The 574196-nt window shown below is 42.0% G+C and overlaps 17 protein-coding genes, 1 long non-coding RNA gene and 1 other non-coding gene across 36 annotated transcripts; 13 read left to right on the top strand and 6 right to left on the bottom strand.

The window, feature by feature from the left end:
• Positions 1-64499: 64499 nt before the first annotated feature.
• HAO2 (hydroxyacid oxidase 2) lies at positions 64500-76215 on the top strand. The gene is made up of 8 exons (XM_058829486.1): positions 64500-64573; positions 66191-66343; positions 67119-67270; positions 68042-68325; positions 68704-68919; positions 70627-70785; positions 72482-72551; positions 74253-76215. Exons 2-8 carry the CDS (start codon positions 66213-66215, stop codon positions 74306-74308), a joined length of 1068 nt encoding a protein of 355 aa, XP_058685469.1. The 5' UTR covers positions 64500-64573; positions 66191-66212; the 3' UTR covers positions 74309-76215.
• Positions 76216-78803: 2588 nt separating this feature from the next.
• On the top strand, positions 78804-89053 carry LOC131583133 (3 beta-hydroxysteroid dehydrogenase/Delta 5-->4-isomerase-like). Its single transcript, XM_058846962.1, has 4 exons — positions 78804-78818; positions 79083-79298; positions 84044-84208; positions 88067-89053. The coding sequence occupies exons 2-4, from the start codon at positions 79145-79147 to the stop codon at positions 88879-88881; spliced, it is 1134 nt and encodes a 377-aa protein (XP_058702945.1). The 5' UTR covers positions 78804-78818; positions 79083-79144; the 3' UTR covers positions 88882-89053.
• Positions 89054-100089: 11036 nt separating this feature from the next.
• Positions 100090-233102, bottom strand: MAN1A2 (mannosidase alpha class 1A member 2). The gene is made up of 13 exons (XM_058846950.1): positions 232785-233102; positions 203505-203760; positions 189325-189421; positions 173186-173304; positions 170745-170825; positions 147704-147798; positions 146189-146312; positions 145682-145775; positions 127653-127768; positions 121675-121894; positions 114563-114735; positions 107085-107200; positions 100090-104619 (listed from the first exon to the last, which is right to left on the bottom strand). The coding sequence occupies exons 1-13, from the start codon at positions 233090-233092 to the stop codon at positions 104487-104489; spliced, it is 1932 nt and encodes a 643-aa protein (XP_058702933.1). The 5' UTR covers positions 233093-233102; the 3' UTR covers positions 100090-104486.
• A 29084-nt stretch (positions 233103-262186) lies between these two features.
• Positions 262187-272590, top strand: CD86 (CD86 molecule). The gene is made up of 7 exons (XM_058851237.1): positions 262187-262395; positions 262512-262561; positions 263828-264172; positions 267702-268013; positions 270041-270181; positions 270996-272468; positions 272524-272590. The coding sequence occupies exons 2-6, from the start codon at positions 262516-262518 to the stop codon at positions 271013-271015; spliced, it is 864 nt and encodes a 287-aa protein (XP_058707220.1). The 5' UTR covers positions 262187-262395; positions 262512-262515; the 3' UTR covers positions 271016-272468; positions 272524-272590.
• Positions 272591-297804: 25214 nt separating this feature from the next.
• Positions 297805-380210, top strand: CASR (calcium sensing receptor). 2 transcript variants are annotated; one of them, XM_058829592.1, is made up of 7 exons: positions 297805-297923; positions 329454-329891; positions 338025-338331; positions 341152-342033; positions 362091-362321; positions 373295-373418; positions 376274-380210. In XM_058829592.1, the coding sequence occupies exons 2-7, from the start codon at positions 329707-329709 to the stop codon at positions 377722-377724; spliced, it is 3180 nt and encodes a 1059-aa protein (XP_058685575.1). In that variant the 5' UTR covers positions 297805-297923; positions 329454-329706; the 3' UTR covers positions 377725-380210. The 2 variants fall into 2 exon arrangements, with proteins under 2 accessions (XP_058685575.1, XP_058685576.1); XM_058829593.1 differs by having other exon boundaries at positions 297905-297951.
• Positions 380211-381626: 1416 nt separating this feature from the next.
• On the top strand, positions 381627-386784 carry LOC131590914 (cystatin-B-like). The gene is made up of 3 exons (XM_058861316.1): positions 381627-381778; positions 385476-385577; positions 385951-386784. Exons 1-3 carry the CDS (start codon positions 381713-381715, stop codon positions 386077-386079), a joined length of 297 nt encoding a protein of 98 aa, XP_058717299.1. The 5' UTR covers positions 381627-381712; the 3' UTR covers positions 386080-386784.
• Positions 386785-386939: 155 nt separating this feature from the next.
• On the bottom strand, positions 386940-399952 carry LOC131590922 (cystatin-A-like). The gene is made up of 4 exons (XM_058861329.1): positions 398050-399952; positions 394172-394360; positions 389212-389313; positions 386940-387221 (listed from the first exon to the last, which is right to left on the bottom strand). The coding sequence occupies exons 2-4, from the start codon at positions 394235-394237 to the stop codon at positions 387093-387095; spliced, it is 297 nt and encodes a 98-aa protein (XP_058717312.1). The 5' UTR covers positions 394238-394360; positions 398050-399952; the 3' UTR covers positions 386940-387092.
• A 139-nt stretch (positions 399953-400091) lies between these two features.
• Positions 400092-408104, bottom strand: MIX23 (mitochondrial matrix import factor 23). The gene is made up of 5 exons (XM_058861355.1): positions 407973-408104; positions 406844-406969; positions 406211-406357; positions 403866-403925; positions 400092-400388 (listed from the first exon to the last, which is right to left on the bottom strand). The coding sequence occupies exons 1-5, from the start codon at positions 408021-408023 to the stop codon at positions 400338-400340; spliced, it is 435 nt and encodes a 144-aa protein (XP_058717338.1). The 5' UTR covers positions 408024-408104; the 3' UTR covers positions 400092-400337.
• On the top strand, positions 408090-416276 carry FAM162A (family with sequence similarity 162 member A). Its single transcript, XM_058861343.1, has 5 exons — positions 408090-408342; positions 409251-409370; positions 411590-411698; positions 414830-414938; positions 416017-416276. The coding sequence occupies exons 1-5, from the start codon at positions 408327-408329 to the stop codon at positions 416101-416103; spliced, it is 441 nt and encodes a 146-aa protein (XP_058717326.1). The 5' UTR covers positions 408090-408326; the 3' UTR covers positions 416104-416276.
• Positions 416277-420456: 4180 nt separating this feature from the next.
• KPNA1 (karyopherin subunit alpha 1) lies at positions 420457-471315 on the bottom strand. Its single transcript, XM_058861304.1, has 14 exons — positions 471185-471315; positions 458549-458682; positions 457639-457746; positions 455840-455939; positions 455202-455296; positions 451785-451916; positions 443591-443679; positions 442219-442318; positions 441501-441664; positions 440392-440470; positions 438086-438211; positions 425317-425444; positions 424405-424583; positions 420457-423473 (listed from the first exon to the last, which is right to left on the bottom strand). Exons 2-14 carry the CDS (start codon positions 458675-458677, stop codon positions 423286-423288), a joined length of 1617 nt encoding a protein of 538 aa, XP_058717287.1. The 5' UTR covers positions 458678-458682; positions 471185-471315; the 3' UTR covers positions 420457-423285.
• A 3805-nt stretch (positions 471316-475120) lies between these two features.
• On the top strand, positions 475121-487900 carry FBXO40 (F-box protein 40). 2 transcript variants are annotated; one of them, XR_009278750.1, is made up of 4 exons: positions 475121-475277; positions 481338-483233; positions 483748-484241; positions 487195-487900. XR_009278750.1 is itself a non-coding variant. In XM_058849417.1 (3 exons), exons 1-3 carry the CDS (start codon positions 475254-475256, stop codon positions 483943-483945), a joined length of 2118 nt encoding a protein of 705 aa, XP_058705400.1. In that variant the 5' UTR covers positions 475121-475253; the 3' UTR covers positions 483946-486246. The 2 variants fall into 2 exon arrangements, 1 of the variants encoding a protein (XP_058705400.1); XM_058849417.1 differs by lacking the exon at positions 487195-487900 and having other exon boundaries at positions 483748-486246.
• A 1879-nt stretch (positions 487901-489779) lies between these two features.
• Positions 489780-523325, bottom strand: VAMP1 (vesicle associated membrane protein 1). Of its 7 annotated transcripts, none has more exons than XM_058841740.1 (6): positions 523263-523325; positions 522446-522605; positions 521457-521615; positions 521156-521207; positions 518008-518113; positions 490025-490047 (listed from the first exon to the last, which is right to left on the bottom strand). In XM_058841740.1, coding segments are annotated over exons 1-5 (468 nt in total). In that variant the 5' UTR covers positions 523265-523325; the 3' UTR covers positions 490025-490047; positions 518008-518018. The 7 variants fall into 7 exon arrangements, with proteins under 7 accessions (XP_058697731.1, XP_058697723.1, XP_058697713.1 ...); XM_058841730.1 differs by lacking the exon at positions 490025-490047 and adding an exon at positions 493183-494830; XM_058841748.1 differs by lacking the exon at positions 518008-518113 and having other exon boundaries at positions 489780-490047.
• SCNN1A (sodium channel epithelial 1 subunit alpha) lies at positions 505149-512982 on the top strand. 2 transcript variants are annotated; one of them, XM_058841716.1, is made up of 13 exons: positions 505149-505497; positions 506121-506494; positions 506903-507158; positions 508001-508185; positions 508966-509066; positions 509748-509911; positions 510198-510296; positions 510477-510594; positions 510840-510918; positions 511237-511294; positions 511422-511477; positions 512004-512079; positions 512286-512982. In XM_058841716.1, the coding sequence occupies exons 2-13, from the start codon at positions 506145-506147 to the stop codon at positions 512610-512612; spliced, it is 1869 nt and encodes a 622-aa protein (XP_058697699.1). In that variant the 5' UTR covers positions 505149-505497; positions 506121-506144; the 3' UTR covers positions 512613-512982. The 2 variants fall into 2 exon arrangements, with proteins under 2 accessions (XP_058697699.1, XP_058697689.1); XM_058841706.1 differs by lacking the exon at positions 505149-505497 and adding an exon at positions 505670-505863.
• Positions 523326-525577: 2252 nt separating the features above from the next.
• On the bottom strand, positions 525578-526386 carry MRPL51 (mitochondrial ribosomal protein L51). Its single transcript, XM_058862136.1, has 2 exons — positions 526030-526386; positions 525578-525849 (listed from the first exon to the last, which is right to left on the bottom strand). The coding sequence occupies exons 1-2, from the start codon at positions 526301-526303 to the stop codon at positions 525653-525655; spliced, it is 471 nt and encodes a 156-aa protein (XP_058718119.1). The 5' UTR covers positions 526304-526386; the 3' UTR covers positions 525578-525652.
• On the top strand, positions 525814-551469 carry NCAPD2 (non-SMC condensin I complex subunit D2). Of its 7 annotated transcripts, none has more exons than XM_058861999.1 (31): positions 525814-525951; positions 526759-526834; positions 526932-526990; positions 527447-527628; positions 528166-528305; positions 528616-528743; positions 528828-528951; positions 529034-529181; positions 530090-530287; positions 530792-530926; positions 531481-531565; positions 532251-532428; positions 532635-532756; positions 533682-533891; positions 535865-536039; positions 537908-537992; positions 538128-538261; positions 539261-539393; positions 540919-541003; positions 541108-541269; positions 541506-541720; positions 543396-543507; positions 543810-543933; positions 544134-544289; positions 544495-544672; positions 545701-545795; positions 548217-548297; positions 550357-550543; positions 550769-550895; positions 551021-551173; positions 551335-551469. In XM_058861999.1, the coding sequence occupies exons 3-31, from the start codon at positions 526981-526983 to the stop codon at positions 551415-551417; spliced, it is 3945 nt and encodes a 1314-aa protein (XP_058717982.1). In that variant the 5' UTR covers positions 525814-525951; positions 526759-526834; positions 526932-526980; the 3' UTR covers positions 551418-551469. The 7 variants fall into 7 exon arrangements, with proteins under 7 accessions (XP_058717982.1, XP_058717973.1, XP_058717963.1 ...); XM_058861990.1 differs by lacking the exon at positions 525814-525951 and adding an exon at positions 526400-526679 and having other exon boundaries at positions 532254-532428; XM_058861980.1 differs by lacking the exon at positions 525814-525951 and adding an exon at positions 526400-526679.
• Positions 527051-527372, top strand: LOC131575039 (small nucleolar RNA U85). The gene has a single exon (XR_009276684.1). It is a non-coding gene; the product is annotated as a small nucleolar RNA U85 (small nucleolar RNA).
• Positions 551470-556534: 5065 nt separating the features above from the next.
• Positions 556535-558795, top strand: LOC131591437 (C-type natriuretic peptide 2-like). Of its 2 annotated transcripts, XM_058862150.1 has the most exons (3): positions 557962-558038; positions 558121-558411; positions 558657-558795. In XM_058862150.1, exons 1-2 carry the CDS (start codon positions 558015-558017, stop codon positions 558391-558393), a joined length of 297 nt encoding a protein of 98 aa, XP_058718133.1. In that variant the 5' UTR covers positions 557962-558014; the 3' UTR covers positions 558394-558411; positions 558657-558795. The 2 variants fall into 2 exon arrangements, with proteins under 2 accessions (XP_058718138.1, XP_058718133.1); XM_058862155.1 differs by lacking the exons at positions 557962-558038; positions 558657-558795 and adding an exon at positions 556535-556728 and having other exon boundaries at positions 558121-558399.
• Positions 558796-559275: 480 nt separating this feature from the next.
• On the top strand, positions 559276-564645 carry GAPDH (glyceraldehyde-3-phosphate dehydrogenase). The gene is made up of 13 exons (XM_058862124.1): positions 559276-559312; positions 560403-560956; positions 561438-561481; positions 562047-562146; positions 562282-562388; positions 562474-562564; positions 562721-562836; positions 562953-563034; positions 563171-563322; positions 563425-563503; positions 563734-563817; positions 563966-564063; positions 564342-564645. Exons 1-13 carry the CDS (start codon positions 559291-559293, stop codon positions 564409-564411), a joined length of 1599 nt encoding a protein of 532 aa, XP_058718107.1. The 5' UTR covers positions 559276-559290; the 3' UTR covers positions 564412-564645.
• Positions 564646-565262: 617 nt separating this feature from the next.
• Positions 565263-571583, top strand: LOC131591449 (uncharacterized). Of its 2 annotated transcripts, XR_009280372.1 has the most exons (5): positions 565263-565309; positions 565416-565511; positions 569169-569311; positions 569860-570098; positions 571111-571582. It is a non-coding gene; the product is annotated as an uncharacterized LOC131591449 (long non-coding RNA). The 2 variants fall into 2 exon arrangements; XR_009280370.1 differs by lacking the exon at positions 565263-565309 and having other exon boundaries at positions 565338-565511; positions 571111-571583.
• Positions 571584-574196: the final 2613 nt, after the last annotated feature.

Genomic DNA, 574196 nt, shown 5'->3' with positions numbered 1-574196 from the left:
TCCTGTCATTCCAAGCCTTTATAAAAAGTCCTTCTTCAGCTCCCTTGTAGCCCCTTCAAGTACTGGAAGGTGCTATAAGGTCTCCCTGGAACCCTCTCTTCTCCAGGCTCAACAACACCAACCCCATCAGAACTGTTTGCATCAAAGCAGTGCCAGATAGATCTGGTCAGAAGATTTTATTCACTTCAAAAGCATCGTATCAGCAGCATGGACAAATGAATCACACTGATCTCTTGGTTAGTGAAACTTACATTATTAGGGATGCTACAAAGTGACAGTGAGGGTGCCCTTTCAGATTCAATCTCTATGAATATGCTGTTTCTGCAAATACAGATGCATATGAATGAGAACCCAAGCATCAGATAATTCAGTCCAGTTTTTAATTGCCAATGCAAGATTATGTGCAATAGTACAAGTTTTGTCGTAATAGTTTTTAATGATGAGGTATCTTCAGTGTTTGGATTCTGGATGTTTTTTCTGTAATTTGATTCATGCAGTGAGGCATGGTTGCAACACTTTCTGTTCTGTGACAGAATGCTTCTTACATCACCTAACATATATGGAATTCTTTTCAGGCTCTGCCTCATTAAAACACGATGCTTAGATCTCCTGCCTCTATAATGTACAGGGGCAGATCTAGGCATATTTTCACTTTGAAAGGATTTCCTCTCCTTTTCATTAATGACAGCTGTACAGCTGTCTAAAGACTGTGGAGATTTCTCTCTACACTGCTGTGTTTACTGTCTTTGTAATCTGTTTTGGAGAGCCACATGCTTTTGTTCCCCCAGTAAAGCTCCTTTAAGTAGAACCTTTTTTCCCTAGTGTGGCCTTCCCTAATGTGGCCCTCCCAGCAAACAGGAATAAAGAGGGTGAGGGGTTCAACATGTGTGTGGTGGATGCCAATGATGGGATGGTACTGCAAGGAAAAGGCTTTCCTGGCTATGTCTTAGCTGCTGAGAATGCCTCATGTCAAGGGGCTGAAAAAGTGCATCTCTCTGTGAGGGTGCCTATGGAGCACCTTCAGGTACTTATAGGTTCACACCAACCTAAAGGGATAAGTATTGAAAGACCAAACCAGTCCCCAAGCATTTTATCATCTAGTCTTGCTGGGCTTTATGTCTAGCAGAGCAAAATGCATTACAAGTACTTGGCAGAGTTGTCAGCGCTCTAGTGGCCTTCCATGCCTGAAGAGGGAGTAGCTTGACCAGAGAGTTTCACCTGTGGACTGACTTACATAACTAGGATGTCCCAAGTTAATTCCTGTTTGAATAAGAGCACAGACATAAGAAACAAAGCCTGGTTTAAAAGCAAACTAGGTGATTAACAGTCTATTGACTATGACTATCACTCTGCAACATTTTTATTTTCTCTATCTTTAATCCACTGCTTTTCTCAGCTTTTCTCGTGAGGTGCAGTGTCTTTATGACAGTGGCTTTCAATTTGTGACCACAGAATTCTGGAAGTAAGGGGTCTGCTGAAGGGTGTGAGAAATAAAAGCAATGTACATGTACTGTGCTGCAATTAATGAATGTGAAATATCTAAAGTAGATGTCTCTGTGCCCATTGGAATGGTCAGGAAAGTAAAATGAAAAGTTTTTCTCATGGAAAGAAGCAGGGTATTTGAATCCCAAGTTTATTGCAATTTTGTAATCTGTAGATTCCTTTAGTTTTGCTTTGTTTCAAGAGAGGCATGATACTTTGTGCTTGGCACTTAGTACTTCACTGGTACTTTGTAGATTGATGCCACCTCCCAGGAGTGTTCTGTACATGCAGAGCGAAAGGATACACAGTGCAGGGGGTGTTCACATGTGATTGGAATAGGTTCCATGCTACAGAGGTATACTGTATCTGGCTCGAAATTCTGTGTGAGGAAATCTTGGACATGACATCTATGCACAGGGAAGATGCTGGCACTGAAGAGTGAAAGTAATCTCTTTAATAAATGCAGGCACAGATGCAAACCTGTCCTGGACTTGGAGGTGAAAAATTTTTGATCCTGTGCAAATGACTATAAATCAGTTATGTTTGATCTCTAATTCAGATCTTGTTTAGTCCCTTTCAAGGACACCCTTGTGTTCTTCTCCATTTCTTCTACCCTTGCCCGAAGTACTACCATAGCCCATTTGGCCACTGTGTTAACTTTGGTCCTGGTTTTGCTCAGCATCTCAGTGTCCCTTTTCTTCAGAGCCTGTGGTTGCATCTGTTTGTGTCAGCTGTGTTCTAGGAACAGATATTTTTTGCTGTTTATGTTTTCCCTCCAAAGCAAGTGACAGTCAGGCAAAATGGATGCAGCAAAAGCTTGTACCCATCATTACTTGTAGTTAGCTCTTAGCTTTTCCTTGCAAACCTCAGTCCACACCACTTAGCTTGGCTGTCTTTGTCACTGCAGAAGGGGAAAAAGAATTTGTTGTTTTGCCTTCTACCAGTGAACCTGCAGCACAGAATGGTATTTACGATGTAGAAAATCTACCCACTTACTGCAGATCTGCTGTCATATTGTCTTTGATCCATGGCTTAGGCCTAGGAAAAACTAACTTTGGCAGTGTGGCTAGAGGCAGATTAAATATATATATATATATATATATATTAATAGCAGGTCTCTGGGTTCTTTGACATTCTCCTTTTCATTTTTTTTTCCCCAAAACATCTTGTGTTTTTCTGCAGACTAACAGAATAACATGACATATTATGTATACCTAATTTATACATAACTTCTATACAATGCAATGCACATAACTGATTCTCCACAGAAATATATACTCACAATCCTGTAGCTTTATAAGTTTAGATACTTTAATGGATGCTGGATGTCCACAGGTGCTGGATGTTGTGTGTGCACAAAATGAACCTAAAGTTTCATTAGCTGGAAGCTAATGAATTTTTTTAATATTTAGGGCATTTTGATATACATGAGGATGGAGGAAAAATGCTTAATTAAGTATTATATTGTCTAAAATAAGCAAGGGTGCACTTACCTAGTCTGGAGCAGACATGAAATTTTTGTCAATGCCTCTTGAAAATATGTATTTAAATTGGAAGACCTTAGCTTTTGGATTCTGTTTTTGCAGCATGGATCAGTTGTATTATGAACTGGGAGTTATGAAAAATTAAGTGGGAGAGGGTGCTTTTCTTTAAAGGCTTCACTGCTTCCACTTTTGTCAAGTTTTTTTTTCTGTGTTTTGCCTATGTCCCTCTGTTTCCATGTCTCTCCACTGCACCTGGAATGCCTGTTATTAACATGTACTGCAAACTTAATTTTCAGAAGCTCAGCACAAAACCAATAGCAGTTGCCTTTGGCCTCAGCTGGAATCCAGCACCTCTGAAAATCAGGCACTCCTGTTTTCAGTTGGAAGAACTTATTCTCATCTCATTCAAATGCTTTGAATTTACAATTTAAAGAACTTCCAATCTATGCAGGTTTTAAAACACTGTGTACATGCTATATTTGTACAGGAATCTGGCAGCCATTTCTAGGGAGCATTAAGCAACAAGATCTTGTAGTGAGCAGCAGAAATATTTTTTATTTAGAAATTACATAACTCTGGCAAAATGGAAACCAGCCCCTGTGCTTCACTGTAGACCAGAACTTTCTCTTCCCAGATGGAGGGTGACCTTTAATTGTGTCAGTTCCACCCCACATCCTCAGAAAACAAGGGCAGCTGCTTCACACATGAAGGGAAGCATGGACTGAAGCAACCATGCCGATCAAGGATAGATCAAGACTGAGGTAACCTTACAATAGCTACACAAATCTGTCTCTGTCCATCAGTCAGGTCTCCAAGAGCATCCAGGTAAAAATAATTGGTCTTAAATGTCTCAAAATGAATTATCCCCCACCTACCTGTGTCCTGTTAGCAGCCAGTGCTCTGGCAGTAGTGATGCAGCCAGCAAAGCTGCCTGTCACTGCTAATCCATGTGGGATGGATCAAGTAGTGTTTGATGCTAGCAGTACAAAGAGTGACACTGAGCTGGAGTGGGAGGACTGGGCAGACAGGGAGCTGATGGTGCCCTCGGGCTCAGTCTGCTGGAGGAGGAGTTCCCATGTGCACTTCATGTGACTGGGACTCAGCAAAGAGAGAAACTAGAAACACACCGAGTGTTCTGTCCTGAGTTAATCAATCTGAACTCTTATACCCCTTATAAATAATTGTCCTAAAAAATCCACCACCAGCTATGTTCCCCTATCTTTCACTCCTTTTGTTCCAGACACTCTGCTAAACATTCAGGTTTTGATTCTCTTTCCCTGTTCCTTTAATGTCTTCATGGTGTGGAGGGGGTGGGTAGGCAGGAGGTGCTGGGACCCCTTCTGTGGAGCAGCTGTGATTGCTTTCCGAGGATGTGTGAGAGTTGGGAAAGATTGTGAGGTATGATTTTTTACTGTACGTTGAAAGGCTTTCTCCATCACCCTGAAGAAGGACCTGAGGAGTGGTGAAAAGGTATAGAGTTGTCAGCCCTGAAACAAAAGCATTTGCACAGTTGGGAAGTAACTGGACAGTGTCTGTGTCCTCTGATGAGCTGAGACAATTCCATTACCCACAACTTGCCATAAATCAGTGAGTTCCCCTCTCTGAAACAAATACTTTGTGTGTGCCCTGCTATTCCTTAAAGTTCGGGGCTCTTGGTCAGAGAAATGACTTCAGTGCCATGGTGACGTGGAGTCATAGCAGTAAAGACTTTATCATTTCTTTAGACAAAGCTGCCGCTGAAGGCAGTTGCTTGCTAAAACACAATTTTAAAACAGGAATTCACTCTGACTGTGTTTATGTTAACTTTCTGTGAACAGTCAAGCTATTTACTTTTATTGACAAGAAAATCTGTAAAAAGTCAATGTCAAAGATACATATGTGTGCATTTAAGTAAACTAGCTTAAAGTTCTCATGCATAAGCATTCAGTTTTGAAGTGCTTACACATTCCCTGAGCCAAAGGAATGGAAACAATACAATGTGATTTATCTGACCAATCAAACCTAACCCAGACAGCTGTGGTGCAGGCTCTCCTGCTGGCTGCTATTTTCATGCCGGCAGAAGAAGAGGGTAGATGCCTCACATGACTGTGTTTTTGTTGTGATCTTGGCATTCTGCTCTTCTTGCCGATGACTCAGAAGCCAGAAAAAGGACAACTTGCCTTGAAGGGTAAAATGGGAAAAGCCCAGGAAACCTGGTGCCCACCAAGCAGTAGCCTACCTACGGTCTTCACTGTGTTTGACCTTTCTGTGTTTGAATGTGGATATGTTGATAGGGAGCAGTTTACATGCTGGATATGAAATATCACCCCCCCATAAATGATCCAAAATCATTAAAGGAACTGTGGACAAATTCTGTGTAGCACTTTTGGACAAAATACACTGACATTTTGTGTCACAGTGTTCTTCTCATGTAACATGGGGGAAGCATGAGATTGTCACTTCAGGCTATACTTTGTATCACTCGTCTTGTGTATATCCCCCTGAACAACTCGGAAATAAAATACAAAGGTCTCATTAAAAAGAAAAAAACCAAAACACTAGCACCAAGAACAAACATCTAGATTGCTCAGGGACATGCCAAAACACCAGCAAAGTTGCTGCCAAACCTGAAGATGTCTAAATTCCTTGCAGGGCTATTACATTGCCAGCAAAACTTGCAATCTTGAAAGTGCTGCTGAACACTTTCAAGTTAAATCTTGACTGCATTAGGTAGCACAGGATGTAACCTGCAAGATCTCAAGAAGAAAACCAGAGAGGTGTGAGCAGGATTTCCCTGCACACCCCTCAGGTCTCTGTGACACTACAGAAATCCATGCCTGGGATTCAGGCAGGTTATGTGCATGCTTGTGATGTGCTGGTGAACCCACCCGGCAGCATGGATTAGTTCATAGCTCCCTGTCCATGCTAGTTCTTGGCAGGTCTCTTACTTGTCTTTCTTCCATCTTAATCCATTACAGGGAGTCTTTGCAAAGAGCTTGGAAGAAAAGGTAATGGGAGGACAGGTCTGAATTTTCAAGGGGCACATTTTGATTGGGGCGTGCACTTGGAACAAAATGACTCTCAGAATACAGTGCTCCTCAAATCAAATACTTAATTAGCTGTAGTAGCATGACCTGTTTCCTGTCTAAAGTCAATTGTCAAACAAAAATCTCCTTATAAAAAGATAATTTTGAAATCAGAAAAATGGAGCATTTTTCCCTTTTCAAACAAGACATCGAAGACAGATGGATATATAATGTGTGAATGCTACCATTTTTTGGTTTGTTGCTGATCCCTCCCTTGCTTTCAGGCGAAACCCCTGTGGCTTCCAAGGTGTCTATGGCTGTGAAAGGACCATTTTCTGAGGGGAGGCTCCTGGTGGGAGCTTTTGGTGGCCTCCACAAAGGCAGGAGCAGCAGACATCTGCTGCACACGTTTTATGTAGCTCTTGTTTGCAGCAGCCGTGTAAGCAGCATGGTGCATCTCACACATTTTCTCAATCTGTGTCCCAAACAGGTAGGATTGACAGCTGGAGAAAACCATATATTCTGGGTGCTAAATAGGTTATCCGCCATCCATAAGAAAGAAAAGCAGTGAGCTTTGCAGCCATGCCTCCCAGCCCTGCCCTTGGTTGTGACTTTGCCACTGGCAAGGCTGAGTGCCTGACCCCTGCTAACGTGCGGCGCCTTTAATAAGGAGAAGGAGGGAAGTAATTTTATACTCAGCATGCAAGTGATTCATGTTCTCAAAGGGGATAAAAATGTTATTAGAAAATTCTCCTGCCAAATGTGTGGCAAATGAAACCAATTTATTAATGCTGTGAAGCCAACGTGTGAAATTGGGATAAAAGGTGAGGTACGGTCTCGCCCCTGTGCTTACTGCGGCAGAATGTGTGTGAGACAAAGGGCTCTTGTCCGCGGAAAGGGGATGCTGCTGTTGTGACCACACACACTAGCAGCAAACAAACACAGCAAGTCTTCTTCAGCACAGATGCATTTCAAAGTGTTGGGGTGAGAGATGCCAAGACATAAAGAGCAGACCTTGATCGTGGGTGCTCAGGCTCCTGCTTGGAACCTCCAAAATGTTGTCAGGACATCTTTGAAAATGCTTTTATTCATTTCATAGTTCAGGGCTTCCCATTAATTTAGGGTTATTTATTTTATTATGTGTTAAGAAGTCTAAGTGTTCTCTGTGTCTCCAAAGACATGAAACAAAATCAGTCCCAGGCCCCAGAATACCCCTGACCTGAAATGAAGTCTGCACAAGCAATGCGTGGGTTTGGATCCAAGAGGATCTCCAGACATGGCGCATGCTTTCATAATAATGTACTTTACATGGGATGACGATGAAGTGACCATAAGTTCACGAAATACCTGTAAAGCAAGTGCTGTACTATTGACAAAAGCAAGGTGAAGGAGGTTTATAAAGTGACTCTTGAGAGGTCAACAGTCCTCTGCCTTGGTGCCCTTAAGCTGAAAAGGTCTGTGACTCTTCCTGCATCCCCCTGATTTTTGCTCTCTCTCTCTGCCAACACCATGCTTGATGTGACTGAACAAGACTGAAACAGTATGGATGAAGCTAGTCTTAGCTCCACTTCTTTTTACCTCATATGCAAATAGCATCATCTGCCTGTTTTCAGTGCCTGGAAAACATCAACATCTGGACAAGGAACAGTCATCCAGAGCCTGTCAGGACAAAGGAAATCTGTGCAGGAATTTCTGCCTTGGAAAGCTTATCTTCTCCAGAAAAGAATTTGACTTCAAATTGTCATGTAAGTAGTCATACACATTTCTTTTGGATTCCTTTATCTTCCTGAGCATCCCCCAAAGCATAGAACTCCGCTTTTTAAGCTGCAGGTATCTAAAAAATCTGGACCTTATTTAATCAAATTCTGATTTCACTGGAGCAATCATCATCTCCAAGGTGGTTTGTTGCATGATTTCAGAATCAGAAACAAGGCTGAGGAATGTTCTGATCAATTTCTAGAGAGCTTTAACCCAGGCATCAGCTCTCTTAGCCCATCCAAGATCAACCTTTCTGCTCACATTTCATTCAAGAAATCACTTGCCATATTATCTCCACACTCCAGCAGTGGGAGAGAAGGGTCAAGCTTTGAACAAAGAAGTGAAATGGATTCTGAATGTTCCTGGACAAGAAATGTGAACTCTTCCTGTTATTCTTTTATGCTAAATAGGGACACTTAGGAATTTGCTGTAAGATTATAAGGCATAAAATTTAGCAGCTCTAGTCAAGCACATGTTGAGTATGAGTAACTGGATTTGACCTAGAAATAAAGTTTTGCAGATTTAACTATTCTCAAAACAATGAGGTTTGTTTTATTTTCCCCCTATATCCTCCCTCCCTCCCAAACTAGCTTCTATTAATGACACTTGTACTGGTAAATTTCTTCAGATATGGGATTTCTTCAAGCTTCTCTCAGCTTCCATTGTATGACTTTTCTGCCTGCCATCAAACCAGCAAACTCATTCCACAAGATCTTAACATTGTTTGTATTTTGTCTAAAGAAGGGATAAATCAATTAGTTTCTGGCATAATATTAACATTTTGTTAGCATAAGTCACAAAGCCGAGTGATCCGGGATCCATATTAATTGTTGGGATTAATATAAAGTACCACTGTCAGGTAAGTGTCTCCATCTGTCTGTGTTATGGCTGGATTTGAAAGGTGAAGTTTGAAGAATCAGTAGCTCAATTCCTCACCTTCATCACATCAGCTAACAGCACTCAGCTTTCTTGCCACTAAACAAGAGGCCTTCCAAGAGTGAGGTAACCACAGCTGATGCTCAGGACACAGTATTCTCAAGCAGAGTCCAAGGTCTCTAACACATAAAAACCCATAAATAAATAAAACCTACCACTGATTAGCAGAAAAAAAGTATTCAAGCTCCATATATGTTTCAGAGTTCCCAGATCCATGAGAGGGTCCAGTATCATACTCCTAATCCAAGCCTCACAGGGTTTTCACCTTCACAAGCTGCATTTTGTTGTTGCAAGTTCTTAGTTCCAGTGTCTCTTAACTTTGTGAGTGAGCTTCTACATGTTCCATGTTTCAAGAACGTGTTTGAGACTCAAAGCTTAATTCCAGCATTTGTCCACCCTTTTTATGGAAGTGACCTCAGAAATACCTGGCTGTGGGCTCGCTCAGTTGTTAAAGCCAAGGAAAATCTTACGCGTTTGTTGCACTTTGAAATAAATTCAAGTATGCACTTGTCTGGAGTATGGATGTACTTAGTATGTTCTGTCTGATGAGTTGATTCCATGTGTTCTTTGGGCTCTTCAACAGCATTGAAAACCCAGTACATTCAGTTCAGGAACTTTCCTAGAAGAACCTCCAGGGCAGGTACAACCTGTAGACAACTTAAGCAAAGGATACCTGTGCCTAGATTAAGGCAAGAGGAGCACCTGAAGCTGCATCTCAGAAGGTGAAGCCTGAGATGAATAGGCTGGTCAAACCATTCTCCAACAGTCTGCCAATTGTATTCCCACCTTTACTTTTACTTTTCTCTCTCATTAGCACAAAAATATTAATACAGTCCCTTCAAGTCAACTATCAAGAAAGCCAGGAAATTGTCCCTCCCTGAAGAAGTCTGCTCCATGGGATCCATGGAGAACAGTGTGCTGCATTTCAGGAGACTTAAGAATTTGCAGTCTGGAGCTAATTCTGGAAATGCATTCCCTAAATAAAGACTATTATTTGTGCAGTTCTAGTTTACAGACCTGTTATCTGAATTGGCTAATCCCTTGCTAAAATCTATCATGGGTCAGTGATTACAGAAGAATATAGTCTGACTATCACTAAGCAAAATAGAAGACAACTCCATTAATTATGGAACTAAGAGAACATGGATGGCAACTTGTGGTATTCATGTGGCATCCACCAAAATTTTGATGCCTAATAATGACATCAAAGAACTGAACCTCTTTCCCTAATTGTCTTCAAGAGCAGCTTCCTGAGTGGACTCTCTGGGGTCAGTGAGGAGCTAATCTTGCTTTGCCATCTCCCCATCAGCAGGGAAACACTTGTAAGTGCTTTCCACTACAGGTGGTGACTGTCATGTTGACTATCTGGAGTCAATATCTGTGAAATGTGTCTCTTGTGTCAGATACAATTGAGACTGGCTAACCTGTTCAAGCAACTTGGTGAGAAGAGAGAGAATAGAAAGGAAATTCTAAGCAAATGAACATCCCAGTCTTCCATTTTCCCCTTTGACAGCTCACATGTGTTTATAAGCCTTGCTTCCTCAGGAAGCATTTTCATTTACTCTCTGAGCAGAAAAAGCATCCAACAGGCTTTTCTGCCACAGTTTGATAATTTTGTGTCCTGAACAGAGATTTAACAGTTAAAATAATGGAAAGGACAATTAACCAGTTTCTGACATCATTTGTGCTGGTGTGTCTGTCCTTTGGAACTCTTTTGAAGTCACTGTGATTACTCTGTATTTCCACTGATGTGAGCAGATTAAAGCATAGGCTCATTTGTGCTGTAACTAACCTTTTTAGGGAAGCATAGGACTTTCCATGTTGTATTACAATACTTAATTGGGAGTTGTTTGTTATTGTAGCATTATTGTCATGTGGCCTAAGTGTTAGTGGGCAGAGTAATTTGTCAATGTAATTTTGTACTTCCTGAAATCCCAGATCCTCAGATGTCTCAGACACTGCTCCAGCCAGTAGCAGCATAGATGTGACTGAGCTGTAAGAAGCTCTTGGTATTGCTTTGCCACATAAGCTGTGATTTATAGCTGTGTATCTCATTGTTTGTATTTGTTGTTGTTTGCAGCTATATGGCAGCAGTGCTCTTCACAGTGAGCCAGAGCTGTATTTGCTCTTGGATGTCAACATTTCCACAGCAGCACTGTGAGATTTTGGCTGGGTCTAGTTAGCATATTCGGGTATATTCTTATGCACACCTGCTCCACTGCTCTGTGAATGTGTTTGATGCTGGTCTTAGGATCATAGAATAGTTTGGGTTGGAAGGGACCTCTGGAGGTCATCTAGTTCCAATCTCCCGGCAAAGAGCAGGGATGCCTCCCACTAGATCCAGTTGCTCAGAGTCCTGTCCGACTTTGATCTTGAATGTTTCCAGGGATTGGGCACCCATCCTCACTCTGGGCAACCAGTTCCAGTGTTTCACTACCTTCATTGTAACTATTTTCTTTATTATAGCTAGTCTAAACTGACTCTCTTTCAGCTTAAAACTATTACCCCTTGTCCTAATCCATAGGCCCTACTAAAAAATTCAGCCCCATCTTTCTTATAAACTCCCTTTAGGTACTGAAAGGTGCTATAGGGTCACCTACAACCTTTTCATATTGGGGCTGAACAACCCCAGCTCTCTCAGCCTTTCTCCATAGTAGCGGTGTTCCAACTTTTTGACTATCTTTGTGGCCCTCCTTTGGACCAGATCCATGGTCCGATGTATTTAATATTTAAGCGTTATAGTGTTTATCACCACAAAGAAAGAATGTCCCAATAAAGAGCTACACTGACATTTCCCATTGCCTAGACTGCAGGACCCTGACTGAGAGACGGAGGTTGAAGTAGAACACATACTGTATATATGCCTTCACAATGAAGGGTGTCTCAACAGTCTGCGTAGTCACAGTTGGATTAATTTACCTAAAAATTGGAAAACACATTCTTGAAGAGTTCTCTTCTTAGTAGCTAAGTGGGGGGACAGTAAGGGCATGCTGGTTTTGACTGAGGTAGAGTTAATTTCCATCACAGTAACTAGTATGGGGCTGTGTTTTGGTTTTGTGCTGATCAAAGGGTTGATAATATAGAAACATTTTTGTTATTGCTGAGCAGGGCTTGCACAGCACCAGGACTCCTTCTGCTTTCCGCACTGCCACGCTGGCAAGGAAGTTGGGGGTGCATGGCAAATTGTGAGGAAACAGCCAGGATAGGTGACCCAGACTGACCAAAGGGATATTCCAGATCATATGACATCATGCTCAGTATGTAAAATAGGGGGAGGAAGGAAGAAGGGGGGATGTTTGGAGTGACAACATTTGTCTTCCCAAGTCATCATCACATGTGATGGCCCCTGCTCTCCTGCAGATGGCTGAACACCTGCCTGTCCGTGGGAAACAGTGAATTGATTCCTTGTTTTGTTCTGTTTGTGTGTGCAGCTTTTGCTTTCCCTATTTAACTATTTCTATCTCAACTCATGTGTTTTCTCACTTTTACCCTTCCGATTGTCTCCCCAGCCCTGCTGGTGGGGGAGTGAGCAAGTGGCTGTGTGGGGTTTGGCTCCTGGTTGGAGTTAAACCATCACAAAGGGCCAGATGCTCCCTAGGGGTTGGGGACCTGGAAGCCAACAACAGTAACATTCCTGGCAGGTCAGTGGGTTTACCAGGCTAGGTTTACTTCCACCATGCCTAAATGATGTAAGAAGAGTTAGACCAGAGTCAGCTGCAACTGAGAATCCAGATCATCAGGCAATCTTGTGATGATGAGGCAAGTGCAAGCTCAAGACAGGAAGTCAATCCATGGGATGGAGTCCAGTGATTGTGGGGAAGGTCTGTAGTGACAAGACACATCCAGGAACAACACCCAAAGCATGGGGTTCAAAGTCAGGCACAGGCAAGGCTGTGGCTTCTCTGGAGACCAGTAGCCTTACAACAAAGGTCAAGCAAGGGCTGTAGTTAGCTCAGGGCTGAACTGATAGGAACCTCCTGGGCCCATGGTCAGGGTGATGGGAGAGTTCCAGGTGTAAGGCTGGTCAGAGAAACTAAAGCAGGTCAGTGCAGCAAGGGCACTGACATCTTTAAAGTGAAAATACTGTAGAAATAGTTAGAAATGTGGCCCATTATTTAGATGAAATTTTCCTCAGTACAAAATTCTCTTTAAGTATCCTTTCTATGTGCCTGAATTCTGATTGAATTATTCCATATGAAAAAACATTTTCTATCTAAATTGATTATGGTCTAGAGCTAATGTGAGCTCTAGAGCTTGCAGGAGCTCACAGAGGAGCTTTAACTGCAAGATTCAATGCATTTCCAGGAAATATGGCTAGTGTGCGTTCATCGAGTTTTTTCTCAGTCTATTAGTGTCATTTTGTGTGAAAGGGAGTCAAGGGCATGATCTCATAATGAAAAACAGATGCTATGCTTTCAGTTTGGGGCAGTGTTATATTATTATATTAACAGAAATACTCAGCTGAGAGGAAGTCTCCAAAAGATACTTGTTCTGCAAGGGAGACAATTGTATCTTCGACTTCTCCAAAAGACCTGTAGGCCAAGCGATTTAGCTGCATTGTGGGAAATTGCCCACAGTACTTGATCCACAGTTGAAGTCCTTATTTCACGCATTCCTAAGTATTCTTCTAAGTAAGAACTTAGTCCAAAGATCTGTTGAGTCTTTTCTGAAAATCCAGCAGTTCATGTGGCAAATGCCACTTTTTATGATTATTAATTGGAGCAGGGGCTTAAATCTTGTTTTCACTGCACTGGACAAGTGGCATATCTGCTAAATATGCAGAATCAGTCACTTGGAGTCAGTAGGAGTAATGTTGACTTGCATTTTGGCCCACCAAAGTTGTTTATTTGAAGTGGAATCCTGACAATAGGAGAAATCAAAATGGAGAAGGCTCATCTCAAGTTATTGGTCTTTACATAGGTAAAACTGAAATCTACAGTTCTGGTCAGGAAAATGTGTCTTCAGCAAGAGTCCTACTATAAAATCGATATAATTGCTACTCTTAGTGATTGCCATCTTTCCTAGCACCAGACTACATGGTGTTGGAATCAATACTCCACAACTGAGTGGAAGGAAAGAATGCAAGATAATAAGAATAACATGTTTCTGTCTTGATAGGATGCTGAGCACTGTAAATCAGTGTGGACTTCAGCCAGAAAGAGTCTTCAGCTCCTGCTGAGAGTGTCAGCAGCAGAGAGTTCCCCAAGTTTATATCCCCTTGCACAAAATTTGTGCAAATTTGAGCTCTTCCTCTCTGGTCTAATAAATTCTGAAATAGATCTTCATTCTCCATTCCTGGAACTTGTGATTTCAGTCTCTAGGGATTTGGCTTTTCTGTGTATTTTCCCCTTAAAATGTCTCTGGTTGAATGAAATAAAATTGTTTTTTTCTACAGTGTATTGGCAGAAGTAATAGAACATCAGTCATAGAATTCCAGTATATTTTTAGCCAGTGTCTAAATTCCTGTTCAGATATGCTGAGAATGGACAGTCAAACCCTGGCTTTATGCTAGCCTTAACCAGCTTAATTAGCTAGTAGCACATTGTGTTCAGATGAATTGCATCGCCTTACCCTAAGGTTAAATAGGGTATTTGGAGGGCAGTCTCTTTATGCTTTTGCTCTTGTTTTGACAGAGCATGCCCTTTGTGGTGAGCTCTTTGAGTGAAATTCCGCAGTCCCCAGCAGGAATGTAAATACTAGCGGAAATCCTTAGGTGGTGAAAAGTGTTGTATCTCTAGCTGGCCAAAAGTCAGGTGAATAAATACAACTTCCATGGCAAACATAACCCATAGTAAATGAACTGAGTGCTATGGGGTCAATTTGTTTTTCCCTGTGTGTAGCTGAGCCTATCAAGTGGGATTCTGTACCCAGAAATAACTCACACTGGGATCTCTCTTAGACTTCTCATAGTTAGGTTTCTTCCTTTTAGTTTCATGTCCTATTTCCCTCCCTTTCAGGATGTAAATGGTGTATCCCGAAAAATTCTTGTTGAACTGTCACACAAAGGATATTCCTTAAATAGCAGGAAATGCAACTCAGATACACGGTTTGGAAAGGAACTGGTTGCTTCTGTTACATCCCACAGTTAGTGCTGTGTTGTAGGGGTGAGCTGTCTCACTGTGAAATTCTGTGTGAGGCTGACACAGAGTGCCACACCCTGCTGGAAGAAAGTAATGGTTTTTTCTGCCTTTTTGAAGTGAATGGAATGCTATACACTAGCAGGAGAAAGGAAGCAGGTATTGCTGCTGCTGAATCCTATCAGCTGGGAGGGAGGCAGTAACTCTGAAAGTGCAGCTTGTGGCAAATGACTGAATATGACCTTTTGGTGCAGGGCTATGGCTGAGTGAACCCAGTGAGTGATGGCTGGGTAATCACTGGGTATATAAACAGACAACACTGAATAAAGGGATCAGATGTCCTCTGCAAACAGCACTGGTCATATGTATCTGGCACATGATCTGTGCCTGGTTCTGCTGTCCACACTTCAAAAAGGTGATGAAAAAATAATGAGAGTTTAGAAACTACTGCAGATACGACCCGCAAAGGGAGTCTTAGCAATGAGAAAGCAACCCAACAATGGCCTGTAGGTAATTTTGGTTTTGATTGAACAGCTCAGGCAAAGGCAGAAATCACCACGAGTCTGCAAGTTTATACATTGAGAGATAGATGAAATCAAACAGAAAATCAAATTTGGACACATGATGAGGCCAAAGAGTTGCTGGGAAAAAAACCATCAGCACATGCAGTGTATTCCTCTTTCCTAGAAGTGAGTAAGTGAATTTACATTATGGCTGGCAGTTTGCCTGTGAGATGTCCTCCAGCTCAGAGAAGTTTCCAGGATTTATATAGGAATTCTGTGCCTTGTATTTCACCGGAAGTGAAAATAACCTCCTATTTTTCTCTTTTAGCCATAAAATCTATGTCTACTTTCTCACCTGCTTTTTTGGCCTGTGGGATTGCTTATTCTCCTTTGTGGTGGGCTTTGAGAAAAATTCTGAAAACTGAGATAGTTTATATTGCTAATCTACAGGAAGGGTGGATTAAATTCACTGGGATCATTTTTCAAATTCTCATCATAAACAAAGAAGCTTGCCTATGCTTATTTCAGTTGTGTTATTGTATGAAAATGTCACGTTTAGCAAATAACTGGATCTTACTACCACTGCTGCTTGTGTCTTCACCTCACTCCTCAGCTTCTTCGGGCCAAGTGCAGCTGTTGTGTTGGTGCTGACTGGCTAGGAAAATAATGATCTGGAACTCAGCAGCATATTGTGTGCAAGCAATGAATTTATTGCCAAGAGTATGTATAAAATGAATTACTGCCACAATCCTTTTAGAAATCCTCACTTTCCTTAGCTCCACGGCATCTCCTTGGACTGTGCTGCTGGGCTGGAGCTCTGGCAGGGACTGTGTGTACCTGGGCAGGAGGTTGTGATTTGGCACGTGGCAGTGGGAGGGTGGGAGAGGGAATCAGAAGGAGCTGGTGGAAAGGCTGGGGTTAATTTTATGCTGTGGGACCAAGGTAATTTTTCTGAGACAGGCACCTGGATAAGGAGAGCAGTACCAGGGTGAGGAAGCAGCAGGATAGAGACACATAGTAAGATTGGTTAAAAGGACCACATTGGGAGGAAAAAGAAGGGCCATCATTCTTTTCCAGGCTCTGGATGGAAAACTGAGAATCATTCATTTTTATTTTTTATTCACTTACCTAAGAACCATACTGTGAGGGGGCTTAATCTTTATAGATAGGATTAAAGAGGTCGACAGTTGAATATTTCTCTCTGATAAAACAACATAGATCTGTCTTATTTGAAAAAAATTCTGTGTCCTGTTGTCTGCCATACATTGCCACTAGTGTGCCATATTTTTTGTGTTTGTGATTTTTCAGGAAGCCTTTAAAAAAAATGTATCATATGGTTGTGTACTTAAGGGTTGAACCATAGTGTGCATCCACAGGAGAGCCTAATTAATGTAGGCAGCATAAAACCCAAGCACGCTGGATTATTTCTGATTTGTGATTGTCTGTCATTGCAGTGGCTAGCAGCATTTTCATAATTTTCATTTTTCTGTTTGTTGAATTGTACTGTTCAACCAGGTAGAGAACTCCCTAATCTAGAAGGCACTGACTGCTTTTTGCAAGTCTCATGCTTGTGCACAATGGTGTTCCAGCCCAGACTCTGCTGAAATCCCTGGTCTGCCTTCATTTTCTCCTACTCTTATCATTCTATTTCTATGGCTTCCCTGAGTCCCAGCTGTCCAAACCAGCACATACCAAATTCTGCTGCCCATCTGTTCATCTACACAGAGAAGCGTGACCACATCCCCACAGCCTCAACCAATTTCATTCACTTCCTGCTGTCTTTGGATTCCAGATAAAGCTGGTTTTTTTAAAGAAACCTTCCCCTTATGTGTCCACTGACTGATGTTAGTGTGCATGCTTTCATTTAGAAGGAGGCTTTATCATAATGGTTGTATTGCTTTCTTAACAATGTTTGCCTAAATGGGTTTGTGAGTTGAGGCCATGGGAAGAGCAGGCATTTCTTTGTGTTCCCTTTAGGCATTCAGTGCTGGGTGGCTCCACATTTCAACTGTCACCTGGTTTCCCTAGGAAGTTCTTGTATCAAAAATGTGCATTTATCCATTGCTGTCAAAAGCCCCAGTCGCTAATATGTCACTAAACCCTGCCATTTTTGGTGTTATATGAACACATGAAAATACAGCCTCTGCCCCGTTGTTTACAGTGTGAGAGCACCACACAACACGTACCGCTGCAACAAGCACTTCTCATGTTATTCCCTGGTATGGATGCCTGTAAAATCAACATCATCTGGAAGCAATGGATCATTTTACCTGAGCCACCAAACATGTGTTTGTTGCTAATAACTTTGGTTCTCTATTCAAGCATGTCCAAGCAAAATGAATGACATGGATTCAGAAGCCTTTGTATCCCACCTCCACTTTCCCCCACACATTATTCTGTAAGTCCCTGATCTATGGACTTTTGTTTTATAGCCCTGTGTAAAGTACCATGTGTTTTACAGACCAGAACAATAGCGACAGCCACATTTTCAATCAATATAGTTTGGGATTTGGATGTCTTTGCCTCTCCCTGCTTTGGGTCACTGTATTATTTTCAGAACTGGCATATCTCAACAATCAGCAAGTTACATATGACTGGGCTCTGCTTTACCTGCGGGCTTCTTGAGTCCTGTGCCATGAGTTTGTCCCAAATTTAAACATGCAGTTTCTAGAAAAGATAATCTTAGCAAAGTGGTAATATTTAGCTTCTTTTTTGCAGCCATGACATCCAAGCAATGAGTAAGCCCACCAGAATACCTGTCTGGCAAGGCACATGCCTGTTGTGCTGGTCTGTAAGCCAAAGCACTTCAAGTGATGACCAGTGAAAGCAGGACACCATTGCCTGGGAAACCAAATAAATAGAAGCACACAGCCATCCATCACTGCCATCTGGAAAAGATTGGGCTGAACGTCTTCCTGTCAGGATCTGCTACAGTATTTATTTGTGTAGCTGAGCTTTGACTATGGGGGATTTCAGCAAAATATTCCTTTCAGCAATGACTCGAAGAGATGATTTGGGTCTGATTATCAGGCTAGTGCTAATTCCTCTGTTCAGTTTTGCAGGATTACAGCTGAAGTCAATAGCTGTGTTTCTTGTTTTTTTCACAGGTAGAGACTTTACATGTATGGAAACAATGATGATCTTATTTTGATATTGTGTACATGTGTTACCAAAGCAGCATGAATGACCTTGAGCTGGTGACAAGTACAGGTGCAAATGATTCATGATAGATGATTTTGTTCTTCTGGTGCCTGGTAAGAAGAACAAAGTTTTGCTTAACACAAATAGTCTGGTGGGTTCTCCTAACACAGCTGAAAAATGGAGTTATTTTAAATGTTAAAAATAGAACCATTTTAATTTACCTAGTGTACAAGGAACTTATGGGTCAGGTAAGTAGTTCAGAGGATAAGGCTGTACTAAGGAACGTATATTACAATGTAGTAAAACAAACCTTGAAATGTACTAAAGCCATACTTAGTACTGGAAGGACAGCATGAGGTGTACAAGCTATACAGAGCAGAAGAGGGTAAGGAGGAAGTTGTACTGATTCATTTCTCTAAGTGAGGACACAAGAAAAGGAAATAAATTGTAGTGTTTTGTTTTTTTTTCTAACCACAAGCCAGAAGGAGAATATGAGCAAAATCCTCTCAAACCAGAAGATCACAGAATCATAGAGTCATCAAATCTTTAAGGTTGGAAAAAACCTCCAAGATCACTGAGTCTAACCTTTGACCAATGACCACTTTGTCAACTAAATCATAGCACTGGGTGCCATGCCAGCCTTTTCTGGAATACTTCCAGGGATGGTGCTGGGTACAGGACAGTCACTGCCCTGCTCCTGCTGGCCACACTATTCCTGACACAGTCCAGGTGCCATTGGCCTTTTTGGCCACCTGGGCACAGCTGGCTCATGTTCAGCTCTGTCACCAGCACCCCCAGGTCCTTTTCCTCTGGGCAGCTTCCCAGCCACTCTGTCCCCAGCCTGTGGTGCTGCCTGGGGTTGTTCTGACTGAAAAGCAGGACCTGGCACTTGGCCTTACTGAACTTCACACAATTGGTCTCAGCCCATGGATCCAGCCTGTCCAGATCCCTCTGCAGAGCCCTCCTGCAGATCAACGCTCCCACCCAGCTTGGTGTCTCCTGCAAACTGACTGAGGGCCCTGGATCCCCTCCTCCAGATCACTGATAAAGTTTTTACCCAGGACTGGCCCCGTTCGGAGCCCTGGGAACCCCCCTGGTGACCAGGTGGATGTAACTCCACACACCACCACTCCCTGGTTTTTAACCCAGCACAGAATGCACCTGCTCAGGCTGTGGGCTGCCAGCCTCTCCAGGAGAATGCTGTGGGAAGTGGTGTCAAAGGCTTTATTGAAGTCCAGTCCACAACATGCACAGCATTTCCCTCACCCACTATTCGGGTCACCCGGTCATAAAGGAAGGTCAGTTTGGACAAACAGAATACCACAAAATGTCAAAGTTAGGGAGGAGCGTAAGCTTTATGTATGCTGATACCTGCCAGAAATTCTCTTTAGTCAAAGAAGAGTAAAATAATTTTGTAAATTGAATAGAAAAATTAGTATTATTGTTCAGAAGAGCAGGAGTGTAGTCAGGGAAGGAACAATCTGGTATCTGCTTAGCCATCTGAGAGGGCTGGAGAGCACGTGAAAGGCACAGGACAGTCTGACACCAGGACTTGGGGTTCTGCTGACAGAGAACATGGAGTGAATTACTGAATTCACAAGTACACTGAAGAGGTAGAAGAAAGAAAAGGAAAAAGTTAATTAAAAATAGAGAGGACAAAAGAAGAGGGAATTGCAGTGGGCATATTTTGTGGGAAAAGAGGCAGACGTTTAATTAACACATTCAGAGAAAGAGCTAATAGTCAAGAAAAGTCTAAAAATCAAGGTTAATAGCCAAAAACCAAATGCAGGAGTCCAACACTCTGTTCTGCAAAGCTGCAGTGAACATATCTGAGAGTAAGAGCTACTATTAAGGGAGAGATTATGATGCAGAAAATTTCAATCTGGTCAAAACCAAGTGCTGCTGATTTGCAGGAAATATATTCAGAATAGTTTTGGTCCAGAGAAACCAAACCTCAGAGCATGCACAGACAAGAATCTTCCTTACCTTTCAGCTCTTCACTTGAAGTGCTGTTCTTCCCAGCTGAGTGAAGTATGTTTTGCCAAGTAGTTTGTGAGAGCAGTAATACATAGATGAAAAAATAAGCACTAAGTGAAGGTGAAATTATCTGCTTTCAGGGATCAAGCAATATGGTGTGTAGTTTCTGTACTGTTTTACAGGAAGTTATGGGAAACTGTCTTAGGCCTGAGAGCTGAAGAGGAAAATTTCTCAATGACTGGCTTGCTTTCCAGTGAAGACGAGACTTTGGCATTCTGTAAATAAAATGTATAAACTCCTCTGTTCAGTGAAGTTTCCATCACCACCACCACCACCACCAGCAACAAATAGGAGAGTGTAAAATGAGGAGAATAAATAAAATAAAAAATTCCCTAAGCTGCTGGACCGTGGCTTTATGCTGTTGGAACAGTAGCTCTGGGATTTCTATGTATCACGGTGATACAAGTTTTTCCAATGCTTAGATATTTAGATGGACAGATGTTGCAGAGATGCTACAATAATCACACCTGCTTTCTATATCCAGCATCTTGCTTACTTAGGACTCATTCTAGAGATGTCAAACAGCATTGCTTCTGTGCTCCTCACATCTGCTCCCTTGGAGCAGGCAGTGGTTTTATTTTCTGCCTGGCTCTCTAGAGAAATCATGACGCACAGTTGTTTCGGGATGGCTGCATTGTGAGCGTGTCCCCAGTGAGTTCAGCTCGCCTCTCTTCCTGCACGGTGATGCCTTCCTTGGCTGCTTTACTGGCATGGAGTAGCGAGCTCAGAGTCCTGCCAACATGGAAAGCATGATGGAGTATTCTGAGAGCAGATGTCTTTTCATTTTTGATACCTTATATTCTGTAACATAACTTGGAAAAGAGGGAGCATTGGTGTTTTCCTGAAATGGGAATGAACTTCTACTGTGCCTTTTCACCTTGTTTCATGCTGCTAATTCACACTATTTACCTGTGTGTCCTGTGACAGAACCAATATTTTGGTTTGTTTTGTTTCTTTTGCTAAAGGGATTATGTATCTCATCCTTTGTCCATAAAAATAGCATATTTGTATATTAAGAAGGCCAAATGTGAAGACTGAAAATATAGAAACACATTAAAACATAGCAATTTATTATTTTAAAATATATTTAATGACTTTTAAGTAAGCCTAACAATCTTCTTGCATTTGAGTTGTGGTTTCTGAACTTTCTGATGGACAATGCAGTAGCCTGAAGCTAAAGGGGAGTTTTTTCTGTTGGCCTTTATAGGTGCGAAATTATACCACTGTGTGTTACTGCTAATAAACTCAATTCTATTTTGTTTATATAAGAAGGACGGAAGGACGGAGGGAGGGAGGGAGGGAGGGAGGAAAGAAGGAAAGAAGGAAAGAAGGAAAGAAGGAAGGAAAGAAGGAAGGAAAGAAGGAAGGAAAGAAAGAAGGAAAGAAAGAAGGAAAGAAGGAAAGAAAGAAGGAAAGAAAGAAGGAAAGAAAGAAGGAAAGAAGGAAAGAAGGAAAGAAGGAAAGAAGGAAAGAAGGAAAGAAGGAAAGAAGGAAAGAAAGAAAGAAAGAAAGAAAGAAAGAAAGAAAGAAAGAAAGAAAGAAAGAAAGAAAGAAAGAAAGAAAGAAAGAAAGAAAGAAAGAAAGAAAGAAAGAAAGAAAGAAAGAAAGAAAGAAAGAAAGAAAGAAAGAAAGAAAGAAAGAAAGAAAGAAAGAAAGAAAGAAAGAAAGAAAGAAAGAAAGAAAGAAAGAAGGAAAGAAAGAAGGAAAGAAAGAAGGAAAGAAAGAAGGAAAGAAAGAAGGAAAGAAAGAAGGAAAGAAAGAAGGAAAGAAAGAAAGAAAGAAAGAAAGAAAGAAAGAAAGAAAGAAAGAAAGAAAGAAAGAAAGAAAGAAAGAAAGAAAGAAAGAAAGAAAGAAAGAAAGAAAGAAAGAAAGAAAGAAAGAAAGAAAGAAAGAAAGAAAGAAAGAAAGAAAGAAAGAAAGAAAGAAAGAAAGAAAGAAAGAAAGAAAGAAAGAAAGAAAGAAAGAAAGAATTACCTGCTTGAACAGAGGCTAGATTTTGCTTTGATGAAGCCCCAAAGAATATGAGCACATATGAAGAACATCTTAGGAAAGTTTTTAGAGCCCAAATAAGACAAACTTCACTTCTCAAAGCAATGCCACAGAGCAATCCCTCATGTCCCATTTAGTACATCAGCCACGGTGCATCAAACACCTTCAATTTATCACTCTGGCATCTCTCAAGTACCTTCTGTTCAATCCCCTCCTTCAACCTATGCAGTTGTCTTTATTCTAGCACATCTTTAAATGCAGGAAGACTAGGAAGGCAGAAGGAGGACAAAAAACACTGCAGCTTATATCATGCTACTGACAATTATTTTAAAGTGATAGAAAATGAAGGACGAAGCAGAGACTGAGTGAAAGCAAATGTAGAGCCCGTCATCAAAAAAAGGAGCAAGATTGATGCTAGTGAATGCTGTGGCTGTCTCAGATGGCATGCAGGCTACCAGCTGGACTGTTAGCTGTGATATAAATACTTTGTTGAGGTTTTATTTAAATATTCATGGTAACTTTTTGAAAACATTTTTCTCATTTCTGGAGTCACACTCTATGAACTGTAAAGTCACAGTAATGTACTTGTAGGCCAGGAATTGTTTAGAGTCAGGAGTAGAGCTGGTAGATATTTTTCACTTGAAAACAATTTTTTGATGAAAAATGGCCTCTTTTGTGAAACCTTCTGTATTTAATGAAAAACAGAAAGCAAATATGTTCTTTGACTCTAAGTTAAGAGTAAATATCATCCCAAGGCAGTGTGAGCTCCACATGAAGGGGGAAATCAAAGAGTGGGAAAGTGCACACACTCCCTAGAGCTTCTTTCACTCAGAACCTGTCATTTCCTCCATAGGGGTGCTTAATTGAAACTGGTGCAGGATACAAATGTTGAATACAGAGGAAAATATCACTTGCAGGAGGAGGACTGCAGTTGTGTGCCTTATCAGAGAATATCAGCTAAGGGCTGATATTGTTGTCCTCAGATTCAGAGTCCATGGTCTACCTGTTTGAAAGATTTACCCATGCAATGATACTTTCTGGTAACTTTTCATTTTAGTGTTATTCATAGTCTTCCAGTGATTCTGAAATATTTATGGTCTGATGAGGGTTCACAGAGTGAGCCACGGCTAAAGCATTTTTCACTCTAAACATAATTACCTTCAAGTTGTCCTCATTTCCTAATGTGCTTAGTCTCTGCTCTGAGCTGGTAATAAGCTGTATTCGTCTTCATCATATAAGTATTTAAGTAGTAAATAGTTTTGGAGTCATATGTCATTGAACATCCCTGTACTTAAACATATGTGAACTCTTGAGGACTAAATTTAATCCCCAGCCTCTTCCTTTGCAGGGAGTGCCAGCCCTGTGTGCTACAAGGGAACTCATTTATTGATTAACTTGGTGTTTCATTCCTTAAGCACATGGTACAAGACTGATGCTGTGACTGGTTGCATTTCACTGATGTACTTCTATGTCTTAATTACATTTCTTGTCAAGGTAAAGGGTTACAGACAGTCCCCAGAGACAGATAAAGGAACAGGAACTCCGTGACTTGGGTTTTTCTTGTTCCAGATAGCTTGTTCCAGATAAAGGTCCCTCTTTGGAGGAGCAATGAACAGAGACCATGGATCACCCAGGAATACAGCTGGCAGCTCTGACAGCTGTGAAATTGTCCTATCAGCAGTGTCATTGAAGGGAGTGCCACACAGATCTTGAAACAGAGCTAAATGACTGGGAATTGCCTTTTAGTATTTCCTCATGATGCTTCACACCGGAATAAACTTTACACTTTTCCCTTAAATCTGTTCCGGCCAGAGAGCACTGAGAACCCTCTGTGTGCAGAAGTGAACATAGGGAGGATGTGGTCCCTTAGGGGCCATCCTGTGCCCACTGTAGAAGGTCCTCACTGTTCTGCAGGACTGTGTCCCACTGAAAAGCAAGGAACCAGATACACTGTGTCTGGGAAGGGAAGTCTTCCTTGGTAGGCTGTATTCACACCTCATGCGCAAGCAAAAATCCTAGAAAAGATGTAGCAGCTTGCCATTGCCTTAATTTTCTTCTTGATTCCTAGATCAGTAGCACTTTTGATGTCCCAGGCTGTTTCTTCTGCACCAAGGTAAGTGTTAGATAGCCAGGGGAGGAATAGGGCCTTATAACAGATGTGCTATTACACATCTGTGCTCGTGCTCCATGACGATTTTAGTTCAAATTGGCTTGAGGGTCACGTTATTTTCATTTTTTTTCCTTTTATTTATGCTGCAATTTGAAAGAAAAAAATGTATGTTGTTTATTTCTAAAGAAAGAACAGTTGCAAATAAATGACGAGGCTTATCAATCAATCGGGAATGATTGCTGAAGCTGAACATGCAGAATTTTTTTTTAGTTCAAAGGCTCTCTCTAATTTGTTCATGACTGTAATTTTCACCTATAAGACTCATATTTTCAAGTCTGACCACTGGTCTCATTTTTTAAAAAAGCGTGAGAAAAAGTGATTTAGTAATTCCTAAGTAGGAGGAAAAGTGCAAGCCTCATGCTTTCTGAGTAAAAAGGGAGGTAAATGTTCTTATGATAATATAGCTGCAGACAAAAATTTCAAAATAGGCAATAAAAAAGTGTCTTCATTGAAGAAGAAAGCTTGTGGAAGTCCTGGTGAAAACTGATTTGCTTTTGCCTGAATAACAAGCACTCAGGGGTCACACTCAGCCTAGGCTCAGTTTGTTTTAAAGCGCTCTTGTGGTACTCTTAAAAACAAATGCCCACTGGAGCCTTTACTGTGTCCATTGTGTTTCCTGTCCATAAATTACTTTTGTGAACTGTTTGTCTGGCACTTGCAGTGGTGGAGGGCACTGTGCATGTCTATTTGAAGGAGAGAAAATGGTATGGCAGAAGTAGGCCGGTTTCATTGGTGCTGTAGCATTATGATCGCTTTAATAAATAATTGCCTTGGCATTCTGAAGGATCAAAATGCTATGGAAATACAAATTATAATGTAGTTATATAAAATTAGAGAGGCAGTAAAAATGAGAGTGGGCTAGAGCCAGGAGAGGATACATGAGAGAACAGTTCCTAAAATGAAACATGGATTAAAGGTTCATTTAAGCAGGTTGCTGTGTAGCTCTGGACTGACCACAAGCATGTTAAGGCAGCATTCAGCTCCTCTGTAAAACATTTGCTGGTCCACAGGAAGAGTTTGTTGCATTAAGTAATTTATGGGGTGCTAAGAAGTTCCTTAAGCTATTATTAAAAACATACAAAATCTTCCCTGGTTAGGACTCTTGTAACTCAGACTTCTAACTAAGCAGAACTGATAGGGCAGTCCTTTTGATGTTTAATGAGTTCTGAAGCAGATGTGAGATGTGATAGACAGGGGAGCCAGGGTGATTTAGTGCTCATGGAACAAAATGATGAGATCCCCTCCTGAAAAAGAAAATGTAGCTAAAAAGGACAGGTTTTCTGGTTTTTTGTTGTTTTTCGGGTTTTTTCTTCTTCTTCCCCCCTTCTTCCTTCGTGGTGCATGTGTTTTTGATTTCCTCACCCCGTGCCTCTCAGTGCTGGCTTGTTTCCATTCAAACACACACAGAACACTGAAAACTAATTAGCCCTGGATGCAGCCACAGGAAGTTAGCCTGCCAAGTCCCCTTTCCCCCACAATTCCTCAACTTTCTCAGCTTGCCTCAGGCCAAGGGCCTTGCACTGGGCCTCTCTGTGTAGGTTGCCAGGTCTAATTTTACAATTTCCCTTCACCTTATCAAGTGTGCCCCAGGCCCAACAAGGGGGAAAGGATCAGAGCCAATGTTGTGTTGTGGGCCTTTCTCCCCCACACCCAATCCCCACCCACCTCTTTTCTTTTCTGCATCAGTTTTGGGAGTCTTGGTCGTATCTAGTTTCGGTGTTGACTTGTTAATCTGACCTTTGCTAATGCTTTTTAAAGGAACTAAAGAGAACTTCACCATCTTGTAAAACTTGAAAGTCCCTCCTCTCCAAGAACTTTTCTTGAAGGTTAACAAATTTTCCCGAGAGCCAGAGGAGTACAGGTGTCAACCATTTTCAGGCATCTCATTTCAAAGCAGAGCCCACCACAATCCCAATGCGAGAAGCCAGAGTCTGATTAGAGGAACGCAGCAGGCTGGATGCCAGCCTACAGCGGGCAGAGTCATGACATGTGCAACTCAACTAGAAATTACCAGCCTGGCTGCAAAGTTACCAAGGGCTGGAAGCATATTGGGGTTCTCTTCTTGATTCTCATGCTTGGTTGCTGTGGGACATTTAGCAAAAGTCCACTTCAGCACTTTTGATATGCCTTTCTAAGCTGGTTATACCAGGACATAACCCCTACAGAGGGTACTTTGAGCTTTGTGGATGAAAGGCACTGGAATACGATACCTATTATCAAACCACAGTGGAAAGAGCTGGAGAAGGAAAGACATCAGGGAACTGAAGCTCCCCTTCCTTCTTCTGCAGTATAGAGGAGTGGAAACTCCTGGCCCTGTTGGACTGTTGCCTTCCAGTCCAGTGTCCAGAACCCAAAGTCTTGAAGATTTGAGGATCCTGTGGTACAATAGCTGAGGAAAGAGAAGAGGATAGTTTGACCTTGTGTCCCAGTGCCATTCAGATTTCCAGGAGCTGGGCAGTGGCAGAAGCCCTCAAGTACAAAATGTTTGCTATTGTTGCCTGCAGCAGCTGTGGATGTTCTTGGTCTTTTCTCATTGTTGTTAGGTTTTGAGCTGTGCCCATTTCCTGAAGCAGTGAGTTCCACAGTGTAATTGTGTGTTGTGTTAACATCCTCTTTCCATTGATTGGTTCTGTGAATAGATGGAGAAACTCACACAGTGTCTGCTGGTGCAGCACCTGCTCTGTAGACAGAGAACTCCACCAGGCATGGCTGAGAGAGGTGGGACATCTGGGAACCAGCTCTAAATCAACTCAGAGTTTGAAAATAACCTGAAGAAAAATATTAAGTACAGTGCTAGGAACGGCTGCTGTAGGAAAGGAAGAACATCCTATTCTTATTTAATTCTTCCCTGATGCAGGACTTGAGAAGAGTTTTGTAGTTAAGTTGCATTTTAAACACATTTACCATCTTGCCTTCAATTTCTATGAATGTTCTTTCTGTAGAGGAGGTGGTGGCATCTGACATGGAACAATGTGTGGGGAACCATGCCTGCTGCCAGCCTCTTTTTACAGTCAGCAAAATGCCTGTTTTGCTGTTTTATTTAACATTTCATACATTTTGTAAATGTTAGAGACAACCTGGTTGCGGAGAAGTGACTTCACTGCACAGATACACTGTTCTGGAGTGGACACCAAGCAGGAACACTAAAGTATTATGTTCTCAAGTCCGGTTTGGAGCATTCTTAAATGTGTGGTGTGTAACAGGTGAGTAGCCTGTTAAAATGAAAAGGACTACTCTGGTGACTGCTGTAATGCTAAGTCCACATAGCTTAGTGAGCTCAGGCAACCTAGATAATTTTTAGGGGAAAAAACCCTGTCTTCTTTGGGTACAGATAATCCTGCTCATCTGATGTCAGAGTTATCAGTGTAGCATAAGTTGTGTTGAGCAGTCTATTTTTATCTCTGCGTCTGCACCTGGCACAAGTGACTACCAGTGTGTCTGGCCTGTCCCTATTACAACACTGACAAATGTAAATTTGGCAGGGTAGTAGAACTAGCAGCTCACTAGCTGACCTATATGCTCTCCCTCTGGCTCCAAGTTTTAACACTTCTTGCAAGAAAACAGACTCTTAGTTTTTTGATCTCTGCCTGAGTGTCAGGACTCTTGGCCAAGATTATCACATCACTATTGGTTGCTCTGAAGGAATCTCTAAACCCCAGTGAGAAATAAACAGCAGGACCACGTGTGTCTTAAAAGAACAAAACAAAGACCGAAGCACTTTCTATGCAAACATCCGTATTTTTTTTAGCAGGAGCAGAGAAGTGGAAAATGGAACACTTGATAAGGATTATTTCTGATTCTTGCTTTGAAGTTTTCTGAGAAGTATTGCTAGTTATAATGACCTATAATCCTGGAACCACAACACACCTGTGTTGTGTCTATCTTCTGAGATTGCATACCCCTAGCTCAGCTCATTTTTCAGAATTCTTCACTTTTCCTGAAAGGCAGAAGAAGGGAAACAGAAGTCCAATGTGAATATTTGTCCTTTAATATCTGTGACTTCAAAGAAGAGCTAATGTTTTATGAGAGTTCTAGCAAAATGAGCCCATGTGTCTGGTCCTAGAGCTATGATTAGCAAGTAGAATAAGCTAAGAAATTTCTATCCAAATTTTATTTTGTAAAACTAAAAAAAAGTTAACTTAAAATGGAAGATAACTCAAAATAATCTTTATTTATTTCAGTTGTTCACTTTTTCTTCTTAAAACCTAAACAAAAAAAAATTCAGAGGACCATTTCTGAGTTCTCTGTAGCTAGGATTTATAACATTTTGTCAGTTGTTAAAAAATATGTGCCTTGCCTTGCCTTCACTTTCTAGTTTGTCCTTTTCTTAGTGACAGGATTTTAAAAAGTAAATGTTTAATGTTCTCCTGTCAAATTTCTTCTTCAGAAATCTTCACATTTCTAAAGGTATTACTGCAAAATCTGCAGTCTGTCCACTTTTGGTAATTCTGTGAAGGAGCAATACAAGTGTAGCCATTGGTGATGCCTGAGCATGGTGAACAGCTTCAAGTGAATGCATATGGTTGGGTTTGAGGAGATGAAATTGCCAGATTTGAACTGTCAGCACAAAAATCAAATTTTAAAATGTATGAGAACTGATCTCACATCTCTGACTTTGTGATCAACAATAGTCTCTCTCCAGTTAAATAGGCCTGAATATACAAGATCTTAATTATCTTTCTGTGTGGTCTTGTAAATTAGTCCAGGTTTCTTCAAGATTCTTCTTGTCTAATACAGAAGATCTCTGAAGACTTTTCTCTGGAAACTGCATTTGTGAATGTGTTTACAGAGACTCACCAGAATAAAATTTCTGCTACATTTTGCCATTAAAATCAGTGTAGGAATGGTCTAGATCAAGACTCCAAGCCTAATGAACACCCTCACCTGCTGCTACTGTGTCTTGGAAGATAAAAGGAATAGGAAGAAAGACAGACAAGTTTGATTGCTATCCCCATACTCTCCTCATCACCTTTGGTGATGTCTTCAGGCTGGGATGCTCAGAGCTTATTTTCTGGGTGTTGTTTAAGCATTAAAACTAGCAGCCTTCTCAATTTCTCTACCCTCTTTATCTTGTTCCTTTCCTCCAATCCATTTCTGTACCTTCTTTCCTTCATGTGTCCTTAGGATTTGATCCCCTTACACATCCTGCTGTTTAACACAGGGAAGGACAAAATTCATATTCCCCAATCTTATCAATTCCTTTCCCCCAAAATCAAGAAAATTAGGTAAAAATAAGCATAAACCACTTTCAAATTGCTGTAGTTGGATGTATTTTCTTTTTTCTCACCCTCTCATTTTGGTTGTATACTAGGGCTTGTTGAGTTTTGAATTTTATTTGATTTGGGCACTTTCCCAAGGAACTTGGATTCTTTCAGTAAAAAATCAACATGTGCACAGAAAATAAGACTTGCAATGCAAAAGTACTGGTTTACGTGGTTTGCTTGATGCCTCTCTTCTCCCTGCTTTTCAGATTTTTGTCTCTTACAGCATCTCTCTCACCAGCAGCCTTTTCCTGGTGCATGATTATGGCAGAGCTATCATTTTAGGATTCTACACTAGAGAGGCACAGGGGCCTGAGTGACTCAACACAGGTAAAAGCCAACAATGGTCAATAAAACTCTCATTAATGATAATTCTGATATCCCACTGTGGTACACAAATGAATACATTCTCTTTCAGGTACTTTATCAGTCACAAAAGAGCAATTGCATGGTGTACAATGTGGCAGATAGGAATGAGTGAGAGAAAAATCTTTAAGCTAGTATATGAAAAACAAATAAATAAAACAAGTATCTCTCCAGAAAGTGAAATAAAAAAATTTATTGCTACTACTCTGCTAGTGGAAAACAAAGAGACCTCTCTAGTGCAGCTGACATCCTTAGAAAGTCTTTGATGTCACTGTCATCTTGGGTTCCCATTTTTGAGAAGCTATCTGTCTCACTCTCAAATATATCCATGCATATGAACATGGCTTTTTATTTTTAAATCACATGAAATAATTTAGTATAAACTAGAAAATAACTTCCAAATGCCCTTTCTTGCCTGCACTCTTCTCAGAACATGTGGGGAAGATAGTACATACTTTTCTTACAAAGAAAATGAAAATGTCATTGTTTTCCCCAAATGAATTTGAAAAATTGATTTTGAAAAAAATGTATCTTTGAGATCAACCCCTCCCATATCAATACATCAGAGGGGTAACCAGTCACCTCTGCAGAAATATTTATTAGTTTCCATTGTGTTGCATTGTTTAAAGATGAGACAGCACACTCTGCAGAGGGCGGAACTTCCTCTCCTCTCCACTTTAATTGCATTTCTGTTCTCAGTATTACATAACTTTAAAGGCATGTTATAAATATTGTTCTGCATCACAGATCATGTCTATAATTTATACAGCAGTTTCATGTAGACATAGTCTCCTAAAGAACAAGTTAAACATGGGAAATTAAAATAAAAGATGCCAATGTGCCCATTTGAAAGACATTTGGTGCTTTTTTCCCCTCAGAAGTTAATTTGATGTATTTTGCATGGCACGGTGATTCTTCAAAGTCAGATTAGAAAGGTTTGATAATTTTGTTGGAGTGAGAAAAAGATTTTTAATTAAATTCCACCCCCCATGTCCATAAGTTCACATAATTATTTTTGTTGTATTATTTCAAATTCAGGATGAAATCATGTCTGATTCCCACCCACGGTGAGGTAACCAGATTAACGATAGTGGAAAGCCACACAAAAAAAAGGCAGATGTGTGAGAACAACCAACTTCATTCCATGAGCTTTACATGTAGAGCAAGAAAGAGGGGTGTTATGGGTACAGACATTTGCTCTTTTCACAATTTGCTCCAGCAAGGTAAAAGTTAAACTCCTATGGCAGAGAATAGGGTCGTATTCCAAAGACATCTTTCTCCTTATTACAAATTCTGCTCATTAGCAACCTTGCAATCCAGCCTTCATTTTCCCATTTGTTTATGAAAGTATAGCTATGCAAACTGTCACTTTTATCATTCAGTGTATGAATATATTGCCATTTGTCTTCCAGTTGAATCTTTTTAAGTCTACTGTGGATGATTCACTGTAATTTTGAAAAGAAGTAAAGAATGGAAATATGTAAGTAACAATTTTTTTTCTAAAAATAGCCTTACCTTTAGCATATCAAATGCTCAGACCATGCACTTTCCTGCAGAGTAGAAGTTCTGAAAAGCTTTATCCAGGAAGATAATTTTTTTGACATATTCATTTCTAAAACACATTTCAATATCCCTGAATTATGTTTACTTTGGGGTTTTTGATTTTGTTTTTTTTAACCATATTTCATTATTAAAATCAGTTTGTGTACTGCATAACAGGCTATGTTGTTCAAGTTCCTGTTCTCTCTTAGGCGTTGAGTTCCCTGGACAGACAACATCTTCCCATGATGTGCTCAAAATCTAGCGATTCCCAGGACAAACTTGCTCAGGAAAGGAGGAGAATGGGAGGAACATGTGGAGATGGGGTGGATTTCATCTAATGGTTTCAGTAATGTACAAAGCATAAGAAAGCAATGATGGTTTTGTTGATGGCACAGACCTGGGGACATCATGAGCACAAAAAAGGTTGTGTTCTACACAGGAAAAAGCAAATGGCCATAAATGTTGGTGCATGGAAAGGGGAGGGCAAGGTTGTTTCAGAGCAGGATAAAAACTGAGGGTTTACTTGATTGCAGGTTGGCTGTGAGTTGCCAGTGGGATATGAATGTGGAGAAAAACATATGTTATCCTACAGTGTACTGAAGCATTTCTACCAGATGTTGACTTTTAATATCATGATACAAGAGTTCAGTGAGAACACAGCTCATGCCTGGCAGAGCCTAAACTGGAAGTAAAATTGCAGAGGATGCCTTGCTGGCAGGCATGGCTGTGAGTAGAAAGCCTGTCTTATGTGTGGACACCAAGATAATTTGTCTTTTTTAACTGAGTTTTCAGAAGACCAGGAAGAAAATGCTAATATTATCTGTGCATAATCCAGGCTGAGCAGCCAGGGTACAGAAAAGCCGTATAAACAGAGTGACCATCCTGGCAAAAGAACAAATGGCTCTGAGCAAACATGTGCTGTGAATTGGAAGAGTGAGGAAAAGCATCAGTAGGAATAATGGAAACTGGAAGCTGAACAAACTCTAAGATGGAGCTAGTAGATATTTTAAAAGGATTACATGATGTGATTGCCTGCTTTGGTGACTGGGGAGGTTCATTATGGTTCTGCTTTCTGCTTCCTTTCAGCCAGTGTAACCCTTTCCTGGACACCAGCCCCTGGAAACAAAGGCTGAGACAGAGTTCATGGGATATTTGCCCACACATCAGTCATGTGGGCTGTGCCAGAGGTCCCTTTGAACATCTGAAAGGATGGAGATCATCCTGTTGTGTCTCAGCTTCAGGCAGTCAGGCAGCATCTGCCCCAGGTTTGCCAGGAGCTGGGTAGAAAACTTCCATTTCATGTTCTCCATATGGCTGCTGTCTAGCAGATGACATCACCTAAATGTCCACAGTCCCAGCTCTCCCCTCGAAAAGCAGAGTGATTAGGGAAAAAAAATAAACCAAACCTCCTCCCTAATCCCCCTCATCCCTAAAAAAAGTGCAGAAGTCAAAAGTCTTAATGAATTTTGTCAACTGACGAGCAGCAACCCATCCTCAGGCCTCGTAATTTGTTATGGATGCTTAATTACGGGGTTGGTTTTCTGTGTTTTTGTTTGGGTGGGAAGCCTGCAATTCCTCTTAAGGCCCTATAACATACTTTGTGACATGTGGTAATGCTGGGGAGAATAAAGACCAGGAAACATATGTGGCTAGACAGGCAGGGCCAGTCCTCCTCCTATTGCCAAAGTAGGCTGCCTTCATATGTGTTTCTGGCAGAGAGCTGCATGACACCTCTGGTTCCCTCCCATGTCTTTCCAAGAGTAACAGAGATTTTCTTTGCAAAGGAAAAATGAAATCATGACAAAAAGTAATAAAAGCCATCGTCCCAAGGCACTCAAAGGAGGTTAAGACAAGAGTTGGTGGGTTTCTAGCAGAGAATTATTTCTTTGCAGATTATTACTGGTTACTATATTTTATCATTTTGTATTTTATTTTGAAGTGTTTCATTTCTTTAAGGTGGTGACCTTCAGCATGCTGAAAGCGTAAGTGGATGATCTTACCCTGTTTTGTATCCTTATGCATGCTTCAAACACTAGAAGCTGCTCCTAAGGTATTTTGAGACCATAGTTTACTAATTAAGTTTTTGACTAATTAAATGTTGACTTTTCCCTTTAGCAGTGCTTGCCTGGGTGCACTCAGGGGAGCAGTGGTAGTTTCCCTGCAGTGCAGGAGCTGGCAGCAAGGTGGGTGGTGGTGTACCAGAGCTTTCCTGCAGAACAAATCCAGGGAAGATGGATGTCCCAAGCCCTCAAAAGTGATCAGCCCATTCACTTTTAAATATTTATGGATGTATGATTCTTGCAATGGCATAAACTGTCTTTCCCTTGACTCTGTTTTGTGATGTCTCTAGTCATTAAATCCTCTCTGAGAAAACTCCTTTTTATTTTTTTCTCTTTCCTCAGGATGCTCTTCACCTTCCCAGCCTCTCAACATCTCTTTGTTCTTTCTCTTCTGACCTTTACAGTCCCCTATGGTCCTTAAAATCCTACTACACCACAGAGTCCCCTGAGACCCCTGTCAGCCCTTCCTTACACACAGCATGCACACAAGTTTTTGTAACTACTTTATTCTCTGTGGTCTCCCCACACACCCCTATTTTCCTTATGTCTCATCCTCCTCTTCCATGTTTTATGATCTCTTTGCCAGTGCAAAGTAGTCCCCAGAAACATATGTACTACTCTTTTAATAATTTCTAATGATTAAAGTGTCATGAGAGGCAGGACTTGCCTAAATAAGTGATAATTCAAAGATGAGACCCTAATTCCCTCTTTAAAAGTACAATCCAATTTGTCTTTCTCCTCTGCTTTGCCAAAACTACAAACCAGCCTGTCTTCCATTTCATATATATGATCTCATGTCAGAGCAGAAGTTTTCTGGAAAATTTGAGACAAATTGGATGAGGCATTTTTGGACTTGTACAGAAACTGAAGCATTCTTTCAAATGGATTTTATTTTTTTTTTTTCCTACAGTTTTTTGGCATGTCATGACTCAAAAGCACATGGGCTGGAAAATTCCAGATCTGCCAAAATCATGGGTTTTCTCCCCAGAGTCTGTGTTTTCAGGTTCTTCTTGGGTCCCAAAGAGTAAAATCAATCAAAGGGACAGCTGTTTTTGGTTGGTTGTCTTTCTCCCTTCCCTGACTGAGCTGTGGTGTGTACCAAGGGACAGCCTTCCACATAATTACCCATCACCTCTCAATTCCAGAAACTGAGGGGTAGGGAAAGACCTGGGCCAAACTGAGCCAAGCACATGGGTGTTCAGTGTCAGCCTTTTTTATAGTTACTGAATGCTGGTTTTTGAATACTTTATCAATAGGTGGTTTTTCAGCTTGAATTCTGAGTCAATAGCACTGAATTTTATTGGTTTTTTTACTGACACAAATTTATTTGCTTCTCCCAGCAAAATAAAACATTTTTTCAAGATGCTTTTTTTTTTTTTTCTTCAGTACTAAAGCAGAGGATTCATTTAAATTTTGTGAATTGTGTTTTAGTCTGTAGGCAAATTTCATAACAAAATATTTTGTGGGAAAATCAAAATGCTTATCAAGAAAATATCAAAATTATTTATTTCTTGTCTTGCCCCCGCCCCCTCACTCCCTGCCACAAAATTTCTGTAGATTTGCTAAATTCAGTGTGGATTTATGAATAGTTTTGATTAACCTCAAATGATATTTTTCCAGGAAAATACATTAATTATTTGCACCAATATATTTTGTAGCTCCATTTTACAATCTTATTCTCTGATGATCTCATCACTGTCTATTGCCTATGACTACTTTGGTTAAAGTCTGAAGTTGAAACAAACGTATGGATGCCTTTAGAAACTTTTCTTGCTGATTTTAATGAGCCTGAAGAAGCCCACCCCAGCCAGCTATGACATATTTAAATTCTTTTGTAGCTTCCCTTTTTTGGATACAGCATAGGTTGAATTCTCAGTGGATATGGGGGGATTTACCCAAGCAGTCTCAAACACAGAGAAAGTGACTGGGAGCTGTGTATTTCCTCTGTGATAGTGCCATCATCCAAAGATTCAGAGGGCTTTGTCTGCTGTAGTTGAGGATCTCAGCTGCTCTCTCCCTGTGCAAGCAGCAAGCTATTAGTATGGTTTTTATTCTTCCCAAGATCAGTTTCTACCAGAAGCTGAGGAAATGTTGCATGGAATGCTAAAAAATAAAACATAAAATACAATAAAATGTGCATTGTTTTATCTTTGGAGTGAGAACAGTGGAGAGGAAACTCTCCATCTTTTCTTTCTCCCTTTTTCCTCCTCCTCTCTTGTATGAACCCTGGAATAACTCATGAGTGGCATGGGTATGGTCTGCCACGAGTGCCAGAGCTTTGCGGAGAGTAAAGCTGGAAGGAAGGCTTGCATGAATTTTTTATTACACACAATATCAAAGTGTATTTTACTACAGTGTGACCATCAGGGCAGCACATGATCACAGCTGCCAACACGGATTTCATGTCCTACCCTGGTATATAAATCAGGTCTTGCACTGGCCTTTTGCATAAGATTAATTTTATTCTAGAAAGAAGTGACATTTCTTCCACAGAAAAATGAGCACTCCAACAGTCTAAATTAAATTAAGATTAAGAAAATACCATTCATGTCTGAAGAATGAAAAATAATGGTGAAAGACTAGAATTTAAAGTAAGTAGGCTTAATGGAAATTTAGTGAGGTAACGTACAAATCTAAAACCTCAGCAAGTTCAAGGCCTCAATAATTTGTAGCCTGTTTTCCTCTTGTTGCATGACTTCCCTTTGCAGTAATGAAAACAACCCACACAGATCTGCAGTCCCTGTGTACATGGACAAGGTGAGCCATCAATGTGCATCGTTTGTGATTTAAGAACATCTTAAGCTCCCACCCAGGACATGTGGACTTCTACACAACCAGAAAATTTCTTCCAACTCTTGTATCTATGACAAAATCTTGACCTTTAAAGTTCAAAAAATGAAAAAAGATTCCCAGGTTTCCATTTAAATTCCCCCTTCCATGTTCTGAAAATATTAGAACAATTTAATCTCCTTACAATTCCCAGTAGTGCCCTTTAAATCAGCTTTTCATTGGGAACTGAATACATACTTTCTGTAACATAAACTGAAATCTGGGAATTGTAAGCTGCCAGCAAAATATGAAGGTATGCTACGTTTGCTTAGATGTATATGATATGACAATATTTAATATGTATTAAATTTAACAGGTGCTATGATCTCCTGCGTAGATACACAATATTCAAAGGTGTACTCCAGAGAACTCTACATTCCCTGCTGGTTCTGCATTTCTGTCCTTTCCAGCATATTCTTATCTTTAATCTTACCTCCCATTTCTTACAATCCAGCTTCATTTTATTTAAGCAACATTATCCATATTTTTATCAGGTTCCTAAATTACAGGCAACACATGCAACCTTAGCTCTGGCTTCCCAGAGGTGCTAGTTGGGGTAATTGCAGACTGTTTAGCTAAGCTTTGAGAGAAACAGAATGAAACTTGGATGTCACATTTCTCACCCGGTCAGAAAAGCTGTTTCTCTCACATACTTACTGTTTGAAAATTATGTGGAGAAATTATTAGGGAAAAGGTGGATGGGAAAAAAGTATACTTTTATTTTTGTGCAAGGTCCTTAGACAGTGAAGAGTCTTCCACTGCTACCTTGATCAGGGATGTAAAGCATGTCAATGTGTCTGCATCCTAAAATTTACACAATCTAAAAATTACAAGTCTTTCTGGGAAGACATGGTTCTTGATTGCCTGTTACAGCACCCACACATTGATTTCACTGGTGCTGCAGGCTCTGTGTCCCAAACAGTGACCTTTAGTTTGTTTAATGTCTCACCCACTCGGGCATTAATAGAGACATCATCCCCACCTGCACACACACGTTCCATGTTTTCTGGACGCACGACACACACCCTCATTCACTCAGCACTCCCACATCCACCAGTCCTTCTGCAGCTCAAGGAAGTCACAGGGTGCTTTGCAGGCCAGTTTTCAGTGGGGATCTGCCAGCTGGTGAGAAGCAGGTTCTCTGAAAGTTTGTTTTCCCTTTTCTGTCAAAGGAGGATGTTGAAACATCGCTTACTGGGAACACTATGTGAGAGGAATATGTCATCATCTCAGTGAGCTATAAAGAACTATATTTTGCTCTCTGCCTGGCTCAGTATTTTTAAAAAGGGGTTAAATTTTCCATTGATGATGCACTGTACACAGAAGGAAGGAGGCTTCTCAACACAAAAAGAGAGACACTTTTAGACATAAAGAAACTGCATGAGGTTAAAAGCTGAAAATCAGCCGATTAAAAACAGAAAAGGTAAAATAAAAACTAAACCCCTGTAAACACAAGACCCTGATGATGTTCCCAGAGATTTTAAAGCCCACAGTAACTCCTTCAATATTTGTAGCGTAGGCTTTTCCATAAGATAGGCCAAGGAATTGCACCATCATCAATAGGATGGTATCTTCTGCTTTATCTCTAAATTAGCTGTTAGAAATACATCCCAATTTTTATTTAAAGTGTCAGCTGATGAAGTGTTGCTTGGATAAGTGCCTTCAATGGCTCTTTTCATGAACAAGAATATAGATTATATTTATACTCTGAGATGATCTTCCTCCAGTTTCCAGTCACTCGATTTCCTTTTGCTTTTATCTGTCTTTCACTGGTTATCTTTTCCCCATCACCACACTTCCAAGAATTGCATGACACTTAACTTCCACTTTTATAAATCGACCAGGATGATGTTTTCTTGCTTCGGAGAAGACCATGCCATCTTGCTTGTATGAAATATGATGGAAATCACTGAGTTTCCTTTCCAAACCTAGCTTCCTACAATTGTGTGGTAAACAGAACTTCAGGTGAAATCTTTCTATCATGATGCAGTCTCATTCTAAAACACTGAAGTGTCTTTCTAAGTGACATCTTGAACACCAGACAGAACCTGTTCTTAAACCTACAAGCAAACAGGAATTAAGCACTTTTGAAAAATGTTAGATCATGCTCCATGGTCAGAATGATACCTTAAAACAAGTACTCCCAAATACCTCCCACCCCACGTAGTTGTCCAGCAGAGGGCCTGAGCACAGCTATCACTTGTTGCCTTGAGAGGAGAAAGATGCTGAACTGAGAATGCACATTATATGAGGAGTGTGGAGGTGTATAAATTCTGTATGTTCTGTATGTTCTATTGTTGCATAACTTGCATCCTTTGTGTGGGAATCTGGTACTTTTTGTGGATTTCATTGTTTTATGGATAATGTGAACTGCTGAGTCCATTTACAGCTGTTGGTTTCAGGCCTGTGCAATCCTGCTGGGAAAGGTGTCACATATATTAACTACCAAAAAAGAAAAACCAAAAAAAGTTCAGAATTCTTTAATGTTGGATCCAGCCAAGATAATTTCAGAATCATCAACAATATTGCCAGACATCTATGGAATAGACACACCTCTGTCAGCCAGAGGTGCGCTGGTACAATCATGTTCCAGATTTAGGAAGCTTTCCTCTAGAAACATGAGTGTTCCATAAAAGTTTATGTTAGCATTTTGTAATAAGGCACCAACCTCCATATATACAGAAGAGGTGCTAAACCTTCCAAGGGATTAGCTTAAGCTGAGCCAAAGTAACTCCATTTCCATTTTAAAAATCAATAGGGCATGAATCTTAAGGAATGTATGTTGTAAGATAGTTTGCAACTCTGGCATGAGAGGCCTGGTGCTTGAAAGCCAAGTCTGGTCCAGTTGAGATTGGGTATGAAGCAGGTGCATGGCTGTGGAGTCAGTTAACTACTGATGAGACTTATTTAGGCACATGGTAGAATTTCCAGCAGTTGGAGACTTTAAATCAAGCTTTTGAGCACATGGAAAGGTTGAGTGTCAGGACTGCTGCAGAGAGAAATGTTTTGGATAATTTGTTTTGTCTTTACATTCCAGTAAAACCTACAAGAGAAAAGGATGACAGAAAATCGAGCTAACCTCATTTGCTGGGAAAACATGTTTTGCACAGAATGAATAAACATCCTGTGGTTATGAAGTGGAAGAAGGAGAGAGAGTGAGGATAAAATGTGGAGCAAAATCTTGCTTTTTCTTTTATTATTTTGGTGGGGTATTCCTAGGCAGCATGGGGTGCCTACTGCATAAAACAAATAAAATTAAAGAAAGTATTGTATAAACAGCTGTGTCCAGTGTGGTGCATATCCCTGCAATGTGCAGAAATTAAATTTATGTTCTGTGATATGACTTGCTTCTGTCAGGTGGTTGCAGTGGTTTTGGAGCTTGAGGAGATGTGTGGACACAGCACCCACAGCCCTGATGTCTGACAATTCCCTCTATGGTTAGCCCTGAAATCTGATTCTCACTGTTGTAGCATATCCACGTTGTGATGCTGCCCTGTCAAATATCTTGTCTCTAAATTCTACACATATTTTTTCACAGTGAATTTTTTATGCTTCAAATTATGCATCTTTCCATCCCAGAACTTGTTAGTTAATTGAAAAACAATTAGAATACCTTGGAGCTACACAGAAAATGGTGGCAAAATTGAGGGAGAAGCTGAGATTACTGGAAAAACTAATATATATGGATTGAAAGCCTTCCTGAGACCACAGTGAATATGTTACTTTGTCATCTTGAGAGACATTTGGCACTTCAAGACCTACCAGTAATTGCCTGAATGAAAAATGGGAGTGCTGCATGCAGGAAACTCTAGAATATGGCCAGAGTGCTGGGGGAAAGACAGGAATTTTATTAAAGTGACTACTTCAGGAAAACCTTCCTAAGGCAGAAGAAAATGTTACATGAAAGGCTTATTAATTAAGCAATTGGATGTCACCAGAACAGGAAATGTAATGGAAACCAGCACACCACTTCTTAATTAAAAGTAAACAAACAAATGCATCTACAAGAAACCCATATGAGGAGAAAGTTTTGTGGTTGGTATTCTGTTACACCTATCAGGACCCACAGAAGGCATAGACGTAGCAAGTCACAATGTAAATCTAGAGACAAATTCCCTGTCTGAGGAGGGGGGGTAACCAATTAAGAAACTTTACTGTATTTCCATTAATTATGAATGACTTGATGGCTGTTTTCTGGACTCACTTGCGACAGAGATATGTAGAAGAAATGTTTGTTAGCTGGCATTTTTGGTGTTCCCTTTGTCTGCCTGACAACATATGTTAAAGTAGGAGTAAAAATTACAGAATCATCTTTGGTTGATATTGAATATTACCTAGCACAGAGACTGCCAACAAGCTAAGAGGTTATTGGCAGAGTTACAAAAAACTGTAGGCTTCTACAGGATTTAAGATCAAAGTTGTAAACCTAAAGGGTTTAGAATTTTTTTTTCAGTGACTTTAGTAGCCTGTGGTTGAGTTATAGCATATCCTTTGCAAATCTTTTCAGTTTTGATGTAATGCATTTTTGTAATGGAAAATCCCTCATGTCTCCCAGTAAGTGATTTCATTGTTTAATTAAAAATCCTTTCCAATCCAAATTTGTAACTCTCATAGTCTTTTCATGCTGAACTAAAGAGCTCTTTCTTATCAGATGCCTCTTCCCCAAGTACATATTTGTAGTTAAGGTCGAAATCTCATTTCAAAACATCTACTGGATAAGGTAGGTTTGCATTTCTTCCTTTCTCACTATACAGCAGATATTCGTGACCTCATATTAGTCATTAAATTATCTTCTGGATTTTTTTTGGAATCCATTCCAATTTTGACCATTCTGTCATGGGCATGGTACCAGAACTCGAGCCATTGCTCCAATCACATTAGTTTAGCTGTGGGTATAAATTGTTTAGCTGCCCATTTCTGTGCAGAAATTAGAAAGATGAGAGACACACAGTTATGTAGGCAGCTCCAGGATGCAGTGCAGAAGTGCCTAATCTCCAGTCCTCCAATGTGCCTCTGGGAAAAGCCATCCTCTTGTCAAAGAAGGTAGAGGGAGCCTAGAGCTTCCCTAAGCTGAGGTTAGCCTTAGTAAGAAACCTCGGAGCTAAAAATTGCTTTGCCCATATTGTCACTACATGATTATCTAGCAGTGTGTAGACAGATTTTCTCAGGCAGCTGATTCAGACAAACCAGATTTACTCTTTGGCCATGAACCAGGTTCCTGGTTCAAGAACTTTCCTGACAGTTTTCCATGTGGGATGTTATTCTGATTCATGTTTGGTCTGCAGCAATAATTCAGTCCCTCCATACAGTAATTTTATGCTTTTCTATCTTGTTTTCTTGGAAGATCTCAAAAATGCTATAAATATTCATTGATTTACATTCAGGATGATGCAAGGAAGAAAGTAAATATGACTGCCTTAATAAGATTCTTCTGAACCTTTTTTTAATGTAACATGTGAGGTCAGTTTCCAAGAGGGAAATAGAGCCAGTTTCTCATGCAAACTACTGAGTCCAGCATATCTCTCTGCTTGATATTAGAACTATTGTGCTCTGCACTGAAAATTATTTCCTCCTTTGTCTGTGCAAGTAGCCAACCCTATTGCTGTGGTACACAAATACTTGGCTATATGCTAGAAAGGATCCCCCAGGCATGTGTTGAATGTGGCCCCTTTTTTCAACAGTGGGGTTTTTTCCTCTCAGCATTCAAAAGAAGAAGAAAATGTGGAAATAACTTCCCCAGAAGCATAATGGAATATTCCTGCTTCATACATTTCTCTTTCTGGACCAAGCCCCCTTGGCTTGCAAAGGAAAAACTTCAAAAGGAGAGGGTAGGGAGTTCTTTTTCAGTATGTTTGTCTAAGCTGTGGTCCTTCGTGCTATGAGAAATCTCTCAAGCAGCTTCAGCAAGAATCTTCTTTCTGCTCCCTTCCACATCCTCCTTTATTCCTACGTCCTCCTCCCCCTCCTCACTTTCTTTCATGTGGATCAAGGCCTGGAAAATGACAAGCCTCTTGATTAATAGATACAGAAAGTCTTCTTATGTAATTTATTTGCTTTCTGCACCTGACTAGAATCACTAGGTTTATCTGGAAAGGAAAATATATCGTCCTTCCTGACTCCGAGTGGCAGCAGAGAGAGCTGAGCATGTGATATCAAGCTGCGCATGGAAAGCAAACAAAACGCCATTTCTGTATTTTGTAAGCATCTCAGGTCATAAAAGTGTCAGCACGCTATATTTCTTGCTGGGATCCTCTCTGTTTTATTATCTGAGCCCTTTCCATTGTGTTAAATGTGCAAGAAGAGTCTCCAAAGCAGGCAACATCTGTTTCCCTGCCATGTTTTTGATTATCAGCTCCATATTCCTTGCAAGTCTCTCGCTCACATATTCCAATCAAACTCAATGGGGGCTTCAACAGTGAGGACACTTCCTTATCTCCCTTCCCCCAGACTCCCCATCCATCATTCTCACATGCTGGCTCACTAAATGCTGATGCAAGAGGCCTGTTCTTACACTTAGGTAACACACTCATGACCTCTCCAATTTGTTTTGTTTGCTTAAGTCTAATTGCAGTAAGGATGCCTGCCTCTTGGTCCTTGGTGGGGGAGAGGTCAGAGGAAGGAGGCAGGTGGGACATCTGACTGATTTTTGCTTTGGATTTTTGCAGAACTGTTTTCCAATGCAGTTTTAGATGTGTTTCCCAGTTTTCTTCCCTCAAGAGGAAGTTTCTTCCCCTCTTTCTCAGTTCCCAATTGCTAAATCAATCTCTCTGTCCTTTGCCAAGAAGAGATCTGTTTTACCATTTATGCAGGAATTTCAATCTGCAGATGGGGATTCTGCCAATAAGAATCAATTAAATCAATTGTCTTTTGCCTACGGTATAGCACTTACAGAATATATCTGTCACACTGAGATTTGGGAATGCAGAAATGTAAGTTACATGGAACTATGAGTTGTTTCTCCAGTGATGTTTTGTATTCATTTTAACAGGATCTGTTTGTGTCCTTGCGCAGAGCAGCATTGAACAGTCGTTGGGTGATGCAACCAGTGGTGCAGTTAAGATACAGAAATTACATTCTGTACAAGAGAATTGTATTTATTTATTTAAACTGTAGATTTCTACCACCACGGGTAACCCATCCATCCATCCATCCATCCATCCATCCATCCATCCATCCATCCATCCATCCATCCATCCATCCATCCATCCACAACAAAGCCATATTGTGAACCCCTATGGCAAAACATCCCAAAATATCTCCTAGATCTAGGGGAGAGACTGGACTTCATACTTGCCTTGATTCTTGACAGTTCCTCTTGCAGCTTGATTAATAGGTGTGTGAAAGAGATCAAGGGTTCGAGAGGTCAATAACAGCACCCAACTGACTCCATGATGAAAGGCAGTGAGGACTGAATAAAGAAAAAAACCAAAAGAAAGTGGCTTCTTGCAGAGTACCTGTCACTAAAGAGACCTGGAGGAAACAGAAGATAAGGGTGAGGAAAAGTGGGGAGAAGAGATGGATGGACATAGCTCAGGTAGAAGCCAGACATGGAAGACCCCAGTCTTTGTTGGTGGGCCCACAGAGCAAACTGTGAGTGCAAAGACAGACTGTTGTGAGAAATTGCAGTGCTCAGGCAGCTGCAAAACAGGAGTGTCCTAGAAAGGGGGTAGGAATTCCTGAGGAAATAAAAGGTGGGAGAGAAGAAAGGGAGCTGCAGTAAGGTGGGTTACTGGGAGAGTCAGAAGGTGCAGAGTATGAATAGCCTGAATGGAAATCATGGGCAGAGACAGAGAAATAAAAGCAAGTGATCAGGAGGAGAAGGGGGCACTAGAAAATTGTGGTGGGGAGATTCATAGAGTGCTGTGTAGGAAAAAGAGATAGGACAGGTGAGGAAGGAAGATAAAGAGTGTAAGTGAACATGGGCTGCCCATGAAAGGCAGAAAGAGGAGGGGGAGCAGAGATCACAAACAGCAGAAACTTCCTGTCAGGGATCCAGGAACAGAACATACAATACCACAGCTGAGGCTACTCATCCACAGCCTTTGCTTATGTTTCATACACCCTTTATTTATTAGATTATTTCTTTTTTTAAATTATTATTTATATGAATGCTACCTTCCCTACATTCATGATCAGAAATGTGTTTACATAATATATTATTTCCTATTTTTCTAAACACCGTATATAATTTTTGTGTTATTTTAGTATTTCCTGCATACTTATGTAAGATTGGAGCTAGCTAAAATTATTTCCTAGGCTGTCTTCTTAATTCCAATTCCACTACATAAAAGTTTGAATGGCCTCATTAGTTTTATTGGTATAATTTGCCATAATGTTTTTAATAAGTTCGTTGGGAAATTTCTAGTGTTAGACTGTCCTATTTAATACAGTATTTTTTAAAAGGCATAATAATCAGATCTTCAGTTTAACAAAATACACAGCAGCAAGTTTGCATTAATGAAATCAAATATTTCAGTTTGAAAGTGAATCGTCCCCTAGAGAAAGTGCCTAAAAAAAGCATTTCCGTGATCTTGAATTAAAATTTGAGATGGAGGGGGAAAGGAATGTCCTGCCCTGCTCCTTTAAAATGTCAGGATAGGAAAAACAGCATGAAAAACCTCAGATTGGATATCTGGGCACCAAAAAGCACTTGGGAGGACACCACACTTCTGAAATGGGAGATGGGAGAGAAGGTGGCTGCATGTAAAACTTCCTTCAAGAAGAGGCTTTTGAGCATGAATTAGTTAAATTCGTGAAGGCATTCACTCTCATTGTAGAGGAAACCACATATCTAGACAGTATCAGGAACTGAATGAGATTATAGGGAAATGTGGATCCTGTTACTGTGAATTAGTGACTTTGGTTTTCATTCGTGGATATTTCAGATGTGCTCGCCAGGAAACACAATCCAATAAAAGGCAATGTTCTGTGCAGTGGTACAAGGAGAGTGGATTGCAAGACAGATTGACTCAGGGCTTAGCTCTGCAAGGGGTGTAAAAGCAAGAGCCAAGGTAAACTGCACCTCTAAGTGCAGTTTGGCCTCAACTTGCTATGTGGTCTCTTACCCAATATAAAGGTGCCACAAGGTTTTGCCCTGTCTCAAATTCATGTGCTTGACCTTCGCAGTTTTCTCCCCCATGCTTTGACAACTCTTCTGCCCTTTCTGCTGCATTTGGGAACCTCTGTCTTGCCCCTGCCTTCCACACAGCTCTTTTGCAATGCTCCTCCCCACACAGGAATTTACAACCTTCCTGTACAACCTTCCTTCCTTCCTTCCGTCTTTGTTGTCCCTTCATCTTTCCATCCTTTATGGGTTTCTACATCAAGTTTGCACCAAGGGGCAGTAGAGCAGTGCCTTAACTGTGAGATGTCAGATCACCAGTTCTACTGTCTGGGCCTGGCTATTGATTAATATTTAGGGTAGATGCAGGCTATGATTTTTTTGCAGGCAAGTTCCCATTCCATTTGAAAATGCAGTTTTTATTAAGTATGCATGATTGATAACAGCAGAAACAAATCTGGAAAACCTGACAAGAACAATCATAATGTTATTAAAAACAAAGAAAGTGTTTGTGTCTAATTTCTATTCTGTTTAAAAATATTTCCTCAAAAGTCCTATGTGCCAGTCATTTGTGTTGCAGCATCACAACATCTGTAATTTTATAGTCCAGGCAAAATAATTCAGACTGGGAGAAAAGCTCTGGCCATGTTTTGCAGTTGGGAGTGTGCCACCTTATGACCTGTGCCACTTTATGAAGGGCTCCTGGCAAACCTTCTCTGCTTGATCTTGCCCTGTGCTGCAGCTGCTTCCCCACAGCGTATACATCATTTGACTGCCTAAATCCAGTGCTGTCTTTGAGCCTTGATGCTCTGCATCTGATCTCACCTGTCAAAGGATAAGTAGCAAGATCTACAGTATGGAAGCATGAAGAGAAAGTAGACTTTGTCAGACAGAAGCTTTTAAAATAGATTTCAGCAGTGTGTGAGATGAATGGGAAGAGGGAGAGCAGTAGGTGGAGCAAATATGGCATGAGAACTTGAACACAGAGCCAGATTCAAATGTGCTTTCATGGCCCCCTGAGTAACCCCTGTTCCTGTCCTGAACTGCAGGAAGCCAGTCACACTGCCTCCTCCTCCTATTTTGTCCCTTCTCCAGGTCATCAATGTAAACATGTCACCTTCACATTCCTCCTGTCCTCACCTCCTCTGGCTTCCACCTGCCTGAGGTCAGTGAGACAAATCTGAGTTCAGTTCTTCAAGCAGTTTCAGCTTTTAGGAGGCATTTGCAGGCAGTCAGACTGGGAAATGATAAGAGTGCTTTGCTTCTAAGGTTCCACAGAGCTAAGCTGCTTTGTCCTGTCTCTGTTTTTTGGGTTGTGTCAATCATGTTGTAACTCTAAACTCGGGCCTTTGGTTTTAGTAGCACAATTTCAAATGCTTTGTCAATAACAGGCAATCTGAGAATTGTCTGAAAACTGGCTTACAATCTATAGCTCTCCAGAATTTTGCAGAACACATTGCACACTGAACAATAATGTTAATATTTTCTAGGTCTTTCAGGTGAGAGGGTGAGGCTCAACATTCTCATGTCTGCAGGCATGAGGGTACTACCTCAGGGTGATGGGAAAAGAGAAAAGCCCCAAAATTAGAGAGTATGTCACTGGGTAACAAAATGAAATCCTACTTGGGAAAAGATAAAAACCAATACATATGGGGAAAATTATCTGAAACACATTATTCACCAAGGGAGCCATGGAAATATGTCGGCTAAGAAAAAGACCTAAGTTTCAGAGAAGTCCGTAAATTAGACATGAGTTTCCAATGTGTCAGCAACGGAGTTTGGGATGCATACACAAAAGGCACCAGGTGAGAGAACATGATAGTAAACCCCCTCTCTACATGCCTGGTGTGCCCACACCTGAAAGTTTCAGGGACTTTGAAGTCAGTGGAGTTGTGCCAATGAACACCAGCTGAGTGTCTCTGCCTGTTGGGTTTGGTTATAGCGGCGTCATTAGAGATTGTTATTGACAAATTGTGTGAATCCAGTCAAAAGGAACAAAAGTTATGACTCAGATGGCAAGGCCCACATCTGTAAATGTGTGTATATATATATAGATATATATAGATATGAGGTATATATGAGTTTTAGAGATATATATGTGTATAAATGATGAAGTAAACTCTATATGATTAATGTTCAAATGTTAGGGAAGGGTCATTTATTCAAATTCCAAACAGCTGACTGGTTTGGCTGCAGCTATGATGCACTCTAGGACACATTCCCTAAGGATGTTTGTGTAATAGTTGGTCTTTACATAGATTTGCATAAGAACAAAGGTCTGTGAACAAACATGGGTATGGGAGCAGTGTTGGGGCAGTGCCCTTGGCATGCCTTTTGCAGTTGCAGTATCCCTGGAGCTCTGGGCTTTGTGTTTTTTTCAAGCCTAACCCTAAGCAGAGCAGTAAAAGCAGCCTTTTGCTGAAGTGCCCAGCACATGAGTTGTGCCAAGAAGAAAGGTGTGGAGGCAGCAAGCTTTGGACAGTGGGGTGCTCTTTTTTTGCAGCCCACTGCATGGGCCAAATGGGCCATGGGCCAAATGGGCCAAACCTTGCCAAAATGATACTCATTGAAATCCTGAAATCAGGGAAAGAAGGGAAACAAAGAGACTGGAGAGAAATTGATGAAATTTAATGCTAAAAAAAAAATAAAATTTAAAAATAAATAATTCAGAAGTGAAAACAATAAAAAGGAATGGGATGACACAAAGTGCAGGGAAATGGGCCAAACCATGCTGAATTGATCCTCATTGAAATCACAAGATTTAATTTCCTTTCACAAAATGAAGAATTTCATTCTGTGAAAGGAAGTGAAATCTCAAAGTCAGAGGAAAAAAATGAAACAAACTGAGCGGGATGGACTTAGAATGAAAGGAAATTCAATGGAGAGAAATACAAAAAAAATTCTCAAAAGAAGTGATTGTAATCAAATGTAAGGCGATGACGTCAAATGCTCCTGTTTGGATGCCTTCTGTAACTGCAATGTCTATGGAGCTCTAGGCTTTGTGCTTTTCTCAAGCCTAAGCCTAACCCTAAGCCTAACCCTAAGCAGCCTTTGGTAAGGGTGAGATGCCAAGCACATGGGTGGTGGTGAAGAGAAAGGTGTGGAAGGAGCAATGATGGGGCAGTGCCATGCTCCCCTTTGCATGCCTTTTCTAGTTGCAGTGTCCTGGAATTCTCAGTATTTGAGTTGCTAAATCCCAACAGTGAGCATTACCCTAACCCTAGGTGGAGCAGTGAAACCAGACTTTTGGGGAGGTGAGGTGCCAAGCACATGGGTGGTGCCAAATAGAAAGTTAGGGAAGGAGGGAGACAGGTTGGGGCAGTGCCATGCTCCCCTTGACATGCATTTCACAGTGTCAGTGTCCCTGGAGCTCTGGGTTTTGCAGTTTTAAGTGTAACCCTAAGGGTAACCCTAAGCCTACGTGCATCATTAAATGACACCTTTTATTGAGGTGCCAAGCACATGGGTGATGCTGACCAGAAGGGTGTGGAAGAAGCAATACTGAGGCAGTGCCATTCTCCCCTTGGCATACCTTTTTATAGTTGCAGTGTCCCTGGACCTCTAGGGTTTTTGCATTTCTCAAGCCTATCCCAATAAGCTTGTTTTCTCTCCATATCTATCCTAGTTATATAGAAGTTTAGTTTAGATGTATACATCTCAGAATAGGTGTCTAAATTTTTGTTGCTTAGTGTACAACAGGCAAAGTTGCCCTGAAGTTTCAAACATTTTCCATTTAATTTTTAAAGATACACTGGCCTTTACAGCTAGTCGAGGTCATTTAATGCCATGTCCCTTGAAATGAAATCCTGAAGATGAAAGTTCCCTGTCATTCTGTATAAAACTATCCAGGACCTGATTCAGAGCTCTGGAATTCAGTGAAAATCTTTCCATTGACTTCAAAGTATTTTCAATCGTTCCTAGATAATAGCACAAATGTCACTTCTTTCTTTCTTTCCAATTGGGTTGTCTGAAACTGCACAGTGTATGATTGAATCCCTATGTCCCTTGCATATCTCGCATGCCAGCTCCCTTTAACACCTTCTGTGAAGCCTGTGATATTAAATGACACACTCAGTTGCTGTAGGCATCTTCTTTCCAATCTGGACCCCAGCTGCCTGAGGTCTAAACGATCATTCTCAAAGGACAATGTGAAAGCAACATTTGATGTGCCTACTCAGTTTAGCTAAACACCTCCAAAGAGATGACTGTGGAAGTTGGAGATTTAATCTGAGGCACCGAAGCCTCAGCGGCAGACAAGTGATTACAAACTTACCTATTCATTTAGCTTAATAAGGGTAGATTTTTTTTTTTGTTTCCAGTGATTATAATACAGAAGAGTCATGTGACTGAAGTGCCTACAGAGAATTTAATCACTTAACTGTCAGAGACCCAGATGACCCACATCACATACACAGATGAATGTGAATACATGACCAATTCTGCAGATAGGCACTTATACACAGAAAATGACAAACCTTATGAAGTCTGCACTCAAAAAACCCCATGTAAAAGACAGATAAGCTTCATATGTGAAAACTCTTTGAGCTTCTGTCAGGTTTTGTTGCCACCAGATGATGCCAGAGGTCATTATAGGATTATTCATCTTTGTATGTGAGATGGGAAATAAAAATCCTGGAGCTACGTCTCTGATGCCCCTGAAGCTGTTCAGTTTCTCCACCACCTGACTGATGCCAACATCCTCCAGATAGTATTTAGCTCCTATTTAGGTCCTATTGTTAGTTCTGGAAACACAAAGCCTGCTAGTTTCATTAACATTTGGTACCCTTATATCAAAAACTTACAGGAAGTAGAATTATCTGTCACAAATAAATGATGTAAATGTTTTTTCAGGGGATTCAGTCCCATCCCTGAAGCTGGTCTAACCTGTGGATAGTTTCCCTAAATTCACAGACATTGTTTCTCTCTAACAGTGTACAATCCACCTTTTCTGTCAGCCTCCTCACTTGGACATTTCTATTGCATGTGACAGTGCAAAAAGACATCACTAACTAATGTTGATGCCTAATGAATGCAAAGAGCTGAAGCAGAAAAAACACATAGAAGAGGAGGCAAGACTATTTGCCCTTGTCATGCCAGCTGATTGGAGATTGGAAAAAGAACAAAGTTGAGCAAGGCAGATGAGAGGTCAGTGTTCATAGGAGCAAAATAGCAGCATCCCTTACTAATAAAACCTGCAAATAAGAAAGCCCTCATATGTAGAAATGCAGTCCAAATACCACAAGCACTGATGGAGAGGAAATGAGATGATGGGCAGGTGGAATGGAGGAGAGCACTTCTGGCGAATCAAACAATAACTCTCCCTGTTACCCAGATGCAGATTTTGGACTCCAGCCTGCAGTTTGGGCACTCTCAGAAGCTTCTCTGAGCATGCCAGACAGGCCTGCTTTTGTGCTTCCATATCAGTCCCAGACATGTGTAGGCAGGTGGAGTATTTACTCTGTCACAGCTTCATACACTCTTTCCTGAACTAATCCACATCTCCTTGAGACATGCTTGATCCCTGCTGTGCCATAATTTTCACTGTCTTGAAACTGAGTGCCCAGTCTTCCAATGTGAAATCCTCTCTCAAAGGTAATAGGAATTATGAAATTATTATGGACTATGACCTGTGGTGAACCAGGAACACCCTTCATGACTGAGGACTTGGAGGTGGACATCAGACAAAATCATGTATAATCTTTTGCAGACCAGAGCAGAAGAGAAGAGAACAGACAGCAGTGGAATGCACTTAAGAGAAATAGATACACACATGAAAGAAAAAGGCCTTGATATTTAAAATATTTATTGTCTTAAAAGGCATGAAAACTGATACTAGCCATTAACTAATAGACGTTCTGCCTTTGTGATGCAGCTTACATCCCTAACTAAAACCACATCTCTCTTCTGACTTTGTCTGAAGCCAGGTGCACAGATGATTAAATTCTGGTCCAGCTGCAAGGAGAGTGTCTCCATCCTGTCCTCTCCTCTAAGCACACACCATCTGTATGAAACTTATTCATCTCCTTTTGCTGGGCTGACATACTGAGCCCATCCATATTCTTCCAGCATCGGTTGTCCTCATATTGTCAAGCTGTGCAAATGGAAGGGATCTAAGCCTAAGGGAGTAACAGGCTCTGGGAGTAGGCTTCTGCTGTGTTAAAGGAGTATTAACTGCTCTGCTTTAACCTTGATGTTGTTCATATGTGTTTTCACAAAAGAGATTTGAGGCTCTCACTATCCATGTTGCCAGCATGACTTACACATCTGTATCCACTATACTGAAATGCTGCGCTGCTGTGAGTGTCCTCTATGTGAATCAGAAAAGGGAAGAGGTTGGCTATGTATCTGCAAGCATATGGATTCCTTGTAATGAGTGGAGGGTAGATTGCTTAAAGCATTTTTGTTTTATTTTCTGAACATAATTTTTGAGCCCCTGTTCCTGCGTCATAGGCCTGCTTGTAGCAGGAAATGATAAACCCAGACCCTGCCTCTTAGGGGAAAGGATAGGTGGAGAAAAGAACTTCAAATACATGTATGTTTTCCATAAAAAGATATGACAGCTACTTTAAGTGTGCTGTACATACCAGAGAATAGAAAGAGACTCCATTTATATATATATATATATATATATATACTTTTGTTTGGTTCTTCTTCTGCTGTAAGCCATGGAGCCTAACCAGATTAAATATATACAATACCTTTGACCCACATGCAAATGTGATTCAGACCTGGATCCAGTTCTGTCACCCAGGTTTTCCATTCTAGCAGATATTGAGCCACACAAGATTCATTCAAACTTCCATTTCAAGAAATCCCTCCAAAGCATGTCACTATTGACTGACCTTACCCTTTATTCTCTCTTCATTTCCTCTAAAATGCAAAAAGGCATTTTCTTCCTCATTTTTCACAAGGCATTAGGATCTGTTTTCTGTTGAGGATGGTGCCTTCTTGATGTGATTCTGCCCTGTACTTCCCAAGATTATTTCAGAGATGATGGACTTGGACTGCACAGGGCACAGCCATAAGGACTGAGGCCTCAAATGCATAAACTTTGAGAAGAGAGCAGGTAGAGAGCAGAGAAAATACCTGATGGATTCCACAGACAAAGAGGCTGATGGTAGAGATTCAACACTGCTTGTTGAATATATCCGGTCAGGAAACAACATCATCTCATCACTCACAACTGGCGTCCTCTCCAAGGCACCAGAACAACACTCAAGAACCCAGAAAGATGAGGATAGATCTGTGTTCTCTCTGCTTTACCAGTGGATCACCCACCAGTACTGCAGCAGTTTCAGTCTGATTAGAATCTAGGGTGTGCTAGGCCTAGGCCAGGCCAGACAGACGTGCCAAAATTCCTAGAGATAAGGAGAAAAAAATTAGCATGTTGACAGGAAGGTGACTACTTGCCAATAGCATTCTGTCAAGTGTCCTACACCATTATTTGGATGCCATAAATAGCATATTCTGCAGGACATTGTCCCTCCATAAAAATAGGATAGATAAAAATAGAAGCCCTAAGTGAAAGAACATCCAGAGAAGTGAAGTGCTAAAGGTGAGGTAGAAGAGAGTATAGAAATTATGAACAAGCCTTTCCTAGCCACAAAGTCCTTTCTTTCCCCAGCCCCCTAAGAAAGTTTGTAGGGAATAACTGTAGTTCAACTACAACTACAAACATAAGACATTAAGGATAAAAATAGATCTTGATTTTATCTAAAATTTGCTTCAGGGTCATTCTTGCAGCCTGACCTTAAATTGCTCTGAGAAAAGCTGTATATCCTCCTCTCTCCCACATGGAGCTGGGTGAAAAATGTGAAACCACTGCAAGTTAATTAAGAATAATGAGATATAATAACTTTATGTTGACATTATGAGTGAGATGATTTACTATACTTGAGATTATAATGCTTTTTTGGGGGAAAGAATTGGCCTTGCTGGAGAAAAAGTAAGCAGGAGAGCAATGCAGTAGCCAACAAGTAAGCAACATTTCCCACCAACATCCAAACTAACAGGGCAATGGCCAAACTTCAGGTTTCGAAAACAACACAGCTGAAAAATCCATTGAACATTTATAAAGCCCTCGGGACAGAGCAAGGGAGAGAAGATGAATGTACAGGACTGTCAGTGGGTTCTCTTTGCAAGCAGCTATGTTGTTCTGCTAGGTTAAAATCTGTTTACTCTGTAAGTTTTTTTACTCTCAAGAAATAATCCTTTTCATTGAGACACACACTTGATTGGAGGATGGGATTGTCCTCGCTTCTGGAAGGAGCAGAGCAGGAGGTGCTGCAGGGAATCAAGGCACAGCAAGGAAGTTCTGGTGTCCTTCAGACCAGCCTGAGGAACCTTTCACAGGCACTGACACCTGCCCTTCACACAAACCTTGCCAAGGCTCTGGACCTCCATGAAAAGGCATTGAAAGGGGCTGCTTTTAAAGCTTCTGCCAAAGACTCTTCTGGTTAATAGGAGCCAGCAGAAATGACGCTCATGAAATCTGTGTAAATGGTGAAAGAATGCTACATTTGAAAAATAATGATTCAACTTCATTGTAAGTATTCTATCTAAAGGAGACTTCTTTTTTCAACAGGCTGAGAAGACTGATAAGAAATTGATTCCTAAAGCTACCACATATATTATTTTCTGCATGTACTTCTCTTTGTTACAGAAATTCAATACTTTGTTACAGAAATTTCAGAAAAAGCAAGCAGAATACAAAGCTTATTCCCTCCACTATACCTCAGTTAGCATAGTACTGAATCTTCCCCTGCTGCAGTAAAATAAAAGATAAGACCAACACTAAAGAGCTGGAAAAAGAGCTGGAAATTTAATTCACAGACAAATTAGCTGCATTGCATTTAATATTCCCAGTGAGGAAATGAAGAGAAATTTATTCTGTTCCTTCTCTCCACAAATTCACCAGAGGGAATGATAACCCTTAATTAAAGAAGACTGATTGCTTTTCTTTTTTTTCCCAAGCTTTCGTTTGCCCTAAAATAAAATGATGAGAAATAAATGGTGCATATAAAAAAATAAAAACCTCACTGGAAATGCTGCAGTCATTCAAATTTCTCATTGTAGCAGATACTACATTCTAAAGAGCTCTTTAATAATCTAGCAGGAGAGGAGCTCAGACTGGACAAATTCATGCCCGGTGGAGCAAATACATTCAAGAAAACAAACAAAACCCAAGGAATTATTTCTGTTCATTCAGGGCTTATAATTATGAATGGTTTGCAAGTATACAGCCTTTTTTTTTTTTTTTCATAAAGACTATTTAAATATGAAGAAAACAGGAATATCTGGATGAAGAAGGAGATGGATTGCAAAGTAGAAAAGGGCCTAGGACTAGAACTATATTGATGACACCTTGGCATGGTCAGACAAAACTGAATAGGAAATACAGGCTGAACAGCAGAACTGATCCTAATGCAAGCTTAACAAAGAAGTGTGGTTGCGCCTAGAGAGCTGCAAGCTGTTAAAATATTTGTCAATGTTTAAAGAATGATATGTGAATTGAAACATTTATTTGCAGCTTATGTTTATAACGAATATTAATATTTCCATTTATTTAAAAATGCAAAGCAGAGGAGTTGGAAAGTCTAGTTAGAGAGGAGACATCTCAGTACCTTCTACTGCACACTTAGACCAAGAAGGAGCTCTGAAGAGTCTGATAACAAGGGGGCCTTTGATAATGGGTAGGTAAGGTAGAGATGACTCTTGCATGGCTTGTTTCTCCTGACCTGAGGGTAGCTGTGGTCTACCTTAGACTGGTCACTCAAAGGACTAATGACACCATATTGACAGTCTTTGACCCATTTCCCACAGCATTCTACTGCAGGAACTGTTACAGATCCTTTCCAACCCAAACAATTCTAGGATTCTGTGTAAGAAAGAGGTATGTGAAAACTGTTCTCCTGTTTTGGTCAAGGATACTCTTAGCTCCAGCGCAGAGCCTTTTGCAGCTTCTCTGGAGACATCTGTTCTGAAAAATATTTATTGCTGCTCTCTATTTTCTTTATTTCAATTAATTTTTTTTTCATGAACTTCCTTTTTATACATTGGCTATTTAGCGTACTTAGCAGGCTTTGGTGAGGCACATATCAAGGCAGATTCTGTCTGCAGGGCCGTCTTTGACAATCCGCTGCTGAACCTTTCAGAGATATCCAAGGAAAGCTCTCAGAGAAGACTTCTCTTTACACAAAGATTTTGACCCACTTGAAGTATATTCTATTTCTTCACATGTGAAGAATGAATTCTCTACTGAATGCTAATGATTTGTCAATAGCAGAATTTGCCCTCTGACACAAGCATGCCCTGGTCTTCTGGAGCTGTGCTGTTCACATTTCTAGGTTTAAAAAGTACTATGAAGCATAAGAACTGTGTTTCCCTGGATGTCCCCCAGGACCTGTTTTAAAGGTTGGCTTCATAAATGTCACCTTTCAGTCTTCAGATCCCAAAGAGGCTCCAAATGGAAGGCTGTGAATACTAATTCAGGGTTTCCATCCTTGATTTCTGGTAGGTATCATCTGACTCCAGCAGCTTGTAATATTTCACTTTGTCTAATTGAAACAAAATCTCATCCACAATTACTTTATCTTCTGCTTTTTCCCCCATATTAAAACTTCCCCTTTTCTTCCTAGTGGAAAGCACTGCAAAATGGCTTAATTGTCTTTGATTTTTGCCTAATCACTAACTGGCTGTGCAGAGCCCCTAGCAAGACTTTTCTCCAGACATTTTTGATGAAGTACTAGTTTTGATTTCTTTAGCTAGTTCTCCTCAAACTCTTTTAGGATTTTTGCTTTTAATCTGCCTGACAACACTATTCTTTTCATTTTATTGGTTTGGATACAATAGACATCTTTTTGGAAATTGCCTTTTTACTGCTAATAAACTTGCTTACTTGGCTGTTCATATGTGCTGGCCTCCTTCAATCCATTCTCCGGCCTTTCTCAATAGGTCATACGCAGCGGTGTTATGCTTCCAGTCTGGTGTTCTTCAGAAGTTTCCATGCTGTTTGCTAGGATTTCTCTTTGCTGACCTTTCTAGACTCTTTTTAACAAGCTCCCTCATTCCTGCATAGCTTTTCTTGAAGCGGAGGACAATGGCACTGGCGTATTTGGCCTGCAGTGCTCCAGTAGAGCTGGTGAAGCTGAGCTCTCTGTGGTCACTGTCACAGAGTGGAGCTTCCATTAGAAGGGCTAGAGCCACAGAGCTGAGGACTGCCTTTGCTCCCGTGGGCTCAGACCAGATGCTCCATGGAATAATTGTTGACAGAGCCCCAAAATGTCATCTCTCTTTCATCTGCTGGTATGACATTTGTCAATCTACAGGAGGGCTGTCGAAGTCTCCCATTGCTACTGTTTTTCCTGCTTCTCTGGTTTCTTGCAGTGTATTGAATTCAAGGCATTTTGCTAATCTGGGTCAGTAGCATTATCTATCATAACAATAATCTTCCGTTTTAGGCCTCGAATTTCAACCAGTACAGACTTCATGTAACTTGAGACAGTGAAATTGTAAATTTGTTTTGATGATGAGCTTTCAATGAGGTGGAGCAATGCTCTACCTCCTGCACAGTTTACCTCTGTATTTTATATCCTGTGTTTAGTGTCCCTTTTCTCCAGGTTTCCAACATGTATCGTTGATCAGTGTCTGCATTTTGGATCAAACACTCTGCTTCCCTGTGTCCTTTTCAAGATTTCAAATGTTATGTAGAAATGAGTGTACCACAACTTTGTTTCTTTTATTGGCACCTTGTATAAAATTCATTATGTTTGTTTTCCTTTGCCTGCTGGATTACTTGCATCTTCTGGATTGTGATTTTCTTGAGGATTCAGAACTTTCCCATTTTTTACCTCATAAAGATATTTATGTTGAGCCTGGCCTTTCCCACACCTATCAGCTGGCCCCAGCTACCTGGGTTTTCCAGCCTGTTGGGGTATATTTTAATTTCAAAATTGCTGTCTGAGGCCTTCATTTTTGCTAAGAATGTCTGAGAATGTTTTCAATTTGCTGCAAGACCAAGCAATATCATGAAAGAGACTTTGGATGTTTTCAAATCAGCTGGACTTGATGAAATTCCTGCTAGGATACTGGGAAGATTGTCTGAAGCAATGCCAGCACTATTAGCTGCTATCTTTGAGGAACTGTGAGGTACAGAAATAAATGTGTTGCCTCTCACATTTTTTTCAATAATGAGGGGGCAGGGGAAGCAATAGTTGAGCCTCCAGAAGTCAACTACAAGGTGAGTGGCAACCAGGGTGAATTTATTAAGAACAAATCATACCAAACCAATCTAATATGTTCCTTTGATGGGTCTTGTGGCTACGGAAGAACAGCAAAAAGATTATTTTAACTTTAAAGAGGCTTGGAATATTGTCTCATATGAGCTTCTAAGGAGCAAGCTAAGGAAATATTGTCTGTGTACAGTTTTCAGCAGTTGAGAGCAATATTGACTGAAATATATATATATATATATCAAGTAGGCCTTGATATTCAGACTTAACTTGGTGATTGAGATCTTTATTGCTAATTTTTTAATTAACCAAATAACACAGAAAAAGCATAGCACAGAATATATTTGAAGGGTTTGAAATTACTTTAAATGATCTTGACGACCTGGAGAAATAAGCTTTAAAACCTAGCATGCAGTTTTGTGAGGAAAAAAACATCTTCTGCCTTTAGCTTTCAGTCACCAGCTGTTCATGAGCTGGACAGCAGCATTGCAGGCAGGAATCTGGAGGTTGCAGTGTGTCCCAAGCTGAAAGCTTCATGCAAAGCTGATGCAAAACAAAGAAACCCCTCAGTGGATCGTTGCCACAGGTCAGTGGGCAAACAGGGTCACACTGCCCAGCTCAGCCGCTCCCCCACTCTCAGAGTCAGTGTCAGCCAGAAGAATGCCTCTGTAGTGGGCTGGTGGGGATTGGGGCAGCCTCTGATCCCAAATTGTGGCCTCTTGAGAGCAAATTCTCTACTTTCAAGAGAGACCAAAGCTCTGCTGGGAGTCCAGACATTAGCAATAATAAACAAACCAACTTGCAATACACCAGTGGAGGTTTGCTTTCCTGAAGGCATCAGTTCTGGTGTTCCAGAGCCCTAGGCTCACCTTAAGCACTAGTTCAGTCTCAAGGGTAAAGGCAGCCTCTCATTTGTATTTTTGAGTCCACAGTCTCATTTACGCTGAGATTCATGAAAATCTCCTTTATTTTCTGCCCTTCCACCACCACGAAATCTCAAGGCTGAGTTGGATCTTTCACAATAGAGATTGTTCTTGGCACTGTTGCTCAAAGGCCTCCTTTACACCATATCAGTTTTCTCTCTCTTTTTCTCTGAGGTGACTTCCTGGATGTATTAGGGTGTCTCTGTCATGTATTTGGGACGGAGTCTTTTTATGTCTTCTGTCACCTCTCAACGTTTTTAGCAAAAAATGAGAGTTCTTTGCTAGGTGGTTGATCTCTGAGATTTGAGACTTCTATTGCCCTTACCCTGACTCTTATCTGAGTTGAAGAAGAGATGAGACTACTTCATTGTTTGGAAGAGATGAACAAAACTGTTTGTTTCCTTGCTTCATCTCAGGATGGAATGACACATCTGAAGAAATAAGTAAGGAACATACTGCTGAGTAATGAACACAAAAATACTATCATCACAGCTGAATAAACAGTAGTATTGGCAAAATCTGCCTCCTTTGTTCCATATGGGGAGTTTTCCTCCCTAATTTGCCCTAAACTAGGACAGAGGGCCAGGAGAGGACTCAGCTGGAAGATCATGTCCAGTTCCTGGTGCTTTAATTAAGGGAGGATGTTGAACAGCTGGAGAGTCAGAGGACAGAACTGGGAATGACCAGAAGTCTAGAAAACATGGCATATGATGAAAAGCCAGAGGAATTTGCGTAACTTGGTTTAGAAAAGAGACAATAGAGGGGTGGCCCATTGCTGAACTTTAAATATTTTTAAAATAGACATAAAGAGAAAGCGACTGAATCTTTTTGTGCCCATTATGGATGGAAAATAACCGAAATTACAGGAAGGGAGAGCCAGATGAAGCATCTGTAAATTTTCCTTGTATAGTCAATCAATGAAACTGGTTTTCTCTGGAGGAAGTGGCATCTCCATGAGTGGAGAGAGAGTAGCTAATTCTGAATTCAGGAACAGGAGTGGACTAGATGGCTTCTCTTCTCCAGCCTACTTTTCTATTCTTCTGTGAATGTTATCCAGTGGCTGATGAAGACTTAGTCCTCACTGATTCCCAAATTGAATAGAGGGACCACTCCCACTGCAAGTAGAAGCTACCAGACATTTTCCAGCTGATAAAATGGAAGTGGGACATCAAGAGCAGAGCGCTCTTCGATGCAGATAGGGGCAGGTCCCTCTTGTTCCTGTTTTTACTGTCCTCTGTGGACTTGAACGAGCTACTACTTTCACTGCCAGCACCACGGTGCTTTAAAAACAAGGTGAAGAAGGAAGGCCACAGCTACAAAAGCCTAACTGGCCCAGCAGGCCAAAATAATTTAGCTAGACCTACATAAGGGTATACCATGATTAATGTCATATCCAGCTGCCTCTGACTCCCTGGCTTCAGGAGGGACAGCTGTCCATTGAAATCAAGGGGAAAATCCCAAGCTGAGTCACATCTGAGCGCCTCTGCTGCTCCACCCTGTGTGAGCTCAATGTCTTCAGAGACAGCTTTGGCAGCAGCTGGTGAGAACCAAAGGGTTTTCTGGGAAACAGCTTCTGTAGACCTTCCTCTACATGTTCTTGCTCATCTCACACTTTGCCCTTATTTTTCATAATTGCTATAAGTTGTACTTTTATGTGGAGTTCTTTGCCTGACAGTAGTCTTAGATATGTACCTGAGGGGTGCTGTATGATTTTGTACTGAGAATATGCAGTCACTGCCCTCCCTCCTTCAGCATTTCCCAGCAATAGTTCAATGGCTCTGCATCTGCTCTCTGAAATCCATTTTTTGATGTTTTGTTATGGTGTGCTCAGCCTGTGACTCTGCTTGCTCATACCCTCCCTGCTACCTGCACATGACCCAACTGGGCCTTCTACATCAAACACTGATGTGATCTTTCCTCACAGCCTATTGGACTTATCCAAGCATTGCTGGTGTCAGAGTTTACAGCTCCAGGTCTTTTATGAAGAGAGGTAATCAGGGGAATAATGCATTATCTCTCTTCAATGACACAAAGCACTTTGGATCTTCCTCATCTGAAGAAATACAATGGAACAGACTTCCACGGCAGGACACAGAAGCATGCTCCTGAATTCTTCTGGGTTTTTCTGGAGGGGAGGGAAAGGAGGAATGAAAAAATAAATTGTAAGGATGAGATGAAAGAAAGGATACCACAACAAATTCTGAAGAATGCTGAGCACAAATCAAGTTCTCTTCTGGTTTTTGGAGGCAGAGTTTTTTGCAGAAAAAACAGCCAAATGCTTGGTAGTCTCCTAGAACACTAGAAAAACGTGTCACAGGCTGTCCCTTTCTGCCTCTTTCCCAAATTTATCCCCTTCTCTTGATCCTTCTACCCCTCTAAAACCCTGCCATCCCAGGACATCTCTGCGTGCTTTGCTCCCACCTGCTCTGTCTCTGACCTTGTTGCCTCTGCATGTCCCTCCCTGTGTGTTCCTGGATGCTGCCCTGTAGGTCCATTTTTGAGCCATTATTTTTCTCCTTCTCCTCCCCTTCAGTGCTGTTTAAGGCTGTATCCAACTCTGGGTGGCACAAGGTGAGGGAGAGGGGGGCACAGCCAGCTCTCTGCCCTCTGCTCATATTTGGGGCTGAGCTCCTGTGGCAGAAGCATGCTCTGCACCAGGCAAGTCTTCAGCAAAGATAACATCTGGATTTCAGACAAGCTCTGCAGACCATGTGCAAGTGGAAAGCAGTGATTTACAGCTAGGTCAGATCTGACAGGATTTTCATATGGCCACCAAGTACAGGCTGATGTCTCCAGGGATCAACCCCCGCTAATTTCGAGCCCCTGCATGAAGCACTGAACTGCAGTGAAACCACTGTAAGATATTTTCAGCATGGGCCAACCATATTTTTCACTAACCTCATTCTTGGAAGTTGCTGACCAACTTTCAGTGAAATGTTCCCAAAATAAAATTCAGCCCAACACAGAGTGCAAGGATGGAAAATTTCAGCCTAGGATGATTAAAATATGAAGAAGTTAGAAGCAACCGAAAACCAGATCTTATAATCAAAACTGTTAGGCAACATTAAATATAAGATTTGTTGCCCTCTCCACCTGTAACAGAGGGATGGATATTTAAGTATTCAATTTGGGAAAAATTTTCTTGCATGACTGGCATGCAAGGAGAAAACATTTTCCTTCTGAACGTGAGGCATATGCCCAAGAAAGACATCTGATAAGGAGAAGCAGTGGTGACTGTATGCAAACTGTTAAGTGATCTAAATTATTTACCTTGCTTGGAGTTCACCAGATTCTTCACCAAAGTGTTTTAAAGTCCCAGACTTAACTGAGCACTAGTGGATGCATCAGGGAGAGAGATGGCAGCTTGACCCACGGTGATTTGCCATCTGTGCAAAGCAAACAAATACAACCAACTGGAGGAAGGAGCATTGTGACTGTAATAGGAACTGAAGCACAGATTTACAGAGGATCTTTGTGTTTGGGCTCACAAGTCTTTGACTATTTTAGCATTGAAAAGTAAGCAACTGCAAGAACCCAGCACAGATCTGTGCAAAAATCAAGCTTTGGCTGCTGGCTGCTTGACATTCCACCTGCAAGGGTGGACCAGATATGTAACTATTTCCTACGCTACTTTCTTTAGTTTTCAAAAGAAGACAGATAGGTTTCCAGCAAAGTTTTTAGAGTGTCTTTTTAAGGTTTTTACTGTACTCCAATGAAAAGGCTTCAGGATTTAAAAACTTGTCCACTTTTTTCAAGTATATACAGGGGTTATAATAAAAGATATCTCGTGGCAAATTTTGATTTCCTCAGATTACAGCTTCACAACTGAATCAGGAGGTTTACTGCTGTCAGAGAAAATACCACTTTTGTATTTAGTCACTGCTACTTTGAATTGAGTCCATTTCTGAAAGAAGAAAATGCATCTAGATGCAAAGTACAGCCTCTTAAAAGCCACAGCATAAACACAGAGATTTTTCTCCTCTCCTGATCCAAAATACAGTAGTCACAGACTATTTTTAATTCATGTAAAATTATGATAATCATGAAAGCATAAACTTTATGGTTTGTTGAATTGGCTACAATGTGCATCCCTAAAGTAGGGAAGTACTGAGATCAGCATAATGAGAAATATGACAGAGGACCCTGCAGACAGCTTGTAGGCTGAAACAAAGATCAGCCCAGACCAGATGTAACTACATTTATTGCTGTGCTGTGCACCAGAAAATGTTAAAAATAAAGCACAGGGAGTGAAGATTTCCAAACATATTAGCAGACCTCTGGTGATGTGATCCTAGTGGTTTTAAGGCCATAGTGCCTTGAAGGCCAGCAAATACTGGGCTCTTTTTATTGCTTTTACCAACATAGATTGATATATATGACCCAAACCTGACATCTAGTGGAGGAAGAACGAGGGCAGGATTTTCCTTGCCTTCCCAGGGATGCACTGGGCTGTGAGCACACAGAGAGAGCACTTTGCTCTTCTCCTCTGAAGTGACCCAAAGGCCGTCTGCCGCACGGCTCGTCCTGGCCAGGGAAGCAAACCAAGGGGCCTGTGGGCACTCGAGCTGATTGTGCACACCTTGTTTACTTCATGACACCTGAATCCACAGCTATCCGTGCCAGAAGCCAGTTCCACAGTGCTGTCAGCAGGTAATGAGCTCTGAAGGCTGAATTTAAAGAAGTTTCAAAAGACAGTAGTAGAGATGGCCATGTCTGGTTGAATTTGGTCAGGGTCTTGTGAATGCATCTAAGAGAAAGAATAGGTGATCACTACAGCTACACAGATGGCATCACTGACCTACAATTTCTGCTGTCACAAATGTCAGGTCTGCACTCCTGGACCAGACCAGTCAGTTCAATGCTAGGTCATGAGGCTGCAGCTCTATTTAGACTCCAGCTTTTTCCCAGTGCAGTCGTTCATTCACTGCCCCACCTGGGCTGCTTGAGCTGGGAGGTTAACAATACTCTGGGGAAGTTTCAACAAGTTTCTGCCTCGTCCTCTTCACCTGCTACTGTAATATCTCATTTCTCAGTTAGCAATAATCAAAACTTCAGGCTCTCATACGTGCATGGAAATGTTGAAAGCATGAACCCTAATGGCTAAAAAAAGCCAAAAGCCAAATAAAACTGTCCAGTGCTTATTTTTAATATCTTGCAAATTTAAATCAATATCATAAATTTATTAGTACCTCAATCCTGATGAGAGTCCTTACAGGCCATTTAAAATGGCAGAAGACAAAGGGTGTTTTAGTTGTTTATACACTGCAGGACGCAAAACACATCTCCCAGGTGCTAGTAAAAAGTCCAGGCTTTGTAGCTGGGAGTTGTAACTACTCACACTGTCTGTCAATCATCATTTTGGGAGGATGAGGCAGAGATTTATTAAAACCCCTGACATACTGTTGCTTGCCTTACTGAATACACAGCCATCAGCCACTGCCAAAGAGCTCAGCTACAGGGCTCTGTCCCTAGCAATCACAACACTGACGAGGTGATGCATGGTTTTAGAAGGGATTTTTAATCTCCTGACAGCAAAACAAAGTTAGTGTTATACAAACAGTACAAAGTTTACCACAGGATTGAGCTTTAATCTCTGGTGGTTGCTTATTGACTGCAGAAGAAGCAGAAACTACTCAGTGAAAAGACTTCCTCAAAATCCTGTTTGCAGGCATACTTGAAGGAGAAGCTCTCACCCCCTGCAGCTTTCCTGAAACCCAAAGTAAGTCTAAACTGAGGTCTGAATTGGAAGACAGGACTAGATCTGGATTGTTTAAAATTCCTCTTTATTCTGACGCAAGAAGATTTGGTTTATCTTATTGTGCTTGATAATTCTGACCTTTCTAAAAGTTAGAAAAGCAGAAGTTGTGATAGATGGCTTAAAGAATGTCAGTGTATATATGAAGACTTGTGCTATCAGCACAATTCTTGAAGTCAAAGAAAGCAGGCGTGGGATACTTGCACCCCCTGCTACCTAATGCCTGTAGGAGCAGACAGGACAATACAGAAGAAATCAGCTGCATTTCCTCTTCCTCTTCCAATGAGTTCCTCATCTTGGGCTCTTTACTAGCAGAGAATTGTGAGTCCTAATTTTCAAATGCAAGCACAGGTACTTCAGTCAGTGAGAAGCAGTTTGACAGGTTGTTTCTGTGTACATAACCTGCATGTTTATCTGTGCCAAAAGTGACCAACATGGGACACATGGGGCTGATTTTGGAGAAGCTTGCGACCCTTTCTAATCTGCCGTGGGAGGTTAATCCTGAAAATTAGGATATTTACTTCTTCCTGTACACGTTTTTAGAGAAGTCAGACTGAGTCACAGCTGTTTTAAAATTTCATGTTTCCACATACCTATTTTAATCAGGACTGCAGAAGTAATTGCAACAAACAATTTAGAAAATTGACTTTGTCTGTGTTTTGTACATGTTTCTACACACACGGGCTTGGTTTGCTAAAACATCAATTTGCATAGCTTTCAGTTCTTGCTACTTCAAAAGTATGTAAGTGCAGGCATTTTCTGGGCAGCACTTATGTTGGTTTGATTAGACATCTGGGTCACACCACTTCCATTCCCTGAAAGGCTGAGTTAGTTCTCAGAAACGTTTCATATTGTGGAATTTGTTTTTCTCCAGTGTTTTCTCATGATTTGTCCAAATTCTGTGTGTTCCTTTTATGGTATACATCAGTGCTCCAGCATGTAATGCAAACACCAAGAAGGTATTTGTTACAGAAGAGAAAGGAAGATCTGTAGAAAATGCTTTGTTTTTGCTACAGCACTGGCCTTGACAGAGACTTGCTCTCAGGGTCTGGACATAGTTTTACAGTGTGTTCATGCTGGAGCAGGTTAGATGTAGAATCTGTATTTACTTGCTCCCAGATTTCATGATCTTGAATTCTGTCACTGGGCTCCATAGCTAATTGTTCAGTCACAGAGTTGTCCTTAGGGGTAATCTAACAAATGATGTTCTGGGACAACCCTTGAGCAGAATTAGTGGAACAAATAACACAGCCAGTCTTAAGATGGAACTTATGACCAAATTACACAATTGAAATAGCAGAGGATCTTAAATGTCCTCTTCAGACTGCTGTTTAAAACACAATGAAGAGAGGCACAGAGATCCAAGCTTCCTACTACTCTTATGGCTGCATCTGCAAGTTTTCCTCATACTGGGGTAGAGGATTCATAGACCAATGTGCAAGGTAGACCGAGACAACTCTCAGCAGCTCTTCTGTAAAACAGATGGCTCCAAGTTTTGCATTCAGTGACATTAGAGCCCATGGAAGGGAGAATGACAGTTCAGGGATCTAATTTCTGCTCCATGTTATTCTTCTCTTCAAGGTTCCCTACACCTCTCTCAGCAATGGCTATGGTGTGTCTTTCTGACTTCGAAGCTTATGCTAAGAAGTATTTACCCAAGATTGCTTGGGATTATTTTGCAGCTGGAGCAGACGACTGTACCACACGAGATGAGAACATCCTGGCATATAAAAGGTAATGTGAGAGGGAAATGAAGGGGGTTGTACCGGGATCATTCAAACTGGTTTTATGCAAGTGTTTGGACTTGACAAGCAAGGACACCTAAAACCTTGTCCTTTCCAGGGGGTCCCCAAGCTAAATGCAAAACCTGAGCAGCATGTGCTGTATGCTCTGATACCAGACTGAGTATGACATGGGTTGTATGAGGCTTTAGGGATGCTGAGGGTACAGGCAGGTGCTAGGGTGGGGTAGGGTACAGGGTGCTGTGGTGTGTGTGGCATTACAGGAGACGGCCTGAGTAGCTCTAATAGAATGAGATGGAGCTCCTGGTGAACAGCAGGAAGCCTATGTGCAAGTAGGGTGGGATTTAGGGAAGGTGCTGCAAAGCCTGAGGGCAGGCACGCTGTACAGGGAGGACAGACACAGAAATGGTGGAGTGGAAGGACCCAGCCTGGCTGCAAGTAGAAGGAACCCAGGGGAGGACAGCGGGAGAACAAGACACGGTGATCTGAGGTGGGAGATGCAGAGATTATGTACTGTGGCCAGTAAAGCAGGATTAATGAAAACTTGAAGTGACTGAACTGCTGGCTGAATTGACCTCTAAAAGCAAACAAAAAGGACAAAGAGGCTTTGCTATATTTTCTTTTGTTATAATTTTATTATTTGCTGTTTTCTTCATTGGGTCAGATTCCTGCTTTGCAATTGGTGAATGAAGAACTTGGAACTTCCATGAAACTTCAGAAAACTCACTGAACATCTACTGTCCTGAAGGGTTTTTTTTGCCTTACAGAATTCGTTTCCGGCCACGTGTTCTGCGGGACGTATCTGTGATGGACATTAGGACTAAAATCCTGGGTTCTGAAATCAGCTTTCCTGTAGGAATTGCCCCTACAGGCTTCCACCAGCTAGCATGGCCTGACGGAGAGAAAAGCACAGCCAGAGGTACTCTTCTGCTCTGGTGCCATGTAGCAAAAAGGGGGTTGTAGAAAAGCCTCAAGAAGCTGTTAAGATGACCTGAAGTGTGACTGAGAAAAATTTTTGTTGGCTTGAGGGCATAAACTCCATTCCCCCTTTCTGACACCCTGCATAGGAAACTGTATAGATGCTGCTCTTCTTCTCCAGCTACAACCTTACAAAATCAGCCCCATGGAGTCTGCTGCAAACTGAAGACTAGGGCAGTGAACACATTTCTGACTCACACTAAAAACGCCATAATGTTTTCAGCACTGGGGGCTCTAGATGGGTTGTAAAAGTGGTGGATGGGACTCAGACTGTGAATTCCTTGTTACTGGTTAAGAAATGTCTCCCTTGGAGAAAAAGATATCCCCTTTTCACAAATCCCATGGTGAGTTTGGAGACCTGACCCCTAGAAATGTTTTTTCTTCTGTGTACACTGAGTATATTTAACAGTACATTCGTGAGAGGACTCAGTCATAAAGATAAAATTCGTGCTTTTTCTAAACACATAGCTGCAAAATGAAAGCACAGATCAGTTAATTACCTCTTCTTTTTATGCTTTCTTAACCATGCACAAGACTGCATGGTAAATACAGTCATTGTTAATCCCGGGGCGTAGCTGCCCTGTGTTTTGTAGGATACTCTTGAAATCGGGGATTGGGGTGGTCTCTGCAAACAGTGCATGGTTTTGTATCTGACATCTGGCAAGACCCTTCAAATGCCTTTGTTTCTGATTCCTTTCCAATGCCTCCCAAGCGGCCAGGGCAATGAACACCTGCTACATTGCCAGCACCTACTCCACCTGCACGCTGGAGGAGATCTCTGCGGCCGCGCCCGGTGGGCTCCGCTGGTTCCAGCTCTACATCCACCGCAACAGGGCAGCTTCCCAGCAGCTGGTCCGACGGGCGGAGGCCTTGGGCTTCCAGGGCCTCGTCCTCACCGCGGATCTGCCCTACACAGGCAAGAGACGCGACGATGTCCGCAATGGTTTCCGCCTTCCTCCCCACATGAAAGTGAAGAACTTGGAACGAGCCTTTGAGGTTTGTAAAATGAGCCCGTCCTTTCATTCCCTGCGCTGGCATGTACCACATGAGACAAAAACCACTGTGTAACTGCTGCCTTGGCATTTGCTCTGCCGGGGCGTATCTTCTCCCTTGCTGGTTCTGCAGCATCCTGGCTTGACCTCCTGCCAGGCTGGGTTCTGTCTTCAAAATCCCCATCCAGCTGCCCTAGAGACACTGATCTCCACCCCCATTGTAATTATTCTCCTCCAGAGACTTGTGACATTTCTGGAGCTGATGAACGTGTCTGTCGGTAAGTTTGATCAATCTGTTCTAGGGCGAGGAAAGACACCAAGGGACCTGTGCATTGTTGCAGCTTGGATGAGTTTTCCTTTTGTTGTTTCATTCTGGCTGTAGGGAGATGACCGGTCTGAGTACGGACTGCCACCCAACAGCTTGGATCCTTCGGTCACCTGGAATGACATCTACTGGCTGCAGAGCCTGACACGCCTGCCCATCATCATCAAAGGCATCTTGACAAGAGAAGATGCAGAGCTGGCAGTGAGACATGGAGTTCAGGGAATTATTGTGTCCAATCATGGTGGAAGGCAACTGGATGAAGGACCTGCCACTGTAAGTGAGAAAATGGATGTCCCACATTTTCCCTGTTTACAGGTTTGATAACCTGGGTATCTCTATGCCCAGGTTTGTGTGTACACTTCTGGCGTACCTGAGTTTGCCCAGTGGCCATGGATGTGTGCAGAACTGGTGAGCTCCATGCCTTGGCATGGGGGCTACCCACTGAAGTGTTTGCTCAGCTTCTTGGGAGGGTTCTGGAAGTACCACAGAAGCCACATAAGTGCAGATAAGCTACTGGCCTAAGTCAGGAAGAGTTCCTGCCCGTGTCTCTATCAGCTGGTGCAGCACACTCAAACTCTTTGCGCACTGCAGCAAAAAGAAAACAAAGCTCTGGAACCAAAATTGTACAAATGACAGCATAATGTATTCTCATTGTTCACATCTGTCAAAACATGCAAAACAATGCAGCTAGCTTTAGTGAGAGGTCTGCTTGCGTATTTACAGGCTCAAGTCTAAACGGGAATTTATTGACTTACATGAGCCAGAAAAAGGATAACTTATCTGGAGAAAAATTCCCCTGCTTTTTCATTTGTAAAAAGAAATCATGCATTGTTTGGACATGTGTGTATTTCACTGGCTTAATTTGGCTTCCGTCAGTTTTTCCAATTGCTCTTATTTTACGGTTCTGCATTGCACAAGATCTTATGAACTTTCTTTTCTTGGTTTTCTTTTGTTAAATATAAATAGGTACCAGGGAATTCTCTTCTATTGTACATCAAGGCTGACAATAATGAATAAAAAAAAATTAATAAACTCAATGCTAAAGGCGTAATTACAGAAATGGCATCCACATTAAACTGTTCTTCTACCTTAGAAGTTGTTTTACATACACAGACAAGGCAGTAGGTACATAGTTGGGCTCTGCAATTCTTCTGGTGCCAAGCCTGGCTCTTGCTGAGCTAGTCCTAGAAAATTTCAGCCTGAAAGTTTTCAGTTTGAAATTCAGGGAAAAAAAAAAATTAAAAGAAGGCAAAAAGGTATAAGACACTGCAGGAAAGAGCCTTTTTTGATTTGCTCTGAAGGAGAGTTAATGATGTCCAGTGCAATGTCCTGCCCCTGGTTGTACTGCCTTAGGGGCCAGAGCCAGCATCTCTGTGTGGTGCTGCCCTGCAATGACATCCAAGGCTCTACTCCATGCTAAACTCTACAGAAAAGACCTTAGGGAATCAGTAGACCTAACGTGGAGGAAATGATTGACTGTACCACATAGCAAATGAAACCCTTTGAAGATGCTTTAGAGGGAGGCACTCAACAAATGGTCACCAGGATTAAGCTGAAATGTGAGGTTAGGTAGCAGGAGCAGTAGAAGTTTGATATCAGCCTTTTTGCAAACATGTATTATTCATCATTGTCTCAAATTAAAGTAAAATATTGATGACAATTCAATTCCCATTGAAATTTGTATTTATAAACTTCCATAAATCTAGTGAAAATGTTACTTTTTCACTAATGAAAAGTGATATCAAAGAATACCAGTATAAGCAAAGCTCTGGAAAATGGCAGTAAGTATCTGGAAAGCAGAACAGGCAGCTGCACGTTATTCTGCAGTTCCTGGCACTGAGCTATTTGTGATGCATCGTCACGTTTCATTTTGAGAAGGTATCCTACTAAAGCACTGCATCCCTGCCTGTCTCTTTGGAATATAGCCTTGTCTCAGAACCAAAAGCTGTCCTCAAGGTGAGACTGGCTTCTTTTTTTCAGATTGATGCTTTGGTTGAGGTTGTGGAGGCAGTCCGAGGCAGAGTTGAAGTTTACGTAGATGGTGGAATACGAAAAGGAAGCGACGTGTTAAAAGCGCTGGCACTGGGAGCAAAATGTGTCTTTATTGGAAGGCCAGCTTTATGGGGCCTGGCTTACAAGGTGAGTAAGGAGCTCTGAGTTCATATGCCTGCTTCTCACACTCTCCAGAAGTCCTGCAACTGAAGTCACAGAGTTTTCACTGGTGGAGACATATTTTTAAATTTTATTTTGCTGAATTTGAAGTGGAATAACCCCAAATTGAATGAAACCCCGACGTTTCCTCTGATTTAAAAAACCACTGAATTTCACAATTTCCTGGGATTTTGAAGGTGATAGCATTGTTTCCTGGGATCTGATTTCTTGTTGTTGCAGTTTGGTGCTAAAATACTTTAGGACTCAGGATCATCAGTGCTTTTGAAAATTGGAGCTAGGCTTATTTGCCAGAAAGATGAGTCTGACAATTTAATTTTCTTTCAGCAAATACTTGGGAACAATATATGGTTTTGGTAGAACAGACTCACAGCAGTGCTATGAATTCTTCAGATATAAATACAGAACTCCATCCCACAGATGGCTGAAACATTTTGACAAGGCTGAGCAAAACTGTGTCCTGGAGGTGCCTGGGCTTTCCACTGCTATTTCAGTTCCAGCTTTGCTGCTTCTCAACCCTGGGCATATTTCTATGATCCAGAGTCATGAATTAAACCTCTGATGCAGGAGATAAACTTAAGATAACTAAAATTAAAATATAATTATACCAGTTGGGGTTTCTTGATAATTTTTTTTTTTTCTTTTTGCTTTTTACATTCTGGATGGAATATTTAAAAACTTTTCTCTAGAAGAAAAGATACTTTTTTTTAATGGTCTAGACACATTTACTTTCTCTTAAATGGCACTCTTGTCCAGTGGTGTGATTGCTGTGGGTTTCATTAGCAAGGCTTTGAGAAAGAAATCACCTGAATCTCCTGAAAAAACCTGTAAAAATTGGCAGTACTGCTTCTTTCGCCAGTAAACATCAAAAAAGGGCTTAAGATGAAAAAGGTGCTCCTACAAGTTGCCTGCACTTTTTCCACAATGGAAACAGAAAGGAGATGGGCTTTTGGAGGGTTTAATTGTGCTTTGGTATTATATTCCATAGAGTATTCCTAAAGATGTACCTCAGTGGCATTACCAAAGTATACAACAGAGGAAGGACATAAACAAGTGCTAATATTGTCTGCACCCAAAGCATTCATTATTGCAAGACATAAAAAGAAAACTAAATAGAAAGAAAAAAAATAATCCTCCAGTATTTTATACCGGATCAAAAGATCAAAATAGAAGATCAAAATCTTCTATACATTATATTGGCTTTTGAGCTTCTTGGTGTCACACAGATTAAAACACATAGTCTATTGTTTTTAAAGATTCAGTCCAGTATTTGAGTAAACTACAGTTTCTGGAGTGATAACATATGTAAAGCTCTCATTACTTCATTAAAACCTGTCAGCATTGTAAGGCTTGACATTTTAAATAGCAAGCCCATTGGTGGGGGAAAACTGAAAGCTAAAAAAAAAGAACTGTCTACAAAATGTCAGAAGTGAAAAACAGCTTTGTTTTCTTTCCCTGTTCAGTTGTATCCCAAAAGGAAAAGCATCTAAATTAATCTGAGATGAACTGAGCACATCCATCATATCATTTTAATCATTCATCTCCATGAGAGACTGGAATTGGCATGGATTTAAGGGACTATCCCAGATGTCAGGGTGCAGGCATCCTGCAGTACTGCTCTGTGCCAGCACTCCTCTTCCCCTGACTGCTTTCTCTGTTGGTGCAGGGTGAAGAAGGTCTTCAGGATGTCTTGAGAATTCTGCAGGATGAGTTTCGCTTGTCTATGGCCTTAGCTGGTAAGGATTTTGACTGTAATGGGTGTTACAGATGTTTCTGCATGCAAGCCCTATACAATCAGGAGTGTGATGGATGAGTCACAAAAAGAGAATCCACAGGAGCTGTGATAGTTCCAGTTGCTATACTTGAGATTCTCTGCTTCCTGTGAAACAACTTGGCATTCCAGGTGTCACAGCAATGAAGATTTTATGGAGGGAGTAGGTTAGAGCAGCTTTGTGACCCAAGTAAAGACATGCAAAACTGCTAAGTACAGCCAAGCAAAACTTGGAATTTCTGTTCTCCTGGGACTGGCAGCATATGTATTCTGTATTTAATTAGTATTTATCAAGGTAAAATGCAACTAATTTTTTTTTTTTTCTGCATGAAGAGTTCATTAAGAACGTATGCAGAATTTTTCTCTGTGTGTTAGAGAATAGTCTGTAGGTGATTACACATTTTAAAAGCCTTTCTGTCTTCTTCCAGCTTTTGCTCTCACTCTGAGTTTCTCACTCCTGCTCAAGCTGTAGCTGCCCTGTTTGAACCCCTCACCAAACAGCAAATTTGCAGAGCCCAGTGCAAGCTCCAGTTTTACTCTTGAAAAAGAAGGCTGTGGGCGCTGGAACAGGCTCCCCAGGGCAGAGGTCAAAGCCTGACAGAGTTCCAGAAGCATTTGGACAATGCTCTCAGGAACATGGTGTGATCTTTGGGGTGTCCTGTGCAGGGCCAGGAGCTGGACTTGGTGATCCTTGTGGACTCCTTCCAGAAAGATGCAAAATATTCTATATATTATGACATGTAGACCTCAAGTGGATAGCAACACTGACTGGGAGACTGGAGCTGAAATCCCACTGGCCATTGGGTGGTTTTATGGGTTACTTTTTCAACAAGTAAAGATTCCTGGGGTTTTTCCCCAGCAGACTTTCATAGTTCTCTTCATGCAAAAGGGCACAGGATTCAGCAAGAGTGGGATCCTTTTGCTGAGGCTGTGCAATTCATTGAATCATATAATCTTTTAGGTTGGAAAAGACCTTTAGGATCATCAAGTCCAGCTGTTAATCCTGCACTTCCAATTCTGCCATGAAACCATGTCCTTTAGTGCCATATCTATGTGTCTTTTAAACACATCCAGAGCTGGTGGCTCAATCACTTCCTTGGCAGCCTATTCCAGTGCTTGCTAACAATTTCTGTGAAGAAATTCTTCCTTATATCCAATGTAAACCTCACCTGAACAGAGGATTCAAGGTGCATCCTCAGCAGTGCCCAGTACAGGGGACAATCACTGGCCTGGTCCTGCTCTCCACACCAATTCTGGCACGGGCCAGGATGCCTGAATCACACCTGGGCACAGAACTGGCTCGTGTTCAGCCAGCTGTCAACCAGCACAACCCATACTTGGCCAAATGAAATGGCAATGCAAATCTTCACCTCTGGCCATTTGGCACACAGCAACCCTTGTCTTTTCTCTGTGTTTTTCTGCTGACTTGACTGGATCAGAGTGCACACTGCTCAGCTTGATATAAAAATAGTTTTTTTCATGGCTCTAACTTTTTTTGTGGGGGGCTGAACCTCGAGGCTGAAGATGCCACTGAGGAGTGGAGAGATTGAAGTACCAATCTTTCCCAACCTGGCTTGTACAAGACTGTGATTCAGAGCAGGGGGGCTTCCAAGCTTCATCCACATCATTCATCCTTTCTCTCTCACCAATGTTTCATTTATTGCAGGCTGTGCCAGTGTCTCAGAGATTGGCCAACACCTGGTTCAGTTCTCAAAGCTGTGATCAGCCTCCTGCCCTGCCCACCAAACAGAGACAGTTGAAGCTAAGGTTCCAACCAGAGTGAAGATGAAAAAGGAGGTGCAATAAGTATCTGATAAAGCCTTCTGGAAACTTCTGAAGAGATTAGGAAAGGTTCTGTGTTAGCAGAGGCTGCGCTCTGCTTTTACTGAGACCAATGAATTCCTTAGCAGTTTGTGTAATTGTTACTTGCCTAAATACATTTGCTGTAAATTGGCTGTTCCACTGCATTACCTATGTTGGGTCTTCCTCCAAAGTTCCGCTACATTGGACAGCCAGACATGGAAAATCCTGTGCCTTGCTTTTTCCACTTGTCCTGCCAAGTCTCACTGCAGCCCAATCCGCACACCTCTCCTGCTCTGGGACAGTGAGTGTTGTGGCTGCTATCTTCCACAGATCTGCCTTCTCCTGGGTGTATTCATAGCAGGCATAGAAACAGGATGAATCAGCTACCAGGCTCCCCAGCTACCCTTTGAAGGCAGGGGCAGTTCTCACCCACTGCTCCTAAATGCCAAGCAGTGCAGGAGTGGAGCAGAGCACCACTTGTGGGGCAGAGCCAGCTCTCAGTGGTGCAAACCCCCTGCCTCACCCCACCTTGGAGCTGGCAGATATCCTGATACCCATTTCCCTGGCATGGGCAGGGGGAGCCATGCTACCTAAAGGTGACCTCTTGCAAAAAGCCTACTTTAAATCGGCCCAAAGGAGGCAGGAGGACGAAGCTAACCCTGTTAGCTCACTCTGTGCAGACTTTAATTTCTCTCACAGATAACAGTGTCTGCAGTGATCTTCCAGAGGCCTTCACATGGAGGCCTGCCTCTCTGTTCCAGGGACAATGAACCTTGTGGGCAGACTGACAGCCAGCAGATAAGACTTGGGAATTGCACCACATCGCACACATTGATGGATTTCAAGGATGTACAAGAAGAGAATGAGACAACTGGGAATGCTCAGTCCCACAAAGGCTGAAGGCAGGGGGAGGGGAGATCACATCACTGCCTTTTACTACTCATCTGGAGAAGATCCAGGACAACTTCTTGGATGTGTGCAGTAAAAGGGTGAAAGGCAATGGGCACAAGTTGCAATGAGGAGAATTCCAAGCAGAAATCAGTGGAAGAAAACATCACCTCGAGGGCAGTCAGACGCTGCAACACAGGGTTTGTGAAACCTCCATTTTTAGAGATATTCAGAGCTTGCCTGAGTAAGGTCCAGAGAAACCTCTCTGACACTGCTGTGAGAAGAGGTTGGCACAGAGACTGTCTTTAATCTGGATTGTAAGAGTATATCACAGAATCATAAAATAAGAGCTGCACGTGAGATCTGTACCCTGCTGCTGCCATGTCCGACTACATGGAGCTGCAGAGGCAGCACGTGCAGCTCTGTGACAGGCTGCAAGAAAGCATTTTCTGAGCGAAAAGAAAAGATATTCGGTGAGTGAAATTAAAGTGAGAAGTCTCAGGGTTCAATCAGGATGGGAGTCTATTTAACAAGCCCGGTTTTTTCCAAGACATTGAAAGTTTTCTATCATCTGGATTAGGCCTAAACCAATGCATACCAAAGTTTCATGTCCACTGTCTGCACCCAGTTCTGCCTTAGGTACTTGCTTGTTGCATCTCTGATAGACATTCAAGCAAGGTTACATCTTACAAAAAAACTGTCCTCAAAGACCGTAAACATGTAGATTAAGGACTAATCAAACCCTGCTGCTTCCCAGCATCCCTGGAGGATGGGACAGAGAATCAGTCTATTTACAAGGGTAGTTTATCTACAAAATGGATCTAAATATAAACATTTTTCTTTGGCATATGATGCAAATTTCTCCAGCCCTTAAATATATGAGTCACTCATCAATTTCAGCTAAAGAAATAAAGTTCTTCCAAAAACTAAAGGAAAAAGGAGACTAAATGTTTGTTTCTAGTTAATTACTGAAATCATGTGCTGTCTAATATAGCAAAGACTACTACAAGAAGGCCTTTTTGATCTTGGAGATAATGTCAGAAATGTTTACAATCACCTTCTCCATCCTACTGGAAGAATTTTGGTATTACTTAAATGGGAGATATTTTCTTTGTCAGGTTTGAGGATACAGAAACACTGAGACCTCTTAAGGTGGTTTCCTACATACCTTGATTGAAGTGACTGATGGGTCTTACAACTGTTCTCCACTGTGAGTTGTATTTATTCAGAGACCAGCACAGGGCAGTTGTCCAGAAGTTAATTTTTTAAATATTTTTTTCCCTCTTGTCAATGTATAACTAGAAAAGAGGGAAATGCTTCCAGCATTCTACAGCAAAGTATCACATTGTGGAGGCTTCATTTTACAAAGAAGTCAAAGAGAAGGAAGACATCAACATAGTTGAAAAATGTCTGTGCCTTGACACAGAATGCACAGTTGGTAAACTTTTCAAATGCTGCTCAATTATGTTTTAGTCTGCAGCAACTCCTGCCTGTGCAACAGCTCTGAATTGCTCCTGGTGGTCGGGTGGACTTTGGCCCTGTTGCTCCTTGGCACCATTCTGGGTGTACAGCCCATTCCAGCATCTGCCTCTGTGCCCTTTGGGAGCACCAGAGCTGCTCTTGTCTGCACAGGAGGAGCTGCCACGCCACCCAACAACCCCAGCAGCAATGTCAGCAAGAAACAAGAGGTGAAAATGCTGTCTCTAGGTGAGACTGCAGGAAGCACCAGTAGGTCTGAGCTAGAATTGAGCAAATTGCTGCTGTCTGACCACTGACACTCACACACAGCAGTTCAGATGAAGGCTGCTATGCAGGGATGTATAAAATTCCCTCAAAGTGAGCCAAGCATTTGTCTGAGTGGTCCCTAAGAGGACAAAGCACAGCAGCAGTAAATCTTCCTGCAGTCCCCTATGAGGCACTCATATTCTCATATAAGCACTACCCTTGCTAAGCTTGGTCATTCTGAAAGGCAAGCTTGGTGTACAAGACTGTTTTCTATCCTAAGAGGCTGTGTGGTGTTGTCTGGTTTTATAATGCCTCTCTAAAGCATTTTATTTCCTTTTTGAAAGCAAAAAGGAAGCCCTGTTACAGAGAATGCCCCTTAGAGCAGCAGGATTTGGCCAGTTATTTTTCCTTGCGAAGTGCACAAAATTAATTTGCAGCAGCTTCTGATAAGAATATACAATGTCAAGGTCCTGACTGTGAAAAGCCAAGGAAAGAATCACTGATAACAATTTTTTTAAGCTTTGTTGGGGTACGGAACAGATTTTCAAGGACGCTGGGAATGAAACACTTGCCAAAGCTTCGTCATCTGTGTCAGCTAGAAACATTTCTCCTCCAACAGAATTGGTTTTGCTTTCCTCCTGTCACTTGCAAGCTCAGTTTTGCTCTAAAAAACTAACAGTGTGGGGATGCTTCTTCTACAGTTTTTCTCCAGGGTTCTCTTTAATGAGTGAACAAAACACATGATAGAATAAAAAAAGGAGTTTAGCACTTAGTGGCACGAATGGAAACAAAACATTTTTAGAGATCCATTCCAGCTATGCCCCAAATCAGGGATCCCTTTTCCAGTGATTTCAGCCTAATTAATTGTGTTGCTGGACTTCTTTGTAACTTCCTCGTTGCTCAAGGCAGCTCCCTATTTATTATCCTGCTTCAGCAGGGATGTCAGCCTATCCCTGTGTGTGTGAGAGAGAGAAAATAGAGCTGCAGCCAGCCAGCGTGTCCTGACAGACCCAGGAGGGCAGTGCTGGCATCAGGAGGTTCAGGCTAATGCCCTGCCCTGGTCTCACACCACAAAAGAGTTTTGCTAGAACTGGAGTGAAACCCAGGGAGAAACACCTGGGCATTTTCCCTGTGCATTGGAGATGTAAAGCAGTAATGACACAGATCACTGCAGCACAAACAGCCTTACTTTAAATAGGTACTCTTGCACAAGACATTTCCAGGGGTGAATCTTTCCCTCCTGCAGCTTGAATTTAACTTTGATGGTACATTAAACAATTTCATCACTTCAAATGCCTGCAGTATACTGAACAAATACAAAATCCCCGGGGTTAGTTTCTGATCTTGCAAGGAGAGAGTGAGAAACCCACATTATAATGGGGGAGCCCAGTATCCAGAAAATATACAGCAGCAGACTGAGGTTTGAGGAGTACACTCCTCAAACCACTCTAAATAGGTTGTCCTGCTATTTACATTTAATTTAAATCTTCTCTGCCTTCAATATTGGCACAATATTGGCACAGTATTACACAAGCCAGTGCAGCTAGAGAGAATTATGAACATGAGGGTTTATTTTCTGGGGATTTAGGGATGCAGGACCACATCTAGGCTCAGACCTCACTGCATCCAGAGCCTTCCTCTTTGGTGGGAGTGGTGTGGAAGCATCACATTCTTTTGCAGCACAGGAGGCACTGAAGAGGGAGGGGAGCAAAATGACCGAGGTGGTGCCCTGCAGGATATAAATACAGGCAAATCTCCCCCACAGTCCTCTGAGCGCTAGAGAAGTGGAACCGAGACCCAAGGCAGACTTTGTGGGGTTTGTTTGGCATTGAAGTTGATTTTGAGCATTTTCAGATTTGTTAATTGAATTGGTTTGTAATGATTTGTAAGAATGTTTTCCTCGCATGGAAAAAATATGTAGACTACTTCTGAATAGGAATAGCTGGCAAAAGTAAAACACACTTAAAAAAATGGTTTGATGTAAGGGATTAAAGTTTGTTTTTCAGTAGTCTCTCCTTCTGGTAACACCCTTTGATTTGTAAAGTCTCCAGAGGTTGATGTCATACGTTCATTCTCTCAGGCAGGAGGAGAACCCAGCTCAAGAGACAGCGAGTTCACCACTCACAGGAGCAAGCCAGAGCAATGTCCCTGGCTGGGGTGAGCTGCCTGGTGACAGGAGCAGGAGGATTCCTTGGCCAGAGGATTGTGCGCTTGCTGCTGGAAGAAGAGGAGGCGCTGGCTGAGATCCGCCTGCTGGACAAAGCCTTCAGCCATGAAGCCCTCGGGAGGTTTGACAGTAAGTGCCATTTCATGAGGACTGTGTGTTACAGCTGTAGGTGTTGCTGTCCCACATGGGTAGCTTGGAAGCCTTTGCCCCTCATCCAAACCAGCTTTGCAGACAGAGGCTTTATGCCAAGGAAGCTTTGCTTTATCCACCCCCTCCCTCCAGCACAGAAATCAGACGTAAAATGTAAAAACAAGAGGGGTTTTTGTCAGGCCCTGAGGCTTCTGTATACTGTTCATGCAATAAACAGGCTGCCTTCAACCTGACTTCTCTTACAACAAAACCTACAGAGCAAAATTAGTGCAAAAATCTCACATTTCTTCTTGGGGGAAAGGAAAATTCAAGCACTGCTATACTGGGTGGGAGGGCAGAGATATCCAAAGCATGCTGTGCTGGGCTCTGGTATGTCAGACAGTGAAGGCAGTGAAATGTTGTGGGTGCAAATTCTAATGGTTTTCTTCAACCTGAGATAATTGTGGCAAATTCTGGCTGAAGCTGTGGTGAGGTATTTTAAAAACTGCTTTTGTTAACAACATTATTGCAGTTTCCTGTTTAAGCAAATGCTAAACAGAAGAGATAGAACCCATTTTCAAAGTGCAGGGCAGAACTCTGGCTTCTTGAATAGATTGGAGACAGCACAAATGGGTGATGTGCCCAGTGTCAGAAACAGTCTGTGGCAGGGAAAGCAGCTCAGAGTGTTTTATTTTAGTTGTCCTATTTATTGAGATACTGAACACATCAATAAAAAGGCACATAGGGGGCCTAAATTCAGTCAGGTTCGTAAGTCCTTACATTATATTTACTTGACAGTAACTTCCTCCATCACATCTTCACTGCAAGACTCCTCTTCCTCTATGCAGGAAACTATATGGGAACCCTTAAGGAATATCTCCATATGATTTGCTGAAGAGCCTCAATCACTCTATAGAGCATTCAAGAGTCATCAAGGAATAGAAAAAGTGCACAATAAACCTGGTACAAATTGCACAAGCCTTTATCATGGTTTTACACAACTCAAACTTCTTCTCCATTCAATCTGACTCAGCATTTCACTGAGGATTTCTAAATGCCCCTGAGCCTTGCAGCAGCCCCTCCTGCTCTGGTTTCCAGAGAGTTCCCACAGAAACAACCCCAAAACCTGCAGCTACAGTAGAGGCTGAAGCAGCAGGAGTGTGTCTGGTTTAGCACTGATGCAGCAGTGCAGAGGCATCTACACTGCTTTGGGCCAGGAGAGCATTGTGGGGGTAATGGAGCATCCTGGGGAGTGAAAATTGTTTGTGTGGGCACAATCTTGGCTGAGCTGCAGAAAATGTTCTGATGATTTATTTTTTTGTTAATAGGCAAGCTCTATGCCCTCTTTCCATATCCTCCCTTCTTCCTCCACGGAGCACTGCCCACACACCTCCTTTCCTATTCTTTTAACATTCCTTCTGCCTATCTGAGCAGCACAGGAGGTAGGGAAAAATCTGTTACCAAAGCCTTTTGTTCCCCATAAACAGGCAGTAGGGACCATAGGCTGAGATTCCAGATGTATTTAAACAGATTTGAACCCCTGCACTTTGACTGGCAGCTCCTCTGTCTGTATCAGACCTTCTGATATCTCTTCTAGCGTTCTCCCAGTCCCTGTGCTCAGGACTACCCAAACTATTTCCCTGCCATTCCCTTTCAAGCCCTTCTCCATCACAGTGACTCCTGTTCCAAGTGTGAGGCTGCTACAAAACCTCTGTGTGGGGCTGGAGTCTTCTGACCTGCATTATTTTCACTACAGGGACTTGCTAGCAGATGTTATCTGGATTTTTGGAACAGCCAGGAGCAAAGCTGAGTGAGTTTTTTCCTCTCTAATCTCTTGAGCACCTTGCACTTGCAATGTCTTTGCAGAGTCAGGGCTGTGGGCAGTAAGACAGAAAAGCACATGCAAGTCACAGGCCTTTGTGCCAGAAGGCACTCAGGGGCACTCCTCTTTTGTCCAAACAACTTTCCTGCTGAGAGCTTGACCATCACACTCAGTCTGTGCAGGACAGTGGCATTTGTGGTCTTCCACAGCCCCAGGGAGTCTGGGATGATCCAGTCAATGTCGAGTGCTGCGAGTTGGAGTCTACCCCATTACGTTGTGTGGCTGAGAATGGACGTCACGCTGAACATGGTGCTTTGGTGCCCTGGGTTTCTTACCTCCTGTCTCCATGCCAGATTTATCTTCCTTTCCTGTGCTTCCACTTACACAACTCTGTTTTTTGTTGATCACTATTGCACTTCTGGAAACATCAAAACTCCTATGTTGTTCTCAAGTTTAGGGCAAATAGTCCAACTCTTCTGCTGGGTCAAAAACTGCTCACAAGGGGACGCTGAATTTTATTGAGAAATCATTGCATTTTCAAGCAAAAACTACCCCATAGCAAGCAGGGAGCTCACTTACAAGTCAGAGGACACAGAAACCACAGGTGAAGAAGAACAAGCTTCCCCAGTGAGTAGGTACTTTGTCATAATCACTTTATGCAAAAATGGAGAGCTGACTTCAGTTTATTCTGTTCCTCCCGCTCTGACCTACACTCACATGTGTTCTTTTGATGCCTGGGCAATGGTTTGTGTAGATGAAAATCAAGTTTCTCTTTGCTGGCCGTCTCAGACTGAAACCACTGTCTGTCAGTCATTTCTTTCCTCTTTTCTTCCAAGCTCTCCTGTAGTTTTCTCTTCAACCAGAGCAAAACAAGATCAGTCTGCTGATTCCTGGCATGCAGCAGACGTTGCTAAAGTGAGCAAGGCCCATATTGTACTTACCATGGCAACTTCTGCTGGCTAAAATGGAATAGAGGAGCAGATTTCCTGACTCATATCACACACAAAATGCAAGCCCAAACAAAGCACAAAGCAGCTGGATAGCAGATTTCTTGTGATCAGCTTTAAAAGGGACAGGTTTCTTCTGTACTTTTCCTGAAAGCTTTGATTTGCAGGTGTAAAACTTCCATTTTCCTAACCCCTTCCTGGGCACTGTGATAACTTTGAAGGGGTCACATGTCAAAATTTATGTTGTGGAAACTATTTCTGTCTGTTCTTGAGATTATTACAATGCCACAAAGCCTTATTCATGGAGAACATCAACCTAAGGGTGGTACAAAGACTAATATTTATTAGAGCAAATCTAACTACCAGGTGCTTAACAAAAAGCCCAGCCCTAGCCTGACACTTTTGAATCCATGGAAGTAGAGGTCAGAGTGAAGCTTCTGGAGACAGGGTCCTAGGAAATCAATGCAGTTTGTAAAATACAGGAGCAGAAGCGAGCATGTGGCAATGAGTGTGCTGGGAGGGCAGCAACTCTAGATTTAGTAAGAGTTTTGCAGATGTTTCACAAATCTTAAATCTCAGACCAACTGTCTGTGGCAGAGTGAAAAGCACCCCTTAAGCCTGTTGCATCAGAATAATTGTTAAGTTGATACAGGGTAACATTCTTAGCATGCCATAGAGAAAATGAGATAAAACCATTTTTAAAATATATTCCCACTCAGTTCCAGATCTAACAGCTGTCTCTCTCTGTGTTTCATACGAAAGACGTAGGATAAAATGCTGCCTGCTTTGGAGCTGGTGACAAAGCACTAGGATACACGAGATTTCTGTCATGGCTGAAGCTGAAAGCTGGACAAATTAATCAGGTTCTTCTCTTATCTTAGAAGGTGCCTTTGATTATGCTGGAAGAAGACGGAGGCTGTGCCTGTGCTGCAGGGTCCCTGCCCAGCAGCTGTGCCTGGGGAGCCATCTAGTGCAGCCACAGCAGAGGTTCCCAGAGCACTCGCTGCAATGGCACCACCTCCTTACAAGCTGTGGGTCATGCTGAGAAAGTCCCCTGCTCTCCCGTGGCATTGCTGCAGCCAGGCCAGCTGATTTCCCTGGAGAGCAGCACTGCCTTGGACTGGAGGTTTTTCCAAGTGATTGTCTGGTGCTGGCTCTCGTTTGTGTAGCTCTGGGCTGCAGAAAGAATCCTTCTGCCCATCACAGCTTAGGGAAGGATGGCTCTGAGACCTAGAGCTCCTCTGGGGTCACACACTGCAGCTTCTGTGGAGGGAGAGGGCTTACAAAGTAGGATTTAATCAAGCTGGGCTGAGGTAGCTCAGGAGAACAGTCTCGAGAGTTCAGATATGAACTGGAAAGATGTGCAGGCTAAAAATGACCCCACAGCACAGACACTGAAATGGAGCCAGAGCTGGAGCAAAGAGGCACTGTAAGTCCTGGCCAAGGTACAAGGAAAATGTCAGAATGGTATGTAATTTATTGGAAGAGCTGCAGTGCAGGCAAGGTAGAGGGGCAGAAAGTAGGTATGAACACAACTCTGTGCTCGCATGCTCTGGGTGGAGAGAGATCATTCATCAGCTTGAAGACAGGAACATGCAGTGCTTGGGTTGACACAGCTATTGCCAGCCAGTCACCAGAACAGCTAAAGCTACTCCTCTGTGAACTTTAACACAGTCACAACTCAAGGAAGCTTGCAAGCAGTGAAAAAGATTTCAAAAAATAAAATAGAAAGAAACACGTTGAATATTGGCTCCAGATCTGTGGTAGGTAATGCAAAATAAACCTCTATAGCACTGCAGTTAGCATTTGACAATAGAGTCCTGGGGAAATGCCTTCTGTTTCACAGCCTTAAAATATTCCTGCTGCTCCTGGACAGTCAGCACCTTCCAGGCAGGGTCAGCCCTTCACCATTCCTTCCAGTGCTCTTCTTAGGGTGCCTGTAAGGTCTTGTGCTCTGTTTTCTGCTGCCCCTGCAGAGTTCAAGGGTAAGACTGAGGTGAAGATCCTGGAAGGAGACATCCGAGATGTGACATTCCTGCACCGTGCCTGCCAGGGGGTCTCCCTCGTCATCCACACGGCTTCCCTCATCGACACCCTGGGCCTCATTGAGAAGAAGCTGCTCTGGGAAGTCAATGTAACAGGTGAGCAGGTGAAGCACCTTTCTCAAACCCACATCTATGTCCTGATCTCTGGCTGCTCAGAAAGTGACCACCTGACCCATGTTTGTTTTGAGCCAGGTTAACTGGGTTGTTCTGCATCTTGCACAGATATACCCAGGGGTGCAATCCTGTGTCTGTGCAGCCCCAAGAAGTTCTAGGCCTCTCCACACCCAGTCCTCCACTTCAGGGCAGTGCAGGACCCCTCATTCTTGTCCACACTTTTGTATGCCCATGCCAAGCTCTGCAACAGGCTCTGCCTTCAGTGGTGATAGTCATAACCCATGCTCAGTGGAACTTTCTGAAGCAATTCCCCTCTGAATTCCCAATGCTCACCTCAGAAATTGATTCTTTTTCTCCCACCCCACATGGCATTCCTGCCTGTGTACATTTTTTTCAAATTTTACAAAAACTACAGACTTTGGCTGCAGTTACAGAAATGTTGTATTGATAACACCCCAGAGCCTGTGGCTCTCTCCTTGCTATTCTTTTTCTTCTTCTTTTTCTCCTTTTCCTTCCTTTGCCATTAAGTCTGTGTGTGCAAGAAGGCAGGTGAGAGGAACGAGTGCTCTCCCACCTTGAGCTTATAATTTAAAATTCCCCAACAAACTCAGAGCTATGGGAGAAAGGGGTTTCAGTGACTCAGTGGTGGGATTTCCCCTTTCAATAAGGAACCTCCATTCTTCAGGAAAGATCAGATGAAGGGATAAGGTTTAGATTTAGGAATAGCCCATGTAGCCCATGTAGCATCATATACCAGGGATTTAAATGTATTTCCTAAAAGGAATAACACCCCCTGTCTGTGATGCCAAAATCCTCAGTGCCATTCAGAGAACTGGTACTGCCTAACCTGCATGCACACTGGCCTCCCTGACTGTGCTGCTTCAACAGCTTGGGGGAGATTCGGGGAAGAAGTTTGTTCTTACATGAACAGCTTTCCCAGTTCTTTGTTCCTCTCTGCCTCAGACACAGGGCTTCTTCACAGAAAAATAAGGAACATACCTGTACAGGCATCACTTCCACAAATACTGGCTGCTCACCAGCATTCAGAGGAAGAGAGAATTCTTGGCAGTCAAGTTTTCTCACATGTACCTTAAAAACAGTGGGATCACATTTTAGGTGTTTTAGTGTGGCTCACTGCCTGTACCATTAACTTCCAGACCCTTTCATTTCTGCTCAATCAAAGCCACAAATTGTCAGTGATCAAAACACAGAGCCCAGTAGGCAGCCTCTTAGGCCCCTGTCAGGAGGGAAGAGCAGAAAGGCAAGTTCCTGGAAATCTGTGCATTGGGTAATATGAAAATATACATGGTTGGTAGTTCAGAAAGAGGATTTGTAAAGCTCTGGCCTTATGACCGTACTTCTGCTACAATCTGGTTTTTCACAGCAAAATGTGCTGCTTAAACACATTTTTTCCATAAGGAAAAATGAAAAACAGCAATTAAAAAAAAAAAGAAATATTAAAAAAAATCAAATTCAAAAGACTATTAAAATGTCCCAAACCCAGAAAGGTCTTTAGCTCTGACTCCCCAGTACTCACCCCCTTGCCTGTGGGTGAAGAAAGCCCACTGGGCCAGTGAGGATTCGCTGATTACATTTGCTAGAATGAAATACCCTCCACAGTCCTGCTCCCAGAGCCAGCTGGCCACAAGGTCAGTCAGTGAATACTGCTGTCCTCTCTTCCTTGTTTCCTTCCATTTCCATTCTGATGCTCTTCTGTTTTTCTGGCCAGCCAGGGCACTGCTATGTGCTTCACAGGCTTGCAGGATGAAAGTTTTGTTTTTCCTAGAAAATAGAACTTGTGTAACATAAATGTTTCGAGAATCAAATGTGGATGCTCACAAACCAGGACTGAAGTGAACAAGTTAAACTTGCCTTGATGCAGGGCTTTCCTCCATTGCCACACAATATCTCAGAGCAAAAATATCTTTTTAGGAAGGAAGGGAAGCAAATTTTTAAAAGGAATGGAATTGAGAAAATAATTATTTATAATCTAAACAAAATACCTTCTGTGAACCTCAGCCAGAAGGGCAAGAAAACCATGGGGACCCACTCACTGAATAAAGCATCTAATACAGTACTAATTTACTTTATTATATGATATGTGAAAGATACTCAGATTCCCATTACTGTAGGAATCTTTAAACTTTTACATAAAATTCTGATTTGCAAATAAACCACATTTTATTTGGATGAAATTCATCTTGAACAGATACCAACTGTCAAGATAATTTTATGTTTGCTTTTTTCTAAAACTTGCTATCTCACTTGACTTCATCAAGACCTTCTGCATTTGATTACTTTCCCTCATTTTCTAAACAGTATTGACACAGGAATTAAGCTATTATTTTAAAAATAATATAATAAATTATTTTTTTCCAGATGACCCTGGCTTGTATGTCATCTAAACAGGGTGACTTGCGTGAACTCATTTTTCACATTAATTTATTCCTGTCTGCATAACGTTTTTTCAGTGCACTTCCTTAATGTTTCTGAAAGCCTCATCCAGATTTGTTTTCCATTTGTTTCAATTTCTTTCTTTTACTTGTTCATGTTTGAAAAGAGGACTTTTGGTGCCCTAACAATATTCTTCCTATTTTTCACTAATTAATGAGTCCATATTTTGCTGCCAATATTCCTGGCTCTTCTGAACCTCCTTAATTCATTATATTTGTTTCAGTCACACTAACCTGGTCTGCATTGTGCTGCCTTCAGTTGTTGCTGTAACAGACTGAGCAGACTTGGAACATTTCTATGTGCCTCACTGCTGGTGTTTGATTTTATCCCCTGGATTTTAGGCTACACTCTTCTGATATCACATCAGTCATTTTAGTTTAATGTTCCTTTGCCAAAGATGTTTACAAATATTTGTCTTTGAGCTGTGTCTTCTCTTCCGAAGTCACTGGCCTTTTTACATTTAATTTCCCTCGTTACACCATGCACAACAAATAAGGCAATTTCTGCCTCAAAGCTGGGTAGAAAAAGAAGATTCTACTTGAAACTATAACAACACAACTTATTAAAGTATTTATTTCCCCCTTCAGTGTGCTTTCCTCATTTAACCTTCTTGGCTATTTAAAAGACTTTGAACAGCTGACCTCTGCTGCCCCCGATGAAAGCATTAAAGGATTTTAAATTTAAGAAATCCTGTACTTCTGCAAGGAAAAGCCAGAATAAGACAGAAAAGGAGGCATACATACACAAGCCTCTCTTTTCTTATTGCACTTTATGATCTTTGGCTACATGTTATCATGCCTTGCTTCGCCATGTTTCTTTTCAAGCCCTTCTCTTTAGTCAGTCAAACACTGAATAGATTTGCACTGGGTGTGAGTGCACTGATTTTGGAGCAAACCTTCAGGTCCCATACTAATTCTGTCCCTTCTTAGCAAACCATCTGAGAGCAACCTCAAGCCTGAAAAACATGGGCTTCACCACAGAGCATGGATGACACCTAAGGAGAGGGGCAGCTTCTGATGGTCCTCTGCCTAAAGCCAACTCAATCCGACCAAGAGGCACAAGTCCCTGAATCTGTGGTCAGTACCCATGCTGAGTTAAGGAGGGGCAAAAATTTGATTCCTGGCATAAAAACACCGCCACAACATGCAATTAGGACCAAGTACTCACCCTTGTTTAACTCTGGAAGGTGCACTGATACTACTTAAAGACAGATTCAGAGCAGGTTCTGTGTCATTGAATATACTGCCCTGCTCAGGACAGGATTCTTCCAACTGCAGGGAGGGAGATCTGGCTAAGCTCAGGCCAGAGATGCTGTTTCTGATCTGAAACCCCCACTTTTTCCTGGTTAGGGGGTCCTAGACTGCCTTTCATGTTTGTTTTCTGAAGGTACTCAGCTGCTGCTGGAGGCGTGTGTCCGCTGTAACGTCCAGCACTTCATATACACCAGCACCATCGAAGTGACGGGCCCAAACTGCAAAGGTGACCCCATTTTCAATGGTGATGAAGATACAGCTTATGAGAGCACACCCAAATTTCCTTATGCCCAAAGCAAGAGACTGGCAGAGGATTCCGTGCTGAAAGCAGACGGCCAGGTGCTGAAGGATGGTGGCACGCTGATGACCTGTGCCCTGAGGTCCATGTACATTTTTGGGGAAGGCTGCCCATTTCTCCAGGGCCATCTGGATAAGTGCCTGTTGAACAAGAACGTCTACCTGCGCTTCTCCAGGAAGGAGGCTCTGGTGAACCCCGTGTACGTGGGGAACATCGCCTGGGCACACGTGCAGGCAGCCAAAGCCCTCCGAGCCCCGCAGAAAGCCAAGCATATCAGGGGCAAATTCTACTACATCTCAGATGACACCCCTCACATGAGCTATGCTGATCTGAATTACGAGCTGACCAAGGACCTGGGGTTTGGAATTGAGCCCCAGCTGCCCATGCCTCTGACAGTGCTCTATTACTTCTCGCTGCTGCTGGAGATCGTGAGCTTCTTGCTCCGGCCCTTTGTCAGATACATCCCCTCCACCAACCGGCACCTGGTCACACTGCTGAACACCCCGTTCACCTTTTCTTACAGAAAAGCACAGCAGGATTTTGGCTACGTGCCCCGCTACACGTGGGAAGAGGCCAAGAAGGGCACTGGTGAGTGGATTGCCTCTGTGATCCCCCAGAGAAGGGTGTGCTTGCAAAGCAGCACTGCCTAAGCCTGAAGAGCAGCTGAAACCCAACTAAACAAGTAGTGCCTTGAGCCAGAGGAGAGCTGGGGGAGAAGCAACAGCATCAGCAAACTAGAAAGCATTTAAATGAATACTTTGTGTAAAAGTCCACTGATACCCCTCACCCCCAACCTCAGAATAAATAAAAGTGAAACGTTCATTTGTTCGTTGAGTGCAGACTGATGAGGGTAATTGTACTGCACGGTCCACACCCACTTCTACATCTCTGCAGCACAAAGACTTATTTTAGTAAGACTCCACACAATCCATGGTGTGAACACTTCAGCCCTTCTTTCACTCCACACCGTTTCCAGTGCTTCTGTAAAACAGAACTTGTCCTAGAAGTATGATTACACTTTACAAATGTGTGCCACTCAGCTATGCCCTGTTCACTGTGTTTGCCAACCTCACCAAACAGGCAGCAGACAAAAGCCACCTGATGGCAAAAGCTGTAACCAATCCTGTTCACTTTTCCAAGGGTGTTGTGAATTTCATGTTCACCTGACAGTCAAACTTTGAGCACTGTAAGCATCATGAGATCAAAAGTACAATAGAAGTGCAATAAAGTTTTAGTTAGGACAGTGTGTGGAGGAAAAGAAGGGACAGATTTGGTAAGGTGAATACCTCTTTCTACACCCTCATTTTGCAATAAATCTGGTGGGTGTCCAGGAGAACAACTCCAAGAAAATTAAAGGGAGAAAAATATTGCAGAACGGCCTTGGTCACCGAGGGGTTCCCACTGCAGAGTCAATGTATTTATGAACAATAAGAAAAAATAAAGAATGCTGAAAAAAATCCTGCTGTTACCACATTTCAGCTGGGAACAAAGACTAACTTTAGGTGATAGGTACTGATGTGCTGCCCCTATGCTTCTTTGATGGTCACATTATCTTCTGCAGAATGTTTAATGTGACTTGTGGGCAAAAATACAGATCTTGTCTGAGCAATCAGATGTGATCCAGTTTTTGTTCTTAAACATACATCTCACTTACTGAAAGCAATTCTAAAAGAGGGGCGTTTCTCTGTTCTGTTTTGGATGGTGTGAACGGAAACATTTTACCTGACTCACTACTAATGTAAATAAATCACATTTCCAGGTGTGCTGACAGCTTGAAGTCTGTGCTGAGTTTAATTATTCAGTGCCCTAGATGTTAGATAGTCCCAGTGCAGAAATTACTTTGTGCTTTAGTAACACCTTTGGTTAACTATGAAAGATCCAAAGTAGCAGAACAGCAGACACCAGAACTGTCAGTCGTATTCTGGGGACGCAGACCCTCCCCAAGGTTATGGGCTTTGGTTTCCATCTGCTTGTGAGGAAATTACTTAATCCCTCCCTCCCTTCAGAGGTGTGATGATTCACCTTTTCTGCCATGGTGACATTATCAAACACCCCGAAGGAACACAGGGCAACTTCTGGGAGAGGTTTGGGAAGAGAAGGAGGGGCCACAACCATTTTGGGTGCAGCTGCTTTGAGCCCTGGCAGAGCATCAGCCTCACCTCTCCCTGCAGCTGGGACACTGCATGTAGGTCTCTGTGCTTTCTTCTGCTCCATCCCCTTCCACGGACACTGCTCCTCTGCCCTCCCCTGCATGCCCACCCTTATTTTATTTATTCTGCTCTCTGCACACCCTTAGAAAAGCAAGAATGTGTTTAACAGAGTAACACCCATAGTTTTTCTAGGCTAATGATATTTCATCCTAATGCTCAGTGAGTGCCAAGCAATGGGTGCAGCCACAGCTGCTCTGTCACTGAAGCAGGAGTAGGAAGGGCAATCCAGGCATGGGGAATTAGAGCAGGAAATGGAGAACAACAGCAGCAAAGACGCTATTTAATAGGGGGAGACACTTCACACATCAAAGAGCTGGGGTATTAAAACACATACCAGAAAACTGGGACATCTTGCCACAAGTTTAACAGAGGTTAATCCTAAAATATCCACAGATGCTGCCAGAGAGAATAAAGGACAATTTTTCTTCCACAGTTCAATGACTTGTTTCCCAAGTGCAAGCTCCCATTGCCGGAGCTTTCTTTGCCATTTCTGCCTTCACAGGAAGACAGTGGGATCTTTTCATCTCTCCAAGAGCCTTGTTCTCAACAGTCAGATTTCTAAGTGCCAAATTCCTCCTTTGTTGAATTTCCTCCCTTGTGTCCTGCTACCACATCCCTTCTTTAATCCCCATGACAAGCCATTCCTGCTTACAGGAAGCCTATTCCCCACCTCTGTCCCTCCTTGAGCATCCTTGGGTTGGCATCTGTGTTGTCTTTTGCTTCAGGTGGCTGCCCAAAATAGTGGAGTGCCTGCAATAAAACATCCTGGAATCCCAAGGGAGTGGCTACCTGAAACATTTATCCTGCTGCTCAGAAGCACCAGAGCTGCTGTGTGCTGTTAACCAGGATCAAACACAAGCCAATAAGGATATTCCAAGGATATTCCAAGAGGGAGAACAGGCAGACTTACTGCAGAGGGTTGATTTTCTGCAAGTTTGCACTCTAGTTTACTTTGCAGTAGCTTGTTTCTACACACTTATTCTTGGCTAGCAAAATGGCTACAAAATGTACCTGATAAGGATGAGCCTTACTGTTTTTACATCAGCTGGCCAGGACCATTCTTCTGATTTAATTGTCTGGCAATCAATAAAGCAAACTATTGGTTATCAATGAAGCTCCACTGTCAACAGGATCACAGTCAGTAAGAAGAACTTTCTCACTTACTTACGTTTTATAACTTTACTTTTTACTTCTGTATAAACAGTGGAAAAGAAAAAAACCCCCAAAATATTGAGGCTACTTTGCTGGAAAGGTGTTTATTTACCCTTCAGACATGCAGAAAAGTAAGAAATAGCAAATATATATCAGTGGTACTTACATGCTACAGGCAACTTAATGACTTCTGGTTCCAGCAGGAACAAAAACCTACATTTATAAAGACCACCTTTTGGCGTTAAATATTTTGTCGCTGAAGTGGAGCAGAGTTTTGCTTGTTAAAAGGGACCAGGAAATATAATAATGCACATTTTGAATAGATTTAGGAATAAGGAAGAAGGAACAGAAGCAGAAGTGGCTACCATGTCAATACCAGAAATCAATACCTGGAATTGGTATCATTAATATAGGATACAGACAATGAAAGTTAATACCAGTATGTTTCTGTAAAAAATCCATTTTATCACAGAAGCATGACACTGGTATTCTGAGTGTGTTGCAGACACCAAATAATGATAGAATTTTTTTACATTATGAAGTTAAATTAATTAATACTGATTAAATGATAAAATTCACAGAATTAATGTTAACTGTCTCAATTATGATCCTTAAAATTGCTTTTTTTTAAAAAAGTGTTGGCTCAATTCATAGGTTTTGTACAGAATAACAATGTGAAAAGTTATGTACAGCCCCTATTATGTAGGAAACCGAAAGTAACAATTGTTTCTTGACTGAAAAATCTGTCACTTTTATATGCAGATCTAAGAGATTATAGTGGCTGTAAAGCTAATTTGGGAAGCGGGAATACAGTTGGGTACATTCCAGAAGAACAATTTCACCACTCCTTGTCATGACTCCTGTAGTTCCATGGAATATTCTCCCTCCTGAAAGCTTTCCATCTGCATCTCCATCTCAGTTCGAAGAACACTGGATAACTGTAGCTCCTGTATAGCTGTGCAATTTCTTACTCAGACCAATGATTGATATTCCTAGACATTCCTCATTCACATAACTAAACTTGTCTCATTTCTTAAATAAGATGTGTCTCTCCAGTGCTGGCAGCAAGCACTGAATATTAAGTAGTTAAGGACTAATCTGCAAAAGGGAAAAGAACATTAATCAAAAATAAAGAGTCATTAAATCTCCAGCTTGATCCTGTAACAGGTGCCACTCAAAATGCTTAACATGCATTGTGGAAGACCATTGAGACAGAGAGAGATTGGGATTTTTTGCTGACAAAAATGTGGAAAGACAACCTAGAAAGTTAAAAGAAAACAAAATACATCTGGGCAAAAATTGCTCTGAAGGTACTGATATACTCAGTAATTTTCTCTCTCTCTCTCTCTTTTTTTTTTTTTTTTTTAAGAAAAATAAATTATCGGAATGAAGCATCTTCACCTTCTCCATTTTCTTTTTCAAATATTCTTGCACCTCAAAATTTTCAATGTGGTGATTTCATTAGAAGCTGGTTATATACTTTTCTGATAATCCCACGTGCAATTTTAGTTAGACATTTAGGTTTAATTTATCTAGACCAAAAGCACACTGGATTTTTTACATGCACTTGAGCTCTCTGCATACTTTATTTGCAAGTGCTGATGACATAAGGAATGCTGCATACTCACCACTAAGTCCAAGAAAATTCACTTTCGGGGGGGTTTCTTTTGGTCCATCTTGGAATTGATGTCTCTTGTCTGCAGGGCTCATGAAATAAACTCTGGCACACAGGTATTGCCACAGCAATGGTCTCTCTGGCCAGCCACGAGGAATAACCGAGATAATAATCGAGGAAGGATCGAGAGATGAGAACAGTTTGATACCGATCACAGCACGGTGGGTTTTGCCTGTACAAGGTTGAGGTGGCTGTTCTGCAGCGCTCGGCTTTTCCTGCTTCTCCAGGAACTTCCCTTCAGCCCCCTTAAATGTACTGGTTATGTATTTGCAGAGAGGAAGCAGTTACTTTTACAATGGTCTCATATAATTTGAACTCTCTGCTCCTGGCATTGCTATAAATGAGGGAAAGGAACAACTTCGCAGCAGGAGCTGGATCGCCTCTTGGAACAAACTCTGCGATTAACTGGGGACTGAGCGGGTCCTTCTGCAGGCCACAGATCCCAGCTGGAATCTCCTGCCCGCCAGGGCGTCTGTGCCTCGTCTTGGGCTGCGGGAGCAGCCGGGAGCTCTGGAAGCCAAGCTGGGCATCAGGTGCTGGTGGCAGAGAGGACAAAGCTCCCTGATGTGGTGGAAAGGCGGGTGGGAATTGGACACGGATCCGTCTGGGAGAGGTCCCAGGGTAAGGTCCAGATCCGCACTCAGAATCTTGGAAAGGTGTTTTGGGCAAGGGATGTGCGGGAGCGGCCGCTGGGTGGGGTGAGTGCAGTGTCAGCCCGGGACTTTCCCTGCGGCTCCCCTCCCCGCAGCTCCTGGGCGAGGACACGGCGGGCAGACAGGGATCGGAGCTCAGGATCGGCTCCTCGGTGGCATCCTTTTCTTGGAAAGGGAGGAGTGTATGACCAGCTGTGTGGTAGGACTGCTTCACACAGTCTGGATCTGCGGGCTCTGCTGGTCTGTGCCTCTTACTGCCACAAGATGGTATCTGCAGCGATGGTTTCCCCTCGCTCGCTCGGCAAAGCCCAACTTAACATTCCGACTGCGGGCTCTCTGTCTTCACCAAGTCTGCACTTTTATCACAAAAAACACACTGCTGGTCGCTGCCTGCTTTTGGGTACGGGGAATCCAGACAGACAGAGACACATGATCAACTCTGATACGTGGCAGAAGTAAATATTCATCCCAATTCCTCTGCTGCTAACATTCTTGGGTGCTTTGCAACCCAGGACGATTCCTCTTACGAGTCAAAATTTCACAATGTCGCTTTAAGGGAATGGCTTGATACATGTATTTCAATAAAAGGTCTCAGGTTCATCCTCTGAACACTGCTCCAGTGGGAGTGATGCCACACTTAGCTGTGACAACACAAGAACTACAGCACAGCTGAGATAGTGTCTGGAAGAAGCTTCCAAAACCAGAGTGTCACTGTCTAGCTTTTTGTTCCTGTCTGAGAACAAATTGGTTAATACACTGGAAATCTGCTGGGTCTCTCTGTACACGCAGATAAGTAATACAGGATTTTAAAAAATCCCTCGAGTTTCTCCCTTGCTTCCTCCCTCCAGCAGCAAGTGATGGAAGAACCACAGGTGACAGAGTCAAGGTCAAGTGTATGATTCCCACTCATTATTCACTTTGATGTGGAAAAATTATTCTGCCCCTTTAAAGATCAGTGCAAAAATCCAAAAGCAATTGTGGGGCTCACATTTATATCACAGGGACATTTTACTTGGGTGTCCTGTCTTTGAGTGTTATGTTTTGTACTCAGTTACTGTGAGCCATCTCAGTAAAACCAGGATGTTGCCAACTCTTTAAAGCAGAGCAGTCTTTAGGATAAATTGTGTGGAATGTCTATGGAACAAAGATCCACGTCTGCTTCATATTTAAGTTGTAAAATGTTGTGTTTTCAGAAAAGCAAGTTGCCCTTAAGTATTTGTAGCAATGCTCAGGGTGAGCTTAATGCAGCAGTGCCCACTTTTGATCATTTCATGATGCTGGAACTTCTGCCAGATTGGAAAATGAGCCAAGTTTTATTTTTGCTTTATTTTTAAGAGTGGTTCTCACCATTCTGTGGAAAAAAAAAAAAAAAAAAAAAAAAAGGCCAGGCCTTGGAAATATTAACCTATGAATGACAAAAAACCTCAAGATTAGGAAAAAACTGCAGACATGGAAAAAGATCCTTAAACTCATTATTTAGGAGCAATCTCATCATTCTTGCAGCCTGACTCATCAGTTTTTGAAAAATCAGGCTTGTCAAGCAGCTGAAGTACAGCCTTTTCTCAACAGGAGCCAGATAAAATCTCATGGTGCCCACAGAGGTTACAGACCCTCCACATCAGGTGATTATTTTCCCTCCAGGAAGAAGGCTCCTCACAGTCACAGTTCATGTCCCACATCACAAATGCATTTTCATCCTTTGTATTGATTTTCTGATCTATTCAGGGCAGACTGCTGTGGCCCCTGTGCCTGGCTGGCTCTTCTCAGCCTCACTGACTCCTCAAACCAGGAACTTTGCACAACCTGGCAAGTTAGGCACACAGAGGTGGGCAAAGGTTGCTCAGCATTTTGGAGACACTGCAGGTGTTTGACATTTGACCCTTAATGTTCAAACCTCACCATTCTGGAAGTCAGTCTGATACTATTATTGAAAACAAATCATGACTTCCAGATTCTGAGCTGACCAGCACCAGAGCACACCCAGCCACATCCTTGCTCTTTCTCAACAGCCTGAGCTGGCAAAAAGTTGCTGCTGCAGGGCTAAAAAAAGGATGTGGGCAGAGCATCTTCCTGATGTAGCTAACCAGCATCTGGCACTGAACATAACCTGTTCAGAGGGAACATCTCCAGGGCTACACACTGTGTTCTGGGAAGGGGTGGATGCGCTTTACCCATAGACTTCAATTAAGAAATAGCATGAACAGGATCTGGAGGAAATTTGAGGCAATATATTGAAAGATTTTCTTAGGGGACACACTTGAAAAAGCAGCATTTGTGTATTATTTAAGCTAATAAAAAAATCAATGTAACGATGTAACCTGGATGTGGCAGTGTATTTTTCACTGTTGTCAGTGAACTCATCAAAGCCTGCTTCAGTGAAGCAATTAATTCCGCAAGTTGATGGCTTGTGTGTATTCAGAGATTTGGAGGATTTTTTTCGTACAGAAAATTTCCACTTCAGTTGCAAAATATCTGATGAGAACCTGAAAACCTAACCTTGCTGTGATACAAGTTGAAACACATGTGGGAGCATGGCATCAGCTTTAGCAGGCTGTAGTATTGGTCTGACATAAATGGTTGTTCAAGTTACACTGGTTTTAAGATTTGAGCACACTAACAGCAAGAATCTATGGATTCTTGACATTATGCGCCTGGCTAAAGTGTACAAAATGTGTGACCATGTATCAGTGCAGAGCTAAGAGAACCCTTGCAAAAATGCCAGAGAACTGTCAGGGAAAAGGGGAAAGCCCTTGATGTGAACGTTAATTAGCATAGAAATAGCCCACAGGCATAAAGCACCTCAAGTAATAACGGGACGTGTACCCAAACAAAGGACAAGATGAGCATCTAGAACTGGGGGCAAGAAGAACTTAAATGCATACAAACAGAGAGTATCTTCAGAGATTCTCTCTTGAGGGTACTGATGATCTTCACTTACTTTGCTGTGTAAGAATCACTGCACAAAGGACTATTTGCAGGCTGTAGCACTCCTTTGTTTTAATAATATTCTTAGTTGGGTTTTGTTCAGTAAAAATCTTTAGATCAAATAAGATCACTGCAATCTGTTTCTGATTTCTCCACAGCAAATCCAGTGGTGAAAGGTCATTGGATAACCGTGTTAGAAAATTAATAGGAAGTATTTGGTGAATTTCTATTCATCATTACTCAAACAGCATAGCAAATGTGAATGAATAACTCCCATCCATGAAGTTATGAAAGGCTTTTTACTTCCTGATTCAATGGCATTTTACATTTGTCCTGCCCTAGAAACAGATAACAGAGCAAAGGAAAGAGCTTTTGTAAATTCAGCCCTAGACCTAAGAGATCCCACAGGAGCTCTGGAATGCAGGACAGAAAAGGACCTCCTACATCCTTGATTCAGGTACATGAAACTGCAGGCAAGCACAAAACATCATCCTTTTATTCAGCAGATAAACATATTTTCTACTCATTGTCAGAAATTATATAGGCATTGCAGGTATCAATTTGTGTGGGGCTTTTGTGCAAGGTTTGTCCTCCAGGAAAAACAGGTTTTTTTCTCTCCCAGGCTGACCAACCACTTCATGTGTTGTGGACAGCAGTTATCCCCTCTGTCAAGCTTCCCCTTTGCCAGGCTGAACTCCTCACCTCTCCTGATGCCAACTCTCCATTCCCTGGTAAGCCTCAATACTCCTGTCTCCACTGAGACAAGCTCTCCTGAACACAGGTGACCAGAACCACATCTCAGAGCTGCTCACCCATCTCTGCACAGCACTGACACTCTTTTTGTTTCATCAGAAACACCCTTCCAGTGCATGGATGCCTTGCCAGCACCATGAGGCTCTTTGGCAGGGCCTGTTCTGCTCCCTGACAGCCGCTATTGATTTCAGGAAGTGACTGGACTAATTCCAAAGAACAGCCCCCCCTCCATGGACGTCAAGGCCTTTTAAATACCAAGATAACCACTTATGGCTCGGGAAGCTGCAGATCACTTCAGGGTACATTTGTGAAGTATCAAAATTCACTTTCTTGCTCTTCTGTTGGAATTTGCTCTTGATGAGGGTTGAGTCAAAATATGAGGTCATACAGACCTTAGTTTTCACTCAGCACAACCATTTTTATTTTCACTTGCTTTTTTCACCCTGCATTGGTGATCTGTGCATTATGGCTGACTGTATGTTCCATCTTCTCTGTTACTGAATTCAGATTGATAACATCCCAGATTATAGTGAAAGGGTTTGCTCCTCATCCCAGGAGGAACAACTTTGCATTTTGACTTTTTAAATTTCTCTTCTGCTGTTCCAGGCCTCAGCATTATCTGATCCTTCATTCTCTGTATTGACAACTCTTTCTAGATTTTTCTACAAACAAATTCTTCTTACCATTAGAGACAGACATCATACCTGTCACCTGTGACTACTCGTACAATGGAAACCATCTAAGAAAGCAAACAGTGACACTGCTGGTACACATGAACACACAGTGCTTTTTCCTTCCTCCCCAAATTCTTCCCTGAATTTTTACCTGCAAATAAGTTTGGTTATATGAGTGACTGCTCTTTCTCAAACCACTTCTCATGGGAGTTGGCTCAGCCTGAAATACTGTCAAAAAGACTCTTGCTCTTCATATTAAAAAAACCAAAAAACACACCATCACCAGCCTTCACACATCCCACACGTGAACCAGCACAGAGAGAGTTATGCTTCCTTTCCAAAGCCCACAGAAAGCCTATGACTTTGCACTGAGAGAAGCCAGCTCCCAGAGCTACAAGACAAAGGCTAAAAATAACCCATTAAAGGATTAATTTTGGGATTTTTAAATACAGCTAATTAATATGCATAGGAAAGGCACATGGTCTCCAGGAAGGAGCACACACAATCACAGAGTCTGCAAGGGAAGGGGGGGCGGGTGACATGCAGGCAGAGTGCCAACAGAGAGATAAAAGAGGATATTCCCTATATATATCCCTTGGGCAGAGAACACGCAAGAGAACGTGTTTCAGACCAGGTGGAAGCAGAGGGGTGAAGCATTTCACCATTGAAGGAGCAGAGGCGAGGCAGTGCAACCACAAAGGACAGCACACACCTTGCTACACCAAGTGAATTCCAGTGAGGTGGCTCAGGGGCCAAGGACACCACAGGGAGATCAGTGGATGCAAAAGCTGCTGCTTCGGGAGTGATGCTGCAGTCGGAAGCTGGGTGCAGCGTGAACGTGCCCAAGCAAAAAGCTATGGAGCAACAGCTGGATGAAAAACTGGATCTCAAGGTGGATAGCACGGCAGTACAGCAGGGGCCACGTGTTGCACTCAATTATGGCACTTTGGAGGCAATTTCCTCTTATGATCATTACATCCTGAGCTTAAAGCACCCTGGGAAGGTGGGGCATTGAATATAATGCAGGACACAAGGGCTGGCAGTCATGGCACGTCACGAAAACAAGGTACCATGTATGAGCAATATGAGTGACGTCAGACAGAAAGGATTATCTACAGTTAATGTGAATCAGAAAGCAAATCTGGTTATTCACAGGCTGCACTGCAAAAAAATAGAGCTATAGCAGCAGTTCCAGGGAATTTCAAGGTGCGGGAAGAAAATAAGCTGAAGCCATTTCCTCCTACCAGTTTCCCTGTGAATAACACTTAAACATTAGAAATTTTTTCCATTTCACAGACATCAGAGGAATGGATGGACAGATTTTATTGCCCAACTCACTAGCTACTTAAGTCTCAAGAAAAGCTGGGGCTTTAACCTGGTGGCTTAATTATTTAGTACCACTGCTTGTCTGCTTGTCCCTTTACCCTCATCTAAAAGGATCTTTGAACCTTTTAGCTTTCACTAACTTGAACTTTCACTCAATTTGATAAATGGGGGAGAAATCTCAAACTTTTGTGAGTTTTGGTGGTTTTCACAATGGCACCCAGGAACAGCCTCAAAGTGTTGTGCATGAAGCTGCATCTTGAGAGCCATCTGAGCATGACAGGGACCTGTTAGAAACAAGGATGGGGTACAGGGGTTTAATTTTGCAGCAGGGGGTCTTGATACATGTTTAAGTTGACAAAGTCCTGAGTAGAGCTGCAGGGGAAAGAAAAGTTGCAGCACCACCAAGGCATTGGAATAGGATCAGCTTCACAGTCCAGTGCTACAGGATGCTGCTTTTGGAGGCAAAGGAAAAAAACCACACTCCTTTCACTTAAAGACATTCTTTATTCAATCTTTTTTATATACAATATTATTTTTTATCTGTAAAAAGTACATATGCAGGATTCCAGGTCAGAGGCAGAAGATTTCCACATCAGAAGATAGACTTTTGCCCTTTTATTATTTTGGAGGAAAAAAAAATCTGTCAGTTTTAGACAAAGCAAGAATAAAGGCAGAATGCAAATCCAACTTCCACCAAGCGATTAGGATTAAAGGCAACAATTCACCGTAACAGGTCAGGCTGTCTCCTCCGACTTTGGTGGTTCCCAACTTTCCTGGGCAATTACAGAGCAGTTTGTTAGAAGGCGCTGACAGCTGAAGCAGCTCGTGCTTATCATCTCTGCTACAGTTGTATGCACACAACTTGCAAAAGAGCCTGGCTTTCCTCTTTGTATGGCAACTCAAATCCTTGAGTCAGAAGACAGTTTTCTCAAAATTCAAGGAGTGAGAGGGATGTCTTAATCAGGGTGAACCAATCTCCCAACTACAGTATGGATCAAGAGCTTGCTTTTGTTTTTCTCTGGTATCAAGAAGCCTGTTTCTTATTTGTCCCCTTATAAACATGGGCTTGGCTTAGTAGCATGAAGACCAACAGGGCTTTGCTTAGGGGGCACACCTCTAACCTTAAAAGATGGCATTACAGGGAGTGTGTAATTATTATCACCTTTCAGAACCCAGGCAACATTCAAATCTTATAAAAGGCTGTGGGGAAATATGTCAGTGTTTGGGAGCTAGAACATGGTGATCCACAAATTTGCAGCAGGGAGCTGAAGGAACAGCAAAAGTGTGACTGGCACATGAACTACTTGCTCCTCCTTTTACTCCATGGCACTTGCTATATTCTGTACTTTCCTTGGACATTCAGTTGGAAGGACTATATTGTGCAGCAAAATTAAGACTCAGGGTCTTGTTTTTATTTAGAGGACAAAGCTAAGAAGTTGACTTCTTGACTGCAGAACACGCACAGCTCCAGGGTTGTTAATGGAAGCTGCAGAAATCTGGCTTCTTTGAAAAGTCAAGCTCTAATTGTCAGGAAAAAAAATTTACTGCTGGCAGATCTTGACCAACAGGCAAATTTGAGGCTTGGATTAGGAAAAGAACCATACATCCTTGTTTTGACTGCATGCAAACAGGAAGTAGACAATTCTGGGATTTCCAGGCTCTTGCCCAAATCCAGTGTGTCAAAAATGCACATGATTTTCTGGTTTTTATTTCATTCTGTAAGGGGGGAGGGTATTGCAGAATTTGTAAAATGGGACAGCTACCTAGAGAAAATGAGGATTGTTTTGTTAGAGAGTACAGTGCAAGACTCAGAAACAGCTAGGACTAAAAAGTCATTTTTGTGCTTAAATTTACACTTGTATCTTCAAGAAAGTTAGACAGCAGCAACAGAATGAAAATGGCAACATTCTACTGTACCTTACGTACCCAGAGGGGAACAGTCTGAACTTTGGGTTGCACATAATGCCATTTTGCAGATCAGAACCTACTTTCCTGTGAAGGACTCAGAATGAGGGCACATCACTTTAGTCAGAAGTTTTAGTATCTCTGGTGCTTGGTAATTAAGCACCTACCTTGTCCAGAGCCCATTACCTCCAAACTCTGCTTGATCTAGGAAATATCAGAATGAAATTAATGAAAGAGCAATTAGTCCTTAAGATGCATTATTTTTGATAGACTCTGCACATCATTAGCTTCTGGAGGAAAAGGACAGGTGGTACTTTAGAGTGATAGAGTATAAACTGACTGTTGTTGGGGTGGCTGGAAAATGAGATACAAGTGTCCTTTATTTGGTACCTGCCACTTATCGACACAAATAAGAAATAGCAGTACTGTACATCTGCTTTGAGAACACCACCATCCCATAACATGAAATGGCTTAATCCTCAATTCAGGCATTCTTGTGGCAGTAAGTTAACCCACTGGGATTCACAGAGAAGTTATATTTGAAGGGTTCCTCTTTAATTCACAAGAGGGGGATGGAGGAGGAGAAGCAATAATAACAAGTTTGCTGTTTCTGGGACTCCAGAATTCTGTCCTTGACCTTTTTGTGAACAGACTGGCAGCCATTCTACACCTCTGTTTATCAGGAAGAGTACAGGGATGGGTCTGTGGGGCAAAAAGTGCTTTTATTGTTTTTCCTTTTCTTCTTTTCTTCCTTTTTTTTTTTTTTTTAACAAAAAGGGTCTGCTTTTCCTCTTTCTCCTGTATACCCAGAGACATGTAGGAGAACAAGGCAGTCAACTGCACTTTTAAACTAATAAAGTTCATAAAGTTCTCATAGGATCAGAAAAACAATTTGAAAACACAGCATATCTGAACTTGGGAAAATTAAAAATTACTAGTTCTTCAGTAAGTCACTGAATAATAATTAGAAAAATAAATTATTGTGGGGCCAGAAAGAAGAATCCATTTATTAAGCTACTTCTAATTTTAAATAAACAATTACTGAAATCAGTATTATTTACTATATCAATTACTTTATATGTTCTCAAATTATTTTTAGCATATTGCTGAAAATTACTGTAACAAAGTAACTGCTATTAAGGTACAAACATTGAGACTGAAATTTCCCAAGCTCCATGTTTTCTTCCTCTTAAACTCAAATAACTGTCTGGAAAAAAAAGCATCTGACAGCATTTTTACTTAGATCATATGATGATTTCTATGTCTAAGTTAGTGACACAGAAAAATGAAGAATAATTTTGTGGGGAAACTCTACAGTCAGGCGTATAATAATATGACAGGGACAAAAGTCTTTTTTATATAAAACTTCATATAAAAACATTTATGAGGAGGGAAAATAGTATTCACTTCCTTTAAATCTGATGCTGTACCACTGTAGCTCACTGAAGAGTTCTTCCACTTCGGTACAAAAACATCATCAAGATTTTTTAAAGACTCAACCTGTGCATTAATTAGGAGGGAAACCAGCACCTAAAGGCTGTTTTTCACCAAAGGGGCCAGTCACCATGGCAAAAAGATTTGAGAGCTATATGGGGGAATAAAAAAAATAATTTGAGCTGTAAGGGTTCTAAACAATAGTAAAAAGAGATTGAAAAAGACAAAACTGAAAGGATGAAAAATCTGGAAAGAAAAAACTTTTTAGCAAATAAATGAAGACTGAAGAAGACACCATTTAAGTGATACTATCCAGTCCAACCATGAAGTACTTGAAAAAACCCCATGCAGGTAGCAGCATCATAAATTAGTGAAAGAAGAGACTCTTCAGTTTCTTTTTCCAGTCACATGTGAGAGATGTTAGTTTGTTTCCAAAGCTCATGTTGGATTTGTACTGGAGCACCCAGAAAAAAAGCAAGTTTTGTTACGTAAATCAAAGGCAGTTTTAAGCTTCTGTCAGACACATATATACCTGCAAAGAAGGTTCTGTGACTACAATCCAAAGAATGAAATGTAACAGATTGTGTACAAAAATACAGAGCAGCAAACTCTCACTGCTTAGCTCAAGGGGAGCTTTTTTTAGTTCCATATACTGTATCCTCCTATATAAATCACAAAACAGTTGTGCTCACATTGCCATCTCTGTTTATTTAGCTAAGAGAACCAGGACTAAGAAGAGAATGGTTTTTTTTCATGTGACGTAATTTGTGAGGAAGGGAAACTTAGGCTCCTTCCTACTCCTGTGATATGCTCCAGACTCTGAGCTTGCCAAATGAGCTAAGCCCACTCTGCTGACAGTGAACTATAATCCAAATGCTTACTAATTGTTTTTTCCTTTTTGGATATAAGCATTATTTAAAAAAGGGAAAATGAGGAGGCAATAATTTTTGTACTTTAGAGTTGAGCTGTAACAGATTAGAGGCTCTGAGAATGGCTGCCAGTCTGGACAAGCAGATGCTCCTTAGAAAATTCAGACAGGTACAGAAAGAAATTCAAATCCTGCTGCTGCTGGTGCAGTGGTGGTGCTTTTTGTTGTTGCTTTGTTCATGCCATCATTAAAAAGAAAAAAAAAAAAAAGGAAGAAAAATAAAAGAAAACCTAGGTATTTGGAACCCACCCAATCTGAAGAGGTGACTGTGTGTTGTTCCTTGCAACAGCAAGCAAGTTCCTCTCCCTAGATGGGAAAGCCTCTTCTTCCTCATGCTGCTGCATTAATATTATCTGTAGATTCCATGTCTTGCCAGGGTTCAAAGCGCATGAAGTCTCTGTCCTGCAAAAATCACACTGTGTGTTTTGGTCATGTATAAAACAGAACTTTTAACTTATTTATATGTTGAAGAGCTTCGTTTCCCATGCCAATACTTGCTTGACTCCGGGGTCTAGGTTTACCAAGTGTCTGTCTGTCTCCCCTCCTGCTAAAGTCTCAAGTGGTCCATGTAAACAAAACAGAGCTGAGAACAGTCTCTCTTCTTCTTCATAGAGCTGTTTTTATCGATATGCAGGATTTCCTGACAGTGTGGTGTTGGCTAAATGTAAAACAGGCAGAGGATGAGCTTCTGTGTTAAAAACCCAGTTGTCTAATGGTAGAAGATCGTCGTTGGAGAAAAGCAGATACAAATACCTGGATACCAAGACAGAGATGAAAAACATGGGGATTAAAGCAGAGCACAGGCAAGCAGAGGCAACAGAGCAGCTTCAGGCCCCACAGTTCAGCAGCTACATCTATAAACAAATTACTTACTTCTAATCTTTGTACAGCACACACACAACCTTCCCTATTATGATGAAGTCATTTTTATTATGATCAAACCCTTCAATGAAAAGTTGTTATGAAGACAGCATTTTAGTCTTTCCGATAAACTTTTGGTTTTTGAGTCTTGCTTCAAAGACTGGCAGTGTAAAACAAACATCAAGACACCAACCACAAGTATCTGAGGGACAGAAAAGCAGAGAAGTTGCCAAAAAGCTTTTCTTAATGGAGTAAATCCACTTGGAAATAACTAATCCTCTTTAATCCAACCAAAGATTTCATGGCAGCACAAGGGAAATTACTAAACCATGGCAGGTATCTGATTTGTCATCACCATTATGGAAGCTGGTTCAGCTTCTGGTGAGAGGGAATGGGACAATAGATTGTGCAGAGGGTTTTCACAGATGTTGCACATTATAATACAATGCAGAGGACATGAAGCATGTAACAAAATAAGGGTTACTGGACATACACAAAAAAAAAGTGTTGTTCCTTCTTTCTCAGTGCACACTTTTGAATGTGGCTGTGCTACAGCTCTGTAGGACACAGTGGTAATAGGGATCTGTCCAGGTTTCCTAACACAACTGCTGAAACTCTAAATAGACATTTCCCTTATTACAGAAAACCTGGCTGTGTGAGTGCAAGCACAACAGCGTGGGGGTACAGGATCTCTCAGCTTTCACTTGCTTTCCTGCCATCCAGAAAAAGACATTTGACAAGGAAAGGGTGTCATTCCCATTAGTGGACTCTGCCAGGTCCAGAATGTGCACACTTGTTCTGCTGTTCCTTTGCTCTCTCTCTATCTGGGAGTGTGTGCTGCTTTCAGCCGTGTGTCACTGCCTGATCAATTCTTCTGCTGCCTTTATTTGCTAGCTCTATCCACAATCCAGTCAGTGAAGCCCTACTGTTTCTTTCCTTCCTCATCTATTTACTGTTTACAGATAAGAATTTCTTGCAGAGATGATTCAGTTTTGCCACACATATCTCATCTCCTTCTCCACACCCTTCATCTGTCTTTAAAGCAGCATGCCCTTCCTTTCCTCAACACTTCTGCCTCACTCTCTCCTGCTGCAGCTCTCCGTGCTCTTTCTCACCACAGCAGCAATATTTCATCTTACTCAAACTCACCTTCCTCATTTGATTCACACTTTTCCTTTGAATAACTTAGCAACCTATTTCTCCATCTTGGTCCTTCCCACTCAACAGGTACCTTCATGCCAGGCACTGCTCAAAATTCTCAAATTTGCTGTGTATCACTGATAAACTGAAGTATCCAAGAGCAACAAAGCATATTTGGGATAGTTACCTAATTTGAATTTGAGAGGAATGAATATGCAGAAGTAATCATCAACAGCAGAAAAGATTACAGCAGACATTGCTTAAGACATATTTTATGCCCTCTTCTGAGGAACATCTTAATTTTCCTCATGACTTCACACCTAACCCTTCTGTCTTTATTTTCATTTGGGCTATCTTGCTTGACCTTATGTTCCCTGCTTTATCTCAATGTGAAACCAGTTTCTGGTCTGGGCTATGCCAATTGCATCAGTGTCAAAAACATCTAATAATCCAGCTCTTCAATAAACCTTAATTTTGTTCCACTAGCAGGAAATGCTCCTAACCAAAAGTCAGTAAAAATTTCTGAGTTCTTTCCTAGAGCTGCCACTGTCTGCAATGCTTGCACTGTAGTATATCCAGTTATTGAATGATGCATCGGTGAATTTTCAGATCACCTTGTGATTATTTAAGATGCAGACAGGATTCTGGTGATACATTGAAAGTCAGCCTTGCCACCACAGAAGTCCCTTAGGAGCAAATTTCATTCTCTCATTTGGCTTTTTTAGGCAGATCAATCATATACCATCAGCTCCTGGAGAGGTACTGTTTCTCTGACCTGACCTGTTTGAAACTGCTGCCTCTCTCTTTGGGACCATTGCTTTTAGTCTCCAGAAAATGAACTTGAAGGATTAAGTGAAATAAAATTAAAGAAGACGACAGAGGAGGTAGCAGTGGCTGACTTTCTAAAAGGGTAACACAAGGCAACAAAGTACTGTGATTACATAGAGGAATTTGGTATGGAGCCAGCAGGATAGAATAGCCACACTATCCCCTCACACATGAACTTGGAGCCCCTTTTTCCTGGTGAGACATGCTGTGCTGCCTGAATTAGGCACAAGAACTGCCATTTTCAGGACCTGCTTTCTCCCTGTTCCATTTTGTGTTCCTAATACTCAAAATCAGTCTTTGTCTCCATTAGCTACCTGTGGAGCCACTACATTCTTCTAGAATTTAGATGTGAGCTTTTACAGAAAGTTGCAGGAGTGAAAAAGACTTACTTCAAAGTTTCAGCGAGGAAAAAGCTCTGCTGTACATCATCGTATGTAGGAGATGAGGAATAGACATCCTTGACACCAGAAAAGCCACCACTAACTCGGCAATACTTTTCAATTGCCTGCAAAAAGGAAGGGAAAAGACACAGAATTTAACTGTAGAACAAAATTTGGAAACTACAAAAGCATCAAGCTTGATCAACAAAGAAGGTGGTTTTTTTTGTGCTGTATTTTTCTGCTGTGAATCTCTTTGTTGAAGGATGCTACAGACATTAACAGTTTGAAAAAAAGAAAAAGAGACTGGACACATACAGAAGTAGCATCCTTCCAGGGTTATTAATGACACCACATTTGGCAAACTGCTACGTGCTAAGAAAGTATTCTGGGGAAAAACACTTTCTTTCTTGGATATTTACTGTTGGCTGATATTGATGACATGACAAGGACTCTGTAGACTTTTTCTCTGAGCTCATGCAGTTCCTCATCAGTGACACTGAGTAGAACATCCATCAGTCAAATCAGTGCAATAAGTGCTGTGATGGGCACAGGAAGGTAAAAAACAACTCTGGATTTTGGAGCTGGAAGAGTCTGAAGAGTTATAGGAATTCTTTGACTGGTAGCTAGTCATGGAGACTTACTGAAAGTAGAAATAAAACACTCATCTTTATGGACTGTTGGTTTCATCCTGTAAACTCTTCTGGCTGCTGCTTTCTTCCCTCATCTCCTTCTCCTACATAAGCTATTCTCTGTTTCCCCTTTACACAGCTGAAACTCAAGTTAGCTTGCGTGCTGGACTGCAGTAAAGCTCTTTACCTTTAAAGTATGGTGTTTAAATCCATACACATTCCACGAAGGAAGGGGCCAATGGATTCTCCCCACCCCCCCAGCTCCAACACAGTACTGTGAAAAGCACAATGGAAGAGGAGGAAAGAAAGCGTTAGTAGCTTGGAGCATCTCTCGCCTACACTTTCATTATTCCACTCGCACACACGACCCTACAGCACACAAGGATATCAGCCATTAAAACTGGCTCCGAAGAAACAACTCTGAAATGATTCACAGGTTATTTGTGCTTCCCTGCTGCTTTGACTGTGCTTCCTCAGCAGACATCGACTCTTTTAATAGATTCATGCAGGGACAGAAAAGAAGCAGGGGTGAAGGAAAATGTTTGTCTCGGGATGTCTGTCATTACCAATGACTGAACGTAGCTACCTGTAGCTCAGTAATCTATGATTCAGCCCAATAGCCTTGTCTGAAGCTCCTCTCCACATGGTGCTTTAGACCCAGATTTTTGTTAATTTTGATTTTTGCTAGTTATACTCAGCAGAAGCTGAGGGGAGTCAAGGCAGGGGAGCAAATAAGTTTTGAATTATGCCTTTTTTATGCAAAGAAAACAGATTCAATCAAAACTCTTCAAGGACCTCAGTATCACCTTTGCATACTAGAAATACTGGGAGACAAAGAGGAATTTTCCACTGGACAAATGGACAAAGAATGTCAGCAGATGCTGTCACTGAAATCAGGAGAAAAAGCACAAAGTTGATCAGGATACCCAGGACAGTAAGTCACAGCACAGCAGGTACTACAGCTGACCTCCTCCTAGAATACAGTCTTACCCTGTGGAAATCTGAGCTGTTCATGGACCAAAGAATAATCCAGACTGTACAAAGGTCTTTCAAATTTCTGAAAATCAGGGTTTTTAGAAAAGCAAGTGGAGAGACTGACAAAAGGATGTTACTGGAATGGCTGTGGCTCTAGAGCCTGAACTTATGTCAAGAAAAGTACAGTCCTTCTTGGCAAAATCTAATGCTTGCTGTAATTCCTTGTCTCAAGCACAGCTTTCTCTAAGTTTGGATGGCAACACTCTATTTTTTATTGGGACTCGAGTCGAAAAGGAGAAAGTGTCTGGATGAATTCTTTTCAGATTTGATTACCACTGCAGGCTAGGCTACACTGAGACTACTCACATGCTAACATCTGGGTTGACCAGATTTTCTCTACAGTGAAGAGAAAGGTGTATGTCACCATCTAACCCAACAGCACCAAATGCATGATAATCTCTTTCTCTGCAAACATTGCACAACAAAAGCGATGCTACCTGCTACACGGCAGCCAACCAAACACATCAACAAAACAAACAACCCCAACACCACTCTCTCCACACAAAATCAAACCTAGCCATTCAACCAACCAACAAAAAGGAAAGAAAAAATTTAATTGCTTAGCTTCTGAAGAAATAATGCACATGCTGTTTACATTTGCATATTCCTCCCCAGAACTCCTACAGCCACCAGGTAAGTGTTATATGAATAAACAAGAGCCAAAGCACTTTTGCTTTATAGGTAGAAAATGAAGTGCCTGCTCTTGCCACTATCCCCTTTTATAATAATACAGAACATGATTTTGTGTCTCCTCTGAAGCATGAAGATGGAGGAGGAAGCCCAGTGGTTACAACTCCTGCCAGAATTCCCAGCATACAATCTGATGAGGACAGAGTTTCTCTGGTCAACCAGTCAGTTGATGCTATGTGCCACAGCCTGTACAGGAGAAACCTGCCAGTGACAGTGGCAAAATGAAAACAAGGAATACATGGTACCACTGTTAGGACACCATCTCCTTCCTACAGAAGAATTAAATCCCCAAGTCAGTGTAAGAGACAAAACTTGCTTGTTTTGGAAATTTGCTAATGGATAGCACTGAGAGCCTACTCTGTCCTGTAGAGATCTCATACTTGGTAACTACATGCAACACTGGTGAAGCCAGCAGGACTACCAGCCTGGAGAAAGAGAATATATGATCTATAAAAACTTTTTTTTTCCTTACGGTTACCAAGTAACCTTATGTCCTCAGGAATTTCTCCTTGGGAAGGCAGACTCATGTTCAGAATAGGCAAAGGATTTACCCTAGCTGATCATAGTTCTACATAATACAGGTAGTAATGAACTACACAGGAAAAAAGCCTCTGAAGGATTGCTTTACAGCTATTCATCCAAATAGAAAATTTTAAAACATGAACAAATAATTTGTCCTTCATTCAGAGCGGTACAGAACTTCAGGACACTGGGTGAAAAGCTTGGTGCCATAGACAAGCTGCTTAAATGCCACTTGAAATTTTTAGTGCTCTGTCTTCACACAGATCTCAGAGTACTTGGTGTAGTGGCATCTGATTTGTCACCCAGATTCACTCCAGAGTTGAAGACCAGTCTCCCCGACAAAACAGTACTAAATTTACTGTACCCTAGAACACAGGGAAGCTCCAAGATGACTGGAAAGGTATTAAGGTAATATTGCTACCATTACGAGGTATTGGCAGACCGAATAATTTTAGGATGGCACATCTAATCTTGGTTCCAATCAATTACAGAAACACATGAATATATGTATATGTATATGTACATGTATATAAGAATTGAAGGATAACTGACACCAATCAGCATGGTTTTATAGAAAACTATCTTGGTCACAAGCTTGATTTCATTCTTGGAAAGCCACAAATTTGACAAATAAAGGTAACTGTAGAGCTGTAATAAACTTAAAAGCTTCTAAGGCAATTGGCATGGTATTTAAGATGTTATGGGAAGACAAGGCAGCACTATACCATATCAATATAATTCAATTTAAAACTGACAGTGCTCTAAGAAAGAACGGGCAATGCAAAATCATCACAAAATAGAGCTGCTTCTCACAGAGATCCACAAGGAGCAGTCTGAAGTTTTATCAATCATTGCAACAGTGCTGCTGGCTAAAATGACAAACGTAAATAACAGCAGACAGTGTAATCTGCTGGTATCTGGGTGCCAAACAAAATGAGTTTCATAAAACCACGCGCATAATCCTAAATCTAGTCATCAAGACTGTGTAACTGCAGACCCAGGCTAGCCTGGAAGGTAGAGACAACCTTTGGAATGCAGAGACAATTCAAAGATTTCCATAGCCTTGTAAGACAATTCATTCTGAGTTCCTGCTAGGACATTGTGGCGGATACACACAGGGACAGTAAAGGGAGACAGCAGCTGGGACACAGTGTTATTTTTGCACAGGCTAATTTTTTTTTTTGGCTGAACTCAAAACCGGAGTATGCAATTCTAAAATTATGTTTTTCAGAAGGATGATGAACTAATGTAGGTGCAGCCATTTGGAGAAAATGTTTTACAGTGAGAGACAATGCAATTTGTTTAGCATCTTCAGTAGAGTCAACACTAAGCTTACTATAATCTATGAAAATTCTTTGGAAAGAAAACAAAGGGAAAGGACATTTTAAAATGGCATAAGAAGTCATAGGAAAACCCAGTGATTGAGAGCTGAAACTAGGCAAATTCAAATGGGAAATAAAACACGGGTTTTTTAACAGCAAGAATAAATAAATAATGGAACAAACTACCAGAAGTAGTAGGTTTTCTAGTTTCCTTTATTCAAACACAGAATAGAAGAGGAGAATATTCAACAGTATACTCCCGCCAAATACACGTGTCTTGACTCAAAAGTGACACAAAGTGAAATTTCAGTGCCAGGGAGGTCAACACGAACCTAAGTTCTTTGGAAATAAAATATGATGTGCTTCTAGATTGGATCCCAGCTCCCTCAGTTTCTCTGAGGGTGTTTCTTGTGGCATATGTGACTTTTCTTGACTGTGCCAAGAACATGCCCATAAAAACTGTGCCAGTTTCTTCACCAGCTGTCATATTCACAGCTTCTAACCCATGAAACTGTGAAACCATATTTCTTTTACCTCCAACCTATGTCTGGCTCTTTTCTGTCTACTAATCTTCACTAAACAGAATCACAGAATGGTTTGGGTTGGAAAGGACCTCAAAGATCATCTAGTTCCAACCTCAATGCCAAGGGTAGGGATGCCACCCACTAGAACAGGATGCTCAGGGCTCCATCCAACCTGACCTTGAACATGTACATCCACAGTTTCTCTGGGCAACCATTTCCAGTGCCTCACCATCTTCTCAGTAAAGAATTTCTTTCTAACATCTGATATAAATCTGCCCTCTTTCAGTTTAAAACCATTGCCTCTTGCCTTGTCACTGTACCTATATAAACCACCATCTTGCTTCCTTTAATAAGCCCCCTTTAGGTACTAGAATGCTGCAATGAGGTCTCCCTGGAGCCTTCCCCAGGCTGAACAAACCCAGCTCTCTCAGCCTGTCTTTGCAGGAGAGGTGCTCCCACCCTTGGATCATATTTGTGTCCCTTCCTGAAGCCTGCTCTAACAGGTCCATGTCTTTCTTGTGCTGAGGACCCCAGATCTAGGTGCAGCTGAGGTCTCATGAGGGCAGAGAGCTATAGGTCTTTCCACCCCATTTTACTATCAATCTTCAATTTGCCTGAAGATAACGTGAGCTTCAGGTCTTGTCTATTTATTTTCATTGTTAGTAGAAGCTCTGACGAGCTCCACAGCCTCTGTGGTGCAATCCTACTTAGTGAGATACACAAGTCCACAACTCTTAATTGAACCCTTAATTCACACAGCTCAGATTAGTAATTGGCTTTATATGCCTATTGTGAAGTGGTGGCTCTTATTACTTTCAAATAATTAGCCTGAGAAGGATTTTAGTAATTTTATGTATTTACCCTGAGTATCTTGCATGCATATTTCTGTAATACTTCAGCCAGCCCCCCAGCACACCATCATCCAATTTGACTGGCCCAATACAATTGAGATGAATGTCATCTCTAGTGCTAAGTACAGTATTAGGGAGAATTAGCCTTTTTTTCATCAGGAAAGAGACAGAGACCCTGTCACAGGGATTTATGATCACTGAGGGAATATAAGCTTGAACTTCCTGTTTTTTCCCCACAGACACTGAATTTGGAGAAACATAACAAAACAGACCTTGGACAAAGCATAAGATTTGCACTAAAGTGCATCAGTTTTGTCAAAAATTATAGATAATAAATCCAAGTATGTTTCAGAGATTGGAAGGCAAAAGGAAGACAAATTCAGACAGTGTTGTACAATAGCAGTAAGCCAACTGCTCTGCGTGTCACGCCAGATTCTTCTCTATTTATAAATGATGGAATAAACACAGCCAGAGCTGTGTGTGAGAGGGAAGAAGAAAAAGTAGTGAGTAGGTGTGAGGAATAAACACAAGAACTTATTATCTATATGCAATGAAAATCCTGGCAAACAAAAAGCTTCAAGCTTCTGTGTCAGTATGATAGTGGGCTAAGAAAATTCCTAATTGTGGGAAGAAGGGGTTTGCAAAACCATTTATGAAGAAGTCAAGAATATTTTATGGCTATGTTCAATAAAGAAATCTTCTATTAAGGAAACAAGCAGAAGAAGGCAGTATGCAAGGACAGAGGCAATTAAGCACATGGGCTTCTTGATTTACAACTTCAATGGAGGTTGACAGAAGGATAAAACAAAATCCTACCCCACATACAGAGAAAATTGGAGGCAGGGGAGGAGGAAGGGAGGGTTTGTTTTGAAAGCATTAACGGGGACCAAGATAATGAAAGCAAATGGAGAAAGTTGAACAAAATGCAATTAAAAGACATGCTTTGCAGTGTGCTTAAGAGACTGATCCTGGCCTGAAAATCTTTACATTTGTAAATTCTTTAACCTATTACCAAGGACCCCACCTCAGCTTGGATCATCCAGCCATTGCTTCTGAAAGGAGCTGGTGTTAGACCAGCAAGAATTTGAAGGATCTACACCAGCAAGGAGTAGGTTATTAACTTGGTCATATTAGAAATATGCATAGCTTAGGCAGCAGGGATGATGAGACTCAATGTTTGATGCTTTGGAGACAGTAGCAATGCATTCTGGAAAACAAATGCTACGAATGTGGAACCTATCTCCAGAGTAACATAATTCTGGTTGGAACAAAACAAACTAAAAGGAAAAACCACACTAAGATACAACTGTAAAATACCTGGTCTCTTCTAGGTGTTGCAACTGTGCTGAGGGATGGATAGTAATGAGCTTGGCTAAATATTCTGAATACAGGCATCTCAACAGAACTCTTCCCACCCTTTTTCTTGATTTCTTGCTTCTGGAGCAAAACTGAGTTTCAGCCACTGAATAAACTTATCCTGGTTTGTCTCCTCCTTTGCTTTTCCCTCCTCTCCTTTGGCTGTAGTCAAAATATTTCATTACTGTCCTATTATCTTTACTGTTTATCATCATCTCTGAAACTGGCTTTGAGCTGTTTCCAAAGACTGATGGTGCAATAGCAGGGAAGTAGAGAAACTCTCAGGGGCTGTGCACTACTGACAACAGCAGGAGTCATGACTAGGGGTGTCTATTTCCACACCTAAAATTCATGAGCTGTATGATGCTGAACGCACCTCTCACCTGACTCAGCAGATGCAAAATAGCAAGAACTGTGTGCACCCTCATAAGTATCCCAGTTTACAGGAGCCTGTGAAAATCAATTACGACTCCAAGTGTTTTGGTACCATGAGACTGAAGTGGCTTCAAAGGGGAAATACACTAAATTAAATTACTGACAGATGATGAATACAGTTACCTGTGTTGCCTCCCAGCCCCACTGCCTGTACTTGGGATCGTGGGTGATTCTCCACATATACCAGTAGGTCTCAATCACCTCTGGCCTTAGGATGTAATACTTCTCATTCTGACGTACAGCCACCGCCTCCACGCCACCATCAAATTTGAATGCTTCTGGGCCCAGCTTTAATGCTGCAGAGAAAACACAACCAAAAACAAAGTAAAAATAAGAAAAACTTTGTTCCATACCAATCTTTGCAGGAAGGATGGGTAGGAGACTATATGCCAAGCTTATGAAAAAAACCAGAACCTAGCTAGTCCTTATGCAGTCTCATAAATATTTCCTACTGTTGAGGTCTAAAATTTTTCTTATGAATAAGTTATCCAATTCCTGTGAGAAAACTACCTATTTTGACAGGACTATAGTAATCCTCTTGAAAACTAATTAAACACTAAGAATATAAACACACTAACACATTCAATTATAGGATAAAATTGAAGTGACTGGCATCAGTTCTTTATAAGAAAAAGAAAAAAGAAAAAAGGGTCAACACAGGTTTCAATGTCCTTTGATCCCACCCAGCACAGCAGGAAAAAAACTAAACTAAACTAAACTTGGAACTAAACCAAACAGCATCATGCCAAATAATCTGTATCTTTATCCAAACTGTTGGTTTAAGGGTGTGCTGTCAGGCCACTGTAACTGATGTGCTGTGATCTTCAAGTACAGGGTTTACAACTGGACAATGAAGCCTTAAGTACATCTGAAAATAAATCTCTGAACTAAGAGATTCACTGTTTAAGCCCCTAAAGGAACCTGTAAAGGCCAGCACCTAGAAGACTATTTGTATAAGAACAACACACCTGTAGAAAAACTGTCTATAATATGAAGTTGCAATTACACATATTTTGTATTAGACAGCTGCACACTGTTCCTCAAATCTAACATTAATAATGTACTCTTATCTACAGCTGCACCCCACCATTTGTTTTGGCAGAGAATTTTTAAGGCGCTGAACTCTGAAGCGGCACTTGAGCTTTAAAAATTATCAAAGCAATTAATCATGTAATTCCTATGGGCCAGAGATTCAAATTAAACATGGTTTCACAGATCTAAAAGGGTAACCTTAAAATACTATAATGAAAAATACGAGCAACTCTCAGTGCATGCACCAGCAGAAAAACTCCAAAAGAAGTTCCCTCATCTTTTTGTTTCAAGGGACTATGGCTCTGGATGCCAAAAGAAAAAGAATCACTCTGCTTCAGTCACGTGAATGGTAAGGAAATTCCATCAAGAAATGTTTACTGTACTTCTTTCAAAATGGGTCACTTTGTTGGTTTCACTTACAAAATTAAATAAATTTCACTATAAAATGGAGGAGATTAGAAACAGAGTTCTACCTATCCAAAATTCTGAATATAAGAATGGTCATACCAGACCAGATGAAATTCTGTCTTCTCCAGTATCACATCTCCAACAATAGCCAAAATGAGACATCGACAGAGAAGTACCCATCAAGTATATGAGATACCTTTTTCCGTTTTTTCTACCAGCCTCTACTGTTTTTGAGCTCAAGACTTCTCCCAAACTAGACGTATTTTTTAGGTGGTCAGTAATTCTTAATAGATTAATTTCCCAAGTACCTATCAGGTGTGTCTTTAAATCTGTGTAAGCCTTGAGCATCCAAAACAATATCTGCTAAGGAGTTCCACATCTCTAATACCTATTTGATGCAGAACCACTCTCCAATCCCTATGTGATTTTGCAAATCTGCTGAATCCTACCTAGAAGGTCCCTCTTCCACCCTGAATAACACTATCCAATTCAGTTGTGCCTTGAATGGAAACTGTTCCATGCCTTTAGTTAAACTTCTCGCCCTTCTCTGCAACTCTTCCAATTCTACTATATCCTTTGTAAAATGAGAGAGGACCAGCAAATACAGAAAAAAAAAAAAAAGTCCAGATGAGATTAATACAGTGACATAATGACATTTTCTATTTTGCTCTTTCTCATTTTGTTTCTCCTGAGTACTACTGAGTTGACATTTTCATAATCTCAAAAGCAATTTCCTGAATTGCCATGGTCAGTTAACACTCATCATTTAATATGTGTGGTTAGAAATAATTTTTTCATAGGTGCCTCACTTTACATTTAACTACACTGGATTTAATTTAGCAATTTATTATGCAGTTACTCAACCTCATAAGGTCCTTGTGTAGTGCTTTTTATTTTTTGCTATTATCAGCACACTTACCTTACTGTTCCTGCCCTTTTCTGATCATTTATATATGTGTTTTATTTATACATAATACATACTAAAATATGAAATGTAAGTATACTATACACTTGTGTATAAATAGAGTATATATTTTACACACTTATACACATATGTGTAAATATATATGAAATATATCAGAGTACTGCTGGTTAACCAGCATTATTCATTGCAAGAATGGACTATTTACCTCAGTCCTGTTTTCTATGTTATGCCAATTTTCTTCCTCCATGCAGGTATGTGCTGCTTAGATTGTAACTGTTTAATGTCCCTAATGGGCCTCAGTAAAACACTTGTTAAAAAAGCCTTCTGGAAGTCAGGGAAACGTGGCAGCTATGTTAGTCTTACCCACCAAAGAAGCTGGATTTCAGGCAGTTCTGGCGATCCACCACCACTGTGATGTTTTCTCTTGCTTTGGAACCTGCTCGTGCATTACATCTTTAATTATTAACTCACACCTACTCCTAATGGTATTGGGCACTACAAGAAATTAAACTAAGGATAGGTGAACTCTGCATATTGTGATGATTTCACTGAATTCCTATCTGAAACCAAGGATGTAAAATTAATCACAGCACTTCTGCTAATAGCTGACTAAAGAAAGGAAGCTATTATGGGCACAGTACCTTTCAGGGGCCATTCTTCTAAGCCAAAAACCATCTAAGGCCATTTTACAACGCTACAGTCACAGAATTATCCAAATATTTTCATATTAATAGCATTGGTAGACTATAGTCTAGGCAGGGAGAGCAGATGAGAAACAATTTCATACCAGTGCAAAACTGCAAAGCTGAGCAAGCACCATTTTAAAAGATTTTAACTGACATAAAGTTGACTTCAATGAGAGCTGTATTTAGCACTGCAAAAAAAAAAGGGCAAATCCTTATACTTTTAGATAAATACATTTCTAATTTTAGAAATACTTCTGAAAATATTGTATGTTTTGTATGTTCCTTTACGACTACAAACAATCTAGCAATAAATTTCCTGAAACAAAGAAAGAAATCATAATTATAATAATACTTGCTAGGCTTGAACTCATACAGAATTGGAGGAAGAGAAAACCCAAGGTACTTCTGTTTGAGACTCTGAACTATTCCATCAAAACACATTGGTATTTCATACATCTCACAAAAACATGTTATTATTCTCGTTTTTTCAGCCTTGCCTGTTTAGCTGCTTACTGAGAGTCTTGGGACAGAGACAGCATCTACTCATACCCTTGCATATGCCTCAACTGAAAGCTTAGTCATCTGGCTTATTCTGCACTAGAATTGTCACACATAAAAATCAGCTAAAGCTGTACCGCAATTCTGAGGACAGCTCTTGTCAAGAAACTTTAAAGCAGTGCAAAAAAAATTCATCCTAAAATAAGCTCTCTGTAGTCTGTCAATACTTTACACACTATCAGCTAATGGTTTGGAAAAGTCTTATGCATAAGGGATGGCATAATGTACTAAAAATACTGTGTGCTATAGATCAGCACACAATGCTGTATATACAGATAATTGTGCCTATTTATCTAACCTCTAAAATTCCTATGAAAGTTGATTATTCAGACTGTTTTGTTAGTGAACTATAATTTCAATTTCATTTGACTTCTTTTTTGTTGCCATCTACAGATTTCACATTTGCCAAGTATTTTATGCCTGTGCCATGTTTCTCAGTGGTGCATGTTAAGCACGAAAAACAAAGAACTAACCCCCAGAAACTGCAAGACCTCAAGATGTGCAGCACTCACACAAGCTTAAATATCGAGAAACCTTGCACCATGAAGCTCTATTTTTGTAGCCTTACCAATGCCCACTGACTGCATTATGATTTCTTGTGCTGGTAAATGGGCATAGAGATCAGAACATGCCTCCTCTATCTTCGTTTTTTTCAATCTTCTCTCCAAACTGAGAACACACTGGACTACAGAAAAATCCTGAAATCTCCTGTCATAGGATGGGAGATTTAGGACAGCTGCAGCATTAATCTATTGATAGTTTATGGTACAAAAAATAGCAGAGCAGGTAGGAAGCAGAGCCATGCTTCCTAGATTACACATCGTAAGACTATTCTGATTACAGTTTTCTCATTGACCATCAATAAGCCTTTTCAAACCATTGGTATTTCTAAGAGGTGCCACATGCATCCACAATTTCCTGAAGAGGGGAAGAGCCTTGGAGGGGGCTCTCATGCTGCCACATTCAATAGATCCTGGAAACACAAATCCCTTGCTCAGAGGCAGACCAGAGCCATGACTACAGCCCCTGCCTTCACCTGCCAAAGACCACCAGCTTCCTCCAGCTGCTGAATTAGAAAGGCATCCTTTGAGGAGTGCTACAGACTGATCCTCAGCTCAAGCAGAATCTAACAAGGATTTTCACAGAGCCATGGCAAGGGCCCAAGCTTCTCACAACACACCTAGTCACTTCTCCAGCCTCTGACTCTGAAGTCGAAGGTTTTCTCTCAGATATTCCTGGAGAACATTGATAGGTGACTCAGATTATCAGCAAAACTATGTCCCTGCATAAATTTCTCAATTACATGGCAGTGATGCCAGTTGCCACTGGGACATAATCCCCAAGAAAATACATCAGGAATAGTTTCAGCTTCTCTGTACTAGTCAGCACTGAAATAACCAGCTTTCTGAAATACCAATTTTTTTTTTAACAGGCTTTCAAACCTGCAATATGTGCAACAGGCTGATGACAGTTGGCAATATAATGCCCTTATTTTCCAGAAACGCTTTTATTCTGTGAAATCGTGTTTCAGTTTTGCTGAGACTCGAGCTCAGCTATGGAAATTTAGGTTGCCTTATAAAGTAGTATTTTCATACTAAAATATTACATCACCAGGTACCTACTGTGGTTTATTACGAGCAGCCGTGGGATGATACAGGAAAGGGCAGCTCTGCTGGTTTATCTAAAGAAAGAGCTCCCCTGCACACAGTCTCTGCATCCTTCTCTCTCCTCTGAGAATGCCAAAAGGAACTAGTTATCCCAAGTCTATAGGAAAAAGAAATCAGGCAATCCCCTTTGCCTGCTGAACCTTAAACCAGGATGACTGACTGCCCTCCTAAAGATGCTTTTTCTGCCATCAGCCAGTTCTGCCATTAAAGTGTACAATTATGCTCAAATCCGGCTGCTAAAACATAACAAAGCAGTTAACATTTTGCACGTATAAGTTCTTAATTTTCTTTGAAAAATCAGTCTGGAAAATTAAAATCAAAACATCCAAACACAAACAATCTACATTCCTGGGACTGCATGACTGAACAAAAGAAAACAAGGACATTGCAAATTTATTGCTGTCTGTGCAGCTCTCAGTCTTTCTTGCTCATGTGTTCTTATACAGTCATTAAATATGTAATCAAAACTTTTATCTCCCCCATCTTTTGACTTATTTAGGGTACAGAATAAACATCTGAGGGAATAAAATTAGGTCCGCTCAAACAACTGTAAATTTAACATTGCTTATTTTTAAATGTCAAATTAAACATTTAAATGCAATTTTTCACAATGCAACAGTAGCAGCTATGTCCTACCTTTTTTTCTTAATCATACTCATATTTTTTTCTTTTCCTTTTTTTAAAGCTGTTGCTATCCAAATAAAATTATAGCTTGCGTGACTGAATTATTTAAAAAGACAGGCAACTATACAATGATACAGTATAATCCTGTGAATAAATACATGAATTCTCATCTTAAAACTGCTTAAATGTTAGTTACCATTATTTCTACTGGGAAGGTATTTCAGAAGCTCGCTTCTTTGATTGCTATGCAAAACCATTTCCAATTTCCAGCCTACATTTATTCACAGTGAGCTTAAAAATCTTGCTCTTGTTACAACTGTGTTTTTTTATATCTTAAAATAACTATTTCTCCTCAATGTTTACCCCTTGAGATGGCAATAAATTTGTTCCTTTCTTTGATATTATTTTTCTAGCCTGAGCAGGCCAATTTCTCATATTTTCCCCACTGCAAGATAAAAGCTCAGTCCCTCTATTCATTCTGTTGGTCCTTCTCTGCATTTGTTCTACTTGAAATTCAGATTTATACAGAGTATTCTGGGTGACAAATTACACGTCTTCTAAGGCAGTCTTAATATTATCTAATCTCTGCTGAAAATTCTTCATCTGATACAGACCAGAACATTTTTCAACTCCCAGTTCAGACAAGAGCTCCTGACTTTTTCTAGTGAACTTATTTCTGATAGTCCAGTTCTCAAGATCGTCTTGCTTACTATTCTGAGACTCTTCCATTTTAATTATGTCTTAAAACTATATGGCCACCCTAAGCATAATCACTAAACTTCAATCATCAAGGTCACTACTAAAGATGTAGAATAATCCTAGTCCAAAAGACTGACTTTGGGAGGCTTCCAGACCAACAATGAAGTCTAATGCTGCCTCCTCACTAGTCAGGCCTTTGGCCTTTTCACAGTCTGCACAGTAGTCTTCATCCTCTCTTTAATTGTCCTTACTCAGAATAAACTATTACTAAAACCAGTAAAAGGTCTATTTACAAATTTTTCCCTCAACTGTATGAACAGTATATATGAAATTAAAAACTTCCCTATATATCTGTGAGGACAAGTGTTCACTCAAATTTCTTCCTCCCCATACCCATATCATCTATCTTAGCTGACTGATCCAAAACTGAGGATAAACATGCATGAAGAAACCATGAAGTCTGGGTTTATAGTTACTCACAATGAAGCAGAGCAGAAGTAAATACATGGATGTTAAAAATTCATACTGGTATAAAACCAGTGTGTGTTAGACAAGGTCCATAACAAATCCTAAAAATAATTACAACAGTTGGTGTATTCTGACTATTGAAATAATTAGATTAAAAATAAGTCTTACCTGTCCTGTCATATGACTCATGACATGTATGTGCAATTTCAGCTCCGAGCTGCAAATAATGTCCAGCTTTATCATCTCTGGAACCATCTGCTCCAAGGGCAAACATTCCACCTGCAAAACAGGTCAAATGGCCCATCTTTCTTTCAAGATGCCCGTTCTTCCACTCCCCAATGAAGGTCAGTCCTCCATTGGACTTTCTGATGAGATGTTTTTCTATGGCCTAAAAAGAGATTAAGAGAACTTTCAAATGCTGCTTCACATGCTTCACAAGTGTTAGTTATTAAAACATTCCTTTATCAAGTGAAGTCTGGTTTTCTAAACAAAAATAATTTTCTTTTTTCAAATTCACTTCTGAGCATTACAGGAATAGACAGCTATAAGAATATAATTTCAAAGCACAAAAAAAAAAATACCCCACTAAAAATGCTAATGACATCTAACATAGGAAAATCACAGCATAGACAACATTGTACTTTTACTTGAGAATTCAGCATTTATTTTACTGCTCAAACAGTATTTGTCTAACTGTTAGCTGTGGGAAGTATCTATTTGTTGCTCTGTGCACTCTGTGAGTAGTCAGAAAACACATCCATGTTGGAAACTTTTGGTCAGCAACATATGCAAACCTGTACCCCTCAGCAACAGGAATGCTCCAGCCACCATCTGGCTTCTCCACAGCAGCTTTCTGATTGCACATTCTCAAATGATGGGTGTTAGAGCAGCTATCCACAAAAAACATGAGGCAACTGCTGCTTTCTTTTTGCACATTTGTACCAATATATGTTGTTGCTTGTGACTTATAAATGGTATCTTTCTCTTAGAAGAATAGCTGGCCTAACTGCCCAAAGTTTGCAAACTAGATGGAACAACATTTGCTTTAAGCCTCTTTCAGAGAGGATCACAACCCCCACCACGCTACTGCAGTATTTACTATGTCTAGCATTAGACAGTGAGAAAGTAATGAAAGAGAAGTGCTGGTCTGCACTCTTGTTGAGCTAATTCCTTTACCAATACCACTGACAGATCTGAGGTTTGTGCTAATGGCAGGATCTAAAGAGAAGAAGGCAGAAATAACTGACAGAGCAGAAACCAGTAAGTCTCTGACAGCTGCCAGGGTGGTTGTCTAACCATCATGCAAATTGGCATTGATGACTGTCTTCTGCTGCTAAGCAGCCTGATGTGGTTAACTGTACAAGCCTCATTTGGTCTGAAAGTACTAGTACAGGAAATATTGGATCTGCTGAAAACTGCGACTAGGAAGGATATTAAGATCTGGAACATTAATTCTGTTGATTCCATTACTCTGGACTGTGACAAAACTGACATTTTTTGACCATATGGTACAAAAAAGTTGCATTTTCTTTGAAGGAAAGCCATTTTAACTATGAAGAGTAGGAAGGCACTAAGGCATATGGATTGTCTATTTCCTAGAGGAAAGCATTTTTTCCAAATGTTAAGTGACATTTCCTTTCAAATTGTATCTTCCCATAATTTCATAACTGTTGAGGAGTAAATGGTTGCAGAAGCATTTCCAGTGGGACAAAATTGCTGTGGTTAGCATCAGGAGAGCCAACAAAGGCCAAATTTATACACTTCTCCATGAGCTATTCCTCTGCTCCAGACTTGCTTTCATGGTTTGACTGAAGAGCATGTTCTAGGTGCAACATGGTCCTCTTCTGAGCAGAAAACACTTCTTCTGAACTGGAAAAAACTTCCTAGTAGAAGGGGTAGTTTTTGAAATCTGAAAATCAATCTCTACCATCTACTTATTAGGTTAGATCCTGAGAGTCACAAAGGAATCATCTCAAGAACATAAATGCAACTCTCTCAAAATACTTTATTGTTCAACCACCCACTGCCTGCCAACTGGAGAAAAATGATAATTAATGTTTACAGTAATTAACAAGGGACAGCTGGGCATTGTTGGGAGCACTGCCCACAGGATCAGAAAAGTTTGTGCAGGTTGGGATAGATGTGGTGTTTATATCCTGGGCTGGATGGCTGAGGCCACAGCACTCCAACAGGAACTGCAAAGCAATGACATCCAGCTGGACTACAAGGAGTACACATGTACCAGAGTGGACGTATAAACCCCAGCTCCCAAAGAAAAGATTTAGCTCACATAGACTAAGAGATCAGCTAATGGCAGGAGCTTCCTTAGTCTGTGAAATGCTGGAACAGGGATGGTTGAGGTCACTTGGTTAGTTCAGCCTAGGGAAGAGACTGAGGGGAGACCTCATTGCAGCCTTCGACATGTTCACAAGGGGCAGCGGAAGGAAAAGCACTGATCCCTTCTCTCTCGAGACCAGTGTCAACAGCCACGAGAATTGCCTGAAGCTGCGTCGTGGAGGGGTTAAGCTGGATATCAGGAAAAGGTTCTTCACCCAGCAGATGGTTGGGCACTCAAACAGGCTCCTGGGGAAGTGGCCACAGCACCAAGCCTGACAGAGTTCAGGAAGTGCTTTGACAACACTCTCAGGCACATGGTCTGACTCTTGGGGTGTATTGTGCAAGGCCAGGAGCTGGACTCAGTGATCCCTGAGTGTCCCTTGCTATTCAAGACATTCTGTGATTCTACGCAAAACCTGAATGTTCTCTGAAGTTCATGTGATTTTTGTGACTACAAAAAATAGCATTTTCCAAGCTGTATTGCAGCAGTACTTGCTATGTTGTGACAGTCAAGCACCCTGCTGAATCCTTCTTTTAGCTACCTAATGTTGTGCAGTAAGAAAGAGTGAGGATCAAATTTAGGAGCCTAACAGATTAGACTACTCAAGGCAGAAGATCAAAGGAAGCTCACCTATCCTGCCAGATGATGTGTGAAGGAAAAGAAGACATTTGAAACCAGACTAGCTGGAAGGCCCATATGATGATGTTGAAAGCAAAGTTAAGAGGCGCATCCTCAATTTTTATCACCACAAAAAAATTCCCAACAGATTTCACAATTTCAGGTTTTTTCATAGCTGTGGATTTCCATACTAGGATGCAGCAATGAAGTGTCCTTTGCAGCGGAAAACTGCACCCATGTTATATACAGAAGGGTTATGGATACACAACTTGTTTGTATTCATGTTAGGAATATGTGGTGACCTGGATAAGGCTTCATATGCCATGGATTGGAAACCATGACATTTGAAGAACAGATGCTGCATTTTTCTTTCCTGTGATAGCTCCAAGGAATGAGATATCACTGTCTCCTGCAAGACTTAGGAGTGAGGTTATGTTGCCCATCTTCCACTCACCCTGCTGTAATAAGATAAGGGAGTGAAGTGTGGCTGGACAGAGACATTCTTTTAGACTGGTGGGTGCTGAGAACATTTCCAACTCTGTGCTGTGAGTGGGAGGAATGCATGCTACACCTTTCCTCTTCTGCTTGCACAAATGATGCAAAGAGCTTCTGCTCCACATTTTGAAAAACAAAGAACAAGAAGTGTTAGCTACAGAGAAAGACCTATATTATAGCCAAGTACAAAAGAATGGTAAGGGAATGGCCTCTTAAAAATATTTAAAATAAAATTTGAATTGCAGTTATGCAAAGCAAATCCTACTTAATGACTCTTTGCCTACGTCTTTCAATGTCAAGTAAGACCTGGGAAAGACACAAACCCTGAAACAGAGTATGTTCCACAGCACAAAAATCAGTACAATTCATGCAGACTCAAATGTATAGGGTGGGTTTAGCTGAGAAAAAGGGGAAGGAACCCTCTGATGCTTGGACTGCAGATCATATCACACATGAAGCAGGAGCAGCTCAGCTCTTCCTTCTTCCTATAAACGGTGTTTTCACCTGGTCACAAATTTGCCTTGCTCTGTCTGCATTCAGAGATGTGCTCATACAAAACGTTTGCAAGATGGTTTACAGTGAAGAGGATGAATAGGAGAGTTTATTTCCTCTAATTTTGAATCAAGAGTAAAATATTTCAACAGTAACCACAATGGAAGCTAGATATCAACTGCTAAACATCTTTAAACCCACAGGACCCCATAAATTGTATTTTAACCTATTAAAAATATACAACTAATGTCTTGAACTATTAATGTAGAATTTAACAAACCCTGGAAAGCTAAGGAAGTTCAAAAGGACTGGGAAATACCCAATGCTTTATCAGTAGTTTAAAAAGTTAATAAAACAATATAAAATGAATGATGTATATAAATATAAAATAAATGTTTTGATCGATAGATGTATGCTGATACTAGGAATATTAGGGTTTTCAATAATTTCTTGGCATTTTACAAAATATTAGTCCTAAATAAATTCAAGACAGCACATATAGAGTGGATTAAAAACTGGTTTGCTAGAACAGTTTCAAAGTAAAAAAAAAATTGAAAAAAATGTGAAAAAAAAAAAAATGTCCTTATCCCAGGAAGATTCTGCATAGATACTTTATTCAACACTGGGCAGCATTTCTAACAATGATCTCCAAGAAAAATGCTGGGGAAAAAAAATTGCAGATGACACAAAAATTTATGGAACTATAGATAAAGATAAAGTCAGTTCTCTAAAATCACTGAGAGCAGGTGACAAAATGGGTTTTGCCTGAACAACATGTTGCAATAGAGATAAGTGTAAGGTCAAACACTGAGGAATCAGGAATGTAAATCACAGTGGTAGGAAAGCGGTAAATCAAAAAGATTATAACCAGCTTCAGAATAAAGCAACTGGAAAGTAGATGATGGTTTGAGGCAAAGGTTAAGAGTGCAAACAGAGCTCCTGGCTGGATGAAGAGGATAAAACCAAGAAGGGATCAGTTAGAAGAAGAATCACATTAGAAGAACCATTACATTGCTGTCTGCATACTTAAGACACTAGAAAATACATAGAAAAAGCTTAAGAAATAATTCAAAATCTGTTTTATATTGTGACACCAAAAAAAAAAAAAAAAGTGCATTTTTCCTTCCAGAGAGAATGTCTATTGTACATTTGATAGTAACCACCTATATGGTGCAGATAATTCTTTAAAGCAATGTAGAGAAGGAACAAGCCAAAGCAGCTGGAAGTCAAATATAATCAAATTCAGGTCAGGAATAAGACATATTACAGCTTCAAAGCAATTTTGTACTAGAACTTTCATGATATATCTTTTAAAATCTGAATTCTGAGAACTCCAAGAACAGGTGTTTTGCTTTAGAAGACCAACTGCACTAAAACTAAGCTTTAAAAACTTATATTGAAAGCAATGGGGCATGCTCAGAGCCTGGAACACATCAGCACTGGGACAAGACTACACAGTCCCTGCTGCTGCTGGTACCACAGCTCAGGTGACTCAAACCAGCTCAGTTACTCTCTATGTGCCTAAACTGTAGCAGAAGAACAGTGAGCACCACTATGAGAGGCTGCTGAGAGATGATGGGGAAACTGGGAAATTAAGAGCTGGGCAGCAAAAAGCTCAGAAAGGCTCCCACCCCAAATCCCACAGAACCATCCTGCAGTACTGCCCTGCTTGGGCAAGCACTTCTTGGTGTGTGACAGGGAGTAAGACCACAGCACAAAAGAACCATAGAAACAGGAACAGATATGAAATACATTTTTACAAGGTAAATATGGAATATAATATGTAAATACCTTAGAAAATGATGCAAAGAATAAAATAAATTGGGACTTCAGGTCCTAGAATGATGAATTCTCTACACCAGAAAAAAGTGGCTTGGTTGTTCTGCACACATCTCAAGGTTGCTAGATCTCCTTCTAATAAATTAGAGCTCGGGCTTTTACATTGTACCACTTGGGACAAGCTGATTATTTTTAGCAAAATAATCTGCATCACATGTATTCCACAATAATACTTTTTAAACTACTCAGAGTGAAAGCTAGTATTATTCATCACTTGATTTCTTAAAACTTACATAATCAAAACAAGTCCTGTGGTTGGTGGTAGGTTTTCTGCCTAGGTGTTTTTTTAAAAATTTAATTTAATTTCCTTGAAATCATTAAAGATGGTTCCACTGTATTGGAAAACTCAATGAATTATAATCACCTCAATTGCATCGTCGTACATTTTCCTTGCCTCCGTGTCCGTCTTGTCTGACATAAGCCAGGCTTTCAATAAATATTCATAAAAACTGTCTCCCAGCCCGCCCACGGATGTGTGATCTGTAGAAGGGAAAGAGGGAAGAAAACAAAAAAAAAAAAAAAAAAAAAGTTGAAGTTGTTATGTAATAGCACCTTAAATTTATTCAAAACATAAACTTATGTTTTTAAGGTCTACTGCTGTAGAATTATAAGCATTTTTAGCCTGTTTAGCAGGACAAAGCTGCACTGCACTCTTTCCCCTCCAAACTTACATCACAGGCATAGAACCTCCTGCATGTGTTACCTATTTGTCATTCTGCATAGGCTGTCCCTCATATCAAAAATGTTCTTTAACCTCTGTTTTCACTTCATTCCAAAGTACCTAGCTGTTTTTTTGCTTAGGCATATGTGAAAAAAAACATGGAGAAAACCTCCTAAGACCTCTGTATCCAGGATGTAAAAGGTCTCATGGCTGGCTACAAACTGCCATCCATGAACTACACAGAATCCAATCTTTCCAACAAATTTTTATTTCTAACAGGGTAGTTACTCAACAGACTAATGAATTCCTCAAACTAAATGTTCTTATTGAAATTATTTTAGGCAAAAGGTAAGCAAGCTGCCCTGGCAGTATACTACACAAGCCCTGCTCTGTTCCACTGTGCCTGAGCACCTATGCAGAGCTGTGCCATGTGCCACAGGATAAGGCTGCTTCACTGCTAGAATCCATAAACTGAACCTCCTAACACACAGATTTCTCTTCTGTCCCATCCCCTCCCTTTTTTGTTTTTTCCTCTTGCAGAGGTTGCCTTTCACAAATAGTTTCACTGCTCTTCTGTGCTGACAGACCTCTTGAGCACTATCAATGTTTCTCTTCAGCTGAACTATCATACTTTCCCACAAAAAGGCTACTGATGGTCTGGCAGTCTTGGAGCTCCTGTTCCAACCAGGGTAAGCACTCACCCAGTACACCCTTCATTCAAAAGGCTCTCTGTGAGATTTATTAAGTGACTCCAACCAGAATACACATAACCTTCTCTTTCCTAATGTTACAGCCCTCAAAACAGTGGCACCAGAACAGTCTTAGAGTTCTGAAGATAGGCAAGGGAAATGTTTAACACCAATATTGTCACAATGCCAGAAATTCACTGCCCTAAGCATGGCTGGTTGAGTCATGCAAGTACCCTTTTAGTAGGTGAAGAAAAGATATGACACTTGCTTTTACAAAATACCTCAAGAAAGTGGTATTATTCACAGTTTTTCTGGGATAAAGGTGCAAAAGAGGGGTTGAACTCCCCTTCTGTTCTTCTTTCCTCCAAGCACCACCCTACTACAGCATGTCTGCTTGTCTCTGAAGATGTGAGTAGGAGGTTAGAGCTGGTAGATGCTGCTATCCTAACTCTTCTAGCTGCCTCTTGGCTCCTCTGCTACTTAAAAATGGATTTCTAAACAAAGGAAGGAGCAAGTAGAGAGCCTGTAGCTTTCCCATTTAGTTTCAAGTTGTGAATTTGAAGCAAATTACTTCATGCCCTTCTCTTATACCTCAGAATCTCCTCGATTGCCTTTTCACACCCAGTTACTCAGTGATTATGAGTTTTCACAATCTTTCTCACTCTGAGCTGCAAGAGGACATTCAGGTCATGAGTCACTTTCTTAACACAAAAGCAAGGGCTAGAAATTATTCCTTCAATTTACAATTACATCCTTAAGTAGACACAAGAAACAACGGTCTGTGGTTTTCAAGAAAAAAAAAACAAAAAACCCACAAACTATCCCAAGACTTCAAAGCTACAACTCATGCCAGCACTGCTCAGGGACTGACTTCACAAGAGACACTTTAAAACTACTTCTGTGAAGCTGCTGCCTCGTCCGCAGCTGAGCTCTGTCAGTTGAGTCAGGGGTGATCCTCAGCCAGATTTCCTTGGCAGATGCACTCAGGTCCCAACAAGGACAGGCTGTTGAACCCTCAGCAGCATTCTTGTAGTAGCTCCAGCTGGGTTTGGGGCAGGAAAGAGCAGGAAGAGGAGTGCAAAAGGTTTATTTCCTAAACAGAAAAATCCACATTCCAGGTGCCAAAAGTCAATTATCAGCAATATGTCCCATTCCATGTCTGCTTCTCCAGGCAGTCATTTGAGAACTGCTTCTCTTCTGTCAGTAGCTTTTCTCCTTCACATGGCTTCTCATCTTAGACAAGGGTATAGGGAACACAGGCACCAGAAGCATCAGAGGACATAGGATTCAGAGCCATCCCCTAGACAGCCCTTTCTTCATGCAGAGAACAGGGCTGCTCAAGCCTCTCAGATTCAGATCCTCCACCAATTCAGCAAGTGGAGAAGCACAGGGTAAAGCACTAAAACCTTTCAAGGGCCTTGCAACTCCCAGCAACAACATTTTCCTTGCTCCTTTTATGCACACCTCACTCCAGCTCTGACCAACAAAGAGTTTTCAAGGCTCCTCTCTCATTCAGTAGGGGGCTACTCCACTTCCCAGCTGATGCCTTTCAGAGCTGGACCAGAGGGAGGACCTGTCAAAAAAGGCAAACAGATCCTGTTCCTTCTCTTCAGCAGCAAGAAAGGCACATATGAAATATTTCTGGTGGGAACATATGATGGTATTTCACGGGAGCTGGCTGCATCAAGATGCAGCTGTCTTTATGTCCCTGTCCCCTCCCCATCCACAAAAATAGACAAAAGAGGATGGAAATGAAAAGGATGCCAGTGCAGCAGCTGAACTGAGGTTTGAATGCAGTGAGCTTTCCAACTTCTGCAGTTGCATTAACTGCACCCTGGCAAGGTCTTCTTCAGGTTTTCTGCTAATGTCTGAAGGTGTTGCTAAAGCAGAATTTGCTGCATTTTATAAGAACTATAGGTAGAAATTACTTAAAACACAGTTTGTGACAGACTGCAGCGTCTTTGAAAATTTACTCTCACTTAGAGTGGAAATGCTAAGAAAACATTTTCCAAGATTCCTTAGCAAATATATAACTGGTGAAAACTGTGGATTTGGGTCATCACATATCATTCTCTCCTAAAAACAAAGCTCCCTATCCAAACTTATCAGAAGGTCCACGGTGGTTACCACTTTCTCCTGCTATTTCAGCTATAGCTCAGATGGATTCAAAGATTTAAGTCAGTTCAACACAGAATGCGCTGCTCAGAAAAATGTTTTTCACATAAAATTTACTGACGTTTTCACACTGGCCCTAACCCTTCACGTCAATCCAGAGTACTAAAAGGAAACAACTTGTGATTTGAATAACTAAGCTTACAATAGCATCTTGACACTGGGTACTCCCCAGTAAACAACTGTCAAGATAAGCATTAAGTACAAGCATTTTGAAAATTTTAAAATTGATTCATTCTTTCACGTATTTGATCTATAAGAATCATTTAATTAGCTCTTTGTCATGTAAAGGTTTTTATTTTGAAGAAGTGTTTTACAGTGAAATCCTGAAGCAGAATTCATTCCAGATTAAGATAAATATAGCAAAAAGAACAGAAGTATGATAGCACAACAAATGTGGCTGAAGCCACATGTTCTGTTCAATGTATACATTTTTAGAACATTCAGTCCTTCAAATCAAGACAAATTTGGGTAATTTCTTCATTCACATTTTCCCAAATGTAGGCCCAGATGACTGGGCAAACATAAAAGGATTCCAGCCAAGGATTGCTTCAGAATTCTTTTCAAACTGAAAGACACAGTAGCTGCAGTTGGAAAGAATATCTTCAACTTTTGCAACCAAAAGCAATTACAAGAAACCCTTGTTTTTTCTGGTTTGTCACACTTGAAAACATACTGTGTGCAAACCTGTGCAGTTAGTCTGTAAAGATTCTTCTTGCCAAAAAGAGACAAATAAAACTTTAATAGAAAGACAATGGTATTTCAAGTTCATAGCAACATTTTTGCTCAGCTACTACAAAGGATTTACATCCTGTTAAACATTGACATTTTTCTTCTTAATAAACAGCACTCAACTGTAAACAAAAAACCCTCAGTGAACAACAAACCAATCAATCTCAGAGCAATACGTTAACACATTTTTAACATATTGATAAAAGATCTATAATTATTAACATATTGTGTCTCAGCTAATATTCCAAAAACCAGATCTACCTCTTTCCTACAGACTGAGAGGGGGAACCTTCTTTTAAAACCTCACACCATCATTATCTAATATTCCTAAAGATATTTTTACTACGAAAGATCTTATTGGTATCAGCAATCCACAAGCTCACTGCTGACACAGTCTCCCAAGACAAGAGGCAGGACAGCACTAAAACCACAGCACCAGGCTGGAGGTCAGACAGTCTCACTGAAACGCCACTGGATCTCAGCCCAAGAGAGGAGGGAGGGTCTGCAGAGCTCTGGTGATTTGTTCTCTCTAAATGAAATTGTTTCTTTACACATCTGGGGAGACAAACTTTTTTTCCCACAAACAGCTCTTCAAGGCATGGGCAACAAGGTTCTCCCTACTCAATGACAGGTGAGGCACTGAGACGGATCTTGCTCTAATTTTTGGGGATGGTTGTAGATAACAGGGATACTATGCATTCACACAGCTCATTCTCACTTGTGATACCCAGACCTCCCTAATATCTGTAAATAATTTCCTCCACAGCAAGCAAATTTCCACACAACCAGCAGTGGTTCCCAAGAATACAGTTACGGCTACAGACTGCAAGTTACCAACATGTGCCACCTCCTTTTGTTTACAGGGAAAGTTTGGTTCCGTGAGCAATTGCATGTTTCCCACAACTGACAGCCCCCTAAAGATAGCATTAATAATGAAGCCTGCTCTAATGAAGGTCTACCTGCTCTCTAGAGCAAACTTAAGATGTGCAAATTATTTTTAAGCAGATGGCTTTAAGTAGTTAACAGCAGCTTAATGAGGCAAATTAAAAACAGTTCATGATTTGCTAAACCCTCTCTGCTTTGTGCCTTAATTGTTCAATTGCCATTTCTTGGCAAGGAGCAAGAGTAAAGAGAGAAGCCAGGCATTGTATTAAAGGCAGCACGTCACGCCAGAACCGATGCTGTAGTCCCAGCACCTGAGGGTGAGGTTTCCTGCTAGAGAGGAGCAGAGCAGACAGGGAGGGAGCCACTGCCCCTCCCTGACCCCAGGGCACATCCACCCTTGGCAGAAAGCTTCTGCATCGCTTACTGCACACGGAATAAAAAAGATGAAATACAATACTGAGCAGAGGTATGTTTAGCATGCACAGGCTGCCCTGCTGGAAAGCGAGACGGTGAGATAACGCTGGAGCAGTGCAGAGGCACAAGCAGGTGGAGATGAGGATCAACTATGCCCACAGTATTTTTAATTCACAGATTGTAACTACAACACTGATTTAATATTTTAAACTAGAAACAGAGAGAGAACAACCAAGCAAAAGATTACTAATTTGGCTATTTGTGAATTCAAATCTCAGAACTGCAATCGTTACTTTTGACTTTGAAATAAAGCAGAACTCACTAAAACCTGTGCTATACTCTGTAGACTGGAAATGCCAAGATAAACAAACCACTGATTCATTTCAACCAAGAGCAGTAGCACAGACCTACTTTGCAACAAAAGAAGGAAGCAATAAAAAGGGAGGTTGATCTTCCTAAAGGATCACAAACTGACAAAGTGCTATTGTAATGTGTCAGAGAAGGAGTTCAAGAGTGGAAAAGTTAAGTGACCAGGAGAGGGTAGCAAAGTGATTAAGCTAACACTGACTTTCATTAAGAAAGCCACATACCCCATCACCATTAGTTGTTCTGGCCTGCACCAACTGGCTTTACATAGCAGAAGCCCTCTTTCTCTGTGCAGGAAACTTTCAAAGAATTGTTTTTCTGTTTGTCTTCAGGCTGGCTCTGATTAAATTTCAGTTCAATCTTTACTTCATGTAGTTGGACTTACTGCTCCTCAGCTGCTCTAAATAGGTGCAAGCTCCCCTTCTAATCCTTTAATCCAGAAAGCTGAGGCCCTAGAAATTGCAGCTGCTGCAATTCACAGCAGAAATTCAACCTCAGGATGTCATAAGCCGTAGTGGTTGGCTTAAAAGTGCAAACACTTTTAAATTAACTGCACCAGAGGCAGACCTGATAAAGAAGGTGGAGGTACAATTTTTAGTCAAATATAAACTATGTATCACTAAGGAACACATTACCAGCATGAGAATTATTCTGAAAACATGCAGGGTCTCATATAACAGCACCAAATTTGAAGAATATAAGTTAAGCATTTATCAGTTGGGAGGTAGCTGAACAGACACTGCTTCCCATTCTACTGTCTGGTGCCACAACAGAATCCAGCAACATGAAACACCTTGCTCAGCTCCTCCCAACCTGGGGATCCGTGATCACACCTGCTCAGCACACACAGCTCTGGAGAATGGACCAGCTGAACTCTAAATACTCCAGATGGAGAAACTAGATGTGAATATTTTAACAAGGCTTGGAAAAATATGGATGGTTCTCGAGCTCCTTAACTGTACTCTTTGGAAAAACAAATTTTAATCTTGAGTAGAATCACATTCCATTTCTAGTTTCATTTAGAGATGGCTAAAGAGTTTTTGTCAAAGTTGTTTAAAGAAACCCCAAGAGAACAGCTTAAGGCAGACAGAATATTCCAATTGGAAGAACTAAAATCTGGCAGCTGCAAGAAACTGAAAACACAATCACTTAATGGAAAGTATTAAGCAATCTTAATTGCAAGTGCTACCAGTTTCTCATATAATAAAATTAAGCAAAATTACTTCCTAGAACTGTAGGGACTATCAAACTAAAGATTAAAAAAGGTTAAATTTGCACAATCCAAGTGTGTCCAAAGACAATAGAAATACTTTGAAACAGACCAGCAAGTACAACTAGCCAACTAATACACATATTTAGATAACTAATGTTCTTACAATCAAAACACTTCTCCAGACTGAATGTAATTTATGATTCTGTAATGTCAAAGGAGTATCCTAATTTGGTATCTTACAACAGACTGTACTTTCACTCTCAGGAATTCACAGCTGGAACAAATGCTTTCTTTTTTTTTTTCTTTGTATTCAAACTTTCCTGAAACATCAAAACATTCCAGCTATTATTTATAATTCTGGAAAGATTTAGGTCATCTCTCAGAAGACATGTTCAGGAATTAAACACCAATCAACTAAATACATCAAATCCACATGCTAAAATTAGAAACACATTAAATCCTTATATCAGTGTGTTTACTGAGAAGTGGCCTTTTATCACCAGAAGTTGTCTTTTCAAGGTTATTACACACACCCACAGAGCCACCCAAATGAAGCACACCTGTCTCTCAGCCAAGTTTGGAGTCACTGTAAATCCCAACTGTGTGGGCAGCTTTAACAAAGCTGCTGGGATTTGCAGCGGATTGATGGGAAATCACGTGCATGTTTGTTTCTGATGACTTTTTTTTTACTTGACAAGGTGGCTGTGAAAAGCAGCTAAAAGGGGTAACATCACCTGCTGCAAACAATACCGCTGTAGGTATGTGCCCAAAACCCAAAGAGTCCCTTTTGAATAAGAGTTCATATATTGACATATATATTGAGGGGGATTGACAAGCTCTTAAGGTCATTATACCCTTCAGTTTATTCACCATAATCTTCCTTAAAGATCTCAATTCTCCTTTTGAAGATTATAAACAAGAACATGAGGGATGGAAACCTTTATTAGATTAATTCTAGTCCAACACTCATCTGGACCAAATCAGCTGGTAAAACCACTGTCAAAAACTTCACCTGCCAACTTGTATCGAAACACAACAGTTTATATATTTACATACATACATACACATATATATAAATATATATATACACACATATACATACATATCTATATCTATATAGATATCAATATCTATCTATCTATATATATGTATCTCCCACATGGAAGCTGACAGTCAAAAGTGATACCGAGAAACAAGGAAAGACACTTCCTATTTTTGATGTACTTTTGGATTACACCACATGCAATACAATCCCAGGCTACTCTGACTTTTTTTCTCCTAAACTTCAGTCTATGTAGTTCTTATTTTTCTGCTTATTACAGATGCCTGAAATGGCACATGCAACCACCTAAAGTTTTGATCACTCTTTAAGTGCTGGGAAATTGTGCTAATTGTAAGACTTGTTCAGTCCATGTTCTGTGACTGAGACTGAGTTACCTCACCATATGTGCCCTGCATTTATCACCACCCCTCTCTTACTTGACTATATGTGTCATATGGGACCACATCTGCAAGATCATACAGATCCTCAAGGACAGTCCAACTCCCAGTGGAACTTCAGGATTAAAAGAAGCATTGGTAAGATACATTCAGTGTTCACTGAATAGAACTACAGATGCTCTCTTCTCAATGTCACCAAACTGGAAATGTTTCCCACATGACCACGAGCAGGTACATCTCCACACAAAACTCAGAATATGAAGTCTCACATACTGAAGACAGAACAAAAAGAAACTGATGTCAGATGTGACAACAGATGTGTCATCCAAATTTACCAATCATCTAGAGAGCATCAATAGAAACACTTAAGTGCACAGCCTCCAACATGTTACAGAGAAGGAATAAAATAAAACCAAGAAAGTTTAATCAGGCTGTAACAAATTTGTAACTGGACTTTGATAGGCTTTCCTTTAGTAAGAAGCTAGTAAGTCAAGAATGGGTCAAAAATGCAGCTTTAGGCATAAAATGATCAAAGAAATAATGAGATTCCACAAGAAATCAAACACTAAAAACTCACAGAGCATGTGTCAAAGGATAAGTTTTTACTCCCCAATAATTTTAAGTTAATGTCTTCCAAGCCATCAGTGTAAACTCTCAAAAATATCAGGCAGTACCCTAAACATGTCAGACTTCATTAATACAGATGAATTTACTGAATTCACAGTGAGAAAGATAAATGGAAAACCTACTGTGGGACAAATCACAAATTCTAGATATTGATGCATTCCCTATCGAGATCATGCTCTAAAGTATAGCTTAGTGGTACAGCAAAATAAAATACTCATCTCTTTGCCTAGCTATGTATGCAAGCATTCTCATAACCCAAAGTTATACCATATCCAAATCCTTTCTTTAGGAATTATTTATAGACAATCCTTTTCAAATGCATAATTCGTATACATGTGTAACCTTCCAATAACACTAGAGTCTTTAACACACTAAACAAAGCTTTTATTTGTTCACCTTTTTCAGCATCTTGCTCAGCAGACCAGCAAAACATCTTAACCTTGTAGTCTTCTAAAAGCATATTCCTTGTAATGCATAGTTCTGTTCTATTTCATTAAAATAAAGTTTTAACAGATTATATTGCTCTTGGCTTCTAATGAATAAACAAATTTCAATGCAGCTTTTTCTTGGAACACAGCTAATTACATTTTTACAAGGTTGTAAAGGAAAAGGGCAGGGGGAATTCCCCAGCAGAGATTACACAGATTATTTTCTATTCAAAACACATGCATGTTCCTAAGGAAAGAACAACATAAAATAAATTGGAGATTAAAATTAAGGACACCTGCCAAGACAGCAAAAAATATTAAACTGCAAAGAACCACCTCCATCTCCTCATATGCAACAGCATGCCTACTGTTGGAAGTCTAGAAATAATGCTGTAATTTTATTTTTTCATAATGTAATAAACTGAAAGCAGACTTCAAATAGAAAAACCTACGTAAATAAATGCTTACACCAATGTCCAAACTAACTATCACATAGATCATGTATCTCCAGTTCTCTAAATGATGTTCCAAACATGAATTAAAAAAAGAAATTTACTTGCTAAATCAAATAAATGTGCAAAAATGCAGTCAGGTTGGGAACTACTCTGCAAGTACTTTTACAACATGCAATTATTTTAATTCTGCACCATTTCTATTTAAGAGAGAGAAAACCTTTTCCTTATGCTGAAGGGGAAAAATAATCATCTGCGAGTTAAAGTAGTAGAAATTATTATTCACAAGTCCAAATAGAAAGTAGTTATCTGAAAAGTTTTGGAAAACACTTTGGAATATACAGGCTTACTTGACCCAATTCCCTTTGCTTCCTTTTAGGTTATGAATGTTTTACCAGAACTTGACATTACATTTCACAGCTTTATTTTTCTTGACTCAAGGCATTGCTTGGTTTCTTTAAAGAAGCTACAGGTATTAATAGACATAATTTAAGATACTCCTTGTGCTAAGCAAGGCATGTAGTAAATAAATAAGGGTAGGAGAGAAAATGTAGAATATCTTCATAGTTAAAGGAGATTATGAGCAGCTTCATCTGGCAAAGACAGGTTTTCCAATACTAGCATATTTTCACTATCTCTAACTACACTGCCAATCAGCTAATTTATGCTACTATTATATATTTATCTGAAATATGTATCTGTAGTATTTCTTTAATCTTTTGAAAGACTACTTCATTCTTTCAGTATTATTCACTTCACCTTGCCGTCTGCAAGGGTTTTCATCTCCCAGAGGCAGGTGTAAAGACTGAAAGGGTTTCTTGCTTAATTTAAAAATGAAAGGCCTGATAACTGATAAATAAATCAGGATCTGGATTTCTATCTCTGTAGCACCCTTGAAAGCTTGCATTCAAGAGAGCCACTCTCCCTATGGATCAGATAGAGCTCACACTGTCAGGGCAATACCCTTCAGCTGACATGCTGATTTTTCTCAATGTTTGCATTCTCACAAGGGGATATGCAGAGAGTGACAGCACCTTCCTCATCAAAAAGGGTCTGCAGATCATAGGGGCTGGGAGAGCTGGATGGCAGAGCTCAGAGGCTGATGGTGGGTCACAGTGCCCTAGGTTTATGTGCCAGCAACTGAGAACACCTGTGTTTGTTTTTCCCAGTGAATTTAATCCTGAGTGCACGTGTAGTTCATTTGCAAACTCTCGGCTGGACAACAGGAGACCTGCATCTGAAAAGACACAAGCTTTGTGCCAATGCCTGCAAGCACAGGTATTGGACTGAGAGCCTCTGCTAATATTTGAAGGGTCCATGAGCATGAGGACACTTGTGAAGGGTACAAGCCCATGCATCTATTTGACATGAACATAGAGGAGGATCAAAACCTGGCTATCTGTGGGTGTGTTGCAGGTAAGTTGTGGCAGGACTACACGGGGGTGCTGAAAAGGCAGGGTTGTCAGTGGCTCTCTGTGTGGGCAGCTGCATCAGTGTCCTCTTAATGGATGTGTGCACCTCTAGAATATGTTCTGACTGCAAATGAGAACTTCATCAGTTCTCATTTCAAGCAGTCACATCCATCAGACAGGGAAGGAGACACTTGGACCTGACTGGGCTTCAAGAGCTGGGAAGGAGGAATCCCCAGGTCTTGGAGTCTACTGAATGCAGCAGTTTTCCTACCATCTTTAACCATGTTATATAAATTTACATAAAATTTATTTTCACTGTTCCCTTAAATTCTGAAAAATAGACAGATGGTGCTATGTATTTGATACAATATCATACCGCAAGTGAAAATAGATAGGATGCATTGCTCATGGTTTGTCTATTATCTGCAAGAGTTTAAATGAAACAGTTTGGTTAATTACCTAGCTCAGCCCAAGGGCATTAGCCTCAAACCAGCTGTACAAGCAGGCATAAAAAACCTGGAATATTTGCCCAGTATTTCCACTGACTTAATGACAGTGATTTAATTTTTTTTCCCAATGTTTGAAAATTGCACCATTTTAAAAGAAGTATAAATCTAATACAAATAAATTAAATCCACAGATGCCTTCTCCAAATAGCATTTTAAAATTAAAAGTGCTTGGTTTAATTTTAGCACCTATTGTTGAAAATCAAAGACCACCCCAAAAAAATGCAATATGCACATCCATAAAGATATTTGCTTAAGTTTATTTAAAAGCCAGTCTACAGCACAACCAACTGGGTTATAGAGGATGTAAGCTTCTCTCATTCAGCCACCTAGGCCGTGCCTCTACCTACTCTGTGCAGGAAGCTGCAAGAGAAAGTGAAAACATCACCAGAAGGGGCTCAGGTAGTTTAAAAGGCTAAATACCTGTGTGAATCTTCTTATTGTCTTTAAAGGATAGCTATCAGTGTCACACGGAAGACACCATTTAAATTTAGTGCATTTAATACTCTAATCACATGTGATCAATATCACACTGTCAGTGAGTCCTTATAAAGATTATGACAGTGTCCCCCACTGGGCTTTTAACTTGGACTGCTTGCAAGTCTGAGGATGTGGCTTGTTTTCTGTAAGGAGACATAAATAAAGCAGCAGAGAATAGACTGCAGCCTGAATGTTCATCACATCAGCATTTGGTGGTGACAAATTCAGTGCTGCTACATTCCTAATAGCAATGCTCAGCTCATGCACTGTAAACTCACATGCTAGCTTACTTCCCAACAACTTGTCAATGTGCCCACATATCACTAAGGTGTAATAAACATATAAGATTAACACAGAATGATGTTTCTGCTTATTTTCTTGCATATGGAAGCCATATTTGGTGCAAACCCCAACTTCAGTTAAACTGACAACTCTCTTAGTAACCAATCCATAGGTAGCCATGATGCAGGAAATGAGATTTGAAGTTAAGAGCAATTAGAGTTCCCTTTCAATAACATTCTTACTCGCAAGAAATGCTGGAACCATTAGAAATTAAGTGGTTTATTTTCAGTGTTGGAAAGCAAAAAGGAAAAATGCCCAATTTACAGAAATGTGCAAACGTGATGTGCGTGCCCTGACTTTGCAATAACATGCAGATTTGGCATTTCTTTTGTTACTGCTCTTCTAGTTGGTATTCTCATCTAACATGTTTGCAAATGCAAATTAAATTTTTTCAACATATTTTAATTTTTTAAGAAATCGCTTTTCTTCAGTACAAATCAATTTCCATAATTTTGAAATCCCTGCTTTTTAATCAACTTTCTGTTGATTTCTGTTACATCTGCTTAGGAGGCTTCTCTTGAAAGCTCTGTTACTGCTTTGGAAAATAATCTAAATTCAAAGTTCTGATGCTCACACCAATCCAACTACTCATCATGTGTAAATGAAAAGCTAACAAAGTCAACTGAAGGTTAATGTGAGAGGCTAGAAAATCCTTCCTGCCAGCTATTTTCCTTTCAGTCTTACAGAAACTGAAACCCCAAAGAAGAAATACTGTAAAAAACTTGTTCCTACTGGGCCATCACCTTAACCCATACATAAAAATGGAATCTGTCAACATTCCTGTGGGCATTATAGCCTTCTAGCAAATGCCCCAGTGAGCTGACAAATCCTGAGCTGAACCCATTCAAAAGCTGTCTGTCATGATCCCCATACTGTAATAACACCTGAACATTATAAGCTTAAACCCAAATATTTAGCCATCATTTTCCTCCTCCTGGGTATAATGAACCCCCTTGCTGCTACACAGCATGAAGCGTCCAGTTGTATCACAAAGCATTTGCATTGGAAAGGACAGGGATTTAGCAATGACCAGTAAACCATTCACCCAGCAGGTTTAGGATTGGGGTTTACAGCGTCCAAGTGGAAAGAAATGATGGGATGAAGCAGTAGTCCTGCCTGCTGAGGCTTCAGACTCTGGCTGCTGCTGCTTCATTGAGGCGGGCAGAAAGAGAAAGAAGTAATCTGTCACCAGAACCCTACTTCAAGGGCTATGTCAAGTGCATTAAATGCAAATGAAAATTTATATTAATTAAATTGTAATCACTTCAAAGACATGGCTATAGATTAATGCCACACTGACATAATGATTTGACTCATCTCATCCAGCTTGCTAAGAACCTGAAAGCAATGGTCACATCCTTCTTGATGAAATCATTATTATTAATTGACTGGTAAGTTACTTCACTGATTATAACTTTTCAGGCATTTGTAACAGAAACATTGACTGGTTTGAATGAAAGTACATGTCTTTGTTAGCTCCAGCAGATGAACAAGTGAAAAAGATGGTCTGCGCATCTCAGGGCAATGTCCCCAGCACATCATTCCCAGCAGTGAAACTGCAGAACATGCTATTTATACTGAGATCAAAAGGCCTTCACTCTGATAAATCAAACCCCAGCAGAAATGACTCACTGGACCCTGCACCCTCACATCAGAAATATGTCGACAAGGTTGCAGCAGATCACATATCCCTTCTCCTAACCCAAGATGAGCACAGACCACATTTTGAGCATACATTTAAATGAGGCAAACCAGACAAGACACAGCAACATGGCCTAAGATCTTGGGAGGCTAAAACAGAAATATTCTGAGGCACAGAAAAACTGCTGATCCCCAAAAGGCCTGAAAGACCTTCACAAAAGCTAGCTCATCACCATTCAAGAACCCTGGATATGTGAAGAGGACTGGGGGGCCAATGTACCTTTGGTTAAAACCCCCAAAATTGGGGTGTGCCTAGTCTCCTACCTAGTGCAAACAGCTCTGAGAAAGTATCAAAATACTCTATCAAGTATCAAGGTAGAAGGTATCAAGAATTTTCCACAAGGTTCTTTTTGCAAATAGAAATGGATCCAGTTCACAACCGCACCAAAGCCACAGAAAATGATGCTTCCCTTTTCTTCCACAATCTTGCAACAAGAATTTCCTTTAAATATTCAGGTTTACCTATCAGCTTGTTGGAAGAAAATTAAACAAAACAGGAATACTTTTAGAAGGGTATACTTTTTCTTTTATTCAAATAATGAAAAATTTTTTCTTTAAAAAATAAATTAAAAGGAAAAGATAAAATATAACTGCTGAGAAAACTTGACCTAAATTAATTCTTCCACTATATATTTTGTCTAATACTAAGAATAAACTAGTAGTTATAGCATTAATTGGTCTGTCTGCTAAGTTCACATCACCACTGATGTTTTTATTACTTCGAATAAAGGTACTTACCACTAGAATGAAGCGTACAGAAATAGAAAATAAACCCACCGCTAGTGCAGCTATATCCCACAGTTCTTCAGCAGTGCATTTAGGTATGTAGTTATGCTGATTTATTTTATCTGTTTCACACTCCTCATGGCTTACTTGGAATACTGTACAGATTAACAAAAAAACTAACTAGAACTGAACTAAAAAACATCTGAGCAGAGAAAAAAATGTTGAAAGGAAGAAAGAAAGAAAAAAAGAAAGGAAAGCAACACTAGAAAGGTCAGAGTGAAGAGTTACTTGTATCTAGGCAAATAAAGTGTTCCAAAATAATTCTCAGAAACTATGTGCAGAAAGTACTTTGTACAAGATAAGATGCATCAAACTAAAGGTCACAGAAAAGATGAAAAGGGCAGCTTTCCCAGAAGCTGGAAAAAGAAAAGTTATGCTTTGATACTCTTTCCATTGTCTCAGTCTTTCCAGTACAAAGGTATATAACAAGCCAAATACAATGCCCTTTGAAATTACCTTCTGAGGGGAACATAAAAGCCTTGCCTGCCCCTAATACCAACCATGGGACTCAAGCCAGTAACACTGTAGGGGACTTGGGTAGGAGTCCTCTAGTGAACTGGGATGTTGTGTGTAAAGGCATCACCCTTACTCAACTCACTTATGAGTTGACCACGTGCTCCTTTACTGTAACTTCTTAATTTTTTCTACCAGGGATACAACAGAGACATTTTCTCATCATTCAATCCAGGTTTGTGAAAGGAAATGCAGAATTATGGCTTCTTGCTATCTAGTCCCTACAAAATCAGTATTAGGTTTACAAATGCTGTTTGTCCTAGTTTCAGCTGGGATAGCATTAATTTTTTACAGTAGCTGGGTGGGGGCATGGGCAGACCCTAATGTTATTCAATACTATCTCAGGTCATTGCCAGAGGCAGGGAAAATGACTCCTCTCAGGAGAAGGGCATCCCTTCTGGTCAGAGAGAATAAAGTGGTTAGAAAGAACAGGTCTTCTACGTAAATAGTTTCTTTGTCTTATACTTTTTGTTATTAATAATGTCACAGTTCATTTTCTTATCTAACTGTTGTTTCCAATAAATCGTTCTTATCTCAACCAGTGATCTTTGCCTTTTGTGCTTCCATCAGGAGGCAGGCAGAAAGGAGTGGGCAGTGGGTGTGGTTTTAGCAAAGCTACTAAACTGGAGACTACCATCCTAAAACATGATATTGTTCCACTGGGAAAATCCTAGAAATATTACAAGAACATCTGAATATGCATTTGGAACCTTATATGCTCAAAACAACCCCCAAACCCCAGCCACTAAATTCCAGGAAACAAATTTATGACTCATGATCAGCATAAAAAAATTAAAGGCTCTATAAATTTGTATTTCTTTTTATCCTCAGAACATATTTCTTTTTATTTTTTTTTAGAACTATTTTATTTATTTTTTTATCCTCAGATTAATTTGTAATCCTAAACTTGAGTCCTAAATGTATTATCTTGTAAAATCCATTTAATAGTATGTTTGAGCTCCACGAAACTTCTGCCAAGTTAAACTTCTCACTGTATGTTTATTTTTAGTGATAAGGAATATTTTATTCCCAAAAGATACTAATTCTGTGCATTGCTATTACAAGAAAGTTGGAGAGGGACTCCTTCCAAGGGCATGTAGTGACAGGACAAGGGGATATGGATTTAAACTGAGAGTAGGTTTAAATTAGATATTAAAAAGAAATTCTTTACTTTGGGACTAGTGAGGCACTGGAATAGGTTGCCCAGAGAAGCTGAGTATGCCCAGTCCCTGGAAGTGTTCAAGGCCAGGTTAGAAATTTTGAGCAACCTTATCCAGTGGAAGGTGTCCCTGCCCACATCAGGGGGGGTTGGAACTAGCTGATCTTTACTGCCCCTTCCATCCAAAGCCACTCCATGATTCTATGAAATAGCCTCTAAAGAATCCTGGTGATACATCACATTAGACTACTTTTGATAAAACCAGCACAAACAGATGGATAAGAATAAAAAAAAAAAAAAATACTAAAAATTCTTTCAAATCAACAATACAAAATTGTCCTTTGAATAAATAATGCCTGAGTATTTGTATTTGCATATTTTCTTATTTCTGAATGTGTTGTTACATTTATCAGAAGAATTTGTCCCATCAATCCATTTGCTCATCTCAGACAGTGTCATGATTCACTCAAAGATATAAAATGCTTTGGAGAGAATTTTGGCTTTAATCATGGGATTAGATAAGTATTTCACAATGACTGCAATAACAGCTGTATTCATCTCCCTCACATACCAGATTCAAAGTCAGAAGCAGATTCTCAGTTTGCAAGCCAGAACATGTTCTGCTGGATATTTACAGCCAACCACTGAAATCCCCAAAACCTATCAATGATGTCAAACAGGACAGAAATAGATCATCTTGCTTGTTTTTCCTAAATAGACCTGCATTTATAAAAGAAATAGAAACCTTGAAGAGAAAAATTCTCTTTTGTCACTGCCACTATGAAAGCACAAAACCACTCAACTTTTTTTGAAAGAATCACTTCAAGAAAGGAATCGTGTTTGTGTCACTTCCTTGATGTTTTATCTCTCCTCTTACATTGTCAGCAACAGTATCAGCTTTTTCTTTTCATTCCAAAGCTTTTTTTTTCCCCCACATCTACAAGGAGGTTCATCATGACATTCCACATGCCACTAAGTAGATGAATTATGTTTGTAGATGTCAGTGCCTAACACAATTTAACCACTACAAACGTGCATTAATGCATGTCACCTTACAATAATCCACTTACCAGATGGTTTGCAGAACAAAACCAGGAACAGAATCAAAATGAGGAAATACTTTCAGCCTTATTCTTTATTACTGAAGATTTTACTGACTGATAAACACAAGGATAGGCATCAGATTAAATAGGGAGCTGTTTTCAGAAAGTACCCTATAAAGTGAGCTCTGTGACTTCAGACAGCAACAAGCAAAGATTCATTTCAGAAGATCTCAAGTTCAAGAAATCCTTCTGTGTTTAATGTTTTCAAGCAATGCTGTTTGTGCCCTACAGAATAAACTTTCTGATCTCCAACTCAGCAACAAAGTAAGAAGTAGACTTCTAATTAGGAATTAATAAAATAAGAATACTTACGCTGACCCCACCGGCCTGTTCTTGGATTCAAATAATTTGGATAAAGTCCATTAGGACGATCCATTTTTTGAAGTAACTTCCGAATGTGCATGACCTAAATTAAATCAAGAATCAGGTTCACCGCTAACAACGTTCGTCTGCCCTCTGCACATAGTTAAATCTAATCTTTTTTATTTTTCTTTCATTTTTAGTAGCAAATTTTATTAACCTGAACCACAAGCTTTTTTGAGGGCTTTCTTCAGATTTGTATGGTTTTGGTTTTAAAGGACTGCTCACACAAACATGCTTAAAAATAATGATTTTTAAATGTATTCTGAAACAAATAAGAAAACCTGTGTTGTCATATAGTTCTACTTGAAAAAGACATCAATTTGGTAACAGAAATACAAGCATGAAAATATTTACTTGCTACCAAGAATGGAAGTAGAATTCAATATAGAAAGTACTTCCCCTTTAATGCAATTTATGGTAAGAAGTATGACAAGAATATTGATTTTTGAGACTCACCTTGTTGTAATATACAGGGTCCCCTGTCAAATAGCTGAGATGGACAAATTCCATGTGCAGAGTACCAAACTCGGCAAGGATGCTGCTGCCAGCAGAAGCCCAGCCCCAGTTCCGACCAACACCACTGAATTCCAACAAATACACATAAAGAAAGGGAGAAAACAACAGAAAATTCAGAATTACTGTGCCAAGCCCAACTACCAAAGCCAATTAAACAAGTAACAACTTTAACCCACACTTAAGATTACAGGAGCTGTGATTTGATTGATCAGTTGGTTCAATGGTTGGGTCTTTTTGGAACAAGGATGTCATAACCTCATCATCAGAAAGTCCTATGCTTAAATAATATAATACCATGATGTCTCACAAATATGATGACTTAACACTGGGCTCAATCACAGCTGTTCTTTATTCCCTGCATGTTCCTAGGAACAAGAATCAAGATGAGACAAGCTCTAAAGGTGGCAGCATTTGCTGCCTTGTCCTGCTTATCTGCTGTGTTCCCTTTACTTGTGTGGGATGTGCTTCCCTATCTTGTGTCTACATAGGAATACAGGACATTTACTGTAGGCACAATACACGAGTTCCTCATGCTCACCTAAAGAATCAGCAGAAAATGTCCCATACCTCCTACCTTTTCCACTCTAAGTAATACCATCTTGCTAAATAGGAGTTACCTAAATGACCTCTGGTTTAATCTAATCTGGGAGTTTCCATCACCTTTCAGGATTGGGTCTTTTATTTTCTGTAGTTAACTACATACATCTGAAGATTACTTCTACTCCCTCTCCTAAAAGATTCCAGTTATGAGTAACTGTACGCACAATCTAGATATAAATCCCAATTCAGCTACTGTTTAAAGACATAGTGAAAATGTAAAGAATGCCTTGCATAAAAAATGCTCTCTCAAAATCTGAGAGAAATCCTAGCACTGAGCAAGCAATACAACATAAAATAGGCAAGACAGCTGTCTTCCATGGGGCAATGCAGTCCATCTAAGTTCAGTCTGATTTAAACAGTCATCTAAAGGAGCTTCTCCATCTGCACAGACCACAGCTGAATTCAGCAAGCCAGACTTTATACCCAAGCTAAAATGTAAAATGAAGTAATAACTTCACAGTTCCATCATCTTCTCAAATGCTGGGAATCTTCATACAGAAAACCCAGTAAGTTCAACCATGTCCTGCAAACAATTTTGGTTTTTAATAGATTTTGTAATGACTAAAGAAACAATTATTAAGCTCTAGAGCAACACACCGAATAATACATTCAGTGTGGTCCAATGGAAAATTGAATGCTTATTGCAGAATAATAAAAAAAAAAACAGGATCAAAATTTATTGCAGTTAATGAATTAGAATGTGCTGAACTCTATCAAAATTATTTTAACATGCCAGGAATGACAATTTGTCTGCATTTTTTACAGTTCCACTACTAAGAAAAACTAATGTATGCCATTATTAATTTTAAGTTGGAGGAGGGGGAGGAACACACTTCACAAAAGAAAACTCATTACCTTTTCAGATTCACCATTGCCCATGGTATACCTGTAGGTGTGTTGAAGGCTGGAAGAAGTTTTCCTGCCAGTTGCACTGCTTTGATCTTGAAAACCTAAGATAGTGGGATCAATTGCAAATAGTTACAAAGCTTGATTTATCTCCAAGAACTGTAAAGACTGAAATTTCCTTGCCCCACCTACCTCTTTGTATTAAAAAAGCTTTACGTTGTAAAAAACATATTAACTTATAATTTTTTGCCACTTGTTCACTTTATAACTTTCAGTTAGATGTGAGCATGAAAAGCAAACTTGTCATTTTGATTTCTTTCCTTCCAAGCTCTCCGGCAACAGTTCTCAGATTCCTATTACAGAAGAATATCAGGTCTCCTCCCACCTCCCTCCACCAGTATTAGGAATTTCAAGTGATTTTTAAAACAGTCTTTAAATCACACCTTGTATTTTTCAGTTAAAAACCAAGACACAACTATCCTACCCAAATATTTTAATTTTTACAGACTTCCAATGTCTGTTTGAGATTAGTGCAGACAGAGTTCCTATTCTTCTATGAACATTGTCTATGCAAAACCAGACATGCAGTTTCCTCTAGTTTTTTCCTTCATCAACAATGCATATGAAAAATAATTACAGGGTTAATCTTCCCTCTCTAGTCTCACCAAAATTACTGACAGGACAAAATCTCAGTCATTTCTACTTACTTTTAGAACATAAATCTGTAATAGCCTTACTCAGAGCCCAATGTTTATTAGACAGACAAGCATTTGGGAGAAAGTTCCTTCTAAGCCTACCTGCAGCATCTTTTCCAAAGGCATATTTGGTATATCCCCATGGCATGAATCTGCTTTTATCAGTTAGTTGCTAGCATACATTTTAATTAATGCACTCATATTATTCACTACATTTCTAGACAAGTACCTCCTTAATCTGGAGATATCATTATTTTCCAGTTTGATGCACCATACAAACCAGTTACAAAAAGAGCTACCACATGCCAGAATAACTTAGGCAATACAGACATAGTACAGAAACATCATCTCTTTGGTGATCAGCAATAGCACACAAAGAAATCTAATGAAGATGCATAAGGGCAATTTCAGATAGGGAAAATGTCCCTCACTAAGAGAGTGGTCACAGAAGCAAGCCTGTCAGAGCTCAAGCAATGTGTGGATGATGCTCTTAGTCATATGGTTCAGTTTTAGCTAGTCCTAAGAGAAGCAGGGGGTTGAATTCCCCAATGCTTAAAGGTCCTTCTAACTTAAGATATTCCACAATTCTATTGTCAACTACCTGACCAATAATCTGTAATCAAAATGAATAAAATCTTTAAGGAGGACTGCAGGGGTTGATTTGTAACATCTGTGGGAAGAAACTGAAGAGATGCTCACTAGAGAAGCAAGCTGAAAAATAAGCAATCAAGAATATCCTTATTTTTCATATGAAGGTGGGGAAAAAAATCAATATCTTAATGTTTGGGGAGTTGACTAGTGAGACATGAAATAAACCAGAAGAAAATATTAAAGATGACATCTAATTGTATTTGATGCAGTGGAGTATGGAGAGATGAAGGTGAATCTGAAAGCAATGAGCCAGGACAAAGAACTTTTAGAGAGGTTCTCCATATGAATTGTAAGATGGGATATGTCCAAACTAAAAAAGGATATACCTGAGAATATGATTTGATAGAACTCTGCAGCAACAGAGGTAATACAGCTTGAATGATTTTTAGCAAAGAAACTGACAAGAAACAGTCTTTGAGAAAACATGTAGAAGTTTAGCAGTAAAACTCATATAACACTTTGACCTCGAATAAAAGACCAATTCAGAATAGGAAAGCACAGTCTAACAGGTGTAATACAGGTGGAATCTATGGTAACTGGGGAAAAAAAAACCCTTAAGAGAACTAAAACCTCAGTCTTGGCCCAGTTGCATAAGAACTACCTCATTTGCATCTATAAATAAGCGTCAAATATTCATGTTGAACTTTTAGAATTTTAAGTAGTAGATGGGTGAAGACCAGACAGAACTATCTACTGGGAGTCATCTGGAGGGATTCCTACAGTGCAGGCAAGCTTCAACACCTAATCAAAACAAGAATGATGACTTCCAGTGAAATAGTTTGGAAATACCTTTGTAACATAAATTTGTTTATCTTTAATATCTTGCACCCTCTGGAAGTGCTATGCACTATCATATTATTCATTAATAATACTGAAACCTTAGGGTAAGAATATTCAATGGAAGAACATCCTTAGAAATATCCTCGCTCAAGAATATTCTTAATGACTATTTACATTGCTATCCAGCTTTTAATCAGTTTGAAATGTATCTGAGGAAGGAGTTATTAGCTAGAGTATATGAAGTAAAGGTTGAGCTGATCTAAATGTGAATGATTCTGGACAAGACAGTTAAAGCAAGGCAATCACTGAGAGCCATTTCAGCATCAGAGCACCAGCAGGAACTGCTAATTCAGACAACCATGCTGTTAGCAGTACCTGCCCAAACTGACTGTGATTAAAGGCACTTTCCTGTCACCTCCATTGGGCTGAGGACTCTTGAGCACCACTGATCTACCATCAGAAGGGTACATCATTCCCTGTCTACATGCCTCTCATCCAAAACTGAATGTACAGAAACAAAAAACTGGTTGAAGGCCTTTACTTTCTATTACTGCCATCTCAGTCCAATCTCACTGCTACTTCTGCATAAAAAAAACCACCGAGCTTTGGCACAGTGTCCTATGCAGGCTGGAATAAGAACCAGGAGACAGCTGCATAGGATTTTATCAGAGCCAAGTGACCATAAGAGCATTTTTGGAGAGAGGGAAGGAAAAGAAATGTAGAAAGCAGTGGTGAGTGAGGTGCCATTTATGAGAAACTGCAGATGTGTCCAGAGAGTTCTGCTGAGCTCATTAACGTGCCTTCTTCAGCAAGTTTCAAACTTACCCTAAGAACAACAGTAAAAGCCTCAGGCTCTAGCTTATAAATAATGTGCTGGTATCAGACAACACGGTTACTTATCATGTAATATTTTTACTTTAATTTTTTTTTTTTTTAAGTGGGTTGAACTCATAGATTCTATTTCAGCCCTGGCAGTTCCCTGTTGACAGGCAATGCATTTCAAAAAATACATAGGCAAGAAGAACAGAAAAGAACAAAATGAATGGATGCCTTAAAAATAGAGCTCATTAGGAAACAGTAGAAGAATTGGGGTTATTTAGTCTAGACAAAAGATGTTCAAGAGAGGACAAGATAATGACTTTTCAGTCATTAAAAGGCTAACACAAGTAAAAGGAAATTATATTTTTTCCATGGATATGGAGAAGAGAAAATAACACCAAAATGGACTAAGGAAAAGCAAGTTAGTTATTAGGAAAAACTTGATGATAAGAATAACTACTACTGCAGCATGACTCTGCTGCAAAGCCAGCACTACAGCTATTAAAAATGGTCTGTACAATACATACAAAGACTTAGATTTTTTAACTTTGCCAAGGAACAGAAGAATAACAGAATTACTCAGCTGCCTTACCACTCTTCCAGCCATGTTGCTGCATTTTATTTGCCATGACAAGGTTTTGGTAGTGGGGGGCCACAAGTGCAGCTTCTATGAGAAGCTGCCAGAAGCTTCCCCATGTCTGGCTGAGCCAATACCAGCTGGCTCTAAGACAGACCAACCATGGGTCAAGGCTGAGCCCATTAGTGATGGTGGCAGAGCCTCTGGGATAACACAGTTAAGAATGGGGTAAAAAAAAGCAACCAGAGAACAGCTGCCAGTGGAGTGAGAATATGTCATAGAATCAACCCTGCAGACACCAAGGTCAGTGCAGGAAGGAAAGGAGGCGCTCCAAGAGTCAGAAAAGAGATTCCCCTGCAGACCATGGAGGTCCATGGGAGAGCAGAGTTCCACCTGCAGCCCATGGAAGAGCCCCAAATCAGAGCAGGTGGATCCCCAGAGGAGGCTGTGACCCTGCAGGAAGCCTACACTAGAGCAGGGTCCTGGCAGTCTTTCATTGCTTTTTTTTTCTCTCCCCTGTCCAGCTGAAGAGGGGAGTGGCAGAGCAGTTTTGATGGGCACCTCGCATCCAGCTAGGGTCAACCCACTACAGCTCCCAAGTATGAGATGGCTTGTGCACATTTTGTACATGTAAGAAGAAAATCTTTTGCCTCTCAGGTATGGTATCTACTCTGTAGACACACACAGCACCTTTCATGAATAACAGAGACCATCTATCCCCAAGTTTCTTTGCTAGCACAAAGCTGCAAGTATAAACTGATCAGAATCTTCTTAAAGACATCATAACAGCAGTAGCAAGATATCCTGCTTTGAAGATGCAAAAATACTTTTCTACATAAACGGGTATTAATCCCAAGGTAGCTGTTCTGTCCACTCTCAAAATATGGACATTCTTCAGAAAAGTTTTAGAAGCCACTGTAGACTTGGAAAAGTGTTTCCATTTTACATGGCAAAATCTAACACATTAAAGCCATCAATTTACATGGCCTTTACTAGGCCAATGCTTCTTTCTGCAAATACTGTAAAGCAATGGAGGAATTTTTCCCCCTTTCAAAAACAAATCAAGCTGTTTACAGCTAGAAGGAAAGAGAGTAAAAATTGGCAGAAAAAGCAAAATCTAAACCCCAAATCGGCTAAGTGGATCCCTCATTAAGATGAAAACAGCAATCAGTATTTACAAACTAGTATGTACAGCAGACCAGCTGTGAGGGCCTGAATAATTTTCATCCATTAAATTGATGCTTAACATATCAAACCTGCCACCTACCCCACAATATGAAAGCTTGCTCCTGAGCCTATTAATCCAAGCAAGGCCTTTAAAACATTCAGAAGAAAAGGCCTTAAAGATTTCAGCAATTCTTCAAAAGCCTTATTGATGTATCTAGTGACTGCCTAGATGCATGGCTACAGCCCTCAGAAGACTGTATTATGCTAATACTGCTCTTAGGTGTTCCCTTCCAGCACTACGAATGGCAAACAGCACCAAATAGCCTCTGTTCCTAACTCTGAGAGCGATGATAGATGTTTTCTACAAATAAGGAATCTCTTTCATTTATCTGCATAGAGCAGCCTTTGAATCATTCTTATTAAAAAGTAACAAATACCAGACTTCTCTCTAATCTGATGGTTATTAACTAGTGAGAATCTATGGCCACACAACATGGCTGGATCTGTAGGCTTGATAGTCCTGGATCATTGAAAAACACATCAGACAAAACAGACACACTGCACAAGTTCACAGAAATGTAGCACACCATCAGTACTACTATTGGTAACAAATCCTGAACACATTTCCTTTGAACACTAAGGATGAAGATGATGAGGGAAATGTATCTAATTACTAAATGTAGCTTGAAAAACCAGAGCTCTTGACAGCAATACCAGACTCAGACCCTTGAGGAAACTATGTAGTATTCCTTGACCCAATCAGGAATAGATATCTTTCTACTTTCAGAGTTCAATCTGCAGCAGTCAGCTCCTCACTGCCTTGTGGTGGCTAAACACTCATTTAAAGGTCAACTTCTTAGAGAGGACTCTCTGCATGAGCAGAGATTAAGGCTCATGGTGAAAACCAAGCAGCATTATCACCAAAAATAACAAATGAAGAAAACCCGAAGTAGCTTATTAAGCATTGTGGGTTTGATGATTTTTATACATAAGTCTTACTGCATAGGAAGAAGATATCTGCATGCCAGATGAATAGCTTTAAGTTCCTAGATGAATAGCCCTTGACTTCCAACATGCTTTTCCCCTGTAAAGTTTGGGGGCTCCCAGGTTTTACACTGTTCCTAGGGCATTCTCCCCTGAAAGTGGAGGCCATTTTGCTGCTGAGAAACAGAGAAACATTTCCCTCTTTACACATCTGCTTCTAGTAATTTTCATGGATGTAATTACAAAGTCATCTTGTGAGTTGAGGGAGATGCAATAAGATTCTGGTAACATTTCAGGTATTATAGTATGAAATGAGAGTGGGAGAACACTTGAGGTGTATTTCATAGATGTTAGTTAGTGATGACTGAAGTGGTATGCCACAACTAGAATTGGTCCTGGAGAATGTAAATCATACTCATGTGAAATTTAGCAAGGCAGTTACATACTATACTACCTATAGAGGTGAAATGGTGTAGAAATACATAAATTCAACACCTCATCAGCACTGTAGGTTTCTTGAGCTGTAGCAGATACTCAAGGAGGGAAAATTTGCAGATACTGTAAAGACAATGCCATAGGTGAGGTACTATTGCTGTCCTTGGTGAGCTGCAATGATTAGCAAAGTACTTGATAGTACACTTAGCATTTCCAAAGGACTGAAACTCTTTAAATAAGAGAAGACTTATTCTGCAAAGGGAATGCTCTATGAATTTATATTACTTTGTGACAGAAAAAAAAATCCATATGGAAGTGAAAAATCTAAACCCATCCCAGTGGTCTAAGATCAGAGTCAAAAAACCAAGAATCAACTTGAATCCAGATCATGGTGACAACTTAAGATGGCTATGATGACAATTTGTTCTATTTCCTTTACTTCCTCCCTTCAGATATTTGCACACAATGATGGGGTCTCTCCTGAGCCTTTTTCCTCCTGGCTGAACAGTCCCAGCTCTTTCAGCATTCCCTCAAATAAGAGATAATCTAGTCCCTTAACTATCTTTGTCAATCCTTTGCTGGACTCTCTCCAGTATATTCATGTCTCTTGCACTATGGAGCAACAAAGGGTAAGAACCACCTCCCTTGACCTGTTGGCAAATTTCCTAATGCACACCAGGATACCATTCACTTTCTTTACTGCAAGAGTGCATTGCTGCACATGGTCAACTTGCTGTCCACCACTTTTCTGCAGAGCTGGGTGGTCCTCACATATAATGGTGCATGGGTTTGTTCCTCCCCAGGTGCACTTTGTTCTTGCCCTCACTGAACTGAATGACGTTCCTGTCAAGCTCATTTCTCCATCCTACTGAGGTCCCTCTGTGTATCAGTTGCTCTTCCTGGTTTGGTGTCATCAGCAAATTTGCTGAGAGTGCCACCTGCCTCATCATCCACATCATTCCTGAAAACATTTAACAGGACTGGACCTGGGGTGCACCACTAGTTGCTGTCCTCAAACTGTGTTTTGCATGGCTGATTAACACCCTCTGAACTTGTCTGCTGAGACAGTTTTCAATCCACCTCACTATCTGCTCATTCAGCCCATACTTCATGAGGATCTTACAAAATACAGTCAGTTCATCGTAGGTCATGAGGGTTGGTTGAACATTGAGTTCCCCAATCACCTTGCTGTTCATGGGCTGGGGAATAGTTTTCTAAATTAGTTGCTCCATCATCTTTCCAGCGATAGAGTTAAGACTAGCCAGGCTGTAGCTCCCTGGACCTTTCTGCTTGCCCTTTCTGAAGGTAGGTGTGATCTAGGGGCGATGCCATCACGCTCATCTTGTACATTAGCTTTGGTGCCCAATGATACTCACTTAAACCTCTGGCTGCAAAGCTACTACACCTCTGCAAGGCAGCCAGCTGTTACATGCAGGCAGTTTACACAGGCAGAGGGAAAGAAACTCTGCTTAATTCTAACAGTCTCCAAAATTTTAAAACACTGCCAAATTCACCCTCATGGAAGTCCAGGACTGGTTACATCTGCTGCTGTGAAGTACTCCTGTGCTATGAGAATTCTGGTCTCTCAAGAGCAACAGGATAAAGCAGATAGTACTTAAGCCATTAATATTACATAACTTGATGGTTTGCTCATCTCACAAGGCAATAAATGCTTCATGGAATGTTTCTTCTTTGTGGAAAAAAGAAACTCCCTTAGTTTTCAAAACAAGGAAAATCACAAACAAGACTTCTACAAACACTTTTTATTAAAGAAAATCACACTGGATTCCTCCCTCAAAGATGCACCTTTGCTGACAATTTTAAAGAACAGTAGGAAGGCAAGGAAGGGTGTCCAGTTTCAGATGATGCATGAAATTAGGTGATGTAACACCTAACCTAAACTTCATGGCTACACAAACTTGGCTCTCCTTAGTTTCTCTGCTTAAGGATCCAGAAATTCAGCTTGTAAAAAATGTTCTAATGCAGTGTATCACAATTATCACAGCTTCCAAGGTAAAAGCTGCAACTGTGCTCTGCCCTCTACTTCTGAAACCAAAAGCTCAAGTAAAGCCCACAGGAGTGGACAGGTCCACTCACACACACAAGCTGCTTCTTTCCTAGAGGCTCTACACTGTTTTGAGATGAAAATGCAGGTTGTGATTTTTTTGAATAAGGAACACAGGGACAAAGACTATCAAAAGAAATGGAAGAAACTATCCCATCATAATAATCTAGGAGAACTATCCTAGTGGCGCTTCCTAAGTTAAGAGTTGTACTGAAGAGTATTAAAATGCCTATCTGGTCATATTGTTCAGCTACCATCTACAAATGAGCTGAAAAGTAAACACACAAAAATACTTGACCTCCATCAGTTAATTGCAGATAAGACAGATATTGTCTGGTTGACTACAACTTCCCCTATTTACATTTTACAAATTAGCAATTATATATTCAAATGCTTCTTCTTAGATAAAAGATAAATACTCTGGTGATTCTCTACCATCAGCAGGGAAAGATTTGCAAACAGAATTCTTAAGTGATACTATCTTTATCATCTTCAAAAGTTTTCCAAAGCTGGTTTCCTGGACAAGACACATGAGGAATCCAGTTACTGTTGACTGAGGCATCTCAGGATGTGATGAAATATTCATAGGTTTCACACTACTGATATTTTTGAAAAACCTATATAAGAAAGTCTGTGCATATATTAGCTTATTAGAAATATTCAACATTTTTGCTTTAGAAGATCTGAACATAAAAATTTGGCATGCACTGGACAACCAGCTAATCATATTTGAACTACCTGGCACTGGCTAATAATACTTCAATTAAACTGCATAATTTCCATTTACTTCAATAGCTGTATTAGATTCCTTGGCACAGGTTTAATGCATTTCTCAGTAGAAATGTAACATGTTTCTCAATTTTTAAAGGGCCTTCAAATCCAAGGCACTTTACACCAGTCAGTCAGAATCACAGACGACTTCAAATTCAGAATAAATGTGACGTAAATCTGGCATATAAATGCCTCCTCACTCTGATAATTCCAGAAGATGTAGCACACTGTTTCACATCCCATCTAATTGAGCCAAAAACCATGGCAGTCATGAGTTAATTTTCTCTTCTGCTATTATTATCAAGAGTACTATGCAATTTTTTTGTACTTCATCTTTCCTCTTCATGTCTGGCTTCTTCACTCTAAGTTTACCTGCACAAGCAGTATTAACCTGCCAGTTTAATTACCTTTGTAAAAAAACAAAGCAACAATCTTGAATTTGCAAAGCACACAAACCACAATCACTCATGCTAAGCATAATCTCTTCTTTCCATGGGAGCTACTACAGTAGCAGAGGGAACCAGATGTGAGAGCATGGACAATGTCTGGCTTCTTGTTTAAATGTTCCCCCACTAGTAGCTGGCACAGAGAAAGACTGATTTAAACTGTGGAAAAAAGGAATGGAGAAAGAGAAAGGAGAAAAATTAATTTGAATGGCCATTAGGAAATTGAAGAAAAGAGCCATCAAGGGTCAGAAGATCAGCATAGAGCTTTGCCAGTGGGGAAGCAGAAGTGGTAAAGGACAGGGCTTCCAGTCCCCCACCTCCTACAAGGTGAAGTGTCAGGGAGAAGTTGGTAAAAGAAGGGAGCATAAATAGGCAGTGAAGGGAAGAAACAAAGGCATCAAGAGGAAGGACAGGGAACAAATGGAGATCTAAAGAAGGTAAGACATAAAACGGATGGACTGCCAAGAGTACAGCTGTAAGGAACAGGATTATAAGAAACATCTTCGGGAACCTGACAGGGGAAAAACACTTTCTCATCTCCAAAACATATTCCTAGGAAACAGAACTGACTCCAATATATATCAGTCTTTCAACATGTCTTTGTAGCCAAACACATCCAGGCAAAGCAAATGGTATCAATGCATCTTGGGAGTGTTGTTTTTTGGTTGCTTTTTTCTATTAATCAATAATGTTTGGTATTTTGGTACTACCAGCTGTTCTACAGACTTGAGTTACAGACTGCATTTTGTGCCTGAATTTCACAACCCTACTAATGATCCACTCACTCTGTGGTTTTTAAGAAGAAAAATCTGTGTTACAAACCTTAAGAAACGTTCTGAAGTCAAATAATTAAGCTGCTTCTACTAAGCTAACAAGTTTTATCAGAATTATTTTTGTGCAATAGAAGTAATCTACTTCATGTGATTATTAATCTCTCTTGACACTGGTTTTCTTTTCGGTAACACCTTTTCCTAGCACCTTCTCCACTCATGACAAGTATCTCCTTTGTTTCTCATATATTTTTCTATGCCATGAAATGTATTTCCTATATATTTTTCTTCGTCTTTCAGCTCTGTGCTTCGATTGTCTCAATTTCTACTTTCTTTCTCAGTTATTCCTCTGTCTCCCATTTCTCTTGAATGTGCTGCCAAGCTTTCCATTTTAAATTTCATCTTGATTTCCCCTTTAGTCTTTGCCAGAAATGACTCAGTCCCTTTTAGACTGTATTTGCCTTTAAAAAGAAAAGTTAAACAGAGATTAAATTACATATTGTTTTACACTGTGTGCAGTCATTATACACACAGCCTCCCTTCTCCCACTGGTACAATGTGACAGATTATAATGCAAAAATCACAGTCTAGGGGGAAAAAAAAAAGCAAAAATCACACAGCTTTTACCTCTACAAAAACATATCCCTGACACAATGACAGATGCAAAGCACATTACACTGCACCTGATTAAAGTAAATAGTGTTTGGTTGTTGTTTTTTTGGGGGTTTTGGGTTTTGTTTGTTTTTTATTTTTGGTTTATGGGGTTTTTTATTAACTTGTTTCCCCAATTTTTTATGAGCTTTTCCCAATCAACAGATATGTAGCCTATCTACAGTTTATCTATATATATATATGTATGTGAAGTGAGTTCTGACAGAAAATTAGTTGGCAAACAAAACCTATGAGCAATGAATTAGTAAGCACTGAATCTTCAGAGTTGCATAAATTTTGCAAGGCACTTGAAAAACCAGACATTTGTTTTGACAAAATGGTGAAATAAATATCCAGACTCCTGCAGCATAATTTATAGTTCTCAGGACCAGAACTATAAGATAAAAATGTTGTTCCTTTATGCCACGCAAACTAAAAAAGAAAAGGTTCAAGAGCAACAAGCTGATCATCTGCATAAAATAAGAAGTAAGTGTCAAGATACATTTCTAGTTGGATCAATAAGCAGTACTTCAATGAAAGATTCCTTTCAGAGAGATATCTGGTCTGCATCCTGTACCACATCCTGGCTATTCACGTGTCCAGGAGGCACAACTACCAGTCCTGTAACTTTTCACAACTTTCTACGGCTTCTACAAATCCTTCTAAGAACATGATTACCAAGAAGCTTGTAGCACAACAACAGCAGTCTTGTAAGTCTTATTAGTGACTTCAACAGAAATAAATTTCTCCTCATATCTTAAGTTTCTATTTATAAACCCGAAATGCTCATAGGTCTTTTGCCACAGGGTTTCATACCAAAGGTTCAATCTGAGCAGCTTGCCTTTTTTGAGTTTCACATACTCTTCCAAAGCCACAACTACTTGGAACCTGATCCCTTATTCTGTCCCCATGTTGGTCTGTTCAACATGGGTTGTTCATTTTTCTTGTAACTTCCAGTCTGCACCTACACCTTTGGCAACACTGAAATGGATTTAATTTACACAGGCCTAGTTGAACAATTTAATTAAATATCTCAGGAGTTTTCTACTTATTTGCCATCTTAACAAGAGCAAACCTACACACAGATATAAACTCTTAAGACTTTATTGTCAAGTCACTACTGTACCAATGATCCCTTATTTTCCATTATGTAAATTTCTGGGATAGGCAGAAGAAATGAAAACAGACTATCTGGCTCACAATTATCTAGATCACCTTAAAAGACCTTTTCCTAAAATGCACATAGTTGCATTATATTGATATAGGCACTTATCTTCAATCTTGTGTTTTGAATTGAAAAAAAAAAATCACAGAATATGCTATGTTGGAAGGCTAGAGAACTTCTTGGTTAAAAACTTGTTTCTTGACTATCCAATTCATAAATGGTAACAGAATGTTACTGCAGACAGCATCCTCTTGATTCTTAACAGATAAGAAGAGTTCACCATCTTTATCATGTGGTAGGTGCACACATCTAGAAGCAACATTTTTTTGGTTATTATTTTTCCTAGATTCTAGTGGCTTTGCTTAGCAGTTATTGTAGCATTCCTGGCATTTATTTTTCTCTTACCATATCTGTTCTCAGCTAGCATGCAAATTCCTTTTCAAGACAAAAACATAAGAGTTAGTACTGAATGAGAACAAGTTCCAAAAGGCAAAGACAGCCAAAGATGCTCGATTTTAAGGCAGTATCAAGTCCAGAGTTGTATTTTAGTTCTGTTTCAAAGTGAAAAAAAATCCTGCTGGAAGAACTGTGTTTTCAGTTGACAAAAGACAATGCCATACTTCCTTTCTGGATCAGATAAAGCGTGAAAACCCTCAGGAGGAAAGAACAGGAAAACTGTAGTAAAAGCTAAAGTGTTACTGTGTCAAGAGTAATGCAAAAAAATGAACGTCTGGAAAAACAACAGAAAGCATACTGTGCTTGATGTCATTGGTGCCTATCAGTATGTTTCTTAAACTACTGAAGAGGGACAGAAAAACTAACAGATCTGATCAAGAGGAGATACATAAGAATAGTTACAATTACCTATTCGTTCTTAGTTTTTACAGCCATCCACAGGAAGATGGCTAAAGAATGAGTTTTAAGAATCTATCACTGCACAGCTATTGTATTTTCTAGTGCTAAAACAGATTGTCCTTTATTTCCCCCAGTTTAAAGTATATTACACTAACAGAAAAAAGCTATTTCAAATCAGAGTGGAAGAAATGAATTCAGAATTAAGTCCGTTTTCTCTGCTTCAGGCATCGTGCAGCACCAAGATGCAGCAATAAACTGGGTTAAGTGTCCTTTGCCAGTCAAGAAAATGATTGCTACAAGCCCAGCAAACAGAAACTGCACGAGCACTGCAATCTGCACTGCAGTGAGCAGTGGCAACGCCCAATATGAGACAATGCTTTAAAAGTCAAAGAAAAATAGAGGGGTTTTTTGAGGCTGTGTCCTGTTAAGAGACCAGTGAGCTGTCACAACTACTTATGAATAAGCAGCTCATCTCCCAGCAACAAGCTCAAATCTCATCTTCATTGAACAGGACATACACAATGCTGTTAACTCTTCTGAGATTTTCACCCTTTGAAAACTTAATTTAGATAAGCCTTAAAGCTTCAATTTAGGTAATTTCATCAGTACATCTAAGAATTCTGTGAAACCAGTAGACATGGTATTGGTCTTACTTATTGAAAACCTGTATTTTATATATTTAGGTGGATTGTTGGGGATATCCATTGACACATATAACATAATTTGTCTAACTAGTATTGCTGAACGGAGGAGATGTTGCCTGTCAGATTCCTGAAAAGGATTAGTTTGATTATCTGTTGATAGAGTATCAGGTACTTAACATCCCTCGTGCTCTACTTTAAATGAGATTTGAGGCTGGATTTATCCACACAAATGATATTACTATTTTGCTCAGAAAGAGATGTTATTTTGATGGTGTTTAAAAAGACAAAAAAGACAGTCATGTAAATGAACTGCTTTATATCTAAAGCTGACAAAAGTAACCACAGTAAACTATTAAACTTTTTTTTATATTGCAAATACAGTAAGTAACTTTGTTCAACAAAAATAAAAAATAAGCTACCCTTTTTATTGTATTAATAAATCAGCAGCAGACAAGAACACTTTGTTATAATGGTCTAAGTGTCCTCCTGCTGCTATCACACAAGAGGCATTAGAATAATATTCACTTTGTTTTCCTTACTTGACGCTGTTCCTCAAACACAGCCATGTACACTGTGCAACAAGCGACCCTCTATCCATCTCAGGGCTTTTGTCATTCCATGCAGTACTGCTAGCAGGAATATTTTATTTCCATCTGCCAGTCATGCCACAAGTTTTAATGATTTGTGAAGCTTCACTTCATGAAAAAAAGCAAGCAGTCAATGGGTCATTTGTGCACTCTCTCCTCAGACAAATGCTGTTCGGACCAGAGAATTCTTAGTTACTCTAAAGGCAAGATGGGGTCACTCCTGCATACCCTACAAATCTCTTATGTGTTGCAGTCTGCAAACACATGCAAGAACTGGAAACAACTTTCAAATTCTGCTGCAAACAGCTGCAGATGAACTTCTGTGGGGAGCAATTCTGAAGCCATGGACTCAACATTTGGCTTTGTTACAGACTTTCTATCAAATACTAGTTGGAAGAGTTAAACCCAAGTTTTAAGAGACCAGTGTGGCATCTTGCTTCAGAAAATGTGCTGAATTGTCAGAAACTTTAGGGACTCTAATCTGTGAGGGCCACAGGCACTCAGAGTGCTAATTGGCAAGAAAAGGTAATGTCATACTGCTGATCACTGAAGCACTCCAAATCCAGTAAACTATCTCCAGTATTTTTATCCTCAAGTCTATCCACTTTGCAACTACGAACGCCTGAAATGAGCATGACAACACACACTCTCAGAACAGTGTAAACCCTCATGACATTAATGGGACATACGTCCAATACAATTCCACAGAAAAGATGGAGAACAGGAAGTTCATCCTGGGTGCTCATAAAGACAGATGTTACACACACACACACTCACACCTGCCAACTCTCCTGCACAGCACGTATGGGTGATAACAAACTAGCTCTTCTCCTGTGATGTCCCCTCTGGCTGAAGTTGCATTTCGTGCATTTGCAGGACACAGCTCTACTTCCCAAGCACCCTGGAATGTAGTGATCATCTCAGACACGGAACTGTCTATGTGTTAGTAGCATGATACTACAGTCAGCATACACACTGCTTTAGAGGAAGCCTTAGCTCAAAACCACCAGCTTGGCAGATGCATTCAAGAGCCTATGATGCAATTTTTTTTAAAATCACAGAGTAAGCACATCAAAACAAGCAATGACTTCTTAAGGATCAGAAAATAAAACAGGCTTACTCACTGAAACAAGCATTAAAGAATTTTGTTTGTCTGTATAGATGTGGGCTTTATTTACATGTTTTTGTACTATTTCTTCTTTACTGTTCAGAAAGATGGGGAAGTCCACACATTTAAAGGATCCATCTTAATTTGGATAAAATCTAGGTACCTGAAAGTCTGCAGTGAAACAAAACAGATCCATGTAACATCATGTTCCTCTGACTCTTAGTCTCAGTTAACTACACCTCTTCAGCCTCCTGACAATGACATGCATTTTGCATGCTGCCCTCTCCTACTTGGAGACATAGCTCCAGCAAGTTCCTGCATATGTTTGCTCCAGGTATTCTCTTTCAGTGTTAAGAGGATTTTATTTCCTGCTCTCCATATAAACAGTATCTCAATACATATCTTGACACATTATGAGAAAACAGAAAATACTGCATGCTGGGAACAAACATGGGAAATACCAAAATCCCTAACCCAGGCTGAAACTGCCATTTGAGGGAGTTTATCAACTCCCACAGGTGACGCCAAGCCCCAGAAGGGGTCCATAGTCATGAGGGCTCACCACCACAGCTAGCCACCAATTAGCCACACATTGTGACAGACCCAGGCTGGGCTGTAGCCATGGGGAAGGGGCAGACTTGATATACAGAAGGTAGAAGACTCCCTTCTCTCTTGGAGAGATGCTGATAACTCTGTAAGTATCAGTGGATACTTTTCTGCTTGGCTAGGGCTTGCTGTGTAAGAAGTAAGGATGCCAAGCCCCTCTGGAAAGACAAACTTTTTTAAACCAAGAAGTGGTCCCCCAGCATGGAGAAGAAATAGTACTCCAGGATTATTAACCTTTAGGGAAGATGTCACAGTATCCAGAGACAGCAAAAATGCCTGTGACTGGGATCACTGCAAAGAGATTACTATTCTTGTAGATTTGCTCAAAAAATTGGACTTTATCTATTTCTCAAGAAGTTGGACAGACATTTGGCAGGCAATCACATTCACCCTAGCAGTGGGTATCATCAATGCTGGAGGCTATTGGGCAGGAGCCATAGAGGAGCAGTGACAGCAATTCATCAAATACAGCTGTAAAAAAATCGGATTTTGAACACAGCAAAAATCTGGTACAAGACTGTTCTTTATCTTACTTAGGCTTTATTACTCCAGTGATCACTCCCTGTGTTTAATTACAGGATGATGCTGCGCGTACCCAACACTTGGGCTCTGCAGATGTCTGTCCCTCCCTCCTTGAACAAATTCCCATTTGGAGAGCAGAAAGTTCATTTACAGTGTGTTCACAAAGACTTGGAAGTGAAAATACTGCTCATAGCAGGGTTCAGTATCTATCACTGCTGCCTTTTGGATGGGTTTCAGAAATGAGGAACAATGGATCCTGCAAGATGTTCTAGGAATCTCCATCTGCCTTTATGACCTCAAAGAAGCTCACACACACAATATGAAGGGTTGAAGCTGGTTTCTTCTGGCATTGTCATCTGTGAAATCTTCCTCATACTGACTGTTCCTTCTCTAGCCAGGTCTGGGGACAGCACAGCAGTAATTACAACTCTTGGACCACTCGATGCAGGACACCAAAAGAAAATCCAACTTCTGTTGAAGATTCCAGTGTGATATCCTATGTCAGGTTGCAACAGACCTTTTACTGTTTTAGTCCTTAAGGACACTGTAACTCCTGGTCTCCAGGTAGTCTACTCTTAGAAATTCTACATACAGACACAATGATCATGGATCTATTTCATAAATTCTTCTGCAGCTTATTGCTGTGGTCTGTTGGCAAGCTTCATTCTTTCAGCATTAACACAGAGAGATCAGCCAACTCATTTCTGCTTTGTGCCATTAATTCTTACTGTTTGCCTGCTTGTTGCTTTTTTTCACCAGGAGTTGAAAGCATTGTGGACAGGCAGTGATTTTACAAAGCAATGCTCCTATCCTCCCTCAGAAATCAGTATCAGCTACCCTGATGCCCAAAACGATCCAGATCCATAGATGTGACTGAAAGCAGTGGAAGAACTTATGATCACTCATACACCAAATAAAGATCAGTTAGATAATTTGTGTTGAAAAAAAAGAATTCAAAAATACCAACATCCATATTGAAGAGAAAAACCCCATGTTACCCAGCGAAAAACCAAGCACCAAACACGACTGATCTTGAACTAGATAGACACCATAGGAGATCAAAGAATTCCAGAGGCACATCCTCAGAAACCAGCCATACACTGTGGGTTCATTTCCAAGTAACCTCCCTGGAAAATGATTATAGAAAACTGTATGATCCAATCTAATAAGACTACAACTTGCAATAGCAATACAAGTATAGTAGCTTTATCTTGCTCTAATCTACTTGTATACATGATACTCTTTCATTAAAGCATTTCTATCCCGATGCTGTTAAATATAATAGAGTGATATCAAGATACTTGATTTTATTAGTGCTGGATACTAAGTAAAAGAAAATCACAAAGAACACAAAACATTCTTATACAGGAAGTCTAGGGAATTAACTTAGAATAAACAAAGAACTCTACTGTTCTGGGGAAAATGCTAAACAATGCCTTGCTAGGCATCACTGAAAACTATAAAAAACACATGGATTCGTAAAGACAAAAATTAAATTTGTGCCAGAATGACGCAGAAAAGAAAGAAAATCTCTTAATGTAGCCACATTAAAAAAAAAAAAGTTGCTTTTTTCTGTTGTTGTTGTTTTGTTTGGGGATTTTATTGATGGTTTCTGTTAGCTTGTTTTTTAAATCATGTAGAGCTGGTTTTCATCCTAAGATGCCATACTCAATGTTTGCTCCCAACTAGGCATATGGAACATTTAATTTCTACTTATTTCTGTTACATTATCAGCTGTATCATAGTGTTGTCCCCCACCCTCTCCCCACAAGCATAATGAAGACTGTATATAGTTCTTAAAGAAATTAAAGGATTGTTGCAGGGATTACTGAGAAACAGTCTGGCTCAATTTGGATAAGAATTCATTATATATTTTACCATCAATATGTTACTTTGGACTATTAATTCTATTTGACAGATGCTAAGGGGAAAGCACAGTGGTGCCTCTCAACTCACAAGGTAGAAAACTTGCAGTTCACACACTTTAACTACAATTCTGTTTGATTAAAATGTAAAATATAAACATGTTATCCATTCTATCACAACCTGGGGTAGAAAGCAGTGTCTAGTTTTCACAGTATATCTCCCAGTCACTCACAATTCTACTAAGCAACACTCAAACTCTATACCTCAAAAATATTTAATTAGTGGCTCCTTATTGAATATAGGAACAATGAATTTTGCATTTCTTCTTTAGCTATTTAGGTACTTAAGAGATTATACCTATTAGCATACAATTTAATCAAGAATAACAATGAGTGAACACTTTGCATTGGTTGCTTCCTGGAACTGGGGGAAATCTCTGGCATACAGCAAAATACAAGAGAGTCTGCTTGGAGAGGCTGAACTCTATTGCCAAGGTCTTCTCCAAACTTGATGATTCTATTATTTTATGACACATAGCACTCCCAGGAGAGATCATGCTTTTTTCCTTCATTTTTTATTGAGCCTCTTCATCTTTCACAGAATTGGTTAGATTAGAAGGGACCACAGGGGATTATCTGGTCCACCCTTCCCTTTATTTAGTTTGGCAGTGTAATTTCAAAAGAAATACACTAAACCCCCCCAATTATACTGAGGACCCTAATACCATTTGCAGCTCTGAGGTCCCAATAAAAGAAGATTGTGGGCCTGTTGGAGCAGGTCCAGAGGATGGTCACAAAAACAATCCAAGGGCTGAAGCACATCTCCTATGAAGGCAAGCTAAGAGCTGAGGTTGTTCAGCCTGGAGAAGAGAAGGCTCCAGAGGGACCTTATAAGCACCTTCCAGCACCTAAAGGGAGCCCTGGCTTCCAAGAAAGATCAAGAGGACTTTCTACTATGGCCTTTAATGACAGGAGAAGGGACAATTGTTTTAAAACTGAAAGAGGGTAGGTTTAGAGTGGATATTATCACAGAACTGTTTAGGTTAGAAGATACCCTTAAAGATCATCCAGTTCCAATCCCTGCCATGGGCAGGGACATATTCCACCAGATCAGGCAGCTCAAACCCCTCTTAGGGCCCTATCAGGAAGGTATTTGTTACAATGAGGGTAACAAGGTTGTACTGCCCAGGGAAGCTGTGAACACATCATCCCTGGCAGTGTTCAAGGCCAGATCAGAGAGGGCTCTGAGTAACGTGGCTGTTGAAAGCTGTCCCTTCCTATGGCAGGGGGCTTGTTCTAGATGATCTTTAAAGGTCCCTTCCAACCCAAACTATTCTATGATTCTGTATTGCACTGTTTTAACGTATATTCATTATATATTCTGATAATGTACCCTGGAGAACAGTTATTGCCTCAAAGAATTTCAAAATCAATGACAGATTGAGACCTCATTTCTCTGTGGGAAATGAGACAAGGCACACTATTTTAGCTGATAACACACCTAGCCAGACACCAGATGGCCTGTCCACAACCAGCCAGGAGAAACATACTGTACAGAGGATTTAAACAAGGGCCCCCCAGACTGCACACCTACAACCTCTGCCACCAGAAAGGTATCAGTGTTGTTTCAACTTCAGAAGACTGAAACAGAATACATGGGCAAATTTTCTTCTGTGTCAAGGTTTGCAGTTGTATCTCAATTATCTCCTACTCAAAAGGCATGCCGAGATTGGAAAAATGGAGAAAGACAGTGATCTTTCACACATCAGGAGAATTGCCTGTTAGACAGGAAAACAATTTTGTCTCCCTACTTTAGCAGAAAGGTACAGTGAGGCAAGACAACCATGACACTTGCAGCAAAATGCATCCTTCTCAAGCTTTTGCTTTACATGCTCATCACTCATGAAAGTCCAGCAGGAATTCCCACATGTGAAAGGCTGAGTTGTTAAAAAATTTACACGCGTCAGTGTTTCACAAAGAAAGGCCTGTGACTCAACACTGGACAGGACAAGCCCTACAGCATTTTCAGCCAAGCTGTCAGCTGCTAAAAACAGCAACTTTATTTTTGGTTGTATGGGAGATATATTTCATTATTCACCCATTCACTGCAGTGAGTAAGAGGGAACCCTTACTGATAAAAGGACAGCAATACTCACAATCTTAACACAAAAGGCTTAAAATCCTACCATTAGCTATAATCAGCTTTATTAAAACCATAATCTCAGTTGGTGCTCCTCCAAGTAACAGTAGTAACATGACAGTTTAAATACAGCATGGAAGCCACAGAGTCGTGCCACTAGACATGCTAAATAAACTTTAAAACCTGACATGTTTTCAATAAAAGCATTTAAAAGGACTATTTAATCTGAATTAATAATCTGCCATACCTAAAAACTATAGTCAATAGCTACCATTATGAATCAATCAGATAAAATCCTATCAAGGACAGTTACCCTCTCCCCTACAAAGGGCATTGTAGATAAACCAAAATGACTATAAAATTCTCCAGACGTGGCCATTTACAAATGATTAAAGTTTCACTGCTGATGTTGAGTCTTGGACACTGTTTTCACTGTTGTCTCTACAGATCTTTATCAACACTAAGTGATAGGAGTCAAAATGAAGTAAGAACAGCTTTTGTAAATAACACCAAAGAGCAGTAACTCTTGTTGCAGACCTAAGCAGAATCTGTACTTATTAAAAGGAGAAAAATAGAACTAATTCAAAGCAGCAGTTCATTTTACGGGACCTTACTTTAAATACATCAAACAAGATATGCAGAAGTATGGAAAATCAGTATGAAAACCTTTTAAAACCAATCTAGCAACAGTCTTTTAGAAGAGGGAGGCTTGGAGGTAGGAAGATGGTAGCTGGAATATCAACAAGGTGTGGTAAGTGAATATGATCAAGTAAACGATGGCTTGATGAACAAAGAAAGGATACCTACCAAGAGACAGTAAGGTGTCTCTTAAAGGTGCAATGTTCACAACCTGATCAGGCAGAACACCCAAATGGCTGGGAACAGGCTTGTCTGTCTTAGCAAGGCTAGAAAGTGTCTCCTCACATGTCTGAATGCAGTGAATAAAGAAATCAAGCATGCCCCAATCCTGAGCTAAGGAATATGTTCCCTTCTTGGGGAAGAGAGAAGACCAGATTGGAAGTCACATCTCAAGCAACCTGTTTCCAACTCCAAGGAGCTACCAGACGCAGGTGTCTCTCCTGGGCTCAGTTGCTGAAGAGCCTCAAAATTCCTTGCTTGTCATATCCACAGTGACAAATTGAAGAGAAACCCAATCCAACTTGGCAAATGGAGCAGTCTCTCAAGATACCCAAAGCAATCCTAGCTGCCACACTATTTTGAAAGAAATGCAGTCTGAGCACTTTTTTTAGCAGTTCTTTAGGAAAATAAAGATGATACATATGGACATTTGACAGGAATAATCGTGTATCACAAGTCATACAGCATTTGAAGTCTGTTGGAGAGAATGATGCCATAAAAATTTTAAAAACAAAAGACTCAGCCTAGCCAACATTTAGGAAAGAAAGGGTAGATGCTTTCTAAGAAGGAAAGAAAATAAAGCTATTTAAGCAAAGAAGCTTGTTCTGACTCTACCAAGAGATTAGAAGCAAATTTAAGAAGGAATACTCTGCTTTACAAATGCAGGCAAAAAATATATTTTGGCAGTGTTTGACTGCACCCATCTGCATACCGGGGCAAAAGAAGTTCCTTTTAAGGGGCTTGTGCAAAAGTGCGGTATCAACCTATACAAATAATCCAGCTATAAATGTATCATCCTTGCTTTTTCTCTGAGGTTTTTCATATCCACAGTAGATGCCTCCAAGGATGCATGTTCCAGTTTGAAGAAGGTGAAGCAGGGACACTGGATGAAAAATAAACCACCCATTTCTTTCAAGATATACACAGGATTTTTGTTTTGCCACTGAGCTCTTCTTCCTAAGAGAAGATGCTCATAAAAGAGAAAATTCACAGATGCCAGGATGATGCCAAAGAAAGAGACAACAAATTATGAGTTTTCTCTGGGTTGCCTTTAGGGCTGCAGTCTTAAAATCCCTGAGAACTTGTTGGTATGTATGTGGTGCTTCCCTAAACAAAGGAAGAAAATACTTAAGAACACCTGAAAGTCTTAAGCCACAAAATATGTCTGGTAGTGGGCTACAGAAGGGTCATGAAAAATAAAGGACAAAACCAAAGAATCAAAGACACAGGCAATAGATTAAAGACAGGTAGCTCCTAAGACATGGGAAGAGCTGGGGGTCAAGCTCTAGTCGTGTTGAAGTATGTGAAGTAAGAGGTCACAGCACTGTAACTACTGGACTAAGGAAGTCCATTGTTGCAAGTCTTTGAGGACATGCATCCTGTCAATCTAAGCATGTCTCTACATCTTTTTTAACAGAAGTTTCAGAAGTATAAAATTGGCTTGTTATTTCTCAGTTTGTCACTGAGAAAATGGTAAGAAGATTGAGTAGCACTTGGATGAAGCAATCCTACAGCCTTGTAGGACAAGTGACAAAGATACTATTTCTACCTTCATGAAGTTACAGAATATCAAAACAAGTTATTGTTGGCATGAGAAGGTTGACATTTCACTTGACATTTCAAGCTGATGCTTATTTGAGTGGATATCTTCTGAAAACATCTCGATAAAAGAAGCATTTCTAAACTGTAACCAAGTGTCCTAAATGGCACAAGATCTACTCAGAAACAAATTTTAAAGATTCCATACTCTTAAGAATTATGTTATTTTGGACAACTGACTGCTGTGAAATTAGTTTGCAAGCTACTGAGAAGTCAAGATTCTAGAAAAGCCTTCATATGCCACATTTTCCAGAACACACTGAATTTTAGACACCTTCCAATCTCCTTACCTCTTGTCCTGAAAGGTAGTATGCTGCTAGAAGACCGCCAATGAAGCGAATATTGACCTCAAAAACAGACACTTCAGAATTCTAGAACAGAAAGAAAGCATTAATAAATAATTAACCAACTCCTTAATCAAGGAAGAAAAAAAAACTGTCAAGGCAGAAGAAAGTACATATCCTAAGGCAATCCACATGCAAGGGTCTGTACTGTTGCAGTGTCTAGATCCAAACTGAAATTCTCATGCACATCTTTGTGACACCAAATGACAATTCTAGTTACAGCTTCAATTGATTTTATTAAAATCAAATTAGTTTTTCTCCTGCCCTCTAACCATTTTATCACCACAAAGTGCAATTACAGTGTTTTGAGGCTGGTGGGAAAGAAGGCAAGGACTGTACATTTCTAAAATTCAGCATCTTCTCTCTTATGCTTCAGCATAACACCAAACCTTCAAGGTTTAAAAGATAAAGCAAAATAATAATTAGAAAATTCCCATAATGCACTTTTGTAACCTGAATTACTAAAATCAAGTTCAGAGCTCTATTTTAACATAATCTTTGTCTCAGAATAACCTTTATGTTATGACAAGTAGTACTGCAGGACTACTGAGAAACTCAAAAGAATAAACCATTTTATTGCCTTCTTCCACACTATTATCCTTAGATTAAATTCAACAGTATCTTTTGACTCATTTAACCCCCAAAAATTAAGAGGAACCAGATAGTTTTAACAACTGACTCCCTCTGTGCCCCATTCACTTAATTTTCCACATGCACTCCATTTGTCTCTCCATAAACTTCTCTTCAACCTATATTCTGACACAGAAATGTAGTTTTATTAAGAGATTTTGAGATAGATAAGACTTTTCCTTTTATCCAGAAAAGTCACTGCAACATGCAGTGAACAAGCTGACTCACCAGTCTGCACACAGCTGAAATGACATTTACAGGTACGTCTTTCTTTCGTGCTATTTCTGTGGCACCTGCAGTGCTTGGATCAAAACTAAATGTATTTTGCACGTATTACATATGTCAGAAAGATTATGTAAATAAGGATTTCTTCAAACAGCACTGATTTAAAGTTGGAAGTCTGAAATACTCCCAAATGCTTTTAGTAAAAGGCCTTCTCTTTTCACATAGAGGTGATACAAGAAAAATAACACCAATACAGCATGATTCCACTTAATACCTATTAAAGTCATGAATCACACATGCAGTGGGACAGTGTAAAGTATAACCAATGATTTCCATTTCCCAGTAGAAGAATCCAAGAGGATCAAATTTATGTATTTATTTATAAGTTCCAAATCATATAAGAAAATTACTCAAGTTTGGTGTATACACAAGACAACTCATTAACCTTCAGAAATGTTTTTTGATACATAGGAAGATGTAATTGAACCCCAGAGGGTCATGTAAATTTCTTCCATCCAAATCCTAGATTAATATTGCAAATTTATATTGAAATTGCCTTAGATCAGACGAAAGTTATGGAAGCAATTTAGTTCACCCTCATAATGGTATCATTATGTCTGCAGTGTCTGATATATTTAGGATCTTCAGTTTTAGACAGAATAATTATCTGGCACTAACTGAAAAAGCAGAGTAAAGTTTCTTTGATGTTTGCCAGACAGTCAAGGTATAAATCAAAAGGAAAAAGCCCAAACAAATAAGTTTTGAAAAGTAGGTTAAAATACAGAAACAGTAAGCATTTGCTGAATTCTGAGTACAACTATATTTCATTATGTGCATTTACTGAATGAAAAATTATTTTTGGAACCATAGGGCAAATCCAAGGACTGAAATACAAATTCCATCACAGAATCTGTGACAGTCCCAAAATTAGTACTAAGAACACTAATCAATAAGACTGAAATAGAGCCATTTCTTCCATTTAATGCTTCCAAACTCCCAAGAATGTCAGATGCTGTATGACCAACTGGGCAATTCCTGTGATAGATTAAGAGCCTGTAGGAAACCTCAGGAATTCAAGTGACATACTTTATGTTAAAACTCTTTAAGAAATGGAAGAAGAGACAAGATTGTATTCTTAAGTAATTGTTACACCATAGTTTGAGGGAAAATTGTCTTTCAGTTATTTGCAACAACTATCAGCCAGTAAAACCTTGTCTTTCTGTCTTCATTTCTGAGGCCTGGCTGTTTCTCACCAAACACTTCCCCTTACTTCTGTTATCCAATTACAATTTGCACTTTGAAAACACAATATTATAGATGTATCTTTACTTACAATTCTAAGTGTGAAAGGGTCAGGGTATATATTTTTTTCCTAAAACAAAGTTAGATATACAGAGAATGTCACTAAAGTTTACATCTGACACTTAGATCCGTAAGTTTTACTAAGCTTCATCTGAAAGATCTCTTCTATCTCCCCCCAAAATGAGCACTGTGAAAAGGATTAGAGAAATACTAGGGTAGGCTCTACTCACCACACTGAAATCAAGATTTTTGTCAATCCATTCTTGTCCTTCTCTGAATTCATCGTGAAGGCCCATGATATATAGAGTATCCAATGCATCTACTATGGTAGCACCCATTTGTGAGTTTCCTACATGCAAAAAAGAAGGGTTTCTATTACAAGTGACTATTTCACTACTTTTGTTAAACATCACAAATATGAGAAAATAACCCAAGAACTAGCAAAGCAAAGTTACTACAGAGGTGTCAGCACAAAGAATAATCAAAACAAACAAGGAATTAACAGGTACATAAGAGGATTCCCAGTTCTCTTTTAAAGTATCAATCCTCTGGCACAATTTGGCTTCTGGAGAGAAAAGAATACTAAAGACAGAAAAAAGAGCCCTTTTCATCTGCTTTCCTAACTTGAAATTGAGCAACTGTACTTTGACAAAAAAACCCAAAAAAACCAAAACAAAACACCACCCAAAAAAACGAAAAAACACAAAAAACCCAAAGGACAGAAAGACATTCAGCTTCAAAAAGCTACTAGGAATTCTAGGACAGAAGCATTACTGAGGGGGGGGAAAAAAAAACATATGCAAGATATAGTAATCACTACTTGCAGTAATGCCTTGCATTTCCCAACATTTACTTCTGAAATATTCAAAGTTTTGCAATTATGGATGCTAGCTAATGATTGAAAAGCACGGACTGATGAGCAGGGAAGCGCTGGCCTGGCGAGGCTGCCAGAGCCGCAGTCCCAAGATGTTCCCCTCAGCGTCTGCAGGGACACACACTATGCGCCACTAATGGATTTCTCAACTGTCACCACTTCAAGTGGAGCATTGAAAGCCAAATAAAAATCAATGGTGCTTTAAGCTAAAATGCCATTCACTTGAAACAGCAGCAATTTCGAGCTGATTGATGAGTGACTCATCGGTCTGTGCAAGGGATGAGAAGTGGTGAGCCACAGCCCATGATAGCCCTGGCCTCCCGGGGCCATCCCAAGCCAAGCTGCCGCCCTCCGTAGGCACAAATCTTGGTTTCTAGAGGAAAGCAAAAATTATCACGGGTTATCTGTTTTCATGGAGTGCATAAAACTTCCTGTGCACCAACAAAATAGCCAAATTTCACTGCTCATACCTGTAATCTATAAACCAGTGCAATAATTCTGATTAGCAATTTAATGACACTAGTGTCCTAACAAGTCAATTTTAGGGTTCTTTTAATGTGCTTTCCACCCATAATGGGAATCTCTACAGCACAGTGTTCCTGTTTGGTAGTTTTTATTCATCCATTTCTGCCTTTCACATGGTTAGAGCTATATTTTTTCCCCTCAATAGAAACTGAAGGAAGCCATCACCCCCACTGGGTTCTTTCGCACACCTAAATGACTGACCTGTAAGCTTAACTGCATTTTCAGGGACTTCTTTCCCCAAATAATAAAAATTAAACACAACAGTATCCATGACAAAGAAACCAACAACTAATTTTTAAAGAATAGCCATGCATCTGTTTGTTTTAATTTCAATTAGATTTGGAAAGCCTAAAGTTCGTGGTGTCTGTTAAGGAAATTCAAGTACATATTGGGACATGCTGCCTTTTGCAAGATTAATTAAAAGACAAATCCTTTGACAAATTGTCCACCAGCCATACCTGTAACTCTCAGGAAATGAATTCACTGTGGTGCTTTAGTACTGTAAGGTTTAATGCCTTCAGCCAAATTCCACTGCTTGTGCTAAAGTGGAGCCACAGCACTGCACTTAACTTAGCACCTTTTCAAAAGCATAATGTCACAGTTATCTAATTTATCACTTCAAATATATGCAAATAAGACCATGACACAAGGACTACCTTCAGTACCAGCTGACAAAGTATTTTTTAACAAAGTTGTAATGCGTTATATTGCTTCCACAACACGCTCAAAGTAATTTCTGTTCCTTTATTTAAATCACATTGATAAAACTTTCATATACACAAAGTGCTTGAATGAAAAGGGATACCTAAGTCTTGGGAAATCCTGAAAGTTCCTCTTGCAATAGTTTCAAAAAGTAAAAACGTTCCAACTTAAACACAGTGGTAATCCCATCAGTAAGCTCTTGTATTCTTTAACTGGCATGGGATGTGGAGATCACATTGCATGGAAATTAACTGGTGTGTCATTGCTGGCCACCCTACCTCCCCACACCTACTCCAAAGAACTTGAGACACCGCGGTAAAATCTGCCACAGTTTTCTAGATCTCAGATCCAGTGTCCACAACATGGGAGAGTAGTATGTTGGGAGCAAGAGTATCTGCTTGCCAGATCTCAAGAGTATCTTCAAAAACACAAATTTAAACAATCTTTTTCACGTGGTTCTCTCTGCACAGAACTATGGCAAAAGTGCCATGGAAATGAAAAAGCACATAACTTTTGCCATCTCACAAATCCAATAGATGAATTCAGAGAGAACAGAAGAGAGCCCTCTCCAGAGCTAAGCAAAAATGTTCATAGTTTTCCCAGTGCATCCCATAATGACTGATCAGTACGACTTCACCAAATGCAGACACGAAATTTTCTTTCACTGTCACTGTATTAAAAGTGAGCCCTCAACACCATACAAGAGATCTCACCTAAACCAGTGGTCCCCAAAAGGAATTGCCCACAACCCGTTTCACACCAGATTCTTCAACATTGTTTGCATCCACAGAAACAAACACAGCTCAATAAAACCAACTTGTTAGGCACTTTTTGTCCTTAAGAGTCAATCAAAGGCATAGGCTCACATTCTGAGATTTTTGTCTGGGCTGTTCCCTAAAATTTTGTTCAAGCCCTCCCTCTCTCTGCCTTTACATTCCTTTCTTTCACCTTTTATATTTATCTTTCCTAGAACCACGAATGTCCGACAAAACTACTAAGAAAGGCCCCTTCTCTCACATGCCTCTTCCCTAATCAGTGATGGGCACTTGTTTCTGAGGCACAGATCAGTGTGGTCATCATTTCTAGATTCCATGTGACAGCCCAACTGTTTTTTATCCCAATCTCCTAAGGACAGTATACACATCTCAACCTATAATAAATTATTAGTTTTTCATATAAGCAGGCTTTTTCAACCAAACTTGAATTATTTTAATTTTTTCTACACATGAATACTTCTTCCTTGAGGAAGACTTGGAGGAACAATCTTTGCATTTTCAAATCCTTTTGGCTGAACACATTTCCAAAAGGTCAAGAGATGACAAGTCAAAATTTTGGAACAGATTGTCTGCCTAGTCTTCTTCCTTTAGTGTCAATCAGGTAACTGGAAGCAAGTTAATTCCCTCCTCGTGCGTTTTGAGGCGGAAGAGTCCAAAATGCAGAATTCATACTCAGAAGTCTTGTGCCTGCAAGAATACAGGGCAGAACTGAACATAATGCAACACTCAGGACAATATTCATGTAACACCTTGGCTGCTCCATACTACAAGATAAGTACAACTTAAAACCATTTGCATCTACGCTATGTTTGGTCAGAGAGTAAAATTAATTCATTGCTCTCAGTATCTTTCTTCAGGGACAATGTAGAAAGGATGTCATTCTTAATTTATTCTTAAGTAAGAGCTTCTACTGAATCTGTATCTACAACTTGACCAAAACAAGCAGTGACATTGTAATAGCTGTCTTCATCTTAAAATGTACTGCACTACCAGCAAGGCAAAGTAGAGTAGGTAAAGTAGAAATGCATAGGCAGTGGTACTTCCCCCTACTGATACTGATAGAAACCATTCATCTAAAGTCACAAAGTGAAATAATTTTCCATTCATAATAGAGAATATTCTTTTTTTCCTTTCACAGCCATGTCAAGATCCATAAATTTTGCCTTAAAGGACAAGGGGATAACCTTCCTGGAATTAAACTGCAGAAGGTATCATTTGAAGCGCCATAAAGTAACCCTAAATAATGAGATAACAGTTTAAAGTATATACTTCTTGCTACCACCTCAAGCAGTCTATTATTGCTCCACAAATAGAGGGAGCAGATGTCTCATTATGGTGAAAAAAGGCTATAAAACAATTAAATTATAATAGAAAATAACACTTCTGCTAGCTGAAGGCACTCCTCCCAGGGTCTGCCTCTGTTCAACACAAAAGCTCAGCTAGTCATGTCGCATAAGATAATAACCAATTCCAAAAAGGCTCAGTTTTACAAACGTCAGATTAGGAAGTTTCCTCTCCATATAATTATAGTTCTAGTTGATTGAGCTCCAAATTTAATGAAGTTTGCCTAATGAATGCAATGCTCATTCTTCTAAATAAAACAGAACATCCATCATGAGCTAATGGAAAGAATTTAGCAGTGAAATAGCTGAACTATTAAGAAAATCATGCATACTCTCATTAAGCAAGAGTATTATTCCAAAGGACTGCAAAATGGTAATTCTGATTTGCAGTTAGGTAGACTTCAGGTTCCTGAGATAAGCCAAATAATTCCTTCACTTGATACCACATAAATCTAGTTTGAAATTTCTAGCAAATCATATGACTAAGTGTAAATATCAGGGCCTCTGAAAGAAAAATGGTCTTATCTAGAATTCTTTCAGTATGCCAACGCATTAGATGAAGAACTGGCTTATTAGTACCATTTGAAAGTCTCACAAGAGACTATCAAAGTACAAGGGAGACAGATTGTTGTCAAGTGTTCCACGACAAAAGGAATATGAAGAAAATAAATAGCTCATTTTCATTATACCGTAAGAAAAAGAGTAGAGATTTAGAATGTCTGATATCAGCTCAGGGTTGCTTAGTGTATTTATTACATGGAAGCAGAAGAGACTATAAGCAGTGAGGTACTAGAGAAAATATGTGAATAGATCAACTATGTATAGATCAATTATGAACAGAAAAGATTAAAGATACGAGACATAGACAAGTTAAATAAGGAACAAGATGACAAATTAAAACTGCACCAACAAACTGAAGTAATACACTAAGCTGAAAGGTAATCATCAAATAGGTGCTTCACAGAAACTGATTATTTAACATCTTACCCATACCTCCTCCTTATTTCAACATGTATACAACACACACAAATCCCATTACCTCTCCCAAAAAATACTTCCATAGGGGCTTTCATTGGCCTGAGTGGAAGTTTGAGCAGGGATACTGAGTCTGCATGGGAGCGAGTTAATTTTCTTCACAGCAGTTTGTGTGCTGCTGTGGGGTTTGGATGTGTGACTAAACCGGTGTTGGAAACACACCAGAATTTTTACTATTGCTTCCACAGCATCAGGGCTTTCTCTTTCCCACTCCCCTACACCCTCACAGTGAATAAGCCAGGGGAAGGCAAAAGGTTGGAGAGAGAATTTCCCTCTTACCCTTTCTCCCTCTGCCTGTGCTCCAACACCTCTGTGCCACAACTGTGTGTGTGTCTTACAACACACTTGGCAGTTACCGAGACTTGCTAGAGGAGTAACAACCTGAAGGAAGTCCAGCCTACACAAATGGATCTCTCATTACCAAAATGTATGCTGCTGCTACAAAGTCAAGGAAACCGGCCTAAGTGGAAAACTACTAAGGCTGCTCTGCTTCCAAGGAAGCCATAGAAATAGGCCTAATAGGTGCATGTAACCATTCCTACTCTTCTACCTCAAGCAGTGACTGAGAAGGAAGCATTTTACTCTTCCTTGGAAAAGACAGCAGATGACACATCCAAAAGTAGGATGCTCATCAGTCCATTTACAATCAAGGTAGGGTTTTCATATCTCCTAAAACAGTGACAAAATCACACAGGAATCTAATAAAGACTCTCATCCTCCTTTGCAAGAGCAGCCTGCAGACATGATCTGCAGCTACATTTTGAAGAAAGCTAGGGGAACTGGCAAGATTGAGGAAGAAGCTGCATAAAGTAAAAGCATTTGGGCCATTACTGAAGACAACTGTCTCTATACCACACAAAGAGCAAGTATCTCTGTGTTAACACATCTCTGCAACCAAAATAAGTTATTTTGTACTCTAGAAAGTAGACTTATCTTCCTAAGCAATAAAAAGCAGGAATCCATAGTTAGCTGTGTGCAAAGACTAGAGATCTAGATGCAAGAAAATAGCTTTCACTCTCAAAACACCTTCCCATGGCCAAAGGGATGATCACACTGATTGACAGAACCATAAGATACAAACAGAAATAGTGCCAGAAATATTATTGGTCTCAGCCTGTCTCATATCCAAATCTTTTTTTTTTGCAGGGCCCTGGCCAGACATCACTTAGTGGAAGCTGAACCTACACCTAGTGGTGCAGAACATGCTTGATTACTGGTGTAGCTACTTGGGGATGGAGGCAGGATCAGCTTGCAAAAGCAATGCAAGTGGACCAAAGCCTCAAGGGATAATTTACTGTAATTTCTAAGATAAATTTCCACTAAAGCAGGTGACCTCAGCTTCAGACTGGTCCAGCACTACTGAAAGGGCACCCAACCATTGGGGTGTACACAAGCATAGATCCTCCCTTTTCCACTACAGTGATTCCAGAAACAAAAGAGGAAATGTAAAGCCTCCCCAAGGAGGAATACATACTCTCTCACACTTTGCAGCTAAAACTTTAGTTATTTTTCACATAGGCAGTTGCTTTAATTCCTAGCAACTGAGTGAAAATGCTTCCTTGATAAACTCAGCCTGACATTAAATACAGAGTTATTACAATCTTAAAGAAAATAAATATTCTTGTTATTGACATTCCTGTCTGCCCAGATTCATAATGGCTGAAAAATACATACTGGGCAAGACTGCGCTATATATTTAAAAATATACCAATTTCTTCTCCAAAAGATTTAAGTAATTCAAGTTTTCAGACTGTAGCAACAGGATGTCTTGATGTGATAGACAATTAGAGACATGGTATGAAAATATGTAACATGAAAATTCAAAGCAAACAATTATCAACAGTTTTCTGTATCTCTAACGAGGGTCTGGCAATAAAGCTACCACTACTGAAGCATACCACTTGCAAAATATCTTAATGACTCACAAGGAACAAGATAATGTTTAAGAAAATTAGTTAAATTTTTGAATAAGGGAGTTTAATTTCCCTGAGAAAACAAGTGCTTCAAAATTAGTCAATGAAACTATACATTTCATACAAAACTGCAGTATATGATTTCAGCCCAGTCATAAAATGCAATGAATAAGCCTGTAAGTATCCATGAAGAAACCAATTGCCTTTAACATTTTAGACTAATTAAAAAAGCAGAACAAAAAACTAACCATGTTGATTGCTTAGTTCTGTTAAATTGCTGATAATAGACAAGATGAAAAGGAGGTCTTAATGTTTTGTACCAGACAATAGAGCATTTTAGCATATAAATAACATTAAATGATCAATTGTAATGCTTTCCTTAATTTCATAACTGAGGAAGTAATGGGAGTAGAACACTGAATTGTATGCTAGACTTTCAACCTATAAAAAACCAGACCTGCTGGTATTTGTTAATAATCAACAAACTGGTGCTTAAATACCTATACTCTTAAGAGACCCAGATTTTAAAACTTTGCCTAAGAATCTACACTGCAATAAACCTTCCTCTTGACTGCTCTTCCCTTGATTGCTTTACTTTGCTTCCTAACTCTTACATGACCCTTCAAATTAATTCAAAATTCATGCAAGCAAGAGCTGAATGCAGTCCCCCTACTACAAAGCCTGAATATCCTCAGACCATTTCAATTTTCTACATTTCTATCCAATTTCCTCCATATTTTTTGTTCTTTTATTTTTAAGCACAAAGACCAAACTGAATTACTGTACACAGGAAGAGGACTGTATGCAGACCATAATACAGATTAATGCTGGAACTATGATCTGAGTTAGTGGAAGGTTAAGACCTGCTGATAACTGAAAAGCCACAATGTCAGGAGAGAAAGGTTAGGATGAATTCCAGAGTAGGAAAACAAGGAGGAAGAGAAGATGGCATTGTGTACAAAGGAGGCCATGGAAGTGTATCAGAAAGAAAGCAAGAGTAACATGCAAAAAGTGAATGGTGATGGCAAATCTGCTGCACACACAAAGCAGTCAACCAAAACTAACCAAAAATACAGATCTAAATTAAGTCCATTTTGAGAAAACAACAAGTGTAACACTGAAGGGAAAAGTGTCTGTGAATGATGTCCTGGAAGTATAAAGAACCTAAACACTGACGGCAATCAGTTAAACATAGTGGCAAGCAAAGCAGGAATTAATATTTGAGAGTAAATAAGAGAACAAGATGGTATCTGAACTTCAGTATAGTTGTATGACCTGATGCATGAAGCAAGCTAAGTACAGATCTTCCAAGACAAGATACAATCTCTCACAGATTACTGTAAACTAAATTACTTTGTCAGCTAGGCAGTAGGAAGAGCATATTAAAAAAAAACCCTCCTAAGAGCCATCGTGGCATACAAGCTTTTCTGTCTTGATATCTGGGCCACTTCCACACGTTTTGGTCCAAACCACATTCTAAATTTTCTTCGGGACAGCATAAGAGGAGCATATTTTCAGTGGTACAGCTGCAGAACTTCACCAGAAGGGTGCAAAACCTGAGTGAACAATATCAGTGCATTAGGCACAAGCACAGTGCTCCACTCACATGGTTGAACTGTTCCTGAATTCCAGCCGCCTTGCACATCTGCTGGCTTCAGATGACAGCAAAGCATACCCACACCTGACTCCTTCACTCTACATGTGCCCATGGAGCTGTCCTCAGCAGATTTAGTTTTAGAGCTCAGAATGCTAATTCTTACTCAGTTGTCATGCCCATCCATATTTTAACACAGTCCAAAACAAGACTGCATAGCCTTAATTTCATTTCCTTATTATACCCTCTGCTCTCAATTCCAAAGGAAAGGAAAAAAGTCTAAATTCATGAATTGCATTCCCACAACCTAAATAATTCACAGACTTTGTTAAGTCCAAAGATTTCCAACAAGAAACAATTTTTTTTTATTTTTTTTTTCTCAGAGGTAACCATCTGGTTTATACAAGAAGAACAGGAGAGAATGCTATTGGACAGAATCAAAATTCTCAGTCTGAGTCTCAGCCCTGAACTCTAGTATGACTTAATTTTTTCATTACCATTTCATCCAGATGTTTACCTCACTATCCTACAAAGCAGGTTAGAGAAATGAGGTGTGTTTATCTAATTCTACTTTGCCTTTGTGCATCTTTTGTTCACTTTGTGGGATTTTCTGGTTAAAGCAGAATTTTCAATCTTCTGAAAAGGATTTTATATAATTACTTCAGACACTTAAAAAAGTCAATGAGTACAACTGCCCTAAATGTGTTGTACACGAACTAATACAAACTGTGTGAGAAAAATTCAGTAGGAATATTGTATTATTAAAAACAAGACAACAGCTGCTCATGGTGAATTTTCTTGATAGGCATAGGCACACTTACGACAGTTTGATGAAATATCAGTGACATTCAAAAAACATTCTTTGCTAAGCAGTTGTTTTTATCTAGCACCAGTACTGTAAAACACTTAAGAGGGAACACACAGATTGTATCCTGTCTGCACAAATTTGCAAGTTTCAGAGAACAACTATATTCTGAATAAGCACGATACACACTGCAGTGAAGCAAAGCAGTGTTAACAAATCACTATTTGCCCAACTGGCCACATCACTCAGAAGACAGCTTTAAATGAGATAAACAAAGGAAAAGTCAGAAATTTTGTAGCAGATGTCTTGTTCTTAGCATCAAAGTCTTTTTAAGAAGTGAACTTCCATACGGACAGAGAACATAACACAGAAGGGATGTGAGACCACCCCTAAACAAAAGCTCTTAAAGAAACTGACCTGCCACAGGGTGAAAGAGAACTGTTCTCATGCAGATGAATAATGGTTTAAAAGATAGGAAATGGATAAGTGTAAACAACCATCAGTGTGAGGTAAAATCACCAGTGGGATCCTACTGAGATAATTGCTCAGGCAAAAGCTTAAATAGGAAATAACTGCAAATATTTATAACAGTAGATTTATAAAATATATCATTGGATACAGTGGATAGGGATTTCCAAAAGGAATGCTAGTGCAGAAAATCTACCCTGTACTGTTTGTAGACTCAACAAGGAGCCTAAAAGACAGAGAATATAATTAATAGGAAAAGGACAGCAAGCAAAACAGAAAAAGGAACAAGGTTTTAGTCTTCCTCTCAAAGACCAAAAAAGACCCCAAAACCACCACCTTAAAAATATACAAAGAAAGAAGATAACAACCTATCAGGTATGAAAAAATGTAAGTTAAAGAAATTAGTTTACAGGCCAAGACCCTCCATGCAGAACAGGGGCACTTCTGAGGGTTTTTGCAGTTCTACACACTCATGAAGGGCAAGCAAGAGATAAATAATGGACCTTTTTTTCCCCAACAACAAAATTAGTAATCCAGGACAGTGAGCACACTTCAAATCTAAAAAGTTTTCAACACAATATCAAATCTAACTATGGAACCACTCGTAATGGGTTATGTTGCTCTTAAGGTTGCCCAGACTCCAAAGCAGTTTGGACAAAATCAAGGAAAAATAAACAAGAAGTGATTAAATAAAACTTGCTGCCTCTGACCGCAGAAGCACTAACACTACACAAACTTCTGTAAGGCTGTGGAGTACTCTGAGACAAGCTCACTGTGAGCTTTTCCTGTTCTTACATGTCTTCCCTAGGTACCAACTATGAGCAATTTTTGAAGATTGAGTAAAAATCATGTTTGATCTGTCATCTGACCTGAAGGAACTTTTCTTGTGATATTTGAACTCTGTTCTAGTTTCAAATAAAGCTAGCAACTCAAGAGTTATGCTCTTTCTCAAAATTTTATCTTTCCAAAATTTGTGTCACTGGTCAAAAAAAATATACATTCAATGTACACATAAGATTCAACATTATCTCTCTGTAGTCACTCATTACTGAGTTTGCAGAGGACACAGATGCATAGGCCTGTCTTAAGGCCATTTCCATTTATTTTAAAATTGACTTGAACCTGAAATACAGAGATTAGGCTGAAATTTGCATTGTGAAATTACCTCTTTCCTAGTTAGCATGAATGGATTTTCTTTCCCCTTCCATTTGTCACAGAAAAAGGCAATAATGAGTAGATTACTTGTACATGTAAAGTTAAAAGATAAGAACAACTGCTTACTAAAGGAGGGTTTTTTTTAAAATCAAGATAACATACAGTCAAGAACACTTTCGTTTACATATATACCTCATATTTCCTTTTTGTGCTCATTTATCCTTCTACATGGATTCAGAGGCTGAACACATGCACAGAAAAAAAGAATGTGGAGCAGAAGCTGTGTTTTCCACCTGTCTTTTTATTAGGATTTTACAGTGAGAAGATACCAGAACTTTTCCGTCATATTTTCAAAAGATCTTTACCCAATTTTCCATGTGTATCATCTATTCTCTTGCCAGTGGAAGTGTTTGTCTCCATACTGTTTATGAACAGGTATTTTGCCAGCTAAAAACCAACCAACCAAACAAGAAAATACAAAAGGCTTACTAAATCAGACATCCTTGACACTCAATGTGAACTTCAAAAGTAAATTACAACTAATCAGGTGACAGCAGATGATCGTGTCAGAGCAGCTCAGGCAGCCCAGTAACTGCTACAAGGACAGATAACAAAAATGTCATATAAACTAATGAATATTTCCAAAGGTAAGTAAAAATAAAAAACCTGTTACAGCATTTTCTTGTAGCACTTACAAGAAATATTCCACCTCTCACTACAGGAACCACAAAGTGGATAAAGAAATTGTATTGCTCTCCCAAGCTGTACTGTACTTGTCAAAAGTATTGGAAAAGCAGGCTCCTGTGCCTGACTCAGCTCCTTCTTGCAACAGCCTCCCATCCTTGCAGTCTGACAGATGCATTTTCTTTGGGAGTTTTGCTGCTCCTGCTCCCTGGCACAGGGAGAAATGCACTGTCACATCTCCATTGCTTAGCAACACAAGGAGCTGCCACAGGAACTTCCGACATTGCTGGGGCCCTGGGCAGTCACCTCAGCAACTTTCTCCTGTGGCACAAGGGTTCATCAGTGGCACTGGCAGCAAAAGCATGAGGCTGGCTGTGCACGAGCCAGCCAACAGCACACACCCAATGATGTGCTACAAACCAAGTACTCCACTGGAATATTCGAGAATATTCAGCACACAAGCTGCCCCACCTCAATCCTTGAGTTATTCTCTTGGTTGTATCTTGCTTACCAATGACACTTAAAATGCCAGACAAAAAATCCTCATAAAAGAGAGGACAGATTTATTTGGTCAAGTTTTAAGGAAGAGATTAAGGCACTGCATTGCAGCCTTGGGGCTTTACCACAAACGCAACCACAATGTGACTTCACTGACAATTCTCTCTTCCCCTCTAGAAGACAGGATCCCAAGAGAGAGCTGGCAGGCAGCTCAGGTTAAATTCACTGTTTGTGTGGCACCTGAGATGAGAGAACAGGAGAGGCATGGAAGCACTATCAATGCATGAGACAGCTCTAGTGTGACAAAATGATGACTTTATTAAATCTTTGTGCATGAGAATGGGTATGTCTGTATGCAAGAGTCTACAACTTTAAAACGTTGTATCACTCTTTAAGATCTTTCCACACCCTTCAAAGCATATCTACACATATAACTGTTAATGGATTATGTACATTACCAGATGATCTTCATATATAGCAGCTCATCTCTAGGTACAATACATCCAAATGTAAGGTTTAGAAATGCACTGCTAGTAATATGGGAAGTTTTCAATTTTGCAAGTGTTGAATCAGTACTTTGCCACGTACTCATTATTTGACAAACTGCATATCTTCACTTTATTTTTAGATAACTAAAATCAGCTAAACCAAAAAAACAACCCCAAAACAACAAAATAAAACACTTCACAAATGTCAGAACTCTCATTTCAGAAAGCATCAGGTTAGATGACAGCCCACAATTTCAAGTTTTGCTGAGGACAGTGTTACAAATCGCCAAAGCATTGTCTATTTTCTTTGTATTTTTCTTTAAAGTGGTTCAGGTTCTCAAATAAACATATTTTAGAAAATCAGAGATTGAAGACTCATGCAAACTAGCTACTCAATTTAACTCACAATAAAGTATCCTTACAGCTTATGCTATGGTAATGAATTCATATGATGCTGGAGTAAAAGATACACCACAAACACACATAGTTTAAAACTCTGAAGCATATCTGGACTGAATAATTTTAATTGTGTTTTCAGAAGATGTTCACCTACGGGACATCAAACAAGTGCAGAGACAAATCATCTTCAAACAGCATGTTTCAGGTGGTTACTCTCATCCTCAAAAGCAAATCCAGTCAGATTTCATTAGAGGAAGAGAAACTGACAATACCATCAACTATTCCAGTTTGTGCTAAATTCAGAAACCCTCCTGAAGCAAGCTCAGTGTTTGTTGTGCTTGCTCATTATCTTACATGCATCATTTTCCATCAGCCTTTTCCCTTCACCCTTTGTGTTCTAATGAGAACCCGACCAAGATCCCTCACAAACCCCCTCTGCAACAATGCCCTGTGGCTGCCATCAAATTATTTCACCAATTTAAGCAGTCCAACAAAAAAGGTCAACTTTTTTTATTTTTTTTGGCTTAGCGGCAACAACCTTCAGCAGAGCTGCAAATAAAAATTTAAACTGGAAAGAAAATTTAAATATCTCTGTTGCACTTTCTCCTTGACTTTTATATTTTGTTTTACAGGGTAGGAATAAACACCAGCGTTTTCAAAAGGAGTTTTCACCCCGTTTCACCAACAGTGAACCTATTAAGGTTTGTTTCATGTATCACCTAAATATAAGTATCTTTAAAAGCTCACCCACTCCCAGTCACACTTTCCCAAAGCAGTACCATACTACTAATGCTGCGACCCTGCTGTTGAAGAGGTGCTATTTAAGATTACAAGTACCACCCAACTACACAGTTTGAAAGACAGTAATTTTAGCAGACTCTCCTTTACAATTTACAGTCAGACATCTCAAAAGGACTGGCAAGAGTTTCTTGCTGCAGGCCAACTAATGCAAACCTAGCATGTTTTGTCATAGAAGTCAAAGTAATAATTGAGGAAACCCATAAACATTCTTGCTGGCATGCTTCAGTGAGGCATAGAGCATCTTGCTTTAAAGTTAGTATTTTTAATTACTGCAAAACTAAGATTTATAAGAGCAGAGCAGGTCACCTCCTCTCCCCTTCTCTGACCCCAGACTGAAACCTGCTAGATCCTGCTATGTTAGAAACACTGGTGTTCTCCTTGGCATAGATATAGATATACACCGCTTTAGACAAAAGTGGAGTCCAGCGGGGAAGACTAATGACTTATTTGTCTTCTAAATTGAATCGTGTTTAACCTCACTTGGGAGTTATCAGCAAACCTGATTTCCCAAAGATTCATGCAAAGGGCTGCCGTTCAACCAGTGATACCATCTCCTTGCAGGATCTCACAGACGTGCTAGGAATTGAAATTGAAGCACAGTAGATTGCAGTAATGGCTGAAAATAGTTTGGATCAAATCATCTTTGAGATGAATAATAAAAACAGATTTTGCTGAGCATCTTTTTATTAAAACTAGCATGAGGTTTCAAAAAAAATTAAGCAACCCTTCTATAATGGCAAATACTGCTGGGATTTGAGTCAATAGGGGTAATAGAGATTGGTAAGGAGCTAGGAATAAAAATACAGCCTAGACAGTCCTTGATACAAAGACCAATTTACACACACACACACATCCCCCCATCAACCATTCACCAAATGAACAATAGCTGATTCTATTTTAGACTTGATATATGCTGAAGATTATGTGTTTCAGAAAAGTTCTTCATATGAAATAGCCTTGAATAGAGCAATCATGACATGATTTGGCTAAAAACTAAATGGCACAAAATAGCATCTGGATTTTAAAAGGACAGACATGTAGGGCATTGGCTGCTAGAGTCAGCTGGAACAAGAGGAGCAGAAACTTTAACAGGGACAAGGCCTGCAATTTCTTTCAGAAAGCAATGTCAAAATTTTAAAAAATAAGCATTCCAAAGAATAATCATTCCAAGGGCAAAAAGCAGAAATCCTCTAGACTTATTAGCAGCCATGTCTGAAGGAAGCAGAGGAGGAATGGAAAGAAAAGACTACAGTGAAACTGTAATTCATAACTGCTTCAAAATATGATGTCAGTTACATTAAAAACAAACATCGTAAAAATGTCTTGCTGCCACATGAAGGAAAAAAAACTTACTTCATAGAGTCTGGGTTACAAACCAAGACTAATCTAAAATAACACATGGCAAATTAAGCAATAGAATTGCAAGTAGCAAAGACTAAATGATCATAAAGGTGAACACTACAGAATTTTCCCTGTCAAATCCAATTTCATCAGCTGGAAAAAATATAAAGGAAAGCCATCAATTAATCATAACACTAAACTAAATCACAGTAAGCTTCAGAAGAGATTTTCTTAGTGAAACTTAAGTCAGTGCCTATGTACAAGATAACAAAGTATTAAGAATACTAAACAATGCTGTCCTGGTATCTAATGCCATTCTGTCATGAGAGAAGCCTTTTGCTCCAGTGTTCCCTTCAGCTCACACTCTCTCCTTGCACTGTGCATGGTGAGGCATTGGCACCGGCTGCCAAGAGAAGCTGGTGGTACCCCATCCCTGGCAGTGTTCAACACCAGGCTGGATGGGGCTCCCAGCAACCTAGTCGCATGAAGGTGCCCCAGCCCATGGCAGGCAGGTTGGACTAGATCATCTTTAAAAGGCTCCCTACAGCTCAAACTGTTCCATGAGCCTCATGGAATTAAACACAAAGATCTAGATAAGATAAGATTTAAAAAAAAAAAAAAAACCAACACATTTATATTCATTGCATCTCAAAATATGACCAAAAAATAACCACCATTGCATCAGGACTTCCATTTATATATACACACACACACAAAGCATCAGTCACATAGACACAGCTTAGCCTCTGCAGCAGTAACACACTACTCCCAAAAAGATAGGTTAATAAAGTAATTCAGTGAAATATCACTGAAATAATACATTTCTGTCACTCACACTTCAAAAGATTTTTTTATTAAAACAGAGTTTGCTAGAAAGTTTTGGTAGACATTCAAAGAAGATACATGGATAGAAATATATTTTAAAAAAAAAATAAAAAATCACAAGCAAACCAGAAAACATAGCCTACCAAATATGTTGGTGGAATGTCCTTTCCGGGCAATTGGTTTGAGCTCATTATGTCCCCATCCATATTGCCTATAATTGTCCCAGGCATGCTTCATCATCTAAGAAACAGAAAAAAAATAGGATTTGATTACATTATAAAACTACTCTCTACGAATACAATATTTTACTCTTTATTTGAGACTTCATCTTTCACAGACATCCCAGCACACTGACTAATTACTTTGTCACTGCTGCTGTTACAGAAATCAGATTTTACAGCATGAATAAATTTGGAAAATAATCAAGTCTATTTGACTTGAGCTATGGAGCCCAATGCTCTGTGTTAGGTAATTTTCTTTCTTTTCCTTTAATATACACACAGACATTTAAGAATATAAGCATAAGGAATGCATTTAAGTGTAAGGAATTGCTGTAAAACACTGGCTAATGTCTTAAGATGCTAACTAGAAGAAAAATATATCTACTGATACCTGAAGCATAAAAAGGATTTATTTACACTAATACATCCGAGTAGGACTCAACAATTTTACAAAAGGCATAACAGATTTCTCATTAGCAACACCCACTTGACAAAGATATACTGTCATACAGCGTCTACCAAAAGAAATGCCAAAAGCTTTGCTTTTTAGAAAGCATAACGAACAAAGCAGCATAATGTTTTTATTATTTATTACACAAAACATTTAGCTTTTTAATAGAGATTTCCACCACATAGTAAGAAAATTGCATCTAAAAGCCCAAAAGGTCATGCTGACTAGTTGTGCACATCAGCCACTACGAAATGCTTTTATGGATTTGCTAAAATTCTTCAAACTCCTCACTTGTTGGAAATTCAGCAGCCACCAAATGGCAAAGTGAACGCAGTCTTAAATAAATAAATATTATTAATATCTAAACAGATAAAATCAAGTAATAGGAAGAAATTAGATATCAAAAGACACTGGCTGCCCCAGACACAAGAAAAGTAAGGAAAAACCTTTAGAAAAACAGCCATGTGTATGTATCCGCAACATTATATATATTTTTATATTTCATTTTAAGAACGGTATTTACATAGTGATAATATAAACAAAATCCCCAAGAAAATGTACAGGACTTAAAATCATGATTTTCACAAGTTTGATAAATACTTTCTAAGAGAATAAACTATGCGAATGTAACTAGGAGAACAATACTAACCATTTAAGAAACTCAGGCAAGGCAATCTTTTTTCACTACAATTTACATTACTGTAATTCTGTTATTTTAATCAGAGAGTCACTGTAATCAGAAAATATGAGGGAACAAGAAGATGCTGGCTAAAAAATGAGGTGCAGCCAGCTGCCTTACCAGCACTACCTCACATCTCTCCTCTTACTACCTCTCAGATCCCTCCTCCTACCAAATTCAAGATTTAGTGGAAGTCAGAATCCAAGAATCCCAGATCTTTCAAACTGCATCTAAACTGCCTGCTGAGACATGGAAAACAAAGTCTCTGTTCTCCCTACAGCCATCAAGAGATCCCTTTCCAAACCACAAAGCCATAATTCCTTTAAATGTAAACTCCCTCCAAATTCCCCATGGCTCAGTTAACTCATGCCTAGACAGTAAATTTGAAACCCACACACAGGCCCAAGAAGCCGGGGAGCACTTCTGTGTTAAACTGGCATCAACTTAAGCTAACAGCTGCCCCCCTCAAGATGCCAAAGTCCCACTCCTACTGCTTGTCATTCAAAGTCAGCTCACATGTTGCTTTTAGTATTTGCACTGATTGTGACACCTGATTCGGTCATAATACTCTAGAATTTCTTTTAATGTCATGAACTATTAAGTTTTTACACACAGTGTAAGAAATAGTAGATGCAAATATATTAAAAGAGGAGAGAAAAGCCATTCCCCTAGCATTCACAAACTCCTTAGTGTTTACACAGCACTTATCAAACTGGTAAATTCATAGCTATTGGAACATCAAGATGAGTTAGGTAAAGGGATCCTCTCTTGACAGGTAAGAAAACTACAGCATGACAAACCCAATAAAAACCTGGTCACAGGCAGTAACCACACAAGTTCCTCTGACGCTCTTGCTAATGTTATCCAGAACAAACCTACAAATTTCCATTGTAGGTAAAATTGTTCATTAACTTAATACCATACAATCGAGATTCACAGCATCGTTCAGATGGGAAGGAACCTCAGGATGCCTCTCCTACTCAAAGCATGATCACTTACGGGATCAGACTGGGCCACGTAAGGCTTGATCCACTCAGGGTAGTCTTAAGGACTGGGGACAGCCAAGGCTTCTGTGAAGGGTCTTGCTCTAACCTGCAGCCTGCCAGTCCTAAAAACACTACTTGGGAAAACAGACTTAAAGGTTTAGAAAGAACCAGAGGATCAACCCAAAGACTGTCCAGTGAACTCTCTGTGTTTGAAAACAGATAGATGACTAATCAACAATGTTTAGTTAGAGCATGACGTGGCAGATCCAACCAACTGCCTTGCACATCAGGGAAACTAGGCTTCTGAGGTCTTTGGATGCCCCAAATAAATATTTCATGAAGGAGAATCAAATAGCCACTGACATTCTAGCTTTGTAAAAATCTGATGGTATAGGCAAATACCAGAACAGTTCAAAACTAGCTAAATCCAGGAGAAGAACAACAACTTATTTCCTCACAGCAGAGTGTTAACTGGAATATTTCACTGTCCTAATTTGCTGTGCTTCTGGGGGAAAGGTACATATTTTATTACAGAGTATTTAGTTCTGAAGAAACCCCAAAAAAACATGCAAATTACAAAGGGCTAAAACAGAATATATAAAACACAAGATGTTTCTATACATATAATTTATCCTAAGAAAATCTTATTAAGATAGAAACTGCAAAGGAGTGCATTTCAATGGATGCATGAATTAATGCAGAAGTAACTTAAGAATACACTAGTGAGACCTGAAAGTCTCTTGAACACAAGAGACTGACACAGTTAACTGCATCAGCTAAGGCTGAGATAAGAAATCGTATTTTGAGGAGACTAAGCTACTTTGATAATCACAAACACGTCTGTCCTGCCCCTCTGCCTACCCCAAACACTAGGAATATGGTGTTTTAAGTCCTCCAGAACCATTTATTGCACTGAATAGCCAAGTGATTTTTTCCAGATGAAAACAGACCATTACTCCGGCACACCACTTGCTGCTTTCCTCCACCACAAAGCAAGCAGACTCCACGATATCATGATAGTAGAGAACTGCACATTACATGCAAGTGAGAAGTCCCACAGGTCTTGCATACAGTATTAAGTTTTGTAAGGATGATATGTCAAGAGATCTTGTAACAACATGGAGATTTCTGTTACTATCAGAACAGGTAGCATGTTATACTATAGACAGAACATCTATACTATTGGGAGCAGTTGTGCACACAAAAGCTTTGGAGAGACACAAGAAGACAGATGCCTCTGACAGCTACAAAATTTAACCGAGGATGGCAGTTTGGCTCAGAAAGTACAAACAACATGAATGCCTGATTGGAAAAACAAAATTATTTCTCTAGGTACACTGGGTAGTGTTTGCATAGCAAAAGTTGGAAATGCTGAAGAATAGCTGCAGGGATAGGCAGGCTTTTCCTAAAACAAAACTGTCTTTAAGGGAAGAGGAAAGTTTCAGAACTGACTGGAACATCAGCACTACAGATAATAGCAAGAAGGTAAAACTATTTGGAAAAAATTGCACCCAGCCCTTAAAGCACTCAAGAGAGGCACCTTAGGGTCAGTAGAATGAAAATGACAATCATGGATCAATAACTGTGAAAAATGCAAGACACACATTTCCATAGTTGAAATTTCCATACCTGAGAGCAATTTGTCACAGGAAAGGGTTGGAGCTTGGGCATATCATATACAGATCTTGCAACCTGTCCACCACAGAACAAGCAGTTTTGGCAATGGACTTTCTACTGACACCATTAATGACAGATCTTGAAAGCAAAATCATTCATAGGGTATTGGTCTGTTGCAAATCTTGAAAATGTTTACTATGGGATGCAATGGAAATAACAACCAGCAAGATGCTGCTGCAAATACAACTTGGTAATTCTACAAAAAGACTAATTTGGACTCTGCTGCAAGACAGACAGAAAGGCAAGAAGCAAGACATGCCAATTAAAACTGTTTTGTGGCAGGTACACCATTGTGTAGCTGGTTTTGCTGACTTGAGAACATGCTCATGGGGTCTAATCCTCTATAGTTACTGGGAAATCAGTTTTTTATACCAAATTTTTATAAAGACAGAATGGCAATAATGTCTTCTGACAAACAATAAAAGGAGGTTACAACTGTTGAAAACACATTTGTAAGGAAGCTCTACCACTACAGCAGCATGTCAAAAACTGTAACTGAAGCTAAGGATTGGTTCAAAAAACCCTTTCCAGGACAGGCAACTAGCAAACAGAAAGTGGGAGTCATAAGAAACAAGTAAAAGAACCAATTTTCTGGCAAATTGCTGTATTTACTGGTTCCTGACATTCCATCAGGAACATGCATAACAAACAGCAAATAGGTTCTGCTTTCAAAGCTATGTATTCTGCTTTAGGGTACAAATTTGAGAGATTTATATAAACCACCTTCAAACTCTGTTTTAAAATTAACCAAGGACTTGCTAGACAGAATTACTGCTAAATCGTCAGATTAAAAATTAATAACCATTTTCCTACTGTCTGCAAAGAATACTTTTTGGACATTAATTAAAAAAATTATCTTTTCATTGTATATTCAGATTTTTTATGAAACTTAGAAGACTCATGCATTTATTTTATTTTTCCAGGAGATCTATCTCAATAAAAATTATTTCAGGCATCAGTTCATGCCTCTGTCATGCGTTTTTTAACACTGTCACTGAAAAAGTCCATTTGGAATATGTTCCTAACACACACAGAACACTGTGTTTTCTTTTACTGTCAAATCTGGTAGCAAATCCATTACTAAAACAAAAACACTTATCAAATGGATATGAAGTGGGAAACTCTTTTTGCTGGCATTAAATACTTGAAGCCTAAGATGCCTGATGAAATTACATAGGAAAATCCTTCAGACTGGTGAAAACTGGAACAGTAGATGTAAAGAGCCTAAATCCAGAGAGCTTGCAGTGGTGAACCTTGCTCAAAAATGTTGAAGAAAACCAAATATTTTTAATGCAGGATGATGCAGGTATTTTTGACCTTGTGTATCATCATGATTTCAAGAGAATATGGTATTCACAAGACTGACTGGTGCTGTGTTGCTCAAAAAAGTAGAGCTTCTCGGATCATCTTTGTAAACAACCACAACCGCACATCAGCCAGGAGAGAAGTTCCTATAGTTCCTTTCTTCCAGTCTTGACCTTTTAGGCACAGTCTAAGTATGTCCATCAGCTTAGCCCTGCACCTCTGCCAGTTTTACTCTATCCTTTTTGAAGCTGAAAGACTAGAACTACATGAAGATTACAAGATGCAGAGGCACCTGAGCTTCACAGGCTACCCTAAGAACCTCATCTGTTCTCCTTCTCTGAAATGCTGAATATCTGCTCACTGTCTGCTGTTAAACACTACAGTGACATTTCCAAGGAACTATAAAAAACACAATTTCTCATTCTCAAGTGTACTAAGTCACCTCACAGCTTTTCATACTTAGCATGAAGTTGGAATCTCTCCATCTCCAGCCCCAATATGCATCATTTTACATTTAGCTGAGAAATAAAAAAGGAGATTATCACTCAGTCCCATAAGGTTTTTCTGCAATTTGCTGCTTTGTTGGCAGCAAAGTTGTCATACCACTACTCATCCATTTTCAAACTCTAAATAATTCATTTGTATAATTTAGAGCATGGATCCCCAGCACATGTCCTCTGTGGCCTCCAGCACGATTTACTCTCCATTTTTTGACTTCTAACCAGTTTCTCCAGCCAAACACACAAACTATGCTCCATCCTATGGCATCTTAGTTCAACACCTATTAGCAGTGAACTTTGCCAAATATTTTTTTAAATACTATGTATCCAACCATCTCTCACTTGTTCACTTGTTTGTTGACTCTTCTGGGGATCTTGTATGGTTTTGGACACCATGGTACCAATAAAAATAGAGCAGGACATCTTACATATCTGTGTGCTCAGTGATTCTACTCCCTGTTCTGGTTTCAGGTAATCTGCAGTTCATTCAGCAGGCACAGCTTTCTGCCCTTGAAGCCCTTTCAAAAACTGATGCTTTGTTAGCCACTATTCCTCCGGTAACAAAGCAGAAAATAAGAATAAATGCCAGCAATGCAAATCAGGAATCCAAACCTCAGAGCAAACATTAGAGTGAACTGTAGGGAGTTTCAGGTAGTTCAGTATTGTATGCAGATGGTCTCTGTCTCAAAGGAATGAACTGTGAGAGGTTACTCATCAACTACCAGTAGCTCACACTGTGTATCAATGACATCATTACTATCAATACTTGAGAGCTAACACCATCGAGCAAACTGCATGTTAAGAACACATTGGCATATATTCTATGGAGCTGCTCCAGAAAACAGAGGAGAAATTATGTAAAGAAGACTAACAAGAACGTATCAGGATGCTCTGGCTTTCCAGTCTCCATAGCTGAAAACACCTGTTGTCACTTGTATAACGGATCATGTGTAATTTAGAAAAGAGATCTCTTCAATCTAGCTGTAATTCATGAATTTTGATACCAGCATTTCTGTCTTACAGGAATAAATGGCATATAAAATACAAAATTAAAAATAAAAATAGCAGTAAGGCAAATTAGATTTCATGGAGCCTTTTGATTTATCCAGTACTGAAGATAAGAAATTTATGTGGAGTTTTGCTCATTTTTGTTTGGCTGATAGTATCAGGTAAGTGAAATATTTCTGTATTTCTTTGATTTTAATTTGCATTTATGAGTTTTAAATACTGCAAATGTGCTAATTCATTGCTGAAAGACAGGTTCTTCTCACAATGGTCTGGAAAAAAGACATCTTTAATAATGAACACCTTCCTGAATTTTTAACGTGCTTCCAGTACTGCATGAGTACTGGAGAATTCTGTAATTTCTACAACTTGACTCAACTGATTCATTTTTAAAATACCCTCAAACAAAAAGTTGCATTCTTCATGAATTTAAGTTACCAATCAAATCTACATATCCAGGATGTGCAACTGAAATATTGCAAATGAAGCTCCACTCTAGAAGTTTTATTTCCATTCCTCTATTCTAGTAATATAAATACACAGAGCTTCAAAGCTTCTCACAGACATAAATGATTGATTTAACAAATGTAAAATGAGTTCTTTATAAAATCTTTCCAACAAGCTGGGGCACAACTTTGTTCCAGGCCACTCCTAACATGCCTGTACTGGCCAAAGTGCCAACTTTGAACAATATTCATTCTAATATATAAATGGAAAATTAGTTTACCAACACACACAATCAAAAATATTTTATCCTTAATTTACAGATTTCACTACTTCAGTAAAATTAAGATAAACTTTAAAAGAGTGTAGTAAAATTAATTGAAAGCCAACTTACCTGTTCTCAACTTGTCATATTACATTGGAAAACCCAGAACACAGAGAATCCAAATAGTGTGCAAACAAAACTAACTAATAAACAATGTGTGTGTATATACGTGTATACATACAAAGAGATTTTTATATGCACACACATATCAAATGTGCATGTGTGGCTTTCATACAAACATTCACACTGCAGGGAGTGTTACCTTAAATACTGAAAAAGTTAGGTCATGATACTTATGTCTTTCAGTTTCAGGAAATAACTGATGGAATGTAAGTCGGGAGCAGTGAGCTACAAAATACAATGCAAAACCCTTAACGCACATGGATTATTACAAACTGATGTTGCAACCAGCTAGAAGTCCAAGTAAATTTGACCAAGGAAACAAAGACTGAGAAGTGTCAGCAATAATGAAATTGTTCTGAATTGATTTTAGATATTGAAAAAAGGTACCCCAGTCACAGAAGGCAGACTATTTGGCTAGATTAATTATTACTGCAATTAGAAACAATACATGAGATTGGCACTGAAAGTTGCATGAATAGTAACTATGAAAAGAGGACTTAGGCAGCATGGTAAGATCTTTGGATGATTAAGTCATTTTTCTACACAGCTCTTTTCACAATAAGCACACAAAATAGAACTCAGGTAAAGGGACACTTACTATTTTTAGCCCAATTTCTTAAAAGAATGAGGTTTATGCAATCTTGCTCTCTGTACATCCATCATTTGACACATACATTTACAGTGGCCTTTTAATCCATTTTATAATTTCACACTTGATTTTAAAGAGCTGAAGGAACAAGATAATCTACTTTTTGTGAGGAAAAGAAAAAATATCTGTGGCTAGATAAGGCAAACAGGCACAAATTGGTACCCTCACTGAGACAAAGGCAGTTATAATTCAACCCTTTATTCATTCAGGGGGGCAGCACTTAGCACACCAGTAGCTCTAAAGAAGGTACAGAACACAGTGCAATTCATGCAGTCAAACAGGAAGGTAAGAGGATATTCACAGCAACAAGTACATGATGAGCAGAGGGTGGTATAAGGGGATGTAGGTCAAAAATCCATAGGAAACCATTAGTTTTACTGCTTATAAAACAGCCTGTTACTTCTGAATGGTATTCGCAACCTCTTGAGTACCATCCAGAGACCACAAGGAAAACACATTTTAATCACTTGTCTTCTTGGCACATATCTGTAAGTACTTCTGACATTGCCTCCACTAATTTTAAATAAATTAACTTCCTACCTTCCCTTCAAAGAGGCAATATATTACAACTCTGATTTTAAAGGAGAATAAATGGAAAGTTTTGCTGATGGAAGTTCACTGGCAAAAGAACTTGTCAGAACATTCCCAGCTTCCCAGACAGACTTGTTTCCTCACTTGTGCAAAGCATCCAAATTTATCTCCTTCTACAGGTGTCATATGTCACAAATGAACTTCAAGTTGGACTAGATGACCTTTAAAGGTCCCTTCCAACCCAAACTATTCTATTATTCAATGACCTTTAACTCTGGCTCTTCTGCTTCCTGGATGTCCATTTCATAACAACTTTTGCTTAAATGTGTTTTCCAACTTTTTGGTTTGTTTTTTTTTTAACAGAAAGCTGTGACATGCAGGAACAGAAACAGAATTCTGCTGTGTTGAGAACAGCTTATCAGAATAAGCTGTTCCTTGCCATCCCATCTCATTAAACATAAGAGCTTTGAAACTGCACAAGCAAGAATGGTACGGCCAGCACCTTGAGTCACTTCATAACTCTACCTTACCTCTGTGGACACCACACCTCCTTTTAGCTCAATTTTAAAAAAGTGAATTTACAATTAGCACTGTGCAATTACACAATTGCATATCACAACAAATACAGAAGAAGTAATAGAACGGAAGCTCCAGAGAACTCAGATTTCACAATCTATCTGAAACCTACAGCATTATTATTTAGCTGTTAAGTTTACCATGTACACTTCTGTAACATTCCGGAGAAGCTCTCTTCCAGCTGACAGGCTTAGTCAACAAACATCATCCTGCCTCAGAATAGCTGAGGTTGGAAGGAATCTCTGGAGGGTGTTTGGTCCCACCTCCTCGCTCAAGTAGGGTAATTTGAAACAAGCTGTCCATGACCATTCCCAGTCATTTTATGAACATTTCCAAGGAGGGAGACTCCACAATCTCTATAGACAACCAGCTCCAGTGCTTGGTCACCCTCACAGTAAACAATGTTTAATGATGTTTGGATGGAGCTTCCTGTGTTTCAGTTTGTGCCACTGCCTTCGTGCCTGCCACTCAGAATCACTGAAAAGAGCCTGGCTCTGTCTTCCTCACATCCTCCCTCCAGGTACTTTGTAAGATTCCCTCCCTTGTCCAGCCCAGCTGCCTCATCCTTCACTCAGATGAGGGATGTTCCAGTCCACAAAGCATCTCTGTGGTCTCTCACCACACCCTCTCCAATATGCTCGTGTCTCTTTCCCACCGGGGAGTCCAAAACTGAACAAAGGACTCCAGGTGTGGCCTCACGAGTGCTGAGTAGAGAGGAAGGATCACCTGCATGGGATTAGGACCATTATTGGATGAAATACACTATTTTAACAAGTATCCTAAATGAGTGCTGGCAGTAAGATAATACTGTGACATCTTAGGCTGAAATTAAAGAAAACATGAACCCTGAACAGAGTGAAAAGAATTATAAAATTTTCCTTATTTGACTGGGTAAAAGTTACCTTCCCAGGGAAACAAAACTCACTGTAGACCACAGAGCACTATGTAATGATTACATTTAAACTGAAAGGAAAAAAAAATACTCTGAACACCTTTAAAGAATACAATAATGGAAATTAAATGCCAAAATTCCAAGTGCTTGAGCCATTTATAGCTAATTTAACTTAGCTGTAAGAAAAAAGGCAAAAGACAGGATTTGTTCTTAATTTCTCTGAATTAACCACAATGAAAAAACACATCTTAAAGCCTTGCTGTAAAATTATACAAGTTGCACTTATGATCTTAAAAAAAAATAAATTTCTATTTTCAGTATTTTTCTTTTACATAGTACAAAAATACAAAATATGAATACAAAGCAAAAGTGTAGCAGCGAGAATTTTCAATGTGTTTGTTCTTAAAGTACCAGCTAATTAAACACCACAGCATCTTTTAATAGCCTGGACAGCAAGATAATATGTCAGAGAAGTGCTATAAAACATGTATGGTAAGCAAGTGGAAAACCTTTACTTCACAGAGTTGTCACCACGCATCTTAAATAATCATCCAACTCATAAATGCTCCTTATTGAAATAATTAATAGCTTCTTAGAAGAATATCGACAGATTATACAATTTTGTAAATTAAACTTGAGAATACAATGTTACAGCAAATATCAGAACCAAATTACACACAAAAACAAAACCAGTAAGATGAAGATTCTGCTTCTAATTGTATTCCACGACCTTAAGAAGCCTCCCTCTCTGTGCTCAGCAAACATTCCTATTATATAAAGCTTTCAAATGTTTTCCAAAGCTCTCTTAAGAGCATTACACAAATTCTTTTCTACTTTTATATGCATTTTTTTCTAAAATCAAAATATGCCTTTCTAAAATATTAAACTACTGCCAAACCATTTCTTATACAGAGATGTTAAAAAACCAGCCTTCATCAAGTTACTATTTGGAAAGGAAATCTGCAAAAATAATAGAAACCGGATCCTCATTTGAAAATTTTCCAGCCTTTCCCCCGAATTTCAGGACTCAGGTGCGTTAGATACAGCCCCCATCATTCCACCCAATTCTATACAGTTTTTAACCATTTGATAAGAGGTGAAATAGGCTGTACAATTTATTACACTTAATACATTTATTCTGTGAATTTGAACAGTTTAAAGCTGTTCTTTAAGAGTGAAGTTCCTCAAGTATGTATCAGGACAATTCACAGTAAACCAAAGCAGGTCAAATGCTTTCTGGAGACCACCTGGAATTCTCAAGCTAGATATGCAGCCTCCAAAGAGTCAGCAGTAGCTTCCCTGGGCTATTTTTCAGGCAATCATGTCTTACATGTCAAAAATTATATAGATATATATCAGTTGTGGACCTACATTAGTGATATTGTCTCCTGGAACAACTTTTTTTTTTTTTTTTTCTGCTAAGTCTCTGTCTACAAAGACTATTTGTATTAGTCCACACTGGTTACATAAAATAGTGAGGGAGGACCTCAGTGATGAATATATTTCACAATGCACTTCATATCTCTGAAATCACTGCAGACTTCTCTGAGGCATCTGATGCTGTCAAAAACAGGTTTCAGACAAAATATTATTAATTTGACACTATTAATATATGCTTTATCTCAGTCACATTGTTCCATCAATGGTTCCTCAGCATTACCATTTGTCCACTCTCCCTAGCAGACCTCCCACTCCAAGTGTTCTGTGCCTTCACACATCTAGCTGTACAAGTGACAATCTCCTGCCCTGCATGAAACAAAAATTAATAATTCTGGAGATCACCTGGCTGCTACAGTACTAACATGACTGAGTCAATGAAGGCAATTCATGTAACAAAGAATTTTCAGTCATCTTCCCGTGATCCTGGACTGTTACAAGTGTGGACACAAGTGAAAACTGCTCAAGACAAAGGCATTATTATCCTAAGGGAAGGATTTACCCACTTAAAACATAGTGCATAAAAACCTATGGTCTAGTAATGAAAAGCTACACTTCAGAAACCATAATAGTAGTAATAAACAAGTTATGCAATAGAAAAACAGCTTGTCAGTGTGACTCACACGTAGGCTGATCATTAAAAAAAGGAGTAAGCGTTTTACAGCACAAGGTGTGTGGCAACTGCAGCTAAGGATCACCACCTGGTGATTCTTACTCACAAACTACCCTGAATTCCTTATAATTTGCTATACCTTCAGGTTTAGATCAGCAAGAATGGTCCAGATTTTACTACTTTTTCATGAAACCAAGAAAATTGCCATTCTATACTAACCTAGAGCTTATCTCAGTCTACATTCTGACCAAAAAACCTCAGAAATGCAAATACTAATTTCCACACCCCCCCAACACCCTCCAATTCTAGGTCTATAAGAACTTTGGTTGATTATTTCTTCCAGCTAGCTCTTCACTGTTAGCTGTGCTCAGTAATTTTGCATTACTTGGTAAACTTGATTTTATTCTATGCATTAAATCCATATCAAAGGTATTTTGCTACAGTAATCTGTAGTAAAAATTAAGAAGTGTTGACAACCATGCCGTTCACTATTCACCCAACAAAAATATTTAGAAAAGCAAAATGCTCTGTATATTCTCACTCAAAATGTTTGTAGACTAATCAGTAAAGCCTTTTCAAATTCACAATTCAATGCTGTCCTTCGGGAAGCAGCCCTAACCAAGCAGGGTCAAGGAGGTCCAATATTCCAGACACAACTTCCTAGGCAAAAGTACTCCTGCAGTAATCACTAACAGGCACATCTTCCAGGGAAGGATTTGCCACTTCAGATATTCAGATTGTGCAGGGCTCTATATGGAGTAACTACTACAAATAGTGATACAGCTCCACACTGCATCACTCGTATATAATAAGCAGTTACCCATTACTTCCTAAGAGTGGATTCCATCTAGCCATCATTCATATTCAAAGTAAAATTCCAGCTTGGGTGATCAGACACAGAATGGCACGTAATTCAGCTACAACTCCTTCCTATGACAAGGTCAGGTGCATGACTGATTTCCGTTTGGTTTTATAAGGTAACTAAACTCAGATTACAATTTAAGACTAGATTTACCTGATGTAAATACTATGTGCTATCATCCTGGACATTCTTTAATAACAGAGTCTGTGCTTGTCTCCATCTGGCCTGAACCATTCCTGCTTTGCTAAACTGATTTTTTAACATAAAACTAATCTAAGTGCAGGAAAGAAAAAGAACAATAAGGCTGTACAAGGTTTCTGCCATACCAGTTAGAAGTACAAACTCAGAGAAATGTCTGGCAATAGCAACAGGAAATTGGCATTGCCAGGACATAAAGGGGCAATGAATCTCACAGTCAACCAGTAGTGGAGAGGATAAAATTACCAACAGCAATTTCCATAGCAGAAGTTGCCACAAAACCAAAAGCCTAAGCAAAGATCTTAGTTTGCCTCATTTACTGTAAAATATTCAATCCACTTAAATTTACTCAATTTCTTAGGTCCATTTAAAATGTATTTTGATAAGTATGTGATAATTTGGTGATTTTCAAATATTAGCAGCAGGTCTTCTTTTCCCTTATCTTTTTGATATTATGGTTCAACATCTAAAAATATCCTGTGACACAGTAACACATCCCATTCTTTGACACAAAATGCACAAAGTCATGCTCTACTTTAAAGATGTTCTTGTTACTGTTCCATGTCTTAATAACAAACTCACTTTGAATCCATACCACAAAGCTGAAAAAATTCCTTAAACTATTTTTTTAAGTTGTTATCCAGTGAGATATTAACACTCCAACACCAGGAAAAAGAAAAATGCAATAACGCTGATGCTCATTAATACTTTTGCACTTTCAGTTTACTAAACAATTTATAGATCTGTTTTTCTTTTTTAACATATATCATAGCAACTAAATGCCATATAAATGACTGCTGTTAGACACAAGAATGGGTAGGACCACATCATCATCATCATCATCTTTACCTCTTTAACTTTGTTCCTCTTCTCTCGGATATCTGGGTCTGCTGGTTCTCCACTGTGTATCCCTATCAGGTTTGGTAAAGGAACAGGGGGCAGTGGCTTGCTGTCTTTCTTTTTCAATTCTTGCACGACTTTGTTCTTTTCTGTCTGAATCTCAGCTTGAATCTCATCCCGCGATTTCTTCAATTTCTCTTTAGCCTCTTCCAGAGCCTTTTCATGGTCTGCTCGGATCTTATTTCTCAGACGTTCCTCTTCTTCTCTAGAGACACAAATGCTAGTCAGCATTTCATTACTAAAAACATATTGCTTACAAACTGCTGCTTCAACAGAAGCCACATCCTAAGTTGGCTTACTCCAAGCAATTCTAATGATTCAGACAAGTTTATTGATTTACGTTAGTGCACAATCCTACACTGCTTTTGCCAGGAAGCCCAAAAGAACACCACACACATCCACAACAATATTGTGGGAAAGTTTATCATGGGACTTTTTTAGATTGTCTTCGTGCCTTTGATTGTCCACTCAAGCATTTAGAGAGCTGTACTTCAACTACAGGATGTGTACAGAGGCACATCTAACTATAATTCATTTGAATTTTTTTTTGAAGAAATCAGAAGGGCTCTTCTTCACAATAAATACATTGTACACAACTTGATCAGATCTGAAGTAACCACTACAAAAAAAAAAAAAAGAAAAAAAATTACAGCCACTTCATTTATTAACAACCCCCACCACAGCATGTTTTCCCTTCAATTCACAACTCACTGTTTCAATCAGTACAGTCCCTAAACTATCAGTCATAAAAGCAGATTTAATTATAAAGCCATTTAGGAGCATAAGAGCTTTAACTAAAACAGGATTTTGAAATTCACTGTCAACAAGACCATCATCATCTTGGTTTTAAGCAGTATCTTACAGTGTGATCTTTAATGATCAGTTAAAGTTTTAAGATTTGCACATAGAACATAGAGTGCTATTCTAAAGCTTGGTTTAAATAAAAAGTTATTCTAACAACAGACAAAAATGGCCCGTTCCAGTCCTAAAATATTTCAAGGCATTAGAAAGACACACATCAGACTCTCAATATAGCACCACCTTTTCAAGCTTCTTTAAAAAACAGAGTTGCTCAATGACTAATATAAGCCAAAAAAAAAAGTTGCAGGCATTTAAAACAAGAATTACGTAAAAAAAATGCATTGTTACACAAAGAGTACTTTATTAGCCCTTACATTTTTCCAAAGTGCTATTAGGTTTGCATTTAAAATAAATTATAGCAGCATTATTACTTTCAATATATCAGTACTAGGAATACAAAGCAACATTTTAATAGATGCACTGATGAAAACGCTTTCAAACTGAAGTTCTTCAGCCACTTATCTCAATATGATTCACACCACATCCATATTTCTTCCAAACAATAAGAAAACAAAGCACTGAGCTCCTCAATTTGACTGCCAAATGCAAGCTCATTAATACCATCTAACGGTATCGGTGCCTCTCTCCCTTAACTGAGAGGCAAAGAAAAAAACTTTCAAAGCGGCAAAACACTATTCTAAAAAGAGAAAATAAGTAATACCATTTAGGGTAACTTTTACTTCTACTATGACCCACTTATATGAGAAAATAACTTCCTTGTATTCCTGCAAAAGCTACTCACATGCCATCGTGGCAGCAATATCATGCTCAAATATCAATAACAAAAGCAGACAAATATTTCTACCACTTGTAAGATTTTTTTGCAAGGCTAGCAGAGGGCTCTGCATAAGATGCAACTAGAGAGAATGAGAATGAGGTCGCCAGAACAAGACATCATTACCACAGTCATGTTCTCCCCAAGAGACAGCATGATGTAAAGGAGCCAAAGGGGTGCTTGACAGAGAATGAGAAATCTGAAATGTTACTGAACGGTTAAGAATTAAAATACTTCAGTGTGGGAATAATGCATTTTGCAGGTACATTTCTCATATTCAAAACTCAGTATCTGGAGGCAAGTGACAGTCTTTACATTCTCACTAAATTCACTAATATTTTGCAGATAGACATTGAAATTCTTTCTGCAGAGGACCAACCATCCTTGAAATAACTGCATTTTTATGAGCGGAAAGGTAACAACATATCTCAGACCTTAATAAAAAGCTGGTCATGGTATATTTACATCAACCTAATTGCTTTATTGACAAATAGAAATAAGTTTGGTAAAACACATGGTTAACTTGCAAGTCCCCAAATACAATCCCCCGTGTGAAAAAGAATTATGAAATTTGAGTAGCTACAGTGAGTCTGATTCACTGAAATGAGTCACTGCTGATGTTCTTTGTGCACCTTCACAGTTTTGCACCATCAATATTAAGTGCCAGGAAAATTTTGCTTTTACCTTTTTTTAAGTTTTCCGTTACAGGTGCTGCATGCAACAACCATAATATAAGTTCCATCACTCTACAAACTTCATCTGTTTCTAGATTCAAACTGCATGAAACAGGCATAAATTGGAAAATAACTTTTGAACTCACATCTGTTTACACTTCAGGAATCACTGTATAAACATACAAAAGCTGTTGATTTCTAGAGCACTATAATCCAATTAGAGTCATTAAGAAAGTTTGAATGGCACAGTCTCCTTTCCTTCAGTCACTCAGAAGAAAATACACAGACTCAATAGAGATGAAAAATCCCAATGCTAACTGTACGATCAGCTCAAAGCTTTCTTCCAGGAAGTGACATTTTGAGATAAACATAAGAAAACAGTAAGATGAAGATAAAGGTCAACAGGTATTTGAGGGAGTTTACAGGAGATAGTACAAGTGCTTCTTTTGCAGACACATATTCTCTGTGCAATTACTGATGATGGACAGCATGAGCTACACGATATGTCATATTCTACATGCCAGCTGAAGACATATTTTACAAAATATATTCAAATATAAGACCCTGATAGAAGACAAATCACACCCCTAAATAATGATGGTGGTGGAGTCACCATCCCTGGATGTGTTTAAAAAAAGACTGGATGTGGTACTCGGTGCCACGGTTCAGTTGAGGTGTTAGGGCTGGGTGGGACTCAATGATCTTGGAGGTCTCTTCCAATTGAGTGATTCTGTGATAACAATACCATGTTTCTTCTGACTTCTTAAGCAACAAGAATTAAGTGAAAATACACAGTAAAGTTTAGAGAATGAGAAGACTGATTATGTGTAAGCAGCTGACCCTGCTCAAGTCACCAACAAGCTCCCTGGCCAGCAGAGGAAAGAGTAAGCAACAATTTAATAAATGCAGAGAGCACTATATTAAAATACTCATAATTAGATATCTCAGAAAGATCAATTTAAAAATATAAGATTGGATAGAATCCCAGCATAAACACGTATATCAAAACCTGTCAAACTGTTTCCGAATCCCACCCCCGCTTCCAAGCAACATAAGCAAACTCTTGAAATTTAAAGTATTTTGAGTAAATCTCATCTAACAGAAAGCTACTTTCTTGTAGTCATCCTAAAAGCTTATTCAAAAGTCTCAAGAGAGGTTCAAGTACCGTGAAACTACAGCAGTAGCTACTTTAAAACAAGCAATGTTATTAAAATAACCTGTGATTAGACTGTTTTTGCCAAGAAGAACCATAAATAGATCTAATAATTAGAATCTGAAACTAGAAACAGGTGCAAATTTTTAAACAATCATTGAAATGAGCTATTCCAGCTGCCTGTGTAGGAACACTGTACACTCTCAGAGTGTCCAAGAGCCGCCTAAATATCATTCAGAGAAGTCCACAAATTATAACACTTGACATCCAAATCACCAACTGGAACTTAATGCGCTTTAATTATGCACATAGTAGCGAGTCTTCTGAACAGCTACCAAGCCTCACTTGTCAAGACAATGACTTCTAACGAAAGTCTCTCCTATCTGCTGTGACACAACAGGCTCTTTAGAACACAAACCACAAAATAACACTAAAAATTTGTTCAAATTTCTTTGTGAGATTCCAGATTAAAAAAACAGAAATAAAAATTAGAATAAAGAAAAGCAAACGGGCTAACAGCAACTTTCTTGCCACTAAAAAGTAGGCCCCTGGCTTACTATACCAAAAGGACACAGAGTTTATTATCATTTGGATTTTCAGCAGATGGATAGAGGACTGTTAGAGGACATAAATATTTGTATAAGCCTATCATTCAGAAGTAACCTTCTGTGTGGAAATTGTGAACTTTTACCCTTTGGTCAAGCTTGATTTTCAACCACAGGCTACTTTCAGAGATGGTGAAACAAAAAAAAACAGTCACTAATTAAAAAAGAAAAAATTTGAGAATCAGTGCCTAAAACACATTTCCCACATTTAACTGCAAGACTTTACTCCAGTCTTTCAGCATACACGGTTTTATAATATCCCCACCCATCACAACCCCATTACATTCTCTCAGTATAGGTGAACATATACACATATATAGGTGAGTATATACACTCATGGCATATAAGAGGCATGGAGATACATATACTGCCCCTCACATGACTGGAGTCTTAAGGAGGAAGAACCGGAAGAACAGAGCAGTTGTGCTGGGTTTTGTTTTTGCTGGATCACCCTTTCTATAAGGATGGCACTACTCTCTACTGTCTAGCATGTACAGAAAAAGAGGCTTGATTATTTTTTTCTAATGTTTGGTTTTCACCATGATCATCCTAAAAAAGTTACCACTTTCTCCCAATTTGCTGCGCTGCTCTGAGAAATCAGAAGCACACTCATGAAGGAGTACCAGAGCTGTATGTGTCTGTGAGAGCTGAAGAGGGAAGCTCCACCGTTCACAGGGAGGCTGTTATTTAGCAAGAGTTCTCCCTCTCAAGGCAAGTTAAAGTTGTATTTATTTCACTGAATGTTTTTTCTTTGGGTAATGAACTTAGTCAGAGATCACGGGTGAGAAAGGAGTATTTTTACTGGAAAATAAATGAATCCTTACAAGCATGAAGGTAATTTTAGTGTATCAAAAACACTGTCTAAGTATTCCTATAAAGATTTTCCAAATAGACTTTAAGAAGAATCTTATGCCTGTTTTCAACAGAATGTTTTATCCCCGAATCATGTATGTGACAGTGTCCAAAGCACTGTTTCTAAATATATTTTCACCTTTTTTTAAAATAACTTTGCAGATGGACACAGCCTAAAACTCTAGCACAGGCAGAGTAGATAGATAACTTAGTAGAAAACATTTTTTTTATTTAAAAAAATTACAACCAAACTGTCCTTTGTTGATGTTCTAAACTACTTTAAGAACATTATGCTTTTAGTTATCTGCAAGCATCCTCCTACCTGCTCACTGTTTTACTTAAAACTGCAGTCCCTATATGTGCAATATACACACACTATACAGTTACTTGTGCATGTATGTGGTGGCCTGGGAACAAAACGCTGAAATGCAGAATATTCCCCATTTCAGCCCTTCTTCCCCAAGGGAGTTAGTAACAGCTCATTATGACATCAGAAAATAACATATCTAATACACTTTGCAAAATCATTGTTAAACAACTTTTCCATACACAAAAAAAACTGTGGAAAGGAATCTGGGAATCCTGGTCAATGGTAAGTTGAATATAAGTCAGCAGTGCCCTGGCAGCCCAGAAAGCCAACACTGTCCTGGGAGGCATCAGGCACAGCATCACCAGCAGGGCAAGGGAGGGGATTGTCCTGCTCTGCAGTGGTGCAGCCTCACCTTGAGGTGCTACAATATAAGAAAGATCCTGATTAGATGGCTATTAGTCCAAAGGAGAGCCATCCTCTGATGGTGAATGGGCTGGAGAGGAAGCCATTTGAGGACTGGCTGAGGTCACTTGGTCTGTTCAGCCGGAAGGAGACTGAGGGAGGACCTCACTGCAGTCTGAAACTTCCCCATGAGAGGAAGAGGAGGGGCAGGCACTGATCTCTTCTTTGTGGTGACCTGTGACAGGACCCAAGGGAATGTCCTGAAGTTGTGTCAGGGGGAGGTTTAGGTCGGACATTAGAAGGTTCTTCACCCAGAGGGTGGTTGGGTGCTGACAGACTCCCCAGGGCAGCGGTCACAGCACCAAGCCTGACAGAGCTCAAGACGCATTTGGACAACACTCTCAGGCACACAGTGTGACTCTTGGGGTTGTCCCCTCAGTACCAGGAGTGACTTGATGATCCTTGTGGGTTCTTTCCAACTCAAGATACTCTACAATTCTGTGATTTATTGCGTAGAAAATTACCCCAAAAATCAGATTCCTTGAGTGGTTTCTTTCAGACAAAGATGACAGTAGAATTTATTTCTAGCAAGTGGTCAGAGGTTTGCATATAACATGAGCACTATTCCTCAAACAGAAGGAACATGAGACAGAATCCTTATTCAACTCCCATCCCTCTCCATCTAGTTTTAGCTTTCTTTCCTCTTGCTGGGACACTTCCTCTTGACCTCCATCTTCCTACTTACTACCTCCCTTTACTATTATTTGTATCAGCTTAGGCTTCACTAGCTTGCTTGCTTGGTCTTCAACAAGGGCATGGCCACCACTCTGGATGCCATTCCTCCTCACTGTAATCATTCAACTTATTTGGACAATGGTAGGGAGAAGAGAGAATTCACTGACACAAGTACTCTCCTTGAATAATAAATACTCCCACAAAGTCTATGCAGACCTTCTCCAAATACAATTTCCTTCCACTCCTCTGCAAGAAATGATGCCACTAATTGATCTTGTTTGCAGCCAAATCTCAGACCAAGAATCTGGGCTTTCAGCCATCTTCATCATTGCCCTCAAGACTTCTCATCTCCACAATAGAAGTTCATAGATCCTGTTTCAGATCTGGTCTTGTTTAAACCAAAACCTTTGCCCCTGACATTTCTTTGTAGATAGCTGTGTCACCTTCAAGGCAAATAAACTGTAACTTAATTTTTAATTTTCCTTCCATACCTTTTGTTTAGCAATGGAAACTTCTCCAGATTGCCAGTATCTGGGCATTCTTCCCGTTTTCCCATTTTCCAGAACCTAGCTATCTAATTTATCTGCTTAGTTTCCAAGTATTTTAAATTCAGTCTTTCTTAACCCATACCATTAAAAGCCTTCAGAACTTGATCATGCTCCTTTCATACAGCAGTTCCACCAGGAAGACATGCCACTTAACTACTAACATCCTTAGACTGTCTTTCTGTATTTTTCCCCTGCAACTCAAATTCATTATGTCTACTTCCATAAGCCCAGTATGTTAAATTCACAGATTTTGACACTGGTCATTAGAGGCCACTTCTGTTTGTTACTCCTTTACTGTCTCTACCTAATTGTTTTCCTTTGTCTTGTAATTTAGGTATGGGCCTTGGAAACAGCTCTAGAATGAGGACAAGCAAAATCCTGGGGGAAATATATTTAGAGAGAATTTCAAAAACACAGACTGAATGGGCACACAGAACTTGCAGAAGCAAGTGCAGAGTTGAAGCACATCCCTTATTCATGATGTCCTCTACAAAATGAAAAGACACTGAGTATTCCTTGGTATCTGGTATAGTATTTGGGAACATAGCCAGGACCTTCATGAACCTTCATACACTAATAATTTATTAATAAAGAATGGTAACATAAAAGACAACTCGTAGGGTTTCTTTACAACCATAATAAAAAGAACAAAACATACCTTCCAGTTAAGAACAAAACAGTACAGCTAACACTATCAAATGTGGAACATGTAGAGCCTTTGAAGGAAGAAGGAAAAAAAAAAGGTAGATATGCAGGAAAAGGATCATCCTTTGGGAATTATTTGCTTCCTATGTTATAAATATTTACATGAACAGAATTGGTAAAACTTATTTTGAGAATCAAGTGGTGTCACCATTAGCAAAGGCATTTGGTCCTCACCTCTGTCTCCAGCAGCTATGTAATACCAAAAACCAACTTAAAAAAGGACAAGAGTGCCAAGATCAGGAAGAACTGCTATAGCTGGTACAGTCAGCTCAAGCTTTGCTAGGGAAGAAAAGTAATTGTTTTCTACAAACACTCCTACACTTGCACTTCCACGAGCAGCCAGGCGTTTGTCAATGCTAAGAAGGGTCACCAGACACTGTGTAAACATTTTAAGCTTACATGAAATTTCTTTGTTTTGTAGTTACAGTATCAGCTGAAACAGATTTTCAGAAGAACCAGATCAACTATTACAGGAAGAAAAATAATACTTTTAAGAATACAACAGAAATGAATGCAACTTTCACTAGTGGTGAGCAAACAGAATTACATGTTTTCAACTAGATATAAGCAAACTCATTCACTTTTTAGTGTCTTAATGCAATTCAGGTACAAAACCACTTCAATAGAAAAAGCAATAGTTGCACAAAGTACAACAATGTAGAGTTTTCAATCACTACAACTCTATCAAACACATCTCTTTTGCATCTCTTCTGCTCCTTGAGAGTAAAAAAGAATACAACTACATTTGCCTCAAGGCACTAACATAATCAAAAATAGGCATTATTTCAGATTTTTTGATGATTAAAGGAACTTGAGTTAACATCTGCAGCTAATTACTTCTACACAGTATATTAAGCCTCTGCAGAACACGGTCTTAAATCTGTCAAAGCACTTACAATGCTAATATAGAGGGGGGGAAAGATATATTTTAGGAATCAATCTTATGCCTAAAAAAGGAGTCTGAAAAGTCTACTAAAAGTTCTGGAAATTTAGGATCTCTCCTGTTTCCTCAAGAAAACTGAATGAGAAGAATGGTGGTACCTTGTCCTGTGTAAAACTATTTTAAATAGCTTCCTGTATCCTAGCACCATACTGACTGAAGCATCAGATCTTCCTTTCCAACTAGTACCCAAATGAGACAGACTTTATTTTTTTAAAAGTAATAAAGATGAAAGAACTTTACAAGAAATGGGAGTGAAAAATTCATATAGAGTACAGGAGTAAGACAATCAGTAGTGAAGAAAATTGGGTAGGATCAAAAATTCTCCATTTGGAAATGTAAGGTTTATTTTGATCTGGATTTCAATACACCAAAAACCAGCAGGATTATTTTAATTTAGGATTAATTTTAGAAGCCTATTACAATTAACAATGTCAAGCCACAGTATTTTCTACTACGAATCACTCTAAGTCACTGGAAACACTGCTGTTATACAAATTTAAACATGTATATAGCAATGTATTTACACTCTACTCACTACAGTCAAGTCTAAGACAGCATGGACCAACATCTTGCATACTGTATTATTTATCGCCACAATGAACAGTTTGATGAAGACAGAATAATACACAGCTGGTCCTGTGACAATGAGGAAGTAATGAACTGAGTTCTCTTGCAAGACCAATGCATCATCTCTGCTTCCTATTAAAGAAGGAATTTTTATAAATAAGTACATTTACATATAGGACAAGGCAGTCCCACCGATGCTGATGGCACAGATCAGATACTGAAGCATATGCTCAAGCAGAGTTAAAAGGAATCAGAATACTCCCACATACAGCACTAAGCCCTTAAATATTATTTCTAGTCTACTACCATTGCCCAAAACTAAGTTCCCAATTGGAAAAAAACCCCAAATATTTAAACCCATCAACACAAGCCATAAAGGAAAATAAAAGTGGTACATTCTATGGTTTGGCATACATCACAAAAGTTGCTGCAGAGTCTGAAGCATTGCTGTATTTTCCATATCACTCAAAACTCATCTTTTGCAGAGGTCATCACGCTACAATCTTCACAGGCATTACTATTTTTTCTTTATTCTATATAAAACTGAGTATTTGTAAACACAAGTTTTTCACTATGATAAACAAAGCTGCTTTGATAGAAGTTTTTCTGGGAGAAAGTTGCTAACTTAGCTATCAAACATTAAATACAAATTAGCTAGACTTAGCTAATTTTAGATTTAAAAAAATAGATTCAAACACCTAAAACCCAAGAATATCACAGGTTTCTGCTACACCTTAATTTTCACCCTTTCAAGCACATGCAGACCCACAAGTTACTTGTGCAACTACTGCTCAATACAATGTTTTAATATTCTTTGGACTGAAGTTTTTGATTTTTCAGAAACATAATTCTTAAATATTTTTTTACCTAAGGAAAATGAATCATGGGTTCCATTTTGTACACTACCAGAAACTGTTTCAGTGTATGCTCTACAGAAGCTTGAATTACATGTTCAGCACTACAGTACTGACATGCTACTCCTTCACCCTCTGTTCCACCCACATTCCCTAAGAGTTGTGCCAAGACAAGATGCTGGGTTCAAAATCTCAGATTTGTACAGGACTTTTGGGAGGATATGGGGACAAACACAAGAACAAAGTGACAACAAAAGAACTGCAATCATACATGTGCGTAATACACAGTATCTTGCTCTCCTTTTCTGCTCTTCCTTGACTCCAGAATTATAAATCTCTCCTTTTACATATGATACTACCAGAGGAAAAGAAAGTTTCGGGAGGCACAGCAGAAAATTTTCAGGAGTAATGGAAAGGACCCAAACAATACCCTTCAGAAACTGAAGTTCTGAGTAGGAGCTTTACCCAGTTGAAAAAATTTCTTTTGGTCCTGCATATGCACATCTTACAGCAAAGGAATTTTTAGCACATCTATTGATGTGCATGTGCCCTTGCAGGTTGCTCAGCCCAATAGGAGAATGGTATTTGTTTGCCTAATAAGCGATGAAGAGTTTACAAATATTTCACCTGACATACAGAAATAGCAATATATGAGAATCTTTAAGCAAAAGAGAACTGGATTTTGCCTGTTACCTTCATAGGATTATAGCTTGAAAACTTTCAGAAACAGGTATCAAAAACTTGCTGCAATCGCTCTGTAAGATTGTGACAATGAAAGTTGCATTAATTCCTTGCAATGAGAAGTGCTTAATACAAACACCTTAAATACCTAATAGAACAGGACAGCCTCTTTTTCCACATGGTAGGATAGATGCCTCTGTGACATTCCACACAGACATTATAAGCTTGTTCTAAAATGAAAGAACAAGAGAGGACATACTTGGAAAGAATTTGTCCAAAAAACCCCACACTAAATGTGTGATTCCAGGATGAACAACAAACAGCAGAAAGAAGAAAACTCCTGGTCTACTCATGCTTTGGATAAAAGACCAAGCAAACCATAACATGGACCAAGAAACCTTTCAAGCAACACAGCAAGCAAGCACCTCTATCAACCCCTTTCTCGATTTTATTTTGTTAAGAACAGAGTTTGAAAACTTCATTTAGTTTCAAAAACCAACCAGAAAAAGTTAGACACCAACTGTGAGCAGCAATATCTTACGGACTTACAGAAGTATCAAATAAGCAACCTTAAGAACAAAACCTGTTCAAGACAATAGAAAATAGGCTGACAAAAGACATTTGTCATACAGAATTGTGGTTGGGCAAAAGGGTGTGCTTTCTGAGAAAATTAAGAAGCCCCAATCACTAAAAATTATGACAATCATTTTAATATTCTTGCGCTTCAAAATGGAAATCCTGGAGCTTTTCATCATTAAGAGAATCCACCATTTGAGCTAGTAGCAGGAGGCTGTCATCCTCTATCTGTGTAAACAAGAGAGGAAGAGAAAATACCTTGACAGGGGGTTTCACACATATCAGCTCACAGCAAAAAAATAAAAGAGACTCCAGTTACAGTTGCACATTATATTTAAGCTGATTAATACCTAGCTACTGACAAGTGAAAGGTCCCAACAGCAATAAGGCAAGGATCTTCTGGAAACTGAGGACTATTGGATAAAAACATGGTGAGATAAATGATAATTGGACAGTGGAAACACCTAGAGCACAGATCACTACTGCGTGCACAAGCCTGGGCAGGCTAAGATTTGGGAAGCTCTTCTCTGACAAACTCAGAGGGGACCCATCTGCAGACCCAACTTCCAGTTGGACAAATGACAACACTGCCTTCACTGCATACCTGAGATTGAGAAGTTAACCTGTGTGGTAAGGAGATGTCCCTGGGTAAGTAAGAGTTTCACACCATCAGTATGGGTCCCCACTGCTAATCATTAGCCAGATAAAGCCCAGAACACAGCTTCCCTGGCATTGTCACAGCCAGTCACACATGGCTGCAAAACTAGCACTTCTGTAGAAATAAGTCAACTGGCACATAAGGATGTTTGGGTGTCCATACATGCTGCTGATTCAGTAGGTTAAAGACTGATTGTGTATGACTGCAGCATTACTGGAATGATCAACTGTAACAGCTGAAATATTGGTATACGGATAAAGGATGTTATAACCCTATATTCCTTACATTGGTCACCATCTTTGTGCAAATCATTCTTTTCTCAGGGTTTTAGTGGCCCTGTAAAAGCAAGCTCACTTACTCCTTATGCTGGTACTCAGGAGACTGGGCAACAAGCCATTCAGCCAGTGGTGAGCTGAGCCAGCTGAAAAATTATGGATCATTTCAGGCCAAATCAGGTCTCCCAACTGGCTGACTGCCCAAACACTGATGTTGGGGCTAGAATATAGTCGAGATTAAATGTCTAGGGACACAGCAGAACAGGAAATGAGCTTCAAAGTGTTTTAGACCTGCATGTTCAGGGGTGTTAAACTAAAGCCCAAGGTTATTAGTCTCTGGTATCCCACTCAGCCAGTGTCTGCCTCTTCTTACACCTGAGACAACAATAAACTTTTTCTACTTAGGAAGAAAGGAAAGGAAACCAGAAAGCACTATTTTGGAGTTATCCTATCCTCATCTATTTTGCTGCAAGTGCAGCTTCCATCTCCAGCTTTGAAAGAAATAAACTGCTGCGCCTCACCACTACCACCAAGGTCCTCTGCTAGCCCTGGATCAACCTCACCCCTCCCCTCCAGGTTCCCATTCCTCATCAGGTACTTCCTTCCCTTTTCCCACCCCTATAGTGGGAAAATGAGAACTATATTAACTGAAGGAATATCTTTATCCTGATGTCTGTGTTCAAAAGGGGTATCGCAGTAAATAAGATAGCTCCCTCCTTTGACACTGAGTCTCCTTGGTAGCCTGATCTCCAGCAGTAAGCACCAAAACTCTCACCAACAGAAGAAAAACAGCTGGAGAAAGTTAGCAATTTAAAGCAATAGCAATGATATTAGTATGGTCTTAGTCTGAATTCTTAATTGTTCAAATACCAAATAAGTTGACAGCAAAAAAACGCATAAAGTGAGAATGGCTGTTACAAAGTAGAAGTAGCAAGTGGCATATAATGCAGACTCAGAGATGGCAAACTTTCAGGTAAGCAGATGGTACCAGGCTTCTCTGCATGGGAAACCCTCTGGCAGGTCCTACAGAGCTCTAAGGAAGTGACTACCCTCACACAGATGTTCTGTCGACTCAAGCTACCACATTTCCATAATGCTATTTTAATCACCCAGTCAAAGCTGCCTTGCACATCCCAGAAGCAACACTGCTTTAAATATCTGATTGGAAGCTCGCTCAGATTTATCTTCCTCCTGTACCAATAATTGTTACTGTATGTCTATATGGTAAATTGACACCTGTCTATCAATGTGTTAAAAATCAGAATAATACTCAACATGCATGGTGCCATAAGCCCTGCATTGAAATGTTGTATGGCAGAGCTTGAAGAGAAAGAGAAGGACTATCCTAGGATCTCCCACAGGAACATGAGACAAGCTCTTCATTATGGGGAATCAACGCTACTAGGGGTGTGCAGCTCTGTCCAACTGCACAGGCCTAGAACAATTTCTCCTGACTTGTTCCTCTCACCACCAGGACACCACTACGCACAACCCTACTGGCTCACACAGCATCAGTGCTACTCGATTCACCTCGCTGTGACACAGCAGCAGCACCGGATTTGTCTGAAAGACACAGACCCCTGCAGTGCAAGACTGGCAGGATCATTCCCTTCTTTCTACATGGCAGCAATTTAAAATGTAGTCCTGCTCTTCAGAAACTGGATTAATTACAGGGCCATAACAGTAACAATTGAGTCTCCGAATATCAATAGTTTCCAGAAGGTACTATGTGACGTGTCATGAGAAAAGCTCTGACAGGACAGGAGCTGAAAGCAATGTTCTGCTGTTAAACACAGTTGTCCTTGTTTCAGTGGGGAAATATATACACACACACATACATACATACCATGTAGCACATATGCTGTGATTCAAAGTTTTTCATATAAAATGATACAGACTGCAGTGTGGATATACATAACAGTAATGCTATGTAAGAAGAAATGTAAGTTCTTCTCCCATTCAGCACCACTACAACTAGTCAGAAGAAAAGAATACCAAAGTTTTATACCTCTCCACTTAGCTAATCAGCCAAAACAGTGACTAAAGACAGAGCAACAAAATACCTGGAAATCATGACGTACAGTCTAATCTGCACTGCTTCCACAGAGCAAAGCTCTATCTCATTACTCCCAAAGTTCTTTAATCCTGTCAGTAAAGCAGAGGGTAAGAGACAACTATATGACAAATTATTTAGCTTTCCAGGTGCTTTTAATAAGTTTCCACATGACAATAATCCCCACTGCTAATAAAATACACAATTTTGATTCAGGAGACAGATAAATGGATACTGGGTTTTTTTCCCTTTTCAAAAAGGCCAGAAAAGTAACACTAGATAATAACACCCCATCCAAAAAAAACTAACAATGCAAGGCTCAGACTACTCAGTACATCTATGAATATGAAAAGCAAGTATCTGCATGTCACATTAGAACACAGTCCTCATCACAGAAAGGTTGAGGAGGAAAGGGGTCTCTGGACCTCTCATCTGATCCAACCCCACTGCTCAAGCAGGGTCACCTAGAGCTGGTTGCCCAGGATCATGTCCAGATAGCTTCTGAATACCTTCAAGACTATAGATATCATTGCCACAAATTATGCATGAATTTGCTCATTTGCTCCACTCCATGAGTAAATTGCACAAAATATGAATGATAAGCTTCACTCTGCAAAATGTACCTTCCCAACTGAAATGTCTTCCCAACTGAGTAAACAAAGTAAGCAACACTGTTGACAGCCATCTCAGTTAGCAAAATCCAGGATGTAGTCTAAGGAATCACTGACCATAAACAAGGTAAGGATATCAGCATCATGACAGTAAACCTAACAGAATGCAAAAAGTACGAGAGAAAAAACTATGACGTGTAAACTACTCTTAACACATTACAAATAATTCAGCCAAAGATGACTTGGCATTCTTTGGGAGCTGTTGAGCAAATCTTTGTTCATGTATATCTGCAATCAAAATATCGTCAGGACACAAGAAGTGAAACAAAATACAGTAAATGAGCAATGTTTCAGCAGTATGTACATTTAGAACCACCATGTGTGCTTTGCACAAGCCTATCATAATATTAACAGATTAAGCTAATGCAATGAAACACTGCTATCAGTGCTATTTCCAGTATCAGTGAAATACTTTAATACTAACATGATTTGCAAGCTACAGGCTTTAGATATATTCAGCAGCAAATGAGCTGGACAGAAACTACTCTTGACATGACCAAAACAGAAGACACATAGAAGTACCAAAACATTAACCTAAAACAATGGGAGAGCTGGGGGTATAAAATGTCTCAGCAATTTGCTCTTTGAGTTGTCTTCATCAATAGAATCTCAGGTTTTTCAGAGAACTTTAGAAACAGTACACAGCACACAGTGTTGTTTTCCTCTTTCCATCTGCAGAACAAAATAACATATGCATCCATCATCTAAAGTCTAATTTCTTCCTTCTCTACCACTACTACATACAACTTCCCGAATTCCCAACAACAAAATGCAGCTCATGGGTAGTCGTAGTCATGTGTTTGATTCCTTGAAGGTTAAATTAAAATTTGTTTCATTACTTAAAATTATTATGGCAATGTTCTTACCTCTTTCATGAAAAAGAGTTCATTTCACTAACAAATATATCCACACTATAACAGCACGTAATTAAGAAAGAGATGACTCAAGCAGGATAACACTGTCAATTTGACTAATGAAAGTTCTGGAAATGGAAAAAGACTCACAACCCTTTCCTTCACTTCACTGGCTGTAGGCAAATAAGTCATGTTTATTTTGAGTTTAGATCTAATAGTTTCAAATACACTGGTCCAGAGTAAACAAGCATGTAGTCCCAAGATCCCCAAACCAAGAATTCTACTCTTTTACAACCCAAAAGTCCAGTGTGAGCTTGGACTGAGCTCCACCAAAAATAAACTGATACCTTGTAAGAGGATTCTCTCACTGCTGTAAGCCACAAAAGGTAAGGAAAAGAGTGTAATTGATGAGATATTAACTTAATTCAAGAGAAAAAAATTGACTCAGAGGCATAAAAGCTGAGAAAAAAGTGGAGTTGGAATATGTTGTCTCAGCAAGATCAAGAATCAACCCACTCCAAGATCAAAGGAGGCTGGTATTTTCCTACCTTATACCTTCCAGGCCAGCAGGGACTCCTTGAGCTGGTAAGCACATTAATCCACAGTAAATTGCCTAACTGGCTAGGCTCTCTGCATGAGCCAGTAAATAATTGCTGTGTATCTCCTGCTTGAAGAACTTCTGTGCGTCGTAGATGATGCCAAAAACTCACCCATGGCAATTTTAAAGATGTATTTTATTTCTCAAGACTAATGGTGTGGCAAAAGGTCACATCCTTTTTCTTCTCTAATGTCCTGCAAGGAAGATGCTATTAGCTGGAAGTTCTTTCCAACCCTAAAGTAAAGATACCACAAAATTAAGCATGCAGACTAGGAAGTGGAAGATTTATTCCCTTCCCTATAAATATTATATCACCATCAGTCATTACCATTTTGGATTCCAGAAATAAGATATGGGGCAAAATAAATAACACAAAATATGGCATTTAAGATGGCTGTCAAAGTCTGATATAACTTCCTTTCTTGAGGATTTCTTTAGTTTTATGGAAGCTTTTACTCATTCCTTCTTCTCAGAGGTTGATGTTCAGTCATTATCAACAAGCTAAAAGAAGAGGCAGTATTACCCATCCATCACCATAACACATTTCAGGACCACACCTAGCCTTTGTGGGAAAAAGGCCAGGGCAAAAGCTGTGATGTGAAAAACAGCATGGTTTTCCTGGTTTAGGGCAAATCTAGGGAGGAAATCCCCAAAGGGGTCTCTCTAGAAAGCAAATTCAAGTGGCCCCTCCCCCAGTCAGTTTGGGAGACAAAAATCTCCTTTGAGAAAAGTGGAAAAAAACCTGTTTATTTAACAAGCAAAGTACTCAAGAACATGGAGAAATGGATAATATTAAACAATGGAACCTCTCGTTCTGACGAGACAGCAAATCCTTGTCGCAGGGTGTAGCTCAGTTTGCTGGAAAACACCATGTCCTGGGTCTCAGTGGGCCACAGGTGTGAACTCCCGGTGTTTTTCTGGGTTTTCAGTCCAGAGCAGGGCTGATCAGCTCCAAGGAAAAGAAAACCCACAGTCTGGGGAACTCCTCAGCTAGCAAAAAAACTAACTAAAAGCAAAGGAGAGCTCTCTCTCACACTGTCCATGCTACGGACAACACTGCCTGTGAGAGAGAAAGCTGCAACTGTTATCCCTATGTTTTTGAATACAGCCGCCTCAGACATTGCACCACTTCTCCTTCTCCCCCTCTTCACTCCCAGATCTAGTTTTAAAGGTGCAAAGCTTATTTCTGGGCTAAACAGATGAATGGGGATACAATTCAGCTTTATAAAGTCATCCCAGGACACTGGTATAAAGGAATACAAGAAAAAATTCTGGGTTACACTTCAATCCAACTCTTCCTATCCTTTCCTCCCTTCCCATCTTTTCCATCTCTAGAGAGCATAGAAGATGATGATGCTGTTTTAGAAGTTCTGGACTAGAGAGCCATTGCCTAGCCTTTGCTGCTTCACTGCCCTGTTTTACTTCAACTGTTGAGCACTGAACTGAAAGCAGTAGGGTCAAATTGCTAAAAATAAGCGAGCAGCTCTATAAAAAAGAAAGGTAGAGCAGAAATTGAAAATAAAATACAAAACCAAAAACCATCTGCCACAAATGTGTTTTGAATGGTTTGATGTAAATATAAGAGTTTCTAAATCTCCAAAGACATTCTATTTTAAGCATTACTGAATACACTTTAAAGCTGGAAAGAGCAAGGTTATGATGGAGTTTAAGGCCATTTTTTCAAGATAGCTTGGAAGAACTCTACTTACGGTCTGTACAGTTCCAGGATTTTTTCTTAAAAGAATTCAGATATAGAAAAATGAATTTGTTAAGTATCATATTTAAGGAGTACTTAAATTTTTTTTATGCTTCCATGAATTTTCTAGTTACTAAAATGCTAGACAATATTACATAGCTTGCTTTTTTTTCTAAAAAATGCCACACTGAATCCATGAAGTTTCAAAACAAATTTGCTAGAGAACCAAAGAACAGCAATTAATTAACAATTGACTCAAAAGTTACACACACTGCTTTGGAGTTTGGGCTAGTTGCTAGTCGATTTACTTGTTACTGAACAAAAGGAAGTTCCATAGATGTTTCCTTGGATTTTTTTTTTCCTTTTAAACTCAAAAGGTGCTTTAAGTTTTCCCAGGATCACCACCCCAACCAAATTCTAGAGATTGAAAAATTTTTTACAAAATCAAATATCTTAATGGACTAAACCACAATCTTGTGATGGGTATTGATCAGGTGGCTTGTGTCAGTATCGGAACCTCCCAGCCCAAGTAAAGGTGGCATTTTCTTTGCACTGCCTCAAGTTTCTCCTGCAAGTGTTCCCCTGCAGGTTACGTTACCACTTGAAATGTCACATATTTCATTGAGCATAATGATTCAGGCATCTTGCCAAATTGACACGAATATGTCAAGCCTCATTTTTCTTTGTAATAGCAGTAGATTGGATGATCTAGTCCCACTGTAGTGTGATGGCCAGATGCTATTCCAAGAAAATTATGTCTGAAGAGGGGAGACAGGGTGTCAAGCAAATGACAATGCATAACTGCTATAGCAAATCCATCTGAATAAAATTAGTGCTCAAGTGATTTATGGAAATCAAAACAAACATATCAAAAGACCACAGATGTATAAAACCCAGACCAAACCAAGGACCAGGGGTTCTTGTGGAGTGTTTATAACAGTCACAAAAATTCCATTGTTTCACCTAAACACACAAGAACAAATTCACCATTAGGCATTTGGCTTAGTGAGTCAATAAACTGTTCCCATTGCCTACTCTGGCCAGCAAGCAGCTGTCAAACACTGCAATGCCAACAAGGGGCTAAATAAAAACCAGTCAGAAAGAACAACAAAAAAGCACTGGTGGAAGAGAACCTGCAATCTTTTTCACATTAAGAAATACCAAGAATGATGGAGTGATGGCAGGGTTTATTGTTTGGGTAGGGATTTGAGTGGATTTTGGTCTTGTTTTCACAAAAGAGCTTCCTTTGGTTACCAATAAAACTCTCAATTATTTCCAATCATCATGTTCATCAATGCCACTTCAAGAAAATAGTGAACCATTTTCATATAGAAGTTATTCATAAAAACTGCCAGTACAGTATCAGTCATCTCCTTAGCCATTGGCTTTGAAGTTTCACATTCAAGTACTTAAATGATGGCAGTGACAACTGATTTTCCACCTCACTGGGCAGTTTACAGACATCATATACACAGACACCTTGGTATCCTCCCATAGGTATCAGACCCTCAAAATTACAAAGCTCCCAGACATGATACACAACTAAAAAAAAATTAGTTATCATTATTAGTGTGACAGTTACTGAAGAGACCTTAAGTTCTCTTTCAGCATCTGGGATTTGAAAAAGTAACTCATTTCATGTAAAAACAGGTGTAACAGTGAAACTCTTTGAACTTTTCACTGCATGGATCTCGAGCAATATAACAAGTGTAACAATTAGCAGATCCAGCTTAACTGTTTTTAAGTATCTAAATCAGAACAATTCAGAGTAACAACCAGTTAAAATAATGTGAGACAGTGATAAAACTGAAGTTGAAGTTTTGTTTAATTGCTTGCATTATTTCACATTTGTTCTGATTTTTTTCTATATATTTGAAAATGGCAGTATTACTGACCCATTAATAATTTTGTCATGTATTCCACTGTCTGAAGGTGGAATTATTCACAAATTAGAAATCTGAATTTCCATTATACTCGTTATAACATCAGAACTCCACAATGCAAAGAGCCTCTTACACCTCTGCAATATTTTCTTCTCCAGAACACTGTGCATTCCAATTCAGAATTCACTACATGTGTTACTTAATCACTTGGAGAACACTTTCCACTCAAATAGAAGCCAGTGACAACAGAACAGATGCCTTTAGGAAACTAAGGCTGTGTGATTACAGTACTGGAAAAAAAGACACATGCTTGCATGATCTGCAATTATTAAGTTTAGAATTAAATAGTCATCAGTGTTTCCAAGATAAAACTGATTAAGAGATTTAAAAGGTCACTAGAAACACAGTTCTGAGTCAAGCTAGATCATGCTATCATTTTTTCATGACAAAATACTTTCTTTCTGTGAAAAAAAAAAATAAAAAATTGTATCTTAACTAGGAAAATAAATAACTTCCCTCTTCTCTAAGCATCTTTCCCACTACTGCAAGCCAAGAGAGTGGAAGGTCTTTTTTCAAGAGTACAGCAAATTTTATTTCATAAAAGTAATGAAAACAAACAGGAAGTTTGTGGTCCAGAAAGTCAGCTCTGGATGATGATTCTCTAAATATACTGTAGAAAGAATGCAAGTATTCTGGAGCAAAAGCAGATCTTGCACTGAGAGAACAGCAAACAGCCCTCAAAATGCAACACATTGGTAAAGACAGCAATATACCCAGAAAAATGAGCTGAGGAAACAGCACATGGCTGTAAGCTATTCTTACTAGTCAACAAACTTAAACCAGGAATAGAACCCAGTATATTTACCACAGGTTTGTTTATCCAGCAGGACAGTCAAAGCAAGAAGAAATGATCTTCCCATTCCCACCAAAAGATTTAAGAGATATGCTGCTCCCATAAACGGTATGTTTTTCCCACCCTTTGTAAGTACATTCAGGTTGATCCAATAAAAAATAAATTGGATTAGTTTGATTTACAGCCAATGGTCACCTGCTCTTAAGTGGCCTGATGGTACACTTCAGCCTTAAAACATGTCAGCAGGTCAGAGAGAGATATGATAACAAATTACTGAGGAAATTCTTACGCAGCTTGTCTGTGCAAGCTTCAAATGCCTTGCTGGCCTGCAAACGGTGCTAAAACTCAGCTGAGATGAATGCCATCATGCAAAAGACTTCCAGCCAGGTACTAGCATACAGAAAAAGCTGGAGTATCTCTTTATGAAGACAGGCTGAGAGAGTTGGGGTTGATTCAGCCTGGAGAGAGCTCCATGGAGACCTTCTACCAGCCTTCTAGTACCAAAAGGGGTCCTACAAAAAAGCTGGAGAGGGACTTTTTACAAGGGCATGTAGTGACAGAATAAGGGAGAATGGCCTTAAACTGAAAAGGGTTTAGATTAGGTATTAGGAAGAAAATCTTTACTGTGAGGGTGATGACAAACTGGAATGAGTTGTCCAGAACACCTATGGATGCCCCATCCCTGGAAGTGTTCAGGGCCAGGCTGTATGGGGTTTTGAGCAACCTGGTCTAGCAGAAGGTGTCTTGGCAGGGGAGCTAATAATTGAAGTTTTTTCAGTTATCTTCCAACCCAAACCTTTCTAGGATTCTGTGAAAATTGACAGCCCTGTATGCTGGTGCTAACAGACACAAAGTAATCTCATTGAGGAGCTCTTAGAGCTTTATATAGCAAGAAAATACTTTCGTCACATGCACTTCCTTAAAACTGTAATTTTGCTCATGCCATACTGATCAGATTACATAATGTTAAGCCTAGTGAAAACCTCAAACTTGCTGTCTCAAATAGAATCACAGAAAATAGCTAGCTGGCCACTGGAAGCTGCAATGGCAGTGCTACTGCAAGGAGCTGAGGAAGCACTACCAAAATCCTCTGGTGGCTTAAGAGTTAACTAACAAGTAACAGAGCACATCAAACATTAACGAAACTGATGCTGAATACAATATGCAAGGTAATCCAGTTCATAGGTGTGCATCATAAGAATATTTAAAAGAACAAAGGCAGCAAGACAGAATGACAAATATGATTCAATGTTTGGGCAAATAAAACCTCTGGGAAGCAGAACTAACACAGCCCTGTATTTCAAACATGAATGGCCTTTAGCTTTCTGTCCCAATGTTTTCTGCTACCTCAGTAAACACACCCCATTGCTACTGCTACCCCACAAAACCTAGGTTTTCCTTCCCACAGCATTCATTTCCAACCACCCTTCTCTAACAAGCGAAGAACAGAAGACTCATGCTGTGGCTGGCTCAAAATTACACTTGTGCAGACTGACTAGCAGCAGCAGAAGTATCACAAACTACTCTTGGGGTCTGTGATCATTCCTTCAGCACTGCTCCCATTTAAGGTCTTTCCCTCAGCACCAGGACACACACAAGACACAGAAATGTACTCAGTCTAACAGACCACCCTTTGCTAATGATTGAACAGGGCAGGGTCAGTGAGAGCTACAATGTGTCAACAGCATGCCCACATAAACTCTGTTGGCTTCGGAGACAAGGCTAAAAAGACCCTTCAAAAGCAGCCTTCAGATAAAAAAAGCGTATTACAGGTTACTTACTAACCTATCTCCTCAGCCTTTTTTTTTTTTTTTCTTTTTAAATCTTAGAAATGCCAGTGTACCTGATTAGTTACTCCAAAAAACAAAAATGGAAGGGAGGGAAGTTACCAGGGAAATTTATCTCCCTTTACTATTTATCATTTACTACTTGTAGAGCTCAAAAATAATACAGAACCTCCACATCCTTGAGTGAATGGATGAAGTTACATAATTTGCTCTATACAGGGCACTAGATTAGACAAAAGGAACCAAAAGCCTACATATTCTATGAGCAAACGTATGACAAAAACTTAGTCACAAAAACTTTTCCCAATCTTCCCCCCCCCCCCATGAATATATGTATTCACTCTAAATAAAACAGTTAAAGGCATACAGGACTGTATGTCTGTAACAAATACATATTTGGAGCTCCCGGGTTTTTTTATTTGTGGTTTGAGGTGGCAGGAAAAAGGCATTTCTTTTTTCCCTTTCTTGTCCCTTACTGGCTTATTGGCCTATCAAACACCCCTCTCCCCACAGTTTACTTGCAACAGAACTCTACATTTCAGTAAAAAAGTGACAATCTAGTGAGAAAAAAGTGGCAATTACTAAATTAAGACAGATGACAGCACTCACTTAAGCCTGCTTCTGAAAAGGAAAAGAACAAATCCCACAAGCTATACTCAAACATGTGTCCCCAAGTTCCTACTCTGTTAGCCTGAAAAACTACTTGAGAAACAGCTGCCTACCCATGAGACCAGACTTTCTCAACATTGAGAGCTGCAATAATTAAAAGTGAAGGATGGTGGAATAAAAGCACTGACCATGTTTAGAATTTTGCAGGCTTCCTGGACATAAGAAGAAAAGCATTACAAAATTTCTCTTCTTTGCCCACATTCAGCCCTGGTTCAATTGTTATGAAAATGTACACATACATGTGTACGTAAAACTAATTATAAGTTTGGTAATATTTGTTGTAAGGAAGAAAAAAACCCGTAACTCAGAACTAGCCCAGTAGGATTAAGATGTTTGTATTTACTACAGGAAACTGAAAGGATCAGAAGATGGGGGAGCTCTTGTAGTGCAGTATGCCCACAACTAGCCATACTGCTTACTATTGCCTGCACTGCTACAGTCATCAAGCAACCCACATTTATGCTAAAGTTCTTCTGAGATTTTAATCTACAAAACTCCAAATGAACCAAATTGCTACTGCCTCCCACCCACTAGCTGGCCTAAATCCAGCCAGCAGGCTTTCGGCAGTTTTCCCACGCCTGATTGTTTTCCAGCATGTAGACAAAGTGTGGATCACGCAGAAAAACAGTAAGTTCAAGCTTTTTTGTTTTTTACTGGAAAGGGTAAGAACTGGAGAACACCAGCACTCAACTCCTCTCTTTCATAATACAGGAAATACTTTGACTAACTGGAGTACAGCAAGAGAACATGAAGAAAGCAGCTCTCTACATATGATGTAGGCTGTTCAGCAGATGGGGGGGGAGGAGGGAGGACATCTAAACAGATGGTCTAGAATATGCATTTTGTATTTCAAAGTTGAAAGCATTTCTCAGCCTACAACCTAAAGTGCTAATTTCAGCAGACCCTTAGATATAATGCAAGGGGGCACCTCTCCTACTGCCCAGTACAACTTCAGGAAAAACCCCAATTAAGCTTAAGGTTATAATGTGGGCACTCCAGCAGACATCAATCTCCCATAATTCTTCAAGTATCAGCATCATCTCTCAAGTCTCTTCTCAACACAGGCTCCAGAGAAAAGAATAACATGTGGCTCCTAAAGCTCTAGCTGAGAAAAGTCTTCAAATAAAGAGGGTCAGTATTCTTGCAAAAGCTTCAGCAGCTGAAGACTATCACTAGACACCTCAACTTCACCCTAACCATTCAAGATGTTTCTGAAGCCTGACTTGGAACGCGCTATCCTGCCCTCACTGGCTCCAGAGGTGCCACCATGAGGACTTACATTTCCTGAATGTGGCACTCCACAAAATCCTTGCTTCTAGATCAAGCATCTCAGCTTAAAATCAGTGCCCACAATTCAGAGTGACTGTGGGGAGTCTGCTCTGAAGACAGGCTCAATCTCATGCACTGAAAAATTGAGCGGAGTAGGAGCTGGGATGCAGGCACTAGAGTTGCTCCTGATTTTTCAAGGGAAAAAACAGGTTCCCTGAATCACAATAGCAAATACTCTTCATTTCATTAATGAACTGTGCCTCAAGTAAAGTTGGAAAGGAAGAGCAAAGAGTTTTATGCACTTTTATATCCGATGGCATGGCAGAGGATGACAGAAGACAGTGATCCCACTGAGTAATAGAAGCTAAATTATCTCCTCTGCCCACTTTTACTATAGCTAATTAAGTCATATAGATGAGAGAAGATAAAGGGATTCAAAAGAAGCATATTAAGCTTTTCAAGTTTCTTTTAAAAAAAATGTAGACATTAGAAGAGATTAAAACCAAAAGCACCTCAGAATAGTTTTTACTTTCACCTCCTAAGAGTAGAGACAGCAGCTGCTACTACCAGAGACAACCACATACTGAGCAACAGAAGAAAGAGCACTTTTAGACTATTGCCATACAGCTGCTGGCCCACAACTCATATCAGACTGCAGAGCTTCCATCTTTGCATAACACAGCAATCAGTATTCCTCAGCATTCCAGAAACAGAGTCAAAAGCATGATTTAAATGGATCTATACTCACTGCCACACAAAGGCCAAGGACATTGATGTGGGCACTTGTATTAGCAGCAGCGGCTGTCAACCTGACAACTTGAGGGTTGGTGAGCTGTTTTTTTTTAAACACAAGACAGAAATGTTGACTTGAAGTGATACACAGGAATTCAGCAGCTGAAGCTACGTCTTCACAAGTTCTGAAGGATTGAACTGTTTGCCCAGCAGCAGTCCAAATGCTGCTACAAAGTAGCTATGAGTTCATAAAATTACATTATTCGTTGCCTCTAAGATTAATGTACTTTCACCACAGAAATGGCTTTAGCTTTTGTCAAGTAATACAGCAAGCAGCTGCTTTGACACATCATTAAAGAAACAAGTCTTCTCAATTTTCATATTGCAGATAATCTTATTTTTAAAAACTCTGAGAAATCAAGGAGATTACAGGGTATTTGCATTCTCACTCATTTGCATGAGATGCAAAGAAGCTATAAGAATGTTTTGGTTTACTTTCAGAGCTATCTTTTAGATCTAGTATTGATGAAATACCACACATGCCTGAAAAGTAACTGGGTAGTAGGAAACACCTTAAGTATCTTTGTGCGGCAAGAGATGCAGAAGTTTGGGAAAAATTACAGTTATCTAAAATCATGTAACAAATTTTGGGTGCTACATAAGTTTGTTTGGCAAGATGTGCCTGCAAAACCATGCAGCTCTCATTCCAGAATCTGTGCAATATCCTATTGGAAATGGAAAGAAATTCATCTTCAGGAAGTGAAATTGATTTTTTAAAACTGTATGTATGCATGTATCTTCCTAAGTCCTATACTAATCTTTTCTCCTCTCAACGACAAAAATTTCTGGTACACCTTCCCAACATTATTCCCCACGCACTACCCTGCAGGAAGAGCTTACAGATGAAATGAACAGCTGAAAGTGAGTATTACCTTGCAACACAGCCCATCCATTTCCCAAACACAAATTGCAGTTTTACTCCAGATTTTAACCATCTTCTTAGAAGAAATGTGTTTTTCTCTGGAGATAGGCAAGAACATTGCAATTCTTGAATAAATATTTAAGACCATCAGGAAGGGAGTAGGGCTTCCCCCCCTTCTCATTTTTGTGCCTGGAAGGGTAAAAGAGGGACAGGAGCAGTAAAGAAAACCATTTAATAGAAGATGTAAAGTTAATGTCAGCAAGGGGTAACCACTGTAACAATAAAAATAAAAGCACTCAAGAATGTCAAGGGTACCCAGGGGAAGAGGTGGGAAAGCAATGCAAGGAATACAGAGAAAATCCAGTGGGAACCATTGTTTGCACACCCAACACTAAAGTATGGTTGTTACGATGATTTTCTACCTACACCACTGCATTTTTCTAGAAGACAGAAATAGAAATATTTTCCAGTAGCCTACAAGATTTGAGTAAGGCAAAATGAGCATTAAAATATTACAGCCTATATACCAAGGGAGCAGTATAATAAGATGTGTGTTTTATCATTTGATAGACATCAATACCAACATTCACAGAAGAAACACTTTCCTTTTTAGTGACTAAATCAAATCATCTGTCATTTCATAATCAAATGTATACTTTATATGAATGACCTTTGATCCAATTAGTTCTGAAGCCCCTCGATTTCTGGAAGTACAGCTTGTCAATCCATCCTCACATCTTAGACTGCATCCTCCTTCATATATTAGGATTACGTTAATTTCTCTTGACCTTTTGTACCGTAACTCCTCTGCCTCACCCAAAAAACAACACTTACAAAGTAGCTGATACTTGACTTTGCCCCTTGATAGCAAGCAGAACAAATTTTTCCATCCCGAACTGAGACAATAAGTAATCTAGAGCTCACCACTGAATATCCTACACTTTCTCAAAATACCATCTGTCAATGTCCCTGCAATCCAGGAACAAGAACTCAGTGAGGAAAATGGCAGCATGTATTTTCCATTATGGTAAACAACCACATCAGCCCCAAGCTGATGGCAAATAGCCCATTGGTAAAACTGTGGTAATCAGCCAAAGAAGTTGCTTCAAAAGTAAAGCACATACCCTTGCTTCACAATGCACATTGTGACATTCATACAAGGGTCTTACAAGCAGGTTAAGCAGGCAGGCTTTTTGAGTAGCTAAGATATGCCTGGTTTGCAAAGCTAAAACAACAGGAATAATAACTATTCCTGCTCAAATAACAGCTCAAAAAATGAACATGACAGGGAAATTTTGGATGGAGGGTAGGTGTGAGGTGTCATAGCAATACAGGAACCACAGGACAGCTAACTGATAACCAGGATAACCACTTTGTTTAAGAATGGGTCCCAAACAACCAAAATGCATTTAGCTCTGACAGTTGTAAGCTACTGCTTATCTTATCTACACATGACACACAAAAAAGTATGTACTTCATTCCTAAAACTGTGGCCTCAGTAACTAAAAGAGGGAACCTGGAAAGGATTCATATGAACTATCAACAGACTCCTTTTTTCTACAGCCCATCTACTGGGCAACACAAGGTACAACAGCCACAGTTGGAGTTCTGAACATTTCTGAACTCTTCTTTTTGTTTCATCTGCCCTATATTTTAGAAACTGATTTTGACTGCATGTGCCACAGGGACTGGGGAAGCTAAGAAATAAGATCACACACACAAAAAAAAAAAAACAAACACACACAGTGAAAGACAAGAACTTCAAAGGCATATTAGACACTGTCTAAACCTATGTTTAATGCAGTGTTTAACCACACCAGCAATTAACATCATAGACAAAATAAGTCCTTGTTGAATATTAAGTACCCCTGCCTTTTCAGATAGGGAGAAAGGGCTCATGTTGAGTGCCCCAAGACATCCAACAGCGAGGATGCCTTAAGGAAAAATACTGTATTATTCACATACTCTTTATAACTCATAACAGAAAAATAAAAAGAAGTAGATTAAACCCTCTCCTTTTAATCTCATACAAATAACGTTTAAATAATTCTTATGCCAGTGAGATACTTTTTAAGATGTTTTCAAAGGAACACTATCAGCCTAAGTAACCTTTCTTTAAAATTCCCAGTATTACTAATTTGAGTATGGAAATGCAGGTATTTTATCACCCATCATCATATTTTAACACATCTTTGACAGCGAAGAGAGATCTGTCAGCTTCATTAAGATCCAGGCACCAGGGGAGGATTTAGGCAACTGAAGTATGTTAGAAGCAAATATACTGTGTAATCATTTTTTAAGGTTTTTTTACCTCCGTTTTCAATGCTTAACTTCACATGATCCAGTCCTGAACATTTAGAGGCTTGCACCACACAAAGCTTTAGGTGGCCCCAAAAAGCTGTTGATACAGCGTATCTACGCCTGATACTCTTATTTTATATTTTATCTGTGATTTCTTTATGCTGGCAAATACAATTAAGGAAACTCAGCCACCGGCACCTTCAATCGTCTGGATTAACATTAGAGCAAGTGATTTTAAGGGCCAGAAAAAGGCAATTGTGCCATCTGCACTAGTTCTGTGCCCTGCACGTCATAGGCTGACAGCCTCTGGATCACAGCATGAAGTCTTTTTCAGATCAAAGTTCTTGTGCACTATTCAGCAACAAGCAGCTGTTTTGAGTAAGCACATAATAGCTACAGAAGAGATGCGGCAGTTTTTCAGTCACTTACGCTGTCTCCACAAATACCATAACTTAACCCCCTTCTTTCCATGGCTGATGTATGGAATTGGCTAGGGTGAGAAAATAAATCAGTCGCTGGAGGACACCTCGTATTTGCCCTCCCAGCTCTCGCTCGCCAGAAGGCTAAATTCACACTGGGGAAGGCAACATGGAGCCACAGCTACATATGGCAGCTGGAGGACACAAGGCTAGCGCTCAGAAGTTGATACACGTCGGGGAGACACGAGGATGTCGGTGAGAGGAGGGACAGCAGTGCGGGAAGGACCTAATTCAAGGGACCTCCCTGTCACCCAGTCCCGCTCCCTTGCCGCCGAGCGAGGCACCCACCTGTGCCGGTGCTCGTCGTGCCCTTGCCCGTGGATAAGGAAGCCGCCGAGGTTCTTGCCCCCTTTGCTGGTGTCCACGTGGGGAATGAGCACATCCTCCAAGCCCAGGTCAAAGCGCTTGTGCTTCGAGGAGTCGGGGAGGAAGAAGAACGCCCCGAAGCACAGGGTGATGAAGGCACTAAGAATAAGGAGCAGGATAAATTTTTCGGAGAGTCTCAAGGTAGCCCTGTGGTGCGGGAAGGCGGAGGCCCCCAGGTTCAGCGGGGGCAGCCTCCGCCCGGAGAGCGGCAGCAGGGCGGGAGTGGTCATCCTTCCGCTAGCGACCCCCCGGCGGGGCACGGCTCATCCCCTCAGCCCCTGCGGAGGGCGGCCCCGGCCCGCCTCGGGGGCTGCGGGCGGCTGCACCATCTTCATCCTCCCCGCGGGCGCCGGGGGAAGGGAGGGCAGGGGGGGAGGCCGGGCCGCCCCGACGGCCCCCGCCCCCACGGGGGTTCGGGCCGGGGCGCGGTCGCCCCGCTACCTGCGCGCCCCCTTCCCTCGCCGCGGGACCAGCCGGGCCCGAGCGAGCGACTCCGGTCAGCGGCGCTCCCCGAGCTCCGCGGCCGCGGGGCTGCGGGACGAGCGGCAGCGGGGAGCCGGGAGCCCGGCCTGGCGCACGACGTCGCTCCACCCGCGTCCCCTTGTCCGGGCCGGGCGGAGGCGCATCCCCGTGGCCGCGCCGGGGCCCCGCTGAGAACGACACCGGGAGCGGCCGCCGCGCCGGTCCCGCTCCGGACCCTCTGCCCGCCCTCACGGCGCCTGCGCGGCGGCGGCGGGCGGCGCACGCGCGCGGGGCGCGGCCGGGGCCCGGGGGCGGGGAGGGGGCGGGGAAGGGGCGGGGAGGGGGCGGGGCCGGCGCGGCCCCCGCGGGGAGCGGGAGCGGGGCCGGGAGCGGAGCCCGCGCGTGTGGGTGGGGAAACAGCGCTGGGACAGGCAGCTACGGGAGAGGGCCCATGGGAGGCCGTGGAGATGCTGAGGGGACTGGAGCGTCTCTCTTACGAGGGATCTGGGCCTGTTTTGCCTAGAGAAGGCTGAGAGGGGATCTCATTAACGCACACGAGTATCTCAAGGGTGGGTGACAAGAGGATGGTGCCAGGCTCTTTCCTCTGGTGCCCGGCCACAGGGCGAGGAGCCACGAACTTAAACACAAGAAGGGTTCCTCAACCGGAGGAAGAGCTTCTTTACACTGAGGGTGGCAGAGCGCTGGAACAGGCTGAGATCCGTGGAGTTTTCCTCTCTGCAGACATTGAAAGCCCAACTGGACGCATTCCTGTTCTATTATTTGCACCTAGTAACCTCTTCGCTCCTGGTGACCCTGCCTTGGCAGGGGGGTTGGACTAGAGGATCTCCACGAAGTCATCCTGGGCATAAGACAGGACCCCATGTACAGGCTTTCATGCAAAAGCAAAAGGAAAGGTGAAGGAAAGGCCTGGTCAGGGAAGCTGCAGGAACCAGATTCCGTGAACATCACAGAAAAAAAGTAAATTCATAAATTTGGGAGATGAGCTGCACCTGCAGCTTTTTTCAGAGTAAGGTGTTTTCCACATTTTAAAGGTTTAACAAGCTGGAGACTTAGGTCCTCTCAGATTATGGAGGCCAGTCTGTTTAGTGAACCTGGCAGCCAAATCTGAATCACAGCCAAGGAAGTATAAAGGCAGGGGAGAGAACAGGTCAGCTCAGCCTGCTGAAGTAAAGCTAACTGGGCTGGAGAGGACTTCCCAGGTGCAAGGCGGCAACCCCAGGTTCGGGTAGGAGTGACAGGGTGAGAACTGAACTGAAGCAGCAGGCTTTTCTGCTCCCTGCAGGAAACCTTCCTGCTGAGACAAGCTCCAGAAGGAAGAGGAATCCCATCTAGAGGTGTAAATACACAAAGATAGTGAGAGAGAAAGCACTGAGACACGCATCCTGCATGTAGACGAAGCAGACACAGAGCCAAAAGTGGTTTCAAGTACCAAAAATGCTGCCGATGCCCCTGAGTGGGGTGCCCTTGATCCCTGTCACAGCAGCTGGAGTCTGAGCAATGCAGGTTTGATAGAAGCAATCCCAGGCCTTTAGGTTTGTTATCTGGCTTATACTTTGCTTTATATGTTTTGAATTTGTGGAATTATGCTGGCCTGTGGAAAAAGAAGTCCGAGTCCAACTGGACATGCTGAATTAATAATGGTTAGTCCTCAGCTTCTCGTCTGTGTGTGGTTTACTGTGAAAATTAAGCCCTCAAGAAAGGTTACTTTGGGAGGTTTCCAGGGAAGGAAAGCAGCTGAGCTAACAAAAAATACCCTGAGAGTCAATATAGTGGCACAGGTGTGGGTGTGTCAGAAAAATTCAGATTAATGAACACTTAGGGCAAATCAAGTTAGTTGAAGTTAACTGCTCAAGGTAAAGGAGACCTTGACAAGTTTAACTTCTATGCTATGTCTTCACAACCAAGCTATGAATCCCATCTTGCTGGATCTTACTGTGTACCGTATCAGAGATGTTGGCCTTTCCCATCTCTCCACACAGCTAAATTCTTCCGTCGACTGATTTTGCTTCCTCTTCTCTGTTTTCTACAAAGAGGACCCGTGACAATGCCCTGCAGCAGACAGCTGGGCCTTGCTCAGTCATCTTGCACTGGTGAAGAATAAAGTGAGAAACTGCCATGAAGTGACAAAACCCAAAAAGCCAGTGTGGAGCAGAGATACCAGAGAGAGGATGTACAGAAAGAGCTGTATTATCAATGATACTACAATGCACTCCAGTCAGTACAGCAACTAAACCCAACATTTAATGTTAGAATGGGACCAACATGCTTCAACTGATCTGCTGGCCATTTCAACTGTCTCCTAGTTTTGATCTGGTAAAGTAAATTATCTTCAAATATGTTCATGTCTTCACTTGTTAAATTGCTTTTACACATAGTCTAGAAAACAAAGATGAGTCCATGGAGACTTTTGTTCTTCAGCCGTTTTGCCCTTTGCTTCACTCTTCTCTGCCAACTGCTAGTTTTTCCTTTACTTTAAAAGACTAAGCAGAAGCTTCCAATTTCTCTATAAAATGTTTCTTTGTGTTTAGTTTATTGGAAGAAAGTGACATTTCTGTAGGTTTTTTAGTTTATGATGACCTTTCCAAATTCTAAAGCATCTGTGTCTAAACCATGATGAAGTTTTGTACTTCTACAATTTTGTGCTTGTTTTGACTTCCTTACTTTTTACCAAAGTCTAATAGTAATTTTTCATCCTTTGGTTCTGTCATTTTGGGTAATATGCATATCCCTGTAAGTTTGCCAGTGATTTTCCACGCTGCAGTGGTGTTACTCTGTAGCTGAACAACATTAAATATAGAACGATATTGAATGAGTTGGGTTTTGTGAGCCTGTGCTTCACTATATAGATTTTGCATCTATTCGTATTTTATCACAGATGCCCAGAACACTCTCAGAAGTGTCCTGAGCTGAAACCTGAAGGTTTTCACAAGAACCAGGAATTCCTGTACTCACTGCCTTGACTGTGATCAATTGCTAATATCACTGGGAACTTTAGGTCCAAAAGTGCTTGATCATCAGTACTAAAGTCACTGTATTTCCACAAACCAACTTTTCTGGAAAGCTATTAGGGCAGTTCACATTTTTCAAAGGTACACAAAGTAAGTCTTGTAGAAGTACAGATCCATATCAATGTACTATTTCTGTCTTCTTGAAACTGCAGTGATCCTTTCTAGCATCACAGTTTGGGCACACAATGTGGATTCATTATTTGTGAAGCCTCTTCTTCAGGTTCTCTCCAAAACTGTCCAGTCTTTCCAGGTTCCATGGAAAATCTGATGTAGCTTGAAATAACATTCATATTCTCCTGGACTCAATGGTGACTGGGGTCCCAAGACCACATTCTTTATGAAACCTAGTCTAAAGACTCACTAGAGGCTCCTGTGATTGTCTCTATGTTTTTCCCCCTATCCCGCCAAACACAGCTTCTCTGAAAAAGACTTTACCCTCAGCCAAGCTTTGCCACAAACCTTTGGTCTTTGGCCCACTGCCCTGCTATCTACATCCTCCTCCCTGTGTTGCTGGATGTATGTAAACATACATTTTATTATTATTTCTATCAAAATAATTATCACAAATTGACCTTTGCAATTCAGATCCCATTTTGTTCCAAGCAACCCTTACCCTCTAACTTTATGAGGAAGACCAACCTTGTTCATCCTTAATGCAGTTATAGCAGGATTATTAATGCTGTCCTAATCTCATTCTCCTCTTTCCAATTTCAGTTGAGGTGAGAACACACTCTTCTCCTAATTCAGACCTACACCCCGTGCAAGGTCTCCTGCTCTGAATTCTCCTTATGTCCTCAAATCCAATTTCTGACTCATGCCTTGCTGAGTTTTTTCTGTGTAACGTATCAAAGATATGAACTTTCTGATCCATCACCTCAGCCAAACTATTCCACCTAGGTGTTGTCATGCTTCCTTGTCTCTGATTCTGAAAAAAGCAGTATTGCACCTTTCATGTCCATTCAGAGTGCTTCTGGAAAGGCATTTTCTTTGTGAGTGATTGCCCTTGCTGTGTCACTTCAAGCTTTGCATCTTCCCAATCTTTCCTGACATGCCTTCCCCCTCTCCTAGCATTTCTGATGCATCACTAAGACACCAGTTCCTCCTACACCCAGTTGGCCCATAATATCAGCCCCCAGCACCTATTTATTAATGTTTCAAGTACTTCCATGCTTTCTTCTGCGCTTCCCTAAGGCATGAAAGGACTTGCACATCAAAAAGAAATTTGGGAACCATGAAAGTGTATTAGACAACACCAGAAAATTTGCAGCTATGAACACTGAACTTACTCATGGCAACTTCTCTACAGAGACACAAAATGGGCATAAATATCAGATTGTAAAGGAAAATGTGATATCTATGAGTGTGTATTGGAATCAGCGGCAGTAATGCCGTTCTTTGGCTTTAAAGTGAAAATAAGTTTTCCAGGGGTAGTCAGAAAAAAGAGCCAACAGCTGCACAGCTTCAAAACCTTGAAACCAAATAGTTGCCTGTAGTGTGCACTGGGAAGACCATCCCTGAATTATTGCAGCTTGTTAAATGCATGGAAGAGATTGCATAACCAATATATCACCTGCTTTGTGGTGTGGGTTTGCATATGGTAGGATTTGATGGTTGAGCTTGTCCCTAGAAATAAAAACCAAGCTGATCATTCAGATGGACACAAATCTCACACATTTGATGTTCGACATCCTAACACAATCTGCTTTAAAAGAAAGACAGGATTTATGCCCCATTTGTGCAATCCTAAAAATAGGATTGTTAAGACATCTTTACGATAATAGAGATGAGAAATTTCTAAGTAAATAAATTATAGCTTCTCGGTGCCAGAAGTTTATTACAGAAATGAGTCAAGATAAAGATTTTCAACATTATAAAAAACAAGTCAGAGTCCTCTTTGAAACATAATTAGAAAAAGCTGTCACCCATGGGCACAAGCATACTGAGACGGACAACATTTAACAGTGGCAGATCAATCAATGTTTGAAAGGGTCATGTTTTTCTTAAAATCCCATCCCTAGTCTGGTGAGCGCTACAGGAGAGTGTGAAAATCAAGTTCATATTTCATAGTGAAGCGTTCTTCCATTCTGGAGAGGGCAGATTAAAATTTGGCTGGAAAAGAGAGAGATTCACTCCCTTGCAGCTGTGTTTTGGAATATCTGCATGTCCCCTGTTCCTCTATGCAGATCTTCGTGCCTGTCTCAATGAGCCTCCCTGCAGGCATATGGGCCCAACTGCACTGATTATTTTGCAGAACTGGGGGTTAGAAATTACAAAGCCACATGCTTTATAATTGCAAAGTCACTAACTTATCCCAGTCTCGTTCAACGATCTTCTCCTTCCCAGCAGGGCCCATCTGTCACCATTTCACTAACTCCATGTTTTAATGAGATCCAATTTCACTCTTTGCTTTCAAGTGTTTTTATTCTATATCTGTACATTGAAAGAAAAAAAAATGTTTTCTATTAAAAGAAAGTCAGTCATAAATATGTGGGAAACTGAAGGGCCCCTGCATATATTGCCATCTTACATTTTTCATTGTATTATTGATAGCTTTGCATTATCTTCATTCAATACCAAAAGAGCAATTAAAAGATGTTTCACTTTAGAAGGAGAAAAAACATGAAGGAAAGGTAGCCATAGAATAAAAAAAGAATAAACTGCCTTAGAACTACAACGAGCTGATAAGCAAATCCTTTGGCAAGCTTAGTCTTTGGGTAAAATGTTCTCATTCAGCACATGCTACTGAATGAGCCTTGGACCATGAACACTCAGTGAAGAATTCTGCTGTTACAAGAGAGTATACCACTTGGTGTAAAAATAACAGTGTCAGCTCTCACATTGTTACCTCCCTTTATTAGCCCAGCCACAGATCTGGAGGGAAGAAAGGTTCTACACAAATTGCAGCTCTTCCAGGCTTTATTACCTTTATACCTGAGATCTCCTAGGCTGACTCAAGCCTGAGGGTGGAGCTGAAGGCATCGAGACAATTTGACCAGATGCAGTAGCTGTCAGTTCACAGGATACACTGTGAAGTTCACGTACCAATGCTCCTTTCTTCCAAATGAACCAAAAAAGCCAGATCAGGAGAACCATCATCAGCTACAGTGGGCAAAAACGTGACTTTGTTTCATGGATGCAATGCTCAGCCAATAAATGTCTGTCAGACTGTTGCATTTATTCAGCCAGCTGCAGAGTGATGTGCAGCTGGGAAAGCTGCTGTGCTGTGTCCCAGACATTGTGCTCATCCTTGCTACTTTGTGAAGCCATCAGGCTGCCTATCAGTACTGCTAAGACAGGGATTTTTCCATCCACCTCTGTGTGAGTTGAAAGACAAGCCAGTGGAAATGGAATATTTACTTATCCAAGGCTTCCTCTTGGTTTGTTAATCTGCCCATTACACTTTGCAGTAATCCTGCCCTCATTTATCTAACACTTTCTCCCTCTCTCCCATCATTCTCTCCAAGTCATCTAAAGCCACCCAGCCCTCAGGTGGCCACTGCTCTTCCCACCCACCATCTTTTAGCTGAGCTCATGCGTGGGTCTGTAATTACACATATCCAAACTATCCAGGGCTTCCCTGCAGAAGCTGCAATGGAAATGTATCCAGCAAAGGCCCTACACTGTGTCTCCAAAGTGCCTCTAGTTAGGAACTTCTAATACCCTCCCCCCTTCCACTGCATGAGGCTTTCTAGCCACAAATCCCACAGGATCCCTTCCTGTATTCCAGCTGTGCCATGTGAGCCTGAGTGGCCTCCCACTGTAGTCTGGGATTTTCCAGATGTACATAGGTGTGGGTGAGTAGTAAGCCTGACCTTTTTAATCATGCTGCATTTATTAAGGTATGAATCAAAGTCATATATACACAAGGAGCCCAGAATTTGCTTAAAATGCTGTTCAGGCTCCACTAGCTGAGTAGCAGACAGAAGGTAATTGAGTCCAGTGCATCCTCATGGCGCGAGCTCTGCTTGACAGGTATGCAGCAACTGTGTGAGGTGTGTGTTTGAAACCACTCTGATTTCCAGATACACAGCCCCCTCCAGCTAGGACAACTATGCAGGAGACTTGCAGATACTTGGACCTACTAGATTTCTACACTTAGAAATTCTCCTGTTCCAGTGAGTTTGAAATTCTGGATACCAAACCAGAGCTTCTCTGGTGAAATCTAGGCATGGGACATCGGGTGAAGAAAAAAGGTGCTTCTGTGCCTGCTTCTACTGGTTGTGATGACCAGTGTTGCCACTGTTGATGAAAATGCCCAGAGACAGGAGACTGGGAAATTCTGCTCTACTGTATCTGTGATTATGTACCTTCACCATCATTATACATTCTCTTATTTCACCTTCCAGAAACACCCACATGTGAGCACACACTCTGAAAACTAAGAACATGGAGCTGTCTTCCCCGCAGAAGAATGAGGCCAACTTTATCCCTTCTCTCAAGCATGAATAAAAATATGCTGATCTTACCTGAAGATCTTCAGAGCTTAACATTTAGTCCTTTCATGCCTCAGAGAGCCTATCCAGCCTCCCTATAAATGCTGCAATGGAAGTTTATGTTCCATCCAATAGTTAAATATCTGCTGACAGGTTATTGTGTTGTACCATTGCTAGACATTCACATACTCCTTCAGGGACAGTGGCCGAGTCAAAAGCTAGAATAAAAGATAGCAGCATGAATACTGTGCTTACTGTTTGTTAGGTTTTGTTACCTAAAATTCATATATAATAGGATTTCAATTCATTTGAGTCCTTAAAATGGAAATCTCAAGTCCCATTAAATATAGAAGAAAAGATCAAGGTAGTAGAAGATGTTGCCAGATCCTGCACTTGAGTCACAACAACCTCATATAACACTACAGTCTTGGGAAAGAGTGGCTGGAAAGCTGCCTGGCAGAGAAGGATCTGGAGGTTCTGGTCAACTGAACACGAGCCAGCTGTGTCCAGGTAGCCAAGAAGTCCAATGGCACCTGGCCTGTATCAGCAGTGGTGTGGCCAGCAGGAGCAGGACAGTGATTGTCCCCCTGTACTGAGCACTGGTGAGGCCACACCTGGAATCCTGTGTTCATTTTGGGCCCCTCAGTGCAAGAAAGACATTGAGGTGTGGGAGTGAGGCCAGAGAAGGGCAACAAGGCTGGTGAAGGGTCTGGAGCACAAGTCCTGTGAGGAAGAGCTGAGGGAGCTGGGGGTATTTAAGCTGGAGGAATAGGAGGCTCAGGGGGGACATCGCCCTCAACAACACCCTGAAAGAAGGCTGCAGCCAGGTGGAAGTTGGTCCCATCTCCCAAGTAACAAGCAACAGGACAAGAGAAAATGGCCTAAAGTTGTTGGGGAGGTTTAGACTGGATATTAGGTAATATTTCTTTCCTAGAATGGGTGATCAGGCATTGAAAGAGATTGTCCAGGGAAGAGGCTGAGTCACTATCCCTGGAAGTATTTAAAAGACATGTAGATGTGGCACTTAGGACACTTATAGTTTAATGCTGGACTTGAGAATGTCAGGTTTATGGATGGACTTGATGATCTTAAGGGTCTTTCCCAACCTAACTGATTTTATAACTCTGAGATGTTAGATGAAAATCACTGACCTTGGTACAGAAAAATCACAATAAAAGCAGAGTTTCAACCTCTCTGGGGTGGCACTGAGTAAATAACATGGCAGCTTTAAAAATTATGAGATGCTGATGAAATCTTGAAAAATATCAGATTCAACCAGCACTTTCTGTCATACATGAAAATCATTTAGACCAGTAAAAGAGATGGCCATTAAAGGAATGGCACTGCTTTGGGGAGTTGGTTGCCTTTTGTAGAGGGAGATAAAAGAGAACATTGATTTGAAATGAGAGTGCAAAGGTAGGAAGAACATTGTGTCCATAGGAAGAAATGTCCATTTTCTCAGAGAGAATTCAGAATAAAAAGAGGAAGTAGGATTTTCCCCCTCACCCTGAAGAGTTTTGTTGTGGATTGTAGGGGCTTTTGGGTTTTTTGGTTGGTTGGTTTGTTGGTTGGTTGGTTTAATCAGAACTATTCATTAATGATCAGAAACTTTTGATTCATTGAAAAAGAAATATCTGAGTGACAACTGAATCAAAATCCCAAAGGTCTTAAAAAGGCAGAGATTATGTGATACTAAACAACCCATTTAAAACTATTTCAGTAAAGACTGGAGAAGACAAAAAGCAAATATATAAACATGCCAAACAATATCATCAAAACAGCAGCTGACATTGCTTGAGCGAATATAAAAGAAAATGTTAAAATACCAGAGGTTGTAGTGATAAGCCCAACTAGTTCACAAAGATGTAAATACAAGGCAGGAAAATATTTGGGTTAAAGATGGAATAACTAGGAGTAAGGCCCTTGTAAGCAGGATAAAGGGGAAATGTGCAATTTCTGAGAATACCTAATAAAACCAGGCACAAAAGTTCCATATTCTAACATACAGAACAGACAGAACACCATCAAGGAAAGTGAAAGCAGAAATAGAAATAACTGAAACAAAATTATTATACGCATGGAACAAGCTTGAAATGTCAAAGAGTAAAATGCCACACCGGGGGAGAAATTCCAAGAACCAAGTATTTGGGCATCATCGATTCAGAGAAAAGGCAGAGCAGTGAGATAAGGGCACAGGGGTACACCCAGGCAACCAGCAAGTTTCCATCAGAATCTCAGGGGGAGCACATGTTTCCCCTTAACAAGGTGTATGTAACTACAGAAAATCAGCTTCCTTAACAAACCTGACCCAGATCTGAGCAAGCCGGTTGCATCACACCGAGTTGTATTCGCAGGAAAGAGATGTCTCTCAGAGACAAAAGAATATTTATAGAAGGCCTTGGAGATCACTGTAACTTGCAGATTTTTTACAATACTAGAGACTTTTTCTTCTCATGTGTTTGGTAGACACTGCCTCACAAAACCCTTTCACAGCGTGCTCTGCAGCTGTGACATTTCTGCACAGACACAAGGACCTGACTAGATATTGCCAGACCTGGTTTCTACCTCCCGCTTGCTCCTTCTCCGCCTGCTTTTGCATAGAGGAGCAAGTCTGGCAGAAATTCTGTGGCTAAACTGACACACTCCCCAGCCCATCATTCTCCCATCATCAGGTCTATCAGCTTCTCAATTTATCAGATGTATTTTTATGAGTTTATGACATACCATACCCACATTTTCTGCCTCCTTTGTGCTATATTTGACTCAACCTCGGTAGCACCTACATCTCAGGGTACAAGAATATTCCAGAAATTTATTCTTCGGTGAATAAAATCTTCTAGCATCTGTTTTAAATTTGCTTGGACTAATTTATAGCCATTCATTTCAGCTCAAATGCTACTGTTAAAGTACCAGCATTCAGGTTCTATGATTTCTTTTTATATAGAGCTTGAAATTTAGTTTTGGCTGAATTTTTCTCATGGCAGAGATTCGGAGATTATTCATGGATATCCCATAATAAATAATGCAAATGTCTGTAACATTTAGTGTAGATCTGTGCCTGGAATGGTTCTGTTCATGCTATTTCATATTTTTTTCATGTCTATTTATCTACTTACCAACAGGTAGAAGAAATGTACTGTTTGCATTAGACAGAAGGCTTCTGAGTATGGCTTACAGCACCAAACTTTCACATATGGCTAATGACAGCACATAAATCTTCCATGTTCTCTGTCATCAGCTACACTTCATATCCCTCACAGACATTATTTAACAATTGAAATGTATTAGGAAACTAATTTGATGCACTTAAAAAATAATTTTAAGGTACACAAGTACAAAATAATCTTGGCATGGACCCTGGGAAGAAAAGGAATGAAAAGTTTGGACAAACAACCCACTTCCACCTTCCACACCTCTCCCAAAGGCACGTGCATTGTGAAAGTTACCTTCTGAATGAGCAGCTCAGCTTCCTATCTGTATTTACCTGGGATTCCCCCCTTACCTGGGACACCAGCACACTCCACCCACGTGGCACAGCACCAAACACCCACACAGCCAGGCACAGACAATTCTTCAGCCCCACTCCCCTTTTTGTCAGCTTTCCTTAGAAATGTGCTGGCACTGCTGCACTCTTCCCTCCCTGACACGAGGTATGATTAATGGCAGTTCTTAAAAACTACAAATTCCCTTTTTGTCAGCATGGCCAACAACTGGAGTTTCACATGCTAGCAGCTTCATCAGTCTTCAAGCAGGAAACAAATCATGACACATTCCCCACAGGTCAGAATAAATGTTCCACTGTGGTACTTCTTTATCATTACTGAAAGAGAAATGCACCTGAGAAAGCACCCAAGATTCATTCTGAAAAATCCTTCCAAAATTCCCTTTAGTCTCTTGAGCCTCTGCTCAGCGCTCCTGGACACGGATTGTTGGAAGCAAAGAAATATGTGCATACACTGAGCCTCTTTCTAGGGGAAAAAAAAAGAAAGTAGTTGAAAAATTGAGGCTAAGCAGAAGATACATCATCTAAAATGTAGTTTTATTGAATCACTAATGCTTATTTTGCTTAGGATGCATAAGGGTTTAAATTCAGCTCTCTTGTTTACAATTGCCCATACTTACCTTCTGACAAAAATTTCCCATGCCTGGTTTATCCAATTGCTGAATTTTCTTCTGTTAAGTTTAAGCAAAACAAATTTCAGCCATTCTCATCAGGAAAGCAGGGGGAACTCCTGTTGTGTTACAATCTTATGTCCAAACCGTTTCCAACTTGAAATCAACAAAGTTCTGACTAAATTAGGTAAGGAGACCTTGAAAATATCTTTCTGGAGCATTCCTGCCTCAGTCAGGGGGGAATCAAGTTGGCTTCTCTGCCCAAGAAAGTCCATGGCTATCAGACCCTCTGAGCTGATTTGCACCAAGTTCCTTGACCTATTTGCCCACATGCATGGCCTATCAACCAGAGTCTTCCAGTGTTTTGCGGAGAAAGAGGGCATTTCCTTTCAAAACCATCTGGGGGAGAAGCTGTGGTCCATTTACCTATGGTTTTGTGCTAGAGTTATCACCATCCTCAGGCTCCTCACAGTTGCTCCCATGGCACAGGGATCTGCCCCACAGCAGGGCCCTGCTGAGCATAGCGTGGCTGCCCAGAAGCAGTTTCAGAGGAACCCACAGCGCACAGCACTGACGAGCCCACTGCCAGCTGGTGCTCACTTCTGAGGAGCAAAGCACAATTGCTCAGCCACGGCTTCTGCTTTGCAAATAGGTGCTGGGAGCCCTCGTTTAGCCAGCTATAAACCCAGTTTATGTGGGCTCCCGTCTCACTGCACTGCACAAAGTTTTGATCGGTGTAATGAGGTACTGAATCCACTGCCTTGAAAACATCTGCGTATTGTGTATCAACGGGGTTGCCTTTATCGGTGTATCTTGCTGTCTTCCCAGCACAACTGTTTGATCTGACTCATTTCCCTAAAAACATGCTAAGTGACATTAATTATAATCTTACCCCTCAGGTCTTTCTCAGCTAATCCCTTAACCGCTTTTCCCTTATTTTACCATGACTGAATCAGGCTAAGTAAGTTATAATTAGCAGTATCATTCTCATTCTCTGAATATTGACACAATATCACCACTAAGACATGATTTTCTGGGTTTTTTTCATCATTCCCTTATTTGTTAAAATTATCAAAAGTGCAGAAGTCAAGTTGGCCAATACTTCTATAACTCATAGGTGGAAATAAACTGGGCCTGCAGATTTATCAATGTTAGCATCTGTTATTTAACAGATAATAATTAGTGGGTCAGAAATCCGTTCATTTGATATACATGTATCACACTGCTTTCTTCCATATATAGTAAGGAAATTATTATTTTGTCTTTTCTGCATCATTAAAAGCAATTTTAGCAGCTTTATCTAGCTATGGCCAAACATTTCTGGGGCTTGAGGATGGTGTTTGTTGGGGTTTTTTTTTTTTCCTATTTATGCTCTTAACTTTATAGTCCCTTTTGACTTTCCAGTCAGAGACCTTCCTCTTTGGCAGCTTTATCTTTCCATATCAATTTCCCAAGATTTGTGGCTCCCCATTCAACATTCTTCCAGCCTGGATCCAGTTTTTTCATTTGTTAAAAATTGCTTCTTTATTTCTAATCATGGCTTTCCCTTAACAACTGAAAACAGTACCAATGTTCTTTTCTTTTACAGTGACTTTTGGACAGCTAATAAATGCTCTTCAAGAGCCATCATCTTCCATGTACATTGTTCAGCCCAGATGTATTAGCCAAATAGATTTTCCTTATAACTTCCCTGAGATTTCATAAATTAAAGCTTTTGAAGCCATGTTTGAGACTCTCATGTGATTGGCCATGCTAAATATAATCAGACCTTGAACACTGGTCTCTTGGTAACCACCAGCTTCCAATTCAGCAACTTTCATCTTTATTCCTTGTAGTGAAGTCCAAAATATTTATCTTATGATGGTAAGGCTTTTATGTTATGTAAGTGACATTTTACCAACTTTTTGGAAAAAAGTGGTTAGCTCACCATCCCTCTGAATGCAGAAGACAGATTAGATCTTTTTTTAAAAGACATTTTTTGAACTAGTTCTGAAAAAACTTTATCCAGCCTCTGCACAGGGAGGGTCAGCCTAGGTGAACAGGGAGGCCCCTTCTGTCCATAGAGTCTGAAAGTCTTTGAACAAAAATGAAACTCTATTGATGTTTAATTGGTAACTGCAAATCTTTCAGTTTTTAATTTCCCCATAACAGTGCAGATTTGAATTCTGCCCATTACAGAAACTTGGTTAGGAGTAACTCATCAATATAATTGCAGGTTTTCTAACCCTTCTAAGAGGTCAGCCCTTTTCACATTTCTCTTATTCTCTCCTTCCACCCTGCTGCTTCATTGTATTTTCCAGTGTTAGTTGGCACACTGGTCTACAGGCATTCAGGAATCTTCACTTCTAATTCATCTCTTGCTGCACCTGCACAGCAATAACATGAGAGGAAAAGACACAAGTTAGAACATGAAGAAAGGTGATTATAGATCACCTTTTATGGGGTTGATTTGGGTTTATTTTTTTACTTTGAGAGTGGTCAGATACTTCAAGAAGTTGCCCAGAGAGGTTACAGGATCTCCTTCCCAAAAGGTGTTCAAGACTCAAATAGAAATTCAGTCCAGAGGAACCTGATCTAATTATACTTACTTTGAGCAGGGAGGTTCCCCAGATGACCCCCAGAGGTCCCTTCCAACCTAAATAATTCATGGCTCCATGAGCTATAGACCTAAAACAAGGTAATTGTATCTTCACTGTACAGTCCTACCTCTGAAACTCTTTTTTTCCTCTCTATCTGTCTTAATCACATCATAACCAGAGGTGTTAACATTCACATCATTAACATCTCAGCAGGTCAATGTAATTGATAATGTCAGTGAAATTAAAATGTCTTTTTATTAGGGCTGTACCATTTCTTTAGTTCTTTTCCTCACCAGACTGGAACCCAGCCTTTATGCTTCATAAAAACAAAGTCCTTGATAATATGTCTTATTTCAAGTGTTAGTATGCCAGCGTAGTGAGGTACTCCAATGCCACTCCCGACTTTTTGTAGGATATGAATAGTTCGTAACAGAAATAATGCATTGAAGGAGGTGTTTGAATGGTACTGCACATAAACAGATACATCTGCCTCAATTAATGGGGTTTTGACGATGCCATTCTTGCACAATACTGCTTTTAGTACATTGCTTCCTTCAGGCCCACATGAGTGAATGCACTGGGCAAGGCAGGTGGAGCATTATACGCAGGAATTTCTGAGTTTTGAAGAGCCTGCCTTTGCAATAAAAATGTAAATCTAGAATGTATAAAAAACATCTTTGTCAATTATAGAATCATTTTTGGCATATTTTGATGGACTAAATATTTACAGCATTGCTAATAAACTCCACAGCTTTTCACTTGTGTTTGACAGAACTGTGATGAGGTACCAGAAGCACACTGAATCACCTTGAAGAATATTTCAAGATCCATTGGCTGTTATACATAATGCAAATTCAGGGAGAAGTATTTCGAGTTCTAGAAGTTACAGTGGTAAAAATGTAGAGCCTAATGATGACAGATGACAAAATACAGTGGGAACTGCAGTGTAGACTGAATTTAGATTTTTAGGAGACCACAATTGCACAAACAGTCCGTTAAACTTTCTGAAGTTATATTTAATTAAAAATAGCTAGGTATTTTTTAATATTTATTCATACCCTGTTAATGTAGTACTCACTGACACACAGGTATATGTAGGCTTCTAATATGAGTCCTAAAACCTAAGGTAAGCAAGTCTCTTACACACAAGTGTATCATGTACTGTGAAGAGCACAGGTACACATCAAGAGATAGGGATAAATATTTACCAGCAGAATTACTATAGCTTTTATAACCTTACTGCATTTCTGAAAGGGAAAAACCCTATGCCTGAGAGCCATTTACAAGGGTGATTACCTATTAATAAACTAAGAAGACTAAACTCAGTATTACCCATTAAGCTAAATAAAATAAAGCAAGATAGATCTCAAATTAAATTATAACTGTAATAAAGTGAAATAATATACTTTTAAGATACAGTAGGAAGTCAACAACTGCACTTTATATGAGCACAAGTGGGATTCAGATTGTGAAATTACCTGTCTGAGACTTAAGAACACATGATAATGGCAGTATAACAAACACAGCCTTCTTCCAGCCTCTTTGAGACATCTGCTAGGCTTATCAGAATTGCTGTATATTGAACAACTTATGCAATTTTCCATTATTTAAGCTAATTGCCCTTGTTTCATTCAAAATGGCTTAAAACCCTCTCTTTCCCATTTTGGCAAGCTAATACACTACAAGCACAATTTCTAACCCTTGCAATGGAATATGATTTAAGGCAGCAATTTCTACATATTTAGATGTGTACAAGTTGTCATGCAGACACACTTAATCACAGTTTCTAAAGGTTACAAATATTACTCACCAGTAGGGAAATTATCTACAGGCAAGTTTGCAGAGCCTTAAGCTGACATCTGCTTTAGACTAGCCCCAGGACAGCAGTAATCTGCATCTTGCTGGTCCAAGAGGAAACTTCCTGTGCTGCTTATCCTTATGGATGGGATCCTCCTTCCTCTTCAACTGCTCAGATGTATTGAGGGAGGTCACATTGTACATCTCTGAAATTGGCTGTTTCTTCTCCTTTTTCTGTTCACTTTAACTTCAGGGGATTATCTTCAATTTAGCCCCATGTCAAACCCTGTAAATTGAACTCTTCTGCTTGCAGTTTGCATGTTGTCAGCCTCTTTTAAAGCCATGATAGAAGAGTCTCAAAGTAAGAAGGTTTCAGGATAAGGAGATTACTGCACAGCTCTTTTATCAAATCCCACATAGAATAAGAGGTGAATTGATGATGCTGTCAGTTTCTTTCACTTCATCTGGATGTTTAGTTTCATTTATGATCCAATTCACCAATATTTTCTCTGACTTCATTGATACCCCCATTGCACCTGCCAATATTTTGTACTCTCTAAATGATTTTTCAACCTTTTTTTGTTCTATTAGTACCAAAGGATCAGGAGAATTAAGGAATTTTATTCACCCTAGCCAAAGGAGGTCACTCCTGGCAAAAAAAAAAAATTGCAGGTACATAATAAGAAATTTAGTTAAGCAAGTAAAACCAGTGCTAGCAGAGCATTAGATAGAAGAGTATGGAAAGACAGCTTTAAATACATAAGCTATATCCAAAGGAGTTTATTATTTTACTGCTGTCTCCAAGAAATGGCTTCAAAGTAATTTCCAGTATTTATTTTTTAAAAATGCACAAAAGTGATTGAGAGATTATAAATTGTCAGTTTATGTGATTATTTTCATTTTTCAGCAATGAGTTTAAGATATATATAAAAAACCCTCAAAAACATTTAAGAGTAAAATCTTATATTTCTCCTTTGATAATATTTCCACACAGTGGACTTGCACTGCAGAAGAGGCTGCAGTAGTTTTCTTCCATTTTCAGCCAGTTTTTGTTTTTATTTTTTATCAGGAGGACTGCCAAATTGTCTTATGCTTGGGGAGGACTTGAATTGAAAAGGATATTTTCTCTGCTGTGGTCTCAAATGTCATAATTCTTCCAGCTGGCATAATATACAAAACAATTGAATAAGTACATAGGATGCATGGGACAAGAGCACTTCAGTACATCAGCATATATACAGGGTTAAGTATTTGTAAACTCATTCCCTGTATTTAAATTTCATGTATTTTATTCCCTTGCATGTTAGCATCACTTCCACATCAAAGAATCACATTTTGTTTAAACAAGTTGCAAAACCAGATGCCATGAGAATGAAATGCTCTCCAAATGCACTGGCTGCTTTAATCTCCGTCTCTCAAAATGCAGGCATTATATATTAAATAAACTTCGCTCCCAGTTTAACTGGAACATCCTGTAAGATCCAGTGCATTAAATAAACTTAAAGAGTGAAGTTAAAATCTAGTTCCCCTGCCTCATTATAACAACTCCTTCTTTCTCTGAATCAAAACTAAGCAGGGTGTGCCCGAGAGTTCTCATTCGTGGACAACTGTTAGGACCTGCCAAAATGGGCCCTGGGACCAGCAGAATTTTAAATCTCCATCTTTTCTGAAGGCTAGAGGGTTTTCCCAGGCACTGCTGGGCATGACTCCTAGGAACTGTAGTAGGTACCTTCTATGAGATTTCCTTTAATCTCCAGAAGTTTTTTTCCATGCTATGGGTTGAGAAAATGTGGGATGTAATTTTCAGCAGGCATTGGTACTCACCAGTGATCAAAGACATAACAAAAAGCAGTGTAGGAACTGCCCCTGGCCATGAAAGGAGAGAAAAAGTCTGTCCAGTTAGGACAAATCCACTGAAATCTCTCAGTACTTAGGATGGTGCCTGGGCTGGATTTAAGGCATCCAAACACATACTGACAAATATAAAAACCCCTTTTCAGCTGTTATTTAGCCAAAATTCTTTTGACCTCCAGGATTTCAGGTTTCCAGGTGACAAAACCTGAGATGCTTAGCAACAGTTTACTAATTCAGGCCCTACTAAGAGCCAGTCCCAGCCTTTCCTCTCGTTGTCTTGTTTGATGGACTAGACGTAGTTGGTTGTCTCAGAACATATTTATTGAATGAATCTCTGCACAAAATTGGATTGCATGTGCTTATTCCTTTGGAAATATTGTTAGAGGAATGATGTCTCTCTCTGCCGATTGGATTGGGACTATTTTTACAGTTGCTTAGTGGTTAGAGTTCTCGTTCAGAGGTAAGGAGGGTGCAGGCCAATTCCCAGTCCTGCCTGTCAGATGCTGGTATGCTTCCAACTCTCACATTATGGAATAGCACTGTAGACAGCTATTCCCTGGTAGATGACAATTCTCAGCCTCTCCTGAACCTGTGAATTAGAAAGGGGGAATATTGCCTTAGCTGCATGATGCAAGAGGTCTCAAAGAAAAAAGAGGTCATTCCTGGTCTTCTTTTCACAGCCTCAACCACTGCCTGTGCATTTGGCAAAATAATACTTAACACAAAACTCTTAATACAGTCCTGGGGGCAGCAACATGAATCCAGAGCTCCCACATCCCACTTGAAGCACTAGTAAATGGAGGTCATTATGCTCCTTCTTTTCTGACCAAGACATTTCATAACTCTTCTGTGCAAAGTGGAGCTGGCTCAGAAGGGATTTGGTCCTACTACAGGACTGCCTTTAGCCTGGTACACAAAGTAGTTCTGCAGTGTGAAAAAGTAAGCTAGAATCTTTGGATGAACCTGAGTCTCCTAAAGAAGGGAAAAGGATTTGCTTGTGTCCTTATGATAGAGTGGTGCATCCTTCTTTTTGAAGGAGGTGATGAAGGCGCCTGTTAACAGAACAAGCTTTTCGACTGGGAATCCTGAGGGAAATCAGGTATGCATTAGCACAGAATTAGAGCCAGATCCTAGAAAGTGGTCAGATTGAAGACATATTTTTGCAGGCTTCTCTCATAGACTCATGTATGTGACTCCCTCCTCAGTGTGCTAATTGCCAAAATTTCCATTTGGAAGCATTGCATTCTCCCCATGAACTATGTTTAGCATTTCTTGTTTTCTGAATGTGGGCATTCAAAGCCTTAATTATAATAGTAGTCTTGATGTAGCCAGGATAGTCTAAATGAAGCAAGATTTGTAGAGAGATCATGTTTCCTAATAGAGCAACTTGTACCACAGGAAAAAGAAAGCAGGCTATCAGGCATTTTTAAAGCCTTTTGAAGCTCCTCCTGTTTTTTCTGTCAATATTTGGATTAATAAAAGATACATTTCTCTGTCTACAAAACTTGCTTCATCAGTTCACGGCAAAAAATGCATCACCACCTTCCTTAGATTTTAAGATTTGTCCAGTACAACCCATTTTGGTAATATTTCATGCCTTTCATTTCTCAGAGTGAGCTGTGACTGTGGGAGCAGAAGCAGGACAGCTTGGTTTCTCAATCTTTTTTGTGCTTTGTACCCTGAAGCCACTTAGCAGAGGTTTTGTCCTTGGTGGTACCCAGAGACTCTAGGGGAACTTTGCCAAAACTATTTCCTAATTCTATCCCCAGAGTCAAGATACCTCCTAACAATACCTTGGGTGCTTCTCTGTTGTTTATTGTAACACACCTTTGTATGGAACTCATCTTGCTTTTTAATCACCTAGGCATCATTTTTGCATCAGCATTTAATACTCTGGGGAGAATGAAGAATATTTTGCCATCCCTTATGACTTTGATAGAAAACTCAGATCCTACATATGGCTAAAGGGGTTCTGTCAGTGTAAAATGGGTGGTTCTCTTTGCCACTGATGCCATCACTACAGTTTTGAGCTCCTCTTGATTTCTCACCTGCCATCCTGGTGGCTACTTCAGCCTAAGGCACTGAATCACAAAGTTCCTCTGGAAGCTTTCTGGGGTTCCCAAGGAAGACAGCACTTACTTTCAGGCTACACCATTTCCTGAGGCACTAGACCCCTTCCTTCAGGATGTCCTTTACCTCCTTTCCAGTATAACCCAATACCAGTTTTCTAAAAAAACCTCTCCGTGTCCTCACATGGTTCAGCACACCAGGTCTGTTTGCCTTTGATCATTTTATCCCAGGCTTTTCCCACTCTGATAAGTACCTACATAACTTCTGCCCACTATAAGTAAAATCTAGCATTAACTGGTAAGTAGTACCTCTATGTACAAAAATTAAGACTTCAGGCATCCTCACTGTGACCCTCTGTCAGCTTGGGGCGTCTGCTGAGCATGTCTGGGCTGCTCACAGCAAATAATGTAAGTGTATTGCAATATCACAATCAGCTCCAGATTGCCAAAGCTTTTTAACCTGCAGGCCTGATGCAAAATTGTAAATTTCAGTGAGGCTCTGCACACACCATAGCATCTTGTCCTCACTGCTACGTTATCTCCAAGGGAAGCCTTTTCAGAGCTGGAGTCTCGGCTACAAGGAAACATCTTTCCAAATACCTGTCAGCTTTTAGGGTTCTGCTGTATTAATCATACACTCAATGTTTTGTGTGGCCAAGTTTCAACATGTTTCTTCTTTCTGTATGTGCCAACTTAGAGCTCTATCTTCAATCCTTACTTTGTTATCTTTGTTATTTCTTCAATTTCAACTTCAAGGTCTTTCTTTTAGCAACAGACAAAGAAGTGGATGAAATTCTGATGAAAATTCACTCTTAAGCCTGGGCTTTCAAGTTCAGTCTGTCTTTTTGAATAATTGCTTACCTTTTATTTATGATCTACCATAAGGATGTTTTTCCCCAAAAGACTATTAGAGTGTTTTCACTGACCTCTTCTTAAAAATCTTATCAGCAGCTAACTCCTAATTCTGCTCTGCAAAATTCCTGCCTCTCTATGATCTTCTCATGTAGTTTCTATGTGTTTCAATTAAGGCCTGATCTAGTTTCTCTTCCTTTGCCTACACACTGTCTCTGTCTTGCTTCAAACTTTTTACATTCTCTTCTGATTTAGATACATTGGTTTCCTATTTCAGATGTCACCCGAAAAGTTTTTAAGAGATCATCACAAGCAATACATTGCCAACGCAGCTATTCCCACTAAATACATATTATTATCAATAAAATTACAGGTAAAGCTAACCTTTAAATGCATAAAAAAACTTTCTCCATGAAACTAGGAACCACATCCCATCTCATCAAAAGCTACCCAGGCTCATACAAAGAGCACTACCTTCTAATCCAGCTGCAACCAGTGTGGCTGGTGAGGGTTCAGATGAAAACTGAACTCAATAAATTTGTATGACATTCAGTATAAATGCTGAGACTCTGTAGGCAGAAAGACAAAGAATATTTAACATTTCCAATCTGATTTCTTCCAGTGCAATGTTTAGATCTCATCCATCATTACTTTCGGTGACATCTCAGAGTGGGAGGAGGATATTCCATCATCTCTGAAAATCCCATGCACTTCTCCTATTTTCCTTATTAACTGCAAGACTAAGTTGCATGCAAGGAAAAAATCTGCAGCCTGTAAATGCTTCTAGGTTTTAGATTTTTGCTGAACATGTTTGGGAAACACTTAAATTAGGTCCAATTAGTCTTCAATCAATCTAGTTGAAGAAATTATTCTTTTGGCTGCATTCACAGGAAACTGTTAAAAGTAAATTATAGTTCTCTGATTGCTAAAGACTGGAGAAAAAACTTCCCCTTCTTCACTCCTAACAGCCTACTTCTCTATTTTTAATCAGAGCTGTTGAGTAGTTTGTCCTGGGCAAAGAAAAACGTGCATACAGAAACTGATTTGGAATTCATTTCTAATAATAGGAAATAGATCCAGATGCTTAATAGGCAAAGGATACAGGATGGATTTTTTTTTTCTCCCCAGGCAGCCCCTTTTTGAATGCCATGTATAAAATGTGATTCAGACAAAAGAGACTCAGGTGTGAATATTGTTTGATCTACAGCTGGCAAGAACAACTGCACTCATTAAGCTGGGCTTTTATGAAGCTCACTGCATGCTCATAAGCCAACTTGAAACAAATCTAAATGGATGATAAAATTACAAGTTTTACTAAGCTGGCAGAATCAAAATGAGGTTACAGGAGAAATCAAATTCCATGTAAATAAATTGGCAGTACAAGAAAATGCAGTTATCAATTTATCAAAGAATTATACATATAAATAGTCAAACACATAATCACAACTTCTTTACTCAGTCATGTAGAAAAGTCAATGAGAATATGGCAAGAAGGGCAGCCGTGTCATAGATACGGCCTTAAATTTCTTCAATTTCCCATAAATATTATGGAATCAGTACTGATATCACTGTTCTTACATAATAATCCATTCAGATGTGTTTTTACTGTGTCATCAGTTCTTAAATTAACTTTGTGACTTTCAGCAGTGGAGTACTGGGGAAGGACAGGCTGCTTTTTTTAATCTCATTGTAGTAACTTCAGTCTTTGCCAAAAAACTGCATTTTATATTCAAAGGCCCGTTTAAGCAAAGAAAAGTGAATGGTATTTGCCAGCCATAAGAACTTAGTCTTCTTCAAAAAGGGTTATTGCCTTCAGGCAAAATCCAAGCAAAGGTTTACGTGAAGGATAGGGCTTACACAGCAGCTCAGGGACGCTATGAATAACACTGACACTTGTGAGAGAATCAAATGTGCCTTAAAAGGGGAATTTCAGCTTAAAAAGAGGAAGCATCTTTTGCACAGAGAGTACTCGCTATAAGTAGCACAAACACATTTGTGATAGGAGAGGGTGGATTTTCTGTGATCTGGACTTTTTGCACACAATGGAAGGCAGTTACTGAGGACAGAGAAAAGGATGAACATTTCTGTTATCAAGCAAGATCCATACTGGTGTATTTTGCTGCCTCTGAGACAGGAACACTGGAGAAGGAAACCAGGCATTCCCCAGTATTGTAGTAATCCTTTTGATTGAATGCTTTAGCCTTTTTTCTTTATCTGATAACGATTTGGACAGTTAGAGACACAAGCATTTGTAATGCTCCTATAAACAAGTAGGAGCACACCTTCATAAACACATAATTGTTATTAGTGAAGTGACTCCACAGCTGCTCTGTTTCATTTGAGCCAGAGCTGCTATCATAGCAGCTTCACACACATCCCTTACTTCCTGGAGCAAGCTGATCAGGCTATAGCAGAATGAGCCAGAGCCCATCCCATGGTGCATCAGCACAATCATTTCCTGAATTCCTGGAGCAAGATGTTTATAATCAGGACCTGGGTGAAAGGACCAAAGTGGATCTCCAGGGTGTTGTCCGATCATAGACATTATAAGGAGGCTGGACCTAATTTACACCAGTGAATATGAGAATCAGGACCATTCTTCACAGCTCAGTTCTGGTGGTTGAGGGGAGAAACCAAAACCGAAAGGCAGAACCTTCTCCTTTACCTTTGTAAAATTAATGTACTATAAGAAGCACTGTGAGAAAATCAGTATGTGTCCCCAGAGTGATTTCTGTGCTAGAACAGAGGCTTGGCTCATTTAACTGAGCTACTGAATATCACATCTTCATTTAATAATTAAGAATAATTTGTTGCAAGAAAAGTAGCATTTGATCAGAGATCCTTCTGTTTGAAAAGCAGTATGAAGTCTGTGTCACATGCCCAGCTGATTTTGAAAGGCTCCTACTGAAAATAAGGAACCTAACACCTGAGGACTAAGCATTGAATATAATGCATGGCAGCTAATCCTTGTTAGCTGTGTTTGTGTAGTAAGGAATCAAATACAGATTCATCTTTCTGGATGCAGCACACACCTTGACACCAGAGGTGCCCTGCAAGCTGCTGTTTGAAATTATGCCTGTACTGCATTGTGTAGCAATGATGCCATTTCCAAGCAAAGTGTCCTGTGCAGAAATAGGAGACTTGGAAGAGGGACAGCCTGGGAATGGCATTTACATTCCCTCTTCCATACAATGACTCTTGAAGAGTCTCCAGCAACTGACTGGCCTGTTCATCAGCTGTCACCTCTAAATTGTGAGCTGTGTGGGAACAGGAGTGTGTTCCACTTTCTGTTTCAGTGCAAAGTTGAACAGCCTGCTGTGACTTGGTGAGACATGAACCTGGCAATTACTACCTCCCAGCAGAGAAGTTTGCTTTACTAGCCTTGATGCGAGTGTGAGAGCTGGGAAAGGAAGACAGACATCATCTACTGTGCCTGTGATGCAGAAGTGGTTCAACCAACTTGCGAACTCTGTGGCCAGGTGTGGCTTAAAATGTGGAAAAACATGTACACCTGACCTGTACTTTAGGTGGAACTCAAACACCACAGCTAATCCAAACTAATGTCTAATTCTAATGTGATGACGTTCTTCCCCTCTGAATTTCCCCCGCAGTTTCACTTGCAGGGAGAACACGTTTGTGTTCTATGATTTGTGCAGCAAGACTCTGTCATTAGGTAGCCACTGTGCCCTCTTTCAGAGCCCCAAGTCGTGGATGAAGGATTCTGCTTGCAGAGGCACTGGAATGCTCCATGATCTCTGGACCAAAGGTATTATTTAAATAATTGGTGGTTTTTAATTGCTATTAACAGAGGAGTTTCTAGATGTTAGAGCAAAGTGATCCCAGAATCATAGTGAAAGTCATGGTTCTCCTGAAGATCTTAGATACTATAAAAGGATATTGCTGAATGGGAAGGGATACAAAATGCATTCAGAAATCAAGTATTAGGAAAGCAGAGGGTTGGGTTTTCTTCACGTAATTAAAAAAAATAATTAAACAACAAGCCCAGAATTTTAAAATGTAAGTTGGAATGAAAGATAGCTATAAAAGAATGAGCAATAGATAAAGTTTTGCAACTGATTAAAACAGTGACACTTTTCTGACTGGGGAAGCCCACAGGAAAATCAAGTTGCCTGAATAATGTATGTTTTAAAATATGTGCCTCGTTGGATAGTTATATGGTCATATGGCTTAGTATTAGGGTGGAGGGCATCATAGAATCCTCTGAACTTGCCATGTTAAAGAAATTTTCTTAAGGTGCGATTTCCTTTGATAAGACTTGTACAAACCAAATTGTATTTACAACATGGGGGAAGGCTGGCAAATGCATTTTTAGGATAATTTAATTTACAAGCCCCAGGGATAGCTCCCAAGTCAGTAGTGGAAAATCTTTGTCACAGATGTCCTGCCTCCAGGAGGCTCACAGCACTGCTCATGGAGTTGTTCAGTGTTGCATAGGGTGGAAATTTTAGAAAAATTCCCCATGCTAGAAAAATAAAAAGAGTAATTTACTAGTTCAGTGTTTAGTTTTGTTTTGAGTTCAACATGGGGCAGGAGAGTCTTCCCATAGAATATGTGTACCTGTTGTAAGAAAACAAGCTAATTACCTGTGGGAATATGCAATAAAGGAACATTTTGGAAGGAACTTAAGGGTAATGAAGGAACTTAGGAGTCAAAGAGCGCAGATGTGACAGTGTCTGTTAAAAGATAATGACTATATTCAAAACTGAAAACAGCAAAAAAGAGAGCAAATGAAAACCCAGGCAAGTGTACCTGATACAAAGCTCTTGTTTACTTCAAGACCTTCATGCTTCACTGTGCCTTTTGGGTGTTTACATGCTGGTTTCACATGCTGGATTGGGAGGAACAGGACAGAGAAAACCAGTCTCAAAATAAGTCACACAGGGCTTTCTGGCAATTGCCCTCAGAAGTAAAGGTTGGAGTTTTTGCCATCCAGAGGGACCCTGACATGCTTGAGAGGTGGGTCGATGCAAACATCCTGAAGTTCAACAAAGCAAAGTCCAAGAGCCTACACCTGAGTTGTGGCAATCCCAGGGACACCAACAGGTTGGTGAAGTGATTGAGAGCAGCCCTGTGGAGAAGGACTTGGGCACAGATGGTTGATGAAAAATTGAACATGAACAGGAAGTGTGTGCTCACAGCCCAGAAGGCCAGCCATACCCTGGGCTGTATCTAAGGCAGCATGGCCAGCATGAAGGAGGTGATTCTCCTCGCCTCGCCTCGCCTCGCCTCGCCTCGCCTCGCCTCGCCTCGCCTCGCCTCGCCTCGCCTCGCCTCGCCTCGCCTCGCCTCCCCTCCCCTCCCCTCCCCTCCCCTCCCCTCCCCTCCCCTCCCCTCCCCTCCCCTCCCCTCTCCCCCCTGACACAGGAAGGACATGGAACCCATGGAACTGTAGTGATAGGAAAAAGAGGAACGGGTGCAAATTCCAAGAGGGGACATTTAGGCTGGATATTAGGAATAAATTCTTTACTGTGAGGGTGGTGAGGTACTGGAACTGGTTGTCCAGAGAAGTTGTGACTGTCCCAACCCTGGCAGTGTTCAAAGCCAGGTTGGACGGGCTTGGAACCTGGTCTAGTGGGAGATGTCCCTGCCCATGGCACCTAGTCCCAGGTGATCTCTAAGGTTTCTTCCAACTCCTAATATTCTATGATTTTATGATTCAGGACAGGAATCCCCCTGTACTGAGCCAAGTGGGAACTGCCTCATGAGTTTTCTCAGACTGGTTTGGACCAAACCAAACCCCTCATGAATCAGGCCTGTAAAGTGCATGTGCTCATATGGTTTCATCTCCTTTCAGTGATTTCACTGCAGAAACAGTAAATAAAGGCTTGAGTGTGACTCCTGACTGCATACTGACATAATTTCAATTAATATACTTCTCCATTTTCATCTCTGACATCCACACATGATTTATAACTGTGAGTCATGGAGACTCCTCCAGGAATGGCTGAAAAAGCTTCAAAAGGGAAGACACCCCATTGTATGCTAGCTTTATTATCAAGGGAAAATGTTTACCTCCCCATGGACTGACCTCACATTATTGAGGATGTCAGAGACAATTTCTTGGGTCTTCAAACCACTTCCATCTCATCAGTTATTACTGGCACCATGAAAAAGTGTCACTTCCACAGATGGATGCACTCAGCCTGTGAACAGCAAAACTGCACATCCACACACAGACCCACAATGTCTATCTTTCCTCTCTTACCTGGCCCCCTTTGACTGCTGCTCAGTTCTGAGACACAACAGGACTTTCAATGGCCTGCAGATATGAGAGAGAATTGAGCACAGAATTTGTATTGAATATGCCAAAGGAATTGTGTAAGGAGCCCACAGTGATTCCCCTGTGTAATTCCCCTTCCTCCCTTCAGTCTTCTGGACACCGGCTCCAAGGATTTGCATTTGTTGGTTAAAGGCATTTTATAAAAAAGGAGAAGAAAAGCTGTTGGCAGCACTGAAGTTGTAGTGACCCAATTAATGATTCAGCAATTCTCTATAAAGCAGCTCCCATGAGAGAAGCAGCTTGACACACTCACACTCAGTGACAAGCAATTCTCCTCTGCAGGGAAGGTGGGTGTACACCCCTCTGCAGACTCAGGGGATCCTTCTTCATACCAGCACCCCCAGAAACACACCTTCTCCTGAAGACAGAAGCTGGGAAAACATGAAGGAACTTTGAGACTTCTGTCCTCACAGCTCCAAATCCAAACCACAAAGAAAGGCATGCAGTGCTATTTGGTATTTTTGCCTGGATTTTTTTCTCTCTCATTCTCATTTTTAGTTCTGGTTTTTGTCTTTGTTTCTATGAGACAGTCATTGCAAAACATGCAGCATACTCTCTCCACTTATGTCAGTAGCTGCTGAATTGCTTTAATTTCTCCTCTTACACACCTGCACTGAATCCAAAAGAAAAACAGCTATCTTTTATTTTTCACTTGACTGAAAGCCAAAATTCTTATTTATAGGATAGAAATGTGACTGCTGCAAAGTAGTTTCTGTCAATTTGAGTGTCTTGGCACAGGTATTTTTACTTAGGCACTTTACTTTACTTTTACTGTCTGGCTTAGTTCAGTGGGGCTCAGCCTGGGAGGGAAAACCCCTTGATAAAAGTTTATCATGCATTTGGGTGGCTGGAGCAGAAAAAGAATGACCTCTGTCTATGACAATGGATTGTGCATGAGCCCTCCCTCCCCTCCCACCTCTTCTGCTATGACAGATGGATCAAAACAAAATTATCTATATCCTCTGAGCCATGTGGACTTCTTTCTCCCCTTTCCTAAGAAAAGGCAGGATGAAGTTGGAAAAAATACCATTGTCAGTCCTGTACATTACAGTACACTCACAAAACACATGTCAGTGGACTGAGTGGAATTCTGTATTAAACAGAAGAAGACACCAGAGACCTGGGGTAAAGGTAAAGACCCAAGCCTAAAATAAAACATGACAAAAAATGGGAAACCATCCTTCAGGAAAGTACTACATAGTATAGTGAGGACAGCAGACAGTGATCTCACTCTTTTTAGTAGTATGAGAGCTGGACAGTTTTACATCTGCTCCTGCAAAAGAGGTTTCTTTGGAGCTATTTGAAGGGGGAGAGTGAAGACTTTTGGCAAGGATGGTATGGAGGTTTCTCCCAAAAATATGGAAAAGGCACACAAAAACCACAAAGGTGCTGCTAAAATGCAAAGTAGTAAACACAGAGCAGATAGAGGTGCCGTTCTCAGGGTGCATGGGAATGACATCTGGCTGTTTACCAGGACTATGGGCCCTTACACCACATGAACCCAAGCAGCCAGAGAGGTGTTTTGCTTAGGAGACAAGACATAGGGGTTTTTTCTTTTTTTCTAAAGAGAAGCTAATTTTTTCTTTACCGTGAACTATGTGCTCTTTAGTATCAGCTGTCTGTATCATATATCATAGGATTTCTCTGTGTTATTCTTTGCTGTTGCTAAGGATAGATTCCTGTCATGAAACTGAATCATGCACTTCATCACTTCTGGTAGCTGACATCACTGAGATGTCTCCCACACCTCTTCCTTCTTCGTCACACTCTCCTCCCCCCCTACTTTCAATTCCCCATCTTCTTCCCCACACTGCCAGGCCAAGCATGCTCCCCATTCCTCTTTCCTCCACTCCACGCGTTTTGGGTACTTGTCCTGCCCTTTGGACCTCAGGAACTCTGTGTTCCTCCCATGGCATACACAGTCTGCAGTAATCTTGCACCGCATCACCTTCTCTGTAAATCAGGGATCTGCCATGGCATGCTAGCTGTGGTTGCTAAAGGCTGGGAAACACATAGAAGTCCTTGCACCAGTCTATGGAAAACGGTGAGATTAACTTTCTCAGTACTCTCTCTCTTGCTAAAACTTCTTGGTTTACTTCTTTGGGAGTACTGGAATGTTTTCAACCTCTAACATATTTCTTTCTTTCCTTCTTCTTACAGTGTCATGGAGGTCTGCACATTCTTCCTTTGTGCTATGATATTTCTCCCAGGTAAAAGGCACATTTTCAATCGTTAAAACTGTTTAAATTCTTTGTGTCCTGCTATGTGATACTTTCTCATCCATTAAGAAGCTCATTCCATAGTAGTATTAATCACTTCCATTGCAGAACCAAGGTCATATAGCCTATGTCACATGTATTTAAATTGTGTGCAGGGACTCTATAAAATATATATAGTAAGTACTTTCTCTCTTCAACTTTATATCTTTACATTACACTTATTTTATATTGCTCTTAAATTCTCAATTTAAATCTGTCTTTAAAATGTCTGTATATCACCTGCGTGCATTATAGAGAAGAGCAGTGCTAAACTGAAAACTGTCTGTTTGATATGGGACAACTGGAGTTTGAGGCAGCCACAGAGATCATTTTGCAGTCTGGTGCTCTGCAAGAACAGGCAGAACTTTGCACCAGGAGAGAGACTGTAAATCTCCTCCTTTTGAACACAGCAGAGATGTTTGTATCTTCTGGGACAGAGGGCTGCATTTCTTATTCTGAGGGAAAATACAGTCCCCCCCAGACCACCACCACTCATAATAATGGACACAGGCACAGGGGAAAGCAGGAGAAAAATCATCCCTTGTGTAGTGCAGTTCATCCTTTCTTTGCATCAAGGCAGAATTGTGTTTATTGACCATTTCTGTTAACAAGATCAGCAACAGAACAGTTAAATCTGACATTTACCCTGTCATTAAATTGTAAATTATTACGGAACAGTTAAATCTGACATTTAATTTGTCATTAAACTTTAGATTAATTCTTCATTGAGACTGAAAGTGTTCTCCTGCTTCTGACCTTCTGGTCATGCATTCCCTAGACACTCACATTTACCACACAGTGTGTACTTCATAGTTTCTTCAAAAATTTAATGCTGTGTTATTTTCTTAGGAGAATGAACTTTTTAAATAGAAATTTTTCAACTCTCTTCTTTGTGGTAGAATCTCATTGCACTCAGGATGCTGCAAGAGGGAATTGTTTGGATCTTTGGCCTGCAGATAAGTTTTCTAAAATGCAGATGCTCACAGTCTCTGTGTGTTTGCCTTCTTTGGAAAGTAAAATATAGGAAGAAAAATAAGAAACAGTTTTATGACCTGAACTCCACAGATTTGAACAAATATGTGTCCTGTCATACCTAGTGGGAGAATTTGTGTCTAAATGCTGATGTTTTTATTTCCACTGTTGTTAAGTGCTCTGAGTGCAACTTGGTATTCTTCCGTAGCTGGTGGAAATCTTAATTTTTCTCTCTCTCTGTCTAAGGTATTGCTGCCAGCGTGCATCCGGTGAAAGCATTTCTCCATCACACTGTACACCTATCCTGCTATTTCCCAAACTCTCAGAAAATTGACCTAAAGAATTTAATACTTTTTTGGCAAAAAGACACTAATAAAGTGGTGCATGAAGTATATTATGGCCAAGTAAAACATGAGAACCTTAGTCCTGAATATATAAATCGCACCAAGCTGGACACGGGGAAGTGGACCTTGCAGCTGTTAAATGCAGGAGTTGAGGATGAGGGACGCTATGAGTGCATTATTATGCAAAAAAAACCTGAACGACCAAAAGAGATCATACACCAATCTGAGTGCTCACTACACATCATTGGTAAGTAATCTCTTCTGATTGCCATCTGCTCTGTGGGATTCTCTGTGATTTTGTTCAGTCCAGAAATATGGGTCCTGTCTCCAAGCCCCTGAAAATGGGACTGCTCTGGAGCAGAATTCCTAAAGATGGGTATGAGACTTGCTTCCTGCAAGTTTTATGGCTTTTAGGACTCTGGAAAATAAACTTGTTTATTTGCATCTGACAAACTACCTTCTATTAAAAGTAGCAGTAGTTACTAACACTGGGGGCAAATGAAAAGAAATTGAAACATCTCTGCAAACACACAGCTATTTCATGATCATATAAATCACAGCGAAAATAAAGAAAAGTTTAAGAAGATGTATAGCATCAATGGCTCAGTCAGTTCAAACAGTTGAATCAGTTATCAGCTCAGCCAACATCTGAGCTACATGCTACAGATGTCTCATACTTAGGACTAAATGTCTCCTACACCTTTTAAGGTTCAGCTTAGAAAGAGAGTTTTAACAATGTACTGTTGTCTTCCTTCCAAATTACTCTCTGTTCAATAAACTCCCAAAGGAAGAAGCAGTATAAAACCATATTTTAAAGAACCTCAAGCCCTTAAAAATAATTAGATTAAAAATACAAATATTGAAATGTACCTGTGCTTACATGCTGCTGTTTAATTAGCATCTCATATCATACATGGAAGGATTTTTTTAGTTTGGCATGTCACACTTCAAATGGGCATATGAAAAACTGAGGGCTTTACAAGAATTACAGGGCAGTCACAGAAAACTATCTAGATCACTTGGCAACAAAGTGTTCAGAAATACTGCAGTGCCTTCGAATACAATTTAGACATGTTATTTTTATGTATTATATTAGAACAATATATAGATAGCATGAAACTGTGTCAGGGGAGGTTTAGGTTGGATATCAGGAAATGGTTCTTCATGCGTGGGGTGGGATGGTCAGGCACTGACAGGTTCCCCAGGGAAGTGGTCACAGCACCAAGCTTGACAGAGCTCAAGAACAGTTTGGACAACGCTTTCAGGCTCATGGTTGTGACTCTTGGGTGTCCTGTGTGGGGCCAGGGGTTGGATTTGATGATCTTTGTCCCTTTCCAACTCAAGAGATTCTAGGATTCTATATGTATATTAGATGTATTTCATACAGTCATGATGACTTATACAACAACGAACTCAGATCCATCTCCAGAAAAAAAAAAAAAGGAAGGCTTCACAGTGGAAAACTTTGGCTCTTAAAAATAAAAGGTAGGGACCATGGTTACAAGCAGCTTAACTGGAAAATCTGCTGTTGTGGCATGTCTGCAGTGCTTCCTCTGGATAGATCAATACGGGAAGTAGGTGAGACTAGGGAAGCTGTTTCAAAATATGCACTACTCAAAGTGTTGAGACTGAAATGATGTCACAAGAAAGACTTACAGTTGCTCATTTTAAAGAGGATGTTGAAAAACTGAAAATTGTGGAAAAAGCTCTAGTAGAGTTATCTGATGGCTGGAAAAAATAGTCCAACTAGAAGCATTAAAAAAACTAACTGATTACCCTATAACACAGAATAATGGGAAGAGTTTTGTTTCCAGAATGTGGGAACCTGAAATATATGTAAAATATCAGATATTAAAAAAAAATTAAAGGCTAATTAATTAATTCAGTGACAGTGTCTGGAAGGAAGTAAGGCAGATGGTCACTTAAGAAAATAGAACAAAAGTGAAGTGATTAAACCATTGAGAAAAATATTAAGGGCTTGATGGATTTCTTTCTCTTGAGGTATTTAATCCCAAAGCTTTTCTGGAAGACACTATCTTTAAATACAGAAGACTTCCTAAAATGTGCTTTTCTGTTAAAAAACACAAAGCCCAAACCCTGCATGCAGCCAGCATCACTTTTCAGTAAATTGAGGTTCCAGAAGCTATAAAAGAGAAGTGCAGGGTATATTCCACTATTTCCACTTGCTTACTGTCAATAAGATTGAAACCCCTAAATCACTTGGATGTTGTGGCAAATTTTATAGCCATGGATTACGTTCCTGCCATCCCTATAAAATACCAAGGAGAGAGTAAATACTCCAGACCAGAAGTCTGACAGCAGTCAGCTAAGCAAGTCAGACCTTGAGCTTTCCTGAGGGACTACTTAAATAAATTTTGGGGTGTAAAAAAGGGGGGCTTTTTCCATTTTGAATTCATATCCATCAACTCTCCTGGGGGGATTTAAGTGACTAAGCTAAATCCTATGCATTGTGTACTAGGATAGAGAAAATAAAAGCAACATCATGTTCCTTCATTCATCCATACTGAGAATTCTCTCAGGCAAGGATTAGATCCTTGTTCCAGCACACAGTGTGTGCAGAAGAGTGAAACCCTCTTAAGGTTTCATCTTAAGGTTTCAAAATCACATTTTTCTAAGAAACCCTTTTCCCTTCTCCAGTATTTCTCCATATTGTCTTTGGTCCTATTGGCCCTAAAACAATAAAGCATTATTTTATTAGATTAATTTATAATTAATATTATTTATTTACGTATTTAGATATTTATTTAATATTTCTGTATTTGTTTATTTATTTATTCATATATTAATGATATAAATAATTTATTAGATTTTTGAAGTCTTCAGTCTATTTCTTGGGATTTGTTTCTGATTTTTTGGGAGGTTGTTGGGTTTTTTTAACTTGCTAGATGAAAACTTGTGGTCAGTATTATGTCAACCTTCCCTCCTTTTCCATTATAGTCTACTATTTTTACTAGGAACCTCTAACCAAACAGATCCTGGTTGAGAATATCTAAATTAATCCAGAGAGAGTATTGGTTAAAAGCTACCATTTATCATTCATATTTTATGTTTAAATAGTTCTTCCCAATCCTATTTCACTATTTCTCGCATGGGAAATTTGGCTTTTTAAAGCAGCAGGGTGTTTTTCATTGATTGTGATGAGTCCTCCATGACACAAAATAAAAAACCCATATGCTATAGTCATTTCCATCAGAAAAGCTAAGCTAAGAGAGCCCTACCACAAAGCAATGATGAATTATATGCTGCAAAATGCTTATTTACAGTACTGACAGACACCGGGGTTGTTTCTACTTAAGACAGCACTACACTTTGAACTTATCCCACCTGAATTCTCTCAAATGATATCTTTCTTCACATTTCCCAGTTAGAAGTTTGCAGCTTTCACCTTACCCACTCAGGAGGCCAAAGGTTGGGAGCATTGTGGTCCCTTCCTTTTTTCTGCTTAAGCCCTTATGTGTCAGCTGGCCAGGTTTCATTATTCTGAGGTATTAATGTGTCTAAAAGAGGTGGGAGAGACAGAGGCTCATTGTCTGGCTGATCAGACATGCATTCTTGAAACACCCTGAGAACAAGAAGCAGCAAGTCTAAATACACACCAAAAAAATGCCACACAAATCCTTTCTTTGAATGCCCATTGTCTTCCTGAAGAAAACTGTTTAGACTTGTTTCTGCCTGAAAAATCTTAAATAACTGGCAGGGACTGTCACAAAGGTGGTGTGGCTGGCTCACGATGCTCTGTCTTTGGTCTGTTTCAGCCAACTATAGCCAGCCTGAGATAGCAGAACTGCACTCTGGGGAACTAAAGCCCAATGGATACTTGAATCTTTCCTGTTCTTCCAGTGGAGGTTATCCAGAGCCCAAGGAGATGACTTGGCTAATTTCACATGAGAACATAACACACAGCAGTACAGCTCACATGGATGTCTCACAGGATGCTGTGACAAAGCTGTACAACGTTACCAGCAAGCTGAATATCCCGGTTCCTACGAAGAGCCGCACTAATATCAGCTGTTTGCTTCACCTTAAGGAGCAGCTGGGAAGCCTTGTCTCAGTCCCGCTGGGCATAGGTGAGTCTCCATTTTCCCATTCCAATTTCTACATGGGTAGGAGTGGGCAGTACTGCAGAACTCACAATAAACTCTTAAGTAGGAGGAGAAGTTGGTTAAAAGGGTTGTATGGTCTCCATCCTGGTCGCCACTGAACTTCCTCTCTTTTCAACATGGGAAATGTTATTACAGCAAGGAGAGGGCACAGGGAAGGAATTGCTACACAATCCAGAACACAGCCCTATTAATCCCCTCCCTGGAAGATGCTACAGTAGCAACAAAGCAACCTAGGAGTCTGGATCAGGCAGCAACCAGTCTCTGGAGGTGACAGCTGTTGGGAGAGGTTGCCACTTCACAGAATTAGAGAGCTGGTGAAGTTGGAAGAGGCATCTGGAGATGATCTAATTCAACCACCCTGCTCAAAATAGGGTCAATAACTAGCACAGTGCTTTATATCCAGTTGAATTTTAAGTGACTCCCAGGATGAAGACTCCACAACCTTTCTCAGCAAGATGTTCCAGAGTTTGACTGCCCTCATGGTAAAAAAGGAGTCTTTTGCTGATTTAAAGTGGTTGAGCTGCTATTCTTAATCATTCCTTAGAAAGAGGTGGAAGGCCAAACAGAAGAGTCCCATGGACCATATTTGGTTCACAAACTGCCAAGTAGACTGTTCTGACTTTAAGTGTAAAGACCATGAAACTTGGACTAATATTAGAAGCATTCCTGGTGGTTTTCATAACATTTGGCAGAATGAAGTGCACATTCCAAAATGACTATCTGGGGATTTTTCTTCTCTGAGATTGTGTCTTTTTTCAGACACCTCCTGCAAGAAGAAACTGGGGACCCGAGTTCCAGTATGACTTTATTGCCGGATTATCTCAGGGTTCCACATGGCTGATCCTTTCTTTAAACTAAAGTAGTATTTTATTTATCTTCTGGACCAGGAAAACTTCTTTTCACATGTTTTTGTTTGTAAGCTATGGCACAAGAACATCAAAATAAAGACAATTCCCACTTTGGTCATAAGTTCACTTGGCTTGCACATGCGTCTTTTAGACAGTGCTGAAGATGGAGAGCTGTGCTCCAATTAACAGGAACAGGGAGCCAAGAGGGAATGGTAGCACTGCAGGAAAGCCTACCAGGGTAGTATAAACATGCACCTTACTACTGCAAATGTAAAAGAAATTTGCCACTTGTTCTGAACAAGTTCCACAGTGCAGTTTCCTTAATATAAATTTAGCTAAAGGGTTAAGTTATCAACACCAGACATGGCAAACTGCCTCCGATGTCTTTGCATTCTGGGACTTTTAAATACTATTAAAATACAATCCAGAAGTCTTCTAATGTTTGTTTAGCTCTGCATGTTGCTCATGAGTCTTGAAATGGTTATGTTAGCTATAACACTGAATCTTCCTCTTCCCTCTTCAATTCTTCTCTCTTATCTGGCATTTTGTAAATAGATACCTGACAAGCACTGGTGGTAGGTAAGAAACCAGGAACTCCATACAAGCATAAGCTTTGTTTGGCAATAACTGAAGCTCTATCAGCTGCTAACCCTGCCAACCAAAACCTCAAAAACACAAAAACCAGAAATAGAGGGAAAGTCCTTTGAATTCCCTGCTACTTTCACATCCCTTACAGCATTTCATTAGGCTTTGACCATCATTTCCAGCAGACATGAAGTAGTAACGTATTCCAGGTTCTTCCAACTTGCATGGTAGCACAGAGTAGCATTGGCACAGTAGTTGCCTCATAGGCTCCTGTCTGAATTAAGTTGCTGGTCTTTCACATGTTACTCAAACTTCAGAGAGAGTGCTTTGCTTTACTCCTGCTGAAGTGACCAGTAGTAAGACCAGGTAGTTTCACCGGTTATTGGAAAGGGAAATAAAACAATGTGGATAGTGATCTGTTTACACTATTAAAGCAAAAAAGATGCCAAGGGCATCAACTTAAACTTCTGTTTCATGTAACTTTGGGATAGAGCGTTCAAAGTCATTTTCACCAAATTAAATCTTTGCTGTGTGTACCTTCTCTGCTTTCTTATTCAGAGATACAAGAGAAAGAAATGGAGCAAGCAAAGATAAATTTCCTTGGCCCACTTATAGCTGTGGTTGTGCTGATCACTTCTGCGCTTCTTCTGGGTTTTGTGATATTAAAGAAGAACAGAAATATCTTGTCTACCAACCAGAGTAAGTTACTACTTGTCATTCACCTCTACTGTCCCTCAGCTCACAGGCTTTACCCTTTGTAATCATCCCTTTACCTACTTTCAAGATGCTGACAGAAAGTTAGGTTTCATGTTAGACTTTAGCTAAACTGCCTAGGACAATTTATTTCCTGTAACAACTTAGTCCATCTTGCAGCAAGTCTTTCTCCTGTCTTTCTTTCTTGCAGCAAGTATCTTTCTCCTGTCTCATCTTGGAATCCACTTCTCCCTCTTTACTGTGCTCTGTGAGACTGACATGGCACCAGCTTACTGCCTTTGCCTGTAGTTTCATCCTCCTTTTTTTTCTGGATTTGGGGTAGATTTGGCTCCTAAAATCATTGAACTATATAAATCTTTCTTGCCTATCACTACTTATAAGAAAGGTGGAGTTGGGGCAGGGATAAGAGGAACTTGCATGAAGTGCACAGAAGGATCTCTGTCGTCACAGAGTTGAACAGTCAAGGCATCGCTCTACCACAAGCTGCCCACACACTGGGCTGAAAGAGTCATCTTGTACTGGGAGCAGAATTTGATCTTGGCATTTCATTTCTCTATTTTGTTCCGAGACTACCTCTCAGCAGTCCAGGTTTTATTCGGCACTGAATCATGCTGACATCAGAATCCATTTTTCTTGTAGCAAGGGGGAAATGCATTTCTCAGTCAGTCCTGTTTCCCTGTACAGACAGGGGTCCTGAGCTTGTTCTTTCCAAATTCTAAGAAAAATGGACATTTACTATCAACTCTTTTACAGCTCCTATTTTTCACATTTCTGTTAATCTCATATTGATGTATTCTAGGTGTCAGTCTAGCAGTCTAGAAGCTATCCAGCTTGAAACTGAGGCCATCAGGAGACTTCTGATTTGGAACCTCCTCTGCACACAGCAAAGCATAAAGGTGCCATGTTTTTAGACATCCTACCAGAACAAGAATCCTCTCCAGAAGCCCTACAGAACAACAAGCAACACTTTTGTGTGATGGCTGAAACCTACTGCCCAGTGTTCTCTGGTTTTATTTTTGCTCCAGAATGGTAGTAAATATGATGCTCTGCCTGTCTGCATGACTACCTTCTTGTTGTATCTTTTATTATGCACTGTGACAATGTAAAATCCTGAGAGTCAATGGAGAAAGAAGAGCTGCATAGGTCACAGAATGTCTCAGAAATAGAAGTATTTAAGTCACAATCTCTGAATTATAACCATCACTGCAAACACGATCAGAGGTAGGCTATTACCCATGGAACTTGTGTTGGAAGGGACCTTGAAGGTCATCTAGTTTCAAACTTCCTGCCTAACCATGAGCCATACATGTTTTTGGCAGAGCCATCATGACTTTGTACCAGTAAATTTCTTGTAAAGCTTCACAGAGAAAGAGGAACTTCAGGGCACTTCCCCACCTTCTGAGAAAAGACATGGAATTCCTATCAAGCACTTGAAACTAAAAATAATATAAAGGAAACACTTGCTTTAAACATAATTTATGATTAACTTCATTTTTTTTTTTTTATATCATCCAAGCTTAATATACCAGACAGTACCTCCACACTTTGTTCCTCTGTTCCTCATTCTGACTGAGAACTGTAACAGTTGCTCAGGTGGATGCAAGGACAGAAAATGATTGCATGAGATGTCATATGTGTGTATATCTAACCATACAAAATTAGGCTGAGCACATAATGAAAAAATATTACATAAGTCATGTTCCTTTTTGGTTGATTATGTTCTCTCTTTTTTAATTTTACTTCAGACCTTGATGATAGAGCAATTCATACACTGTGGTATGTTCAGCCCTAGGAAGGAATTTTATCTTCCAGAAAAGATCCTTTGTTTGGCTCAAAATGTGTCAGTTCTCCCATCTTGAATGATCTCTGCACTTTATATTCTTCAATAGCACTGACATCTTTCAGGAGGAAGAATGCAGCAGAACTGAGACAATTCTGAAATCTTGATTGTGTTTGTAGGGCTGACACTTTCAGAAAGAGCAGGGACATTAGCATCATATTCTCAAGACAGATTTCAGCTCAAAGTTGCAGTCTGGGGACATAAATTCTCTACAGTTGTTGGGTAGAAATATTCTTTTCTGTTAAATTATGTGAGTTGCTATTCCACTTGAGTTGAGATTCCACCTCAATTTTTACTCCATTTTCAAGTGTGTGAGAGAAATGCATATCCTTTTGAGCTAGATAAACTATCTGGGAGTCAGTTTATTAAGCTATTACACTAACATTCCAAATATTTTTATTCAGATTAATATCATTCAAATGTTATTAGAAGGTAAATGTTATTAGAATTTTCATTCAGATTAATATCATTCAAATGCTATTAGAAGGTAAAGGTTTTAATTTTTTGTAAAATTTTATACTTTCTAGCAAACTTATTTAATGACAGATTAAAACATATGTCTTTTTCTGTGTTGCTGTTTTTATTCTCCTTCCATTAAAGCATCATGTTAGGGAACACCAACATTTGGTGTTCTCAGGGAGGAAACATTTCCAGAATTACTTCTTGGAAGCAAATGAATAAAAAAGGTATTGCTGCTATGACTGAGAATGGCACAACTGGAGGTTTCCTATGTTCATTCATACATATGTACATATGATATGTACATCAGCAGCTGTAATGGGTGGAAAAGGCAACATGGTGGGTTAGGTTTATCCTTTGACAACTCCCTTCCATCCCTAATTTGCTCCTAATTGGTGAAGTTGATTGTTTTCTCCCTTGCCATCCCTCTACTTTAGGCTGCCAACCTCCTTCTATTAACTGCTCAATTTCTCTACCTCCTCTATTCTTTCCCTGAAATCAAGTCTAATTCCTTCCTTCAGGTAAAGATTTAAGGGGAAAAAAGCAGATGGGCTTCAGGGAAAATCCTAATTTGTCTCTGTGTGTTGAAGCACATTAATCCTCCGCACTAGCAGGTGTAAATAAGCACAGTAGCAAGGTACAGGAAATGCATGGCTGATGTGCTGGGGTTTTTCTCCTCCATACAAATGCATTCAGATTTCCAGGCTATCACCTCACACCCATAATGTCTCTCTTTGGGAGCTTTCAGTCAGTTAGTGACTCCATCAATGCGGCAAGCACATGAAAGTGTGTGCACCCATTATGTACCACAGCACGGAACAGCTTCACTCAAAACGACCATTCCTTTATTTTTAGGCAGAACATTATGAATTTCAGAAATGGTTAACAAAGAAATGCAAGAAAAGCAATGGTGCATCAAACTCACATCCAATGCCCTAATGTAAAACTCTGTTATCAGACTCAGAGTTGTGATAGATTGCTTCAGGTTCACTGATTAACCAGCACTGAATCACCAAATAGTTGAGATTGGAATGGATCAAGGAGATTGTCCAGCTCAACCCTCCTGCTTGAGCAGGGTCACCTGGAGCAAGTTGGCCAGGTCTATGTCCAGTTTGTGAGTATCTCCAAGAAGGGAGACTCCACAGCATATCTGGGCAACGTGGTGCAGGGCTCAGTCTCCCTTCACAGTAAAAAGGATTTCCTGGTGTTCAGAGAGAGCCTTCTGTCTTTCAGCTTGTACCTATTGCCTTTGGGCCTGTCGCTGGGCATCACTGAAAAGAGTCTGGCTCAGTCTTTTTTACACCCTCCCTTCAGGCATTTATACACACTCATGTTCTCTCTGAGGCTTCCCTTCTCCAGGCTGAGCAGCCCCAATGTACTCAGCCTGTGCTCAGCTGAGAGAGGCACCAGTCCTTTAATCATCCTTGTAGTCCTTCAGTGGACTCTCTCCAGTATGCCCACGCCTCTCACATACTGGGAAGCCCAGAACTGGACACAGGACTCCAGATGGTGCCTCACCAGCGCCGATTAGAGGGGCAGGACCACGTGCCTCAGCCTGCTGGCAAAGCTTTTCCTGGTGCCGCCCAGACACTGTTGGCCGCCTTTGCCACGAGGGCGCACTGCTGCCTCATCTTCAGCTCGTCCACTAGGCCATCCCTGTCCTTTTCCACTCCTCTGCTTGCCGGATGGATTGCCCCAGCCTGTACCTGTACATGGGGCTATTCCTCCCAAGCTGCAGGACTTTAGATATCCTTAGATTTTTTTTCGGAGGTTTGTCTCTGCTCATTTTCCCCAGCATCTTTAAGACCCCTAGATGGCCACACAACTGTCTGGGATCCACTCCTCCAAGTGTTTTATCATCTTTAAACCTACTCCCAGCATACAGGTCATTAGCAAAGAGGAAAGTCAATTAGTTTTACTGAAAATTCCTTAATGCCAGGCAGTGATACTGCAACAAGCAATATTTCCCTATGGTTAACAAGTGATGGAACAGTGGAATGTTGCATTTCCAGAATATTCTACAGTTACTTCTGAGATTGTTATAAACAAAGCACCCCGTGGCAAGTATGCCTTAGGGTACTTCTTCCTCTTTCAGGTGAATTATTTGTTACTGGAGGTTACTTCAGGTGAATTATTTGCTACTGGAGGTTTACATGAAAATACGGTAATTCTATTAAAGAAATCTATCTATGCTTTGGTTTCAAATTCTCTTTCTTCCTCCTTTCCAAACTCAAGGCAAAAAGCAAAATTAGATATATATATATATATATATAACACACACACACACACACACACATATATATAGATATACGAAATATTTCTCTACACTGGAATGCCAGGCTGTCATAATTCATAACTGATCTCTCCTTGGTTTTCAATCTTCTGCATTAGGAGGACCATAATGCTGGGACAGGGAAGGATTTAAGCAACACATGCTTTCTGATTTCAGGACAGACTGCCAGAAGGTTTTCAAGAGAAAAACTATGATTAGACAGGAAAGCTGGTGAAAGTTGAGAAAGATGGGAAATGGATGAGGACTGAGAAAGTGTAAGGAGAGGAGTGATACACCAGGCTGCATTGCAACAGGAAGTGCAAATGCATCAACTGCAGAGCTGCGTCAGGAAGCACTCCAGGAAAGCCAGGCAAGTGCTTCCCACTAGCAAGGAAAGATGCTGCACAGAGGTCCAGAAATTCAGAATATTCTTACAGACATTGCCTTGTCAAACCTCCTCACATACTTGTGAAACTTATGACACCTATGCAAGCTCAAATTATCCTGCACTCGGTGTGTTCTTGATATTGAGATCAGCATCTTTTCTCCATTGCTTTTGTTAATCTCTTAGAACAAAACCAAAAAACCTCACGAAAATAATAAAAATTATGGCCAGCCACGTGTTTCTAATAATCAATGCTTATTATTTCAGAAGGGCACAGACCTAGGAAAAAAATGGAAAGATGAGTTGAGAGTAGCTCAGATTGCAGTTCCATAGCTACGTGCACAGCTGGTGCACCATGTATATTGCCTGCCCTCTTCGGAAACATGCTTTTGAATTAACTTGTACAGGTGTGAAAATGGGACTATGACACAGAAGCAATGGAGAGATCTTACTTCTGTACCTTGCACTGTTAAATTCATACCCATACCATACCCAGAAACATAAGTCATGTTTTTTAAAAAATTAAAGTATTAGAATTGGAGAAGAGAAAAAGGGTGATTAAGTCTCTAGAAAGCATGTTTACAATATGGACTTTACGGAGCTCAACCTATGCAGGTGATGAAGAGAATGAAGAAAGTACCTGATGAATCAGTCCTGTATTCCAACTCTAGAAATGACTGATTAAATAAGGAAGGTGTGAAAGAGCCTTCCTACTAAGTGACTCTTACTGGGGAGCCCAGAACTGGACACAGTTCTACAGGTGTGGCCTCACCAGTGCTGCGTGGGGGAAGAACACCCCTCATAACGCAGTCCAGGACACCATCAGCTTTCTTTGTCACATATGTTCAGCTTGGTGTCCACCAGGAGTATTCTGCACAGCTACTTTCCAGCTTGTCATCTCCCAGCATGTGCTGCTGCATGGAAAGGCGATAAAGCAGCTGACTTGGAAGAGTCAGAATAATCCGGTTTCTTGAACATATATGAAAAATCCAGCATATAATTTGTTTGTAGTGTGGAATAGAAAGGGACTCATTTAACAAAATATGAGGGGGAAAACAAATTATGACACCTAGCAAGAGATTCTCTGTGGAAAGAAAAGCCAAGACAAAACCAAGGAAAGAAAAAAAGATGCTCAGTATACTATTCCTTTATCACTAGATGGTTTCTTGAAAGAATTATGAGTAGCCGCATCTTTCTATTTCTCAAGTTGCCTATGGCAACAGAGCATATTGTGAGCGAGGTAGAAGCCTTTCCTAGTAGATCAGACATCCAGAAGCAGAAGATCTTAAAACTGTGAGATCTTTCTTCAGAGATTTTTCTTTCTGTGCCTGAGATACTGTGCAAGATCCACTCTCCAATTACTGTTTGGAGACTGACGCAGCTGAGGTTGGACTGGATTGGATTGGATTGGATTGGATTGGATTGGATCTTCTGAAACTGGCAGAATTATACTGAGGGATAACAACAAGTTCTATGGCCAGTCCACCTGTATTGGAAAAGATAATTTGAAATAATGAACCCATCAGTAACAACTTATTCCTCCTTCTGCTTTAATTCAATCAAAGTTAGAGCTTGTACTTGAAAGGCAAAGCTATTGCTTAAGGACTTTGAAATCATGGGAAAGCAGGCTAGAAGTGCTCAGGAGTGAAAACTATTTTGCAGACCTAAGCCTTTCTAGAAATTCAATTAGACTTTTAAGAAGGTGTTTTTTGGGGTTTTTTTAATTGGGTCAGTGGTTAAGTCCCTCAGTATTATGTATGCACCCAGAGCAGAAAGTGTATAAAAACAACTCAGTACAGGAACATAGAAAGTTTTATCAATGAAAATACAAAAATGCTTAATCAGCGTTACACACTGAAACATCAAACCCCAGCTTCCCCTAAAGTGAAGCAAAGCAGCTGTTTGATCCCAGAACACAGAATTAGGAACCATGGCACATACTTATCTTCTCATATCAGCTTTACCACTCCTAAGCTTCTTCTTACTGACAGAAAGTGAGCGGAAGTCTGGATTCAAGGCTATCACATCCCAGACACCCATCAACAAAGGAATCTCAGGGTGCTGGCTGTATCTGCCCGCTCTAAAGCCCAGCACAAACACCTGCAGTGGCTGTACACCACAGAGGGAAAACATAGTTATGTCTTACGGTGACAGTCTCCAGTCAGGCCTTTGGGCTTGGGTCTTTATTTCATCCTTTTTCTTTCCAGCAGCCCCCACAGACCCCGAGCAGGCCTGGCGCCCTTCCCCCACCCTTCGCCCCCAGACTCCCTGAGGCAGGGAGCACGGCTTGAACTCACAGCCCGCGACCCTTTTGGCTTCCACATCAATTTCACTCCAATTCCACATCGATTTTATTACTTAAAAGTCGAGGCTGCGGCGACGGCACCGCGGGCTGAGGCGCGAGGTCCCCCTGCCGGCTCCGGAGGCCGCTCCCTCGGCCCGGGGCCCCGGGGTCGTGCGGGGCTGCGAGGGGGCTGTGAGGGGGCTGTGAGGGGCTGTGCCGGGTTGTGAGGAGCTGTGAGGGGACTGTGCAGGGGCTGTGAGGTGGTGTGAGGGGCTCTGAGGGGATGGAGGGGCTGTGCTGGGTTGTGCAGGGACTGCTGTCAGGGCGTGCTGAGCGAGAGCTGTAGGGTCACAGCGCCAAGGGCTGGAAGCGGCGCCAGGAGGGCTCCAGTCTTCCCTCACGCTCCCAATGGAGTCAGTTCTGAGACCGGACTGGGCTGCTCAGGGCTGTGTCCTGCAGGTCCTGCGGAGTCATGGACTCACAGAATCAGTAAGGTTGGAGAAGACCTCTGGGATCACCAAGTGCAACGTTTGATCGAACACCACCACGGCAACCAGACCAGACCAGAGCACTGTGTGCCACATCCAGTCTTTCCTTAAACAGTTCCAGAGACGGTGACTCCACCACCTCCCTGGGCAGCCCATTCCAATGTTTAAACCGCCCTTTCTGGGAAGAAATTCCTCCTGATGTCCAACTTAAACAGCTCCTGGTACAACCTGAGACTACATCCTCTCCTCCCATCACTAGCTGCCTGGAAGAAGAGGCAAACACTGCATCTGGCTACAACCTCCTTCCAAGTAGCTGTAGAGAGCAGTAGATGTCTCTCCTGACATCCCTTTTTTGCAGGCTAAACATTCTCAGCTCACTTCCACTCTTCATAGGACTTAATCACCTGATCCTTCCACAGGTTTTTTGCCCTCCTCTGAACTCAAGGATGGAAATGGCACACTTTTCCAGGTGTAATTGTTTGCTCTGCTGCTTGAGTGTCCTCCTAGAGAAAAATTTTTACTTCACACCAAGCCTGAGCTGCTCTTTTTTCAGTTTCTGGCTGCCATCTCTGATCCTCTCACCATGCACCACTTTGAACAGCCTGACTCCATCGTCTCAATAACCTCCTTGTGGTTGTTGGAAAGATGCAATTTGGTATCTCTTCTCCAGGCCAAGCCGAAGGAGCTCCCTTAGCCTCTCCTTACAGTGCAAGTGCTTCTGTCCCATCACCACAAAACTTGCACTAATTTATGCATGTCTTTCTTGCATTGGGGAACCCAAGAGCGGATATGCTAATTTAGAGGTGGTCTAAGAAGTGCTGAGCGAAAAGCAGTAGCACCGCTCCCCTCACACACTGGCAATGCCGCTGTCAATACAGCCTTGTTTGCTGCCACTTTTGTCATGAGTAACATGGACAGAAGTCATCTCACCAGCTTCTTCTCCTTTCCACCTTTTCCCCAGAGCAGCTACAGCACTTTGGGACATGAGATATCGAGAGCCTATGCATTCGCTCTGCTGGTGTTTAATGTTGCACTGTAGTTTTCTGGTCACGTTTCCCCCTCCATTCAGGCCTGCCTCATGATCAATCCCACAAGTCTAGCCCACTCTCAATAAATTCTTCGCAATTTGCTCCATTCTCATTCTGGGAAATTTTCATATAAAGCTAGAAGGAAATACAGGGAAAAGAAGAATTATTCATGTGAGCAGAACTTTGAGGCAGTCGAGGCAAAGACGACATGGGACAAGAAGACTGAGGTTTAGAAAGGAGGGGAAATTAATTATAAGGTGTTTGAAAGTCTAAAGCTATTCAGGCAATTGAATGCAACAGGAAAAATTTAATTTGTCCAGGCAAATGAGAATATAGATGATAGCACATCAAAGACAGGGACAGAGACTCTCTAAGGGGAGAAGTTCCTATTTAATGAAACTTGCAAACTATGCAGGTGAAAATTTCAGCTGATAGAAAGGAGTTTTCCTCTCAGAGAAATCATTAAGAATTAAAAGTATACTCTTAAAAGGGAAATTATGAAAAAATATATTTGTAAAACTGAAAAAAATCTAGCCAAAGCATTTAATTTCAATAGTGACAGTACAGTACAATCCAAACATGCAAACAAAATTTGGAACAGAATGAGAACATACAAAATATCAAAACAATCCTTTTACATTTTTAATTGTCTGCCCCCCACCCTGCAATTTCCAAAGACAATCTTTGCAAGTTGTTTTCAGCATTTTCAAGAGACATTTAAAAATCTGTTGAAGGTTTCTGTTCTAATACCAGAGGCTTCCCTGCACTGAATTTTCATTATGGGCTGATTTCAACTGACCTAAAGAGAAGCACTTGGGAGACTGATCTACCAGTGAATAAAGAGACCTGATAATTTTAGTTATCAAACACAGGTCATTAGATATGCATCAATACAAGTATATGGTGGCTTTTAAGCTCCATTGTACTGTACAACTTCATTGTGTATACTCTTCTCCACCAGCTGTTTCCTAAAGTATTATTGGTGTTAATAAGTACAATTTCAGAAATAAGTAACAATATGAAAAAAAGTAATACCACTAAAAGAAGGAATGTCAGGCAGTAAAAGACAATGTCAGACAAAAAATTCTCCATCAGGCAGAACTGTGAGAGAACAGAGAAACTGAGAGGTGTGGTACCAATCCTTTCAGTTTACATTAACACTCTGTACTTCTGAGAATGGAAATCCATTCTTTTACATGCCTCTGACAATTCCCAAGCATTTAAGTGAGTTGAATATGAACCCTAAGGGGAAGGCTTCAACATCACATTATTACAAACCAACAGTGACTCCCCTTATGCAATGTGGAGTAGCACTGGCAAAAGTGTTAAGCTGGGTAGGGATATCATAATGACATTTTGCAAAGCATTCTTTGCCACATTTCTTGGTGAGTTTAACACCATAAGGTGTAAGATAGTGTTCTCATGTCCTCACATGATAATGCAGTGTTACAGTGAATGACCAGATGAAGGAAGAAGTCCCATGATTGTGGATTTTTAGCAGCCAATTTTTAACTTGCCCTGGGCATTTCAGGAGATAAGCTGTGGAGCGCATGGGATTTAAAGACTTGGAAACATTGTCATAATTATTTATTTGCTTTATATAAAAATGGTACTGATCTATTACTGATCTCTGAGACACTCTGTGTACATTACTGCCCTGGCTGTACAAGCAATATTAATGGCAGTTTTTGCATTGATAAGATTTGAAAAACAATTGAAAACCCTACTTATTTTGCCTCTTTCTCCCCCTCACATGTGCAGGATGGAGGAAAAAAAAGAAAGAAAAAAGAAAAGGAGTGTCCCACCCATCTAGCTGTGGCAACAGCTCTACATGTTCCAAGAATACACAATATTCTGGAAGAAAGGCATCGTTATCACTTGGGTTGTTGCCGTTGATACCTTGATTTTAGTAAAGCATCTTTTTTCTAATTTTCACTATAAATATCTGAGTAATTTGAAGTAAAATAACAATCTCTATGCTGATCTTGCCAGCTCTTAGGTCTCTTTAGCTCAGAAACATGTCATTGGGCCCTTTGTGGATGGAGAAAATTATCTGAGAGGCAATGTGCACAAGAAGCTCAAAAATATATGCAGGAAAATCATACAGAGAGGTACTACTCCAGGTTCAAGTGAACTCCTTAAAAAGTCAACAAATACAGTATATTGGACAGCAGGCAACTGCAATGGGTCTTTGCTTTTCTTTCTCTTCCAGGTGATGTAAAAACAACCAGAATGTTCATGTGAAAAGATGAAGAAGACAGCAGATCACCACAGGCATCTGAGCATTAGTTAGGTAAGCCTAGATTTTGGTACATTATGACCTTCAAAGTAGTTCAGTGAGAAAAAAATCAGCTAAAACATTCTTTTGTGTACAGTGGCAGTACTGCTTCCCAAGCATTCAGTGGGAAGACACACTGCTTTTATTTTAAGCAAGTAGTCCAATATAGCTGGTAGAAATGCAGTTTCAGGAAGAAGTGAGCTAGATTTCACACATAATACAGATTGTTCTGACTTGTGTGCCCAGTGGTCTTCTCCCAGTGGTTAAAAAAGCCTGTTATGAAGAGCAACAAGCTTACTCTATTCCTCCTTCTGAGAGCAGCTGATGTGATTAAGCAGGTGAGTGATAGATCCACTCTTAACTAATCTGAAGAAGATCTGTGAGAAGAGGTAAAATGTGGAACTCTGAACTAGAAAATATAATGGGCCCTGGAAACAATCCTGCATGAACATGCTGGCTGGGAATTAGAAGAAACATCACAGGCTCATCTTTCTGGTAAGTACCCATAGACCAGTAAAAGAAGGCAAACTTACCTGTGTCTATTTGCATATTTGGAAATATGGGTGTTTTGTGCCTTTTTACATGTGAAAGAGTAAAGATGTTCAAAGCTTCATTCTGTTTAGCAATTTCTACAGCAGAGTGTAATTGATTTCAGTAAGGAGAGGTGGTTGCCCTGTTAGTCATTCAGCCTGATGTAAAATTAAACAAAGGGGAATTTTTTTTTAACTAAGTAAAATTTAAGTCATAGGAAAAAGAATTGCAAGCTCGTCCTCTACAATGTCCCTGATGAAAGTGAAAATCAAGTCACTGGTGTTGTGGGGCTCTGCTACAGTAATACATTCCAAGAATGAGCTACAATGGAGTTTCAGACACAAGGAAATGCACCAGGGAGATTGATACCTTCAGTGAGGGAGCTCTGTAATGGCTCTTGTTCCCTGTGTGTCACATTTATTCTGTGTAGGATCAACTCACTACTGAAATATCTGAGAAGGACCACAGCAATGTTTAAACGTTGCCTACAGGGAAATGGTTCAAATGAAATTTGAACTATGGCTTACTAATTGAAAATTCCAAGAAGCTTATTTCCTGCATTTGGAAGTAGACAGGAAAAAATAAAATTACTGTTTCCATTAGCTACAATCTCATTTATAATCTGGTATAAATTAAACATTTCAGCAATAAGGAAAGCCTGGAATTGAAACAATGGACCTAAATGGTTCCAAAGAAAAGCTGAGAAAACACTAAGTCTGAAACACTGAAACTGAGAAAAAGCTAACTGAGAGAAGGCATCTGTGAAAGTCCTAGTATCTTTGTAGTACTGAGGTTTATATCAGGACAGAGACAGAAATTGGCATTGGAGTTATCTAGACATTTAGGTGCTTTATTTGTCAGCATCACTATAATATACAAGCATTTCCCATGAGAAGTAGACAAGTACTGTCACACTGCAAGAGAACTAAAGCACAGAGTTAAGCAATTTGGCCAAAGTTATTCAGGAAAGTTGTGAAAAAGCAAGGTACATAATCTGATCTGAGAATCACTCCACTCTCTGATCCCCAAGGCCATTCTTCCTTGTTGAGCCAACTTCTCAACAACTGATCTCAGTCAGTGCAGACCACTTTTCCAACAGGAAATCAAAATTCTGTGCTTTGCTTGAACTAGGTTAAAAAAGGATATGCTTGTTTCTGAGTGGCAATAGGATAACAAGTATATTTAGAACTTGGCAAACTTTGATCTGCAAGGGGAGAAGAGCACAGTGGAGGAAACAAGTCAAGTCAGAGGCTTGCAAGTAGCAGTTTAACAAATGTGTACCAAAGGAAGCATTGGTTTATTGGTTCAATTACCCCATATTCTTGTCAGAATATGCTTTTGCACTGTCTAAAGCAAATATCCCTTCTTGTCATTCATCCAAGTGAATACACTTAATCTTCTATTAATAACTTTCTTTCTTAAACCAGCCATTGGCATTTCCATGGCTCCTGAATCCTAAAAGATTGTTCATGTGCAATCAGTACATAGCAGTGTTAACAGATTTTCCATAATAATCTTTTAATAGTTGCTCACTTTCCCAAGGAAATGCATCACATCTGCAATACAGTGCAGACACAGCTAGTGGGAAGTGCTAGGAAACTGGCAGGAGGCAGTAGGGACCAACTTCCAAACCTGAACAGGAATTTTTGAGCTTTACCATGCTGGGAACTATATAGCAATAGACACATTTCCTTGCAAATGATTTCATGTCTCATTTGCAGGCCACAGAGAACAAACTTTCTTGTGTGCTTATCTATGTGAATAATTAATGTCTCCAGTAATTCCAGCCTCTGTAAAAATAAATAAAAAATAAAAATAAAAATTAAAAAAAAGCCCTTACGTTATCATCTCCTCATCTTACTTAGTCAGGCCTCATACTCAGAATACCTGCATCAGCACCTTTTTTTCTGTGCTGGTCTTGCTGACCTGTACCTTTTGACAGCTGTTGATAAAAAGCTGGTTACCACCAGGTGATGTGTTTGTTACTGGGCCCCCAGGCCCTCATGTAAGGAGTTTTGCATTGCTTTTGAACACAATGCCTCTTAAAACTGGTTATGGCTTTTCTGAAGTAACATTGTTTATTAGGAAAAGCCAGTTCTTTGAAATCAGCCCTTCTGGTGAGAAAGTGCCGCTTTTTATTAATTGACTCAGTAAAATTTGGAGAAGAAATTATGTGGTTATGCTATCTGAATTTAATATTTTCAAAATTAGGCATGCTTTTTCAACTGGAATACCTTTTGGTTTTCAACATTTATGTTTTAAAAGGTTTAAAATATTCATAAGTTCTGATGGAAAAAGTGGTTTACAAAATCAGTGTAACAATATTTCAAATCTCCCCTAGTATTTTTCCCCCACAGAATTTCCATTAACTATTTTTGGTAAGCTTAGGGTCTTTGTGACACTTCAGGAAGAAGAGATACTTCAAAATCATGCTTTCACAGAATCCAAAACTGCTTCAGACTTCTCTGAATACCCAGATACTGCAAATCAGGCACTCTTCTAAAGTGGTCCTTACTAGAGCCCTTGCCAGTAACTTTGCCTATTTTCTGAACATCTGCTTGCATTTAGTGTGGTTCATTTAAAATCACAGACATTTGGCAACATGAATACATTCCATCATGCCCTTTCCTGTAGATCACTTTGGTACTCTAGGTGTTATTCAGACCTTCTAGAGCAAAGAAACAACCACTTCATATTTTAACTCCAGGATCTACAGTACTGGTGGAACAATCTGGTCTATCTGTTCAGTACCTATTTCTATTTCTATTTCTAGTTTCATTCCTGGTTGGTGAGAGCAAGTGAAGAGATATGTAAGCACTTAAAAGCATAAATCAAATCTGAACTTGGAGCACTGATGTTTAGTAGAAACATGGACAAAACATGCCTAGCATTGCTGTTGTCAAACTCTGTATCCAGAAAATAATTTGATACTGACAGCATCAGTACCCCAATGTGTGGTATTCCAGGTGGAGAGTTGATAACTTAGGGCTCAGGGGACAAAACCAGAGCCTGCAGGAAGGCTGATTTCAGCAACAGTGCTGCTGCTTTGTCAAGAGGTGTGTTTCAGTATGTGTGCTCTTATAAAGGTGGGCAGAGTAGAGGTAGAAGTATCTTTTCATCCATTTGAACATGAGACTGAGTGTTGAGTATCTCATCTCTAAAGCGGGAATAATAATAATAATATTTCATTACCTGCACAGGCATCGGTCTTCCCTTTGGTAAATCACAGTACAAATTAATCTTTTGGCTATAGGAAAGGTTAGCCTGGTAATAAACACACCACTAAAAATATTATCTGGCCCTAATGAAAACTAAATCCTTGATTCTGTAAAAGCAAGGTCCACAGAGAAAGGCACAGTCTCTGCCTTTGCCAGCCCTTACTTTCTGATTGTGACTTGACTTTGCACCTCAACTCTCTGCACATTAGTGTCACTGATTGTTAGATAAGGTAATGGTCCCCAGAGTTACGAAAACGCTTTAGCATCCCTAGACAAAAGGAGAGGTACTGTGGAAGCACAAAGAACTGTTTACATGAGTTAAAAAATAACTTTTAACCTTTGATCTTGAAGATCTATTTCATGTGTGCACCATATGCTCAAAGGCCTGACAGCTTCAGCTTCACCTTTTTTCTGTGGATGCACTCTTTGACTTCACAGCCCTTATGCTTTTAGCTTGATGGCATCCAAGATGTTTCTTAGCAATCATATTCTGCCAGCAACACACATTCTTTGCTCCTCAGGATCTGGGAAATTTGCTGCATTCCTCTCTTTTCCACACTGCTCTTTGGAGAAGTTAACCTCTGAAGAAACCCAAGCAAACAAACAGAAATCCCACAAGCATAAGGGATTTGCAGCACGTTGAAAATGCATAGGGGTGGAAAAACAGCTCCATAGTTGTCAGCTGAACCTGATCCAAACAAGTTGATCAAAGATGATAACTTGACTTTGTTTTGTGCAAAAAGATCTTTGTTTATACATTGGGTGCACAACAAGGGGAAACCATTAGCAACAGTGAAGTAGCTGGCCTAGAATGAAAAATGTGATGGCTAGAAGAGAGGAGAAGCAGCCTGCAGAAGAAATTCAACTTTCGGAGGGCTTCTGGTGACAAAGGAAATGTTATGGAATGTGTAAGGTTTATTTCAGGGCAGATATTTTTAAACTGATACCTTGCCCCTAATATTTGATTTAGGGAATGATGTGTGTCTATGAAAGGGGCAGGAATAGAAACAGACATGGCCATGAACACCTTACTTATATGATGACTATGCTGAAGAAGTTTTTTAAAAAATAAACTGCTTGCCCAGGCCAAAGGGTCATAAAGAGAATGTTAACATGGGGAAGGTAGGAAACAAGAGGAGCCTTGCAGTGAAAACTGTGAGCTAAGCCACCTGAAAGTTTAGGAGCAGGAGAGGAAAAGGCAGATTCTTTCCCTGCTCTCCTAATATCTGCCTTTCCTGTCCAGCAGTCAACTAGCAATCACATCATCCAGCACTGTCTCACTGATGACTTGATCTCACACCCTAATGTATCCAAGCATCCTCTCCACCTCTCCTTCCCTGGTTCCAGGCTGCCTGTGCAGGTGAGAGCAGCCATCCTCAGTTGTACTAAAGGTCCACTTAAGAAGGCAGCATACTGCCCCTGTAGACCAGTGACAAATGCTGAGGGAGGGAGTAAATGAACAATCCAAATGTAGTTCAATTGTCTCCAGGTTCTAAAATCCACCAGTTCTAGTCCTCCCTGAAACCCTAAACAGTCCTGAGGGAGGCATCGAAATGGCAAATTTATCTTTTGCTTTTTCCAACCCATTCATGATTTTTTCAGACCTCTACCATAACATACCTCAGCTGCCTCATTTCCAAGCTCAACAGCATATTTAATCTCTGCCTCTATGTAAGCTATTCCAGTTCACTGACAATCTGTGTTCTTTGGTACCTCTTTTAGTTCCAGTATATCCTGTTTTCAGTGGGAAAAAACAGAGCTGAGGACAGCATTCAGGATGTGGACATGACAGGCTTTTAATCTTCACATGGCATCTCCTAGCCTACTACATTCAATAAGAAGCTGAAAGGTAAACAGCTGGTAGCTGAGATACAAGCAGTTGTAATCACTTTAAGTCCTCTTTGACTGCATAAGTACTTCTAAAAACAAAGAGTAAAGTAAATAAAACCAACTACCATTAAAATAAAAAGAAGAAAAAAGCCAATGCAAATTACAAAATTTTTGCCATCACCCAAAACAAACCAGCAGTAGAAAAATAAGTATTAAAAATGTTTCTAACACCAAGCTACAGTGCCAAGTGTTGTCTCCTGTCTTACAAGATGATGGATGATGGGTTTATTTCAAACTCCAAGGAAAATAAATTGGATTCTGGGAAAAGTTAAAAAATTAATAAGTTCAGTATTTTCTGAGGGCTGAAAGTGCTACTAGAAAAGCAAACAACTCAAAGCAAGTGTGAAGACTAAAAAAGAAGGAAAACAGTGAAAGCAGTAAGTGTGACAACTACTGATGGAGGACTATGCAATAATCAACATAAAGAATAAGATAGAATACTAATATTTTGACTCTGGAACACTTAGAATAGTTTCAGGAAACCTCAAGGAATAGAGGGATGCTGTCAGACCACTTTTTATAGCTGTTTCTCCTGGTTCCAGCAGATTCCTTTTCCCTCCTATCCAGCCTCTTTAGTCATGGTGATGTTTGTGGGTCTGAATAGGAGACAGAACCAAATTAAACACATACATATTTTTAATTTTGACTCTTTAATCAGATCTATTCCCCAATTTCCTGTCCACCTCCACAGTCAACCACACACAACAAAGAGGGGTAAATGAGTGTTTGGGTCTGAGGGAGACAAACAGGAATCCCTTGACCTTTTGGCTCTGCTAAGAGGATTTTCTTGGAGCTATAGCTTCAGATTCAACAAGGTGATAAATTATATTCATCTAAGTATCCTGTGAAGCTCTTTCTTTTTAATAAAAATCCAGAACTATTTGGGTCAGGTTCTTTAGTTTTATTTCAACAGTGACTTAGTTATTGAATCAGCCACCAGGCAGAAGGGTGGGTGTGCCTGTGGAATCAGTCAGGTAAACTGGCCAGTCACTGACAGATAATGAGGTAAATAAGACTGTACCAAGATTTGTTACAGACAATTTGACCAAGTCACAGCTGGTAAGGTAGAAAGGTTTACAAATACCCAGCACTAAAAGCCTATGGAATAAATCGATGCCCAGCAGGACAGGGACTGTTTGTTTACAGAGTTCCTCATTCTTAGAACTATCTGCAACTTGTCTCTGCAATACAGAATGAGGATATTAATTCAAGTGAGTTGATTCCTATGTACAAAGGAGAGGCAATACATAAACAAGTGTGGTTTTGGAGCAAAGAGCTTTCCGAGAAGTAAAATACTTCCTTAATAGAGGCATCTTGTCATGGAAACTATTAAGACTGATGTAGAAAAAGAAATGTAGTAGGACATGATTACCTCTTTTCCCTCGCTCTTCAAAAACACTGTCTATATTGAGCAAAACATGATTATTTAAAAGCCAGACAGAAATTTCTTATTATCTATAAAGCCTTGAAGACTCACTCTACCCAAGAAGCACATTCTAAAGCATGATAAGTGTGGGAAAGGGTATGACAAAAAGTAGGAAGAATACAATAGCAACATTTTAAATTACTTTTTATGCTTTGAAAAAGAAACACAATGTACTTTCTAATCTACATTTTAGATATCATATCATCCCATTACCAACTGTGACACAGAAGACAAGAGGAGATTAATTATTTCCTTTCTTTAATGAGTAGATTTGTTTGGTAATGGCTGAATAGTATGTGTGACCATTTCACAGGAAAGCATAGGTGGTTAATGAGAGCTTCATTAAGACTGATGATCAAACAATACTGTAATGAAAGCATAAATTCAGAGGCTGGGATATTATAAAGACAGAAGCATTGTGAACATATAGTTTGACTTCCTCTGTAATAGAGACTGTTGGATTTGATATTAATGTCCTAACTGGAAAATCCCTAGTTTTTAATAGAAAATATTTTGCATGAGTAATTGTTGGTAATTGTTCTGACAACTATTTGTCAGCAATATTACCAAATTTACTTGATTTCAAGTCTGAATTTGCATCAATTCAGATTCCAAGAAGTATCTCCTACTGGGCTAGGTGTCTGGGTGTAAATGCAGGGAAATGTGTGTTTCTCCATATCTGAGGAGTTGAGAGCTTACCCATCTCTTTCTGCCTAGCTTAGAACACCAAACACTAAAGGTCATTTACTTTTTTCCTTTTAGTACCAGAAAACTGACTTTGACTTTGAAACTGAACTCTATTTACCATTTTGCCCACCACCATGTTGGGACTGAATGGCTGTGATAAACTCACACCTCCATCTTCCTTTTCATAAACTAAACAAATCTGTCTCTTTCAAATTTTCAGTGAAGTGATTTTTGGTTTTTTTTCCCCAAATCTTTCATCATTCTTATGTCCTTTTTCTTGCTTATCTCCATTTTTAAGGCCATCTGTCTTAAAGTTGCACTCGATACAACATTCCATCTGTTGCCACAGTATCGCAAATCAGAGGCAGAAGATCCCCAGTTTACAAATTAACACTTTTCTGAGAGCATTGTTTGGGTGAACCTGATGTTCATCTACACGTCCATTGAGATGTCCAAGTGCTTTCATTGCAGTTGAGACCTAAGCCTTTGTGAATATGTGCTCAAATGTCAATTTGTGTGAATTTCTTATTATCTCATTTCTCACACAACATCAGCTAAAGTGGTTAGATTGTTGTGAATGAGTAGAAGTGCAGAGGGAAGACTGATGGCATTTTGTGTGAATCTAAAAAGATACGGAGAACTACATTCATCCTGGTTTTAAGATTTTTTTTTTTTCATTCAGATTTTAAGGTTCTGGCTCAAGTATCTTGTTTAGGAGCAAATACTGGCACATGCTGACTCTTTACTTCATAGAGAATCTTCAGAGGGCTGTTCAGATCTTTTGATGGGGCCTTATACTTTTAGTCACCTCCTGTTATGTGTTATACAGTAAGTATCCTAAAGGATTTGCTTTACATCACAGCTCACTCCACCAGTTCTTCGTGTCTATTGTTATCAGATAACAATAGGAGACAGTAACTAATTTGTAGAAAGGCAGATCCCTGTGATTTATGTAGAGCAGTGCATTAGCATTCAGTCTTTACTAGAGTAAAAACCTTGACTTACAAAAGATTGTAGAGAAAAATAGCTATTAACTTTCATCATCAAGAATAATTAACCATGACAGCAGCTGAACTTAAGATTCATCTCAGTTAATGTTTGTCAAGACAGATAATACCTGAACTGACCAAAATCAAACACAAAACCCACACCTAGCTAATCTGTCAAAATCTGCTCACATCTGCAATCACATGAAACAGAACTGACTGTTTGAATAAATCACATTTTAAGATTATAGTTAGTGTGTGAGCTAATTAAGATTCCTCAGTTCTTAGAAGGCTATTTATTATTCAAAGTGCAAATTCTCTGGGAATGTTACAATTTTGGGGCAGATAGTATGTGCAACTCAAAAATTGAATAGAAATTACAAGAGAAAGGAGCTGGGAGAGCAACCCAAAAAAGCAAGCATATGTACATATGGCTAGAAATCTGGCTGAAATGCAGCACTTCTGTGACTCATTCTCTTGACAGAAGAGAAGCAGAATAGGAAGGATGGGAGTTAAGGAGCTGTGGAAAACATGAGAAAAGATCAAGAGGCTTCCCAAGAGTAAAAGAGCACTTATGGTTCAGTTTTCATCTCGAAAATTTTCAGCATGTACATATAGGTGCTCCAAAAGCCCTTCTAAATATACAAGGGAAAATGCTCCTGAAACTTCAAAAAGTCTTCTGATTTCAATGTATTTCTGATTTCTGTGTTTGTTTTTAATCCTATAGTATAACTTCTGATTGGGTTGTCTATGCAGAAGAGATGTTTGGAACCCTTCTCTGAGATTAGATTTGATGGTTTTCCATCCCAACATTTCACTAACACAAAGGGAATAACATTTACAGGCCTGCAGACTTAATAATCACTATTGCCTTAGGCTGTTGTGCTGCTTTTGTGCTTCAGCCTAAGGTAAAAAGGAGAGGGCAATGTGTGCAAGTTTTTTCTGTAGCTGATCTGAACCAAATGATGGAAATACAGAGAAGAAATATAGATGTGGAAAAAAAAGGAAGACAGTGAGAGAACAAACATCAGAAGAAAAACCAGAAAAAAAACCCCAAACCCCAAAAACAAAAAAAAAAAAAAAAAAACCACAATGCCAAAAAAAAAACAACAAGCAAAACAAAACTGGCCAAAGAAAGATCAGAGAATACAGAAGGAGTCTGTTTGAAAAGAGCAGACAGTCAGACACTAGTAAATTTTGCCTTCAGTTCAGCCTTATTGTGCTCACACTGGAAAGCTTCATCCTCCATGGCCTCTTTTTTCACACTAGTTGTCTCTTCATTTATGATCAGAGACATTGTTAATGACACTGACTCTTAAATAGCTGTTAACAGGCTCTGGAGCTGAAATGAGGAAAGCAAGTTCTACCTCTTGGATTATTTTTTGAAGCTGGAAGCTTTCTGGTGCAGATATCACAACATCCATTTTGTCTGGCTCGCATGTGGAAAGTTTTCTTTGCAATCATAAAATGTGGATGTGCAACTGTTATTTTATCCATGGCTAGCTCCTGAAGCACAAGATGACTGTCATGAGGGAAAACAGCCAGCTCACTAAGCTGCCCCAAGTAGGCCAAGTGTGACCTGTAGATCAAACCAACACAGGGACTGGGTAACAAACAAAGGAACTGAAATAGTTATAAATAATATCTTTAGCAGAAAATTCTTTGCTGAAGAATTGTAACAGAATAGGATTTTAAGAAGAGTGTGCTTGGCTGTGTTTAATAGAGGGCCAATGTTCTCTGTGTGCTTCTGCTTTGATATTCAGCAAATACCTTGGAGATTTTTATTTGGATTTTCATACTCCCCAGGACAGGATATTCCAGGGTAGGGTTGCTCAACAAATAACTGCTCAAATGATATTGCTTGGGCTGCTTGCATCTGCCAGAGTAACCCTGCCCAACTGTGCAGATCCTTTTAAAAAATCTAAGGAGGGAGAAGAAACATTTAAGGATAACCAAATAAGAAGTGCCTGTGCCTGAAAAAGGAATACAAGAACAAAGAAGATAAAGAGGGAAAGGAGTAAAGAAAATGTGAGAATAAAGAAGATGAAGAGGGAAACAAGCAAAGGAAATAAGAGAATGGGCATCACCAGCTACTTCCAGATCTGTACACAAGGAGCACAGACCCTCGCCAAGAAAGTAGAATATTTCAAAATTAGTTTGGAGGTGGTCCTGGAAAATGTACATGCAGAACAATTCTGCAGTGGCAGCAGGGGGGATGGACTGGATGTGAACTTATTGGGTCTCTTCCATCTCCAGTTTCTATGAAAACAGTAACCATTCTTTAGCAATATGATAAATATTTAAAAAAATCATAGATACAAACTAAATAAAACATATTAAATAACAAGTGCAGCCAATTTAATCATGACTTTTCAACTTTTTAAACCAAGACAGCAGGGAGGAAGAAGGAACAGGCTTGAGATTTTTAGTCCTCTTTGTTTAAGGCTAATTCACGTAGGACACACCTTCATGAGACTTGTTCAATAACATTTGTGGAACTGGGCTGGAGTTGTTGTTGGATTGTTCTCAGTCCACAGAGCTGCTGGTTTTATCCAATGTGCACTGGATGCTGTCTCTCTCTAGCAGCTTTTAATTCAGATTTTGCCTTGTTTATGTTTCATTCCTAGCTGGATCAGTAGATTTTATTTTGGGTAGTGCAATACCAGTCTAATACTTAAGCATTTTGTAACCAAAAGCCAATTCCTTTCTTCATTCCTGCACTGACCACAACAACATAAACTGCCCTTCAAGAGCAAATCTCCTCCTCTGTAAGGGATCCATGTGTTGCAGATACACAAACTTCATGTTCCTCAGCAGGGGGAGAAATATTTTTGGCTTAAAAAACATGGAACTCATTATTTGAGCACGTGGCATATCCACAAAGTCTAGCTGCAGCAAGGGGACTTGTGTTCTATGGGACAGCCACTAGACAGTGATATAGCCACATCTACGCAGCCAAAGCACACCCCTCTAACAGTCCCAGTCTCTCTCCAGCATTTCCTTCACAACCTAGCAGCACAAATTTTCTCTCAATCTGTATGAAAACTCATCTTGCATGCTTCTTAGTAGTTACCACTCAGTCTCAGCAGAGAGGAAGGCTTTACTAAAGCCTTTATTCCAGTGCAAGGTGAAGCTGAGTAACATTCTAAGGTAGAGGGAGACAAGGATATGCCTTGTCTGTGGTGCTCAGTTTGTACAATGGAAAGAAGGCCTCAGCTTTCTGGGCTGTCAGTCTTCAAACTATCAGTCTAGCTTCTTTCATCTGCAGTAAAAGTAGTTTAAGAAGTTGAGGCAAACATTGTCATTCTCCTGGTTTCATACTTCCCTGAACTTAGGTTCCAGAACAAAACAAGGGAGAGCCTGGTTTAGGCCTCATTGTATAATTCTCTTCAGCATGCCAGGCCTTGGGAAAAAGACTCAGTTATGCATAATTTGGCTCAGATTTGGGCTTCAGCTTCCCAGAAATTGGCTCAAGGCACTTATATCCACATCCATTGTATGAAGTATACCTCTGACAAACACCAGCTGCATCCTCAGGAAGCTTTGTCAGAAGGAACTTTAAATTTTCCAGTTGTCCCATTTGACTTTGCACCTTGGCATCTAGCCTTTTTATCTCCATCCTGACTCTTTCATCTTCCCCAGCCACACACACACCCTGGATAAAGGACACAGGTAAACTTGGTAGAGGCAAGAACAGGAAGCCTGTCCTAGCACCAGTTCATACTCCTGACAAGGACTAGGTGAATCGAGCAGCTTTCCAAACCCTTTTGGAGTGCTGCCTCACTTGAGAGACTTGACCTGAGAGCTGCAAGAGTTGTTTGGAAGGCGGCCTACATTTTGTCCAGATGATGGGAAGAGTTTCCCCTATGAAGAGTACCTGCAAGAAAATGCCTCTGTGGGATTAGTTTGTCCTTCACAGCTAGAGACAATGGATGAACAAAATGCCTGTATGCAATGAGGAGATTTCAGTACTTTGTCTTATAAGCTGTCACCTGCCTTGTTCACACCAACACAGAATCTCACTACTCCCCTCACCTATGTGAGACTCCACCACCCCATGGTATTAGCACATTTCCTACTCTGGCTACTCACTAGGAAATAAAATGGAATAGAGAAAACCATTCACAGAGCTGGTGTAAGATGGCTGTGCAATGTCATCCAACAAAGCCATTATTCCTGACACCAGGAATCATCAGAGACATCATTAAAAGAATCATCAGCCAGCATAACTCACCCAACTGTGCCCTAAAAGACAGTTCATGAGACCTTATCTGCCTTAATTCTGCTCAATATATACATAATTCCTTTGTAGGTCCAGCTAATTCCAGATGCCACTCCAATCAATGATCTCTTCCAAGAGTCCTTTCTAGCAACTGCCATCTTCTCTCCCAGTCTGCTTCAGACTGAGTTGCTACTGCATCTGGGCATCTGATGTGATGCAGCTGAAAACCATAACAGCCTTTCAATCAAACAGAACTCTTAGGAAAGTAAGAGTAACTCAAAGTAAATAACTCTTAGAAGAAAGTAGTTGTTTCTGAGTATCCTTCTATCTTTCTGAACTGTCTCCCTGTTCTGTGAGACTCCCTTGGTAGCTCCCTGAAGAATCTGCCCACTGACACCATAGGCGTCTTTCCATCACAGGGGATATGCTGCAACTTGGCAGATTAGCCTGACAATGCAAACTTTGATTCTTTGAGATCAAACCCTGAAGGCCACAGTGCAGTTGAGGTGACTGCACTGTCATGGAAGCCAGAGAAGTCCCTTGCCACCTCAGCTTTTCTCTCCTTTATCTTTAGGTCTGATATTCCATCTCAGCCCTTCCCAGTTAAAGAAATGGCTTGTGGTATTTCCAGGAAATATTCAAAGGTAGGCTTGACTTGTAATTCCAAAGGAACGAAGGTTCAGTAGTTCTGTGTATTCCTTTTCCTTTTGCTTTCACATGTGCCTTTGAAGTAGAAATTATTCTCAAAAAGTATTTGTTGGTTTCCTCCTTTCACAGACTTATCACTGAGCTACTGATGCTGTTTAGTATTGCAATAGAGAAGGAAATAAATTTCCAAAAAGATATTTGGATTTTACTTGTTATTTTTACGCTGTATTTTACGTGTTTGTTGTATATGGCAAAGGCAGAGAAAAGCTGAGATGTAAGGACTTCCAAATCAGGTCAATACTGAAACTGGCTTGGGTCCAGAGTCTCTACTAAAAATGTCAGCTTCATCTGAAAAGGGCAATAGAGTCAAACCCGCAATTAATGCCATTAGCATAAGAATCAGAATGTTAGTATTTCCCTGGTGTAAGTAGCTTAATCTTTCTTTTTCCTCCCACTTAATTCAAAATAAAATAAAGCCATGCGAATCAAAATGAAGGATAGCATGGGTTTGAAAAGGGCAGCATAGGTAATTCTTCCTCTGGAATGCTCCATGGTCAGCTGTTTAGGCTATTTCCTTGCTAAGTGAGAGATGTGGGTTCAAATCTGCTTAGAAATGGAAAGAACTGAGCCTTCTACACCCTGGCTGGGCTCCTCAAAACACTGGGATCTGAGGGTGCCCTGATAAAGTGCACTCTGGTATGATCTGCTTGAACTGTGTAGGTGAGAAAGAGGAAGAATGCCTGCCATACTGAATAGGCTTCAATACAAGGGGCCTGAATAGATGTCATCCTACTATCCTGGCTTGTGTTGCTCAGTTCTAGAAGCCAAAGAGCTGTCCAGCAAGATCGAAGACTGTTCCAGTGGGCTTGTCCTGCTGCCTCTTCCTTGTCTGCTTTTTATTGCTGGAAACAGTTTTTGTTCTGTTGCTATTGTCATGGTGGAAGAAGCCATCACAATGTGCTGAAGTCACAGATAATGGAGAGCTACAATTATTATTGAGAGAAATTTTTAAAAAACCTTTTTGTTGCATTGTTTTCTATTTGATGCAGCCATGCATGGGGTACTGGGCCACAAAACCCCCTGTGGCATAGATAGCATGGCTGGCTAAGTGAGGGTAGTGCAGGCTACGTGGGGGTTGTGCAGCAATTAATTTAGCAGTAGCTGATTTACAGATTTTGTGGAAGAAGTTTGTAGTTTCCTATTTTAAAGGTTTTCTTTCATCTTTTCTGTTCCTATCCAACAACTACATGATTATTTAAAATAACCAACTTCCTGCTCTCCTCAAGTTTCTTCACAACAAGAGAACTTTAAAGTAAAAAAAAAGAGAACTTTAAACTAAAACAAAGAGAACTTTAAAATAAAAGTTTAGTTTCATTGCCATGTGACAGTATAGCCCTGAAGAGCCTGAGTCCCAAATACTTAGTGTACAAAGAAATCTGTACTGTTTCTTCAAACAAGATTTTATTTTGATTTAGGATTTGAGACATTAACACTTTTGACTGCTGCAGGGAAGTATTAAGTTTTCTTGGGACTCTAAATCAAAGTTTAATATAACATTAGGAGGGAATTCTCTAAATTTGTAGACCCTGTATTTGGAAACACCTCCAGTTAAGCATGATTAGGAATTAAGAAAGCTATTCTTTCACCTTTGAAATCAGTAATTTATTTTTTTTGATCTGAAAATTATTTGCTGGCATTTTATTATGGTTGTGCAATTATATTTTATTAACTGTCAAAAGGATGATGATCTATTTCTTGAAAAGTTAGTGTACTGCAGTAGAAAAGGAAAACCAATTATTTAGCAAAATTAGCTGTATCCTAATACATGAAATGCTATTTGAGTACATAAGTGACTTCAGGTCTGTGGGTAATTCTGCAATAATACATAGGTTATACATTTACTAAGATTAGGTCTCATGAATCTGCTTCAGAAATAAAGGTCTCTATCACCTCTTCAAAGAAAAAATACAACACATTTTGAATACATTCTAAGTGTCACTCTCACCAGTATATTGCAACTCTAACAACATTTTTATTGTTATTATTTGGCAAAGGAAAATTATGCTAAGGACAGATCCAAACCTCTAAGGGTGGGCTGTAGAATGGCACCAGAGTCTGTGTATAGGGCTACATGCTACTTTTCCAAAAGAATGAATCCAAAAAAATGGATTTTATGAGGTTAAGAGTTTTTAAATACAAACTGTATAACGATCCCAAAAGACTGTTGCTCTCAAACAGTGTTGAAAGATTTTTGGACTTGGAAAGCAATGTAATAATGTAAGTGCTACCATATAATAATGAAAACATTTTGTTCTCTGCATTTCAATTCTTAAAATTCAAATCAACCGGTGGATATAGCAGATCTGTGGCTGTAAAAATCTGCATAACCACACCAAAATTTCACTCTACAGATCAAGATGAGGATTTTCATCTTCAAGAAATACAGGTCCCTGGTGTCTACTGTGTGAGCTTCAGGTACCGGAGAACAGCATAAACTAAGAGCTCAGACTTTTTCATTGTGAGCTGGAAGAAGACCCCAGCCTTGAAAAGAAAACTGAGCAAGCAATGATTTCTTCTTTCTTTTTTCTTCCCCTACAGTAGCGCCCTGCTACAGGGTTAAGTACCCGTGTGCCAACCTGTCGAGTGCCGCTGCAGGGGGACCTCAGGGTCAGCGCCTGGCTGCAGGGAGGCTCATGGAGAGGTATCCGACTTCCCCGCGCCTCCGGGGCGGAACGCGCGCTGCCTGCCCGGGGCCGCCGCTACCTGCGGGGCAGCGCGGGGCGGCGCGCAGCGAGGAGTGCCCGGGCGGGTCCCCGCCGTCGCCGCCGCCGCCAGCCCCGCCTTGCGTGGCCCGTGGGAGCGGGCACGGGTGCCGGAGGCGGCGGGGAGGGCTGGGACGGGGCCCTGGCCAGGGGTTTCTCTCTCCCCCACCCCCTCCTCCCCTCGCCGCCGGTTCCCGTGAGGCTGCAAGTGCCGCCGCGGCAGCTGGGGGGCCGGCGGGGGATGCTGCTGCCGCCGCCCTGCCCAGCGCCGGAGTGAGGGCAGGAGCTGGTGGCGGCAGGAGCAGCCCCGGCGGCGGGACGAGGTGAGCGGGGCGCGGGCCCGCGGGGCAGGTGGGTGTGCGCCCGGGATGGGAGCGGGGCCGGGACGGGCAGCGCTCCCGCCGGGACCAGCCCGCCCGGGCTGGGGGCACACGGGGGAGCGACGGACGGGGCGCAGCCCGCGGGGTCTGACGGGCGGGGAGCGCTGCGCAGCGCCGAGTCTGGCTTTGGGGTGCAGAAACCTGGAGAAGTAAAGCCCCTGGGCAGGCGGGGTGCGGAGCGAGCCGAGGGCGACAGGGAGCCGGGGGTACTTCAAGCTGAGCCCGGCCGGTCGTGCCAGATGCAGACGTAATTTAACGAGGGGACCCCTCCGCCTCCCCTCCCCACATCTTGGGCAGGGTGGTTTCTGATACATGTAGGATCAGGCGAACGGAGAAATTTCTGTAGAGTTCTGAGGTGTTTTCTCTGGCTCAAGTTATCTAGAAATAATATTGAGTGGAAGAAGAACAGTAATTCATAACAAAACTTTAAAGAGCAACAAGTTGTTTTACTAAAATCACACGCGCTGGGAAAAAATATCACCTCACTGATCCTGATAGAAACTGGCTAATAGCAGTATCTTGAAAACCGATTTATACCACAATTATGAGTTTTTGAAGCCTTAGCACTGTTCAAAACAAATTTCACCATATGTCTGAAGAGAGTTTTTGAGAAGTCCCGAATCTGTGCTTAAAATCTTCATTTTTACTTATGCAGATATAGGACATGATACTTACAATTATTTTCGTATTTGTTTGAAGTGTTTCCCTTTTTACTGATTTTTTTTTTTTCCTACTTGAAACAGGTGGTCCATTTTGCACCGCCTTCCTGCTCCCTCTCAGGCTCTGCCCCCCAAAACCACCTCCGTATGCCTTTCTGTACAGTCATGGTGCAAACTAGATTAACCTTGTTGGACACTATGGGCTGGATTCAGAGGAGCAGAGGAGGGGGCTAGTAGTCCTACATCTCCCAGCCATGGCCAGTGCAGTTCTCCTGTTTGGTCATGTATCATGGAGGAGTGTGACTTTGCAGGCTCTTCCCGACTTCCCCTCTTGAGTAGCATCTCTGTCACAGTTGGGACTTTTTTGCCTCCTACTCGAGTTTCACCACCCGGTGCAAACGCAGAGAGGATGTGCTGGGAGGGGCAAGGTCAGGGGAGTATCAGTGAGTTGTTGCTAAGGCTATTTCCCAAGCACTGTAGTGCCCCTGAAAGTGCTTATGCTAATTGTGGAAATTAGAGCCCTTAATTCTTGTTCTTGATTTAGTCTGAGGCTGGATGGTTGTGCGCTTTTTTCACTTACTATTCTGTGCTTCTCACCACACTGCAAGACTTAGCTCTCTTTGCAATGAGAAATAGAAGTTTCAGCCCCAAGAACCAAATCTGTTTCTGTGCTCTGTGCATTCCCTGGGGTCTGGCCATCAATCCCTGTGTTGTGAAGACCAAATTCTTACATCTTTCCTAAATGTGAGAGTGGAAAAATGAGTTGGATGATTATTAGGAATAGGTGTAACTGAGCAGTGGTGATGGCTGCTCGGATGAAATACTATTCCAAAAGTTTGCATTTAATTGATGTAATTGAAGTTGTTGAAATGTAATTATTTTTAAAGAGGATTGATTATGGCAGGTTAGCGACTAGAAACCATACAAAGGATCCCAAAATAATTTCTTTTGTTCTAAGACATGACAAGGTTGATGTTTGGAGTTATCCCTAAAATTAGTAGGGTGATCCTAACTCTGTGCCCAACTATGTGTCAAATCTCATTACAGTATTTGACATCATACTGTTCTACCCTTAACTTCTCAGAAAGTCCAGTGATGAAGTGGGTGACATGCAGGCAAAATGTTGACATCATTCTCAAAGTGTCAGTAGACCAATATTGACAGAAAAGGTTGAACAGCTACCTCCTGTATAAAACTTTATGGTTCAGTGGAAGAATTCAGATTCCAGGTCTGTCAACCTGACACCCTTTTTACCATTCTCAAAGCTCAATATTTTTTTGGTATTTGATAAGATTACTAGGATTATTTTCCAGACTATGAGCAAAAATGTCAAGTGAGGTAGGGGCACTTTTTCAGTTCATTCTCATTCCATCTGCATGTTGGATGCAAGCTGTTGCATCTATTGTTGGTTGCAAACAACCTCTTCTGCATAAATTGACAGCCTTTCTCAGTCACTTATTAACTGTAAGAGTGCAGAATTCTTTACCTGCACTAATTTGTGCCAACGATTTTGAGAACATTCTTGACACCAAGTAGACTGAGGGAGGACATTGACAGAGAGGTGGTAGCTTTAGCACCAAAATCTTCCCTGCTGATGTTTCAAGTTTAAATCCATGTAAGCACTTTTTTTTGTTGTTGTTGTTCACCTGAGAAAGTTAGATGAGATGAACTTCCCAGCTCACAAAACATGAGAGATTATCATCTTTTCATGCCTGCATGAAGTGATGGTGAAGGCAACACAATCTATTGACTCAGTTGTAAAGACCATTCCAGAACCTCTTCTGGGTTTGGACACTGACCTCAGACAAACCATTTTCTTTCCGTTTTCCAGTTTCAAAAAAGTGAGGATAAGAACTGTACCTCACAGAGTCTTATTAGAAATACTTTGGTTGGAAATGGGGGTTTCTAAAGCACACTGGAGTTTCCATGCGAAAAGCTTTGCACTGTTTATGGTATGGTTGACATATGAGAAGAAGCAAAGCAGAGGGGTTCAAAAGTATCTGATCCTTTTCTCCTCCATTTTCAGGATGATTCAACTGAGTGTTGTGGTTCATAGGGTTGGCTGACCACTTCTCTTATCTGCAGCCTTCATGTGGTCCTTATAACTAGAAACCCTGTGTCTGAAACCAGCTATACTGATCTGAATCCATTCTGAAGTTGGAGGGAAAACTTTATGCTACTGGACTTTTGATTTTCATTTATTAATAGTTAATTTGGGGCACTTGGGGCTGGCATATTAACCTGCCTCTGCCTCCATTGCATGGAATAGAGACTGCTTGGTGTTGAATACTTAGGTGGATGAGATACAGAACATTTGAGGGAGTGTCTAATATGGGTAAAGCAGTTAGCAGTTAGTAAGCCTGGGTTGTGACTTCTGATTCTTGAAAAATACTGGGTGGGGGAAGGAAGCGGAAGGAAGTGTTAAACCCAGCTGTGACATCACAGATACAAATGCACAATATTCTCTTGAGCAAAAAGTGAAGGCCATTGTGCTGTGTCCTCGGTTTGGAGACAGATTTGAATCAGTGCTCCTCTGGAGTTGTCAGAATGCAAGTACTTATGGTTAATGGTGGCACTGAGTGTGTTACAGTGACCATTCCAACACAGTGCACAGGAGTGGGAATCTGCGATGACACATGCAAAGAGAAGAAAAGGAAGACAGAGGGAAAAAAGAGGGATGGGGAAGGGAAAAGAGACAGGAGGCAAGAGTGGCAATGATCCTAGCAAAGGGAACATTTTCCCGTAAGCAGTTCTGAATGTGATGTAAAAAATAACAACTGAAAGTTTTATTTTACTACACAGAGCCCAAATTCTTCCTTTGATCTCTGTACAAGCTTCCTTTTGGCATCTGTGGGAGATCAGTGGAGAGTGAGGAGTCTTGAATTTATGATGCAGCCTGTAGCCAGTCATGAAATGGAATTCAGTCCTCTCAAAAAATGATTACATAGCTGTGAGTCAGCCAGAAGGTACACGCATGGTTCTGAAACAAGTGATAAAAGTCAGTCAATACAAAGGTATCTCACAACCAATATAGTAGGTAAGTTATGTGAATATTCTGATCATTGCAGCTTAACTGTTTCAAAGTTATTTTGGTGTCATGCTGGTATCTACAGGAATTCCTTGATGGACTTTTTTTTTTCTTTTTCCTGTAATAATTTGCATAAATACACAATTTTTGAGACTTGTGACAGCATTCATCTTAATAAGTTAGAAATGCATTAAGTGTTTCTAACAGTAAGTTCACTATAACACTTTCTTAAATTATGGAATCCATTTAGTAATTTTTCCTAATTAAACTTTCTACATGAAAATAGCAATTGAGATCTTTAGAAGATAGATAACAGATGCACCAACCTGTCAGAGCAAACAAAACACAGAGGAAATCATTAAACTTAAGACCATTGATTTCAGGATTTTTGTCAGATGATTAACATGAATAACCAACATATATATAGGTCTGCTAATCTACCGAAAGATCACTTTTACTTGAAAGAACTTGACCTTCCATGCTTCTCTTTGCCTATTGGGCTGCTGATATTCTTGGACACTTGATATCTTGAATTAAAACATTGAGAAACTAGGGGTTTGGGGGTTCCTTACATATGTAGTATGAGAAGCAGAGCATTTAGGAGCAACCCAAAGTAAAATCTAATATTGAAGTGTCACTATAAATCATTCTTGCTGTAAGCAGCTATGCTGACTTTCTGCCTTCAGTCAGCAAATACTTCCAGCACCACTACACTGTTCAGAGTCTGCTGGGTTTTGCAAGCAATGGGGCTCCTGATCTGATACTTGTCTTCACTTAGGAGAACGTGTTATAAACCAGAATAGTAGTCTACAGTATGCTCTGCAAACAGAAAAGAGACCTGGTTCCTGCCACAGAATGCTGAAGTTTTCTTAGGCAGATTAGGTTAAGGAGATGAAAGACTCTTCATCTTTCATTTCATGTCAACTCCTCAAGACAGAGTTTAACAGATGTGCTTTCCTCCAAGAAGTACTATCTAACCTGTATTTTCTGCTTTGTGTACTCTATGCTTTCTTGTTACCTTGTAGCCCTAATCTTCCTGAAAAGGAGGACATTCATTCCCCATTCCTATTTTTCTACCCTCCGGGTCACCCGTGGCCTGGCACCATTAATTAAACTTTTACTTGTGAAGTTTGCTTAAGAGCTGCTTGTGTAGAGGAACATTACTAAAGACAAGCTCTTGAATGAATGTAGTACTGTGGAAGGATTTCCTCTGGCCCATTATTCCTGGCTCCTCTATTACCAGCTCGTCATGGAAGCATAAGGGTAGGGAGCAGACTGATTGTACCAGTGAATGCAACAGATATGTGTCTCTCATACTCGCTGCTGGTGTGAAGTGTCCACCAAACTCAAGAGCTCCATGGAACCATCTGTTCATGGCTGTGTTCACATGAGCCAGTGGACAAAAGTCCACAGTGACAAGGGAAAAGGGAGGTTGAGGACTTGTGGTGATGGGGTTCATCAGTGAATTTACAGATTAGGGACCTGGGTGTCACACAGTTTTGTTTGCACTCTTTCATCTTCCCAGAAAGATTCAGGTACCTTTAAAGTTTTCAGTGAGTACCATTTCACAGAGTAGATCTTTTGCAGGTCCTGTGTCACCTCTGCCAGATGCTGCAGTTATCTCTGATATTCTAGCAAGGCACAGTTCAGGCAACTTTAAATATCTGTGCTAGTACCTCAACAGTAGGTGCGTGTGGTGGGGATTCTTTTCCTTATTCCCATCTTCTTCCAGCTTTCGCCTTACTGCTGTCTTTGCCACAAACAACACACTTTTCTGCTCAGCTCTTTGATGCTGCTTGAAACCCTAATGTGGGAATCCATGACTGAATATGTTCACATGTACCACACTCAGTCTGCTATAGTAGTTGCTTCCAAGATGACCAATTTAGGTCTATATGTTGTTAAATATTTGGAACATATCATAATTGGTACTCACCAGGATCTTTTGACTAACCCTGGGTAAGTCAGCTTGGACTAAGATCTCTCTGAGAACATCTTCTACATTTAGCCTTTTAGGAGAAATTTAACTAAGCTATAGTTATATATATCCTGTCAACACTAAGTAGTACACTCTACACCAGATGCCATTCCGTCTATATGAGTGTTCTGTAAGTATTTTGAATTGTGAAGGTAGCTCCTTACAGAACTTTTTGTTGGAAAGACAACAATCTGCTCAAAGGACAACTAATCTATGCCACATATAAATCCCACAGATATTTTATGCCTTCTACATAGCCATAAATTTTGTAAGACTGTCGTATTCTTGCACAAATTATAAAATGCTGTACCCTGCTGATGAATTTCCTCCATTTAGTGGCCTTCAGTATAGGAAAAACACATAGATTTATAAACCAAGCTGTAATACTAAATCTTCTGCTGCCTGTGTTTATTATTTCAGGGAACCTTCCTAAAGTCCTTATCTCACCTTAGGGAGGCAACTGTATTTCTCTTGGTTTATGTATTAGGGATTGAAGGGACTGGATCCAGTTAGTGAGTGACAAACTGAGTATAAAAGTCTGGTTTCTAAACAGCAGAAATGGGTTCCGCTTTTTGTGCTACAATGTCTTTTCAGTGCATTACTCCATATAATATCCTCGTCTAAAGCATTGTAATGAGGTTACAAACATAAATATCATCAGTGATGTGTGAACATGTAAATGCATGTATAAACATGAATTCTGAATATCATTTAGATTTCTGTCTTTAACAAACACATTGGTAGCATATTGTGCTTCTTTTACTTCCCAGGATAGTCCTGAGTTGAATAATTTCAGTAGCTATCTAGGGTACAATTACTGCTGCTTTAATTTTTTAGGAAGCAGTGTTTACATAGTTAATGGTCTCTGATGTCTCATGTCCATTTTCATACCAAAGCCTTTGAAAGTATAAATCAGAAAGCAGAGTTTAATTTTAAACAGGTCTTTGCCCTCCTTCCTCCACAGTTAGATCACATACTTTGAATACTCTGCCTGGGAGCTTTCAGCTGAGAGATTTGAGCAGTGTCTCTCCATGAAGTGGTGCAGGATGCACTGTGTCAGTGTATTGGCTTGCAGAGATGAGATCCCAATCTTCCAGGCTTAAGTAGCAGCTGGATGACACTTCTGGGGGTGGAAAATTCTTCCTGACTAAAGAAGGTGATGAGTATCTCAAGAACTTTAGAGGACCTGAGCTTTAGCTCCTCATTGTTAATAACCACAACCTCTTCTGGGGCTTCTCTAACACTTGCTGTATTTGTTTTATTCTACTTAAGCACTGAAGTTTTCATTCACAGACATGAAAGGCAGAGGGGTTTAAATTGAAAACTGAGGTTCAAATGAAACCACATGGTGTCTGATCATCAGAGTCACAGGTACATTATTGCTGAGATTGTGCTCTGACCATGGGTTCATCAGGAACTCTGTGGCTGGAATCTGACATGGTCAGTCACCATATATTGGAAGTAGCCAGAACGAAGTAGATTAAGTATTTGGTAGTTGTTTTGCTTTAGTTACTTTTATTGCTTCCACAGCATCTATTTCAGTTTTCAGTTGGTAAACTGAGACATTTTATGAAGGACAAGAAAAATTGGACATTCTTAAAGGAAAGGAACTCAGTAGAATCAGAAATATCCATACATTGGATACATGGTCTTTGTATAGGTGAACAATATGAAGAGAAGTGCAGTGGGTCTCTGTGCTGTTGGACTTTGTGTGTGCAGTGACAGAGCTGAAGGTATGAATGTAGGGACCTGGATCCCCCTGCTTGTCAAACTGGAATGGCTCTAGCTGAAGCAGGACATGTCTGACATTTTGTCATCAGCACCACAGCTGGCAACACAATGCAATGAGAGATGCTGCAGGGGTAGCACTGAAACCAGTAACAGTGAGAGGGTCTGGAGCACATGGGGAGACCTGACAAGAGGCAGCAGTGGGGTGGGAATGGAGGTAGACAAGAGAGCTGGCACTGTCTGCTGTTTTACAGACCTGCCTAAGGGAAATGTGGGAAGAACATCATCCCTGTTGGAATGAACAGGGTCAACAAGGTGAAACAAGGGACTATGAGGCTGAGTGCTCCCCATTTGTTGTTTGTATGAGGATGAGATGCTTTCCCTATATAATGCCTGTTTTCTTTCTCCCCTAATAAATCATTTCTTGCATTGTACATCAGAATGTAATTGTAGAAATAGACTTTTTGCCTGCTGCTTACACTGAGGCATAGCACTTAATTTTCCTTGATTCTAGGTAGGGACTATTGCTAGTTATAGCTGCAGATGATCGTATTTCTGAGAACCTTTAGGTTGGTGACAGGGCCTGGCAGGTGACACTGAAAATACCAATGACATCCTGTGAGAAGAGACCATTGACAAAGATTATTATAGAGGAACAGATTATTTTAATATCGCTGTATCAAAACAGTGTAAATTACTCTGAAATTACTTCTTTTTCCTGAAAGTTTTATAGTTTTGCCAAAATGTCTTTCCTACAAGCAATGCCATGACATTGTTAATATTTGTGGTTTGTAAAGTGAAAATCTTATTCTGGGGGGTATTTGTAGCAGTCTCCTTTTCTTGCTCAATATGTCTTTTGTGATATTTATCAGAGCAATAGCTGCAGTTACCGAAGTCTAAAACAAATCTTGGTGCTGTAATTTCTATTAACATTGCAAAATGGGCAGAGCTGACACAACAATTTGTATCCTACCTCTTTGTGTACCGTGCCCAAAGAATAACTGACGTGTAACTGAGAATTGTTGACAGTTTTGCCAGCAACCTGGGGGATGCAGAAGACTGTAGGTGACACCGAGGGTGCAGTTTGTCCTTACAATTTCCTGTTGCTGTTAGCAATTTGCAAACTGGCAGGTAGGTTTGGGGGAATGTCCATTAAAAACAATAACATCTTGTAAATTATGAGGAGTATGCTTGCACGTAACACATGTGGATTTTGTTATTATAGGCAGTGTTTGAAACAACCTTAAATTATATGGCCTTGTTTGAAAGGTCTCTCGGTAAATCAAAACACATTGAAATAGCTGTCTCAGAAATACAAAAGGTTGACTTGATAGAGTTTTAAACATACAATTCCAGACAGTAAAAATGATGACAACAGCTTGGCATCCAAATACTGTGTTTCATCCAAAGACCTGAAAGAGCTTTTAAAAATGTCTAATTGCAGTGTAACGAGTTCCCATTTTGTATCAAGGATCATTAAAGTAGAAAAAATGCATAACTGTAATTTTCGGGTTCAGATTTCTATTGTTGGATACTTATGCTCATATTCACATCCTTGATCTAAATATAGGTTTAGATGGCAACTTACATTCAAATTTGAAAAAATATCTGATTTCCAGGCCCAGAGATTGAAAGGAGGAATTTTTGATAAGCGTATGAAACATGTAAAAGCCTAAATAGTTTGTTCCACACTGGGATTCATCCTTTTTTCTTCTTTTTTTTTTTTTTTGATGATTTGTCTCTGGCTTTAGACAGTAATTGCCAGTTAATGTGTCTCTGTGATGCTCACACTAATATTACACCACCTTCTTCAGAAGCAAAGCAATAAAAATTACTCAGGTATCTAATAACCTTACAACTAGGATGGAAAGAGAGTTCATAATTCTTAGTTAAGCATGTAATGCTGCTGTGTACCTAAGAATGCACATGTCCTTCCTAGGTTAAGTATTTTAAATGAGCAAGAGCTCATATCCTGTTAGCGAAAGGGATTATGAGACCTATATCTCTTAATTAAGGGAACATGATTTCACTAAAAGAAGGGCAGTAGGGTAGCTAGTGGCAGATAACTCGTGGCTCTCATCTTTTCCTTTCAATGCTGTGGGCTGATAGAAATTGAACACAGTGACCTGTGGGATCATAGAATTGTTTGAGTTGGAAGAAGGCTTAAAGATCATTCCATTCCAACCTCCCTGCCAAGGACAGGAACACCTTCCATCAGACCAGGTTTCTCAGAGTCCCACCCAGCCTGGCCTCAAACACTTCCAATGATGAGGCGTCCACAGCTTTTCTGGGAAACCTGTTCCAGTATCTCACCATCCTCACAGGAAGAATTTTTCCCTAATATCTAATCTAAGCATCTTTCAGTTTAAGACCATCATGTCTCATATGGTCACTACATCCCCTTGTAAAATGTCCCTTTCCAGCTGTCTTGTAGCCCTTTTTGTTTTACTGGAAGGCAGCCATATGGTGTCCCTCAGACTTTTCCAGGCTTCTTATGTCAAAGGCCCCAGAGCTGGATGCAGCACTCCAGGTGGGGTCTCATGAAAGTGGAGTAGAGAAAGAGAATCGCCTCCCTTGATCTGGTGACCAGCCAGGATATGGTTGGTTTTCTGGGCTGGAAGTTCACATTGCTGGGTCATGTCAGTTTTTCCATCTACCAGTACCCCAAGGCCTACTTGAGCTGCTCTCAGTTGCCTTCCCTGTACTCTCTGCCTGTCTTTCCTGTATACTTAGCCCAGTTAAAATTAAAGTGCTCTAGGTTAATACTATGGCATTGTTTCATCCAAAAAGTTCACAGAGGACAGTTTTTCAGTTGAGCTGTTTCTGAAATCCAGAGACCTATTGCCTTGGTACCAGCCACTCACTTACTGTCTCCTGTGCCTCGGGAAAACACCTGTGAGAATTGAAGTTCTTCTCCCCGTGGTCCTCAGTTATCAAATAACCCTGCTGGAACCACATGCAAAAGTGGGTGATAGACAGAGCAGTCCTGTAGCTATACTGTGACATGCAGGGCTGAGGCTGACCTGGCTTCTCTGTGTGTTACTAGATGTGGGCAACTGCAAGGATGACATAAAACTATTTTTGTTTCACCTTTGCTGGTATTATGCCAAGAACAGCTTGGAGAACCTTGGCATGACTTGTACAGCAACGTTTACTTTGTGTAATTGTTTGCTGCAGCACAAAGTCTCTTCTCAGTCAACTGTTTAAACTATGGGTGGTAACAGATGCTTAGATTCCTTGCTTTCTGCTATCTTTAATTTTTATTAATAAAGCAGTAAAATCCTTATCTGCATGGATTGTGTAAATTGTAGAGAGGCAAAAAATAAACCTCTCTCCCAGTTTATTTTGTTTGTAAAGCCCTCTGCATGCCTGACATCTGTTTTAACATGGTGTGTGTTTACAGTGCAACTTAAATGGTTAAGAGTAATAGTTACATTTAAAAATATACAGATGTCCTCATTCTGAACAAAATTCATAACTATGTCAGATTGTAAACCTTATCCCAATTCTTACTCACTATACCTGTGTTTTTCCTGAATGCCTAAAGAAAGAGGATCTTGTGGTTCCTCTGCAGACTGATAACTGAGCTGTCCTTCTTACACTATCTTGGACCATTTCCTCAGAAATATTCTGCATGTTCCAAGATTCTACATCGATGCATATAAAACTACAGTAACAGCTGCTTGACATGATATTATTCTAGGAATACTCTATGACTGTGTAAACACAGATTGTGTGATAAAGTGAATCTCAATTGAAAAATCAAAAGGTCATTCTCGTGCATTCTGTACTGAGATGAAAAATTTAAAAAATGGATGAATAGAGCAGTACAGACTTAAGATCATGTTGTGAAGCTGAGCTAGTTTTTTCTTCAGCTCTGTCTTAGATCATGTGTTTCCATGACAGAAGTGATTTCAACTCATTTATATAAAATAGCAAAATAATCATTCAGGTTCAATTGTGATTTGAGGAAAAAAAGTGCTCCCTGACTACAGTGTGATTTAATCATGCATAAGCAATCAGGTAATTACAAAAGAAATTTAGGTAAAATTGAAAGCAGGTTCTGAATTTTTAATTAGCTTTACACAGATTTTAATATTTTTTTAGAAATTTGTATTAGGAATCAATTTAGTTTTCAGTTCTTCAAGTAAAATTAGCTATTTCATAGTCTTAAATTGCTATTAGTTTGGAAATCAGAAAGCATCTGCCTGACCGTTGGATCTTTTTAAGATCACACAATATCAAGAGAAAGGAAGCTTGTCAAGTGTTGATGCTGGACATCCTTTTGCACTCAAAAATGAGAACAGAGTTTGAACCTTTCTTCAAAGCTATGTCCTTTTTTAATCCAGCTCCTGGCTTCTGGGGCTGTGCATTTTCCATACATTTCCTGGTGTCATACCTTCCCCACAATGCAAGTTTGATTTGATCCTCTTGCTGTGTGGTCTGACCATTGGCAAAGCATGCTTGGAGGTTCATGCTCTACAGGTGAGATATGTGTTCTTCAGCCCAGGTTAAAATACCAGTTTTTGAGACCTGAGTCAGGCATCTGAGCAGATTGCCAGCACGTTCACAAACAAAACAGCAGATGCTTGTGGCTCACTGTGAATAGGGAAGAGGAGATTGAGGATGTTGTGGATTATACTGCTCCAAAGAATAAGTGAGGGTAGGATTTGACAGAGAAACTGAAATTATTTAAATAAAATCGTGGAAGCATATGAAATTTATATAGGGAATTTCTTACTTTCCTATTTCCTATTAATTTCCTATTAGCAATACCTGTAGCTGTGTTTATTCAGCAATCTGTTTTTCTGCAACTCTACTGGAAATAGATCTATATTTAAAGGTCTACATATTTATAAGTCTATATAACACACTCTGACTTAGGGAAAGCTGATCTAACTGCAATGGTTGATCCATTTCAACACATGTCACACGCATTAACAGTGTTGTTTTAAAGCTGCAAATTTTGCCAGGCTGCCATGATGCAAGCTTTATTCAACACGGCTAGATCCCAGAAGATGCAGCAAAGTTGATAGGAACAGCTAGGCTGATAGCATATAGGCTGACAAATACACAAAGACACACTGATGGGTTTATGTGTTTCTAACTACATAAATACATTAAATACCTGAATATAAACATATGTTATAAATTCAGAAATATTAATCACCCAAATACAAAAATATGAGCCATGGTGGTCTCTGATTCAGAGTTCTTAATAGAACATCAATTGTATGATGACAAACACTCATGGTAAGGACAATCAGAAAAGGAAAAGGAAGAGTAGAACTTGGGCTCCTGGATCTCAGCAGAGCAGTCTTCATTTTTTGTCTCCTGGGTACAGTTTGAACATTGATTCTTCCTGATGATCTTAACATGTGCACAGTAATATGGTTGGGAAACTTACTCAGCTGCATTCGTCAGTCAGGACAGACTGAAGACAGAAAATCAGTCTTGGTTTTTAAAATACCCCTTGATATGTTTATCAGTAAGTATGTCAGAAAATTTAAACACCAGTGAAAATTTACTGGCCCAAGAATACAGTAAGCTTGCAAAAATGGGCTTTTAAAAAGTCATAATGTAAGAATATATGTAAGTCTTAGCAGTAAGAATATTCATTGCTAATGATGACCCTTACTGATACAAACATGAAGTCCTTGTTGCCTCAGTGCTTAAAGAACTTTTAATTATTGGAGATGATGGTGAGACATGAGGTGGGAGATTAACTATCCCAGCTCATTGTGTCTTGTTCTGAAATGAGCAGTGATGATTTCTGCAGGAGAGAGAACCTGGGCAAGTTATAGATAGGTGAGAGCACATACTTTTTTTTCTGTGTCTGTACATAAGTTTTGGTGTACACTGTAATATTGAGAAGCTATTAATAAAAGTTATACATTCTTGTAGTTGTCGCCTCTTAATAATTTCTCTCTAAAATAAATAATAGAATTTTTCTTTCTGTCTCTCCAGAAAGCTCTTTGCTGTTTTCCTCTAAACTCTGAAGACAAGATCCCTTGATACTGATGTTCCAGACAGAGCTATTAGATCTGAGCCTCCAGACAGAGAAATTGAATTTACAGGCTTGATGTTGTAAGGCTTCAAAGAGCCGAAGGGGTGGAGAGAGACTGGCATGAAATACTACACTTTTCTCAGTTTTACTTTTGGGAAATTAAATAAACATTTAGAAATAAAATCATGAAAGCATTTTTTTAAATTAGATGCGTAAGCATTATCTGTTCATTACATTCTCCCACTTGCAAACAAATTGTAGCAAAGTATCATTTGTCTTCCAAGAGTGTGGTGGCAAAGATTAATTTAATGTTTGTTAGAAAGTCTTAGATCCATGGAGAGAACCTATGAGAGGTGTACACAGATCATTATCATAATTTTATATATAATAATATTGTGTTCTTTCATTTTGCTGAGGAGCAATTTTTCAGTCTCAAGATCCTCCATTCTCCACAAAAGTGGTCACAGCTAATTGTTGTCTATTTATTGGCTGGGGAAGCAAATTTCTTTTGCTGCATTCAGTGTTGCACAAGAAGTGAACAACTGAGCAAGAAATTAAGCTGGCAAAAAATTAGGCATATACAGTGAACACTTGAAATCTTGCTGATGTAGTTGTTTACTGAAGTGCCTCCTAGTACTGTTTTCTTAGCAGTGTTTCTGTAATTAATGGGTTTAGCCCAGAAAAAGGTTGCAAATGCTAGTGGTGGTTTTGTGCTCTCCTTGATTCCTTGCAGAAGGACCCAGTGGGGGGTGTTTTCTTTGAAGTTGTTGCCTTCAACATTGTAGATAGTGAAAGAGGTGAATATGCTGTCTTCTGAAATTTTAAGAGCTGTCTGCCTTGACCCTTTGTAATTTGGAAAGGTGATATGGAGTCTCTAGCAAGACTCTTTAACAATATTGTCTGACATAATCAAGGTAAACAACAACAAAAGTGTTGAATGATTTGATTAAAATTTGCTGTTCCCAGTCACTTTGTAATGTCTGTTGCCTTGACTGTTGTGGTGGTGCTTTTTTACTGCCAGTCTGCTATTTTATTAGAGCTTCCTAGTTCACATAAATCCAGGTTTGCTGAAGTGCATTCCTGTGGTCCAACTTAGGTCTGTCTTTTCAATAGTGGGAAGGGAGATCCATTGATAGGTTAATTTTAAGAGTATTCCCTTTCACTTTGTAACATATTGCTCTTTAGATGGCTACAGATCTGGTAGGTTTGGTCTTAGCAAAGACCAAGATCACATTTTGAGTGTTGAATCTGTACAGTTAAAAGCAAGAGAAAGTCAGGCATCACTTTAGTGAGGGTTTGAGAATGCATTTCCAGGTTCAGTGTTTGCTTTTCCCTTTGTGAGTGTGGGCAGCTCTCTAAAAAGTGAGATATCAATGAAATAACCTCTTGCTCATCTATATTTATTCTCCTTTTGAGGCCTTGTCTTCACTCTCTTCAGTGTCTAAATCAAAACAAGGAATCACACCATTGCTAACCCTGCAGGTTTAGCTTGTTATCTGCACATCAAGCCAGGCTTGTTCTGCTTCACTACAGTAGCACCCACAGGAAAAGGGCTCTAGATCTGAAACTTATCAGGGATTTTTGTTTATGCTTAAGACAAGTATACATGTGACCTGGACTTCAACTTTTACTGTGCTGACACTATAGGAAACATTTTCCTTGTCAGTAAGCTGATCTGTCAACACCAGAAGTAGTTCTAACTAGTGGCTACTTTTTAGCTAATTTTCCGGTCATTTTGGTTAGATGGACTCTAGGAGGATTGCCATAAACAGCTGAAACATCTAAGTGAAGAATTCCTCAATGGCCTAAGTTTAGATGATCTGCAGCAGAATTCAGTATCACATTGTTCTCATTTTATGACAGCGGCACATCTACATCACCATCTCTGCAGAGTCTCTCCTTATGCCCTGAAGCTCGTGTTGTGTCCTGAGGAGCTCTGAATACAACTGTTGTGAGACATACAACATCACATGTACCCTTCCCTTACCAAACACTATGCATGCCTTCTGCTGCACATTGATACAGGAAAATCAAGCCTCTGAGTCATGCAGTGATTGCATCCCCCGAAGAAATATGTCCCTTTTTTAATTTTAAGATCTCGTAAGTCTATTAAATCTCTGGGTTTAAGTTTGTTATTTGCATCTCCCTGTAGAAGTCTAGGGAGATAAGAAGAGAAAACAGTGAGCTAGTTGCACTTGGGATTCTCGCCAGTCTTTGTGGGATGGAAAATTCCTTCCTAATTCCATATCTGACTTTAAATTTGACCCTCAGCATGCGAGCAAGTTAGACCAACATACGCACTTAAGAAAAAATAGATCCTTTGTATCCTAGCAGGACACTGGTGCAACTTTTTCAGGGTCTCAGTCTAGCTGCTGCCAATCAGTGAAGCTTTGTCTTCCTTCAAGCATCCTAGAGCGTGCGGGTAAATTGGGCATCAAAAAAAAGAGCAGTCCTCTCCCTTCTGCAGGCTATCCACAGAAGCCTTGAAACATGAGATTGAGTTATGGAGTTATTTCAATGCAGAGCCATGAGGAAGATGAGTATGTTGAGCACAGCACAGAAGATCACTGGTGCCCAGGGGAGAGTTTAGTTTTGTACATGCCAACATTAGTGATCAATCATACATTAAAACTGTCTTCTTCACTGCTAGCTTTTGTGTTTGTATCAGCTTTTAACAAATGTGGCTTCATTTTACAATCTAGAGGACTGATGAAAAAATATGGAATAGGTTCAGAACGAGATTGATCTCTGAGTGGTGTCTTTAGAAAATACTCTTTCATTGATACCATCCCCTAAACAAAACCTTTAAGATCTATCCATAAACTAGTTCTGAATCTATTAATTGCAACTTTTAATCTAGTCAGTCATATGCCTTGGACATGTCCATGTTGTATTCTATATAGTGTCTTTATCTAGTTCATAATTTCATAAAAAGAACAGTAGGAGTTTTTAAAAATATGGTTCAAATTAATATTTTATCCTCATTGATTGTTAGAAAGACTGCTGGCCTAACCCATTTCATTATTGCTCCCAGACTGATTTTGGGGTATAGTGCCTAGAATTTCCTGGGCCTTCCTTCTTTAGTAGTTATTTAATAACTACATACACTTGTAGTTCTCTGACCCTTTGAAATTTTCCCATTTTTCCATGAGTTGTTCAGTATCAACACGAGTGATTAGGAGAACTCCTTATTTAGTTTATTTTAGACTCCAGGCCTGTTGATTTGAAAACATTTAATTTTAGCAGATCTCGTCTCACATCTCCTTTTATTACCTACGGTGAATTTTGTTGGGCTGACGTAATATGGGATGATACTTTCTACAGCTTCATTCCAAGGACAAAACAATGTGCAAAGGACAAAATGTTTATTCGATATTTCCGCCTTTTTTGGATTGTCATTTACAGTTTTATCACCCGCATCTAGCAGTGGGCTCATGGCCAGTCTCAGTTGCATTTTATATTTATAAAAATATCATTTTTGCCTTTTTACCTCTATTAACTCTTTAGTACTTCCTTGATCTTATAAACCTCCCTCATGAATTCCCTGCATACTTAGAATCTTAGCACTTATTAATAGTTCTTAGTTTCTCCTTTCTTCAATGCTACAAATAAATGGGTTTTAGTATTTTTACTGCCAACTTTTTTTTCAGACAGCTTCTGGTTTAGTGTAAATATTTTCGTGCCTGAAAGTGCATTTTTGGTCCATGATTGGATAAGCTTAACACTTTAATTTACATTTCCCATTTGATTTTACACTACCAGTCAGTGGGAATGATGACTGCTAAAGTTTGTCCTGTTTAAAGCTCCAAGCCTGGTTGAAACCAGCCATCCCTTACTGGCTGATGCCACATTCTTGCTTGAATGTTGTGATTGTAACCACATTACCAGTATTGGTACCCAGGCAATTACCAGATGAAGGCAAGCACTAAAAATTCCTAGTCCATCAAAAACAGTTCTGTGGCTGAGCTGATTGAGCTCTGACAGGGAAATTTTTATGTTACCACTAGAACCCTGGGAAACTTAAAAATCAGCTTGTTACTGGCCACTTGACAGGTACAGCAATTCCCCCTCAACACATTTTTTTCAAGTTAACAAAGAAATTGTATTGAGAATGAGGCAGAAAAATATGACTCAAAGGTTATTAGGAACGATTCCAGTGAGTTTTCCAAAGGAACCATGAGAGGTTGCCTGAAAATCCTTGAGTTCCTTTTCCTCCCACTGGCTGCTCGTGCTTCCTCCATGCTGTTTGCTGCCCCTGCTGTTGTGTTGATGGAAATGTGTACAAGGCTGTGCTGTAAATGAGAGCACCAAGGCCCAATCAGATTTTTAAAATGTTACCAGTGAGGATGTGTTCTGATTTACAGCAGGATCCTCTGGAACTTTTATCAGCCAAATATCTATTCTTGGAAATTCTAATACGAGACATGAATAAAACACAGGATACTTTATACCAGTCCCCAAGGCAGATAACTAAAATAGATATAGGTTGTCCTATACGGTGGCAAGTATAGAGCACTTCTGTGACTTCAACGCTGTATGAGCAATTCTGGCTCCAGCTTAAGGAGACTCTACTCTGAGATAATATAGGACTCCCACTCAGAGTGGAAAGGGAGGAAGCAAAGCCAGGTAAATAGCTGGGATCTTCTTGGGGATGATCAGGTCTCATAAAAAAAAGACCATCCAAACGGAGAGCTGTCCTTTCCCCTGTGAAGTAAATTTTTTGGTTTCTCACTTTAGGTGAATCTGGTTCATTTCCTGGTCTTGCACTCTTCTTATTGCTGAAGAACAGATCCCTAAAGGAAGAAGTTCCTCACCTTTTGAAACTTAGAAAAGGGTCTTTATTTCTTTCTCTTTTTTTGACATTCTCTGAGGCAAGCTGTAGCATTTCAATCTTTGAGTGGTTTATGGGATGCCAAGGAAAAATTTGAGTAATTCAAAAGAGGATAGAATGGTTTTCTGTGGGTAGGTAGCAAGATGCCTCCCAGGAGAGGAGAAACTACAGCTGAATAGACATTTGGCTAGTGGTATGAGCTGCTTCCTTTGCTGTTCCTGAAATAGTCACTCTTGTCACCTGCCTTTCCTCTCATCTTTTCTCCACTAACTTTTCCCCTCCCACTTGGATAATGAGAGCACCCATTATCTCAGCCCTTACTAAGTGGGAATGGAGTGAAGCCCTATGGGTAGGGGACCAACTTCAGTAGAAAATTACTGGAAGTAGAAGTGCTTATCCAAATCTGTCCCTCTTCTGGTACTCCTTCATTTGACACATTAATCCTGCCACCAGAAGAACTAGCATAATTCCCCATGATAATTAAAACTACACACATAAATATCTAGTAAAGGTAGAAAATATGGGTTTGGTGGATTTGCATTTCCTTTGCCTCCTCTTCTCTTCTCTTCTCTTCTCTTCTCTTCTCTTCTCTTCTCTTCTCTTCTCTTCTCTTCTCTTCTCTTCTCTTCTCTTCTCTTCTCTTCTCTTCTCTTCTCTTCTCTTCTCTTCTCTTCTCTTCTCTTCTCTTCTCTTCTCTTCTCTTCTCTTCTCTTCTCTTCTCTTCTCTTCTCTTCTCTTCTCTTCTCTTCTCTTCTCTTCTCTTCTCTTCTCTTCTCTTCTCTTCTCTTCTCTTCTCTTCTCTTCTCTTCTCTTCTCTTCTCTTCTCTTCTCTTCTCTTCTCTTCTCTCTTCACTTTTTTTCCACCTGCTGAAATAAGCACAGGAGAGCTATTTCTTTATCATGTTCCTGCTCCTGCATTTTTCCAACCCAATGAGGCCATTACTGGGGCTAAATGAGGCATAGAGCCTCCAAAAGTCACACCGTTGTCCCGGAGATGAAGCGCGTAGAGCTGCAGAGCTGGCAGGCAGGCAAGGTGGCTGGGGCTCACCAGAGTGTGACCCCAGGTGTTTTTCTGCTCCAGAAAGATCACCTTCAAAAAGGAGTGAGGGGGAAGTCAGTAAAAGAATATTGTATTTTAAAGTGCTGTGGTAACAAGAAGTGGCCACATTGTGGTCAAGTAACACAGTTGTGTTTCTCAGGGATGCACAGAAGAAGTGGGTGGCCATGGTGTCTTCTGATTTCTGAGTCGTGTGGCAGAATGGGCCATGAAGACCATGAAAGCTTTCACATATCTTCCAGTAGTTCTGGTTTTAATTTTCTGCTTGCTGGTTAAGAACTCCCTCCCTGCCCTTAGGTCTGTAGTGAACTCTCCTGATAGACAGCTGGTATTCCATCATCCTGGCTCCCAATCCAGCTGAGAGCCTTCAGTCATTTGTATAATGCCAGTTTGTGCAATAAAGCAGGGTGCTCTTCAATTCTTTCCATTCCTTCCTGTATTTGCTTCTATTCCCAAGCTAATAGGAACTCTTTGTTGGATATGAAAATGATGCAGAGAAGGAGGTTGTCTCTCCTGCTTGAAGCTCTGTTATTCCTCACCAATCATGCTTAAATTATGAACTGGAAAAAGTTATGTTGTAATATCAAACACAAAGGGAAGAGGCTGTATTTAGAAAGGCAGATGACACAAAGCCTAGCAATTCAATTCATTAAAGCCTGGGAAACCCTGCTTTATTTCAGAGAGGAGCTTTGCCAGAAAAGATGATAATTTTCAGTCATATGCTGTTTCAAGAACATAAGGCGTTGTTTGCTGAAAGAAAAATAACACATGCACTCTTACAAATTTTCTTTTTGAACAATTAAGATAATAGATGAATTTTGCTGTGAATTCTCTTTGCTGTGAGTACGGATTCTTTTAGAAGCTAAATAGCTTTGCTTGTCCCTACCTGCACTTGAGTTCTGCTGTCTTTGCTCTCACCAAGCAATACCTTAGTTATGAGATAAATTATATGAAAATTCCTGAAGAATGTGGTGTAGTAATACTAAATTCACCAACTAAATAAATCTAGAGGTGAGAAAGATACAATTCCTAGCCTTTTTCTGATCTAAAAGCACAATAGTAGACCTATTGAGACAGATGTACTCAAAAGAAGCCCACACTTGAGCATTATTAGACATGTTACTTTGGATTTAGTTATTTGAGGTGCTAGTCTAAAAAGATGCTCTTCACTTGGGGTTTAACCTAAACTGCCAGAATTTGCAAGAGAAAGCTAAGGTGAAGGTTCAAGATCTATTTTGATGACTCTTTGGAGCTCCTGATTACCTCCAATATGTTCTGATTACCTCCAGTGATGCAATAAAAAAATCACTGTGACATTGTGATATCTTTGGTGATTGTATCAGCTGAGGAGAATGACAGGGAAATTCCAATAGGGGAGTGTTTGATTTTTTTTTTTTTTTTTTATAAAATTAAGGCTGGTTTTCATAAAACTTTGTCCTATTTGCTTAGGATATTAATCAACTGCTAGCTAGTGGAGCTAGATGTATCCTTTATTAGACACTAGCCCTCTAATTGTCTAACACAACATTTTTGAAGCAGGCATCACTGAATACTGCTGGAGGCTGGTTCTTGTACCGAATGGACTGTGATTTGAACCTGGATGGCGATTTCCAGCATCTTCTTATATTAGAGGGCAGATAACATGCATCTGTAGGGTTCAAGATGAATTCTGTAAAAAATTGAGAAAAGTGTTTACACTTGTCCACTCCATCTTTTACTAGTCATTGTGGAAAGTTTCCTTCCTACAAACTTGTAAATAATATGATGTATCCCCAAAGAGGTCAGGTGGTGCAATAGGGGAGAGCAATGCTGGCTGCCTACTTGTCAGTACTGGCTGGTGTCATGGGTCTGTGGTATCATCTTACTGATATCTGCAGCCACAAAGTGCAGCCCCACAGGCCCAGCCAGCAATTCCTGCGTGAATAAAGTAAATAATCATAACTGATAAACAAGTTCTTGCATATCATGCTGATCTTCCAGTGCATTGCCCAGGCAGATGAGGGTCACTGTTCCTATTCCAGGGGTCAGTGTATAGTGTACAGTATTGTATTCCTCCCTGTGCCCCATTTCACGGGACATGCTAGCACAAGCCAGCTCTGCAAAGAAAACTCAGCAAAACTTACCTTCTCTCGCTGTAGGACTAGAGTGGGACATGTGCCTGTCTATGCCCATAACTCACCTCCCCTCACTCTTGCAGTTCTACTCTTGAATTTCTTCTGTGCCTTTCACTGATCTATTTTAATGATTTTATGGGTTTAGCAGAACTTCTGTCCTTACTAGAGTTCAGTATTTCTGATGACCTTTCCAAGACTCCCTTTACATTGAATCTGTTTTCTTCTCCTGGGAACCCTATTCAGTCCTGCCTTCTCTAACGGAAGAGGTTACATGTCGTGTACAGGCAAAAGAAATACAAAAATAGCAAAGAATGTTTTGGTATTAGAATGAAAGGAGGAGAGAGAAGAAAACTGGAGAAGGAACAATAATTATTCAGTTCAAAAAATCATAATGAAGAGAAAATAAGCAATATGAAAATGTTAAAAAATAAAAGAAAGATAAAAGAAAAATAGAAGTCAGCCTGTGACAGCAGAGAACTAGAAATATAAGAGGAAGGATTAGGAAAAAAAGGCGACAAATATCTGTAAGAATTTATTAATAAATCATGCTGGACTCGGTATAAAAAGAAATTATCCAACACCAAGAAAGTGTTTATTTGTTTTTAATAATAGTAAAAATGGAAAAAGAGCAAACAGCCAGAGGCTACTTTAGTCTCTGATTCAGCAAACCACTAAAGTACATACTAAGCTTTTAGAATCTACTAAATTTCATTAAAGACAAGTCTCACTAAAGTTGAGCACATACTTAAGTGTTTTTTCTGAATTGGATTTATGTTGAAACTGGCTCAGAATTACAGTTGTCTTTATTGTTTGGTTCACTGAGGATTCTGCTGGGGGGGGAAAAGTGATCAAATAAAGCATTTTACTTCAAGTGCAGATGTTTTTTTAAAAACAAAATCAAGTCAAATGAAAAGAAATTAGGAAGCAAAATATGTTTTCCCCTTGTAAGAAATTTGACAAAGGTAGATTTGCAAAAGTGTTCAGCTCTGAGGTCTGTATTTTATTATTTTGCTAGAGAAGAGCCTGAATCAGCCTTGATACAGCTGATACTCAGTTTGACATCTGTTGAGATGGATAAAGCAAAGTTGCAATACATTTCTAAAACTGTTTCCGGACACTATTACAAGTTGGGAAGCAAAGTCTCAGACAAAGTAATTGACATACGACTGCCCAGCCAGGCAGGATAAAGAAACAGGTATCATGTCAAGGGTCTTCCTCTCGCCAGCTGTGGGAGAACACCACTTCCAAAAAACCCATACCAAATTGTAATCAGAAACATGATATCCCAGTTTATTTAAAAGCTGTATTTAACAGACAGATTGACTTTTCTTAGGGTCTTGCACCTAATCCTGATTGATCATAGAATGTTTTGGAAATAAGAATTCTGCTGATATAAATCAGATTCTCTTCATGTTTATTTACATGGTCTCAGCTTATTTGCTCTTCCTGTTTTGTAGAGGAATGATCAAAAATTGGTTGATTAACTGAGAGAAATACGGAACTATAATTATGCATTGCCTTATTTGAGTATTCTTGAGTATTCTTTTGTTGTTTCATCTTCCCTGACCTTTCGATTTGCTAACCAGCAGATCTAATGCTGGCCAATAAAAAAGTGTGACATCTCTTTTGAATAGCACTCAACTAAACTGTTTAATTTAAATTCTAACTACTCACAAATGACTGACTACTTTGGCACCTTCCTGACCCCTCCTCTGTTTTTTTCTCCCTCACAATGTAGAACAGGAAAAAAAGGCAGTTCAAGATGCCCTATCCTGGTGACCAGACCTTCTAACATATTATTTTCTAAAGAGAAGGAAGAAAGACAAAAATTAGAGAGAAATGTGAGGTGTAGAGCATCCAGGAGTTGATAACAACAGTAATTCCTCCTTATTCTTTCCAGACAGACTACAGCAACACAGTTTCAGAAACTTGTTCTTTGACTGGCATGTTTTGGTATTAAATAACTGAGCTGAAGACTCTTCATTTTCTTGTAGAAAAGCTCATCTTAAAAAAAAGTGGGTTTATGCAAAGAGCATAACACAATCATGTTGTTTTATGGGCATGCTGAGCAAGGAAAAAGGACTCTGCTAGGGGGATTCAGTCCTTTCGTCAGCCCCAGAGATGTTTCTTGTAAGAGAGGAAGAAGATAGATTAGAAGCTAGGAAAGATGAAGAAACTTCCCAGTTACCTATCCAGGATCATTTCTGAGTGGTGGACTTCACTTCTGTGAGCTGTGAACACACACTTCTCTGTGTCCCAAGGCCAGACACACAGGAAAGATAAATTCTGCAAATCAGGAGCTAAAAGCAATTTGGTTGGGTGGCACTTGCTGGCAAAGCTCCTGCACTGGATGTCGAGCAAAGGCTTGCTTGAGATGCAGGAATGTACATATGATGTGCAGGAATGTAAGGTGTCCTGAAAGGCACAAAGGGTGAGTGCATGGCTGTTTCACCTGCAGGCAAAAGTCTGAACAACTCAAATTTCACGAATGACAACCCAGTGCCATGTGCACCATGCCACAAGGATGGAGATGGTCTTTACTCTCCAGAGTATCCCCTAGGCATTTCTTCTTCGTCTGCTCAGGAGTGTCTAGTCACATCCCAAAAATACAGGATGGGGTAAAGTGCCTTTGACTGAAATGCACACTCATTAGCATGGTTGAGACTTTCTCTATGAGCAAGGAAAGTCAGAGAAATCAATTTAACAAAAAATGTTACCTTAGCAAGGTATTTCACTTCATATTTTATTGCAGCTCTTACAGGTCTCCCTTAATCTCCTCCATATATTAAGACAAAAATCATTCAAACTACCAAGAAGCCTTTAGATTGGTATTATATCAAAGGCATCTTTTTATCCACTTTAAACAATTGATGAAATGATGGGCTTTTAACAGGAGAGGTAGGAAATAAACAAGTTAGCAAACCATGGCACAGCAACAGAAGGTCAGAATCTGGAACACAGAGAGGAAAAACCAGACACCTTTAAGATGTAGGCAAGATGATTCCCTGCTACCTGTAGTCTCTGAGCTTGCTCAAGGGTCCAGCGCAGCTCCCACCATAAATTAATCAGTAACCACTGTGTTTATGGCAATTTCCCAAAAGGTTGCAAATGAGCTGCTGTGGCTCTGGAACCCCCTAGGACTTAGAAATCCCTCCAAGCCCACCTGTTCTTCATGGATCCTCTGGGGTGCTGTAGCTCTTTAGCATGTCTTAGCAGTTCTAATGAATTTGTCACAGGTTGTTTCTTGTCCAAGATGCCTTGATAAACTCACGCATTCCAATGTTCCCTTGGATATGTACACACATGCACTTTTTACACTTGTACTGAAGAAGACATAAGAGTGGAAAGATGAGGAGTTGTAGAATTGTCTTATCCCCTTCCAGTATTTGTTTCAGAGGTCTGTGATACAGCTTGTTGAAATGAACCTTAGTTCTTATTGCAGAAAACACTTAAACCCTTCAGAGGAGCAAAAGTAGTTTTGCCTATGAGGTCCCTGGAGCTGCTTCTCAGCCTGACTTACAGCCACACCTGTGAAGAAATTACTCCAAAGACATAAGTCACCCTCCACATGGATTTCCACCAAGCACTCACCACTCAAAAACCACTTATAGCTCTGTGTTTGCTAATGGTGTTCGCTGAGTGCATCCAATGAGTCTCTAAGGTATTTTCTATTGCCACTTCTGTTTTTTTTGCTTCCTGCCATCAGCAAACACAGAATTATTTCCACAAAAGAATATCACATCCCAAATTGCACTGATCAGGGATATTGAACATGATACTGATGCAAGTTACTTGAGAAATGTTATGTGAATCCCAAAGGCAGGTACAGTCCTGATGAAAAGGTGTTTGCTACAAAGCTGTGCAATTGCAGCTACATTGCTTGGCATGGGATTGTATGCACTTCATGAGCCTGTGCTGAAGTGGGAGGGAAATCAGAGGCCATGTAATTCCACATTAAATCCCCACATGGTAAATGCTGCCTGTGGGCAGGTTTGGATTTTTACCTGGTTATGCAACAGTCAGGAGCTGATGCTCTTTTGACTGCTGTTACTACAACCAGAGTTGTTTGGGACTCTGTGAAACAAAGTGTTCTGCTTATTCCTGGTTCCATTTTCTATATCTGCAGTTCCCAAGAGTGTGGAATATCAGCCTCTAACATTTTAGGCTTCCATGATCTCAAGTGTTGAGCAAAGTATCATCAGTGACATCCTAGGCATATTTCTGTCACTCTGGTATTTTGTAGTGCTAAACAGATCAGGGTGGGACTCCCCACTTTCATAGTAGGTTCTGTATTTGGACACCAGTATATAACTTTAGGAGTAAAGAAAAGCTAAAGACCTGGCTACTACATAAAAATAATGTTATAGATATGAAAATTCTGGAAACCTAAATGGTAACTCTCAGACAAACTTGATGATGTTTGGTATATCAGACATAGCAGAAGTAAATGTTACAATTGCCTGGTTTACTGTATTGTTTTTAATATTTTGTTTTTCCTGGAGAAATGGGAATGTTCCTATAGAACAAATGGTCAAATTTTTCATGACCAGACTAGGTTCTTAGAGCTACAATTCCTCCTGCAGTCTCTTCCTCCTAGTCTTAAGTATATGGCTTTCCTCATTTGAACTGACTAAATCTTTTTATATATGAGCTTCAGGAGCTTCTTCAGTACTGTGGCTGATTTGTGTGCTGTGGTTTTGGCCTCCTCTTAGCTTTTGCAATCCCAGGTGAGACTATAATATATAATTTTTAACATACATTTGCTATAGTGTAATAGTATATTAACATCTTGATTTCTGCCAGAAAAATACCATCTATAACAGATAACATGCCCTTAAGATAATAACAGGGCATGGAAGTACTGTCCTGGTGACCCTGATGATCTTGATTATTTTGTAAAATCTTTTTATTGGTTAAAGCTCTTGAATTCACATTTTGTATTTAGTTCAAAACCAAGTGTGTGTGTGTAGTGTTTTTAGAACAGAATCATTATTCTAAATCTGAATTTTTCTCTACACTCATCTGAAATCTCCAAATTTTTCCAAGGCTGAGATTCCATCTCTCAATCATGCAATTTGTCCAATTAAAGCTCTTCTTATTTTAGGCAGTGTATTGTGTAAGAATTGTCATTTTCTCCATAGGCAAAAAGTTCTTTGCAGTAAATCTTTAGCTAACACTTGCCTTGTTTAAAGATGGAGAAGTTTAATTCCACAAAATGCAAGCACAGCTCCTCCATTTGAGCACCCCAACACTCTGGTTTTGATTGCATCTTTGATGCACTTGTCCATCATTTTGATCAAAGGTACAGGAAGGTTGAGCTAATGCTTGCTCTGGTGACAAATGTGAACAATTTACTTTTTCTCATATTGTCATGGTACCTAAGCACTAGATGTATGGTCTGGTCTTAGAAGTATGAAGACTTGTATTTTGTGTCCACTGTCCACTGAAATGTCATTCTTTAGCTTCCTTGGGGCATCCAGGCCTCCCAAAAGCAGAACGAACCTGCTGTGTGAGAGGCCAGGGTCTTCTTGAGTCTGGGACAGCTTTTTTTGCATGGCTGTAAGCAGGAATCTTCCCAAGCTCTGCTGTGAAAAGGTCCTGAAAGCCCAGGAGACTTAATTGAGCTTGTTCATACTGGTTCCTTGTTGGTGTCCAGGATGATCATATGAAATTTAGCATGTGAAATTGAACTAAATGTGAGGGAAAAGCTTTTGGAAAATGATAATTTCTTGTGAGGTTTCATGGCCTTGTGAATATAAACATGCTGAACTTTGCTTTGTGTTTAGTTGATAAGTTACCATAAGTTAACAATATCATGCTGTTCCAAAAAAGACAAATGCCATGCTGAGATGTACAAACAGGGCTGTAGCCTGCAAGACACATGAAGTAGTTCTTCTACTTTGCTCAGTGCTTGTAAGGGCCAAGCAAGGACACTGTGTCCATTTCTGGGCACTGGTCAGCATTAAGTGTGGAGACATGCTGGAGAGAGGCCAGGGGAATGAAAAAAGAATAATCTGAGCTCAGGAAAGCATCTTTGTGGAAAAAAAGTTAATTTAATTTGCTTGGTCTAAAAAAAAGAGTAAAAGGGGAGGAGAATCAAATCCCAAACAAGGTGATTATGAGCAGGAAGGCACTGGCCTTCATGTGGTAGATGGGAGAAGACAGGCTTAAGTTGTGACAAAAAACACTAAAGTTATATGTGAGAAAACATTTTCTTTGGTAAGAGCAGAGAAGCATTGAAGGGAGCTGCTCTGAGTGTCTGATTGGTTTCTTCCTGACAAGGTTTTAGAGAAAATATGCCAGGAATTGCACTACTGTTGTTGAGCCCTTCTTGGACTAAAGGGAAGCTTCATGGGCCCTTGAGATCCTTCCCATGCCAGGTCTTAGATGTACCTGAGCAGCTGCTGTTGAGAGTTGTGGTTAGTTACTGTTTGATTAATAATTGCTTCATAAGTAATGCACACCGTGAATGTGCCATTCAGCTTCCTTCACAAAAAAAAAAAAAAAAAAAAAAAAAAAAAAATCTTGAACATTTCTGGCTTTTCTACCTGATTTAGTCTGGCAACTAAAACTTTCATTCAACTGGCAAAATGGTACCGATTGTTGCAAGCTTTTCAAATACCCACAGCTGTACCTGGGTACCATGTCTCCCCACCTCAGCTACTGTTCCTGCCCTGGCAATAGTTGCCTTACAGACCATCCTGTTCCTGGAACCAGTTCAAATTCCTCCATGGAAGCTTAGAAGCTCTCTTCCAAGACAGTTTAGAATCAAAATGTCTGATAGTTGATGAAACAGAGTGGAAAAACTATTGAGGATTATTTTTAAAGGGGAGGGAGATTAAAAATCAGGCCATTTAAAAAAAATAAAATTACTATTTATTTTTTATATTTTTCTTGCAATAGTAGTCTTATGGAATTTTATTGTCTGAATAAATGTACAAGGAAAAAGTGTTCTGCATTGAAGAGCTTATAATCAAAGAATTTATGTGCTAATACTAAATAATGTTTTACATGTAAAAACATTAGCGAAGGAAGAAGTAGCAATGGATTCCACCTCAATTCAGTTGCTTGTTAATTTAATCTTTTTTTTATTTATTAGCTGAAGACTTCAGGATCACAGTAATTTGTTCTATTTGTAGTAAAATTTCCACCTGTGGTATGCTAAGTTTCATGTCTGGAAAGATACATCAGCAGGTAATTCAATCGTTGTCTGTGTAATGCTTTTCTTTAATAAGGAAGAGGCTCATAATCTTAACCTAATTATAGAAAAGAGAACTGAGGAAAAATTTGATGCAACAGAAGTTGATACTAGAGGATATTATCTGGGGCACTGGCAGCAAGCTCACAACTGTTCATCACGAAATTGGTATCTTCATCTATTATGTAAAATATTATATATTTATATATATTATGTATAATGTTATGTATAATATTATGTACAATATTTATCTTCAGGCATGCAGGGCACTTGAAAGCAGCTGTGAGTCCTCTATCTCCCGTTAAATGAGTTCGGTTTTCCAGCTATAGCTGAAATTTGGGTATGGAGAGTTGTAAATTTGGACACTGAGATTTATGAGAAGCTGAGCATACACTTAGTTTTGCTTTTCTGTGCCAGTGCATCTTTGGACATTTATCCTTCCGTTTGCTGCCTCAGGGGTGTGCTTTATATATATGCAGCCCATCTTGTTCCCAGACATCAGCTCTGATGTTACTTCAGTTCTGTGTCCTGTCCCTGAGAACTGCTAGTTCCAAATTATTCAGGGGTATACCAACCCTGATGTCCTATACCATTAATGAATAATTTTCTTTTCATTGTCTATTCCATTGTCATGCTCTTGAGCGACAACTTGGACTACTAAGTGATGTAAATGCTGTTTTAAAATTTACTGTGTTTTACCAGTTAGGGTGTTTTGACTTTGTCTACTGTGACAAAAGAGAAATAAGAATGTGAATTTACATTTTCTACATTTCATACTTCAGCCATGTACTGTTTTGTGCTGAAGAGTTCCTAAATATTCAGTAGCATCAGCCCAAACACCTCCACAGCAACCCAGCAAAATAAATTATACTGTCTGTCTGCTGCTGATGGAAACAGTTTCCTTTTTCGTAAGCGAATAACCCCAAAGGCAAAAGAAAGCCTTATTAAAGTAAAAGCAGAAAAATTGAGTAGTAAATCAGCAGGCTGTGGTCTTCCCACAGCAATTGGGGAAGTCACTGGCCGCATCCCATCTTGGTTGACTCCTACACATGGTTCCTTGCCCAGACTCTGGGGACATGTCAGAGCATGCGGTCCCCCAGGTCCCTGCTATCCCAGAGGGAGTTTGGGATGAGCTGAGACAAAGAGCATTAGTCAGACCATCCCGTGTCTTTGCAGTGTCTCTTCAGAAATTACTCTCCCTGTTTCAAACATCTCACCTCCAAGTGCTGGCCCTGCCTGTGCTGGTCCTCACTTCAGGACACTGTATCAGCACTTCACTAGTGTTTGTATCTTTCCTGAAACCACAGGTGATGGGAGGAACATGACATTTCTCTAACTGAAATATGGAAAAGCATTCTGTTCTTTATTCTGTTGGGCACTGAAAAAGCCAAAACCACCATCCATCCACCAGAAAAGATCAAAACCCAGACACTTCATGACACTCACTTGTTGCATTGCTCTGTCCTATCCTAATCCTGGTTCTGGTTAAAATTCTTTCATCCAGCTGTCAAAGGGCCACATGCCGATACCTAGACATACCTTGATATCTAGCCAAAGATTTGACTGCCCTTGCCAATAAAAATGCACTTGTTCAAGCCAGGGCCAAAGAATAGTTTAGAGTGGACCCGCCACAGAGAATTGCAGTGTCTGCCCAGCTAATTGCAGTGACCACAGAGGCATGAGAACAACAGGAGCCTTGTCCCTCCTCTCTCATTGACTGCTGCCTACGAACCTTCATTGTAATGAAAATGTATGAAATAGTTCCACATGCTTGATGATCATACAGCATGTATGATCATCCAGACTGCTACCAGAAGCCTCATGATCGCAGTTTTTCCTTGCAGTAACTCTTTATTTGACCTAGGTGAAGATCAAATCCATATAGCTTCATTTAGTGATAATAAGTCAGCCTCATAAAAAGGTTCTCAGCACTTAAAAACTCTGGATGACTTGCTCAGAAATTAATTGTCCTCAGAATTAGCAATGTATGCCTAGCTTCTACTCTAAATTTGGCTAACTTCAGTACTAGCTTTTAGACCTGTTTCAAATAGGCTGAAGAGCTGTTCATTGTGAATTTTCTGTGCTGTCTCCTCTCCTGTAGCCATAGCCATTTTTATATGCCATAATTAAGTTAGTTCTTCATTTGGGAGGCCTGTAGACATGCTGCAGGGAAAATGTATTGAGCATGGAGAAGCTGCAGTATTTTTCATCCCCAGGAAACAGACTTCAAAGGCTGCTATAGCTAAGCTTTCAATGGCATGATTGCCGAACCTTTCAAGTCTTCATGATTCATTATGGAGAAGTATCTTGGTTTCAAATGCTTCCCTGGAGTTCATTCTCCCTTTCAATGCAAAAGAACTCTTTCTGGGGACCTTGTTTTATTTTTAGCAAGGATAAGTTCAAAGTCAGAGGGTTAAGAATGATCAGTGGACAGTAGATGAAGGACCAACACCAAAAGATTATTATGGTTATTTGCTTAAGAGAAGGGCTTGATTCTTACTGCATTTGGTGCTCCCTTATTCCCTACTTGCTCACCCAGGTCTCACAGTGTACTCTGTTCATGAACACTGATCAGATCACAGGTTTTACAGCATCTGCTATGACCACGGTCACACAGAACCATAGGAAGATTAAGCAATCCACCTTAGGTATGTGGCAGAGAATCAGGCATCTGACATTGTTTGAGGAGGTGTGGCTGTGCCACCAGGGTGCCTAGATGACTTTGCCAAGGTTGTGATATGTCCCAGGTGGGTTGTTGAGTGGGGGCAGCTTCAGGAGCATACTGGGGGCTTGGACTGACAAAGCAGAACCATCATGGCAGTGTGGGGTCCTGGTGTATAGCTGGAATCACTTTTCAAATCCTTCTCTTACAGTTCTCAGGGATGGGCTCTCCATAATGCTTCAGTTATGAAGGAAGAAGGACAGCTGAATTGTTTTTTTGCAATGGAGAAGACAGAGGGAGAAACACCAGCACTGTGGCTCCCACCTTCTTGCTTATCTTCCTGCCAGCATGTGCCCCAAATCCTCTCTGTGCTGTATTAAGGAAAAGAAAAGCTTTGACATCTGCTTTCTTACATCATCTTTTCCAATTTTGCATCCTATAACCCCCTGGTGAAAAGAGGAACAATGACTTCATATAGATGCTGCTTGATTCTTTTGCTGTTTACCTGGAACACTGCTGCCTATGGGCCAAACCAACGGGCACAGAAGAAGGGAGACATTATTCTTGGAGGATTATTCCCCATTCATTTTGGAGTGGCTGCTAAAGACCAGGATCTAAAATCAAGGCCAGAATCAGTGGAATGTATAAGGTAAGCTGGTATAATGGAAAATAAAAAGTTTTGGTGGGGAAGTTTTCATGTTTCTTGACTTTAAATTATGTAAATATGGTCTGTAATCTGATGCTTGCAATTGGAAGGCATGATGTAAATAATGGAAAAAAAATATGTGTATGTTAAACAGTAACATAAATACTATTTGGATGCTAAAAGAGGGCAATCTTTGTACTACCTGCAGCTGCCAAAACATTAATATACTGATCTATGTGGCCATTCACAGGGAACATTTGAATAGTATCTGAAAATTAGCTTCCCTAGCAGGACAGAAAATTACCAACAGTGCCCTTTAGCTCATTTCATTAAAGTAATGCATGGCCAATTTTTTGTCCAGTTCTGCCTGTCATCTCCTAAGACTTTACAAAATGTTAAGTTGCCTAAACAAGTGAATAGGTGAAAGTCACCTTCTTCTCACCAGATAGGTCACAGCTTTTGAAAAATCCCAGTGTCTCTTTTGTAAAGGTCGCAATTTGAGCCCAGGCTTTCCTCACCCAGAGTTGTTCTCTTTTTTGTAAACAACACATCTGTGTTTTGTCTTAAGTGTTTGGGAGTTAACTTTGGAGTGAGAAATGCACATGAAAACAATTTCTCTTATTATTAAAGTGTAGACAATTTTATGATGAAACATGAGGAATTTTAACATTACAAGCCTGCACACAATACACAGAACAAGTGGAAAGTGTGGCAGAAGCTGATTGCAACTGGTACATCATATAAACAAAGTATGAGAAATTCACGTGGATTTCCGTCATGACAATGCATGGGAAAGCACTTCAGTGTTATAGGACTTTTTCTGTTATCACATGTGAAGAACTGTGTATCTGGAGTTATTTGGACCTCTCATCCTAGGCTGGGGATCTAGTACAGTTTTGTTGCAGATACTGCAGATGTTGCAGGCAATGAAGTATGGCTGAGAGCATTCCTGTTACACTCACAGATTTCAGGTGTGGTTTCCCACTGAGACACTGAGCAAGACACGTCCATCTAAGTTATGAGATCATCCCCAGAACCTGTTATAGGGAGCATACACGAATGTCAATAACCAGGAATTATTTTGGCTTCTTCTGTGTGTGCACAGGAAAGTCGTGAATTAAATGTATGTGCAATGTCTATTTCATGGAGTAAGAATCTCTGCCAGCTTTTCAGCATGTTTTTTTTTTTCTTTCCCAAATGCATAATTTTAAAAGTGGAATGCTGGAAAGCAATGGATGTTTTCAGCTCTATTGTTTTCTTCTCCTGCTCCAGCTGGCAGGCAGGCCAATGCAGATATTTGTAAACTAAACAGTTTTCATTTCTGTTGACTCTGGGTCAGCCTCAGTGACTGTCTTGACATGGTCACATTATTGGAAGAGATGGCTGGAATCCATGGATTTGTTCCATCAAAAGTACTACAAATGTGTGGTTGTCAAAAGGCATGTTAATGAGGTAACACTGCCAAAAACAGGCAAATCCAGAAAAGCCAGACTAGTTGTTTTAAGGACACAATGGGAGATCCTTCTGGGTGGCATTCAATCTGCTAAAAGGTATCCTCCAGCTGAAATTCACCTGGATAAAATCTCTGTTCTTCTTACCCTTGCACCAAGAAAATATAAATGCAAAAGAGAAAAAAAAGGTGTCTGCAGAGGCAGGCATTTGTGGCACATATCAGTGACTTCATAAATTGTGAGCTGATAGTATAATACAATTGGAGAAAGAATGAAGGTCAGAGAAGGTAAAAAGAAACCACAAAAGGAACAAGGGGATGATTTGACCAGAAATAACTGGAACTTGCTTCATAACACACAGAAATTTACCAGAAATTGTCCATTTGCAGAAAATGTTTAATTCAAAAGAGGTTTGATTGAGAAGAATATTTGAGATTGGTCATCAGGTTTTAATGATGGCGGTAATAAATACATGGGAATGTTTGTGTGAATTCCTTGTTAATGGTACACATCAAACTGAGAGCAGATGATTTTCCTGAAAGGATTTTCTAGTTTAAGCAGTATTGAAGTCAGATAATTCCTCCTGCTGGAGTCTTACAGGAATCTCTCAACATAGCCATTGGTGGTCATTTTTGGTTTTGGACCCTGTGATTAGCCTGTGGCAGGGTTGTGCATGCTGACTCTAGGAGTCCAATACATTCTTCAAGTTGTTTGCTAAAACCTTACATTATTATTGTGTGAATTTCCTAAGTTACAGGCAACTGACTGGTGTGGAATTAACAAACTTATATTTTTGGGGGCAGAAAAAAAAAAAAATAGATTCTAGTTTCTTCACAAAGTAAATCTCCCTGATCTGGTACTGTCAAAAACTTCTGTAGGGTGGGAAATTCATAGATTAGCAAATTAGATAGAGATCCATAGGGAAGCAAAAATGTGATTGTACATGGTCAAACCAAAGGTGCTAAATCTACACTATACCTTTACCTGCCCTTTTTGCCCTTCTCTGAGCCTTTTCCAGCACTGCTGTATTTTCTCAAAGCTGAAGCTAGTAAGTTTTATACCTGCCCCTTTTCCAGATGGCTGCATACAGCTTTTAATCTCTTTACTATGTAGAAAAATGTGTCTCATATCACATAAGGAAATTAGGCCCAGTTCACTCTGGGATAATGAGCATCCTCACTCTCTCCTCATGCTCTCTTGCAGCAGCAAGTCATCAGACCCTATGAAAAGCTCCACAAGAAGACTTAAGGATCCCACTGAAATCCTGTGGGTGGTCTATATTAGAGTTCGGAATCAAGCAACTTAAGATAATGTGGTTTTCCACTCTTTTGAGGACTGTTCAATCTGATCAGAGCTGTTTGGACATTTTACTGTGTTCAGTGCCATACCTGTGCTCCCAAACTAGGTTTCCCAGAGGATGGGACAGTTGAGGCTCCTCAAAATGGATAGGAGAGCTTTCTCTCCACTTTCTCAGTTTTTTATGTTCTTCATGCATTTGTGGCTCAGCACCTTTCTCTCCAGCTCAGCAAATATACTGGCCTGAACTTACTGTGCATACCTGGCACATGATTATTTAGAAACTATATACATAACTCAGCAGTGAAAAAAGAAGGGAACAGTAACAATCTCTTCCCCATTATTTTTGTGCTGTTGCAACTGAAAATGCATCCTTGTGCTCTAAATATCAAATTGTAGAGTATGAAGTGAAAACCTACCCATGATTTTGCCACACCAAATGTCAGGTAGGAATACACACAAAATGAGAGAAGTTTTGTTTCCTGTTTGTTGTTTCAGCAGTCAAGGATCCTGCATTTGATATAAATGCACCTCCTGTTTTTGTATGCCTCAGGTGCTGCTGCAGCAGCTTTCCTTATAACATTTGCTGATGCATATCTGATTGTGCAGTGGAGGCAGAGACTGAGCACAGCACAAGCAAGCTGTGACCCCCATTCCATTCCCTGTCAGCACCTCCAGAGGCCTATTCATAACCTGATTTCTCTGCCCCTTCTTGATTTCAGGGAGATTAGCATTTTCCTGTACTCTGATAGTTAGTCTAGCCAAGGTCCCACACTGTGATACAAAGCTTTCAAGCTGTGAAACTGTGGTGAGACACTGTCCCCACATCATAGTGCAAGACTTCACAGAGCATGGCTCCAGGACTCTTTAGCCCACTGAGTTTCTCTGTCCATCTGAGAGAACAGAATTTTAATTCTAGCCCTTGCCAGATGTATTTGCTAATCCCATTGCAGACCTGAATGTATAACAAGATATTTGGAATCTGTTCCCGAAGATGTAATTATATAGTTTTCTCTCTCTTCCATTCACCTTCTGAATTGTAATTTTTTAATTTTTGATTTTCTTTGTTCTGCATAATTCCCCTCACCCACAGTCCTTGATGATAAGAGTGGTAAGCAATTCATTATACCTATGACTGCAGGAATCCAGCAAATGACTGAAGGTCTCCCCCTTGCATAGCTTAGAAATAACAGTGGTAGTAGCAGCAATAACATGCAATTAATGTACTGGAAATCTAGAGAGGACAGAGAAATTAGTATGTGCATGCAACCACTAGAGAAAGAGGAGTGCTGGCGTGATCAAAAGGTATATGCAGGCTTTGCCACCATTTCTAAGTACCTGTCAGATATGGGAGGGTAAGTGAAAGCTGTATTCAGAGCTTTCACATCACTTTCTCCTTTTCTTGCTTCATGTTCCATTGCTTAGTACCTTGCAAGTGTGATAAATGAAGGTCATAAATACCCATGAGGCTGTGAATTATTTCTTTCTGGAGACTAGCAAGGATCAGGACCAATTTCCCTGCGGGATCCAGACTGTAAGAGCGGTTAAAACCAAACCATACAAACAGGGGATGGAGCTATGGGGAGCTTAAGCCATGCAGACAGCTTGTGCCTCTTAATTTGCATAGCCTTGCTTTGAAACATTGACTGGGACGTTGAAGCCATCCTGAGCACCGTTTGGCAGACATGTTTAGTTTCTAGCAAACTGGTCTGCTGCACAGCTGTCCTCTGCAGAGGACAGAGTTACAGTGAAGTATCATTTCCAATTTCTCTCTCCCAGTTTGTGCTCCTCCTTGGGAATAGAAAGATCAGTGGGTTGATAGTGGGTTGAATGCTCTGAGAGGTGGGAGAACAAGTATCAGAAGGGAAACCTTTAAGGAAGGAGTGCAAATAAAAATTCCCCTCTACATCTGTGGGCTCTGAATTATTTACATTAAACTCTCATTTAGAGCTTAATGGCCACTTTTCATAGCACCACATCTCACAAAATGCAAGGCTGTTTGAACATACCTGTAAAGTAATACGGCAGAAAATGAGCTTTGGAGGCTGCTTCTTTTCCATCAAGAAAATACCAGTGGCTATTTAAATATTCTGGAAATCTAATGAAAGCTTGCTTGTGATAGTAAATACTGTACAGTTTCTTTATGGAAATTAACAGTCAAATTTCTGCATGGTTGACAGAGCATTCCAGTGACTGATGGTATTAATCACAGCAGCAGCATAGCACAGGAGGTCAGCTGCATCAGTGGGACCTACTGCCAGGTTCAAAGGCTGCTCTTAGCAATCTCTCATGCACACACCAAGCCAAGAGGAACCTATCTGCAGCCTCTTACTGGGATCTTACAGTACAGTGGGAGAGAAATTGTCCACAAAATATCCATTCATAGAAATTGAAGGATCTTGCTTCATTTAGAGCAGTTTGGCAGCACTGTCTTTGTCTGACCATATCTGTGTTACGGGACCGATACAACACTGTCTCAGATGGCAGAATGACAGCTTGTCTGAAGATCTATCAGGTGTTAGAGAATACAGAGTGAGGAGTGCTGTCTTCATCCCATCTGATCCCCTCCTCCTGAGCTGCTGATGGTGCTGTCAGCAGAGGTGCAAGTGAAGAGAACCTCACATCTCTTACCTAGGTTAGTTAAAGATAAATTATTGAAAGCATTTCCAAGATACTTTGGAGTCTAGCTCCCAGAAAACAGCCCCTACTCTCCTTTCCCTCCAGAATGAAATTATTCCAAATGCAAGTACCTGAACTAGAGGCCTTATACTGTAAATATAATCAGGAGCATATGTCAGAAAGGAAAACGAAAGCAACTGTGTATCATGGGCCTTAGTCTGCATCTACTGAATTAAATGTCAGATATTTCTTTGAAGTGAAGGGTAAGATGATCCAGTTCACTGCTTTCAAAGATACTATCTGAAGATACCACCTTGTGGCATTTAAAAAAAATAAAGCCAAATTCCTTTCAAGCAGGCAAAATAATTTTTTGTCATATTTCACCTGTATAATTTAAAGTGAGAAGGCTTAAATTTGCTTTTACATATACTCAAATGTGTGAAGCTTTTCCCAGTAGTATAGTGGTATCTTTGAATTTCCCAGGTTCTCAGTAGCCTTCCCTTTAAATATAGAAAAAGTGATCAGATTTTTCTCTTTTACATGAGAAGCCTGAATATGGCTCCTTGCTTCAAATCCTATTCGTATCAAAAATATCTGTAAACACATGTAGCTTTTTAAAAATAAGTGTCACAAAACCCTTCCTTGTTTCCATTTATCCCAGTGTGCATTACTGACCACATGAGGCAACATGGTGTGCCCAACACGTCTTCTTCCTGTACACAGCACTCACTGACTCAATCCCTCTGAGCCTTGCCTTTTTATTTCAGAGCTCTCTCATTGCATCTCATTCCTTAATGGTTGGGAGCTAGAGCGAAAAATATTATAAATGACCAAATTACTTCTATCAGTAACCCACACTCCCATTCTTCTAAAGACTAATTTTCATAAAGCTAACTGTCCCTTTGGTAATAAGTTATAACTAAGGACTCAAACTTTTTGACCTGAAGAGATCTGTACTGAAATTGTGCTGCCTGGGCTTTGAGGTATAACCTCAGAGCTGATCCTCATTTGGAATTTGGCCAAAGATGTCTGGAGAGGTGAAGTCAAGTTGAATAAATGAAGTTTTTAAGACTTAAAGATAAACCTTAGATGTGATATCTTTAGAAATCCTGACCCCAGATGAATCAGATAAAACTCCTGGAATGGAAGTAATGTGGCTTTGTTCATTCAGCTTTGAAAAAGTCAGACATAGCTAACATCAACTTTGGAAGCAATTAATTTAATCCAGCAATTAAAAATGTTCAGGTCATATATCTCAGAGATTGAATGGTTGTGATTTCATGAAGCTTGTCTTTAGAAATCTTTACCTTAGTAATGGAAGCATTTCTCTAAGCATTTCAAAATGTAACTCATGTGAAATGTATGATTTACATTTCATCTAGAATCTGTTCTTGGGGAGGCTATTTTCCCAGGCTTTTTCAGTTTTGGGGCCCATCACTTTTCCCGGTGGATCTCAAGCATAACAGCACTGGCGCTTTTCTGTTTTCACCTGCAACTCTGCACAAAACTGCAAACTGACTGGTATCCTGACCCATAGTGCATTCCAAGGAAGGGCAGGTTTCAGCTGATGAAAGATTCTGACATTCCAGCTGCATTTCCCTAAAAACACAGCAGCCTCACAGGCACACAACTGGTTGTGTTACAGGGTAACTTCATAGAAGAACACACAGTAAAACTTCAGAATAATACAAATCAAAGGAACTTTCCTGTTGCTGCTTTCCACGAAGAAGTTTCTCTCCTTTTTGGATAAGCAATCATCCTCCTTCAGCTTCTTCCAGTGCCAGGTTACTGATGCTATAAACAGGGACTCCCAGCTCCTGCAGGACAGTTGCCACCAATCTGCAGCTTCGCCTTAGCTCCATGCACAGGTGCAAGATAATCAGAAAACTCAACTTCTCCCTCTTAGAGGAGTCTTCAAAAAACAGTTTCAGTTTCACAGGCCAGCTCTGAGGGCATCTTCTGAGTTCATGTCTAAAGCAAATGTGTGAGATAATGATAATAATGAGAAAATTTACTCCTTCAGTGGAGGTGCTGAAGTAGCTAATTAACAAGTTACCAGTTTGCACTAGGACTTATATTTATAGCATGTCTCTGTTCTCTGGTATGAACAGTGTGACTGTGCTCTCTCTCACAAAGTGAATGGTGTCATGTGAGGCCAAATTTCCCTGAGCAGCTCCCTGGCACCTCTGCATCCAGCAGCATGCTAGTGCTGTGGCTCAGCCTGCTCTGCCTGCCCAAAAGCAGGAGCAGCTGACACACTCCAGGAGTATCCCCGAGCCTGAGATCATCACTGGCAGCATCAGCACAGGCTTAGCAGATACTGCCATCTGCATTCAGAAACATGTCAGAGGAGCCTGGAAGCAAACCTGGTTGGTGTAGTTTTCAGTCAGAGGATCACAACATCCATTTCCTCAGGGGTAATGAGATCAGGTTTAGGGTCCTGAGCACAAGGGACAGGCCAGAGTCATCACTCCAGACATCCTGTCTTTCAACTTTCCCAGATTTTAGGGGACTTAGTAAAGTTCACCTCTGGAGTGAGCGCCCAAACCAAAAAGTTGAAAGCCAGAACTAAAACCTCATAGCATAAACACACATCTTCTGTAGCCAGTAGAGACAAAAGCAAAACTTTACAAATTTAGTAAGATGCAAGAAATAGCTTAAGTTGATTTTTCCTTTTGTATGTGGAATTTTTCAATCTGCCTCATTCTTGGTCTTGCCTCCTCTGTTTTCTCCTTCTCACTCTATTTTGTTTTTATTTTTGCTCCCCCAGGTATAATTTCCGAGGCTTCCGCTGGCTCCAGGCTATGATCTTTGCCATAGAAGAAATAAACAGTAGCCCAACTCTCCTTCCCAACATGACCCTGGGATACAGGATATTTGACACTTGCAATACAGTCTCGAAAGCCCTGGAGGCCACACTGAGTTTTGTGGCCCAGAACAAGATAGACTCCTTGAACCTGGACGAATTCTGTAACTGCTCAGAACATATCCCTTCCACCATTGCAGTCGTGGGAGCAACTGGCTCTGGCATCTCCACTGCTGTGGCCAATCTGCTGGGACTCTTTTACATACCTCAGGTACGCTTCCACCTCACTTGTTTAGGTTACAGAAGACACTGCTTCTCTACTCTGTGGAGACTAAACAGAGATTGCTTCATCTTTGCCATTTCCAACAGAACTTTAAGGAGAGAAAAAAATAAAGTGAGGGGTGGGAGGGGGGGGAGTGTCGTTGTTATGATAGAAATGTATCTTGCTAGTACTTTGCAGTCCCCAAATACAAAGGCTACTGAGCAGCCATAATAACATTTGGCCAACAGCAACCTAGTCTAGGAGGACTGGAGCCCTCTAGAGTGGTTTAGTCTGTGAATTTTAGGTCAGTCAATGATAGTTGCCAGCCTTGACACCTTAGCTGTGTCATAACTTCACAGTAGTGACACTCTAGTCTGGTCCAGCTCCCACAGAGCCCATTTAGGGTAGAGCTTAGTCATTGCCAGCTGCTTTTTAGGTCTCTCAGCATCTGTGATCATTCGTGTAGGTGACCTGTAAACCTGTTGCTTATGCTGATCAGATGCTGTGGAGGTTTCTTCTGAGCTGACCTGCCTTTCTTTTGCCCTAGGGCATCCAAAACAATGTTTGTGAAATCAAGTGGATATGCCCCTTGTCCCAAAGTCATCTGTGCAGTGATGTGGTTGTGCCAATTCCTGTGTCACAGCATCCTTCAGGTTGCATTCTGACTCTGCTGGAGCCAGTGCCAGCATCCAGGGTCTCATCCTTTTGTCTGAGAGGCTTGTTGATCTGCCAAGACCTTAAGAAAAGTACAAGGCTGGCTTAATGTTGTTGCTCTTGATTTTAGATTTCTACACTGAAGTCAACTTTGGAAAAGGTGCTTGGCCTTATCAATTTAAGTGTTACCTTGTATAGCCTAACACATCCAATCCCTCTTCCAAAATTAATAGAGGTGCCAGAGCTCACAAGAGCTCTTATAACAAGATTGTGTCAGAATGTGCTCTCAGTCTGTCCTGAGAAATTTATCTTTGCTTCAGCCAGGGCTCAAATTCCCATCTGCACCACGAATGAAGAAGGAAGGATTCTTGATTGCCCTGTGCACAGTGATATATCTTGTCTGTTGAGTCTTACCAGTCTTATCAGAATCCTTTGCAGAGTCTGAAAAACTGGACATTTGGCCTCTGAGCAGGCCAAGAATAGTTTAAGCTGTGCTATCTGGGTATTGTCCAGAGTGGCATTGAAGCTGGCATGTAATAAACACCCTGATGACATCTTACGGGGCATTGGTGATTTACAGATCACATTCCCAGGTGAACAAGGGCAGCCGAGCAGGGTTGGTGAGTTCAACTGAACATAAGAGATGTTTGCAGTTCTCAGACTTTCTCTTTAAACAGAGAATGACATTTGTCCTATGAGGCAGTAGCCTTAGCTAGAGGCTGCAGAAAAGAGTAGATGTCAGGAGGTTCAGCTCTGGAACGAAGTCTCAGCCAGGTGGTTAAAAGCATGACAGCTTTGAAAGCATGACATGAAAACAGTCTTTTAGACTGGCAGGTGTTGGGTAGAATTGCCACAGCCATTTATAGCAAGGTCATTAGCAAATCCAGGCTTATTAGGCCCTGCATTTCAGTAGGAGTTGATGGTGTATTTTACAATTAATGTACGGCTCATTACTCATTCTGTTGACGTAGGCACTGAAAATGTTACAACTTCCATTCTGTTTCTCAGTACTTCAGTACCTCAGGACCTCAGGGTCCCCTTACAGCACATGTGGCAGTGGCACACTTTGCCTGTACCTCCTGGCAAAAGGTTGATGGGGGTGAGAGTAGCACTGGGCAAGAGCCTGTCCAGGGGAGAGTACAGCTCTGTGAAAGGAGGATTTACTCCTGCAGCCCTTGAAACTGCACTATGAGACCTCCTTTTCTTTCTTGCAGAAACATTAAATAACAGAGTTTAAAGATAAGGTTTTCTGTAAATTTTCACTTTGTACTAAGTGAACTGTTTATGAAAGACTTTTTCAAATGAGAGTCAGTCCTAAAGAATTCAGATACCAATCTCAAAATGTGTTTTAGAAGTTCTCCAGATCTTTAAAATGTTATTATCTGGGGTTTATGGTTTTCTTCCTACTTGTAGATAATTCAAATTCTATCTTAAGAGCATGTGGCACTTGTTCTGATTAGGAAAATAAAATAGTTCTTGATAGTTTTAGAAAAAGAAATAAAGTCTCATTTTAACCATAAAACATGGTGGCTTATGAAGCATGGACTGCCCACTGGCTTTTTTGCTGATTCTGGCCAGCAGTCAGGAAACACTGCTAAAGTAGCATTACCATAGCACTCTGCAGGATCAAGGAGGCTGATACACATCACATTCTTCCTATGTCAATTGACAGGGATTATATATAAATGGCGCGTGGTGTCTGATGGAGCCTTTTTAAGGATGGGGATGGATGTCAAAGGCAAGGAGAGAAAGACAAAGTAGCTTTGGAATGGAAATACTGTCCTGCTGTCTCATGTCTGGTTCAGGACAGAGAAAGCCTACTTTGTCTTAATTCAGTGCATTGCCCTCATCTATCTAGATGGCACATTCTTTCTGTTTCTGGATTTGACAGAAATCTTTGCCATTCCTCCAATCTAGTGTCCATTTCTCTCTCCCTCAGATCCTTGACCTTGCAGGTGGGCACAAGCTGGCTCCAGCCTCTGTGGTCTGAGCAGCTGCTCTTGTATGAGTGCCTCTGTAGGATAGGCTAGAAGAATGTGCAGGCCCTCAGAGTGGATCACCTGCAAACACAGACTAAGAAAATGTGGTTGACAGTGATGCTAGGTAAATGCAGGCAATTTATTTCAGGCATTTCACTTTAATGGTGTGTTTTGCTCGTTTGCTGTGCTCTGACAGGTCAGCTATGCCTCATCCAGTCGTCTCCTGAGCAATAAGAACCAGTTCAAGTCCTTCCTGCGCACAATCCCCAACGATGAGCATCAGGCCACAGCCATGGCAGACATCATCGAGTACTTTCGCTGGAACTGGGTGGGAACAATTGCAGCTGATGATGACTATGGCCGGCCAGGGATTGAAAAATTTCGGGAAGAGGCAGAGGAGAGAGATATCTGCATTGATTTTAGTGAGCTCATCTCCCAGTACTCAGATGAAGAGGAGATCCAGCAGGTGGTAGAGGTCATCCAGAACTCCACAGCAAGAGTGATTGTTGTTTTTTCCAGTGGCCCAGATCTGGAGCCGCTCATCAAAGAGATTGTCAGGAGAAACATCACTGGCAAGATCTGGCTGGCAAGTGAGGCCTGGGCCAGCTCTTCCCTAATAGCCATGCCAGAGTTCTTCCGTGTCATTGGCAGCACCATTGGGTTTGCGCTGAAGGCAGGACAGATCCCAGGCTTTCGTGAGTTCCTGCAGAAGGTGCATCCCAAGAAGTCCACCAACAATGGCTTTGCCAAGGAGTTTTGGGAGGAGACATTTAACTGCTATCTCCCTGATGGGTCCAAAAATTCTCCTGCTTCAGCTTCCTTCCACAAGGGCCATGAAGAGGGGCTGGGAGCTGGAAATGGAACGTCTGCCTTCCGACCTCCGTGCACGGGGGATGAGAACATCACTAGCGTGGAGACACCGTACATGGACTACACACACTTGCGGATATCCTATAATGTGTACTTGGCAGTGTATTCCATTGCCCATGCCTTGCAGGATATTTATACCTGTACCCCTGGGAAGGGACTCTTCACCAATGGGTCCTGTGCAGACATAAAGAAGGTGGAGGCATGGCAGGTAAGCCTTTTGATATGCCTGCAGAAGGAAAGAGAAGCCGTCCCAAATGCCCTTTAGGGTGCCTTTCACAATCCTGGGTCTCAGACACAGCATAAGGCTCCTGGGATGCAGTGTGTGACTGTGTCTGAGGTAGGTGCATGCCCCCACCATAAGGTAAGTTGGACTAGGCCTGCAATCAAAGGGGCTTAAACCAGGGTGAATTTTCTTGCATTTGCTGCGGGCCGAAAGTGCACACACAGACAATTACCACAGCCTGGCTGACGCAAGGTAACTTGATCATATATTGAGCCTTACATAAACAAGAGGGCCTGGGGAGAACACATAAACAAGGAAAACAGTTTTTAGAGTTCATTTTCTTTGGCAAGCTTTATATCTTTTGCAATCCCACAGCAATTTTCCATAGAGGCTGTATTTTTTTCCTCACAATTTTAAGCTTATATAGGATCAAAATAAAGAAGATTGAGTAATGGAGGAAAATAATGTGTGGCTCTTGGGCAGAAAATAGATAGCTGCCTTGATTTGGCAGTGGTATTTGTGAACTGACGAAATTATACATGACTTAGTCCCATTTACCCATTCATTCAATGCATTCTGCCCGCTGCCACATGGATCACATTCTGGCATTTTGTCTTCTTATCCTTTATGAATGCTCTCTACCTTACTTTGTGTTTGATCATGCTATCCAATGTGGTATTCACTTTGTGGTTTTAATATCTACTGCATTCTTAACACAATTAGCATGGACTATCAAGTGATGGTATGTCAGATATGTAGAAAACTCTGTCTGCCTCATTCTGGTTGTCACAAAACGCTTGAGTCCAAACACACCTGAAATCAGAACAACACAGGTGAATAAATGGAGGATCACCTCCCCATTTGCATGGCTATTTTCCTCTCTTTGGGATAGTCTAACCAAAACAAAGGCTGTCCTTGCCACAAACTGCAGAGGTCAGGTCACATTCGGATATGGGAACTGCAGTTTGGTTCCTGTCTAATCTCAGTTAACTCAAAAATATCAGTCAGATCGAAGTAAAAGGCTTTGTCTTGGCATTTATGGGAAACTTGCACTGCTCTAGGTGCCTGAATAGGTTTCTCAAAACCACTTTACTCGGAGTTGATGAGCGCAAGGTTTGACCCTGATTTAGTGGAATCCTGCAATTGCTGGCTGTCTCCAAAGTTTCTGTCTTTCAAAGCTATTCTGCTTTTCAGGAAAATACTGGCAGAAATGGGCGAGTCAGACAGATTCAGCTTTCACTGTTGTCAGTAAAAATGAACCAGAATAAATGTAGTTTAATTCATTCCTTTATGCCTTGTCAGCTTGGAAAGTAAAGCTGGATATTCATGCTATTGCAAAGTAAAATAATGTGTTTGTTGAAGATTCCATGGTTGGAAGAATGATCTGTCATTTCTGTGTTGCTTGTCGGGTGCTGAAGGATATACACATCGAAATGTAAAGCATCCTGCTGATCTAGGCATTTGGATATACATACCTGCCTGAGAGGAGGGAATCAGCATCAAGAAGGAGTATGTATGTAGAGAATAACCCCACTGGGCAGGAACAGGGAGCACTACAAAGGAACAGACTATACTTATAATCATATGGTGGCTTTCAAGCCTACTTGTGCATTTTTTCCACTTTGTTTCAAAATCAAACACATGAATAGCAGGAAAATGCCAAATTTGTGTGCACAGCTACTTCATACCAGGAATTGCAGCTCATTACCTTCAGGAAGCTTTCCTCAGCCCTGGGAGTAATGAGTTCACCTCACAAACATGCAGCCTCCAGCATTTCCAGAGTGGTTTTCAGACAACCACACAGACGAAAATCTTTCTAGTAAAGTCAATCTCATTTGTGGTGGTACTTCTGTCAGTATTCACTGCCTGCTCTCTTTCTCACAGTCAGGTCAGGGTTTTCTAGATGGGAAGTGACCTGAGAGAGCAAGGACAGTGCTAGGAGGCCCCCATACCTGAGACTGGAAGGCAGCTGCTCACTGTGTGTGCAATTACTGGCCAGGTGCTGTGTGGTACAGATAAGGTGAACCTGCTGAACTTGTGGCTCCATTAGCCTGAGCTCCAGTCTGGAGCAGCCCTTGTCAACAAAAATTTGGGGAGCAAAGATTATACATTCCACAATTTAATTATGTACCATTTAATTTTGTAGCCTTTCAGTGGTGTTATCCTATTAACACATATGAGTTTTTATTGTTGTTTGCTAACTGCTAGTTTTATGTACTTATAACACAGATCTTTTGGGGGATGTGTTCTGTATCATTTGTGGAGGGTACTTGTGCAGGTCCATATATAAACACAGGATTTTTACCTTGGTGATCAGTTAATTTGAAATGGACAGCCTAGCACAAATCACTGTGAGTTGGTTAAACTGAGTGAACTTCTTCTATTAAGAATTTACCATCTATAGTTTAAGAAGACACTAGGTGTGTTTCAGCATGGGGAGTGCAGGATTTTTGTCTCCTAAGGTGAAAAATCAAATACTACCAACCTTCACATTTACTTATTTATAGCTACTTGCTTAAGAAATGTTTGCTCATTTTCTCCACCTGGGTCAGTGATCTGTGACAGATCCTGTTCATAAACCCAGTCTTGCTTCCTTTTGTTTTACCAGTGCCTCTGAAACTGGCTATGGGCATTCCCAGTGGAGATGGGACTGGCCAGCCCAAGTTGTCCAGCTGCCCAGCATGTGCAGAGATGCAGGCACAGGCAGAGCAGGCAAGCAGGCAGGACAGCTTCCAGGCTGTGCCCAGGGGAACCTGTGCCACTCATTCCACATACAGAGCTGGCCAAGGAATTCAGAATCCTTTATCTGAAAATGGGGCATCTGGCACTTCAGAAAATTGCAGATTTTATTAGGATGTCTGTGCTGCCCTTATTCTGAGCTATCTGAGCTGTCTTGTTTTAAGAATCTATGCTGCTGCAAGGCAGAAGATAATCGAGGTGCACACCTTTGCAAGATGCCTGCAAAGGACAGACAGTATTGTCTGCATCTGCCATTGTGTGCTGCACAATATTGAACAAGATGAGATCAGTTACTTCTTTTTGCACTGTTTCGTTCAGGTAACAAAAAGATGCAGGGCAATCCCAAACAAAATGTATCAATTCTGTTACTTTGGGGCAAGGCAAAATTTTACAAAAAGCACTAAGATTTAAAGTGCATGGGGGCAAATAGTACAACAGAAAAAATCCTCCTAAAGGTTTCTAATATATCTAGCTGTCAAAAGACCACTCCCTTCTGCAGGGGAGTTGTGACTTTTTAGGAGACTGTATCAAGTAGAGATAATTCTGTGCATTGCTCTGGTTCATGGACTTGCCTACCCCAAACACAGACTCTCCCATAAGCCACAGAATGGAAGTGGGAAGTTATAGCAAGAGGTGGGATACAGGCTGAGATCTGCTGTATTGATTCAACTGCCTCTTTGTCAAAATTCCCTGCATTTTTTACTTGTTTCTTCATAGCTGCTTTAACAATCTGGTTTTGAAGCCCTTTTTTCTTAATATCTTCCCTGATAATATTTCTGAAGTCCCTCAAGTTCCTTTATTTTCTTAGTCAAATAGCTCATGAGGCTATTTCTGTGGCCACTTCTAGGAAAAAGTCCATCTGTTCTTTTTTCAGTTCCCCTCTGAGCATTTACAGGAGCCTCTCCGGTGTCTCTCTCTTGCTACAAACACTGTGTGGTCCTGCAAAAAAATCAGGAGAAAACTAATAGGGAATCCTAATCTATCCTTCAGAGCAAATATTTCCTGCTTCATATTATTTCTGTGTGAGAAGATGAAAGGCCTGTCTTTTCTTTGGACTGAGGTCACTCAGTTTCTGCCCATTCATTTGGATTCTTGATGAGCAGCTGCTGGGCCTCTCTTTGTGTCTTGCAGTAAAAAGCATTGTGATTAAATGGGGAAGACGGGCTTCCAAGGATCTGAGAAGGCAAAGGTGTGTAGTCACAGGGTCATTGCACAGAGCATCTTTGGGGTGACTCCCAGACAATTTGCAGGTTGCTATTACATCGGAGGCTTTGAACTTTGGCATGAGTGAAAAATAAAAGCTCTTCTAGGCCCCAAGGCAAAGCACAGTGTAAGGGCTGAAAAATGTGTTGTGCTAATGATTCTCAGGTTGGAGACCTGCTTGTGTGTATTATTCTATGGCTGGAAATCTGACTGACCTCAGACTCAGTGAAAACCTGTCATATGCTGTTCCACAAAATAAAAACAAATACAAATTGGCTTCACCTAGCAACATCTAAAGTCTTTTATTACATTTGTGCACCTCCCAGTGAATAGTTCCTTCCTCAGTGCTAGGGATGCGCATTGTGAAGAGGTAAAAATGGATTGGCACCTTCTCCAGCTTTACATTTAGTTGTGTCTGCCTGGCTGGAAATTGATCGTGCAAGGCTTTAAAGAAGTAAATAATGCCTTCGATGACATAGACCTTTGAGCCTAATGGCTTATCTAATCAATTTTTGTGACTATTAAACTAGAGGCCTGTCTGAACAATTCAAAACGAGCTGCTTTGTGATATACAGAATTAAACAGTATCAGAAGAGCTATTAGATATGGCTGGTGGGGAGATTAGTCATTTGGGAAGAATCACAAGGAAAACAGAGGAAGCTCTTGAATGTCAGGCAACTGCAAAACCTTGCCTACTCTGCATTACAAATGTACTGGAGATGTGTTTGTTGTGAAGAGAAGGCAAGAGGTGTGCCTTTGTTGTGGGCGAGAGATTTGAGAGGGGCACAACTTGAGCCGCACACAGAAATATGAGGGTCAATAGAGCAAACACAGCTGTTTCTCCAGCAGGGAAATAACAGACAATTGCTTATTCATCAGTTTGAAGATAATAACTTGCCATCAGCTGAGAGCATCAACTAAGCAGACAACAGATGGAGTATTATTTAGATGTGTCTTTAGCTAAAAGGAGAAAGACTTAACTGGACTCACCCATAGAAAAAGTGCTGGGAAACAATTGCCCTGACAAGGCTGCTAGAAGAAGGGTGAATGACCTGCATGCAGCAAATACAGCAAAGGACTTATTAATTACTAAGTAAAGAATGGATGAGATTCTTCTGAATTGGAGTAGTACATACTGCCTGATGACCAAACGCACAGAATTCTTGTCTGCCCCCAAACATGTTGAATTTTTCATAAAAGTCACTTTTAATATAGTCATTTATGCACTGCTTTACAACAGAAGCTGTATTTGAAAAGAACTTTTTTATATTCATGAAGCTCATTTATGAAGTACTTCTGTCAGCTGGGGAAAAGTCAGTTTTTCAGCCCATAGTCAGAATTTTAGGGAAGGCTCCATGAAATGCTCATATAATGTCTCTGTAGCAACTTCAGATAACAATTATCCCTTGAATTACCTAGATGTCAGACACCAGTACCTGTTACAAAGACACAGCATGTCTTTGTTGCACAAAAGGATGTAAAATTTCTTCCAGGACTGACCTTTCCTGATACTACTCACAAATGGAGCTGGTGACAAAGGGCACCTTGAGAGCTTCCTAAAGGCACACACAAAGTCAGATGAGGAAACAAGTAGATATATAAAAAATTTCCATTTATCCCAAGGTAGGGTTGAAGCTAACTTCAAAGGCATGATAATCATAGCATAGTTTATTATTTCATTTCTTTCTGGGTAGTCATCTATCTTCACAAATGCTTTACTAACCTGTCAAAGAGTTTTATCCCCAAAGTGAACTTTAATGCACTATGAAGGACTGGTGTTGTTCTATACAGAAGTTAGAAGGAATGAGAACAAATTACTTTTATGGTGACCCTTTTGCCTTGTAGAATTATAAAAGTGATCTTCCAACTGGACTAGAAGCAACACTTTGCTCTGAAAGGACTTTTGCCAGTGTCTGTAGAAAGAATGACATGAAAGACTGAAGATATCAAAGCCTTGACATGAGATTTCTTTGTTGGCCAAGACTTACATTGATAGAGGAATGGAAAATACAGATTTAAGCCAGTAGCCAAGTGGAACATGTGCCCAGACACAGTAACTGAATCCCCTGGAACATTAGTTGACCATTTATGCGACCTATGACTGTGCTTTCCCGTTCTGAATGTCTGAAGCACTTGCATGAGTTCAGTTAACTCACAGTGACTATAGGAAAATTTGGGACTCCTTTTTTTTTTTTTCCCATAGATAGTACTTCTTAATTAGATTATAAATAACCATTGAACTCAGGTTTCATGAATTACCATGGTTTTGTTAAAAGAAAGGACACCTAGAGTGCAGAATCTGTTGGTTCTCATTCTAACAAGGAGCTTACCCAAGCACTGAAGTAATTCATCCTATAGCTCCAAATAGGAATGAATTTTCAGTCAAAAGCTATGACTTTCTCCTGGCCTAGAGAGCAGCACAGTTCCTCAAAGCAGTATCAGCAGTGCTCTGTGCAGGATGCAGTTTCAGACCTCACTGGGGCTTTGAAAAGACTGATCCATAAGGAGCTGTTTGAAGAAAGTGACAGCAAAGTGCTGTAAAGTGACACATCTACGCAATTGTTCTCTGCACAGTTGGGTAGGGATGGCATTAAACACATCCCAGAAAAAAATATTTCAATCAGACTTTGTTTATGCAAGACAACATATGTGAATTATGCTACCTGAAAACACTGAGCACTTGAACCTTTAGTTCTACTAGTAGCTTTAATAATAGGACCATTTTTAATATATTGATTAGTATTAAGCTTAAATTAATAAAGAGTCCTATCTTAAGCTGATAGATGCTTCACCATAACAGTTATTGTGCAGTATGGTGATGTCCCAAGAGCATTTAAGCATCATTTACTCAGTCAGGACTCCTGCCAATAGATCCTTCACCCTTAGTACACAGCAGCCTGGGCTATTGTACCCAATGGATTTCTCCATATTATATTTGCTGCAAGTGAAAACCAAAGCAATTATGGCATTAAGTCTAGACTAAGTGGTTCTGATGTTTTTTTCATGCCATGGCTGTAGGTAAAGAGAGGAGCATACAGCACAGAATACCATCTAGCAGCACTGACAATTAGGTTTCATTGTACCTGTACAATTGCCTTTTGCTGTCCAGAGACCATCTCTCTCCACAAAACCTCAGTAGAAACTTAAAACATGTTGAAGTGGAGTCACTTTCCAAATGATCGTGCAGCTTGAAATCCTTTGTATAATTAATTATGTAAATTTATGCCACATTCAGGAAAGTAAGTAATCTTGATCCAGCTAAAGGCTGCTTCACATCGGATATAAAACCTAGGTATTTCACTTCTGAAGGGCTGTGTTTGACAGCCGAAGGTGTGTTTAGCAAGATTTATTTTCCCCAAAGAGATGCTGACTAGTAGACCTTTTTTTTTAATTAGTATGATCCATGGCAGGCCACGTCTCTTGTCACAGATCACATCTGATTTCCAGTGGGGATTTACTGACCTTTAGTTTCATTGGTCCTTACTTGGACTAGCTTTATTAGGTTTAAAAGTCCAGATGAAGTATGCATCATTTTTCTCCATATAATATTTATGCACATTGATCAAATTATTCCTCAGTCTCACCTTGATAATTTAAGCAGAGTGGACTTCTAGTTTTCAGCTTTAGTTCTGTACCTTGTCCATTCACTCATCCCTCTTTTTGGCATGTATTCAGTATTCCTTCAACAGACTCAGCACAGCCAGACAGTGAAAAAAATCCTACATTTGCATACTCCTATTACTTTCTCATTTGTAGGAGTACAAAGTACCTGAGTCTTCCATGCCACCACATGCAATGGAAAGGTCACATTCAGCTGCCAGTAATACTTTGCAGCAGGTGGTACCCTTTCTGTGCCTGGTGTGAATTCCTTATGCCTGAATTTCACTGTATTAAACATAGATGTTTGAAAGCAATCTGAGGGGAAATGCTTTTTCTTGAACATTATTTACCTTTCCCTTAATCCGTGAATTTTCTGTAAATTTTCCCAGCAGTGCTTTTGTAGCTGCTGCCAGGGTACTGGTGAACATATTGGGAAACAGTGAGTTGTTTACTGAGGCTGGAGGAATTCCCCATGAACTGATGATCTGCCTCTGTCTGATCTGCTGGGCAATTCTTGATCCATGTTACGTGAAGTATAAAGCTCAGTTATTTCACTTCTGAAGGGGTATGTCTGTCAACCCAACTTGAATTTAAGAAGATCTGTATTCCTCAAATGTTACTAGGTGGCAGGAATTATGTTTTAGTTCTATAGTTTTGTATTAATTGCTCCTCAGCCCTAAACTCTTTTTTTCCATTGTTTTTCCTGTGATTCATATCAGGCTAAGCAGCCTTTGGCTTCAGAGGACCTCCCTCTGCCTTTTATAGTATTGTCTTTTCTTGGCAGCTGTTGCAGCCCTCCAGAGGCTGACACTGAGCAGAACTTTGGACACAGTGTTGGGAATTCATTACACTTGTGAGTAGCAAAAAGGTGGATTGGAGTTGCTGTGGAATAGGATTAGATAGCATATTGACTTTGTCATTCAAAGTCAGTGGCATTTTTATGTGTATATCATAAACCTACTGTATTAGTGCTCTCTTTATTGCTCATGCTGTGATGAACTGTCTGGTTCTGTCAGCCTTTTAGATCCATTTTAAATTGCTCAGGCTTCCCTGTAATCTCTCTTTAAGGACCTTGTACCTCAGTTAATGTCACATTATGGCTCCAAAACCAGTGCCCTTGAGATAAGAATGTCTGTGATTTTTTTTCTGATAGCAAGGGTACTAACACATCATTCATTTAGGTTTCCTGCTCCTCCTCAGCTCTCTCTTTGGCATTCCAGCCTCTTTAGCTGTCTCTCACAGCCTTAATGTCATGAGGATCTGGCATACGTGACAACTTTGAATTTTAATATGTTCAAGGAACTTCTTATACATTGCCTGGTAATTTTTTTTCTTCTTTGTTCTCTGGGGTTTTTTATGTTATGCTTTCTGTCAATACAACACCTGTGTTTTTCAGTCTTATTTGGATGTTCTGTGTTGGATTAGTGCTTTTAGAGCCCGCCATAATAAATGCTGCTATTTGAGCTCTATTTGTATGATGAGGATGACAACATATCATTACTCTCTAATTAATGAGCTTTCATTTTAATGAGCACAGGCAAAATTCTGAACTGATAATGGGTTTATCATGCATGCAGTACAGTCAGTCCTTTCCTCTAGTTTATCCATGGATTTTTTCCATTCTGTGGAGTTCAGAGGGCTCCATCATCACTGTCCTTTGCTTGTATATCACCAGAGCAGAGACTAAGTCAGAAGCCTCCTTGATTTTATATAGCATTATATCCTGAATCTAGGGGTTTTCCACAGACATTATTTTTCATTTTTCTACCGTAACTTTTGTCCTGATTTCTAGGAACTGAATTAACGCTCACAGAGGCTCATTAAGGAGGGGAGAGGTTCTGTCACTTCAATCATTTCTCCCCAGAAGAAACCTACTGCCGTCAGTAGATCAGATTAAGTCTGTTTGGGATAGCACTGAACTGGGACTGAGGCTACTCCAGATGCCCTAACTCCTGAAGCTGCTTGTAGGAAGGATTTTTTTGGACACTAGGGAACTAATACTACACTATCATGCTTTGGGCCATACAGATTTGTTGGGGTACCATCATACAGCTGGATCATAATTTTAAAAAGAAAAAAGGAAAATGTTAGAGGTAAAAAAGTATTTTGTCATCTCTTTTCTACTCTAGAGCTAGTCAAATTCACTAATTGCAGTTAATGAAAACATCACTGTCCAAACCAGCATTTTGACAGACTCAAAATTAATAGTTTCCCCTTTTTATCACTAAAAAAAAAGTAATTACAGTTAAAAAAAGAACTGTCACTTGAAGGTCACACTTTTGAGTTTGAGTTTAAAAAATATGTTTGTATTGAATTTAATTTTACAGGATTTCACGTGTTTCCCTATGTAAATCTTTGGTCACGCTGGACAATAACATTAATCTTTACCATAGCATGCCTGTGTGAGGTGCTGTTTACTATCAGCTAAGCATTACACAGTACAGGCTCAGGACTGGTGTTCTACAGACAATTGCATTTAGAACTGTAGGTGCACACAGGGCCAGCAGGAGTTGTGGAGGACCTTAGGGAAACAAAATATCCTGTTCCCATCCTTACTGTGTGCTACAACCTCCTAACTGATGGTTAAATCACTCTGGACATGCAGCCATGCAATGCCAAAATGTTGCAAGATCATTTTTTTGGGAACTTCTGTGACTCATCAGACAGGTCTTTCAGAAGCATTTCAGACTCAGGTTTGCAATGGAGTTGAGGCAACTGCAAGCACCAGTAAATACCAAATGGAGTTTTCTGAAATATTGCAGCTGAACCTGACTTGTACAGCCCCTGTTATGAAATCCACTAGGCTTGAGCTTTTGATTTCTCTCTGGACATCCTTGTAAATATTGTACTGTAGTAAATCTGATCCTAAATCAGATTAGTCCCATTTTATATCAAGTCACATTTAGAAATGCTTGCCTTTGACGTTTTTGGTTTAAGTTACTTGCTTCTACTGCTGTAGTAGTAGCTATTAGTTTGTTTTTTTGTCACCTTTCATTGTCAAGAGAGCATCAAAGCTTCTGCAGTTTTTAAGCAGCAAAGCAGAGTCTCTTGGTTGCTGGTGAGAACACCACATAAGCTGACACATCAAGCCCAGTTACAGGCAGTAAAACTGGTCCTTGTCTTAGCAAACTCTAGGCTTCACCAGTTTCCAAGCAGACTAAGCCACCACAGCATAGAATGAGGCAAGGGAAGCACCAAGACCTTCCTCTGAGCAGCAAGTGAGGGTATTTCCAACACAGTCCACATGAGTTCCTTCCTCTCCCAATTTCTGCAAGGTTTTTATTGGAGATCCTGCTTCTCTCACACAAAGAAAGGATATAATGTATGCATGGGTCCCCATGTCAGCCCCAGTGCTGCCTCAAGGACAGGGCACTGGTCAATGGAAGAGGCAGAGAGAGATCCAGCCCCCGTCTGCCTAGGGATCACATCCTTGACAGAAGCAGAAAAGAACCAATTATCAGTTACAATATGACAATCAGCGCATCTTGTCATGTCAGCTGGATGTCCTGTATTTCTCTGGAGACCTGAATAAGGTCAGTTGCCTTTTCAGGGACAGGGGTTTATGCTTCTTTGAGAATATATCACTTATTTCCCAAAAATCACTACGTGTGTCATAAACAGATAAATAATTCCATGCTTTCATTTTGCTTGAAATGGAAGACTGACTGTCCAAGAGCTATCATCACCACCTATGGACATCTCTTATCTTTGTTTAATTTAAATCTTCTTTTCTGATCAAATGACGAGAAGAAGCTTTTTCCAGAGGAGACTTTTACTATCAGCACTATCTTTTCAGTATCATTTTTTCTTACTTTCATATCCTAATATTTTGTTTGCTCTTCCTGCTGCATAAAGCACAGTGTTTTTACTGAGCTGCCTACTATAATGAACAGGTCTTGAGTGGTTAGTTCATTTTCTTCAATAAAAATTATGAATGGCTTAAATTATTACTTCTAACATATGGCACATTGTTTTTGTCATACACATTTAATTGTGTTATCCAGTGACCTTCCTAGCTTTGCAAGGAAATCATTCAGTTCTTATCAAAGAATAACAATGAATGTTCTTGAGTTGTTCTCAGGCTTCACACAGCTATTCTTGAGTATTGAGTGAATTCTCTTGCTTTCATTCTGCTTTTCAATTCAGTGCAGATCTAGAATTTCACCAGAGCTGGGATGTCCATCCCATCTTGCCAAATTTCCCTTGGAGTATTCTCTGTGTACCTCTGGCTTACCATCAGTTCATCTCTCTTTGACACCAGCCCTTCTTCCAGAGTCTCTCTCCTATTGTTCATCTGCCCTGTTACCAACCTGACAGTTTCAATCCTGGAGTACAGCCCAGGCCTCACCCAGTAGCTGCTGACTGGTTCTCATTATTTTGGCATGAAGTGCTCAGTATCCCAACTACGCACCAGGCGCTCCCTGTGCATGAAGCTGGATGTGTGTAACAGGAAGACATCCAAATTTTTTGTGAGGTATTTACAGTGAGAAACACAACTCTGTTCCTGGGTACCTTTCAGCTTCTCCCCCTAAAGTACCCTTATAGTGATAAAAAGTATTAACAGTCACTTCTTCAGAGCAGTATGGCAGTAGAAACTAGGGAGCTTAGGTGGAATCTGGTCACCAGAGACAGGACCTAAGGGAATGGCCTGAAGCTGGGTCAGGGCAGGTTTAGATTAGATATTAAGAAAAGGTTCTTCACCCAAAGGGTGGTGGTTGGGCACGGAACAGGCTCCACAGGGCTGTGGTCATAGCACCAAACCTGGCAGAGTTCAAGAACCATTTGAACAATGCTCTCAGGCACATGGTGTGACTCCTGTGCAGGGCCAGGAGCCGGACTTGATGATCCTTGCGGATCCCTTTCAACTCAGAACATTCTATGACTCTGTGAATGTAGAAAGTGGTGTGAGGCAATGTCCTTCACTGGCTGAAGAATACCATTATCTTCTGGACGGCCTTTGGAAAAAGGTGACAGTAATGGTGTTGGCACATTCTGTCATCTTGGTTTTAGAAACAGCATCAGCACTACATGCTGTCCCTCTTGGTGTACAAAGAACAACAGGGAAGGAGGAAAGTTCAGCTCCTGCTGGTAAGAATGCTTTGGACATAAGGGTAAAATTCATCTTGCCCTGCCTCAGGCTTCTGAAAACAGGTATTATTGACACAAGGGGCCAGGGCCAGCACCTTCCTGCCTACTCAGTTCCTGTGTGTCAGAACTGGTTGATGCTGTGATGACAGCACTGCCTTTCAGAGACTCCTAGAGTTGGGCCTACATAAAAAAAGGGCAGAACAAGATATTCCAAATTAGAGAATGCAGCAGGAATTAAGGATTTGATACAAAAAGTAAAAACTTGAGTTTTGCTAGTCTGTAAACGAAGATTGACACATAGGTAGTTGAAAGTGAAAAGAAGAAAGAAAAAACACCAAAAAATGATTGCTCCAGACAACATTTCTCTCAAAGTATTGTATGAGTGGTTCTTCCAGAACTGGCCTGGGCATATTTCCTTGTGATACTTGACCACTGGCAAAACCCAGGTCCTGCACACCATCACCCCTGGCCTAATGGAATAGCTGATCTCTCAAGTTCTTACGCCTGTTACAGCATTATGAAGGCATCTTCTCCATGCACTTGATGAGAGATCCAAAACAAGAGAGGAGATCGGGCCCTCTGCAATTCAAAGTGAAAGTCAGGACTTGCCATCTTGAGGACAGTTGCCAGGTTTCCATCTTCATTCACACTGAGCCATGATGTGGTGTGGCTGCTCTCAGCATGAGCACTCTATCAAACCAAAGAGAAAAACATTTGGTACTTGTCAGCCCTCAGCTGTTTTACAGGCCTGAAGATAGGTAGACAGAAATTAAAACTTAAGCATGGGAAAATGTGTTAATTGTCAAGACAGGATTGCTTACAACTGTGTGTTAAGGGGGGTAATTGGTTGTCTTTTATGTTGGCAGACAACTATAGTGTGCCCAGGTTCTCTTCCATTGCAGGACCATTTGACCTAGGGAGGAAACACATCAGAAAGAAGCCAAGAATATTAAACCTTTGACAGTATATGGAGACTGATTAAGGACCTGTCACAATTGAGACAGAGTAAAGGACAGGTCATACCACACCTGGATAGTGACGTTTATTTACATTTATTTAAGAATTAACAAGACTACAACTTTTAACTGCTTGGTATCTCACACGCTCTTGCTTTCCCCACAGTGTTACATCACCAGTCTCCCCTTCCTGGTAGGGACATGGTGAGGGTCTGTCAAAGTGGAATTTCTCTGTTTATGCTGGCTAGCTCCTCTAAGTTGCTTTTCTCTAGCGTTACTGGCCAAGGTTACTGAGCATCCCCCAGCATTTGTCTCCACACATCTCCTTCAGCTCCAGGATCTTGTCCTACTTCCAGTGGTTTTCATCCAAACATGACCTTCACTTTCTTGTTTCTAGCCCTGAGCCCCAGATTTTGGTTGCAATCAGCCTCCCAAGTGGTGGATCTGTCTCCTATCTTGTTACTAATTGGAGTATTTAGGACATGTCACTATTGTTTAGTCCAGCTTCTATCAAAATGTACAACTAGTCTGTGGCTTGTGCTTCAGAGGACAGCTCAAAGTTCAGCTTTGGGCATGCATGCACACACAAAATTCTCTTCTCTCTACAGCATCCAAAATTTAAAATGGATGGTTTTTGCCTTCCACCAGCCTCTAGTGACAGAAAGTGAGCGTATATTGCAGATCAAGAAAGGGCGGGGGGGGGGAGAAAGGAAATTGACAAGGCAAAACAAAGGTATTAGGTGGTATTTCTTAAAAGTGAGACAGTATCCTTCAAATAACTGAGTTATGTCCAGTGAGTAAAATTGGAAGATTCATAAACTCTGGCAGATTAAATGTAAAAATAAAATAAGGCAGGCCAGAAAAACAAATAAGCAACATCCTGAAATGCGGTAAAAGCTCATAAATCCTATTTTAAACATTGCAGGAGTAGGACTGTCTGTTAAGCCATAGATTATCACTGCAAAAGACAAGGTAAAGCCGTGACAGAAGAAAAGCGTGCTCCTCATGGACAAACTTAAGAAGGTTTAGTTATTTATGAGGACTTTTAGAGGATCTGTCTAATTGAACTGACTATAGAAGAAACTATGGAACACAAGAGTAAAATGAACCTTGATACTCCAGGGCAAGTGAACAGCATTCACCCAAGGGATCTGCCAGAGCTCACAGATGAAGTAGCTGAAGAGCTGGCTGTGGTGTCCATCTCCTCACTTGAAAAATCTTGGGCCCTGAGGCCTAGAAAGCTCACAGATGAGACATCAATTTTTGGAAAGGGTTCTGGAGGAGATCCAAGGAACTAACAGAGCCTGATTGAGACCATTATTAGAAATTGGTGTTTAAAACAAATTAAGAAGGAAAACCAGAATATACTGAGGAAGAGTGCCCATGACTTCTCTAAAGAGAAACCCTACCTCACAAACCTCCTGAAACGCTTTGAAGGCTTTAGGATGTGTATGGGGCTTCTATTCACAGAGTACGCTCAGGCTTCTTGAAGGCATCTTCTGGTAGACTGTCAGCAAATTCAGAACTTATATGTGCATTGGTTGAAAGATAGTCAGCAGAGTATAAAAATAAATTATGAGATCTGACTTAGCACAAATGAAGTTGATCAAGTCTATGGGTGGACTCGTCAGGTCTGTCTGAGCAGTAGTCAGAAAAAGCAAATGCACTTTTAAGAATAGTCCCACTGAAAAAGGGACAGAGAGATAAACAGTGTCCTGGGGCCACTTTCTCAACCCTTTGGTGCATCTCACTTCAGCATCATGTGCTAGCCTCAGAACTGATGAAGACAACTGGGAATATTTAGAGAAGGGTCAGTGAAACAGCTTCTGTACAAAATGTAGCAACATCAGATAGGGCTCAGCAGCCTGAGAAAGAGGTGTCTGAAGAGAGGTGATTGTAAAATCCTGAGGCATGGAAGAGATGATCAGCAAATGACAGCTCTTTGCCAATATAAGCATGAAGGTCATCAAAAGAGATTCATAGCTGCTCTGTTCCAAGAGGGTTGAAGAGCTGCTTGTCTCATAAAATGTAGGCCTCTGTGTTGTAGGAGGATGCGGATGTGAAAAGTTCACGCAGGTGCCGAACACAAATGTGCAACATCATGGAAGAAAAATCCACCCAAAGGTTATTGGGTAGAAAACCTATGGCCCAGGAAGTCACTGAGCTTCAAAATGGGTGAGAATGTTCAGGGGAAGTATCACAGCCTCTGTGCTCCTGTTGTAGGTATTTGCTGTTGGCCACAGTCCAAAGCAGGTCCTAGGCAGCTGAGCTGCCAGCCTGGTCTAACACAACTGTATTTATGTTGCAGCTTTATGATCCTCCCATAAAAGTGGAAACCACACGACCCAGAATATCTAGCCTGGATAAAGTATGGGATGCTGCACAGTTGGGAATGGACTTACCAGGAATAATGGGAGGGTGAGCTAGAGGGCAGCTTGCAAGTCCTTTCCAATAACAGGTGTTTTAATTAAAAGGCATTGCAATTCAACATGAAGTCTGTGACAGAGAGAAAAAAAAAGAAGGAAAAATTACAGAAAGAAATACCTAAAGACAGCAGCTTGCACAATGCTCTCTCCCCACACGCTTCCACCAGCTGCTGACAGTGTATCCAAGCTGCAAGGTCAGCACTTCTTTCATAAACTCTTGGTTCCAGGATACGATGCACCTACCCCTGACACATGCTATTGGCCTGGCTGAAGCATGGTCTTTTAGGTCTTTGTGGACTGAGTCTTGATTATGTATGTTCCTACCTTTAGCTACAAAACCTAGTGAGACATTTTTAACTGTAAAGCCTTTAGCTAATCTTTGATAGATTGGTGATTATAAAATAGTGCTGTAGTTATTCAGAGTCTACAACTTCCTCTTTCAAAGTTTCGTGCTCATATATTCCTTGTCTGTCTAAACTGTATTTTCACCGTGTAAAGAGCAGAACTTGTGCAATACAGAGATACGATCCTGGGACTTCCTTGCTCTCTAAAGAAGGAACATGTTGTGGTAGTTCATTGTAGCTGCCCCTCCAAAATTTAGATTTGAAGAAAAATGGTTGTCTTCTGGAAAGGAGAAAAAACAGGCTTTGTTATTTCTGTTGTTCCTGTTGCCTCTACATTTGGGATTTTAATAATGTCATGTGTCTTTCGTGCATGAACTGATACACATTTTGTACCCTCTAGCTACAGTTGCAGAGCTGAAGTTGTTATACCGTGCATGGGGAAAGACAACTTTAATTGCAGATCATCGCTTTTATATGAATTAGCAGTCAGACAGACATACCAGGTCATACATGAAATCATTTATAACCTGAATGCTCAGGTGTAGTGTGTGTGTGTGTGTGCACAAGGGAAAGATCCTGTCAAACTAGTCCAACAAAACCCAACTAAAAGCCAGGGGTATGTATTACTTTTAAGGAACCTAATGACAGGAGGGAAGGCAAAGGAACAGACTAATTGATATGAACTTTATGAAATTAAACAAACAAAAAATTGCATTCAGGGAATCCAGAAGTTTCTCCACCATTTGTCTTGCTGATCCTAAGACCAGCGAGCCTCCTGCTGCTGCAGCTGACCAGGAGAAGCATGACTTGAACTGAAGAATCTTCAGTATGGCTCTTGCAAGATTGTCTCCTAGTGTGTGTAACAACTGCAGTCAAAACAAGGGCAAGGTGTCCTGTCTATGCAGGTAATAGTCAAACCATCAGAGATAGTCAGGATATCCTGTTGTCATTCAGAAGGATGCAGTAGTGCATCCATTATGCAGCTGCGTAAGAGTGTCATACTGAGTTGGAGTGAGGAGAAACAAGGCATTAGGCTCAGCATAATAATCACCTGATCTGGACATCAAAGCTGCAGCTGTCACCCCGTGGTAGGTGCCAGAGCCTGCAGAGGAATGTGAGCTGCCCCGCTGAGCACCTGCACTGCTGACGGAAAAAGTTTCTGGTAACAACCAGACCAAGATTGAAGCCCCTGTGAAGACGAGGCCAAAGTGAGGTGAGGGAGTACAACACATCACTGTGGGTCTGCAGACCCTGTCACCCGCTCCGACCTCAGAGCTGCTTCTGCTCTGTTCTCACTGTCCCCTGATGGAGCTGAGCAGGTAGCATCTTCCTGGGTACCCCTGGGCAATGAGGGCAATGAGAGGGGAGCAGTCTTCCTATTTCCTTACCCACAGCAGGCAATGCCCCAGCTCTCCACAGCAAAGTGCCAGCACAGAGCACCTTCTTTTGCTGTGTCCATCAGAGGGTGAGATCTTCCAGGGACACATCCTGGTTCTTTGGTGAGATCATTCCAGCTCCACACCTTATGAATGAGCTGGTCTCCAGAGGAGGGGCAACAGGGATGAGAAAGACAGAAAAAATCCTGCCTTCTCTGTCTCACCCGTTATTCAAAGACTGAATATTGTAGCAATATTTTGATACTCTTCCATCAACATCACACAAGCTGAAAAGGTATTGTTGGCCACATCTTTTGTAATACTATAATGATTTTTCCAGACTCTCTCGGGCTGGCATTTAAACAGGCAGTGGGAGGAGGGTATCTGTGGCTCTGGGGATTTTAGCTTGAGATAGGAGGATCGCAAAAGGAAACAGCGAAAAATGAGACAATTTAGCAAAACTGACAGGAATTAATGAAGTGATTCTGTTCCACTGTCCCTGTGTTTCCAGGTGAAAAAGATTCATCAAAACAATATTGTCTGTTCTGTCTGTGGGGTGAAGAGGGTTCTGCCTGCCCAGACAAATTGATTTAGTTTTGGTTTCTCTTACATTTTGCCATCCAAAGTTGTATTTTTGGGCACTCACAGGTGAGAGAGAGATGGGGAGAGAAACTGGGCTTACAAACTGTCACAGGCACTAGAACCACAGCAGCAACTATGCTGCTGGGGTCTAGGGGCAGCTGACAGCCAGGTGCCCTCAGAGTCACCTCATCTTTCCATACATGAGCTTGGAGAGAAATCTGATAACTGCATAAATCAGCAATTATTTTTGAACAGAAATAGGATGTGGATGAATTCTATCACCGTTGCGAGTATAGGCTTTCTTGCATGCTGAAGTTTCTTGGGCCTACTTGTCAGGCTATCTAGATCATGAATTTTACAACTACAGTTGTCCTTGGGATTAGGGACATGTAGCATACTGGCTGTGAGCCAGCTGAACATGAGCCAGCAGTGTCCAGGTGGCCAAGAAGGCCAATGGCACCTGGCCTGTATCAGCAATGGTGTGGCCAGCAGGGCAGGGATTGTCCCCCTGTATAGAGCACTGCTGAGCCACACCTCAAGTGCTGTGTCCAGTTCTGGGCCCTTCACTGCAAGAAAGACAGTGCTGGAGCACACCCAAAGAAGGGCAAAAGAGCAGGTGAAGGGTCTGGAAAACAAGTCTGATGATGAGTGGCGGAGGGAAGGAGGAGCCTTCAGCTGAAGAAAAGGAGGCTTAGAGGGACCTTATCACTCTCTATAACTCCCTAAAAGGAGGTTGTGGCAAGGAGGTTGGTCTTTTTTCGCAGGTAACAGGTGACATGATGAGAGGAAGTGGCCTTAAGTTATGGTAGAGAAGGCTTAAATCGAATATTAGGAAAAATTTCTTCATGGAAAGAGTGGTCAGGCATTGGAATAGGCTGTCAAGGAAAGTGGTGAAATCATTGTTCCTGGAAGTGTTTTGACAATATGTGGAGATGGCACCTGAGGACATGGTTTGGTGGTGAATAGAGCAGTGCTGGCCGGATTGTTGGACTTGATTATTTCAGAGGTATTTTTCAGCCTTAATGATTTTATGATTCTGTATGACACTTTTAAGGCGTGAGGTGAAAATTACAGGGAAGAACTCCTGGGAACAGGCAGAATGTGATTACTTTCAACTATGCAACCATGAAACAGAAGCCAAAAAAAGTGGTAAGAATTCTCCAGGTCTGCCATATGGCAGATGAACTTGATTTTATGGGATTTTCTTACTGAAGTGCATTGGGCTTGGCTTTTTTCAGTCCAGAGTCAAGTCTGAGTTGTTTCTCAAGCACTCCTGTTTCTGAGTGATTGATCATTCAGAGACTAGAGATACCAACTGAGAGCATTCATGCAATGGTTGCAGGAGCAGGGTGAGAGCAATGCATGGGTGACTGAAACACATGAGAGGCTGCTGCCACTTCCCTGGCCCTAACAAAGAGCTGTGGGCTTGTAGAGGTGACTCAGAGGACCAAAGAGGAATGCTAAATGGATGATGGGGTAGCGTCAGTGTTACAGATGGGTTGCCTGCCAGCCACCCAGAGGACCATGATACCTTGTGTTGTCTACAAGGTTTGTACAGGTTCTGTGTGTTCATGTGACAGAAAACCTCCTACTGCTGTGATTAAGAGATTTGAAGAGATAAAGGTTTGTAGCAAACTGATTCTTCCTAGTTCTGTCCCCATAGCAGATGTGTGCTGTGGTAGGGTTGTAAAACACAGGCATTCATAGTGTCTCTCTGTCTCTCTCTAGGTTCTCAAGCATCTGCGACACTTAAACTTCACCAATAACATGGGGGAGCAAGTGGATTTTGATGAATTTGGGGACCTGGTAGGAAATTACTCAATAATCAATTGGCATCTCTCTCCGGAGGATGGCTCAGTCGTCTTTGAAGAGGTTGGGCACTACAACGTTTATGCCAAGAAAGGGGAGAGGCTTTTTATCAATGAAAACAAGATCCTGTGGGGTGGATTCTCTAAGGAGGTAAGTTCTTAAATTCTCACAGCAAGGTTTTCCAGATCCACAAGCTGAAATTTGAGCTAGCCCTGCACACTCCTCATATTATGGCTCCATGTCTAATTAAAGGATCCATTCACCTTACTGTATACACAGTCTCCACCATAGTCTTTCATGCCTTTCTTATACACTGAAATAACAGGCAATGTCTCCTCCTCTTCTGTACATTTTTTGACCCTAGGTATTAATGTTTTAAATTATGTCTTTTTTTCTTGACCCAAGCAGATAGGGTAGAATTTTATAGCAGTGTTTCAAAAGGAATGAGAAATTCATTACCCAAGTCTGGTTGGTGACTAAATCAATATTTCGTGAGCTCAGTAGTTTCACTGCTGAAAAGAGCCATCTCTTTCCCTCCCATTATCTCTGTATCAGGAAGTGTCTCTTCTTGCTCTTAGTTACATTTACAACTCTTTCTGCTGGCTTCACCCACCAAGTCCCAGACCCTTCCTCACACCCTTGCCTTGCAAACCAGCAGAACAAGTCCTGCCAATCTGCTTGGGTTAACATAGACATGGTGCTCAAATAGTGGAAGATGCCAGCACCTGCTACCTTTTTTTTGTATTCTCCTTGAGTATGCTTGTGCAGCCTCAGAAGTAGTGATCTCAGGATGTATCAATTCACTTCAGTCAGGCCTAAGTCCTTCTCCACTGTCTTGCATATGTTAAACATTTTCAGCATAATTAGGGTCACAGGCAGCCAGGCTGTGTCGGACCCACATGATGGAAATATGGTGCAGACCAGAAACAGATGAACTGCTGTCATAGCTGGCAGCAGCCAGCTAGGCAGGAACTCTGACTCCCAGAGGGAATACTGAGGGGGCATATGGTTATGGTCTGGGAATTAACACAGGGAGTAGAATATTAGCTCAGAAATGTCACTTCCAGGCCCTGCTGTGATGTTTCAATGTGTTAAACCAGCACCTGATTAATGAACAAGGCAATTCTTTTCCAGCTGATTAGTCACATTGACTGACAGATCAGGTAATGCTTCTGCCATAGCTACTTGCCCAAAACACCTACAGCATGAGTTCAGCCTTTCCTTTACTCCAGCTTCATTTCTGGTTCAAGTCCAGAGCACTCTGGAGAAGGTATGAATTGAACAGAACATACTACCACAGATATACTGAGCTCAGAGCTTTTCTAAGCCCAGCTGGAGTCTCTAAGCACAAACTACCAGTGAAACTTAAAAAAATGATATCATAATCTCTCCTTCTGATTGTTGCAAATGCATCTTGCACTTGTTCCAGCAGTTAGGACTTACTATTTTTTACTTAAACTGAGTAATTGAGTTCTCTTGGTCTAAATTTCTCCAGCAGTGCAATATTTAACTTCATTCTTTGTCCTAACTGTTAAAAATTTGACAGGATATTTCTGAGTATAATGCCAGGGCATGTAAATTTTGGGCAGGCAAGGGCTTTGCAATCTCTGTCTGCTGCAGCCTTTTTTTTCAATTTATAGACTTCTAATTTCTTTCAGATAAAAGTCTCTGTTCAAATAGAGTAGCCAGTACTTCACTCACTGTGCCTCTTGTCATCCCAAACAAAAGTTTAAATGTAGGTAATTTTAACATTCAGGAACTTCAGCATTGGGCAGACTTGCAAAACAAGGAGTTAAAGAGTAGGTAAGATAGATAGATTCATTTTGGTAGAATTTGATGAAATTCCCCGTAGAATACTTAAGAATTCAGCCAAGGCAATCACAAAAGTACTAGCAATTCATCTTTAAGAAATGTGGAGGATGCATGATGTCTCAAAGGATCAGAGAGAAATCGTAATACCTGTTTTTAAAGCAGTTATAGGAGAAACAAGGGAATTACACACAAGGAGCTGAGCTTCAGTAACCTAAAAGACTTGATAAAAAAAATTAAACCATTTATAAACACTTAGAGGATAATAAACTGATAAGAACAAGCCAACATGTATTTGTCAAGATAAAATCATGCCAAACCAATTTAATTTTCTTCCTTGGAAACTGAATCAACTTAGTAGATAATGTGGAAGCAGGGTGTGACTTCAGCCAGGCCTTTGATTCAGCTCTGTTCAAAATCACTGATGGCAGCCTAGGGAAAGACAGCCTAGACTGATGAGGTCCTCTTGATGGATGCACTGCCTGCTCAAAGACTGTCCCAAGGAATAGGAGCACTGTGTTTATAGCAATAGGCACTAACAGCAAGGAGTGCTTCAAGCCAGGAGCTGCAGGGATTTGCCCTGTGTGTGTGTCTGTCCCATCAATGATGTAATCTTGATGAACAGCTTGGGAACAGCATTCCCAAACTGTGCTGCAGCTGCACTTCAGAGTGATAGGCAACAGAAACTGTCCTCACCTGAGCCCCAGAGTGGTCATCTCTGTATAGCAATTGTCATTAGTGAGAGCTTTGCTTCCCCTGTGGGTAAGGTTGATGTCTGCACATAGGCAACTTCCAAACCATAGCTAGGACTCATTGCGTAAGTGCATCAACACAGGAGCCTCCTGGAGATCAGCAGGTTGGCAGCACTTGGGTAAACTAGCATCAAACTTCTGAAAAAGATGAATGGAGGCTTCCAAAAATAACAGCCATTAACTATGTATGGATCATGGTACTTCGGTTGCAGTGGAAATTGTAGGTTTAACTCTCCTGAGCTGAGAAAGCCATGTTCTGTGTCAACTCTCCTTAATTTACTTGGGAAAAGATGAGCTCAACCTCAGGTCATGACTCTGTGTGACAAAGGCCCTTCCATTTATCATGCTGAAGTCTTTGTGTCAGTGTACTTCAGGCATGTGGTGAGCGTGCCCATGCAACCACTTGCTGGCAGGACACGACAATGGGCTCAGGCACAGCACAAATGCACAGCCAGTAGGTGACATCATTTACAGCAGCAGAGGTCTTGGAAACCTTTAGATCTGTAAAGTGATACTGATTTGAATCTTTAGATGTTCAGTGTTCTTAAAGAAGTGAGTTTCAGAAAACCATTTTAGTTCCCATAAATTATTAGCAGACAATATGCAATATATCAGATTGGGGATCAAATGTCAGGGCCCGTCATCTCCAAGGCTGACTCAAATTCCTGCCAGTAGAGTGTCGCTGCCCGAATCGGCCTCTTTTGCCTCGGCTAGCTGTGGCCGATGTCAGCGGCAGGAGTGGGGAACCAGGCGAGCACTGCGAGGCTCAACCTGGAACCTCCAGAGCTCCTCTGCGCTCTGGCGTTGAGGCTTACAGGGCGACACGGGTTGTGACGAAGGGAGAAAGAGTGCTCAAACTCCTCCGATTTCCCAGGAACAAGTTTATTCCAACAGGTGCGGGGCTGGGATCACAGGGGAGAGGTCTGAGCCGAGACCCTGGGCACCCCCATGCGCCAGGTTTTAAGGACCGTGGGCGGCTCGTATGGTGACCAATGGGACAACAGCCACGGAGGGGTTATGGGTGGGGATTACAATATGCAGGACCAATGGTAAGGACCCGGGGGGGGGGAAAGCAACTGTACAATCAATAGGGCGTCGAGGAAGGGATGATAGGCAGGGAAAGAACTGGAACAAAAGGTGGGGGTTCACATAGATTGACAGGGCTTAGGGGCAGGATTAGGGTGATGGATGGGGAACAATCTGGAAAAATGGGAAGGGTTTACCATGATGGGCACCTGGGGACAAACCATTCTTTATGACCGGGGAGCAACTGGGGTAAACTACCTCTGAACTTAATAAAACCAAGCAATATGGGCGGCAACATCTCCCCCTTTCCTTTTAAGAAACAGAGGAAGGCGTGGGGTCTAGGGGAGCAGAGGGTACAGCAAACCATTCAGGAGTGGGAGAGGGAAGAGGAGGAGGAGGGGAAAGAGGGTTTACATCAACATAGTTAACTTGCCGTGGGGGGAATAACAAAGAAAGGATAAATTGAATTAAACACTTCCGCAACACCGCGAATGTACTTAATAAAATTTACAAAAACAATCTATAATATGGTTCTTATAACAGAAGAGAGCCATCCGGAGACACCCCATCCTGCAGGAGCACGGTGGCTAGTGCGACGTTCGGGGTGGTCATCCTTCTGATGGCTCTCTAAAATTAAAGGAAAACAAATACTTCAGTTAACATAAAGGGAGAGCAAAAAATCAATAGAGAAAAGGGGTTCGAGACATTCCTCCTCCTCGTCGTCCTCGGGGGTTACTGGGGCGGCCTGCACGGACGCAGCGACATCCTCTTGCTCATCTGGTGGCCTGGTAGGATGTTTTGGGACATAAGGTTTCACCCACTTTTGTGGGATCCACCTTAGTCCCTGGGGCGAGGAGACGCAAGCGTAACCTCGCCCCCAGGTCACCAGATCGAATGGACCCATGATCTTTTGGGTCTCTGGGTCCCGGACCAGCACTGGAGGGCGATGTTGGAGCTCGTAGTTGCTGGTGGAGTTAAAGTGCAGTGCCACTGGAGGATTGGGATTAGTATCAGTACAGTTCAGAAAATTGATAGTAAACAGCGCCTTTGATAGCCTATCCTGAGGGGCGCAACCTTTCATTGAATCCCATTGACGTTTTAGGACGCGTTTGAGCGACTGGTGGGCTCGCTCTACAATCGCTTGGCCGGTGGGGGAGTGTGGGATGCCTCTCTTATGTGTCACTCCCCAACTCTGCAGGAATTCTTCCAGTTTCCTGGAAATGTATGCTGGGCCATTATCTGTCTTTAGCTCTTTGGGGACCCCCAGCACAGAGAAAGCCTGCATGAGGTGTTTGCAGACATGCTCGGCTTTCTCTCCTGTGTGGGCAGAAGCAAAGACTGCCCCTGAGAAAGTGTCTATGGATACATGTACGAACTTCAGCCCGCCAAATTCGGGAATGTGAGTTATATCCATCTGCCACACCTCACAGCTCCCCAGGCCTCGAGGGTTCACCCCCGCCCCTAGAGAGGGCATGACAGTGGTCTGGCAATGGGGGCATGTGGCCACAATGGCTCTGGCCTGATCCCGCCGCAGGTGGAATTGGCGGACCAGGCCAGGCACATTCTGATGGAACATTTGGTGGCTCAGCTTAGCTTGTTGGAACCGATCGGGGAGCTGAGCCATGGAAACAGGGGCAGCGAGGGAATCAGCCATCTGGTTTCCCTCGGCTACTGGGCCGGGGAGATCTGTGTGCGACCTCACATGCATCACGAAAAATGGTTGCTTCCTGTAGGAAACAGTATATATTAATTTAGAAAGCAACTCGAACAATTTTGGGTTAGAGACCTCCTTCAGGGCAGCGTGTTCCGCTCTGGCAACCACCCCTGCAACATAGGCCGAATCAGTGACTAAATTGAAAGGTTCAGAGAACCTCTCAAAGGCCCTGACGACTGCATCCAACTCAGCAACCTGTGGAGATCCCTCCACATATTGAACATCTGCTTCCCACTGCTGAGTCTCAGGATTTCTCCAAGTCACCACAGACTTGTGAGATGCCCCGGATGCGTCAGTGAACACAGTCAGGGCTTTGAGGGGCTTCCTGCTCCGTACTTCTTTTGGAATTGGTTCGAATTTGGAATTGAAAAATTTGTGGGCAGGGGCATGAACAGAGACCTGGCCCTCAAAACTATCTAAAGCAATCTGGAGTGTCTCATTTTCCCGAAGTAACTGATTAAACATCTCTTTTGTCAGCTTATTTGGGGACTCTTTGTCCCGAGACAAGCTGACTGGTACCCGAATGCATGCAAAGTCGCACCCAGCCATCTCCCGAAGCCTGGCCCGAGCTCTCCCGATGAGCTGAGCCATCAGCTCCTGTGGCCGGGTGACACTTTTGGACCTTTGATGGCTCAAGAAAACCCACTCTATGATTAAGAGGGGATCCTTTGAGCCCTGGTCCCACTGAAAAATCAGCCCACTGAGGTGTGGCATTCTCCCGAGCACAATAAACTCAAAAGGCAGGGTCGGTTCGTACCGATGCGCCTGTCTTTCAACAAGGGCCTCTTCTACCTTCTCCAGGGCTTTCCTCGCTTCTGGGGTCAGGGTCCTGGGAGAACTCAGCTCTTTCTCCCCCTTCAAAAGTGTGAAGAGGGGGGCTAGGTCTTCAGTGGAAAGGCCCAGCCAAGGCCTGACCCAGTTTAAGGTCCCACACAGCGAGTGAAGGTCTGACAAGGTTTTCGGATTGCTGTTTATTGCCAATTTTTGAGGCACAACGGTCCTCTCAGCAATCCGCAGACCCAGATACTTCCAGGGTGGCATCCGTTGAACTTTATCCTCCTGGAGTTGAAAGCCTGCAGATGTTAAAGCCTTAACCACTCGGTCAAGTGATCGGGTGAGTAGATCGTCATGGGGGGCGCACACTAGGACATCATCCATATAGTGATGGATGATGACCTCCCCCATCTCTTTGCGCACGGGAGACAGCAATGAGGAGACATACCACTGGCAGATGGTGGGTGAATTCTTCATGCCTTGTGGCAACACCCGCCAGTGGAATCTCCTCATTGGGGCTTCTCGGTTGAGGGTGGGCACCGAGAAGGCAAACCGTGGGGCGTCATCAGGGTGCAAGGGAATTTGAAAGAAGCAGTCTTTTATATCAATTACGGCCAGATTCCAATTTCGGGGGAGCATCGTTGGAGTAGGCATCCCTGGTTGGAGGGGTCCCATGTCAACAATGATTTTATTGATGGCACGAAGGTCGTGAAGGAGCCTCCACTTGTCTTTCCCCGGCTTCCGGATAACAAATACCGGGGAGTTCCAAGGGCTGGTAGTCTCTACAATATTACCTTTTAATAATTGCTCCTCCACGAGCTCGTTGAGCGCCTTTAATTTGTCTTTTCGAAGCGGCCACTGATCAATCCAGATTGCTTCATCAGTGGTCCAATCAAGTTTTTGGAAGGGGCGCTCTACAGTGGCCGCTATTAAAAATCCCGAGGGGTTTTCGGGATTTCAATCTTTACCCCCCATTGTGACATAAGGTCTCTCCCCCACAAGGGAACCTGGAAATCCGCAATGAATGGGCGTAAATTTGCCAATTGCCCATCCGGCCCCATAATTTGCACTACGCTCCTTGATACTTGCGCTAATTGAGTACCCCCTATACCCTGAATTTTCCCTGCCACAGGTTGCAGCTCCCAATGTGACGGCCATCTCCTCTGGGGGATGATCGTCACATCTGCCCCCGTATCAAGCAGACCCTTCAGATGGACAGATTCCGCACCCTGCTTGATGCTGCAATCGATGATGGGTTTGTCCTCACCCACTATTTCAGTCCAGTAGACGCCTGGTGCGTGGTCGTCCACTGGGACTCCCTCCGGGACAGGAATATATTGGGCTATGATTTGCCCCTTTGGGAGAAAATATGGTGGGTGAATGCAGCGCGCTAAGAGGAGGAGATCTTCCGGACCCTCTGGGAAGGTGATCGGGGAGATCTCAATCTCTGGGGGTGTGTGTTTAGTGTCCCCGATGGCGATGTACTTACAGTCACATCCAGTGTTTTTCTTGCCTCCCTCCAGTGGATCCACAGCAACTACTGTCCAGTGCTGGGTTTGAAAGAGGATGTCCTTGGTGGTGGTTAGATGTCGCGTCCGGTTGGGTGTCCAAGCCTGATGTGAAAAGCCCCCCTCCCCCGCAAGACCTGCCCCATTTATCGCTTCGCGCGGGGCAGGCTCGCGCAGCTCCCCTAGTTTTTTTTTATTATTGTATTGTTTGCCCTCGCCCCCGCACTGCTCCCTTGGCTAGGATGCTCTGCCGGGCAGTCCCTAGCTAGATGTCCAGGTTGCCTGCAGCGGAAACACAGTGGTTGACGCGCTGGTGATGGTGGAAACTGCGTCACTGCTGCCGTAGGCGCTCGTCTCAACTGTTGCGGTGGGATGGCTCTGGACATCCCCATCATCGGCACCTTCCTGGAGCAGGCTTCGATGAGGATGTCTAGTGTCGGGGTTGGGTAGAGAGGCAAACTGAAAATTATCTGTTTACAAATGTCATTGGCATTGGCTTTTGCCACTTCTAATACAAGCTGTTCTTGTAGATTTGCCTCTTCTACTTGCTTCTCTGCCTGGGCTTGCAATCTATTGATAAACTTATTAAAAGGTTCATTAGGGAGCTGGAAAATACTCATTAAATTTATCTGGGGTCCCTCCTCAGGTAATGTATTGAAAACCTTTTCTGCGGCCTCCATGATTTTAATCAGGACAGGCCGGGGTAATACCCTGGCCTGCTCCTCTGGCTTGTCCCAATTTCCCTCACCGCACAAGTGATCTAAAGTCAGAGGGACTCCATCTATACATCTATCAATACTGTGCAAGAGGCTTGGAAGGATGGTCTCTAATGATCTCTTCCACCCCTGTTTCCACAACCTGAAGTCAGCTGTGGAAAGGAGGCAGGAAAACAGCTCCTTCAGATCACTGGGCACCATTTCGTTCGCAGAAAAGGTAGCTTTTAATAGACCTTTAAAATATTCACTACCTCTCCCAAACTCCTTCTGTGCCTTGCACAGCTCTCTCTTAGTCTGGAAGGAGAGGGCTTCCCATTCCCGGGACCGCCCCCCCCTTCCACTAGAAGTCACCGGTGCGGCAAGGGGGATTTCTACCTGTTCCGGGTTCTGGCTTCCAGGCTTACCACCTCTAGCTCCCAAAGCATGGGAACCGGGTGTGGTACCGTGGGAACCGGAAGAAAGGGCGTGGGAACCAGGAGCCGGAGGGGGCGGGACTGGAGGACCGACTGAGGAGGAGGGCAAGGGGGAGGAGCGGCAATCAGAAAAGGCGGGGTTTAGGTGCATGACTTCAGAGGGGCCCGCCCCTGAGGAGGAGGAGGTTTTCGAGGGGAACTGGGTGGAGTTAGGGTAGGGAGAAGGGGTGGAGCTAGGGAGGAAAGGGTTGTTCATGGGGGTCTGAAAGGGATTATGGGGAGAAGAGGCACAAGGGAAGGTCCCAGCCATGTGGTCCCCGCCATTTTGTGCCCTCCGGGAGCCCTCTTGAGGGTTAGGAGAGGGGTAGGGGAACACAGGGGAACACTGGAAACTGGGGGAAACTGAGGCACGGGGGTCTGAGGGTGAAAACTGGGGACTTGCAACTTGGGAAATGTTTAGCTGAGGGTTTGTAACTGGGGAGACGGGGGAATCGAAAAGTGCTCTGGTAACTTGGCCAGGGCTACCAGGGCAGGGGTTCTGGGAGAGACGTGGGGGGCCAGGGATCCTGTTACCCTTGGGGGAACCCTGAACAGGGCAACCTGCACTGCAGGTCGCTCCGCAGGTCTCCCTCAACTCGGGATCAGGGGGAGAGGAACACGGGGATGGGGAAACTGGGGAAACTGGGGCAGTTTGTGGCGTTTGCAGTTGCATTTTTTTTTCTTTTATTAGGGCAGACTGAATTAAGATAAACAATGTTACAAATTTGTCAGCCGATGTATCTCCTTCATTTACTAACTCTGTTAACTTTATTCCGACTTCATTCCAAAACTCTACGGTGTTTGCTCTGTCTGGGGTGAAGTTGGGGAAATGCAGGAACAGCCATCTCACAAACTGTTTCACCCTCTCACGAGAAAACCGTCTACTCTGTCCTTCAAGGGTAGTCACAACTTGGTAGAAAACTCTTTTTTGCTGTGCTGACAGACGTGCGCCCATCTTTTTAACCCCAGCACAGCAATTCCCACCACCCCCTGCAGCTAAAGGCACACGTAACAAAGTACGGGTCTGAACTGGGCTACCCCACACTCCCTCCCCGAGGGATTCTCAACACACAGCAGGGGGAGCTGCACACCAACACACAGCAGGGGGAGCTGCACACACTTGCACACCCCCTCGTCCCCCACGTGGGGCTACTCACCCAATTCCGGACCGGTGCTGCAGGAGACGTCCACAAACCCCGAGGCGATCGTCGGCACGTCGACGGTTGCCACCTCGATCCCCAGGAGCAGCACTCGACAAAAATGAGTTTGCTCTACCGGGGTAGCTGCCGCTCACAGTCTTTTGTAAAATCCACACAAGTGCGTAGATTCACCGACTTCTCCGGGGGTCTCCACGTCTCACGAGAGGCCCCGCGTTGAGCGTCATCTGTCGCTGCCCGAATCGGCCTCTTTTGCCTCGGCTAGCTGTGGCCGATGTCAGCGGCAGGAGTGGGGAACCAGGCGAGCACTGCGAGGCTCAACCTGGAACCTCCAGAGCTCCTCTGCGCTCTGGCGTTGAGGCTTACAGGGCGACACGGGTTGTGACGAAGGGAGAAAGAGTGCTCAAACTCCTCCGATTTCCCAGGAACAAGTTTATTCCAACAGGTGCGGGGCTGGGATCACAGGGGAGAGGTCTGAGCCGAGACCCTGGGCACCCCCATGCGCCAGGTTTTAAGGACCGTGGGCGGCTCGTATGGTGACCAATGGGACAACAGCCACGGAGGGGTTATGGGTGGGGATTACAATATGCAGGACCAATGGTAAGGACCCGGGGGGGGGGAAAGCAACTGTACAATCAATAGGGCGTCGAGGAAGGGATGATAGGCAGGGAAAGAACTGGAACAAAAGGTGGGGGTTCACATAGATTGACAGGGCTTAGGGGCAGGATTAGGGTGATGGATGGGGAACAATCTGGAAAAATGGGAAGGGTTTACCATGATGGGCACCTGGGGACAAACCATTCTTTATGACCGGGGAGCAACTGGGGTAAACCACCTCTGAACTTAATAAAACCAAGCAATATGGGCGGCAACAGTAGAGATTGATTGTCTTTTCTTTCTAACCATCTAATGACTGTTTGAGGTATGTGCATCATGGTGACATTACAGTTTGTAATACCCATAACACAACAGACATTACAAAGACCTGCTGATCTTCCTTACTATCCCTTGATGTGTTCCTTAAAAGAAATCTCACTGCAGTGGGGTGGGGAAGGACTGTTGTGCAAAATGTGTCTATTTTGTGGGAGGAAGAGGTGAGCATTTGAGGCTCTTCATCCAGCACACCAACCAAGCAATAATACCCTTGGAGGAAGCCAGGGTCTTGCCATAGTAAGGCATTGGCACCATTAACCTGCTCGGGCTCTTTTCTTGCAGGTGCCTTTCTCCAACTGTAGCAGGGACTGCCTGCCAGGCACGAGGAAGGGCATCATTGAGGGGGAGCCCACCTGCTGCTTCGAGTGCGTGGACTGCCCCGACGGGGAGTACAGTGACGAGACAGGTAACGCCCACAGAGCTGCTCCGGGCCTTGTTGAGTTACACTGAAATTGCAGTTGTGCTGAAATCGCTACTCTGCAGTACTGGACTGGTGCCTGCCTTGCCAGGAGGCTTCACAGAAAGTCTGAGGGACTTCTGGAAGGCTTACAGGAGTTGAGTCCTGTGGTCCTCAGGTCCTGTCTACTGCTAAGCCTGCCAGTCCCTTCTGCTCTGCATTAGGAAAACTAAGGCAGAGAACCTGAAAAACAACTTGTATATAGAAAGCCTCTCAGGCAGCCACAAGCAAACTCTATTGCACTGTAGCAGTAGATTTTCTTCCTCCAAAAACCTGGAGGAGGAAAATATTCTCCATCCTAAATTCTGTAGTTATCTGTCTGCCTCCATCTTTTCCTCAAACTGTCAGGCTTTTATTTCATTCTGTACAAAGAAATAAAATCCTTTACATCCCAGATTTCACAAGCAGAGAGGAATATTTCTCTTTATGGACTCAACAACTAAAGGTTCTGTTGATCACTGGCACCGCAAAAGATCAGAATCTGTGGATCCTACCGAGCAACCATGGACATGTGTTTCATTTGTTCCATTCGGAGCTTGGATCAAGCCACTCAGGTTCTGGAGGAGACAGAAAAAGTAAACTCAGGTTTAGAAATAGTTGAAAAATTCTGAATTTCCAGCACCACTTGTGCCTTGCTGGCACTTGTTACCACTTGCCTCAGTGTTGGACATCCCCAGGGTAAGAAAGGCAAGTAAATTCTTTCAGGATATCAGTCCTCTCCACACTGTAAGGCCACACTCCGGACCTCCTCACACCCTCTCCAGTGGGCACTGCAGACCTTGCCGGAGATGAAAAATTCAGCAAACTGTTTGCAAAACTGAACAAGTGTTCTTTGGGAGAATGCAATTTGTGTCCTGTGAGACAGGAATATTTTTTTAGCATGACCATATATAGTACTATAGGATGCTTGGGAGCAGCATTTTCAGATTGAGTAGAAGCAATTCTGATCATGTGTAATAGGGGTCTTCTGGTGTTTTTCACATAATTTTGGGAGCTAGCTCTGGTGTGGAGGTGAAATTTATGGGACTGAGGTGACAACTGTCTTCTGACTCTACAGTTTCCTGCTGCAATTTCAGCTGACAGTAATACTCGCTATTTCCTGTGCTTGCCAGTTTTATAGGCATAGAGAGCAGTTTTACAACCAGTTTCATCCAGCTGAATTCCATGCTACTGGAGGAAACAATCTGTCCTTTCCCAGCTGTTTGTTCCTACATTTTATGTTGGTACTTGTATGACCATGGAGCGAGTTGGATCAGGTCTTTGGTCTTCCTGAAAACAAGCTTTTGGGAGGCCGAGTTTCCAACTAGAATGAGAAGCTGCGTGCCCTCTAGTGTTAACACAAAGGAGGGGGAAAGAATGAGCAGCCTTGCAGGATGAGGGAGACCTGGTTTACTCCTTTCAGTGGCAGCCACTGTGGTCTCTAAGCCACCACAAGACAGCAGTGAAAGTGTGTCTTTAGGGTGCAGTGCTAAATATCTGTTCCTGTCTCTGGCAGAGGCTGCTGGATTCCCTGCTACATGAAATTAACTTTGCTTTGTCGGCAGCTTGCAGTTTGTAATGAGCTTCCAGGTAAAAGGCACAAGAAAAATAAGAACTGTTGGCTGAATGGATGTAAATTAAATGACCTGGTGATGACAGCTTCTGACTGAGCTTTTGCACCTAGTTTCAGATGTTCAAATAAACAGCTTAGGTGAGGCAAAAAGTTCTTGGGAAAGCAGTGTCATATCAAGTCATGGGTGGTCCCTCCAACCACACATCAAGAACAAGAGAGCTTGAAAACCTTTGGCCTCATTAGCTGGACTTTCCTGACTTTCTCATTAGCATCAATCTCTGCTCTGGAAGCTATGGTCAGTCTGTGTCTGTGCTCAGGTGCAAAACTCAGAGGGTGCTTGCTGTTAAAGGAGTTTGTGGACTCACTGCAGCCCCTTCCTATCCTGCTGGGGTCCCAAAAGCAGAGGTAAGTTGAGACCTCCAACTCTCAACCCCCTTGTACTGCCACCAAAAGAGTCATGACCCTCCCTGCTAGAACACAAGACCCATTTGAGTCAAAGAAGAACAGAAGCAGCAGGTCCTTGCTTTTTGATCATGCAAGCCATTGGCATGACCCTGCTATCACAGCAGGTATGACTACTTTCATGAAGGAGATGGAGGCACCAACTTTCCCTTTGCAAGTATTAGTGGGACATTTGCTAGGTGTAGGGAGAGTGATACCATTAAGAGACATCTTTCCCTGGCATTCCAACATGAAATGAGAATATGCTGGGAGTCAAGGGCATTGCCTGCCTCCAGGGAAGAGCAATTTAAACACTAAGACTTGCCTCCATGGAATATGAAATAGGCTCTCAAAGCATTTAAGGAGGCAAGCACGTTTTTAATTTTCTCTGTAATAGAAAAAGGCAGGATATTCAAATGATGATAAAAATGTGAAAGCTATGAAGACAGACAGAAGTAGAAGATAAAAGCGAAGGAACAAAAAAGAGAGAAAAACAGACCCTGTGTAAGAGCTGATAGCAATCGAAGTTTGCAAAGTTTTGCCAAGAAATGGATTACAAAAAACATGAGTGCAGAGGCAGGACTTCTTCTAAGCCAGAGCCAAGTGTGCTTTGTGTTTTGCTATATAGCCTATGGGAGGTTGGTTGTTTCAGTGTAACAAACTCCAAGACATCCATATATGACTCTGGGGATCTGCACACAGGAGCAGAACACTCCATTTCCGGTCCGGTGTGTAGCTGCCATATGTGTCATCCTATACTTCAGCCTCTCATTCTGACAAACCTTCCCTCTCCTTATCACCTCTTTTTCAGATGCAAGTGCCTGTGACAAGTGCCCTGAGGATTACTGGTCCAACGAGAACCACACGTCCTGCATCCCCAAGCAGATAGAGTTTCTGGCCTGGACTGAGCCCTTTGGGATTGCTCTGACTCTCTTTGCTGTGCTTGGAATTTTCCTGACTTCTTTTGTTCTGGGAGTCTTCACTAAATTTCGCAACACACCCATCGTCAAGGCCACGAACCGGGAGCTATCCTACCTCCTCCTCTTTTCTTTGCTGTGCTGCTTCTCCAGTTCATTGTTCTTCATTGGTGAGCCCCAGAACTGGACTTGCCGTCTGCGGCAGCCAGCTTTTGGCATCAGCTTTGTCCTCTGTATCTCCTGCATCCTGGTGAAAACCAACCGTGTCCTTCTTGTCTTCGAGGCAAAGATCCCCACGAGTCTCCATCGAAAGTGGTGGGGCCTCAACCTTCAGTTTCTCCTGGTCTTCTTGTGCACGTTTGTGCAGATTGTCATCTGTGTGATTTGGCTCTACACGGCCCCACCATCCAGCTACCGAAATCATGAACTGGAGGATGAGATCATCTTCATCACCTGCCATGAAGGCTCCCTGATGGCCCTCGGCTTCCTCATTGGCTACACCTGCCTACTGGCGGCCATCTGTTTCTTCTTCGCCTTCAAGTCTCGAAAGCTGCCTGAGAATTTTAACGAGGCCAAGTTCATCACCTTCAGCATGCTGATATTCTTCATCGTGTGGATCTCCTTCATCCCTGCTTACGCCAGCACGTACGGCAAGTTTGTGTCTGCTGTGGAGGTGATTGCAATACTGGCTGCCAGCTTTGGGCTTCTGGCCTGCATCTTCTTCAACAAAGTCTACATCATCCTCTTCAAGCCCTCCCGCAACACAATCGAGGAGGTGCGCTGCAGCACAGCTGCCCACGCTTTCAAAGTGGCTGCCAGGGCCACGCTGAGACGGAGCAACGTGTCCCGCAAGCGCTCCAACAGCCTGGGGGGCTCCACCGGATCCACCCCTTCCTCCTCCATCAGCAGCAAGAGCAACCACGAGGACCCTTTTCCTCTACCAGCCTGTGCCGAGCGGCAGCGCCAGCAGCAGCGTGGGTGCAAGCAGAAAGTCAGCTTTGGGAGTGGAACGGTGACCCTGTCACTGAGCTTCGAGGAGCCACAGAAGAACGCCATGGCCAACAGGAACGCCAAGCGCCGGAACTCGCTGGAGGCCCAGAACAGCGACGACAGCCTGATGCGGCACCGGGCCCTGCTTCCCCTGCAGATCAATGAGCCCCTAGGGGCTGAGCCCGGCTTCCAGGCAGCTTCCAGCCCGGAGACCAGCTCGCAGGAGTCAGTGGTGGGAGACAACAAAGAAGAGGTACCAAGCCCTGAGGCAGAGCCTTCCCTGCCATCGGTTAACTCCCGAAATTTTATAGGCACTGGAGGTGGCTCTGTCACAGAGAACACGGTACATTCCTAACGAAAGAAGATTGTGAAAAGTACACCAGCCCCCAAGAGGAACTTGCTCACCTCTTGCTTCTGAAGGGGAAAGGCAACAAAGACACACCGCTGTGACACAGCCCCACCACACCTTTAATGTTAGCGCCGGCAGGGTAACACATGTGCCTCCAGAGGAAGGACTGTGTCTGGGGAGCCTTGGATTGAATTTGCATTTGCTTTATTGAAACCAGGACATCTCAGAAGGACAAGTGAAGATCGCCTCTGGTGGGGCTTAAGCAGAAGTCTGCATGCTGCCTTGCCTCCGTAAGCTTTTCCTGCCAGACTGCAACTCAGCTGACTATGGGAGGCACTAGGCAATTCCACTATACCCTGCTTTTACATTTATGTATAATATTCCTCTTTCCCACTATGTATAATATTCCCTCTTTATCCAGTATATGTGATCTGTAACCATGTGCATCAGGACTCTCAGCTCTACAAAAGCAAGGTACACGGTTTCACTTCAGGAAAGCACAGTCATGGGGAAAATAAAAAAGCCCCCAACGTCCTGCATGCTGTGTACAGCCAAGGGTGTGAACATGTAAAGTATTTAATGTGACAGAGCGCCCTGCTATTTATATTTAGTAATGTCCCAGTCTCTCCTTTCTGCCCAGCAGGAAATACTGGACAATATTCTCCGTAGACTCCATTGCACTAGACCAAGCTACTTAGGTTCCTACTGGTTTCCTCCAGCTGGAATAGTTTTACCTCCAGCCTGCCTGCTTTGGTGGAGGGGGAGAACAGCTTGTAAATCCCTCCCGGAGAACGCTGCAAAAGCACAATGAGATGTATCCCTGATTGATTATGTCACTAGTAGTTGTATGCTTAACCAAGTGTTGCTGCTGTACTACCCCACAAGGCATACATGGCTAACCCTTTCACACCATAGTCAGTGTTGTGCTTTGCCATATTAATCTGCCTCACACCTACATGGAGCATTGCGCCAGTCCTGGTGGGCCTGACACAGCAAATGAAACGAGGAGAAATGGAGGAGTTAGGGATGGAGGAGGAACCCCCAGCTGTGGTAACAGGATCACTGGAGCAGGTGAATATCTGAAGTGTGTGTACTGGTAGGTGACTGGGTGAGAAGGACATTCAGGCCTGGGTTCTTGGACACACATAGAGACAAATGGATAAACTGGATATAGTTTTGCTCCTAAAGGCCACCTAGGTTATTTCCCATTTTGAAGAGAGGGCACCTAGCACAAGAATGGTGGACTGTACCTAAAGAAAAACAGTAAGGACTTCAGCAGAGAGCATAGCAGAACTTGATTACTTTTGTCATACTCTTCTTAAAGCAGACATAAATGCTCCTGGTTTCTTAAGGCATGACTGGTTCTTTTTGATTCATGCTGGAAAAGTTGAAGAGAGTCATTATCAGAGAGATTTGTTGCAGCCTGATGAGAGAAAAAACACCCCTGGACAGCCTGGCAAGAGGGGCTAGGGTTACATTGCAGAATTTAATTCCCTCTTCCCAGATTCCCCATGGAAGAACAAGCATCTATCAGGAGGATGTCAGTACCCTCCCTCATTAAGCATGAAGGTGTTCTAGACCTCTTATAGAAAGGTAGATGGGCCTGCAGCTCATTGTGGGCAGAGACAAAAGGACTGTGTTTGAATGCATTGGGGAAAACACCACAATTCTCTTGTTACTGTTTTTGCTTGGTTGTTCTTCTGCCAGGGCAGGCAAATAAAACTTACAGGTGACATTACTGTATAAAACCTCTGTTTTGCCACCTCCACTTGTTGACAAGGAAGAGAAGTTTTGACTTACAGGAGCAAAATGAAAGTCCAGAACCCCAAGAAGCAGGCTGTTCAGACAAGTTATTTTAACCCTTTTGTTGATCTGTTACATCCCCCCTGGAGTGGGCTCAAATTTAACTACACCACTACACCAGCTATAATTGTAAGGCTTGCAAACAACAATACTTGATTAAAAACCATGCCTCAGATGACTGGGGCTAAAAAAAAAGAGTTTGAAAACACAAATCCTTCTAGCCCCAGTTTTGGAAACGACATTCTACCTCTGGACCCAGCAAGAGCTGCTTACTGCTTCTGAAACCCAGGTCCCTTCCCCAGGTTGCTGACTGTGGCCCGTGGGCTCAGTTTAGGGTATGGAATTGAGCCCCGGGGTCTCCTGAGTCTAACTGCACAATCAGGGATGAGCACTAGATGGCATAAAGGGGTAAAAAAAGCATTTTGGTTACGACCTACACTTCCAAAAATTGCAATAGACAAGTAGTTTTAGTGCTAGTGAATCATTCCTGTTGGAGCAAACCCAGCTCAGTAGCCCCTCAAGTGAAGCTGACAGCACTGAAACACGTAGGAGTTCAATGAGTAAAATGAAAACGACACAATTTGCGAACCAAAGACTGTGTATGAACACAGGCAGTGTAAGAAACAGAAAGTCACCATCAGCTGCCTTGTTTGGAGAGCAATATTCACTAGCTGTGTATACAGTAGATGATATTGACATTTGAGTGCTTTTCATTCTTTGGGTATTCTTCATTCTTTACATTTTCTTAAGAGGAATTTATATCCTGGCACACATTGAGTCTCCAAGAGCTGCAGTAATTTTATAGCATGGCCAACTGTGCTGTATTTGCTGGGGAAGCCCCTTCCACTCTCCCTGCTCTCATACACAGAGCCCTAAGCCTCCAGCTCCAATGCTGCATGAGAACTGCTGCAGCAGCTGACAGCAGTGACAGACACACTGTGCACAAGGGAAGGCTGGCAAAAAAGGACCCCTTTGGGAAGGTGCTTTGTAACCAAACCCCTTTCCCCATTCACGGAGAGGGGGATATGCTCTCATCCTGTCAAGTCCAGGAGAGGAGAAGGCTTGGTCAGGCACCTGTCCAAAAGCCTGTGCATGTGTCATATATGACAACACTGATGAAGACACCCTGGGGAACATTCTTCTGTTGAAAGCACGAGCCTGAAAACCTCCACTGACATTTCCTATCAGAAGATGCCCACATGAATGGCTGCCTCATCCCACCCATGGCTCAAAAATCCACTTGACAGCTTGCCCCAGTGTGGGGTTTCCTGAACCATCCAGTAGTGAAGCAACAACAGTGTATCAGTTCTCTGGTGGGATTTCCACTGGAAAACTTGGGAACCATCCCAGTGAAGAGCCCAACCCTTCATCCCCAGGCTCCTCACAAACCGGGCAGAACTCTGCCTACCCAAAGCTCCAGGAGAGAATTTATTTATAGATGATACAAGAGGAAAGAAAACCTTCCCCATTATATTTCATGCTTCTTACCATGTCCTCCTTGTCAGTCCATGAGCTCTGTTCAGTTTGCAAGATCTGCTATTGTTAAATTTAGGTTTGTATTGACCGACTTTACCAAGGGGAAATGCTGCAAAGCAGGAGGAGGAAGGTAGGTGTTTGTTGTTGGTTTTCCAAGAGTCTGGATGTTTAAATTGTGGGGTAATTTAGGTAAAGACCTGAACATTCAGACTGAAATCTTCCAGGGATTTCCCAGAGGCTGGATAATTCACCACCGCCTTCTGCTGGCTGAGGAGCGGCAAAATCAGCCCGGGAGCGAGGGAGTCTGGAGATGGAACTTTCCATGGGGCTCCAGCGAACATGCCGCTGCTGGGAAAGGTGACACGGGCGAAGGGAAGAGGCAGCGGCTGAGGGCAGCCCTGTCCCCACGCGGGGCTGGCACGGAGGCGCCTCTCGCTGAGGAGCGGCTGCCGCCCCTCTGTCCAGGCCGCAGAATAAATTCTGCCGGCAGCTTTCACCGCAAGTGTCGCTTTGGGCCATTTCTGTTTTCAGCCGACCCCGCCAAGCTCGGGCCGCGCTGGGCCGCGCTGAGACCCCCGCGGCTGGGCGGTGCCGGGCGCGGCCGCTCTCGGCCGCCGAGCCCCGGCCCGCGGTTACCGGGCCCGGCACCGCCCCGGCACCGCCCGAGGGGCGGGACCGGCGCGGAGCGGAGCGGGAGAAGCGGAGCGGTGCCACCATGTTGTGCGGGGGTGTCGCGGCGGCCCGGCCCGCCACCGACGAGACGCAGCGGATCGCGGAGCAGGTGAGGGGCCGGGGCTGGGGCCGGGGCGTTCCGCGGGAGGGTCCCGCAGGGGCGGCAAGGCCACGCAGGGCCTGTCCGGGGCCCGGGGCGAGCTTGGCCATTGCTCTGCGCGGCCGGGGCCGAGACACCGCCCCTCGGTGTAAGAGGTGGCAGGAATGGGGAATGCGCCGAGCGGTCGCCGGCTCCCGGAGCTCTCCTTCCCTGTGCACGCCGGGCGTGGCCCTGTTGACTCCAGAGGGACCGTGGGCAGCGCTGGGTGAGCGGGGAAACCCGACAGAGCCATTGCCTTGAGCTCGGGGAACGAGCTCCGGTGCTTCTTACAAAATCTGAACCTTGTGCGTGCCTTTGGGGTTTTGGGTTTTTGTTGTGTGCGTGGGAAAGGGGGGATTGTTTGGGGGTTTTTTTAGGGGGTGAAACATGGAATAAGCAAGAAAGCTTCTTCGCTGCTTCTGCTTTTCTCCAGCACAGAATTCAGCTCCAGCCATTGCCAGCTCCAAATCCTGATACTATTTACAGTACCTTGGATTACTGCTCATGTTATTGGAACACATACTTTTACTCTAAAAATGCCAGTGTGCAACTAAGTTCTTTCAAAGCACGTGTCCTCCTTTTGGCATGGAAACTCAAGTTCCTTCTGCGTTTTGGCTTTGTCAGCTAGGATGTGGTAAGCTAGAGAGCGAAGATGAAGGATGTGCTCCAGCTTCTGACACTCTTTGTCATTGCCTGGGCCCGTTCCCCAGGCAGGAGCAGTTCCCAAACGCATACAGAGCACCCAGAGGCACAGCAGACACTGAAATTAACATTTAGCTTGTACAGTCTGAGGATTCTGTGTTTTAGGAAAAGGGAGAGATGTGCATCTCCTAAGCACCTGCCTGAGTTTGCAGTAATAAGCACATGATTGAGAATTGCCGAGAGTCATAATTATTGCTTTGAAGTGAAAAGTCCTACATGTCATGTTAAAGGTAATGCAGATATGCAATTAACATGAGCCTAAAACTAGGTTTGAAATCCTGATTTTCTGTTCTGTCGTAGACTGCAGTGGTTTGGTAATCAAAAAAAACACCCTGTTGGATTCAGAAGTGAACAGAATTAACCAAAATTCTCATGTTTTCATTTAAATAACCTAAATACTTTAAAGTTTATCCAGCTTGTTTTGACTGTCAGTTTTATTATTAAATTACTTCTTTTAATGAAATACAGGTGGGAAAACCCAAACTTGCCCATACACTCATATCCTCATCTGGACACTGACGGAGAAAAGATCAGTTTTGTTAAATTGAGGTAAATTGAGGTAGCCTTCTCAAATAATTTTGTTTGCTTAAAGTCAGGTCCTTGTGGAGATTTATTAGAGCCCGCCAGTTTGCTTGCTATAAACATATTCCTTGTTCCAGCTTTTCCAGTTCTTGCCTTCATTTTAGAGTTTTGTAAGAATCCTTGTGACGGCCAAATGTTGTTCAGTTTTGTGACCCAGAGCAGGTGTTAGTGTCACACAGGGCAGGAAGGCTTCCTTCAGCAGTGTCTGGCTTAGGAACATAATCATAGGAACAGCCTCTTCACAGCAAGGATTTCCACCCAGGCCTGCTCAGCTTTGGCTTCTCACTGATAACTGACAGTGCTTATTCAGGGTGATTCTGAGCCATCTGCTTTTTAGTTACAGGGCAGTGGAGAGCCTTCAGGGCATGATCATTTCCAGCCCTGTGACTGAATCATAGATTGTTTTGGTGGGAAGGGACTGCACCTCCTGCCTGAGCACAGGGTCAGCATCCTCAGGCTACTCAGAGCTTTGTCCTGTCAGGTCCTGAAAACTTCCAAGAATGGAAAATGCACAGCTTCTCTGAACACTTCTGCTGTACTGCAGGAATGTCCTCAGGGGAAACGTTTCTCTTTGTATCCAGTCTGAACCTCCAGTTTCAGTTTATGACCATTGTGTCTCTTTCTTCTGCCATCTGGAAAGTTTCATCCCTGGAAAGAGCCTAGCTCCTTGTAGGTACTGGAAAGTTATCTTCAAAGCCTTCCCTTCCCTGGGCTGAGCAAGCTCATTTTCTTCCTCTCCTCACAGCACGAGTGCTCCAGCCATCCTGGTGTACTCGTGGAGTGCTCCTGGTGACCGTTCACTGAGATCACTACGGTTTATTGATGTCTGCCTTGTACTGGGGACCAAGAACTGGACACAGGATTCCACATTTTCTAACAAGGGCCGAGTAAAGCGCAATAATCTCTTGCCTGTCTTCTGGCTAGGCTCCTGCTTATGCAGCCCAGTATGCCATTAACTTTGGTAGCACCAGGACTCCCAGATACAGACTGAGACCAAGAACCAGGTCTTTGGGAGAGTATTTCTGTCTGGGATCTCTCTCTCCACACTGACTCAGGATGCTCATTTGTCACATGCTGTGGTGACTCACTGCCACATGTGATAACACCCTGAAAAGCTTGCAGCTGCAGGACTGAGCTGTCTGCATCCAGGGCCCAGTGTTCAGCTTGCTGGTGGAAATACAAAATGTGCTGAGCTGGGCTGATTTAGTGACCTCAGAAACCAAAGTTGCACAGTGCCTAGGATTGCTAAAAGAGCACAGAACTGGATAGGGTCAGCAGGAGACTTACATCTGCCTTGGTGCTTAAAATTTGTAAAAGTATCTCTAGTGATGAAAACTGAAACTACTTGCTCCAGCCTCTGACTCAGGAGAAAAGGAGGAGGCAGGACTGAATCATGGTGCTTTCTGGGGCTGTGCCCTTCAGTGCATCTTAGAATGCAGCTTGGATATGGCAAAAAACAAACAGAAAAGTATCCAAACATTATTATCTTGCTTGTGACATACTGATCATAACCTGGAGGAAGTGTAGAGGTATGGCCTCTGAGAGAAGATAAAAAGCATGGACACAGCTTGCAGGGACAGGATGGTCACTGAAAAGCCACCAGAGTTCTGGGAGTTGGAGAGGTGGGAGAACGTACCCTGTTGAAGGAATTGTTTCTGTTCCTGCTTCACCTACAGCACCTGAGCAATAGCAAGTTGGCACTTTTTTTTCCCCAAAGGAAGCATGTGGGATTTAGGCATAGTGCAGATATATCTATTTTCCTTGAATTTAGGAAGAAGGAGAATACACCATATAGCTGGAGGATTGACTTGTTGTTGGTACTACTGCCCTGGGAGTGAAGGGAGGGCTGTGCAATGATGCAGTGCAGGAGGTGCAGCCTGGAGCAGGCAAGGACTTGCAAGCAAAGACTCCAAGACCAACTCATCTTGCCCTGCAAAACAAAGGCTGAAGTCTTCTGCTTTCCTGACCAAGAATTTTCCATATAGCCACAACGTGCTAGACTGCCCAGTGCAGGAGAGAAGAGCTGCATCTCAGGAGTTCGTGGCTCCCTCTAGGGTATGGATGGGTTATTATGACTTCTTGAGCACTGTTTTGCAGTTTGAAAACACAGATTCCAGCAGGCATGCTGAAAGAACTCTCAAGTGTTGTCCAGACTCAGTGTGAGCCTGTAGTGACTGACATCCACCTCGGTCTCAGCTTTGCCACCTCCCTAGATTCCTGGTCTGTTTTCACACAAAACTTAACATGATTCATTTTGGTCTTTTAATGTCCTGGAAAAGTGAAAAACTCTGTGTCTGGGAATTCAGCAGCAGTGAACTGTAAGCCTTAAATTCTGAATACTTGAATCTTGCATCAGTCTTAAAGAACTTATTGTTTCCTTAAGGTAAAAGCTCAGCTAGAAGAAAAAGAAGGGAAAACCTTTGATGTCTTCACTGCAGTGGAGTTTAAAACTCAGGTGGTTGCTGGAACAAACTACTTCATCAAGGTAGAGGATTCTGGATTGTTTCTTTTACATTAATATATATAATATTTGGAATGGTGGGGTTTTTTTCCTCTTAGCTAGAGGAGAATGCTTATGATTTGACCATAAGAAAAAAAATTGTACAATAAAAAGCCACAAATATCCACCTCCCAGTCCCTCTCCCTATTTGCTAGAGAGATCATCTTTTCTCCATTTTCATGGGAAGATTAGGTGGCATTTCAGAAAAGTCACAGCTCCTAGTCTGGTTTAAAACAAGCCAGTGTTTTTTCTTACTGCCTGTCTGCTGCTCCACCCTCAAACCAGCCCAGCCTATGCCCCCGCTCCTGCTGCAGGCTGCTCCCCCTGCAGGGATCTCACTGGGTTTTGTGCTTTGCAGGTCCATGTTGGGAATGAGGAGTTCGTGCACCTGCGGGTGTTCAAGAGCCTCCCCCACGAGAATGAGCAGCTGAGCCTCCACAGTTACCAGGGCAGCAAGGCAAAGCACGATGAACTGGCTTACTTCTAGCAAACTTCTCTGCTTTGTTTCCCTAGTTGGTTCTTATGTGCATTTCCTACAGGCTGCAAAATGTTGATTCCTGTGCCAACAAAGGCAGAAAAAAAAGTGTCTTTTTTTATCATAGGGAAAAAAATCAATTTCTTTTATGCCATTCCCTTCCTGTGCAATCTCCAAATCTGAGAGTCACAGGGTTCCCCTATTACCTGCACTAATGTAAACCCTACTTTTATTGCAACTTAACTTGGCTTTAGTGCATCTTAACCAGAATACTGTGGCTAAGTCCTGTTTTTGAACTTCCTTGGTCTGGAAATTGGAAGTGGAATGGCATCAGCACTCATATATTTGCAGCAAGAAGCAAGAGGAAAACCTCAGTCTTTTCTGTTCTGTTTTGCAACTGTGAATATATGTGATCTAAATATCTAGATTTAAACTGTACTTCGTATTTTATGGGCAAAGTCCTGATGAGAGACTCGAGCTGAAGCAGTTTTGCAAGGAAGAGAAAGAGGCTTACAGTAGTTTGAAACAAACATTCCCTTGGTAATCATGCTCATCCTCTTGCAGCAGTAGCATGTAATGTCCCATAGAGGGTGTGTGAGTTTAAAATACCAAACCAGCTTGCTTATGTTCTCTGTCCTACAGAAAAGTCCAGGAAAGGAACTTAAGCCGGACAAGCATTTCTGCATTTATAATAATAAACATTTCTTTTGACTTGAATGGCATCTTTGACTGGTGCTTTAGTGTTCTAGTCTCTGATTTTTACTACTGATTATTATCTTGCTCAGCTTTTTTTTCCTTAAGTGTTTTTTATATTCCAGGTAACCTTATGTTTATTCTATGTCTTAATTAGAAATACTTTATTTTAATCTTGTGACAGACATGAAAGATAACAAGAAAGACCTCTGCAGGTATGTCAGCAGCAAAAGGAAAATATAGACAGTAGCTTTCCAAATTTATTTTATTTACTATCAAAGCCAGAGCCCCCATAGGATTTGCAGAGGTGAGGCACTGCACCTCATCAGGTCTTAGAAGTAGGTCAGAGGGTCATCTCTGGTTTTGCCAGTCTGAAAACTGACAAGGCTGGGACCTTGGTTCTCTTGAGGAAGACTCTGAAACACCTTTAGGTGGACATATTCGGCATTGGAAACTTGGACCTAGAAACCAAAAGAGTGGGGAAGTGAGGACCATGAACTCAAAGCAGGTTCAAACAAAAGGCTGTTCTTTACATTCTTGAAAGAACATCTTTGCTCAGGACCTTAATTTTAGATGTGCCTTCATTTTTGCTTCAACAGCTCTTATCCATGTCTGCATAGTAACTGGTGGGAGGATCTGTCTACACCTGTAGAAAACTGTATTAAAAACCCTCAGACTCTAGTGAAGGGAAGATGAGCAGAACAGCTTGGGTGTGGAAGCCCCAGAAGATGCAACAGGAGAAAGGTTTTGATGGTGTCCTATTTCAGTCACCCAGATGCCAGTACATTTGCTCACAGCTTCCTGGCACACTCGTGGGAGACAAGAGACAATGAGGAAACCTCCATGACTTTGGGATGGGACACAATGCAGACACCATGTCAGCTCCCAAAGGGTACAGAAAGATCTAATATAGAAGGATCAGCACATGGTCCTGAGAAGCAATGACAATCTGAAAGCCAGGATCCCTGGTCTGCAGAGTTACTCCAAACACATCCCTGTCTGAACAGGGAACCTGACACATCCTGGTGCTTTTGGGAGTGCCTGGAATAAATACTCATCAGAGAAATTCACCCTCCCTCCTAGCAAGTCCTCACATAAAGCCTTGGTAGGAAGCTGTAAAATTTCATTCTTACAGAGCTAAGCACAACAGGCGCTAAACTCTCCCTTGGTGAGGGACATGGAAACTTTAATGCCTTAGGCTCCAAGAGATTTCTGCATACTTTCTGGTGGTTGCAGTGTGCTGCTATGCTTGGTCTGGGTTGCATCTCAGCTGTAAGTCTGCTGGTAAAATGCCAGTGAGGTGGAAGACTCAGAAATACTAAAGAATGAGTCTTGTGGTGGCAGAGTTTGTTCCAGTTAATGCTAAAATGAGGAACTGTTATCCACCACTGGTAAAATTGGGAAAGAAGAGATAAATCATCCTTTTCTAGTGTTACAAATGGATTTCTTCCACATTCAGTAATACATCAATCTTCATTTCTGAGTTAAGAGTTCTTTTAAAGAAGCACCTGGGAAAGAAGAATGTTTGGCAGCCTCTGTCCTTCTGGGCTCAACTAAGTATGAGAAGCGTGGAGCTAATGCTCACAGAGTCTCTCTCTGCAGAACTATCTCCCCCAAACATTACAGGCCAATTTCTCTAATAAAAGAATTCTTCCAATTCTCTTGTCAATGGGGCACACCCTGCCAGGCACATGTCCACGCACATGTGGGGTTTCAGCAGTCACAAGCCATGCCTGCTCTGCTCCAGAAGGCCAGTCTGCTGTTCAGCAGTGCTTGCTGGCCTTCAGATGAAAAATACACCCAGCCATTTCTTCTGTGATACTTCACAGAAAGCTGCTCACATCCATCAGAATTTCCAGTAAAGAAGGAACGGTGCTATCAGAGGGCTCCAAGTTAAGCATTACCCATTTTTCCTCTGCAGCATAGAGGGGGTTTTGAAAACACAGAAAGAACCAGCAGGCAGGCTGTACCTCTGCAGCACCTGACACAGAACCAAAACATCAACACACCTGCTTGCATGCAAAACTAGTCAGCAGACATGCGTGCACTGCATCACAAAACTGACTCTATCAGTTCCTCAAGCTGAATTCAATTTCATCCCAACAAACACAACTGAAGGACATTATTTTGCTTTGAAAGGAAACAGGAGACCAGTTATGACTTGTTGAAATAATTAGAGTTGGGATGGCAATCTACAGTCATTGAGGGGGATGATCCCAAGAAGCTTACCAGTCATATCTGAATAAGCATAGGGCATGTTTTATAATATTTATATTCTTGCCTACAGTAGTGCCAAACAGAGGAATTTTATAAGCATTTGGAGGTAGTCCCAACTTCTCTTGTATCAGACAGTTTCCTGTGATATTTGCTTCTCTTTCTAGCTGTAAGCCACTCTGCAAGTCACCTGTATCATTTAATTTCAAAACACTCCCTCCTACAATATATACAAACCTTAATAAAGTACATTGTCCCAGCAACCACTTGAGTCTTATATACTATGGCTGTAAAGGCAGCACAGTTCGTGTTTGCCCGGCTTTCAAACTGTGACTTCACCTGTAAAAAGAAAGGGAAAAATTATTGGCAGGTTGATATTTAGGGATTTCTTTCACATATACCACTCCAATTTTCATCTTTTCAAACATACTCCCTTAATGAAACTCTTCCACAAAGTGACTACAGGCACCTTCAAACCCCTTGTCCAGATAATCAGTAAAGATATTAAACAGGACTGGCCCCAACACTGAGCAGTGGCTGCACCCACCTCTGACCAGCCAGATGTAACTTCATTCACCACCCCTCCCTGGGCCCAGCCATCCAGCTGGTTTTTTCACCCAGTGAGCAGTGCACCTGCCCAGGCTTCTTCAGTAGAATGCTGCAGGAATTGGTGTCAGAGGCTCTACTAAGGTCCAGGGAGACAACATCCACAGCCTTTCCCTCATCCACGAGGCAGGTCATGGAAAGAGATCAGGTTGGTCAAGCAAAACCCGCCTTGCATGAACCTATCCTGGCTGGGCTTGACTCCCGGCTTGCCCTGCACATGCTGTGCAATGGCACTCAGGATGAGCTGTTCCATGACCTTCCTTGGCACTGAGGTCAGCCTGACAGGTCTGTAGCTCCCTGGATCCTCCTTCCTGCCATTCTTCCAGATGTTCTTTCAGAGGAGCATCAAATTAGCCAAACTCCAGCTGTGTGACACCTCCCTGGTTCATCAGGACCACTGGTAAATCATGGACAGTGGCTTGGAGAGCTCTTCCATGAGCTCCCTGAGTACCCTTAGGTGGATTCTACCCAGCCCCATAGATTTACTCATGTTTAAGTGCAGAAGCAGGTCACTGTTTCCTGCTGGATTGTGGGAGCTTCATTGTGTTCCTTGTCTCAGGGAGCTGGTACCCTTAGGACAACTGGTCAGACTATAAATAATTGAGGTTAAGAAGGCTTTAAGTACCTCAGCCTTTTCTTTCTTTTTTTGTGGCAGTGCTTTCCCCAACATCCAGCAAATGATGGAGGTTCTCCTTAGCCCTCTTTTCATTGCTGATGTATTCATAAGAGCACATGCTTTGTCACTGCTTCTGACAGCGGCCAGAGTTGAGTTCTAACAGGGGTTTTGTCTTTCGGACTTTCTGCATAACCTCACACCTTTGTAATCCTCCTGAGTTGCCTGTCCCATCTTCCAAAGCTTATAAACTCTATTTTTTACCCTGGGTTCCTGCCAAAACCCTCTGTTCAGCCAGTCCAGTCTTCTTCCCCACCAGCTTGTCTTTTGGCACATAGGGACACCCTGTTCCTGCACCTTTATGATTTCCTTCTTGAAGAATGCCCAGCCTTCCTGGATCTCTTTGCCCTTCAGGACTGCCTCCCAAGGGACTCTTTCAAGCAGTCTGACAAATAAGCCAAAGTCTTCCCTCTGAGTCCAAGGCAGCAGTTTTGCTGTTGCCCTTCCTTACTTCTCCAAGAAATAAAAACTCTGCCATTTCATGATCACTGCATCACCACCACACAGAAAGCAGAGACAGTCTTTCCTAGGCTGGGTGACGTGGTGCCCCTCTGCACGTGACACCCACGCTGATGACCAGATGCGTTACTGAGTTTGGGCAGAGGAGCAGTGTCAGTGTCATCCCGCTCGTGCCCTGGGCAGGGCCAGCAGTACCTCAGTGCTTCTCACCACCCACATGTTTCACAGGAACACACTGAATTAATTTACTTTCCCAGCACAAGCACCTACAGCTGGCTGCCACTCCCATGACATTCCTTCCTAGCAGGAAGGTCACAGAGAGCACCCAAGGAACATCCAGATCGTCTACAGACAGCCAGAAATTATCATCCTATTCAGCTTCCTCATGATCTCTTACTCAGAGCTGCTCAGCTCTTCTGCTGAGCAGCTTCTATCGCCAGGAGCTGACAATGATACTTTCAGCTGAGGAGCTGCTAACTCAAGCAAACCAGGGAAATTTTAATTCCCAACACCCTTCCATCTGACCGGGACAGGGGCCTCCTAGAATGCTCCTAAGTGGCAACTTTTGGTGCATCATATTCCCCTCTCAGAACAAAACAAAACAAAGCCACTTCTCTCCAGTTTTGCTCTCTCCTCTGACCACTATGTCCTCCGTTTATTTACAGACTGAGTTTTCAGTAAAATCAACCAGCCAAACAGCTCCTTAATCCTCAGGTGAAAAAATAGAACATTCCTAAGCTCTTACCTAACCACATCCTAAACCCAAAATATTCCCCAGTTTTGGGCAACAACTGTAAAACAAGGAGACCAAATAAATAACATTCCTCAGCTCACTAATGATGGCTAGAGACAAGGCACAGGTATAAGTAAATAATGACATAATCCCAGGAGCAGACAGACCTTGCACATCCCAAGCTCTGCAGAAGCTCTTCACAACTTCACTGGAATCATAGGAATTGCTTCTCTGATCAGCAGAGCATAAAGCCCAAAGAATTGCTTCATGAAAGGGTGACACTTAGGCTGGAAGGATAGCAGGATTTCCCCAACATAAGGTTTCCATAAGAATATTTTCCTTAGAGAATTATAGCAAAGCTTCTGCAGGGGGGAAAAGGACCAGGAGGCATTCTCTCTCTCTCCTGCTCTCAGCACAGGGCAGAAATTTCACCTTGCAGAAAATAAGAGCAAAGAACAATCAGTTTTCGTTTTCCTGAAGCTACTGAGAACAAAAGAGCACTAAAATTAGGATCAGTCCTTTTCTGGAATCAAACAGAAACTTTGTGCTATGCACATTTCAGATCCCATATGTGCCCTGTACTCTGGGAGCATTAGCACTGCCTAAAACCAGCATTCACATTTTCAAGTGCCTGTTTGCTCACCAACTCAAGTGCTGTGGTTTCACCTCCAATACACACTGCAAGACTTCTGATGACCCATAAATAACACAGCCCAGCATTGAAAACGAAGCTCGGTATCTGGCATGGTGCTTGAGGCATTTCACAAACTCATTAATTAAATTTCACAGCCTCAGCTGGCCCCATCTTAAACATGAGGAAGCAAGAATGGCAAATACACAAAGGTGCTACAAGTCGCTTGCTAGGGTTTCTCCTCCACAGGTAAAAGGGAATTTCTGATCTCTGCAAGTGCTGCTCATTCAAACATTCCTGCCAGAATAGAAGGAGCAGTAATACTGCTCCCAAGTAATTAAGTCAGTGCCCCCCAAACAATTGTAGATCATCCATTTTGTCTTTCTGCTCTGCAGTAAATCATCTGTGACTAACCCGTTACCCCAAAATCCAGCCCTCCCTCATGTACATGTCCCCAACTCTGGTGGCCCCAGCTGTGACTGACCAGTAAAGCCCTGCAATGGAAGAAGGCTCAGAGGAGCTGGGGAGGGTGACGTGCTATGCATGAAATCCAGGGAATAAAGCAGGGTGTGACTGACCACAGCTTTGCAAATAAGTTGACTTTATCTCAACACAAAGGTTGACCACAGGGTGTTTCTGATAAATAGCTCTGTCAGTGGAGGGGATCATGTGGTGGTGTAACTCCCCAAGTTCAATCAAAGAAAGAGAACACACCCCTGAGTTAGCCGGACCAGCATGGGGGGGAGTGAACACATGGTTCTGTCCAATCCTGAGTATCAAAACTAAATGGTTGGACAAAAGAAAACCACTAGCTACAGCTGACTTCAACCCACATCCCCCTTTCCAGTCACTGAGGATGACCAGTGTCCTGACAGAGCATGCTGTACAGACCAGGAGTGCAGAACATGCTGGTGTCCCCAGGGAACTGTGACTGCAGTCAATACATTTTGCTAAGAGTAACTTAGACCGGTATCAAGTTACCAGTATATTTGTATTACTTTGCTAAATCAGCCTCCCCCTGTAACATGGAGTATCTTCTAATCAGTAAAATGGATGTTAAACCTTATCCCCTCCACCTGTGGACTACAGAAGAGAGCCCTGTCAGAGTACTGGGCTGCCTGGTCACTGCTTGCAGATCACAGAAGACATGGAAGGATGCTGGTGCAAACTCTTGTCCTCGGTGGCACAGCAGAGGAGAGAGCTGGGAGCCCTGCACATCAGGAATAGCAAGTCTGCAGCTGTATTGGCCAATGCATTCAGCCCTGCTACTTCCTATTTTTGTTTCCTCTTTGAGGAGTGCCTGAGTGCAATTGCCAAAGGGAGAAGAGCTCATCTTCCAGAGCCAGAAGGGTAAAGACTATTGGGTGGGTGGGAACATAAGATGGGAGTTTTCCCATGACATGTTGTCCCCTTTCATTCCTCAGGATGCACTTTATACTTTTCTTTAAAAAGAGCTGCTGCACTGCAGGGCATTAGAGGATCTGCAGAGGTGCTGCTTACACAGCTGCTCCAGGACAGGACCACTGCCTGTATCCAACCACCTGGCAACTGGGCTCACTCACTGGCTGCCTTGTGCCAAGCTCACCTTGCCCCACCAGCAGCCCCTGTATCACAGCTGTGACTCTAGAAAACACTTAATGCCAGCAGGGAACACACAATTTAAAAATAGCTTTGTCCTGCATATATAATTCTTTACTGCATACTAGCATGTGGTTTGTCCTATGCAGTCCTTCGCTGAGGAGTGAATTCTACCGGGTACAACTTTTTCCCTTCCAATATGCCACCTCTCATTACAAACAAGTGACCTCACTGCTGGCATAGCAGAGCTGGACTTGGAACATCACACAGACATTCACTGAAGGCAGGCAGTACCATGCCTGGCCATGGAAAAGGAGGTGACAGAGAAGTGGTTTGTCTCAGTCATACCAAGGCACTTCCTACCCAGAATGATGAGAAAACACTACCAAAGGGATTCCCATTTTCAGCATGAGCTTCTTCAGTTTAAAACCTGGCTCAGTCTCCCAGGCTTTAAACAAGCTTCAGGAACGGCCTCTTTGCACACAAGTAACTTAGTCTAGAGACAGGGTGAACTCACCTGGTTAACAAGCTGCTGAACTTCTGGTGTAGCTGGCTTGGTGTCAGATAAGCCCCCAGGCATCATGGTGGCAGGTGACTTCTCTGAAATGATGAGTGGCTCTGAAGAGGGAAGTTCAGCGCAGTCTGAGCAGAGTCCCCAGGCATCTCACATATATACACACACACACATGTCATGGAATCATGTGACCTGCAACACATGGAGCCTACCATTACTGAACTGGAGAAGGAGACAAACAGGGACGAGGAGGGGAAAAGCAATGTAAAGCACAGGTGATATTATTAACAAATGTAAAAAGCACTTAAAGAAGTGTTTATTGTCTGCACATCAAAATGAAAAGCAAACAGCCTCCAGCCACCCACATCTTAAAGAAAATTGGTTTGGGCTGCAGCTGGAACCTCTTGCCTCTCCACCCATGTGCAGATGACTAGGCTGAGCTCTTGGGAAACAGATCAAAGATACGCCCAGTATTTCCCAACACCTTTCCTGATCAGAGGAAAGGATGTAGCACTTTCCTTAGCGTAGGTCTCATTTAACTTGAATTTTATTCTCTCAATATCCTTCTAAGTGGGGAAAGGGGAGTAGATGGCATCTTACATTCAGTGACTTGGCTTCCCTCTGCCTGACCAAAAAGGTGCCAAGGTAAACATCAGCACCAGAAGTAGAAAATAATTCAACCCCAGATTCAGGTAAGTACTGCAAATAAGGCATTTCTGCTTCTTTTCCATCAAACCGAGAACTGCATTCAGACAACCATAACAGCAACTGAATGTGCAACAAAATCTACTTTTTAACTCTAGTGCCAATTTCCTGGAAGACAAAGTACAATCAAAGAACGCAAAAGCTGTCCCAATTTCAACATACACTTTTGAAACACATAACATGAGAACACATAGTCAGAAGTATTCATTCTGCAGTTACAGTCACATGGCACAGTCACATTCACGAATGTGAACGTACAAAGCTCAGAACCTACTGGGGGAAGGCTAACAACTGCTAGCAGCCCTCCCTGGTAAGGGAGAACTAACATTTCAAGACCACAGAAAAAATTCCTGCCATCCCCCTCACCAGCAAATAAGAGGAATATTGTTCCAGAGTGAGGACCAGTGACACAGCAACACACCAGAGACATTTTAGTCTGTAGGGGCAGGTACATGGGAGCAGGTGAAATGAGAGTATGTGCTGCACACAGGCAATGGGCATTTCTGTGGGCATCAGTATTAGGGAATTTTCTAGGAACAGGTAGGTTTATGGCCACAGCAACAAACTTTATCTGTGTCCTACCCATACTGCTGACCCTCATCCTCACAGATAACAAGTGATGCAAGACACTGTAAAAAAGTACTTCAGGTCTGACTTCAAGGCCTGGTTTTGGTACAAAGCCCCTGAGATTGAGAAACTCAGGCTGTAGGGAGCCTACATACATTGATGAGCATTTTAGCACGTTACTGAAAAAAGATATTGCAGAATTTTCCAAACTTGAGCAGCAGTGCTATGAAGTGGACAAAAGGCATTTGAGGAAAAATCATTGTCCTGAGACAACATTTTTGTGAACAGAGAGAAAAAGCCTTCCAGTTCTTAGGAATAAAGGGAGTGATAGTTGTTAAAACTGGAATTCTGCCACTACTACCAACTTCTCCCCAGATGAGGAACTCCTCACAGCCCTATTCATGGAGCTGTGAGATGACAACTCAAACCTTCTTTTGCATAAGACCCTGCTGATTCACTCAAATGCTGCTCACGTTCAATCACTTGTGCCTTATTCACACAACAGGACAGATAAGTTAAGGAACTGGAAGAGCCAGCTCACCTTACTGAGGCCAGAAATCAGAGAATGTGTCCAAAAACTGCACAGCGCCAGTGCTAAACCAGGATATTTTACAAACCTGTCCACTCACCAGGATACAGATCTTGCTACCTTCCTTGGGAAGGGATGTTAAGATCTCCAGGTCAGCAATACACTACTGGAGAACTCTAGATTCTGTCTAGCAACAAATACACTGAGCACAAAGTCTAGGAGGGTTCATTTATGATCTTGGAAAGACTCTAGGTGTGAAACAAAACATATTAATGTTGTGTGGAAATCATTCACTGGACTCCATATTTCTGGGTTTGCTGGTTTTTGACTTTAAAGCATACCACTTTTTTTTTTTTTTCTCCAGAATGCACAGTTGTGCAGAAGGGAAAAAAAAATCAAGACTAATTGTCAGCAAGTTGATGCTGAAGAGGCAAATAATACTGTTTCCTTTCCACAGCAGTGCTAATGGCTGTCACAAAATCCAGTGATATTTCTAAGACTAGGATGAAGCACTCATCTTGCACAAACATTTAATGAAACTACTTTGAAGTGCTGACGTTTCACAGACCTGTGATCAAAGATGATCAGAGGCATCTGATCAACCTTATCTTGGGCAACCCCCACCTCCACCCACCCCTCTCTAAACTAAGTCTTGGATGTAATGAAGCAGGATTTGGAACACTGCCATGAAAAGAACAGCTGGCCCCAGGCCATCTCTTGCACAACAAGGTGAGTGTGCCCCTGTAGTGTTTGAGACATGGCTGGTATCACGTACCAGGCCAGCCTACACTCTCCATCAGCACAGCTGGCAGCTTCCCCTCAAGTCACTGTGCTGCTGTTATCTGGGAGAATCTCTGCTGGGACGCCACCACTGGCATTCTGTACAGCTTTGAAGCCGAGTAACATCTTGCACCACAACACAGAAGAAACAGATCTTTACTGCTTGCAGGCCACTACTCCCTGGTCCTGTTTAAGCAATTTTAAGAGGTACAAGCCACTGTTGATAAAAACACCAGCACAAAATAAAATATTTAAAAAACCTCCATGAAAATCTAAACCCCAGGGTTATGTATTTACAAGTAATTTTTAAACCAGGAATGAAGTCAGCTCTGTAGAAACGATTGTGAAAGCCAAGTCAGTAAGGTCAGTCTTCTGGTTTCACAGTGACAAGACACATAATTGTGACTGGACATGACACTTGGTCTGAATGTCTTTAAGAACTTCTACAGGAAATCAGCCCTCTGTGTATCAGGTGAAGATCTGTTTTCATCGTCACAGGAACAATAGCCTTGATTTTCAACATGCTGGTCTGCAAAAAAGGTTTTCCCTCCTGCTACCCATCCTGAGTTTGAAAGATCTCTGACATTGTACATGAACAAGATCAACAGAAACCTGACCTTCAGCAGCACAAAGTTATCATAGCCCAGCCTATGCTGAGCCTCTTCCTCTCAGTCTACTTCAAGACAACTACTACAAACCTACTGTTAAAAATATTCTATAAAGGAATTACCTGTTTCATCAGTCTTTCATGCCTACAGGCTGCAGAAGATGACAGCACTGAATGCTAGAAAAAGAACACCTCTTTCTATTTCACAGAAGGAAAGATGCACAAACTTGAGAGGACTTTCCAAGCAAACGGGATCTGCCCACCTCTATTCACTACTTGCAAGCAATGGGAAAGCCTGAGTAGAGGAGGCAAGGCTCCCACAGGACTCTGGACATGGCCATCAACTGTGCTCAAGTGCCTTTACTTGCAGAAATAGAAGTTAAAACCAGAGAAAGGATGAAATCCTGCTGTTTGTAGGGTCCACTATTTGACCCCAGCAAACAGCCCGGTAATTTTGTAACTACCTCAATTGGTAATGTTGAAGCAAGGTTCAGCCCCTGACTAAACAGGATCCTGGAATGCTCAGGTGTCCCTAGACACGGAATTTACCTGCCTGTGTGCAGTGTGGCACACAGCTCACACCATTAGGAACTATTTTTGTGCCAAAACATCCCACTCAGGTACTCAGGAAACAGCAGAGCTGCATTCTCCTGCCCCATGCCCCAAGTGCAGCATGCAATTCCATTTACTCACCTTCGTGTTCCAGCCAGTGCAACAGCAACATTAAACAGCCTCTGAGCCACCTGATTTGCTGTGGACAACTGTAAGAGACAGCCCTCTGTGCTCAGAGCAAACTAAATAAAGCAATTCAGCTTCTTAGTGCAACCCTCTGTATGCAAGCTGCAAACACCCCAAAAGAAGGGATGCTGGGGAATTAGGAGTCTTCTCATGGTATCAGTTTTTCATACTCAGGTTTGTTTGCTTGGCCTTATATTCAAACCAAAAATAATTCTGTGTTGGGCTGATTCTGGGGGGGTTGTGGGTTTTGGGATTTTTTAACATAATTTCCTCATAACAAATGAATAAAGAGAAAGAAAGAAAGAAAAAAAAAAGTATCACATCCGTTTCACAGGTCATTTATCACAGCATCTGCTGAAGTGAAGAAGCTTTCCACAACAGCTGAGCAAACATCTGGATGGATAAAGGAAGACAATGATTAATTCTTATTACAGTCTCTAGTTTACACAGAAAGAAAAAATTGTATTTCAAGACTATTGATCCAAGTCTATACACACTCATAGAAGTTTCTATTGCACAACTGGCTTAAGAGGAGAATTTGTCCTTGCAGTTCATCCAAGCCCTTGAGAGAACAAATATTTTAGACACCTATACTAGAGGTCAATATTAAAGTACCAACTTTGAAATCAAAACTTACTGTTCTCAACATCTCATTAATTGACTATCATCTGTTGAAATTTCATTAAAGCCAATTCAGCCCAGAGTTATGAGCAGTATTTGATTTACACTTTGATGATAAACAATTATAAGAATTTAACAATTAAAGAACAAACATTTTCTGCTTTCAGAGTTGCAGAAAAGCAATGAGAAATCTTCAAGAATGAGTGCTCCAACTCAAAGTTCTGCATAAAGCAGTTGCAGTACCTTGAGAAAAAAAGAGGAAGAAAAATTAAGTTTGAACACTAGGATTTACATCCTCAAAGACTTAAAATATGTTTCTAACTCATTCTCAAAAAAAAGTGAGACAAAATGACCCTGGTGCCTGAAAATAAAAGGCCTCCAAGCTGTTTGAGTCTCTACTGCACAAACAACTATAAAACAGATGCTGCTACACAGATCTTTGCCAGCTCTCAGTAACACAGATACATTCCTTCATTTATTTCCCACTCCCTATATATGCAGCTTTAGTGATGCAAGAGTCTATCCAGTTACTTCATTACTGTTGCTGAATTCCAAAGTGTTTGCAAGACAGGGCCTGTATTTTTAGGGTTCTGTTTAAGTTCACTGGTTCTTAAGATAATACCAGCTGGCCACCACACAGACCTTGTCACTTGACTGTCAGCCTATCTGAGATAAATACAAAATAAAAAGTAAAATATACAGGTGTATTTGCAGCAATTCAGCTTTCCTCCTGCTCATCTGCCTTTAAATGCTGTGTTACTGCAGGGGTGCTGCATTAAAGCTTTCTAAACACACCAGAGCCAGGATCAACAGGATCAGGTGTGCACAGCTGTTTCCTCAGCTCAAACACAATTCGCCTTTAGAACTAATCTTAAGATTTCAGAGTTTCGCAGGGAGGGACAAAAAAGAGTCCCTGGACAGTCTCATTCCCAAATGAGACCCATCTTCAGCTTCAACCCAAAGTGGTTTTAATCAACACCACATTCCCTATACAAAGGAAAACTCCAGAACTTGGTAACACAGACCAAAGGACAGTAAGCAACAGATGCTGCCTGTCAGCATTGCAGCAACAACGGCAAACCTGTACCCACACTCAACTCTGAGCCACTGCTGCTCGTGTTGAGCAGTTCAGAACAAGGCTGGTAACTTTGTACTTTCAGAAATGCCAAGCCTACTACATTTGCTGATCAGTCTGCAATTTTTATTTCCTTTCAGACTTCAGCAAATTACTTCCACAAAATGACCATGTTCACTGATATTTTAGCAGGCAGCAGCTTAGGGAGACCTTGTCCTCCATGCTCAGGATGGATTTTACTGTTTCTTCCCCTCTGGGATCACTGAGGCTGTGGAAGTTCAAGAAAGATGCCAGTTTTGCATTCCGTTTGAAAATTGTTTTAATACTATAAAATTCATTTGTTCACATATTTTGTACAAAAGATGAGTTGTTTTCTCTTAATTACAGGAGAATCATTTCAAGCTTGAGAATTCAGCTAAGTAGGTCCAAAACAAAACAAGACTGGGTTCTACTGGCTCTGGAGGGTCCCAATTCAGCTCACCCAAAGTCTCTTTCCAGTTTGGCTCTCACAGTTATGGACCACCTTGATGGAAAATACCCCACACCATCATTGACTCTTCGGAGGCTTGTAGTGAATTCGGCACCGCTCATTAAATACCTGAGACACCAAAACAGAAGAGCAAAAGTGAATCACCCCCATCCAGGAAATGAGCAGAACTTCACCAACAGTTTAAGCAACTACTTCTTCATGTAGCATCCATCTCAAGCTGCTCAGCTCTGAGGTATCAATAAACGGCACTTACCAAGACATCCATCTCCATTCACCTTCTCTTCTGGCTTTAGTAAATACAAAGTTTGCAGTTTGGAGACTGCACAGCACTAAGTGTTCTCCCTCCAATAATACAGATTCTTAATCCTGGCAGGCTCTCATCATGAAAAGGGCAGATGCCTTTTTGTTTTTAAAGGGAGGGAAATAATCATTGGAAGGCTCCTGAATGGTTGTGTTCTGTTAGGTTCACTCTGGCATTCAAATTTAGGCGCTGTATTCCTGTCTTTCCTGAGCAGGCACATTTTACATTGGTATGACAGCCAAGAAGAGGGACAAGGGCTCCTGGAAGCCACACTTGCAGTGATCTGCCTGCCTGTGCCAATGCTGCCAGCACTCCCTGCAAAGGGCACAGCACTCCTGCCTCACTCACCTCTGGCACCTTCTCTGGGTAAAAATTAGCCTTCAGAACTGGATACTGAGGATCATGTATATTTAGCTTGAACCACTGCCGGCCTGCCCTAAGGAGGGCCAATAAACGTGACTATTTAAAGTAAGGCAGTCTGAATCCAAAGCAAAACACACAGGCTCCCACCAAGGTTGCAGATGCTCTTCACAAGCCATTTAGTTATTTATCAGTTTTTATCCAAACTTGTCCAGCACAACTCCTGAAAGCAACACAAGCACCACCTGACACCAAGCTGAGGCTCTGGCAGGTGTTGGTTGTCCCACCAGCATTCCCACAAGAGCATATTTTGCCAAGCTGTCCAGGCATTTGGCAGACCCAAGTGCCTGTGATCATCAGGATATGAAGTTTCATGAACTCTCCCATTGACTTTATGTGCAAAGTGAGTGATCTTGTAGATTTGGGGAAGTTATACAACACTTTATATAAATACACTGCTTCAAGCTCTACTTTCCTACAATCTTCTACAGCTGATCTTATTCACAGTCCAGAACCTATGGCAACTAAGCAAAAGTGAAGCCTGGAGCACACTTTAGTTACAGCATTGCTTCTCAACAATTTCCGAGTAATTTTCAACTACCTTTCAAATTTAATTTATTTTAAGAAATAGACATGTATTACAAACTGCTTCATTTTGCAGAAAACAAAAGTTGTGATATAGTTTCTTGCAGCCATTATGTTACCACATGGAATAGACACCTCTGGAAGAGTTCAGATGAGGTAAAGGTTTGAGATCAGTGATAGGAGGAAACTGTAGAAATTAAGAGCAACAGCAGGTCCAATTCAGAAAAATTTTACTACTAAACAAATCACACTGGTTTTTGTCCATTGTCTGTTAATGATATTTTAATGGCATATATGTCTAAAAGGGTGCTGGAAATACTCTCTAAAGCACTGCAAGGGTCTCCAGCATCAAACAACACACCAACTTGCTTGATATCTTGCTAACTTTCAAAGTATCTTCAACAGTAACTCCACAACCTGTGGCAGGAAGATCAACACTGCAGTCTTGCTAACACTGCCTCCTACTTTTAGGATCATTGGCTCACAGATCTCAGTGTGTTACTTAGGCCACTAAACTCCATTGGTCTACCTGTGAAGTGCTATTCTCATTTTTCAGACATTTTTCAGGAAAAGCAATGGCTGAGAAACCTTAAAATTCATGTTACTACATGAAAGTTAGATTTTGATGGCTTTTACGTATTTGTATAAACCACTCCCAACAATAAACTCCAGTATGGAGGTGCTGGACAGAGACTAATGCAAGTGTCTTGTTTGAGAGTCAATTCTTTGTTTGGTATCATCCAAATTCCACTGCATGCATTTCTCTAAAGTAGCATCTTTCTGTACACCACTATTGCTACAGTCAGCCAGCCAGTGTTTAAGAAACTCTTTCCTAATCAGATTTTTCCAATTAGTTTTCAGTTGTTTAAGATTAATAGAAGTACAAATGTACTTCCCAGCCAGAAGTGTACAACAGTAAAACAGCAGCCTGCACACTAATAATCATTTCCATGTAACAAATTGCATTTATTTTTGCAATTCCATGACTGTTTCGAATTCCATTAGTGACATTTTCAAGGGCAGCTAAAGGAGACATTTATGTGTATATTCAGAGCACAGTATAGCAGAGCTGAAGATAAAACCCAGAAATATTTATCTCTTGAAGCCCCACTCTGATTATTGGCTGAGGAATACACTAGGAGGCTAAAGTACCCCTGCACCATGCATACCTTACTGTTTATAAACTCTCCATCTTCAGGAAAAATTAGACAGTTCTGTCACCAGTAAAAGCTTAATGCAGCTACAAGAAACCTCTGGGATCATTACTAAATTTGGTGCTTCAGAATGAAGATTAGGGTGGGGGCTATTCCGCTATAGCAGAGTCACCATGAAATATTTGCCCCTGGTGACTTGCTACATGTTCTTGTTAAGGCTGTGGCATTATTTAGTCAGATCTGAGAAGGTTTAAAATTAAACTGAAGTGCATGCTTAGCTTTTTGGGACAGTACAGAGGTGTACTGATGGCAAAGCATATGGAGAAAACTGTAAATGCTCGTTTCATCAGCCTGAACTGAGGTTACTGACAAACAGCCAGGACATAAAGCTGTTTTTACACTGGTGCAATTTAGGGGACTGAAACAATGAAGAAGAGATTAAAAAGGAAGGTGCAGCTAACACTAGCTATTTACAAAAATCCTTTTTGCATTTGGAGAAGGAAAGAGATTCTATCTGCAGTAATGAAAGCTCTGAAAAGCTACACCAAACCAGAAAAGGATGCCCGATGTGAAATGCTGCAGTGACACAATACAGCCACCTCAGAATTTAAGCTCAGTGTTAAAATCACCAGACAGACTTTGAGGCCATCAATCCAGAGGGTGATCTGCACCCTCTGCTGACACAGGAGCGCAATGGCAAGGCTGCCCTTTGCACCAGGGAGTGTCTGTTCAGGCCTGAAGAAACTGTATCAGGAAAAAGTTCAGCTTCTACAGCCTCACCCTCCCCTGGGCTCTGCTCAGAGTGAGCAGCACCAGATTCAGGCAAATGTGAAAGATCCATCGCTCTGACACTGTTAGAGGCCCTGCAAAGCTTTTCAGAGAAGTCCACAAACCACAGAAAAGCCTACAAACTGCTCAGCCATTGGCAAGGGGGAGAAAGGGACACAGGGAATAATCCACAGTCCTTCCTGCCCGCTGAATCAGACGCTTTTCTTCCCTTAGCAGTCCAACTGAAAAGCTTTGATCTCTGCATCCAGACCTGGAAAACCACTCCATTGAAGCATTTCCCCTGGCACTCCCCTCATCTATTTCTAGTTAACCTGCTTCATAAGGCACCAGCCTCACACCTCCAGTGCAGGACTGTCTGTTGGGACAGAACATCATCACTATTAAATGACTGAGTACCTTCCAGCTTCTGTCGTTTACCACTTCTTCAACACTGAGCTCCGACTGCATCAATTTCAACTGCAGAAAATAACAGATAAAAAGGTTATTGTCAAACAGGTCTCCCTGCAGCCTTCAGTACTTACTCCTAACGCAACTTCTCAGCTCCCAACCCCAGCACCAGGTGCTCACCTCCTCTGATGGTGCAAACCAAAGGGCACGATGTGTAATCACCCTGGGAGCTGGCCCTTCCAGTCAGCCAGTGCTCAGGGCACACACAGGTCTGCAAGGGCACAGTGAAGGCAGACTCACAAAGCAAGCCTGGCAGCAGATCCTGGTTATCATGCTCTATTCCTAAATAATGCCCATCAAAACTTGCTAGCAATTAACTGATTAACATTGCTGCCTTCACAGGCACAAATAACTGCACCTAATTCAAGCACTCAGCACTGCGAATGCCAGGGCTGGAGTTAGCTCTGCAGCCTTCAGCTGCCACTCTTGCATTATTAGAGTCATATATGAAGCTGGCAGCAAAGCTAGGAATCCAGCTAGGCTTCTGGATCTAAAACTAAGGTTATGAACAGATCCTCTCTGCTTCATTTGCCATCTACTCAGTGCACTGACCAAAAAGGGTCTGCAGTCTGATCACGTGTTGTTCGTGCTCTCTGAACCAGTTAATATTTTATGTCATCACTGCATGACAAATCAGCTCTACCCAGATGCAAAAGCTCTGGAAGAGCTACCACCAATATACAGTTCTTGAGCACTCACTTGACCCATGAGAAGGGTAAGAATCTCTTTGTTTCACACCTATTAGAAACCCCGGGGGCAGGTGTGACTGTTGTGTTCGGGTAATTTGGTCCTGAAGCAACAGTAGGAGATTTAAGAACCATCTATCATTTCTGCCCAAATTTAGGATATATCCTTGTTGGAGTCTTTAACACAACAGACTAAAAGTCAGAGTTTATCCATTTTCAATCCATGGTTCCAATTAGAGGCCTGGTGAACAGGTGCAAGCCAAGACAGCAATCCCACTAAAAACCTTCCAAGTAAGATATCCCAGGAACACAGAGTTGCTACAGTTGTTGGATGCACTTTCCCCAACTCAACAGGACTTCAATCTGTTTGAAATAACAATCCAGCATCCACAGTGATTGGACAACCAGGATAAGTCTCTATAAAATAAACACTCAGAGAATCTTTAGCAGTTCATATAAAGTACTACTTCAAGTTTTCTCATTCAGTGACCCAGAAGCAATAATTTTACATGAAGTCTTCCAAATTGTACAACAAGCAGGATGAGAGAAACCCACATAACAAGGGAAAAGAGATCTGTATTGCAAGCAAGTGAATAGGTATTTGAAATTCTCACTCTTAAAACTAGGATATATTCTGCCAAGATAGCTTTTCAAACTTGTAGAAAAAACACAACTCTGTTTTGGAGGCCCAAAAAAAAAATAATCAGGAGGATCACACCTCATAAAGTCTGAGTACAAATCTGAGGAGAAGCTCATTAAAATTTCTGAGATCTTTCTAAATTATGGATTGCTTTTAACATTTGAAGCCACCTCCAAGCATTAAACACTATCATTGTGATACTCCCACTGTTTTCAGTGAGAGATTTCAGGTTCAGTAAGTAAATGACTTAAATAATTGGCTCTGCTAACAGTATGTGTAGAAAATACTAAAATACCACTCTAGTTTTCCAAACTAATATCCATGCTTGCTGGCAGTTCAATAGACCAGGCTTGTCTGCCACATGGTTCTCTCGGTATCCTTTTCCTTACAAACGGGGCCCTGGAAGTGGGGTGAGAACTTCAGTGGGGCTCCTTTCTCCACTTCTGATACTCAGTCCCCTCTGGTAAAGGGTACATTTTCCACCCGCAGGCCAGAAGGCTGAGAAGGCATTTGCACATTAGAATTCTGTATGCAAACCCAGAAGTGTCTCCCACACCATCACAAGGTACTCCAAATATTAATCCAAAGAAATACCAAACAGCAAAAAGGTTGTATAAGTGGAATTCAAGGCTGTCTGGAAGCATCTAGTAGAGAACAGGAAAAGTTAAGCTGTGCCTCAGTGGTATCAGTCACTGAAGGTTAGAATCCACCATGGGAAAGAATGTGTGTTTTTCTACAGCATTTGTGTAAAAGAATCTCAGGAAATGCTCCACTTGCAAGGCAGCTCTCTGCCTTGAGGCCTTGGGAAAATAATTCTCATGAGACCAACAAAAGCCAACAAAAACCTTGGAAAAGACTGCTTGACTCAGGATCCATTTCAGGTTCTCTCCATCACACTGGTCTTTCTGCTTGGGAAACATACCCACTTCTTCCTCTATAAGTGATCTCTAGAAGGCTCCACCACTCACCTTTGTCTGCTCTTTCCTGAGTTGCTTTAATAATGCTATATCTTCATCAGCCTTTTCCCTCTCTTCTTTGAGAGTTTTCACTACAGCGGAAGTCTGAGAGATGCAGTTTTTGATGATTCTTTCTCTGCTGGTGTGAGCAGCCATCAACTAAGTGGGGAGAGAAAGAAAGTCACAGTGACTCATCAGAGAATAAAAACCTCCTAGTTATAAGTTTAAAGAGACACTTTCTAAAGTCATGGTATTGCTGTGCCTATAGAAATCCCTTTGAATTCATAATCCAGATGTGAGAAACACACTGCTTTGAGCAGCAGCTGCTCTCAACTCAGACTATCCTTTCGTTCTTGCTCTTACCAAGTTGATCAAAAGTCAAAGGTAAACATGAGAAGGAGTCTTGCAGAGCAGCAGGAAAAGGAAGCACCCTTTTTAAAGCATCCTCGAAGGATCAGTATTGCAGAACAAAGAACTTCCCTGCATGGTTTTAAACTGAAGAGATGTTGAGTGGGACAGCTAGGAATACACAAAGCAGCATCTACCAAGGCAGTGTTTTCCTCAGACACTGAGGATGCTTTACTGGCCACTGCACATGACAAAGCAGCAGGGAGGGAGCTGAAAGGGGAAGGTGTGCACACTCACAGACTCGTACAGCTCTTTACATGTCTGACCAGGATCAACCTTCCCCACAAAGGAAGCTGTTGGAATTGTCGTGTTTAATTCATGAACAATTCTATCATCGATTGTCCTCATCACCCTGAGCAGCTCCTGTATTAAAAAAGAGAGAGAGATACTTGGTTATACCTCTCAGAAAAGCCTACTACAAAAAAAAAAAATTGCATAGTTAAGCATTTTAAGAGAAACCAAATAGGATTTCTTACAAAGAGTTAGAAGCACACCAAAGGAACAATCCCACACTCAGGAGTATGTGCTGCAAACCACGGAGTTTCCTTGGCAGCAAAGGCCAGAGCAGGGGTGAGGAACTGATGCCCCCTGAAGTCCTCTGGCCCTGCAGGCAGCATGGACAGGCTGAAGAGCCTCTGCCCAAGGCCCCGTCCCCGCTTCCACACAGGAAAGTGGGCAAAACCTGCACCAAAACGGCAAACTTTGAATAAAACCCCCACCATTCTGGGGGGCTTGGGGGGAGGTTAGGTTGGATCTCAGGAAAAAGTTTATCCCAGAGAGTGGCAGAGCACTGGAACAGGCTCCTTGGGGAAGTGGTCACAGCCTGTTCAGTATGTGTTTGCACAGCACGCTCAGGCACATGGAGTGACCCTTGGGGTGTCCTGCGCAGGGCCAGGAGCTGGACTCGGTGATTCCTGAGGGTCCCTAGCTACTCGCGATATTCTGGGATTCCGTGTTGGAGAAACAGGCCGGGTCCCGCCGGCCCGGGCCCTGCTCGCACCGCCGGAGCCGCGGGTGGCCCCTCTCGCTCCCTCAAACGCCGCGGAGGCGCCCGCGGATCTCCCGCCGCCCGCGGGGCTCCCGCGCCGCGAGCGCTCCGTCCCTGGAAAGGGACCCGCGGGCACGGGGAGGTGCCCGGCCCCGCTCCTGCCGGGGGATGAGGGGAGGGGAGGCCGGACCCTGCTCCCTTCCCGCCGCATCCCGCCGGCCGCCAGGAGCGGGGTGACCTCGCGCACGGGGCGCGCGCTCCCGCGGGGCCGCTCGCCGGGAGGCGGCGGGAGCGCGCGGCGCGCGGGCACGGGAAGCGGCGGCGGCGGCGGCGGCAGCGCCCGGCCCGGCCCGGCCCCGCCCGCCCCGCGCGGGTTACCTGGAACTCGGCGAAGTCCTCGCAGCTCGCGGCTCCGCTGGGCGCCGCCATCCTGGATCGGCCGAGGGCGCGGCGGCGCCCAATCCGGCGCGGGGCCGGGATGACGCGCGGGGCGGAGCGGGGCGGGACCCGCCGGAGCGCGGCCCCCGGCGCAGCGGCCCCCGGCCGGGCATCTCCACCGGCGGCGGCCTCGCGGCCCCTTCGCCTCCTGCAGCCGCTGGCAGAGCTCCGGCCGCCCCCACCGGAGGCGGTGCCGGCCCCGAGCGTCCCGCGGCGGGGCTCCCTCCAATCGCGGGCCCGGGGCGGGGCCCAGCGGTGACATTGAGCGGAGCCCGGCGGGGCCGAAGCAGCGCCATGTGGGGCCGCGCCGGTGAGTGCGGGAGGCAGGGAGTGAGCGGGGCCCGGCCGGCGCTGCCGCCGCTGCGCCCCCGCCCCGGGACAGCGAGGGGCCGGGCTGGCGCTCCAAACAGCGCCGGGAGTGGGTCTGCGCCTCGGGTTCTCTAAAGAGCTTGAAAAGGGTCCCGTTCCCTTGTGGGTGTCGCCCTTAAATGTTTTCGTACAGAGAGGGTGTGTTATACGTCGAAAGTAGAGTGCTTCAAGAGAGACACCTTCGGACAGTATAACGAAGGAAAAAAAGAGCTCGTATTTTTAAAAATGCCCTTTTTGCCTTTCTGAGTTAGTTTGTTTTTTTTCCAGAACTTTTTCGTTATATTAATTCATTAGAACCGCCTTCTTTAAAGTATGTGTTCGTATATAAGGTGCCCCGGCCTTTTCTAATGCACTACAAAGTAGTTACCTCACAGTGCTAAAGATTCGGCCTTTTTGACTTGAATCTCTCAGTGCTTTTGGGATGTTACAAGATTGGTAGAATGCTGGTGGTCCGTGAAATAGCACCATCCAAAGTGTATCTGAAGCATATGTACAGATGAGTTCCTGGAAATTGTGATGTGTAATGAGTTTTAGAAATCGCTGCTAGGACGTTAATCTTGCATACTTTTATTTTTTTCCTAAAGGAATTTAATTGCATTCACATTTTTCTACGTAAGACTACTGAGCAAGTTCAAGGCACACCTTATAAACAAGTTTTAATTTCTTTAGAAGGCTGTTACAATTAAACCTGGTACTTCTTGTCTTCATTTGTACTATTGCTTTTCTTTCTTTTTTTCCTTTTGTGTTAAAAACAAACAAACAAACAAATGTTTCCATTGAAAAGCTGGTTCCCACTTGCAACTGCTCTGAGTTAAATTTGGCCTCTGCTTCATCTGCTTTCTCTTCCAGATAGGGCTGTTAAACTGCTGGGAAGAAATATTCCCTCAGTTCTGAGGATGACTGAGGGAGTGGACCCAAAGATAAGCAGAAGGCTGTGCATTAAACCCCAGAAAGACCTTCAGTCAAAGAGTAAGAGTCTTTGATAAAGTTATGGAATGTTTCATGCCACGGAATACTTGCATATCCATCCTGCAATCATCTGAACAGGAATTCGGCTGACAGAGATGCTCTTATCCTTGATTTTGTGAGAGTTCTGGTCTCTAGACTGAAAAATGGAGCATTAAATTTGGTAAAGTCTTGTTTTCTAACAAAAAGCCAGGGGTCAATATTTCCACTTGCGATGGTCACACAACATTCACTTTGTAGCAGATCACCAGGAGCTTATCTAGTGCACACTCCTACACTGAGGCTCCTTAGCTCTGCTCTGGGACTGCCTGTTCAGCCCCACTGTAAACTATTCATGTTTAGGAATGTTGCGTGAGCTAAAAGACTTGTGCAGTTTTTCAGAGTGCAGCCAGCTCCAACTGTTCCAAAAACTGAACGTGCCCTGCAGGGCAGAGTCTGAGTTGTTCATGTTTAAGGGTGGAGCTGGTCAGGGAAAGCTCGGGCCACGAAACACTTTTTCCCTATATATGGGACAGTTCCTGTGCTCCCTGTATCACAGGTTCCTCATGGCCCACCCATGCAGGAGAAAAGGAGCACACAGATTGGTAGCATTTGGCACGACTCTGTGTTAAAAACATCAGCTGTACTGGGTAGGATGAAAGGTTTCTTTAAAAGTGTGATGTCTCCAGCAGGGGCCAGTAAAGGAAGTCCCTTACTTTTTTGTGCAGTGGGAATAGTGACCTACAGCAAGAACCTAAGGAAGAGAATAGGAAGAGGGTTCCTCTAGACCACTGCCCCAGAGGTGGCATCTTGGTGTTTAATAGTCCTTACTGGATTTTTTCTTTTTTTTCCCCACAAAATTTCCCAGTTTCTTGAAGCTGGATATATCTCTAAGAATTTATTCTCTAAGAAGAAATTCCTCAGCTACAGTCTTGTTTTTTTTAACCTGATGTGCACTTTTTTATAATCTGATTTTCCTTTATTCAGTACCCCTTCCAAACCAAGACCTCATTATAACCCACACTCCCAAGGTCTCTTACAATGCCCAGCTGGGCTGAAGAGAGCTTCAGTCACTGCTTTTCCAGGCCAAAGGGTCTCAGTCACTGTTTCTTACACGGTGGCCATTCCATACCTGTGGCTGTCCTTGCCAGTGTTCTCTGTGCCTGTTCTATTTCAGCTCCCTCTGAGTATTTCCCACGCTTTTCAAAAGGCTGGAGTCACAGTTTTACACAGAGGCACAGTAATGCTGTTGTGTTTGTCTCAGTTCCTGATCACTGACAGTTAACACTTCTTTCCTTTCTGTTATTTGCCAAAACCACTGCTCAGGCCTAGGTAATGATTAATAAGTGAGGACAGAGTCTGTCATTTATGTGTGAACTGGAATTTCTTCCTATTTATGGACAAGGAAGTTGTCAGGCCAATTCACTGACTCTGGGTTCTGAAGCCCCATGGCATTTTGGGCTCAGCCCTCTTCTTTCAGTTTTTGAATAACCTGGTGTTGTCAGCAAACTGTATCCACCCCACTTCCTAGACAATTCATGAATCCATAAGGGAAAACATGGCCATACACGATACTGCCTGCTGTTTAAAAGAAAAAAGGAAAAAGCTGTCTATCTTTGAACTTTGTTTCTTAGATTGCAATGGTATGTTATATATGAAAAGCTTCCTGTTACATTATGAATATTTTGTATATGGAGTTTGAAAGACTGATCTGAAAATTATGTGCCCAGTCTTTGCCTATAGTCATCTGTTTATTTATACTTTCAGATAAGATAAAAGCTTACACTGCCCGGAAAAGTTAACATTCTGTGATGTTATATTGGCTTTTATTGTTACTGTGCAGCATGTTGGCTTTTCTATAGCTGTTCCATTTGATTTCTTTTTTTTTTTTAGCCTTATTTAAATAAAATAGAAAGACAGCACCTTAAGAAGCCTAAATAGTGGAGCGTATCTCTTCTGCATATTTAGACCTGCAGATACTGAGATTTTGGAAAGGGTTTAGCTTTCCTTACATGGGCTTCCTATGTTTAATCCGTATTTACACATTTGTTAATCTGTGATACACTTTCCATTCTCTAACCACCTCTAGCAATCACATATAGAGTTCTGCCTTGCTCACCCCAACTGGTTTTGTTACAGCTCTGACTATCCAGCCTCTCTGACTTTTGTTTCTGGTGTTTTGTTGTTTTCTGGTTTTGTTGTTTTGTCTTTGTTTGTGTGGTTTTCTTGTTGGGGTTTTTTAGGTCGATCTGCTTCAGGGGTGCCTGGATACAAGCCTACAGACTGGGAGAGAAAGTTTTTGTTGTGGGCAGGCCACTACAAAAAGCCAGAGGATATACCAGAGATTGTCTCGTAAGTGTTGCCTTTGAAGCTGTAAAAGAGACTTTGTCTATGCAGAAATAAGTTACTTGAATGCAGCTCCAGAGTGACTTTTCTAAAAAGGAATGGGTTTGCAGAGCTGAAAAACCTTACCCTGCTGTTTGGTTTATCATCCTTGGAGATGAAATGACGTCGGCAATTCTCTTGTGCTAAGATAATGTATCCCTCTTGATTTTTTTTTTTTTTGCAAAGGGTTGACCAGCATTTATCAGTTGTTTCATTAAAAAAACCCATCAGAACAGTTCATTTTCACTCTTCCCTCACAATTAGAAAGCTTTTTGCAAACATTAGTGTGAGCTTTTTCTAGTGTTTTTCATTATATGTCAAGTCTTTAGCTGGGGAGAACTTTCATATACAGCTATAAAATAACTGCAATTCACGTAAACTGTTTTTTAATGAATACCTAACGGGCATGGGCCAACTTCCTTTACTGTTGGAATTTAAACCAACAAACAGTGTCAAGGCTCCTTAACTATATATAGTCAAAATTTCCCTGTTGCTGCTGAGTCAAAATGTCAAAGCTTTGTCCAGTGTGAAAAGTAGAAAATAAAACTGAATGTTCTGGTTTGCACACCAAAAATAAAGATCAAACTTGCCAACAATAGACAATTATTAGTTTAAAAAACACTCCTAGAGGTAGTATAGTTATCTTTTAAAACATGCTCATAATGCTTTTAAATACATGTATTTATTTAAATTAAAAAGAAACAGTCAATCTTGCACTACTTGAGTAAGAAAATTATGTAGCTGCCCTCTTAAATATTTTCTGTTTGTCTGGATGCACGGCATGGGAATTGAAAATCCACCCCTGTATTTAAATGTATCACAATAAATAAATTTTGTTAGAAGTGGAATCCTTCCATTTTGTACTGAACCATTTTTGTTAAAATTACATTTGAAATACATACAGGAGTAAATTATTAAAACTTACTATCACGTCATATATTTTTGTATACCAAATACTTGTAATGAATGTTTTTAAGAAAACAGAGTTAGCAGAGTGAGTGATTTCAGTAGTTTATTGAAAGGACAAACCAACTTCTGATAAAAGCTGACCATTTTTGCAAGTGCATAGGGAATTCTTTTTATTTAGACAAATAATTCAGCCAAATCTGAGAAGACAATTGAGAACTATAAAAGCACAAAAACTTTTTTCCCATTCTGAGATTAATTAATTAATCTGAGATTAATTGTGGGTTGTAAGGGCTTGTGATGTAAATCAGTAATCTTGTAAAATGTAGTGAAGCAACCTATTTATTAAACAAATGTTAAACTTAGCCACTGAACTGATTTAAAATGCAAGTTGTGTTTAGATATCTACCTTTTGCTCTTGTAAATTCTTAACACCTCTAACGTATTTCCAAAATTAACTAGCGAACTTTTTTAAATCCTACTACTGTGCATTTCAGCTTAATTGCAGCCTGCACTCAAGGCTTTCACTGCAGATAATTAGCAGAAGCAAATAACCTGGATGCTAAAATTAACCATTAGTTTCATTGAAGATGGATGTGTTTGTTCCCTATGATCAGAAATCTTGTACTCAAATCAGTACTCTGAAAAAACAAGAACAAAACTTCTCAGCTCTCAGGTCCTGTGTGATTTACCATGCTGAACTACCAGGGATCCTGAAGTATCTTTTTTTTTTTGTAAGGGTCAAAATGTAATGAGATTCCATATTCACTCATGTTTATGTACAGTAATAATTTCCAAGTTCCATTAAATTCATTCTCCATGTTAGCTTTGGGGTATAATTAACCTCGTTTGATGCATTTATTCTTTTCATTACACAAGGTTGGTGCTTCTCCAGTCTTCTGGAATTTTGTCATGTGCCAAATATAATCGGTGAGATTATCAGACCTCCTTGAGAAGGGAGTTATCTGCCCTAAATTCTGCAAGGATAGTTAAATATACAGGGTATAAGTCTTTGGTTATTGTGGAAAGCACTTCTAAAAAGCATTAATGCTTCACTGGCCCATCTTGCATTGTTCTCTCCAACACAGACTTAAAACCTGCTGTAACCAAGATGTCATTTGGGTAGAATTAACTTCAGAGGTTAACTCAAAATAAATGATATTTTGTTTTTACTCTTCACATGTACAGCTGGAAGGTGTTAATAACTGCTACGCTTCTACTGGAAGACTTCTGGTTTTTAAAAGATAACAGCAGAGTAGGCAAAGGGTTCCCCAAAAGGGTGGTATAGCTGCTGGTGTGGTTAGCTAAGCCCCCTGGAATTAAAAAAAAATAAAAATAATTTAGAGTTCCTCTGTCCAAAGCTGATGTTGGAAAGCTTACAATGCTCCATGCCTCTTTAGTTTCTCAGGAAAGCAGATCACTTTAAGACTATTGATTCCAGCAGGAGTGGGGACCACTGGTCTTGTTACCAAGTCCTGTTCAGAACTTCTGAGTGTTGCATTCAGCAGCCTGTGTGTCACTTACTGCACTTTCAAGTCCTGTAGGAGAGGAAGCACCTTGCTGGAAAGTAAGACTGCATCATAAATGAAGCCTTTTTGACGTTCAGGCAGAAGAAATTGCAAAGCTGTGCTAAAGCTTCTCTCTGCTCAAGAAATTCTTAACTGTTAAAACACCGTATTTTGGATTTTACCAGACTTCTGCTATTGAGAGAAAAATGTGTGTTTTACTGTGTTAAATATATCACAGTTATAATACAGATGAGTTCTCACTGACTTTGCAGATATTGGATGGTAATGAGCAGAGGGAGCTGACAGTAAGAAAAGTATTGTATTAGGAAAACCAGCCCTCTCTTTTTCCTGTTCATTCCACAAAGAACATACGCACTTAAATCCTGCATCCTTCCTCCTCTGCATTGCAGTCAAGTGGTCTGCAAAAGCAGTATTTTAACAATTGGGTAACCAAAATTTAAAAAGTTTGGTTTGTTTCCAGCTTTGAGAGGAATGCCTGTGCTACCAACTATCTCCCAAGGTACTCAGGGATCAAGCCTTTGCTGTTCTTGTAAAACTTTTCTGTGCAAAGAGCCAAGTGCTGTTAACATTACACAAAACTGCCAAGACAGAGAAATTAAATAATTTACCAAATGATATGTTTGGGTCTCTGATAATGAGTCTGTTCTTTTATTCTTTCTTTAGGCTTGAAACAGTGAGAGCAGCAAAGAGCACCCTGCGTGTGAAGTTCAGCTATGTCATGATTGCCTTGACAATACTGGGATGCATCACCATGGTGATCAGAGGGAAGCAGGTAAGCACAGAATTTGGGCTGATTCGGGCAAATAAATCTTCATTTAAACTTCTTCATTACTCTGTGGATTTTTAGTACAGTCTTGCTTTGGGGGTTTGGTATTTTTGTCATTTTATCACTGAACAAAAATTTAACAAGTCCTCCTGGTTCCCCAGAAGTGACCCTCGTTGACTAACTCCCATCAGAAAAGGATGATGTCACCGTTAGGATGCTTCCTTTTAAAAAAAAACCAAACAAAAACCCCTGAGCTTAAAGAATCTGCATGGCAGAAGAACCTTATTTGTTATGCTGCCTTTCTTCTGATGACAATGTTCAAGTCTGGTTCCTGTGGACTACTGTGTTCTAGAGAAACCTTAAAAATAGTGACAGTCTTAACCCCAGCACTGTGAGCTACTGAGTGTCACCTGGCATTTCTGTCAGGATTTGTCTATTACAATGAAAAGGATGCAGCACTCTGAAATGAAACAGTGGAAGGATTTTTCCTGACTTTAACAGCAGAGATCAAACACTGATGATTCCCAGAGCATTTTCCTCCGTACTGAGTAGTATGAATGCAAATACCAGGAAGAGAAGACAGCTATTTTGGAATCCTTGTTTTCAAAGCAGCTGGAATTATTTATGTTTCCTGAGATGAGCTCAATTGACCAGAGAATGGTGCTAATAATGCTAAGGTTGCAAGTTTGATCCCCCAGTGGGCCATTCACTGAAGAGTTGGAATTGATAATCCATGTGGTCCCGTCCATCTCAAAATATTCTGTGGTCTGTGATTATGTTTAACTTTTGATTTGTTTCTAGTACTTCTGTCTTGTGAAAATCAGATCAGTATTAAATACTGACCAGAAGCACAGAATGTACCTGCTAGTGCCTTGAGAAAAGGGTTTAATTTATTCCCAGACAAGTAATTACTTTCAGCCAAAATAATCTCTCAGTATTTTATTTTAACCCTCTTGGATTTCTGACATTAAAGCTGACAGAACTGTGCCTTGGTAAGGATAAGTCAGGTATTTTGTAAGTTATTGATTCAAGTTTCAACTCTATGGTCCTTCAGGTGATAACTGATGATCCTATTGCATTGCAGGCTATGAAAAGACATGAATCTCTTACATCCATAAATTTGGAGAAGAAAGCCCAGTTGAGAGCGGAAGGTGCATCTGCTAAACCATAGAAGAGGAAATGAAAAAATCAAAGACTGGGGTAGAAAAGCAAAGTCCTTCTCAGCACTGAGAGGAGGGTATCATCACACCTTTTCTTTGTCAGAGTGTTTGTTAGTTCTGTACACTCATGTTCAAGAAAGAATTATTGTTGTCCTGCATTCAATAAAACCAGAAATACCTATTATCTTCTCCTAATAACTGCTCCTTTCTTCCAGACTCTTTTCTTCATGGTTAGTGGGATAGGACACAAGAGCACAGTAATTGTCTCCCATGTGCTTTGCACCAGACTAAGCATTTTTAAAGTACTGGAGGACCTGTACCTGCATTCTTGGTACCAATCCCCTGCATGAAGTCTCATGTTCTTACTTACCACTTACAGGAAGGTAACTGTAACACAAAAGAACAATCTATTTGGTTTCCACTTGTACATCCATGCTTGTACAAACAAAATACCTTCACTAGCCAGTCACCACTATCACTGACTATTCCAGGTTTCCTCAGCAAGAATGGAACTGAATCTCTTTGGTATTGGTACTGGCTACTTCAAAGAATCCACATGTTCCTCTCTGTGCAAGATAGAACAATTATTAAGGGAGCCCTTGAGCCAAAACTTACTGTCTGACTTGCATTAACATCAGCAAAATGATCCTAAGATACTAGAAAGCCTAACTGCTTGGTCTAGGTCCTGTTATTCTGTCTGAATTTGTTTAAGTGAGGGATAACTTCCTGTGAAGAACTGTCTGCCTTCAAGAAAATGAGGAAGGAGATGAAGAGTGAAATAAGATTCCAGAGAGCCACGGTGCTGCAGCTGACACCTAAGAGTGGTCCCAGCACAGCTGGCAGTGAGATGAGAGAACATCCAAGCTGAGGGAACAGAGATGACTATTTTGAGGAATACTGAGCAACAGCTTCAACCTGTACTGTCAGATTTGCTATCCAGAGGCACACGAACATGAGAAAGGCAATCAGGCATTCCTGCTCTCTGCTACTAAGCTCTTCCTTGATGACTCTCACTTAGATTTATATGTATTTTGCTCTTTTAAATTGTTGACTGTACTTTCATCATACTAGGTCCACCTAGAGATCACCTGCCTCAAGACTGCTATTTCTGACATTGTGCCCAGTCACACACTATTCATGCTGAAGAGCACACAGCAACCAGGAGAAGTATTTTCTTTCTTCCTTTCAGTTCATTTGGAAGGAAACGTAGATTGGAAGTGTCAGGACTGCTCAAAACTGTTACTGCCCAGCACTGCCCTGCTGACACCAAAACCACAAGAGACACCAGCTTAACAAAAGTAGTTTGTGAACTTTCTCAAAGTGAGAGGGAGATTATTTTTCTTGTAACCCTAAAAATTAGCAGTATTGCTGAATAATCAAAAGCCCTACAAAACACAGGGCAAATCTTTACTAGCAGCTACATTTCTGGGTACTGCAGTGAGATGTAACCCATCAGACAAGCTGTGCAGGCAATTCCACCACAGAAGTCCAACATCATATCAGGTGATACAATGACCTGTCATCAGATTCTCTGGATGGAAATTATCAGAAGTACACTGTCAGTCAAGCAGACCTGGATTGCACAGATTCATCCACTTAATTAGCACTGAATGCAAGCCATGTTTAATTTCACTGCAGGTATGTGAACAGATTTTCCATGACAATTCTGGTTCTTTGCCACAGCAGTAGGCACACAGGTGGGAACCAAAACAAAATCTTGCCCAATTACATGTCTGTGGTTATGTATGCACTAAATGACACCAGAAAAGAAAATGTGCATTTGACAGCCTTTCAGGTTTCTGTGAAGAAAAACTTGTGATTTAGGCTTGGTGATGGCAAAGCTTAAAATTGTGCATCTCAAAAATACCACCCTTTCAATACACACCTCTGAATGCACTCTGTGAACAGAACTAGCAGGTATCTCTCCTAGTTTTGGAAACAAACCTATTTGGATTCATCCAGCTGGTAAAGTACTTCAAATAAAAATATGCAAAATATCACTCTGAAAGCAGTTCAGAGCAGGAACAGTCAACAGTCACCAGTTTTTCATTTTACTTAATTTGCTATAAGCTTTATGGCCATTTACTCAAAAACTGAAGTCTGGTCCAGTGGTTTGACAAAAGCTCCACATATGTTACCTTGGTATTTGCACCATTTCAGAATATGCCATAGAGACTCTGCATCACTGCCCAACTTTGTGTTTTCTTTCAGCTTCTGCATAGGCTCAAGTCTCAAACCAAAGCCCAAGACAATGGGCTTTGTGTGGTCTCCAACTTGCTTCCAACCACTGTACTGTTTTCTTTGCAAATAGTTGGGTATTATAAAATGATGTAAATTTTTCTCAGTGAGGCAGTGAAAGGAACCACCTCTTTCCTGGTGTAATGGCTTCCAAGAAGCACTTCTAAACACAGACAGCAGTTACAAAACCCACACACATTTCTGGCTAAAGCAGCCAGTCCAGCTGACCGGAGAACTTAACGCCCCTCAGACCACTGAGAGCTCACAGCTTCAGCCCAAAGCCTTTCAACAGTGCACGATGGAAGGAACATACTATGCCTTAGTTGGTACCTCATTTTCTTTCTCCCCTTTGGCTTGGTCTGTAACACCATTCCCATTTATCCAGAACAGTCCAGTTGATCAATCCTATACCACGTGCCTTATTGCTGTACCTGGTCCAGAAGCAACTGAAACTTCCTAATGCAGCAATCACCTGACAACTCCAACACTGCCTCAGTGGAACCTGCAGAAGCCACAGCAGGACACGGCCATAGCAGTACACAAAGAGGTCTGGCTTACTTTTCTAATAAGACTCAGGCACTGGAAGAAAGACCTTCAAGTCTAAAATTGCCATGGAAGAGTACCAATGGTGTGTTGTGCCAATTTCCACAAGCAAAAAAAAAACATCATACTGGAAGAGACGGGGATTTACTTTAAGCTGGCACAGAGATCAAAGAGCACAGAGGAAAGATAGCTGTTCTGGAAGTCCCCAGAGAAGCAGACAAGTGTATTGCCTGGAGCACTGTCACATGTATGACCATGTGGTACAATCTAGTTCTTCAAGTCTTGGGTGCTGACAGAAACAAAAAAAAGCAGGTCCAAGAGCATGTAGGTCCAGGGTCGTTGCCTTCCTCCCTTCTTTTAACATTAGGCAAAGAGTCTTCAAGCACCCGTATTTGGTTGGCATCAAGGAACAAATACAGGAATTTAGGAACAGGCTGAAGTCTCTAGGCAGCAGTTCCCTCAAATGCTTCTGTGATACTTTCCCAGAAGCTGCAAGTGCTGGCCCTGGCTTAGTTACTGAGCTTCCAATGACCTGCTCCATCATCCTTTGTATCCTCCCGAATTCGAGATACTGACCTTGCTTGCCATGTTCCACTGGGAACTTTACCAACAGAAAAAATGATGGCTCCCGTTTGCTGCCCAAACAAAACCACAGCTTTAATAGGATTACAGATCTGTGTGCTGGACTACTAGATAGCAATTCCAGGCAGTCCTGCATTTTCCTTTCTCTAACACCCAGTTTAAAACAGACATCGTTATCATCTCAGTGCAGCACTTCCACCTCATTCTTGATGTTTCAAAAAGAACTCAATAAATTCTCATTACCACCCTGTGGGGCTTTTGGAAGATGCTCAGATTGTATCTCCACAAGCAGACAGAAACCAATGCATGTATTTCAATTTTGAAGAAAATATGAGACACTTTTCTAGCATTACATACTGCCTGACAGAGCCAAGAGAAGAACCCAGGAACTCCAACAGCTCCCTCACCTACCCTCTACATGAGACCATGCTGCCTCTTATTTAGACACAAACCAACAATAAATCATTCAAAACACAGCATGTCCTTCACAAAAGTGGCAGCTGGAGGCATTCTCTGAGATGGTCCCTGTCTGAGCACATCCTTCAGGAGAGCAGAGAACACTGGTTTCAGTGCTTCTAGCAGGGGACATAGCCACACAGAACTGTTAGGAAGCATTGTTCAAGCAATATGATATAATGATCCTCATACTTCCACTGGCACTTTTCCTCCAAAACAGAGTCCTTCATCTGTGGCTGGAATGTTATTTATTAGATGGGTAACGTTACACTACATGTTAAAATGCAAGTGGTTTACTTGCCCTTGGCTTGCCAAGTAATTCTGATAAGTTTGTATCAGTGAGCTTTTCCTTTTATAATTCACAAGTCTGATCTCCCTTCTGTACCCACTTAATTTGCAGCTTTTGTTGGAAGTAGATTTTGTTTCTTTTCAACCTATTAATAAGGCTAAGTAAAGCAACGCCAAGAACTGGTTGCTGGAAGATCCTGATGGAAATACACTCAATTAAGCACCGTTTAAAATTACATTGAGACCTATGAGTTAGCCACATTTTAATCCATTTAATGTGTGCCATGTTGATTCTTGTATTGGTGTGGTTTCACTCAAAATATTATGCAGTACCAGTCAAATGCCTTACACAGTCTAAGTATTTAGGACAACAATATTACCTGCGTCAACCAGGCCTGTCACTTCAAACAAACATACCAAGTTTAAAGATTTATACTTATCTGCTCTGAATTCACATATCCACGGCAAAAGTAACAAATACTGGCCAGGCTCCTTACACAGGAAGGCACACCAGTCAGCTTAAATGGACTCTTTTTTAATTCACTCATTTAGAGGCAATTGTCATTACTTTCTTGGGGGGGCAGGGAAGGGAAACGCCAATGCACCACATTGTTTTCACTAGCCTGGAAGAGAAAACACTTATATATATAGAGATATAGGTATGTATATATATATATACACACACTTTATGCATGTGTGTATATATATGTGTGTGTGTGTATATATGTATATATACACGCTAGTGTATATATACACAGAATATACATATATGAATATACAGAATATATGCACACACACTTTGCTCAGATTTGTTTACAAAATATGTAGCATTTTTATACCATCCAATAAGAGGTACATGGTTTTAAACAAATCTTATAGAAATGACATGTTATTGGAAATTTACACGTAAAAAAATCCAGCACAAAAAAATCCAAAAGCTAAAACAAGATTTTGCTACTAATCAGTGCTTCTATCACCCTTCAAGAAAAGAGAAACACAGTTATTTATATGTGATGTAAAGGCAACATTGAGGGGTTTTTTTGCTTTTTTAAATTAACCACCAAATTTAACCCCCTAAAATTACAAAGAATTGAAGTCCATTTACAGATCAAGTGCAGTAAACTAAATGTTCCTTCAGCACAAAGCAGCACTAGAGAAAATAACTGGGAGAGGGAAAGTGGAGGCCAACTGGCTTAGCTAGGGAGGCAGCAGGTGGCTTCTGCAGTGGCCACACAGGTCAGAGTCTCCATCCTGAAGCAGAGACAGAAGACTTTATTTAAATAATGGTCACACAGAGCTGATGTTCAGGCCTTTGCCTAGCTTCTTTCAGCAGTATGACAAGTTACTTATGTGTTTTTATAACTCTGTATCCAATGGGCTGGTTTTGCTTTTGCAGTGGCTGATCACTGAGAGGAGTCATGAGGATCTTGAAGACAGTTCTGCCACAAACATTTACCACAGGTACATGACGCTGCAGTAGCCAGTGGCGATTTTGAAATGTTTACACTGGACAAATGTGTGTTCCAAGCATCCAAAATGGCTTGAAAGAACATAGCCCGATGCAGGGGGGAGCGGACAGCCTAGGGAATCCATTGCATTCTCCAAAATGGAACTGCCACTTTCAATCAGGCGGCATCTCCCCATCTTTGTGTGAAAAGCTTGGTGTCAATGTCAGCTGAACTCAGTGAGGAGTGGCTGGCCTTTGCATCAGAGGTCTGTGATCCAAGCAGGTTGCAGAGCCAAGAACATGCTGCTAGCAGAAGGGCAGTCTCCAGCTGCGTGCAGCAGCTGCCATGCAGTCAACGATGCCTTACAGATGTCACCTGGAGGAACCATGCGTTCCATGCTAATTCATCTGAAGTCTCATAAACAGCGAAAGGGAAAAGTGAAATGAGAGGGCCAGATGGATCCAGATGTAATAGTACTATCCTGCAAATGTAGTGTCATTTTAGTTAAATAAGGGCCTTGACCAGGAGGACTATATTCCATCAGGTGAGCTGGAGAGGAAGCTCTTGTCTCGTGAAAATGAAAAGGAGATTTAACACTCCTCGTGCCAAGTTTTACAAATTAAGATTTCTGTATTCAGAAGTTAACTTTCCAGATGACAAATCTGTTCAAGTCACGCTCTGTAAAAATGTAAAGAGGCAGACAGGAACTTTTCAGCCATAACTAGAATACCAGGGACCAGACTCTGGAGCATGGAGCCAAAAAGGGCTTGATTTTTACGGAAGGCCCAGCTGGATGATACTGTGCTGGTAAGCAGAAGTGGGGGCAGTTTCTCCATTCTAGAAGCTGTTTTGGAAAGTCATTTCTGGGGAGGTGTTAAGAGTGACCTATTCACAGGTTCTTTTTTTGTGGATGGAGAGGAAAAAATTGGGAAGGTATACAAATCTCCACAGTGGTCTGCAATCCAACTTGGGAGCTCAGTGTTGAGACGGGATGGGGCCAGATGTGTTCAGTATTCCTAAGAACCACAAAACATGTCCATTGCAGCTGTTGTTGCAGGGGATAGAGAACTTACTCCATTGTTTGTAACATGTTCCTCATGCCAATAACCCCAGCTGGCACATACAGCAAGGTAGATAGATTGCATGTGAAGGTTTAACGCATCTCTCGCAGCCGTCCAAAGAGGCATCCAGGGGAGAACACGAGGGATGAATTCAGCTACGTTCTCAGAAAGGCTGAATGTCTCCCTGGACTGCAGGCACACTGCAGCACATACAAGAGAAAGGCAGCCTTCACTTGGATGCCAGGAGTGGGTGGGCCAAGTGGAGGAGGGATTACTTTCCTGTAATAGGAACAGGGAATATCTCAAAGTATAGAAAGGTGCCTCAACTCCACGAAGATGATAGTGGAGAGATTCAGAATCTAGAGGAGAAGGGTGATTCTGGCAACCCCTTGCCAAGGAGGGGGCATCCTGCCACGGAGAGCCAAAAGTTTTCCAGACGTATGTAAGAGCATGTGCACAAGGCAAGCGAATGAGCGCAAACAGGGTTATGGAAAACATTGAGAGAATCACTCCACGGGTGGCTTGTGGCTCGACAACAGGATTGGCTAGGTAGAGGAGCACACAGCACAGGGGCACCTCAAAGCTGGAAGCCTTCCATGGGAGCCTCACACTGCTGGAAGATGTACTGTTGCTGGTTGATATCCACTTGTGGGGCAATGCTGCTGTCTTCATCCTCTGTTCCAAAGTAGTGCTCAATCAGATCAAAGGCCTTCTGATAAATCTCTTGATTCTCATGGCTCTGCAGGAATTCAATCTTGTCCAGGCCTGTAGAGAAAAGGAGTACAAAAAAGTTACAGCTCAGTCAAAGGATATGACCACAATAATTTTCAGTCTGTTCCATGATCCTCCACCACTGTCAGAAAGAACAGGCCCCTCTATCGAGACCTATATCCAGCTTGTACTCTCCAGCACCAAGTAAAGACAGTTTGAACTACAGAGATCTCTGTAAATGTGTTATGTGCTTTGTATTTTCTGTCTTAACCCTCTTATCAAAAATTAAATTAACAAGCTTGAATGGGTAAGGACAAGGCCTCAAACTCAGAGACTTCTTTTGAAAAGACTTTTAGGACCATGTTTCCTAAAAGTGTGTTCACAGAGCTTTCTTTAGGAGGACTGTAACTACAGAATCACCTATGTGTAAGCTGAAATAGACTTCTGATAATCATCTAGTCCAACTTGCAGCCCATCCCAGCAGTACTAACCAACACCAGATTAGATCTGATGTGTCTGGACAAGTGTTCCAAACTTCCAAGGATGGTGACTCCTCTTCCTAACCTGTATAATATATATGTATGCAATGCAATTAAACCTGGGCAACCAGTTTTTGGGCAGGCATTAAGCACATGGGCAAACTCAAGCCTTGAAGTCAGATACAAAGAAAAATAATACAGCAAGGAATGATGCTATAATGAAACCAAGTGTTAGCCATTCTAGTAAATCTCTACTACTGGGAATTGTAGTGGTTTTCTCGTTAACATCTTTTACTCTGTATGAATCAAGAAAAGATGATCTGCATGTTCTGTCTCCAATCTATACACAAAGATCATGCAGAAGATGAAGACTCTGGAGACTTATCAAAGAACAGGTTATTTTCAGTAACAGTGATAATTAACAGAATTAACTGGGCCTGCTGAGACTCCAATGGGTGTGTGACCATTTCTGTATCCCCTGATTTCCCCAGGTGTTTTGCTCATACCATACGCTTCTTCAATAAGAGCGCAGTAAGGATTAATGCCACTGCCGCTGCGTTTGGACTCCTGCTCTCCAAGCCTCAGGATGTTCTCCAGCCCGTTCAATGCTACTTGCACAATCTTTGAGTCCATTACTGTAAGAAGGTCGCAGAGTGGTTTGATACATCCCAATTCTACTAAATACCTGAAAAACATCACATGGAACCCAGTAAATTGTCTGCAAAATTATAATTTGTGTAGCCATTTAAGCACTTAATATGAACGTCAAACAAATCAAAACAATCAGAAAAAGTATCAACTTGACTGGAAAAATCAGAGAAATTACAAACATCTGTTTCTATCTAGTCAATTCTGCTGAAACAATGAAAATAACTTTAAAACCCTTTCTCTGACTCTCTATATATAGTTATGAAAGAATAATTCGGTTTTTGTACCATCATCTATATCTCTATAATGGTAACTTATAAATATTTTCTATAAAGAGCAATTATATTAATTTAACATGCTTGTAAAGACTTTTTTTAATTTTATACAAAACTGCACATAAGCATAATGTACTGGTATAAGGTAAACAGGAGAAACAATGCACGTGATTTAGTCAGGGGCTGAGCTATTCCTCTCCAGACTGTTACTGCACTGTTATACTCAACACCCCTCAGAAGTTGGTTTAAAAGCTGCATTTAGATTTTTTCAAATAAGACAAATGGTTCAATTATATAACTAAGTATTACAGCTGAAATACTTTCATGATTTCTCCCTGAAGGAATGAAAGGCTCATTCATAACAAGGACACGGTCTCTCTGGATACAGCACTGAAAGCATACTGGAAGCATTTTCAGTTTCTAGGCTGATAGTTTGTTTTTTTGCACAAACACCAACTCAGTCTATTGCATTGAAAGATTTAAACTATTTCATACTTGATCTGTTCGGCAGAGCCTCCTGATGTTGCATTTGTGATTGCCCAAGCAGCTTCCTTCCTTGTTCGAAACTCAGCCGTTTGCAAAATATTTATAAGAGCTGGGAAGATATGGGCATCTATGACCGTCTACAAAAACAAATGACATGGCAGAGTCATAATAAAAATTAGAAATAGCTTCTTTTTCCCCAAGTTGGTTAATGTTCACACCTAGAATAACACATTAAACAATGAAATATCACTTTATCAAACATCAAAACTCATAAATCAGTTTTCAGCTTTACATTCGAAACCCCAGTTATTGCTGTGGTCTGTTCTTATTTTAAATGAATTCAAAACACATTCAGTCTCAAATGACTGCCATATCTAATGAGTTACTTAATCATACCCTGACAGCAAAAGAATGCCATATTTCCCATATTTTTCCAGGTAGTAAACCTGTCAGCTATTAAGTCAGTAAGCCATTAAGCCATTAAGATCCCCTAAACTTCATAGGCCTGTGTGCCATAATACATTTCCAGTGGGCGAGACAACAGAACAAAGTTGTTCGTATAAGAACTACTCAAAACAAACAACCACCTGGTGAAAAGACAAAGCTCTGATGTTTGACAGTACAAGTTCTCTGCTTAGCTCAACAAAGTGATAGAAGCCAAATGAGCATTTGGGCAGCAACTTTAGGTTTCTGGTAGCTCCTTCTGAAAACAGCCTTTTGCAATAAGACAAAAATTTAACCGGTTTTGTTGCACACCTATGACAAGGATTTGAAACACTTTGAAAAGGATTGTTCAAACAAGAAAGATCTTTGGATTACTTTTTTAATCTAGCACTTTACAGGTATAAATCATCACAGAACTAACAACGGGAAATCCAAAGAAAGCCAGAAAGATCCTTTTCAGAGAGCTCTGTAGAAGAAAACAGATTGCATACAGTAAAAAGCTACAGTCAATTCACAGTGTTAATAGCTAACCTCGTAAAAATAAAACAATTGTTTGATATTTCTTTTATCTTTCCTGTTTGTGTGGGCATCCACACTGCCTCTGCTTCGTAAATCCATACAGCCTACCAGTTGTACTAACAGGCCCACAAACACTGACTGTCTCCCATGCCAAAGAATCCACACTTTTGATACAGCAATCTGTGGTCCTCAAGGAAAACTATTACTTCCATCATGCTATGTTGTATTACATTTGTACATTGTCAAGAATATTTGAAAAAGTATTCTTAACTGAAATTTTAGAGCATGACTGCTGAAAGTGATAGGTCATAAACAGGAACCAGCTATTTTTAAAAATAGAAAAAGATAAAAGAAAGTATCTTAAAAAGAGAAGCATTTTACCCCCTCACATATTTTACTGCAAAAAACACCAATTAATTTATGAAATTATCACTGTAAGGGTATGTGGAACATGAGAGGGTCTGCTTCATTAAGGCTATCAGATAAAAGACCTTTCCAGCTCAAAGGCAGATACAAATAACAGGAAAGTAATAAATAAAACACACGGTGGCACGAACCTGATAGACCAGGGATAAGGAAACAATCACAAAGAAGAAAAGCTTCCAGTCACTAATTAATAGGTCATTAAGAAACTACTGGCAGAGAGCCAGCATGGACTTTGCAACTGATGACAGGGACAAGTACAAGTGTGCAAAACTTAGCAACAGACCTTTTCTTAACTATTTTACTATTCTCTCTATCCCACCTGAACACCGTAAGGATTAGGTGCTAGCAACCAAGCACAACTCACTTTGGGCCAGGAATTGGGCCAGACCTCAGGAGAGCCCCTTGTGTCTGTGGGACCAGCAGCTAGAGTGGGTGGGCAGGTGTCTCAGCAGCTCAAAAGGCCATGAAATCAAGTCCCATAAAACATGAATCTGGGGTCAGCAACTGGTGTCAGGCCTTGGATGAAAGGGCCCCTGCAACTGGAGCAGGTGAAAGTCTCAGCATCAACCACCGGGCCAAGATCACAGCCCATAGGGCCCCATGTGCCTGGATGCCAGCTACTATAGGGACTGGAGCAAAGTTTAATGAAGGTGCCAGCACCTCAGCTGCAATGGGTCTGTGTGTCACAGGACCCATTTGCCTGGGCACCTGCTATGTATGGTGGGGGAATTTATGTTATCCCCAGAAGTTGTGGTGGCTGTGGAAGATCACAGTGTACTTAGATTGCTGGCAAACTGACTGGGCAGTAACTGGGAGGCCCAGGATCGGGGCATGGACAGAGGGTTTGTGCTGATATTCAGCAGGTCTGCAAGCATGGAGATGCCCAAGACAAACGTGTGCATCTGTTTGCCAGTGAGGATCAGGCTGAACCAGCCAGTGAGTAGAACCGAAGCACGGGGAACTAAGAGAGCTCCTGATGCAGCCATGGACAACAGCTGAGCAAAGAGCCCGCACTGGTAACTTGAGATATCTGTGACTGTGCACCTAGAGTGAGAGCGTGTTTTCACCAGTGAACTTCAGTGCTCATCAGATGGAGAGGAGAAAGGGGACTTGTCAGTCTACACTTTGCTTTATGTGAGTCCAGAGAATTCTGTACAATGGTGTCATTGAGGTAGAAGCCCTGAGAAGAACAATGCATTACAGGACGTCAAGCACTGCCTACTGAAGATCTTGATATGGATCTAGAATAGGGATATTTGAGGGCATAAGGATTTTACTATTGTGGCAAAAAACAAGTAAAACAAAAAATCTCATTATCACTTCTTAAATCCTCTCCCCAAAACAATCCTTTAACAGGAGATTCATTTCCTTAGGCAGTGTCTTCTTAAACCAGCTTCTATAATAAGTACTAAAATTAGAGTATGTTACAGGATAGAGTGCAACTAAATCAGCACACCTTACCTGACAGGCAGTAACAAACACTGGAGCCTTCTTACTGCCAGAAGAAAATGTTACCTTAAAATGTTTCAACTTAAAACTTGTAATTTAGTAGGCCAATACCAGAATAAAGGGAACTAGCAACAGTAGGGCAATTAAGTGGGAGAAACACAAAAGATAGTTACTGTTTTTCTTCTGGCTTAATCAGTTTTGAACTCTGCTTCAGTGCTTGGATGCTTCAGTTCAGTGAGTAAAATTACTTTTAAGAGTGGAGAAATACACATTTAAATCTCCTCAGAAAGAACCAAATCCAGATTGTACATCTCTCGGCTGAGTGCTCCTACTTCTACTGTATAAAACGATTATGGGGACCTTGCTTTGTTTCTGCTCTACAATGAAGTTGGCTACCTTCACCCAAGCAGAACAGGTTAAAGCACCACAATGAATCACAGCCTCTCATAAGGCACTTCTCTGAAAGACACTGACTCAAGAGAGATGAGTAGCAGTCAGTATATTTTTATGTTTTCTACTGCCTCACAGGCAACATAAGCGTTGCCACCTCACCCTTGCATGAGTCTTAGTGAAAGGTTCTCAACTGTCCCTCTGTAATACAGCCAAGCTTTTTCACTAGCACACTTCTAACAGCTGGAACTCTCGGAGCTCAGATTTAAGAAAAAAAAAAAATACATTAACTAGGTCAGAAAATGGTCTGCTTTAACCTTAATATCTTCACTAGATTTCAAAAGTCTAGTTAAGCTCAGCAGGGGTGGAAACAATAAATACCAATACAGAGTAAGTGCTAGGCAGCATCTATTATTTACACCCTATGACTTGCAGCCTGCCCACAGCAGTTACTCTTGAAAGCACACTGGAATGCCTAAGGATTCCCATCTCTATGATATTTTATGTGGGAACAACAGTTACTGTGGAAACAGGTCATGTCTCCCTTTCAGGTAAACTTCTTTTAAGTGATGAAATGGTAAATACTAAAACAGAATTTGATTTTGTTTGGTTGGTTTTTTTGTGGGGTTTTTTGTTTGCTTTTTGGGGGTTTTGGGGTATTTTTTGTTTTTTTTTTAAAAAGAAAAGCAAACCTCGGGCAGAGCAAAACCCTAAAGAACTGTAGCAGGATGAGGCACTCTAAATTTCTAAGGATTTATATTGGCTTAATTCAAATGACTTTACTTTTTTAGCATTCCTATACTGTGTGTGCCTGACATGAAGTGTGTTGAAGACCAAAGAAGTGTAGTGCACAGAAAATGCTCAAGATGAGCATAGCTTTCAAACAAAAAGAACAGAGACAAGGTATTTCAGTTCAACAAGAACTTGAAAAACATGAAAGAAGTAAAAAGGTTTTAGGCTGGTACTACTAGGCACCTAGGTGCTATCTACAAAATACACTAGAAATCTCTTTTTTGTGCAATAGGTAACCCAAAGCCCATTCTTTAACACATTAAACCAACACTGAAGTTTTTGCCCAACTGCATCCAGTGGGCAGTATTTGCTGAAACTGAACCCCATCTTGAGTTGTAATTACAAGTCTTTCAGAAAATCAAAACTTAAACTCAGTTTTAACTGAAATTGAAATTTAATTGAAATATTAGTTTTCAAATTTAATTTGCAATGCTCAGTACCTCAGCAAACCTGGCCCTCACTTCTAAAGTGCCAAGTTTTCTACATTTGGTTTGGGTTGGGTATGTTGTTTTGGTTTGGGGTGGTTTTTTTAACAGTTGGTATCCCTGTGGTATAGTCCTCTAGAAGGGTTGCCTGTCCCTTGGAGACACTCTACCTGTCTTATTTTAATCAAACTTCCTCACTTCACAGTATTGAATTTTTAAAGAGTGAAGCTAGATTACAAAAATTAATTTTCTAATTATCATTACACCTGCATGGATGTTTAATCTAAATATGTTGTAGTCAAATATGTTAGGGAGGTCTTCAGCCATAGTGTATTAAATCTGTATTTTTGAGCTCGTCAAGACCCTGCGAGAACTTGTTTCTCCCCCTTTAGGTTCCCATACCTAAAATCACTTGTGATATGCAAACACACACACACACACATTTAGTGTGTGCACGTGCTGCACCACATGTCTACATATCATTCATCAGATAAATGTGAAAGCAAACAAGTCTTAGACTGTGACTTCTTCCCTACTCCTGCAAGCTCTCATTACCTTTAACAAACCAAAATTACAGTCACCATATAATTGGCAGCTGCAAATACAGCCTTACTGCTATGATCTCCCCCTCCTGGCTGGAAATTTTAGTTCATAGTGGCTTCTCAGTGACTTCTTTTCCAGTTACCTTGTTTATTCATTTTAAAACTGCTTTATAAATAACATAATAAATATTTGTAAGGTGAAACTACTTCAACACTATGGCATGGGTACAAAGAACACTGCCTTCCTAGAGCCAGAAAGGAAGCACTTCAGATCTCAGTTCTAATGAACCGTTATGTTGTTGACACGACACTTAAGCCTATATCCTCCAAACTGTGTACAAAGCAAACTTCTAGCCAGTTTACACAAGGCTGTTGATGGATACATATATATTGTTATATGTCATCAGGAAGAACCTGCAGTATAATGAGCAGCATCTTGTTCAGCTCTCTCCTGCTTTTAGGGTTGGTCAATCTTAAAAAAAAAACAAAAAAGAGAAAAAACTAAACCAAACAGACCAACCAACCTCCCAAAGGCAGTAACACACCACTGACTGCTATGGTTTTCAGCCAGAATAAAGAAATTAAAGGTATTCTAGCTCTGCTGCCCTTAATGTGGTATAAGATTCGCAGAAGCCTGAAAAGAGATTTTGTACTTGAACACAAAGTTAAACCTGAAAGGGATTAATCTTTGACTTTCACTAGTCTGCAAACTAATATGACCTCGTCAGCAATGCCGTATTTTGCTCTTAATGGATATACTTTTTAAAGTTCTACTACCACAAACAGCATGTTAAGATTCTTAGGTTACTTATGCAAACTATGACATAAACCAGACACACTTTATATTTAAGGTAATTTGATGCCTGTATAAACCACAGCTCTGTGTGAATCATGCAATTCCTTTCCCGTGTCCCCAGCACTACTTTTGGAGTGGTCCCCAGTGGTCCTTTTGCAGAAGAGCCTCTGACAACTTTGAGCTTGTAACTTTCACCACATTTTGTAAAAATCCATTTCATTCCAGAGTTTTTAAAACTGACACACAATGTATCATTTGCTACATTTGCCCATGTCACTCTTCTGCAAGGTTAAGAAACTCTAGAGGAAATATACGGTACAGATCCTGTTGCTACTGTGCCTACCCACACTCGGACTTCCAGGTGTTCTTGTGAAAATTTAAGGTATGTTAGAAAAGAAGTGAGAAGTTTCTTAACCTGTCAAGAGCAGAGAACTCCTATGATGTCTTCACTGTCAGACATGGAAGATTGTGTCTGATGTACTGCCCTCCATAGCTTTTCAACGGGTTGCGAAGTTAAGACACAGAACATTTTCTGAGGTATGTGATAGCCTTTCATACCCTTCAGAAGGGTCGACAGTCAGGATTAAGCTTCAGTTGTGCAGTTCTCCTTCTGACTCCCAGGAAGATGTAGTTCCCCTTCTCCCTGACTGGGGAAGCTATCCACTGAAGTACAGCAAAGCTGTATACAAACTAGGAAATTAACAAACAAAAACTATACTTAGTGACAATCACGACTGCATCAGGATATACACATCCACCCCAAACCTTGAAAGCACAGAAATACAGAGGGGAAAGACTGCTGTATTCCACCACTCTTTTTTGTTGCCTAGGCACTGTTGATAACACACTCTGAAAGGCTTTCACTTCCACCCTTGGTGAGGGAAAAAACCCAAACCTGCTGTGCTTTAGTAAGAGCCACCAAAGAAAGTTCAGCACGCATTTTCACACATTTCACACACGTTAATTTGCATTGCCTTAACGCTACAAAGAGTTTACTTGATTGTGTCAGAGAGCAAATCTAATAGCGATAGGCTGCTGCCTGATATTCTAGGAATGGCAGTGAAAGCCTTTGGAGTGTGCTACCAAACAGCATCATAGGCAGTATGGAAGTGGAGATGAATATAAAAGTCCTTCCCTCTGACTGCATATTTCTATACTTCACAGTGGGTGGATGGAGGGAGTGTAACCCAATGCAATCTTAGACAACACTAAATATAGTTCTGTCTGTTAATACTGGTTAGGCAAAATGCCTATTAAATCCATCAAAATTTTTTAGTGTCTTCTTAGTGTGCAGAAGTGATTGCTAGATTATGGCTTGAGCACTACCCGAAGTTCCATAGAATTTTAATATCCCAACTGTTCTGAAGCAACAACCCACTAGTTAGATCAGCTGCTAACTTGCAAAAATGTGGGTTACTATGCCAGGAGACGTGGAAAAAAATTATCAGGTACTGAAATAGTTCTTGTCTGATTTCTGGTTAAAAACTGTGCATGTTCAAAATCCGGTAAACATCAGAGAGTGGAACAGATCTGCTCCAGTTTATGACTTTTGAGCCTATTAGAGACATTTAGAGGGACTGGGAAGAAAGGAAAATAAGTAACTTAATTTAGGAAAATAAATAATTTAATTTAGAGCAGCATCTAGTATCTTAGAATTCCTTCTGTAAGGAAGACCAGTTCTCAGGAAGTAATGTTTTAATTCATCACAATGTGAAATTAATGTAGAGAAAGAAAAAAAGAAAAGAACCTCAACTCACAGATGAAACAGGTTCCCCCCCTGAACTTAAATTAAATCAAGTATTCATCCTAGATGGGAATTATCCTTTATCATCACAGAGATTAAAAACAGACTACACTTTTATTCTCAATTTTAGTATATGACCACCTTTAAGAAACATTTCACCAAACAGCATTTTCCAACTTCAGAAATACCTTTTTTTTTTTTAAAAGCTATTCAGTTCAAATGCTTACAATGATTTAGCCATTAAACAGGACTTGTCTGAAGTGATACCTCAAAGATCTTTTCTAAAAAATGCAGACTTATCTGAAGCTGAATGGATGTTTCATCACACCTTGTGTCTCACACAATATTCTCTAGTTTGAGACTAGAAACTAAAGAATCAAGGGTCTTTCTGGAACTTGTTACACATCTGTAATGAGACTCTCCTTTCAACATAAGGTAATCACTCTGCAATCACACCTGCAATTGCCAATTTTACTTTCAAGAAACACTGACTTTGTGCTCTCCAATCAAGCATGTTGTAAGCATTTTCCATTGTGCTTTACTCCACAACTTTCACTAATGAGCCATTTTCTGCAGTTCCAAAAATCAAGGCCTCATGATGGACACAATTTGCTGTATGTCAACTACCAGGATAGTTATATGTCGTTCACAATCAGAAACACTGGTTTTTAATTTAATTTTTCTAACTGTCAGTATAGATTAAACTGGGTATGCACTCAGGGCAGTCATTCTTTCACTACAAAGCAAGTGCGTGCTTGGAGTTTGAAGGCAGATCAATTATACTGAATGAGGCCCAGGGGACTCTTAAATGAAATACAGCTTTCATTTTTGAGAAGATGCTTCTTACATTCTTTTTCCCTGGACGTGCATAACACAGCAACATTCTTCCAACCTTGTCTGTGACATATCCTAAGGCAGCTGCTTTTAAGCTAGATTCTTTTAAATCCACATGTATTCTGGTGATTTGTTTGACACTGTTTTCTTCTTGATACAAGACTCCTGAGAAAGAGAGCTTCTATGCACATAATCACAAGTACTTTTCTATGCAGAGTTAAAGGGCTTTTTTTTTACTTTTAAAGAGTTAGAAATGAAGATGCAATACTAACGGCTCATAGCATTAATTTCCCTCTCCCTTCTGACCTCACCTTTTCAAGTCACCATGCAATTCTAATCTGTTCTCAATAGAAAGGCAGTTGACCTGTGATAAAAACACTTAAAAACCGCTAAACACACACATACATAAACTAATTTTTTTTTCAGGTAGATTAGGCAAATTCTGTTTTAACAAAGGAAAGGTTATTTTATCCTTACTCGTTTTCAAATAAAGATGTGATAACTGTTTAGAAGACCAAGGATTACCAGGGATACAGATAAGACTCTTCAGCTAAAGCCTCACTTGAGCCTGAGTAGTGAATACCAGGTGTAAGAGTACTGTGCAAACAAAGACAGGCACCTACTCCTTCATTTGAAAACAGGACAATGTGGTACAGTGAGTACTTACAAAGAAGTTACAGAAATTAATACACTACTGAAACAGCTTTTGGTGCACTAGAATTCAAGTTACCTCTAGGACTCTTCATAACTGCATCTTCAGTAGATCAAGAATATGAAAATAGAGATCCCAAAGTTTTGAAAAAATGCTCTAACAACAAACTACTTTCCATTGTCACTTCTGATATGTCTATATGGAATGACTTGTATAGGTATTTGGCTTTTTAAAGCTCTTAAGTTTGGAACATCCCTATACAATTACACATCCTGAAACAACCGCCCAACAGACTTGAGAAAAAATACTAACTTAAGACAATGTTTTAGGTTGGACTGTTGCTCAGAAAATACTCTTAGACTTTCCAGAAAAAGCAGAAATACCCTTCTAGAGAGAAAATACTGTGTTTCAAAGGTGGTTGTTAAAGGGATAAAGGGCAAAAAAAGACTCTTTACTGCAAAAAAACTCAAAGGCAAAAACATTTTTACCTTGGTACAAGAAGCAATAACTACATTTTCTATTCTGCTACTTGCACAGCAATTACAGTTGCTGATGTGGGGAAAAAAAAAAACAGTGGTACAGTTGCTGATTTTACACAGCACTTTTTGTTACAAATCCAGCTAATCCACAGATTAACACATAAACCACAATAAAGGCAGAATCAAAATTCTTGGAGCTCTACCAAGGTTAGATTGAGTAACCATAACGTCCTCTGTATCTGACAAAAAACATGACCTCCAGTGGTAAAAACACAATCTTGACTGAGAAAGCCAGAGCAAATGCCACTGTAGGGGGTTCCTTTCCTCACAGTCCCACTTCAATCTTAGTCACATCTTTGCATCAAGCAAGAAGGACCTAAAGAGGTTTCTACCTTCATAAGTTTTTGGGTTTTGCCTACTCATTTCCTAACATAAGGATCTCTGAATGTCAAATGAGCACTCACTCTCATTTTCAGGAATTTCAGGTATCTTAGCAAAGACTGAAGTATCATTCACAAAGGTATTAACTTCATTTCCTGTGCTTTCTGAGATGAAGCTCTCATTGAAGGTATTAAAGCTTTATGATGCCCCTTCAGCAGCTGAATGTTCTCTGTAAGGGAGAATATAAACCAAAAAAATTCCAAGTGTCACCTGCAAAAGGTATAATACACTTAGTTCCAGGAAAAATATGCAGCCTTTTCATAGTCTTATTAAAGTTTTCTGGAAAAAGAGAAGTAATTCCCCCCCATAGGTGAAGAGGGTTAACCACCTCATACTAATTCTCATCATACAGAATGAATAATCCAGGGTCATCATTGAAAGAGCAGCAATCAGGCTGCCTTCCAAGGAAACAAGAAGCAACAAGTACACCTTGGCTACTTTTGCCAATATATTAAGAGGCACTTCATGTGTGAACGTTATTTCTTCCAGGTAACTAATGAGTGTGACAAATTTTTCCAGAGTCTAATATTTCTGACATTTATTGCCATTCCTCAAAGAATAAATGTGTCCAGACAGACTTTCATGCATCCTCTGCAATCTCTGAAAATACTTTATGTATCCAGTGAGAGAGAAAAGAATTGAAAAACGTAACCTCAGAACTAAATTCAATTTATGTAAGACTGTTATTCAAGTGGCTTGATAGAAACACTTATATTTATCAGATAAAGCCTGATTTCAGGGCCAGGTTGGATGGGGCTATGGGCAACCTGACCTAGTGAATGGCATCTCTGCCCATGGCAGGGGTGCTGGAACTAGATGATTTTTAAGGTTCCTTCCAAACCAAGCCTGCATGATTCTATATTCACTACAATTTCTTTTTCCAACACTTCTGCAAAAGAGAAGGAATAAGGAAATGTTCTTTGTATTGGGCTTGCATGGCAAGGTTTTGGCAGCAGTGGGGGGAGCTACAGGACTGGCTTCTGTAGGAAGCTTCCAGTCTGACAAAGCCAATGCCAGCTGGCTCCAAGATGGACCTGCAACTGGCCAAGGCTCAGCCCATCAGCAATGGTGATAGCAGCTCTGTGATAACTCATTTAAGAGAGGGAAAAAGATATTGGGCAGAAGTAATAGCAGCCAGGGAAGAGAGGAGTGAGGATATGTGGTAGGAACAGCCCTGCAGACACCAAGGCCAGTGCAGAAGGAAGGACAGGAGGTGCTCCAGGTGCCAGAGCACAGATTCCCCTGCAGTCCCGTGGTGCAGACCATGGTGAGGCAGGACACCCTCCTGCAGCCCAAGGAGGTCCATGGGGGAGCAGAGATCCACCTGCAGCCCATGGAGGACCTCAGAGCATGTGGATGCCTGATGGAGTCTGTGACCTTATGGGAAGCCCACACTGGAGCAGAGTCCTGGCAGGACCTGTGGCCCCATGGAGAGAGAAGCCCACACTGGAGCAGGTGTGCTGGTGGGACTGGTGACTCCAGAGGGGACCCATGCTGGAGCAGCCTGTTTCTGAAGGACTGTCTCTCATGGGAGGGACCCCATCCTGGAGCAGGTGAAGGACTTCTCTCCCTGAGGAGGAAGCAGCAGCAGAAACAATCTGTGATGAAGTGATTGTATTCTGCATTGCCAAGGAGAAGAGGAAAAGAATCAGGGATAAAGTTAAGTCCAGAAAGGAGAGAGGGGTGGGGGAAAGGAGCTTTTAAGATTAGTTTTACTTCTCATTTTCCCGCTCCGATTTTGGTTGGTAATAAATTCTATTAATTTCTCAAGTTGAGTCTGGTTTTGCCTGTGACCATAATCAGTGAGTGACCTCTCCCTGTCCCTAACCTCAAGTGATGAAAGTTCCCTTGTATTTTCTCTCCCCTGATCAGCTAAGAAGAGTCACAGAGCAGCTTTGGGGGACATTTGACATCCCACCAGGTCAAACCACATCCCTGAAAGACAAGCAAAAAATTCCCTAGTACAGCTATTCTTGAACAAAACTCTATATTCAGGGAAAACAAAATATAATGACCTGCTGCTTCTTCTTCATCTAGCCAAAGACTTTTCTCTGCGGAAAAGATGTTCCATTTCTCATTTATACCACCTGGAGACAAATCCTGGGAATTCTTCCTGATGGCTGACACTCAGTCCAGACTCAGAGCAATGATTTGATCTTTTGGAGCCTAACTGTAATGACTAATATAAGGGAGTGGGACTCATTCGCTTCTGTGTGCTACCACTTAATATGAAGGGATTACAACATTTAGTGTAATCAGAAAGGGCAAATCCCAGGACATGTTAGATAGCCTCCATTACTGTTCATTTTTATACATAGCAGATTTAGATCTGGCTAAGCACACATGCCTAAGATGGGGCATTATAAGGCCCATTTATGGAAATTATAAAAGGAATCATAAGAAAATATAAACAGAAATAAAGTACTTTCAAATGTATGTCTGTGACTGATGGTGAAACCAAAAAATATGGGAAATTATTTGATTCTCAAAGTTTGTAGACTTTTCTTTTCATACTTGAGAATTTCTGTATCTCAGTGATTGTCAAAAGCACAAAGCAAATTATTTAAGACTAAATTTTCTTGAGCTTAGCCACGTTTTGGCATTTTCTACCATGACTGTCTTCCCCACCTTGTAATGTGTACAGGATTAGAATATTCAATTAATTGAATTTGGAGATGACTCAGCCATTGAAATATTCTAATTACATACGATAATATACTTCTTGTATGTAATTATATATCTGCAACAGTGCATACACACACATATGCACTTTATGCACAAAAAAACATCTGTGTTCCTTCTAGTCAGCAAGACAAAGATTACTGATCATAGCTGAAAAGGTTACCTGGATCTGGGCTTTGTTTCCAGCTGTTATATTAGATATTGTCCAGCATGCTTCCTTTTTGATAGACTCTTTTGGGCTGCTTAGCAAGTGCAGCAAACTCTGCAGGGCTGAACAATTCAGAATTACCTGAATACAACAGGAAAAACAAAACAAAACAAAACACATCTTAGAAGAAATTTAGGATAAAGAATCACAGGAACAAGGAGTACAATGTCTTGAAAATATAAAAAGCATACCCATTAGATGATCACTAAATATACACAAAAAAAACCCAAAAACAAAACAGCAAGAATTAAGAAATAAATGTTTACAGGACAATTAAAGAGCAAAACTATCAAATCTTTCAGGTAAGAGATTACGCTTTAATGATTTCAGTGTGATCTGAAAACAAGAAGATACTAAGTACATTATGACCAAACAAAAATAAAATTATGGTATTTTCCTGTATTTTTGTAAAACTGTAAGTGCCAACTACTTCTTTTTACCACATCTGCTGGCACTGTGGTGCAGATTGTGACCAGTGTTATATCCAGCGACATTAGGAATGGACAATTCTTATTTAAAAAAATTACAAAAATTGCAAAAACTCCGCAATTTTACAGTGCAGAAAAATTGCAGCAAAATTTCCATTTCCTAAATGACCAAAATACAACAGAAAATGCCCCAGAATTGAATTACAAGAATTACAGAATTACAAGACAGCACCATTGATTATGTCATGTGTGATAGTGAAGGATTTCTTGACCCTCTAAAAGGGCATAACAAGATCCAAAAAATGAAAAATGAACTATCTTTTCTGTTTAATTCAATTTTAACTTGTAACAGTGCAGCCAAAAATTGAGAGAGTATACCAAGAAGCACAGTCATTTTGCCTGGTGTGGCAAAAGCAGACACCTGGGAAAGAACAGTGTGGTACAGAATTTTACAAGAAATACTCTAGTCAAGCTGAATCATGGTCATGACTTCTGATCATGGAATCTGAAGATTTAATTCCCTTGTTTGAATCCCCCCCTGCTCCATATTCTTAAAATCTTTGTACTCCCAGCTAAGATTAAAAAAATAATTATGGTTCAGGATTTTATCAGGTGCGTGCTGGGACAGGTTTTTTTTTCTTCATGCATCCTATCTATGTTTTTAGCCATGTTCAAGTATTGGCAATTGTTAATAGCTGAAAATGAGAGAAAAAGTGAAAGCAAGTTTGTGCCCCAAGGTTTTACAGAGAAGTTCTTGAAGAACTGTCTTGTATGTTGCTTTCATATTCAGAAATGTATCAGCTCTCAAAGCTGGGCTCTTCGTTCTAATTACTGATTTTTACGTGCATCCTGTGTCACTTTTTAGCATACAGCACAATCTGCTGGCAGGACTATCAAACTATCCTACCTATACAGTTCTCTAGAATTTTAGGAAAGTTCATGGTATGCTCCTCAGAAAAAATCATGCACAACTATTTTTTAAATTTAGTTTAAACTATTTTTTAATTAAAATATAAGACTTATGCAGTATTTAATAACCTGCATTGCATGTGAATTAGTGATCCCTTGTGGTTTTACCTTTAACGAAATTATGAAATCACACCTCGATCTTTCTTTATGACTGATCTGCGAAACAAATGCCACTGAGAAAAATACAATGCCTCTGCAATTCAGCTACATAAAATATATTGTAACAATCAAAAAAATAATGCTATCCTTCTCCTAGGATATTGAAACAGTGCCCTGGTACTCATCTTTAGCTCCAGTCCCAGAGGCACAGAGCTACAGAAGCATCCCAGTGACAACCTAGTGCCTCTGAAGCACCAGGTTTCCTGTTTAATTTCAGTTTAATTCCAATACAGTGGTGGGAGTCACTGCCTCCTACCGATGCTTCTCCAAACAAATGCCCAGACACAGCTACACACCACCCAAAATACATCCAGACATTTGTTTTTCATCATACATATGACTTACTTTCATCACAGATTTGCAACAGCACTGAATGTGACAGGCCTTTGATGGCACTACCAGTGTACATCACCCAGCATAAAATTCAGCCTAAGAGGTAAACTTGCTTTAAATAAACCAAAAACATGCCACCCTTGAGGGGTATTGCATAGCTGCCCACACATCCCAGACACAGCTACCTAAGAACCATCACCAGTTCAGGGCTGAACAGAAAAACTGAAAACCACCATATTTTGAAGCAATTAGTGTCATCAAACTTCACTTTACAGACTCCAAAAGAACAAGAGGTGCTTGTGAACAGGTTACCAGAAACAGGTTAACAGAAAGATAAACTGCAGTACAACACAAGAGGAAGTTAATCCATACCTGGGTCTGGATATCATCTCCTGTAACAATGTTTCCCACAGCTCGTAAGGCAGGAGATACAACTTTGTAGTCATTGTGCCTAAAATTGATAAAGAAAAATATAAGTATTAGCCTTCCCAAAGCATCTCCAGCTTCACATTCTCAAGGAAGGAATATCTACCAGCCAGGGGAAAACTTCCTTGATAAATCTAAATAAACACTCTAATTTTAAACTAATGGTAAGCCTTTCTAGGATTTCTAAATATTTAGACCTTTAAATATCATTCAGCAGCATAAAAATAAAATATTCAAAGAATAAAAGTACTACAGAGTACAAGTTTAACCCATCAAATCCTGTTTGACCATCTTCCATCATCACATGCATCCCTCCATCATCATTGTTAAATCAGGACTGGAATAGGAAAGGTGAAGTAAGGAAATTTTTTCTCAAATGAAAACACTTCTTTATAAAAAGCTACTTAGAGCCAGTATGTTCTATTCATTAATCCAGCATCACAATTGTTCTAATGTTAGAGGCCTTAATAGTCTTTTTATTTACATCACTGAAAACCATTATTCCTTGTCTTAGGCCACTGAATGGTCCATGTCCTGACCTTGGATCTGAAGCAATGGCTCTGAACAAGGCCAGTCTCTGTAACCCCAACTCTCACAGCTACACTTTACTGACCAAAGTGTGCAGGTACTCTTCTACAGTAAGGGTTGAGGAAATTATTTCTATTTCAAGACCCTGGTACTGTCAATTCTAGTAAATTCAACTATTTCTTATATTCTTATCTTTGATATACTTTAGGTAACTTCCTCGTCAGGTAATTATAATATGGATTTCAGTGACAAGGAAAATTCCAATGTATATTATAGATTTTACAAAAATGTAGCTCTTAGGTGCAGGAAAAAAATCTCAAAAGAAACAGCAAAACTAGTACAAGGAAAGTTCCATTGCATTTGTTATGTGTGACAAATAGAGAACACTAAACAGATAGGTAAAATTAAAACTCAAATCTTGTCCTTCAGAAATTACAACATCTCAAGACCTATTTAATTAAACTCCTTATTGTTATAATCTTGATGACAGGGAAAAGAATGATGCTTGATTGCAACGCTTTTCTTACATCAGCAGTTCCACAAGTCTTCTGCAGACTCCTGCATCAATCACAGCTTGGATTTTATCATTGGGGCCATCAGACAAATAGGACAAAGCCCAGCAGGCATCAGCTAATACATCTGTATCATTGACAAAGAGCAGCCAGGAAAGCACACTAAGACAAGGTGAAACCTGTAAGATATTAAGAGGTGATACATACAATTAAAAGGGCCAGAAGATCTATTATTATGTCAGCTAATTTATTATGTCATTACTGGATTAGGCACTGGCATCTTAAGATTCAATACTCAGAAAACTTCAGACCTAGCTAGCACTTCTGTGCAGGACTGTAGCTGTATAAGCATGGAGAAGTACCTCTCCAGAAAAGCACCACAGCAACTTTTCAGCCTCTACAGAACAACATCTGCCAATGAAACTCAGACTTGTCCACTAAGATGTGCCCTGTGCAGCTCTACAGCAGCCAAGATGTGCAGAGTTTTGTTCTGCTATGGGACAGTCATCTCCAGGACACAAACAGTAACAAAAAGTTATGAGGCAGCCATGTTAAAACAGTGGTTGTGAATGTCTGCCCAAAGGACTAAACAAAATATTTCTTCTGTAAAAGAAGCCCATCAAATATTTCAGAATTTCTCTGAAACATTCTGTTTAGTTTAAGTTTCACCACCTGAAACTAATAATTTGGCCATAATCACTTCACAACACATTTTCTTTCAAGCATCTGTTACCTTGGCAAAATCAGGAGGAGGATTTTTCCCTCTGCAGAGATTGGACAGAGCCCATACAGCATTTCGGGTCATAGTGAGACGATTCTGTTTTGAAAGCAATCTAAAACAAACCAACAAAACATTCCAACTCTTGCTTTTAAAAAACCAAAGCAAGCCAACCCCATTAACTGTGTGAGCCATTAAATCAAACTTTTTAACATACACCAGGACAAAATATGATAGTTATTTTTCTATAAAAATACATCCTAAAGAAAATCATCCTTGATGTCTACTAACACACATGCTAGATACAGGAATCTAGTATCCTAACAAGAACAGTAAACATCACAATAAATTTCACTCAAATGCTTAGATACTGAGGTGGCAGTTTAACAGTCAAAAAGGTGCAGGAATTGTAACAAAATTACTCGAAGGAGGAGAACATGCAGGTAGTTTTGAAGAGTGCTTTCACAGTCAAACTTGTATTTTTATGTCAGTCTCAGATTATGAGTCCCACTTTGGCCTAGGAAAATGTGGAAAGGCAAGAGCTAATTTTCCCACAAGTGTAACAATTCAGCTTCTTTTTTCTCATAGCCATCTCCCACTGTACCAATGTCTTTATGAGAGTATGGGAGAATTCCCCTGCTGCAGAGTCTGCAAAGGACAGATATTGAGTAATTGTCATTTGGACATGACAACACAAGATGGTGTCACTGTTTCAGCAATAATATGCTCCTTAAGCAGAGGACCATCAAGATAATTAGCAGGCTAGAGAAATGACACGCAATGGGACGTCAGTGACCTGGATTTGCTCAGCCTTAGAAGGAGATGCTGTGAGAGAGATACAACTGCTGCCAACAACATTTTAACAGATGGATACAGAAAACAGGAATCCCTCTCAAAGCTGCACAGTGACAGGACAAGAGACACCATCATGAGGTAAAACAGAAAATTATGATTAGGTATCAGAACACTGTGCTTCACCATGCCATGGTCAAATACAGCAACAGGTAGTTACGGAATCTACTTTTGATGTTCCAAATTTGACTGGTTAAGTAGTTGAGCAATCTAATCTGATCTCACCTGCTATGAAGAAAGGCTTTAACTAGATGACCTCCAAAGGTACCTTTCAACTTAAATTATTCTGTGACTCTAAAATAAGCCCAGACATCCACCCACACTGTAGAATAAAATAGTTCCAGCTTAACTGCTTCTAAAACATGTTTCCATTTTAGCTTCATTAAAAAAGTAGTTCAGGACTCCCCTTTAAAAACTCTGTTTAGTCCACAATAAAAGCAAACAGTATTATTATTATTCTTCAAGGCAAAACCCCAATTTCAGTCTTATCAGGTACTCATGCAAAATTGTGGAAAACTTATTAAAACACACTTACTGCAATAAAGGGGGCAAGATATTACAGTCCAAAACATAGTCTCTGCACATAGTGCTGTCTCCAGCAATGTTGCCAAGAGCCCATACTGCCTGCAATGACAAAGAGAATAATAATTGCTTTTATTCTCAAAATTCCACCAGTTAAACATATGTATTAGAGTTGAGAGATAATCTGTTCTCACTGTTAGGTCCTGGACAACGTACAGAAGGGAAATGCATTCTGGTTGCATATTACATATATACACTCAAGCTCATTATATGATCCAGGAATATTTATGGAGATCTAAGAAGAACACCATAACAGCAACCATGTATGTCTCCAAAGATTGTGCAGGCAGACATACCCTTGCTCTGTCCACAGTGGAAGAGACGAGCTCACCTCCACAGGCTTAGGAACATTCTAATTCAATGCTGCTTGTTCACAGCTAATTTAAAAACAGATGTTTGTAGCACAGGTCAAGCAAGTCTTTATCTACCCAAAAACGTTTGTGTGGAAGAGCCCATATTAGTATTTACTATGAAGCCATAAAAGCATGCATTGTTTACACAGTCATAGATAAAAATGAGAATCTATGTTCAAGAGAAATCAATATTCAGAATCAAAGAGTTTAGATGGGACTGGACATATATTCTTTAAAATAGAACTGTATGAGACAGAACCAGTGTTGCTGATTAAGTCATATGTATGGCAAAATGTAAGGAACTGGATATCAGTACTACCCCTAACTTCACTTTGACAAGATCAAAAATACCAGAATTAAAGCAGCATGAAATCCATCTTCTCTAATATGATGGGAATAAAAGATTTAATTGGTTTTGATTTACACATTTGGGCCAAGTTGTGCTTTTTATATCACTGTCCACTAGTGCAACTTTTAAAAGTTTAGTCTACATCAAGTATAAAAGCAATTTTATGAATTCCGTGCAAATTACAATATTTTGTCACACAAGAAAACTTAGGAAGTTCACATTTGCTATTTACTTCAAGTTAGCAGAAGACTAAGTGTAATATCAAATAGATACACGTATCTGCTTATTTGGTTGGCTTATCTGGCTTTTGGCTTTACAGACACATATCTACACAACCACTGAAGTACTTTCAATTCTACATACAGAGGACAAAAGCAATCCTATTTGTCATAGATAGCAGCTGAATGTCCTCCCCAAATTTCTCTTCAGTTGAAGGCTATGTATTTAGCTGCAGTAAAATGAGTTATAGTGCATAACTATTTCTCCAACTGAACAAAGCAAGGTCCTCACACAAAATAAATGTATTCTTCCCTCTCTGTATATCTATGTGAAATAAAATTCTCCTCTAAAAAAACTAACAGAATTGCCAAATTTTTTACCTACTGGAAATTTCTGGATAACCTGAAATAAACATATTTATTCATTTTCAATGTGGCATCAATTAACTTAATACATTACGTTTCTCCTGTAACACGTTCTTAAATGGTGGCAAAAAGATGCTACTTTAAAAAAGAAGGCTCCAAGCACTCTAGAGGCCCAAAGGCACTAGGCAAACCCTACAAAATGAATCAAGCTAAAACCAGAAGTATATACAATATGTCAGTTTGCTAGATACAAAATAAAAAGACTCCTCCTCTGTACCAGTACTAGCAACAACAGCATAGGATCAGAAACTGCAAGTTGTGAAGAGAGTAGGCGACTGTTCTGGGGAAGGATTAGTTTGTTTTGTTTTCTACTGCTTTCCAGGCTTCTGCTGTCAGCCACAGAGGCAGGGCACGAGACTATACTGAACTGAAACAGCACAGCCATTAATACTATGCAATGTTTTCCCAAAACTGATTTTCATTTTTTGTTCTAATTCTTATTCTTTTTACAACTGTTGTGACAGCAGTTTGCCTAAAAAAGTTTAACTTTGGGTCTGGCAGCCTCTTGGACTCAAGGCACAGAAGACAGCTACCAGAAAAATTTAGCTTGAGAGACACAACATAAGCCACCTCCTGCAAAACTCATATCAGAACTTTAAGGAGCCACACCTGTTGCTCACCCCAATATTTGCATTTCTTCAGCAAGGAGAAGCCTGAGGAAAGAACCAAAGATTTCAGACAGCTCTGAAAAAACCTGTGAATCTTCCAAAAACACTTTCAAGGGAGGAAAAAGTTAGAATTTGGAATAACTCTCTTTCACTGAAGATGTGAGTAATTTTGTACAAAGACACAGCCCCCTTGCCTGGATACCCTTACACAGGTGAAAAAAAAAAGGAAACCTTATTTCATTTGTGTGTGGTCTTTGTTTCTGCCATTATAGCAATATCTATTTTTAAGGTTGACAAGAGTGATAATCACTTAATCCAAGAATCCATTCTGACCCTGGATGACTGACTGGTTTTGCAACAGCAAATCTCACATCAAAAAGATGTGACTCAAATGGTCTCACATCTAACCAGAGAAGTCAAATAGCACCTCTGCTTTCCCATTCTTCATTTTTTTAAGACAAGGAAAGTCTGGCTGAGTAGTCTGGTATCAGAGGACCTGGTAAGAGAAGACATGACAAGAAATCCTTGTGATGCTAATGGCTGATAGGACACAAGATGCCAATTAATTGAAATACCTTTAGAAAAATATGCAATGTTTCATTTAATAAGGAAAATTTCTTTCCTTAAGGAATTACTTCAGCTCATTAGGTAAGTAAGGAATGTATGTTATGCTCATTTAAACTCTTCTCATCAAACACTGCCAAAAATACAAAGCTCTGTCATGGTTTCCACAAACACATGAACAACGACAAGTTTCTTAAGGGTTTGTTTGTCTGAAAAATGTTCAATGATTTCCATTTCTTCTTTTGTCCACTCCTCAAGATGCAAATACTTGCCACAATATTTTGGCTTTGGCTTCATTCTACACAACTCAAATGTTTTCATGTTCATTCATGGATAGTTGCAGAAGTAAAAACATATTTAATTCCATTAAATTTTACAACTTATTCAATGAAAAAAATATTTCACTAAAAAAAAAATTCAAAACCTTCTACTATTTAAATCCCATGACATTAATATTAAGATTTGCAGCATGACTTTTAACCCACACCTTAGGTAGAAACTTAAAGTGTGAATGTTGCCTTCTTAATTGATAGCACCTACTTTTATACACTTGTATAAATTTCCATTTATTGCTAACAGTAGAGTAGGATTTGTTGCAAATCTTCAATTTATTTTACTTGTCACTGAACTCCAGTGTTTTTTCCTGCAGTGCTGGACAACATCAGTAGTCAGTAAAAGTAAAGTGCAAGTCTTGCAGAGTACTGTTGAATCATATGGTGCCTTCTGTAAATAATCCATGTGCTTTTTGACAACTCCCCATTTTCCCCTGGATTCTGAAGATTCTCAGCCACTATTTCTTTGGATATTTAAACTAAGTGCTTAAGCCAATCACCAACAGTGTTCAGAGTTTGTCTCTCAGTGGAGAGAAAAATATTACAAACAACACATTCTCAGCATTTGGATGCTGACTTGGGAAAAGGATCCAATGCTGAGATGAAGATGGTGAAGATTAGCTTGCATACAAGTGTGATTGGCTAAGTGAATACAAGGAAGGATACCAGAAGGACATATTCCTAGGAGACGACTGCTACTATGTCCTAACTCAGAAAACATCTTTCTTTCTGTGGCTCCTTCTTCTCACATCCCATCTGACAAACAGAGAAAGCAGCACGTCCTCACACCTTGACTGTTTGTCCTGATTTTGATTACCAAGAGATTGTTAATAGGACTGCTGATGTAAAAGCCAATCAGAACCTGGACACCAGACTCACAGGTCAGCTCTGCCAAGCACGTGACGGTTACCAAAAAGAAAAGCAATAAAACTAGAAATGGAAAAATACTGAGGGAGAAACACACTGGTTGCCTCAGCTGAAAATGCAAACTTTCCCCAAGGGGAACAGGGCAGCTGGGGATGCTCATGCCATGGCTGTCCAGCAGAGCACAATGACACATATCTGTCACTGTAAGACAATCCCAATCCTCCTCGACAGGAAGCACAATGCTTTGCATGGGTACTGAAGCAAATTCAATGTTCATCAAGGAAATCCCAAGCTGACATCTGGGTTTCAAGTACCACAGCAGGGGAAGTCAGGAAACAGCTGCAGCTAAGACACTGCGGAAGCCACATAACCTTAAATATGTCCAAAGGGCTTTGATGGAGTCCTTCAATATAAATAATTCCAGGCACACAGATCAAAATTTCTAAATGTCTTTTTGAAGAAAAAAAACATGGTAAGTGGAAAAGGGCTAGGACATATGCCACTGACTAAACCTAAAAATCAGTACACCAAAAATATAAATGGGGAGAGGCGGGGACATGTAGCCGAAGTGTTTTTCATAAATAATGCAGATGTAGATTTTATGATAAATTCAATTTCTCTGATGGGAAAATGTATGCTAAATGTTTTGACCACTAACTACAGAGAAAGACTGATACACAATGCAAGTAATGAAAGTTAAAGGATGGTAGGCTAATTAAATGAGGCCTGCATAGCTTAATGGGAAACAGATCTTGTAAAAGAACGTAAGGTATCATTTCATTAACATACATGTCACTTATTAAACACAGCTATAAAGATTCCCTCACAGACTTCTATAAAGAAGGTGATTTAGAATCTTCACTAGACTCATAAACTAGCATATTCAAAGGAAAAAAGTGTAAAATTAAAACTGGCTTATAAATATGAAAAATACATGTTGGGAACATTGTGATCAGAAAATAAAGTACACTGATATCTGTTACTGAGCCACTGCTAAGGGGAAGTTAGAAATAAAAGACAAAGTAAACATGCAAATCTTTAAAACTGACTTACTGTAGAACAAAAACAGTGGATAATGACTAGCCAATAAGAAAGATATTATACATATTTTTTATTTATGCTATATATTCAAAATAATGTTATCACCTAACATTTCCTTCTACAGAATTGCTATCCCAATTAGAACAAAGAATGACTTCCTAAACACAGCCTTCAATAAAACTTCTTTCTCTCTTCATCTTTTACTATATTATTACAGGGTTAGCTTTTGGCCCCTCTGCCCTGAACACATCATTCTATTTTCTGTATTTTCCTGTATTTTTGTAACTTGTTGCAAATGCAGCTGCTTGCAAATAATAATCTTCACAGTACTACTGTGAGACATAATTAGGGTGATCATTTTAGGAGAAAATTGTAGCCAAGTATCACCCAGTTTCAGAAATCCAACTTGAGAACTCAAGGATCAGACCTGCTCAAAACACAGGCCTTAACTATAAAATCACTGCTGAGTCGTCCTCAACTACAAAACGAAAAATAAATATTTTACCTTGAGCATTTAAAAACCCCAGAACATGTATCCACTCACTGAAAACTGAGAGAAGAAAATCATCCTGCATCATACACTAAGCAGTAGAAACATTTTTCTCACAAACCTACAATCAGCTTAATTGTAAGAATTTCTTCCCTATTCTCCTCCATGCACTGTAATTTGTTCCAACTTTAACAAACAGGGTCACAGTGTGACAAATAAAAGCCTCCTTTACTACCCACTCATCTGTTACCAGGGCAACAATCTGTGCATATACTGAATGAGATAAGAGTCATCTGGAAAAATACTATGCAATTGTGTACTACTGCTATCCTGTAATACACAAGTACAAGAGCTAACTTCTCATTATGCTTCTAATTTTTGTTTCAGATGGTACTATGGTGAAGTGCTTGGGGCTTTTTTAAGCTGTTGGGAAAAAAGCAGAATTCCTCTTATGTTGGCCTGCATCAAACCCCATGTCAGATGTGAGCAGGGCTGCCATCTCCAGAGCTGCAGCACAGAAACCCACTATGAAACAGTGTAGGTAATGCTTTGTCTTTTGGTACATTTTCCTTCTTCAGCACAGCTCACTACGGAGCAATTTGTAACTGGTACTTTGAGATTACCAGCAAGAGAGAGATCGTGGATTTAGCAGCACGTGAACTGCATGTAAGAATATTTTCCAGTAATGACAACCAAGCCACTCTGTCCACAATCTGAATTTTAATGGGAGGGAGGGAGGGAGGGAGGGAGGGAGGGAGGGAGGGAGGGAGGGAGGGAGGGAGGGAGGGAGGGAGGGAGGGAGGGAGGGAGGGAGGGAGGGAGGGAGGGAGGGAGGGAGGGAGGGAGGGAGGGAGGGAGGGAGGGAGGGAGGGAGGGAGGGAGGGAGGGAGGGAGGGAGGGAGGGAGGGAGGGAGGGAGGGAGGGAGGGAGGGAGGGAGGGAGGGAGGGAGGGAGGGAGGGAGGGAGGGAGGGAGGGAGATAAACTACTTAACTGTGGCCCCTAAGCTCTTCCATTAATTCACCTATCTTAAGACTGAAGGCTGCACAACTTTATCTAAACAGGTTTGCTCTTCCAACCTGCTCTCTGAACATCAGCAGGGATGACAACAACCTAACAAAAAAACCAAGTTAGCTCTTGCACAGGAAACCAATCATTAGGAAAAAAATAACGTAAGAGCAGCCTTTACTATATACAGAGAACCAATCATTCTGCAGAAGAGGACTCTTCAAGTAATAGCTGAATTTGGAAAACAATGCTGCCAAGTTCAACCCCCAAAATACGAAATCTGAAAAGCTCCATATAGCTTAGTCTCGGCAGATTTTCACATGGGCAGAACACAGCATTTATCTGCTATTCTGGCAAGTTCCCTATCACATTTCTAATTTCTACAACAACAGACTCAACTCCTCAAAGCTAAAGTAATGGACAAAAAATACCTCTTATTTCCTTTAATATTTTTTCAAACACCTGAATTCCGTTCCTCTTTAAAAGCTTTCTCAACAGTAATTCAGTCTGAGACAGAACATTGAAAATGGAAAGATACAAAGTGGAGTAACTTGAAAGCTACAAGCAACTAAGAAAAAAAATCCATCTTGTGGAAAACATTAGGCAACCTTAAGTACAGGTGGTACATTCTGAGCCAGCTACAAAAAAGAAAGGCAAGTTACACAAAGCAGTCCAATGTTTATGAGTTGGGACTCCTCCAATCATGCATCTCAATACAGCCAAATGCAAGGTCAGACATCTAGGAACACAGAATAGAGGTCACACTTACAGGATGGAGAAGTGAACCCTGGAAGTCAGTGACTCTGAAAAGAACAATGGATCATATTGGATAATCGGCTTAACCTGAGCTCACAGCCAGCTTCTGTGGCAAGGAGTCCGCAAAGACACTGGATATTTACACACCAAAGTATTGAGCAGAAGTGAAAATGAGGTACTATCTCTGCAAACAACAATGCTGTAAGAGTGCTACTGGAATAGCCAGTGCTTGTCATTTCACCACCACAAAAAGATACTGAAACTAAGAAATGTTCAGAAAAAAGTCACCAAAAAAACAAACCAACCACCACAGAAATGTTCTCAAAATGAGAATTCAGTGCTTAATTTCATTTACTTAAGTAAAGCCTAAGCTATGGTCTAAAAGTAGCTATAGGAAAAAAACACAGAACTTACTAAGGGAGTAGAGAATGTAACAAAAGTAACACCTGGACCCAAAGCTAGTCAAATTTGTATAGCAAATGTACATACTTTCAAGTTAGGATGAAGACTGGCTGAAACTAAATTTGTTAACATCATTAATGTTTCATTACCCTAAGTCTTCAAAGGAAGATTGTATGTCTGAAGTACATCTTTGCTCAAATACATGTTACAGACCTCAAATGGAAACCACTGAATCAAATGTTTGGTCTGTGCTTTATACTGATCCCTGCGGGCCTTGAAGAATATTCATCTGAATCATTCATTCAGCTGGTAAGGAGCTTGGAGAATAATTTCCACTCATGCTTTATCTTCAGGAGAAACAGACATGAACTTTTCATATCTAAAGCAATTATTCACATAGGGCTCCCTGAATTCCTCAACAGACAGAAATATACTAACCTGTTACAGAACAAAATTAATTACCCCATTAGCTGTGGTTAAATATATAATTTCCAGAAAGAGAAAAATACAATACTTGCTTACGTAGCTTAACACATACTAAGCACAAAGCAACTGTTGTGCAAAATTGCCATAAACTGCATTTTCTCTAAAGGCTTTCTTACAGCACAGCTCCTTTCTAGAGAAGGGGAAAAAAAAAATCCAACAAAACACTGAACAAACAAAATAGTTAAAAAAAAGCCTCCAATTCCACAGATTAACACACACACAAAATTCAACACTGTTCTCAGTCTTTACCTGCTCCTGTACATCTTCAAATTCTGAACTAAGCAGCTCTATGAAGATGGGGACAGCTCCTGCTTGGATCACTATTCGAGTCTGAAGGGAATTTCCCGAGGCAATATTTGTCAGCACCCATGCAGCTTCAAACTGGAAAACAAAATACAAGTCAGTTTACTAGGAGCTTTCTTCACCACACCAAACATGGAGACCAAATGTCTTCTGAAACCAGAGATTTGGCAGACCTGGCATAGGAAAAACATGAGATCTTTCTAATAAACAGACAATTTGCAAAGAACGAAAATAATGTATTTAAGAGTTATCACTATGATTTCAAACAAAAATTTGCAGCAATTCCTTATGAGAACATCAGGTTTGCTGTGGCTTTTCAAATGATTTCTTTTCCGATTTATGTTACCTTTGCCTTTCTTACTGGCTAAGAACCTGTACACAAAACAATATGCTTTCCCACAACATGACACCTGCATTCATTGAATCACCAGTAATATTCCTGAAGATGCAGAAGACATTGTTCAGCAAAACTTCATGGATATGAAGCAAATAAAAGATCTAAAAGAGATTTTAAAAAAAATCCAAACAAACAAAACCAGATTTCTAAAAAACAACTCAAAGTACTTCTCTCCAACTCTGGTGATCAGTACTGAGTTATTAGTGTATGATTTTTTTTGCACAACTGGAAGCAAAAGTGAGATCCTGAACACTTTCCATCTTTTAACTTTTTTGTCATTTATTATTTTAAATCTCAACTTGCAAAAGCATTAACTTGTTAAGGTGAAATGCAAATTTTAACTCTACCTGAGACCTCAGGCCTCAGAAAACACAGATTCTAGAAATCCACGTTTGATTATGATTCTGCATGCTTTCAGCCCAAAGATTATTACACTAAACCAGCAAATTTACATCTTATCAGGCACGTCCAGAATCTATAGAATGAAAAGACTGCTAAAAGTTGAACGAAAAGTAAAAACCAACAAACAGTAAAAATGGAAAGTTGCAAGCTATAAATGACTGATTTTGACATTACCAAAAGATGCTGATCAAGCAGTATTCCAGTGGAAATACTGACATACATTCAAAACCTTCTGCCTCTGTCTGAAGAGCAGCAAGGAATTACATTTAGGGTTTAATCATAAAAAAAACCTCCTGCTAAGGAGTTGCACCAAATCCTGAAATGTGCCTGAAATAAGAACTCACTAATTAAGCGTAGACTTCTAAAGCTTTTCATTTGTGTTATTAAAGACTTTGGTTTTGAAAATACAATTAATTACTACAATTAATAAAATATAATTAATCCTGCCCTTCTGATCAACTGAACATTCTAGTAAGATGTGATTAGAATAAACAATTCCAAAATACATCACTGCAATACACAAGGACTATGGCCTGCAAAATGAAGTAGAAACACACCAAGTCGAAACAGCAGATTCATTATTAATGAACGAGAAGCAAAACAGTGTGACCAGAGCTTAAGGCCAACATAAAATGTTGCTTTCCTGTAATTCTCTTTTCTCTGAAGTGAGTATCCAGTACATTATAACGTAACTATTACTCATCTTTCAAATCAGACCCTTCTTAGCTATATTTTAAAGTTCGTCCTCCAGCTGGTACCACTAGCTTCAACAATTCACAGCTTGGAGACTCACAGTCTCCAATGTAAGTAACAGAAAAGATTAGGGAGTAACAATTCCTCTCCTCTTTCTTCTCCGTGGACACCTGATGCTCCAGGATGTATAAACTAAGGAACACGTTAATGGCAAAGACATCTGTGTGCTGCTGTTCTTTATAAAGATTACTCTCTCCACATGAGACAAATGTACTTATCTAAGGCTAAAGTGACCCTGGAGAACCAGGAGAGTTTTTAAGTCTTCCACTCACCCTGAAAGATAGAGGAATTCCTAACAAATTAGGCCTTCCTATCACTGATCTCAGAGATCTAGTTTTTACAGGATATTCTATTGACAACACAGAAGAAAAACAGACCATAAATTCCCATAATGTTCCAAGTTCATTAACAAGAAAGTTGCCATATTCAATCCACCCTACAAGCAGCTAAAAATTATACTTCACTGTCTCAGAATGAGTTGAAAATCCTTTCCTTCTACAGTTAGGCCTACAGTTAGAAATGCCTAAAATGCCAAGGCCAAAGGAGTATTTTCGGAAACAATGACAGAGCAAATACAAACATTAAAAAGTGAGGTCCAGAGAACTTCCAAGCTGATCGCAGCACAAAGTTCTACCTGAAGACCCTAAACTGGCAAGCAGGCAGAGAGATTTGGCAAGATGGAGGAAAATTAGCCAGACAGAATGGAATATGAAGAGCAACATACTCAAGCTTGTATTTTCACTGCTTTCCTACACTCTTTAGGACAAGCTTGCACATTTCCACTCTGACTGATTTTTCCTATTTCCACATAAAAATCAATGCATTTTACACAAGTAAGGCTACAAGAATTGCTTCCTTTTATCTGCCTGTCTTAGGTTTCTATGCTAGACCCCTACAAGTAATAAAAGGCATTCCACCTTTTTTTACAACAGATAGTTTACAGATTTTCTGTTGATGTTGCAAACCAACCAGCTGAAATCTGATACATATTCTTAGTTACTGTCCCAGACTTTGCAAAAGAAGCTAACAGACCTCTGGAATTCTGTGGATAACAATTTGAAAAGTAATACCTGTGAATGTTTTCTCTAATGTGTAAAAAAAAAATGTAAATTTTTGCATATTTCCAGTCAACAAAATTTGGATTTCACAAGGCATTCACAAACCTGTTGCCTTATGCATCCTGCAAGAACATTAATTCCCATCTAAATGTTGTCTTTAATGGTCACATTTTAACATATTTTTTTCCTTAACAAGATGATTTGGTTTTTTTCACTTTCTATTACCAAGAAAGACTGACCAGAAAAATGGACAGCTGCAAATAAGATGACAGTCAAGAAAAAATAACCACTATTGTAGCACACATAACACAACTTTTTCAAACCACAGTATGATTTCCAGCTTTCTATGCTTATCATTACAGATTGTATTTCTAGTTCTAAACCTTTTTTTTTACTTTAATCAAAAATTTAAACCTAATTCTAAAGATTTAAAACTGCCTTCAATTAGTACAAAGAAGATGAACATTAAAGTTTAGTTTAATAGCTTTTCATCTGTTGAGTTCCAAATTTCAAGCTCAGTTTTTGCTGAAGTCTGAAGACCCCATCCTATCAATCACTCAATGCATGTCAGACATATCTCTCTCCTGTCCTGCACCCAGAGGTCTTGCCAGAAATTCTGAAGATAAAATAGCTTTTTTAACATAGTAAAGAGAGGAAGTATAGCTGAACAAATCACTGATTTTTTTCCTATGTAATTTGCATCACCAAATGCCTTCCTAGACTAGGAAAACAGATACATTTATATTTTCATACCTGTAATGTACAGTTTTCTTTTCTCTTCAGGAACTCCACAAACCTGGCCACCACTCCTTGTGTGCTTATGACTTCATCTATCGGAGGATTTGGTTCTGTTTAAAATAAAAATTTAAGTTAGATACATTCATTTATTTTTAAGGAAATTCTCAAATTACCACATGAAAACAATATCCAGTGACATACTGACTGCTCTTTTCTTGGAGTGTGTTCCTTTTCTACAATACCACACTAAAAGGCGATGAATTCCTACCTGTCAACATAAGAAAACTCCAGAGTTTTGAGGTAATAACATGATTCAATGCACTGATTCACTCAGTAGTTTAGGCAGACTGATTTCAGAGCAGCAGCTCTGTGCAGTGCACAGGTGAAGAGGAGCTTTGGTATATCAGCATGTTTGGGCCACAGAGGCACTACCTACAACATTTAAACTTACATCCAAGATGAGATCTCACATCTGCAACACTCAGTACAGATTTCAAGAAAAGAAGTGACTATTACATACATCAAGCTGACACTGCGTCAAGCAGAGCTTGACCCAGAAATTTCAGTGTGAAACTCAATTTTTATTGCTGTCAAAGTAAAACCACATGCTAGGGAGGCTCATACATTTTTCTCTAAGTAATTTCAGCCCTTACCTTTAGAAAGCAGCTTTCGGAACTTCTGGGTTGCTGAGAGCTGCTGTTCTGGACTATTGGAGAAAATCATCTCAATCATATCAGCGGTGATGACTGCACTCTATGATTTAGGGGCGGAAAGAGAATGAGGGTGATAGAGAGCAAAAGAAGAAAAAAGTCTGTAATTAGCAACAAACAGGCTACATTTGCTAAACCAGTATAAAGTTTATTTCTTAATAAATAAAAACTTAAGTAAAACCATTATGGACAACAAAGGAAACATTATATATGTACATCTACATAAGGCAGCATCATTCTCAAGTGCAACTTTGCTTTACTGAAAGTCAAAATCCAAATTTTCCTGAAGATATGGCAAGAAAATTACTCTTCAGAATTTTTCACTGGTATTCTCTCCCTTCCTCTAAAGTAAATGTAAAATTGTCAGCTTTAACAAAAAGTAATTATGTTAGCCTTTAGATTTCCCTAACATGTACATTCTGACATACTCTCTGACACCAAAATGTATAGGACCTGTCATTTCCAGAAGAGAACCTAATGCTTGTTATCAACATCAAGTAGAGGTATTAAATTTTCCATAATACTAATGGTTTCCAATAATATGACTAAATTAAATCAGCAGCCTTTCTTATGCTAGGTAAAATCTGACATTCTGTTCACCACACATGTACTCATGTGAAGAAGCTTAAGAAAAGTCAGATTTTTTTCTTCCACTTCTGATCTAAATTTCCAGATACATCTGATCCTAACCCTTAGACAGACAGGGAGACAGATGACAGTGCTGAAAATACTTAAGCGTTGTCTGTAACAGCAAACAGCTCCAACTGTTAGGAGCCTGAAATTAATGCCATTTAACACAGCAAACTGTGTAATGACACTATCTATCAATTAGGCAAAATAATTTCCTTACTTTTTACTCTCTTTGTTTAATATAAGCTTCCACACAAATGATTAATGCTACTTAGGACTTGCCTGATATTTGAATACTATCTTGAAGAGTAAAATCATATATTCTATTATTGATCTACCACACTGTTTATAAGCATTTCTCTGTTTCTCAGCAATTTTCAAGGCTCATATAGCCACCAATAGCTCTGCCTGATTTCTATGGAAACATCACTTGCATACGTTGAACAGACAGTGTGAAGATCAGCAACACTTGTAAGTGAGAACTGCGTTTTCCTTAAACTTTTCTGTTATAGAACTGAAACCCCTACTATTTTCCAAGGACAAAGTAAAAAAAGTCTCATTCCCACAAGAAACATTTTTCTGTACTTTTATATTCTAGCATGGGAAAGAGCTCAAGACCTCATGCAGACAGTTAAGCTAGGTCTAGCAGTGTTTCCAACACTTTGGTTAAAAATGGTGCCACTTGAAAGTCTGCTAAGAAAGATTTCCACTGAGGCCCTTTTCAACTTTGTAAATTGCAATAACACACTGCCTGATCTGTATTTTCATGCTTCAAGCAGTATGAATTTCAGATTAAAAAAACTCTGAGCAACAGTTGATAGAATCACCTGTAATGATGAACATTAAATCCAGGAAGTGATCAGCCTGCCGGGATAATGATATTTTATTTAATTTTCTTGAGGACATAGTCTCTGAAAAAACATTCACTATATATCCCTAGCATTTTTCTCTCATGTTATCTGTTTCAGGGTGGTTCATTGAGACAGGTGTTTCAGAGTTTTCCATCTCTGAATGCATTCTCCACATCATTCTGGAATTTCATTCCCGTCAGGTCACTGCACAACACATTTACCCAGTTTCAACCAACATTGTATTCTTTTCTCATCACTTACAGAAGTCATCTCCATGTTGTTCATCTGAGCCTCATGGAAGCCCCCATCTGACATCACTTCCTCCTCCGCTTCTTCCTCAGCCGTTGCAACATTTCGGCGTTTGAACAACTAAAGAGAGAAAGTATTTAACATACCATATATATATATATATATATTTTATATTACACAGCCAATATATGCACAGCATGTTGCGTTAGGCTGCTCTAACAACTGTAGCTGCTGTGCTATCATCTGAGAGAAGGCAATATACTGGCTACAGGACTTCAACTGACAGGACATGGAGAAAGCTTAGCCATGGAGTAAATGAAAACAGCAATGCGCTAAAATATGGGTCCCTAACATTTCTGGGATATGTTCACTGATACCCCCTTCTCTTCTTCACCATCTGTCTCCATCTACAAGCTGTCTAGCTTCCACACCACTGCTTTCTTGCAGAGGATGCTGGGGTTCAAAGACCTGATAAATTCCTGTGTATTACACACCTTCATAGAACACCTGCAGGGGCTCTGACAGTCGAGTTACAGTGGCAGAGAGGGCTTTGGAGGATAATCATACATAGGTTATTATACTGGGATGAGCAGAATTTGGTTGCTATGACTTAGAGAAGGTATCCAGTTTAAGATGTCATGAGAAGAGCTGGAGAGGCTTCAGCTACTGGTCAGACAATTTTTCAAATCCTCAAGCTGCTCTGGCCAATGTTACACTTGAGTGAATGAGAAGCACTCAATGTCTTGTAGAGACTGCAGAAGAGGCAATGAAGTGTGCAAGTGATTCTGATTTCAGACTGACTGTGTATGAATTTGGAGGGCAGGAACAACTAAGAAGGGGCTTGGGAGAAGCAGAGAGGCAGAGGCACTGCAAGACAGGACTGTCTAAGGACTGGTCACACATCTCAACTGCTGTGCATTACCTGCTCCTCTCTCTTTTGCTTCCGTAGCTGAAGACCCTCTTCCTCCCGCCTGCGACGCATCTCGTCAGGGTTTAGAGATTTGTTCTTGTAGCTCTTCAGCCGGAAATTCTCTTTTCCTGAGGTCGTCATGATTCCTTCACAACGCAATTTAAAAAAGAAGACAAAATTACTCTTCAACAACACCTCATTTTATATTCTATGTCCATTCCATAGACTCTTTAGCCATGTACTTCCAGCCACTGCCCTCCTAAATTCCATCACCTAACTTCCAATAAAATTTAGAAGGTGGAAAGTAAAATTTCACAGAATTGTCACTTCAGCTGTTTTATTTTTTTTTTTTTTTTGAGGCTTCAGAGAGTAAGAAAAATATTTTATTAAGAACTAAGGTCTATAAGGCAGAGTACATAGCCTGGGCTGAAAAGAAAACTGCAGTAAAAAATTTTAACATTTCACCACACAGAGAATTAGCAAAATTACATATTCCTGTCTTTACTCAGAAGTGAAGGCATCTTAACTGCTTTTTAGCTTAATTTACTTTGCATGTCAGTACAGGGGCTTTTCTTTGTACTTCATATCCAATAAATGTTCTAATTTATTATTAATTCAGTGCTCTAAGTTAATTCAACACAATGCTGTTGAAGGAACTTGAAGAAACCCTGTGTTCTTTCTATGCAGACAAGGCCTACAAGGAAATTGAAACAAAAAGAAAAATTTTAGGTGAAGATGCTTTAACCATTGAAAAAGCTCAGTCCTGCAAAGAAAGCAGTGCTATTGTTCCCCTCCTCCCACCCCCAGTCCCTAATCCTGCTGCTGTTTATGCAGAGGGGCCTTTTTTCAGTCTGTGATTGCCAATTACCATCTGTCTTACATAACTCAGTGGGTCAGCATTTACAGCTGCCCATGATGATTTGCACATGTTCAACACCACACTCTGGAGTCACTTAGCATAAAGCAGTAGGTGGAGAACTGTGTGGAAAGAACTCATCCCCCTGAAAGCAATGGGTGTGGATCAGGTCTCTACTCTTAGTGCTCCATTCTGCTGCTACTTCTCTCCTTACATCATCCCTTTAAATCCAGAAGAGGTTGGGAATCAAATTCTCAACATGTCAGTGTTTCCATGCATCTTCATAGAGATGCAGAGTCTCCAACATATTGTAAATCCTGTAACACAAAATTTAGGAAGCTGCACCATATAAAAAGTTATCCTACAAGACTTTTAAAGGTCTCTTTCAAATGCTCTAAAATGTTATATTAAATAAGCTACCTACCTCAAATTCCATAAGCACAGAATCACCAGATGATACATGATCTCTCGTGCACTTTTTACTTTAAAATGGAGCAACATGAGTCTATACAGATTCTCAACAGCTTAGGTTTCCTCTTTAAAATACATCAAATGTATATCAAGCCTACTCTAACTACTCTTCTTTCAGTTAGCACAAAGAGTTGTAAGAGAATTTAAAAAAAAAAAAAAAAAATTAAAATATGCTTCTTGTTAGAGCCTCTTTTTAAGTTGCTGCTACCTGACAACTATTTATAAGAATTCTAACAATCAGAACTGACTTTCACAGAAAACACTTTGGACATCACTTCAAGTGTTACTGTATTCTGACAACTGAGATTTAAAAACTCTTCAGGGACACAAAACCACTACATTGATTGTCAGTCAGTCACAGATTGTACTGAATGCAACGTAACCTGAACATATAGTTAAGCAATTCAGCAGCTTTATTTTGCTGAAAAGGCTCTTTTGAAATGGCCTTTTTTTAAAATAAAGGTACAACAAAAAGATAAATCTCAAAGTGCCTGAAGTTCCCTACATTTTCATAACAGCATTGAGACCCCTTTCTTCCTGTGTTTACATGTTTGATCTTCTAGTGTTCGTGTTTCTTACAGCAGGCTTGACAATTATATGTTCTTCACACTTTTAGTTTGACTGCTACCTGTATATTAAACACACATGCTATTTCAATAAGCCTGGGATTTTAACTGTAAAATGAAGTCCAGCCAACAAACACTCAAAATTTCTTTCATTCCTAAAATATTCTGAACAAAGTATCTTACATATTTTAGCAAGTTGAACTCAAACACCAGGTGGACAACCATGTGCTAGAATGACATTCCACACAGGAAAAGAGCTTTGCAGACACTGGTTACTCTGTCCCTGACCATGAATAAACACAGGCTTCTGCTACAGCCCAGATAACATCTCAGGCCTTCCCTAGTGTTATTAATAATTCTCCATTTTCATCTGAAGTCTGTCTTCTCCAACTCATATGACTGTATTTGACTTTATTTGGGATTTCAGGACTTTGACAACTCCTTTGATAAACTCCTGTAGTCATTTCACACCTCCTCTTTCAATACCTGCAAGTTCTTAATTTAACTGAATTCTTGACAGGGAGCATCTTCATCCCTTAATACTGAATTTCATCTCATTTCTATTATGGAGCGCCCATATAACGTTCCCATGTTTCTAAACATCAATTACAAAAGCAACTTCACCATAAGTAAGTTTCCTTAAATGTATTCTCCCTTACTGTACTTACTAACCTAGTTTCCCCCTCATCTCCCAATCTGCAAATTGATTTTCTTACAATTAATTTTGCTTCTGTCTTTAAGGTAATAATTTCCATTTTTATTTCAGAGTTCTCTTGGCCCCACTTGCTGTACCTTAAGTAATTGTTTCACTTACTGAAAATACAGTACAGGATTTACTTGAATTCTTCCTCTGACTTTACAGCAAGCCCTCTACCCAACAGCCTCACAGGTATTATCTTTCTTACACCCTCTACAAGCCATAGCTGCAGGTTTTGCCTACGCTCATTTCTGACTTTCAAGACAGCTCACTTGGCTGACTAACCCCTTCCTTCCTTTCATGAGTAAACCATACACTTAAAATCCTCTCAAAATAGTATATCGTTTTTCACCTGGGAGTACAAACACCTACCACCAAATGACTGCGAAGAGAGTTTCTTTCATTAAAAGTGAAGATTAAACCCCCTTCATCACTGAGAAGTTACCAATCCAACTAGAGATGGGTTCAATAACTTACTTTATAGTTGGCTGTCACAGGCAGTAAATAAACAAAATCCCATCACACAGCCACATAGCTATTTCATACACCTGTCTGTCTAACCTCTCTAACTGTTAAACCCATAGTCATTTTCTAAAAGCAGTTCTTACATCCTGAACATATCTTAGAATCAATTCTTTCTTTACCATTCTTTTACTGGTTTCCTAACTACTGGAGAAAAATTCAATGAGTGCATCAAGGATGCCATCCAGCCCACACATACTGACACCATCTTTGGACCTATTCAAATGTGTGAACACACAATGGCTTTTTAGGACTAAAAATGTAACAACTCTATGTTAGTTGTTACAGTCATCCAAGGATTGTTTGCTATAAATCTCCTCCTCCTTTTCTGAGGATGTAGCTTTTTTCCCCAGTCTAAACCACAGAAGCAAAACAACTTCAAGTCTCACTGGTTTTCAGCAGCTTTGGTGTGACTAAGCTGAAAATCTTTCAGTGGTCACTTTTAAGTTCACCCTTGCATCAAATAGCAAACCCTGGATCTTCTCTGCACTGTCAAAATTAACACTACTTCTGGAGAAAAATCTCTGGTGGTTGTCATGGAAATGTTCTACCCATCTTTTCTTTCCTAAAGATAGCACGGTATTGTCCACATTTTTTGATACTCCTGGCTACAGACAAAATCCTCTGGAGACCTGGTAAGGAATTTTCATGGTGTTTTTCCTGGGGTTTTGTGTAACACCACTCAAGCCCCATATGACACTTTCTACTTCACAGTTTGTCTGCCATAAAAACAAATTTTACCAAATTAAACCCTCTAACAATTCCTGAATGTCTGCATTTCCATGAAGAAAACATGATCCCAAAATTTTGCTGATTAAGACAAGAACCCTACCAAATGTGGATGTGTTCTAAGCGCACATTTCTAGGGGAAATAAGAAGTACTGCATTTCTCCTTGCTCATCAAGTCTAAGCAACTCTGAAGCACTGGGAGATACAGAGTCACTTACTGCCATGACCTACCTTGTCCCAAGCAATCATCTAGATAGGAACAAAAATGAACTCCCTGCCTTCTTAAATCAGCTATCACTGTCACTAGACTTAAGGGCTTTGCCAGAAGGAATACCATGTGACTAATACTCTTGGATATTCCACATGTCAGAGGTACCAAGATGTAAAAATAATGCCCTTACAAATCAAGAGCTGTACAATTTTATATGTATATATAAACTCCATATTTTTTTACACATGTAAAAGCATACATAATGAAAATAAGATTACCAAATACACTCCTGATATTAAAGACTATTTAGAGACATTCTTTCATTCTTTGGAAATAGGGGCAAGAATAAGAAAAAAAAAGTATGTTTCAGAAATGCAGATCTATACATGACATTCTACCTCCCAATGGGAATAAGTCAGAAGGGGAAGACTTGAAAAATAAGGCAAAATAGGAGTCTGAAGAGAAACAATGTGATAAAAAATTATCAAAATACCCATGATTTGCCATACTATGAGAGCACATTTCCTAACTGAGGCAGTTGCCAGAAGGAAAGGAGTCACTGGAGGCAGACTTGGGAGCTCTGCTGTGCTGTCACTGCTTTCTCTCCGTTAGATTGCTGCCAGAGAGACATGAAAAAGATACATGAGGCACTGTCACCCTGAAAGTACAACTCATGTTAGAAATGGCACTGTCAAGACCGAACTCCAAGCAGTGAGAGCAGCTGGAATTATTCAAGGGAAGAAATGCACAAACCCTTTAATTCCAAGGAGATTTTAGTTTGTTTACTAGCTCTGCTGTGAGATTCTAGATGTCCTAGAGAAGAAGTTTCCTCACAATCACACTTCTTGACATCAAGCCAAATACCTACAGCACAGCCTGGACCGATGTTTGAGCAATGCCCTGAGCTCTGATTACAGGATACATCACCTTCTGACACTCTTCAGTGTGAGACTAGAAAACCTATCCAATTTAAAAAGCCAGCCTGAAAGCAGCACTCGGTCATTCATTGCTCTCATCAACACACTCTCAAAAAAAAAAAAAAAATCAACATTTTGGCCACACATGTTGTGGTACACTATGAAGTGTAGATTTTAAAAAGTCCTTCTGATTTGCTTTGTAGTAATTCACAGTCAGGATGCTAACAGAAGTATTTCAATCTCACAGAAGTAACTGAATGATCAGCTTTCTTGGAGAGGACAGACAATGAAAACCCTTCATAATAAAACCGTCAATAATACAGTGCATGGAATAATAAAAATATCCTGGGATTAATGCTATTTCCCTGGAAAAACTTCTAGAGCAAAACCCTACATTTAGCATCATCTACAGAGATGAAAACACATCTACAGAGATGAAAACACATCTACCAAGTCTTTATACTGTTGACAGTGTTATCTTAAAGAAAAAGGAAAATAAAGGAAATCAACAGATTGACTTATCTCTTCATTGCTGTCTCCTGCTGCTTCAAAAACCAGCTCAGACAAGCACTTTGATGCAGTTATGCCTACTTCTTTCGCAAAATTATTTGACAAACCACAAACCATACTGGCTTATAGGGGTCCACGGGAATGCCCATCGGTAGAAGCACTCATATCATCTGAGGGACAGGGGTGTTACTTTCTCTCTGTCCTCAGATTCTTGTAAAGCTCAGGACATCTACAGGAAAGGATATTTAATCATCTCAACTACAAAAAGCTATTGTTCAAGCAAAGCACAGCCAATTTCCAAGACTTCTGCTTACCTTTCTCTAGCTGGGAAAAAGGATTGGGAAACATGTCTCACAGTCACTATAAAATCAGAAGCTACATTATTTGTGAAGACCTGTAAGTTTTGCTAATGACGGATCAAACCCTAGTGCTATCAAGGAAACAAAACAATCCTGTGAATTTCATTTTCTGTGGTTTATGAAAGCTGCAACAGCTGAACAGCAGGGATCCGCACTCCTAGGGCAACCGGCATACAAGAATAATGGAGAAAAAAAGGAACCACCACCCTCTGCTACCCACAAGGCCAGAAGGTTAAAGAAGCTTCAAATGTAATGTAAGAATTGTAGCCAAACATGAACAGAATGTATAGCCCTGAAACAGGGGTCAGACTTTAAGAGACTTTCTGTTAAAAACTGGTATTAAGAAGTGGTTTCCTTCATGGAACTGCTGCCCGTTCTTTCAAATCTGCTCTATTTTGCAGGCTTCCTAGTCCTCTTAGGGTATTTTCCTACCCAGTAGTAAGCCTTAACTCACAATTGTTTCTATTCTGGCACTTTTATAACCCTGTGAAACAGCAAAACAAGTACTAACCCACCTAATCTACGGCTAATTTGGCATGTTCTAGCTCTAGACCACTTGGCAAGTTGGACTGGTTCTTGCTTAAAAATAATCTTAAAATAATTAATACAAAACCTAAAAACAAACAACATTGCACAACACTGGATGTGATATTACAAACAAACTACAAACTTTAATATTGACTATTGCTCCAAGTCAAAAAAAAAAGAGGGGAAATACATTGCATGCTATCTGAACAATGTTGAAACAACTCTGTCAAATCTGCAGGGATGTCACATTGTCACATTTCAACACCTCATCCTGACTTTCTCATCCACAAAAAAAAGAGGGGCTGAAAAGTTGGCTAAAGTAAAGACAAATAACTACCATATCTAAGATTTTTCTGCAAAATTACTGATCTTGAAAGGTACATTGATTTTATCTCCAGGTAACATTCAGTAAGATCTTCTGTCCTTACAAAAAAAGCACCTATTTTTTAAGAGATGTACTTAAAACCAGGCCAAGACCAAAAAAAAATTCACGTTAAGTATATTTGTATATTTCTGGTTGCATAAAAAAAACAACCACTAACAGAAATAGAATTACCTGACACTTGGTGCTATCTCAGAAACTGATCAGGCACATCAGCCTGTACTACTAGTTAAACCCACTGACAGCCACAGAGCTGGACACTTAATTTTTAAAAGTTTGAGGATTGTGTTCTTGAGGTTTTTTTGCTTTTTTTTGAAGAAACACTGCTGAACAGATGAAGAAGTAACGCATTTACAAGATTTACTGGAAAGCAGTTTTAGCAAGGGGACATGCACAATAAAAGATTATATACAGTGTACCTAGCACTTCACTATACATTTACTACCATGAAGACATTTATAAGAAGTTTTGATCTCCATTTTTAAAAGGTCCATTTGGACTTAACAAGGCCGCAGAATTTTCAAAGTTCCAGAAAGCTTTTAACTTGAGAAGGCAAAAAAACTGACTGTCAAGGCCGAGTCAATTTAAAATAAAAACATCTTCAAATTTGTTAACTGATACTTTCTAACTTGAATTGAAAACACAAAATTTACTGCATTCAAAGATGCTGCAGTGCAATAAATATGTTTAAACTAAAATACCCTCACCTTCACTTCTATAACCCCACAGTCCACAACCAACCTGAAACCAAAAGGTCCCACAAGTCATAACACAAAGCAGCAAGTGATGGGGAATTAAACTATTCAGTCACACAGGACTACATTGACATGAAAAAAAAAAATCACCTCACATTAATGTGCTCATCCACATGAAACAACAGAAGTGATTATTCCTGTGTGCCAAATGAAAATATAATCTGTTTTTCTTTTAAAGAGGAGATACATTTGTATTTTGATCAAGATTACAGCACATCCTCCCTGCACTCCCTGCTGGTCAACTATGTATTTTCTGTAAGGTCATATCTAAAAGAGGGATTGACTGAAAAACTATATTTGACAATCATCTGTCAGAAAAAAATATCACCCTAACATTTACAAAATCCTATCTTGCCCTAAACAGTCTTTATCAGTGAACAGGAGTGCACCTTTCAGAATTTCATACCATGAAAAGAAGAAATCTCTGACAGTTTAAAACAAATTAGATTAAAAATAAAATAAATTATTAATTAAGTTGACTTTGTAGTTTCAAGCAGCTTTTGTTTAGGGTAGGGAATATCAGAACACACTGAAACCAAAGCTACCTCATGCTTCCCATGATGACAAATGTGCCTGCCACAATTGTATTATTTGCTGTGACTCAGCACTATGGGAGATACTTGTGCAAAACCACAAAACAACAGTAAGTCAAAATTCTAATGATTTCATCCTAGCTTTGGACATCAGCAATGAAAGAGTCACACAGTGCTGACGTATCAGCCACATCAAGCCAAAACCCACCGGCACTTCAAAGCTTGGCTATGCTCATTCTGCCTCCTTCATCTCATTCACACCTAATACCCCTCCTACCAAAAGCTCCTGGATCCAACAGCACATTCACAGAGACACCTCTTTTTTGGGTGTCAATGAACCTCTTTTTTGGTAACTTATCAATACCAAAAAAAACAGGCAGAATAAGAACAGGTTTAGAGTTGGAGAGAGGACCATGTGGAAGCTCTACAAGGAATCCCTGTGTCTTTTAAAAGGCAATCTCACCCTACTTCAGACAAAAACCACAACAACCTAATGTTAATCACAACATTATTATCAGACTTTACTTACAGTTTGTGATCCACAAATAGGTGGCTTGTTTGCCAAAATGACACTTTCAAGAATTTGTTTTCAAGTGTTACCTTAGCACTAAATTTGGAGGCTTACAAAGCCTTGTTTGGAGATACGTTCAGGATGTTTAGACACACGGTATTTATTTTATGGTTTTATAATCAGCACATCACTTACATATAATCTCAACTTTATATAAAATAAAGATCTGTGCATGTCAAATCAGTTGGCATCTCACAGAACATATGAATCCTCCTGCTGAGCCTGACAAGCACTCTGAACTACCAAAAAAACCCAGAAAAACAGAGAAAATAAATACTCTGGATCACAAGGAAACTGTCAGCAGCAAGTGACTGGCTAAATCTTAAGTCTTATGTCACACTCTGAAAGCTCAGAATCCGTAACTATCAACACACATCCAGGAACAGTCGTATTTCTTTCAGTTCCAATGTATTTTAGCATCTGTCTCCTCATGACACTAAGCAATAATCATGTTTCAAGAAAAGAGTTCACATTATTCCACACCAAATTTCTTCTGTCATTGAACTCCATTTATTCCTGTCTAACATCAGCAGAAGCGACCCTGTGATGTCCAGTCTCCTATTACTTTCTAACACTTTTTCATACCTTCCTGCTACTAACATCCTTTATAAATCAATTCTGGTGGAAGGAAATTTACCGTCACTTGTCATTTACCTCTACCTTTTATCCTCAAAATGAATTATTAAGTCTACACAACGTTTAACGCAATTCAAGACATTCAGGAGGTGGCACAATATAATTTCCAGTCCTGCTGGTCTACAGATTTTATATTCAGTAGAGGTTTTCAGAGTGTTTAACTTAAAATTATCTCTTCTGTTTTTCTAGAGTCTCTTTACCTTGTTCACAATAATTTTAAAGTAGAATGCAGACCTTGCATTCTACTGCTGGCATTTTGTATCTCAAAAACTCCACATTCATTCTTGGAAATAACATCGAGCAGTTTAATCCACTTACCTGCTTAACAGACTTTAAAAACTGTAACAGATAAGAGGTTTTTTTCTTCAGAGCAGAAAAAAAACTGACTTGCTATCATAATGCTGCCTCTATTCTGTGCAATTTACATCAGCATTACTTTATAATATATAGTACTACTAATTATTGTATTATTTAAACAAGTATATACATTATGCTTTAGTCCCTCAGCATGAAGATGAATAATTTTTCTATCAGTTCAGCTTCCGCTTTTTCTCTGAGAAAGAGGTGGTCTGGTCTTTCTAACTTGTTTGTCCATTACATCATTCCACAACCTCCTGTGCAGATACCTCAAACGCTCAGAATATTTCACCAAGTGTGCAATTCCTTTAATGTCATTTATTTTTCTTGACTTGTCCACAGCCTACTAGGCATGCTTACTATTCCCTTTGGCCTTCAGAAGTATTTAAACAAACACAATAAATTTTGCTATTTGCTGCTGCTCTTCTATTTCTCTTATGTTTCAAATTAACATTAAAGCCCCTAGCCCTAAATCACATCACTCTTTTTTTTTTTTTATCTGCTATATCCTATTTTGGAAAAAGTTGCTTTCAGTTTTTCAGGGAGGCACTGTTTTGCATCCATTAACCTCTTGCCATAAAAGTTACATTTTGCATCTTAAGAACTTGTTTAGTTGCTTTTAAAGGTACACTTTTCTTTTGAGTTCTCAAAGATAGAAGTTAAGCCCCTTCAAGAACTTGTAAAACACTTAAGAAGAAAAAAATTCCCAACCCTGTGGAGGGACAAACAAAAATTTTACAGCAAGTCTGCAGAAACAGGACCATAAAAGAAAAAGTACCATTCTATTAATGTTAGCTTATTCAACAGAAGGGGAGGAAATTTAAAAAAATAAAGACAGAAAAGAGCACTGTATAGAAACAGCGAAGCTGAAATAAGACTATCAAATAACCTGCTTGAATAAACATTTACACTTAGTTTCTATAAAGAACCTTTCAGAAACTGCTACAACTGACTGTAGGACTTTTTAGTTCTCATGGTGACTTGGGCCAGTGCTGCTGCCATGGGTTGTTGCTGCCTTTCCCGTTCCAAATGGACTAAACTAGGACTTCTCCAGGAGCCAGCACTCAGCTGAATATACAGGACCACATGAGCATGCCAGCTCTGAAGTCATCAACACAGAGAACATAACAGCAGAAAAAATCAACACATAGCACACTGACAGCAAGAGGTGAACACCCTGGTACAGTGTCAGAATGAGAGATGGGATGTAACAAACACTCTTTTTTGAAGTTGGGGGGCTGTGGGGGGATGCCAAGCCCCCAAACAGTCACATCTCTCAGAAGTGAAGTATCACTGAATCTGTTTGAAAGACTGTGACAAGAAAATCCATGCTGAGAAAAACCTCTGCCTCATGTGTCATCCTAAGTTACCGTGCCTCAGGCTAAGATTCACTTCCCCTGTGCCTATGGGTATGTCTAAAGGGTAATTAAAGGGTGCAACCACAGCTCAAGTAAAAACTTCAACACTTGTTTTGAATGAGCTAGCTCACACATCAATGCAGGTGGTAACACTGAAAGGACAACACAATGAAGTTACAATAAAAACAAGGCCAAATACACAAAAGATGAGCTTGATACAACCTATTAATTTACACAGTGCTTCATTAACTATTCTACTTCAACTACTAGCTGCCAGAGGAATTTACAAAATAGCTTTAAAATAAAGAGCTTCTAAGGATAAAGTTGCAATCCCATTTCCTGAGAGCTCATAGACACATCCCAGCTTTGTTAAGTCTTTCATTAACATCAAGCAGTCAGAGCAGAAAATAAGCCAGCAGACAAAAAAAATCCAGAGGAACAGCAGCTTGAATAAAGGATAAAGGGACCATTAAACACCACCATTCAGCACCATTTGGGAATTCTGCAGAAACAGCAGCCCAGTATTTTCACAACTCATGACGTATCTTTTCAGCCAGGAGTTTCATTTTCATGAAACGCCCTCAAGAGGCAAAGTTTAAAATCATTGTTACATGGACCGAGCTACTGGCAACACAGATTTAGAAACTATGAATGGGACGAGTTTCTGTGGTATATAAAGTCTCTGGAACAGGACAACTGGAAATGACTACCAAGAGCAAACCTTTCATCCTAGACAGGCAGTCAAAGAAATAACGCTATGGGGTGATATTTGCAGGGAGATGGCAGAGCTTGTTTTTAAGATCAACTAACACCACTAGGGAAAAAATTTAAAAAAGCAAAAGCTTGGAAGATCCAGCAGAAAGTTTCCCTTCCCCTCGGCGGAATCAATTAGGTTGGAAAAGACCTCTCAGATCACCGAGTCCAACTATGACCCAACACCACCATGTCAAATAGGCCAGGGCACTGAGTGCCACGTCCAGTCTTTCCTCAAACACCTCCAGGGGCGGTGACCCCACCATCTCCTTGGGCAACCCATTCCAATGCTTAACCACGCTTCTCGTGAGGAAATTCCTCCTGATGTCCAAGCTACACCCCTCCAGGCTCAGCTTATGACGATGTCCCCTCGTCCAGCTGACGCTCTGCCTCTGTTCGCAGCCCGTCCCGCCGCGGGAGCAGCAGCACCGGGCCAGCCCGTCCTCGCGGCACGGAGTTGTCCAACACCGCGCAGCGACCACGGCGACTTCCAAAGCCGGCGCGCGGCCCCGCCACCGGCACAAGCCGAGAGTCCCTCCAGCCACGAGGAGCCTCTCCCCGGGCAGGGCAGGACGGGCCCGTCTCTCCCCAGTTCCCCCGCGACGTGCGGGACCGGGTGCGGGTCCGGGTCCGGGTCCCGGCCCACGCGCGCGCCGCTCCCGCCGCGGCGGCCCCGCCCCGACCCGCGCGCGGCCCCCGCGCGCCTGTTGCGCGCGCGCGCGCACGCGGGCCGGGGGTTCACGAGAGAGCTCCCGCCGCGCGCGGCACCCCCGGCCCGGGCCTCCCCTCCCCCCGCCCCTACACAACCCGAGCCGCCGGCAGCCGATCCCCGCCCGGTCCCTCCTCCCGCGGGGACGCGGCCCCGCGCACCGCCCGGCTGCCGTCACGCTCGCTCCGCCGGGGCCGAAGTAACGGAGCTCCCCCCCAGCCCCCGTACCTGCTGCCGGCCCGGCGCGGCCCCGCGCTGTCTCCTCTCGGGCCCAAGGCGCGCGAGCGCCGCTCCCTCCCTGCCTCCCTCCTTCCCTCCCTGCCTGCCCGGCGCTGGCTGGTGGCGGCACTGCGCACGCGCGCGGCGCGCCGCGGCGCCCTCTGGGAGGGAGAGCCCTTCCGGCGAGACCGGCCGGCGGCGGCGGCGCCCTCCTCAGGACGGCGCGGCCCCGAAGGGAAGACTACGGTTCCCGGCAGGCAGCGCGCGTCCCTGCGCGGGCGCGCCTCTCCCGCCACGGGGCACGCCGGGAGTTGTAGTGCGACGGGCGGCGGAACCGCGCCAGGGAGGGTTTGGGGAGCGGGGAGGGGCTGCCGCGCGTCCCTATCCCGCCTGAGGGGCGGTGGCCGCCGGCCGGAGGGGTCGTGTGCAGGGACACGGAGGCGGTGGTGGCGATGGCGCAGCAGCCGCCGATGTCACGGCGTGTTAGGCCCCAACGCGCCGCCCGCCAGCGCCGCCGCCAGGGAGCTCCGTGCCGGGAAGGGCTGAAAGGGGCAGGGATGCTCCCGGGGCTGTTACAGCCCAGGATAGCGCAGCGGGCTGATATTTCCACTTTAATTAATGCAGGTCCCGTAGTGGTGGCCTCGGTGTCACCGCAGACCGCGTCACTGCGGGTGCGGCAAGCAGAGGAGCCATTTCGCTGTGCCACGGGCGATGCCGCTGCAGCCACGGACACAGCGGCGGCCGCGGGCCGGAGAATCAGCACGAAAAGCCAGCACAGCTGCTGGTCAGCCACGGTGTGTGATGCGACAGACACGTACATTAGATTGTGTGGCACAAGCTGCCCTGCAGACCCACGGAGGAGCACAGGGTGACGCCAGCAGGAGAGGGAGCCCAAGCAGCACCCGGCCGGCCGCTTCCAGGCCCATCCCAGGAGCCATCAGCCCACTAAAGGCCCATTTCCAGGGGCACAGGGCACGATGGCAGGTGGGAACCCACATTAAGGACTCAGAGAAAGGAGCACCCTGTCCAGCCCCATCCCAGGGGAGCCTCAGCTCCAGAGCACCTTTGGGATTGGGTGTGTAACTGTGCTCAGGGGTGTGGGACGCAGGATGGGATGCAGGGGAAGAACATTTGGGGATTGCACAGGACTCATTAGGGAGTGTTTAGGACTGGAACCAGGGCTGATCTACATCTGATTAAACAATGAAATCAAATAAACGGATATAGCCTACAGGAATAAAAAGGGCCAGTCACATGTAAATAGTTTGTGATGGTTTGTCCATGTCCTGCACCTGATCAGTGCAGCCTGTCAGGTCTTCTCGCTGAACTTTTGCACTTTGCCCTGGGTGAGGAACTTGTGGCCAGAGCAGCACAGGGAATTGGCTACTGGGAGGCTGGAGAGGTTGGGATAGAGGGGCAGCTACTGGGCACTGCCCAAGCCCAGCTGCTGGAAGGAGACACAGTATGTGTAAATACTTCTATAAATAGATATACACAGATGCTCACCAGTCCACCTCCATCCTGCTCAGCTGGAGCAGGGCGTGGGATGAGGCTGTGTGGGAGTGCTCTGTGTGGATGCATGTGTAATCTGTGTCCATGTGTATTTGCTTAACTGGTGCATATGTGAATTTGTGCACATGCCTATTGGGAATACAGACTCTGTCTGGCTATTGCTTAGACATGGGCATGGGGCTGCAGCAGCCTCACCTCTCTTGGGCTATCAGACCTCAGACAATTTTGCCACATCAATAGATAAATATATTTGTATACATATATACGTTGGCATATTTCATAGGGCTTCATATAGAAGCACAGAATTTCTACCCACTGAATTGAGACAAGATAGATGAAAGCAGTCAGGAAACAGCTTTCTCCCAAAGCATTTGCACCAAAAAACAACATAAACCAAAAAACCAAACAAAAAAACACACAACAACAGCAACAAACCAGTTCCGCTTTTCTTTCAGGGATTTCACGTTTCTTGCACCCTACCTGAGCACATCTGTAATGCAGCAGGAGGTCTGGTTACAGTATTGGTTGGCACTCCTGGTATACCTTGAATCAAATTAGCACAGTTATGGGTGGTAGCTGAGATCTTCAGGTTCTCCTGGTTTTGATAGAAGTCTGGCTTTAGGTGCAGCTGAGATAATGCAATGCAGGTCCAAGGATGAGTTCCTGTTTCCTGTCTTTGTGCTCTTCTGCTCCCTTCTCCCCACCAAGTACCTATTTTCAGGCATGGTGAACTCTTCATTCTGCATGTCTTGTGATAACCTGCCCCTAACAGCCACCACAGGTGACACCTTTTTGGATCACGGTCATCACCTGCAGGCAAGGATTTGCAAAACTTGGGGCCTTGTGTGGGGTGAGGCTGTTAAGCAGCATACCAGAGAGAGAGAGAGAGAGGGAAGGTCCAGGCTGTCTGGGTCTGTGTGGTCATGGAGCAAGGCATGGAAACAGCAAAAAGCACCACCAGACTTCCAAATGTCTGAAAGCAGAGATATCTGAGACCAGGCTGACATCAGGTGCTGGTAAAATTAAGACAGAAGGTAGCTTCATTTCTGACAACAACTTCTGATGCCCTGAGTGTTTTTGTAATCTGAGTTAATTCAGCTGGAGGGAATTTACTCTTAAACCAATACATGATTTTGAGAAGAATTTTTCTTCATGCAAAAGCAAGGCACACCCTCAGCATGTTTTTAAACACAGCCTGAGAAGATGACAGCAACATTGAAGGCTGATGAATGACCCTGATCTGGGGGAAGAAGAGTGGAAGTGGACAGAATAAACAGATCAGCCATCATGCTGTGATTGGGTTAAATTCCAGTTTAGGCATAATACCCCTGGCTCTTGTTTTCCCCAGTGCAATGGGATGCCAGAAAATGGTATCACGATAATACAGCCCTTTCTAAAAAAGGCCATGGAGCCAGACTGCTGACCATATTTAGCTCTACTAAATTGCGATTGGCACCAGCAAGCCTTGGTTGTCACCCACTGACATTTTGTTCAGCCCTAAAAATGAAAACAGTTGCCTGCTCTGTTTCAAGCCGTGAGAGTCGCTGGGGACTCGCAGACAGGAAAAGATAAGACAAAGTAACAAGTTCATTATGATTTAGGATCTCAGAGGCACCACAGCCAAAAGGGTTGTTCTGTGTTTCTGAGGCAGTGAGAGGTAGCAGCAAATGGCAGCAGGGTCACAGGGGATGTCTGTAGCCAGATGGACGGAGCACCCACCAGGGAGAAGCAGCACCTGCCCCATCTGCACCCCTGAAGCTCCCTGGCATGGACAACCAGTCCATAATCACCATCAGTATGAAGTGCTCACCATGGGAGTCACTGTGAAATGCTTTAATGGACCCATGGCTGCAGTACAGTATGACTGCTCCCCTTTGCGCCTTTGCTTCCCCAGATTTGGCTGAAGACAGGTGATGCTGGGAGCTGTACCCTCAGGCTTACTCTTGGTGGCTGGTGGGACCTTTTCACTGTGCAGTGGAGGGATTGAAGCTTGGGAGTCTCCTGGGGGTCCCCAGGAAGAGGGCAGGTACTTTGCCCAGCTGCTTAAGCCTGGACCATTCCCACTCTCCTTTCCTTATGTCCACCCCACCTGGACAGATCAGAAGACCACCACTGCTGTCTGTGCCAGGTGCTGCATCCAGTGACAATGGGAACTGGGTGACAATTCCAACTGCAGAAACCACAAACTGGTGTGGGCACCAAGGGGAGTTAAGCTGTAAAGGGCAAACCTCCATCAGAGAGCAGCAGGGAGGGCTGGGAAAGGGGTTTGATCTTTATCTCTCATGCAGGGGGTACAAAATACTGTTGGTTCTGCCTCTCCATTTGTCTGTGAAGTATCACTCCAGGAGTGACAGAGTTAACAAATACAGTGAAAGAGACAGCTCTGTAAGCTGAGCTACATGGTCACATGCACAGGTTTTATTTTTAACATCCCAAAACTACTTGATGTTTCTGCCTGGGCTTGCTCCGTGTCCTTCTGTTCTCTTCTCTTCCTTTGCTTGCAGTTCTCCCTCACCCACCTCACTTCAGTCCAGCTGAGCACAACCAGGAGAGAAGTGTTTGGTACATGCACGGGGACTCTATGATCAAGGTAAGGCTTTGTAAATAGAGTTGGAGTCTTTTTTTGGACAAACCTTAATGCAATGTAATGGTTACTGTAGCAAGCTATGAAAATCAAGACATCTTCAAAACAGCCTTAGTAATTAAAATGAAATAGAATAATCATGAGACATCTTAAATGACACTCTAAAACAGAGGCAGCTGGTAACTGGGAGCACTTCTGTGACATACTACTCTAAAAAAAAAAAAACACCTCCATAATATATTCAGTGAATTAGCTGTAGTTTGCAGCACTGTATGCAGGATTTTAAAAAAACTCTGATGCTGGTTGTAAGATGGGAGCTTCAGCAGGAGATCAGACGATAAATCAAAAATTCAATTTCTGTTATTTTCAGGAAACTTAGAGAAGACAAGGAGATATGGTGAGGGTCAGAGGAGAGGCAAGAGCAATCTCATGGCAGAAGTGCTTTTACATAAAATTAAATTCGTTTTGTAGGTTGAGTCTGCAAACTTCATGTTGTCAATCTAGACTGAATGAATGATGAAGTAAGAATTACAAGAGTTAAAGGTACTGCTGTACCATTTAGTCCTGTGACTGCTTAGCAATTTTTATTCATTATATATATTTTATTTTATTTTATTTTTATTTTTATTTTTATTTTTATTTTTATTTTTATTTTTATTTTTATTTTTATTTTTATTTTTATTTTTATTTTTATTTTTATTTTTATTTTTATTTTTTTATTTTTATTTTTATTTTTATTTTTATTTTTATTTTTATTTTTATTTTTATTTTTATTATATGACTTAGATTTTAACCAATAGCTCTGAGATTCTTTACACTGGCCACCTTTCAGAAAAGTATGTTAATGAGATTGTTACCAGAGAATAAAATAGAACCTGAGCCCAAAGAGAAAAAAACATGGTTTGGACCATAAACCCCCCTCCCACACACACACACACCCCCACCCCCACAGACACACTTTTTTTTTCCTCAAACTGCAACGAAACTGGACCTATTATTTTAAAGCACTTGTTGAACTCAAACCAAGGCCAAACCCATTTCCTAGTTACCAATGCAAAGTGAAAGTTTGCTTGACTGTACCAAGGACAGCACAGGGACCCCTGATATATCCAAGGAGCAGCAGAGCAGCTCCATGTAACAGCCTGCTGATCTGCCTGTTTTCCATAGGACTCCCCAACATGCCCAGCACAAGATGTTGATGCTGAGCTATCCTGCACAATGCCACCAGCCCAGGGGACCATTTCAGCATTTTTTGTGTGGGTTTCTCTCAGATGATCTATGGCTACATTGCACCAGGTAGGGAGGAGCAAGAAACATTGCTGATCCAGGTCTTTTAGTGGGGAGTGCAGTGTGGGTTTCCCACCAGCAGTGCCCTGTGTTACCTGTGCCTCGCTACTCTGCAGGCTCCCTGCTCCTCCTGTAACAGCTTTAGTACATTTCACCAGACAGAAATTGCACGAGCAAATATTGGTGCCACTTTACTGCCTGTGTACAGCATAGGTTTTCCAGGCAAGGGGGAGGCCTGATGGTGCAGCAGCTTCTCTTGGTCTCCATGGTCCTGCATGTCAGATGTAGGGAGCTGAGGAGAAGCTGATGTGCTGTTCTGAGAACCTGAGCAACTGGCATGCTCCAGAAGAAAGGCAAGGAGCATGGACTGAAGTCCACCTTGCCCAACTGATGCACTATACTGTGGATTTATTTTTTTCAGTATAAAGCAGTTGCAGCCTGTTCAATAACTCTGAAATAGTGGTTATTGCCATGAAACACCACAGCCTCATCCAGATGATCCCCAGATAGGAAATACAGGCAGTAGCTCCCTAATTGTCACTATTTCATTCTTCCATTGTTGGGCTTATTCTTGTTTCACAGAAAATCTTACTCCTCCAAATGTCTATTTGTCTATTAGTGTTATTGATGAAAGTTTCATCTGTACCTTTAATTCTTTCTTTCCACCTGCCCTGAGCCATACCATACTCACTGCCTGCCTCATTTAAAGCTTGGCTGGCAACTTGTATGTACAAGGTCAGTCCAAATGGCAACTGCAGAGCAGGAGTGCCATGAAGGACAGTGACCCACTGTGCTGAGTGCCAAGGGGGTCACTCAAGCTGTAGCTGTCCCTGCTGTGGGTCTTGAGGTGTGGAGTTCGACTTATTTAGATGTCCCCATGATTCCAGGTGGTGGCATTCTTGGATTTGCTTTTTATTTTGTGTCTAAGGAGAGGACTTAAGAAAATTTGGGCTCCTGGAGTTCACATACAAATGCAGTACAGTATGGTTTCCAATGCCATAGTGTTTTTGTCCTCATCTCTAAGAAATAAAAATATCTATTTAGCAAAAGGAGACCCAAGCCCAATTTCTTGACAAGGTGGGTAAGCAAGTAGTGATTGAGGAAATGCAGTGCATGAAAGGAAAAGAAAATCATTCATTTACAAAGACTTACTTGGTGTTCTAGAAAATGTGATTCTACAGCTGGCTCTGCCAAAGTTATTGTGCAGAAGGCCTGCAACTACAAGTGAAATGTAAGAGCCTGGGCATCTCTGTGCTTGGTATTTTTGCTTGGCATTTACATATTTATATAAAATACCATATTTAATTCTATATATTTTCATCTTTTTAAACTTTAATTCTATAACTGCCAAACAGAAGAAATATCATTTTTCAACCTCAAGTGCTCCTCTAGTACTGCAAAGACAAATTAATTATTGTGGACACAGTCAGATCTAAGATAGTAAATATACTGACATGAAAATTCTTATATTGTAAGAAAATTAATAACTGTATTCCCCTCAAGATTTCGGTATGATGAAGATGAGACAAACATTATATACTAGGTAACAAGCATTAAAAGAAATGGAGAACATTGCCTATCTGCCTATACTTCACCAAAAGTATTCACATTCCTTCTGTTGTAACATTATATATAACTTCAGCATTCTTGGCTCCAGCATTTGGATGTGAACTTTAATGAGATTTTTTTAGGAGCTTGTTACCATGTTCTAAAATTTAGAAAGATTTTGTTATGTTCATGTGCAATCTCATCTCAGAGGCACTCTTTAGGGTCATTATCTGGGTTTCTGGTGGCCCTTCTTAATATTTCTTTGAACTGGGAGGTATCCCTTGATTCTGTGCGAAGAGCTCAGGTACAATGTAAGACCTTAGTATGTCATATGGTCAGTCACCTGCCAGATGAGAAAACACTTGTATCATTTTGGCTCATTGACTGCAAATGAATTAAATATATGCCTCCTGAAAATAAATTTTAATTGGTTTTTAAACTGCAAGTTATTATCACTGAACAGGTCCCCTCCAGACACAGACGTAGCTGCAGTTAAAATAGCAGCTGTATATTTTTAAACCTTACTTGATTTGCTGTCATAATGGTCTAAAAATAAAGATTTACCCAAGTGGACAGACTGTGGACTGCAATGTGCATTCTTTCTTTACACAGTAGCTTGAACATGAATGAAGTAATCATTTCTGATTTGTTTTTTTGTTTGTTTCCTAACCCAGACCTTGAGACATTTTGCAAGTTGCAGGGAATCAAGAAGTGTAGAGTTTAGAGAAATATTTTGTCTCCTGACTTATCTGTGTGTCACCTGCCTCTGGATGTTATATATCAAACCTACTGAGACAAAATTTGTAAACTTTCTGCTGAGTGTTTTGAGTTTTTAGTTTGTGTACTTGCAATAATACCATCAAATAAACCACAGGGCCAACTAAATTATCAATTAAAATACAGAGCTCCTGATTACTGGCATGTCAGAATAGAGGAAGCATTCAAACCCTGATAAATATCAGAAAGAAACTCTCTGTCCCTTCTTCCTGTCCTCTATGTTCACAGATTTGACAATGAGAAGAGAGGAATAGATATCTTTTGTCTGAAAAGAACAGCATTTACAAGTTAGAGATGAGGTAAACTATACTAAAAAATGCTTGAATAATGAGGAAGACTGATTCTGCATCTGAATGCTGTGAGATGGTCACTTTTCATAAACAAAGCATGTATTTTTTTTCTCTACACACGATTTGGATGGGGTTTATTTCAGCATACAACAATGTAAAAGCAGGCTTCTATCCAGAATCTTTGCCATCAGTCCTTTCTGTGTTTTGGGGAACAATAAGGCCTATGCCTCTAATGTAGGGGCTTTTTTAATCAACTATTTCTCCCCAAGAGTTACTTTTTCAGTGGAAAATATTGTTCACACAGTCGTGTTTTTATTGCAGTGTAATGTACCCAGCCTTTGTCTGACCTTATGCAAGTCATGGTTGGGACTATTTTTAGAGATTATATTTGCAGCAAAATGCTACAAGAATGAGAGCAGCAAGGATGCCGCCAATGTGAAATAAATCCATCTGTATCTCCTGCTCCTCTGAGCTGCATAAAAGTAGATGTAACTCAAGAGCCTAAAGCAGGGCAGGTGCCACCCCAAACCACATGTATTTAAGGGCTTGGTGTGGTTGAGGCTACCCTTGCCAGCACCCTGGTGTCACCTCTGTGCAGAAGCCAGTGCTTCCCAAGGCAAGGCAGGGATGTTACAATGGGAAGTCACAAAGTTTTATTTTCTACATTGCTGTCTTGAGCTCTTTCCCTGCAAAGGTGAAGGTACCTGAGCCTTATACCTGAGAGTGTAAGTTTGTCTCTGAGTAAAGGGACCACCAAGAGTGTGTTCCCTTACTCTGCAAGGCCGAGAGGGAATGGGATTGATTCATTAGGAGGTGTAAGCAGGTATTGATCAGCATCAGAAACTGCAAAAGATGGAACAAAGTTGTGTTGAGCAATTAATGCACATCAAATTTTCACGTGTAAGTGCTGGTATTTAGTGCAGGAACCCACAAGCATTGCCTTTCCTAGATGCCTTTCCTTCTCCAGTGCTGTTCATGACTTCCACTGCCAGGGTGTAAAGGTGTGAAAGACACGAAGTTAAGGGAACACCTTCAGGAAAGAGAAAGGAAGCTCTTCACATAGAATCACTTCCTCTGGAGCCTGAGCCCACTTCCTCTGCAGCACATCTCTCCTCAGGTCTAGGTCACTTAACCCTGGGTTTGCAAAAGAAAACACATCTAGGAAAACACTACTGTGTTTTTTCTTTAACCCTAGGAAAAATAAAAAAAAGTCTGAATTATTTTACTACCAATGTCTGTCTTTTCTCAGAACCAAGTGAGAGTCTGTTGGGCCTATGGTAGTTTCTACTGCATGGGATGTGGCGAGGGAAGATTTGTCAAAATTTTTTTATATTTTCACATAAAGAAGAAATGTACCCTGTGTCCTGTATGAAAACAAAGCTCGAGTTCCTCCTTATTGTTAACTTTTTTCTTTCCACAAAGATTCACAGTGATTCTAAAACCAGCTGCTATAGTAAGGAGCAGGAAGTCAAAAGTTGGGAGGTTTCTACTTGCAGCAGGTCTTCTATGGGCCAAGTTACTGACACCAGCTGAAGGTATCCAGGGAAGTAGCTCCAAGTTGTGACTGAGCAGCCTCTGGTTCTGTAAGCCAATAATTGGAGTCTAAGGGTAAATCAGGAAAGCAGAGTAAAGAAGGCCAAGGAAATTAGCTCTTACCCAGGCAGTTTTCCACACTGGGAACTGGGATCCTGAAGATAATCCTTGCTCTTGACCTTGCTGGTGTAGAGCAAAGGGAGGTTCATTTGTGCAACATTCATGTCTTTGTGGGGAGATGAGAAGAGGCCTAAGCCAAATCTAGAGAGGAAAAAGGAATGTCATTTTTCCTACTCAGTGTTGAGGAAGTGGGATGCTCCACTGTGCCCCAGCAGTCTTGATTTCAGCACCCTGGTGAAATATTGGGACAGAAAACAGCTCATACCCTGAGCTAAGGAGTGAAGATCTTATCTGTATCTGTGCTGCTACCTGGCCACGCTGTAACGTGGGGATATATCAGAGGTGATATGTGACTATATGGAGCTGGCAGTCACTTCCTCACAGCCCTGTTCCCACTAGAAGTGCATGTGAGCACCTCATGTGTGGAAACCAAGTATGGCCATGGAGGGTCTGTGGCCATCCTCATTCCTTCAGACAATAATTCTTGTCTTTCTGTCTTTGCCACTCACAGCACCGGGCCCAGAAAGCTCCCCCTGGGCAACACAGGCACTGTGAGCAATGTTTCAGCCGGCACTGCCGCGCACCCATTGAGGTCTCCGTGTCCTGCATGGTCATCAGCTGCCGCCTCCACTGCGGGGCCACCTTCCACATGTGCAAGGAGGAGGAGCACAAATTACTCTGCCCCTTGGAGCAGGTGTCCTGCCTCAACTCAGCCTATGGCTGTCCTTTCTCCATGGCCCGCTTTAAGCTGGGGAAGCACCTTCAGGTCTGTCCAGCCAGTGTTGTCTGCTGCTCGATGGAGTGGAACCGCTGGCCAAATGTGGATTCAGACACAACCCTGCACAAGAATATTATGAAAGAGGCCTTGAACGAAGAATGTCTGGACACAGCTTTGGCACTCAGAGACCAGAAGATACTTTTCAGGACTTTGAAAATAGCTGAATTATTTCCAGAGTGGAGGAAAAAGGATGAACTGGAGGAACTAATGGATCAAGCCATGGGTGGAGAAGCAGGTGCTGTGGGAGGAGCTGCCTGTGGTTCCCAAGAGGGCAATAACCAGTTTGAGCTCAGTCAACGTGAGCGGGAAGATTTGGCAAAGGACAAAGAGGGAATGGACCTGGGGAGTTACAAAACCTGGGAGAACATTTTCAGCAAAGAGCTTCTGGCTTGCCAGGTAACAGGCTCAGCAACCAGCACAGGACAAAAGACGGAGGAGGCTTCCAAGAAAACAGCATCAGCCTCTCATGCTGCCAGCTCCACAGAAAAGGCAAAGGAAGGACCTGATGGTGCAGAAGAAGGAAAGGGCCAAAAGTCTGAACAAGTAACACCAAGTAGAGAACTGAATGGACTGGCTCCCTGGCAAGAAGGGGTCCTGGAAAGGCTGAAGAAGGAAGTCGGTGTAGCTGATTACAACATGTATCTGGTGCATCACGGGGGAATGCTCATCCGCTTTGGCCAGATGGCTGCTTGCACTCCAAGAGAAAAAGACTTTGTCTATGGGAACTTGGAAGCCCAGGAGGTGAAGACTGTCTACACCTTCAAAGTGCCAGTTAGTTACTGTGGCAAAAGAGCACGACTAGGAGATGCACTGGGCCACAAGATGCCAACTTCAGACAAGTCAGTGGATACCTCAGAACTGGGAATAAACATAGAAGAACTACCTAAGACAAACATAGTTGAAGCCACACTGCTGTGTGCTCTGGAAAAAGAGCTGAAAGGCCATGAGATCTCTGAAGCAAGAGGTATCGATGGACTCTTTGTGGATTTTGCAACACAGACATACAGCTTTCCTTTGGAGCCCTTCTCCTCCGGTGCAGTTCTAGCAGATATTCTGGATGAAAACAGCCCACCAGAACTGCACATGGAGCTCTACACTGAATGTGTAACCAGAAGACACAACAAAAGCAGTTCAGCTTTCACATTCACTTGCAGTCATTTCTTTAGGAGGGATGAGTTCCCATCCCACTTCAAGAATGTGCACGCTGATATCCAGTCATGCCTGGATGGGTGGTTCCAGCATCGCTGCCCACTGGCCTACTTGGGATGTCCTTTTGTCCAAAATCACTTCCGCCCTGAGGGACTTAAGGCCAAGGTTATTTACAGCAAGCCTCTCAAGACATTTGCTATTAAGCCAGAGGTGGACACCATACTTGCTGAACCGGGAAAGTGCAATTTCACAGTGGATAGTCGAGGGAGAAACAAGGACTTGCTGAGCAGCCTCCCAGTGGAAGTGCTCAAGTACATTGCAGGATTCCTGGACAGCTTCAGTTTATCTCAACTATCACAAGTGTCAGTGCTCATGAGGGACATCTGTGCCACTCTTCTTCAAGAGAGGGGAATGGTCCTGCTGGTCTGGGAGAAAAAAAGATATTCCCATGGTGGTACTTCTTGGAGAGCTCGCAAAAAGGCAAGTGTCTGAGACACTGGGAAAAAGAGTAATGAGTTCTCTTCAGGTAAAACATAGGAATAACAAGAAAAGCTGCATATAAACGTGCAGATGTGGGAAAGGTTGATGAGGTTGTGAATTTGCACAGGGGTTTGTTGTCAGGGACCAGGCCTGTAGAGTGCAGTACATCTAGCAAAAGGATGAAGGTGTAACTAGACATTTTCTGACCAGCTGCAAGTCCCCACCCAAGCTCGTCTTGGGTAACCGTTTGGCCTATGCATCATTTCTAGGCACTGACAACTAATTCCTAATTATCATCCCTATTAAAAATGGCAGGTGATAACTAAAGCAGCAAAACCAGCAAGTATGAGGTACATAACAATACAGACCCAATCTTCACTTGCTATGCCAGCCAAGCACAATCAGACGTTCATTAGAGTGTCCAGAGTGAGTAATGCACACCCGTTATAAGCATAGCCAGGTATTTAAAATCCTTGTTTTCTCTCCCCAATTCCTGTCCCCTCTCTTGCATTAGATCTGGCAGTTCAGCAGCCTGTTCTCCAGAGTTCACAACTGGCAGCGCAGTGACGTTCCGAGCATGTCGGAGCACCTGAGGAATTGTCCCTTCTACCAGGCAGAGCACAGGACGGACCCCGTGCTGCTGACGGGCATGACTGAATCTCGGGAGCAGACTCGAAAGACTTTGGTCTCTACTTTCAAGCACAGAGTCTGAACAGCTTGCTTCCCCTCTGCCATGCTTCCTTCAGGGCTCCTGAGATGAAGATTTGGGGATTCAGATGTAAAGATTGTTGCTTCCAACTCTCCTTTGGACATACAAAATTGGCTTCTCCCCAGCTGCGTTTGCAACATCTGCTTTTTTTTTTCCCCTGCATTAATTTCTTAAAACTTCAACCACTGCTTACTAACATCACACGCTTTCTGTTTATGTTTCTGTTCCTGGTTTAATACAGCATCTTGAAGAAAGCAATGAGGATCTTATTTGAAAACAGCATTTTTACTTCCTTGAAGGTAGGCTGCTGCTCCTGTACTATGTGCCTGAGGGAAGCAAGAGCAGTTAATCTATTTAGCTCAAAAAAATTTGAAACACCTTTGTTTTGTCTGGAAAGCCAAGTTCTTGGAGCACAAGTAGATGTCCTCCTGCCTGGCAGACCTTGGGACTGCTAACCTGCTCTGAGACATGGGCAAAAGAAAAGGACACCCCAAAATTACATGAATTAATTAGAACTCCGGTGAGAATTTGGGAATTCACTGTGCAGTCACAGACCATCATTTAGGACCCTGACTAAAGCAAGCAGGCCTAGCTGAGTGCAAGCCTAAAGCTGAGCTCGTAGGAGCATTCAAACCAAACCAAAGCAAACAAACTTGCTCATTGTTAGAAGTAATTTGAGACTCAATTGACTTTTTATATTTTAAGGTAACAACTTTCTGCAGTTTATCTGAAAATTCATTAAAGCTATTAAAGAATATTTGAAGTCATTTTTAAAATGCCTTACCAACTCAGTTTTGCAGTTGTAAATTGCAAATTCTAATTGTAAGCAACTGAAAACAGGATGTCAAAGAAATAATATTCTTTTCCATAAAAGATAAGTAATTCAGTAGCCCATTCAGAAAAGTATGAAGCAAATGTTTGCTTCAATTAAATGGGCTAGAGTATAGAATCTTTTTTTTACACAGCAGAAAAGTGATTAGAATTTGGTTTATTTTTTAATAAATACACTAACTTCAACCAGAATGGGCTTGCTGAGGCAACAGATGAGAGAAAACAGGCATGTTACCAGCAGTGTCTGTCTCATTACACTATTTTGAACGTATTTCAGTGGTGCTAGTCAGAAATGCCATGGATGTAGTAGTGGGTGAGATTCCCCTGAAATGGCCATAAATTTATTTGTCAGCTTGGGACAGTTTCCAGCCCCTGCAGAGCCACAGGGTGCTGACTCATCCCCTTTCTTTTTGAAGCTCGTGGAGAGAAGTGTGAGCTCAGGACTGAGGTCTGGCTTTCATCTCTCTGTCTCGGGTAGGAGAACCTTGTTGAGAGCTGGGATATTTGCTGGACCACTGCTCTTCTCACCTGGGCTGGCCAGGTGCAAAGTGGCTCTGGTAGATGGATGCGTGCCACACTTGCCATCCTCAGCCTTGTGCAGAAGGAGCCTCTCTTACCCAGAGAGGCTGCTGAAGAACCTGAGCCGAGTGCTTGGTAATCAAAGGCATGAATTGTGTAGTGACCAAAACCCACCCTAAGGACAGCTCAGCCTTGTCTACACTAGCAGCTTAAGTGGGCCCTGTTAGATTTTTAACCATATGAGGATGTTTTTTGTCTCCAGATACACACCCTCAGGAGCATACAGTCTGAGCTGTGAGGACAGTGGAATGGTCTCGGGAAAAAGAAAAGCAGCAGGTTTTTTTTGTTTGTTTTGTTGTTGTTGTTGTTGTTTGGGTTTTTTTATGCTACTCTATTTTTTGCCCCTAGAGATCCTTCCTGGGAAGTCTCATAATGCTCTAGATATGAAAATTAACCCTGCACATGCATCCTGCAGAAAACACAAGTAGCATCCCAGGTTTATGAAGAGGAAACTGAAGGGGATGAACACAGGGAACCTAAGCTGGACCAACAGCAGTTAGAACCAGATTCTCTGATCCTTCATCCCTGAGGCTTAAGCCACTGCACAAAAACAAACAGTCCATCCTTTAAAGCTGCTGAGAAAAACTCACCTGTCCTCAAAACATTCCATATAACATAAGCTGCCCAATATTACCTCCTTGTTTTACCCAGCAAAGTTAACAGATGTGGAAACATACAGCCAGAATTTCTAGACTTTGTAGGTCTCTAGAATTCCTAGGTCTCTACATCACGGCCTCATTCTTCACTTATCATGTATCTGATTTTGAAAGATGCTGAGCACCCAACTGTAGCTGCAGACCACAGTATCTACAAATGCCCAAAAAATGGGTGCCAGATTCTGTGCTGGGTGCTTGAAAATGGAGCCACTTGTTTTTATGTATAATTTGGGGAGGGTGGAAAAAAATGTTGCTTAAATAATAAGATCTAAGAGTAAGTCAATGTTCAAGGCTGGCATGAGATCATGAAAAATTTCAGCCTGTTCTTGTCACTCCCTGCTCCTGGAGATGGCATGACTTCAGTTCCAGCCTTATTGTAATAGATCCTGCTTCTTCCCTCCACAGGAGATGCCTGAGTCAGACTTCAGGGGCAGGCAACCTTTGGAAATTCAATGGTCGATGGTGCAGGTCAGAGTTAGGAATATGGGAACCACCACCTCGTGGGATCATCCAGGGTGTGCACAGAACATCCAGGAGACTGGATCATTTCCCTTCTGGTATTCCTACAGAGCATGCTGAAGGGACACACAATGTTCGTTCACAGAGAGACATTTGCTCCTGTGAATATATAGGTGTATTTCTGTAAACTCTAAATTTGATTAAGTAACCTTCAGCACATTCAGTGAAAGCTGAAAACCCACAACCAAAATCTTCAGGTTAGTTGGGTTAACCTGATCTGGGAGAGGCAAAGCTGTACAGGGAAGGGGAAATCAGCCTTCCATATCTGCATACTCACCTGGCCAATGTCAGCAGGGAGCTGCTCCTCACTTCATCCCAGCCTTACCAGGAGTGGAGAGCTGTGGGCTGGTGTCAGATGCAGTTTTATTAATCTAAGGGTCATGCCAAGCTAGCTCAGTGTTGATGGTCCTGCCCATTAGCAGAGTCAGGAGGATTTAGGAGCTGGATGGAACTGAATTTTCCTGCACTGTGTGCCTTGGTGAGCACAATGCTGGCTTATTTAAAAGGTGAGAGGCTTTGGTTTTTTGCTTGGGCTCAGCAAGTCCTTATCTCCTGGTTTAAGTTTGTAATTTGGCCAAGAAAACTTTGTCTAGATTTCAGCTTGAGAAATTTGATTAGAAGAAACTGAGCATTTGGTGTTTTTCAAAACAGTCTATTGTTTTGGCAGGGTCTGAACTGGAAAAGGGGACCCATTCCAGCAGAGCATTGAGGCTGCTCTCAATCCAGCCCACACACTCTGGATCTTCATGACTTTGATCTTGTTTGTGCCGTCCACAAGTCCTGTGAAGTGCAAGAGCAATACTCCACAGACTCCAGGCTGGCGTGTCTTGCAGTGTTTCCTCTCACCGGAAAAGTGGAAGTGAAACGAAGGCATCGTGTAAATCAGAAAGGTCAGAGTAGGGCAAAAAAAACTCATGACAAGAGAAGACAGGAAACAGAAAAGGTAATGGGTTTGGATGGAGAGACCTTCCTCTTTGTAGGTGGTGTAGGAGAGGCAAGAGGAGACAGGTAAAAAGGCACAGGAATGAAAGGAGTTGGGATGTGCTGCCAACACAGGCAGAGACACAGAGGTTTTCTGGATAAAAGCATTTCCTTGAGAAAGACTTGGGAAATTCCCTGTTGGTGCTATGCAGTAAGATGGGGCAGATGATAATTTTTAGGGGGTGAAAGGGCATGTGAAGTACTGACATGTATCCTAAGTCTGGGTTGAAGGAAGGAATTTTTTGATGGACCTCCAACTCCCAAAACTGAGTGGGCACAGATAAGGTGAAGTTAATCTGAACAGTGCCTGTTATTTTGTGAAACTCTGTAACTCCTTGTTGCATTCTTAAGAATAAAAATTATTATGGTATAAAAAAATCCATTCAAATTCAGGTCTTAGCTTGTTTTCTTGGCTTCATCACATTAATGTATGTTTTGCCTTTAAATCAGGTGTGGCAGCTCCTGTACTCTCAAATTCATTATGCTTCTGTCCTCTGCTCTGTTCTTCATTATCATTTTCCTGGTTGATGACTTTTATTTTTATATGTTTTATACTTATTTAATTTTAACAAATATTTTTAGGTTTGACCCCTTCCTCTTTGTACAGCCATTTTCTCCTTCCTGGTTCAGTTATTTACTTAAATGAAAAACTATATCTTCTTTTAAAAATCTGTTTTCCATATTGATGCTACATTATATCTACAAACATATGAAGAAAAGTTTTCCCTTTACTCTTCACTTTGTGGCTGCTCATCCAGGTAGTTACAAAGGGGCTTTTGCTTCTCGGTTTTGCATGTTCCAGAGACACTGCACATCTCTGTCACAAGTTCTGAGCATCTTTCACATACAGTTTCCTTACCAATGCTCCACACTAAAGAGTCTCAAATTCCTTGGGGTTGAATTTCTCTTGAAACAAAACATGCATATGCAGTGCAGGCTTATTCTTATTTATCTTCTCACTGAATTTATATGTAAGGAAATTATGATCGCATGCTCCAAATTTATTTCTGATGGCCACCTGCTCTATGACTTAATTGCTATTTACAACTAATGAATCTTTTGTAGGTTCAGTGATGGTTTGGTGAAGGAATCTGTCATGTCATGCTGAGAGTCATAGGCCTGAGGCCCATTAGGATGATGAGAGATGATTCACTGGCCCATAACTCTGAAGTTATTTTCCCCATGGCAGCAGAGTTCTTACCGGGGTGTATCTCTTTTCAAATTTGTTCTCTTCCTACATAACCAGATATGAACTCGAGCAGCTCACGGCTGACACTGAGCTGCACCAGAGAAAAGCCCCTTTTAGCTTTCTGAGTTCCATCTAAACAACCTGTAACATCATACATATGATATTAATGAACTGGTTTTATTTTCTTTTCTACCAGTCCTGAACAGCAGAATTTTTAACACCAGGGATGACTGTTATCTACTGTGTTCCTGGTACTTGCATGATATCTAGTTTACACCCTGTATTGTTTCCTACAATATTTAGAAGGTGGTTGCAAAGATAATGGAGCCAAGGTCTTCTCAATAGTAGCAGGTGATGTAGCAGGGGACAGTGGCAACAAGTTGAAATTTGGTAGGTTCAGGCTGAACTTCAGGAACAGCTTTTTTACCAGAAGGGTAAAAAAGCAGCACTGGAACAGGTCCCCAGAAAGGTGGCAGCATCTCCACTCTTGGAGGGTTTCCAGATATGGCTGGACAAAATTATGGATACCTGACTGAGTCAGAGGTTGGACCAGAGACCTCTGGAGGTCTCCTCCCAGCATCACTTCTCTGATTCCACAGCATCACTTGAGATTCCCTGCAGTGCACCGCACTGGTGTCTGCCACTCTTGCCTCACCTGCTTCCCTTAGCTGAACTGGATGGTCCTTTGGCTACTGCTATTGTCTGCTGCTGCTTCTCTCTGCACAATGGGTGTATTCTTTCCCCTTGATGTCTAGGCCTCTGCTCATGGATACCTCCTGATCTGTCATCACATAGTGATTTAAGAGGTTTTCATCTCCCTGAGCAGGAAAACAGATACACGGTGCTCTCCCAGCACCACTGAATAGCTCTCTTGAACTTGATGCCTTCATGGTAAAGCTATGCTTTGTTGGAAGATGTGTGTGCCCTCTGAGAGCACGGCTAATGCTGGACAATTACTTGCAGGGCCAGGGGAGCACAGGGAAGTGTGTCTCCAACTGGCACAGACTCACAGGGTGTGCTGGTAGGTGTGTGATCTTACCCTGGAGAGGCAGTGGGAGCACCAGGCAGAGCAGCTGGCCACATCTGACAGCTCTTGGCTCCTCATAGTTTCTGCAGGAAGAGTTAATATTCCTTGTGAGGCTCTTCCAAGCAGGACTGAACTGGTGAGTGAGGATGGGACTGGAATGCAAAGGGTAAGTCTGTATCCAGATCCCCAGCAGCTGGAGCTGGGTGTTATCATGGTTTCCTGCAGGTGTGTATCCATGATTTTAGCTGGCCATGGCAAGGGTGAGTTCTGTTACTGTGAGGAGAGGAAACAGACCAGCAGAGAAGCAGCCAGCTTCTCTCCACCTGTTTGAAAGCCAGAGAAAAGACAGTAGTTAAACAACATCAGAGCTCATCCATTTCCTTTCTTGCAGCTGGTTTTATCCCTGGTGATGTTTCTTCCTGCAAAGCCATGGCTGAATTGGCAGCTGCTTGTGGCACTACACACCCACTGGGCTAAAGGGGAGCTGGAGCTGGCTCATGCGACTGCAGAGCAACTGTCTTCTTTCCAGCTGAAGAAGGTTTTGCAGGGACTACTTTCAAACACTGCAAGTTTGGAAGGGCTCCTCGACCCCAGCAGTTGTGCCTCATTCCCCTGCTGCCTCCAGGCACCCAAGCTTGGTGCAGGAAGAGTTAATAGGTTTAAATGTAGGGTATTTTTCCCTACAGCTTTGTCAGAGGGAAAGTGAAGCAGCTCTGGTAGCCAGTGTGGAGCTTCTCCTGCACCCCCACCCCTGTAGTGAAGGTCATCCAGTGAAAATAGAGCCTTCCGAAAGGTGAATGCTCTTCCAGAGAGGAAAATGGTACAGGGCAAGAGGGATCTATTGACAGTCAGTATCCAACCCCACACAGAATCCCTGCTGTGTAAGGTCTAGGATGGGGAGGAGGTGGACTCTGAGATCCCTACACACAGCTTTCAGCAGGCTGGTGAGGGCCCTGCTTTATGTCCTGGCTCATGGTCACTCTGTGCCTCTCCAGCAGTGTCACCATTGCCCTGCTGCTCAGAAAAACCCACTGCAGCAGTCAAGGAGGGAACATTGCTGACTACAGGTGACCAGGTCACCAAAAGTCCACGTGGATGTATCAAAGCTGCTAGGAAATGGGGACCCATCACTTGGCTGCAAGGACTGAGCCTGGGGGACAGGAGACGTAGCATTTGTTTGTGCATCCACCTCACAGCACCAGGCCTAGCAATCGGCCGGCATACCACCACTCCCAACACCCACTGTCACAGCTGCTCATCTTCTTTCCCTTGTGGACAGGCTTTTGTACTGTGCTATCAGTAAATCAACTCCCTGTTACCTCCTCCAGAATTTCCAAAAGCTCATGTCATTCCAGCAGTGGCATCATTCAAGAGACATGTGATGACTAGTTTGACCTGCCACAACACAGAAATTCTCCCTAACATGCACGTCTCCAACCACTGGCAAAAGCGGAGGTGGCACCTCCAGCATCACCTCCTGCCTCAGCATCAGCTGAGTCTCAGCACAGGCACCAGCCACCTACAGCTGCCCTGGCAGAGCCCATCTCTCTGAATGCCCATCTCAAGGCACCAGGTTGGCATCAGGGGCAGAGGGATGAGTTCTTCATCCTGCCCAGACCTCCTCACACCTCATCTACCCAGCATGGGAATCAAAACCTCTGAGTCACTCCACATCTTCCTGGTTCCCCATGCTTTCTTTCTGCTGTCCTCTCTCACCCATTCTCTCTGTCCTTCTCTACACTTTCATTCTTCAGCTTTTATTTGACTCCCTGAGGTTCTGAGGGAGCTATCATCTCATTTCCTTCATGAGAAAAGAGATTTTATGACTGAGGGTGAAGCGACAGAGCAAAAGTCTGTCGCAAGTGGGCTGGACCCCAGTGGACAGGCACAAGGAAACAGCCATGCCCCAAGGATTTAGACACACAGCTGGACCCAGTGTTCAGCTGGAGGCTGATGCTGATAGAGAACTATAGCAAAAAAGGCTTCCCCCTGTTGGAGCTGTTGGGGTTCGCACTCTCCTTGCTGATGTCAGATTGTTCCCGTGTCTCCTTCTGACCCAGCAGGGAAAAGCAAGCCATACCTGCCATTTAACAAGTTATGACACATCAGTGCAGCCAGTACAACTGGCCCTGGGTCTGGGTGGCTTTGGCTCACTTGTTTCCTGTCACATGTGTGTGCCTGACAAGAGCACAGCCAGCTGCTGGGGAACACACTTGCTTAGCTGTGACAACTCGCTGGCCTCTCCACTGCTCCGGGCAACACAATGCCACTGACCCTTCTCTTCCTCTGCAGAGCAAGGGAGATCCCAAGGACAGGTGGGGGGTGTTACTGCTGCTGTCATCTTCATCACTAACCTGTTCACTATGCTCAGGAGAAGAGCAGGTGGGAGTTTAAAATGCTGAGCCTCTTCCCTCATGGTTGAGATGCAGAGAAGAGCATCTGCCTCTCCCCTGCACAGCTGCTTAAGAGAGATGGAGGTCAGGATATCCCAGGATCCTGCAGGGAGAGGCAGGGAGTGGATGAGCTGGAGACTCATTTCTGGTGGAAGGCAACATGAGGTGATGTTTGGCACTGCTTTGGTCTTACTGCGTTTTACTTCTTTTTTTGTTTCTCTTTCCTTTTCAGATAAACCAAAGCCTCAGCAACTTTGAAGGGCTTCAGAATAGAGGACACCTTTGTGCCACTCACCTGCAGCCCTTTGCCTCCTGTCCCTTGATACATCCTGCTCAGAAAAGCCAGCCCTGTCCAAATATTAACAGAACACTTGGTTAGTATGAGAGTGGGAGGGCTGCCCGTGGTGGGGGAGCTGAGTGACCACTCAGGGATGGACTCGCAGGAAAACACATCTTCATCCAGGGAGGGCAGCCCAGACAGCCTCAGCTCCGTGCTGCATTGCTGTGTTACAGGCAACTGCACAAGCTTCTAGAAATACCTCTTCCCTGCTTTCAGAGAAAATTACAGGGCATGTAGGTGTGTTTGTACCAACTGCATATATGTGGAAATACAGGTACATGCGTGTATGTGTACATGTTGTAAGTAGATACGGAACATGGATGTAGATGTGTACCTCCAGATGTCTATAAGTACAGTTGGTCTACAAGGCATTAACCAAGATCTTTATGTATTTATGCATTTTTTGTGTGAAGCTGAGCATGTATGTAGGCAAAAATTGCTACTGCAAAATGGTAAACCCTCAAGCAGGGGAAGTTAAGGGTTAAACTGATGGCAAATCAAGAAGTCAGAAAAATAGGACTCCTCAGGAGAAAGCTGCAGTAAAATTTTTATTAATAGACATTTCACTGCTGGGAGTTTACAAGATGAAGAATACCCGAGTCTCTGTAGTTGTGGAAGAAAAAGACACAATTCAACACTTTTCTGGCCTAACAGGGAATTTGAAGGTTAACACTAAAAAATCTTGTATAAAACCAACGCGGGGGGGGGGGGGGGGGGGGGGCGGGAAGCAGAAGGAAGGGGTATGGAATGGAGGTATATGGCACACAATAAAAGTGAGAATTTATGAGGCATACAAGGTGATAAGGAGTGTTCAAAATAATCTGGAAAAACTGGATTGCTGCAAGTGCTAACGGCACTTGGAAGCATTTTTCAAAATACGTTGAAAACTAAGAAATAGCAGTGAGGGCCTAGGCTGTTACTGGGTGGATACAGGTAAAACAGTTGATAGTGAAGATTTTTGATGGAGTCTTCTTGATACAGAAAAGTTAGTTGTTTGTATATAAACAGATTTGTGTATTCACACTACAGGACGATAGTAAAAAACTTCTTAATCTTTCTGCAAACTAAGGAAAGTTTTAACATCATCTATTAAGCATGAGTATTTTCAGAACAGCAGCCAAGCAGATTTGCATCTCAGAATCATAAAAAAACTTGACTGAGTAGGCACCTGGCCCAGTGGAGTTAGGTATTTAAAAATCCTGGTGTTCTAGAGAAATCCCAAGGTCCTGGAAAAATATGTGCCAGTGTCCAGAGAGAGAAAGGGAGATGACACCTGACTGTTAGATGGTTCTGTAGTAATAATCATAGGTAAGAGAGCGTGAAGTTATTACAAGTTAGCTAACAGATGCTCCAACAATTGATATAATTTTCATCATTTAGTACTAAAAAATTAAAAAGTTCTGAAAAACAAACCTGGCTTCATTCTTTGACAAAATAATGCATTTGATTGATGAAAGCACTGGTGCAAACAAATCAAGAAACTGTAAATTCTGAAGAAAAAAGAATAGCATCTGTATACATCACAATTGGCATTACATGGGTTAATTAGCAGTTAACAGGCAAAACTTCATTGTCCAAAAAGAAGCACCAATCACTGCTGAAAATGTGTGTCTCTCTGCAAGAACTGTGATGTTTAATAATTGCATCAGGAGATACAACAGTAAAAAACACTGTTGATAAAATTTGCAACTGTCAAGGTCAGTAGCTAAAGGAGAGGGAGTCCTGCAGATGAGCACGAGTCACCTGGCCACGTGAACGTCCTCAGCCAAGACAGGATGCTCAGTGGTGTTAGTGGAGCCTCTTCAGGTCCTGGACCACCATGCTCTCTCAATGCTGTTGATCCTTGAATCCCTCTGAATTGTCTGACCTGTGGGAACACCTAAGAGTGGCCAGGGGCAGAGCGTAACTGCTGCTGGAAGCACTTTTTGCTTATATTCTTTCCTCTTCACTTTTGATGCTGCTGTTCTGGCTCAGGACCCACGGAAGCTTTGTGGATGTCTCCCGCTGGACTTGGAAAACCCCAGATGGGTGTGTGACCGCTGACTCCTGTGCAGACTGTGCAGACAGCGAGGAAGTACAAGCTGCCAAGAGCAGGAGCCTCACTGGCAGCCACTGGAGAAGTCACTGTCACCTGTGACTGACAATGAAAGCCCAGCAAAGCCTGAAGCTGCTGCACTCACCCACCGAGAAGCCGCCCACGCAGCTCTTTATTATCCTGAAAGCCTGGAGAGGGTCCAGAGCAAAATGACAGGAGCAATTAGGAAGGTCAGGCAACGCCTGACAGGGGACACTCTGAGCCATTGCTCTGGTCTGGCTAAACCAGTATCTCTCAGTCACACCACAGAAAATACAGAGCACTGGTGGCACCATCACCTGCAGAGAAAGGCACAGTGACACTCAACCACTGCAGCTTATATTTAGGCACATTCAGAGCAGAATAAGACCTCACATCCTCAATAGTGAGGATGACTGTCCTAGCTATCAGTCAGTAAAAGCGGTAGACTGACTTTCAAGGTATTCAAATAAAGGTCAGGTTAGTTTTATAAAGCTGTCCTTCCATAATAAAAATTAAAAAAAAAAAAAAAAAAGAAAATGAAAAAAAAAAATTAATTACATCAGTGAAAAGAGACGCTGGGTAAAATTCCAAAGCCTGCGTTACACCGGAAATGAGAGCTGGCAGTTTGTCTGCCTTTTTGGCTCATGAACTTGGAAGGAAGGAAAAATAATGAAGATATGAAGAAATGCATTAGGAGTGGCCATATTCTTCATAAGGAAAAATATACCATGGCATTTGATTTTATTTGACTACCCACTCTCTGATACTCCCTACTAGAGTATGCAATTACTGTGTCCCTGAAGGTCTCAAGCTGGATTTTAACCACTAAAGCAAGTGAAGCAGATACTCTAAAGCAGAAAAAAGTAATGCTCACTGATAAACAAGGTGACCTTGTGCTTAACAGCAATATTCATTCCACTTTAAATATAAAACACTTATTACAGAAAATGTCACTGAGACTAGGAGTGCATCAAATATAGACTTGATTGCATTAAGAAGACAGGGATAAATAATATTAGTCATTCTGCTTCTCTGGGAGACAGCCATGCTGCCTTCCAAGGTCAAATGTGCCGTGGCCAAGTGCCACATGGCATCACTGCCTGGCCACGTGGGTCGAGGAGCAGGAATCTGGTCATCATCTGATTAGCTGCTGGGCACACCAGCCCACTGTAAGGCACAATGTGTCAGTGCAAACAAATATTAAATTTAGGTGTTTGAAACTCACTCTTTAGGAGAATTGTTTGGTATAAGATAGAAAATTTTGTACGTGTTTTGTCAACCTGCAAAACAAAAGATTAAGTTCTTTGCGCTCGAGCCAACAAAGATTACTTGGAGGCTGTGGCTGCATTGTTTTGTGGATATGGACAAGCCAGAATGTCTAAGGTGGTATTAAAAGAGCAGACATTTTTCAAAGAATAAAGCCCAGCTCAAGATTATCTTTTCCCCATGGGTTCCACTTGTTTGATTGTGCCTCTGCTCATTCAATTTAAATTAGAAAATTAGATTCAGCAGTTTAACTACATTGGTTAAGAAGCACTTTATGAACAGAGCTGAAGCTCAGCTGCCTCCAAGAAAGCATACACTGACCAGAGGTAAATCATTTAAATAAACTGTGTTTGCTTCAGCCTCACATTACATCACAATCACACATTCTACAGTGTTTCCAAAGCAGCCGTGGGCATTGTTTCTCCAGCACAGGTACGGCACCGTGTTCAGCCAAAGCCCTTTTCTGGACCATGGCAGACACAAGAACAGGAGAGGCCACTCCTGACCCTCCAGCTCAGTGTTCTGGCCCCCACCAGCCATGCACCTGCCACCTCTGTGACACTGGAGTTCAGTGTAAGTGCACCACAGGAAAGACATGGCTTACCAAGGATTGCTTTTTAAGCCATAGAGATGTCACTCTAGAAACCTGAGAATGCTGGATGGAGCTCTGAGCAACCTGGTCTAGTGAAAGGTGCCCCTGCCCATTGGGCTGGAACAAGATATCTTTAAGGTCCCTGACAACCCAAACCATTCTCTGATTCTACAGTATCTCTGAAAATGTCAGAAGCCTGGAGAGTTGTGCTCACCCTCCCCTGTAATTGCCAAGTTCATCACAGATCAGACTGCAAATAACCCTTTATTGGGTCTGGAGGGTTACAAGGACACAACTCCCTGAAGAGTACAAAATGCTGGCCAAAGGCATGTCTTCACCAGTGCTGCAAGTTTGCTTCTCCTAGTGAGACCAATCTTCTGCACTGAACACTTTGTCTGACGTGTCCTTCACCTGAACTTCAGTAACATGAGCAGTGATAAGCTGCAATGGACAACAAAGTGCCTGTAACATTCCATATTCTCCTCCCCTCAAAAAACCCACAAACAAACAGAAACCACACACACACACACACCAAAAAAAAAAAAAAAAAAAAAAAAAAGGAGAAAGAAGAAAAGGGAAAATGATTGGTTTTTTCTTTTCTCAAGGCCTCCAGCTCTATTATAACCACCCCTAAATTGTGTCCCAGACAAAACATGGGACTTGTGCTTCCCTGTGATGTTTCACACTCAGTCCAGCTCCCATCCCCTGCAAAAATATGCACCTCCTCCAGTTGAAAATTCCACTTCCGCCAGCACACCCAGGTGGGCTCCTATGCAACCCCTTCAATGAGTGATGACCTGATGCTGAAAAATGACAGATACTCCCTCTGTATGCAAAATAAACAGAGAAGTTCAAAAAGCCCATCTGGAGTAGAGAGGAAGCTCCAGGAGCAGCAGCAGTTGGCAGCAGCCCCTGGTGAGGAGACAGCAGAGGAATGAGAGCTATCCCTACCCATGTGCCCAGGTAGGTTGCAGCATTGGGAGCTCCTTCTCCTGAACCAGGAAAGGAGAAAGGAGAGGGTCAGCACCAGCAGCTTCATCGCTGGTGGTGACACAAACACATCCCTCTGTCACTGCTGCTGTCCGCTTCACCAGGAGCTGGGTCAAAGCACCTGGACCACCACATCCCTTATGTCCTGCAGCAAGAGCCAACCACTCCACAAGTCCTGGCTGGCTCCAGTACCACAGGCAGCATTCATCCAAGCATGCATCCAAACCTTCAGGAGGTGGACCAGAGCACACATACTGTCAGGTTGGCAGAGGACAGTATGGATGTCCTGCTGGGGACATAAGCACCATGCATGGTGTGCCAGGCTGCTCCAGACCCTCTTGGCCTCTAGCTGTACTTATCTCTCATCTTTTTATTTGTGTTATCTTCATCTGAAGCCAAAACAAGTCCCAGAAACTTCCACCACCTGCCCCTGGCCAAACTGGGGCATCACATTCAGCCCTTTCCCCTCCTGAGGTACCACGCTGGGGGTAGGCATTGGGTTACACACTGCTCGGAGCAGTTTCAACTATTTGACTCTGGAGATCCTTTAAGACTCTTGGACAAATGCCATTGCTCCCAGCGAGTTGTTACTGTTTGCTTTGTCAGTGTGTTGAACAGCCTTTTCCGCAGCCACTTCAGTTTCAGACATGTTGGCTGGCAAACCCCACCCTGCTGAAGCATGGGTTCTGCCACCCTGATCTCATCACTCAACACTTCACACAGGCTGCAGAGGTGTCTGTGATGGCCTTGTCTCTGCTGTGCACTCCCTGCACAGCCTGATCACTGCTTTGCCCTTCAGAACATCTGGCAGGTGCCTGATGAGTTTCAAGAGAGATCTCTTAGTTTAGATTCCTTTTGCTAGTTGTTCCTTGTTTGACCTGACTTGCTGCCTCTCTATACGCAACATTACAGAGTTTCTCCTTCCAGTTGTATACAACTCCAGACACTTTTTGTAACTCCCCTTGCCCCACTGGACAATTGTTTCTGTAGCCTACAAGAAAGGTCTTCACTCAATTTTTCAGCCCAGGAGCATGCCCAGTTACTAAGGATGGCAAAGTGTGACAGGAGTGAATGCAGGCAATGAAAATGTGAAAGGGGTGACACTTTTGGACACACAGCAGAAAACACTCGTGGCAGGTGCTGTTATAGGTCATCAGTGCTGGGCACTGGAATGTCACAGAGAGAGGGTGAGAGAGGAGTAAGAGGGAGTAGCAACAGTGCCCCAGCAGGTACAGTGATGTGGTAGCAAGAGGAGGGAAAAGGTTTAGGCACAAATGAAGGGTAGTGGCAGAGGGTTGTATGGGGTGGTAACACCAACTTACCACCATATCCAGGTGCAGCTTGCACAGAAGGAGGGCACAATTTTCTTCCCTTTTTACATTCATTCACTACTGTTCTTTCCATTCAGCTCCCTCTCCTTCCCTTGTTTTCAACCCTACTTTTTATCATTTTCTTTTCCCTCTTTTTAAAACAGTTCTGAAGTCCCACCTTTATTTAGTATTTATTTCTTTATAATTTCCTGATTTTCCCTTCTTTTATATTTCTGTACATACCTAAATCATCCTCACAGTCCTGTCCTCCCATGAAATACCATCAACATCTTATTAAGTCTTTAGCATGAAAGATCAATTGCCTCAGTTGATAAATATGCACATCCTCATACCAGGAGCAAACACTTCGAGATTCTTTACTGGCAGGGGATGTGAAAGACGAAAGGCCTGAGACCCCTTGAAGTGGACCATTTTTCAAGGTACAGAGGAAGATTCTTTCCCTAAGAAAATAACCTATGTGTCTCACTTGATGAAAACCCCTTCCTGACCCCAAAATTCACCGAGGAGCACAGACTTCTTGGTACATGAGATATAGCTGAAGCAGCTGAAATCTTGATAGAGAGTTAAAAGAAGAAATGACAGAATGGGACGACGGCTATAATGAAGAAATCTCTCTCTTCTCATTATCACTAGAAGTAGTCACATGGCTTGACTAAGATTCACCAATTGGCCTTTTCTGCTTAAAAGAAAGGATGAAATGAAAAAAAAAAAAAATTAATCCAGATTTTCCGAGTCCTACAGAGGACAAACCTCAGACTACTTCATTATAAAAACCAAAACAACACCAAAGAGCATCTTGTCACCTAATGCTTCACTTTAATTTATCAAGCTGCACCTTGAACAAAATTTAGGTTCTTTGCCTCCTGGACCATTCCAGAGCTTTCAGACCATTTCCAGACAATTGCATCACTGCTAGCCTGAGATCTTGTGAGGGAAGACATAAAACCTCTCAAGCAGAAGAATGAATTAAACACATTGGAACAAATAAAAGGGAGACTGGAAAGTGGGGGTGATGCCTTCTGCTCCTCCTTTTGAGAAGGGCGTGGTGGAGGTGTTCCATTGGGCCATTTGGCTATGAAACATGGCCTTGCCCATAAAAGAATTGGGATTTATAGATTAACTTTTCTTCTTAAGGGCTTCATTCCATTTGGATTCCCTTTCCAAGGGTATAGGTTTTGGTTTGTATTCCAGAGCAGGAGAGATCACCATCAGCAAAGCAGAGCTGAGAAGCAGAAGCACTGGGGTGGGCATGAAACCACTGGGGTGGGAGTGTCTTGGGCAGGGGCATTTGGAGAATCATATGAGGCAGTGTCAAAAATCAAGCTAAACATAAGCAAGGCTGTCCTGTCACCAGCTCTGGTAAAGCTGCAGGCAGCAGGGAGCACCTGTGTCCACCGAACTGCGGGAGGCTGGTGCTGCCTTGGGCTCGCAGGGATGGGACCAGCCCCAGCCCTGTCGTCTCTGTTGGCTGAGGAGCAGCAGCTGCTGGATGAAAAACTGGTCTGAGGTGGCTGCTTCTGCCTCCGATTTCCAGAAACAGGCAGGAGAGACCAGGAAAGGGGTGGGGATAGAGAGCCGGGGAGTCAGGTGGCTGTGATAATGGTTATATTGTTAGGGCTGGAATGAGGAAATCGAAGATTTCACCTGGGGAGAGCAGAGGAGGGTGGGGGGGATCTCAAAGAGGCTCCATCTTGATTGCCCACTTATTAATTGCCCCTCAGGACAAAGCAGATGCAGAACCAGTCCTATAGGTTTGCTGGCGGCTGTTCTAGCCTGGACTGTCCACCCAGCTTCCAGATGTGTGTTAGCTTAGCTGTGCCAGTGGGTGGGAATTTTCATCTGGCCATTTCCACACTGGTCCCATAGCAGCAGGACTGGAACGAGATCAGTGTCCGTGGAGCTGTGGATCTGGCTGAGTGATTCTCCATGAGGGAATGTGCAGCAGAGGTAGAGCTTGGTGACTCTGGTTCTCTCCTGCAGGACAATGGGTCACAAGGAATGAAGATGGCAGCTGGCCCGGACACAAAGTAGTGTGGCTAAAGGGCCTGGGTCACTGGGATTCTTCAGCACCCTGTCTGATACACCGTTTCCAGGCAGCAACATCCCTCATCCTGAAATATGGATGATGGGAGTCAGCTACATTTTTCAAAAGCTAATTCAGGTTTGTCAGATGAGTCTTCTGGGGTTCACTCATCTTGACTTCGTTCTCCTAGGAAGAGAGACTGGGTTCTCTCCACCCAGACTCCAGCAGGACTCTCTCAGTCCTACAACATTTTATTTTCACTATTCTACCCAGCAGCCTCCCATCTTTCATTCTGAAATGTGTGGATAACACACACAGCTTCAACTTTTCCCCCGGGGCTCCCTTTTGTTTCACCAGAGTGGCTCTCTACAGCCACTCTGCTCCTACAAGGTACAAATGAAGACGTACATTGAAAATCAATGGGGACAAATCTCCTGGGGACACGAAGGCGTGGAATTGTGTACATGGACATGCTGTTTCTGCTGTGGTATCACTGGTTGTTTGGGACAGACACCACTGCTGCCTGGCAAGTTACATCAGTAACAAGGGAGGAAGGCATTCAACAGCCCAACAGATTGGTTTGCAAATCCCTGATGGCTTTTTAACAATGACCCTCTGGAGATCACCACCTCTGCCTCAAGGGGGTCCGTGCAAGCTGGGAAAACACCTCCTTGCTGAAGACGGCTATTCAATGTGTTGCCTCACATCCACACATCTTTGCCACCTACTGTGCTGGGGCTTCTTTGGACAAACAAACTTACAGCAACATCCATGATGCCATTCCTCGACTGTTCGGGTCGCTAGTTTTAATGCAGAAAAATATAAGCAGCTGCAGGTAATCCAGAAATAATGCCAAAATAATCACTGGCTGCTGCCTTGCAGCAGAAGTACAATTGCATTTACAGGTATACAGAAGAATTAAACTGATTTTTTCGAAGGTCTTACAAGTAGTTCAAAAACATGTATAATTTGTTATACTCGGAATCTATACCCGACAGGGAGAGATTTTTGGGTTTGTTTTTTTTTTTTTCCTACAACAGTAGCAGTGCATAGAAAAGATGTTTGTTCTATTTTAAAATGTTGTGTATACTACAGATCATTATCAAATTCCTACCTGGGCAGATAATCGACGTAGCTGGTAAGGAAACATTTCAAATTTGGTGCCATAAAGAGTGATTCATGTTTACTCAAAGGTTGTTCAGTAGCAATAAAAAGCAATCATGCATTCAGAGCTTGTGAAGATGTAATATAAAGAAGCACTGCCCAGAACAACAGGGCGCTTCCCATTTCACAAGAGAAGGAACTAGTGACAAGGATCTTCTCAGCACAAAGCTCCTTGGACTTAAAATGCTGTTAGAGGTGGAGTAAATATGATGAACCAAAACTTCCAGAGGATTTGTAGCACATGATGGAAGATCTTTCATTCTATTGCAAGACTTGGGATTTCAAAAGACATATTATCCCATAATTGCTGAGCCTGAATGGCAGTGAGGGTAATAACCATCAGTGTCAAAACCAGTTCCATCAGGTGTGACTCACCTTGATAGGTCAATACGTCTGGATGGAAATATCCAGAAAGTTGTGGATGGACAAAATGCTCAGAAGACTCTTGTGTGAGGAACACTTTCCACTCTCCCTCTCTCTTGTGAGAGAGGAGTGAACCTAATCACCTAAATAATCAACAGGAGCTGCTTTTGCAAACCACTGTCTTCTGTTAGTGCAGTGTGCCTGAGGAAAATGGTGCCATTTATGACTGACAGTCTGGGTCAGAAAATGGTCACTTCAGTGATCTACTTCATGTACACACTAGAGAAAAAAATTATAATAATAAAAAAAAAAAAAACCCACAGCACAAAACCTGGGAAGATGTAAGTAATAATTAAAAAACCCAACCCTGAAGAGTTAGCAAATTCTGATCTGATGGTGACTGAGACTGGCAGCTGAGCTGGCAGAAGGACACTTGTTTGCTTTGTCTCTAAAGTATTTTGGGAATCAAGTGATAATTGTGTTTGTAGCAATGTTAAAAATAAGTTTTTGATTCCTTTGTGCATTGGCAGTCTATCTGCAGCACACCTGTGTGACCATGGGGACATAGGCACTTTTACAGAGCCACGGCCAAAGGTGATATTCGCATGACTGAAGCAACTGGAAGTCACCTCAGGGCTGATACGTGCTCCAAGGTGTGCCACAGCAGCAGATAACAGCACGGCAGTCCAGCAGCGCACTGGGGGGGAGAAAGAGGGAAAGGGGAATTGCTCAGAGCACAGCTGCCACAGCCACTGGAAATGGTCAAAGGGCCAGTAAATGGCTTTTCAATTCTTAAAAAAAACCAAAACCCAAACAACACATGGATAAAGTCTTCTGAAAAATGAATTTAGGTGTGTAAGTGTATAGAGAGATACACAGATACATGTGTATTATCATTATCTGCTATTCTTGTCCAAACTTGGTCAAAGGCCAAAAATTCTCCCAAACAACATGGTGATGGAAATTGTCAGTTATGACAAAATGCTGAGAAAATTGCTTTAGACTGTCATTTGGATGGAGCAAATCAGTCCAAATGTTTGAGGTTTTAATTATTTCTCAAGTCAAAAGCAAACAAAAAATATAAGTTACTGTTGTCTCATACCAACAAAGAGGACCATGTTTGTGAAGTCATTTGCAAAGATCAGTTGAAGACAATTTCAAATCCTTTTACAAATGTGGAAATCAGAGAATGCCTACGGGTTACCAAATTTGGCTGTAGTTGCTTAGTGGGTGCTGTTAACTTAAATGAGTACAAAAGGGGCATTTTCAGGGGCAAAATAACTTCTGTTACTCCAGTAAGATAGTCACAATTTCAGTAAGAGAGAGGTGGTACTGGAGGATTAGTCCATTGGTGTAATAGTAATTTCAGGAAATTGTGGTGATATAAGTTAATATTGTGGTAATACAAGTTTCTCTTTGTGAAGTGACTGGATTAGAGCTCCATAGGTTCCACTGGTAATTGTAAGCACCAATGCTGCATAATTCCCAGTCCCCAGATCTGTCGGAGTGCATGAAACTTGCAAGTGGCACAAGTCAGAAGAGCTCACATTCCTCCACTAAATGACATTTCCTACTGGCACAGCCCAAGATGGGGTACAGAGCTGCACGACTCTCTGCCCAACCCAGGATAATTCTAATCATGGAATGGCTTGGGTTGGAAGGGACCTTAAAGGTCATCTAGTTCCAACCCCCCCTGCCATGGCCAGGGACACCTTCCACTAGATCAGGTTGCTCAAAGCCCTGTCCAACCTGGCCTTGAATGCTTCCAGCCATGTGGCTTCTACAGTTTCTCTGGGAAACCTGTCCCACTCCCTCACCAACCTCACAGTGAAAAATTTCTCCCTAAGATCTAACCAAACCCCCCCCTATTTCAGTTTGAAGCCATTCCACCTTGTCCCATCACCACATGTCCTGATGAACAGCCCCTTCCCAGCTCTCTTGTAGCCCTGCTAGATAATGGAAGTCTGGGCCTTGCCTCCCCAAGCTGAACAACCCTCTCCCCTCGCAGCCCACCTTCACAGGAGAGGCTCTCCAGCCCTCTGATCATCTTTGTGGCCTCCTTTGGACTCTTATCTAAAAGGACCATGTACTTCCTGAGTTGGGGGTCCCAGAAGTGGATGCAGTAATGCTCTGAGGAAGCTGCATTTTAATAAGCATTTGATACAATATTAGTCCGTTCACCTCATGCCACCCTCTTTTTGCAACTTTTAACTTTGATGAGAGTTCAAGAATAATTTACTGGAGATACAATTAAGTTTAGAACTGCTGGGAAAACGACGCTTTAGCTCTGCATTGCTTTTCATCAGGGGACGGAGGTAGCGGAACGCTCTAGGTTGTGGCTGTAGGTTTCTAACAAGCACCTGTCACAAGGCTGCTCCTGGCACACTGACACTTAACTGCTGGCCTCAAAAGTGTACTGCTTGCCATTTTCAAGCATGGGATTTTGCAATATGAAGAGGTGAAAGTGGCTGGGTATTTTGAGTCACTAACCAAACCACAGCTAACTCAACAAGGATCAAAATTCAGTAACCAAAGACTCTGAACAAGGACTTATCTGAAGGAGGTAACCAGAAAGGGAAGAAATAAGTGAAAACTTCAGAGAGAGCTAGTTTGAAAGCAAATAAATGGAAGAAAAGATTGGTAAAGGAGTTTCACGGTTATAGTTGGGACTTTCAGTCACATTTTGCTAAGACCATTTCCGTGGTCCAAGGAAACACTGGAAGGCTTTGGGTTATGCCGGGAGGCCTAGATTTCCCGGGCACAGCTCAGCAAAACAAGTTCCCACTCACGGTTGGGGCAGGCACTTATGGACACAGAAGGTTTCTTTAGTTAAGGCACCGGCAAAGGTAACGCGGTAGCTGAGGTGTATCACCCACTCGCCCCAGCCTTCTCTGTCCCAGCTCCATCCCTCTCGCAGATCTCACGCTAAACTCGCGGCTTTGCCCTTGGAAAGCACAATTTGGCCATGAAAGGCAGGCCCTCACGGCCGGTCGGCGGCAGGGCAAGGTCCCGGGGCGGACGAACCGTGGGGGTTCCCGGCCGGCCGGCGCTGCCTCGGGGACCAGCGCTGCCAATTTTCTTTCTGCATCGCCTGGGCTCGCTGGGACGCCGCGTCCCCGCCGGAGGGGGTGGGAGGAGGAGGAGGAGGAGGTTCAGGCTGTTCGGCGGCCGTACCTGGCCGGGGCCGGGCTCCCCTCGGGGGGCCGGGGGGCCCCGCAGCCCCGGGAGCGCCTTGACCCCGCCGGCAGCGCCAAGGTCACCGCCCCGACGTGTCCCCGGTCCCCCGGCCGCCGCTGCCCCGCCGCCGACACTTGAGAGTTTAAAGAGGCTTTTCTTCCCCGGGAGCGGCGCCTGAGGGAAGGGGAAGGGGAAGGGGCAGGAGGGGGCAGGCAGGAGGGGGCAGGCAGGAGGGACAGGCGGGAGGGGCGGGGAGAGGCTGGCAGGGCAGGAGCCGGGCGGGGTGCTGGCTCCAACTGGAAAGGAACCGGTCCCAGCCCAGCCGGGGAGGCTGCGGGAGAGCCAGCAGCGCTGGGCAGAGCACACCGGCCCCGGTCCCGGTCCCGGTCCCGGCCCCGGTCCCGGCCCGAGCAGCCGCCGCCTGCCATGGGCACCGCGCCCCCCGTCAGTGCCGCGACCCCGGCGGGGCGGGCGGGGGGCGCCGCCGCGGGAGGGACGGGGGGAAGGATAGACCCCGTGTCACAAGAGGGACGGGAGGACTCGCAGGGGGACCTGCAGCCCGGGTGGGGGTCAGGAAGGAGAGGGTGAAAGCAGCGGGGCTTGGGGAGGATGGTGATGCAGAGCCAGTTTGTGCAGCGGGCATGGCTTCCCGGAGCCACAGTCTTGCTGGGCGACCCACTAATTCTGAGTTTGTGCTGTAGAGTGGGTCTGTGAAGGCAGGGAAGATGCCAGAAGGAGAGAAAATGAGACAATGTAAGCAAGAGGAGGAGCAGCAGCAGAAAGAAGAGGAGCGCGAGGGTCTCATCGAATTCTACAGCTCCTACCAGGAGCTGTTCCAGTTCTTCTGCAGCAACACAACCATCCACGGGGCTATCCGCCTGGTGTGCTCCAAAAAGAACAAGATGAAGACAGCCTTCTGGTCCGTTCTCTTCTTTCTCACCTTCGGCCTAATGTACTGGCAGTTCGGGATCCTCTACAGGGAGTACTTCAGCTACCCTGTCAACCTCAACCTCAACCTGAACTCCGACAGGCTGACTTTCCCGGCCGTGACGCTGTGCACCCTCAATCCGTACAGGTAAGAAACAGACTTGCAGAGATGTTGACTGCCTTGACTTTGATGGGTGCAGGATAAAGGCACATGCTCTGGTTCTCCTCGTGGTCCTCGACTGCCCACTGTTGTAGCGGTGCCGGTGGAAAGGACACTTTTCAGAGGCCTTTGCTGCTGCAGGGCACTCACAGTAAGGCATGTGAGCTTAGGCAGCTCTGCTCGGTGGTGTATTTAGCAGGCTGCAATGTAAACTGCCCACGGGGCTAGATCGGATTTACCTCTCTCCTGCAAGATAGCCTCCAGCAAGGGGTTAGATTTACAGCTGGTGGCAGGAATACCCGGAATCACCCCAGCAAAATTTGCTGCGTGTCTTATTCAGAGCTGTTTGTGTCCATCCAGCCCTAAACCTGGTGGTCTTCTCTCCCCCCTATACAGATACAGCGCCATCCGAAAGCAGCTGGATAAGCTGGACCAAATCACCCACCAGACACTGCTAGACCTCTATGACTACAACATGTCTCTGCCACAAAGAGACTGGTCCACATCGTCCACACAAAGGCGTAGCTCAAGGAGCCTGCTCCATCACGTCCAGCGCCATCCTTTGCGGAGGCAGAAGCGGGATAACTTAGTCAACTTGCCAGAGAACAGTCCCTCAGTGGACAAGAATGACTGGAAAATTGGCTTTGTTCTGGTGAGATCCCTAGATACCCTGTGCCCTACCCACTCCAGTCTCTGCCTGGCTATTTCTGTCTTGTTAGACCCTTGGCCATGCCTTTCCTTACGTAGAAGTTTGATTAATCTCCACTGGCTTTTGCTAATGACAGATAAAAGTAGAGCTGAATCCTTTGCTTCATACGATCCTGCTCCCCAAATTCTGTCCATGTTCATGCAGGCCCCAGGGGACATGTCCATGTCAGTGTCCATCTCCCCAAGAGCAGGAAATCCTTGTCCTTCCTCAGGGTGCATCAGCCTTGCAGTTGCTTTTGAGAGCAGTTTATCAGTACCAGCCGCCACAACGAAGGAGAAAGTATTTGATGGTCCTGGGCCACCTGAAATGCGATCATGGTCGCAATTGCTCCTAGGCAGCAGCTTCCTCGCCCTAGGGTATCTGTGTTTGCATTTAAAAAGGCACTGAAGGACTGAAGCTAATCGCTGAGCAGTTAACTGGAGCTCCCACAGGATCACAAACGTTTTTCTGGACACACCCTGAAGGAAGGGCTCCCCACGCAAGAATTTAAAGCTCCTGGTTTTATACCAGGTAGAATTTATGTGCAGATTACCCTGTACACCTTGCTGCCACCTGGGTTTTACTCAGCCTCGCTTATTCACCTGGCGTTGCCCTTCCACCGAGGAGCTGCCCTGTTTTTTTTCCGTATCCTGCTGATCACCTGTTGGTCACTCACAGGAGTTCTGTGGAACCCTTCACATCCTCGGTCATCTGCTTGTGCTGAGTGAGCACAGTTTATCCATGGGCAGAGCCTTGTCTCCTGGACAAGAAGACTTCTCTGACACCGCTTTTCTCCTCCTTCACAGTGCAGTGAAAACAACGACTGTTTCCACCAGGCGTACTCCTCGGGAGTGGATGCCGTGCGGGAATGGTACAGCTTTCACTACATCAATATCCTGGCACAGGTGCCTGATGCAAAAGCCCTGGATGAGTCTGACTTTGAGAATTTCATCTATGCTTGCCGCTTCAATGAGGCAACGTGTGACAAGGCGTAAGTAGTGGAAGCACCCCTGAAAACACTTATTTTGTGCCTGGGGTCGAGGGGAATCAAGGAACCCACATTAGAGAACCTCTTTTCCGAGCTGGGATTGTTCCGTGCTCAGTTCCCATTTGAAAGATCAAATGATCTTTCTTGAGCGTGAGTTTTGCATATCAGGGCCACAGGTTCTGTGACCTGAAACTTTGAACCTCGAAGGATGATTATGCCTTTTTCTGGGTTTCACATAAATGAAATAATTATACTGGTACGAACACCGGAGTGGGCACAGACGTACAGTGTACAAGTATTTTTATTCTATCCTCCACAGTGGTAAAGTGGTACATATCAGCCCACATAAAGGAAGAAGAGAGAGTTGATACAAAAAGGCATTAAAACCCATCCCACTTTTCTCCTGCCATTATTGGTCAAAAAGCCCCAAGGAGCTAGTGGAATGAAAATGATCTGCAGGGGAAGCAAAAGGGGTAGGAAAAGCTAAGAGTTTCATCAGTATCAGGAGGATAATACAGTAATTGTTAGCACTGTTAAAACCCATTTGGGCTCTGAAAAGCAGCAGGAAAATCCTCATGCAAAAACCTGTACAGCTCCAGGACATTTTTTACAGCACATTTTAATTGCTTTTCCCTGTTTGTGTGAGTTTACATAACAAATACTGCCCATCTGCTGTAAGCCCCTCTCCCTGCTGATGGAAAGCAGAGCTGTTCCTTCCAGAAAGCCCTTCCCTGTTGTTTCACAGCTCTTCTCACTCTGCCTCTGTTTCTATCCCCCTCTCAGGAACTATACCCACTTCCACCATCCATTATATGGGAACTGCTACACCTTTAATGACAACAGCAGCAGCCTGTGGACATCCTCGCTGCCTGGAATCAATAATGGTGGGTGAGAGGCACTCTTTGGTAAGGAGAACAGCTTAGCTCTGTTTTCCCTAGGAGTTACAGGCATCCTGCTGTGCTGCCACTGGTGGTGGCAGATTACAGCCCTGCTCTGTCTCGCTCAAGCTGTTTTTACCTATTTGGAGACAGCTGTCTCATAGACAAGGCTGTCCCTCACCACTGCCCACAGAACTCTCTCTCCCTCACCAGTGCCTGATCCTTATGCTCTTTGCTTCCTCTGGATTTGTGCTGGCCCTTCCTGAAGTCCTCTGCTGAGCCATAGTGCTTGTGTTCCTGGTCTTCACCTTCTCCTTCCCCATTTTCCTCTTTCAAGAAACTGACCTGTTTGTGCTCCTAAACCTCCCGAAACCTCCCCAGACCAATCTTCAAACTTTTGTTCCATCTGGCTCCAAGTTTTTGCATGAAATCTCTCTCAATTCCAAGTTCTCTTTTTTCTAAACCATAGTGATGAAATCTAGTTTTGTCTGGCCTCTTCTGGAACCTCCAGCTTTTTCTCCGGCCTCCCTCCAGCCACCCTCTATTGCTGCCAAGTTTTGGTGCAGCCCTGGTTGATGTCTGTCATCCTTTATCTCTTTCAGACTCCCTTCTAACCATCCTGCTCTCCCTTCTCCGCTGCACCACAGCCGGCCATGACCTCCCTCTCGCTCTCTGATATTCCCTCAGGTCTCTCTCTGGTGGTGCGCACCGAGCAGAATGACTTCATCCCTCTGCTGTCCACGGTGACAGGAGCCAGGGTCATGGTCCATGATCAGAATGAGCCAGCCTTCATGGATGATGGGGGTTTCAATGTTCGTCCTGGCATCGAGACCTCCATCAGCATGAGAAAGGTGAGCAAGCAGAAGGGTGAGAGCTGTGGATGGGAGGTTTAATTGAGGACCTACAGTGTGTGTTTAAGGGAGGGGACTAATCACATGGAGTGAAGGGAGAGGAAGAACAGCTTGCTGGACTAGACGAGAAGCATTTGGCTACAGTTTGTCAATGAATAACGAAATTGCAGCAAGCAGAGGGAGCTGACATCCCGAGGAAAGCATAAAGAGCAGATACTGATGGATGGGCAGTGTGTGGCATGGGAGAGTGGGAAGAGAACCACAAAGTGGAGTTGTTCTGTTGCAGGAGATGACCGTGCGCCTTGGGGGCAGTTACAGCGACTGCACAGAGGATGGCAGTGACGTGCCAGTGCAAAACTTGTACTCGTCCCGCTACACCGAGCAGGTAACTCACCCTCACCCCTCCCGGGCCGCCTTGTTTCTCCACTTTATTGACATGCTTCAGCCCCCTAACGGCCATGCCTTTCCTTGGGCTCCGTTAAAAGTGTGATGTGATACAGGCTGATACAGGCAGCAGCGGGTTTGACTCCCCTGATCAGCTTTCTCCACCTTATGTGCCTCCCAGGTCTGCATTCGCTCCTGCTTTCAGCTCAACATGGTAGAACGCTGTGGCTGTGCGTATTACTTCTATCCCTTGCCTGATGGAGCGGAGTACTGTGACTACACGAAGCACACAGCCTGGGGTGAGTGGACAGCAGGGACAGCAGAGCTCATGCCCTCCTGAACCTGTTTGGTCGGCCCATGTCCCAGCACGTCTCATTGTCTTCAATGAGCTTCCTGGTGTGAGACATCTGAAAGACAGTCTTGCCTTGGATGATTAGCCCCTTGTGAAAGGAAACCTCTTCTGGGTTCCCCTCGCTGTCACACATCACCTTTTTTGTCTAAAGATACTGTGAGCTTACCGGGATTTACTTTCTTTGCTGTTCAGGCTACTGCTATTACAAACTCCTGGCTGAATTCAAAGCTGATGTGCTGGGCTGTTTCCACAAGTGTCGGAAACCTTGCAAGTAAGTTGATCAGTCGGGCAGGAAGATTGGAAAGTATTCCTAGAAGTGTTGGGAAGCACTCACTGACTGGGCAAAAGCTTGAGTCAATAGCTGAGCCCCAACCCGAAATGTTATTTCTCCCATCAGGTAGCCAAAACACCTGAGGAGCATTAGGGTTGGCTTAGGGGTGAGCTCCCAAGGACCGTACATTCCATGTGCTGGGAAGTGGGCAGAACTTCAGAATGGGAGGGAATCTCCAGGTGTGCCTGGGGATGACGAGACCTGGCCCTGTGGCTCCTACAGCTTCAACAGCTAACACAGCCTCCTCTTGCCTTGCAGAATGACAGAGTACCAGCTGTCAGCTGGATACTCCCGCTGGCCTTCTGTTGTCTCGGAGGTAAGGACAGGGTGTCCTGGCTTCCCAGCACTTCTCCCACCTCCCATTTAGTCCTTCCTCAAGTGGTACTAAACTTGCAGGAGGTGACTGTGATCATGTAACACAATTTACTGCACTTTCATTTCAGGACTGGGTTTTCTACATGCTTTCACAACAGAACAAATACAATATCACATCCAAGAGGTGAGAGCCACTAAACAGAGACTGCATCAAAACCAGAAACCTTCCCAGTGGAATGTGCATGTTGAACATGTCAGAGTTAAGATTAAATCACTGATGGGAAGAGATCAGGCATGGGGCCTGTGGACAAGGACAGTGGATTTGAGTCAGAATAGATATATAGCAAGACTTCAGCAAGGACCGGGCACCCAAGTGAAAAATTTTGGAAGAGGTCAGATGCTGATATAAAAATAGTAAACCCCAGCACTTGCTGTGTGTTCTGGAGTCACAGGAAGTTCTTGTGGAAGAATGGGAAAGAGAGCTGTGCAGGAGCTTTTGCCACAAACATTTGTTTTACAGTACAATGTCAGAAGTGCACTGTAAGTACCAAAGACTCTATTTAGTGCAGAATGAGAGAGCTGTGGAGATGGCAGAAAGCCTCTGTGTGGGAGAAGAACAGGGGGAAGAAGGGGACAGAAACAATTAGGCTTGGTGAAGAAATGCAGGGATTGAGGAGCTGGGGTTGCTGAGTGTCACCTTTCATTCACAGGAACGGAGTTGCCAAAGTGAATATATTTTTTGAGGAGTGGAACTACAAGACCAACGGGGAGTCTCCAGCCTTCACGGTATACACTTTACTACCATGTCTTCTCTGGCCACCCTCCACTGTGGCAAGCTTTTGTTCCAGCAGCATTGCTGCTGGATATTGAGTTTCTTTTCCTTTGGCAGGGTGAGGGGAATCCCCCCCAGTACTACAGGGAAGAGGGAACAGGCAGGGAGGCAAAGTCCCAGACAAGGGCTGTCGTCACTGCTCTTTCTCCATCTCCTGCAGGTAGTGACTCTGCTGTCCCAGCTTGGGAACCAGTGGAGTCTCTGGTTTGGATCCTCTGTCCTGTCTGTGATGGAGCTTGCAGAGCTGGTTCTGGATTTCATTGCCATCACCTTTATCCTGGCCTTCCGCTGGTTCCGCTCTCGGCAGAAGCTGTCTCCACCGGGACCCCCCGTGAACAGACAGGATAACACCGCTTTCCAGGATGAGGCACCAGCTCTCAGTGCTCCACATCGCTTCACTGTTGAGGCTGTAGTGACCACGCTGCCATCCTACAACAGCCTGGAACCACGTGGGCCAAGCAGGGATGGAGAGGTGGGGCACGAGTGAGGCAGCAGCTCCTTCCACTGTTCAGATGGGTGGCAGCTGGAGCAAAGGCTGCACACTTTGTCTGCGGGGCCTGTGTTTCCTTCTTTCTGGGGTGCTGCACGTGGACCATAGCAAAAGACTGCTCTGTGGCTAGCCTGGGCTCATTGCTTTCACTTCTGTAGGCAAATTCTTCAGTCTCATAAAATACTATTGCTGTGGGATCCCCAGGGATGAGAGTTTGATCTACTGTATGTATGGGGGGAATGTCCTCTTGATTTCCTTAGGCTCTGTGCATGTGCACATCTACATGTGCATGCATGCTTTCTTTTCCCTCCAGCAAGGATGCTGCCACAGTTCTGGTCTGTCATTAATTAAAGAGGTTTGACAGGTGTGACTGGCCTCTGTGGTATGACAAGGAACAGGAATAGAGTCTCAGCTGGGGTACAAATCTCTCAACAGGCTGAGCTTTGTTAAGCTTTCCCTAAACTAGTTGCTCTTTCCTCATTCTTCATGTCCAGCTCTGATCCCAAGACTGTGTCACCTACCCTTTCCTCCCCCTGAGGAGAGGCTACTTGAGACAAGAGCCACTGGCATGATCTCAATCTGTATTACACAAAATACTCTGGAGAGGTGCTCGAAGCTTGCTGCCACTCCCAGGTCTGGGACAAAACACCCCTGGCAAAGTTAAGGCTCCCTTTTCAAGCTGCTTTTGTGGCATTGGTAGATATTGGGTGTCTCCCCTTCCTTGGGATACACCATACATGTGTACATCCAGCTGATTGTTTGCCAACAGAGCTCTGGAACAAATCGATCTCTACATTTGCCTGACCATCCCTGCTTTCTTCCTGAGAGAAACAAAGACTTTGGCAGGATTATGCACACCCTCCAAAAATGCCAAACGGTACCTCTGCTGGTGTGGGATCCTGCAGGAGAGGATCGGAGCAGCGCAGGTTATGCAGTGCCTGTTCTGCTCCTGCCAGCCTTTGTCTGGTCCACCCACAGAAACTCTGCTGAGCCTGTTCTTCCTGAGGGAAGTACTGCAGGCTTTAATCAAAAGTGTTTCCAAGGAAAGCCTTAGCCTATTTGACTGGACCACGTGGGCAAAAATGGTCCTCTTCTCAGGAACTAACTTGGGGGCCTTTGTGTAAGAACACATTTCTTGCAGTGAGCTTGCCATACTCTTTTCTTACAAATACTCAGACTTCTGCTGCAATGGTGTTTGCACTGCACTTTATGGGGTATCAAGAGAGCAAGGGTGATGCCCTTAAAAAACAGGATTATCCACTTCACAGGACAAACAGAGATACCAGAACTTAAGCAGTTTAGGTACACCTGTGGAACCCTGTAACCAATCACACTGCAAACAGCCACTTTTGAATTTAAAACCTAGTTAATCATAACAAAGTAAAAAATGAAGCTATTTTTAAAATTAAGGTAGATGCAGTGCCCTTGGGAAGGTGGACGAGTTTACCGCAGTATCTAAACTGTTGCCTAACTTTTCCCTTTGAGATGCTAAACACATGCTGGTTGTACTGCTCTTGCCTTGATTACCTAAATGCACTGTTCAATTCCCAGCAGAGAGTGATTTTATTCTTCTTCACAGAACAAATGCTATGTTCTTTATTGCACAAATATTCCTGGTTTTACAAATTTTATCCCAGTGCTCAGCTGATAACTCTTGTTTGAAAGTGAAGGTAATGTCTCTCTGCTAGGAATAGAAGCATGTAATTCAAGGGGTGTCCTTCAGCAAGGGTGGCAGCCCAGGAGGGAAGGGCCTGCAAGAAGCACTCAGAGGTGTGGGAACATGTATTCCTCCTTTGGAGGCCACCACTAAAAAAAAAAAAAAAAAATCAGAGCTTCCACAAACATGAAAGAATCCATTTTCTGTGTCTGATTTTAAATAAAGTAAAAAAGAATGAGGAATGAATAAAATCTCAAAATTGCCTCTGTGAAGGTACTTTCATGTTATGTAAAAACACTGCCCAAGAGGCAGAGCTAAAAGCTAGGTTTAGTTGCTGAAGGTAACTTTGGCCACAATTAAAATACAAAAAGCAGGTAGATAGAGGAGCTAGGATGCTGCACCCAGCTCTTGGTCATGAATTCAGTACTGCAGACTGATGCCTTGGGTGTTTTCTAACACATGAATGAGTAAAAACCTGACACTGGACACAGAGCTGTTTGCTTCACAAAGCCACCTTCAAATCAAGAAAGGAGAAAGAGCAGGTGCAACACCTAAAACAGTCTTTGTATACCATAAACATACAGTGATTCATATGGTAAGCAATCATCCTTCCTCAATATCCACAGAGTAAGACACGATTCTTCACATAACAGAACCATAAATAACCTTGTAATAACCATAAAATTGATGAGACCTGCTGCATCACACATAGTTAAGTGGGTGATTAAAGCAAGGTTAATCAGAAGCATAACTACTTGAAACAGTAAGTTCTCTTCATCATGAAGAAATACAGCTGCAGAAGGTGGTGATGTAGTCCCTGGAGGAAGCTTGAACCATATTCTATCTGTTCCATAAAAGTGTTAGAATGCAAAAAAAAAATATGGGTTTTTGACTTTCAAATGAATGGCACCATTCAGGATAGCTGTAAATCCAGAGTTAAAAGCCTGTGCAAATGTGAAGAAGCAGTTACACAAGTTGGTAAATATATTAGCCCTTCCTGTCCTGTGAATCAGTGCAAAAATTGCCATCTTGGGAGAAATAAGGTGTTTGTTCCAGAAATAATCCCTACATTTCTTGTAGGCTGGCAAGACCACAAATTAGCAGATGTATAGTGAGCTTGGTCTGGCTGAAAACAACAGGCAAGAGTAGCAGTGCTGGAGTAAGAGCACCAAAAATGGGAATATTTCACTGACAATGTGAAAAAATTGGAGAAAAGGAAAGAAAGTGTGCATCTATGGGGATCTGCAAAAGCCAAATTAAAGGTCTGAGCTGGGGTGAATTTGTACAAGAGGAGAAAGCTGAGGGGATGTAAATGCTCAGTAGTCAAAGGTGTGTTAGAGGCATAGCAGTTATTTTGAGGACATGGAAAACATGCAGGGAACAGCTGGAGGTTGTATCTCTTTGGACTGGGAACAGATGTCCAAACAATTGTTTTTCCATAAGAATTAAGGTAATCGAGGAAAGGCATAGAAGTACAACATAAGTATCTAGGGAAGCTAGAAAAAAAGAGAGAACCATCACTTTGGAAAATAAACTCTATGTTTAGAAGAACTAAACCCTGCTTGCTGGAGGGCTCAAGAGAAGCTGGACAGATAGATCAAGGTTTGACAGACTGCACAGACTGAGGTCAAACCAAGAAGGAATTTGAAGAAAGGGTTACCAAGCTCTTGGGACAGGTGCAATAAAATCTAAGGGTTACATCAAGAAATTAAAAGGGCAGTAGTGCTGCTGGTGAAAGGACACAGGGGAACCAGAGAGATCAGGAAAATACCAGAGGCACAGCCACATTCAGTCACAGTTCTTTAACAATATGCAATATTTAAAGGGGGCTTGCAAGCACAACAGGGGAAAGTGCCTTCAGCTTCCAAGTACACACTTAAAATCAATCAACTAAAAAGAGCTTATAATCTTTATTAAATTTTTAATAAGTTTATGGCAAATTTAATTTTAAAAAATAGTACAAAGGCTTTTGGAAAAGAAGCTTCTGAGGAGAGAACATAAAAAGAAAATGTCATTTTGTCCTCTGCACAAATCATTTAGTGGATCTGTGCACTAAAGGAAAGGACATTATGGGGCTGTTCATATTTGAAACCTGGGGAGCAAGTAAGGGTGTTCTGAATATGTGTTGCACTCTATCTCAGGCCAAAACCAGGTCAAAGATTATCAGGAGTACGGAGGCTTAGGTATCTAACAGACATGGCTGAGTTGCCTATTTGTAAAACCTATATCTTTATCTGTTACATCTCTCAGAGCAATTATTTGTTTAGAGGTTAGAACAAAGATAATACCTCCCCCTTACTACCTCTCTTCACCAAGTTAAGGCTTCCAACCCCAGTGGATACATCAGAGCAGGGACCTCTGTCACTTCCCAAGGAAGCCAGGTTCATTAAAAAAGTGTTGATGTTGCATTCCAGCTCTGAAGAAAAATCTCTCTTCCCCACCATCATTTGGTTACTCTCCAGCTGAGACAACAAACCCCACCATTGATGAAGGCTTGCACCAAGCTTTGACCAGCACAGAGACACCTCAGGAAAGGCCAGAGCAAATGCCTCAGGCACCTTGAAATATGAAAGTTTAGGGTATATCCATTTCGGAGCAGAACAGTTGAGGCTTTTCCCCATCTGAAGACATCAGGATGAAGCAGTTGACATGGGAGCTGCATGTTGGACAGAATGGTTTGGCTTGGAAGTGACCTTAAAGGTCATCTTAACTCCAACTCCCTGCCACAGACAGGGACACCTTCCACTAGACCAGGTTGCTCAAACCTGGTCATCCAACCCAGATTTGAACACCTCCACAGACGGAGCATCTACAGCTTCTCTGGGAAATTTGTTCCAGTTCAAAGGCATGGTAAGCATGTTCCATGCTTAAAGGCAGAGCTTGAATTGTTAATTAGACATATAAAGAACTATTCTCCCAAAGCCTTGGCCTTGCTTTTGAAGCACATTTAAAACCCTGTTTTGTCTGGGATAACAGAGTGCAGGAGCAGCAGAAATGCTGCAGTACAGAATGGCACCTCAGAAGAGCTTCCAGTAGAGTATTATATTGTCAATGCCTACCAGAGGATTTATGGCTAGACATGCAAGTCTTTGCAAACATCCACAACATGACTCATGAACTGAGCTCAACCCTGGGGCAATTTTCAGCAGTATGTTCAGCCCCAGTTCTGTGCTCCAGAGCAGCTGCCAGCTTTGGAAAACAAGCATTCAATCCCCAGCTTTGGCAAGGGACTTGGACACTACATCATCAACAGTCTAAAAATGCATCTGTCCTAAGAAAACATCTTACCTATCCCCCTACATGAATGAGGCTGAGAACCGACAGGAACGCAACACAAAACTTGGCAGGAATTGTAGCATGACTTGTTCATTCAGGTTGTGCAGGCCTGAACTGCGTGGAATTTTAGACTGCACATGCTGCTTTTAATCCACCAGCCAGTCCAGACACTCTCCTTTCCCAGGAAGGCTTACATCTTTGAAGAATTTGTCTAGTTGCCTTGCTCCAAATTCACCACTGAGAATTCTGGCATGTTCATTGTTCTGGTGCGATTTTGGTGATGTTTAAGACTGGACAATGATTGATCATAAGGGAACCAGAAGCCTAGCTTTTGTAGCAGTAAGGGCAGATAAGGACACAAGTACCTAATTTTAAAATAAATCTGCACTGGTAAAAGCTCTGTCATTTCCTTTTAATGAGTTTCAAATGTACAGTGAAGCAAAACAAAGGGGCACTTACCTTTATTCCAGTCATGATGCTAGGTATGTTGTGAACAGCATCCTACTCTTGGAGGTCTTCATTTGGGTCCTGAACTTATATTCCAACACCAATGGAGAATTGTTTTCTGGGTTTAAGGATCTGAGGTTATTGAAATCTCAAGGCAGCACAGCCTGAGAGCCAGAGCTGCCACTAACATACTAATGCACAGAAGGCAGTCTCCTGAACAGGACAGAGCCTGGGCATTTGGTGGCTAAAAGTAGACTTGGCTTGGGCAGCCTCATCCCCCAGGGCTGCTGCTGGTTCTCACATCTTGTTACAGACTTACCAGAGCCAGTCTAGCACAACTGGAACTACCATCATTTTACAATGGAAAACCAGCCAGTGCTTTGAGGGACAGAACTTCATATATGTGTGTGCTATGGAAGTCACAAAAAAACAAAAACAAAACAATTCCAGAAGTTTGGCATCCCAACCCCTTCCCACTCCCTGACAGACCAGACAGACTCAGTAAGGTGGTGAATTGTGTTTTTTAGAGACCATTAAAAGTACATGAGCTGATTTCTAGAACATGCCAGAGGAGATTACAGTTGTGTTTACAGAGGAAGTAAATAAACTGCACGTGCATGAGTGGCTGTGATGCCGTGGGCAGCAGAGTCCCTTGCTTTTACTAAGAGGGCCTTGGTGATTTGCTTTGCCCATGCATAGAGACACAAAGGAGGGGAAAGGGAGCAGAGGAGGAGGCAACATACAACACTTAAGAGAAAGAAATGAAAGAGACAACCTAGGGGGACCTCAGCTCCCAGAGAAACAGGAGGAATGGGGCACCAAAGGATTGTTTAGAAGAGTTTGAGAGAATTGCTGGTCTGGGGGCCTCAAGCTTGTAAGCCTACCCCCTAAAATGAGAGTAGTAAGTAGTACAAGCAGGCCCTGGCTCCTCTTCAGTAGATGCACTTCTGACCATCCATCCCATCTCAGTTCCGCAGGGAATTAGGGAAGTGCTCAGGGGATGAGGGCTGCTTCACTCCAGATCTTCATCTCTGCCCTCCCCTGAGGCGGAGAGTAATGGAATTGCAGGGAGATGAACTCAAATGAAACGCTGGGGCATGGAAGTGAGCATGCAAAACCTAGCCCCTTGCCAGATGCCCTGGGAGGCACAAAGGGGCTTCCCCAGCACATCCAATGAAACAAAAAGCATCTGCTCCTCCCATCTTTTTTCTGTCTGGGAACTCCAGTGATGTCCTCCCTGCCTCCTCTTAATCCTAAACAGAACCCAATGTATTCTAGAACAGAGGCAGAGCTTTCTAAATTAAAGGAGTACCCTCTTTCCAGTCTAGCTCAGCTTTTTAAAAAAGTTAAAAGACAAGATACACATTCCTTGGAAGACTCTACAGAAACAGGGCAGCTCATTTAACCCATGTCTGATAACACATTCAAACAACTTACAACTCTTGTTACTTTTGATAGAGAAGAACAAAGGAACTGCTCACAGAAAGCCACAGCCACAAGTTTACTTCCCTCAGAGACCACTCTGGACCTAAATTCAGGAGAACCCATTGCAAGCAGAAGGATTCAGTTCAGTCAGCAAGATCGCTAGAGACATAAGTTGCCAAACTGGGACATGTGATGTCACTTTGCAATAACCATGCCTGGAGCACAATTTCCCTTTGAATCCCCAGCTAAACATTTCAAGTGTTTTCTAACTACTGCTGAAAGTTAGGGCTTGGTGGCAGCAGAAACAGAGCAGATATTCTTAATCAAAAGCTGTGCAGCTCATTCAGTCTCATCTGGAATACCTCCAGCCGCCTTCATCTCTATCTTCTATGGCAGTGAGCCTCCTTGACGTTCAACCCAGTCACACAAAAGCAAAACACCAATTCCCATTCTGCCACTTCTCCAAAGTCTTCCTTCTGGAAAGCTACAAGACAGTAGGAAGCTACAGGGTCCTGGCTTGTGTGTGCATAGATGAAAGGTATATTTGACACTCCCCACCAGACTAATTGTTGTTCATTCGATCCTCGTGGAGAGAGTCTTTACTCCCACACATGCCTTTTAGATAGTAACAATGTTCCTTTCACTTAACTGTGTTTAGCCTGCTGCATTTGACTGAGGTAATCATGTAGGCCCTCCTTTATAAAAACTGAAATGGCCATGTTCAGGCAGCAAGTCACCTGGAAATAAGGACAGGCAGAATAATCATTTCTTCAAGTGCTCACCTCTCCATGGCTAGAGAAATCTACATCACTACATGTAGCTTAGATGGCTCACAGCCACTGGCCAACACAAACTAGCTTTTATATCAGCAGCTCAATGAAAAGCTCAAGTCATGCTGCCAGTCTTTTTAGGCAGAACACTAAAGACTCTCACATGCTGAAGTCCTTCATCCCAAAAGGCACTGTGTTAAGGCATTCTTATTTTACTAGAGTTCACACAGGCACTATTTGACAAGCTTACACCCAAAAGTAAAGACAAGAAGTTCCCTGCAGAAGAGCAGGAGCAAACAGCTACCCACTCTTCCTCAACTTCCCTTTCCTCTAAACTTAGAGGATGCTCCCTAAAGCTGCAGCAGCTATTGAAAAGTCTACCTATGTTTAGTAAGCGGCTCAGAGTCCTACACAGAAGATAAATTAAAACCAATAAAGAAATCAATGAAGAAGCTAGGTGAAAGGGAAGGAAAGGAAAAATTCAGAGGCAAGAAGAGACAGGCAAGGTAATAGGGGACAGGAGGTTGCAGACTGAAGGAGTTACATTTAAGTAAAAAAGTAGACTGGAGACAAAGCAACAGAAAAAAGAAAAAAGGAAAGAACAAAAGGGCAAGTTACACCAAAGGTCCCTCAGAGAACTCCAAACCACCCGCCAGGGAAGGAACTTGCCAACCCATCCACTCCAGGGTAAAACCCCTCATACTTACAGGCTTATCTGACTTGACAGGCAGAATTTCCCATTTCTACAATGATGGCATTCCCCATTCCTCATATTACTAGGTAAAGCATACCATTTCCACACTAAAGGAGGGAGTTCCAGCACTTCCACCTCCCTTTCCCAAAGACTGGAATTGACACTTATGCAACTAAGACCCTCAAGATCTCAAAACAAAAAGGAAAAGTTTAAAGTAGCTAGCTAGAGCTGGTGTTTCCTCACCTTTGAGCCTGAGGTTTTTGGTACTTACTTGCAATCACCACCACCACAAGGGCACCAATCACTCCCATCATGATCATCATCTGAAGAAAAAGATTGTCCAAGAGCAATACTCAGAACAGATTGACAAGTTCCCATGCTTCCTGACAGCCAGGGAACCTAAGCCAGGCCCTGAAGGCATGACAGCCAAGGCATCAAAGCCTTCCCATAGTGAAGGAATCTTAAGCATTAGACACTGTTAGCAAGCCCCGGCTATACTCAAAAAAAGCCCTTTGGGAGGGGAATAGCTCAGTTCCCTCCTGATCATGGGATCATGGCACTAGGAAACTCACCTTGCAGTTCTTCCACCAGTACTTCCTCTTGAGTTTTGCGGCACTACTTTCAAATACTGAGGCGCCAGCCTGAAGTGCATCTGCCCGGTCATCCAGCTCTGACAGCTTCTCATCTCGTTGCAGCACCTTGTCTACGTTTACACACATTATATCAACTACCTGCAGAAGGAAGAATAGTAGGAGCAGTTATATTGGTAAAGACAGTTGAAAAAGTAAGAGGACTAATTTAGCCAATAACTGATGCTGTAATACTAGCAAAAAAAAACATGAACAAGGTAGGGGGAAAAAATGAGGATAAAAAAAGAAATCCTTTCAAGTCACTGCCTACTTTGAAATGAAAAAAAAAAAAAAAATTCCAAGACTCACTGTTAAAACATCAGTTCAAGTATGCTTCAACCAGGTCCTCAGCCTCACATTCTCATCTGCTTTTAAGAGTTCTCCATTCCAGCACCAAGCCAAAGCCACCCTCCTTATGAGGAGTCATATGCTCACTTCCCCGAGAGCTGCAAAATTACCTTATGAGCTTCACGTTGCTGCCCCAGAGAGGCACAAAGGCGCTACTGCGCGTCAGCAGCCAAGCCGCTGACACTGATCCCGGGAAGCCAGGCAAGGGTTCCCCCACATCACTGCACACTGTATTCCCTCGAAGCAGCCCGCAGGGATTAAGAGCTGGCCTGGATGCTGTACAGCTTTATTTCCATAAGAGATGCACCATAACGAGGTACCAAAAAAAAAAAAAACAACAACCTAGCAAGGCTGGCCCCTGGAAATCGTATCTGGAATTAAGTGGCTTTTAAACATAAAGCAATCTCTAGCCTCTTTAATAGGTTTGCCACCCTATTTTTGAGTACTGAGCATTGATTCATTTCTGGCTTCGGCATGACAAAAGCAGCCACCCCCTCAGCGACAGACATGGGTCAAGAACATCGCTGCTGCAGAGCAGTGGGAGAAGAGTCCAGGCATCCGTCAGGGCTGGCAGAGCTACTGACCTCCTGCACTTGGGCCTGCGTCTGCTGCAGCCGGCGGTTGCTGGTCAGGTTGGGGGGAGCCCCGGGGGGACCCCCACCGGGGGCTGCCCCTTCGGGAGCTCCTCCTTCGGGAGCCTCTCCTTCGGGAGCCCCGGGAGCGGGCTGCGGAGCTGGGTCAGACCTAGGGGAACACACATGTGAAAGAATAGAAAACTCGGCCACTCCAGAGAGAACCCCCCAAATCCACACGAACCCCAGGGACCCCAGGCTGCAGCAGCGCTGGCAGCAGCCTCGGGAGCCTGCAACCCCGCTGGATCTCGCCGGATCGGGAACAGGCGGGCTCGTGGAAAAGCCTAAAGCAGGGGCAAGCCCAGGGGGCAGCGGGAATGGAACCAGCCCCTCGTCGAAGGAGCTTGCGGGTGCGGTCGCGCCAAGCACTGCAGCCTCTCGGGGGGAACAGCAACCTGACCAGGAGCCGGGGAAGGAAGATATGGGAAGGGAGACAGGGAGGCAGCGCGGGGGCACGCCGAGGGGATCAGGCAGCCACCGGGCTGGGCGCAGTGGTGGCCGCCGGCCAGGTTGGCTCCAGCTGGGGCCGCACACATCACCGCTGGGGCACGGCCCACGCACCCACTCACCCATGCAGCCGGCGGGGGAGCAGGACCGCCCGGGGGCGGTGCGGGCAGCCCTGCCTGCGGCTGCTGCAATGCGCCACCCGACCCCACCGCCGCCACCCCGGACACGGGCTCTGCACTGACCCCGCTCCCTCACGCTCCAGCCACCACCCCCGCGCCGCGCCCACCGCAGCTCGCTCACGGCCGGTCGAGCGGACACTCACATGGCCGGGCCGAGGAGAACCGCGGGATACCGGGCACAAAACTCCGCACCGACAGCCCCCCGAGCCCAGGGACCCCCAACTTATAACAGGCGGGGCCCCGCCCACAGAGCCAGTAACCAATCAAAAGTTGCTTCGCTGGGAGCGGCAGCTCGGCACTGCCCCTCAGTTCCTCCTCAACCAATCAGCGATCCGCACCCTGTGGAAACGGCGGTAATGTTAGCCCCGCCCCCAGACCGCCGTGCGGCAAGCCCCGCCCCGCCGTGGGGCTGCCCAATGGGAGCAGCTCCCATCGCCCCGCCCCCGCCCTAGCCCCGCCCCCTGCGGAGGGCCCGGGCTGCCCGGCGCTCCCTCCGCCCCAGCGGGCCGGGGGCTCGCACGGCCCCGCTCCCGACCCACGGCCCTGCCGCTGGACCCGCCGGCCCCGAGAGCCCTGAACGCGTCCGCCGCGCTCCGCGTAGGTCACGCAGGGCCTGATCGTGGTTACCTGCCCGGTTCAGTTCTCCTCTTGGAGCCCAGCCCGGCTGGCGCCGTTGTGGTGGGGGCTGCGGAGCGCTCCCGAAATGCCACCTCCGCAGTGTGCCTGTTGGCTCTGGTTAAGCCGCTGTCCTTGCAATTACGAGATGGTGTCGCTGGCCCATTTCCACCATACAGCGAGTCATTAAAGCGAAGCTGAACAGGTCCCGATGGAGCTTCTGCAGCCTACTGGGAGAAATGAGGCTCCCACAGCAGCCCCAAGAACAGCAATGTGTTTGGGGTATTTCCGTCTAAACATCTGGAGAAGCCTGCTGGATCAGAAGGGGAGATGCTCCAATTCAGGACAAAAAAGGGGGCTGGAGTGTACTGGAACAAGAAGACTCTTCATACAGAATTTTGCATGGTGAGTAGAGAGTGACAAGTGTGGGCTCACACCTACACTACCTTTTCCTTCCATAAGGTGATGCAGGACGTTCATGTGAGATTTTAGTGTCAGATCTCACAGATTATTAGGTACACAAGACAGATACGTAACAGATTACAGCATGGTAACTAGAAGATCGTGGTTCAAGGTGAAAAATAATGCAGTGCTGTGTCTAGGCACGGGTGATTTGCAGATAGAAGCAGACTAGCACTGACTTCAGAACTCCAGGTTTTTACACTCTGCCTTCAAACAGAAGTTGAGAAAGAAGCTTCTGTAGCCTGGAAGCCTTTCCACTGCAGTCTGAGGACCATTCCAATAACAGTTGCAAATAAGTATGAGTTTATGGAATTAGTGGCCACAGAGCCCTTGCCAGGTTGGTGCTTAGGGACTAAGAGATGACAAAGGGTACAAGGTACTTTTCCAGTTTCCGACATTTTCAGTCAAGGATTTGCTATGCCTGCTCGTTCTCTACTTGGATCTGTGCAAGCTTCCTGTATCCACAACACCTTTTGGCAAGTCCCACAGGTCTGTCACCCTGCTCCTGAGAATGTGGGCTTCAGCTGTTTAAACAGCCTTCACTTGCCTCAGGCTTAGACCTAAAGAAAATTATTTCCATTCATTCCCTGCTGCTTCCAACCAAATGCTTTTGGAGACAGGGTAGCATTGCTTTGTAGCAAGACACATCAAGTCAGCAGATAACTCTCCAACGACTTAGCAGCTAAATTAATGACCAAGGCAGAACTGGTATGCAAATGCCTACTCATCTAATGGATTTTTCCCAAGTGTACAATGGTGTGATGTGAGACTAGAGGGATGCCAGCTGTGACTCACCGTAACTGTTCCTCTAAAGGAACTGGCAACAGTTATGGAAAACTAGAAGCCAGAATTGCTAAAAACATTAAAATACCTGAATTAGTTTTGCAAGTCCTGCCTAAATTATAAACAAAAGGCCATTTGGTCATTGTCATTAGCAGCAGATCAAGTCATCATGAGTGCAGAATGAGACAAATCCCATTCTTAAGACAAGTTTTGATGCATTTCAACTAAAATTTCGATCATTCACATTTAACCACAGACAAGTGGAGGGCAGGGGGGAAAGCTATGAGCAGAAAGACATATTAACAGGACCTCGTGGCACTAACTTGAAAAATTTGGCTGTGAGGAAAAATCTAAGCTGGAGAATAATGGAACTGTCACGTTAAGATGCGTGAACCTCGGGCTCCTAGACTGAAAGGATGCTAGAAGCCTGGCCAAAAAAGCAGAGGACCAGAGGGTTAGGGACACAGGCTGGAACAGATGCCTGCAAGAAGTATGTCAGAAATGACTGAGGGGACACTGAAGAGCTCAGGCCTGGAGCAGCAACAGGACCTTGGGTAGAAATACGCTGCAAAGGTTGTAGAAAGCACTGGGAACTCAATCGTGTGGAAGCTGGCTTTATTCTGACTGCAGTGCCGCAGAGCTACATTCCACACGCTGAAGCCACTGCTGTTCCCTAGCGGTGCTTCCCGGTGCGATTGAAGCGCTTGTACAAGTAGCGGATCCTCTTGTTGAGTTTGTGATAGTCCTCTACAAACATCCGATCGCCCACCATCTGCTTCTTGCGGATGCACCTCTGCAGCTCGTTCCCCCGCCAGCCTCGCAGCCAAACGGGCCCCATGATGAGATTCTTCGGGTGGATCTGGAAGCCGCCTGAGGAACAGCAGAGCAGAGACAGATGAAGCCAGGCACTGGAGAAGGCTGTTCCCAAATCCTGCCCGCCCTGTCGCTGCTGGCAGAGGCGCCAGCCCGCAGGTGAGCGAGCCCAGCCTCCCTCCCCTCCTGCCCCGGGGCCGCAGCGCGGGGGAGGTGCCGGCGGGGTGCGTGTCTTACCCAGGATCCCCACGTTATCGTACACCCCGAACAAGGCCCGCTTCTTCGTCCACCGATCTACCGGCTTGCGCTTGGGCGGCTCCTTGATGCAGATGGGCCGGGAGAGCCCTGCCAGGGGCGAGGACAGCGGCACGGGGAGGCCGGGCCGCACGGGCGCCCAGCGCGCCCCGCCACAGTCGCTAATGCCGCGCTCAGCGCGGAGCAGGGGAGCGGCACGGCCCAGCAGGACCCGGCCCGCCGATCGCAGCAGCAGCGTTGCCGCCGCCGCCGCCATGGCGATGACCCCCGGGGAAGGGCCGGGCCGGGACGGGAAGAGCGGCGGTGCCGCCGGGCCGCCCCTTCCGCCGCGGTGCGCAGGGGCGGGCGGGGGACGCTGCGCCAACGGTCGGGAGGGCAGCGGAGCCGGCGATTGGGCGAGGGGTCGGCGCGCGGCGCAGCCGCCGGGCGCTGATAGGCCCGTGGCGGGAAGGGGCGGGGCGAGCGCGGTTCGCGCGCGCTGTTTCGAGCGCCCGGGGCCGTGGCGGCCATGGCGGCGGCCCCGGAGTTCCACCTGCCCCTCGCTCCCGCCGATCTGCTGCGGGATGGCGGCCCCGGGCGCTACGTGGTGCAGGAGGTGCTGCCCACCCGCGAGCTGCCGCCCGCACTGGCAGGTAAGGTGTTCCCATACCCCCTTCCCTGTCGGGCCCTGTCCTGCCGCCGACTCACGGCCATCTCCGTGTTTTGCCGCAGCTTTCCGGGCCGCCTTCCGTGCGCAGGGCGCGCTGGCCGTGCTGCAGCACTTCGACTGCGTGTACAGCGTGCTGCAGTGAGTACGGGGCAGGGACGGGGAGCAGGGGAGGGCGCTCGCCCCTCTGCCAGGAGCTCTTTGCTCGCCACCCTTACGCCCTGTGTTTGTCCCGCAGCCACTTCCGAACCGTGGGCACGGCTGTCAAGGAGGATGCCCTGGAGCTGATGATGCACGGTGGGTACCCGCTGTTTCCGGCCGACGCAGGACTAAAGGAGAGGTTGTTTTTCCTTGGCAGCTCCGTGATGATATAAAGGCTAATGTGACTCGGCCAGCTGGGCTGCACCCTCAGCCCACTCCTGTCATACGGGTCTGTAATCTTGGTGGACAATGCTAAGTTGTGCATGTTCGCTGTAAGGGCAGACCGACAGAAAATCCTCTTGCCCTTGTCCCTGGAAAATACATCTGTGGGACGAATCAGCTCAGAGTGAGTGTTTCTCTGAGCTGAGGAGGGCTGTGGGGATAGGACAAGACAGCATGCCCAAGGTCTGGGTTGCAGGGGGCAGCCCGTGTTACAGCTGGTGAGATGTGAGCACACATCTTTGGTAATCTGATGACTGCTCTAAGCCTCCCAAAGAAAGGATGGCTGAGGGACCTGGCAAGGAGTGCTCATGACTTTCTGCTTCTCCTCAGTGGTGTCCCATCATTCCAATGAACTTCCTAATATCTTGAGCGACTCTGGGCTGAGCCATGCTGACCGCGCTGCTCACCTCAATGCTCTTAAGATGAGCTGCTATTTGCTGACGGGCCTGATGGATGCCTTTGAAATGGAAACCTGCAAGAACAGTTGTTTGGAGGCAGATCCTGGTAGGAAGGTAGGTGAAGGAACTGGGGGAAAGATGATAAAATAATAAAATTTTAAGCTTGCTGAACTCCGTACTATCTGTCAGATTTTATAGCTGAGTTTATATAAACGTGATGCTAGCAAGAGCAGTGGATAATGTGGAGCACTGGTGCTTCTGTGAAACTGTGCATGGAAAGCAGCCAAAGGGACAATCATGTGTCTAAACATCAGCAGGGACTTGGATGTCCAGACCTTTCTATTTCATTCTTCAGTTTCTGGCTGGGGCTTAGTGTGCCAGTATTTTCTCAAGATTTCCTTTCTGGGGGTAGAGATGGTGGCAGTGGGTGCAGGTATAATCCTTAAACCACACAAAGCACTGGTGCCAGCCTGAGCTGAGGGAGAAGAATTGGGGGGAAAAAGCCCCCTGTGGTCTCACACATCTCACTGTGTGTCTCTTAATGCTGTAGAATTTAACAGACTTCTTATATTTTGAAGGAAGCAGGGTAGTGATGGGGTTTTGTCTGTTGTGAAGCTGCTGATGTATCTCACCATATAATCTCCTTTCTAGAACAGGAAGAACCATGCCAAGACTTCTGGATCCTCGTGGGAAGAGGAGAGGGAGCCGCTTTTACGGCTGCTTACACAGCTGCTGCAGCTGGATCTCCGTCAGCTTTGGGGTGGTTTAGCAGTGGAAGAAGAGTTTTTCAGGTATGAGTTGGAGCAGGTGTATTTGTGGAATGACTGACTGGTTCTGAGGGAAAAAAGGTTAAACAATAGATCTATCAATGAGATTGAATTACAGCCCTCTGTGGGGTGCAGATCATTGGGAAACTGAGAAAACAGCTCAAGGCAAAACCATTGTGTGTAGGAACGGCTTCCTCTCCTCACGTAGGCCACAAAAATTCAGATGTTTGCTAATTTTTAGAGGACTTTGGAGAATCTCTCAAGCAGAAACATGTGGTGTGCTAGAATGATGTTTGTGATAGTGAAGTTTACTGTCTCTCTTCTGTGGTTTTAGCTTAATGACAGGAAGCTGCTACCGTATCCTGGAGAATCCAAGTATCGGCCTTCAGAGGTATCGCATCACTCGGGAGGCTGTGACACATCTGCTTGCTGCAGCTCTGGTTCACTGTGACCACATGTTCAGTGAGTTCCTGCTCTTCTGCCTTCTTCCTGAAGCCATTGCCAGTTACTTTCCCTGACCTCTTTCTTCCTTCTCACATGTGAAAGGTGCCACTCTGAAGATCACACAGATGCTGCAGCACTTTGAACATGTAGCCCCAGTGTTTGCACAGGCTGTGAGCCTCTGGGCTAAAGAGTATGGTCTGAAAAGCCTGGTGGGTGAATTGCTAAGGTGAGAGAAATATCTGAAGCCTCGTCCTTCTATCCCTAGCCAACTTGAGGCACCCCATTCCTTGTTTCATCTTTCTGTGCAGGGAAATTGGACAGAAATGTCCCCAGGATTTGGCTCGTGAGGCTTCTGGAGTCAAAGGTTATGCTACTTTTATAAGTGAACTGGCTGAACAGATTCCAACGCTGGTGCTCTCCAACATGAGTGTTCTCCTGCCTCATTTGGATGGGGAGGTATGTTTCTGCAAAGTCACCCATCCAGAAAAGTCAAATGGTAGAGATGCCGCTATCCAATTTTTCTGTCTGGAAGCAGAACCTCTTTTGCAGAACCCAAGTATCCAAAACCTGTTCTGTTGGAATAGGTTCTGCCCTTATCTAAAAGATGCAAAGGGAACAGAAACCATGACATCTACTGTCTGATTGTCACTGTCAGATGGCAGAGAACAGGAGACTGCCTACTCAGCTGAGGTCCCTGCTGTTGTCCCTTGTTCTTCAGCACTTCATGAGTTTGTCACTGTGTTACCTTTTCTTTACCTGTTGTAAGTGTTTCTCATGTTAGTTCTTGGCTTCTATGAATTTACGTGGATAGCAGGGTTTGGGTTGGAAGGGACATTAACACCTCTGCCATGGCTAGGGACACCCTCGACTGGGCCAGGTGGCTCGAAGCCCCATCCAGCCTTGAACAGTTCTAGGGATGGGGCATCCACAGCTTCTCTGGGAAACCTGTTCAAGTGTCTCACCACAATCTCAATAAAGAATTTCTTCCATATATCTAATCTAAACCTACCTTCACTTTGAGGCCATTCTCTCTTGCCCTATCACTGCATGCCCTGGTAAAAAGTCCCTCTCCAGCTCTCTCATAGCCCCCTTTAGGTACTGGAAGGTGCCTTCCCAGAGCCTTCTCTTCTGCAGGCTGAACAAGACCAGCTCTCAGCCCGTCTTCATAGCAGAGGTTACTTTGTCTTGCAGGCACACTATCGTCACCCAAGCTTAATATATAATTAAACTTTATACATACTTACTAATTAATACTGAAAAAATTCACTTAGGGCTGAAGCCTGGGATTTGGAAGGCCCAAACTCTGAGTATATCAAGTAATGTCTTTTAGTCTGTTCTTAGTTCAACAACTCCTGTCTTGGCAGAGTTACATGATGAGAAATGCCATTCTGGCAGCTATGGCAGAAGTGCTGGTGCAGGTGCTGAACGGTGACCAGCTGGAGGAAGCTGCCCGTGGTACTCGAGACAAGTTCCTGGATATAATGCAGGCCCACGTGTGTGACGTCCATAGCTTTGTTCGCAGCCGCGTGCTGCAGCTCTTCACCCGCATCGTTCAGTGCAAGGCAAGTCCCTGCTGGGCAAATGGTGTTGCCTCAGTCATCTCTTCCCAGCTTGATTCTGAGGGAATTTCTGCCACCCTGCTTTTTGTTTGCAGAGACTGAAGTTTTAATGGAGAAAAGTGTTGTCCTTGTGTGCTGTGGTGTCTGCAGTTTCTTCAAAAAGACCAAAGATCCCAGGAGAGAGGGAACTGGGGGATGGAAATGAAATGTTGTTCATTCTTACCAGGACAAACTAGAAAAAAGAGCATAGCATACAGCCTCTTTTCACACACTGGTATAGGAAAACATCACAATTACCAGATATACCAAGACTCAACAGGATCCTGCACAACCTAAATCCTTGCTTTCAGAGGCTGGACCAGAATATATCCAGAGATCTTTTGAGCCCTAGGCTTTTCTGTAAATCTATAATCTGTGGTTTTTAGTACATGAATATGTCTGCAGTAAACTTTTCCCAAGTCTCTGAGCCTTCTTGATAATTTTATCTGTGCTCTTGTTGTGTTCTAGGCCCTGCCTTTGACTCAGTTTCAGTCTGCGGTGTCCCTGGCTGTGGGGCGGCTCAAAGACAAGTCTGTCATAGTGGTTAAAAATGCGATCCAGCTCCTGGCTGCATTTTTGTCCAACAATCCCTTCTCCAGCAAGGTAAATCAAATTAATATGGTGGATATGTTAGATGTCTGCTTGCAGGCTAAATATCTGCAGTGTGCTATAGCCAGGGCAGTAGCATTTTTGTGACTTGTGGGAGGAACAATGTAGCCTTTGACTCTGGCAGCTTTCTGGTCTTCCCAGGTTCAGATTTTGAGTTCTTGGACTCATCCCTCTCTTGGTGAAATTCATAGCTATGCTGAAAACCAGGAGGGATGTGATTGAGGTAAAAACCTACAGCAGTTTGAGTCCACTGTGAGGTTTCTCTCCTTAGGATCAGAATTAGTTTTTTAGAATACTCTTCATGGGTCTACAGGTTTTTGTGTTTAGCTGCACCTTCTCCAGAGCTTCTGAGCCTTAGACTGGCAACTTAGGGCAGTTGTCATTCTAGGATTAGGGCCAGAGTCTACTATTCCAGTTTCCAAATTACATAGATAGGGTTAGCTATTGGGATTAACATCTAAAGCAGGGAGTAGAAGAGAGAGAAGAATTCTGGCATTTCAGGAAAACGAGAATAACTAACATATTTCTTCTTTTCCTGACATCTTCAGCTAAGCTGTACTGACTTGGAGGAGCCACTGAAGAAAGAAGTGCAGAAACTGAAAGAAATGAGGGATCGTAGCAGACCTACAGCAGGTAATTTCCTTTCTTTTTCTTTCCACTTTCTAGGACAGTCCAAAATTTACTTTTCCTCATATTAAATTTGCTCCCAGGTTGTCACAGCTTTTGTCTTAGATCCTACCTGTGTGAGATGGTGAGATCAGATAAAGGGGATTAAACTCACAACAGTTTTCCTTGTGGTGGTGTTATAAAAGGACCATATTAATATCCTTGTCTAAATCAACAGTCCTTTAGCTTTATATCCTGTAAGTAAGAACTGAAAACGTCTATGAACACCCTCCCAGCTTTCTCTTTTCTACCACTCAAGGACTGCTTGAGTCATGATTTTGGTCAGATATTATTTAAACTTGATTTGTAGGCAGCACGAAAATTCAAGGCTAAAGAAATGATGGTTCTCTTACTCGTCTTTTTTTTTCTGCCTTCAGTAGTTTTTGTTTTGTTTTGGTTTCGTTTGGTTTGGGTTTTTTGTTGTTGTTTAGGTTTTTTGTTTGTTTTTCTGGTTTGGTCTGAGGGTTTTTTTTTTTATGTCACAGTTCTTGTCTTACTACTGAAGTCTAGGTGGGATCAGCCATGACACTAGCGCCTGCCTAGGGAGGAGGTAGAAGTAGAGGAGGTAGAATTTCTAAGTTCCAGATGAGCTTTTCCTTCCCATTAAAGGTGTCACCTGAGTCTGTGTTCTTCATTCCCTCTGATTTTTAAGTAGCTCCCATGATTGCCCCAGAGGAAGAGTGGGAAGCGATGCTGCCAGAAGTTAGGGCTGCCACACAGCAGCTCTTTCAACCACTGCAGGAAGAGGAAGAGGAGGTGTTGGAAATTGAAGAAACAGTGGAAAGGACAGTGGAGCAAATCACTGGGCTGTTGAAGAGGCTGAATTACAAGTAAGAAGTCTCTGCAGTTTGACACTGTTTATCCCAAGGGGTGATTTCCAGTAACGTTACTCTGTAGGAAGAGATTGATGTGGGTACCCAGCACAAGATGCTGGTAGGAGCTGCTTTCTCAGGTGCTCAGGGCAAAGCTGGATGGCTTCCCTTATGTTCTGCTCTGATGTGTTGCTGATACTGTCTTGGGCAATGTCATTGTCCAGGAGCGCCGCCCACCTTACGCAGAAGGCCCTGTGTCGCTTCCAGGGAACAGAACCTTTCATTGGTGCTGGGGAGGAAAACGAGGAGGCAACAATCCTGAGTGTTCTGAAGAGACTTTACACAGGTAACTGTATAATTCTGTCTGTTCTCTAAGTGCAAGATAATGCCAGAGCCAGATTAAAACCCTCTGGAATGCTCTGTCCCTCCTTCTGACCTGTGGGGCTCAGTCTGTGTGTACTTGACACCTCCCAGAGCTGCAGCATCTCTGCATTGTTTGTTCATCTAGTACCTTGGCATTTTAGCTGGATCATATTGATCTTAATTTCTGGTTGGATCAGTTCCATGCTCCCAGTAAAAGTGCATTTCTGTGCTTTAACTCACATAATATCTGGGGAGTGAAGCCAGTGTTGCCACTCCCACCTTTCTGCCCTGTCTGAATTTGTCAGGAGTTCTGCTTCCTGATCAGGAGGTGTTACATAATGCTTGCACTTAGCAGGCTTGTCCAGGTAGCTGGTTCAAACAAAGTCTTGGATATCTGGGGCCTGAGCCTCTGGGTGTATTTTCAAGACTTCACGTACTTTATGTTTGGTGTTTGTTTCAGTGTAAAGTTGCTTAGCCAATCACATTGAGCATATTTCTGTTGGAAGTCTATTGTCTAAAAATATAAACTTGGTGAACTCTCCACACTTGCACAAACTTTTCTAGGGAGTAGTGTTTGCCTAATTCCCTGATTCTCTTTTATGGGCCTCATCTATCAAGTTCAGATTAACCCCATCAGCATTTTAATGGAGTTTACCCCAACAGGACCATGGCTTTCTATATCCTTATACCAAGCTGGCATGTCTCTGGAGCATCACACTGTAGTACTGGAACTTGGTCTACAGCATGCTGAGATTTTGTAGCTAGGTCTGATGGCAGAATTTGGATTTTTGTATCCTGGCTCTTGGAAGGTGGCACTGTGGGATGGGGAGAGGAGGGTAAAAATGCTCTGAACCGTGCCTGTTTTTCTTGTATCTTCAGTACTGCTCACAAACAAGTGTGCTGTGTAGGTTCATGCCCAGGTGAGAACAGTGAGGATCCTCCATGTGACAACAGCAATGATAAGATTGAAGAAGTTGCACAGGAAGAGCAGCCTCAAACAGAGCTGGTCAAACAGGAGATGTTGGTGCAGTACCTGCAAGATGCTTACAACTTCTCAGTGAAAATCACAGAAGCTCTGAACCTGATCAGCAAGATGATGTATGAAACCTCTGTCTCAGGTATGTGAAATAACCATGGGGCCCTTTTTTTCCCATTCAGCATGTCTTGATCTTTCCTTGCTTGAGTGAAGATGCTGGACTGGTAGAGCACCAGGAGAAGGAGAAAAGATTGAAGGAGCTGCTCTTCATTGAGCAGATGTCAAAGACATTTCCAAGGTATTGGAAAAGCAAGCACCATCTAAATGAGTGTCATGAAGGGGTTGGATAGGGCATGAACGAGCTTTTTAGGAATCAGTTTTTTTAAATACCAAGGTGGAAAAAGTTTGGGGTCTTTTTTACATGTTTAAAGGTTGTTTTTAAAAACATATGAAAAAAAATGTATTTGAACTTCTTGAAATAAAAAAAAAACAGCTAGGTGATCAAAGTGAGTTCACTTGTCAAAGCTACCCTGCCTCCTGTGGGGAGGGATGGATGTTCATCATCTCAACTGAGGTTCTCCCAAAGTAAGCCTAGCCAGTGAAGCTGGGTTTGGTTATGTGCTCAGTGCCCTGACACAGCTTCGGCTGTTACGCTGGCCACAAGAGGGGAACTAAGCAGCTGGTCTCATCTAACTCACCTTTCCTCAAACTTCATTCTCTAGTTAAACATGAGCCTAATCAATAGGTTCTGTGGCTTGGTCCTCTTCAGTACTCAGCAGAGAAAGGTAGTGATCAGAAGGCCTTTGAGTTATTTCAGTTGTTCATATTTAATATTAGAACTAATATAATCACTTAAGACTTTTTTGTAGTGTTTATCAGAAATTGGAATTTCCGGGGGATGAGGGGCACATCTCCCACTCCCATCCTCTCCAGCTCATCCACTTGCACAGATCTGCGGTATGGATAGGTGTGGGCACTGCAGTGCCCCAGACTTCATGCAAACACTTCTGAGGCTTCATCTCTGTTGAGGACTCATGTTACTTGCGATAAAGCTTGTGGGCTTTCCCAGCAAGGTTTGGTGTCATTAGCTATCTGCACACACAAAAATGAGCTCCTGGGTTCAGTGTCTTTACAGGTCCTTTGAAGTTCAAGGCCAAGAAATTGCCCTACCTGGTACTTAAACACCTGGGGGTTGTTTGTGGAGGTGTTTTTTTAATGGATGCATGAATTTTAATAACTCTTCATCTCCCTGTTGTCCTGTGCTGTAGTATAAGGAAGGCAAATTCAGTGTCTGAAGAGCTAAGGTGTTTTGAGACATTGTCTCCTTTTGGAGAGAGTATGCTACTGGGTAAGGGACTGGTGCTAAGGGATGTGTATGCTCAGATTTAGCCTTCAATTAAAGATTTAATATTTGAAGATTTAATTTTTTTTTTTTTTTCTGTTGTAAATTTATGTATTCTGGTGTGACTAGGGGCAGGGAAAGCATACCAGCTCACCTGTTAGATGAGCTTAATTCCGATTTTTAAGGGCTTGTACTGGTGAAAGCTCTTAACCAGAGGTCAGACTCTATGAACTGTTTATTGTATTACTCCTCTGATCACTGCTGTGGATGTCTTGTGATGCTGTCTATTTTAATAGGGTTTTTTTTTTTTGTCTTATGAGAAGACTGGGCAGAGTATTTCAGGAGTAATGATGCTGGAACCAAACACAGTATTCTTTACCCCATTTGTACATCAAATAGCTTAGTTCCTCTAGTTATAGCATTGCACTAGGGCTTACATTTATCTGTCTGCTATGACTATGAGATCTTTTTTCCCAAAAGTATTGTTTGCCAGAAGAGAATTTTGTTCTTTCTCAAAGACAGTCTCTGTGCTCTCCCATAACCATATCACATTGGATTTAGCTGTAATATTGTTAATTTGTGTCTCTTTTCTGGGACAGCTACGTCTTTGTACTAGTGATCCCATTCTGACTCAAGCCCTCTGCAGACAGTAGCAGTGATCTCTAGATGATTGTAGAGCTTGCTGTGAGACGAGTTCTGCTATGAATTTGTTTTAATGGCCTCTCTAATGGAACTGGGGAAGAACTGCACTATCACAACTGTTCTCTTTGCAGTGGTGCAGGAAGCCATTGAGTTCTTTGTGACAGTCTCACAGTTTGGTGTGCCCCAGGCACTGCTTGGAGTCCGCAGGATGCTGCCCCTCATATGGTCAAAGGAGCCTGGAATTAAGGAGGCCGTGCTGAATGCCTACAGACAGCTCTACCTGAGCCCCAGCGAGGATTCAGAGAGGTATGGATCTTCCTAATCAGATTGCTTTTTTTTCCTTTCCCTCCCCCCATCCCCTTTCTGCTGTTGGAAATGGGGTATGGACAGGAAAAGAACTGAGAGTTGCCATGCTTCATGCTGAGCTGAAATGTAAGGTTATTATCTGAGTATCCCAGTCTTCCTGCAGGACCTGAGAGCTGAGTTTCTGCTCTTGGTTTGACATAGAGCTCATGTGTAGGAAATTCATGCAGCAAAACTCTGTGAGACCCTGTGAAGCAGATGCTGAGAATTACTTGAAGTTAAGCTGATGTCAGGCACTAATATTTATTGTTCTCATAAATTTTCATACAAAGAATTGCTTAAATAGTCTGGGTAGGGTCCCTATTTGATAGGGATCAAGAAATGTTAATTTTGAATGTTTCTCTTGCCAGCAAGGTTTTTGATTTGCAATAGTGAATTTCAGCCCATTATGAGTCAACTGTTGATATGGAGTCATCCCATGTCCAGGAGTCTTATATACTTCACTCTTTGTGGGCAAAGTTGTTAGCTATGGATGCTAGCTTTGGAGCAGGCTGCAGGGAGCTGCAGAAACTGTAGGCCCCATGGCCTTTCAGGCCTGCCTGAGAAGCTAGCCTGGGAAATTCATAGGAGGATTTCAAAACAATCCTCAGAGACAGAAAACAACTGCCAGGTGCTGTTTGTCTGTCCTCTTGTTTTCCTTGCAGGAGAAAGTCAGGGGGTGGTGAACCCCACTGACCAATGATGGTAATGTAGCACTTTACTAACCAATAAGAGTTTCCTTTCTGTATTTTCCACGAACTAGTCTATATAACATAGCTGAAGTAATAAACTAGAGGATTCTCCTGTTCTGACTCCCTTGAGAGTCCGTGTCGTTCTTTTCGCCGTTCCTAATCAGAACGACAGTTAGCCAATGTCAGTTGTCCCATTTTGAGTTCCTTATAACTGTAGTTGTTCATCTTGCTGGGATAATAAGAGAAGCAGTGTGGTCTAAAGTTGAAACTGTATTTCTGTTACCAAAGCTCAGGTTTTTTTTGCTGACAAGTCATACATACTGTGGCCTTGGTCACGTGTAGGCATTCTACTTCTGATGTACACAACACATTCCCCATTTATTTATCCTTCACACTATACTATAAGCTCTTATTTGGGTGCTTTCACAGGTATTCCTATTTATATTTCAGTCAGACCAATCTTAAATATTTTTCTAACGATTTCTATATGTCTTAGATGGGAGGATGTTAAAGGGTCTTTGTCACTTATCCTTCTTGAGAATTTGGTGGTGGGAGCTGGCTACCACATGCAAACTTGCTTCTACCATACTGGAGAAGAGCTGTGTCTCTTCTCTGCTGTGGTACTTGCCCTTTTTTAGTGCTTTACTTGTAAATCCTATTGGATACTAGTGCAATAAGATAAGTGTGATCCCTGGTGAGATGCACCATAACTCACCTTCATTTGTACCATAAAGATCACCTGCTGCTTCTTATTCCTTCCTGATAATATTGCCTGGAGACAGCACTTCTACAGTTTGTGCTCCATCCTCATTTGTTCATAGAGAGATTTTCAGTTTCTAGAGAATTGTACTTTGACTTGTGGTTGAGATTAAACTGGGAAGTGGCTGCTTAGTGCCTCTGATTGGATCTTTGAGCACCAGAAGGAGCACCAGAGTGCAAGGCAATGGACTCGTAAGCCCACATCATGGTCATTGGCACTTGAATTGGGTGACTTTGAGAACTCAAGCTTGTTGTGGGAGGTTTTCCAGATCCTGTGGATCATCTCTGTTATCCAACAGATGTTTTCAGCTCTTTCAATAGGGCAGTAATTGCTTTTTCTTTACCTTTTTTTTTTTTATTGTTATTTTTCTCATTTCAAAGGGCAAAAGCACAGGCCCTGGTGCATTCTCTCTCTCTCATCATGGTGGATGCGTCACTGGGAACAATACAGTGCTTAGAGGAAATAGTGAGTATTTGCCTTGCCTGGGTTTGGATTGTGTATCTATTTTATTAAAATGGTAGTCATTGCAGATTATATCTCCATTTTGAAGTTCATTCTCCTTTGCATCTTTCTAATTTTTTAATTGAATTCCTTTTGCAGATCTCAGAGTTTGTGCAGAAAGACGAAATAAAGCCTGCTGTGACCCAGCTGCTTTGGGAGCGATTCACAGAAAAATCTCCATGCTCGTCGCTCGAACGCCGCGCTGCTGTGATGCTGCTGGGGATGATGGCACGGTGAGCCTGGGGCCAGGTCGAAGCTTATGAGTGGAAGGATGTACAGGGAGTCAATTTTTATTGAAGAACTGGGGGTGCTGCATCAGCTGACTCTCTGGCTGTAGCTTCAAAAATAGAAACTCTATCATGGGGTAATGAAGCCTGGAACTAAATGTAGTTGTGCTGGATCCCACCAGCATGGCCTCTGAAGGATTATGATGAGATTATTTTCCTTGTGTGAATGCCCATCCTTCCCAGAGTTTAGAGTGTCACAACTCTGCAGGTTTGTCTGTGTTTGGATAAGAACAGTGAGAAGCTGCTGAGTAGAGATGTCTGGAGCCTTTAGCATGAAGAAAAACGAATGTTTCACTTTCTGGGGGCAAAAAAAAAACAAAATATCTGCACTAAAAGGTTTTCACTTCCTCAATTTATCAGCCCAGTAACCCTTTGGCATTCAGCTTACCTGCTCTTGCTGTTCTTACTTCAGTCCTTCCTATGTCAGGAACAGGCCTGCATAATGGTGATCCTAAAGTTCTTTCACAGGCAGAAAGGGGAATGGGTGGGTGTGGATTAGGGATTGGCTTTTTTTGGATAATGTTCTTTTGGTTTGGTTTGTTTCCCACAGTAGGGGAAGGAATGGTATATGTCACAAGTCCTGAGCTCCTGGACTCTTTCTTACTTTCCAACATTTTTGTTTTTCTTACCCCTGTAAGTTTTTGTCCTTTCTGATAGGAAAGAAGAGTCAAGAATCTTCTTTCTTTACAAAGAGGTTGTGCCCACTGTTGATCACTTTGGAGAAACTCATCTCCTAGTGGAGAGTGGATTACACTGGCTTCTGTGGAATATTGCTTGCTGCTCCTCTAGCTGTATCTCAAGTCATTTGAATGGGTTTTATTTTTTCCCTTCTTATTCAAACCACTCCCTTCCACAAGGCACAAGGAGTATTTCTCTTGGTTACCCATGCTTCTGTAAACTTGCAGCAGCACCTCATGTGATGTTCCCATCCCTTCCATTCCACAGAGGGAAGCCAGAGATCATAGGTAGCAACCTGGACATTCTGGTGACAGTGGGGCTGTCTGAGAAGGCATGTGAAGATTATAGGCTGCCTCAAGAAGTATGCTATGTTATTTCCAAGCTTGCCAGCAACCCTAAGGTAAGGCTCTGAGTTTGTTCTTGAGGTCATCCAGAAACAAAGAAAGGGGGAAAATTGTTTGTGTGGAGGAAGAGAGAGGTAATTAAATTTTTACAGATTTTGAGATTAAGTAGGTTGAGACCATTTAGCAGCACTGTCTGGAAAGCTTAGCACACATCAGTGAACATGTAATAAAAGAATTTTCATTAGGCAACAGGCTGAATTCAATTAGTAAAGAGTTCAGTGCACAAGAAAATATGTTTTCCTTTCAATTCTCTTCTTCAGACTCCCAATTCTAAACTGATTTGTGTTTTCTCAACCATGAAGCCCTTTACTCTACTGATGTTTTCTGGTGGTGTGATTCTTTTGCCCTCCCTATTAATTGATATTCAGGAGTTGTCAGCTGTACAGCAGAATATAAAACATGAAAGGTTTTCAAACCTGTCCATGTTGTACTTAGAACAACATGATAATGACTTCTTTCCCTGGGAAACAATTTATACTTTTTTTTTTTTTAATGCATTTGGAAAAAAATCTGGTTTTTTGACTCAGTCATTTGGGGCATTTTGGTTCAGGAGTTCTATAACAAAGGCAGTCCTCCTTCACAGAGCAGTATCATTCTGTGACAGCCCCTGCCACTGGGGATGTTGCTACATGAACTTCATGAGTTAATGTGTATCACAACATTCTTAAATGTTCTAAAGATGGCTTTAATTCAATTTTTAGTTTACTTAAGTCTGCATTTACGCTTGTATGTGAAAAGGGATGAACTGAAAATATTTGACTGGCTGACTGGCAGTAACTCTTCTGCCCCCACCCCTCCTCCCACCCAGAAATTCAGTACAGAGAACAGGATTGTGGTGAATCAGGAATTCTTGTTCCTAGCTACTGAAAGGTGGTAAATCCTCAAGTAAATTCTGTTTTGTTCAAGTAAATATCCATCAGGCAGACACATGTGTGGTGGGACACCTCAGGTATTGTCATACTTGGTTTAGTAGTTCTCTAGGTTATCTTATTCCCTACCTAAAAGATGATGTGACTGATACAGAATGTGTGCAATAACCTAAGTGGGAGGTGGTCTTGGATCCAGACCTATCCTGTGTTATTTCCACTGGTGGTATTTTGCTTTAAAACAAACCCATCTGGTTCTGGAGTACCAGAAGGCAAGTTGACTTACTGCTGATGACTCTAAGATGCTCCAGAGATTTCCCTTTCCATTTATTGCAGAGAGTGAGTAAATAATATCAGATTTTAAATTAGTCCTTTTGACATTTCAAAAGAATTATTTTGGTTTAAGGTGAGGTGGCGGAACTGCCTGGGTTGGCCTGGGATCATCATTTGGCCAAGCTTTAAATCCACCCAGTGTAGTCACCATGCTGTCACAAGTGACAGCAATGTCCCTGCTGCATGTTTAGCTGCAGAGCAGTACTGCATGTCCCTGGCATAGATTTAACACTGTGCACACAGGAAGGTGAAGTACTGGGAAGGGCGTGGGGGGATCTCATGTGCTGCTCCCATGGGAGTAACTCACCTGCTGTTTCTGCAGTCAGCACTGGAGAAGAGCAGTGCCCCTTTTCGACTGCCACAGAACCACGTGCTCTTTGGTTGCCTGAGTGAGACTGTGAGTAAAGGTGAGCCCAGGTCAGCAGGAGGTTTGGAGGAGGTGGGGTTGGGCTGCAAGACCACCTGTGTTATCATTGGTATATGTGGGTACATTGCTCCCTCTTTTCATCAGGCTTTGCCCAGCCAAGCACTCACTGGATCCCCTTCATGGAGGCAGCTGTAACACTCATCTACCAGCTGGCAGAAGGGGCAGAGGAGATCTGTGCTGACATCCTGCATGTGTGCAGTCAGCAAGCTCTGGAGAAGCTGCAGGACGCTGATGAGCAGAAAGCTGGTGAGGAAAAAAGCTGATGAAGGAAATCTGTACCTATGGTTTCCAGAGCTGCTTTGGGTGGCCTTGAGTAACTGCAGGAGGACAGAGCTGAGGGGCTGGTGGAAGTGTTGACACAGGAGGGCGTGAGTGCTGTGAAGGAGTCTGTGGAGTGTGAAGATGGGTTATACAGTGAGACTGGGCACTAATGAGGAAGAGGTCTAGATCAACACTGAACTATGGTCATTTCTCTCCTTTAGATGCAGGGGATGCTCCGTGCGGAGTCTCTGATGGTGCTGGCAGTCTCCCCACATTCCTGCTGCTGCACCTGGTATCCCTTGTGGGACAGGTGGCACTGCAGCAGGTAGCATATTTGGAAGTGTCCGTGAGTACAGAGCTACGCAGACGCCGCGTCCTCCAAGAGGAGAAGACCAAGAAGCAATCTGACACAAGCATAAGGAAGCAGAGAGCCCAGGTTAGAACCAAGGGGGTTTTTTCCTATAGGCAGCTCTTCTAGTGTCCCAGCTACAGCAAACTTCTGGAGGATGCAATCCTGAGGTTGCATGAGGTACAGGGCGATGTGTGCTTCAGGAATAGAAACAGACACATACTGGTCAGGATTGACAGGGAGCACTGAGGTCCTTGAAAGACCCTATTCACTAAAACTCCCACACTGGTCTTGAGTTTTGAAGAGGCAGAGGGGAGGGAGTGAAAAATGATGTCCTGGCCATGTTTATCCTCTTGCTTTAGCCAAACATTCCCCTTTCACTCATCACCTTCTTTCTTATCAGTGCAATCTTTTGCAACTGATGCAGTAGTGGTGAAGAACATCCATTTGTGCCCTGAGTTCTGGAAAAAGGCTTCCTAGAACCCCAGTCCAGAAGATTTGAGAGTCCTATCCTCTGTTAGGTAGTAATGATCAAGGTTTAACAGTAGTCTTTCTAATGTGATTTGGATGCTACAAATGCCCTGTTTGGTTAGGTCTGCCTAGGAATGTTTTTCAGAGTGTAATGAGGCTGACTTTCCTGGGTAAGAATAGAGAAAAATGTTGTGTCCGTCTACGTATCCAGTCTCTATTAGATGCTTATACTGCTAAGTCTACAGAGAACTTTGTAGTTCATTCCTTTATCCACCTGCTTATCAGTATCGCTACCATTTTCCACACAGGAGGAGGTTATTATCAGATTTTCAAAAAAGTAGCAGTTGGATACAGATTTGGTCCCCACTGCAATGCCCATGTCTCCTTTCTTCCCCTGTGTTGCTTTTTATTTGCTGCAAGGTTTCCCATAGTCTTGCTTACAAAACCAGCAATTCAAAGGCTGCTTTGAGCTTCTTGCTATTAGTATTTGAATGTCCTTTAAGCAGTGTAGGTCTCACATACTGATGCTGGATGTCTCCTAGGTCTGTTTTATCTTAGTAGTGTCAGTAGTTTACACTTCCTTTACGTTCTGCGCACCTCATTACCAGACAGACATGGAGATCTTGGACCAGGACCAGTGGAAGGCAATAAAGATGATTAAGGGACTGGAATATCTCTCTCAGAAGGAAAGTCTGAGGGAGCTGGGCCTCTTATAAGCCCCAAGACTGAGAGGGGACCTCATCAATGTCTGTAAATATTTGAAAAGGGGGTACCAAGACAATGGAGCCAGACTGTTCTTGGTGGTGCCAAGCACTAGGACATGAGGCAATGGGCAGAAACTGCTGCACAGGAAGTTCCACCTGAATATGAGGATGAACTTCTTTACTGTGAGGGTGACCAAGCACTAGAACAGGTTGCCCAAACAGGTTGTGGAGTTTCCCTCACTTGAGATACTCAAGAACCATCTGGACACAATCCTGTGCAATGTGTTCTCTAGGAAGACCCTGCTGGAGCAGGAAGGCTGGACCTGATGACTCACTGCAGTCCCTTCAAACCTGTGGTCCTGGGATTGGTGATCTGTAGCATGTGGACTGGCAAATCCCAGACTACCCTTCACAGTTTCATTCAGTTCTTTGGGGAAAGTGGGTTATTACACTCTGTGTCAGTCTGTTCTGCACTTTAGTCGTGCAGCTGGTAACATGCAATATACCTCACACCGAGAGAAGAGAACCATGTGAAAAAAGAGGTTACTGTTGCCTGACATCTTTCTTACACTATCCTCTCTGCACAGAGCACAGGGAACGAGACCACTATGGAGGAGGAGCTGGGCCTTGTGGGAGCCACAGCTGATGACACTGAGGCCGAGCTCATCCGCAGTATTTGTGAGACAGAACTTCTAGACGGTAAGTGTGGCTGCCACCGAGGAATCCTGGCTGTCTGCCTGTGTGAAAGAGCAGCTACAGTGGGTAACAGGTCCTGAAGGAAGAAGGCTGTTTCCTTTGGGAGGAAACACTGTCATTTTCCATGGTGTCAGCTTCCATGTAGGCTGTCTGTTTCTTGGTTCTGCCTTTCTTGAGGTGGTTGTTCAGTGGTGAAAGTGAGTCAACCGGTAACTGTAGTTTGCAGTAGCTCTGGGATAATTTTTATTAGAGCAGGATGCACAAACAGTGCTCTCACGCTCACTGTCTTTATCCCCACTCTCCAGGGAAGCACCTGTTCTCTGCCTTTGTTCCACTGGTGCTGAAGATCTGCAACAACCCTGGACTCTACAGTGACTCGGCGCTGTCGGCTGCCACAGCCCTCACTCTTGGCAAACTCTGCATGATCAGGTACTGCTGAGCCCTGCCAGAGTTCTTTTCCGTGTCTTCCCAGCACTAAAGCACAAGCAAATGCTGCAATTCCTTTCCCAAGGAAAGAACAAACACAAAAGAGTGTTCATAGATCAGGGGTTTTTTTAACTTTTCTCTCTGCTCTCTGAGAGGTGGAATTTTGCTATCTATCCCTTTTTTCCTGTACCCTGTCTTGTTAGCTCTGAGTTCTGTGACTCCCACTTGCGTCTGCTGTTCACGATGATGGAGAAGTCCACCCTGCCTGATGTGAGGTCCAACCTCATTATTGCAGCAGGAGATCTAGCCATCCGCTTCCCCAACCAGGTGGAGCCTTGGACATCACATCTCTATGCCAGGTAATGCCACACTCATTGCTGGGAGAGGACATGTGACGAAAACCCTATAGAAGGGTGACACTGGGTCTCCAGAAGGTGAGAATGACCCAAGAACGCAAATTTGAAGATGCTGGTGCAGGGAGACAGAGCTTTGGGCTGTCACAAGTACCAGTAACTCAGAGACACTCCCTTGCTGCTTTTTGCAGTAACTGTTTGCTCCTGTCAGGTTGCGGGACCCCTGCCCAAGTGTGAGGAAGACAGCTGGGCTGCTGATGACTCACCTCATCCTCAAAGACATGGTAAAGGTGAAGGGCCAAGTGAGTGAAATGGCAACTCTGCTCATAGACCCAGAGGAAGAAATCATGGGAGTGGCTCAGAACTTCTTCAGTGAACTCGCCAACAAGGCAAGTGGATGCTCAGGGACCTTATTTCACAAGAGCAGGGAAGGGCTGTTGGAGGCTGGATCAATTACATGAGTCCTGGAGAAGGTGTGTTAATGGTGTAGAGCCATTGGTCTGTCTCTTTGTGGACTAAATAAGGGTGGTTAAAAGAAATTTTGCAATACAAGTTTTGCTTCATCCCTGCCCAATGTTGCTGAATTTGACCTCATCCATTCGTACTGGAAGGCAGACTCCAAACCACTGCCTTTTCCCTTTGTTTTCTTGGGTATGCCCAGCACAGGGTTAGGAGGGGTTTTCTGTAGCTCACCTTTAGGCCTTACAGCAGTTCCCTGACCTTATGGCTCAGGCAGTGCACCTTCTCTGGAACCTTTCTGAGTTGTTCTTGGCTGCAGGACACTGAGGTACTTAAACTGTAGCAGTTTCTGCCCAAGCAGGTAAGAACAGGAGCAGTGTTGCCCTCAGTATACTGTTCATTCCATGTGCAGCCTCACATGGGCGCTTCAGTGTTTGAGATTTACTGCCTGAGAGGCTGCAGTGACACCAGGGCTTTTCTGTCTCGCTTTGCTTTGCTAAAGCAGAGCTGCCCACCTGACTGCACCAACTTCCTATCTCTGCAGTGTGTATCACAAAGCTGTGGAAAAACAGTAGGAAAGAGAATGTGGATTGAACCTTTTCAGGCAAGGTGGGAAGCAGTTCCATGAACTGAAGGGCAGTTTCCTTTATCAGGAAGCTTTTTTTTGTTGGGTTGTGACAAGGTTGGAAGGCAAAGAAACTGTATCCAAGACTGCCAAAGAGCAGAGCTGGGGTGCAGTGTTCAGCTTGTTGGTTGGCTGAGTTTTTTCCCCCCCAGCCAAACAGTCCTGGATAGGTTTGGATGGCTGTGAACATCTTGTTTCAAACCGTTGCTACTTTCAGTCAGCAGATTAGGGGTGGAGAGAAAGGAGGTCGTTTTAAGTAGGCAGTTTATTTGGCTTGGCTCAAATTACCTTTTATAATTCTGTATCTCATATAAAAACTTACGTTCTGCACAGGGTAATGCTGTATATAACCTGCTTCCAGACATCATCAGTCATCTCTCAGATCCTAACAGTGGCATAGAGGAGGAATCCTTCCACACTATTATGAGGTATTCTGAGGTTAAATAAATCTCTTATTGCCAGGACTATGTTTATGCAAAGGGAATGCCATGTCAAAGGAAGAAAAACTACACTGACATGTACAAAATGCTTTTTCAGTTCTCTTTGATCAGACTTTTTCAGTCTGTACTGTAAATGGAGTCACACTGAGGGGAATTGATTTTAAAACCACATGGTTGGGGGTGAGGAGAGACTCTACAAAGAGTTACCACTAACTCAAAATTACTTTCCCTCTAGAAAAGGAAAATAGTTGGTTTTACGCATGGAAACATGGATATGCAACATGAAAACACAACAGGTTTTAAAGACTGCTGCCTTTGTAATTTTGGTGGCTACTGGAGTTTTGTAAGCAGTTTTAGTGAAGCTGTAATTGCAGTAACAGGTTTGGGTCTGGGGTGGCTTTCTGGTGGTTTGTTTTGTGGGGCTTTTTTTGTTGTTGTTATTTGGTTTCAGTTTTTTTTCAAGAAAGATTGACTCTGGAGTGTAGAGATATTAGAATATTTCAATCTGAGGTTATTGGTTGCTCATAGACAGCACTAATAATGTCTGTAACTTAACCACATGAGGGTTTTTCTGAGTTGTTTGAATCTCAATGGATTATAAAAGAGGGTGTTAGACAAAAGTATTGCTGTTGCTGAAGAGAAGAACAATAAAATCTCCTGTGAATTTTCAACTAGTCTTTCTATCTACGAGAATCCACTGCATTAGGAAGAGGGATGGGATTTTGCACAGGTAGGAATTACAAGACACAGGAAAGGTTTATTAGTGAGGGTATAATTGAGACTAAAATTAATTTATGGTGGCAAAAGTAGATGGATTTTTTGCTTCAGCTTTAATTAAGGAGGGTAATGTGAAATACTGGGAATTAGTGCTTGTGGCTCCTGACAGCACATGTAGAAGTGGAAGTTAATGTCTGAAGTGAAGCAAACCATCACAGAAAGACAGGAGGCAGCATGTAGAAAAATTCCAAATAATTTTGGAATTTTCAGTACTGTTTTTAATTAATATCAAACTGGAGGTGTTACCACAGACATGGAGCATAGTAAGTGTAGTAATTGCATTAAAGTGTGATTGGTGGGGTTAAGACAGGTGTAAGATGGACTTTTGACTTCCAGTAACATACATGGAGAGAACTGGAGGTGTCTGGCAAATAAGAGGCGGTATTGATATAACAATGTAGACGGGTATCAAATTAGTGTAAAGAAAATTAATTTTAAAGACCTGATCATCAGTTAACACACCACATATCCTCTAAAAAGGAAAAGAAGGGAATTAGTAGTTGAAACTGAACTATTTTCCCACACAGCATTATATTAAATGCTTACATTGTGGAGAGGATCAGGTTTAACTTGGAAACCATGGTGGACAAAAGCACAGGCTAGGAATGAAGCAGTGCCTTATGCTCCAGGGATACTTACCAAACTGGAGAATGGGGAGGCGTAAAAAAGGGTAGTGGGGGGACCATCACTGTTAAAGGACTAACTTTGGAGAGTGAGAAAGTTACAGTAATAAAAACTAAGATGAAAACTAGCAGAATAAAGTATCAGGTTGAATGCTTAGAAGTTGCTTAACGTCTTCTGGCTAAAGTTATAGGTGCATGCCACTTTCTGCTTTAGTGGCCCAGTTTTTTCTGGTAGAGGGAAGCATTGGCAGTGCTGGTGAGACCTTGCCTGAAGTGCTGCCACTGTTCTGGTCACTTAAGTTAAAGATGAATTGATGCTGGAACAAATGCAAAGGGAGGACTCTTGAGAATGCTGTGTCTGTTATGTATCTTAGAAAAGCAGCTCGGTGTGGTGGTTGTAGACATAACAAAGACAGAACAAGGAAGTGTTTTAGAACAATTATATCAGGGCCAGTGGCAATCTGACTGAGCTTAAGTTAACAGAAATGTTGGTACAAGAAAAAGAGAGAGCAGCGGGACCTTCTTAATAAATAGAAGTTATTCAGTGATTTCGAAGAGGACATAGGGCAAAATGCACAAGTGCCTAACTGTGCTAAAGTCCAGGTGTCCCTGTTCCTCAAGAAGCTAAGGAAAAATGGACCAGGTTAGCATTTAAGTTCTGTTAAGCTTTGTTCCTGTTTTAGTGCAAAGTAGTGCTCACTTTTGCATTGATCCAAAATGCAACAACACACTTTCAGCAAATTAGTAATGAAAAAGTCACAAGCATGGTTCTGAGGGGAGAAAATACTGCATACCACAGTGCTCCCCTCAAGGTTTGCTTGGCACACACAACTAGTCTATCAGTGCAACTTGTGAAGTGAGGAGATTGTCTGGAGGAGCTGCATGCTCTTAAAACTGGATGGAAGGAGCAGATAAGAAGTCAGCACTGCTGCCTTTTCAGCACCCCTCCTACCTGAAATGGGGATTCCTCTGTGGGCTCTAATATTTTGCCTTTTTTTTCCCCTTGCAGACATCTGTTCTCATATATTACAAAAGACAAACAAACAGAGAGCTTGGTGGAGAAACTTTGTCAGAGATTCCGGACTGCCAGGTGGGTTGTAATCCTGATTTTCCTGCCAAGTGCTTCTGCTTCTCAGGATTTTTCAGAAGAAATGAGCTTGTATGTGGTGGTTGTAAAAGGTTCCCATTATATTCTTCATGTGCCAAAGTGACAAATGCAATATCACTTGGTTTAAGTCCCCCTTTTTTTTTAACTACCTTCTCCTAAAAATATATGAATACTTATAAATTAAGGTTTCTGGTTTTATTATGCAGTGATTGACCCCCCCTTCCTTCCTTTTTTAAGGAAAAAGTTTTGTGATAGTCTAGATCTGCATTACGGCTGAGCAAGGAGACATCCCACAAGTGGATTTTACGTACCTTTGTGATCCTTCTCCATGGGCTATTCCCTTGCAGCTAGGAAATTAGTGTGTTCAGCTGAGAAGTTGGGATCCCTCCAGCAGTCCTGTCTGGGGTGATCTCAACTATCAAGCTGATATAGGCCTGTCTTTGTTCTGTGTGCATGGGCTGCTCAGTATCAAGTCAATGCCTGGAACTCTGTTTTGGTTTTTTATTATTATTATTTTACCTAAGTGCTTGTGCCACTATACACTTTGGCTTTTGCTCTGCTCCATCTCCAAGATGTGCATGCCTTGCTTGTGCATTGCTGATTACAGAGTATAGAGTGCAGGATCCATGCTGTGAATCTGGGATATCATTTTGCTTTCTGGGTTTTGGGGTTTTTTTGCTGCTTTTCCCCCACTCCCCAAGCTATAATTTCACTGACCCAGGCGTACACTTTTTATTTCCTTCCAAGAAGAATACTAACAGAAATTTATCTTCTTCCCTGTCATGTACTTCCAGTGAGATATCTTCATTTTAACTTCCACTGCCTTTGGTGTACCCTGGTTTCCTCCATTCCTGTGGTTTTCCTTCACCACTGTCGTGGCTTTGCCCTTGAGGTTTAAGCTGTCTGCTTATCTTGGCCATTTGTGCACAGTGCCTGGGCATGTGACCTGCTCAGCTGCCTCAGGGAGTTGCATATTTCCCAAAATATTTGGATTTTGTCTCCCAAGCACGAGTGAAGAGTGGTCCCTCTCTCCAAAGTTGCCTCCCAGGAGCACTGGTGAGCTCTTCACACCACATTTGTAAATAACCATCTGTGTGTAAGTTGTGTCTCACCTTTAGTAGAATGTCCTGATATTTCTGTACCACAAATGTGATCGGCTTGGTGCACACTAGTGGTACTGCTAGAACAGGACTCTCACTCCAGGCTAAAACAGGAGCTTGTCAGAAGAGATTTTGCAGCCACCATCAACCTCCTCAGCATTTCTGGAGTTCTAAACACAGCAACTTGCCAGGTGTCATTCAGACTGTAAAAGTGGAAACACCTGGATGCTGCAGCTTTGTTCTCCATCTGTCTAGGTTTGAGCAGAGCATCCTGAGACAGCATGTGCTGGACAGACTTGAGGCCCTCACTCTGCATATATTAAAAATAGGGGCTTTGGCCTTGCTTTTCCCCTCCCATTCCATCACAGTGATCTACATTAGGGATGTTAGTTTGTGCTTTTGTTTTTCTTTCCCTTTGGTTTTATTCCAGTAACTTTTGCTGGAATTTGAATGTAGTTCTTCTCTGATACAGCATTTGTTATTTGTTGACTTTATAACTTAATGAATATGACCTTCTTTATGTAACTAACCAGGAAAGGGAGAGAGAACATCAAATACAGCTTCTGCTTGAGATCATCTCAAATATGCAAAAATGAACAGCCGTGGGCTTGTTATGTGGTTGAAATAAGGCCCTTCAAGAGGAGTCCTGACCTCACTGAGTCTTGTCCTCCTGGTCAGCAATAACTTCTGACACTTTTCAAACAAGTGACTGTATTCTTTAGCAGTGGAGCCTTCATGTTTCCCTGACAGGCACTAAGTGTTGTGGAATAGAGTGGTTGTGTGTGGTATGGCACAGCACCCTGCCGCTGACCTGTAACAGAACAACCCAAATCTCAGTTCTGCAGGGCACATGCAGGAAATTCTGGTAGTTCTGGGTGACATGTGCTCACCCTCAGACACCCCTTTTTGTAGAAGCTAATGGTGATCTTTGTCTTTCCCAGGACTGAGCGTCAATATCGGGATCTGTCCCACTGCCTTGCTCTGCTTCCAGTCTCGGAACGGGGCCTTCACAAGCTGCAGGATAACTATGACTGCTTTGCAGACAAGCTCCAAGATCCAGCTGTCTACAATTGTTTCCAAACTGTGCTGGCTCGATTTCGCAGAGCAGGCATCAAACCTGAGACTAAAGTAAGGGTGTGGGACAAGGGTCCAGGCCAGAAAAACAATTGCTTTTTACATACAGTGACTGGGAAGCCATGCAGTTTTTCATTTACAGCAGACTATTCCTCACCCCTAACAATTTATCAATTTATTTATTTAACTTGATGGCAATTCTGCTATGGATGTAATACTCCTCTCCCCTCATCTCTCTTAATTTTTCCCCCCTCCACTGCTGTTTTACATCTCCATCAGGCTCTAGCTGAAGAGCTGGAGCAGAAGCTGTCTGCCTCCCATAACCGAGGACTGGATTCAACAGAGATATGCCAGGATGGTAGTCAGACTCCAATGCCAGCGCCAGCCAAGCGGAAACCAATAGGAAGTATGTTCCTTTTTGTGAGATTCCTACCTTCTTGCAGTCCAGCAGAAACACTTAAGGACTTTTCCTTGTCCTTACAGACAGAAGTTTGCTGCCTTTCTCTATTTCTTTTCCCTTTTTCTTGACAGGTTCACGCCGCCAGCCTCTGAGCCCAGCCAACACGGATGACGATTTTGTCACACCCCCATCCCGCACCCTCCGAAAGCGTGCCCAAAAGCGCCATCCACGCAAAAAAAACATCATTACCTTTTCCAGCGATGAGGAGAACAATTCTGAGGATGGTAAGGCACTGCACAGTCCTCAAAGAGGGGAAGGACTACAGATTTGGCCCAACAGGGATGTCCCTTTGGTCATGGGCTTCAGACCACTGTGGAGGCTGCCTGTAGATTTCTTTGCTCAAGGCAGTGAAGTGCTCATTACTGACACATTTTACTCTCTTTAGAGCTATCTGCACAATTGAGAGAGGAAGAAACCCCCACCAAAACAACTCCCATCACCAGATCTTCAGCCCGACGGCTACGCTGAGGGAACCATCTGCCACTGCCTTTAACTAAAAATAAAACTCCCTTTATGCAACAGTCGCCTTCTCTTGTCTGAACTAGCCCATAATACAACAGTGCTTTAAATGAGGACAAAATGGACGTTAACACCAGGCTAAAGCAATTCCAACCCTTTCTTCTGATATCTCCACAAAGAAGGGCAGTGATGATGAACATAGTTACTATTTGGACTGATTTTGCCCTGGCTTTGCAGATGAGAATAAGCTGCTCTTATTAAAATTTAAAAAAAAAAGATAAATCTTTGGAAGAAAGTCTTTCTTAAGAAGACCGCGAACTACCTACAGAGTACAAAACGCTCATTCCTTTCTCATTTTATGTGTGCTTTATACTACACTATTCAGCTTTTAACACGGGACCAATGCAGTTGTACTGGGTTTAGGCCCTTTTATATTTCATCCTTTTTGACGCTCTTGTCCTGTAAAGCCAAGCAGGGTTTTGAGGGGAAGGTACCTGGATCTTTTTCTTGTGCATATCTTATCGAAGAAGTGTTCAAGGAGTGGGGTGATAGGAGAAGAAGAGAGAGAGAGAGAGAGAGAGAGAGAGAGGCTAACTTAGACTAGAGCACTTCAATCATCAATAGGAAGGAAGGTCCATAGGAAAAAATATCTTTTAAAAGCTAAAAAACCAAAACAAATCCAACACTAAAACTTAAGAAGTAACTTGTAATTATGCTAATTTGATAAGTTACTAAATATACTGATAGCCTTGATTGTCTTACTGCTGTCTGCAATGTATTTGCTGCAAATCCAATTATGTTTCAAGTAAAATTGGCACTTAGATTTTTTTCCTTTCACAAATGCCACATCAGTTTTCAAGTCAGTCCTGACACTCCTTAAACTGCCCTGTGAACATGAAGTGCCCCAAGTAAGATTTTGTGTTAATCACATAAATAACCTTTAACCTTCTGTCTAGAGGCAAGTTGGCATTTGTCCCAGAGCTCTTACTACAGAATTATTTCCTCTTACCTTGTCAGCTGCCTAGAAAGCAGACTAGTCACTAGCTGGGCAGGAATGGGAAGGGTGGTCCTCCTCTCCAGTCCTTCTGCAGATCTGTAGTCTCTGTCTTTTTGACAACCTTCCCGCAGTTATGGCCACCCTGGGTACACCCAGCAAGTAGAACATGCTGCTCAGTTTCCCTTCTGCTCTGGCTGCAGAAGTAGCTGCTGTAGCTTATTTTGATCCCTATTAAAAAAACCAGATCATTAGGAAGTGCATAGCTTTGTGCTAACCTGAGCATATGGTTTTTCATGCTGATACCTGAATGGACATAATAATGTTAAATGCTTCCAGAAACAAGTAGAGGGGGAAATGATGGGGTGACAGGTGTATTTATAAACACCCCCTTGAGTCCCATGCCTTAGTGAAAATACCTGCCCACTTACCACCAGCCTAATAGCCAAATACCAATACAGATATGCTCCAACTCCAGAGCATGCCAGTAGCCACAGGACAATCATGTGAAATACAAAGATCAGAAAGCTACAGCAATATTCCTCCTTCCTGATAAAATATTCAGTGAAGGCTCCAGGAGGCAAAGGTAGCAGCTACAGCATTGACAGTAAATACAGCACGGAGTCATGCACACCATACGTGATTCCCTCACCACCCACAGGGTATGACACTCATACAGGAATAAATAAAGGACAGCATATATATATGGATGTCTGCCCAAGCTCAAGGTTTTACAAGCAATAAGTCTTGTGTAGATGTGAGATAATATGTTGCCAAGCTGCAGTAGGGGAGATATGAATGAGTAGAGGAAGTGAGGTGGCCATAAAACTCTTAAGCATTGGCTCACCTTCAGGCCATACTTTTCCACTACAAATGGTTGAACTTTTTCCTTCAGGAGATCCACACAGTCACCTTCCTGGAAGGAGAGTTTGGCAATCAGTGACTGGACTGACATGCTGGCTCCTTCACTGTTATGCAGTCTGTCCTTTGCTCAGTCCCAGGCACTATGCTGCCTGGGAAAGTGGGAGTGAAAAGTCAGTGAGTGAGAGCTCTGGTTGGTCCTCTTCTGCAGGTTGTTCAGGTGGAGCATCCTCCACTTCTCACTGTCCTCTCCTGATACAGGAAGAATTAGCAGTCCTGTGTTATGGACAAAGGAAGTCCTGAAGAAAGATGAGGTAAAACCCAAGAGGGGTGTGGGCAGCTATACAGTGGCTACAGCCTTAAGTAGGTAATTGCTGCCCTACTGTTCCTCACAAACATATATTTTGGTGGCTGCCACAATGACCATAAATTACTGCTGAAGGAGTAATCCCACTCCCTTGTATTCTGAGGCAGTGGGACTCAGTGCCAGGATCAACAGTGTTTCCATTCTCTAGGGACTCCTGATCATGGTTGCTCTGAACTCCTACAAACGGTTGAATAATGTGAATATTGTACACTTCTAGAGCTTGCAGCAATTATCATCCCTTTCTATCACCCTGGGCCAAGGGGTGTTCCCTCAGTACTTTGCTCAGTTCCCAGATCTCCCAGTCTCCAGTTACCCTGCTCCTTTCCTATATAAGCAACTGTTTGTAGAAGGCTGACTGTGATTCAGCAGCAGACTACTTTTCTGGTCTTGCAAGCTCTAGAGTCAGTGCCTCAGCATCCAAGGGGGAAGGGTTTTTATAAAGAAAACTTGTTAGCATCAGAGAGGAAAGAGGGACAATAACCTATTTGAGTCTGAGAAAACTGGGGCAATCGAGGACTTGTCTGCCAAAGCCTTTTCACTTCACAGTCACTGCCAGGACATGTCAGAGTAACTATTCAGTTCTACTGCAGTCCCAGCAAGGATCTGGGACGCGGAGCAGCTGCAATATCACGGCACCTGAGTTACCGAGCACCTGCATTTTATCCAGGCGTTGCTGGATTTTCAAGAACTTACAAGAATCTACAAGAAAATTTGCAATTTTTCTGCAGTCTCTGAAGTTTCTTGCTTAATATGGGAGAGTGATAGCTCTTTCCCTCTTGCCAGCCCCAGCTCTTGCTGAACCCAAGGATGGCACTTCTCATTTGAGATCTCAAAGCCTGTCCGCCCCTTCAGGGCTCAGTCTTTGTGCAAGTGGACTGGAATTTTGGAGCAGTTGCAAACACATTTCTGGCATTCTTCTTGCAGTATGGGGGCCACCCCATTCAAGTGATGCAAGATCAAACTGCTGCTACATTTCATATCAAAACCAAAGCGTGTTGCTTTTGCACTTACCTTTCACTCAGGAAAGGACTGACTGACTCATGTCACCAGTGCTGTTCCAGCAGAGCTGCTCCTGCCGGCAGCAGGAGTGCTCAAGCACACTGACTCAGCTCTTTCTGGATGGCCACATGTGACTGGGAAGTACAGAACAGCATCCTCTGGGACACCTTGCACGCAGCATGAGCATGTGCTTACCTCCTGTACTTCTTCTCTTTTCCATCCCTCTGAAACTTTCACACCACACAGCCCTTTACACTACTGCATCCAGCACAAGGAGGGGGTGGCTGATGTGGGATATGCGCACACATCCCGTACCTCGTTTGTTCCAGGCACCCCGTCTGAATGCTCACATGGGGTGCGTATCCCGTGACTGTCCAGCAGTCCCCTGTGCTTTGCAGATTCAAAAGCTGGTATGAAAATAATCCTGTTTCCCACAAAATGTCTCCAGGGCACCTTGGGAGGCCCTCCATGTGCTGGCCCAGGCGACAGGGTGACAGGAATGCCAGACAGGATCACTAGAGCATCACATTGCTCTGGACACAGCACCAGATATGGGTTGCAGCCATCAGCTGGAGCTAGCAAAATTGGATGTCCACAGCTGTGCAAAGCACTGCTTCCAGCATCAGCACTCCAGACTGAAGGCCCATACTTGCTTCTCGTGGACTGGACGCAAAAGGTTCGTAAAAATTTCTGTCTCCTTGGGCATAGAAGAAATGGACCCACAAACCTGCATCTGCAAGTGCAAAATGCCTGGAAGGAAGAAAGGGAGGGAGGGAGGGAAGGAGGGAGAGACAGAGCAAATATCTGAACTGTGACTTTTGTTTTCTCTGGAGAAGAGTTTTTTCTAATTTTCTTCTTTCTTTGAAAAAAATAAACAAAAGCAGACAGCAGAACATGTTCTGTCAAGTTCTGACCCAACTGTTTTGTGCAACAGTACTGAACAAAGGGAAGTTTGGGGTGTTGTTAAACTCTCCCAGCACACCCACTGCTAATCCTGTACTGGGGTACAGTCCCTCCTTTCCTCTCCCCTGACAAACTTTGCTGATTAGTTTCTGTCTTCACACCCAGGCTGACTTCTGCACCCTGATCTCCAAACAGTGACCTCATTGCCTTGTTCAGCTGGTGAGAAACTACAGTAAAATGGAAGAGGTAAACAAAGTGGGGGGAACTAATGGCCGGAAGATTTAGGAGGTAGGAATCTGCTCCCTGCTATCCTGCTCCCATTGTGTGCCTGAGCTTGAGAAAGTGCAAGCTGAGTCTTGACAAGCTCTTTTCTGTGACGGTTCCTCTGGAAACTCAGCTCAGTCCTCCAGATGGTGACTTGGGACAGACAGACCGCAAATTATATGCCAAATAGTACTAGACCCACGCTCCTGTCACTGCTACAGATTCTGTATAGTACTGGAATTCACCCACCTTCTGCAGCAGGAGCTCTTCATTCCCAGCCCAACTGTCTCACCGAGATCTAAATATTAAAAACAAAAGCCTGTGTTTTCAGTCGAGCTGAATTTGTGTCCATTTGGTGCAGCCAGCAGTGTGCCTACCTCTAGCTGAGCTGCAGTTCATGCTCACGCCGATTAGAGAAATAGCATTAACAGCACTCTGCCTATGAGGAGTATGTTCAATACTCCTACACAATGCAGCCTTCAATATCCTCCTTTTGGGAAATGTTTCAAAGTGTCACCCCATCCCTGACCCTGACAGACACCTCCAGGTCCTGGCCAGCAGCAGCTCAACTCACATTTGTCTTCCCAGACACTCAGTAAACACCTTTGTGTCCCTTTTCTTTAGAGGAAGGGGTCTTGCTGAGCTCACCCTGAAATATATCTCCCTGGACAAAAGGGCTGAAAGGTTAAGGAGCTCCAGGGGGTGGTTCAGCAGGGAGTTGGGGCAGTTGTCTGCCAGAACCAAAGCTATAAAGGCAGAGAGAAGCTAGGGACCACATCCAGCACGGATGCTGAGAGTCCTGTCTTGCCTCCCACCAGCCCTGGGCTAAGAAGATGCTGGGGCTTCAGTCATGGCCTTGCTCATTTTTCCTCTTCTTGGTTCTGCTCTCTGCCAGCGTTCAGACTGTGTCCTTACCAGGACAGAGACTACAGGTAGGAGGGAGCGGGAGAGACCTGAGGTTGATTTCAGGAGGGGAGGAGGAGGGGAGGTTGTGTTTGAACCTCAAATGAGAGGTGGTCCCAAATTCCAACTACAAAGAGGCTGCTGTCTACTGTTGTTGCACTCTCCCCTTCAGCAGCCTCAGCTTTAGGGTGACTTTAGCTTTATAAGCCAGCCCCTAAGGAGCACCAGCATTTCAAGATAGGAAACCGACAAAAGTTTTTAGTGCTCTGCAAAAGCTTTTAACAGTGAAGAGCCCAGTCCTTTCTAAGCCCACTCTGTGTCAGCAGCCACCAGATAATTACAGTAATGTCTCTCATGTTCAGTGCCTAGTTCAGATGATTCAGAGGAAAGATGTATCCTGTTAGGCCAGGAGTTTTGCTCCTAAGCTCAGTACTATCCCCCTTAAAGACCCTCTTTAAGGCCAAGAGCCCTGTCAGGATGCCAGCTAGGGGCTTCTTCAGTAAATCTTTTATCCTCAGCAACTACAGCAATAGTATTTTTGGCTTTCAAATCTAGCCAGCTCGCTCTTACCCAGACCCTAACCTGAGCCCCAGCACCTTGCCTTTACATCACCCTGGGAAAGCCACAGGGAAATAGTCAGGACATGAACTAAAATCACAAGACTGATCCTGCTATGACTCACCACTTTCACTCCTCACTGAGGATGCCTGTGTCCGCTTCAGTTAACTTGCTACCACACAGAGCTGCACAAAGGCATCCTCAGCCTTAGCTCAGCATCCATGTGAGAGACAGATGTGGAACAGCTCCCGCAGGCAGCTTCTCTGGGCAGCAATGCCATGCCTCCACTGCACCTAACACATCCCCTAACCCTTGTCTCCTAGCAGTGCTGGGGGTTTACAGTCAGCACAGCTAACCTAGAGGATTTCCAGCTGATGGGGAGTCCCCCTTCCTCACACCTGCTCTGCTCCTGCCTTTCCCCCATTTTATCAGCAGGTCTTTGAGGCAGGACCATCCTTCCCAGCAGTCATCTGGAAAAATGAAATGGTACATAGCAGCCTGAGCACGCAGAGATGCTCAGCATCCACAAAAGGAGCAAGGACTGAAGAGAGTTACCTTCCAAATCTGGGGCAAGGCAGGATGTGTGTATGGTTGTACAAGAGCAGGGCAATCTGCCCGCAGGCAGAAATCACAGCAGCTGTCTGCCTGCTGTTTTGGACGGCAAAGTCGTTTCAGACTGTGGGAGCTGCTGGTCAAGCCCTTCCCTGTGTCTGGATGCAATGTCACAGGCACAGTGCTGTGAGCAGGCATCACTTTAATGTCCTGCCTGAGCCCTCAGGAGGTATGGGAACTGAGGTACCAGGGGGTACAAAGCTTTTCACCAGAAGCACAGGCATCACCCCACTCTCCTCCGTTTATCCCAGATGCTCCTTTCACGATTGCTGCCCCTGGAATCCGAGTCCACGCTGACAGAAGAGGACACGAAGGAGGGATCCAGCTTTGGTCCTCCGCTGCTCTCCTCCACTCTCCCCTTCCTCCCATCTGGGGCTAGAGCTGCCCGTCCATCCCTCTGGCGCAAGAACCTCGCCAGTCGCAAGTGGGCACTGCCTGGAGATTGGGCCTGGAAGGCCATGCCCAGGGGTTGCTTCGGGCTGAAACTGGACCGAATCGGGACCTTCAGTGGTTTGGGGTGTTAGCTTTGGAGGGCCTCCGAGGTGAGAGGGCCAAGAGTGTGGGCTCGAGCAAGCGGGCAGGGAAGAAGTTCAGGGCAGAGTTGAGCGCACAGACAGCGAGGGGATGGGGCAGCGGGGCAGGCTGTGGGGCCACCACCTGCCAGCCGCCGGGGCAAAGGCCGGGACCGGGGCCGCCCCGTGCTGCCGGCGCGGCGCTGGGGCCGGCCGGGGCGAGAGCAGGCGGGCGGGACACCGCTGGGCGGCTCACCAGGCCCGCTTCTCCGCAGCCGGAGGGCAGCCAGCCTCGGGAACCAGCACCGGCTCGGGAACCAGCACGGCGCACGGCTGCGCGAAGCCCTGAAGCTCCCGGCCCGAAAAAGGGAGGCTGCGGCAGCGAGGAAGCGGCGCGGCAGTACGAGCAGGAGCTGCCCGGCTCCGCAGCCGCCCGCCGCGGACGCCGAAGCCCCGCTCCGCCGGCAGCCCCCTCCCCGCTCCCCGTGCCTGAGGACTCCCTCATTAAAAAAGCTGTACTAATTTGCCGCGTCCGCGCTCGGCGTTGGCTGCCCCCGGCCGGGGGCCGGCGGGAGGCGCTGGCAGAGCCCGCCCGGCGCCCCCGGCCCCACGCGCGGGGCCGTGCCGGGCCCTGCCGCCGCCATTCCGCGTGGGGCGTGCGGCACGCGCGGCTGCGGCGCGGTGCGGCCGGGGGGGCGGACACGGGTGAGGAGGTATCGACCGGGCGCGGGGCACAAGGGCCGCCCTGGCTCACCCCGGCCGCACTCTGCCCCCGCTAGAGCAAACACTGGGGCCTCCTGTTTGCGCTGAAGCTTTCCCCGAGAGCCTCCCTCGGTGGGCTGCGGCTGGGGCACCACCGACCCCGGCACGAGTTCGTAGCCCTGCTGCTGTGCCCCGCGAGCCATCACCATGTCCTGGCCTTTAAGAAAAGGTTGTAACCTCAGCTGGATCTAAACTTAGCCACCAGCCCCTCAGCAGCGCCGGGAATAGCAGTGGTATAAGGAGAGTAGGGTTACGTTTGAGCTGCATGACCCCTCTCTTGTCCCCCACCCTGTACCTGCGTGGTTAACCCCCAGCCTGCCCACACCCCCCCCCCCCTTATCCTCAAAGCCCTGTTCAGCCGAGTAGTCAGAGGGATATTCCAGCTCCCACCGCCCCCACCCGTTCTGTCAATCCAGATTTGCATCCCCACTGTTCCCACACCTTCCTCCGGGATGGGAGATTTGGGATTTGTGCGTGCTCTGGGCGTTGTACGTAAGGTGAGTTTGTCCCGCCGCACCTGCCCCGCACAGAGCTGGAGGATGGAGGCGGAGGGAGCCCAGCTTGGGGGGGGTGGGGAGCCGGGCAGCGGCCATGCCAGGATCGCTTCCTCCTCGCAGGCAGCCGGGGAAGGCGGGTCGAGACGGCAGACGAGCAGGATTTCCGCCGTCACGTCCCGCGGGCAGCGGCAGCACTGCCGCAGTGCCTCATTAAGATGGTGCTCACGCTGCCGCCCGTGGCCTGCCGGGGCAGAGCCCGGCCGGCGGCCCCGTCCAGAGCACGCCTGGATAAACCCACCCCAGAGGAGGGTCCCAGTCTGGAGGAGGGAGAACTCCCAGCCAGGGAGAATGTAGCAGTACCCATGTCAGGGGGAATGGGGAACGCCTGGAGACCCACTGCTCCCTCCAGGTGACCCCAGCATCCCTGCACCCCATTTGCCCTTGCAGCCATAGAATCATGGAATGTTAAGGGGTTGGAATGGACCTTAAAGATTATCCAGTGCCAACCCTCGTGCCACGTGCACGGATGCCTCCCGCTAGAGCAGGTTGCTCAAGGCCTTATCCAGCCTGGCTTGGAACACTACCACGGTTGGGGCATCCACAGCCTCCCTGGGCAACGTGTTGCAGTGCCTCATCACCCTCACAGTAAAGAACTTCTTCCTAATATCCATCCTAAATTTCCCCCCTTTCAATTTGTACCCATTACTCCTTGTCCCATCACTACAGCTCCTGACGAAGAGTCCCTCTCCGGCTTCCCTGTAGGTCCCTTCGGATACTGGATACTACTCCATTCAAGGGGGCACAGCCTGCAGCCGGTGTGGGCGGCTACGTGCCCTTTGTTACCAGGGCATACCATCATTGAAAGCAGCGCATACCATTTTCCGGAGTGGCAGCGAGCCCGGCGAGAGCAGCCCCTGACCAGCTATCACCCGGGGGTCCCTCCCCGTCTCCTCGGGCGCGGCCGCCCATCCTCACCCTTGGGACACCTCCCCGCAAGGACCGGTGCATTTTTCACCACCGCCACCAGCACCACCAACCCCCTTGGGGTGGCTCGACGGGAATGTGATCGCTACGGACCCTCCGTTCCCGGCGCGGGGCCTTTGTTAACGGGGGGCGGCGGGGCGGGGGAAACAGGGGGGGTCTTCGCCTGCCGCACCCGCAGCACGGGCGCACGTAGCCCGGTCCGGCCTCCGCGCTGCCATTCGTCGGCGTCGCGGCGGGGCGGGCCCCCGCCCTACCCTCACGCGGCTATAAAGTGCGGCGGAGAGGCGCTGCGCCACCTCCTCACTGCGCGCCGGGCGGTTCGGAGGCAGCAGGTAACGGGCGGGGCGGGGGAGATGCGAGGGGGGAGAGAGAGGCGGCGGGGGGCGGGCGTGTGAGAGCCCTCTCCCCACACACGCACACCGCCCACCGGCAGGGGGTGCGGCAGCCCCCGGGCGGAGCGGGGCCGCGTGGCCGCGGGGCCCATGGGCACAAAGACGGCGCGGCGCAAAATGGCGGGGGCGGCGTGAGGGGGGCGGTGAGGCCAGGAGGGTTAGGGGTGTGAGCGGGGGATGGTCACCGGAGGAGGAGGGGGCGGATAGCTGTCGTGGGGGGGGGGGACGAGTTAATCGCCCGGGGCGGGGGAGTGATCGCCCGGGGGGGTGGGGCTGGCTCAGAGCGCGGGCGCCCCCTTGCCCGCCCCCCGCTCGCCCCTCGGGGCGGGCGAGACGTTAACGGCGCCGGGTGCGGGCGCGGCTGCCGGGGGCGGTTGTTGCCCGTTCTCCATATGCCCCTACTGGTGGTTTCTGCCCGCAGGAACATCCCGAAGTGGTAAAGATGGTGAAAGTCGGAGTCAATGGGTGAGTGCCGGGGCCGGTGGGGCCAGCAGGGATTTGGGGGGGGGGGGGGCAAGGTCGCCTCAAGGGCGCGGGGGATGATTTAGGGGAAGGGAGAGGTTGAATCCCGCCGATCCCGCTCCGCCGGCGCCCCCCGGGGCAGAGCGGTGCTGCTGACTCATTTCTCTTCGGATTCGGGGTGACTCACTCCGGAAGGGGCTGCCGTTGCCCGGCTGCCCCAGTTTCCCTCCGCATTCCCGGGGGATCCCTGCAGCCCCCCACCAAAAGGTCTCCCGGTGGATCGTGTGTCAATGGCGGCCCCGGGATGTGACCTTCTCGTACCGGGCCGAGGAGTAACCGGATCCCCGGGACTTTCAGTAAATTTAGCGATTGACCTTTCCGGGGCGGGGGTCGCTCTTAATCTTTAACCGGGATGCCTTGGCCTTTGGACGAGCTGCAGGGCTCCCTCCCGCCCCAGCGGGCAGGGAGCAGTGGATGATCCCGAGGGAAGGCTGCCAAGGACTGCCTCCCATGCCCAGCTGTGCTGGTTCTCTGTTGCGCCTCCTCACACATGTCTTTCTCTCTCCAGATTTGGCCGCATCGGCCGCCTGGTCACCCGTGCTGCCGTCCTCTCTGGCAAAGTCCAAGTGGTGGCCATCAACGATCCCTTCATTGATCTGAACTACATGGTTAGTTGCTTTGCAGTGCCCCCTCTGGGCCTTTCTGAGTAGGGCTTCTCTGGACCTGTTCTAGTAACTTCCCAGGGTCTTAGAGGATGATGGCAGCCTGGGTGCCTGACCTTCCACTCCCCCTCTCTTTATTAGGTTTACATGTTCAAATATGACTCCACTCACGGCCACTTCCGGGGCACTGTCAAGGCTGAGAATGGGAAACTTGTGATTAATGGGAATGCTATCACCATCTTCCAGGAGTAAGTATCTTTTTCCCTATTGCCCCTCTGGAGGTTGAAAGCAAGTGTCTCATGGAGCTGCTCTTAAAATTTTGTCTCTCCTTAGGCGCGACCCCAGCAACATCAAGTGGGCAGATGCTGGTGCTGAATATGTTGTGGAATCCACTGGTGTCTTCACCACCATGGAGAAGGCTGGGGTGAGTATGCCATGGAGGCATAGGAGAGGAGATAGTGCTGCTTCTTCCTGTTGGGCACCATATACAGAGCTGCTCGAGATGAGCCTGTGAAGGAGAAGAGATCTGAAGGAGCAAGCTTGGAAGGATCCTGAGTTATGTCATTTTTTATCTCTTCAGGCTCACCTGAAGGGTGGTGCCAAGCGTGTGATCATCTCTGCCCCCTCTGCTGATGCTCCCATGTTTGTGATGGGTGTCAACCATGAGAAGTATGACAAGTCTCTGAAAATTGTCAGGTAAAGAGAGAGGAACATGCTTTGTGGCCTGGAGCTCTCACCAGCTGCCAGGGGTCTCACTTCACCTGAGTGGAAGCGTTGCCTCTGGCTGATGTGCCTTTCTCTCTCTATCCCAGCAATGCTTCCTGCACTACTAACTGCCTGGCGCCCTTGGCCAAGGTCATCCATGACAACTTTGGCATCGTGGAGGGTCTCATGGTAGGTCTGCAGCTTGGTGCTGAAGAGGGTGACCTACCACAGATCCCCTTGTGTGAGAGGGAAAGAGTCTGTCCTCCCTGTGTCACTCTTCCTGGAGTGTATTGGCTGTGTTCTTATTCCTGTGCTCTTTCTTCAGACCACTGTCCATGCCATCACAGCCACACAGAAGACAGTGGATGGGCCCTCTGGGAAGCTCTGGAGGGATGGCAGAGGTGCTGCTCAGAACATCATTCCAGCATCTACTGGAGCTGCTAAGGCTGTGGGAAAAGTCATTCCTGAGCTCAATGGGTGAGTGTTGTCCCTTCTCAGGTGTCAGGAGGAGGCAGACTATATCTTAGGCTGGCAGAGGTGTGCCAGATGCTGTTCCTTGCTGACTCATGTCTCTCACAGGAAACTTACTGGAATGGCTTTCCGTGTGCCAACCCCTAATGTCTCTGTTGTGGACCTGACCTGCCGTCTGGAAAAACCAGTAAGTGGTGTGGATGAGGTCCTAACAACTTCCAGATGTGCCCCTGTGTCCTCTAAGCCCTGTATTGCATCTGGAATTGCCCTCTCTGCATCAATCTTGTTCTGAAGATGTGATCTTTGTGAAAAGAGCACCTGCTGGGGTGTTGCCATGTGTGTCTCCTCCCTCCCCTGTCCCCAGTGGACATTTTGTGTGAGTTGGGATCTGAGCATCTTGGATCTGTCTTCCCCCAGGCCAAGTACGATGACATCAAGAGGGTAGTGAAGGCTGCTGCTGATGGGCCCCTGAAGGGCATCCTGGCATACACAGAGGACCAGGTAAGGGACTCTCTCAGCCTGTGGTTATTGGCACTTGGCTCATTTTTCTAAAAGACTGTTGTGGCAGCAGCTTTGCCAGGATCCCGGTTTGGGCACTTGGAGTACAGACTATGGGCAACCATATGCATTACAATTTATTGTGTTTCAGGTTGTCTCTTGTGATTTCAATGGTGATAGCCATTCCTCCACCTTTGATGCGGGTGCTGGCATTGCACTGAACGACCATTTTGTCAAGCTGGTTTCCTGGTAGGTGCAGCCTTAGCGTGGGATGTGGATGTTGGCACAGACAGGTTACAGACTTGGGTCCTGTTGGTTACCACTGGTGATCCAGGTGGATACACACACCTCCAGTCTCACTGTGGAGTGAGATTGCTTCTTACCTGAAATTGTTATAGCTGCCTCCTTCCCCTCCGGAGGGTAGGTGGGAGTTCATTTGTGCAGGAATAGGGCAGAGGAGCAGGAAGAACAGAAGAAGAGGTGCAGGAAATGGGTCAGCCCTGACAGCGCTTGTTTTCTGTCCCCAGGTACGATAACGAATATGGATACAGCAACCGTGTTGTGGACTTGATGGTCCACATGGCATCCAAGGAGTAAGCCGAGCACACAGGCCCCCCTGCTGCCTAGGGAAGCAGGACTCTCCTTTGTTGGAGCCCCTGCCCTTGTTCACCACCGCTTAGCTCTGCATCCTGCAGTGAGAGGCCAGTTCTGTTCCCTTGTCTCCCCCACTCCTCCAACTTCTCCCCGAGCCTGGGGGAGGTGGAGAGGCTGATAGAAACTGATCTGTTTGTGTACCACCTTACATCAATAAAAGTGATCACCATCTGAAAAGCCTTGTCTTTCTGTCAGGGGGAGATGGGAGGAGGGGGCATGTACGTAACAAGAAGCTGCAGGCGCCTGCATGGCACAGTCTCTTCCAGCTGCAGTGAGGAGCTGGGGAGTGCAGCCTGCTGAGCTGCTTGTTCCACATGGGAGAGCCCAGAGTCCAGCCCCTGAGCCAAAACAAGGTGTGGTGCAGGGCCGTGCTCCACAGCAGAGCTGCGTGGTAGGATGGAAAGCAGCTCTGTGGCTCCATACACCGAGCTCTGGATTTGCTTATCTGATGGGTATACACAGAATAAAAGTGCTGAGCTGATGATTCTCGAGTTTGCTTTGGTAAAGGGGCACAAGAAACAAATTAATTCTTCCCCTGCCTCAGTGAGGGACAAGGAAGATACTCCTGGTGCAACAAGGAGGGTATTTTACTTCCTTTTACCTTTTAAAATGGATTGGCTTTGCCCCAGAGGAAATGGCTGCCTAGGGACGTGTCGGAAGCCATCATCGGCATGGTGGTGGCCAGTCTTAATTCTGGCTTAATTCTGTGCGTAAGGAGGGGCAGTTGCAGTTAAGCTGCTGAGCAGCAAATCTCTGCAAGGTGAGTGTCAGCCCTCTGCCTCCCTGCATTAGTTCTGGAAGCATGAATGCTGCCGGGCAGGGACAGAGCCTTCCATGACCTGTGAGCACTAGGACAGATAAGCAACGCACTGCACACAATCACGTGGCCCTCCATTTTTAGCAGCTTAATTTAGCATCTCAGGGCTGATGTGTTCTCTCCCTGGCAGGCACGGCTGGAGCTGTTGTCCGGACCCCAACTGCTTTAGACCCTGATCTGGATGCTGCAAGGACATAAGCTAGAGGACTTAACTCTCAGGATCAAGGTATGCTGGACATGGTTTCCCAGAGCCGCTTATCTCCAGCAGTTGGGCTGCGTAAAAATTAAATGTTTGCCGGAGTAGAGGGCGAAGACTCAAAGCTATATTGCGAAGAGAAGGTTGAATAACCTGCCTCTTGGATAGGAGCTGGGATTCTGAGCAGCTTGTTAGCCCTGGGACAGCAGAAATACTTGGATTACAACACAAATGGCCCCGTCATTGAAGCTTTAGGTAACTCTGGCATCAAGTGGGAGCTGCCTGGTGCTGGAGCTCACCGGAGGCACAGCCCTCCCATGGAGCTGGGTTTCTGCCGCGGGGAACTGTAGCCTGGAGACCTGTCAAGATTACAAATGAGTCTTGGGTTGGTCCCATCCTCTCTTTGATTGCTGTGCCTGGGTGCTTTGAATGGCTGTTCTGTTTCTGCTGCCTGCATATTTGCGTGCATGCCAGTCAGCACCTTGCTTGATAATCTGGAAGTGCAGAGAGGCTACTGAAACACCTCAGAGGGGGAAGGATGCATGTCCCATTTTCCCATGTAAAACATATTCTGAACTGGCTTAAAAGCTGGAACATTTCTATGAGTCAACTTTTTCTCATAAAAAGACTTGCTTCCTAAGTGAGATAAGGCTGCCTGAAAAATGGTAGAGCAAAGAATTCTTGTTGTTTAACAAGCGTGAGCCCTATCCAACCTGAGATCAAATTGCTCTGGGAATGAGCAAAGTCATACAGCCTCAGGGTGGAGGAAGAGATGTGCTCTTAGACTAACAGCTGCTGGGAATGTCTTGAATAAAGGTTCACTCTGTTTTAAAACAGTATTTCAGCTGGTTTACAATCTCATCTCTCCTAGAAAAATTATATGGTATTGAGATGAGGAAAGCCAGGAATTGCAGTATTTAAAACATGGCTGGTCCTGTATGGAAATGAGGAGAGTGAGTGTGGCAGACTAGTCATGCAGCTTTTGGACTGCCTGGAGGGCTTGGTTTCCCCTCTCTAATACAACCTCCTTAAAATGCACAGCTCTTCCAAATCCTTATTTTGCATCCAGTGTGCCTGCAGATGGCACCACAGCAAGGCCCCCCTGGACAGATGGAAAAACTAGCTCAGTAGCCAGCCTGAGAACTGCAAACTAAAAAAAAACCCATGTAATTATATTTTTTTTACATCAGTTTGTAAATTTGACTTATATGACTGCGGATGGCATTGAGATAAAGATGGGAGATCTGCTGTGGCAGCTGCTTCTGTCTCTGGAGAGGAGTTTCTCCCCAAGTAGGGGAGCTCTAGGTTTGTTCTGACAGCGTTTCTAAGGAAAGCAGATAGAAATGCTTGGTCAGGCAAGGCAGGTGCTGAGGCAGACATAAAGAGGCTCTTGTTCAGCCAAGGGAGTGAAAAGCAATTGTGCCACTTTGCTGGGACAAACCAACTCCAAGAGCAGCTGCCACAAGCCACAATCCATGCTGGTTTGTGAGCACCTTGCAAGGGGAAGGTACAGAAAGACACTGATCCTGGCTAAAAGGTTGACTTTGCCTTCCATGGCTGGCCAGGCACCAGGGCTCACTGTTCAGAGCCATTGTAGGAGAGAGATGCACCTGGGAAAGCTCTCTGGCTGACAGCTTCTCTGATGGACAGCCAACCATTTCTAGGGTGGTAAGCTCTATGTTTTATTCTCCTTTTTTTAAGACAGCTAAGGGTAATTAGCAGTGTCGTTACAGAAAAATTTTGTTTTATGGTAACTTTGAACATTTAGAGGAATTATACTTCCTTGGCATTTGCACAGACTACTACACATGCATTGCTTCCCCAAGAAAGGTCCTCAGACCACCTTCATGTTGAGATGTCAGCGTGAAACTTCAGCGTTAAGGAAGATGACACGCAGCGAAAACCAGCTTGAACAGATGTGGAAAATAAGTTCACTTGAAAAATCACTCCAAAGCATAACAAAATGGTGACTGTGTAAGCACAGTAAAAAAAGGTCTTGGACTTTTAAAACATCCTGTATCCACTTCTGAAGTAACCAGTCTTTGATTGATTGACAAGACCAGGGCAATTGACAAGACCAGGGCAAGGAAGTGGAGATACAGGTCTCTGAAAGACTTAGGACACAGTTACAAAAGACAAACATCTTAAAGGATAATGTTTCAACCTCCTTCATGACTGATGCCATTCACAAAAAATGCAGGTTCACGACTTGGGGTATGCAAATACCCCTGCAGGCTCCAGCAGTACTCACATTTCATCAAAACCAAGCTGCCTACCTTTGGGCAATCACAATGTGTACATGCTGCAAAAACAAGTTATTTGTTACTTACTCTTCTGAGCTGAATGTAATCTCTTACTCTAGGGCAGCTGACTTACCTCTGTGTATTATTACCTTACTACAGAAGTATCATCCTCTTGAGGGAGTTAATTAAGTGTTCCCTAGAAGGAACAGTAGTGCTGGGTTATACTTCACAGCGTAAGATTTGAAAAGGCAGCTGTCAAAAAACAGAAGCTGTAGTCAAATGAAAATAAAAGAAAAACTCATAAATACTAGTAAATGGAACATAGTAACCTAAAGGAAAAAAAATAGAGATTCTGTGACAAATAGAAAAGGAAGAAGGCTGAAAACCTCTTTCAAATGCATCTTGGAGATAAGAAAGCTGCCAAAAAGCTGTAAGATGGCGTGGGAGCGATTAGGAAAGATTAAGCCTGTGAATGAAAAGTAAAGTTGATGTTTTGCCATCAGAGGAGCTTTGGGGTGTTGCCAGACACGAGATTTTCCTCTGCAGCAATGAGATGAAGCCATCACTGAAAACTGAAGCATCAGGATTTGAGACCATGTCTGTGACATGAAGGGCAGCAAACCACATGCGAGACTCAGGTGGATGAAATGGGTGAACAGGTGAACAGGTGCTGCAAGTAATTCACCACGCACCTCAACTCCCCCACCCTCCTCCACGTGATGAAAAGGAACGGAATTTAGGAAAAAACAGGCTGGCAAAACCTTTTTAAGTACTGCCTGAGGACAGGAAAGACCATCCTTTCCAGGTTGAAAACTTGTGGCAACTGAGAGATGCGAGTGCCCAGCATCTGAGCCCCCACCCATCAACACCTTCAGAACAATTTGGAGCATGAGGGTGCCAAGGTGTATGGATTATGCAAAATGACCCAAAACATTCAGTCCTGAATTAGCCTGTGGAAAGGTGCAGAAGGATCTTGTGACTGAGTGACTGGGTTATTAAAATGCTGGATGAAATTCAAGGTTGCCAAGTGAGAAATAGTACATGTAGTGGTGGACACAGCTCTCACATTGCAGAGCTCAAAGCCCTCTTTTGACATTGCCCAAACCTCCAACAAACAAGTGAGCAACTTTTGTTGACCTTGGTCTGAGTCCTGTGACAGAAGGGGAATAAAAAACCAGGTGGTTTGTAATCTCTGCAGTCTCCAGATTTTTAGTTGCCAAGTTGGATACTGTTTTAGGTGCTGGACACCAAGTACCAAATCTCACATGGCCTCCAGCTTCCCCATCTCCTCGGAATCCTTGTATGCCTTTATCAACCTGACTAAACTGCCATCTAGACCAACATCATGAAGTGACTTTAGGCACTGCACAAAAATGCTCACTTGTCTTTCTTTTTAAGAGCAAAGTAGCTAAACTTTTCACTTTCTAAACATTTTTTTTTCCAGCCTGGAATCATGGTTAGAAGTCTTTGGTCTATCTATTCTGATTTCTGATGCAAAGCAGGACAAAGGACACCAATGTCACATGTGGATAAAAGATGTTTAAAGACATCTTCAGTGTCTGGCTGAGAACTTGCACATGATTGCAGGTGAGCCCCGCTCCCTAGGTCTTTCCAACCTTTCTGTCCTCCCAGGCAAGGTCAGTCACTATTTCTTGATCTTGGATGCATCTGTGCATTGCTATATACATATGACAACAGAACCTCTCTTTTGACCTTATTCAGAAATATTCTGTAATGCCTCTTGGCACTATTGACTCAGATATTTAGCCTTTTTGAGAGCCTATTATTTCTATGGATCAAAAATGGTATCAGTTTTGTCTGTCAATTCCTTGTCCTTCTATAAATATTTCTTAAACTGCAGATTTTTTCCATTCCTTCATGATTTCTCCCCTCCTCCCCCATCCACTGGTTTCTCATTGGCTTTTGTCCATGCCCTGTCAGACTAAGCACTGACGTCATTTGCTTGCCCATCCACCCAGGCTTTTCTTTAAATGTCTTCCCTGATGTTTTTAAAAACTGACCTCAGCAAACCATGGGCTTCAGCAGCTGCTGTTTTTTTCTCAGTGGGGAGGTTTCTGTGCTCTGCAAAACACCGTTTGCAGGAACACAGCGACAGCGCCGTGCTTTACTTTCAGCATTGCTCACTCCAACTCCCCAGGCAGCCTCAGGCTTCGTGTGGGGGCTTGTTCATCCCTACAGCACCCCATGCACCCCATACATGAGTGTGCTCCAGGTCATCTGTGTCTGGAACTGCACCTGTGCTCAGCTGGAGATCCTGTTAAGGATCCTCCTTATTGCTAACTGTCTGCAAAGTGCTTCATCATTCCCTTCTGACCACATTCTGCATTTTCCATATACAGAGCACACTTATCTGGTGAGTACTTGTCTTTTTTTGCCTTGTTTTGATTATTTTCCCAATTTCAGACAATAAAAAGAAAATATTACTGCTAGGATTGATTTTTCTTTAAATATAACTAGAACAGCATGTTAGTTCCTTAAGACATTCAAGTATTGTTATTTTTCTCTGAGGTGATATGAGCAGCTGAAGACCTTTTCTCATAAAGCTGAATTATTCTGTTGCCCCTCTATTCCTTTTCTCCTAACCACAGTTGTTGTAGTTGTTACAAGGATTATTTTTGTTAATGTAGGTCAAGCTTTATTATTATTTCTATGAGTTATTCTTATTTCTAAGTACTTTTGTCATATGGCTACTTACCCAAGGAAGTTCACTCACTGAAAGTTATGTTACTAACTCACAGCTTTTTGAAAAACTGGAAAAATACTGCTCTTTCCACAATCTGCAAATTCACTTATTTCACTCTAAGGATAAACTACAGAACACCACACAGTTCTCAGCTGTGACATTTTGTCCTGGCTGGTGTCTCAATTTGTTTCTTGGTTGATCTCTTGTCCGTAGGCAACTATCAGTCTTAACTCAATCTTCATCTGTCATAAGGACATTGAAAATCATTGCCTTACTTGGGCACGCCATCACTTGTAAATTGATGAGAAATTCCCCCTGGCAAAGCATATTCTTTGGTATCCCAAGCCAAAGTCTCCCACTGACAACACAATTTTCCTTGTCAAGCAAAGCAGGGAGGTATTTATAAAATAAATCAACATGTTTTTGGGGGGGATTCAGGACTATATAAAAGACCCTTCAATGCCTTGATGAAATTGTGTGTCAGAGCATGTTTGGCTATCAGCTCTAGAGTGAATATGACTTTTAACATAGCTTGTAAACCAAATTCACAATGGCTCTTGCCTATTCATTTATCCAACAGGTTAGACTGATCTAGAGTTCATATGCCTGTGACCCTTAAAAATACCAGTTAACTACATTTCACCCTCCCCTGATGATTTCTATTTCCTCTTGCACTTTGCAGATGCAGTCTACTCTCGAAGCTGAAAGTGCTGCCTCTTCCCATCTGTTGTGACATTTGTCCAGTTTGATCATGATGGCTTTACCATCACTCCTAGCATTAATCACCATGTGCAACAGCTTGCCAGATGTTTTCAGGAGCCTGTCCATGCATCATCCGGGTGCATTTCCAATGAGACAGCACTCACACGTGTTCTGCATTAATTCTGACCTCTCCTCTTGATAGGAGGTTTCTTCCTTGTAGCCAGACCTTGATCTTGACCAACTTGATAATCATGTGTTAGTTCTGGGATACTCTGTGTCACAGGTACCTGAGACACAACAACTATAAATGTATAAAGTATGGCCAAAGGTAAAAGGCTCAGCAAAGTCAAGCTCCCAGCTCAAACCAAGAAACAAGAACAACTTCCTATGCAGCTTTGTCCTGTCCCAACTCTCATCTAAGAAACATGATAAATAAAATAATAAAGCAGGTTAGCAGGAATCCAAAGGTGTTTCTAGAGAAGGCTGTCAGCATAGCACTTAGGTCCATCCAAGGAATCCTGATGGGGGAAAGCTAACTCACACAATCGCAAGTCATGTGGGATGAGTGACAAAGAGCCTCCAGCAGAAGGGTGCTGGGTGGAAAATTCAGGACCTTGACTGACTCGACAGACGAGTCAGACTCTTTCAGTGATATGATCTAAAAGAGATGGGATCCAGGAATGAGTGAAGGGAGGGTGCAGGTTCACTTAACACAAGGAAGAAGACATGGGCTACTTAGTGGTTAGGTTTCCTGAACCCTCTGAAGCAAGTAAGCACTATGCCTCACTCATGTGGTCAGGTGCAAGGAAAGTGATGCTCCCCACCCTCTCTGTGGGAATATCTGCTAGTATTCATCAAGAAATTCAGTGGGCCTGGTCAGAATCTCAGAATGGGTAAGGTTGGAAGGGAGTACCAATGGAGTACCAGTTGGAGGGATCTCAACTCCTCTCCTCAAGCAGGGTCATCCCAGAGCACGTGGCACAGGGCTGCCTCCAAGTGGTTCTGGAATATCTGCACTGAGGGAGACTCCACAACCTCTCTGGGCAATCTGCTCCAGTGCTCAGACACCTGCACAGTAAAGTTCCTCCTTTGCTGTGTTCCAGTTTCTGCCTGTTGTCTCATGTCTTCTTGACAACACCAAGATGAGCCTGGCTCCCTCCTCTGACACCCAGCCTGCAGATACTTGTAGACATTGATAAGGTCCCCTCTCAGACATCTCTTCTCAAGGCTGAACAGGCCCAGCTCTCTCAGCCTTTCCTCATGAGGCGCTTCCTCACCTAATGATCTTCATTCCTCTTTGCTAGACCTGCTCCAGGAGCTCCATGTCCCTCTTGAACTGAAGAGCCCAGAATTGGACACTGCACTGCAGATGTGCCTCACCAGGGCTGAGTGGAACAGCAGGATCACCTCCCACGCCCTGCTGGCAGTGCTTTTCCTAAAGCACCTCAGGGCACCATTGGCTTCTTGGCCACCACTGCTGGCTTGTAGACAACTTTGTGTCCATCAGGATCCCCAGGTTCTTCTCTGAAGAGCTGCTTCCCAGCAGATCCACCCCCAGCCTGCCCTGCTGCATGGGGTTATTCCTCCCCAGGTGCAGAACACTTCATTTGTCTTTTGCTGAATTTCAGAAGGTTCCTCTCTGCCCATCTCTCCAACCTGTCCCTCTGAAGGGCTGCACAGCCCTCTGAGGTATTGGCCACTCCTCCCAGCTTGGTGTCATCAACAAACTTGAGGAAGCATCTACCCTTCATCTGAGTCACTGATGAGGAAGTTAACAAGGATGGGCCTGCTACTGAACCTTGTGGGACACCACTAGTGACAGGCCTTCAGCTAGACACTGTGCCACTGACTATAAGCCTCTGGGATTTGCTGTCCAGCCAGTTCTCAATCCGCCTTGCTGTCCACTCATCCAGTCCACACTTCCTAAGTTTGTCTGTGAGGATCTTGTGAGAGACAGTATTGAAAGCCTTGATGAAGTTGATGCAGACAATACCCACTGCTCTGCCCTCATCCATCCGGCAGTTGTCTTGTGGTAGAAGGCAATCATGTCAGTCAAGTATAGTTTACCTTTAATGAATTCAAGATGACTGTCCTGCTCACCTTCTTGTATGCCACATGCTTAGAGATAACCTCCAGAATGAGGTGCTCCATCACCTTGTTGGGATTGAGGTGAGGCTGACTGATTTCCTGCATCCTCCTTCCTGCCCTCTTTGAAGAGTGGGGTGACATTTTGCCTCAGGCCCCTCTCCTGATTGCCAGACCTTTCAAAGATGACCACTATGGTGTCCACCAGCTTCTCGGCACTTGTGGATGCATCCTGACAGGGACCATGGATTTGTGGGTATCCCATTTCCCTAGGTGATCTCTAACCCAACTCTCCCTGCCCAAGGGAGAATCTTCCTTCCAATATTCCTTTTCCCTGATCTCCTGGGTCAGACATTCCTGAGGGCTGGTCTTGTGCGTGAAGACCGATACAAAGGAAGCATTCAGTACATCTGCCTTTCTTGTGTCCTCTTGTCACCAGGGTCCCTGCTTTATTTAGTAGCAGGCTCACATCTTCCTCAGTTTTCCTTTTGTTTTTATACATCTGAAAAAGCCCTTCTTGCTGTCCTTGACATCTCCTTGGTCAGAATTCCAGATGGGCCTTACTCTGACAAAATTCCGGCATTTTTTCCAAGCATCCTGAATTCTAACTCCTATGTATCTCCCGCTTGTGTTTGACAGTTCCTTGTTGATCCACAGAGCTCTCCTTGATCCACAGAGTTCTCCTGCCCCCTTTGCTCTATTTCTTGCTCATGGGGATGCACCATTCTTGAGCCCAGAGGAAGTGGTGTTTGAATACTGACCAGCTCTCTTGGAATCCTCTTACTTGCAGTGTCTGTTCCCATGGGATTCTTCCAAGGAGGTCCCTGAAGAGGCTAAAGTTAGCTCAAAGCCACATTGAAGACAGGGTATCCGAGGATGAGAGCTCACCTTTCAGATGAATCCTAGGGAACATCACCAGGGAAGGGGTAGAAGAGGTGACTGCATGCCACAGGATCAGAAACGTATCCAATGAGGAGCCAG

The sequence above is a fragment of the Poecile atricapillus genome, chromosome 1, assembly GCF_030490865.1.
Source record: "Poecile atricapillus isolate bPoeAtr1 chromosome 1, bPoeAtr1.hap1, whole genome shotgun sequence".
In the NCBI taxonomy this organism is placed as follows: domain Eukaryota; kingdom Metazoa; phylum Chordata; class Aves; order Passeriformes; family Paridae; genus Poecile; species Poecile atricapillus.
Note: the sequence above shows the minus strand (reverse complement) of the source record. Positions and strands in the feature narration are given on the sequence as shown.

Coding starts and splice junctions, on each gene's coding strand:
- LOC131583133 (XM_058846962.1), top strand. CDS start 79,145: ATGTCCCTGGCTGGGGTGAGCTGCCTGGTGACAGGAGCAGGAGGATTC. Junction 79,299..84,043: donor AGCCCTCGGGAGGTTTGACA/GTAAGTGCCATT, acceptor CTGCCCCTGCAG/AGTTCAAGGGTAAGACTGAG. Junction 84,209..88,066: donor CTGGGAAGTCAATGTAACAG/GTGAGCAGGTGA, acceptor TGTTTTCTGAAG/GTACTCAGCTGCTGCTGGAG.
- LOC131590914 (XM_058861316.1), top strand. CDS start 381,713: ATGTTGTGCGGGGGTGTCGCGGCGGCCCGGCCCGCCACCGACGAGACG. Junction 381,779..385,475: donor CGCAGCGGATCGCGGAGCAG/GTGAGGGGCCGG, acceptor TGTTTCCTTAAG/GTAAAAGCTCAGCTAGAAGA. Junction 385,578..385,950: donor GAACAAACTACTTCATCAAG/GTAGAGGATTCT, acceptor TGTGCTTTGCAG/GTCCATGTTGGGAATGAGGA.
- HAO2 (XM_058829486.1), top strand. CDS start 66,213: ATGGCTATGGTGTGTCTTTCTGACTTCGAAGCTTATGCTAAGAAGTAT. Junction 68,920..70,626: donor TGGATGAAGGACCTGCCACT/GTAAGTGAGAAA, acceptor TCTTTTTTTCAG/ATTGATGCTTTGGTTGAGGT. Junction 72,552..74,252: donor CTTGTCTATGGCCTTAGCTG/GTAAGGATTTTG, acceptor CATTTATTGCAG/GCTGTGCCAGTGTCTCAGAG.
- MIX23 (XM_058861355.1), bottom strand. CDS start 408,023: ATGGCGGCGCCCAGCGGAGCCGCGAGCTGCGAGGACTTCGCCGAGTTC. Junction 406,358..406,843: donor GTAAAGAGCTGTACGAGTCT/GTGAGTGTGCAC, acceptor CTCCCCACTTAG/TTGATGGCTGCTCACACCAG. Junction 400,389..403,865: donor TAAACGACAGAAGCTGGAAG/GTACTCAGTCAT, acceptor TTGGTGTCTCAG/GTATTTAATGAGCGGTGCCG.
- LOC131591437 (XM_058862155.1), top strand. CDS start 556,630: ATGCTGGGGCTTCAGTCATGGCCTTGCTCATTTTTCCTCTTCTTGGTT. Junction 556,729..558,120: donor TACCAGGACAGAGACTACAG/GTAGGAGGGAGC, acceptor CGTTTATCCCAG/ATGCTCCTTTCACGATTGCT.
- GAPDH (XM_058862124.1), top strand. CDS start 559,291: ATGTCCTGGCCTTTAAGAAAAG. Junction 561,482..562,046: donor GTGAAAGTCGGAGTCAATGG/GTGAGTGCCGGG, acceptor TTCTCTCTCCAG/ATTTGGCCGCATCGGCCGCC. Junction 562,565..562,720: donor CCACCATGGAGAAGGCTGGG/GTGAGTATGCCA, acceptor TTATCTCTTCAG/GCTCACCTGAAGGGTGGTGC.
- SCNN1A (XM_058841706.1), top strand. Junction 509,067..509,747: donor GCTGCCTGGAATCAATAATG/GTGGGTGAGAGG, acceptor ATATTCCCTCAG/GTCTCTCTCTGGTGGTGCGC. Junction 510,297..510,476: donor CGTCCCGCTACACCGAGCAG/GTAACTCACCCT, acceptor TGTGCCTCCCAG/GTCTGCATTCGCTCCTGCTT.
- LOC131590922 (XM_058861329.1), bottom strand. CDS start 394,237: ATGATGCCTGGGGGCTTATCTGACACCAAGCCAGCTACACCAGAAGTT. Junction 389,314..394,171: donor TTCAGCAGCTTGTTAACCAG/GTGAGTTCACCC, acceptor TTCTTTTTACAG/GTGAAGTCACAGTTTGAAAG. Junction 387,222..389,211: donor GGACAATGTACTTTATTAAG/GTTTGTATATAT, acceptor TTTGGTTTCTAG/GTCCAAGTTTCCAATGCCGA.
- MRPL51 (XM_058862136.1), bottom strand. CDS start 526,303: ATGGCGGCGGCGGCGGCAACGCTGCTGCTGCGATCGGCGGGCCGGGTC. Junction 525,850..526,029: donor CGATAACGTGGGGATCCTGG/GTAAGACACGCA, acceptor GCTGTTCCTCAG/GCGGCTTCCAGATCCACCCG.
- FBXO40 (XM_058849417.1), top strand. CDS start 475,254: ATGCACGGGGACTCTATGATCAAG. Junction 475,278..481,337: donor ACGGGGACTCTATGATCAAG/GTAAGGCTTTGT, acceptor TGCCACTCACAG/CACCGGGCCCAGAAAGCTCC. Junction 483,234..483,747: donor CTTGGAGAGCTCGCAAAAAG/GCAAGTGTCTGA, acceptor CTCTTGCATTAG/ATCTGGCAGTTCAGCAGCCT.
- VAMP1 (XM_058841740.1), bottom strand. Junction 521,616..522,445: donor CGCAGGCCCAAGTGCAGGAG/GTCAGTAGCTCT, acceptor TTCCTTCTGCAG/GTAGTTGATATAATGTGTGT. Junction 521,208..521,456: donor ACTGGTGGAAGAACTGCAAG/GTGAGTTTCCTA, acceptor CTTTTTCTTCAG/ATGATGATCATGATGGGAGT.
- CD86 (XM_058851237.1), top strand. CDS start 262,516: ATGGAGGTCTGCACATTCTTCCTTTGTGCTATGATATTTCTCCCAG. Junction 264,173..267,701: donor GTGCTCACTACACATCATTG/GTAAGTAATCTC, acceptor GGTCTGTTTCAG/CCAACTATAGCCAGCCTGAG. Junction 270,182..270,995: donor TATCTTGTCTACCAACCAGA/GTAAGTTACTAC, acceptor GATGTATTCTAG/GTGTCAGTCTAGCAGTCTAG.
- CASR (XM_058829592.1), top strand. CDS start 329,707: ATGACTTCATATAGATGCTGCTTGATTCTTTTGCTGTTTACCTGGAAC. Junction 362,322..373,294: donor GGGGTGGATTCTCTAAGGAG/GTAAGTTCTTAA, acceptor CTTTTCTTGCAG/GTGCCTTTCTCCAACTGTAG. Junction 373,419..376,273: donor GGAGTACAGTGACGAGACAG/GTAACGCCCACA, acceptor CCTCTTTTTCAG/ATGCAAGTGCCTGTGACAAG.
- NCAPD2 (XM_058861980.1), top strand. CDS start 526,556: ATGGCGGCGGCCCCGGAGTTCCACCTGCCCCTCGCTCCCGCCGATCTG. Junction 532,757..533,681: donor TCTGAAGAGACTTTACACAG/GTAACTGTATAA, acceptor TGTGCTGTGTAG/GTTCATGCCCAGGTGAGAAC. Junction 550,896..551,020: donor CAAGCGGAAACCAATAGGAA/GTATGTTCCTTT, acceptor TTTTCTTGACAG/GTTCACGCCGCCAGCCTCTG.
- KPNA1 (XM_058861304.1), bottom strand. CDS start 458,677: ATGACGACCTCAGGAAAAGAGAATTTCCGGCTGAAGAGCTACAAGAAC. Junction 451,917..455,201: donor AAGAAAACTGTACATTACAG/GTATGAAAATAT, acceptor TTTGTTTTCCAG/TTTGAAGCTGCATGGGTGCT. Junction 423,474..424,404: donor TCTTATTGAAGAAGCGTATG/GTATGAGCAAAA, acceptor TTTTCTCTACAG/GCCTGGACAAGATTGAATTC.
- FAM162A (XM_058861343.1), top strand. Junction 409,371..411,589: donor GAAAGACCTTCAGTCAAAGA/GTAAGAGTCTTT, acceptor GGGGTTTTTTAG/GTCGATCTGCTTCAGGGGTG. Junction 414,939..416,016: donor TGGTGATCAGAGGGAAGCAG/GTAAGCACAGAA, acceptor ATTGCATTGCAG/GCTATGAAAAGACATGAATC.
- MAN1A2 (XM_058846950.1), bottom strand. CDS start 233,092: ATGACCACTCCCGCCCTGCTGCCGCTCTCCGGGCGGAGGCTGCCCCCG. Junction 189,422..203,504: donor AGAGGAACAAAGTTAAAGAG/GTAAAGATGATG, acceptor TCTGTTTCTTAG/ATGATGAAGCATGCCTGGGA. Junction 104,620..107,084: donor TTCCTCGCTGAAACTTTGAA/GTAAGTCTTTTT, acceptor CTTGGTATCCAG/GTATTTGTATCTGCTTTTCT.